Source organism: Apodemus sylvaticus, chromosome 5 (genome assembly GCF_947179515.1).
Source record: "Apodemus sylvaticus chromosome 5, mApoSyl1.1, whole genome shotgun sequence".
Lineage (NCBI taxonomy): Eukaryota > Metazoa > Chordata > Mammalia > Rodentia > Muridae > Apodemus > Apodemus sylvaticus.
This window is the reverse complement of record NC_067476.1, coordinates 73,688,525-74,265,240: the sequence shown is the minus strand read 5'-3', so window position 1 is coordinate 74,265,240 and position 576,716 is coordinate 73,688,525. Positions and strand designations below refer to the sequence as shown.

General features: G+C 46.9%; 8 protein-coding genes and 1 long non-coding RNA gene across 35 annotated transcripts; 4 read left to right on the top strand and 5 right to left on the bottom strand.

Annotated features, from left to right (window-relative positions):
* Positions 1 to 144,016: 144,016 nt before the first annotated feature.
* Chst1 (carbohydrate sulfotransferase 1) lies at positions 144,017 to 159,484 on the bottom strand. The gene is made up of 3 exons (XM_052183038.1): positions 158,974 to 159,484; positions 147,448 to 147,577; positions 144,017 to 146,106 (listed from the first exon to the last, which is right to left on the bottom strand). Exon 3 carries the CDS (start codon positions 146,062 to 146,064, stop codon positions 144,829 to 144,831), a length of 1,236 nt encoding a protein of 411 aa, XP_052038998.1. The 5' UTR covers positions 146,065 to 146,106; positions 147,448 to 147,577; positions 158,974 to 159,484; the 3' UTR covers positions 144,017 to 144,828.
* Positions 159,485 to 296,188: 136,704 nt separating this feature from the next.
* Positions 296,189 to 303,974, top strand: Slc35c1 (solute carrier family 35 member C1). The gene is made up of 3 exons (XM_052183035.1): positions 296,189 to 296,374; positions 297,608 to 298,131; positions 301,968 to 303,974. Exons 1-3 carry the CDS (start codon positions 296,211 to 296,213, stop codon positions 302,525 to 302,527), a joined length of 1,248 nt encoding a protein of 415 aa, XP_052038995.1. The 5' UTR covers positions 296,189 to 296,210; the 3' UTR covers positions 302,528 to 303,974.
* Positions 303,975 to 323,322: 19,348 nt separating this feature from the next.
* Cry2 (cryptochrome circadian regulator 2) lies at positions 323,323 to 353,276 on the top strand. Its single transcript, XM_052183034.1, has 12 exons — positions 323,323 to 323,570; positions 330,218 to 330,326; positions 332,599 to 332,741; positions 334,228 to 334,412; positions 335,035 to 335,123; positions 340,752 to 340,892; positions 343,227 to 343,538; positions 343,756 to 343,907; positions 344,030 to 344,232; positions 344,480 to 344,572; positions 345,400 to 345,541; positions 351,017 to 353,276. The coding sequence occupies exons 1-11, from the start codon at positions 323,359 to 323,361 to the stop codon at positions 345,537 to 345,539; spliced, it is 1,779 nt and encodes a 592-aa protein (XP_052038994.1). The 5' UTR covers positions 323,323 to 323,358; the 3' UTR covers positions 345,540 to 345,541; positions 351,017 to 353,276.
* On the bottom strand, positions 324,254 to 333,578 carry LOC127685640 (uncharacterized). The gene is made up of 3 exons (XR_007977897.1): positions 333,521 to 333,578; positions 326,328 to 326,429; positions 324,254 to 325,374 (listed from the first exon to the last, which is right to left on the bottom strand). It is a non-coding gene; the product is annotated as an uncharacterized LOC127685640 (long non-coding RNA).
* A 2,110-nt stretch (positions 353,277 to 355,386) lies between the features above and the next one.
* Mapk8ip1 (mitogen-activated protein kinase 8 interacting protein 1) lies at positions 355,387 to 372,758 on the top strand. 3 transcript variants are annotated; one of them, XM_052183031.1, is made up of 12 exons: positions 355,387 to 355,671; positions 365,275 to 365,380; positions 367,192 to 367,497; positions 368,811 to 368,892; positions 369,073 to 369,885; positions 370,003 to 370,078; positions 370,491 to 370,663; positions 370,915 to 371,024; positions 371,203 to 371,319; positions 371,484 to 371,554; positions 371,651 to 371,749; positions 372,026 to 372,758. In XM_052183031.1, exons 1-12 carry the CDS (start codon positions 355,574 to 355,576, stop codon positions 372,096 to 372,098), a joined length of 2,124 nt encoding a protein of 707 aa, XP_052038991.1. In that variant the 5' UTR covers positions 355,387 to 355,573; the 3' UTR covers positions 372,099 to 372,758. The 3 variants fall into 3 exon arrangements, with proteins under 3 accessions (XP_052038991.1, XP_052038993.1, XP_052038992.1); XM_052183033.1 differs by lacking the exon at positions 355,387 to 355,671 and adding an exon at positions 363,454 to 363,681; XM_052183032.1 differs by lacking the exon at positions 355,387 to 355,671 and adding an exon at positions 363,696 to 364,295.
* Positions 372,753 to 375,151, bottom strand: Frey1 (Frey regulator of sperm-oocyte fusion 1). The gene is made up of 3 exons (XM_052183037.1): positions 373,379 to 375,151; positions 373,148 to 373,221; positions 372,753 to 372,984 (listed from the first exon to the last, which is right to left on the bottom strand). Exons 1-3 carry the CDS (start codon positions 373,480 to 373,482, stop codon positions 372,863 to 372,865), a joined length of 300 nt encoding a protein of 99 aa, XP_052038997.1. The 5' UTR covers positions 373,483 to 375,151; the 3' UTR covers positions 372,753 to 372,862.
* Positions 375,152 to 375,224: 73 nt separating this feature from the next.
* Positions 375,225 to 380,953, bottom strand: Pex16 (peroxisomal biogenesis factor 16). The gene is made up of 11 exons (XM_052183036.1): positions 380,734 to 380,953; positions 380,513 to 380,548; positions 379,727 to 379,803; positions 379,046 to 379,179; positions 378,818 to 378,918; positions 377,963 to 378,043; positions 377,688 to 377,840; positions 377,530 to 377,602; positions 377,285 to 377,404; positions 376,115 to 376,179; positions 375,225 to 375,410 (listed from the first exon to the last, which is right to left on the bottom strand). The coding sequence occupies exons 1-11, from the start codon at positions 380,843 to 380,845 to the stop codon at positions 375,352 to 375,354; spliced, it is 1,011 nt and encodes a 336-aa protein (XP_052038996.1). The 5' UTR covers positions 380,846 to 380,953; the 3' UTR covers positions 375,225 to 375,351.
* A 4,974-nt stretch (positions 380,954 to 385,927) lies between these two features.
* Large2 (LARGE xylosyl- and glucuronyltransferase 2) lies at positions 385,928 to 392,536 on the top strand. 4 transcript variants are annotated; one of them, XM_052183003.1, is made up of 15 exons: positions 385,928 to 386,021; positions 386,109 to 386,267; positions 386,343 to 386,440; positions 386,753 to 386,835; positions 387,057 to 387,180; positions 387,364 to 387,535; positions 387,640 to 387,744; positions 389,180 to 389,292; positions 389,367 to 389,492; positions 389,589 to 389,744; positions 389,837 to 389,997; positions 390,962 to 391,240; positions 391,517 to 391,666; positions 391,757 to 391,952; positions 392,163 to 392,536. In XM_052183003.1, the coding sequence occupies exons 2-15, from the start codon at positions 386,168 to 386,170 to the stop codon at positions 392,373 to 392,375; spliced, it is 2,076 nt and encodes a 691-aa protein (XP_052038963.1). In that variant the 5' UTR covers positions 385,928 to 386,021; positions 386,109 to 386,167; the 3' UTR covers positions 392,376 to 392,536. The 4 variants fall into 4 exon arrangements, with proteins under 4 accessions (XP_052038963.1, XP_052038964.1, XP_052038965.1 ...); XM_052183004.1 differs by having other exon boundaries at positions 392,077 to 392,385; XM_052183005.1 differs by having other exon boundaries at positions 392,048 to 392,342.
* Positions 392,537 to 392,840: 304 nt separating this feature from the next.
* Phf21a (PHD finger protein 21A) lies at positions 392,841 to 575,824 on the bottom strand. Of its 22 annotated transcripts, XM_052183009.1 has the most exons (21): positions 574,023 to 574,451; positions 573,000 to 573,059; positions 572,193 to 572,584; positions 546,251 to 546,291; positions 544,773 to 544,884; positions 539,030 to 539,173; positions 535,623 to 535,655; positions 533,441 to 533,527; positions 438,266 to 438,535; positions 429,009 to 429,260; positions 427,726 to 427,815; positions 426,037 to 426,330; positions 411,263 to 411,361; positions 410,178 to 410,229; positions 409,443 to 409,522; positions 408,952 to 409,012; positions 406,108 to 406,271; positions 400,829 to 400,984; positions 398,684 to 398,759; positions 398,247 to 398,350; positions 392,841 to 397,282 (listed from the first exon to the last, which is right to left on the bottom strand). In XM_052183009.1, the coding sequence occupies exons 6-21, from the start codon at positions 539,081 to 539,083 to the stop codon at positions 397,028 to 397,030; spliced, it is 2,127 nt and encodes a 708-aa protein (XP_052038969.1). In that variant the 5' UTR covers positions 539,084 to 539,173; positions 544,773 to 544,884; positions 546,251 to 546,291; positions 572,193 to 572,584; positions 573,000 to 573,059; positions 574,023 to 574,451; the 3' UTR covers positions 392,841 to 397,027. The 22 variants fall into 22 exon arrangements, with proteins under 22 accessions (XP_052038969.1, XP_052038970.1, XP_052038975.1 ...); XM_052183010.1 differs by lacking the exon at positions 572,193 to 572,584; XM_052183015.1 differs by lacking the exon at positions 574,023 to 574,451 and having other exon boundaries at positions 544,773 to 544,899; positions 573,000 to 573,103.
* Between the last annotated feature and the right edge of the window lie 892 nt (positions 575,825 to 576,716).

Below are 576,716 nucleotides of genomic sequence, written 5' to 3'. Positions count from 1 at the left end.
CCCGCCTGCACGGGAGGGGCCTTACAGAAGCAGGTGCCAAGGGGTCTTGGGCTTATCCAAGGTCAAGAAATCTTCTCCCATGCTCTGATTACCTATAACAGCTCCTGTTACCGCCGGAGACTCCTTCAATCACCACAGCATTAGAGCTGAGGACGGGCAGTGGAGACCTGAGTCAGGAGCGACGCAAATGGGTCACTTCTATTTGTAAATTGAAGCCAGGGTCTTCCTGCCGTGTTCCACTGCCTTGTGGCTCTCAGCCACTCACCTTTCTTGCATGGACGCGAAAGAATGCGGCTTCTGCATTCCTGGGGATGGGCTTGGCATTGAGCAGAAGGACAGAGCCTGGGAAGGGGTCTGCTAGTGTAGACAGAGCTGATCCCGGACCTTGTGATGAGAACATAAGGTTTCCCTGAGCAGCTTCTGTCCTTCAACTAGCAGCATGGTGTCCTTCGACTGTCCTTCAATGTCCTGTCTGCTGAACCCAAGAGTGTGAGCCGCAGCCTCCAAGATAGGCACACTGGTGAGCATGCGCACGAGCTCAGGGCCTGTGGCACCATGGTCAGTCACCTGCAGCAAGCTGTGGCTGCATGTCTGTGGCTGTGAATGGCCACTGTAGGGGACAGTTTGTCTTGCAGCATCACCAGCAGCAATAGCTGACAGATACACAGGCTCCCGGCTGGAGTCAGGGAAGGAGCCTAGACATTGTTTTAGACAGGCAGCCTGCTGGTGTTCCCGCATGAAGCCTGTTAGGGAAATGCTTCAGATCCTAAAAGCTTGTGCAAACGCGGGAAGGGCCCAGCACATCTGTGGCATTCACTGCGTCTCAGGGATGGAGTTCTTAGCTCTCTCCTCTCCCTAAAGGCCAGAGCCAGACGGAGGCAGAGCTGAGGCTAGACTTTTCTGGCTCCTGTCTGTACTTACTTGGCCAGGCACCCAACCCTCAGCCAGTGAGCATTGAGGCCCCATAAGAATTGGAACTGTGACCAAGCTGGGCTTGTCTGGGTCACCCTGGGTCTTAGAACAAGCCTGAGATCCCCACTCACTGAAGGTCAATGTTAGAGAGTGCCATGGTCAAAGCATTACTGTGCTTTGTAAAACAAAATAGCAATGTGTGTGCGTCTGTGTGTGTGTGTGTGTGTGTGTGTGAGTGAGTGAGTGTGTGTCCCAGCCATCAGGGCAGGGGTCCAGAAACAAGCTCCGGAGAGTCTGGCAGAATCACATTTCCCAGCCCTGCCCCCTCCTTGGCTATGGGTCCTCCTGAAGCCATCCTGGCTGTGTCCATGATAGCTGCTCTGAGCATCTGAATGTGCATAGCACATTCCCACAAAGCTCAAGTGCCGAGACCTTCACTGTGCAGGGCGTGTAATGGGGTGAGGCCAGAAGTGGTGGGGAAGGTAGCAGCAGGACATGAGGGCCAACACCCTGGCTTTAAAAACTACAATGGCGGACCAAGGTTTCTCACGGGAGGAAGACCATGGATGTCCTGGACACCTGATGTCCTCCTCCAGCCTTCAAGTGTAAGCACACAGATGTGCACCTGCACACGCATGTGAACACACCTATACCACACATGCAGCTTACTTATTAACTAAAATAAATGAGGAAAATAGCTTGAGACGCCAGCAAACATATCCCTGGTCCCATAATCCTACTCTGTTAGTCAGAGCTGCACCTGGGGTTCACCCCTGAACCCTCAGTCCCAGCAGTGGCCAGGATGCTCCAACGGGGCTGTTTTCATTTCCTTGAGTTTAGTTGGCTCCCTAGAGATTAGATAATAATTGCTAGTCCTGTGGGGAGTATTTGGGACTTATTGTCAGTTTAGAGGCTCAAGGAAGGCGGCCTCAGCCTTTCTTTCAGTGTTTTCACAGGTGTGTGGAGAATGGGGTTGAGATCACACCATGGGAAGCCAGGCAGCCTACCCTCCAGTCCTGTGTGACCTTACATACATTTCTTAACCTCTCTGTGTGCCCCACCTCCCACATTTGGTTACAATGAATAGGGAGTGATTAGTCTAGACTCTGCTTTGCCCCAGAGACTCTCCAATGAGCTACTACTGTGTCTGAGTTGTAAGGAAAGATGGAGGATTCTTGGTGCCATTAGGAGAGCTGAAATTAGTTCATTTGTACTTGAGGATTCCACTCTAAGTCAGACACCATTCAGAGGCATATGTGATTGTGTGGGTAGGGGTGTGGGGGGGTATGAGAGGGAGGGGGGAGAGAGAAGAGAGACAGGGAGAAGGGGGAAGGGAAAGGGAGGGAGGGGTAGAGGGAGAGGAAGAGTAGGCTTCAGAAGAGAGAAAAGCAACAAATGTTAAAAGTAGAAAAGCGACTCCTTCCGACCCCGCTCCGGAGGCTCAAGGAACATGGCGGACTAGCGAACAGAGAGATGGTAAGAGCAAGAGGGCTGTGGGGGACAGCTGGAATACCTTCCAGACATGACAGAGGTGCTGGACTTACAGTAGCTGTGCTGATTGGCACAAGATCCACACGGGATCAAGCATGGATAGGAAGGGGCTCAGGAGGTCCCGCCCCTAACTGGGAGGGGCTCAGGAGGTCCCGCCCCTAACTGGGAGGGCTCAGGAGGTCCCGCCCCTAACTGGGAGGGCTCAGGAGGTCCTGCCCCTAACAGGGAGCTATTGTAGGTTAAAGGGTTCTGGAGGAAGGAGTGACTTGGTCACTGGCCGGTTGCCCATGCTCGGCAGATGGCCCCACGCCCCGTGCGCCTACAGGAAGCACTTGCTGGTCTCACTGGTTTAGAAAAGGAGGAACAGTGGATGGAAGGAGGAGAGAAGGGGGAAAGGAGAGGAAGAGGCAGAAGGAAGATGAAGTAGGGAAAGCGGAGGAGCCCTGGGGAATTGGAGTGGAGAGTGGGGACCGAATGTGATCTAAAGGCATTGATTCATGTATGAAATTACCAAAGAATTTACAAAGCAGAAAAGGGGACTGAGCACGGATCCTCTGGCAGGACAGCTCTAGGTCCCCTCCCCCTTTCTCTTCCATAGCTTCTGGGACATGCCAGGTAAGGAGAGGAAGGAGCCTGTGCTCCCAGACCTGGGACCAGCAGCTCCAGGTCTCTTCCGATGCCTCCTCTTGACAAGCACCACATCCTTGAGTAATCTCTCCTCCCTCTTCCCCTCTCCCGACTCCTCCCTCTTTCTCTTCCCCCTCCCTGATTCCTCCCTCCCTCCCTCCCTGATTCCTTCCCTTCCTCCCCGCTCCTTTCCCTCTCTCACTTGGTTTCCTTTTGATGAGGAAGATGCAAGGAGGAGGCAGTGAGGCTCACATTCCTCAAGCCCTGGCCTCTGAGAGCCCTCTACCCATCTCATCACCCTGGGGAATACAAGCTGCCTGAACCCATTTTAAAGAAGCAGAGACTGAGGCTCAGCTAGGTCCAAGAAGATGTGGGAGGCCACCAGCCTCCGAGGGTAGAGGTGCAGTGTCAGTTCAGAGCTCACCCCTTTGTCATTGGAAAATTACCTCTCAAGTTCCAAACACAGGAAAATCTGGGTGTGTGCCGGCGCATGCTCAGAACTGAGTTTCCCTGGGAATTCTATGAACTGTTCCTAAAGAGGTCAGAGACAGCCGGAGAGGCTGCAGCCTGTCCTCAGGCACGGTCATCCCAGGACACTGGCTGCAGCAAAGGCAGGCACAGCAGTAGCCAGGCCTTTCTGCTTCCTGCCTCAGCTTCCTTCCCAGCTCAGAGGTGAGGGCTCTTCCCTGAGGCTCAGTCCTCCCTGGCACAGTCCCTGTACTTCCAGTTGTTTTCCTCTGTTTGCTGGGACCACACCCCTGCAGAAGCCCTCTGAAACCCCTAAGTGATTCCCTGTCCACATTCCTGTGACTCTTTTCCGGAAGGGCTGTCTCTGCTGAGGTCATCCACTGGAGCAGGAAGCGCTGCTGAGATCTGTCTGTCTCACCTACTTTCTTCAGTCCAGGAAATGACTGTGTGGACGGGAGCTGGACTGCAGACAGCACACAGGAGCTCAAATCAGGTCACGTCGGCTGCATGCAAAGACCTCCATCAGATACTCAATCTGGCCCTGCAGGGTTCCTCTACATTATAGGTGAGGAAACTATGGCACAGAGAGGTTTAGCTACCTCCCGGAGGACACACAGAGAGCTACAGTCCAGACACTGCTAGGCCAGTTTTCCTTCTCATCGACACATCTGGAGACTAAACTAGATCATTAATTTGTGGGCTCGGGACCTCTTACCAGAACGGCTAGGATCTCCAGCCACAGACATCAACAGAATAAATAGCAGGTTGGATTTTCTGGCATCTGGGTTTCTGCTCCAGGCTCCATCCTTCCCCCTGCCATTTCTTCTGTCTCCTCCCTGCTCTGCTTCCAGAGTCCCTTGTCACCTACTCCAACCTCGTTCCCAGCCTGCTTCCATGTGTGTGAATGACACCCCTTCACAGGTACACATAGTCCCTGCACACTTTCCATGCAGTGAATGACCTCAGACTGGGACCCTTCACTGGGAACTGCTGTAAGGGGCTCTCCTCACAGCCAAACTACATACCTACTTCTGAGCCCGATGGAGCTGTGAACTTGGTATTTCCTCCCAGGATGAGGGGCAGGGAAGGTCACTGACCCTCACCTGAGTATCCAGCCATTACGACGCAATTTTCTCTAGCTACTCATGGCAGGTGTCTTAGTCAGGGTCTTCCTGCTGTGAGCAGACACCATGACCAAGGCATCTCTTATAAAGACTACATTTAATTGGGGTTGACTTAAAAGGTTCAGAGGTTCAGTCCATTATCATCATAGTAGAAAGCGGCAGCATCCAGGCAGGCATGGTCCAGGAGGAGCTGAGAGTTCTATATCTTCATCTGGAGGCTGCTAGGAGAAATCTAACTTCCAGGCAACTAGGATGAAGGTCTTAAAGACCACACCCACAGTGACTCACCTGCTCCAACAGAACCACACTTTCTAATAGTGCCACTCCCTGTGCTGAGCATGTACAAGCCATCACAGCAGGGGACTTCAGCATGAGCCAAAATAATGGCTGAGAAAGAATAAGGGAGGAGGACTCCATTACGGAACTGGGGGAGCCATCATCCACACAGGGAGGACGAAGGCTTGCCAGCATGGCTGATTTAGGGGTCCCCCTGCTCTTGCCAGAAGTCTTCATCCACACTCTCTAAGCCCAATAAACTCGCTGGTTCCCTGGGTGAGCTGCGATTTACCATAGGGACCTTAGGAGGAGGGGTGGGTAGTGATTATATCCACTTTGCAGGGAAGGAATCCCTACTTCTTCCAACAGGAGCCGAGCCCCAGTTTCCTCTTCTACAGGTGGGGTGACAGTGCTGACCTGGGGAAGCAGGAGGGCTGCTGGAGCTCCCGGCAGAGTTCCCAGGGTGTGGGCACTGCTGAGATTGGTGGCTTTGCTGGTGTGAGGGGTTGAGACAAAGGTTACTGATGACTAGGCTGAGGCCAGAGAGGCACCAAGTGGTGGCCACAATCATGTTAAAGACCCTAAACAACAGGACAGACAGACAGCCGACAGCCATTGTAGTAGGTGTGACGAGGTATCCCCTGGGTGCAGAGGTCAGCCTGGATGGCTTTTCATGAGAAATGTCTTACTATATGTTGGTTATTTGAGCCAGGATCTCATTATACAGTCCAGGCTGGCCTTGAACTTACAGCAGTTGGGGCGGGGGAGGGTATATTTATAGGTATCTGTACTTTGCAGAGCAGGAAACGGGCACAGAAAGGGAACACCATCTCCCATAGTCATTTCCCAAGGTCAGGTGGCTCAAGGCACTCATGCACACCTTAGGACACAAGCAATAGGCTTCCCATCCACCCTGTGCACCCAGCTCTCTACACTAGCAAGATTAGCTGAGAGACGACTCCAGCCAGGTGTCTGCTGACACCCAGGATGGAGCCAGGCTAAAGACAACTTCCCAAGGGAAGCAGGAAAGTCAGGCTGAGTCAACAAGACCCCTTAACCCATCCCAGGACATATGTCCCCCTCCCTGGGCCCCTGCCCTGGAGCTACCAGAAAAAAAAAGGCCAGGTTTAAACACATTTTCTAACAATTAAAATTAACTAAGAGGAAAGCACTCCATGAGGGCACAGGAGAGCCTGAGCCCGTGAGCTTGCAGGCTTGAGGCTGACTCCAGCTCTTTCTGAAAATAGATCTCAGGACAGGGTTTCCCAGGTCTGTACAAGAATCAAGTGAGCCCAGTTCCTTGCCATGAGAGGCCAGGCCTATTCAGAACTCTGGATGCAATGGCCTCTGCCTGGGGACACTGTTCAGTAGCCTTCACCCCAAGGGACGCCATACCTGCCCCTGAGCTGGACCCACGTTTTCCAGCCTGGCACCTGGCTGCCTTTCCCAGAAAGGCCTTCCAACAGAGGAGTAGTCTGTACAGTGTAGGGAGCCTGCTGAGGACCCAGGCCAGATCTAGACTCAGTTTCCCTTTACTCCTGTGGGGCCTTGTGATCTCTGGGCAGGGGCTCAGGTCTCAGGCCCTCTGTATAGAAGATCAAAGCTATTATGGGTGTAGGGCCAATGTGGAGGCTCCTCAAAATGTTTGAATCAGAGGCTGGGAGACTCCAGTGGATAAGGACACTTGCTGTGTACGTTTGAGGATCTCAGCTCAGATGCTATACAAGTGCCCATTTGAAAACCTAGGCTCGGCCAAATGACCTTGTCTCTGCCAGCCCTGGGGCGTACGGAGGGGGGAATTATGTGGGGGGATGGACAAGCATACGGATGTATTTGACACCTGTGCTAGCTCATGTCATCCTCACATATCCCTGGAGCAGAAGATGCTTCTTGCCACGTAGGACATGGGGAAGTTGAGGCACAGAGCAAAAACAAAACTGAACCCAGCCCTGGGAGTTTGACACCTGGGCTCTTCTATTTCACCCATTGCCCATGCTGATAAACTCTCAGACTCTCAGACTCCCCTGGGCATCTGCCAGTGTGGAGAGAGTGGGACTAATCTGGCTTCTTCTATCTCCATCCCAGAAGACAATGCCCCCAAACCTAAGAGAAGCCAGAAGCAAGAAAACAGGACCAAGGGAGCCCGCCCTTCCCAGAAGCCTCCTCTTGGAGAGGGGGTGGGGACCATCTGCTCTCCTGCCTGTCCCTCCTGTGCCTCAACATCCCCATTCCCAAAGAAGAACCGTCTGTTCCCCTCCAGCCTCTTGGCAAGGGAGGATTTGTAGCTTTAATAATGCAAGTTTTCTCCAGCAGCGTCCCTTGCTGCTCAGCCCCCTCTGAAGATCCTCAAAATTAAAACACTAATCAGGAATTTATTTTCTCATCAATCCTGCCCTTCAGGTTATGAGGTTCTGGGTATTTTTGCAACCCGCTGACTGGCCTTGGGGAGCTCTTTTTCAGAGTAGGAGCTGGGGAGAGGGGACACAGGGGTGTGGGTCCTGACAGGATGGAAAGGAGGCAGGACAGAGTGACAGAGATGACAAGGGGCAAAGACTGTCTGAGAGGAAGGATAATAAGCCAGACAGGGGCCAGAGAGAGGAGGTCAGAGAGCCAGCCCCCTGGGGGGGGGGGCGGAGGGAGGGAGCCTGGAATCAGACACACAAAAAGCAAGAGAGAGATGGGGGACTGAGGACAGGGAAAGAAAGCGGGCCAGAGAGGATCAGAGGAGAGATGGAAGAAAGAACAGAAAGGTGGGAGGAGCAGTGGTGGGGATCACACAGCCAGGGGAATGCACCCCTACTAGTCTGCCCTTTGGAAGGGGATTGCAAACCATGTCTGTCTTTACCCAGATGTCTGCTGCGTGAAAGCAGAGCTACTGATCTGTGTCCCCCCCCCCCCCCTTACTCTGTTCTCTCTCCTTTCTTCTCTCTTCCTTTCCCTTTGCTTCCCTCCCCTTCTTCTCCCTCCCAATCTCTTCTCCTCCATACCCTTCTTCTTCTTTCTTTGCAAACCATCTGGGGCTTGCTGGACCCCAGGTCCCGCCCCCTCCCACAGGCACACCTCTGAGTAGGCAGCACCCCACTATACCAGCCCTCCGCACCAGCTTGCTCTAGGTGTCTCCAGTATCTTTACCCCTGTGTGGCTTTGTCAGGTTACTCGAGCATTGGACACAGAATCTGCTTGGCCATGCCCCTCCCCCTTTATACACTGTGATAACAGACAAGCTACCCACCCTCTGAAGCCACCAGACCTCCAGTTCTTCCTTCGCTTGGCCTCAGTGGGCTTTCCCCGCCGTGATGGTCAATGGTCCAAACCACTTCAGAAGACCCAATAGAAACGAAACAAAAACAAACAAATAAATGGAAAAGCTAGGATTGCATTCATCTGAAAAGAGCACCAAAGACCTGCTGGTCTGTTAAAGTGGAGGATGCTGAGCCTGGCATTGGAGGGATTACTGTAGAGAGCCCTGGGCCAGATTTGCCTCTGGCTGCTTCTGCTTGTCCATCTGTGCAACAGGAGTGGGTAGCACCCACCCATTTTGGAGCATGAGTGCTCAGGGCTTTGCTACTACAGCCAGGCATTGGAAAGGACCACCCAGCACCAGATGTGGCAAATACCTTCCCAGAAGCAGGTTACTCTTCAGCCCAGCTCTGACAGCCCTGCATGGGCATTTAGCTGGGCTCAAGGTTGGCATTGCCCACAGATCTGAAGTTAAGGGGTAATCTCAATTCCAGAAGGTTTTACACTGGTGGCGTCAGATCCAAGTTGGAGTCCAGCACAGACAAGGTCAGTAACCTTAGGTAAGCCGCTTACCCTGTAGTGTTCCCAACAGCCCTGTCACCTAGGATAAAGCTTGAGACTTAGGTGGGTAGCTCAGGGGAAGGACTGGCCACAGACGGTGTTTCACAAAGCTCAATGCAAGACCTGGTTTAAGCCAGTCGAGTGCCGTGAAGCGAGAGTTTAGGATGTCAATGTTACCTACAAAGGTGGCCTGGAGTCCCAGGGGGCTATTGGAGTTTTCAGGGCAAAAGCCTAGCTCATGGACCTCAGAGACCAGGCTGAGCCACCCATCCCCAGCAAGCTAATTAAAGCTGGTAATGGTGAATTCAGGGGCATTTCTTCAGTATGGCTGCACTGGTAAGAGAAGCAGATAATGGGGGCCAGGGACTCCTCCATCCATCCTCAGGTACTGACACAAGGACACAGGATTAAGGACATGAGCTTCAGGCCTAATTTGGGTCAGAGAGAAGCAGAGGTATTTAGGCTGTGTGGCCAGGGTGTGGGCTGCTGGGTCACTGTCTCAGCCCCTATTTTGCCTCTGGTCCCAAGAAGTTAGCATCGCCATTGCTTGAGGAGGCCGTGAGTGTGACAGCTCCACACAGTAGGGCCAGCCTGGCCAAACTGCATAATCGCCTGAGGGGCTCTGTCCAGCAGGTCCTGTTGTTTCCAGCAGTTAATCAGCCAGTCCTGGTGCCCCTGAGCCCACGGTGATGGTGGGTCTAAGACAGCAACTGGAGGCCCTTTTGGGATGGAGGAGTGGGACACTAAGCACTGACCTCAAGATGCCCACAGCCGGCTGGATCCTCAGTTAGGGCAGGGCCATGTTTCCTTGTGCTGGTTGCTCCCTGTAAAGCAAAAGCAGCTTCAGGCACCCACCAGGGCTGCGGGACAGACACAGAGGCCGTGGCTTCTGTCTGTGGGCTTCAAGGCTTGCCAGGTCTGGCCTTAGCCTCCTCTACCATGAGTCGGCAAAGCCCAGGGCCAAGCCAGGCCTCCCCTTCCTGCCTAGCAGCTTGTTCCTGCCACGGCCCAGCTTGTCTGCCTGATAGGAAATCAATGTGTTTATGATCTGAGGCCTCTTGTACAAAAAGCAGAGGGAATAGCTCTATCCCAGAACTTGGTCTGCTGAGTGAGCTCAGGAATCCTTCTCAGCCTGCCCAGACAGAGGTCGGGGGCCCTTCCTGCCGCACCTCACAAGGCTAGGAGCTGCCGAGGGCTCCATTCTGTTTGATAAGCAGGGTCTGTCACATAATATCTGGCTACCTGGGTCCTCGGAAGCTCTGAAACCTAAAATAATTGTCACCGGCTCTAAGTTAGACCCCTGTAGAAAAATATTTGCCCTCAGGGGGAAGGGTAGCTTTTTGTAAAGAGGAACAAAATAAGTAGGTGGTTATTGTGTCCTTGTACACTGTCACTATACTCAGAGGTGCCCCTGACACTTCTAGACAGGATTCACAGGTGAATTTAATATTCTAGACTCTAATAGAATTTACCAGAGTATGGATGCTTATGACCAACCACACACACACACCGGGAGAAAGAATTAAAGTGCCTCCCGATGACGCCCCTTTAAAGGGGGACTAGCCTGAGGGAGACTTGGATCGGATTAACTGCAGGTGGATTATGGGTTTTACTCATTCAGAAAATGTCTGCCAGGGAGGACAAACAGCTAGAGCTGAGGAGGCCAGGGTTCCACAGTTAGCCCCAGAACATGAGAATTTGGTGCTGGCTGTTACTGGATGACCCTGCTGTCTGTCTTAATCTGGGCCAGCCCCTCTGTGGTGGCTAGCAATATGGGCACCCAAGTGAAGGCTCTGTTACTGTCATGTTCATGGGTGACCCTTTCATGTGTATGTGGCCTTTTCCAGGGGCAGGAATGCCCAGAACGGGGAGGCCCTTTGGTAAAGTTCCTGGATGACTTTGGCTCCTGGTTGGACAGAAAACTCACACACTGGATTACAGTGTGTATCTGCCCCTGGGGTGGGATAGTGGTCGGGGTGTTTCCTGGCAGCTTTGCCCAGTTTATAAACAAAACCCAATGAGACTCCTGAAGGAGACACCTGCTGCTATGAGGCTGGGTATGTGGCAAGATAAGGTGATCCTAGGCAGCATCCTAAATCCCAGGTCTACCACTGGTTCCTCTGTGTGTCCGCCCAAGATACACAGGCCTGCACTCTACAGGCCCCTCTGTTGTGGGCTGCCCTTGATGAGGTACCCAGCTAGACCTCAGGGCTGCCCCAGTGCTGCATGCTTGCCTGAAAAAACTGGCCTCTTGAGCCTTGCCATCTGGGGTCCTGAAAACGGCTCCTGTGAGCAGTAAAAACAGACCTTGTCTATTTTATAGATGAAGCAACCTGAGCGGGAAAGTGCTTCACCCAAGTCACACAGCGGGTAAAATTACAGGCTACACTAGACTAATGCCTGTAGCTTTACCACACTTGTCTTACTGTTTGTTTAGAGAGGGTCTAGCTATATAGCTCAGGTTAGCCTCAAACTCACTATGTAGCCCAACCAGGGGCTGAACATTCCATGTCCCTGCCTCAGCCTCCCAAGTTCTAAGACTGTGGGTCTGTACCACCATGTCTGTGCTTCCCTCTGCTCCTTACTTCCCAAGGAAGCCTACAGGACCAGGAGAAGCTTCGACCACCACTGTAACCAGACTTGTGGCTGCTTTATGGGTTCCTTCTCCACCCTTCTCCACCCTTACCCCTTCCAACCCACCCAATGTTAGGTAGAGAAGGAAGGGCCAGAGGGGAAAGGGAGCATCAATATCGTTAGACTATTTCCTGCCAAGTAAGGGTGTCAAGTTCCTTGGGGTAAATTTGATCTTCATCATCAGAATATCTCCAGTCAACAACCAGAAGTCAACGAGAGGCAACCAGCAACCAGCAGCAGGAGGAGCAACCAACCAGCAGCAGGAGGAGCAACCAGCAGCAGGAGGAGCAACCAGCAGCAGGAGGAGCAACCAGCAGCAGGAGGAACAACCAGCAGCCTCCACCCCTCTCTCGGGGCTTCTGAAGAGTCCCCAGAATTCCAAAAGCTATACACTTGCAAAAACTCTCTACATCTGGCAAAATCATGCCCTTGCCAGAGCATGAGGCAAATCACAATCTGTTGCTGTGGACAATCTGAAGCAACCCCATATCCCATACCTGTGATTCAAACAAACAAACAAACAAACAATAATCCCATAATATTACTATGTTTTAAAAAAAATAACCCAAACCCCAAAATCTCATTACACACTACCTTGGGCAACAAAGTTGTAGAAGGAGGTGGCGAGGTGGCACCCAAAAGCAAGATGTGAGGCCTGAGCCTCAGTGAGAGGAGAGATAGAGAGGCTGAAGGCTGGGTTGCTGAGTGCAACAGTCAGGGTAAGGATAGCCTTGTAACAAATGAGCCCAGATCTCAGGCCCCGAATGCGGGAAGGATCTGTCTGTCCTTCATGTCTGTGTGCACCTGTGTGGCCAGGGGTCAAAGTCAGCTGCCTTCTTTTATTGCTGTCTGTGCTGTTTGTTTGCTAATTTGAATGTATGTAATGTGTATGTGGAGCTGTGCAAGCCCATGCATACATATGTAAAGGTCAGAGGTCAAGGCTGGGGGGTCTTCCTCTAGGCTATTGTCTGAAACAGAGTCTCTCACTGAACCCAAAGCATTGCTATTTCTGCTAGGCTGACTGGTGGGTGAACCTCAGGCTACACCCGTCTCTGCTCACCAGTCTTGAGGTCACAGGGTACACACGGTCTTGGGAGTGTGTGCTGAGGATCCTAATTAAGTTCATGTTTGTGCAGCAAGCATTTACCAGCTGAATCATCTCTCCATCCCCTATTTGGACACCTTTGAAAACCATTTGGCATCGGGGGAAAAAACAGCCTATTTTCTTGGGAGCTTTGCTTGTGATCTGGCTTTGCGAAGGAGATTGATGGAGTTCCGATGTTTGGAGAGAGAGCAGATGCCAGGAAGGGGGTGGCTGTGTAAAAGCGGCTTTGCAAAGATCTTCTCCAACAATGAACTAGTTTGTCACCTCACCTGGGCTTGTAACCTGCGCTTGTTAGTCAAAACAACCTCAATATAATCTGCTTCTCCCAGAGAAACAACACAAGGATGTTCATCTCTAAAGAGCCACGCTCTCTGTTTCTTCAAAATGACCACGGATACCCTCTGTGGGCGAGACAGACAGAGGCCTCCCCACCACACGACCCACTCAAAGAGGGGGCCACTGCGATGTGCAAGTGTGTGGTGGAGAATGGCTTGCGCACTATGAAGAGAGATGGAACTAGGGATGCGAGGGTGGAGAGGAACAGCCTCTCCTGAGGAGCCTGCCACCTGAGGCCATGGTGAAGTCCCAGCCCGTGCTGCAGCTGAGGGCCAGGTCTGGCTCTGTGGCTGTGCAGCAGCTGTATGGGTCTGTGTCCGTGACTCACACACCACCAAAGGCTACGTGGATGTCCCTGGTCTGGGCTTCTGCTTGGGACCGTGTTGATGTCCAAGGGCTGTGCAGGTCTGGCCCCACCCCGCACTGGGTGAGCTAGAAGGGTGGGGTGGGGCAATGGTGGAGAGTTCATCTGGCGGTGTGGGTGCAAAAGAGCTGGCGGGATGACCAACGCAGCTGCCACTCAGACCCAGATCAAGGGCTTTGAGTTGACCTGGTCCAACATCTATTTCATCGATGAACCGCTGGAGCTCGTGAAAGGACCAGTCCTGCAGACCCAAAGCTGCAGGATCTCCATGACACAAGGAAACAACAGGATATCCGAGAGGAGTCCCGGTGAGGATCTAGTATTGATGGTGTAGTAGAAGCCCGAGGCCTCAAACAAGACCAAGGACTCATTGCAATGAACATTTACAAGTAAAGATGTGTGGACAGAGAGGTGTAGTGTGGGACATTGTGACACACTACAGCTTCCATGGCAAGATGTTTTCATTTGTTTTCTATTTTATTATTTTATTTTACTTTATTTTATTTTATTTTATTTCATTTTATTTTGATGCAGAGGTTGTCAGAGCAGTAGGCAGATATGAAGGGACGGGTGATGAGTGGGATTGGGGTGCGTGGTGTGAAATTCACAAAGAACCAACAAAAAGTCTTTAAAAAGAAAAAAAGAAAAGAAAATTAGTCCCCTGAGTCTCCTGAGGTCGGGACGGGGGCTGAATGGCTTAGTCTAGCAATTCTCTCAACTGCTTTTCTAACTTATGTTTTCCCTTTGAAAAACAAATGACCACAGATATCTCTGTCAGTCACCCCAAGTGGCATGCCTAGATTCTGGGCAGTGGCCAGTTCCTGGATTTCTTCTAAATCGATTAGACAGAGTGGCCCAAGAACTCACATAAAATACCAGTTAATATAAAAGCCCAACACAGAAAGGTTGCCCAAGCCCTTAATTTTCACCTTGTTTTCTCTGTGAATAACGCCCCACATTCTGGGTGTGTTGGCCATGTGGCAGGCATCAGTACCAAGTTCTTTAATAACATCTCTCTTTAGGCCCAACTCACTGTCAACATGGAAGCAGGGTGGGGGGAGAGGGGTGTGGTGTGGGGGAGGTCTGGGAGATTGATCATCACTCCCATAATAACTTTGATAGTTAAACTTTATCAGCAACTTGATTTAGAATCACATCAGAGACAGACTACTGGACTGTTTGGATGGGTGTTTCCAGAGAGAGCCAGCTAAGAGCCATCTGGGATAGGGGTGGGACCAGTCCCCTGGGCCAGGATCCCAGGCTGAATAAAAAGGGTCAAGGCAGGAAACCAGCTGAGCACCGACTTTATCCCTGCTGCTTGGCTGTGGCACAGCTGCCTTGGGCTCTGGTCCCCATAGCAACAGCCACTCTCACTACATTTCCCTGCCATGATGAACCCCACCCTCAAACCATGACCAAAGCAAATCCTTCTTCCCCTAAACTGCTCCTCTAGGGTGTTTTATAAGAACATTGGGGCTGTGATACCACTGAGGAGCCATGATGGGCCCTTCAGACCTTTGAGTCATTTGAAGAACCTCAGACTATGGCTTCCAGGTGAGGGCAGTTCTGTTAGTCCACACTGTAACAGCTACAAGCAACAGAAACGTCAATGTCTTACAAGGTTTTGAGTTATATGACTAAACCTGTCAGTGTTCACCACATTCAGGCGCTCAAATGCCATCATCTTAAGTCCAATTGCCACCCCAAGCTCTCTGACTTTGGTTGAACCCTTAGGTGGACTCTATACGTGTTCAAACCAGTTATGTGGCCCAACAAGTGTGTGTGTGTGTCTTGGGGGGAGGAGTAAAATGCCTGATTCTGACAGTTCCAGTCAATGTCCTGGGACAGGGAGAAATCAGCTTTCACACTACCTGTCTGGTTGCTTTCGGGCAGCACTGAAAACAAAGGGTATGGTTTTAGCCTTGGCACAGTTGACTGCTGGCTCTGGGGAACTTCCCTCAGCCTGTGAGGATCACCGTCCCCACTTCTAAGGCTCACTTTCCAACCCACCTCAGCCTACCTGCTCCAAGCGCTACCTGGGTGGCACCATGGTGACTTGGAGCATCAAAGCAGCAAAGGCATGGCTGTCCCCAGTGGTATGGAAATGTCACCGGGGCTTCCTGTCTCTACAGTTTTGAGTCTCAGGCCCAGTTTGAACAGGGCCTGACCGGAGAGCTGCCCAATGGAACAGGTGAAGGCAGCAGGCATCGCTCCGTCTTCTGTCCCTAGCCCCAGGAAAGGGTTTAAAATCTAGAAGCAGAGTGTATCCCCTCTGTTCCCCCATAGCCAGCTGGAGAGCCCGCAGGTGAACCGTCCTACTCCAAGGCAGAATGGCTTCGCCAAGAGTGGAGCTACCTAATCATATGTTGAATTCTCCACACACCTTCCCCTATGAGTAATCATAGGACTTGCTGATCTCTTACCCTGACCGATTTATGATCCAGGACAGAGACACGTTTTATTCTGGTAGCTGGAAGCTCTTCCTGTGTGAACTTGGTAACCAGAAGCTGAATCCTGGTGGTCTGCTCATCCTCCCAAAGGCTGTAGTTCCCTGTTCTCTGGTGTCCCTCTCTTCTTTCTGGTCCTCCATGTGGCCTCTGGTCAGATACCTATCCCATCATCATCCTCTTCTGTGGTACCTGACACCCGTGAGGGTGTCTATCGCTGAACTCGCAGGGCTGGGAACAGGACTCTCAGCTAGATAGCACTGGCTCGTGATGGGTCTGCCCAGATGATACCCAGAGGATAAAGAGATACCCCGTCCAAACATGCATTTCCCCTCCACATACACATCCTGGGCTGGCAAAGATGCCCTGTCTGTTTTGAAGTGCTGCCTGGTAGTGATGAAACCTTCCAGCCCTGGGCAGGCTCTTCCTTCCCACCTTCCTGCACCCTCCCCTCTGTCTCCTTTCCCTTTACTCTTTTCCTCCTTGTGCCTGCATTTACTCAGAGAGTTACTGAGGATCTACTAGATGTCAGGTCTTGTGCCCAGAGCTGGGCCACTGCAAACCAGACAGCAAGGTCTTTATGCTCTACAATCTGGGATGCAGCCATGAAAGCGCAGTGGAGTGTTCGCCGCTCATGTGAGTGATGTGTGATCTGCCATCTGAAAGAGTGAGAAAGGTGAGCTGGTAGAGGGAAGAGCCAGTGCAAGGGCCCTGGGGTAGGGCCAGACGTGGCTGCCTGGTTTTGAGTGAGCCTGGTATGCCAGAGTCAGGGTGGGCCAGGAGCAGGGACCTTAGTTGAGGTCAAAGGCATAGCCAGTGTGATAGAAGAAAGTGCTTAGAGTGGGTACACAGACCACACACAGCCCACACACCTAACACCCTAACACACACACACGCACACACACACACACACCTCCAGCAGCCTGGCAATACCCAGGGATAGCAGTCAGAGGGAATCAGGAGCTCAGAGATCAAGAGCGGCAGATCAAAGCACCGGGCCGGGAAGGACAGAGTAAAGGCCACTTCCCTCACCCTGGAAAGTCTAGAGGGGGCTTGTCATTCAGCCTTGGGGATCAGGGAAACTTCCCCCTAAGAAGTATCTGGGCGTGTGCCTGCGAGCCTGCGTGTGTCTGTGTGTCTGTGTGTTTGTGTGTCTGTGTGTCTGTGTGTCTGTGTGTAGGGGCAGGTTGCCACTTTCTCCGCATGAGAGGATTGAGTTCTGAGTCAGAGGAATGGGGGGCTCTGTGAACCTACAGAGGGGACTCACAGGAGAGAAGGCCTGGAGGCCAGTGGGGTTGAAGACCTGAGTGACCAAGATCTAGAAACCTGGATGGCCTCCGTACGTGACATGGGTGGCCCTGGGAGCTCGTGACCCAGACTGGGTTCTGCCATAACCACTTATAGGCCCAGAGTCTGGTTTGTCTTGGTTTTTCCCCCTGGCTACCTGAAGGTCCGTTGCTGGTGTGAGTTCATCTGCCACAAGGCTAAGGAAGAACAGACATGCTTAACCTTGGTTGGGACCTGGGACAGAAGCCCGAGCTCAAGGAAGGCTGCCTGGAAGAGGCGGGGGTGACCTTGTGAGCTGACTAGAAGAGTACTGAGCAGTGTTTGGGCAAGCACCAGAGGGCGAGCAGGGAGAGATGAAGTGACCCCAGGAGGTGTCGCAGTGACACAAGCAGGCTCAGGCTGCTGGGAACTGGCCCAGAACGTTCTTTCTGCTCAGCACTGGGGACTGAATGACAGAATGAGATCAGATTCGGCCACAATGGCCTCTGACGGGGGCAGGCAGGAGCCAGAGAACCCAGGGAGGAGGCCATAGGTGCCTTGAACAGCTGAAAGGAAGAACACTCAGAACACCAACAGGATTCACTTCAGTCTGTTGGGGCTTTGGGGGAGCAGGAACTGACATGAGAGCAGTCATTCTTGCATCTTTACTGGGGAATTACTTGCTGGGTGACCTTGGGTAGGTTTCTTATCCTCTCTGGGCCACCTTATCTATACAAACATAGTGGACTGAGTAGCAGTTTCTGTGCTTAGATGCCTGGGGACCAGATGCAAACAAGGAAATAGTCACCTGAGAGAGGGAGGGGCACAGGGATGCCTCTTGACCTTTGGACCTGCAGGTGATTTGGCCCAGGTCCTGCTCCTCACTGCACTCACCAGCTCTGCCTTTGTTTCCCTTCTTGATGCAGAGTTGGGGCTGTTGGGGAGTGAGGCAGACAGAAGAAGCTTTGAGCTCTGGGACTTTATGTTTGGGGTACTGGATGAAAGTTAGAGACTAAAACAAAGGGCAGGTGACGTCTGCGATCAGAGGTGGGGGTGATGGGGGAAGGGAAGGACATGAGACAGAGCAAGGGGACATGGGAGCTTATCCAAAAGATTCTGAGACCATGAGCACGAGTCAGCCATGTGTAAGCACTGGCCTGGCCCCAGGCAGGGGACAGCCAGGGAGGAGGCCTCCAAGGAAGAGATCAGAATGCGCTGACACCAGGAGGCCACCAGAATGGTGAGTCTGGGGTCCGGTCCCCTACTTCTCTGCTCCAGAGGAGACCGTGGGCTGCAGCCAAAGGGAGAGAGAGGGCAGCAGCCAGGAGAAGCTTCACACAGAGAGCTGGCCCTTTAATAATCCCAGGTGGGTGCTCTGCACAATCGCATTGTGAAGATCCCAGCTTGCTGAGCACAAGTGGAAAATTACCTTCCGTCTCCTCTGCGGTGCCTCTGGATCCCGGTTTCATCATTCATATGTACGCAGCGCATTTTCAACAGGGACAATTTAATTACGCTCAATTTGTGTAACTGAATTATTAAAGACTCATTTAGAGAGAGCGCCGTGTCCAGGGCTGGCTGTGCTTCGCAGCTGCTCGCATTTAGCATGGCACCCCACTGGATGACCCTGGGTTCCAGAGTGTTCTCCCTCCCCTGCCCCTGAATCCCCAGTCGTTTCATTTCTAGCTCCTCCAAGTGGACATCTTTGGGCCAGCTTTTGACAACATCTCCTGTAATGGCTCCCAGGTTTCTTGTATGTTCCTTCAGCCAATCAGCAAAACTTCATGAGAGTGTTGTGAGACTGATCTCTCTCTCTCTCTCTCTCTCTCTCTCTCTCTCTCTCACACACACACACACACACACACACAAGTGTGCATGCTCACACATGTGTTTGTGTGTATGTGTGCATGTATGCAAGTATCCTGAAAGGGGGAGGAGTTTGGGATTTCATTTCATCCTACGGAACACTGGGGCGGGCCACAGGGTCTGCAGACCCTGAGAGCAATTGCACATGTAGAAGTTAAACCTTGGGGTTAGAGGATTGTCAGCACTTGAACCCAAAACTCCCGTGGCTCTCCTTCACCAAGGTCTTTCTCCCCCAGGGTGTTTGTCAGAATTGGGTGGAGGCAGGAGAGGGGCTATGTGGATTTAGGCCTCTGGGACAGAGAGCTTGAAGACCTGGAGGCCCAGAGCTTCCCGGTCGTGAACTGGGTGTGGGGTGCGCTGAGGTTCTCCAGAGCAATAGAAACAAGAGGACACGGCCTCCTCGGTGGCCATTTCTTCTCAATGGAAGTATTTCCTCCTGCAAGAAAAGAGGGAAGTCAGGAAGCTAAGGAACTTTACAAGGCTCAAGCGTGTACCCAATATCCCCCAAGACCTTTACCGAAACTGGGATGAGCCCTGGGGAGAGGAGACTTTTTGGTGCCTGCAAATTGAGCGAGGAAGCTGCTGTGACTCATTCAGCTGACTTTTGGTGGAAGCCCCTTCAGAATGGAGTCCCCAAATCCATCAGGGCCTCTGGCAAGGCCTCCCGCCAGGGGATGCCACTTCACCACCAAGGAAGGCACCAGAAGTTTTCACAGACACCCCTCAGCCCATATACACATCCCATCTCACCATCGCTAACTGTGGCAAGAAGTCTAGGCTCCCTCTTAGGAGGGGCCGACACACACAGCTGATCCTGTTGGCATGTCCACCCCAGCCTGGGGACTGTGAGTGGCCAAGGAAGCCTGTTTCCTTGTGCTGAGTTTCCTTCCCTTCCCTAGACCTTCAGGCACATTCTTCGGGGACCCACCCAGAGTCAGTGCTTCTGGGTGACATCCAGTAAGTCACCTGTGATCAAGAACAGAATCAAGGAGTTTGAAGCTAGTGAGCCTGATAGTAACCAAAGAACAAGAAAGACCAAGACAGGCCGGGGTGGGGTGGGGTGGGGTGTGGTCCCAGGAGCCAATGCCCTCCTTACCTGTGACCCTGAGCAAATCACACTCTTTAGTTTCTTATCGACAATACAGCGTTGAGGGTATCATGAAGTAATCCCTCCTGCCGTGGAACCTTTACTCAAGTCTTCCCTCTAACCTCGCCTGTCCAGACAGCCAGTTCCTGCTTCCTGCTTCCACTTCTACTTGGAAGCTTTCCCAGTGCACCTGCGCTGGGTTAGGTCTCCAATAATATCATCACCCTGCGGCCCCTGCTCCCCAAATTTCTCCTATCTGCTTCTTGTCTCTATCAAGTTGGACCAACACATGAAGAGGGCTAGTTTCATCTCAACTTTATGTAACCAGTAGAGTCAGGAGTCCCAGCTCGCCTCTGTGTCCTGTCCCCAGGGTTAGCATAAGGCTGAAGGCATAGCAGATGCTCAATAAAAGAATGTTGACCGGCGGCAGGCTGCATTGGATATCAAAAAGAAAAAGTCAAGAAGTGAGAAGCCATGTACATGTCTGAGCACTGCAGGCAGCTGGCCATTCTGCAGGCTACTATGTCCCTACGGAGAAAAAGGGAGCCCGGGACTGGGGACATGGCTCATGTGTAAAGTGATTGCCTTACAAGTTTGAGGACCTGAGTTTGATCCCCACGGTCAAGTAAAAAGTTTGCTATAGTGGCCCTTGATCTGTAATCAAGGCCTGGGAAGGTGAAAACATGTCCTCGGTCTCACCGCTGGTCCTTTCTTGCTAAACTAGTCACCTCTCAAAACTCAAGTTGGCCAGCACTCAGTAGGCGGAGGCAGGTAAATAACTGGAAGTTTTAGGCCAGCCTGATCTATATAGAGACTTCCAAACTAGCTATAGCGAGCTATACAATGAGACTTGTTGAAGAAGAAGGAGGAGGAGGAGGAGGAGGAGGAGGAGGAGGAGGAGGAGGAGGAGGAGGAGGAGGAGGAAGAGAAGGAGAAGGAGAAGGAGAAGGAGAAGGAGAAGGAGAAGGAGAAGGAGAAGGAGAAGGAGAAGGAGGAGAAGGAGAAGGAGAAGGAGAAGGAGAAGGAGGAGAAGGAGAAGGAGAAGGAGAAGGAGAAGGAGAAGGAGAAGGAGAAGCAGAAGGAGAAGGAGAAGGAGAAGGAGAAGGAGAAGGAGAAGGAGAAGGAGAAGGAGGAGGAGGAGGAGGAGGAGGAGGAGGAGGAGGAGGAGGAGGAGGAGGAGGAGGAGAAGGAGAAGGAGAAGGAGAAGGAGAAGGAGAAGGAGAAGCAGAAGGAGAAGGAGAAGGAGAAGGAGAAGGAGAAGGAGAAGGAGAAGGAGAAGGAGAAGGAGAAGGAGAAGGAGAAGGAGAAGGAGAAGGAGAAGGAGAAGGAGAAGGAGAAGGAGAAGGAGAAGGAGAAGGAGAAGGAGAAGGAGAAGGAGAAGGAGAAGGAGAAGGAGAAGGAGAAGGAGAAGGAGAAGGAGAAGGAGAAGGAGAAGGAGAAGGAGAAGGAGAAGGAGAAGGAGAAGGAGAAGAAGAAGAAGAAGAAGAAGAAGAAGAAGAAGAAGAAGAAGAAGAAGAAGAAGAAGAAGAAGAAGAAGAAGAAAAGCCCCTGCCTTCCTTGTTACCTTTTTGCCTGGTTGCTGATGCAGACAAGTAGGGAAAGAGCTCCCACTGCAGAGGGTCCTGCTGAGATCCCCCCTCCCATTCCCTGCTGTCGCCTTGGCAACCACTGCGCATCGTTATTGGAGGGTGAGGATTTCAGGTGTCTTGGAGCTGTAAAACCGTAGCTGCTTCCATGTAAATACTGTTAGTGTTGCGAGCAGAGACAAGACAATTAGCCGAAGCTGTCAGGGAAGCTCACATCAGGGCCTTCACTAGTGAAGATGGCCTCTCTTTCCCGAGATTTCCCCTGGCTCCGGTGAGTGCTGCGGGGAGCTGTCAGCTCCACTGCACCAGCGGAGGAGGAATTAAAAATCAGAATCGACTTTCAGAGAACAAAATCAGACCTGACAACCAGAGTCACTCAAACCAGCCGTGGTTAGCAGATTGCAAATGTGTTTGTCAGAGGGGGCAACCGGTGGGGGAGGGGAAGTCATCTCCCTGGCAACGTGGGGAGCCAGGTCTGCTCTGCTCAGCCAGGTCTTCGCTGGAGTTTGAAGGCATGATGATTGATCCTGACCTTGGCTCCTGGGGTAATGCAGAGCATCCTCTCTGTCCATCTCTTCGGTCTCCTGACTTCTCTGCTGGTCTGAGCCCCTTTGTGCCTGGTAAAGTGCATATGATCCCATCAGTGGTGCCTGTGCCCTGAAACTCATGTCTAACCCCCCAGTCAATCTCAGGGCATCCACATACAGCAGAGCTTGAGTCACTCCAGTAGTCACATCACAGAAGTGTTCTCAACTGAGGCCTAGCACCCTCTGTCTTCAGTTCTCATTCTAGTATCCCAGATGATTACCTTCTGGTCTTGGTGCCACAATCCAGTTATCTTTGTGCATTTCTTTGGTGATTTTTCTGTTGAACAATGATCCCCAAGTGCAGTGATGAAGTGTGTCTGGTGTCTTTAAATATCAGAAGGGTGTGATGTCCTCTGTGGAGAGAATGTGTTATAACTGTTGGCCTTATGTCAGTTTAGAAATTGCAGATGTGTTTGTCAGAAGTGTGTATATCAGCAGTATGCATATAAACATGTATGTAGCCTGTGCACACACAGTACATGTCTTTCAGGGGGATGGAGAGTTGGCTCAGTGGTTAAGAGAGCATTGAGAGCAGTGTGTAATTCTGGGAATTCACAGCCACCAGTAACTTCAGCTCCACGGAGATCTAACATTCTCTTCTGATTTCCACAGGCCTCTACATACGCGTAGCACATAAACACTTAAATTTTGGGACCATGTGTAATTTAAAAATTTTTTTAAAAGCTGCAATCAAAATCACGCGATGACCAATAAACACACAGAACTCAATGGACATTACCCTGAATTCTCACTGGGAGCAATGGCTTGGTATTTCTAACTCACCATTTGCTCTAAGTTTATAGATTCCATTGCCTCAGATGGCAAAAGTCAACCACATGTGACCCATAGGGTCAACTTGGAATTCTTCGTGCATTTCCAGAACTCCTGGTTCTCAGTATATGTTTTCTGAATGGGTTTGTGCTGTAAACAACATGAAGCACTCATTCACTCTGCCAGTATGTGCCTGCTGTGTGACAGGTGCTGTTCTAGACTGAAGTAGAAATTTCTGGTTTCTTTGGAGACTCAGTTCTGTCATGTGATGCTTTCTGGAAACAGTCTTATGAGAGAGGATGTCTTGCTGAGGCAGACATGTGGGAGGATGTTTTGCTAAGAGCAGACATGTGGTGTTTTTCTGGAAAGGGCATGCGATGTTTTGCTAGAGCAGACACTTGAGAGAACACGTGGTGTTTGGAAAGGATATAAATATAACTCAACAGACAGTAGATGGTGCAGCATTGGTAGATCTACAGTAGTAGATGTAGCATTGGTTTGCCTTGCCTTCTTTGCTGATTTTGTAAAGAGAAACAGACCAAAGAACTTTTATGATATTCTGATGGATTTTTGCCACTTCTTCAAAGACATGGGCCAATTGGCAGAACCTTGCTGTTTCTTTTGGATCTAACTGCAGTTGCTGATTCATGAATGGTATTTGTGAGTGGATTGAGCTACTGGAGCTGATTTGTGTGAACTGAGCTGCTGATATCCTGACAACTCAGATTCAATTCACCTCAAAGAACTATTTCTAAATAGGTCCACATCCTCCTTTGTCCTTTCCACTACCTCTGGTGGGTTATGGGCTTGAAGAGAGGTTAAAGTGCTTAAGAACCCTTATTAAAATGGATTTTTAAAAAATCTAAGAGGCTGGAGAGATGGCTCAGTGGTTAAGAGCACTGACTGCTCTTCCAGAGGTCCTGAGTTCAACTATATGGTGGCTCACAACCATCCATAATGAGATCTGATGCCGTTTTCTTGTGTGTCTGAAAACAGCTAAAGTGTACTTACATATAATAAATAAATAAATAAATAAATAAATAAATAAATAAATAAATCTTTCTTTAAAAAAAAATCTAAACCTACACTAAACACTGGAGAGAGGTGTAAAATCAGCCCAAATCCCTGTCTTGTAAAGCTTCTGCTTTGAATACAGATACTTGAAACAGTCCAGATAACAGACCATCTCATGTGTTAGACTGTGTCAAACAGAGGCAGGGGAGGGCACTAGACATGGTCAGGAGTGGTCTGGACAATCTTTGTGCAGGTGGCTTCAGACGAATGGAAGTGAAGGGGCCAGCACGCAGGGGTGTGGGAGAAGGGCTATCTGTTAGAAGAGCAGCAGCAAGTGCTGTGGAACAAAGCCAGGCTCTTGCTAGGCTGTTTGCAGAGTGTCAGACCGTGTGGGCAGAGTAGAGCAACCTAGTGACAGGGACAAGGACCAGATTGGAAATAAGGAATGCATGGGCCACTCAGAATGACCCCTTCTCTGAGTTTGAATTTATTTTAGTAATGCAAGATTGGTTTACTATGTAAGCATTACCATTTATGGCTTTAATAAAAAAGGAGAAAACCATGATCATCTGCTTTCAATGTGTTGTCTTTATATGTTTGTGTGCCATGTGGGTGATGGGGGCGTGCCTGTGGATGCCAGAAGAGCGTGTCAGATCCCCCACAGCTGTAGCTACAAGTACTTGTAAGACACTTGGCATGGGGGCTGGGAACTAAACTCATGTTCTCTGAGAAATGCTTAGATCTCCCTCTCAATCTCTCTCTGTCTCTGTCTCTCTCTGTCTCTCTCTCTCTCTCTCTCTCTCTCTTTCTCCATATGTGTATGTGTGTGTGTGTATGTGTGTGTGATTAATGATACAATATAAGATTAATGATAGAAGCTTCCTTAAATGGGAAGAATTTGTCAGTAAAGCCACCTGAATCTACTACAGCTTCTCTTGTGAAAAGAGTTTAAGTTGTGTGTTCTGGTTTTAATTATAAATATTACTCAGATTATCTGTCTTAAGTCTACTTTGTAAAGTTGTATTGCTCAGGGAATTATCTGTTTCTTAAGTTTTACATTTATTGACATAGGCTTGTCTGGCTTATATGCTCAGCATTCTGTAAGGCTGTAAGACCTGTAGTGATGCCTTTTTTCCAGTTTCCTGGTCTGTGCTTCTCTTGAACACCCAGCCCAGGTTCCTGAAGTTCATCGGTGTTAGCCTTTTCATTGAGTTAACATTGATTGGATAATTCCAGAGTTAAACCAGCCAATGGCATTAAAAAATAATTTCAGCAAGTAGTAATTTCAATCAAAAATATAGTGAGTGCTTTACCAAATTGACTGCTTTCTTGCTTTTCTGGAAGGTGGTAATAGACTTTTAAAACAAGAACCGACTTTGAAGAAATCAGAAAATAAAAAGTAATTTCTAGGCAGAGAGAATTTGTGCTCATGTCCAGAGGTTTGTGGGACTTGTGTTCCGTGGTGTATTTGAGAGTGAAACAGGTGCTGAGATGCTGTGTAAAGAATGCAGAATGGCCCACATGAGATCAAAGTGGACAGGCAGGTAGAGTTCTACAGGCTACAGAGTAGAGCTTGCATCCTAAGCTTCTGTGTAACTGCATGTTTATTAGGCAGTTATTGCTGCAGTAATGCCCTGTGGCGAATCCTTAGGCTCAGTGGCCTCAGGGTTGCTTAGTTACTTTTTCCTCTACTGAAGGTCATCAGCTGGGGATGGTGTGGGTCACCCCAATAACTGATCTTGGATCTTCTGCTTGTATTTCTCATCACAGGGGATGCCTGCCTCACGGAAGATGGTAGATAACATAAAAAGTGAAGGTGACAGTACAAGTTCTTCTAGTGCTGTATCTAAGGTATCATGTCCGTGAACTCCTCCTTTACCGAGGGAAGACACGTGGCCAAGTGCCTCACCAACGGAGCAATGATCTGCATGGGTCCAGTCTATGAAAGGCGCTGATGATTCCTGCTGTAATTACTGTGGGGAAGAAATGATAGATTAGGAATTATGATCCAAGTTTCCATCTCAGAACACTATGGCTGCTGTGTGGAGGACGGATGGGGAAAAAGTATGGAGTGTGTGTGTGTGTGTGTGTGTGTGTGTGTGTGCAAAATCATGGGTTGTGACCCCAGGGTCCTTCCAACTGCTGTTCCCTCTGCCCAGATCACTGTTCTCTTGGACACCGCTTGGTCGATTTCCTCAGTTCATTCAGGGATCTTCATACTGATCCTTGAATGAGGTCACCTGCCCACCTTCAACCACAATCTTGTCCCTCCCACCCTAAGTCTATTTTCCATGGTTCTTTATAAATTTTTTACATTTATTTATTCAGTATGGGTATATGAAATATTAACCATCAAAGGGACTAAACATCTGTAGCAGGTCTGAAATAGTGGGGAGCAAGAGACTCCAGGGACATTTGTTAATGACGATAAGCTAGACCAGGCACTGGCTGCTATTTTCAAAAGAATTAAAAGTTCCAGATTAAAATGGGAACTAATTGATTTTACACAGTAGTTTTTCCAAAGACAATATCCACCATGGTAGATGTTGTGGGAAATGACAGGTTATGTGTGTCCACAGGGACTACACGGCCAGAGCATGGATACAATAAGAAGAACACTCTGTTAGGCCCAAGGAAGGATGGCAGGGTACCTGGAGTTAGGGAGATTGCTATGGCTGTGTATGCAGAGGGATATATGGAAGCTGCATATATGCATATATGCAGGAGCACTTGAGGGGAGCACATCGTGAGAAACACATGCAAGGGAGCACCCCGTGAGTATCACACTCAGGAAAGAACCCTGTGAGGAGTTCATTTAGGATAGCACCCTGTGAGAGTACATGCAGGGAAGCACTCTAAGAGGAGCACATACAGGGGAGCACTCTGTAGAAAAGGCACAGAGGGAGCACACACAGGCAGAGGAGCCAATGGAGTTCATAGGGTGCTGTGCGTTTGTAGAAACATTTGAACCTACCCTGTGCGACCCATCAAAGATGTCTGTGCCCGGAACAGCTACAGTGCCAATGTGAGGGCTCAACCCACCCACCCACCCGGAGACAGACAGAGCTGGGTCTGTACAAAGAACCACTGAGGCAAGGACGCTAACACAGGCAGTCTAGGTGGTGGCACCCAGGGTTCAGGGCAGCCTAGGTGGCAGCACCCTGGGCAGGCATTGCCTCAAAGTGGTGACTTGATGGGGACATTTGGCAGGGGACTATGGTCAGGACACACTTCCTCTCAGGCTGTACATCCTAACACTTTTCCAGAAGAAGCCTCTATTCTAACCTCTCATCCTGGTAGAATAGCCTTCTAGTTTACACAAATGGGCCTCAGCCGGACCAGCAAAGCAGTGTCCAGACCCTTCCTCCCTGACACCTGACACCCATTTATCTCTCAGCACCCCTGAACCCGCATCTCACTCTCCTATGTTCTAGATAGACAGAGCCCACTGCTACCCTCCATCCTTGTTGACCTCTGGGATATCCTTGATGCCCTCTGCCCTGTGACTAAACAAACACTCCTTTAATCCACCATCATAGGGCTCTTGGAAGTAGGGTTTCTTGAGAGGTCGTGAGCAGACACAACATCTCTCCATTACAAAAAAAAAAAACTTAAAAATTACATTTACTCATATGTGTATATGTGTATGTGTGCATGCAGATGTGCATGTAAGTATATACACTTGTGTGTATGCTTTATTTTAATTGTTTGTGGTGCTGGGGATTAAACCCAGGGTCATGAGCACATTAGGCAAGTACCCTACCAATGAGCCACACCCCAGCTCTGTGTGCATGAATGAGTGTGTGTGAATGTGTGTGTGTGTGTGTGTGTGTGTGTGTGTGTGTGTGTGTGTGTGTGTTAGCTTGGCAAGATGCTACCCTGGAGACTCATCTAAATTGCTGTTCATATCTGCAACTCCAACCTGTTTAGTGCTGACTCATCCAAATCCAGAGTCTAGACACAGCAGGAATTGTCTACCCCTTTGACTGCCGAAGGATTCTCAGGTTGTTTCTGGGATAGACCACACTTGACCATGATGTTGTATTAGCTTTACCAAATGTCACTGGCTTCATTTGATAGTGCTGTTTCTACATCTTAAGTTCAGGGCATACATCAGTGTACAGATTTCACTTTTTGTAATGTCTTCATCTAGTTTGAGTATCGAGGTGAAGTTACCTTTATACGATGAATGGGGAGTTCCTCACATTTGTCTCCTAACGATGTGTGCAGTGTTAATATTCGTTCCCCTTTAAGTGTTTGTTAGAACTTGTGAGTCAACTAAGCACAGGTGCCTGTGGGCACCATTCTTAACTGCAGATTTCATTCTTTAGCATACACAAAGCTGTTGCAGTCAAGACCCTCTTGGCTGAGGTTGGTACCTAGTTTATGTCTTTTAAGGCATTTCATCACTGGTGAAATACCATTCAAATACTCAAATATTCTTTTATTATCCTTTAAATGTATGTGTGGCCTGTAATAATGCTCCTATTTTCATTTCTGATATTGGTAAATGTAATTCTTCTCCTGGGCTAGAAAACTGTTTTATTCATCTTCCCATTTTAATCACTTAAATTTTTTCCCAAAGAACAGATATTGGTTGCTAGTCTTTACATATGAATATATATATATATTTGTGGTCCCTTTCTCAAATATATATTTCTCAAATATATATATTTCTCATATATGTATATATATATATACACATATATATATGTATACACACACACACACACACACACACACACACATACACACACACATATTCCCTTTGAGAAAGGAACCACAAAGCCTGGAAACTCTTTATAGTGTTACCATGACCTTGAACTCCAGATCCTGCTGCCTCTACTTCTTAAGTTCTGGGACATGCAGGTTATGTGGTGCTGGGGTCCATCAGGGCTTCATGCCTCCTAGGCAAGTGCTCGACTAAATGACCCATTTCCCAGGTCTAATCTTTATACTGCATTCATGGATTTTGTTTTTCTCTTTGTAACGTTTCCTCAGGTGGACTCTCAGATCTTTCCTACCCTGGGCCCTCCCATACAGTAAAGATACACTCTACTGCTGAACCCTACCTCAGCCCTAGAAGCTCAGATCTTTCGATTTAAGGATTTCTTATTTTGTGATAGAAGCATTTTATTGATATAAATCTTACTCCAAGCACCGCCTTGGTGGAATTCTACAAATGTTAATATAATTTTCATTCACCTTTAACTATGTTTAAGCTGTGGTTTCTTCTTTGATCCATGAAGTATTCAGATGTGTGCCTTTCAATTTTCTAAACATTTGAGGGATTGTATGTGTGTGTGTCTATGTGTGTGTGTGTTTGTGTACATGTATGTGTGGAGGCAAGAGGCCAATGTCACATGTCTTCCTCTACAGCTCTATTCCTTAATTTTTGGACAGAGTACTTCCCTGAACCTGAAGCATACGGACTCTATTGCAGTGGCCAGCCCCAGGTACCCTAACTCCACCTCCCAGCGCCCAGATTACCGACATGCACTGTCATGCCTGACTCTTTATGAGGGTCTGGAGATCTAAACTCAGGTCCTCGTGCTTACCTAGCAAGCACTCTACAGCCTAAGACAGCTTCCCAGTCCTTGAGGGACTTTCTTCTGACTTCCTGCTATTGATCGCTGATTTAAATTTGCTTTAGTTATGGTCAGAAGGACACTTCACATGACCTAAATCCTCTTCATTGTAATGAGTCCTGTTTCGCAGCCAAGTGCATAGCCATCCTGAAAGAAGCCCGTGCTCTGCTGGTGTCACGTAAAGTGTCTCGAGGTCAGCAAGTCAAGTGCTTGCCACTCACTTACTTTAATTGTTTGCTATTGACGTGGCCTTTCAGCTGCTGGGAAATGAGCTCTGCACCCTGCAGCCAGCGGCACACACAGGTCTCATTGTCCCCCTTTTCAGTTCTACTGGTGTCTGCCTCTTGCCTCTCCAGGCCCACTCACTTCACACAGGCACAGGGCTGTTGGATCCGCTTTGTAAACTGACCAGTAATAATCTTTATTCTGAAGTCCACGTAACACACATGGATCCATTCCAGGCTTCTTCTGGGATGTCTCCATTTTATTTGTACAGTTAATGTGAGTCTTTATTATCAAAATGGGTTTCTTATGGATAGCATATCACTGAACCTTATTTCAATTTTAGCTGAAATGACCATCTTTCTGTTTAAATGTAGTATTTAGCTAATTTATATGTGATATAATGTGTTTGGATTGGTCATCTTTCTGTTTCCACATGTTCTCCCCTCCTCTCTCTGTCTGTCTGTCTGTCTGTCTGTCTGTCTCTCTCTCTCTCTCTCTCTCTCTCTCTCTCTCACACACACACACACACACCTTGATGGAATCTGCCCTCTATCTTGGATGCTCATATTGCTTCACCTTCAAGCCCTCTGGTCTTTTTCATAGAGGTCTCCATTTTGCTCTTAATTCTAACCATGCAGTTTCCAGCTCACAGTATGTTTTAACCTTGAAAGTTTCCTTTGTGCCACTTCTGTATTTTTTACTTCTTTCTCTGTTAGTTTGTGCTTTCCTCTGCTTTGGTGAACCATTGCTGTTTTCATATCACCATTGGTGAGTGTTATAGCATCTATCAGTTGATGGTCCAATTCAGTGGGCTGATTTTTCTCCTGGGCCGTGGTCATGCTGGATGTTGAGCACCAATGCTTAGGCCTGCAGTGAAGTCCCTGAGAGCACTTTGATCCTCTGACTTCGGATTTTTAAGCCACATGTAGTGAATTCCAACCATAAATGTAAGTCTGTTTTACTCCAGCAGTAAGGCTCCATCGATGCTCATGCCTTTTAAGATCTATCTGCTCTAGTGGGGGAACATTATCCCAGCCCTCTACGACCTCAGGAAATCACTCAGCCTACTGGGGTTTGATAGTTACAAAGTATTTAGTCTCATGTTGTCACCCCACCCTCCGTGCTCAGACCCAAACCACCAAACCAGGAGAGTTTCTACCACTGAGCTACACTCTCAACCCCACCTCATACATTATTATAGTAACATTCAAATATTTAGATCATGTTTCTACTTAAAGCTGCACCTGTCTATTAACCATCTGTCACCTCCCTGCCTGTTATCTGTCTGTATTAGTAACTTATCTCGGTGATGTGACAAAGTATCTGACAAGAGCAACTTAAAGGAAGAGGGGATGGAGGAAGAGAGAAAGAGGAGGAACAGAGGGAGTGAGGGAGAGAGGGAGGGAGGGAGGGAGGAAGGGAAGGAGGGAGGGAGGAAGGGAGGGAGGGAGGGAGGGAGGGAGGGAGGGAGGGAGGGAGGAAAGGCTCCAGCACTCTGGAGAGCAGCCCCACCTTGCCTGGATAGCTGCTACTGCTGCCCCTGGTTGTGTGGGTGCAGCAAGCCCACCAAGCACAGGAGACCTAGCTCCACCCCTTGCCCAGCAAAGTGGGAGGACTGGACGCAGGGCAGGGTATGGCAGGCCTTCCTCCTTGCCAGCTGCAGCACTTGGGAGAGCTGGTCCTGGTGTCGTGGCCCCAGGAGAACTGGCCCGAGGATATGAGGGTAGGAGAGCTGGCTCTGGTAGTATGGGCCCAGGAGAGCTGGAAGGGTGTCCCAGCCCGGATCTAGGGCTCTGAGTCGGCCCACCCCAACATCTACCCCATCTATGCACTGCTGGAACACATGAAGAGGCCGGTCCTGCAGATCCAAAGCTACAGGCAACAAAAGAATAGCTGAGAGGAGTCGACATGGAGATCCTCCACTGATAGTGTAGCAGAAGCTGTAATGAACATTTTCAAGTTAAGATGTTTGGACAAAAGGGTGTACTGGGGACACACCATGACACACTTCAGCTTTGACAGCAAAATGGTTTTTGGTTTTTGGTTTTTTTTTTTTGTTGTTTTTTGGTTTTTTTTTTTTTTTTTGGTTTGGTTTATTTGTTTTTCTTTTCCTTCCTTTCTTCCTTTCTTTTTTTCTTTTTCTCGTTTGGGAAAGAGGATGCAAGGGCCAAGGGCAGATATGGAGGGATGGGGAGATGAGTGGGATTGGGGTGCATGATGTGAAATTCACAAAGAATCAATACACAGTTAAGAAACTAAAATTAAATTTTAAAAAAGAGGAAGAGAGGGAGGGAGGAGAAGGCAAGAAGGGCTTATCTTGGTTCATGATTTTAGAGCACAGTCTGTCATGATGGGGAAGTAGAGGCAGCACGAGATGAGGCTGCTGGTCACAAATGCCCGCTGTCAGGAAGCAGAGAAAATGGACGCTGGTACTCAGCTCAGTCTCCTCCTTGTACCAGGTCTAAGACCCCAGCTCACAGGATGGGTCTTCCCAGGGGAGTGTCTCCCAGGTGATTGCAAAACCGCCATGAAGGCTGGGCGGCTCACCACCCAGGTTCCTGTGCTCTGTCCTGCGGTCACAGCTGTCTCAGTGCCCACCCGCTTGCTCCACTCTCTGCCCGGGGCAGCACACTGATGGCCTCAGCTGGCTATCCTCCCGTGTTCTCTGCGGGAGCCCCCGAGAGCGTCTGCTCAGATGATCCCATGTCAGTTCACCTCTTCCGTCCCCTGGTTTTCACAGCTGATACTGCTGCTGTCCAGAGTTTGAAAGGATGGCAGAATTCCTGAATCTTCTTGCTTCCTCCTTGAGTAGATGCTTAAGTCCCTAATGACCTTAAAATGTTAAAAAAATCTTTATTGCATTATTCATGTGTGTGTGTGTGTGTGTGTGTGTGTGTGTACACGCCTGCACACCCTCAAATAAGAGTGTGTGTATGTACACACACACATGTATGCACACCATAGAGCCTATGTGGTGGTGAAAGGACAACCTCCTGGAACTAGCTTCTACTATACGAAGTCCCAGGAGTCGGGTCACTAGACCTGTTATCAAACACCTATGTCAGTTGAGCCTTCTTACCAGCACACCCTTATTTTAAAATTTTAAAATAGCAAATGCAATTAGCCTAAGAAGCTGCCATCAACCCAAGATCAAAGTTTCCTAGAAAAAAGAACTCTGTTGCCTGCTTCTCCCTAGCTCCCCCAGGCCTGCCATTGCAAAGCTGATGCAGAGATGGAATTATGGGAACAGTAGGTCTCAGGATCCTGACAGGCGTGTGCTGGGGTGACAGGACATATGTGGAAGATCCAGGCCTGCAGCCTTGACAGCTCAGCCCTCCACCTGCTCCCTGTCATGTCTGTCTCCATGGGGGCAAGAAAAGCCATTAACAGGAAAAGAAAACCGTGAATATGCTCAAACTTCTTTTCCACCTGGGGCTTTGTGGAGGTTTTGTTATTATTTTTCCCCTAAACAAGTGGCAGTGCAGCCTTTATTGCCCCCCACAGTCTCCCACGCTCTTTTTAAAGCCACATAATATGTTTTGAGTTTCTGTCCATTGCTGAGTCTCCCTGCTTTGTCCTGTGCAAAATCACCAGTTTCCATGGTAACCAGTCCAGCAGATCAGGGAGTCGCAAGGCGGGACCCAGGTTCTTAGGAGCACATCTAGGGAGGAGCAGAGGCTGGGGCTACATCAAGTGTGATTTAGGAGGCCTCTCAGATGCCAGGACCAACTTATCCAGTTTCACACACAGGTTGCCGCCAGCTCCTCCTCAGACTCCTCAGAGGGCTTGTCCACAATCCACCCTTGGCCGATGTGTACAGAGTGTCTGAGCTGTTGGCCCATCTCCATGCCAGCACCTGCTCCCCAAGATAGCAGGAGGTCTAACTAGAGAGAGAGAATAGGAAGGGAATACTGTATTTCAAGGATTACATCTGTTTTAGTTAGGGTTTCTATTGTTGTGATGAAACACCATGACCAAAACTCAAATTGGGGAGGAAAGTATTTATTTGGCCTCTATTTCCACATTGTAGTCCATCACTAGAGGAAGCCAGGACAGAAACTCAAACAGGGAAGAATCTGGGGGCTGGAGCTGATGCAGAGGGTGCAGAGGGGTGCCTCTTACAGGCTTGCTTCCCCTTGGTTTGTTCAGCCTGCTTTCTTATACAACCTGGACCAGCAGCCCCGGAATGGCCCCACCCACAACGGGCAGGGCCTCATCAATCACTAATTAAGGTCTTACAGAGGTGTTTTCTTAGTTTAGGGTCCTTCCTTTCAGATGATGCTAGCTTCTGTCAAGTTGACATAAAACTAGCCAGGACAACAGCTCTTAATTTTAAAATATGTATGTATGTATGTATGTATGTATGTATGTATGTATTTATTTATTTATTGAGGTCAGATCTCACATAACTCAGGCTAGCCATGAATGTGCTCTGTAACTGAGGCTAGCCTTGAACTTCTGATCCTCCTGCCTCCTGCTCCTGAAATCTAGCACCATAGGCATGCATCATCACACCTATGTTTTTTTAATACCACAATGGGGATCACACTCAAGATTGAAGCCTGCTAGACAAGCACAGCTCCAAGCCACAGACCTTAATTTTTAATTCTCAATTTAGAAAATCTATGATTTGTTTATTTTTATTCTTTACATCTTGGAGTTAAAGCTGTAGTTTATTTGAGGTCTGACACTCAGTGAAAGGTAAAGCCAAGATTAAAGTCAGACAAGTGGATGCCTCTACTGGGAGCACACCCAATCTTTTTGTCTCTCTTCCTTAAGTCTCTTTTGTTTATCACAGTTTAGGAATGTTCTCAGAAAGCCTCTCTTGCTGTGGCTCCCCTCCCCGCCAGCCCCCTCCCCCTGTCTCTCCCTTACCTTTCTGACCCTGTAGCTCTCTGCCTCAAGCCTCTCCCCTCTTTTCTGCAGATAAATGTGTCATTAAACTCAAGCCCCTGGAAGATGAATTAGATGCAGGGACAGATCTCAGCATGGCCTCTGTGCCCCTGCTGTGTGGTCCTGTCATTAAAGAAGGGTCATGTGACCTCATCTCCACCTCAATCTCTGCCATCCCAACCTGCTCTGCCTAGACAGAGTGAAACAGCAGCCAAAATCAGAAACCTGGGGAGTGGAGAGGGGGCACTCTGAGGGGAGGGACCCCACAAAATAGCTTTCCGTGGCAGGCTGTGGGGAGGGATCTTCCAGGCCTAGCCTTCCCAGAGCTGAAGGAAGCCGCCCTGAGTGGGCTTCCTAGAGTTGGCCCACCCTCTGCCCCACCTTCAGAGATGGTTCCCAAAGGCAACTGAAGAGATCAAGGTTAGAAAGCCAAGCTATGCCCTGACACCCAGAGAGTGTGAGCAACCACAGCTGTACCCAAGCTACTCAGGAAACTGCTTGGGGTAAGCTGTCCCTCCAGACTGCCCCGTCCTAGACACCCCCCCACACACCCATCCTGCCCTGCTTGTCTCCAGAGATCTGTCCTCCTCTTCCTTTCAACTCCTGGGGTTAAAGATGTATGTCACTACACCCTACTAATGTGTGTGTGTGTGTGTGTACAAGCACTTGAGTGTAGGTATTTGCAGAGGCCAGAAGAGGGCATTAGATCTTAGATCTTCCTGGAGGTACGAGTGGTTGTTAGCCATATACTGTGAGTTCTGGGAATTGAGCTCAGGTCCTTTACATGAGGGTACATGCTCTTAACTGCTAAGCCACCTCTTCAGCACTTCCATTATATTTTATACATATAGGCTAAGCTCTATATACATATTAGACTCCTCATTTAACTTCATTGAGACGCAGCCTGCACATGATCTTTGCCAAAAGGCAGAGAAGCAGGTGACATGTGTGCTAATACACAGCAAGATGCACTGCTCTCCCAGCTTTCTTGGGATATAATTGATATACATGATTCCTCATGTGAACTGTACAATTTAATAGGGCCTAGCACACATGTACCCACTAATTAACAACCATCCCCACAGTCAGACACCCTTCTAGAACCTGCCAACCACTCCTCTGTGTTGTGCTTCTATAGGGTTACCTCTTATGAACATGTCATGTTTATGGGACACGTGTGGTGGTTTGAATGACAGGTGCCCCTCATCATCTCAAACATTTGGATGCCTAGTTGATAGCTCTATTTGTGGAGGCTTGGGAGGTGTGGCCTTGCTGGGGGAAGTGTGTCACTGGGTGTGCGCTTTGAGGACATAAAGACTTTTGCCCTCAAAGAGTTCTCTCTCTCTCTCTCTCTCTCTCTCTCTCTCTCCCCTCCCCCCACCCTGCTCCTTCCCTCCCTCTCTCCCTCTCTCCTGTGTGGGGTTCAAGATATGAGAGCCCTGAGCTCTCAGGTCGCCACGCCTGCCTGCTGCTACATTTCCTCTCCATGATAGTGATGGACTCGGGAACCATAAACCCTCAGTAACATAACCCTCCCCAAGTTTGCCTTGGTCATGGGGTTTTATCACAGCAGTGGAAAAGTAACCAAGACAGCATGACCCTGTGTGTCTGCCTTTTCTCACTTAGCACCAAACGTCCGTGAGGTTTGTCTGCATTCTAGCATGCACCAATCCTCCATTCTTTTTTGACTGACAACCAATATTCTGTCATCTGCACACATCGTGCTTCATTTAGCTATTCATTCTTTGAGTCATAGCCATGTTCTCACTATTATGCACAATGCTATGCCTCCATGTTTGTGTGAACATACATCTTCACTTCTCTCTGACAAGAGGTAGAGTTTGCTCACTGTAGGTAGCAGGGAATGGGGGCGGGGCGAGGGAGAAAACTGTCCATTACTCACAGTTGTTTGGATTTAAAGGAAGGTTGGAATTAAAGTGGTCATAATCAGGAACACCAAGGAAGAGGACTAAGAGGGCTTGCAGCTTTGAGGTTGCCAAGCTGCTGAGGTAAGAACAAAGGCAGAGGACTTCCGGCGGCGGCGGCGGCGGCGGCGGCGGCAGTGCAGCAGTGGCTGTTCCAGCTGAAGGGCCATCAGCAGTGGAACCAAGGCGACACAGGGACCAGATAGGCCCTGCGCCCACGACCACTGACCTTCGCTGACCAGCCGGGCGGCAAGCAGCTGCAGTTGTGCGGCGCCTTTCCTGCATGGAAGCCACTTGAGAACTCGGCCTCCCACCAGTCAGGAGAGGTGCATCCATCTTGGTTCCGTACTCCAGGGATCGGACAGACTGAGGTACACAAACATAATCCGAGGCCAACACCGCGGTGGTCTGAGCCCGACGGGCGTTGGCCTGCACCCAGGCCCTGGGCTGGTCGGAGGGCCATCGGGGTGCCAACCCAGCCAGGAGGTTTTTTGCCCAGGCCTGCGTGCGCGCCACCGCCATTTTGCCTGCAGGACGACAGAGAGTTCTGGCGGGCAGACCTGTAACAGGCATAGCCTGAGGCTAACAAAGCGGGGGTCTAGGCCCCAAAAGGCACAGGACTGACCCCAAGAACTGGGCGGCTTGGTGGGCCATCTGTGAGTCAACCCGCCCAGGAGGTTGTTAGCACAGCAGACTCTCCCGGCGCTTTCAGGGAGCACGGGCGCGCACGCCCGCCATCCTAGTCACCTGGCGGACCCAATTAACAGTCATAGCCCTAGGGGAACTTTGCTCGGACCTTGGCCTCCCAGGCTTTTGCCTGGACTCAGGGACTGGGCGGCCAGGCTAACCTTGTGGGCGGCAGCCCGGGTGGCGGATCAGCTGCCCAGCGGAGTGAGCGGAACACAGGGGAGGTCACAGCAGCATACACCATCGGCACTCCCTGGGGGTGCACACGGGATCCATCTGGTCCACAGACACAATCTGGGGCAAGGCCTCAGGCGGAAGCCCTCAGCTCTACTCTCTCCGCTTCTGGATCCAGATCAGCCTGGGCGGCAGCACCACATCTCCAAGTCCTGCAAGTGGCTAGCTGGGCTTCCAGGCGACCAGCTGGGAGAAGTCAGTGTGCTCCAGTGAATCCACCGGGCCCCAGCGGGAGCCTTCAGGTGCCTGCTTTGGGATCTGAACAGCCTGGGCAGCAGCACCCTGTCTACAAGCAGTGCAGGAGGTAAGCTGTGCACAAGGGGCAGCTTGCACGGGTGAGTCCAGCACTGACAAGACTAACACCAGTGAGAACTAGATGGCAAAAGGCAAACGCAGGAACGTCACTAACAGAAATCAAGGCAATATGGCAACATCTGAACCCAATTCTCCTCTACCAACATGTCCTGGATACCCCATCACACCAGTAAAACAAGATTTGGATTTAAAATCACTGGTCATGATGCTGGTACAGGAACACATGAAGGACATACTTAAAGAAATTCAGGAGAAAATGGATCAAAAGTTAGAAGCCCTTGCAAGGGAAACACAAAAATCATTGAAAGAAATCCAGGAGAATACAAAAGCCAACAAGGAGGATATGCAAAAAACACTTAAAGAAATACAGGAGAACTTTGGTCAACAGGCTGAGGTCATGAAAGACGAAACACAAAAATCTCTTAAAGAAATACAGGAGAACTTTGGTCAACAGGCTGAGGTCATGAAAGAGGAAACACAAAAATCTCTTAAAGAATTACAGGAAAACACAAACATGCAAGTGAAGGAGCTAAGCAAAACCATCCAGGATCTAAAATCAGAAGTAGAAACAACTAAGAAAACTTAAAGGGAGACAACTTTGGAGATAGAAAGCCTTGGGAAGAAATCAGGGGACAGAGATGCAAATATCAACAACAGAATACAAGAGATAGAAGAAAGAATCTCAGATGCTGAAGATTCCATAGAAACCATGGACTCAACAGTTAAAGAAAATGCAAAATGCAAAAAGCTTGTAACCCAAAATATCCAGGAAATCCAGGACACAATGAGAAGACCAAACCTAAGGATTATAGGCATAGATGAGAGTGAAGATTTACAACTTAAAGGGCCAGCAAATATCTTCAATAAAATTATGGAAGAAAACTTCCCTAACCTAAAGAGAGAGATGCCCATGAATATACAAGAAGCCTACAGAACTCCAAACAGACTGGACCAGAACAGAAATACTTCCCGTCACATAATAATCAAAACACCAAATGTTCTAAACAAAGAAAGAATACTAAAGGCAGTAAGAGAAAAAGGCCAAGTAACATATAAAGGAAGACCTATCAGAATCACAGCAGACTTTTCACCTGAGACTATGAAGGCTAGAAGGTCGTGGGCAGATCTCATGCAGACTCTAAGAGAACACAAATGCCAACCAAAACTACTATATCCAGCAAAACTCTCAATCACCATAGATGGAGAAACTAAGATATTTCATGACAAAACCAAGTTTACCCAATATCTATCCACAAACCCGGCCCTAAAAAGGATAATAGGAGGACAACACCAATACAAGGAGGGAAACTTCACCCTGGAAAAAGCAAGATAGTAACCTTTCATCAAACCCCAAAGAAATTAAGCATTAAAATTTAAAAAATAACGTCAAAAATGATAGGAAGTAACAATCACTATTCCTTAATATCTCTTAACATCAATGGACTTAATGCCCCAATAAAAAGACACAGACTAACTGAATGGATACGTAAACAGGACCCTACATTTTGCTGCTTACAGGAAACACACCTCAGGGTCAAAGACAAACACTACCTTAGAGTAAAAGGCTGGAAGACAATTTTACAAGCAAATGGTCTCAGGAAACAAGCTGGAGTAGCCATTTTAATATCAGATAAAATTGACTTTCAACCCAAAGTCATCAAAAGAGACCCTGAGGGACACTTCTTGCTGGTCAAAGGAAAAATACAAAAAGAAGAACTGTCAATCCTGAACATCTATGCCCCAAATGCAAGGGTACCCTCTTTCGTAAAAGAAACTTTATTAAAACTAAAAGCACACATTGCACCTAACACAATAATTGTGGGTGACTTCAACACTGCACTTTCCTCAATGGACCGATCAGGAAAACAGAAACTAAACAGGGACACAATGAAACTAATTGAAGCTTTGGACCAATTAGATTTAACAGATATATATAGAACATTCTATCCTAAAACAAAAGAATATACCTTTTTCTCAGCACCTCATGGTACCTTCTCCAAAATCGACCATATAATTGGTCACAAGACAGACCTCAACAAATATAAGAAGATAGAACTAATCCCATGCCTCCTATCTGATCACTATGGAGTAAAAGTGGTCTTCAATAGCAACAGAAACAACAGAAAACCCACATACACGTGGAAACTGAACAATACTCTACTCAATGATACCTTGGTCAAGGAAGAAATAAAGAAAGAAATTAAAGACTTTTTAGAACACAATGAAAATGAAAACACAACATACCCAAATCTATGGGACACAATGAAAGCAGTGCTAAGAGGAAAACTCATAGCCCTGAGTGCCTCCAAAAAGAAAATGGAGAGAGCATACATTACCAGCTTAATGACACACCTGAAAGCCCTAGAACAAAAAGAAGCTATTTTGCCCAGGAGGAGTAGAAGGCAGGAAATCATCAAACTCAGGGCCGAAATCAATCAAGTAGAAACAAAGAGAACCATACAAAAAATCAACAAAACCAGGAGCTGGTTCTTTGAGAAAATCAACAAGATAGATAAACCCTTAGCCAGACTGACCAAAGGGCACAGAGAAAGTATCCAAATTAACAAACTTAGAAATGAAAAGGGAGATATAACAACGGAAACTGAGGAAATCCAAAAAATCATCAGATCCTACTACAAGAGCCTGTACTCAACACAACTGGAGAATCTGGAGGAAATGGACAATTTCCTTGACAGATACCAAATACCAAAATTAAATCAGGACCAACTAGACCATCTAAACAGTCCCATAATGCCTAAAGAAATAGAAGGAGTCATAGAAAGTCTTCCAACCAAAAAAAGCACAGGACCAGTTGGCTTCAGTGCAGAATTCTACCAGACCTTCAAAGAAGAGTTAACACCAATACTCTTCAAACTATTCCACAAAATAGAAACAGAAGGAACACTACCCAATTCCTTCTACGAAGCCACAATTACGCTGATACCAAAGCCACACAAAGATCCAACAAAGAAAGAGAACGTCAGACCAATTTCCCTTATGAACATCGATGCAAAAATACTCAATAAAATTCTTGCCAACCGAATCCAAGAACACATCAAAACGATCATCCACCATGATCAAGTAGGCTTTATCCCGGGAATGCAGGGTTGGTTCAATATATGGAAATCCATCAATACAATCCACTACATAAACAAACTCAAAGAACAAAACCACATGGTCATTTCATTGGATGCTGAAAAAGCATTTGACAAAATTCAGCATCCCTTCATGCTTAAAGTCTTGGAGAGAACAGGAATTCAAGGCCCATACCTAAACATAGTAAAAGCAATATACAGCAAACCGGTAGCCAGCATCAAACTAAATGGAGAGAAACTTGAAGCAATCCCACTGAAATCAGGGACCAGACAAGGCTGCCCCCTTTCTCCTTATCTTTTCAATATTGTACTTGAGGTACTAGCTCGGGCAATTCGACAACATAAGGAGGTCAAAGGGATACAAATTGGAAAGGAAGAAGTCAAACTATCATTATTTGCAGACGACATGATCGTCTACCTAAGTGACCCAAAGAACTCCACTAGAGAGCTCCTACAGCTGATAAACAACTTCAGCAAAGTGGCAGGTTATAAAATCAACTCAAGCAAATCAGTGGCCTTCCTATACTCAAAGGATAAGCAGGCTGAGAAAGAAATTAGGGAAATGACCCCCTTCACAATAGCCACAAACAGTATAAAGTATCTTGGGGTGACTCTTACCAAACATGTGAAAGATCTGTATGACAAGAACTTCAAGACTCTGAAGAAGGAAATGGAAGAAGACCTCAAAAAATGGGAAAACCTCCCATGCTCATGGATTGGTAGAATCAATATAGTTAAAATGGCCATTTTGCCTAAAGCACTATACAGATTCAATGCAATACCCATCAAAATCCCAACTCAATTCTTCACAGAGTTAGAAAGAGCAATTATCAAATTCATCTGGAACAACAAAAAACCCAGGATAGCTAAAACTATTCTCAGCAACAAAAGAAAATCTGGGGGAATCAGTATCCCTGACCTCAAGCAATACTACAGAGCAATAGTGTTAAAAACTGCATGGTATTGGTACAGTGACAGGCAGGAGGATCAATGGAACAGGATTGAAGATCCAGAAATGAACCCACACACCTATGGCCACTTGATCCTTGACAAAGAGGCTGAAAACATCCAATGGAAAAAAGATAGCCTTTTCAACAAATGGTGCTGGTTCAACTGGAGGTCAGCATGCAGAAGAATGCGAATTGATCCATCCTTGTCTCCTTGTACTAAGCTCAAATCCAAATGGATCAAGGACCTCCACATAAAGCCAGACACTCTGAAGCTAATAGAAAAGAAACTGGGGAAGACCCTTGAGGACATCGGTACAGGGAGAAAGTTTCTGAACAGAACACCAATAGCGTATGCTCTAAGAGCAAGAATTGACAAATGGGACCTCATAAAATTACAAAGTTTCTGTAAGGCAAAGGACACCATCAAGAGGACAAATCGGCAACCAACAAATTGGGAAAAGATCTTCACCAATCCTACATCAGATAGAGGGCTAATATCCAATATATATAAAGAACTCAAGAAGTTAGACTCCAGAAAACCAAACAACCCTATTAAAAAATGGGGTACAGAGTTAAACAAAGAATTCACACCTGAAGAACTTCGGATGGCGGAGAAGCATCTTAAAAAATGTTCAACTTCATTAGTCATTAGGGAAATGCAAATCAAAACAACCCTAAGATTTCATCTTACACCAGTCAGAATGGCTAAGATTAAAAATTCAGGAGACAGCAGGTGTTGGAGAGGGTGTGGAGAAAGAGGAACACTCCTCCACTGCTGGTGGGGTTGCAAATTGGTACAACCACTCTGGAAATCAGTCTGGCGGTTCCTCCGAAAACTGGGCACCTCACTTCCAGAAGATCCTGCTATACCACTCCTGGGCATATACCCAGAAGACTCCCCACCATGTAATAAGGATACATGTTCTACTATGTTCATAGCAGCCCTTTTTATAATTGCCAGATGCTGGAAAGAACCCAGGTATCCCTCAACAGAAGAGTGGATGCAAAAAATGTGGTATATATACACAATGGAGTACTATTCAGCCATTAGAAACAATGAATTCATGAAATTCTTAGGCAAATGGATGGAGCTAGAGGATATCATACTAAGTGAGGTAACCCAGACTCAAAAGGTGAATCATGGTATGCACTCACTAATAAGTGGATATTAACCTAGAAAACTGGAATACCCAAAACATAATCCACACATCAAATGAGGTACAAGAAGAAAGGAGGACTGGCCCCTGGTTCTGGAAAGACTCAGTGAAACAGTATTCAGCAAAACCAGAACGGGGAAATGGGAAGGGTTGGGTGGGAGGACAGGGGAAGAGAAGGGGGCTTACGGGACTTTCGGGGAGTGGGGGGGCTAGAAAAGGGGAAATCATTTGAAATGTAAATAAATTATATCGAATAAAAAAAAAGAAAAAAAAGAATATAAAGAAAAAAAAAAAGAACAAAGGCAGAAGCTAGGCGAAGCAGATTCTGTACCACCAGAGTGGCTCCCATGATGCTCTGGGAGCACAAGCCAGAGACTGCTGCTCTTCCATGCCTCTCTGCTTCTAACATAGCGAATGAACTACATTATGGGTAAGGATGCGTCTAACAAGAAGACTCCACCTAATCCACAGAAGAGACCACCCCAGACTGCTGCATAGACAAAAAGGCAATAGAAGTGAGTAACCAAAGCGGTTATCTCTCCAGCTCGGCTTTGGGGACATTTGTAGATCTGGGAGCTTCTCATTGGTTGGGCCTGCAATGTGCCCAGAGAATTAACCAATCTCAAGAGAAATCGCTTCAGTCTTTGTATCAAAACCCCAAGCTACCTGCTGATCTTCTTCTCTTGGGAAGCCTTCCTGCCCATCCCACGCTCAAGAGTGCCTCTCCTTTTCTTAAGGTCTCACCTTTTCTCACAGCATCTCTGAATGAGGCCTGCACTCGCCATCATAATCCCACACAGTTTCAAACCTTTTGTCTCCAACAGCATGAAGCAATGACCTGGAAAACTATCACTCAGGTGGACTTTTGGTGACCACTGAGCTTCCTGGCCCCTGTTCCCTGGGCCACAATTGATGCTTGTCTTTGTTCTTTCACACTTTTAGCTGTGTCCAGTCTCAGCACCAATTACATCATTTCTAAGGGTGACATCTTAATAGATGTTAGAGTTATAAACATATATACACCTCATTCTTTCGTGCCTCCTAAGACGCTAGCGATCATTTAGCTATTGCCAGAGCCTTCCACCCCACCCAGGAGAGGGTAGTGGCCTAGGCACAGAGGAGGACTCTGGTGATGGCTTTAAAGTCTGAGGGTCTCAGGGCTTTCTAGCTCTCTAACTGTACCGAAATGCTGGTAACTTCTAAAAACTTTCTTGCTCTTTCTGAGGGTGAAAGACTGCTGGCTTAGGTGATTAACACCTGTAGCCTAACAGGGGAGGATTAAGCAACGTGACCTTTGTTCTATCTCTGCAGGAACTGCTGGGCTCTAACTTTCAGTCTGCTGGTCAGAAGTCAAGAAAATGGGACACTTAGAGAAATGGTTACAGAATTTTTTACTAAGTTATAAAAAGTTTCCGATAAAAGCTATCTGAGGAAAAAAGCAGAAAGATCCTAAGTGGGGAAAGGGAAAAATTTCTCCTCCAAGTGGGGAAAGGCAAAAAATTCTTCTCTCTCCTTTGTCTTCAGTACTTATACATCTTTCAGCATACATGAGCACGTTACAAAGTTCATCACAAGTTCACACAAAAAATCAAATCATTAATTGAAATAGAAGTTTACAACAGAATATTTGCATGCATATCCATTAGGAGTAATTATCTGGCTAAACATCCATCTCCTGTCTCAGCTCCACAGGTTGACTGAGGTTTTAAACTATAACTAAGTTATTGGTGAAGTTTTGTATAGATAAACCCAGTCAATATTTTATCTTCTGTCCTAGTACCTATAACAAATCCTTAGTTCCTTTTTTATGACCTTTGGGTAATTGTTTTACCAAACAATTCCAATTTACCAAACATTCCAATTGTTAGGTTAATTGGAATGTGCTCTGAGTAGGAGAAAGTCTGGTTGCCATCTAAGAGCAATTAACTGGTGACATGTGGGAGACTGGCAGAGTTCTCATTGCAGTTTTGACTATCAGACGAGGACCTAATAGCAGTCCCACGATAAAAGAGCTTAATAACCGCAAATATAATTTTAGGAATTCTTATAGGATCATCATTAAGACTTAAGAAGTCACCTATTTGTCTTCATAGCATTACCACAAGACAATACATCTTCGTGGATCTGCAGAGAACTGCTCCAAAGGGGTGTGCTACTACTTAGTGATTGTTATATATGTTTAATAATAACAGGAAAAGCATATTAATAGCAGGAATCTTTCTTAAAATGAATCCCATACAGCCCCTGTAGCAGATTATATAATAATCCGAAGCAGGCCATCTCAGGATGATCACCTGCTAGTTATTAGCTTGTCCCATCATGGCTCCAGACATCCTTTGTCCTCCCATCTGCAGCCCTGGACCACAGTTCCACTGCAGTAGAGTAAGTTCATCTTTTCTGGGGCTTCCCATAAATGGAATCACACACCAAGGTCCCCAACATTGGATGCTTCAACTTACTTTTTTTTTTAACTTTAGTATGTGTGAAGTGAAACACAGTCAGCAGAAAACACACCCAGGAGCTTGTGCTAGATCTTTATCTGGTTCAGTGACATCTATAGAGAAGTTTCTCTCTGTGCTGGATAGCAACAAGGTACAGCAGCCCCTGTCAGCCGCAGACACAGGATGGCAATGGCAGGATGAGCGGCTGGGAGTCAGAGAATTTTTGAGCATTGTAAGTGAAGGCTCATGTGCACTCTTTTGTCTCACATAATATTAAGTGAGTAGATATATACTCATTTGATCCTACTTTTAGACTCTTCAGATACACAAACCTGTGCAAAGTGTTTGTACATGTGTGTGTATGTATCTGTGTGTGTCTGTGTGCACACATGTGTTTGTGTCTGTGTGTATGTGTGTCTGTGTGTGTGTGTGTGTGTGTGTGTGCTAAAAGAAAAAAAACAACTTCTGGCTGGGTGTGGGTCAGTGACAGAGATTGTCCTTAGCATGCAGGAAGCCCCAGATGCCACCCCAGCACTGCCTAAGGGAAGCCTGATGGGGCGTGCCTGCCATCCCAGCCCTCACGAGATTCAGGTGGAAGCATCAGAAGTTCAGGAGCATCTTTGGCCACACAGTGAGTTAGAAGCAAGAGCAGCTTTGACTCTTGCAGGAGACACTTGGGAGGAAAAGATACTAAGATTTCCTGGTGGAGGATGCAAAGGCTCATGGTACAGGAGACTTTCCTGAATGTTCCACCACTGCCACCTCCAGCAGCAGCACCACCATCACCACCATCCCTTTCCGACAGCCTCCATATAAGGAGTGGACAGCTGTGGTGTAGCTGTAAGGGGGAGCATATCAGGTATTAACGGGTGCTAGCAGGTGTCTCCTCCTCCATCCCTCCCTGCAGGTGGGGGGTGACACCCCCATGAAAGTCCACACTTGTCACTTTTTACACCTTCAACATATATGGGCCAATGAAACCATTTAGAACTAACTGCACGGTGAGATTTTAATTGCAGGTGAGATGAAGGAGCTTCTGATGAGAGGTGGCAGACCCTTGAAAAGCTCACCACAGGAGGGAGGGATCCTCAAGACACCAAGAACCACACCTCGGCAAAATTATAGCCGCCTGTAGCTGTCAAGATGAGAAAGGATAAGAAGCTGTGGTGGCTCGTGCCTGTGATACCAGCACCTGGAAAATCAGGAGTTCAAGGTCATCCTCAGCAACATATTAATTTTGAGGCTAGCCTGGACTACATGAGAATTTATTTCAGAAAAAGGAAGAAAGGAAGAAGAGAAGAAATAATTTTAAAGCCAAGACTCTCTATCTATCTATCTATCTATCTATCTATCTATCTATCTATCTATCTCATTCACACATACACAAAGACACACAAATATGATATTGTAAAGGTTGCAAAATCAGACATCTGGCAGGTCTGGGTTTGGATCCGACCTCCACTGCTTTGGGGTGTGTCACCTTGTAAATGTTACTGAAGATCCGTCTGGCTGGATTCCTCATGAGTGGGCCGGTGGCAGAGTCCAGACTGTGGCTCTGGGTGAAGACTGTACAAGTCAGTCCCAGAAAGCTCCTGCTGACAGAGCCCGGCCCCGAGAGAGCACTCATTTGCCAGTCATTGGTGGTATTGCCCAGGCAGTGACTTACCCAGTCCCTAGAGGCCTTCTGGAGAGTCTGGGCTGACCCTGTTGTCCATCTTGTCTAGGGGGTTGGAGGAGGACAGACAGTTAGTTGCACACACGTCCAGAGATCTCTCTCTAGAGAGTGTTACTCTGTGAATCTAGCCCCAGACAGCAGGCATGGGCAAATTGGTTCTTGGCAGTAAGTCTCAGTCCAGCAACCGGTGGCTGTGGGTGAGGTAGGGAGTCCCCATCACTGGGGCAGAGGCTAGAGGACCTTGCTGTGTGGGGATTACCTCTGCAGTTCTAAGAAGCCACGTGAGTCATGTGGTGGTAAAACTGGAAAGCCACAGGACCAGCAAGAGTGAAAGTGGAGTATCCAGAGATGAGGCCCATGAAGGGGCCTGGCTTTGGCCATTAAACCTCATCCTGTGGGATTAGGGCTCATCCACAACACATATATGAAGAAAGACAGTGCTATCTGTCATTTTTAGTCTGGTATAAATTAGATGAGTTGATCATTTTCTCAGGTAACCTGTGGTGGAGGAGGCCACAGGCTGCCAAATAAGGACAGAGATGCTTGTGGGAAGCCAGGGAAAGCGCTCCGGGATAAACTATCCATCTCGATTTTGCCAAGTATAGGACTGGCAGTATCTTGAGAGAAGAGAAAAGGCAAACAGTGGCAAACACATCCATCATTCATTCATTTTAGCAACCAATTATTGAGCACCTATTGTGTGCCACATTATGTGTAGGGTACCAGATACCTGGGATGAATCCATCACAACCAGGGCTCCCAAGCACCTGGGAGATTGAAGGAAGAGAACAGGAAACAGCAGTGAGGCTGGAGCGTCCAGTGCCAGTGACAGGCTTTGCCCAGCTATACCCAGGACAGCCCTCTGCCCAGCTACACCCAGGACAGCCCTCTGCCCAGCTACACCCAGGACATCCCTCTGCCCAGCTACACCCAGGACAGCCCTCTGCCCAGCTACACCCAGGACAGCCCTCTGCTCCGATACACCCAGGATAGACCTCTGCCCAGATACACCCAGGACAGCCCTCTGCCCAGCTACACCCAGGACAGCCCTCTGCCCAGCTACAGCCAGGACAGCCCTCTGCTCAGATACACCCAGGACAGCCCTCTGCCCAGATACACCCAGGACAGCCCTCTGCTCAGATACACCCAGGACAGCCCTCTACCCAGATACACCCAGGACAGCCCTCTGCCCACATACACCCAGGACAGCCCTCTGCCCACATACACCCAGGAAAAGAGAAATATAGTCACTGCTGTGCTCAGAGCCTTCTGGCTCTAGGCTGGTGGATAATTAGATTCTGAAAGAAGCCATCTGCTTTGGCCCCTGGGGTCTCCCTGCACGACTCCAGCTCCAGCCCGACTGGCAGCTCTCACCACACTGGACTACCTGCCAAGGTTTCCCTCTGCCTTCTGTAGCTGGCTCTGGGTGAGGGGCTGATGCCACAGGTCTCCACATCGGATAGGTGGCCCTGCCTGCTATCGGCCCCCAAGAGGTGGAACTATATTGGTCGGGAAGGAGAGGAAGTGGGCAGAAACCACCAATGGCAGCCATGGACCTGTAGGGCTGGAGGGAAGCAGGTCAGCACTGCCTGGGCCCTGGTGCTCTCAGGAGGCTGATGGAGCCGCAGAAGAATGGAGCTTCAGGAGGATTTTAAGGCCATGGCATTGCTGGGAGAAAGAGAAGATGACAGGAAGAGCAGCTGCCATCAGCTCAAAAGGAAAAGTCCCCTGCCATGAGAGTGGTTCTGCCCCCCAGGACCTTGTGACTTCCAAGGTCACCTTTACCCCCAGTTTAAAGGCTAAGGAACCTGCTGGAAGCCACACAGCTATGGAATGGTCGGAGGCTTGGCACTCAGATCTGTCTGAGTTCACAGCCTCCTCTTCCCTCCCCACAGGCCAGGCCATGTCAGCTCCTGGCTAGACAGGCAGGTAATCACTTACCTGAGTCTCTGTTCATCCTCCCTGAAACAACAGCGGAGGCCAATTAGCTGTGTGATCCTAAAGACGTATGAGTTAAGTATGAACTTGGGACGGTGCTCAGACACCACAGAAGCCTCCTCTTCACACACAACACCCACTCAAGTCCTAAGCCCAGGACCCCAGGAAATATGACCTGAAGTGAAGGCAAGAAGCAATGGGGAGAGAGGAAGGGATGGTTCCTTAACAATCAGAATCCAAGCATTAGAAAAAAGAACATTTGCCTCATTCATTCCTTCACGCCCTCCCTCATCATTCATTCATTCCTGCATGCATGCATGTATTCACTTCTTATAGTTGAATAGAAGTCCCTATGATGTGTTCACACATCCAGAAGTTAAATGTATGTTTTTGAAGATTTTTAACTTCTGCAAACTTTATGCTTCTCTGATCAGAAACGAGTCTTAGTGTGAATATGTGCATTTTCTGCTCTTAGATGATATCTGTGGCAGGGCTGCTGGACGATGTGAAATATATTCAATGGTTTAAGAAATGGTGGCATATGTCTTTAATCCCAGCACTTATGTCTTAGTCAGGGTTTTCCTGCTGTGAACAGACACTATGGCCAAGGCAACTCCTATAAGGTCAACATTTAATTGGGGCTGACTTATAGGTTCAAAGGTTCAGTCCATTGTCATCAAGGCTGGAGCATGTCAGCATCCAGGCAGGCATGGTGCAGGAGGAGTTGAGAGTTCTACATCTTCATCTGAAGTCTATTAGCAGAATACCAGATTCTAGGCAGCTAGGTTGAGAGGCTTAACGTACACACCCACAGTGATGCACCTATTCCAACAAGGCTATACCTACTCCAACAGGGCCACACCTTCTAAAAGTGCCACTCCCTGGTCCGAGCATATACAAACTATCACATCTTGGAAGGCAGAGGCAGGTAGAACTCTGTGAGTGTGAGGCTAGCCTGATCTACATAGTAAGTTCCAGGACAGCCAGAGACCCTGTCTCAAAAAAATAAAATTACAGATAGTGTTGTAACATTTGTCACATGAAGACATCTGTGTGCACATGGGTTGGGTGGCGGCCCCATGAGGCTGTGGTATGGACAAGCCAGAGAAGCTGACAGTCACACATGTCATTTCAGCTGTATGTGTCATGACACAGCCTACCCATTCCTTCACTGACATTGTTTCTAAAAGTGATCTGTCAGGGCTGAGGATGGGGCTTACAGGGTAGAGGGCCTACCTAACATGCACCAAGCCTTGGGTTCTGTCTCTAGCACGAATCAGGAGTAGTGGGGCATGCTTACAATGCCATCACTCAAGAGGTAGAGGAAAGAGAATCAAAAGTCCAAAGTCTGGCCTGGAGAGATGGCTAAACTCCCCGGCTGCTCTTCCAGAGGACCTGAACTCAGTTCTCAGTGCCTACGTGGTGGCTCAGAGCTGCCTGTAACTCCAATTCCAGAGCTCTGGTGCCTTTGTAGGCTTATGTATCCATATGGCATAAGTAAAACTCATGCACACACCTAAAATAAATCAGTAAATATTTTAAAAAGAATTCTAAGGTCATCCTCGGTTAGAGAAAGAGTATAAGGCCAGCCTCGGTGTCCTGAAGACCTGCCTGCTGGTGTGTATGTGAACTCTCTGCATCAACTCAACGCTTTACTCCCCATGCTACTTTCAGTCCATTGCAGGGCCTTTCCCTGGCTATGTGATGTGATGTGCTAATGCCCAAATAACTTTCAGTAGCTGTTTCCAGCCTCAAGCGTGGGACCTGGGAAAGGCAAGGATAAAAGATAAAGTTGTAACGCTGGGTCCAGAGGCAGCGGCTGAGACTGCCTTAGCTACTTGTTCCACGTTGGCCTGGCAGGCCACCCAGCACAGGGCACAAGCTCCTGGTTCCCTTATTTCCCATGGGAGGAAGGACAAGGGCAACCGACCTGGTCCATGCTCCTAAGGAGCTCCCAGCCCATTGGAACAGGGGTTGGGGTTGTTGACCATCAGGTCTGCCTGCCTCCCTCCAAACTGTCTCCTTCTCAAAGGCTGGCAAGAATCAATCGGACCCAGGAGCCGGGAGGGGGCGGAGCTGGTGGTGATAGAGCCACGTGCGAGGTTTAATTACTTCTCCTCCCGATCTTTTGCATCTATCTAGAAAGGACAGGGGTGGGTGGCTGCGTGTCTAATTAGAAGGGCATCCTCTTCATGCCTCCAGTCACATCTGTCTGGCTCTAATGTGGGCTCTAATTGGATTCTGGGCATCCACAGGGGCCAAGATGGCATTTCAGGATCAGGGCAGCTTCCCACCTGTCACCTGGAATGGCCAGGCTGAGGAGACCTTCGTGGTCAGGACCATCATGACTAAGAAGGACTGGTGGGTGATGTTTGAGGGCGGAGGAGGCAGGCCCCTCCCAGGCCCCGCCCAGGCCCCTCCCAGGCCCCGCCCAGGCCTAAGTGCTCTCCATCACTTCCCAGGTCACTGGGTCCTGGGACTGCTCAAGGTTTCCTGACCTGTGTATGGGCTCAGTTTTCAATTCTGGAAGAAAAGTGCCAGGGACAGCAATTAGAGGCGAGCCAGCTACATCGGAGGACGGAGGACGCTGCGGAGCCTCGGGAAGTGCTAAGTTTTCTGCCAGATAATGAGCTCGCTTCCTTCTCCAGCCATCTTCTTGTCAGTTAACACCACACAGCACAGCCACGGCAGGGGAGCTGAGCTGGGAAGTGACATCTACCTAAGGAGAGAGGGCTCCCTTCGGTGCTGGGTTGGGTAGGGGTGGGTAGGAAGAGGAGGAAATGCAGACAGGTCAGAGGCAAAGATAAGGTAATGAAAAGGAGGGCTTGGAACCCAGAGTGTCCTGTGGGAGCCTTGTGACCTTGGAATGAAATCCAGGCTCTCTGAGCCTCAGTTTACTCACTTGTAGCATGGGTTTGACTCAGGTGGCGTGCCTGGCTGATAGGAAGGGTGGGTGTCTCAGGCAGCTAACAGAGAATCGTGTCTTGGGCAAGGCACTTGGCGCGTGGTAAGCGCTCAGTAGGCCTAGGCTCTCATCCCTTGTCCTCAGATCCAAAACCGTTCTGAGCCCTAACATCATACAGGACATGGAAAGTTCCACAGCCTGCGGTATGGCTAATATTCACTGTGAACATGACGGGATCTAGATTCCCTGAGGAGACAAGCCTCTGGACGTGACTCTGAGGGACAGTCTAGAGCGGTTAGTCAAGGTGGGGTGTGGGCAGCTGAGGTCTGGACTGAAGAGGAAGGGGAAGGCAAACTGAGCACCAGCCTCCTTCTCTGCTTCCTGCCCAGGGGCACAAAGTGACTGGCTGCCTGCGGTGCTCCTGCGGCCACGCCTTCCCTCCTACTGTGCTGGACAGCAGCCTCAAGCTGTGAGCCACTGTGAACCCCTCCTTAAGTTGCCTTTGTCAGGTACTTTGTCACAGAGACAAAAAAAAAAAAAAAAAAAAAAAAAAAAAAAAAAAAAAAAAAACCATGAAACTCCATTTTGTGCCCAAGTCCTTTAAAAATTGTCTATAATTATAGCCAGACTGCTCATGAGGCACATAGGCAGGAACCATGGATTTCAGGTTTAGACTTGAGCCTTAAGATAGGTATTCATTATGTATATGCAAATATTCCAAAATCTAAAAGGAGATACTCGTCTAGTCGCCTGTGTTGCAGATAAAAGAGCTTGGCCTGCAGTAACCACCAGGAGCTAATCATCCCTTTGGGCCTTCGACGATGTCCCAAGCTGAGCAAGGGCTGCTTGCTCTCCTCCTGTACAGACGGACTAATCGGACTAATCGCTTCATAACGCAATGATAGTAACAGCTGAGGCTCAGAGCGGCTCCCAAATCACCAAGCTCCTATCACACTATCTCATCTAATTATCACAGTCCCAAGAGGTACACACAGCGGACAGCATCTGTTGCCATCTTTTGTTTAGTATTTTGTAGCTAAGAGAACTGAGGTCCAGGGAAGGTAAGCCAATCACCAAAACGCAAACAGCGTGGAGCCCTAGCTCAGGCCAGGCACTGCTCCGTAAGTGTAATTGAACTCAATTCCTTCAACAACTCCAAAGGGTCAGCAGGGGCTCCCCTGTGATCCCAGCAGGGGCTCCCCTGTGATCCCAGCACTTGGGAAGCAGAGGCAGAAGGGTCAGGAGTTCGAGGTCTATGTATTTGTTGTCTCAACAACAAATGAAGAAAGGCCTGTATAAACTGACCGGAAATGCAAATTGTCTCTTGAGGGCTGGTGATCTTAAATACTTATTAGTTTGTCCAGGTTGGCCTTGAACTCTGCTATGTAGTGGAGGATGACCTTCAGTGTTATAGGCAGGTGCTACCATGCCCAACTTTTGTAATGTACAGTAAAAGGGAAAATTGGAACTAACAAGGAGCTCAGATGGCCTGTCCTGGGGGCGGAGTGTGCGAGTGTTAGAGGGATTCTTTGAGAAAACTGTGAGCCCAGAGCCATTTATCCTGAGGGGTTGGCTCCCACCAGAGTTCTTGGTCAGTGAGTGCCGCCTTTGGGGGCCAAGTTATGGCCTCTGGTTCATAGATGCCTGGCTTCACAATCCACACCTCTATGGAAGAACCCTTGGAGCTGCTTGCCTTCTGTCTTTTAGTCCCCCAGGAGTTTGGAAACAGGGCTAAGATGGTCAGGAGAGGTTCCCTGGAAAAGGACAGCAATGGAGGAGGAAAGCTGGAAACCCCTACCTGAAGAAAGGCTCACACTCAGGCCTAAGAATAACGACCAGAGGCAGTGAGGAGAGGCCCTGGCCGCTGCAGGAAGACTAGGCCCAGGAGCCTCTCTCGGAGTGCATAGGTATTGGGCTGGAGCCTTGAAACTCAGGTAAAGTTTGAGTTTCTAGTGACACTGCCCAGCAGAGAGGCTTCCCAGCATCCAGAACAGCAGGTCAAGCGCTTGCCTGTGACTTACTGCCGTGTTGACATCTCATGAGCCAGATTTACTTAGAGGCTGAGGGGAGGAAGAGGAAGAGGAGGAAGAGGAGGAAGAGGAGGAAGAGGAGTGAGGAATCGCCTAAGATACTATTGACAGACTGGCTTTTCTCCAAGGATGTTCTGAGGTCCACCAGTCCTTCAAGGCTCTCCATGAAAATGTGGTGCCATGAGCTGGAATTTGGGGAAGACAGCATCAGCTCTTAGAACCATGGTTTTGATCGGTTCTGTGCTAGCTAGCATGCATGAGGCGTTGCATGCATAAGACCCTGGGCTCCATCGCCAGCAATTCAGAAACTTGATGCCACATCACATGAGTGTGTCCCCCAGCACTGAGGAGGTGCCTGCAGAATCAGAAGTTCACTGTCCTCACCGCCTAGATTAGAGTTCAGGGCCTGTCTCAAAGTAGAACTATAAAAAGAAACACCATTTTCTCTAACAAGTAAAGGTGCTGAGAAGTTCCAAGATAGATAAGTCATTTTGTTGTGCTTTAATTTAGAGCTCTTTTGTGTGTGATTTTCGTTTGTTGGTTGGTTGTCTTTAAAATCAGATTCACACTTTTTAACCCTGGCTGGCCTGGAACTCACTACATAGACCAGGCTGGCTATAAACTCACCAAGATCCACCTGCCTCTGCTTCCTCAGTACTAAGATTAAAGGCATGTGCCTTTAATCCCAGCCCTCTTTACACATGGCCCTCTGAATTAGATTTTAATGACAAAACACTTGGTCTGTCTCTATCCAAGAGGATACAGCTGGAGACCATAGCACATAGTGTAGAATGTGTTCAGGACTTCCTGTCCCAGGCTCCCTAACCTGCATACGACTAGTCCAGAATGTTCAAGGCAATCCTCCTGTCTCTGCCTTCCTAGTTTTAGGAGGACATACCTCATATCTGCCTTTCTTTGTCCTAACTCCTCACCTACTCACCCCTCTGCTCAGGTCTCAGTGTGTCCTTTAGTCCCTGCCCACCAGCAGGAGGGCCCTGCAATGAACTCAGCAGGTGGGAGGGTCTCCCCTCAGGAATCTTTACTTTTAAATAATTTTGGGGACTAAGGAGCCCTGTGAATTTGGTAAGCCTGATCTTTTGACTAAAGAATTGATAAAAGTGATGAGACCCTTCCACACCATCCTGGGCCTTGCAAATGTTTCTTTTTCAGTACCCTTAGCCCCTCAAGGTCAACTGAACTTACCTGGAATTGACAAAGATCCCGCACTCTCTGTAATAGGGTCTCCTTACATAATGCGAAAACCTGTGCGTCTTTATTTTATTTTATTTTATTTTATTTTATTTTATTTTATTTTATCATTTCATGTGTATTAGTATTTGTCTTCATGTGTGTCTGGGCACCACATGTGTGCCTGGTGTCCAAGGAAGTGGTGAGACCCCATGTGAGTGCTGAGAATCTTTGCAAGAACAAGTGCTCTTAACCACTGAGCCAACACTTCAGCCTCAGAGTTACAGAAACTCTAAGGAGGAAAAAAGTAAAATCAACAATGAAATTTTTTTTTTCAGAGGACATCCTATGATCTGGAGAAAGACAACTGTCCAAAGCCATAAAATGGTTAAGTTAAATTACAATGCCAACTGTGGGTAACCTCTCCATGAGCTGTTGGTCAGGAAATCCCCCAAAGCCTCCCAAAGGATAAGGGCACTGCTATGTCTGTTGGTTGTGTGCCAGAACTAGATTAGCCCCATATGGCTGAAAAGGATACATGAGCTGGTCACATGACACAGAGAAATCAGGCTGAGACTAAACTGGAAACTCACTCCCTGTTGGCCGGCTTTCATAATGTTGAAAGGTATATATATCATAGGTTGCTGGGGGAGGGTTTCGCCAATAGTCCTGCTTGGTTGAAGATGCTGCATGCACCGCCATCCTAATGTCAATAAAGATGTGTGTACAGGCACAGACTGCTTTAGGTACGACCAACAACTTTCTGATTGGCTTTGAAGCGTATTCCATGGAAGGGAATTCACTCCAGATTCCATGAACCTGGACAAATACCTGTGACCGGGAAGGGAAGCAACAGCTATCTTGTTAAATAGACATAATGTGCTTGTCAAATAGCTCTTTAAGCATTTGCACTTATGACCAGCCATAGAGACTTTTGTCAGCCCCAACTGATCATAAAAGGATGCTTCCTTTACAAATGATGGTAACCTGCAGACATTCATAACCACTAGTGACACTCCGGGAAACAACCGTTTCTGTGGCGGAGTAGCCCCAAGACTTAGACGTCTCCATCACGTCCACCAAGGCTCAGAGACTAGCACAGATAGGAAGCGGAAAGATCGGAAGAGCTAGAGGAAAGGGTGGACTGCTATGTAGCAATTTCCTCTGAATTGAAACATTGTATCCCTGAGATAGGCACGGTAAATCCTTAAGCAACATTCTTTAAGATCCAAGAAGCAAACACCTCAAGCCTCCGGAAGTCTCTGAAGCGTACTAGATTCACAGGCTCCTCCTTCCCCCCAGGTGTAAGGACTGTTGAGGAGAGGAGACTCTCTGGCCTGTGGATCTGCAGGAAAGTTGTACAGAAAGATCCAGGGTTCCAGCTTTCATTAAATCATCACCCATGCTGGGCTGGGCTTTCTGTGAGGCACCTGCCTCTGTAAGTTACCCATGATCTCTGCTTCTACAAGTAACCCCAACAGACTCACTGCTTCACCGCTCTGGACTCTGGGGTTCTCCTTACTTTGGTCTGTCCCTGGGTCTGTGTGGGGTGAACAGACATTTGCTCACATCTCCTCAGGGACAGTGTCACACATCCCAGCTCAATCTTAAGTATAAAAATGGAATCTCTGCCCACTTTTAATTTGCATTCCCTCATTATAGAAAGAGAATGAACAACTTTGAGTATGTTTAAAAGCCATTTGTAGCCTGGGTGAGATGGTACATGTCTATCATCCCGGCACTCAGAGGTGGAGGCAGGAGAATAATGTATTCAAGGTGATCCTGGGCTATGTGAGATCCTCTCCCATAAAACTAAGCAAATACATTAATGAATAGACAAATACCATTCATGGTTACATTCCTATACACTGTTCCCTTCCAACCTTTCCACAACTTTCTTATGTGGGAGTTTTACCTTTATTGACTCAGAGGGGCTCTTTACATATTAAAGGAATTCAACCTTCATGTGTGATGTGAGCTTCAAACCTCTCCCTATGCTTTTCATTTGCCTTCTGAATCTACTTCTGGGTGTTTAGTTCTATGTCCCTTAATCAAATTCACAGACCTGAGTCTTGTGGAGTTGCTAGGTTTGTGCCCTGTTAGGAGGCCCTCAAAGTTTTAACTCTTGATACACACTGACTCCCGCCTTGGGGTCTAGCCTGGACCTTCCTCCCTTGTATGACCCATAGCCAGTGCGGGCAGCTTTCACTATGCTCAGTCTAGACGGACAGACCCACTCTTGGGTGGTGCTCTTGGCTTCCCCCTCCTGCTCCTCTCTGCCGTACACTTGGCCTAAGCCTTCCTGTGCGCACGCACACTCTTCAGGCCTGCCCCAGTCTCTGCCCTCCGGGCATGAAGGCCCCTGCAGGTGTGTGGAGGCTCCTCCCAGGCCCCACCTTCCACCTCCACAGACCACGGCTCCTTAACCACCTCCTCATGCCTTCTAGTTCCCACCCCTGACTTTGAGGCTCTGTCTCCTGGTCCTAGCCAGAGTGACCAGGGACTCAGAGATGACACAGTGGACACAAGAGGACAGAGGAGGAACGGGCCAAAGAGGGAGATTGGAAACAGAATGAGGCTTCCAGGATAATCTGTTCTCAGCTCTGAACATGGCTTCCTCCTTCACAGCAACTTAGCCGAATTTCTATCTTTATTAATCAAATAACAAATTCAATTAATTATCTCAGATTGTTTTAATTGAATGGAGCACAAGAACATGGACAGAATCCTTGGAAGTAACGAAGCCTGGCCTCTCCCGTATCTGAAGCAGAAACTGCCTTCCCCTTCAGCACGGGAATGGAAAAGCTAGCTGAGCCTCACGGCCTGCCCCCCCCCCCCAGCAGCTTCAGTCCCACTGCCAGGGCCTTGAGATCTCCAATCTCCCACTCGTGCCTAGCAGTGGTCTCTGCCTCTCCACAGCACCACTAGCGAGTGCCCCCTGCCCCCAAACACACCTGGCATTTGCAGAAAGACCAGCACCAGCCCCGGGAAAGGGTGCAAGTGCAGCTGGCTGCCAGACTTTTGGCAGAGATCCACACCCTTCTCCAGAAGAGGTCTGAAGGAGCTGAGATATTGTCCCCTGGATGTCATCACCCTGAGCAGGGGTGAGGATAGTATTGTAGCCAGCTGGGTTCTTTGAGATGTTTATTATATATCATTAAAGACGAGGAAACAGAGATCAGAGAGGTACAGTGTTTTTGCCCAGGATTGCACAGCGGGGTGGCAGTCAAGCTGTGCACCAGAGCCTTCCTGGCCTGGTGCTGGTGCCCACAGTGGTTAATCTTCATTGTGAACATGACAGATTTAGAATCACCATGGAAACAAGCCTCTGAGCATGTCTAGGAGGGCTTTTCCAGAAAGGCTTAACTAAAGAGGGAAAATCCACCCTCAATGTAGGCAGCAGCAGCCCATAGTCTGGGTCCTTAAATTGAATAAAAAGGAGAGAGTTGGGCCTGGGGATGCAGCTCAGTTGATAGAGTCCTTGCCTAACATTCAGAATGCCCTGGGTTGAATTCCCAGCACCGCACAAGCCAGGTGTGGTGACATATTCCTATAATTCTAGGAGGACAGTTAAGGCTAGCCTGGGCTAAATGAGACACTGCCCCCTCCCAGCCAATGGGAAAGTGAACTGACCAGATGTGCACCTCTCATTACCCACACCTGAGTAACAGCTTCCAGTTCCTCGCTGTCTTGGGCAAGCAGTCCTGAGGACAGCCGACAGCCTGCTCAGTTCACACAGCCTCCCCCATTTGCCCATACCTCTAAAGTGATGTTACATTGAATTGCTTTTTACTGCTCTGGCCTGGAGTGATGGCTTTGTGGCTACGAGCACACAGTTCTATATATTGCAGAGGACCAGAGTTTAGTTTCTAGCACATATGTAGGGCAGCTCACAACCACCTATAACTCCAAAGCCAGGAAGATTGGTGCCCTCTTCTGGATTCTGTGCTCGTGGCTCCTTACACACACACACACACACACACACACACACACACACACACACGAAAATAAAATAGATCTTAAAAAAAAAAAAAAGCAGGGCCAGGCATGACCAGAACAAATCTTTGATCTCATCGAGCAGAGGTTTGTGAGTTCCAAGCTGTCAAGAGGCACACAGGCACACGCACACATACACACACATGCACACATACACACACAGAGTAATGTTACTGCATTAATACAAGTCTTCCCGCCACGGCCCAGGCATCTGTCGTCATGTCCTTCACTGTGCCATGCTCCTGTTCAGGTGCCGACTGTAGCTCTCTATTTCCCTTTTCCTCAAGTCCAGACACCGCTGCCTAACTCCGAGCTCCTCCCAGCTTGACCTCGTGGTCAGGCAGCTTGTCCAACTCTGATACTGCCCTTGGAACATGAACACAGCTTTAAAATGGACCTAGCGATCCCTACTTATCAAGACTCTGCTGAGGAAGCAGGAAGTGCTAGGAACTGCTCCCCCCCACACTGCTGCACCCCACACATCCCCGCCCCCACCTGGCCTGCCATCATGCAGAACTGGAACTCCCTCCACTGTCCTCCAGCTCAGTCTTCCTTCTCTAAAACATGGTGCTACGTTATGTCCTACCTGTCTTGTCACAATGTCCCCTCTCAGGCCCAGCTTCAAATGTCCCATCCCTCCCTACCTTGGGTCCATTGAGATAATAGCACAGACTCTCTGTCCAGGCACACGCCTACCATGAGAGATTCGGTTCCTTCTCCCTGCCCAGCGATAAGAAAGAAAACCAGGTGACCAGATCAGAACTCCACCAGCTGACCTTCTGGGCCCTTTCCAATGCCACTGCCCGCCACACTGGGGAGGCCTGTGTCCATCCCACCCTCCCTATAGGATTAAGTCTATTTTCAACCAAGCTCTCTCCTGTGTGTCTACATGCCCAGTTCTCCTGAGAGCCCAGGAGGCCATCTTGTTCTTGCCAAGAACATTCCACTCAGTCTAATCCGGAACCACCCTAGCAGGCTAAGGGAGAAGAGGGAAGCCTCCCTCAGACTCAGCTCCTGCTTCTGGGCTTGCTCTCAGTGGGAAACATGGCTCCTAAAGAGATAAACCTGCCTGCCTAAGATCCACCCAAGGTCGCGGGCTAGCCGGTGCCCTGGAAACAGACACAGCTAATTCACCTCCTCAGGGGACTTGAGATACAGAAGCATCTCTGAGGAAATATGTGAGAGCCTGCAGTAGCATTTAGGGATACTGACAGGTGTCTGCCCCATCCTCTCCTGACTATAGCCACACTGGCCCCAGAGCTCCTGAATCTTCCAGCAGGCTGTCTCAGGCTCTGGGGCTTCTAGGCCTCCTCAACCATCCCCAGTACCCTGTGGAGATCTGGGAGGTGGATACCAGCCCCAACTTGTTCTGCCAGTTTCCAGTGTTCTATAAGTATTATTGGGAGAGTGGAGTGGGGTGGTCAGAACCACATTTCTGGAGGCCAGAAATACAAAATCACAACGTGAACAGGCTACACTGTCTCTGAAGCCTCTAGGCCCCAGAGGGGACAACGGTCTTTGCTACCAACTCGGCTGCTGGTGGCTCCAGGCATCTTTGACTTATGACTACAGCGGTGTCAGCCTTTGAGTGATATTTTCCTAAGAGATTGTGTCTTTCAGACTTATATTTCTTGTGTCTTTTAGAGGCATCAGTGGTTGATTTAAGGTCCACCCCTCCTGCAGGACTCTGTTGTGACATCCTGGATAGTGTGTGCAAGACTCCTTTTTCAAATAAGATCACATTTCCATGCTGTAAAGCCAGCTGATGAGTGCCAGGATCACTGGAGACTCTGCTTCAAAAAACAATAAGGTAGAGAGTAATCCAGGGAGATGCCAGATATTGACCTCCGCTCTGCACACACATAACCCGGCAAATACCCTTGCTTGGCCGGGCTGTCCTGGGTCCTCTCCAACAGGTGGCTGCGAGTGTATCCTATGACCTCAGTTGACCTCTCATGGCATCTCCAGAAAAACCTGGCTTCCTTCAGAATGCAGTGCTATTCAGTTCCCATTTTACAGAGAAGAAAACACACACTAAAGAGCAGTGTGCTCCGTGCTGAGAAGGCCACTGAAAGTGGGGGGGGGGGGCAGAATCACACTAATAGGCACAGAGCCGATTCAGTTTGACACCTCTCACACTGAGGGAGGTGTGAATGCCATGGCCCACATGTGGCGCTCAGAGGACAGCCTATAGCAGTCAGTTCTCTCCTTCCACCATGCAGGTCCCAGGGACTGGACTCAGGCTGTTGGGATTCCAGGCGGGTGCCTTTACCCACTGAGCCATCCCCTGGCCTCTACTTCATCTTTCTAGATCTGTTCATGGACCTCTCCTTTTACACAGGAGCATCCAGTCCTGGCTGCTATTTGCATAAAATTCAAAGCACGGGACAATTCCCTCATCGCTGATCCACCCAGACCTCTCAGCAGCCCCTGAGAGAGACCCATGGGTGTCATTGTCACAAGAAAGAGTGACACAGGTGATGAAGTGGAGGCTAACCCAGGACCTCAGTGCCCCAGCTCCTGACACTTTGCAGTCTAATGGAGAGCCCAGGTCTTCACACATATCGTTCTATTTCATCCAGTTCAGCCCAGGCTCAGAGCTCAGTCACTCACATAACAGTGAAATGTTCACCCTGGATGACAGGGAATATTTTCACTGCCTTGAAGAGCAAATTTCCTTCCCAGCCATTTGTTAAGTGAGAACAGACTAGTTCAGAAACCCCCCTCGGGCAGGATGCTAGCCCTGTCTCTGCATCTGTTCCAGAATGCTCCACAGCCAGCTCCGGGCCTGTGTGCTATGCCTCTGGCTACATGAACCCAGGCTGATGGGTCCTAGTCCCTGCTCCCAGGGTAGTGCTGGTCAGAGGAGATGTGGGTGCAAATGACTGGATCGCAGCTCAGAAAGAGAAAGGATGAAGCCAGTATGAGGGTCAGCGAGGCTTCATGTCACCTGCCTGAGGAAACAGCCCTTTCTCTAGAACCTGGGTCTGAAGGAGAAAACAGCATCCTCACCACCCCCCCTCAAGATGGTTCATTTGGGGATTAGATGGGGCAGAGATAAGGCTGATGAGGCTCCTGAAGTTTAAGCCAGGGCCTTTGGGTGAGCACAGGCCACCTCGGCAGAGGGAGCAGATGTCCCAAGCTGGCACACTTCATCTTTTATAAATAGTTGTACTTGCTGGAAGCCATTGCAAGGGCAGGCCCAGCATCTCTGACTGACAGGCCGAGTCTTGTCCATCTGTTCATATAGCGTTGCCTTCCTGCCCAGCAGCCCAAGGCCACACCAGGGCTTCATGCACCCAGAACACAGCAGCCCAGCAATATGCTGGCCCCATGTAGTTGGTGATCTATGAGTTTCTTGAGGTAAATAATAAGAAAGGGCTTGGGGACAGATACTTGATGGCGCTAGTGAGATTCTTGTCCTTTGCAGGTAACGCAGAGAGGTTGGGGCTATGTGACAGGCATGTGGCAGCCAAAGCTGTGATAGCAGAGAGCAAACGTTCTTGGCTGATCTCCATGTCACCTAGTTGATGGACCTAGTGTCCATGTGGGGTGACACAAGCTGGCATCCATGAGGGCCATGGGTGACTTAGAACGATGTGGCCTCTGCTCAGGCTCTTCTACATGTAGAGGCTCCTCTGTGTGGCTCCTGGAGTCCTTGACCTCATGGCTGGGGCCCCAGCTCTCTGGAGCAGGAAGAGCCAAGAGATGCTTCTCCCCCAGAACAAGCACACCTCTCATTTACTGCTCCACCCTGAGCATCCGGGTGCCACCTAAGAGGCCCACCAGGCTTTCTGAAGAGCCCAGGGGACCAGGACGACAACTTCCAGTTCCTTGATCCTTGAGGAACCCTGTGAGCCTCTTCCATTTCCAAACTCCCCATTTTCTACAAGCAAAGGTTTAAAGATTCCTTGATCTTTGAGTCAGAGAGGGATGCTCAGCTCCCTGAGGGCAGGGAGTTGGCTCAGCCATATTTTCATACCTGGTGGCATTTAAATAACCAGTATCAAAGGGGAGAATGGCTAAGTGAACAAGTCATCACCCCCCTCCCCCAGCATATGCTCTATGCTCTCTGAAAAGGTTGGGGACAGTGGACAGCATGCCACCTTGACATCATACTCCCTAGGTCCCAGGCCTGGCTTTGCCTTTTGCCCAGTGGGTGACCTTGGGTAGGTTCCTTGATTGTTTCACTCTAGTAGCCATGAGACTATCCTTCTCCCCTGCAAACACACCATGATGCCCACACTTTTGGTCCAGCATGTAGAAGGATGCCTGCCTAGTCATTAGCTCTGTTCTCCAGATGTGTGTAATCTTACTTCCTCATCCCTACAAAACTGCATGTGGCCTTATGATCTGCTCTAGCCAGTGCAAGCCCAGAGTCATGTGTCACTCCTTGATGGGGTTCTAAGAGCCCATGTGGCAATCAGCATGTCCTCTTTTGCCTTTGCCACAAACACAGTGGTAAAATGGAGCCACACCCAGCCCCTCTCCCTCCAGAATGAGTATGTGGGCTAGACCATCATGCAGAGGGACTGGAATGGAGGAGACATATTGGAAGGATAGAAGATGGCTATGGTGATTGTCAGCCCCATACTATTGTGAAGCTAGAGAGTCCCTTCCCATGCCTTTGACCCTTTACTATGTACCTTGCTTTGGTTAATGTGATAACCGAAAAGGAAGAAGCAGAGGTGTGCATACTAGACTCGGTCTTTCTTCCCTGCTGGGGACACTAATGCTACTGTGAGCAAGCCTCCAATCGCCTCCTAGAAGGAAGAAAAGCCACAAGGGGAAGGGTCCCAGCCATCCCACTAACTGTGCCAGACATGTGAACAGGGCCTACACTAAACCACCAAGACCCCCTCTGAACTGGAGCAGTCCACAGCCACATCTCAGCTAACCCAGAGAATTGTTAGAACCATTATCCAAGCATCACTTGGGCCACACGTGTCACAGTTTAGCAGTAAATGCACATAATACATTTTTTGATGACAATGTGGAAAGGTCAGACACCATTGTAATACATTGTATTAAATGGTTATTGTTTTTGAGCCACTGCCATTTCAAGTGGTTTGTGCTCAGCCAGGGTAACTAGCTGATACAATGTAGCACGAATGAAACTCAGGTGTCAGAATTCTGACCACAGATATCTAGGGATATTTGTTATATCCCTAGTATAATCTAGCCCATGTCCATTGGTACACTGCTTCCTTTCTTTTTCCCTTTCACTCTGAATCTTCAAGATGAAGGGGCCAGCCTCAGTCTACACAGGTGGAAAAGAGATACCAATTTCAGCATCAGACCCTCGTGTATTCAAACCCCAGCTCACCATGGTTGACTTGTCAGTATCTTTGGTCTGTTTATGCAATAGTTTCCCTGTGTTCTATTAATAGAACAAACCATCTCATATCATGGGAGCTTCATTGGCTCCAGGGCTGTGCCAGAAACCTTTAATGCTGCCTCTAGACAAAGCACCTGCATTCTGGCTTTTTTATGAAGTCATTTTTGTCCTGACTGTCTTGTGTTGCTTTCTGATCCATACAACTAGCACCCACTGGCCTTGCTGTAATCAGGGCCCACATTCTTGTCCTAAATCCCCCTATAAGTTACATCCCATGCCATCTGCCCTCTCCACTCAGTCTCATGGCATCCTGAGGCCAGTTCTCACACAGTAGGACCATGCTGTTTCAGAACACTTTCTTGCCTCTTAATTGTGGGACCTTGGGAGAATTCTGTGGCCTCACGGTGCCTTGGTTTCCTCCTCTGTGAACTGAGAATAGCAACAAGGCTGTGAGAATCCTGAGTTTACAAAGTGTCCCTTGTGATGCTTGGCACACAGAAGACTGAATTCTGCACGTACATCTCCTCTATCAACTGGTAGAGCATCTTGAGCAAGCCCCTGGCTTTTTGTTTGTTACTGCAGCGTAACCTAGCCCATGTTGAAAAATATACTATTTCCTTTTCCTTTCTCTCTGAAAAAGGAAGCACACTGGAGTTAAGTTCCAAGGAGATTTCCCCTCTTGTTTAGTCATTTCCTACCATCTCTCCTATCTCTAGGTCCAAGTAAGAGATGCTCTCATCGCTCGTGTCCTTGAGAAGGATATTCACTGACTTTCCAGGCCTCGATTTCCTCCTCTATAAAATGGGAGTACAGCTGTCTTTTTGACAGGATGGGCGGAAAGATATAGAGAGGCAATTTAGCTAAAGATACGTTCCTAGTGGGTTCTGAAGGGGTATCCATTCCTCCTCCTCTTCCTCCTCCTCTTCCTCCTCCTCTTCCTCCTCCTCTTCCTCCTCCTCTTCCTCCTCTTCCTCCTCCTCTTCCTCCTCCTCTTCTTCCTCCTCTTACTCCTCCTTTTCCTCCTCTTCTTCCTCCTCTTCCTCCTCCTCTTCTTCCTCCTCTTCTTCCTCTTCCTCCTCCTCTTCCTCCTCCTCTTCTTCCTCCTCTTACTCCTCCTTTTCCTCCTCTTCTTCCTCCTCTTCCTCCTCCTCTTCTTCCTCCTCTTCCTCCTCCTCTTCCTCCTCCTCTTCCTCCTCCTTTTCCTGCTCTTCTTCCTCCTCCTCCTTTAACTAGAAAGTTCCTCTGAAGGAAAGGCATGTCATGTTTTGGGCTCCTCTCCCACTCCTACTGAGCCTGCTGCTCACACAGAGTCAGCGAGGCTGGGGAAGGGGCTCATCGTGTAGCAGATCCCGGAGACCCCAGATCTGCCAGGCCACCTCAGTGTGGGGAAGCCGAGTACCACTGTGATCCTAAACTGGAAGATGGGGTGGAGCTCAGGCAGCTGGGAGACCTGTGAGCAGCTCTTCCTCCCCTTTCCCTTTCCCTGGCCTGTCTCTCTCCCTCCCAAAAGCAGGCTCAATGGCTGCTCAGAGCAGTTTCCATGGTGATAGCATTTTAAAGTTTCTAGGAGCAAAACAGAAATAATTCTCTCCTCCTCTTCCATGGCAATCCATGGGAACAGAGCTTATTTGAGAGGGAGGGCAGGGTGCAGGGCTAGGAGGCAAGGCAGAGTTTTTGCTTCTCCACCTGCATAGAGAAGCATAGAAATGCCTCTGCCTGCTTCCACCCTACCCCACCCTGGGAGGCTGGATGAAGGGTTGGAATGGGGGGTAGTGAGGATGGAGAGACGCGAGGAAAGGGGAAAGGGAAAAGACAGATGCATGCCCATATGTGTGGTTGTATCCTCATAGCACAACAACACTGCTGGAAATTTCCACTGACCCTTGTCACTCACTAATGAAAAAGAACTAGCTATCTGTGGGACCAGCTGGGACCAGAACCAAACCTCCATCTACATCCAAAAATCACTAAATTACAGCATTTTCTGCTCCAAACAACAATGCCACAGACTGGGAACATTACGAAAAGGCTTATTTTGGCTCAGGGTTCTGGCCCAAGATCAAGGCACCATGTCTAGTGGCCTTCTTGATGGTAGAGTCCTGAGATGATACAGGGGACAGCGTGCTCTTAGGTATATCTTCTGGCCCCTCCCTCTCTTCTTATAAAGCCACCAGCACTCAATCATACAGGGGCTCTACCTTGGTGACCATACCTTATCCTAATTACTGTTCAAAGTCCCCAGCACTAAACAACCCAGGCATATTAAGTTGTGAGTTAATAGCTTGCAATGGGGTACCCCATTCCTGTCCAAGAGTTCTAGGAGGGGATTCACTGACATTCTATCCAAACCACAGTGACTTCTGGAGTGACAGGGACAGGACACAGGTCCAGGCTACAGTCTGATCACAGTGGCTTAAGGAGTTTCTCAAGCCTGAGTCTCAGTTTCCTGATTTAGATAGTTAGCCACCAGGGGTTCACCCAAATGAGCACCACTGCATCCTCCAAGTGGGACTCAGCCAGGTATGGGGTTTGGAGTGAAATTCAAAGCATGAAGGTAGCAGGGAGTAGCTGGTTTTTTCCGTTCTTCCTGTCACCCTCTCCCAATGGGGACAATTCCCCAGCACTCCTTTCCTCCTCTGCAGGAACGCCTTGATGTGATGGAAATTTCCAGGTCCTGAATAAGACAACCTTGATCGTGAGTCCAGCTTGGGTGCCTACTAGTTGTGTGTTTTGAAGCAAGTGCATTTAATTACATGGGCCTCTGCTGGCTCCCTTGTAATTTGGGGATGAGAGAATGCCAGCCTCACACCAGTTGCGTGATATTTAAATGAGAACACTCAGTCCAGCCTTCGACATAGGCCTGCCTCATAGTTCCTGCCCAGTACACCCAGCATGGGAGTCCTCTCCCCCCCTTTTGTACCAGGACTTTGTGCTTTAGCAGGCAGCTCCTGCTGGGACATCTCTAAGTGAGTCACACAGGCATCAGCTACAGGGGGCAGGGAGCAGAGAGGGCCTTTTAGATGTGAATTGTTTTTGAAGAGACATGGTGTGGTTACAGATTACAGCTGACTGATGGGATCAGAGTCTGGCTTTCCATAACTGTGGTCCTAAATAATAGAGGCCTCTAGTCTAAGTCCAGGGCCCTCGGAGAGTGCTCACCGCCCCTCCAGCTCTAGACCTCTGTCCTCTGTGCTTTTCTTTGATGGTCTAAGAGAAGACATTGCCTGCAGTGTTTTCAAAGACCTATTTCAGTTCCAACTTTGCAACTAGTATACTGTGTGTTTTGACAACACCGTTGTCTTTCCTGAGCTGCAGCTTCCATATTCTGAAACTGGAAGGCTTGGAGGCAGTGGACTCTCTGGTGAAGAGTGGCCCATGGGCTTCCCACCCACACTGCACATGTCTACACTCTGGCTGCAATGGCATGAGGAGCCCTTTCCACTTCTCCAGCCTGGCCTCGGGCCCTTGGACCTCACCAAGACTCATCTTAAACTTCTTGTAGCCACACCATCACTAAAAAGGCCACAGGGACACTTCTAGGACTGCTTACAGACTTCTAGAACAAGGTCAGTATCTCCTCATAGTCTCTACAGAGACCTCAGGGGGGCCACCATTGTCACACTACGTGAGTTCCCAGGACACTAGAGAGCAGAGCTGCCAGCTGGTCAAAGATGGAAGGTCTTCATGCCAGGAAAATGTGTCCCTCTGAAGTCCCAGAACCCTACTGAGGAAGGGCACAGAGGGCACCCCACAGCCATCCTGCCAGTAGGTATCAAGATCTTCCCCACTGTTAAACCTCTCTGGAAACTCCTCATGGATTCACCCAGAGGTATGTCTCCTAGGTGATTCTAAATCACCTGAAGTTGACAATGAGGATGGACATATGTCCTAGTTAGAGTTTCTACTGCTGTGATGAAACACCATGTCCCAAAAGCAAGTTGAGGAGGAAAGGGTTTATTTGGTTTACACCTCCGTATTGTGGTCCATCATGGAAGGACGTCAAGAGGAGAACCCAAACAGGGCAGAAACCTGGAGGCAGGAGCTGATGCGGAGAGCGCAGAGGGATGCTGCCCCCTGGCTTGCTCCCTGGGACTTGCTCATCAAGGCTTGTTCTCTCTGCTTTCTTATAGATCTGGAGGCCACCAGCCCAGGGTGACACCACCCACAATAGACTGAACCCTCCCCTATCAATCGCTAATTAAGAAAACACCTTACAGCTGGATCTTGTGGAGACAATGACGTTCCCTCCTTTCCAGGGGCTCCAGTTAAAAAACAACAACCAAGAAAAAAACAACCAACACAACATCTTAGTCTCAGAATAGGGTCTATGAAGGCCATAGCTCTTCCCACACCCACTCCTGATAAAGATGCCTCCAGACCCTGCAAAAGGCAGCAAGACCTTGGGCAGTTTGCTGGTGTCCTGAGTTGGACCAAAGCACCATGCTCCAAGGGCCTTCACCTACAGCCCCGAATGTTGGTTAATTTTCTCTGCATTGTGACAAGACCCCAAGAGAAGCAACTGAAGAGAGGATAAAAGCAAAGAAAGGCTTCCTGTAGCTTAGAGATAAGAGCCCATCATGGTGGGAAGGCCAGGACATTCCTTAGAGGGCAGGACACAAAGAACGGAACTGGAAGTAGGGTCACACTATTGCTCTCAAAGACCTGCCCTTGGTGACCCATTTCCTTCTGTTCCCAAGGTCCTCATTCCCCTCTGAAAGGTCATGGGCACCATCTTTACTGTGTTAGTATCAACACTCTAGCTCCCCAGCCACGTCAGCTCTGCTTACAAACTCTCGGATCTCCTACGGCCCAGCGGCAGCTCTTCCATATCCCTGCAAAGCAGCTCTTAGACCTGTCTTAGCTTTCTTATCTGCTGTGAGAAAAATCCCCTGACAAAAGCAACTTAAGGGAGAAAGAGTTGGCTCTAAATAACAGTTCAAGACACCATCATGGTGGGAGTCCAGGAGAGCAGCGCTTGAACCTGCTTGTCAAACAGCATCCGGAAAGTGTGGTAATACCCAGCCGCCATTAGCTAATACAAGATCCCCTGCTAGAGGAATCGTACCACCCACAATTAGGATGCATCTCCCACATCAATTAACACAATGAAAACAACCTCCTAAAGGGCCCATCTCCCAGGTGAGTCTAGATCCTGTCTACTTAACAGTTAATCCTAACCATCACATGGACCTAAAACCCACACTGCAGGGGTTGTCGGGGCAATGGCTCTACTCCTCAGTACCAATCTTCTACTTTAATTACTTTCTCCCTGCCATGACCAAATGCCCGACAAGTCAGTGAGGAAGGATTTATTCTGGTTCATGGTTTTCGGGGAGCGTGTCCATCACGCTGGGGAATGTGTGGTGGCGTTCATGGTGGCGGGAGTGTATGGTGAGAGTTCATCCCAAAGGTCAAGAGCAACTATCACTGTCAACAAACCCCTTCTGCTCACCAGTCCATGGTTCCGAAGGCTCTACAGCCTCCCAACGCAGCCACTCCACTGTGAACAAATGTCCAAACACAAGAAGGCCGGCCAGCTAGCTCAGCAGGTAACGGTGCTGCTGCAAGCCTGACCATCTGAGATCAATCCTGAGAATCCACACGGTAGAAATAGAGAACTGACTCTTACAAGTTGTCCTCTGAGCCTCACACACAAGCATTATGTAGCATGCATATCCACACGCTCATAAGAGATAATTTTTTTTTTTAAAAATGTCTTTAAAACATGTCTAAACACAAGAGCCTGAGGGGGCCTTCCCATGTGCAAATCATCCAACAGAGGCCTGCCTGTGGGCTCTTGACCTCGGGAAAGCTCAGCTCAATAGGGTGCCCCAGCCTCAGAGCACCCAGGTGCTGCTGGCGATAGCTGCTCAGAGCTCCTTCTCAGCCCGTTGTCTCCCAAAGAGCACTGGACAATAGGACTCTGTGGATCTGGCAAGAATTCGCTTTTTTAATGAAAAACTTATTCTGACAAGTCATTCTGACAAGAAATGGATGTCAGCCTGACTCTGTTGAAAAGCATCAACGAGCAGTGGCTGGCTTTGACACTCGCATTAATTACAGCAGCGTACTTTCACGTGGTCTCTCTCATGGGTACCATCCACTGACTCCCTCAGCCAGAATGGAAGAGGCCTGCGACATCCTGCGGCTGCCTCCCCGGGATCCAGGTCACCCACCAGCCATCGAAAGAGCTCGGTCCTAGCTGATTTCCAGATTCCCATGTTTATGCCTCTGAGCTTCAGTGGATATAAAATGCATGAGAGTCCAGTGGAGGCGGGGCAAGCAAGTTAGACACTGTCCTCTCTCACCCGCTCAGCCAGAGAAGGGAAAACCAGGAGTTCTCTGACTACATTGCATTTGTCAGGCCCCTTATGTGCCAGAATATGACCCTTCAGAGAAGGAGCAAGGGTCATACTCACCTCACCACAGAACATGGTAAGACAGATGCAGACTGGGAAGCAGAGACCTGTGAGTACCTCTGGGCATCCCGGATGTGCAGTCACTAGGCCAGACCTCTTATAGAGTATGTTGTTGGGGTGTTGGCCCATCTTACAGATGTGACAACTGAACCTCATGAGAGTTAGAGCCACCTATTCAGGATCACACAGCTGATATGGATCCATCTTCTGCAGACCACAAGTCTTGACAAGAAGGGTCCCTGAATCTCCCTCCTGAACTAAAAGGTCTCCCATCTACTCATTCTTCTCCTTTCTCTCCTTGAACTGGCTTCAGAATCAAGCTTTTGGTGACTGTCTTAGGGTTTTACTTCTGTGAAGAGACACGGTGACCAAGGCAACTTTTGTAAGGACAACATTTAATTGGGGCTGGCTTACAGGCTCAGAAGGTTCAGACCATTATCATCAAGGTAGGAACATGGCGGCATCCAGGCAGGCATGGTACAGGAGGAGCTGAGACTTGTACATCTTCATCTGAAGGCTGCTAGCAGAATACTGGCTTCCAGGCAACTAGGATGAGGGTCTTAAAGCCCACACCTACATTGACATACCTACTCCAACAAGGCCACACTTACTCCAACAAGGTCACACCCATTCCCACAAGGCCACATCCATTTCCACAAGGCCACACCCACTCCCACAGGGCCACACCCACTCCCACAGGGCCACACCTTCTAATAGTGCCACTCCCTGGGCCAAGCATATGCAAGCCATCACAGTGGCCTTGTATGGTCTTGGAGGTGTGTGTGTGTGTGTATGTGTGTGTGTTTGAGCATGCACACATGCAGGTATGTATATGTGAAGCCAGAGGAAACTCTCAAGTGTTACTTTTTGGCATACCCGACCTTTGGTTTGTTTGAAGCAGGCTCTCTCACTGATCTGGGACTTTGCCAAGCAGGTGAGTCTGACCAGCAGGCCCCAGAGATCCACCAACTTCAGCTTCTCCAGGACTGGAGTTACAAACCTGCGCCACCACATCCTGCTTTATATGTAGGTTCTGAGGTGCTTACACCTAGGTCCCCATGCTTGCAAGGCAAGCACTTTACTGACTGAGCCCCCTCTCCCCAGGCCTCCCGTGCACGCTTATCAACTAACGAGGCCTCCTCCGCATGGCCTGCTATGTGCAGGCTCAGAGGCTCATCCTGCCTACAGGAGGCAAGTGTGTCTCCTGTCATCATGATTTTCTACAGATCCCACTGAGAGCAGGACATGAGGTTAGACTTGGGTTCTCCCTAAAGTGTTCCAGAACACCGGAGACACTCACCAGGGGAGTCATTAGACAAGACCCATGAGAGTATGGGTCTTCAGACTAGGGGTAGTCCCCCCTGCTCGCCCAGCCCTGCCCCTGATCCCAGCTGTGCTGAAGGGCAGCTGAGCAGTGCTGCAGTGGGAAGGGTCTCCTGGTTTACAGAAACCCCCATGGAAACATCCTGCTTCAAGAACCCCTCTGTTTTGTCTTCACCCCAAGATGCTGACAAGGCCTCCAGGACAGTGAGACTGCCTTAGCATTCAGGGGCTGAATCAGACTTTGTCTTCTTGAACCAGAGTGTTTCTATATAGCCCAAGCTAGCCTGAAGCTTGCTTCCAATCCTCTGGCCTACTACATTTATCATTTATTTACTTACTCAGTGTGTGCACACACACCCCACACAGCATAAATGCTACATAGCATATGCATGGCAGTCAGATGACAGCGTGCAGGAGTCAGCTTTCTCCTTGGTTCATGTGAGTCCCGGAAGCTGAACACAGGTCGTCAAAGAAGGCCCGACAGCAAGGACCTTTACCTGGTGTCTTAGTCACTGTTCACTTACTGTGATGAAACATCATGACCACGGCAACTTACAAGAGAAAGCATTTAATTGGAGTCTTGCTTGAAGTTTCAGGGAATTATTAGCATTATGGTGGGGAGTGTGCTGGGCAGGCTAGTATAGCACTGAGAACTTACATCTAATCTGTAAGTTGCAGGCAGAAAGAGAGAAAGTGAGACAGAGCCTGGTGTGGGCTTTTGAACCATCAAAGCTCACTTCTAGTGACACACTTCCTCCAACAAGGCCACACTTCCATCAAGACCACACCTACTCCAACAAGACCACACCTCCATCAACAAGGTCACTTCTATTCCAACAAGGCCACATTTGTTGTCCTAATTCTTCCCAAACAGTCCCATAATCTGGGGGCCAAACATTTAAATATATGAGTCTAGGCATTCAAACCATTATACCTGAACAGCCATCTCACTGTACACACACACACACACACACACACACACACACACACACACACACACAAGCACACACACCTCCACCTCTGCCCTCATGTAGCCCAGACTGGCCTTGAACTCACTGTGTAGCTGAAAATGACCTTGAACTTCTCATCCTTCTGCCTCACCTCCTACAGGTGGTGTTACAAGTGTGTGTCAGCAGACAGACTTGCATTCAGTACTAAGGATAGAACTCAGGGCTCTGTAAGTGCTACCAACTGAGCTATATCCCAGCCCCTAAGTCCAGTCCTTAAATTCCAAGGATGCCATCCATACTGGGGGCCAGTGGGAGGGGCTATGAGAGCACTCACTGGTGATCCTGGAGGGGACCCTGGGGACTCTTCAAGGGCTTTTAAGCTGAGCACTCTTATTCTTCATTACATCTAATTTCATGTGCTCAACCCTTGGTGTCCTTGTACAAGAGCTGTGCTGATCAGTCTTGATTGGGGTCATTGTAGAGATGAGAGAGGGACGGAGGAGGAGGAGGGAGAGGAGGAGGAGGAGGAGGACAGAGAGAGAGAGAGAGAGAGAGAGAGAGAGAGAGAGAGCATGACTGTACCAGAGAAGGCAGGAAGAAGAAGGCTAGGGGGACATGATAGGAAGAGAGTTGGTGGAGGTCTGGTGGCTGAGTCTATGCTGAGTATTGTACTCAGTGGCAGCCAGAGAAGGCCAAACCCCGGCTTGATTCTTGCTTCTACCACTTCAGAGCTGCATGGCTGACTGACCCACCTAACTTCCCCATGCCTCAGTTGCCACCTCTGTAAAATGGGATGGATAGTACAGAATGGATAGGTTGTAGGTCCTCAAGGTTCACAGGAAGTCCTTAGGAAATTCCTGTGTGCTCGCTCACACATGGAAAGGACAGCTGTGGGTCTTGGTAACGGCAACCCCACCCAGGTCCCCAGTTTCTTGTCTACCAAACCCTGAAGAGCAGAGTAGAGAAGAGAAATCGAGGTAGAAGGACCAGGTTGGGTCAAGGGAGATGCCCATCCCACCCCACCCCCAATGGAAAGTGCCATCTCGGGCAGGTACCCTGGTCTTCCTGTGTGGTGGACTAGGCCATCCATCCTCGCTCCTGACACTGGTTGAGGTCTGACTTCTTCTCCAGCTTTGCTGTCACCATGATCACACAATAAGAAGCTTGCGGTGACATGGCCCATCAAAGTGAGCCACCAGAGATCTGTCTCAAAGGGGCACAGGTAGGGGACATTCATCTATGGCCCAAAGGCATGGAGCAGAGAAATGAAGCAAGAAAAATAGGGAGGGAAGACAGACAGAAGGAAGATTTCTCTAGAACATCCTGACACAGAGCTGATGTTTCTCTTTCAATTAATTATCCTTTTACGGCAGCTTGGGCCTGAGAACCCAAAAAAGACTCATTTCTATTAAAATCAGCCCCACCCACTCTTGGAGACAAGATTCTGGCCTGCATGAGCAGAATGGACTAAAGGTCAGGAAGTAGCATGGCGGCACTACTGCCAGGGACACCAGAGAGCAGTGACTCGCCCAACCTGCCCTTCGGGTCTGTAGGCCCTGACCATACACAGGCAGAGAGGCTAAGGGGCTGTGTTAGAGGCCTAGCTCTCTCCCTGTGCTTTACAGCGGAGCAGAGAGTAATGGTAAATGAATGCTGACTTACTTGTGCTCACCTGTATTTCTCACACAATTCAAGACCCCTCTGCCTAGGGAATGGTGCTGCCCACAGTGGGCTCATCTTCCTTCTTCCTACATCAATTAACTTAAGTAGGACAGTCCCCCGCAGATGTGCTCACAGGTCAACCTGATGGAGACAGTCTCTCATTGAGATACCTACCACACTCCAGGTATTCTATATCCCCTCGAATTACCATTAAAGCCAACCATCACAGCAGGCTGTCAGGAGGCAGCAGGAAGCCATATCTTCTTCAGGGCCAGAAGGACTGATAAGGAGGTCCAGCACTTCATCCTCTTTCCAATAAAAGATTTTCCAAAGAAACAGATGCGAGTGTGTGTGTGTGTGTGTGTGTGTATGTGTGTGTGTGTATGTGTGTGTGTGAGTGTGTGTGTGTGTGTGTGTGTGTGTGTGTGTGTGTGTGTGTGTGTGTGTGTGTCTATGCTCGAGCATGCACGCAGGCATGGAGGGGATGAGTTAAGTGTCCTCAGTGCTTTCCTCAATGGCCTTCAATCTTCGGCCATCTCACCATGCCCATGCCTGTCCTTGGGACTAATCTATTAGAAATAGACTATCAAACAATTCACGCAAAGTGATTGATTGGTTGATAGGTGACAATGGTGGATACTGTAATAAAAATGTACCTATACTTGTTATTGTGGTTTGTTTGTTTTGCTGAGTTTTGTCACATCCTAATTTCTTTGAGAAACCATCTTCCTATGTATTCCTGGCCTCAAACTTGAGGTGATTCTCCTGGCCTTGACTCTTGAGTGCTGAGATTACAGGCATGAGCCACCATACCTGAACTTAGATACGCTTCCTGAAACAAGGACTCTGTGTAACTCAGGTTGAGGTCAGAATCTTAATTTCCCTGCCTTAGGTTCAAGAGTTCTGGGGTCACAGTGTGTACTATGATCCCTAGATTTACTTAAATTCTTTGAAAGTGTTTGTTTTTCTTTTTATCTCAAACTATCTTAAATAGATGGCTCTGTTTTTAGAAACTTGAATTTGGGGCCCTTTGAAGTTGAACATAGATGGATGCAGAAGGGGCCCAGAGGAAGGTCTGTCCAGGCCACAGTAAACTCTCAGTCTACCTGGGTGAGCCCAGTTCCACAAACCTCCAAGTTCTCAAGGTATAATGAGCCATGGTGCCCCTGACAACTGTCCCTATCCTGTCTTAGCCCTGGCACCCTGACTCCCTGTCACTTGCCGAGCCTTTGGAGGCTATAGGGATATTTCTGAGCTGATATGTATCCTGGAGCCCCTGGTATGGAGGGGAACCCTGCTGAGGCAGTGTCTGTGTGATCCTGGGAGCTAGCTTTCAAGCTCTCAGCCAGAGCCCTACCTAGTGCATGCCCCACAGATAGCTGGAAATTGAAACTCAGTCCTAGGCAGATCAGTAGGCAGATCTGGACCCCTGATTCAGGCCAAATGCACACTGGGTCTGTGTCAGGTGTGTGCTCAGGCCACTCCTCATAACCCCTCAGCCATAGTCCCTGATGTATGCTTAAGCACCTGCTATTTGCAAGGCTTGCATCTGGCTTAGGCTAAGCAAACCTCATAATTTCTGTTTGAAACAAGACAGCTATTGATTCTGTCTTTACCGATGGGAGCCTCTAGTCCATCTCCCCCTGTCAAGCCCTATCCCATCATCTTTGGGTTTTACAAGGTCCTTTAGTATGGGTGTTATCCTGCATTCCCTTACAGACACCAGGGCCACAAGCACCAAGGAGTCACTGGCCTTTTTGAGAATTCAGGAGAAGCAGCAGCTAGATGGCCTCTTATCTACTCCCTCTTGCTGCTGCCTAACAGCCCCGCCAGGTCCTGTCCAGCCCAGAGAGCTGTGGTCTGGGGAGCTGTACTAAATGGAGATCATCTCAACCCCCCTGAGTTCTTGCCCCATCCAGCCCCGGCTTTCTGCCATTCCTGGATGCCAGCGCCAGCATCACTTCTGCGGCTGGGAGAACAAAAGCACCTCCCAGAGAGCTTTTGGGTGGAGCCCATTCATGGCTGGAGACAGGATGCTCTGAAATCAGCTGCCAGAGATTTAGGACAGGACAACAATGAAGTGTAAGTTACCTAAGTTCTGACCTATACTGGGCCCTCTGTACCCCAAGCCTTGAACCTCACCTGTCCTTGGCTCACTAGCAGAGAGGAGACAAAATGGTTCTGAAAATTGAAGCCCAGGGTGGAGAAGGGATGGGCAGAGAAAGCTGAGAAGGGTGGAACCTTCCTGATGACAGGAGGGCAGGGACCGCTGAGCCCCTCCCACCCTAGGGAGTGAGTCACAGTTGACCAACCCAATCAAAGGAATTCAATGGGCTGCAGCTGGGGTGGGCCAGGCCTGGGATGCCCTGACCAGCAAAACAAGGGCAGAGCCCTGGAGTGTCTGCCGAGGGCAGCATCTGGGAGAGGTCAGAGAGGTTTCTTGCTTGTAAAACCAGCAAAGAATTTCTACTTCTCTGTATAGCTAGATGAGACTGTGACATTTTGGAGCAGTGGGATCACTTTGTGACTATCCATGAATGTCAGATAAAGAAAAGGGAAAGAGTCATAAGCTTGAGGGATCCTTGAGTCACAGAATTAAGTAACTCCTTCGGAATGTCTTATCTCTGACACAGCCCAGTTCTTGTTCATGCCTCTGGATGTCAGTCACTTGCTGTCTAAGGCACCCAGTCCTCCTCTCGTTGGCTTGGGCTGATGATGGCACCCAAATTAGAAATGGAAATGGACCAGCCATGCGGGGAGCTTAGGCAAGAAGGACAACCCCACCACAGTTCTTACCCTTCAAGATCCTAGAACCAGGAATGACTGACAAGGAAGCTTCCCTTGGCCAGAGAGGCCAAAGAACACTGCTCTCATCTGGTTCCCACCCTTGAATCTGCAGGACTTAAGGCTAAAGGACCAATCCACTTTGATATTCCCAGCCATGGAGAAGAGTCCTGCCCTACATACACTGGCTGTAACAGCCCCATTGAGAGCTCCCCATCTTCCCTCTAGAGAGACTTCCTGAAATGTAGGTATAGACTAGTAGTCTCAGAGATCCTGGGAACTTGTGATTTCAGTTGGGGACAAAAGTGGATAGCGTAAGACTCACTCAAAAACAAAAATAAAACAGAATGTAGACTCTGATTCAGTCCACTCTTGAGATGGATTGAGCCCTGACCTTGACTCTAATTGGCAAGTAGCCTTGAGCTTTTGTGGACCCGCCCTCCCCCCCCACCAAAGGGTCTCAAGATCAACGAGGATCAAGGGATCCTGCCTCTGGGTCACCATGATAGGCATAGAAAGATTCTAGATTTCAACGTGGTTTGTGCTTGCAGCCCAGGAGATGAGACAACTCTGTCCTTACCTCATTGGCTGGTCCCAGGATGCTAGGACATCTTCTCCCATCCTGTGGATGGCTCCCAGATGATGTCCCCATGGGCCCCAGCATCTGCTCAGGCTGCTTGGCTCACATTCCCATGTCTTTCCCCATTTAGCAACAGCCTAACTAATTTTCATCTATCAGGAGATTCGCGGTGACCTTCACTTCTCTGAGCCTTGGTCTCCTCATCTGGATCTGCTCATCGCTTGCTTGCTCACAGGTCAGTCAAAGGGACTCCAGCATCCCTGGGCAGACATAAGGAACAGGCAGAGGAAGGCAGTCTCAAGTCACAGGATAGAAGAGTGCCTCTCAACTTCTCATTTCCCCTCCTGAGAGCACCCCCAGCTCAGTGCTTCCCCAGACCTCAGCACATCACCCTGAGCATGGCCAGCGACTGACACTGTTTCTGAAACCACTATTGGTGAGGAAGTTGAGCCAGCCATGCATAGCCACAGGGCTGTAGCCAGCAAGGAGGCCAGCAACCGGGTCTTCTTGGGCCCATCCTTCGCACTCTCTGTAGCAGTCTTCCATCTCCACCTTCTCCTCAAATTCACTGGGCTAGCCAAGTCCTCACATCACCAAACAACCTGTTGACCTGGATGCGCAGGTGTCTGTGCTGGACCAGGCCCTGGGTCCCTTCCCCTCCCTGCTCTGACCTTCCCCATCTCTGCTTCTGCAGGAGGCCCCAGCGGGACTTTTGCCCAGGCCTTCTGACTCAGCTCCCCCACTGCCTTATGCCCTGAAGTTTGCCTTCCATGGGCACTGCCACTAAATCACTTTTATAGCACATGGGATCTTTCTACCCAGTCACTTTTTTGAGGATACAAAGTATCTTTCAGGCCAGGGAGAAGATGTGGACTCATGGGGTTTTTCATTACAAGATTAATGGGGCTGCTGATCCCATTAACCTATTATTGGCCTTTCCCTACATTAGCAGCCAGACAGGAGACCTTAGGCTCTGGCTGTGGTTCCTCTGAGACAGGGGTCCTATTTGTGGGCTTAGCCACAGCCCTAGGGGTTCAATGAGCCCTCTGTGCCAATTAGGAGCAAGAACCTTACCTCTTTACCCCAAAGCCTATAATGTTACAATTCACAAAGGGAGAAATGGGGGAAAGATTGTGGGAGGGGGTGACTGGGAGGGGGCAGTGAGCAGGATTCAAAGTGAACAAGTAAAAAAATAAAGTTCAATTTTAAAAAAATATTAAGAACAAACAATAAAGAAAGGAAACATGCTCTCAGGCTTGGGGCATGGTTCAGCAGGTAAGAGTGCTCTCGTGAGAACCTGAGTTCATATCCCTAGCACCCATTTAAGCAGCTGGGCATGAGCACACACATCTGTAATCCAGCACTGGGAGTTGGAGGGGTAGGAGTAGAGACAGAGGTTTTACTGGTCACCAGTCTAGCTCCAGATGCAGTAAGAGACCCTGTCTCAAGGGACTGAGATAGAAAATAATAGGACAGATCATCCAACATCCAACATCCTCCCTCGGCCTCTGCACAAGTGCACATTTTCACTTGCCTATATAGGTGTGTGCATCCACATGCCCTGCACACACATGTACACACAAAGATGACTTCAAACACCGTAGGACTATGTAGTGTAACACACAGGCAGAGGCTGAGGTGGTCAGTAAATGGCTTTTAGCCTCCCCTATTCATTTGGGTCTCAAGCACCATGTGCAGGCAATGGGGCAGACAAGCACAAGGAGGGGTTCCAGGCAGAAGTAGCAAGAGTACATGGGTCCGTACGGCCAGATGCTCGCTCGGGCGGGATGGGTGAGTGATGCCAGGAACGCACAGGCTGGGACAGTGCACTGCTGACCATGAGGGACTTCTTTCTCTGGGTATCAAGAGCCAATAGAAGGATCTCACTAGGAGTAAGAGGCCAAGACGAGGACTTATGCATGTTTATCCCAAAACTGCCCAGAGTAGGCCAAGATGGGAGGGAGTCTGTCCACAGAGACTCCTGCTGCAGAGACCGGCGGCCTATCCCTGGAGGATGCTGAGTCCCTGTGTAGGGTGGCTGTGGGCGACAGCAGAGGCGGAAAGAGAGGAGAGGTGTCTGGGAGGCAGATGAGACGGGGCTGGGTGACTGATGGGCCGTGGGAGGTGAGTGACGCTTGGGGACTATGAATAACAGCAGCTTCTGGAAGACTGTGGGGGGCAGCCCCCCCACACAGACAACCCGGATGCCTGGCTCAGAGCAGTACCGTTAGCAAGCTGTCTTCTCCCTGTGGTGCACCGTGATCTCCAAAACTTTGCCCACATTGTGTCTTGAACAGAGATGCCCTATGGGTCTGCCTCGGCTTAAATTAACTCTACTAGGAAACCTTTCCTGAAAACCTTCTCCACTCTGCTTTATTACCTGATCCCCAAATATGCTAGTCATGCACCCATAATATGTCCCTGTCCCTTTTAATACTTGTCCCCACAAATAGTTTACCAACTGTCTCAAGAAGGGCAAGAGTCCCCTACAATACCTGGTAGTCAGAATACAACTTAATGCTATGTCACTCCTTCAAACATGAAATCTGGGAGAAGATGGGATGTCACTATGGGCTCCCCTAAGGTGAAGGAGCCTGGAACTCATCCCAGAAATTCATGGGCAGCTTGTTCTAAGGGCCTGAAGCTCAACCTGTGGCTGCAACTCAATTATTGCTAAAGTACTTCTCTGTAACATGCACAAAGCCCCAGCTCCAACCCTCAGCAGTACTCGAGTGTGGTGTTAGAACATGCACTTGATAAAGCATTGCTGAGGTAGTAGCAGAAAGGTCAGGTATGCAAGGTCATCCTCTGGAGCAGAGTTAGTTGAAACCAACAAGAACTATACAAGACCCTATAACTAACTAAATAAATATAAAAAGTAACTTCAGTTCCGTTAAGGACCTGAAAGGCTTGGTCTGAGGGTCATCAGGGCTTCTCTGTCTCTGCCTGCCTCACCCCATCCCAGCCAGGCCTGCCTCCATTGAGGTCTCTAGAGCACTGGCCCATCAGTCACCCTCAGAAATGGGAACAGCTCTGGAGTTTACAGTGGCCACCTCTCCCCTGGGAAAGCTTTTCCAGGGGCCATTAGAGATTCAATTTCCACACACAAATGAGGTTTGAGGTTAACCGCACCTTCATTTCCACATGGAAAGTCCTGGAGTGAAGCCTTCCTTCCTTCCTTTCATCCTTTACCAACAAATCCATCCACTTCCAATCCCCGCAACCCACCCTCCGCCACCCTAAGAGGGAAAAGAAATGACATTTTCCCTTTACATTGGAAATACTTAAAAGTCCCAAGAATAGATTTATAGGAATATTTTAACCTTTTCTTTGATCCTTGAAATGTCATTGTTCTGTGGGCTGAATCGCCAACGGTGACCTTTTCCAGGAACCACGGGGCGGGGAGATCCTGCTGGCTCTTTGAAAGGAGTTTCACAGCTCCCCTTGCCTTCCACCCCCACCCCAGCCTGAGCCAGTGGAAAGACCAGAGAGGTAACAAGGAGGGCTGCCTCCCCAGCCTTATGCCACTGCACAGGTGACCAACCATACCAGCCCCACAGAGCCCAGGCCGTTCCTTCAGCTTAGCATGGGACCAACCACTTGCCCTCCCCACTCTGTGGCCTTGAGATGGACACAAGTGGAGATGTGTGGTACTCTTCACAGAGTGCACTGGGAGGCGGGGAGGGGGTAAACTCAGACAGGGTGTGTGTTTGTATTTAGTAGTTTCTGCTAAAAACAAAAGGCCCTTTGAGCTTTTGTCCAGTGGCTACCAACAATAAGCACTCATTTTCTTAGTGTATGCATGTATGTATGGTATATGTATGACATGCACATGAACACTTGGAGGTCACAGTAAGATGATTGGTGTCTTCCTCTATACCTATCTACCTTATTGCCTTGAGACCGGGTCTTTCACTGAACCGCAAACTCACCTTTCCCACTAGTCTGGCCAACAAGCTCCTTTCTGACTGAGCCAAGTCTCTAACCCCCAAACACTTCTCTTGAACCCAGAGGTCTTACAAGAATCCTGTGATCAGTCCAGCTTCTTCTCGGCATCTCTGCTTCAGGATGCAGACTCTGTACTCTCGTGGGGATCCACAGCCTCTTCACAGGTTTGGGCTTCACACTTGGCCAATGTCACTCCTATCTACTTTCTGTTGACCAAGCCGAATCACTCAATGGATCCTGCAGCGGGGCAGGGGTGAAGGCAGGGGCTCAGGGGAGAGGGAAGCGGCTATCTGCTGGGCAGAAATCCAGTCTATCAGAGCTTGTAGAGCCTTGGCCCCATGCCTGTCTGTGACAGAACTCCGAATATGAATTCCTTTTCATGCAACATTGCAACATTATTATATTTTACGGCTCAGATTAATTCGTTATAATTCACTGTAATAGCATCAGCTGAACACACACGCCTTACTGTCCGGCTCCCGTGGGCCAAGAGGTATCACACATGAATCAGCTCTCCCCTGATTCAGAAGTTTAATGCCTTTAAGCTTTAAAACTTTAATTATCTTGGTGGAATTGTTTGTGGGGGTGTTTCATACCTTCCTACCTTTTTAAATAGAGCCCACTGAGCGGTACTGAGCCCTTAATATTGATAGACTGGGGCCTCCGTGGTGGGACCTGCCCAGGTTCTCCGCTAGTACATAGAGATACAAAGCCTGTTCTGTGCAACACTGAATGGCCCAGCAGAGCACTCTTTACATTCCGTCTACAAGTGTCCTGAGGACATCTGTCCTCTATGGATCTGCTTATTAGGATCAGAGCTGAAGGACACAGACTCTGGGTAAATCTGTGTCCCGTGCCAGGCTATTTCAGCCTCACTAAAATCTGTTCTGATGGTCGCAGGCCTGGGTTTGTTCTAAGAGACTGTTCTAGTGGTTCTAATCAGAGTGTAGCTTCAGGGGCTCATGGTGCTTGAAGCACTTGAGAGGCAGTTAACCTACTCACCCTTCACTCTGAAGAGAGCCCAGCGGAAGTTTCACAACAGCTGAAAAACTTCTCTTATCCTAGCCCCTCCCCTGCTTCCTTTTCTTTAGCCTTCCTCTGCCCCTTCAGGCCCTTTCTCCTGAGTCCTTCTCCTTTCTGCCCGCTTTGCTCCATCCTGCCTCCTTCTGTTCCCTCCCTCTTCTTTCCTTACTGTGGATAGAAGAGGCGTACCAACATTTAAACACATTCTAAAATAACTGGCTTGTTCCTTCTGCTGCTGCTAGGCGCCTCCTTCATCTTAAATTGCTTTGGGAACATGGGGGTGGAGGTGGACTCGGTACAGTGCTTGCCTAGCCTGCAGAGAGCCCTGAGTTCTGTCTCCAGAACCACAGAAACTGGGTGTGGTAGTGCACACCTGTAATCCCAGCACTCCAGAGGTGACAACAGGAGGATCAGAAGTTCAAGGTCATTCTTAGCCTTATAGCAAATTTGGGACCAGCCTGAGCTATATGAGATCCTATCTTAAAAGTAGAAACAAATTTTAAAAAATAAAATCACACCTTGCTTCTGCAAACACTTGGGTTCTTGTCAGTCAACCTGTGGCTATCTACCTCTCAACCCTTAGAGGTTAAGTAAACTCAGATTTCTTTCCTTGCTGCTCTGTAGAGGAGCTCCGGCTTGCCTGGAGCTGTCCTGGGTGCTGAAACATGTCCCCGACTCTGTGTTCTGCCAGTCAGAATAGTTGCGTTTCCTGCCTGGTCTTCTGAGCCGTTGTAAGCAGAGGCAATGCCACGACCTTCTGCTATTAGTTCTGTGACCTCATTGCTAGGCCATTGGCAGATGTCTGTCTGCTTGGCTGGCCAGGATTTTTTGGAAGATGTTGAGGCCAAGAGCAGTTTTCTACGGAAATAACCTCTGGGCTGTGTCAAGCTAGCTTCTGGATTGGTTGCACAGAGACTCATGGGCAGGGAAGAACCAGACTAAACAATACCATGTTCTTATCTATATCCCCCAGTTGCTAGATGCAGGATATTGAGATGGGCAATGTCTCCCCTATTCTGGGATCTAAAACCCACTTGGCAATGTGGTCTGCAAGATTGCAGTCAATTCTCACAGCCTGGGGGGATCTATAATTGTGAGGGGAGGTGATAAAGTGGAGATGAAGCCACAAAGAGTCAGGAACCCTACTTCATATCCTGCCACTGAAAGCTGTGTCATCTGGTGCCATGTCTTAACCTCCATCCCCAGACAGTCTAGAGGCTGGGAAGCCCAGAGTCAGGCAGGCTTGTCTAGCGACATCTGTCCTCTGCTTACAAGGTGGGGTTTGAGGCTCCATCATTGGAGTGGGCTTACCACCTTGTCCTATCATGAGAAATTCAGAAGAGAAGAGAGCCCAGTGCCTCCCGAAGCCTCTTCCAGGAGGATGACTCCTTACTGTGTAGCCCAGATTGGCTTCAAACTTTTGCCAAAACTTCTATCCCAGTTAATTGAGAAAACTGTCTGTTGGTCATTAAGTATCAATACCTGAACTTCGGAGGTGAGACATTTAAATCATAATAGGGAGAATACAGGAGAGAGGGAATTGTTTCCTCTCCTGCCAACTTCCTGCTGCTGCCCAGGGCTTCTGAGACAGGCTCTGTCCCTTTGGAATGAATGGTTCAGATATAACAGACTAGGAAAAAAAAAGGGAAGGGACAATGCCTTTCCCAAGACAAACAAGCAAATAGCCTTTCCCATGCTTTTCTGATGCTAGGAGATTTAAATGCAAAATGTCCCCCACAAACACCTGTGTTTGAACACCTGTGCTGGCTAATGGTGCTGTTTGGGGGGACTTGTGGAACTTTATCACCCCCCTCACAATTATAGATCCCCCAGACTGTGAGAATTGACTGCCATCTTGCAGACCACATTGCTAAGTGGGCTTTAGAGCCCAGAGGTGAGAACTTAACTAAAGGTAGTGGGTGACCAGGAAGAAGGCTTTGTAGTTATGGCCCTGGCATCATTTCCAGCCTGGATTCTGTTTTGATTCTCTCTCATGTATTCAGTGTACTCCGTATTCATTTATTCAGTCATTTATTTTGAGATAGGATCTCTCAAAGCCAAGGTGGCCTGGAATTTATTATGTAACTGAGGGCGATCTTAAGCTGTTTTTCCTACCCCCACCTCCAGAGTGCAGGAGAGACTGCCCTTCACACCCACTTTATGTGGCGGTGAGGATCAAGTCCAGAGCTAAACAAGCACATCACCCACTGAGCCACACCCCTATGCCATCACTGGTCATTCTATAGGCAAATTACCAGTATGCCCTCATAATGGCTGACCTCCCTGAAGCAGCGACTCTGTGACAGATGTCCCACAGAGTACTCCAGACACAATCACATGTTTATCCTCTGTCAAGCCCAAGGAGGGAGGGCCTGATATTAGTCCACGCTAGTGGCTAAAGCTGCTGGCTCTGAAACTGGTTTGCAACTAACCGCCCCAAAGTCAAGGGCTAAAATCTCACAGCCGTTCTCTCACGATGGCCCCTCCTCATGTTGGCTTGGCTATTATGTTGTCCTAACTTTCCCCCGTAATATAATTATATTTTTATTTCGTGTGTGTGTGTGTGTGTGTGTATGCACGTGCGTGCACGCCACCACAGCACTTGTTTGGAGGTCAGAGGGCAACTTGTGAGAGATAATTCTTTCCTTCCACTATATGGGTCCCAGGAGGCCAAATTCAGACCATCGGGTTTGGAGACAAGCGCCTTCACCATCTGAGCCATCTCTCCTTCCCCGGCCCCGTTCCTTCAACAAGGACTAGAAGTCGGCGAGAAGCATCTCCCCCTTCCTCTTGGCACTGGCTTCAGGTCATTCCAGGCAGCCCTAGGGCACCAGGACAGCATCAAGAAGTACTTGGGGCAGGAGAGCAGCTGTGGCCAGGCTGACCACGGAGTCCTGGAGCTCTGCCCAAGTATTAACAGCCACACTGAGTGCAAGCTCCCCTCCAGTGAAGGAGCCTATGAGGGACTTCCAGGACACAGGCTGGAGAGCTCGGGCAGATTTATCCTCCCAGAGGTCAGACAGCAGCTGTAATTCACCACGGGGCTGGCACAGGCCCTTGGAGCCCAGAATTATGTTTCTATCAAATATCCATTTGTCTGCTTTATGGGCTCCTGATGACCTGAAGCCATTGGATCTTTCCAGATGCAAGCTCCCATGTAACCATGTGTTCTTTGACTCCCTGCTGACAGCCCAATGCATATAGGGACAAGATGGGGATTTCCCCTGTGTCCTCATTTAGATCTGTTCCCTCACTAGGTCACTCCAGTATGCCAATATTAGAAGCAATAAAAATAAAAGAAACGTTCAATGACTTCCCCAAAGCTGAGCAGACACCACAGATGTCACTGGGTGACTCACCCAGGGGTACTGGTAGACATGCTGCAGCCTTTCCTGAAGGACTGTCCTTGACGCATTGCCGATGCTGCATCCAGAGGTGGTCACCCCAGACTCAAGGCAGCCAGGGCCCTGTGACTAGCAAGGTTGTTATCACCATTCCTGCCTCCAAGCTCCATGGAGCAGGCCAAGGCCCAGCTGCTGCTGCTAACCCACACCGTTCACTGCCCGCTGTTCCCATCCTGCGCCCCTTCCCCGAGCTCTCTCTCCCAGTCCCAGCATGCACAGAAACAACCATCTCAATTCAGCTTCTTGGGGACCCAATCCACACTGTGCCTAGAACCCCTAGATCTTTTCCATGCCTCCTGGCCAGCTTCCTGAAATGTTTCTGGCATGTGGCAGGACCCTGGGGAGACTTCTTCAGGAACGTCAGGGGAGGCCAGACAGTAGCTTCTACCTTTGCTGTCACCGTCATTACCGGGTGTCTCCCAACAAGACTGCAATGCCTGTGGGTTGGTAAAGGGCATGGGGATAAACCATTCCGGAGACAGCTTCAGGGGACAGTGTCTGCTTTGTCGCACATGAGCAGCTATGTGCACAGTGGGAGCCGATTGTCTGCGATTGGTCAGCACATTACCTTCAGTTGGACTGTGAGTGCCAGGGTCTCTGCAAAAGAACATTAAAGAAGCTGTGGAGAGCAGAGGCCAGCTACCAGCTACTCGTGCTTCTTCAGAATCCAGTGCTCTGACTTCTGGGAATACTCAGGAGAGGTATGCCGTGCCTCCTCCTTAAAAGTGTAGTGTGCCAAGTGGACAGACTGCAGGTTGGGCCTGCATTTCCCCCTCACCCCACACCACCACACACACCTTGTTATCCATATGAGCAGGAAGTGACTCGTCTATAACCAGAGATGATCGGGAAGCTCAGTAATGAGTCACAGGTCTGACTTCTAATCGCAGGTACTGTCAGGCACATTCAGTTTGTCCCCACAGGGGCCTGGGTAACCCAACAGGTGACAAGATGTGAGAGTGCCTTGCTTTGGCAACCTCCTAGGATCTTCTGCCAGATCTCACAGACACTCCTTCAGGTATACAACTGAGACTCCTGCTGTTTCTGGTCTCTCCAGTCCCTTTGGGATTTCTTCTTCCCCACTCTAACTCCCCCGTGTGACCGTAGGCATTCCTGAAGCACAAAGCCACAAATCACTACTGGAGACCACACAGCGGCATGTCCCTTAACAAAGACAACTCCAAGCTTCAAGGACACAGGTGGGAAAGAGTTCTCTCCAAGCTTGGCTGTGCTCTATGTGCGCACCTCGCTCTGATTACTGTCACCTCACTTTCTTAACATCCAAGGACACTCATGGATCAATACACTTTGGCCCAACATGGGAGGGCGGGTGAAGGGACTTTCCATCTGCCCTTCTGCCCCCAGGACACCTGGGAGCTGGGGCTTCTGTGCTTGAGGTCAGCAAGGGTACCTGAGAAATCAGCACAGAGAATGCTGATCTTCAAGTGGTGTGTGTGTGTGTGTGTGTGTGTGTGTGTGTGAGAGAGAGAGAGAGAGAGAGAGAGAGAGAGAGACCAAGTGTATGTATGTATGTGAGAGAGTGTGTGTGAGAGTCTATGTGTAAGAGTGTATGTACGTGTGTGTGAGAGAGGAGTGTGAGTGTGACAGAATTATGTGTGTGAGAGTGTGTGTGTGTGTGTGTGAGAGAGAGAGAGACAAAGAGTGAATGTGAGGGGAGGAGAGTCTGTGTGTGTAAAAGAGAGTGTGTATGAGAGTGTGTCTATGTGTCTGTATATGTATGACAGAATGTACATGTATGTGACAGTGTATGTGTGTGTGACAGTGTATGTGTGTGAGAGACAGAGAGTGGGTGTGTTTGAGAAAGAGTCTATGTAAGAAAGAGTGTATGTATGTGTGAGAGTGTGTGTGACAGAATTGTGTGTGAGAGAGACAGAGTATATGTGTGAGAATCTCTGTGTGTAAGAGTGTGTGTGAGAGTGTGTCTGTGTGTGTGACAGAGTGTGTGTACGTGTGAGAGAGTGTGTGTGAGAGGAACAGAGAGACTGTGTGTGTTTGTGAAAGAGAGAGAGGGAGAGGGAGGGGGTGGGAGAGAGGGAGGAGAAGAGAAAGAGAGAGGGGGGAGGGAGAGGGAAAGGGGGAGGGGGAGGGAGGGAAGGAGGGAGAGAAAGAGAGGTACCCACGCGGGTTTAGGTATATGTTCAGGCCTGAGGTTGACAGCAGGTGTTCTCCTCACTTGCTCCCTTATTTTGTGACAGGGTCCCTCACTGAACCTGGTCCTCACCAGTTCAGCAAGACTGGCTGTCCACTCCCCAGCACTTGGTTCCAAAATCACCACCATGCATACCCAGGGCCTGGGTTCTGGGGATTCCACCTTAGATCCTGCTTGTGTGGCAGGCACTTTACCTACTGAGCCCTGTTCCCCAGGCCCACAGTGGCCTCTGACCATTCTCAGGCCCCACGGCTGAGTCAGCCCATCTATCTGTTTGCCTACTGTGTTTCTTTACAATAACTTTAACACCAAAACCAAACCAAAACATAGGTGTGCTAGCTTTCTGTGGAGATCAGTTTGGTTTCGGAGGGTTTGAAGGCAAATAGCAGACCATGGGGCTACATCTCCAGCTTTGGGGCCAGGGAGGGGGGAGCTTGTTTATTCTGTTTTGTTTGTTTTTAGTTTGTTTGATTGGTTTGGTGTTTGACACAGGGCCTCCTTGTGTTGCCTGCTCTGGCCTTCAAGAACTCCTTCCACCTCAACCTTCACAGTAGCCAGGACTAAGGATGTAAACTCTTCTGATGCCTGTAGGGGTGGGGGTGGGGGCTGGGGATGAAGGCAAATAGAACCAGAGCCTCCTGCATTCAAGCAAGCCCTCTACCACTCAACTATGCCTTCAACCCTAGATCTATATTGATTTAGAAAGGAGATTTTCTGTGTCCCACATTCAAAAACCAGAATGGCAGCCCACAGAAACCACCAAGGAGAGCTGTGCAGACGCTCTGCCTCCTTCATTGAAGCCAGAGCCAGGGTAGAGTGGCATGTCCTTAAAGACACCAGGGCCTCCTGCAGAGCCTCCCACCTGGTCCAGAGTTGTATCCTGTTTCTAAAGGAAGAAGCTTCTGCAGGATTCTGACAGCCATGCGTTGGAAACCCTGACCCAGCACCAAAGCAGCCCCAGGTCTGCATCTGGCTCACCCGGGTCAGCTCACTGTCGCTGATGCTTCTCCCCTGTGAAGGGCAGTCACAGGCCATGTAAGCAGAGGCTGCAGGAGAAGAGAGGGGAGAGAGGCTGTGGGGCCTCTGTGGGTGTCTGACTCGTGTTTTCCTTTTTTAGCAAGTGAAATTGGCTTTCTTCTGCTTGAATGAGAAGATCAGACCCTCAGTTCCCATTGTGGAAAAGTCCAGGCTTTACTGTAAAAACAATGATGCTCAGTTTAAAGCAGGGATTAAAATCAAGGCATATTCAGCCTGTTCCTTAATAAGCAACCTTTCTGTGCCCGTGGGAAAAGAATCTATTCCTGGAATCCCTGGCAGTGAGAGGTGCTCAGCCAGGCCAAGAGGCCTCAGAGCCTCAGGACCTGTAGTTAGTTCCCTGAGGCCAGCAACATGGGCTACACCTTGTTGACAGAAAAAGAGGACACATGTCTGACAGAAGATCCTTATTGGTGTGTGTGTGTGTGTGTGTGTGTGTGTGTGTATCTGTAGAGAAAAAGAGAGAGAGAAGAGAGAGAAAGAGCGATAGATAGAGACAGAGAGAGAGAGAGAGAGAGAGAGCGAGAGAGAGGTGCCTTCTTTAATCACCCCCTACCTTATTTGGGGGTGGGGGGAATGGGATCTCTCTCTGATCCTACAACTTCTCCACTCCTTGATCTGGCTTTATTTTCTGGCCAGCAAACCTGAGGGGTCCTCCTGGCTCCTCTCCCTGCCCTGGGAATACAGATGTGTTCTGAGGAGCTCTGCTTTACTGGGGTTGTTACTGGAATGGAGAGTTACATTTACATATCTGTCTATCAATGATTACAAAGTGAATATTTTAACTTACTCTTTGACAATTTCCTATGTGTTCAGTCCTTCCCTGGCTGGGAGTGAAAATGATTTCTAAGGGAAGCACCTTCTACCATGGAATTCTGGCACTTTCCATGACTTTACAACCTGGGCTTTGGCAAATGCTGACCCTGAGGAAGCAGCCACGAGGCTGGGTTGATGTAAACATGTCATTTAGGGCCACTCACTCAATAGTCACTCGCGCTCAGCTCTTTGGACACGTGTGAGTCTCAGCATTAACTCCTACTCACTGCAGAGAGACATTTCTTTGGTCCAGAGTTGTAATGATAGAATGGATCAAGAAGACAAGTAAAGAAGGTGTTGAAGGCAGCCCACAGAGCAAAGCTGATGCCTGCACTGATGCCTGCGCTGATGCCTGCACTGATGCCTGCGCTGATGCCTGCGCTGATGCATGCACTGGTGCCTGCACTGGTGCCTGCACTGATGCCTGCGCTGATGCCTGCACTGGTGCCTGCACTGGTGCCTGCACTGATGCCTGCGCTGATGCCTGCACTGGTGCCTGCACTGGTGCCTGCACTGATGCCTGCGCTGATGCCTGCACTGATGCCTGCACTGATGCCTGCGCTGATGCCTGCACTGGTGCCTGCACTGATGCCTGCACTGATGCCTGCACTGATGCCTGCACTGATGCCTGCACTAGTGCCTGCACTGATGCCTGCGCTGGTGCCTGCGCTGATGCCTGCACTGGTGCCTGCACTGGACAGATGCACCTCAAGGAAACACACAGTGGCCGGTGGGACGTCTCTACCCTAGAGGTTTAAGTGAAAGATGGAGGAGGAAGCCACCACAGGTCAGAACGCCTCAGAGACTAAAATTAGTGGTGGCCATTTAGCAGGGGCAGGAGAAGGCCGCAGTGTTCCCTTGAGTACTGAGCGATTAGAAAAGGGAAAATCCTAAGTTTATAGTGAGTCTCTGAACAGAGATGAAAAGTAACATGGCTGGCCTCAGGCGCCTCTCTATCCTCATGTCCCTGTGAGATGACCACAGCCGACATTCTGTCTGTCCTAACGTGGCCTAACTTTAGTGGGGTCATGAGAGCACTCACCAAAGCAAAGCAGATTAGTCTGCAAAAAGCCTGCCCGGGGGCATTCAAGAGTGTCAGGGACTGGGGGCTCGAGGATGTTTCGGTGGCTAAAGTGATTGGCAGCAAACGTGAGGACCCGAGTTCAGATCCCCAATGTCCACATGAAGCAGACTGTGGGCACACACATCTGCAGTCCCAGTGCTGCTGGGATGAGATGGGAGGCAAAGACAGGAGATTCTCTGAAGCTGAAGGCCTAGTTCAGCATAGTCAGGGATGCAGCCAGCATCCCAGAGCCCGGCCTGGGAGACCTGATCAAGCAAGGCAGAAGATGGGGACTACATCTGAGGTTATCTTATGACCCACACACCCCGCATATGCCATAGCACACAGAGTGCATGTGCACACACGTGTAGTCATGTTTTACTCTAAGTGTCACATATGATCATAAAAGACACAAAGGACTGAGGCTCTGTACAGAACGGAAGGGACCAGAGAGGACCCATGACTGGTGCAGCATAGTGTCCTGGGATGGGTCGCAAAACAGAAAAAGGACACGAGCCAGAAAACTAAGCAATGCCTCAATGAGTTCTGATGTTCGGTCAATCCCTCCTAACATGCTCAGTTCCTAATGCTGGCACGTGGTTTATGTTGTGGTTGGGTTTGTTTGTTTGTTTGTTTGTTTGTTTGTTTTGTAGGGTTCCCCCCCCCTTACTGAGAGTTGGACTCCAGGGGAAATTAGTGGGGGAGGGGCTCATGTAAGAAACTTGTTGGATTCATTTTACCACATTTGTTAAATACAAAATTAACTTGAAAAAAGTTCAATGCTGGGACAGGCTAAATAATGACCCTAAAGATATCATCAGTCCCTAGTTCTTGGAACTTAAGGATGTTGCCCCCTTCTGAGGCACACAGGAAGAACTTACATCCCTGATTAATTGGGAATCTTGAGATGTGGACGTTATTCTCCGTTATCTAGGTCGTGGTAAATACCAGGTAAATACCGTCACACAGATCTAATAAGCAAAGCTCTGGGAGAAAAGCCCCAGAGGACCAGGAGGCAATGTGACCAAGGCGCAGTGTCAGCCGAGAACCATCTACAGCCTCCAGGCCAGAGAAGGGAAGCAACATCCACCCCCAGTCCCCACGTGAGCCCCTCAGGGCCTGAGTGGCCAGGCCCTGCCCCTGAGGACCTCCAACTACCTTGCCCTCCCTTCGGGGTAAAGAACCCCAGCTCAGAACTTGAAATCCCACCAATCACACACACACACACACACACACACTCGCTCGCTCACTCACTCACACACTCGAAACCATATATAATCCCTCTCTTTTGCTCAGTTCTCTGCTGCTTCTCTCCTGAGCAGAGGCAGCTACCCTCCTGGTTTTTCATTTTGTTTTGCTTTGTTTTGTTTTGTTTTTCTCCTCCTAATAAATCTCCTGAGTGAGGTTTGTTGTGTGGTGTGACTTTGTGGTATTCCCTTTCCCTTCAGGGCTGTAGCAATTGTACTGGGGAAGCCTTTCCCCTCAGAGCTGTAACATTTACATGCGAGACCCTTGGTTTTCTGCTTATCCATACGTAGTGGGGTCTGTGACCTCTGAAACTAAAAATAGAAATCAATGGATTTCTTTACATTTTTTGAAGATTTATTTTTATTTTAATTGTGTGTGTGTGTGTGTGTGTGTGTATGTGTGTGCGCGCATGCTTACATACTCACATGTGAGTGCAGTGGCCACAGAAGCCAGAAGATGGCACCTGGCCTCCTGGAGCTGGACTTGTAAGAGGCTGGATGTGAGTGCTAGGAACTGAACTCAGGTCTTCCACAAAAGCACAATCCCTCTTAACCTCTGAGCCATCTCTCTGGCCCCAGTCTTCTAACCCCCAACTGTGGCTTTAGACACAAGTGTGTGGAAACTTGCAAGCATGGCAACAGACAACTAATCTAAGTAGTTAAAGGAAATTAAGGGGGCGGTCAAGGGTGGTGCCCAGCTCCAGCTGGGTGATTCTGGATGCTTCAGTTCTGCGTTGCTCCCAGGGAGAATCCCCCAAGGTACCTGCCCAGAGCCCTGCCTGTGTGGCCTGAGTCCCTTTTCCTCAGCAGCCAGCCTCAATAACTAACCACTCACACGATCTTCTAATATCCCTTGACTCTGTGCAGCTGAGGTCAAAGGACAGAGCATCCAGCTTCCACCCACTCTCCCAAAGCAGTAAGAGCTCAGCTGCTCGCCAGCTGAGGCCACCGAGAGGCCAGTCCCAAAATAACAACAATCAAAATCACAGCTGTGTGAGTGCCTGTTCCAAGGCCGCCTCATCTCTGAGGCATTGTACGTTCACGCTCTGACTTAGTCCCCATGACCACCTCCTACGTGGCCCAGAAAGGTTATGAGGCTTTCTCAGGGTCACACAGCTACCCAATAGCCGAGACTGTTCCAGCCCAGGCGCTGGTGATTCAAAAGCTTAGGTTGGCAACAACATTGTCCTCCTGACTAACCCCAACCTCAGCATACCCTGTCCTTGGCACCCTCAGCTCAAAGTCACCCTCTTTGGGTCGCCGTTCTGCAGAGCGAGATTTCTGCTCCTTTGGAGAACCAGAGCAGGACGGACCCAACCCAGGCAGGCTAGAGAACAGCCCACCTCTCACGGGCACTTTCTCCGCTCCATCCTTCATCTCTGGGTCTTTGGAGTTGGATGAAAGTGCCCGGCAATGCTGCAACAGCATATGCGCAAGAGGCCGGGGCAGACCCCAGATGCAGGGATGAAGGGAGATGGGAAGGAACAGGAGGACAAGACAGATCACATCACTGCTAAGCACTGGGAAGGAACTTTTTCAAGGTCAATGTGGTCCTGGTGCTGGCTCTTGTCCCGCTGCCCATCCGCACATGTCCTGTGCTCTCTCCAACTGTTCCCACGAGCTGCTCAGCCTGGTGATTTCACTGCCCATCTCTGGGGGGACAAAGCACACTGTCCTTCTCTTTACGGTACCTGTCAGAGGACATGTGTCCACACATACAGTTGCCTTCCACTGCCCCAAAGTTAAGGATGGAGGTGGCATATCATAGACATTCCAGAACCCAGCCCAGGCTGGGCACAAGGGAAGGGAGCGCTTGGCAAATAGTTTGCTGAATAAGCAAAAGGACAAGCGGTTGGAAGAAAGACTGGGTGAATGGACTCTTTTGGGGGCAGAGGCAGCCATGTGCAGGGAGCCTCCCTATCTGCCCATCCCAACCCCTTCAGAGCCCCTTAATGAGATGCCTGGCTCAGGCTGCTGCCCTCCTGCCTGCCTTGCTCTTTGTGTCTCTGAGATGGAGTCTGAGAGCCACACTGGATTCAGACCTGCTCTGGCTGCGACCATAGTGTGAAGCACAGCTATGAAAGGGCCCAGATTCTAAGGGAGACTTGCTTATAAGACCTGAACGGTGAGGTTTGCATCTATTAATGGAGTGTCTGCCTGGCTCAGCTGGAAAATTGCGACACAATGGGAAAGTCATTCATGAGTATTAGCGACATTGGAAACAAAGGCAGGAGAAACTTTGATGGGTTTGGAGGGGGTGGGGCCAGAACACACACTTCCCTTTTCTCCTGCCCTTACCTTACAGTCACTTAAGAGCTGCCTGGAAGGGAGAGGCATGCCAGCCTGTCACAGCCGGATGGAGATTGATAAGCATGGGGACCTAGAAGAGCCACAGGGCTCTGCTCTTGGCCTGGACCCACCCCACACCCAGTGGCAGCCTGGGGAGTCTATGCCTCTTGTTCGTGAAGGGAGTGACCCCTTTTCACTCCCTGGTTGTCTCAGATGAGACAAGTGTATCTCAAAGCTAAGACTTGCCTAGGGTTATGTCTACCTGGAAAGGCCCTGGGCGCTGCAGCTACCTAGAAGGCTGCCTTGGAAAGCCTCCAAATGGCCAAGGCCAGAGGACCCTCAGTGACTGCTCCTAGCTGTGACCAATAGCTAGGACCACATTCTGGGGAGCCCTGAAGGTCCCGAGAGGTTTCCCCATGGCCTCTGTGTAGGATGCTGGGTAGCCAGGTGCAGGTTCCGTGTGGGAATGTGATTTTCCAGAGACCTAGCTCAAAGATGAGACAGCAACCAAGAGTGACTCAACACCATCCCTCTGCCACACGCCATTAGAGGAGGGCGGGGAGTGGCCCATCCTTTTCATTCAGGTCCTGAGGAAAGGACCACTGCTGACTTGGACAGTGTGGTTTGTAACTTAATAACAATGAAGAAATGGTAGAAACTCGTGAGGAAGACGGGTGCTGACCTTTAGCTCACGGTCTACAGAAGAGTAAGTAAGAAGGTGCTACAGTCTCAGGGACCCCATTGTTCGGTCGGTACTAACGACGCAGCCTGTTTCTGCCAGCTGGCAGACAAGTAGCTAATTTCTCAGGTCCCTGTTCCTCCATTAACTGATTAATTAATTGATTGATGGAAACAGGATGTCCCATAATCCAGGCGGGCTCTGAGTTTGCTGTGCAGGCAAGAATGACCTTGAACTTCCGATCCTCCTGTGTCTTCCTCCCGAGTCCCGTGATTCTAGGCTCACGCCACCAGGTCCATCTCTGGTTTCCTCCCTTGAACCAGGGTGGAACGCAGTGCTGGTAAATGAAAGCCATTAAGAGTGCTTGGCATGAGTGCAGCCTGGCACAGGAAAGCACCCCATGGGATCCTCCACGGGATCCTCCACCTCCCTGCTTCCTTCTTCCTCTGTAGGGTAAAGCCTGCCCGCGGCCTGTAAGCCGGAGTGACCCATCGGAGTGATTGGTTCAAGGATGAGCATTTGGGCCAATCGCAGCAAAGAGATTCAATGCCAGACTTCTGGCTGGCTTTTTAGCAGGCTTCCTCCTCCTGCTGAAGTGGCCAGGTATGAGGGACGGCTGATGGTGTGCTGCTCCAGCATTCTGTCCTATTCAGCATCTTTACTCTCCGTTTTTATAGCTTTAGATTTTCACCATTTAAAAATAGAAAGAGTCACACAAGCCCCAAATCCAGCTGCGATTGAACCAAACTCAGCTACACCCTGGATTTTTTCCCATGCCACGAGCCAAAATATTTTCTTTAAGCACAGTGAGTCTTGACTACCCCACCCTGCTTCCTAAAGTCACAAGTTAGGACCACAACCCAACGTGAACCTGAAAACTAAGCAAAGCTCATTTTTCCTCCCCATTCTAATCCCTGGGCTCAGCTCTAGGATCCATTGCCTTAAATAGCCGAGAGCTGGAGGAGCCGCAGCCTTGCTCCTGCCCAGACCTCTAACCACAGCCTCTAACCACAGCCTCTCCTGGCCCCTCGGCCTTCAGCTGGAATGCAAAGGCACCCTCCGCTCCTTCCCTGGCCCTGGAGAGGGCAGGCCCAGTGCCCCTGCCTACACACTTGTCCCCCTGGCATCCCAACCCCAAGAGACTATGAAAAGGACCAAGGCCTCCCAGCAAGTCACGTGGAGGAAAAGGTGCAAAAATGGTGTGGCTTGGATCAGGAACTCAAACTCATGGTTCTTGCTCAAATGCAACCTGCAACATTTTGGATTTGCCTACTCTGTGCCTAAATGTTTGTTTTATTTAAAGGTTTCTAGAGCTGGGGAGAAACCTTTTTATAGCTCTATCATGCTATAAAATGCTTGCCTTGACCAGAGTACAAACCCCAGAACCTATGTAAAAAACTTCCAGGCACTGCCTATGGCCTACTTGGTAAGTTCCAGGCTAGTGTGAGACCCTGACTTGGCGAAAGGAAAAAAAAAAGATGGCTCTTAAGAAACAATACCCAAGGTTGTCCTGTAGCATGTACACACACACACACACACACACACACACACACACGCACACACACACACACACACACACACACACACACGCACACACACACACATACACACACATACACACACACACACATACACACACGCACACACACACACATACACACACATACACACACACACACATACACACACATACACACACACACACATACACACACATACACACACACACACACACACACACATACACACACACATACACACACACACACGCACACGCACACACGCACACACGCACACACACGCACACACACACATACACATACACACACACACACATACACACACACACACGCACACACGCACACACGCACACACGCACACGCACACACACACACACACGCACGCACACGCACACACACACACACACACGCACACGCACACACGCACACACACGCACACACACACACACACAGAGAGAGAGAGAGAGAGAGAGAATGAACAGCAAAGGTTTCTAGGTTCAAAATCATCCCGCAGCTTGGCAAAGCCTTTGCATTCTGTTTTTCCTTCGCCCTTGCTGCTGCTTCTCAGGGGTGTGTGAGTCTGAAACCCTTGCCTGCAGCTGCCTCTCCATGGGGCCTTTCTGAAGCTCTGACAATGAACTCAGCAATGTCCTTGTCTGGGGCAGGTGGTGGGGGGCACTGGGAAACGCTGCGGTGATTAGCATAGTCATGATAGGGGCATGGGTTGCCCTGTGTCCTTCCAGGCCCCAGCATGCCCAAATCCAGGCTGTGCTCCCAGCACCCCCCACGCCCAATCAGGTCTCTCTGTGAACTCCTGGCTCACCTCTGTTAGGACCTCCCTGGGGCTACCAGACCTGCCCTAGACCAGGGAGGCACCAACCAGGCGGAGGCTCCCCAGCAGGGTCTCTGTTGGTTTGCATTGTATTTGTGGGATAATTACTAATGGCGCAGATCATTTTTATTATCTGAGCTGCCTGCATTAAAATGATAGATTTTTTTTATTATTAAAAACATCCAAGGGAGCTGCCGTTGTGGCAAGAGAAGGATAATTTTTCGTTTAGCTGAAGAGCAGATGGTTACCAAAATGTTCAGTGGAAATGCACCATCGCTGATCCTGAGCACAGGGGGATGTGGAGGACACCTTTCAACAGGCTTCAAGGACCTGCCACACCCCAGTCTCCCGGCTTCTCCAGGCTATCAGACACACCACAGCAGAGGGGGTTATTTATTCCCAAGCTACATGGAATCCAGGTCCCAGGGGTAGAGAGGGATGTGACAAGAACCTACCTGAATCCACTCCAGAATTTGGGGTGCTGATTTTAGAAGCCAGAAGGTTGGTTAGCTGTCAAAAAAATGGGGTGAGGAAGGCAAACATTGTTCCTGTGTAAATGAGTGTCCTTCAGTCTTCCGTGAGAGCAGTGAACCTTGGACCAGCTCCCTAAGTGGGTTAAGTGGGATGAGGGATTATGGCTTTTGTTTTTGTTCTGTATTTTAAGCTTTAGCAACCAAAATGACAGGGAAACTGAAAACAGTGTCTTTTTTTTTTTTTTTTCTTGTTGCTGTGAGAAAATACTCTGACAGAGAAAAGGGAAGCAAGGAAGGGTCTGTTTTTGCTCACAGTTCAAGGCGCACCACAGGGGAGCAGAAGCAAAGGAAAGAGGGAAAGAGATGCATAAGAGAGAGAGAGAGAGCCCAGGCTCAGCTTGCTCTCTCCACCCTTGACACTAAATACCTAATCATACTGACACTGAAAGTCAGAGGCAAGACAGCAATCCCAGAAGCCCCTGGGCCAGCGTTCCTGTATCAGGTGGCCTGACCTGAGACCTGAAGAAGATGTCTTCCTTTCCACCCTGAGGTCAACTGGAGATAAGGAAAGCTGGAGGGCCAGGTGAGTCCTCTTATCAGATAAGTGTCCTTGGGCAATGGTATCCCCCTCTCTGGGCCTTCACAGAGAAGCACATCTAGACTAGAGACTGCAGAGAGATCCAGTCTCCGGTCCACACTGGTCAATTGTCAGAGGCAGCCTGGACAGGCTATCAGAGAAGATGCCAGGACTACTTCTAAGCCTCTTAATGGCAGTGCCTCACTGGGCCACGGGTCCACCCTGGAGGTGGGGCTCTGGTGGGGCTCTGGGTTCTTTAGGGATCAACAGTACTAGGCCTGAGGATTCCCACAGATGCCCTGGAGTCCTGGCCTCCTAAGAAACCCCCTCTTCCTTAGACTTTTCTCAAATTCTGCTAGACCAGGCCTGGAGCTCAGGGCTGCTACTTGGAGTCTCAGGTAAACTATCTCCCGTTTGGAGTGGCCTCATGCCCAGAGAGCTCCCCAAAGCTGCCCCAACCGTGGAGGATAAGGTCAGGGATAGCCTGCGAGCGCATGTGTGGCTCATGGCTGACCTTATTCAGCACAAGAAAGACAGTGTGCGCGCCTGAGAAAAATCATGTTCACATTGAATTCTTATAAATAGAATCCCATCTCAGCCGTGATTTACAACACAATTTTCTGGACACTTTATCTCCAGTTTGGAGTGATGTTTCTAATGGTTTTGCCGTAGAGCTCACCTTCCTTTCAGAAGTACAGAGAATGTTCCAGTTGGGTAAAGCTGGAGGAAGTGAAGGTAAGGAGAGCACCAGTAAGGATTGATGTTTGTTGACTGCCTCTAGAACTCAGGTTACGTTGTCAGAGAGAAAGAAATGAGGTGCAAAGCAGATGAAGGAACTTATGTCAACAGACAAGGACTGTCCACCCAGCTGGTAAGAGGCTGCCTCAAAGCCTCCAGGGGCTCCTGTGACCTGGCCCCTCCCCATCTCTCCAACCTCATCATCCACTCTCTTCCTCACGCATTTCTCCTTGTCATAGTAGCTGCCACTGACTCTCCTCAGGGTCTTTGCACCTGCCGCCCCCCCCCCCTGGCTGGAAAGCTGTTCCCTCTTACATGTTCCCGTATGCTATCAGCGTCTGTCACATGACTTTCTTTGCCCCTCAACTCTCAGTATTCTGTGGGATTATTTATTGATTGTCACAGTCTGTTTTCTCTTGCTATAGTAAAGCGCTTGAGGCTAAGTACATTCATAATGACTAAAGGTTTACTTAGCTGAAACTTGTGAAAGCTGGGCAGTTCAACAGCCTGGTGCCAGCATCTGGTGAGGTCAAGCTGCCTCCTAACAAGGCCGAGGTGATGAGTTCAAGAGAAACATGCTGTAGAAGGCCCACTCTTATGACAAAGCTGTTCTTACAATCACCGTTCACCAGGAATCCATGAATATATTTACCTGTGTTTGAGGGCAGAGTCCTCTGATTCCCCCCCTGCCTGTCAAAGACTCTACCTCTCTCAGGGGACCACATTCCTTACACACATGATGCAGGGAACTAACCAGGCCTGATCCTGCAGAGTGGAGTGGTCACTGATGCCCCTTGGCTTCTAAAGGAAGTTTTGTTGTTGGGGTTTGTTGTTGTTGTTTTGTTATTGTTGTTGTTTGCATATGAAGATGTTCCACCACCTTCTAGTTGTCATAGAACATCCCCTGGGCTTCGATGCTGCTGCTCTGCCTGCTATGAAGATGGCATCCTTATCATATCAGGTTTAGGCTATGTGTGTAGTTGCCAGCTGCACTGCTGTGTGTGTGTGTGTGTGTGTGTGTGTGCATGAGCATGTATGCAAGTACATGAGTGTGTATGGACACACACCCACATGCATGTCTATGTGTGTGTGTGCACATGTGTATATGTGCATGTGCATATGTGTGCATGTGTATGTGTGTGCATGTGTATGTGGGGTAGAGAAGTGTCAGTGTGGGATTTGTTATAGTATCTTAATGTGCCAAAGCTTGGAGGACTCTTAAATCATGAGTCTGGCCTCACTGCCACTTTACCCTTCCTGCACATAAGACCTGAATCCCACTGACTAGACAAACGGTTGGGTCCCACTAACACTGTCACAGTGACTGCAGTGTCCTCCACACATCAGTGGCACCTGCCATCCCACCATCCACCTGCATCGGAGGACAGATGACAGGCAAGGAGTCAAACATCAAGGCTTAGGAGATATCCAGACATGGATTTTCCTGGGAGACTTATGGGGCTACTTTTACAAAGCAGCCCTTTCTGTCCTTATAAATACAGCACATAGTTTACATGACGCTTATCATGTACTAGAGACTTGCAGAGCAAAGAAAGCAAGTTAGCATCTTTCGTGTTTATTCATTTTTATCTTTATTTTTATTTCATGTGTGTGTGCTTTGCCTTGTGCGCAGGGAGGCCAGGAGATTGCACTGAATCCCCTGGCACTGAAGTTATAGATGGTTGTGATCCATCATGTGGGTGCTGGGAATTGAACATGGGTCCTCTGGAAGAGCAGCCAGTGCTCTTAGCTCCTGAGCTTCCTCTCCAGACCCCACATGTTTTATTTTCATACCACAAAGCACAGGTGTTACAAACTACTTCCAGTTGATGAGTTGGGGCTCAGAAAGGCCAGTCACCCCCCCTATTGTCACATAGGTGTTACCATGAAGCTCTATTCAAACCAAAACCCTGACTCCACAGCCTGTGGCATTTGTTTCTTGACTCTTGGGAAGAGGACTTGGGAAAGGCTCTGAGCCTGGATCTGCCTTCCACACTGGCATCTTGCCCAACCTAGGAGGGCGATTGTAAGTTGAGCAAGACAGAAACCGTGCAGTGGAAGACCAGGAACTTTCTACAGCTGTTTCTGTGACTCTAGAGGAAATGTGCCTCCTCTACGTGATGGAGAAGAGACAACACAGGCAAGGAAGACATCACCTATGTGCAGGGCCATAGAGGGCAGCACTGTCTGTGTCATCACACGCATTCCAACCTACCACAGATTCAGTTGCCCCAGAGAGATCACCTCACCACCACCACAGAGTCATTACCAGCCTCTCAAACCCACAATACTTTCCTCACTATATGGCAAGAACAGATAACTGGACCCTTTGAGAAAACTGGGAATGCCTAACCTGGGGGTTGGTGCAAGAAGCAAGGCCCTTCCTTGGGACTGAACAAATAGGTGTGCTCGATGCCCTTCCCATGTCCCTCGGTGGGAAGGTTGTCTAGCCATAGTGCCAAGACCCCTGAGCCTCCCTTCCTGCAAGGTCCCATGAGCCAGAGCTGAGGACAGAGGAGAAAGGGGGACAGTTGAAACAAGCCTCAAAACGGGCCTGTGGTCCAGATGCTAAGCACTGCTAGGAATAGACCCTGGGTGGTCACCATGGCAACAGGTCTGAGGCAAAAGAGAGGAGACAGGGCAGGCCAGCTCCAGGAAGGAGGACCTTCCCCAGGGTCCACCCACAGAAGACACAAGAAGGACAGATGCCCCCTCTCAGCAGGACAGAAGCAGAAGTGATGGGTCCCTCTTTCAAGGTCTCCCTTGGGAGAGTAACTAATTATATATGTGTATACATATATGCAAATTATATGTGCCCCAAGACTATAACAAATGGCTGATAATTGGCATGCCGCATTTGACCATGCTCCTGTGAAGTACTGGCTGTCATCCATGGGACCTTTGGTCTCTTTCCTGGGGGACTCTGTAATCAGTACCCAGCTGCCCACGGAACAGACAGACCCAGTGTGCTGAGTCAGTGCCCAGAGCGCTGTTTCTTTTTCTTTTGGTGCTAGAGATCAAACCTGGGGCCTCAGATGTGCTGGACAGGTGCCATTAAGCTGTGATCCAAGCCCTCTTTGTGTGCGTATGTGTAGGCATGTGTGGTATATGTACATATAGCTGTAGAAAGTTCCTGGTCTTCCACTGCACGGTTTCTGTCTTGCTCATGTGTATATGTTGGCATGTGTGTGTAGATGTGTGTGTAGGTGTAGGTGTGTGTGTGCGCGCATGTGTATAGGTGCGTGTATGTGTATAGGTGTGTAAGTGGTATATGTACATATTTGTATATGTGTGTGTTCATATGTGTGTGTGTGTGCACACAAGGCTATGTGTACATGTGACATGCTGGCCAGAGGTCAATGTCAGGTATCTTCCTCAGTCCTCTCCACAATATACATACATATTATATACAATATATATATACATATATAGTATATACAATATATACTATATTTATTTAGTTACAATATATACTATATTTATTTATTTGTGTGGCTGAGGTATAGACACGTACATATTACAATGTATATGTAGAAATTAAAGAACTTGTGAGAGTTGCTTTCTCTTTCTTCTACCATGTGGGTCAGGGGTCAAACTCAGGGCATCGGGTCTGGTGACAAATGCCTTTACCCTCTGAGCCATCTTGCTGGTCACCCACCTAGTTTTTTGAGACAAAGTCTCTCACTGAACCTAAAACCCATCACATCACCCAGGCTAGCCGGCTGGATGAGCACCCAGGATTGACGGGTCTCCCCACCCACCCCTGCCCTGGGGCTACAGAAGTGTGCTACTATACCTGACTTTTAAATGAATGTGAGGGATTCGAACTCAGGTCCTTGTGCTTTTGTGGCAGGCATTTTGTTAACTGCCTAACCTAGCCTCCTCTTTATTTTTATTTTTATCTTTTTTAAATGTTTGAGACATCTTACTGAGTTGCCAGGCTGGCCTGATCTTTTGATCCTCTTGCCTCCTAAGTAGGTGGGATTCAGGACTGCAGCTCCAGCCTGGCCCAGGTTCAGAAGAAGATGGCCTCTGGTGCTCTCTGCTTCAGGGAACCCTGCTGCCACGGAAGTTTCTAGCAATAAGCTCTCAGAGCAGCAACTGTGGTATCTCCTCACTTCCTCCACTGCTGAGGGGCGTCACATCCGATCATGCCCCTGCCTCCCACCTGAGGACCAGCCCATACAGGGAGAGTCCAGCTTTCCTCCCTTTCTTCTCCTTCCCATTCCCTCCCACCGTCTCTCCCTCCCTCCCTTCTTCCCTCCCTTGCATAGCCTTATCAAATAGTGCCACACACTTGGGTGCACCCCCTGGAGGCAGAAGACAGCTGGTGAATGTCAGTTGTGACCTAGAAATTCCTGACTGATCTGATCTTCCTCCACATTAGCTTCCTGAGCCCTGCCCTCCAGGCTGAGAAAGGAGGGGGGGTGAATGGAAAGCCAGACAATGGAGCTGGGGTTGTGGGGGGATGGTGGGGAGGGAGATAACCCAGGGGGCCACCAAGGATGAGCTCTATAGCCATCAACCCCCCTTCTCTCTCTCTGTCTCTCTCTGTCTCTGTCTCTGTCTGTCTCTGTCTCTGTCTGTGTGTGTGTGTGTGTGTGTGTGTGTGTGTGTGTGTATCACAGAGAAGGGCATACTAAGAAGAAATATAAGGGTAGGCAGGAGCCAGCACAGGAGTTTGGTATTATTCTCAGAGCACCTAGGGAGCCATTGAAGGTTTTTAAGCAGCAATGGTTTAATCCAATCTGTAATTTTTAATTCATTTATTTATTCACTTTACAGCCTGATTGTGCCCCCCATCCCTCCCCTCCTCCAAGACCCACCCTTACAAATCCCTCCCTCTGTTACCCCTTCCTCTTTAATGCACCGAAGGGGGAGCCCTCTGTACTGGCTGGTTTTGTGTGTCAACTTGACACAGGCTGGAGTTATCACAGAGAAAGGAGCTTCAGTTGGGGAAGTGCCTCCATGAGATCCAGCTGTGGGGCATTTTCTCAATTAGTGATCAAGGGTAGGAGGGCCCCTTGTGGGTGGTGCCATCCCTGGGCTGGTGCTCTTGGGTTCTATAAGAAAGCAAGCTGAACAAGCCAGGGGAAGCAAGCCAGTAAGAAACATCCCTCCATGGCCTCTGCATCAGCTCCTGCTTCCTGACCTGCTTGAGTTCCAGTCCTGACTTCCTTTGGAGATGAACAACAGCATGGAAGGGTAAGCTCAATAAACCCTTTCCTCCCCAACTTGTTTCTTGGCCATGATGTTTGTGCAAGAATAGAAACCCTGACTAAGACACCCTCCATAGGTGCCACCCTGGGACATTCACTTGCAGCAGGACTAAACGCATCCTCTCTCACTGAGACCCAACCAGGCAGTTGGGGAAAGGGGATCCAATGGCAAGCAACAGAGCAAGAGACAGGGAACCCACATGAAGACCAAGCTGAATATCTGCTACATATGTGGGGGGCCAGGTCCACCCCCGCATGCTCTTTGGTTGGTGGCTTAGTCTCTGTGAGGCCCCATGGGCCCAGGTTAGTTGACTCTGTAGGTCTTCTTGTGGTGTTCTTGACCCCTCTGGATCACTCAGTCCTATCCCCAACTCTTCCACAGGACTCCCCAAGCACCACCTGCTGTTTGGCTGCAGGCCTCTGCTTCGCTGGATAAAGCCTCCCAGGAGACAGTTATGCTAGGTTCCTGTCTGCAAACATAGTTGAGAATCATTAATAGTGTTAGGGGTTGGCTCTCTCACATGGGATTGATCTCAAGTTGGGCCAGTCACTGGTTAGCAGTCCCTCCCATCTTTATCCTTGTGCATCATGTAGGCAGGACAAATTTTAGGTTTAAGGTTTTGTGGGTGGGTTGATATCCCCCTCCGTCCAGTGGAAGTCCTGCCTGGCTATAGGAGGTAGCCGCTTTAGTCTCTATAACCCAATCCAGTAGGAGTCTCAGCTAGCCAGAAGCTGGAAACAACCTAGATGTCCCTCAACTGAAGAATGGATAAAGAAAGTGTGGTACATCTACACAATGGAATTAAACTATTAAAAGCAAAGACATGAAATTTTCAGGCAAATGGATGGAACTAGAAAATATCGTCCTGAGAGAGGGAACCCAAGCCCAGAAAGACACACTGGTGTGTATCACTTATGAGTGGACATTAGCCAAAAAGTGCAGGATAACAATGCTACAATCCACAGACCCACAGAAGCCAAGTAAAAAGAGGGTCCAATGGAGGATGCTTGAATCTCACTCAGAAGGGGAAATAAAATGGACATCAGTGGAGGGAGGGAAGGAACTGGGTGGGAGAGGAGATGAGGAGGGGAACAGGGATGGGGATCAGGAGAGGGGATGGGGGTGTGGGAGAGGGCTGGGAGGGAGAGCATCAATCAATGGGGTGGGGCAGATATAAGAGTAGCTGGAGACCTGGGACAAGGGAGGTTCTGGGAATTCTATGAGGGTGACCCTAGCCAATTTATAATTTCTTAAACTCATTCTAGCTCAAGTTCCTTCCCAGATGTGTCTTGGGACGAGAAGGATCAGTCAGGAAGGACATTGAGTCAGATCTGCTGGGAGACACAAGTAAATGTGGGATTAGGAGAAGTAGACCGTCCCAGGCTTCTAACAAAGGGCTCTGAATCGCAAAGGCCAGGCAGTTGAAGGGCCTAGAGTTGGGAAGACAGAGGTCTTGGTCTCAGCACACCTTGTCCCAAACTGCCCCTCTTGAATAGCAATTGTGTGGTGACTCAAGGGAAGCTTTCCCTGGGGACTAGTTTCTTGGTCCCCAAGTCACACCCACCAGGCTCCTCCTTGTGCAGGTTACCATGGTAATGTGAAATTAGGCTGAGGCTGCATGCAGAAGGTCATGAGTCTCCCTTAAGAAGGTGAGAGGGGAGCAGAATGGTTTCTGAACTTCCCCATAGATGGTTCAGGGCCTCTCCTATCTTTCTGCTTGAAGTCCGTGAGTCACATGATCCCACAAGTGGACTGAGGCTCAAAGCGGAAGTGAGGCCCTAGCTATCCAGTCTGGGAAGAAGAGCAGTATTCACTGTTCCTGCCATGCCTGCCATGCCTGAAAGCCCAAAGTTCCTCATCCCACCGGTTGTAGTCACAGTGCCTACAACATTAGGACATAAAAGTGCACTGCACACACAGTCTTATCAAAGGCTCTCTGGGGGGCCAGGAAGTTCACACTTCCTTATTTCTGTTGCACAGATGGAGAAACTGAGGCTGTAAGAAAGGAAGCCATTAGCCCAGGTCACCGATTAGCAAGGGAGGACTCCCTGTCTGTGGCACAATGTTCTGCAGACCCAACAGCTGCCTGTCAGTTTCTCTGCTGGAGAACTCACTGCTTAACCGAGCAACCCTAGTAGGGGAGGTAGCTCAGTCAGAAAGCAGCCACCTTACAAGCATAAGGTCTGAGTTCTGATGCCCAGCACCCAGGTAAAACCCTGGATGTGCCCGCATGCATGTGTAGCCTAGTGCTCATTGGCTATTGGCCTAGCCAATAGGAGAGCCCCAAGATCAGTGAGAGACATTGCTTCAAAAAAATGTGGGGAGTGATCAAGGAAGACTCTTAATTTCACCTCTGCTTCACACACCTGAACACACCCCCACAGAAACATACATATACCACACACACACACACACACACACACACACACACATTGAGCATATGTCCCGTAGGCCCAAGTGTGCCTACCATCTGAGGAGCCTGCGGGGCCACAGCCCCACTGGGTGACAGTTCACCTCCAGCATCCTAGAACAGCTCTTACAAACGCTAGCAACTGCTCCATGCAGGGCTGTCAGCCGCTAATGAATTGATGGATTAGTGTTCAGAGCCCATTCTGCAGCCAGATTCCAGCTCAGTCAGAGAGCAGGGTCGGGGCTCAGTCAATGGCAGGGCCAGGGGCTGTGTATTAAGCCAAGGTCAAGGCTGCCTGCCATCTGTGCCCGGGTCAGAGATCTATGGACAGACTTTCTGCACAGAAAGCTTCTAGGCACTTCCAGGAGTCACCGCAACCTTGGCCTCATTAGCATACAACTTTTACCACCCAGCTGGGCCCATCTGGCTTCTTATTAAAGCAAATGTGAGTTAGGAAAGCGGGTTCTAGGGAAGACGCCTTCCCAGGTGAAAGAGCTTGCCGGGTACGCTGGGCCTTCCTGGCTCTGCAGCAGGGACGCGTCCTGCGTTTCCTTTCTGCTGTGGCCTTTGTCCCTCCTTGGGATGACTACGTTGTAAGGCTTGGGCTGGCAGCCAAGCACATTTCCTGTAAGGAGGCAGGTGGGAGGACTAGATGGGAGGGAAGGAAGGACTCCATGGGAGAGAGGTGGGGTGGGAGGCAGAGGGAAGTGATGCCAGGCCCAGCTGTGTCCAGCTGTCAGAGCTGCTCTTCCCTGTGGTGGGGGACACTCATGGCTGCCTCTGTGTGCTTCCACAGGTTCCCCAGAGCACAGAATGAGCCCAAATCCCATGCCCAGCACTTCCAGTCTAAGCATTATTGCCTCCTCCAGGAAGCCTTCCTGGAGCCCTCAGTACAGAGTGGCCATGCCCCACTCGCCTTCCTCGTAAGGGCTGTGAGTGGTGAGCTTCAAACATCCCACATCAGACTGGGAGCTGTCTGAGGGAAGGGCCTACATTTAGGTCAGTGACCCCAAACATATAGTACATTGCAGCTAAATGATTCCTTATTGAGTGGGAGGTTGGACCCACAGAGGGATGAAGGTGTAGATCAAAGGATGGACAGGGTCTCCAGTAGAGGCCACAGGAAGATGGTGTGCCAAAGTTTTAACAGGTAGAGTGTTTACACAGGATCCACACTGTGGAAGGAAAGGGAAAAAAAGCAGGGGAGCACGGACTGGACGGAGCTGAACTTTAGGCAGCACACTGTGGCTGCCACCCTGGAGAACTCTAGGGTAAGACCAGCACCAGACATGCCCTGGAGGGTCAGGGTGGCCAGGCCTTTAGATTCCCACACTATCAGTCACTAGACTCAGGCTGCATTGGGAAGGGCTTGCTCTTGGGCAAGCAGTGCTCTGTGGCTGAGATAACAGCTGAAAGAACAGACAGCAAAAGACTCTTTGATGCTAATACTGCTGAGCGTTGAGAGCGGCAGCGCTTCATCACAAGGGGACCCAGGCAGCACCGTCGTGTCCTCCACAGATGGAGATGGGGCATGAGGGATGAGGGATGAGGAATGAGGGATGAGGGAGGAGGGAGGAGGGAGGAGGGAGAAACCCAAGGTAGGCTGGATGAGCTGGATGGAGAGAAAGTGGATTTGTACAGGCGTGAATGCATGTGTGATGGATGAACGGAAGGATGGACAGAAAGATGGTTAGGAGCATGGGTGTCTAGATGATGGATGGATGGGAAAATGGATGGGTGGATGTACGGCTGCATGAGTGGCAGATGAGTGGATCTGTTCATACATGAATTGATGGCTGATGGATGGTTGGGAGTGTGATTGGCATGAATGTGTGGATGCACAGATAGAGGAAGCTTCCCAACATCACTTGCTGAGTAGCTGACTCTGCTGCTCACCCAGGTCTTCCCTTGAGCTCAGATGGCAACCTCAGCAAGCGAAATGGTTTGAGTGCAACAGACTGACTCTCTAACATTGATGCTGGCACATAGGGGCCCTTGGGAACTCTTGCCTGTACCATAGCAAAGGCCTGTGAACAATTAAGGTAGAAGTGACCACAGAAAGTTGATGGGATGGGGACAGCAAAAACACAGGAAGAGCACATGCCCTGGGGTCGGCTACCAATGGCAGGGCTCCCCCTATATCCCGGAGGAAGTGTAACTTGTACCTACTTGGACATATCTTCCTCTTCCCACAGCAGAAACACCCCAACCTTACCCACATGGGGAACACATTACCCTTTCACCTGCACAATGGACAAATTCCCCTTTATGTGCCAGATTCTCGACCAAGTCCCTGGTCTGCTACTCTCTTAGACCAGCAAGGAAGGGACTTTGACAGGCTAGAGAAGAGCTTTCTCGGGCTACAAAAACCAGAGGCATTCACAGAGAGCTTGTAACTGGCCAACAATCATGGTTACCTGTCCCACCATGTTTTGGACCACAGCTTTCACGCGTGTCAGGAAAGAGCCAATGGGAGAGTGTAAACTAAGGAAGAAATCAGCACATCTGGACATCTGGGCATGGCGGGCCCTGAGGAAAGCTCCTAGCTTTTCTCTCTCTGGCTCATGCTCTCCCTAGGTTCACACACACACACACACACCTTCTGTGTTCTCTTTACCTTCATTCAAATCATTGAGAAAACTGCTAAACAGTCCAGGGTCAAGGACTAAACCCAACAGCAGTCTCCCTGTGGGTAGATACTGAACCATTCATCCACAACACGCAAGTTCCATCTGAACACCCCATGCAGGCACTGTCTCATGTTGTATTTTCCATCTTGTCTACATACATATCACACTACATCTCATCAAATGCTCTATGGGGGTCTTGATAGATGGGTGGAGTATGGGGATCATGACCAAGACTGATGATGAGGGGACAGACAATCACCCAAGCATCACATAACCCAGCAGATGCTAGGGTGGCTCCTCATTACTGCTCACTTGACTAGATTTGGCATCCCTTCAGAGACACACCTCTGGGTGCATCTGCCAGGGAGTTCTCAGAAAGGTTTAACCATGGGGAGAAGACCCACCCTGAAAGTGGGCACACCTCCCCAGACTGAATAAAAAGCAGACATAGAGCTGAGCATCCTTCATCTCTGTTTTCTCACGGTAGATACGACGTGGCCAGCTGCCTTCCTCCGGGGGACCATTTCATCCCTTCCAGGATGGCCTGTAGCTGGAACTGAATCAAAGCGAACGAACGGTGGTGCCTTCCTTGAATTGCTTTTGTCACATACTTTGTAACAGCTACAAGAAATGTAGCTAATTCAGTTACATAACACTTTTGTTGGTTCACTGCTCGGAGCACCCTCTCCTCCCCACCAGGCTCTGTTTGGAGGCAGATTTGACCCTGCAAATCACCTGCCTGCCTTAGTCTGTTTCTGCCAATATAACAAAATATCTGATCCTAGGTCATTTATGCCAAACAGAAATGTGTTAGACTCATGGCTTGGAGCCCATAGCCTGTGGCCACCACCTGACAAGGGCCTTTGAGGTGCTGCTTTGATGTGTGGAGAGAGGTAGAAGGACAAGAGACAATGGGAGGAAGAAGGAAGGAGCCTGACCCACTCCTGTGGTAATGGCCATCTCTCTATTCTGAGGAACCTGATGACCTTGTCAGCTCTGAAAGGTTCCACACGCCAACCCACTGAGCTGGGAATGATTTTCTAAAATTTGTAATCTGGGGACCCACCCAAACCCCAGAAATGCCCTTTTCCCTAGCAGGCTGATCCTGCCCCTGGGAGGAGGGAGGTGATATCATAGGTAGAAGATGGGAGAAGGAAGCCTTCTTATAGATTGCTAAACCCTTTTTCGTGTCCTGCCCCTTTCCCCAGGCATCTAGCAGCAGCTGGGTAAAAATTGTAGGTAAGTCTGAGCTCCAGCTCTGAGTCTGGGCTCTGACCTTCTCAGCACTGGCTCCCTGGGTTTCCAGTCTCTTTTTCCAGAGATGGTGACAGCAGTTTGCTCTTTCCTCCTGGTCTGAGGTCCTGGTGTGTTTCTATTTTCCACTGGAGCCCTAAATGGTACTGGGCTTTGCTAAAAATAAAAATAAAAATAAATTAAAAAAACAAAACAAAACCAAAAAACTTTAATTTGATCATATCACTAGAGGTAGCCATCATCACCGGAAACAGAAGTTGGTGTCAATTCATCGTGCAACAGTAGACAGGTGTGAGGATGGTGTGAGTGGGTCTGAGGACAGAGGCAGGGTGAAATCTAGGATTTACTTCAGAATACGTGGGGCAGGGGTGGAGGGAAAGAGGGTAGGAGTGAAGCAGAGCTGGCCATGATTGATCATCGCTGAAGTGGGGACAAGACAGTGGCTTCAATGTGGCTTCCTTCCTTTTTATAATTAAAGAGATTTACTCAAGTCTCATAAGCCTGCAGAAGGACTTCTGTTCTGTGATGAAGCTTGCTCTTGGTGTGTCCACGCCAAGTTCTCATCACATTGTCTTCTTTCCCAGAAAGGATCTCGTGAGCCACTTGCCCTCGTACTGTTTCTCACAGAGAAATGTCTGCCCTTTCTTAGCACCAGAATCCATGTTGTACCAGTTAGTTATTGTCAGCCTGTCGTGAGCTAGAGTCACTTGGGGAATGGGAACCTCAATAAAGGAAATGCCTCCATCAGATTGGCCTGTAAGCAAGTCTTGGGGGTGGGGGTTACTTAATTAATGGAGATATGGGTGGTGCTACCCACAGTGGGTGATGCCTCCCCCAGAAGGTGATCCTTGTTATATAAGAAACCAGGCACAGCAAGCAATCAAGAGCAGCCCCACGTTTCTCCATGACCGCTTCTTCGGTTCCTGCCTCCAGGTTCCTGTCCACCATGAGTTCTTGCTCTGCTTCTCTCAATGATGGACTGGAATCTGGAAGTGTAAGTCAAATACACTCTTTCCTTCTCAGTTTGCTTTGGGTCCTGGTGTTTACCACAGCAACAGAAACCTTGAGTGGCCCACTTAATTCTTCATCTCCTGAGTCGGGAAACAGCACACACCCAGCCTATCCTCAGGAACTCTCGGTTCACTACCAGCTCTCCAGGACAGGTTCAGCATCCACCCTGTTCAGTCTGTAGCCCAGCACAGAGGCACAAAACATGTTTTCATTTAAACACTTTTTCTGCTGTTGCTCACATGGGTCTAAGATGTATACTCAGCTCTTCACTGATGGTTTCTCTGCAGACACTGCTGAGTGCCAACACCTCACTGGTGGATCCCAAACAAACACTCTACTCCAACCATAAGGCACTTCCTCCTCCTCCTCCTCCTCCCCCTCCTCCTCCCACTCCTCATCCTCCCCCCTTTCTCCTCTTCCTCCTCCCCCTCCTCCTCCCCCTCCTCCTCCTCCCTCTCTCCCCCCCTCCTCCTCCTCGTCCCCCTTTCTCCTCTTCCTCCTCCCCCTCCTCCTCCCCCCCTCTTCCTCCTCCCCCTCCTCCTCCCCCCCTCTTCCTCCTCCCCCTCCTCCTCCCCTTCCCCCATCCTCCCCCCTCTTTCTCCCCCTCCTCCTCCCCCCTCTTTCTCTCCCTCCTCCTCCCCCATCCTTCTCCCCTCCTCCTCTCCCCCCTCCTCCCACCCCTTCCCCACCACCTCCTCCTCCTCCATGGTGCCAGGGATCAAACCAAGTCATCGAGCATGTGCAAAGGCCCTCTACTCCTGAGCCACGCCCCCAGCTCTCCTGAGCCACACCCCCAGCTCTCCTGAGCCACACCCCCAACTCATAGTAACTGTTTTTATCCATTTTTTCTTGCTTCCCTTCCATGCATGTACTCTGCTGATCCCAAAAGAAGGCATGGGAGTAAAGAAGAAGATGAATAATACTGTTCTGTCTGCAGCTGTCCACAAGCACTGTTAGACCTGCATATTAGTGGGGAAATGGGAAGTCAAGAATACAGGGACAGCTCCATGAGGGGGCGATGGAAAGATGAGGTAAGATGCACTAAATAGGGCAGAAAGTTGTTCGACGTGGTTAAAAGTTATGGTCAGTAATGAAGCCATTGTCAAGACCATGAAGTTTAATGTGCCAGAGATAAGAACGTGGAATATATTAAGCACAGATTCTCAGCAGTGCGAGCAGCAACTGGCAGAACCCCAAAGACAGTGGGAGACTGAAGCTGTCTCTTCTTCATCCATGTAAGACCAAGACAGCAAACTTCCATATAAAGGGATTCAAGTCTTACCACCAAGAGGTGGTTTAGAAGACACTGAGCTTGTAGCTCCCAAACAACTGTGTCTTTGCTTTATTTAGTTTGTTTTTATCTTTTGATCTAGAGGCTTACTCTGTAGCCCTGGCCATTCTGTAGCTCTTGTGTAGACTGCTGTGGATAGCCTGGGCTTGTATTTTGATGCTAATTCCACTCCTCAGAGGGGCTGCAGATGAGGAGTTGCCTTGTGAACCTTCTCCCCACCTTAACTTTTCAAATAAAGGCTTGAGCCAATGATTGGGCTGGAGGAAGGGGGAGAAGCTGAGAGTTTGGGGGAGGAGAAAAGGATCATGGGGGTCGGGGAGGGGGGAGGAGCTATGGCGGATCAAGGGGAAGGGGGAGGAGCTACAAGGAATCAACAGAGAGGCTGCAGAGAGAAGCTTGTGGCCTGGAGAAACAGCAAGTTTCTTGGGATAATATAGATGGGAATAGAGTAGTGTAGTGGGAGATCTACCCAATCTAGGCTTATAGCTTGTATTGTTACTGGTTGAATTAAGATTTCTTTTACCAGGGAATTGGGTTGGAAACAAAGTAGCAGTAGACAGAGGTTGGCTTCCAAGGCATTGCCTCTGCCTCCCAAGTGCTGGGATTAAAGGCATGTGTTATCAGCCCAGATTAGTTTTCAATATATGTACATTTGTGAAACATTTTTAAAATTTATTATATAGTCCCATCCACACATTTCCAAACAGCAGAAAGATAAGCTTCCTGCCATGGCCAGGAATAGCCGGGAGAACATGAGCAAAGGTTTATTCGCTAAAGACTTTTCAAGTCATTGAAAAGATATCTGGAGACACCTTTTCAAGCTTGTGATGTTAATCCCCAAAGCGCTCCCTTATTCCCATTACCTTTTTGCTATAAAATCTGTTAAGCCTTTTCTGTTTCCCTTGATGGTTTGGTTCATCGCCTGCTGCCTTCCTGGCACCATCTGTTCCTGTCAAGCATGGAAGACATTGGCTTTTTGACCACTTAGGGTACATTTTGTCTTATTTTGATATCAGTACCTGATTTCCTTCTGGGGTGCTGTCTTAGTTATGTTCACTATTGCTGTGATAAAACAGCAATTTGGAGAGGAAAGAATTTACTCAGCTTACACTTCCACATCACAGCTCATCATTGAAATCAGAACAGGAACTCAAGCAAAATAGGAACTGGAGGCAGGAGTTGATGCAGAGGCCATGGAGGGGTGCTTGGCTTGCTCCTCATGGCTTGATCAACCTACTTTCTTATAGAATCCAAGACCACCATCCCTGGTGTGGTACCACCTACAATGGCCTCGGCCCTTTCACAAATCAATCAGAAATTAATTAAGAAAATGTCCTACAGACCTGCCTTATCACAGTCTTATTGAGGGCACTGTCTCAATTGAGGAACCTTCCTCTCCAGTGACTAGTGTGTGTCAAGCTGACATAAAGCTAGCCAGCACAGGCATGGACACTCCTCCACTCTCCTAGAAAAAGCTGGCCCTGAGTTTGTCCAGTCCCCTAAACTCTACTGATAGGCTCACAACAGCCATCAATCAAGGTACCTTGTTCCCTGCCCACAGCCATCAGTTCAAGAACAATTAGAGGCTGAGGAGATGGCTCAGTGGGTTCAGTATTTGCTGCATAATATGAGAACCTGTGATAGATTACGATTACTTACATTAAAAAAAATCGTAATCCCAGCACTGGAGAAACAGAGTCATCCCTGGGGCTGGCTGCCCAGCCAGTCCAGCTGAACTGATGGGCTTCAGGTTCAGTAAGGGACCCTGTGGGAAGTGACTGAAGAAGACAAACCTCTGGCCTTCACACGTACACATACTTGAGTGTTCACGTGCATACACATGAACACATATATATTTATGCACATACATACTAAAATAAATAATCATACAACCCAATTCAGCCAGTAACATGTTTCCTAGGACTCCCAGGTTAGGTATCCTGCTGGACTTGAACTTAGAAACTTGAGTCTAGACTAGTAGCTTCCAGCAGCCTGACTGTGGCAAAATGAATGTCCAGGAACTGGAGAGACGGCTCAGTGGTAAAGAGCACTGGCTGCTCTTCCAGAGGTCGCAGGATCCATTGTCAGCACACCCATGGCAGTTCACAAACATCGGAAATTCTAGTTCTAGGGCATCTGACGCCCTCTTTTGGCCTCTGCAGGCACAAAGCAAACAAGGCTGCACAGAGACACATGCAGACAAAAACAAGTAAAATAGAAAAGGGGCCGGGCCGGGCCGGGCCGGGGAACTGTCCATGTGAGAAAGCTGGCTTTGTGGGCTCTAGCGCTGGGTCTGTGATGTCACCTGAGCCTGCGAATCAAACCACTCCTTCCATTTAAGCCAGCTGGGATGAAGTTTGCTTTTGTTTAGAGGAAATGTCTAGCTCACTCCTCCCTTTTCTTTTGAACCTGTTCCTTAGGGAGCAGGTTGGGGACACTTCTCTTTTTTATTCCTCATTCATTTATTTAGGATTTAATGTCACAAATTTCTGGGATCCGCTCCCCCCCCCCCAGAATTTTCCAACCCTTTTATGAGCAGAGGGCCTTGCCTCCAGAGGGCCATATTATGGATCATGTGAATTATCAATGGAAGCCATTGGTCCCATTTTTCTTTCGTGGTGGTTAAAATCTGTTCTTTGAGGCTTTCTGTCTGTTGGCTCATGTTGGCTCTTTTATGTGCTTTTATGTAGCTTTTTTATGTGCATGTGTGCCCTTGTTCACACTTATGTGTATGATGGCTGTGTGTGCATGGATGTCACACCCTAACCCCGGTCCACACCCAGGGAGTTGGAACCAGAGGCAGAGCATCCCCAGCTGCAGTCTGGAGCTCACCTCCCAGCCGTGGTCCCCAATCCCAGAGCAGCAAGCTCTGCTTGAGCAGGGACTATGGGCAAGAGGCACCTGCTGTAGGGAGGGCATGCTGCGCCCTATTGACAGGGGGTGTTTGGTTGTAGTTTTTGTAATGGCAATTGAGACTGTAGCATCACAAATAAAAAGCTATTCAGTTAGTCCCAAGGATGCTGCTGACAGCAAAAAGTCAGACTTTCCACAATGTGCCAGACAGAGGTAACCCTCCCGTTCCTCTCAACAGTAGAGTACCAAGATCCCTTGAAAGAGCACTCTCTCATCAAACCCATGTTTCTCACAGCCTTCCAGCCTCTCCTTCTACTAGGCATCGGTACATCAAGCCATTTACCCAGCGTGAACAGCAGCCACGAGGTCAGTGCTATTGTCTCATCGCATGGATGAAGGAACAAGGTTCTGCAGAGCTGAGCCTGGATCCCTATCCTTTCCACAGTCCTTTATCATTCCCAATGAGAAGGTTGTATTCTGTGCCCCCACCAGCTGGCCACGAGAGCCACACTGCATTGGTTATTTGTCTGTTGCTGGAATAAACCACCATAACCAAAAGCAACTTAGGAGAAAAGGATTATTTTTGCTTATACTTCAAGAGGGGATACAGTCCACCATGGCTGGGAAGGTATGGGAACAGGAGCATGAAACCAGCCTGGCAGTTGGGAAGCAGAGAGATCATACAAAAAGTGGGGCCAGGTTACAAATATTCAAAGTCCACCACTAATGACATACTTTCTCCAACAAGGCTCTACTCCCTAAAGGTTCCATAACCACTTCAAACACCACTACCAACTGGAAACCAAATGTTCAAATACATGAGACTGTGGGGGACAGTTGTGATTCAAGCCAACACGCGCACAGCACACACACACACACACACACACACACACACACACACACACACACACACACGTGTGGGGATGCCTCATGTTTCTTAAGTCACTATGCTCACCAGCAAGCTCTATAAGAATAGTTGTCTACTGCACTGAATGTGCACACTTTTAAGTGCTGGCACTGACCCCTCAAATCTCTGCATGGCACTTTTAGTAGTGGCCTGGGGACATCTATGTATTGGTAAGAGATTATTTTCACTAGTTGTTGCTCAGGCAGGTGTGGGGCTGTGAAAAGCAGTCTGTGGCCTGGTTGAGCCAGGCTTACTCCGGAGACCCAGTAGAATATTCTACAAGGGACAGAACCTTGAGCCATGCTCACAGACACTTAGGTTCCTGACACAAAGCCCTCAGCTCCATAATCCTGTGGTCATCAGTCATGTAGGGCAACGCCCCAAGCTCCTAGTATTCTGTCTGGACTCCACCCCCACAGTTATCTGGCTACATTCAGGTATGCTCCTCCCCACAGTTACCTGACAACAGCCAGGTAGCCCAGTCCACTATAAAAGGGACTGGTTTGCCCCCTCCCCTCTCTCTTGCTCTTGCTCTCTTCTCTTACTCTCTTGCTTTCTTTTGCCCCCTTGCTCCCCTCTCTCCACGTCTCACCTTCCTTCTCTCCAGTCCCCCCCACTTCCTTCTCTTGCCCTCCCCTCCCCTCCCTCCCCACCCCTCTCCTTTTCTACAATGAAAGCTCTAAAGCCATGGACTGGAAGCAGGAGCTGGTGCAGAGGCCATGGAGAGATGTTCCTTACTGGCTTGCTTCCCCAGGCTTGTTCAGCTTGCTTTCTTACAGAACCCAGGACTACCAGCCCAGGGATGGCACCACCCACCATGGGCCCTCCCTCCCTTGATCACTAATTGAGAAAATGCCTTACAGCTGGATCTCATGGAGGCACTTCCTCACCTGAAGCTCCTTTCTCTGTGCTAACTCCGGCCTGTGTCAAGTTGACACAAAACCAGCCGTACACTGAGGCTTGTGGGTATGGCTACTCAGGTGCAGAGTCAGGCAGTTGCCCAGAACTGTTTGTTTCAATCCTGTGCTGCTCAGTGGGGGTTAGTAGGTTTAGGGAGCTAGGAGCCTCCACTCTAGTCAGAACTAGACTGTCAACGGGCCATGATTGGAACAGAGGAGCCCCAGCTGCTCTGGTTTGAAACAGGAAGACTTAAAAGTATTATCCTGTTCTCTCAAAAATGTTCTCTGGACACCTGTAGCCATTATTTAAGACCACACAATGCCCTGGGCCTTTCCCACTGCTGAATGCTTTCAGGCCCGTAATAGTCTAAACATTATCCGTTCTCATCCTGTTTGCTTGTTTGTTTGGTCCGAGTTTAGAATAGGACTTCACAATGTAACCCAGATTGGCCCTGGGATCATCACACCTTGGCCTCCTGAGTCCTAAAATCACAGGAATGTGGCCTCATCCAGGCAATTTCTCTTCTTGCTTGAGGAGGTGGCATTGTCATGACTGTCCCTATTAGAGACTGGAGGTCGGTGTACTTGCAAAATGCATAGGTTAAAAATGAATCCCCAATGTGATGCTATTTGGAGACAGGTCTTTTGAGATGTGATTAGGTTGTGGAAACGAATCCCTCAGATGGGATTCACACCCTGATAAAGAAAGCCCGAAGATCTCTCTTGGCCTATTTTTGCCACATGAGGATACAATGAGGAAGGGCTCACACCAAAGTCCAGCCATGGCCTCGGACCTCCAGCCTCCTGAGCTTGGGAGCCATCTTATTTGACGGCATTTTGTTATAGTAACAAAAACTAAGATGGTCTGAATCCCCTGGCCTTCTCCCTCCCTTTTCTTGTCTTCTAAAGAGAATGTTGCAGGCTGCAGGAGCACAAGTAGGGAGCACCTCCTGTGAGGTCAACCTCATCTGCTCAGACATACTGATGGTCCTGAAAGACTGTGAGAGGCATAAGAGGTTAAGACCATGGGGAGTTGGCTCCTTCCTCATCGGCACAGGGCTCATTAAGCTTAGCTCAGGGCTCTGGTAAGGGGCTGTGTGAGGAGTGACTGAACTTGTCCAAAGACAGTCTGACTCTGCCCTGCCTGAAGAGACACCAACAAGAAACTCAACGTTAAATCTAATTCTAGCCCAAGCCTCCATCTTGGAGACCAGTGGGCCAAATCCATTCTCTGTGTTTGGCTTGGCGGCCAGTGTCTAAATTGCTTTATTTTGTTTTTGAGATAGACTCTCATTAGTTGAGGCTGGCCTCTAGCTCTCTAGGAAGGTGAGAAAGAACTTGAACTTGTGACCCTCCTGCCTCTACCTCCAGGGGTTAGGATTCAGGTATGAGCCATCAAGGCCAGGATAATCAATGCTGGGTACTGAACCCAGGACCTTGTGCAGTGAGGCAAGAACTCTACTGCCTAAGCTACTCCCAGTTCCTCTTTTTAAATGTAAACTTCCTCACATCCTACCTAGAATTGGGAGAGCTCCCAGAACAGTACAGGAGTAGAAGGTGTGAGAGTACGTAGTCAAAGGAAGCACATGTTCTGTATACCTTTACTGGACATTCCCTTCCAGATACAGCTCTTGGATCTATACAAACATTATGAGGCTGGGTGGGAAGAATAAAGGGAAGATGCTTGGAAGCTTCTGGGCCTGCACTGATAGGGAACAAGGAAGACACAGGGATTACAAGCCACAGACTACAGGCATGCAGACCTGGCTGAAAATTCTGTCTTTAGAAATGCAACCTGATGGGTAGTGGGGACTAGAATCAGACTTCCATCACCCTGCTAGTTAGAGAGATTAAAGGGTGTGCACATAAGGATACATAGGCTCCATGGGAGTGCAAAACTCGGAGCTGAATTTGATGAGGCCCATCCAAAATCCTGGCACTTAGGAGCTGGAGACAGAGGATGAGGAAAGAGTTCAAGGCCAGCCCTGACTGCATAGGGAGTCCGAGAATGACCCAGGCTGCAAGAAATCCCTTTCTGAAAAAGAAGAAGAAGAAGAAGAAGAAAGAAGAAAGAAGAAAGAAGAAAGAAGAAAGAAGAAAGAAGAAAGAAAGAAGAAAGAAGAAAGAAGGAAGAAGGAAGAAGGAAGAAGGAAGAAAAAAGAAGAAAGAAGAAAGAAAGAAGAAAGAAGAAGAAGAAGAAGAGAAGAAGAAAAGAAGAGAAGAAGAAAAGAAAGAAAAGAAGAAGAAGAAGAAGAAGAGGAGGAGGAGGAGGAGGAGGAGGAGGAGGAGGAGGAGGAGGAGGAAGAAGAAGAAGAAGAAGAAGAAGAAGAAGAAGAAGAAGAAGAAGAAGAAGAAGAAGAAGAAGAAGAAGAAGAAGAGGAAGAAGAAGAAATAGTTAAGCAGTTAAAGCAAGTCTCTCCAGAACACTGGGTATGGAAGGAGGCACCTGGCCGTGGAATTAGGCATCAAGGAAGAAAGGCTCATCCCAGCAGGAACCACGATGTGAGGCAGAAACAGAACCCCAAACCCTCTTGCAGGCAATGATGTGAGCCAGGAACAGACCCTGCTTAAGCAATGCTGAGTTTCTCAAGGAGGCCATAATAAGATCTAAAACTGGGAGAGGGACCAAGGACCAGAGAGGGTGTTTCTATGGTGGTCCCAGCCTCCATGGGCCAAGCTATCAGAGACCCCAAGTCGGTCTCACCCCTTCCTTCCTTCATTTGTCCCTAAGCTAAGCACTCCTTACAGTTTTCTTGTGAAGACTGACTAAGTTGATGTTCTCACAACTGTCCCTGTACCAACCGAGTGCCCCTCAAGCACTGGCCATGTCTGGCAAATGTCTGCCGCTGAGCCTGCCGAGCCCATGGGGTCCTACAGAGAACATCTCAAGGCTGCAGTAGAGAAGTCATCCTTCGAGAGACAAAAGTGACAGGGCTTCGAGATGGTCCCAGCAATGGCTATAGGGAGGGCCGCCCGGGGCACTGGAGTATCTAGCACAGCTGTGAAGAGCCAGCATTCCTTTCTGGAGGGTGTCCCATGAACCTGAGGCCTGAGGATGAGACACAGGCCAGCTGAGGGACCTTGGAGTTCAGCATTGCTGACTGGTCACCAAAATAAGGTTGGATTCGTTAACCTGAGGGCCCATGAGTATACTGAGGTGACACTGGGGCAAAGTTCCAGTCCTTGGCCTAGCCTCAGTTTACCTTTTATGATAGATACTTAAATATGCAACTATACCCTAAAAAGAAGGATTTGGTGCTCAACTGCTAGAAGCACTCCTTCAGGACTCACAGCTGCCACCAAGAGCCACCATCCCAGGACGGCCCACATCTAGTGACTGACTGGAGAGGCAGGCAGGAGAAAGGCCTGGCCTTTTGGCCATCCAGATGACTCTGATGGGCCAGTGGGTGCTGCGGACACCCCTCAGGTAGTCTGGGCCAGCATCCCAGCCTGAGCTCCTCTGGACCCTGCTTCCTCATCCCATCACAGACATCTAGTTCATGGGGTTTCCTTGATAAGTATCCCCAACTTTATCTTAGAGCCTGCTTCCTAGAAAAACCAACTCCAAACCTTATTGCACGTAAGAAGCATAGCTAGCTCAGAAAAGAACACAAACTGAATATTGTACAATGGTACTGGTGATCAGTAAGTTGTTCCTCGTCAGTCTGTAATCAAGATACTAAAACTTCCAAGCAGTTGGACTGGGGTGGGGGTGGGGGCCTCCAGTCACAACAGTCATCAATGGTGATCAGATGGCTGATCATCAGATACTGCTGACCACCAGAGCTCAGTTTCAAAGCCCAGAGTCAAGCACCTGCAGTACAGGCTAGTAGCTATGTTTCTATGCCATTTTTAGAATAGGTATAGAATGGGCTCGCAGGGGTACTTTTACTGATTTCATTTATTACTTACTCTCACAAGAATCACATTTACTGATCTATCTGCTCAACATTCCAGGTTTGTTTGTTTTTGTTTTTGTATTTAACTCTGTCTTGTGCTATTATTTTTTTAGGGAGTCAGGTTAGTGGGGGTGGTGGTATGTGTGTGTGTTGTATGTGTTGTGTGTGTTGTGTGTATGGTATGTGTGCATGTGGTGTGTGTGGTGTATATGTGAGGTGTATTGTGTGTGGTGTGTAAGTGTGGTATGTATGTGGGGGGTATAAGTGTGGTGCGTGTGTGTGGTATATAAAGGTGGTGTGTGTGTGTACATGTGCTGTGGGAGGAGTGTGCATCTCTGTGTGCGTATGTGGAAGGCAGAGTCAACTCCAAGCATCTTACTCCTCTGTTCTTAATTTTGGGGGGCAGGATGTCTCCCTATCCTGGAGTTCGTCATCAGCAGCTAGACTGGCTTCCTCTGGAGCCTGTGGGGTCCTTCTGTCTCCACTCTCCTCGCCAGCACTGGCTCACACCTGAGTGTCAGCACCCCTGGCTTTTTACATGGGCTTGGGGACCTGAACACAGAGCTTCACGTTTAACAGTCAGCACGTCACCCTCTGAGCTGTCTTCCAGAGTAAGGTTTTTATAAAGAATGAAAGGGATCCCTAGCTATCCCAATCCCAGATAGGATTTGGTTGTGATTTTTTTTAAGAAATAAAATAAAAAGAGCAGCTGAAGCCAAGGGTCTGGTAATAGGGTCGGGCTCATTACCGGTGGCGGTGGGTGACTCGTGGGGCACTAGGCTGGAACGCTGGAGGTGTGGACGAGCTGCGACAGCCTGTATGTGCAAGTCTGTGTTAAATCACTCTCCGAAGGAGGTAAGGGACACTTCAGTCTCTGTCAGCGCTTCTCAGCCTTCCTGAAGCTGCGACCCTTTCGTTAAAGTTCCTCAGGTGTGGTGACCCCAACCATAAAACCACTTTTGTTCCTACTTCATATCTGTGATTTTGCTACTGTTGTGAATTGTAATGAAAATATTTGATATCCAGGATATTGTTCTATGACCATCAAAGGGGCCGTGACCCACAGATTGAGAACTGCTGGTCTGTACGCTCTGACCCCAGAGACGAGGCTCAAGCCTCGTTCCACCAACCCAGGAAAGCGCGCTGTAAACTCTGGAGGCACAAGCCATATGGGAGCCACTGACAGTGTCAGGAGAGGGCGAGACCCTGAGGCTGCGTGTGAAATCTAGGTGCCAGCTGTCCAGGGGATGCCAGGCCAGGGTGTGTCTCAGGAAGACTGTGCCCTGACACACAAACTCTCCTCATCCGTAACTGACCTAGAAACCAGTAGCTTCCCCAGTATCTTTCCCCCGAGGCCCATCCTTAAGTGAGGGCAACCCTACTCCTCCCAACCTGTGGTTTCCATAGCAACCATTTGAGGTGGTTGAGATTTTCACTGAAGCAGGGGTTCCTCCCAGATAGCAAGGGAGATGAGGGTGGGAGTGACCTGAGTACAGTGAGATCGGTTCCCATTGGTTCAGGGAAGTAGGGCATCCGGAAGGACAGAGAGGGACGCCCAGGGACCCCCTGCTGTCTCACACAGTGCAAATGACAGTACCAGCACAGTGCATGGGAATAAAACATTTTCTTTAATTCTGATTTAAAAAAAAATAGGTAGGAAATAGGGCAAATGCTAAGTATTGAATATGTATAAAACCTCCTAATAAAATCTCTTCAACAAATCTAATGAGGGGCTTAAACTGTCTTCCCTGAACATATTTAACAATATGCATCAGACTTTCTGTGTCAAATGGACAACACCATTCTTTTTGTTTGGTTGGTTGGTTTCGTTTCGAGGCAGGGTTTCTCTGTGTAGCCCTGGCTGTCCTGGAAGTCACTCTGAAGAGTAGACTGAGACTTTAAATTCAGAAATCCACCTGCCTCCACCTCCTGAGTGCCGGGATTAAAGGCGTCCACCACCAGCAGCACCAACACCATTCTTAATCTGGGAGTTATAACCACAATGGTCTCTTCAAACCCTTGAAAGTCAACATTGTCAGGACATGTTCATGCACACAAGTGCGTGATTAAAAAATGTAAAAGCATTTCATAACCATTGGAAGGATGTAGATTACTTGAAATGGTATTAAAAGAGTCTACCGGCTTACCTTCTTCCCTTGACAGGCACACTGTTGGAATGGCTTGTGCTGCTGTGGGTGGACTGTGCACAACACCAACTGTCTTCTATCAGGGTCTTGAAATAAGGATGAATTTAAATTTGTACAGTGTATCGGAGTCCCTCTCCTTGCGGCTAACTTGAAAGTCACCAAAAGGGCACATGGTCCACAGTGGCCTTCAGTCGCCACTGTAAGTAAAGACAAAGAAGCTAGACCTGGGCGTGTCGACCTGTCATCCTGCTGCTGTGAGGCTGAGGCAAGGCGATGCAAATTCAAGGTGTGGCTGGGCAATTTAGCGAGAGCCTGTATCAAAATAATAGCAATAACAATAACAATAATAAAATAATTCCTCTTTATTCTGAAAGGTGTGGTGGGGCTCAGGTGACGGCTCAGCAGGTCGGTGCTTGCATGAACGCATGAGAATCCAGGTTCGGATCCCGAGTACCCATGTGAGAGTCCGGCGCCGTGGCACACATCTGTAATCCCAGTGCCAGAAGAGGGCCGGTGGACGAATCCCTGAGCTCTCTACTGAGCCAGTCTAGGCCAGTCAGCGAGGTCCAGGTTCCAGGACTGACCCTGCCTCAAGATGTAAGGTGTGGCGTACCTGAGAAAGATATCCGATGTCAACGTCTGGTCCCACACGGGAGCAGGTCTAGAGACGAAGCTTAGTGGCAAAGTGCCTGCCTGCCATGAGCAAAATCCTACATCCAACCTCTAGATTTAAAGGGGGGAAGAAGGGGGAGAGAGAGAGGGAGGGAGGGAGGGAGGGAGGGAGAGAGAGAGAGAGAGAGAGAGAGAGAGAGAGAGAGAGAGAGAGAGAGATTCGAACCCTGAACCCAGAGCCACACTGGCAAGGGGTCCCATCTCATTTCTGGTCATGCTCACAGCCCACTCCCCTCAGACTTTGGGCTCGGCAGCAGCATGAGCTGCTCTGATAGCTACAGGACCTGAGAGCCAGCTTCTGGCTAGATGTTGCTCTGGTTTGAACATCCTCATCAAAACTTGATCTCCACGGTTGGGTTAAAGATGGGGCCCAGAGGGGCCTTTAAGAGGCAGTTGAGTTGTGAGAGCTCTCCTGTCCCCGTTGGGTTGTCCCCTCTTGGTCTGTGGGTAATGGGTATTCCGGAGTGGGTTTGCTAGGGTTTGCTTGAGCCCTGTCTCTTGTATGGCACCCCTCTTGTCCTAAGTCCTAACCAACTCTGTGACTTTGCAGAGTCTCTACTAGAGGTGGCATCCCTCCATCTTGACCTCCCCAGCCTTCAGAATCATGAGCTGCACAACCTTTATTCTTTCTACATTACCCAGTCTTAGGTATTTTGTGAAAGTCACAGAAAATAGGCTAAGACGAATACCTCACTGTTAAAAACCCTTCAGGTGTGGCTCCTCCTTGCAAAGCCCCCTGAGACCATGGAAGGCCCTCCATTCCCCAGTAGGAAGCTGGACCCATGTGGAAGGGATCACACATCCCTTCCTTGGGCTGAGAGGTTGCCAGGAATGTGATTCTTTCAGTTCTAAAATGTAAAGTTTCAGGCCAACCAAAATGAGAGGGCCGTCCTACGTGCCCCCTGAGGGCTGTGGAACTCTCTCCCTCAGCTGTCTGTATTATTTTTCCTGCACAGTACCTGTGCATTCACAACACACATGGCTGAGCACAGGGAAGGAAGAGTCCGTAGAACCTTCCTGAGAACGTGAATAATCAGGGACCTCATTAAAATGAAGAGACTCATTAGTGGGCACCGCATTTCCATCAGGTTCCAAGGTACGGTTGCAGGAGAGGATAGGTGCAGAAACAGCGCCTGTCAGCAGGAGAAAAAGACGCTTTGTAAGAACGAAAGCGTCTCTCAAAGTTTGACCATGCAGAAATGCCTTTGCCTGTCTCAGTACACCGTGTGACACCTTATATGCACATACAACTTTGTATTATGTGTCAGTTAAAAATAAATTCATTTTTTTGTTTTGTTTTGTTTTAGAAATAATGGTTCTGAAACCGGCTCATGGAGAGCGGCTGTTTCCATTTTGTTTTGTTTAGGGGACAAGGTCTCATGTATCCGAGGCTAGCCTTAAGCTCAACATGTCGCTGAGGATGACCTTGAATTTTCCATCCTTCTGTGTGCACCACCGTGCCCAGTTTATGCAGTGCCGGGGGTTAAACCCAGGGTTTCAGGAATGTCAGGCAAGCACTTGGCCATCAGAGCCGAGTGCCCCGCCTTGCTTTGCTTTAACAATGCTGGGGTGGAGTTCAGGGCCTCAGATATAGGAGGCAGGTCCTGAACCTCTGAGTGACATCCCGGACCTGAACCAGTAAGCTTTTCAGATGGAAGCAGCTCCACGAGTCACGTGCCTCTTCCGTCAGTGCTGCCCGGCTGCTGAGCTCCCTGCAGCCCTCACTGAGCACAAGCACACTCATTCACTCTCATATTTATTAATTTTGTTGTCAATAGTGACCAATAACCTGTCCAGTAATGGAGAAGGAACTCAGTGTGACCTCTGCCCCTTCAGTTGGTTAATATATTGTGCTCCAAGTCTGGAATAGCCCTTCTATGGAAAACAACTAAAAAGTCTGTGAAGAATAGCCAAAAGAATTCTTGAGTGTAAAATGTGCCTTTAAGAAGGGAATGAATCTGCGAGGGAAAACCTGGGGTGATGGCAGGACCCGGGAAGGTGAAGGGAAGCAGTGCCACCCACATAGAGCTGGTCATGCACTCCTGGGGGCAGAGCTCCAATGTCCCTGGTGTCTTAAGGCAAAGGAAGAGCTCACAACGTCCAGAGTCCTTGCAAAGCAGGCCTGGAATGTCTCCCACCAAAGAGCTAAAATGTCCAAGAGCTTCATGCTAAGGACTACGACTAACAGAAATCCCCCAAGCCTCAAAATGAAGTGCTAAGCTGAAAATGGAAAAAGTAACTGTGGAGAATCTGGAGCGGTCAGGCTCCACTACACTGCACTTGACCGGAATTCACACCTTCTGGGCAGCGCAAATCTCCAAGAGCCAAAGATTAGTTCTGTCAGTGCCAGGTAATGCTCCTGACAGGCCTGGCAGAGGCAAGTGTTTGTGGTGTGTGGTGTGTGGTATGTGTGGTGTGTGGTGTGTGGTGTGTGTAGTGTGTGGTGTGTGGTGTATGGTGTGTGTGGTGTATGGTATGTGTGTGGGGTGTGTGGTATGTGTGGTATGTGTGGTGGGCACGGAGCATACCTGTGGGAGGAATGTGTGTATATGTCTGTCTATCTGTGTGTTATGTTTATACTTGGGAATAACTCTTAGCAGCCTTACCTCTTTTAAATTTAGAAATCTATGGGAAATAATCTACCCTGATACAAGTCAACCAAACACAGAAGAAAGTGAGGAACCACAACAGGAAGTAGGCAGAGACAACTGGCGACAAACAGATCAACAAGGACTCCAAGGGCCTTATTTTATCTACGATGTTGCAAGATGAGTATTTCTGCTTACTTTTAAAGAAGTTTGAAAACACCTCCAAGGAGTAAGAGACATCAGAGAATGACTATGTGAAAATAACAAAGGAAACCTGAAGAAATGAGAAACCCAATACTGAGGAGACATGCTTAATAACAGACGAGACACAGTTAAAGAGGAGACTGATTAAACTGGAAGATAGTTGCAAAGAAATTATTGAAAGAACTGAGCAAAAAAAGCAAAGAGACGAGAAAAGCTAAAGGAAAAATGGGTGGAAGGGTAAGAAAACTTCCATGTCTTACATTTCTCAGAGGAAAACTGTAAAGTAACGAGGCAAAGTCAGCACTTTAGAAATGAATAGCCAAGAGTTTCAGAACCAATAAACAACACCAACCCACAGACTCGAAAGTCCAGCAAGTCCAACAGATTAATTGGATTACACACAGACCCGTCATAGTAAAACTGCATGTTCCAAAGTCAGGGAGATTTTTAAGGTATCCATAAAGGAAGTGTTGATTGTTTAAAGGGAGAAGTGAGGCTGGTACGATGGCGGGGCTGGGTAAAGGTGGTAAAGGTGCTTGCCACCAAGCCTGGGCTTGAAGTTTGATCCCTGGAGCCTACATGATAGAAGAACTGATTCCCACAAGTTGTCTTCTGATTGTGTGTGTGTGTGTGTGTGTGTGTGTGTGTGTGTGTGTGTGTACACATCATAGGGGTGTATCCATGCATGTGTATTTTCAGAGGCCCAATAACGACAGCAAGCCCTTTCCTCTATTGCTGTCCACCATGCTCTCATGAGACAGTGTCTCTCACTAGACCTGGATCTGACCTCATCTCACCCATCCTGGCTGCCCAGCCAGACCCACCAATCCTCCTGTCTGCACCAACTAGTGCTGGGGTAACTGGTCTACACAGCTGAATGACTTCTCGCCAGCCTGGTCCTGACAGACATGGCTCCGGCAGACCTTGCCCTTCTCTCCCATTCCCTCTGCCTCACTCAACACAAAACAAAACACACAAAATCAGTTAGATTACATTCCTTAAGCTAGATCCCGAGGTCTATTTCCTTATTTGGTCAATTCCTCCTCTGGAGGGTGACCACCAAGGTCCGGCTGTCAAAGTGTTAACATCCAGCAATCAAAAGCCGCCTTTGGTACACCTAATTAACACAGTCAATCAAAATATACCACTGCATCATGCTCCATTTTAACACAGATCTCCCTTTTTTTCTCTTCATAAAAATTACACCTGCGAGGATGGTCATTGACCGCTGTTTTCCTGCCCAAACCAGAAAGCAGTCACTTTTACTTTCCTTCCCCACTTAATAAAGGATCTCTCTGTGGAAACGGGTTTAGGTGTGGTTTATGCCTAATTTGGGGTCCTGGAGGGAACTCCAAACTGTGTGAGGATCTCCCTCAGTGGCCATCCTGAGCTTATACCAAGGGTGCCAGGGTCCAAATTCAGATTCTTACCCTTGTACATCAAACGTCTTATGCACTGAGTCATCTCCCCAGATCCCATAACATGTTTTTTAATACAGAATTTTAAAAAAGAATGGCAATATAAAAGTCAGGCTTAATGGCACAGGCCTGTAGACCCAGCTACTCCAAAGGCTAAAGCAGGAGGCTCACAAGTTCAAGTCCTTCCTCGGCTACACAGTGAAATAAAAACATCATGGCCAGGTTAGTGGGATCTCATAGTGTAAAGTAAGAGGCCCGAGGTGGCTATGACTCAGGATGTATCGTGGTTAGCATGAGTTGTCAATTTTACAAAATCTAGAATCATCTGGGTGATAGTTCTCTAGGCACGTGGATAAGAGGTTGTCTTCATTATGTAACTATTGATTTAGAAAGGTCCCTCTTGACTGTGGATGGGATCACTCCATGGGGAGAGGACCCTGGACTACATAAATGGAGAGAGCAAACTGAGCTCTAGCGTGCAACTATGTCTTAGTTACTGCTCTATTGCTGTGAAGAGACACCATGACCAAGACAATTTATCAAAGAAATCATTTCATTATGGGCTTGCTTACAACTTCAGAGGCTGAACCCATGACCATCATGGTGAGGAGCATGGCAGCAGGCAGGTAGGCATGGTACAGGTGCAGCCTCTGAGAGCTTACATGTTGAGACAACAACCAAGAGGCAGGGAAATGTTAACTGGGAATGGCATAGGCTTTGAAACCTCAAACCCACCCCCCAGAGCCACACCTCCTCCAACAAAGCCATACCTCCTAATCCTTCCCAAACAGTTCCACCAACTGGGGACCAAGCCTTTGAGTATATGAACCTATGGGGGCCATCCTCATTCAAACCAGCACAATCTATCGCTTAGGTAGATTGTGGATGTAATATGATCATGATCTTGTCTGTGTCACTCTGATTTTGCTGACTTTTTAGAAAAATTTTAAAAGATTTTATTTTATTTTAGATTTATAAACTCTCTCTCTCTCTCTCCCTCCCTCCCTCCGCCCTCCGCCCTCTCTTTTCCCCTCCTGAGTATGTGTGTACATGTGGTATATGTATGCACATGTTTATGTGCATGAGTGCATGTGTTTATGAGTGTATATGTGCATGTATGCATGTGTGTGTGTGTGTGTGTGTGTGTGTGTGTGTGTGTGTGTGTGTATCTGTATGTGCAGGACCCATGGAAGCCAGAAGGGCCACTGAATTTCTGGAACTGTGTGGTTGTAAGCCACCATGTGGGTGCTGGGAAGCAAACCTGAGTCCTCTGCAAAAGCATTAGTGCTTTTAACCACTGAGTCTTCTTTCCAGCACTGCCTTTGATTGTGGTATTCATTGGTATGATTATCTTCATCCTATTTGGAATCCACTGAATTGTCTGTATTTGTGGGCTTATCATTTTAATACATTTAAAGACCTGGGTCCTCTGCAAAAGCAATAGTACTTTTAACCACTGAGTCATCTCTCCAGCCCTGCTTTTGATTGTGGTGTGTGTTGGTGTACTGGCTGGTTTTGTGTCAACTTGACACAAGCTGGAGTTATCACAGAGAAAGGAACTTCAGTTGAAGAAATGCCTCCATGAGATCCTGCTGTAAGGCATTTTCTCAATTAGAGATCAATGAGGGAGTGCCCCTTGTGGGTGGTACCATCTCTGGGCTGGTAGTCTTGGGTTCTATAAGAAAGCAAGGTGAGCAAGCCAGGGGTAGCAAACCAGTAAGCAACATCCCTCTGTGGCCTCTGCATCAGCTCCTGCTCCCTGACCTGCTTGAGTTCCAGCCCTGACTTCCTTTGGTGATAAACAGCAATGTGGAAGTGTAAGCTGAATAAACCCTTTCCTCCCCAACTTGCTTCTTGGTCATGATGTTTCTGCAGGAATAAAAACCCTGACTAAGACAGTTGGTATGTTTATTTTTATCTCATTTGGAATCCACTGAATTGCCTGTATTTGTGAATTTATTATCTTCATACATTTAAAGATGTTGGACCACCTCTTCTCAAGCTTTTCTCCATCATGATGGACCACACCTTGAACTGGGAGCCAAAAGAAACCTTCACTTAGTAAGTGGCTGTCAGTACACTTTGGCACAGCAGTAAAGAAGAAACTAAGACCACAGAAGTGCTTGCCTGGCATGTGCAAGGACTTAGATTAAAATCACTGTCACTAGAAAACAGAACCAAACAAGCAGAAGACAATGAAGCAAAAAAGCACTGAATAAGGAACTATCCACTTGGAATTTTTTTTTCTTTGAGAAAAAAATTTTTTATTCTATATATTCTTTATTTACATCTCAAATGATTTTCCCTTTCCTGGATCCCCCCTCCCCAAAAGTCCCATAAGCCCTCTTCCCTCCCCCTGTTCCCCCATCCACCCCTTCACACTTCCCTGTTCTAGTATTCCCCTACACTGCTGCACTGAGCCTTTCCAGAACCAAGGGCCACTTCCTTCTTCTTGGACATCATTTGATATGTGGATTGTGTCTTGGGTATTCCAAGCTTCTAGGCTAATATCCACTTATCAGTGAGTGCATACCATGAGTATTCTTTTGAGACCGTGTTACCTCATTTAGGATGATGTTCTCCAGCTCCATCCATTTGTCTAAGAATTTCATGAATTCATTGTTTCTAATGGCTGAATGGTACTCCATTGTGTATATATACCACATTTTTTTGTATCCATTCCTCCATTGAGGGACATCTGGGTTCTTTCCAGCTTCTGACTATTATAAATAGGGATGCTATGAACATAGTGGAGCATGTATCCTTATTACATGCTGGGGAATCCTCTAGGTATATGCCCAGGAGTAATATAGCAGGGTCCTCCATCGTTTCTGAGGAACGCCCAGTTTTCTGAGGAACCACCAGACTGATTTCCAGAGTGGTTGTACCATCTTGCATTCCCACCAGCAATGGAGGAGTGTTCCTCTTTCTCCACATCCTCGCCAACACCTGCTGTCTCCTGAGTTTTTAAATCTTAGCCATTTGACTGGTGTGAGGTGAAATCTCAGAGTTGTTTTGCAAACACTATAAAGTATCTTGGTGTGACTCTAACCAAACAAGTGAAAGATCTGTATGACAAGAATTTCAGGTCCCTGAAGATGGATATTGAAGAAGACCTCAGAAAATGGAAAAATCTTCCATGCTCGTGGATTGGCAGGATTAATATAGTTAAAATGGCCATCTTGCCAAAAGCAATCTACAGATTCAGTGCAATCCCCATCAAAATCCCAACTTAGTTCTTCATAGAGGTAGAAAGAGCAATTCTCAAATTCATCTGGAATAACAAAAAACCCAGGATAGCTAAAACTATTCTCAACAGTAAAAGAACTTCTGGGGGAATCAGTATTCCAGACCTCAAGCAGTACTACAGAGCAATAGTGTTCCACTTGGAATTCTTAATCCAGTGTCTTAGTAAGGGTTTCTGTTGCAGTGAAGAGGCATCAGGACCATGACAACTCATAAAAGAAAGTACTTAATGGGGAGCTTGCTGACCGCTTCAGAGGGTTACTCCATTGTCATTGTGGCAGGAAGTGTGGTGGCAGGCGGGCGTGGCACTAGAGCAGTAGCTGAGAGCTTTACACCCTGACCCACAGGCAGCAGGCAGAGAGAGCAATGCTAGGCCTGTCATGAGTTTTTGAAGCTTCGAAGCCAGTCCCCACTGGCCCACCTACTCCAACAAGGCCACACCTCTAATCCTTCCCAACAGTCCAACTGGGAACCTAGTGTTCAAATATATGAGCCTATGGGGCCGTTTTCACTCAAACCACCACAGTCCACTCCCAGGCTCTCATAGGCGTGTAGGCAAATCATAATGCCAAATGCATTCAGCTCAGCTTCAGAAGTGTCCATAATCTATGACACTCTCCACACTGTTCAAAAGTCCAAAGTCTCTTCTGGGAATCGTGGCAATCTCCTAACTGTAATCTCTATAAAATCAGACTCAAAATGCAGATACACACTTCCCACATACAATGGCACAGGATATATTACCATTCCAAAAGGGAGGAAAGGGAGCCTAGGGAAGATATGCTGGACTAAAGTGAGACCCAAAACAAGCAGGGCAAATGCTATATTCTGCATCTCCCATCCCTGCGCCTGATGTCTGATCCAGTAAAATACCTTTCAGGAAAAGGTAGGCAAAAATGAAGACTGTGGGACAGACAGAACCTGGGAGAAGTTATCGAGAAATATTAAATAAAGTTTCTCAGACAGAGGAAAATGATACCATATTGGCATCTAACTAGACACAAACAGATGAAGAATGCTCTGTAAAAAAAAGCCCACAGATAGTCAACATGATAGGCCCAAGTCTTCAGAGTTCCTTTCATGCAGAAGCCTGAGAGACTTTTTAATGATGACAGAGTAGAGTTGTGGTTGTGGTTAGCTAGCAAAGGTAGAGGGCTGGTCCAGCATGCGTGAAGCTCTGGATTTGACCCCAGCACCACAAAAATCTGGTGTGGTGATTCACCTCTATAACTCTAACACCCAAAGGTGGAAGTGAAAGGATTGTAAGGTCTAAGGCATCCTCGGCTACATAGAGAGTCTGAGGCCTGCCTGAGCTACCGGAGACCTTGTCTCATAAAAGCAAACAGCAAAAAAAAGTGGTCCTGTGGCTGCCATGGGCCTGTAGATGGGTAAGAAGAAGTGTAAGCAAGGGGACACAGGGGAATTGGGGGAATCAGAAGAGATAATTCTACATCTTGATCACGGAAGCAATTATGCAAGTACTCATTTGTCAAACTTATCAGACAATATCCTTGAAATGAGTGGATTTCATTATGTCCAAATAATTCCTCAAACAAGTGGATTATTTTTAAATAAATAAGGTATCTGCAATATATTAGTTTCAAAAGTGCATCACCACACACAGAAGTTTTAAAGGAGAATGGAATTAAAGTGCATTAAGGTATTAAGTGTGTTTCCAAAAGAAGAATGAAGATATTGATTAACTCTGGGCTTGGATACATAGAGAAGGGAGTTTTCAATGTCCACGGCTCCACTGAAATAATAGGAACAAATTTATAATTTTGTGGGAAGTAGCAAGGCCTGGAGGCATAGGCTTGAAATCTCAGCTTCTTGGGAGTCCAAGGCAGGAGAATCTCAAGATCCAGAGCTACCTGGATGACAGAAGAGAGTTCAAGGCCAGTCTAGACAACCGAGTAAGACACTGTACAAAGATTTCTGGAAGTGTAGTGCAGAGGTAAGGTGGTTGCCTAGCACATGCCCAAGGTTTTGACTACTACCATAAGTGCACATGTGCTATGGTACGTGTGCATGGCATATGCACAAATACACAAATCAGTGGAGATAAAAATAGAGATAAGATAGAAAAGATGAGAAGATGCATGCTGAGCCAGGTATGTCGACTGTAATGGTTTAAATAAGAATGGCCCCCCAATAGCCTTATATATTTGATTGCTCCTCAGTAAGAAGTAATGCTATTTTAAAAGATTAGAAGGATTAGAAAGTATGGCCTTGTTGGAGGAAGTCTGTCATTGGGAGTGGGGTTTGAGGTTTCAAAGGCCCACAACAGGCCCAGTGTTTTCTTCTTCTCTTGGCCTGTGGATCAAGGTCTCCCGTCTCAGCTACTGCTCCAGCACCACATGTTGCCACCATGATGATAATCTGAAACTGTAAGCAAGCCCCCAGTTAAATGTTTCTTTCATAAGAGTTACCATAGTCATGGTGTCTCTAAGATAGCACACTTTGGGCAGTCAGTTAGAAAGGGAGACAGTTCCCTGTACTCACGGTGTCAGGGAATCAATCCCACAATCACTTGGCCCTGTCGATTTCAGCCGCACAGGCATCACAGTGAGAGCTTACCTTGGAGCAAACCACTCACCTTGTAGCCATAGAAGAAAAAGGGTAAAGGGAGATCCTGGGGTCCCACTCTCCTCTTCAGTGACATAACCCTCAATGACCTAAGGAATTTCCACCAGGTTCTGCTTCTTAAAGTTTTCATGACCTTCCAATGGCACCCTCCCTGGGACCAAGCCTCCAGCACATGGGCTTTCAAGATACATTTAGGATCCAGACTACTACAGATAGGAACCAGGAACTCTTCAAAATGGTGGCAGTTTTGGTTCACAAGAAATAAGTAACAGTGTTGCACTTGTATGTAACTAGAAACACAGTCTCAAAACTATAATGGAAAAAAAAACTAAAACTACTAAAAGACAGATGATTCTGCTATGAGAGTTTGAGATCTTTAATATATGGTCTCAGGGTCAAACAGAATAAGCAGATTTTTCTTGGGACAGAAGAGGTATTTGGAGAGTGTGGTTAGCATGCCCCATGCTCATCTGCTATCCATTACTCTGCCTTACTGATAGAACTCATTCTTCTTAGAGGGTATGTGTTTTGTGTACACACATCCATGTGTGTGTCAGTACATGTGTCTGAAGTTATTGTGTAGATGCCAAAGGGTAATCTCAGATATCTTCCTCAGTTTCTCTCTACCCTGATTTTTGAGACGGGTCTCAGTTTTACCTGCCTTTGACAGCACTGGGATTATAAACACACCATGGGGCTATTTTATATAGGCTTGGGAGATCAAACTGATGTCCTCGTGCTTGCAAAGCAAGTGCTTTATTGACTGAGTTATTTCCCGAGTCAAGAAAGCATACTTTTTCCCCTCACTGTCCCCACACTACTGTAGGGACATAGATGTCTTGATAAGATCTCTCATTCATCCAGCCAGAAAAATAGGACAAGATTTCAATTTGAGGTTCCTGTCACTTAACTCACAGACTCCCCCAGCCCCTCTGGATAGTACTAAATGTCTTCTGCGTTTCCTAATGGCTAAGACTTTCCTGTCTCTGATGTTACACTCAGCTTCCCAAAGTCACCTCAGAGTGACTGAAGGCTGAGACTTATCTGGGAGAGGAAACCAGGGGGCCATTCAGGCAGAGTCTGCTGGAGTGTAACAGAAGGAAGTTTCAGTAGGAGGAGCTGACTAGCTATTTCCAGAGAGAGGCAGACTTCAAAAACAAAACAAAACAAAACCCTGCCCCTTTCCCCAATGAAATCACTGAACAGAGGTCTTCCCGAGTCCTTGGGAAAGAAAATCTTGGCTCTTCACAAGTGATGATTTGGTTTTTTTGTCAACTTGACACGATCTGGGGTTATCTGGGAAGGGTCCACAACTGAGAAAATGTCACCATCTGATTGGTCTATAGGCAAGTCTGTAGAGGCATTTTCTTGATTAATAACTGATGTGAGGGGGTCTAGACTACTGTGGTCAGTACCACTCCTGGGCAGGGGTTCTTGTATAAAAAGGCAGACTGAACAAGCCATGGGTAGCCACCAACCTGTCAGCAGCATTCCTCTGTGGCGGCTGCTTCAGTTCCTGTCTCTAGGTTCCTGCTTTGAGCTCCCGCCCTGATGTCCTTCCATAATGAACTGCGATGTCGAAGTGTAAGACTAATAAACCCTTTCTTGTGTGAGTCGTTTTTGGTCAGTGTTTTGTGACAGCTACAGGGGTTTAAATAGGACATGACTAGAGGGGACCCTACAGGGATAGAAAGGCAACATCCAGCTTAGGACTCTAAGGTAGCTTTTGATCATAAACCTGAAACCTTAGGAATAAATATGCTGGGTAGTTTTGTTGACCTAGCATCTCTGTGAGGGGCTGGCATGGGTTAGCTGGCATGGCTGTGGGCAAACGCCTTGGTTGACTTGGTTGAGCCAAGAAGATCCAGTCTAAAAGCGGTGGCAACACTTCTGGCTTTGGGCCCTGGCTACTTTGGGCTGTGGGCTCTGAGCACCCGTGCAAACACAAGTCACTGTTTGCAAACACAGGTCCCCTGTTATGGACTATGGATGTGGCACGTTGACACTTACTGTCATCTGCCAGACTGACACTGTAAATAACTGTGAATGATGCTATCATGTGACCAACAGCGTCGAGCTCCTGCCACCGTGTCTTCCTTGTAGTAAGGCATGATCACCTGTACTTGGGAGCTAAAATAAATGCTTTCTTCTCTCAGCTGCTTTCTATCAGTGTTTTATCACAGCAGCAAAAATGAAAGGAAAACACTTGGCCAACATCTATCCTCTGGTGAAGCCTGGATGCGCAAGATTGTCCCTGGACCATTACTCTGTGGGGACCTCAGACTTCTCTTGCTTCCCTCCTCTTAGTCCTTAACCATAGGCCTTTGCCAACCAGACGTCATTTGTCATCTTACTGAAGGGTAACACTGTAGCCACTGACAACAGTTCAAATGAGAAAACCCCCAAATGTACTTGTTCAACAAAAATTCACTGAATGGCTGTTACATACTGAGGAGGCACTATGGCTAAAGTGATAGTGGTGGTAGTGGTGGTGATGGTGGTGGTGGTGATGATGGTTATGGTGGTGGTGATGGTAGTGGTGGTGGTGGTGGTGATGGTGGTGATGGTGGTGATGGTGGTGGTGGTGGTGGTGACAATAGCTAACACCAACTTGGGCAAGCTACAGCCCAAGTTCTATTCTATGCAATTATACCACCCAAACTTAGGACATCTTCACAGTATCCCTCTGAGGGCAGATCTCATGATTACTTCTGTACTGTGGAGGGCACAGAAAGATTAAGTGGTTTCCCTTGAGTCACACAGTAAATAAATGGCAGAGACTAGATAGCAACTTAGAGCCAGACTTATGACCAGAGCAGGTCCAGGCAAGACTAGACTCAAATTCAGCAGAGCCAATGTTCTCATGGAGCCATGGAGTCTTGCCGTGTCTTAGCAATTGTCTGGTGGGGGCCTTGGGAGGCAGATGGCAGGATTCCAGGCCAGACAGCCCCTCAGTGTGAGAGTGAGCTCCCTTTGTACATGCATGCGTGAGCACACGGTTAGGGGCGCAGCTGGACTTGCGAGTCCTGACCATGGCTAACTGTCCATGGGGTTTGGCTCTGACCAACCTGTTCTGCAGTCTTCAGGACACTGCTGCTTGTAAGCTTTCTCTCTGGGTGCAGGACGGCTCTTCTTCCACATGTGCAATTTTCCAACCAGGAAAGGCCTTCTGGCCTAGAGAGATGCTTCCCCAGAGAGACGTTTTCCTGCTGAGGGGATAATCCAGGAAGGTGGGTCTGTTCTTGGACAATATCCTCGCCACTTATAGGAAGTGTGGGTCCCTATTGGGCTCCCCAGGAACTCATGCAATGTGTTTGTGACTAGCAGGTGAGCAGGTAGGAACACACAAACAGAGGAAGTGTGTGCTGCAAGAAAACACAGGATGCAGGCAGTGTTAGCTCCGCAGCGTGAGGCCGGCCCTGAGTCTAGGGACAAGACCAGGAAGTGACTCCTGCATGCCTCAGGATCTAAGCTTTCTGGAACAACACACAGACGTGGGTTCCGGGCCAGTCCTGGGTACGTGGCACCGTGAGCATCATTTCCTGTCTAGAAAGAGGGACTTCCTCGGTCAGCAGGAAGCTGCCACTGGAAGAGGTTGACTCACAGGTGAGGGTGATTTGTACACTGTAAATCCAGACCACGAGGCAGTCACTGTTACTCAGGGTAACAAACAAACATGACGAACATCAAGGCAGGTGGTGAAATCACAAGGACACTGGACCGCTGATGCTGGTGCCGACTGAGGATGTTGGGGACGGATGTGGAACAAAGCCTGCCTCCTAGCTCGCCAGCAACCTCCTGACCGGACAACAAGCTGTCCCGGTCTCTCTGATCTTGAGAGGCTTTGCCTGCTCCATGTGAAGGCCCCGGCCTCAGACGGGGCAGGCTCTTTTATCAGCCTGGGAACACCTGTTCGTTCATTCTTGTACTCGCTCAGCCAGTGTTTATTGGACACCCATTGTGTGCTGGGTCCTTCTGCAAAAGGAGTGATTACCGCTGCAGTAAACATGATAAAAGAGACATGCACAGGGCCATTAGGGCCTGCGATCCGGATATATAAGATAGAGAAGCAGCTATATAAGGGCCCATGAGCGAGACAAATGAGTCGACCTGGTGAAATCAATGAAGTACTGATAATTAAGTTGGGATCAAAAAGAATGAACAGACTTCAACTAGGGAAAGGCACAGGCAGCTCAGGCGTGAGGGACAGACTCCGGCATGGAGCAGAGTCTACGTGTCTGTCAGATCTTGCCGTGTAATAAGTTGTGCTGAAACTCAGTATCTTAAAACAACAAACATGCTTTTAGTCCTCAAGGCTGTCCAGACTCAGCTAGCTGCCTATATCTATCTGGACCAGACTGTGAGTGATATTAACTAGGCTTCCTGAGTCCCCAGCCTGTGGTCTCAAACTCTCCGGCAAGTTGCCCCAGAGCTCACCTCACACAGCAGAGGAGACAGCCTCTCCATTGCCCCTGCAGCTGTCCTCATTCTATTGACCAAAACAAGGCACTTGGATAAACCCAGCTCAGGTGTGAGCAGATACGGCTCGTGCCCACAGTGTAAATGGACAGCTGTGGTTGCCAAACTCTACCCCAGAGTATGCAAGGGCTAGAATAAACACAGAGATAAAGAGAGTACAGCCTGAGAAGAACCAAGGCCGGTATGGGCAGGGCTGGGGAGAACAGCGTGAGGATCCAGTCTTATCCTAAAAGCAGGAGACTTTCATATTTCAGTGCCGAGGGTTTGTTCATCCAAAACAAAAATCTACTGCAGAAGAGCTGGGGCTGAGTTAGTAGTATGCTTGCCTAATGGGTGTGTAGCCCTGGTTTCGATCCCCAACATCCCATAATACCAAGTGTAAGAACACATGCCCATAATCCCACCACTCAGGAAGTTGAGAGTCAGAAATCTAAGTCATCCTTGGCTACCCATTGACTTTGAGGCCAGCCTGGACTACATGAGATTCGGAGGGTGAGGGGGACCCTTAAAGTTTAAACATCCCTGGTGCAAAGTTTGCAAAGCTCGAGAAGATGAGGGTCTGGGCTGCGTCAGCCCACACATCCCTAGTTCAACTCATTCCATCCCTAACACCCCAGGCCTCCCATCCATGCTGTGGCCCATGCTTCTTCCCCAGAGGGGAGCAGCCCTCTCATGTTTAGCCCTCCCTCTCTAAGACCCAATTCAGGCACTACCTGAGAACAGGGGTACAAAGAATGAGATCTTGAAGCTGAAGGGTGAGCCTATGGCCATCATAGCAAACTTCAGATTGAGTCAATATGGTGCCCACTTCTGCCTGTGGCTCAACCTATGGGTTGCCTTTACTACGGCCATGTTTTCACCAGTTGGCCTTCTCTAGGCAGGGTTTCTTGAATGTCCACACCCCTAGAGCCTGCCTGTAAGAGAGTGTAAAATGCACAAATCCATTCAGAAGTGAATACTCCCATCAGCACAGAGCTCTTTCTCTGGAAAGCCCCAGGCAGCCTTGAATAAGCCTTCCATCATGACAGCGCTCCCTTCCAGCCGAGGGAATCCCTGGTGTCTTCAGATGGAAAGTCACTCACTGAAGGAGAGAGGCCACTGGCTCAGGTCTGTCAGGGGGAGCTGGCTGGGGGCTTGGGGAGATACCTCAGACTGGAAAGGGTTTGCTGTGCAAGCACAAGAACCTGAGTTCAAATCTCACAGCACACATTTTAAAAAGCCAGAGAGGAGGAGGGTGTGTGCTTGTAATCCTGGCACTGGAGCTCACTGGCCACCCAGCCTGGCCTTGCCAGTGAGTCCCAGGTCCCAGGGAGAGACCCTGACTTGGAAAACAAGGAAGGCAGCCTCTGAGGAAACTCTGGCCTCCACACACAACTAGACACATATGTGTCCACATGAATACACTACACACTAGTCTAAGCCAGCCTTCTCTGGTATAAGAATGGCCAACCAGGGACCACAAAGGAGGCTGGGCCATGACATCAACTGACTTAACTTCTTTCTCATGGCCTGGATATAATCCTAAAATCCAGAAAAGCCCAGGCCCAGCCTACCCGCCCTGGCAGACTTTTCCAGACCAGCTTCTTGGTACTGACCATATTGTCCCCTCTTCTCCAGGAGATACATGAGTCCCAGAAATATCTGTCCTGGATTTATCAGCCCCCTTTCACAGGACAAGCCACTTAGATGAAAGACCCAGCTCTGCCTTGCATCCGGCTATGTCCACACGATCAGGAATGGAAGGGGAAGTGATGTAACTTTTGGACTGCACTCATGAAAGCAGAGGTGTGTGTGTGCCTTCCTCTCCCTTTTTTTCCTTTCTGCAGCTTGGGCAGCCATTAGACCAAGGACAGCCAAGGACAATGCCTTAGGGAGATGGAACTTGAGGGCTGGAGCCCATGGTATCTGGGCACACGACCTAAGACACCATCCAGACCTTTCTGGTGAGGGAAAATGGAAGCAAATGGGCCCATTTGTCACCTCACACACCTTAGGGTGGTTACTGCTAAAGGCAGGAGGAGGGGAAGAGTTGGAAAGAATGTGAAGTGATTGAAACCTTGTGCAGTATAGCAATCTGAAGTAGCACAGAGGCTGGAGAGGTGGCTCAGTTGGTAAAATGTTTGCAACACAAGGATGAGAACCTGAGTTAAAACTCCCAACACCCACGTAGCCAGGCGTTGTCTGATGTAACCCCAGTGCTGCGAGGGAGGGAAGTGGGAGAATTGATGTGGCTTGTTGGCTGCTGGCCAGGAGCTCCTGGCTCAGGAAGAAACCCTGCCTCAAAGAAGTAGAGTGGCAGGGAACACCTGACACCTTCCCCTGGTTGCCTTGCACGCATGCACACAGGTACGCAACCCACAACAGAAATGTATGCACACACACAAAAATAATATCATGACCACTATGGAGAACAGAGAAGATCTTAAAAGAAGGAAGAATAAAACAAGGATGTGACCCAAGGCCCATTGAAGGATCAACAGCTAAATAAAATGTGGGATCCACTGGCCTTAAAAAGGAAGGACAGCTGATGTATTGTACAAGGTGAGGAGCCTTAAGACATTATGCTCAGGGAAATAAGTCAGTCACCAAGAGAGAAATGTTGCATAACTCCATTTATACGCGGTACTCACAGTAGTCAGAAACATGCAGACAGAGAGAGGAGGTGGCCAGGAGCTGTGGGAGAGATAGGGATGGGTTGTTTTGAAGAAACAGACTTTAGAGTTTTGCAAGATGAAGTTATGGAGGAGGGTGGTGGTAATGCTTGCACACTATAGAAGTATTTAATGGGATGTGCACTTAGAAACAGTGAAGATGGAGGCTGGAGAGATGGATCAGGGGCTAAAAGCACTGGCTGTCCTTCCAGAGGTCTGAAGTTTAGTTCCCAGCATGCATATGGAGGCTCACAACCAGCCCTAACTTCCAGGGGATCCAAGGGCCTCTTCTCTGGGTACCAGATATGCACACAGCACACAGACATTCATGCAGCCAAAACACCATATATATAAAATAATGACAGTGGTAAGGCCTGGAGCCCGAGGTTTATATTTTTATGGCAAACTTGATGTTATGTAGCTGAGGGCTTAGAGATGGTGGTCTGTGGGGGTGGGGGGAGAGCTGGGGAGTGGGAGTCGTGGTCTGCTGGGAGAAGGGGTTCAACACTGGGCCGCCTAATCTAACCAGGCAGATGGGTCAGTTTCTCTTTGGTTCTTAAATCATGGTAAAACATGCCATTTTCACTTTTTAGGGAATTTCATGTTATGCATGTTTCTTAGGGTAAAGACTTGGGAAGCTTTTTAGAAAAGCTCACTTGATCGTCAAGACAAGAGTACAGCAGATACCCCACTGGTGCGCGCACCAGAAAACTGCTCCGATCAACCTGCACGGTGGATGTCCCTTCTCCCAGCTTGCCTAACCCCAAAACCCTAACCAAAGGAGGAACCCCTGGTACGGGAAGGAGTTCTCCAGACCTGATTCTTCCCATGGACTATTCTGAACCCCTAAGCCTCTTCTTAAATACTTTGAGCATCCTGACCAGAAGGTACCACCCACCTCCGCTGACAAGGGAGCAAAGCTGAAAGCCCCAAGCCAGCATGGAGGGTGGTAGGAGATCCAAACAGCAGGGACCCCCAGAGGGAATGAAATGGGGGGACTGGAGGTTCCTGGGTGATATGGGAGGGGGAGCTGGGGATCATAAGATCAAGACAGAGCCTTTATATGTATGCCATCACCAGAGACCTTTAAAAGAATTTTGTTTTAATAAAATAGTTCTGAAAGGCAGGTGTCGCAGGATTTTTCCCTGTCCAATTACATTAAAATATTAGTGCAGCAAGAGTCCTGTGATTGGACAGGGAAAAGGGAGGCGGAGCTAGGAGTTCAAGGGACAGAGAGTGACAGAGGGGAGAAAAAGCAAGATGGAGGACAGACAGGAAGAAGATCCTGAACCAGTGTGGCTTTAAATAGCCCAGGTAGTTATATCATAAAGGATAGAATAATTGGCATAATTTGTCTAGTCTAGGTGGGCAGCTTTTATCATTATCAGTTGGTTCTGAAATTATTGTATTGGCATCTTGTGAATTGAGAATCTATTGATTTATAAATTTGACTTGTTAATTATAAGCTTCTAGAGTTTTGCTTCTACCGGGTTGCCTAGTGTTGTGGCCACTGACCGAGGTTGACCGCAGGCAGGGACTGGTGTGGCGATGAAGGGCTCGGCAGCTCCACCCCGCCCCACTGGAGAGTTGGCGGGCAGAGTAGCTGGGTGGAGCACAGGAACTTTGCACTTTTTTAATATTTCCCGCAACAGGCAGATTTGCCATTTAATTCCCACTTTTCCTTTCTCCTGTTCTCTCCAAAGCCTGGAATACCCAAAGCCCCACATTGTTTACCATCCAGGTTTCTCCCAAATAACACTCAAGCAGTACTGCACATTTTTATTTACAGAAAAACACAAAGCATTTCAATTTTCATTTAGCAAACTGATCCACAATTTTTTGTCTTTTTTTTTTTTTGGCACAAAGAAATATCACAGAAGGACCCCAAGATCAATCAGAAACTTCTAAGATTCACTAGCCATTACTGGTCTAGGGGTAGCCACAAGACTCTCAGACAGACAAGCTCACCACAAACCAAACAAAAAGAAAGTAGTCCCAATTCACCTCACAGCAAAACCCTGCTCACCACCAGGCAAAGATGCGCAGGAACGACGGTGCCCTGCTCCAGGGGAGGAAGCAGGAAGGGGGCTGGGATGGACCCTTTTCTTAAACTGGGGGTGTGTGATCACTTTGTGTCCATCCTCTCACCTTGAGGAAACAATTGCAAAAACTACCAGTTGTGTGCTGGGATGCCTCTCCTCGTGTGCCTGTGTGCACATGTGAATGTGCGACTGGGTGCCTGTAAACATTATCCCCATCCACATAGAGACCCAGCATCCTTGTATCTAAATGGGGTGGGGGGCGTAACCCCGCATCACACGCCCTCTGCCCAGTGCTCCCCTCCAGAGACATAGTGCAAATTTCAGGGGCAAAGAGGCAGGAGAAAAGGGAATGGTAAGGGCTGGAAGGACGGACCCACAGCTGGTGTGGGAGAGGCCAAGGGAGGGGGAGAGGGCGGGGCCTGGAAGGACACACAGACAGGGTGGGAGAGGGAGGAGGGAAATAAGGCAACAGTTAAAAAAACGGCCCATAGTAGGTCCACGTCGGCAAAACCAGAGCCACCTGCCTCCCACCCCCACCACACCCAGGTCACAAGAAAGGGCGGAAGTCACGCTCCTCTACTAGGCTGATAGCCGGGTTCTTCAGCTCCTCCTCCGAGTTGGCCATCTTGTAGCCCAGCTGGGCCAGCACCTGCTGGCAGGCGTTCTGGGCGAAGGCCACGATGTCATAGGAGAGGCGGAAGCGCCATTTCTCAGCCGTGGCTGCAGAATTGCGCACTGTGCCGTATTTGTGCTTGCCCAAAGTGGGGTCGCCCCTCGTATTGTTCTGGATCCAGCGTGCCACGTGACTGTCCAGGGGAATGCCCAGGAATTCGTAGATCTCCTCTGTCTTCTTCATTGGATTTCTGGCCAGGTCCTCATAACGTACCAGCATGTATTTGCCCTTGAGCCAGGAGGGCCGCATGAGGCCAGTAGACACAGAGCTAGAGAAATCCTCACACACCGTGGTCAGCTGTGTCACGTCCAGGTTGTAGGGCTTTCTCCCTGTGCCGTACCAAAGCCGCCAGAGTCGGTAGGTGTCCCGGAAGGTCTCACTCCGAGAAGCCAAGATGCCACGAGGATCTCGTACCAGCTGGATGACCTTGAGGTTCAACCTGGGGTCTTCCACTAGAGCCCGCAAGTCATTCACCTCAGGCACCCGCACGGTCTTGATGGCCACATGGCTGCGCTCACGACAAGCCTCGGCTGCCAAGGTCAGGTTCAGCGAGCCGCACTTGCGTACACAGTCCCCCTCCTCCAGGATCAGGTCAGAGGACCCTGGAGGGTCACACACTGGACGGGAGCAGAGGACCCTGCTGGCCCCTCGGCGGAAGACCCTGTCGGTGGTGTGGTTGACCGGAGGTGGCTTGATATAATTCTCCAGAAAGTAGAGATCACAGTCATAAAGGCTCCTCAGCAGGTCCCGGCTGGCACCCAGCATGACCCTGCGATCTGCGGGGCTCTTGCCCTGGGTGAACCGGGGGATGAGCGTGTTCTGGACGTGGTAGAGCGGCTCAAACAGGTAGAAGACATCCATGTGCTGGTTGAAGAGCTGGCCCACAAAGGACGAACCACTGCGTGTGGTGGCCAGGATGAGGACGTGGGTCTTCCTGGAGAGGTTATAGGAGAAGGTGGGGCCCTCCTCACACAGTCGCTCTGCCAACCCAGTTTCTGTCAGCCCAGGGCAAGTGTGGAAAGACTTGGCAGTGAAGGTGCGGATGGCTGTGTACTGGATGGCAATGGAGGCCAGGGCGAGGAGGAGGACAGCCTTCCAGGAACATTGCATGGCTGGGCACCGTCATGGGGCTGTTGCCCCAAGGCACGGGGTCTGTGGACGGGGGACAGCAAAGGTTAAGTGCTTCACACAGCCAAGAGCCACCATGGGAGCCAGGAAAATACCCAGCCCCCCACCCAGTGGTCACACATCCCGTGGGACTTACACAATCTACACTGAACTGTCATGTCTCCTGGGAGCTTCAGAGGGCTAAACAGACAGACTCCCTGGACCCCAAGAGCTAAGCAGATTGTGGCTGCACAGGCCTCCTGTGTTGAGCTCTGGTTTTCCTAGCTCAGCCTACTCGCTGAGTCAAAGCCCAACTCAACTCCCCCCAGCTTCCACACTTGGTGGGGGCAGGGGATGGCTCATGCCACGCCCCGACACTGCCTCTGATCTGATCTGATCCCTGCTGGCATCTTCTAATTACACAGGCTGATTCTCAGCCTCCCAGACAATGGTCTTTTTCTCTGTCTGCTACTTACCCTTAAAGGAAGGATACACACCAAATTCCCCTCCCCAAACACAAATCTAGGAGAGCGGAGACCCCTGTGCCCCAGGAATTCTGAGTTGACAGCAGAATCCAGCTGGACCAGGAACTGCCCAAGGTGGACCTTGGTGGGCCAAGGTGGGCCTTTCTACCTCACAGATGAGGGAGCCCAGCTACCTCCAAATGCAGACTACCAGGCACCTGCAGTGCTGTAAGTCACTGCAGCAAGGCTTGGAGCAAGGGCAGGTCCCAGAGGCTACTGGGGTGGCTCTCTCTGCACAGGACGACTCAGTGCTTGTTTCTGGCTCCAAACTTCTCCCCAGCCCTTCAATCCATACAAGTGGAGGAGGGGGAGGGAGGGGCCACGGGAAAATGGGAAAGGGAGGCCTATCCCATGAGCTCACATGCCCCAAGCTTCTTGCAAGGTAGCCCAAGGGGTGCTGCCTCGGCCAGCAGTTCCTGAGAGATGCCAGGGCTGCTTCCAGACTCAGTGCCAAGCTCAACACTTATCAAATGAGAGCGGCTATAAAGCGGACCAGTGATTTGCACCTCAGCCCTGTGGCCAACAGGCTGTGGAGGCAGCAGGCAGCTTTGGCTTGGGCTCCCATTCCCCTCTCCTTGTCCTCCTTCTGTGCCCCACAGTCTGTCCCCAGGCCATGAAACAGGACTTGCCTACTCCCCGCACTGACTGCTGTCTTGGGGCTCCAGCTGACCTATCATCACCCCTGAGCCACGAACCCCAACTTTCAAGCTGCAACCTGTACATGCCACCCCTAACTAGCCATGGTCCCTCTGACCACACCAGGGCTCCTCTGGGCAGGAGCTGGCTAGCATGTGTGCCCAAGTGTCTCAGGCGACAAGCCCAGGTGGCTTCTGTATTAGAAATGAATGGAAACAATCCTCACCTTCTGGAATTCAACTGGTCCTGTGATGGAGGTGGATCACCCCAGGCCTTCAGGAGGAGAAGGTCACTCCAAAAGGACAGCTGGGGACAGGGGTCTTCTTCCAACCATATGTAGCACACACAGTCGTTACCTGAAAGCCAAAGGCAAACTTTACCAAGCCCAAGCAAAACGCCAAAGCCAGCACAACTTTAGGTGACACCTACTAAATGATCGCACAGGCCTAAGGCCTTCAGCCAAATAAACAGATTCACTCTGTAAGAAGGTATCAGTCACAGCACAGGCAGCAGTGCTTACCCCCATCTGGAACCTGTATACCTCCCCCCTCTGAGAAATACCTCTGTTCCTCATACTTAAGCACACTTGGCCTTTAAACATGCACCATATTCTGTCCCAGCCCAGTCACAAATCAGCACAGGAGGAACCAGAATAGAGCCAGGTAAGTATATGAGTTCTGAGACCCAGAATGCATGTTATCCTTTGTGCCATGAGGTCCATGTATTGGTTGGCTCGTGGCTGGTGTGTGAGCTTGTGGCTGGTATGTGAGCTCGCATCCTTACACACCACAATCCTTACACATCCCTCCCACAATCTGCTGTGTGTCCTGGCTACTCTAGGAGACAAGTAAGTGGACCCCCCCCTTCTCCTAAGCAAACAAGCAGTGCCGTTTAGGGTACCCTCTCATCCCTTACAAACTGCTCTGGTAGGCCAGGGGCCCACTCCCATTGCTCAGATGGAGAATTTAAAGACCACTCTATGGTTCACATGTGGGAAACATCAAGAGCCCGAGTCCTTCTGCATCAGGGCCAGACCCGTGCTCTAATCCCTTTACCATCGGCTCATCGTCCCCAAGGAAGAACCCAGAGCTGCAGGCTCTGCTGCCTGGGGAAAAGAACAGGGCCTGGGACAAAATGGCCATGCCTATGGTGTTTGGGCTCTGAGGGTTGTATTTAAAATGTGAAAAGCCATACTATGTGCAGAAATCAGCACCAAGTCACCACCAAGAGACAGTTAATAGAGGAAGCGGCACAGTCCAGATTCTTAGGAAGATTCAGTGTATTTAAAGTCCCACAATCTGGACCACACCCATCCTAACTCCTGCTGCAGAGGCCTCTGCCCCAAGGAGGGAAGGCTGAGGGTAGTGGGGAGCCCTCTCTACTTCAATCCCAGGTCTGTAACAAGTGATTCAGGGAACACCAGCCCTTTTTCCTCGGTTGTGATGTCACTAAACTCAGCTGTGTTTCTTCAGAGGCATCTACCAGTGGTGCAGACCAACAGGCACTAATCGAAAACTTTGAATTGATACCAAGAAAAGTCAGCACTCCCGAGGGGCTCTCAATCTCCCTGTGAGAATGCCACACCCTCAGGCTCAGGTGCACGACCCCCAATCTCAAGGCTAGGAGGTCAGCACTTTACAAGCCACTCGTCAGGAGAAACAGTTGAGGCTCCTCCTCAGTTACAACAGCTTTTCCAAATTCATGCCCCAAGAAGCCCGGAGAGACAAGAGCCAGGTCAGGCTAGGTGCTCTCAAAGTCATGTTCAAATCCCTCGGGTGGATCTGCTCCTCACCCGTCTCTTAGTTCATTCCCTTTGGTTTGCATCAAGACAGGCTTCCTTGGCCCTTAGGCCTACAATTCCAACTCTAAAGCTGAGTTTTTCTTCAGAGGAGATACCTCCCTCTTGCCCAGAAGGAGACAGACTGTTCAAGCTCTTTCTCCCAATTTCCCTTCCCACCCCACTTGGAAAAACTCCAAAGCCAGGTAGGTCTAAGGTGAGGAAACCCCGTCAAGGTTCCACATGTACACTGCGGCCACAAGCCTGAGGCCCGGCTGAGGACCGGGTGCCCGCCCTCCAGGAGGGCAAAACCAGAGCATGGGAACAGGAAGGAGGATGTTAGAGCCCCTGAAAGTTCTCTGCTCTCCTGCCAGCCTGGCACAGCCAAGCCCAGAGCTGGCCAAGGGTCCTTGGTATGCTGGAGGCATCTGCCCTGGAAACCAAAGGCCCCAGGACCAGGTCCTGTTGTTCCCAGGCAAACCTTGGCCTCTGGAAGACATGTCTCAATGCCTTGGTCCTCCAAGCCAGGCTTGGCGGCCCATGGCCCTTCCTGGGTTTCCAGTAGCTTCTGTTATGGCCTCCTTCATTGCTGGATCCAACCTTAGGCACAGGAGCCCAGAATCCCACCTTTTGGTTAGAAGACAGAGGACCTGGTGACCAGCCTGGAGAGGGCTCAGACTACAGCTCTGCGGTCAGGTTGGGAGTGGAGAATGCTGTCCAGAGAAGCTCTAATTTGCAGCTAAGGGCTCAAGCCTGCCTGTCAAAGGCTAAGCCCACACTGGCTGAGCACCAGGGGGGCCTGAGCCTCACTTCCTGTCTATAAAGGTGGCCTAACCAGAGCACTGTTTGTAACTGACCTGAAGCATTTATTCATGGCCAACATTAGGATGAGATTCTGCTTTGTTTGACAAGTGACCTCTGACACCAGCTCCATGGTACAATGCAGCTCCACTGTTTACCTGCTGGGAACCTTGCCTAGGTTCTGAATTTTGCTTTATGTCTTAGGAAGGCACTTCAGAACTAGTTACCTGTACCTTTAGAGTCTGCTCTAACAAAGCCCACCACTCCTCCTTCCCAAACCACTTGCCCTGCTAGAATTTTCTGTGCTAGGCTGTTGTGATGGTATTTCTGCTTCCCTCTAGCGGCCAGAACTGGTAGCACAGCCTCCTAGCTCCTGTCTTCTTACTGTGTTAGAAATTCAGGCCTAACTGGGAAGCCCAAGGTGCCATGGTGGGTGGGAGTATGATGCTGCAGATTGCAGTGAAGAGGGATGGTGGCTTCTGAGCCATGGAGATCCTCTTCCCCAGATGCACACAAAGAGGAAAGCAGCAATGGGCAGTCTGGCTTTACCCTCAAGGCCCTCACGCTGCCCAGGCTGAAGAAGCAGTGTTGAACAGAACACCACTAACAGGAGTGGCCTGAAGCTTCTGCCTGTCCCTAGAGGAGTGACACCGGGTCAAGACCTACACCTCTTTGTGCCTGGGGTTTTCCTCCAAAACAGTAACAAGGACCCTTCTGTCCTGTGCGAAGGATCCTCCCCATGGCCAGGGCCAGTCGAGGCTTAAGTGGGAATCCCCGTGGGAAAACTCAGGTCACTCTCCAGAAGAAATCAATGTTCCCGTGCCTCTGCCATGACCCACCAATCACCAGCCCCAGCCTGATTCCCCATCTGACACTATCCTCATAGGCCCAAGGACCCAAGGGCTCTGCCCTTCAGCAAGTCCCTCTTGCCACCCTATGGGAATCTCAGCAAACCACAGTGAGGCAGTTTACCTTCCCTGTTCCACAGGCTCCTTGGAAACACAGCCCATCTTCCCAGAAAAGGCTTCTTGTGCCCAGTTTTGTACACACAATTTGGAATCGTTTTAAGCTCCTGAAGGAAGAGTACAGGCTATGGCTCTGCCCCACAGAAGCTGGGCTCCCTCGTTCCTGACGCTACCATCCTGATGCTATCACGCTGTCTTTCTGATTGAGGCAGAGGGTACTTATGGAAATGAGCCAAAAAACAAACAAACAAAACCACATCAACAACAACAGAAACCCACAAAGCACGCATGTCCAGCTGGGCTGTTGGTTAGGGCGCACGGTGCGTGACTGGACCCTGGGACCTTGCGCACCGAGCCAGGATGACTGCCTGGGAGGAGGGGACCCAGGAGCCCACAAAGGAGTAGGCACAATTTTGAGATGAGCTTTAAGTTTATTATCTGTGGAGATACGGTGACCTTGTCCCCACAGAAGATCTGGAGATGGCTGAGGACCGGGTTGGTAGCTGAAAACCATCCCCGACACCTCCCCAGCCTTGAGGCTTTCTTCTCTGCCCCAAAGACACTGCTTATCAGCCTTGCTCCTCCCAGCTTTCAGCACACCTGGTCAAGACTTCCTTGTCCCAGCACCAAGCATTAGCCCTGCTCAGGTGGACGTGAGGACCTGCGGTTGGCTGGAGGCTGCTGAGATCCACAGAACCTTCAGGAAGCAGGGCCTCAGAGGGAGCTGGGAGGCCTGCAGGGAGTGGCTGAGGCTAAGCTTGCGCAAGTGACTGCTTTCTTCAAAATGCTCTTAAAGCCACACAGGGAGCAGGGGACAGAGAGCCAGGGGAAGATGGTGCTGAGTACCCGCTACCTGAACTAAGCCAGGACACAGGGATTCCAAGGCTCCAGCGTGCTGGCCGTGCAGACATCCAAGCAGGGGGCAGAAGACTTGGGCAGGGAAGAAGTTAGCTGGATGGTAACCTTGGGAAACCATATGTTCTAATCTGTTTAGCCAGCCCCGACCCACCTACCATCGATGTTTGTTTAAAGGCTAAAGAAGCAGAACAGCCAGGGGATTATATCATCTCAAGGAAAACTCGGTCATGAAAAAGAGGCGACAAGAAAACAGGATTGTGAAAGTCTAAAAGAAGGGGCCGGGTCTGCTCTAAATGCCAATTTGTGGGCTTATGGGGTAGAGCTTCCTGGCAGCCAATGAGAAAAGGGAAATAACTCAGTTACATGCTTCACAAGACCCAAGAGATAACGGTAAAGCGTGTGATCAAAAGACTGACCGAGGCTGACAGAGGCTGCGATCACAAGATCTGCCCAGAGAAGTCAAAGCCACGAGGCATCATGAACCCGAGATCCTGCACCTCACCAAACCCAAGGACCAGTTCCCTAGTGTGCTGGAGCAGCCTGCAGAATTATCAATATGAAGAACGCAGTGTGTCCACGCAGGGATGATGGCCAGTCCAGGGAACGCTAGAAGCAAAGAGCTTCCTTTTGCTACCACGCCTATGTTGGTCCGCTTTAACCTCGGTAAGGTCTACAGGTCTGTCCTGCAAGGCCTGCCATGCCACAGCAAGGTGCTCAGGGACCAACCTCTGGAATGCTCAGGCAGAACCAGACCCTCTTTTGAGCATCACCATCAAGAATGGGTCTTAACGGCCCAGGTCCTCAAGGCAGACCCAATCATACAGAGGTCACTAATCCTTTATATTTTCACCGCAAGCAGAGCCACTTGGCACCCTGCTTGAAATCTCCAGGCAGGTCATTCTAGAGTCCATGAGACTGGCACTGACAGTCCTGCTTGTCTCAAGCCTCTGTGTAAAGTGAGTGGGCACTGGAGGAGAAAGATCTGCATAGGAAGGCTGGTGAGAGCCTCCCTCCAGCTGTTTGGTGGCTCGGGGGTTGGAACGAGATGATCGACCTCTGCTGGCCTCTGGTGCTCTGAGGTATGAAATCAAAGAACCAGCCATCACCTCTGGAAGCCGAGGATGGAGCAGCTCAGCATAGCCTGGGCTACAAGCAAGACTCATGAAGGGGTGTCCACTGGTGTGAGTTCAGGGGCTAGCCTAGACCACAACGACCCCCGAAAAGGGTCCCACCTGCGGGACAGGACCTTTAGGGGAAGGAAGCAACTTCTGTCAGGAGAAGAGATGACTCAGAAGGCTGGTCCTGTTTCAGCCAGGCCAGCCTGTGGGAGGCGGAACCACTGCCCCAGCACTGGACAGAAAGGTCCTGGTTTCCTGCCCCCTCCCCCACTCTTCAGCACAGCCACAGCGCATTCAGTCAGAATAGCACTGAGGCCCCACCGATTGGATCCAATCCTCCCAATCCAAGATGATAAAATGTCAGCAGGAGCCTGGGCACCCGCACCCCTTGCCCAGCTGCCAACTGGCGGAGGGACCTCCTGACCCTTCGTCCTTAGATCCTGGTCTCCAGCCACCTGCATGAGACCCAGCTGCCCTGTGTGTGCAAGAGATGGGGGTTGGGACAGTGAGGGAGGACAGGGCACTAGGGCTCACCTGAGTCTTGAGGTCAGGTGAGGTGGAGCCGACCCAGAAGGCCACAATGGACCTGAACGCCACAGAGTTCTCCCTGAGGAGGAGCAGAAAGGCCTACACAAGTGGGAAGCAAATCCAGCCAAAACCAGCTGATCTACACGGAGGCGAGGATGCCCATTCAGCTGCAGCGACCCAAATCCTGGTTGCAACCACAGAGCGTAAGCCCCAGGCCACACCTGAGGACAACCAGGACACCAGAGGGCAGATGCAACAAGCCTCAGACACCAGAACCAATGAGGTCGCCCCAAGTAGGCTAGAGACTCTTGTGACCTTACCATCCACCTGCCCTCAGCCCACCATCTCCTGACAAGATCAGATTCTGGTGGTGTCACCCGCTGAGGACCGGGGCTGCCTGTGGCTTCCCGCCCCAGCAAGTGAATGGATGGACCCGGCTCTCTCAGTGCCTTCCCAGGGTTCACCCTTCCCTGCTGAATGGCGAGAATAAAGATGACCACAAGTGGATGTGTCCCTGTTACCTTCTCCACCCTAACTTGGGGCTCTAGGGGAGTTATGACCTAGAAGTTACGACCCAGGAATATAACTATGGTCTGCAGCCAGAGAGCATCAGAGAACAACTTCATGATGACCAGGTGTGGACTGAAGGGCAGGGCCTGGAAAGGCAAGACTCAAGACTTCTCTCTAGACTCAAGACCTCGCCAGCCATCGGAGCTGGGACCAAAGACGTGCCGGCTTGTCTCAGGTCACAGACCTAGGGAGCATCAAAGGCTACCCATGCTCCTGACAGTTAGGGTGAGCATCTCTGGCCGATATGAGCAAAGCCGTCTAGAGTGAGGCTCAATGGAGCTGTCCCCGCAGCGTTCAGGACTGTGATGTGGCTGCCATGCATCACCCCAGGGGACCTACTGCAAGCTCGGAGTGCAGACACAGCTGTGTCCACTTCACAAGGAAGACTTAGGTTATATAACATAACGAATGGGCCAGAGAGCTATCTCATCAGATAAAACTGACTGCCAATGAGCCTGGTGGTCAGAGCATATCCACATAGTAGAAGAACCACCCACAAGTTAGCCTCTGATCTCCTCGTAGGCGCTGCAGCATACACACATCCACATGCTCCGTGCACCCACAGTAAAATAACACGCAATTCCCTCTTTAAAGAAAGGACACTTGGATGGATGGATCACACAACTCGGAAGTAGCAAAGGAGCAGAGTAGGGGGGGTCCCCCAGTCTCCGAGCGTGCCTGTATGCCTCCCTTCCCTTTCCCTTAGTTTTCCTGAGCCATAGGCGGTGCCTGAGCAATGCAGGAAGGTGGAGGGCAGGACCCGAAGCCTTAGGCAGCCTGACCCTCTCTGAGCCTGGCACACAGGGAAGGACGGTCACACCCAATTCACAGGACTCAATAGAATTCAGTACGGTCAGTTCTCACCTGCCTGTCATTTTCTCTATCCTGCAGAATCCTTGAAAAATAGTTCCAGGGATCCTTCCCCTCCACGATCAAGTCCAGCTTGGGGTGCCTGCTCACTCAGAAGTCCCAAAAGAATCACAGGCACCCCAGAGACTCCAGAGAAAAGCAGGCCCTTGCCTTCCTCCCTGTTCCGTCCCTGTGAAGGAGGCCGTGCTCCCAGCAATCCCCAGCTCCCAGCCTTCCAGAGCTCATCAAGGAACAAACACAAAGAGAGAATCTCTAAACATTTAGAAAACTCGGGAACCCTGTGCCCCCGCACGGCACCATGGGGATTTATAGAGAACAAATCATGCCTGACAAACTTGATAGCTTTCTTGATAGAATTACAAGGCTGGTAGATGAAGGAAATGCAGGCAGGGTAATATATCTTGATTTTTAGCAAAGCATTTGATACAGCGCCTCGAGTAATCTTACAAAATTAATTCAAACAGACTTGGCCCTCAGCTCTTGTTATGGGGCCTAAAGGCAGGAGGGGACATGTCCCAAGAGTCCTGAGTGGAGGCAGCAAGGCAGGGGCTGGAAGGCAGAGCCTGGGAGTGGGGGCAGGGCTGCCCGGCCTGTGCCAGGCCAGATCTTATCTAACGTCTTCATTAATGATCCTGAGAGAGGGAGTAAACAGTCCGTTAATGAAATTTGCAGAGGATATTAAATTGTAAGGTGTTGTGAACACCAATGAGGACAGCAAAGTAGTCCAGCGAGACCCAAGGCAGGAGACCCTGATAGCTGGCAGGGATGGGCTGCGGTGGGGGTGGAAGGCTTCTTGGAGACCGAGGGGGGGGAGCTTCTTGGAGGGCGGGAGGGCTCTCCCCCAGCCCCACTCCCCTACCCCCCCCCCCCCCCCCCCGGCTGCTGTGCACAATAGGTCACAACTAGCTTAGGCTCTGGCCTGGCTGAGCAGGCAAACCCCAGGAATCTTATTCTTGGCATCTGTAAAATAGAAGAGGCAGCAGATAACTCCCTTGCAGCCGAGATAGCTGGTAGGGGTGGGTGAAGGGAGTTTAGGGAATTTGAGAGAGAATTCCACCTTATAAGAGTGGACCCTTGCAAGCCATGGGGGTGCTACAGTGAGAAGGAGCCTGGGGCGGAGACTCTGCTTGTGTGTTGCTGCCGGCCTGAGTCTTCCTAATGTGTCACTGGCAGTCTGAATCTTCCTCCTCAGCCCACTAGGCTCCCCGATGCTGCTGGCGCTGGCATGGTTAGAATTAACGTCCCCCTGACCCACCAGCTGGGCAATGAGGTTCCAACCTAAGGACTGTGCTCTGGAGTCCTGATTCTCAAAACCTGATGGAGAACCAACTCTCAAAACCAAGAATGAGGGGGTGGGGCCAAGCCCTTCTCTCTGCCATAGGCCCCCTCCTGCCGATATCTCTTCTGTCCTAGCCCTAAGGAGCTCAGCAACCAACCCCCACCCCCTTCAGGATGCTGAGGCAAAGCCATGTGGCCTTGGAGGGCTTCTTCTTACAAGATTCCTGGGCAGGTCGTCTCAAGTAAGAGCCGGGGCTGCAGAGGAGCACGCTGAACAATCCTAAATAAATCTCTACGGGATGAACAGAGTGGCTGACTCCCAGCAGAAGTGCCAGGGCTACAGAAGACCACCTTTCTCAAGCAGGCCAGTCCAGACAGATGCCAGACTGCCAGCTGGGATACAGGGGAGGGAGCCGGGTGAACCCCCTCCCCATTAGATAAGTGACCATGACTTCTCCCAGGCACTCTGGGCTTTGTTATTATGTGCTCCACATTAATGAACTTGACCTTCAAGGGTCTATTAGGGGAGGATTCTTGCAACCCTCAGTTTACAAAGAAAGAAACTGAGGCATTGAGAGGCCACCAGGAGGAGCTTGGGAACCTACTACCCAGAAGACCCATGCAGGTGTCAGTTGCCTGCCTGTAAGTGGCCCTGAGGGAGAACCCCTTGTCAGCAGGTGGAGAGAAGCCGCCGCCCCTCCCCTCGAAGGCCAGAACCTTCCTGTCCCTCTGTCTTTCCCACCAAAGGGAGCTGGTCCAGCACCATCACACTTGTGGAGCCCGATTTTACTATATGTTTCCCTCCCCCCCTCCCAGTGCCTCGCTACATCGAGTCCTCTGAACAAGTCTGTTTCCATGGAAACCATACAGTGACTCAGGGCTTCAGGACCTTCTCTGTACCAGATTATGACTATCAAATGCTCCCTCCTCACACCGATTCAGACTCCCAGTGTAAAAGGATGGGGGCACAGCAGATGGGTAAGAGGGACCTGGGGGCGACGGGTGGGGGTGGGGTGGGGGGTGCGTGGTCCAGCACAAACCAGGCCTCACTGAGAACCTGACACTCAGGGCTCCTGCAGACTCAGTGGAACAAAGCTAGGTCCCTCCTCCAGTGCAGCCTGACTTACTCCCTATGCCCCAATGCCACCCTTTGGAGCCAGGGCCCTTGGGAGAGGTCATAGAGATGCTAAGCCCACACCTTGAATCAGAGCCTGCACTGAGCAGACGTGACATGGGGGCCAGGGTAGGAGGACGTGGGCTAACTTAGGATGCTCAGAAGGAAACCTATCAACCCGAAGCTTCACAACCGCTCAGCAAAGAGGGAAATTTGGATTTGGAAGCAGTCGGGGGGGGGGGTCTGCTCTGAGATGAAGAAAGCAAGGTGTTAGGGGAATGAGAAGGGGGGGGCGTGATCTCAAAGCTCCAGCAACATTGGGAGCATAGTCAGCAATGGCTTCCTCTCACTTGTACCCCTCCTCTCCCCACAGATACCGTGACCTGGACTGCTAGTCTCGAGCCAAGTCGCCCACCAAGATCAGGGCCAACCAGCAAGCAATGAAAGTTTGTAGTGCTCCCGCAGGGGTCCAGGACCCAAAGGCATATCCACCCCTCCTTTCCTCAGCAGTTCCCTAAAGACCCAAGGGGGCGGGGAACAGACTTGGGTTGGAAGCCTGATACCTCCCTGGTGAATCCAGAGTGTGAGTCGTGACGATAGAAGCACTTTGAAAAAGAAACAGGGTCATCACGATGCCTAGCCGTGTGGCAGCTCCTGGGGACTGGAGCCTGGGAACTGCCTGCCAGGTAAGAGCTCTTTGTGAGACAGCCTGGCCTCATCTAAGGGGCTAAGGAACCCGGCAAAGTATCCCCTGGCCTAGGAGCGCATCTCAATTTGCCTCTTACATCCACTGGTATCTTTTTGGCTTTCCCAAGCAGCTCCCGGCTCCCTACCTAGCCAGGATGTTTGTCTCCTGCCCCCATCACAGGTCTCTTCTGTCCCTAGGCTCCGGAAGACAGTGGGCTGAAATCCTGTCACTGTGTAGACATGCACCTCCCCTGTCCCAGCCTCAACCTCTCAGTGGTCAGCTGGTACCTGGACCCCCAAAAGCCTTGGTGTCCAGAAGCCTCTTGCTTAAACGGCTGTTAAGCCCATCAAGAAGTGGGTACTAGGAATGTAATCCTGAAAAGGGGGCAGACCTGGAGTAGGGAGAGGTGACATGGTGAGGTACCTGAAATCAAGCCAAGGTGCAGGACTGTGAGGTCTTACCTACCTTCCTTCCTTCCTTCCTTCCTTCCTTCCTTCCTTCCTTCCTTCCTCGGTGTGGCCTTTTAACCCATGGATTCCAGCTAGGGCCACTGTCTATTGTTACTGTAAAGTCAAACACTGTGTCCCTCCCTGGACCCTGAGAGAAAGTAACCACCCCATATCCTACTCAGAGAGGAGCTAGGAATGTTTTGGCCTCGCATGGGGGGCTCTGTCAGGCGGCCCCAGTCTCCTAAGGGCCCAGTCCAACACCAGCATAGTAGAAGCCCATACAAGATCGAGGTTAGAAGCAAGAAGCCCGGACAGCGCTTTGCCTTAGGGTGTAAGCCTGATTTGGAAAGTTAGAGAAGGGATGGGAACCTCAGGGTCTCTGGCAGCCTCCGCGGCTCCCGTCTAGCAGGCTGTTACATGATCAACTAGGAGCAGCAGAAAGGAAGCGCGTACCGCAGCAGAAAGGGAGCTCCCGGGCTGACGTTTATAACAAGTTTGCTGCCCTCACCAGAGGAGGAGGTCAGGGGCGATCGCCGCGCTCCCTGGAGGACTACCAGCCCCAGCCAGCCCCTCCCAGCACCCAGCACTCTGCTGTCCCCAGCCACCGCCTCCGCGCACCGCCCGGAGACACGGGCCCCGAAGCTAGGGGCGTCTCCCGCCGCGCCCGAGCCCCTCCCGGCTGCTGCGGTGCAGTCCGAACCCGCCTGCCCCGGGGCCCGGGGGACCCGGTCGATACCTGGTGGCGGGCGCGCTGGGAGCCGCTGCAGCACCCAGCTCCGGCTCCATCCTCGGTCTGGAGTCAGGCTCGCCGGGGGCCCGCGGGTGGTGGTGGCGGTGGCGGTGGCGGCGGCATCCTCCTCCTCCCGCGCTTGCCCTGCTCCTCCGCTTCCCTCCTCCCAAGCCTCTTCCTCCGCCTCCGCGCGTCCCTCACGGGCCCTTCTCCATGGCCCGCGGGCGCTAGCCCCGGGTGGCTCGCTCAGCACAGTGCCTTTTCTTGAGCCAAGGGGGGGTGGTAGAGGGGAGGGGGAAGAGAGAGAGAGAGAGAGAGAGAGAGAGAGAGAGAGAGAGAGAGAGAGAGAGAGAGAGAGAGAGAGAGATCGTGGGCTAGAGGGGCACAGGGCCAGGCACCGGGACCCCGAGCACTGCAGCCCCAGGCTCCGGAGGACAGCAGCAGCCACGGAGGCCGGAGCCTCACGGAGTACCTTTCTTGCGTCTCTTAGCAGAAAGCGGCTGGGGTTGCTTTAGCGCCGAGCTAGCGGGTGGCAGGAGCTGCGGTCCCGGCTCCACCCCCAGCGCCGTCCGCCCCCTCTCCGCCCGACCCAGTCAGCGCGCGCCCTCCCACCACCACCACCCCCCCCCCCCCCGCGCAGCCCAGGCGGGGAGCGCCGGGACACCCCCACTAGCAGGGCTCCGGAGCCAACCCACCGGCGGGCCGAGGCAGCCACGCCCACCCTCGAGTTGAGGAGCCAAGCGGCAGCAGCACGGGTACCTCTTGGCCTGCCCTCTCCCCTACACTCCCACTAGCAAAGGCATGGCTCTATCTATGCAGCCAAAGCCTCTGGATATCCAAATCTGGCTACAGCCCCAACCTGACCCTGGCTCCTTTTCCCCAAGCCAGGGCAATCAGAGACTCCCGAACCCAGAACTGAGGTCGCTATTCCACTACATACCCCTCCTCCCTGTTTCTCCTCCTTCACCCACAATTAAAGAAACGTTTCACTTGCCCCAGATCCTGTCATTCCTTTTCAGCAGGGGCTGGGTGGAGCTGGCCAGTTAATCGGACACTAGAGTTCCTTTGCTAGAGGAAGCCTTCCATCCTGCCCAGCCCCTTCCGCCTAGGCTGCATCTGTCTTCCCAGGTAAAATCCAGTCCACAAGCTGCACTTGTGGGACCAGGACAGCGGCAAAGACCTGGCACTACAATGGTCCTTCGTTCTCTGCACAAATATTGACTGAACATCTCCTGCATTGAGCACCAAACACTAGCTAAGGAAAGAGAAACATACCCCTGAGCCTTCAGAGTGGCCTGGAGGAAAAACAGTCAGCCAGCAGAGGAGTGCCTGTGGCCCTGAGCTGGCAAGGAGAGAAAACCAACTTCTGCCATCTGCCACCAAGGCTTCCAAAGGCACAAACCCAGACCCCATCCTAACCTGTTTCACATCTGAAGATGTGTAGATTCTTTGCAGGGCTCTGGACAGAAGATTGTCCGAAAGCAGTGGTAGACTTTGTCCAAGTGGTAGCGATTGTCCAAACGAGTGGGTTCCATTCCACCGTCTCTTAAGTCTCCTAGAATCTCTCATTTCCACATGGTCTGTCCATCCGTCACTCCTGATACAGTGCAGAGAACAACGGGGTATTTTAAATGAGGTTATATTCACCTAGAGGTTCCCAGAGCAGAAGAGCCTTTGTAGGTCTGCTGTGTGACCTCATGATGCAGCCCCCTGTGCCTCAGTTTCCCCATGGGGGAAAATAGAGATGCTGTTTCTTATCTCCTAGGGCGACAGCTACCACACTAGCTGTTGGCTGTGGGGTGGATGTTTTCTTGCTCACTGTGAAGGGAATAACATAATATCTAGGATTCTCTGGGAGACCCCAAGGGGCATATCTTCAGACAAGTCTCCACATGGAACCAGATGACATGAAGGCTGCACCAAGGGTCTCAATAGGCCACATGGCCATTTGTCCTGGTTACAGTTGCCAACTCCTAATTATAAACTCCTGCCGCGCCCCGCGCCCCCCGCACCCCCCCCCCACACCCCCATCCCCAGAGAAGACAGCTAACATCACCTTTCCTGACATCCCTGAAGTAGCAGCTCCGGCTGCAGCTCTACCCAGGAGCCGCCCCACCCCCACTCCACCCTGCAGCCAGAGCTATAGCGGGTATATATAGCTGTGTATACTAATCCTCAGCCCCAGCACCAAGGTGGTCACATGGGTTCAGTCACTTGCTCGCCCCCATGGTAAGTGACTGTGTTTTGAAATGGCCAATGAGAGAAAGAACACATGCAAGAACACTCCAGGTTTCAGGCCCCTCCCATTTGACATGGGCAGCCTGGCTCCCATCACCCTGGGTGAACCAGAACCATCTCTTTCACCTAGGTTGATGCCAGCCTGAATCTCAGCTACACCAGAAGAGTCAGGGCTTAGAGGCTCCTCCATCTCCCACTCTCTGACCCCAGAAAGTCATCCTTCAAACTCTGTGATATTTTGGATGGAGAGGATGGTGAGGTTAAAATGTAAAGAGGGAATGGAAGTGGGGAGAAATTTATTTAAATCCTAAAAATAGACAAAGACCTGGTCTCAGAAGTACCGTGATTCTGTTTCCAGTTACCTGGGATTGCCCCATATAACAAAAGCATGTTTCTTGGGTGCCTACTGTGTGCAAAGCACTGTGGCAGGTGCTGTCAGGGAAGGAGAAGCAAAGGCTTTGTGCTCAGGAAGCTTGGCAGTGAAACACAGTGAAACAGCAAACAGTCACAGGGGAGGGGGGGTGGGGGAGGGGCTGGAGTGATGCCTCAGCCATAGGAGCACATCGTGCTTTACAGAGGACACTTCGGTTCTCAGCACCCACAGCAAGCAGCTCACAACAGCCTGTGGCTCCTGCTCCAGGGGATCGGACGCCCTCTTCTGGCCTACACTTGTACACACAGTCACAGACACACATAGGCATACTTTAAAACAAAAGTTTAAAAAAAAAAAAAAAAAAGGAATGGTCACTGAAATTTTGATTTTCTCTAAGTGACCCGAGAAGTCAGGGGAAGATAAAGCCCTCAAGGGTCGTTCAGGAAGGGCTTCCTGGAGGAGGAGCTAACTCCAGGAATGATGGTGATGGGGTGGACAGGGCATACAAGGCAAAGGAAGAAACAGCAACCAGCCTGACTCTGACAGCAGGTAAGAAGACTGTAAGAATGGCTGATGGCGAGGCTCCCCCACCCCCCAGCCAGGCACTAAGCTCTTTACCTCACAGAGATTATTTTGTTGGATTCTCAAGCATAACCTGATGCGGTAGGAATTGCCAGTCCCTCTTTTAAGGACTAAGGAGTCCTGTGATTTGCCCAATTTGCAGAACTGCCTAGCTACACAGTAGCCAGGCTAGGGCATCCCACTGGGGCCACACTGGGCCAGCCTGGCTCAAGGAAGTATCCTAAGGAGGGATGGGATGCCAGGTGAACTTGAGGGTGGAATCTTTAGAGCCCCAAACATAGAAGCTTCCTTGAATAGAGCCCTCTCTGTCTCCCAAGAATTCAAAACTAGGCATTTTCTCCTCTTCCCCAGCATTCTGGTCTCAGAGGCAATCGGAAATGTGTTAAGGGATTTGGGGATTGGCATTGTGGCGCTTTCAAGGGTCCATTCGGTGGTCTGGGCCATCGTCCCCATCGGTCGTGGGAGATGGATGGACCAGACTTTGATTTAGGATGTGTGGCAGAGGTTCTCCACCCCATGTTTCCCTGGGAGAAGGCAACTCCCAGCAATCTCTGGGCTCCATGCTCAACAGTGTCAGTACCTGTAGAGAAAGTCCTAGCCAGACCAACCTGCACAGGGCAGGTAGGCCCAACAGGTCGACCCCACTGGTCAGGGGTAAGGACTCCTGCAAAGGAACATGATTCAATAGAGGGCTGATGGAGAAACTGGGATCGAAAGAGGGCAAATGACTTACCCAAGGCCACATGAGAGATGCATTTAGCCTCAACTCGAGTCTACGGCTTCCTGAGAGAACGGGCTCATGCTCTTCCTGTTTCTGCCTCTGCCCTGCGCCAGATAAGTTCCTTTTCTGGATAAATTGGAATGTCGCCATGGTTGGAAGGAAACAAGTACTTGAAACCTTACCTGTGACAGGACACTTGTTAGACCCTCAACATTATAGAATGTGATTGTTCTCCCATCTTCTCTGTGACAGGAGGTTGCCAGCCCTGGTGAACTCAGAGCTTCAACGGGACACACCAGCGCTGAAGACACTTGACTGAGCCAAGTCCTCCAGGCGAGGCCCCTTGAAAGCTGCCTCCCTGTGGTATGCACAGAACGGTGAATTCCTCGGAGGGACATTGTGCTGTTCCCAGACCGATCCCCAGTCACCACCACGAGCCACTTGTTGCAGTCTTTGCTCCTGCAGAGGAGACTTGAAGGGTTGGTCTCCCTTCTCCCAAGATGCAGGAAAAGTACCATCTCCCCAGTGCCCTGTGGCACAAAACAACACTATTTTAGTCTCCAGTGACCTTCATGCAAATAGCTTGTCCTGATGGCAGCTGTAACCTCTAACCCCTGGTGTCTCAAATCCAGGCTGAGGAACCCAGGACAAAAGTCCCTTCCCCTCTTGACTGTCTTGCTCCTTCAAACCACTCCAAAAGAAAGTCCCCTCCTTCCCAGTTACAGAACCAAGTGCCCCAGGGAGAGGAGAGGAAACCCCCAAATCCTCAAAGGGAGGGAACAGAGAAGTTAAAGGGCTCGCTTGCTCTGGTCAGGAACCAGACCAAGACTTGAACAGCCATCTTGTGACACACTTGTTACTGAACAGCTAGCTCCCAGCTCCACGCCACCCACAGAGGCGCTTGGCTTCCCTGAGTCTGAAAGGGAGGTAGAGCAGTTCACACTGAGGATCAGGACAGAGCAGGCAGGCCCCAGACTCTATCTTCCTTCCTTTGACCTCACACGGTCCAGAAAACTCTTGCCAAGGTACATGGTATCCAAGCCTCTAAGTTCCCAGAGGAAGGAGAGGTCGGAGGAAAACAAATGTCTACTTCCTCCTGAGGAATAAGCGTGCCCTGGCCATGCTTTGAGGAAAAGCCTTTCCCAGCCCACTCTGTTGACCTTTACCACTCTCAGCTCAGGCGGCCCAAATGAAGATTCAGAGGCCTGGCTAGGGACATATACACTCGGGACCCAAGGCTTGCTTCCCAAGGGTTACTCCACAGCCTTCCTGCAGGGGGACTGGAACAATGGCCTCAGTCCTGGGTCCAGCTCATAACAGGCTCACCACCACTACCACCACATCACCACTGCTACCACCAGTCACCTGGCACCAGAGACAGCTCCTAAGAAACTGACCTCAGAGTTCTGAGGGGGCGAGCACTCTGACCCAAGACAGCAAAGTCTGTAGCCCTGAGACCCTGTCCCTTACCTATAACAAGATGATTCTGTGATCAGCTCACGAACCCTGAGGTTAAGAGGGTGATGGAGGTTGGGGACAAACAGCAGAAGAGGAAGATTATGGACTACAATTCAAATTTCCCTTCTGATTAAATCTCAAGCCTCTCTGGGCTGTTTCCATGGTGAAGGGAGGCTGACCCTGGGCGGGAGTGGGGAGGGAAGACAAGTTCGTGCCCCCAAGGCTTCCTCCTCTGCTCTTTCCCACTGTCCTGGATGAGACACTTCAACAGAGAGTATGCAGTTCAGCTCAGAGACCGGCAAGAGCCAGAGAGAGGAGACTGCAGGCAACACCAGGCACAAGTCCTGTGGACAAGGCCTCAAAAAAGTGGCAGAGATAGAAAGGGGGGCACAGTGTCTAAGCCCAGGGAGTAGTTCAAGATCTTATTCTGGGACTATCTGAGGTCACTTACTCTAGGAAGAAGAGCTATCTAGAACAGTCTCAAGCTCCCTCACATTGCCAGCCTTCCGGAAGCCTCATCCTTGTCTGGTAAGCCCAGTCCTGATACCCGTGTCCCTGGCCCCTGGTCTCCGGCCTCTGGCCTGGCCTTCCCAGTCTTCCCTCTTACCTGCTTATCTGTCCACCTACTGCATCTCCCCCCTCCCCGGTGCTCAAGGGGTTTGACACCTTCTGGTCCCCAGTTCCACCTTGCAGCAAGCCCTAGCTGGGGTTGAGAAGGTTGGAGGAACTTCTGGAACATTCTCTGCAGGCAGGGGCAACAGGCAGGGCAGGAACAGGTTGCCTCTAACAGGCAGGAATCCAAGGGGGAAGGCCAGAAGACAGGGATAAAAGGCAATTTCCAAAATTTTGCTCAGGAATCTTTCATCAAAGTAACCTGGCATGTCAGACCAAGAGAGTGTGGCGATCCACACCATTCGCCATTACAAGATGGCGCCGAGGAGTGTGGTAAACACCTTCATTTTGGACCATGTCCCAGCATGAGTCTGCCCAGCAACAGCAATCAACCTATCCCGGCTTGACTAGCTTATCTATAGTAGAAACATCCTGCCCTGCCAATATAAGCCGCTCCCTTGCCTCCTCCCTCGCCCCTTGCCTCCAGCTCTCCCTCAACCAAGCGGCGCTCCAATAAAGTGTGATCAGAGAAGAATCCGTGTCGGTGGTCTTCTTCCCCTGCTGGTCAGGGGCTCGCCACAGCTGGTGCCGAAACCCGGGAAGTCCTGTGCCCAGCAGACACAAGTGAGGGGTGGATTCAGAACTCTACACACGGAGCGGCGACGTCGGTAAGTCTCCCCAGGTATACACGGAGCAGCGACGTCGGTAAGGCTCCCCAGGTATGTGGTTCGGCTATCCTGTTGACCCTTTGGTGTTTGCCGGAATTTTTCCATTACGGGGTACCCTGTAAATCTAAAGACCAGATCGATCTGAAAATGCAAGTTTTTAACCAGACTCGAGTTCCTTTGGCAGGAACACTTTGTTTTTCCAATTCTTCTCAGTCCCCCCAAGCCTGGATCAGTCTCTACAAAGACATATGAGGCTTTGCACTTCTAGGAATGGATGGGGGTGAGAATGCTTGGCTTGACTGTCTGCCGCGGGCTGATATTACTGCTATAGTTGGTCTGTAAGCTCAGAACCCAAAGCAAATGAGACAAAGTGGTCATTGCGCAGGCACTTGCGGCTCTAGAAAATGAAACCTCCGCAGAAGTATGGCTGCCTATCCTGAGGCAATAGAAAGCCGGTCCAAACAGCTCTTACACGCCTGGAGTTTAGCTCATTGCACATGGCAGAGTGTTCAGACTGGCGCCTGGGGAAGGTTGTTGAACGAGGTATCGCATGGAGGTTAAATTACCTCCAGGAGGCATATCGTCCAGCATAGGGGTTGCCTGCCCAAGTCTCCCCTCTCCCAACAAAACGACAAAGGACAGGTCGAGGATACCCCGGATGTGGCAAGGAGTCTAGGGGATATCCCCGTACATGGTCTGACATGGTCTGATTTCTCACCGTACATGACCTAATTTCTCACAGGGAGGGACGATCTCTGTCTCCACCTTCTAACCAGGTTACCTGTTAGCCCTCATAGTACAATATGGCGCCTACTTCCTGTTTCTGCTGAGCCGTTAACGGGCCGAGTGCGCATGCACAAACGGAGCTTCCCACCACTGAGTCTCTGCCTATCCCGTGGCGTCTTATGGGGTGATGAGTCACAGCCAACCAGGGTATGCCACGTTCAAGGCGGGAGAATTTTTTCATTCTGGCCTTCTGGCCTAGTACCTTGTTCATACAAAAGAAAAGGGGGAAGTGTGGCGATCCACACCATTCGCCATTACAAGATGGCGCCGAGGAGTGTGGTAAACACCTTCATTTTGGACCATGTCCCAGCATGAGTCTGCCCAGCAACAGCAATCAACCTATCCCAGCTTGACTAGCTTATCCATAGTAGAAACATCCTGCCCTGCCAATATAAGCCGCTCCCTTGCCTCCTCCCTCGCCCCTTGCCTCCAGCTCTCCCTCAACCAAGCGGTGCTCCAATAAAGTGTGATCAGAGAAGAATCCGTGTCGGTGGTCTTCTTCCCCTGCTGGTCAGGGGCTCGCCACAAGAGAGTCCTGGAGGCTTCCTGAAGAAGGAAAGACCTGGCAATAGAGATCTCTAGACTCCTGCCTCCAGGGCCCTCTGCACTGTCCGCACTCACTCATCCCAGGAGAGAGACGGCAGAAGCAGATATCCAGAACCAATGTCTCTTGCTTGGACTGCAGCCTCTTATCTCAAGGTACCCCCCTTAGGAGCCATTATCTGCCCTGACTCTGAGGGTCTAAGGCCGTGTAGAGGATGGTGGGCACCTCTTTGCTTCCCCTACCAGGCCAGGAAGAGCTCGGACTCTCTCCCTTCCTCAACTGTAACTTCACCCTCCTCATCCAACAGAAAGAAGACCCATATTGTCTAGTTCCCCCTGGGTCCAAACTTCCTCTCCATCAGATCCAAGGCCCAGAGATGCCTGGAAGGCAGGAAAAGACTTATTATTCTCAAATCTATATAAGTAGTGCCACAGAGACTACAAAGATGTCCAGGCATCCAGAGTGTAAAAGCTTAAGCCGCCCGACAAGGACACCTCCCATTCCTGAGTCTTTAGGGTCACCTGGAGGCTCTTCCAACCAATCCCTGAGCTCAGATTACAACATCAATACCATCCAATCTAGTCCTCACTGCAGCTGAAATAACTAGCCGTTAGGAGATAGTAGGCATGTAGTCAAAGGGCCTCCCTTGCCAGACCAGAATCATCCCCTTCCTCTCCAGTTATCCTCCCTGCCAGGGATGACCAGTCAGAAGGCTGAGGTCACTTCTCCCACTGGGCAGCCCAAGCCCAGTCACTGCCACACCTACAGGGCTCTGGGAACTCAGCCCAGGAACAATGGGGCCATTCACTCCACCTGGACTGTGCGTAGTGACCCTCTTGGTCTGCCTTGGTGGTGAGACAGTGTATTAAGTGTGTTCTCATTGGGGGGTAGGGGCGGCGCACGTAGAATCGAAGAGCCCAAGCAGAGACAGCAGAAGGAGCGCCAGGCAGGGATTTCTAAGAGCACCCATCACCTTTATTGAGCTATTACTGTATACATGCATTGTCCTCACAACACCCTGTGATTCAGTCCCAGGATAACACCCCAATAATATTTGTTGTTGCCAGGGCCTTGTGCATGCTAGGCAAGCACTCTACCACTGAACTACATCCCCAGCCCTTACACCACATTTTAAAGAAAAGAAAACAGAGGTGGTAGTAACTTCTACACGGCAGCCTTAACTAGGAAGAAGCGGGGAAGGGGTGTCTTTCTGAGACCGCACTCTTAAAGGTTGCAGTCAAATGGGTGTGAATGTCTGCAGAGGTCCACCGAAGAACCTGGAAAAATAGAAAAAATGTCATCTATGTTGCAGCCATGAGATGGAACTTTTTCCAGCCGCAAAATTAAATTTCCACCAAGGATGTGCTTTGGATCCTCACGTAGGTCTCCCAAAATAGTCCATCAAGTGGGAAAGAGCAGCATGTAAGGTGTTACGTTGCAGGGAAATGTTTGGGCACATCTTCTAAAATGCCGCCTATACCTGTATTGTTGTGTGCATAGATCACCTCCAGATAGACCCACAGAAACCACATCTGCTCTGGGGAGAGGAGCCGCCTGGCTTGGAACAGAGAGGCCAGAGGAGACATTTTCACAGGGCCAGCTTTTGCTTCGCCCACAGGAACAAATCACTTATTCAAAAATGAAAGGAAATTAAAACAAGCAATCAGAGAGAGCCTGGGCTGCAAGTTCCCAGCTATTATTTCCAGTGGTTTTTGTAACCGATGTTGTCACACAAGCCCTTCGGGCTATGGCTGCTCCCCAGCCCCCAGCCCACAGCCCAGGGCTGGCCTCCACTCTAGCCTCTCCAGGATCCACCTATGACCAAGAAATGGATCCAGGTTGAAGCACCAGAGCAGGTACAGACCTCATAAAGGCAAGCAACCTCTAGACGCCTGAGCAAGGTGTGAGCTGGAGGAGGCTGATGCTTCATCCTGGCTTTCCAGCTGATGGCGGACTCCCCAGGATACCTAAAAGCCCAGAGGCTCGAAGCCAGGGTCTCTGCCTCCGCCCTGGTGTCTACAACCCCAGCTAACAGTGGTGTGGGCCTGAGGACATTCCAGAAACCCAGGCTGAGAGGTTTTTAGGAAACTGTCACCTAAGCTAAGAGATAGGACATGAGAATAAAAGCAGAGAGGCTTTCGCCGACCAACAGCTGAGCACACGGCTTCTTGAAAAGATCAAGTATGACTCACTGTCCTGAGTTCAAACCCCACTCCCACCCGTGTTCTGGCCTTCAGACCTTAGACAAGCACGTCCATTTCCTTACACCTGTTTTCTTATTTTTAGTAAGAAAACGATGACCTACTGTCTACTTGAACGGTTGTGAGAAGAACTGAGTCAAAGGTGACCCCTCATCCCTGAGCCTAAAGCAAAGTTGGCACATCCTACAAAGGAGCCCCCTCTGACAATAGGGTCTTACCATCAAGATCTAGAGAGTAACCAAGAGCAGTAGCCTGTAAGGTTAGGGGTGTAGGGGCCTCACTAGCCACTTAAGGCCCTAAGCTTTTTTTGTATCTGCCTGAGGTGTCTAACGGAAGCCTTTGTTACCCCCTTATAAGATAACTCCGTTTAATGTGATCAGCCAGCTTCCCGGCCCGGCCAGAGTGCCCTGCCTTCCCCGCCACGATGCACTTCTAGCCCTCTGGAACCATAAGCCAAAATAAATTCTTTCTTCCTTTAAAAAAAAGAAAGAAAGATAGAAATCCCAGGAGAAAGTGCTGGAGCCAGAGCTTTATTCATTAAGCTGCTACGAGCCTTCATTAAACAAGGACTGGGCCGGGCCAGCCTAGACCCAGAATCAGAGTAGGGCTCTGTGTTTTGTCTTTTAACAGACTACAAAAAGCTGCACCTCCCCCCTGAACCAGTGACTGGGTGTGTCCCCTGGTTTCCCCCTCCCCAACACACACACACACACACACACACACACACACACACACACACACACACACACAGGAGAGTTGTCAGTAAAGTGAAAGTCACAGAGCTGGGTGGCTCTAGGACGTCAAAAGCCTATCTCTAAGCATCTAAGAGAAACTGAAGGGAGGAACATGGGCAGTCCAGAGCGAGAGACGACTCCTGCCCTGCAGCGCCAGTTCCCCTAATCATCTTTATCTCACAGAGCCCTCGAAGCTTTGCACTTCTGCAGGCAACCTGCCACCACCACACTGACCAGGAAGCCGGCAGATGTGGGCGGGGCTGGCCTAGAAGCCAGGTTGTGAACCTCTGAACTTCACACAGAGATGAACTCTTGTCTGAATGTGGATTCTTCAAAGACTCTGAGCAGTGGCGCCAACAGACAGCAACTCTTTTTCCTCATCCGGCCCCACCCACCTTGCCCTAAGACCCAGCCCACTGACTTAAGCCTATACTCAGCCAACACAAAGGATCATCAATTCATCTCAGAGGCCATGAGCAGGCACAGAAGAAGTCAGAATGAACCAGTAGCAGGCCCCGCCTTCAAAGAACTGAATGCCAGTATAGTGGGTACAGCGTGTGCTGGGTTGGGAGTAGACACAGTATGTCAGGGACCAGGCAAGATGATAGCAAGTACTGGATCTAAGGACGAGCTGAAGACCATGGAATTCAGAGGAACAGATTTGTTCTGTCAGGAAGGGGATCTTCTGGAGACTTTATCCTGCTCCCCCACACACCACCACATCAACCATTCCTGACACCATTAGGACAAACAGAAAGGCAGGTGAATAGAAATACCCCCATTTTACAATTGAGCGCACCAAAGTTTCAATGAGCAATCAGATCAGAGCTAGGCAGGGACCCAGGACAGGATGGCATGAGATGCCTCCCCAACACCGTGACAGACCTCACCAGGTCCAGCTCCCTCATGTACCTCAGAAGTTTCCTGCTTGTTAGTCCTTAGCAGACAAGCCCTCATCTGAGGTTTTGTGGTCTCCAGAGACCCTAACACAGTTCCATCTCTCCTTCACCATCTCAGTCTACAGCAGAAACGCTCTCTCCAAGAGGCCCCAGAGGATTTAGCAGTCGACCCAGCATTCTTACCAAGTGCCCATCTCTGCCAGCTTTTAGTGTGTTTAAGTGTCTTTTCCCTCACAGAGTTTGAGGATAAAATGGAGGCCTTAGGGAGTGGGCTCACAGGGTTATTGTGGACAGCTCATGTAAATAGTCCAGGGCGAGCTACCTCTGCCCTTCTCCAAGGTGGCTGAACTCCTGAGACTCAGCTGTTTTCCAAGGAACAGGGCTAGAACACACCCATTTTGGGGGTGTCTCCCCACTGTAGGTGCTGACTCCAAACTTTCTAAAGGAAAGACACACCTTTTAAGAGGACAACCTCTCCCAATAGCAGCCTGCAGGGCAGGCTGTGGGAACAGCAAGACAACACATTCCAAGGCAGCCTGATTACCCAGCATCTCCTAACCTGTTCCTCATGTCTGTCAGAGAGGGAGCTGCTAGTCCCAACTGAGAGTGGAGAGAAGAGAGGAGAGGCCAGTCCTGGAGGCACAGGCAAGCAGTTTAGCTCCAAGGAGCCAAAAGAAGAATTATGGAGGGTCCCTAGAAAAGGCTTTGGCCGTGTAGACATTTGCCTCAACCCACAAAGAGATGCATCCTAAGTCAACAACTTGGAAACAAGAGGGCTGCGGCCCTACAGTTTATTGCACAGCAGTGGTAGGGTGAGCACGGCAGGCGGGACGGCCACACCACCTCTCATCCAGAGGTGTGTTAAGGGTGGACCACAGAGCAACCTTCTGTTTGTGAACTGGAATATGGTACAAGGGCCTGCCAAAGAAGCAGCTCTGACCCAGGCCCCCTTCCAGCCAGACCCAAACCCCTCCTCTCTCAATGGGCGTGGTTTGCTCACCAAGGCCACCTCTACCTCAGTGACCTTGAGGGAGTTCTTCACTTGAAGATGAAGGTCTCCTGATAAGAGTACAGTGAAACAACAGTCTCTTCTTGTTCCCCCTCGGCCTCCATCTTAAATGGGCACAGCAATAGCGCATACTTCATTGGGTTGTTGAGAGGAGTAAAGGCAAGAAGCACATGAGCTAAAGCATTTAGCAGTAGTAACAAGCTCAGTAGATACTCAATAAATGTCAGGGGCTATTATTACTAGTGCTATCATTAGTACTGTGGCTAAGAGACTGCCTAAGAAGCATCCTTTCACTGGCTCCTATCCCTTCCCCACCAGTGGCATATCTGCTCAACCTTGCAAAACAATAAGAAGAAACTGGACTCCCTGGAGAGGGCTTTGCCCACAAATAGAAGAGCTTTTGGAGCCAGGGTGGTGAGCAGGAGGCAGGGGAGGAGAGCAGGGTCAGGCTCCTAGGAAGCCCTGCAGACTGCAGAGGCTACTGCTAAAGGCAGCCCAGTAGGCAAGACCTGGGCAGGGGGTTGTGCAAGGAGAGAGTGTGGGAGCACAAGAAGGTAAGCACACCATCACCAGCTGATGTGGTTGTGGGCAGTGCCTTAAACCTGGGCACCGGTCGGAGCACTGGGGGAGCTCCAACCCAGGAGGCCTCCAGGCACCTTGCCTGTTCTCAGAGCTCGCCCCATCTGCCAGCTCCTTTAGTCCACGCCTTCCTGCAGGACACATGGTGAGTTTTCAGGTCACACTGCTTCAGGCAGGGCAAGTCTGCTTCCAAGCTCTGCTTCCCTCTGTTCCCATACTAGGGGATAGCACAGTGCCTTGAGGGGTCGCTCATGGGCCAACAGTTGTGCAGGAGACCATATCCAGACAAAGTCCCATTTAATATGCTCTGTAGCATAAGGGCGGGAAGGAAGCGGCGGCAAGCTCCACCAGCCCTTTCCTTGGTTAACACCACCTGTGCCCCACGGCTTTGAGACAATGGCACGTTCTGACCCTGAGCTACCTCCCTTGATTGCCCTATCGGTGGCATCCAGGAAACCTCTATCATAGCTGGTGGTTACTAAATTGTCAACAGATGAACCATGAATCACGCAAACCAAGGTCAACACGACCAATAAGTGAGTTGATACACAGGACTTAAAAGCAGGGTATCAGGATCTTGGGCTCTGGATTGGGCCAGGCAGTCCTTCCACACAGCCTCCTCCCTTTATAGCGTCCCTCCCCAGGCATGAGCCTTGGATGTGAAAGAAACTCCTTTATTCCAGGGATAAAGCTGGATCGCTGGTCAGCCAGTTTGGCTACTCAGCACGCACCCTCCACACTCTTTCCCTTCAGGGAGAAAAGAAAAATCTGCACCCAAAGCTCCAGCTAACCTCACAGGAAAAATCCAGTTACCCTTTGCTGCACAGGGGTCAACTGTCCCCACTATACCCTCAGTCCCAGGCTCCAGTTGGTCCGCAGAGCGTCCAACTGCCCGGCTGACTTGGGGTGCACCTCTGCATGGGAAAGGGGATTGGAAATGTCCCCTATATGTGCAAGCATTTGAACGCTTTGGTCCCTGGTCGGTGACACTGGTTGTGAGTTCTGGCCTTGTTGGAGGAAGTCCGTCACTGTGCAGGGGTGGGGGACAAGCACTGAGAGCATGAAGCCTCACCCTGCATCCAGTTCTCTCTCTCTGCTTTATGTTTGGGTTTCAACTTGTGAATTCTCCCCTTCCTGCTGAGGCCGCTGTGTCGGCCGCTTGCTTTCATGCTCCCTCGCCTCAGTGGACTCTAACCCTCTACAACCATAAGCCGAAATAAGCTTCTGGTCATGAAGTTTTATCACAGCAGGAGGAATCCCACAGAAGGGTCCAGAAAGCACAATCTGGTAGTATTGCTGGAGCAAGTCCAAGTGACACTCAGCTGTCCCTTGCAGCCTGCAGATCCATTGGTAGTCTCCCTGAGACACTGGGGAGTCTCCGAATGACAATCTGAGAAAGATCCCATGGCCAGGAAGACAGCAGACTGTTTTCTCCAGACGAATCATTCATTCATTCAACACACAGGAAGTACACCACTTAGGGCACAATTGAATCCTGCCGAGTTTATCATGTAGCCATCCTGGCAGGGATGAGGATGTCCTGTCCTCTGTTTCCAACATGGGTTCCAAGAATTAAACTCAGGTCATCAGGCTTAGGAGGCAAGCGCGCTAAGCTGCCCGTCTCTCCAGCCCTCTGATATTCTGAAGAGACACTTAGTGTGGCTCACTTGGGTTATCAGACTATTGAAACAACAAACCCCAAGGAACTGGAATTTCCCCAGGAATAATCATAAAGTGCTCAGAGAAAGAGGTGGCCAGGAGCCCGGGAAGAGATTTCACGCAGTTCTGACAACTTGTCTGACCACCTTGCAGGAGAGTCTGCAGCCTAGACACTGACGATGAGTAGGACCACATCATTTTTTTTTTTTTTTGGTTTTGGTTTTGGTTTTTGATTTTTGATTTTTGGAGACAGGGTTTCTCTGTGTAGTTCTGGCTGTCCTGGAACTCACTCTGTAGACCAGGCTGGCCTCAAACACAGAAATCTGCCTGCCTCTGCCTCCCAAGTGCTGGGACTAAAGGCTTGTGCCACCACTGCCCGGTTAGTAGGACCACATCCTGACCAGGCTATTTAACCATGCCTACCTCTCTCCCTCTATTTAAACCTAAACTTTAAGCAATAGACCTTGAAAAGGGACTGAGGGGAGGGATATAGAACCCTTTGTTCCTGTTCCCAGTGTGGTCACATTGAATACATATCTCTTTGCTGCTCTTTGGTAGGACTTGTATATGGGCCAGTTGAGGGAGGGAGACAGAGCCTGGTCTGTTAGAGGCTGCCAGGCCCAAGGTCTGACCCTAACAACCCTGGTTACAATGGTTCAAGGGCCAAGAACAATCTACGTTGACATAGCCAGCATAGCTACTCAGCCCTAGAAAAGGGTCCTGCATTAGGGGCTAAAAAAATAAAAAGCCTGGGAATCATGGTTGGCATTCAGAGCCAGGATGCTGGCAGTAGAAACCTTGGAAAGCTCTCTTTGCTAAAATCCTGTGGCTGAGTTGATAACTCTCATCGCATCTTCCATTGAAACCTTGAGGAGGGGTCCTCCATCCTCGAACAGGAGACTGACATGCTGCTCGTAATTTATTCAAGTTGACAGAACACCTTCATATGGATTCCATTGAGCCCTCGGGGGACATCTGTGCAGAAGACACTTAGGTCCCTTATTTGTGGCTTGGCACATTAAGTTTAGCTTTGTAGAGTTCAAGTCATCCTACCTCACATCCAGAACACTTGTACACTGAGTGACAGGTTAAGGACCATTGTGCAAGCACCAGGTAGGCTGCTGGCCCAATGTAAGTCATTGCAAATAAGCGTACCACCATTCGCATGCATGCAAAAAACAAACAAACAAAAAACAAAAAAAGAAAAGAAAAGAAAACAAGCCAATTGTGAACCCAGGGAAGGGACCCAAGTATATCTGGCCTTCAGGAGACCTGCAGAGCCCTCAGGGACCATAAACAGAAGACTCAGTAATGGAGTCTTTTTCGGTATGGCAGATGATGTTGGTGTTGCATGTGGCCCTGAAAGAGGAATTTGGAGAAGCCCCGAAAGCCCCCTTACCTCCTCTCTGACGACAAGAGGGCATTCCAAGCAGCAGTTCATTGTGAGGCCTGGCCTCCTGTACCCAACATCTACAGCTGCCCTGTGAAGGTCTTGCTCAGTGGCAAAGTCTAAGAAGCCCACACTGGACTGAGCCTGGAGGGAGAGAAAGACCATTGCAGATGGCAGATGCCTGGCTTTCCATGGTCCCCCGGGCAGGTGTTCAGGTAAAACAATAAATGTAAATTGCAGTTTAGTGAGGAAGTAAGGCAGGGGGATTCCAGAAAAAATCACCGGTAATATGGATGGACAAGCAGCAGAGGCCTCAATCAGGTAGGGGCAACAGCGATAAGAGAGGCCCCACAGAACAGGCTCTATGGGCAGTAGGCGGCATATTCCTTCACACCCACACTGTGTGTGCTGGTCCTGCCAGCTCCAGGAGCATCTGTGGGTGCATGCCCCCCCCCCCCGACCACCTCCATGGGGCTCTTCCCAGCCACTCTCTTTGCCCTACAATGAGCCCTCCCCTGTTCTAACTCCTTCTACTCAAGAAGTCAGAGAAAACAACCATGGGACAGTGTCCTATGGCCTTGAGGGCTAAAGGTAAAAAGCAAGGGAAGCCCAAGGAAGAGACAACAAACAAACCAAAACAAGAAAGAAGTGTGGTAGTTACCTTCCCCTGAACCAGAGAAGGGAAAAATTTAGATTAACAACACAAAAACTAAACTAGATCGGTGTTTCCCATTGTGTGTCCACTCAACAGTGGTATCTCCAGGAATGAAGGCTTCTATGGTCAAGGAACTTTGGAGAAAAAGGATAATTCAGCAGGGTTTTCCTCTCAAGACCTCCCAAAACCTTTATTGAATGTGTGCATGTGCAAAAAGAAAAAAACAACTGGTAGTAAGTACTCTCCAAGCGTGACTGAGGAGCCCTTGCCCCAGCACTGATTTCTCACTACCAGCTTTCTATAGAACATGTGTTAGACGACATACCACTAACCCTACACAACGGTTTCCAGGTGAAGTATTTTTTCTGACATGGAATTCAGCAACAGGGTAGGCAAATAGGCAGGAACTTTCCACCAAAAGGCTGAAGGTTTACCTTCCCTTTCATAAGTCTCAGCATCCCTATCTGAACAAAAGAGTAAGCCCCTACAGCTCATCCCACCGGCTTCCCAGGACTCCACAGCAACCAAAAGAAATATGCGAGACCCCTTTACAAGTAACAGCACAACCAATAAGAGGACCCCAAAACAACCTCCTATGGGGAAAGGCACATGCTTGACCATGATGAACTAACAGGGCAAAGAACGTAGTAAATGTTGTAGAAAGCAAGATACACTAGAATAAGATTAAAAAGAAAAAAAGAAAAAAAAGTGACAGTGGGAAACAAGCAAAGAGGGAAAAGAGATGGTGACAGGAAAGAGAAATCCAACAGCAGCCAGGAGGCCTAGGCCTGACTGCCACACACCCCTGTCCCACAACAACAGGTCCTGGTCACATCCCTCCTTTTCCTGTTCATATGGGGACTTGGGGTGATCTCCCAGGTGCTTCCTGAAGTCAGAATGAGGACCCAACCTTGGAAGCCTCCAAGGCAAATGGCTATCTTGCACAGCGTTGTCAAATATGGGAGGCTCTCCAGGGCTTGCCGAGAAGCCATCCCCCAGTATAGACTGGAGGCAAGCCCCAAATCAGAAACCAGCCAAGTGTAGAAAGCCAAGAAATCTCCGCCCCCCACCATGGAGAGTCAGGCTGTAGATCTTGTCAAAGTTGCGGAAGGCTAGGAGATCATGTGACTTGCTGAGTGAGGGGCAACCCTGAGAAATGGGCCTTCAGAGTGCAAGATGTCACAAAGTCCTCAGTGATGGATGAGGGGGCAAATGGCAGTCTTGGTCTCTTGAGAACCCTGTGGGCTGTGGAGGGGCATTGCCAGCCCAGGGCTGCTCTTTCAAGCTCTTTTTCTCCTACTTTTTCCAAGAAAAAGACAAACGTCTTCCACTTGCTATGGAGTCTGCAACTAACTGCTCAAGAGGCAGAGTAGCAGCCACGGAGATATCTGTGCTCAGTACAATAAAAGGGCAGTCTGGACTTGAGCCCTGCACTGTCCCTAGCCCAAAACTCAGGTGAGGTCCAGAGACAGAGAGTGTCTGGCATTTAGTGGCACTCTGCATGTCAACATTGGGTACCAACAGTATTCGTTACTCTGAAAGTGTGCAGACCATGGACCACCAAGTGTGTCATGGTATCTTCAGGCAAGAAGGGAGGCACCTGTCTGCAGCAGTGAGTATGAACAAGAGACCAAAGAATCAGGGTTCGATCCAGGGAACACATCTGTCCCCACTAGCCTCAGGAGACATGAGGTGATAGGCGGGAGTAAGCCCATATCAGCAGAGTTTCTAAAGAGCCTGTTGAGTCAACAACTCACAACAAGCCAGGCATGTGTGAGTGGCACACAATCATGTGTGCTGGTGTCAGTAGCTTTTGGTCCTTGCTTGCCCCATCTCTAGACTAAGTCAGTCAAGGGCAGCCATATTGCCTGCCCTCCTGAGGGTCTCAAGCCTCCTCAGTTGTGTATAGGCAGGAAATTGGGCCAAAGTGCTAAAGTTCTGCAGTCTGGTCTATAGCAGTTCTGACAGGTAGATTGCCAGCAGCCATAGGCAAAGACCTTCTCCTCAACCCCTTTCTGAGCCCAACATGGCATCCTTCCCAGTCGGGCCCTGGTCTTTAGGGGTGAGGGCAGGGGAAATGTTCTCTCAGGAGAAGATGGTTCTCAGTCACTGCCCTTGCTGGGCTGTGAAGCTGCATGTGGGGAAACCACATCTACTCAGCCTATTGGAAGAGTTTAAGTCGGAGACCAGAAGCCCTAGGAACAGGTTTGGAATGTCAGAGTGATCCTTGGCTTACTCTCCTGACTCCGACGTCAGTAACTAAACCCTAGCAGTGCTCTGTCCTATATGGGAAGCTGCCCAGCTGGAAAGCATTAATCCAGAGCCAGCCAGGAAAGCCACCCTGGCTTCAAGGTCCTGCAGAGTCCCTGCACAGCAGAAGAGAGGACCTAAGGAGCCTTCAAACTGAAAATAAAGGAAGGATGAGGCTAAGGGTCTCCAGACCCAAAATCAAGTCCGTGGTGAGGAGATGTCACCCCCATTGGGCCTTCTTCTTGAACCTACAGTCACTTTTTTCTTTCTCTTCCCATTTTTTTTGTCAGAAAGAGCTTAATTGTGTCCTTGGGGACATGCAGTTCCATCTAATTCAGCTCTTAATTAACCCACCACACCCCAAAGAGGGCACTCATCAATTAAATATGAAAAACCTTACTTATCTCAGAACAGCCTTCTGAGGGCTCTGACTCTGATGTTTACTGTTACTAATGAAGATGGATTTGGAATGGGAGACATTGGAGAGAGACCCTTCATGGGAAAAGATGGGGCCCTTAGGCCTCAGACATGTCTCCAGAATTTGGGGAAGGGTCAGGTCAGCTCAGTCCAGGGGACTGTGCTCCTTAGTTCAAAGGAGGCAGAGGGGACTTGGGCCAGCCTCTGGGGTCCTGTTGTGATTCAGCCACAACCCTCTCACACCAGCCACCAGGTCCTCCTCCGTGTTCCTAGTGCTGGCTCTGAGCCAGCGCTCAGCCTTGTCCTTCCCCAGGCCCATGGTCATCCATCCTTCCCCTGCAGAGTAGAGTGAAGAAGAAAAACAATGCAAGCAGTTTAAACCCCCTATCCACAGAGCAGGAGAGATTAGACCCCCATCCACAGAGCAGGAGAGATTAGACCCCCTATCCACAGAGCAGCAGAGATTAGACCCCCTATCCACAGAACAGGAGAGATTAGACCCCCATCCACAGAGCAGGAGAGATTAGACCCCCATCCACAGAGCAGGAGAGATTAGACCCCCCTATCCACAGAGCAGGAGAGATTAGACCCCCTATCCACAGAGCAGGAGAGATTAGACCCCTTATCCACAGAGCAGGAGAGATTAGACCCCCATCCACAGAACAGGAGAGATTAGACCCCCTATCCACAGAGCAGGAGAGATTAGACCCCCTATCCACAGAGCAGGAGAGATTAGACCCCTTATCCACAGAGCAGGAGAGATTAGACCCCTTATCCACAGAGCAGGAGAGATTAGACCCCCCATCCACAGAGCAGGAGAGATTAGACCCCCATCCACAGAGCAGGAGAGATTAGACCCCCATCCACAGAGCAGGAGAGATTAGACCCCCCATCCACAGAGCAGGAGAGATTAGACCCCCATCCACAGAGCAGGAGAGATTAGACCCCCTATCCACAGAGCAGGAGAGATTAGACACCCCCCCATCCACAGAGCAGGAGAGATTAGACCCCCCATCCACAGAGCAGGAGAGAGCAGCGTACCCAGCCGTTCTTGGGGTCCACTTCCTTCTTCCTGCTTCCTTCTCACCTTTGTGAAGCGCCTACAGGCCCATGGTCCCAGTTCAGGGCCAAGGGGAAGCAGTAAGGTGACCTCTCAGTCGTAGGGGCCTGGATTCCCTGTGCTCTCAGAGGAGTCTCCATCCCCACCCTCCTTCCACATCTCTCAACCTCTAGACAAAGGCAAGCCTGGCAGTTCTTCCTTCTGAAGATGACAACCTCCCTGCAGAACTTAACACAGCTAACAGTTTAGAGGGCACCTGCTGACTCCTCCCTTCTTTGCCAGGAGCTACCAAGCCTGCCACAAGGCATCACTGAGCCCTGTCCTCTCTTTCCAAGGAAAATTTAAGAAAAAAAAAAAAAAAGCCCCTGCCTCAGAGTTGGTCCCATTATGAAGTGCTGGCTCCATAAATCCAACTGTGTTTACCTCAGGAGTATAAGAAAAATCGGTTCAGGCACACTGCAGGCCTCAGGCCTGGAGTAAGAAAGGGCAGGTATGTGTAGTTAAGGAACCTGAGCCTCGGTCTAAGCCAGGCTCCACACAAGCCTCTGCATGGCCCCCAGAAGCCTGTTGGCTTGGCATTCTCAAACTGTATAGATAATCATGGATTCCCTGGAACCTTGAAAGCCTTTAACAAAGACTGCTAACGACAAACCCACCAGAGAAGACCATAGCGCTGTCCCTCATGGTGGTGGCTCCCTGAGGCAGAGAGTACACTGGCAGGCCATGCATCTCCGGGCAGCTCAAGCTGAGGGGTTTGATATGTTCTTACGGAATCGATAACCACAGAGAAGCCAGCACAGACCCAGGTGGGCGTGCACAGCCCTGACTGGAGAAGAGGGGGCTCCGCTGAGGCCCGTGACCCTTCTGCTCAACTCAAAGACTTCTCAGCACAACCTTCACTTATCTTAATCCTGTGGATTTTAATCCACCTAACACACCCACCAAGGCCTTCTATCCCTAAAGAATAAAATAACTGCCCCATGTTGTGTCAGCTCACAGTTAAATCAGAAGGAATTTGGATGATGACAACTGTTTAAGTCCCTTTAAACCTATCAGAAGCTAGCTTTCCCTCTAAGTGTTTGGACACATAAATTTATCAGCTCTGATGAATTCCAAACATTTCTTTTTAAATTTAGAATTTGGCTTTAGTCCCAGCACTTGGGAAGCAGAGGTAGGTGGATCTCTGTCTCAGTGAGTTCAAGGCCAGCCTGGTCTACAGAGTAAGTTCCAGGATAGCCAAGGCTACACAGAGAAACCGTCTCGAAAAACCAAACCAAATCAAACCAAACCAAACCAAACCAAACCAAACCAAACCAAACCAAACCAAACCAAATCTCGACTTTGATCCCATTTCAGGAAGATATTTCTGTTTATATCATTGTAACCTCACCAGCAAAGCATGGCCTACTACAATTGGAACCTGGTCTCGAGATGGTTCTTGTTGTAACAGTGGGTTCGTTTCAGAGATTCTCCACAGTGTTTCTCTCCTATTCAAAGGAAGCTTCCCACTTGGTGAGGGATAACTTTAATGTTTTAAAAGCCTAGCTCACCCTTGTTGGAATAAGTGATATCAAAGGTCAGAGGGCACAGAGTGTGGCCGATAGATGTCTGGGACACTGGGCTGACCCTTCTGCTTCCCTCGTGGGCACCAGGCTCATGCATACACATTACCTTGTCCTCTCTCTTTAGAGACTTTGAGATGTTTTAAAATCATCAACATTTAGAGAATGGCATTCCCCTGAAAGGAATGCCCAGAAAGTTCCAAAACAAGATGAACATGGGATAACTGAACACCCTCCCAGGCGAGCACTAACTCTGAGTGAATTCCGTGCACACTGGGATAATGGAGACCATCCCCCAAAAGGTTCCAATCCCTCCCTGAAACTATTGGGCTCCTTTAACTCACACAAGCTTCTGACTCTGGAAACCCAAGCAGCCAGTTTACATGTAAGAGTGCAGGCCAGATGCTGCTGCTCTTTATTCTAAGATCTCGCAGCACTTAATGTCCTACTTCGTCTAGAAGGACCAGGTGATCACCTGCTGCACACATATAAACACCTCAGACTCCCATAGAACAGCCCATGTCCTAAATTAAAGAAAATCCAGCTGGATGTCTAGGAAAATGTCACTTGGATTGTAAACGTGATTGCCTGGCCTGGAGTTGGACATCCACACCTTATCTTCTGGGTCTGTTCTTTGGACTATACTGTGTTGCTGCCGGAGACTTCTCTTCAAAGTCTCCCTGCACATAGACACATTTAACCCTTGTCTCGTCAGGTTAAAAGACCAACTCTTCCCAAGAGGCATAAAACAGACTCTATCCAGTTACAGGTGCCATTCCCTGGCTAACCTCTAACTGGGAGAACGTTGACAACAGAAAACAGCCACGCTGTGCCACAGACTCGTGAAGGAGCCAACTCTGCCCCTGGGCAGGTGCCACCTTCCATTTCCTGGTGCTAGCTCCATCCTTCCCCTTCTGAGTGGTGGGAAAGGGAAGAGAAAGCAGCCTAACCCAAGAGGAATCCAGTCAAATCCCCCAAAACACAGTGACTAGATCTGGGTCACTAGATCCAAGTCTCAGAAAAATGAACAGACATCGACCAGGTCTAGCTAAGAGCAGTGAAGGCTGCTTTTTACCAATCATGGTAGAAGGCTCATTCACTCTATAAGATTTCCTTTGGATTTATGGACTGTGAGGAGCTGGGGAGACAGTTCAGTGGTTTTAGTGCTTAGTGATGTACAACCAAAAGGACCTGAATCTGGGTCCCTAGCACCCACATTACAATGAGAAACAAACCCTGGGTGTGACAATACACAACTGTATCACTGGTGCTGCGGGAAGGGTGGAGACAGGAAAAAGCCTGAAGCTCATTGGCCAGTCTAGCCAGTCAATGAGCTCTAGGTTCAGTGAGAGACTCTGTCTCAGAAAACCAGGTGGAGAGCTACAGAGGAGGGCACCTGACTTGCAGACCTCTGGCGCCATGCACTCTTGCATGCACACATGAATCTGCACCTACCCATGTACACATAAGCATGTGTCATACACACCATTACCACACAACAAAAATGTATTAGGATGAGCATTTAGCATGAATGCCTTTACCTCTCAGCATCTAGTCCAAAGAAATCCCAAGTCCTTGAGTCTCCAGATCACCTAAAGCAAGCCCAAATCCTGAGGTCTTTTCTAACATCTTACTCAAATTCCCCAAGATCCCATGAGTAGTATATGTATCTCTTTGGTTGCAATGAGGCAACACAGAACTCTGTCCAAAGGTATGTTTCTGGTGGCCTTTAACTAAAGGGCATGGCCAACCTAAAATGCAACTGGGACATGACACCGTTGGTGAGAGCTGAGACACAGCATCAGTCAAGGGGGAAATGATATAACTGCCTTACAAAATGGCTGGCTAGTTACTGAACAAGAAAAAGATATGTGGTAAGCATTCCTAGTATAACCAATCATGATTTAAGGTAGGCTAGTGTTTACCCCCACCACAACACCCTTCTTTTCCTGCCTTTACTTTTTTTTAGAACTAGGAGACACCAGGCCGAACTAAGCCAGGAATATCTGTCTTCATCAATAAGGTAACCAGGGATCTAGAAATGAAGAAGAAGAAGAAGAGGGAGACTTTGTCAGTATTGACAGTCAGAGACCTACAATGAAAGAAATCAGAGTTGGCCTCAGAGCTGTGAAGGATATGTGCAGAGAGCAGTGACTGGGATCCAGCAGGGAAGGGTTTGAAACCAATGTGGGGGGGGGGGACCCAGAAGTCTGGGAGTCAGGGGATGGTGCCTGTTGCCCCCTTGAGGTTTCTTCTCTCAATAACACCCATCAGCTGACATGTCTTACATAGCAGCATGACAGGATATGAGGCAGTGTCAAGGCTCCACCAAGAGAGCACAGGAGCACAGAGCAGGTCAACACTGGTCTCATGTCAGCAAACAAATGTTTGATACAAGTGAGGCATGACGCCTCTCACAGAATCTAGAGTGCAAGTCAAAATCAGACGAAAAGTGTAACTCATTAAATGTGCAACACTTCAGCCAACTGAGCTGATTTTCCCATAGTCCCTCATCCAGTGTTTCTTCTGAGTCTTCTCCTTTACCTTACCTCACACCCAATAAAAATGCCATAGCCAAGAAGAGTTCTTGCAGAAGAAGCAATTGGCTTGGACATTTGTAAATCATCTTTTTTTTTTAATTGAAACAAGAGTCTCTATATACCTCACTATGTAGCCCAGGCTGACCTCAAACTCCCAATTCTCCTGCTTCAGCCTCCCAAGTGTGTGTGGGTGGCGGTGGGGGGAGGATTACACGTATGTGCTGCCACACCAGGCTACAAATGTCTTATTTTACAAATGAGGAAACTGAGGCCTAGTGATATAGCCCTCTGGTGACTGGAAATGGTCCACCTGAGTTTTGTTTGTACAACAGCAATGCGACCGAAGTTCGCAACTAAAACCTGCATTATCTATCCTACATAGGAAAAAGATTTTCCTTTTCTCATTGACATAGCCTTGCAGAAACACCCAAGTAAGCATTAAAACCAAGGTAAGTAGATTACCGAACATCCAAGCCCTTTGTCATTAAAAAAAAAAAAAAATGAACATCATGTTTGAGGTTGCACAAGCTCCTAGGGTATTATAGCTTAGGGCCTGCTTATCTGTTTCCCTTGTCTATAACATGCATTATGGACACATAATTACAATAATCAGAAAACTAAAGCATTGGGTGGACCCTAGCCCATCCCCAGGGATTCTAAGAGTTAGAATCATTCACATTTTAAAGCCCTCAAAACCATCACAGGCCACATACTAACCTAGATTTCTCTCTCTTTTTACAGAACAAGAACTATTTCAGACACGTTCTATGGCCACTGACCAAGACTTAGTTCTTAAAATCGACCCTCCAGAGCTAAAAGTGATGCAGACGCCAAGACAGGCTTTGGAAATTCTTGCTCCTTAGCGTTTCGTGGTCACTGGAGAACCACACACTAATTAAATTAAGACAATTTTTCAGGAAGTTTCCAATGGCTTAAATTTGCATTTCTAGGTGGGAGTTTTTAAAAGCCATAGCTCGTGTCTTTTATTATACAGGCTTAATGTTAAGCAGGCATGCCTTATCTAGCAAAAAAAACCACCTTCATCCTGGGGTCCTCCTTAGACAGGTGTCCTTAGAAATGGAGCCTTCATAGCAGCTTGAACTGCACTGGCCAGTCCTTGTCACACAGAGCTGGATGCTGCCCTTAGCGACTTCATAGGCTGGGCTACTCACTGTTTTTCAAGGAGGAGCGGTAACCTGATTCACCTGTGCTTGACATGGGCACTACGCACATCCAGCAGCCTTGTCTCCCCTGGTCCCACTGCCAAGCCCCAGCTTTTCCCATCTATCTAATGGAAAGGAGGCTGGACCCTAGGAGCTCTGGTTCTCTTGCTCTTTTATTCTACTGTGACTTGGACAACTGAGATAAAAGCACTGAGCAGCTGGAAGCCCCTTTCATCAGACAGACTTAGCTTTTGCCTTTGGCCTTTTGACGCCTCCTTGCTTCCCCTCCCTCCACATCTGTCAGTCCTGGACAGACTTCTGCAAGGGTCTGCTCAGGCGCTTAAGCCATAGGAAGGAACCCTCTTCAGCCACTCCAGCCCACCGTTCCCCCAAGCCCTCCACCACGAATGAGAGCTGCCACCCAGCCCCTGCAGGCTCCTCCGGAGACCCCTCTCTTTTCAGAACATGGATTCTCAGAAGAGGGCAATGCATCCTCAAAGGCCTGACTTCTCTCCAACCCCTCCTGGCTCCCATAGAAAGGACTCAATTCAGATACTATCTCCTCCTGTCCTCTTCTCCCTCTTCTCTCTCTCCTAACCTTCCTCCCCACCCTCCTCACTTTTATCCACCCCAGGCTTTGAATCCTCCAATCAATAAGGACCCCTGGCTGCTTCTCCAACCCCATAAGTCAAAAGGAGCCTTCTTATAAGACTCACACCTCGTTGCTTCTCAGCCTTTTGGCTAAGATCAAGTGTAAGATTCTTGAACCTCCATATGTGAACAGGCACTGACACAGGCATGCACTGATCCCTCTGCCTCTTCCCATGTGTCTGTCCCCTTCTCTCTAGACGAGACACACTCCTGGAGGCCAAGAAAGTATGTGCTTCTGGCACTCAATCTTGACTCCAATGAACAAAACAAGCTTCTAGGGGAAGATCAGAAACCTTTTCTTCATTACAGGGTAAGAAAATGTGTCAGGCCCACAGACAGCGTTTCAGAGATCCAAGGTCATATGTCATAGACTAAAAGCAGTTGTTCGGCTTTGAACAAAGACTTGGAAATGCTGGGGCTATATAAGGCAGATTAAGTGGGCACAGAAGGGGTTGTAATAATAATAATATTTTTTTAAAAAGATTGCATTTTAAGATGAAGTAGCACCCAGAATGGTGTTGAAGAGAATTGGAAAAAATATGAGAAAAAAAAATCCTTGCCTATGCTCACAAGGCATCCGACTCCTGAATCTTCCCACCTAACCCGCCTTGTGCAGCTGTAATCTCAGTTTGCTCCCACCAAAGTTCTAGAGGCAAGAGGGCAGAACGAACGGGTAGGGCTTCAGCTAATCACCAGCCTTCCACTCAGGTGTCAGAAGGGAAGTCTACAAGCTACCTAGTGAGATTGCTCAATAGTAGGTCCTCCTGACCTCATTTTAGCCCTCAGCCCTTCCCAGTTAAACTCTTGTGCAGGCCCAGTCTCACCGGGATGGTCAAAAGTCTTCAAGCTCCCGCCTCACTGCCACGATACTGAAGAGTTCAAATAGCATTTCCATTTGAAAAACCTGAGCTCCATAAGGTCAAGGTATTTGTCCCAAGCCCACCACCAGCTGGGGCAAAGATCAGACTCCAAGCCCAGGCTTCCAGGCTTTCTCAGATTAGTATTGGATGAAGAGGAAGCTTCTTCCTATTTTCCTGGCTGGGTTTCCACAGTGGTTCCTAGAAGTGTACCTGATTCAGAGGCCTTGATATGACAGCAAGCCTTTGTCACCCCCTCACTACATATGACACATCCATCCGTCTAGGATCACAGAGAGTAAGAAGACTGCGCACAAGGTTTCTTGCCTCTTTACCACCCTGCTCCTGCTAAGCCTGGAGATTTGTCCAAGGGAACTGGAAAACATTTGTTTCTTACAGTCCTCAGTAAATCAGAAAGCATGAATTGGATTCTGAGAGACAGACCTGAAAGCAACTTTCTCTCTGCCCACCCCCGGGCCTCATTTGTCCTAGGGGACCTGACTTCTTTACTGTCAGTAAGACCGGAGAATCTGCCAGACCCCACTAAGAAAGTCATGTAGTTGAGATCTGGTGGGTGCTCGCTCTATAAAAAGTACCAGGACATGGAGATTCTGGGAACTTCAACCCCTCTCAGGTCCTCTACTTACTTTCCCCATGCAGCTCCAAGTACGCCCCAGTAGACGGACTAACAGTAGTGTCCTACAGTGACCTCCGTCCCCCACCATTACAACGACTCTGAGCACTGCTCACACCTGGTCCATCTTACACACAAGGGAGGTCCCTAAAGCATGTTTGATCATATCATACACTTTGACTGGGTTCATTTCAGCAGAACTGGTGTGGTCTTGCTGCTAACTAGCTGTGCGACTTTGGGCAAGTCCTTGACCTCCTGGACTCAAGCCACCTGCCAATCTTTTTCTTACAACACTCTCCCATTCTAAGCCCCATCTGAATGGTTTGGTCTTGGTCTGTCTCACGGTAGCCATCCTCTAGCGCCTTGGAGACAGAGCGCACAAGTGGCTGAGGACATGCCCCATAGGTCATGAATACCAAGTTCAATAAAGGCCCCACTGTTCCTTCCAAGAGCTGCCTGCTTGCTCTCCTTGGAGTAATATGCCCCTACTCCATAGTCCCCAGGATCAGGCTTCTCAGGGTCCGCAGTCTCAGGATCTGAGGGGCCCCAATAGTCAGCAAGCCCTGAGCTCCACATTGGACCTGTAAAATTGGCATCTATGGAAACTGCCAGCTGTAAGGGGATCCCTGGCAACAGTGGATCAGGACCCAGACCCAAAGCAAGGAAGGGATTGTTAATGTTCCCACAAGCGACCCAGGATGGAGAACTGTGGGATGCTGCACCTGCTAAGCAGTGAAAGTCTTAGGTAGCTGTCAATCAAATAGAAGAGTGATGTCCCCACGTCCCTGTCCACCTCACCCTACCTCATGCTGGACTGCCCCTGCCTCCATGCCATCTGTCAGTGGTGTTTCTGTTGTCCTCAGTCAACCCTTCAAAGCTGCCTGTCTCACTTCACTGGCTTGAAACACCTTCTCTGCCTAAGACAAAGCCAGAGCGCCCGAGCCGACCCCGCTCCCCGGCCCAGGCGTGTGCTGGTATGTTTTTCCAAACTATCTGATCCTAAAGAGCTTTTCTCAGCATTGACTTTGAAGGAAGCCTCACAACTGCCCGGGAGGCCTCTCATTCCCATGGCTCAGGCCCAATGGGGCCCCCACCACATCTCTGACCCCAAGAGTCTCTGTTGGGGGGTGGGGGTGGCTGGAGGAAAGGGCTATGGAAAACTGGGCTAGGACTAGCAGTGTTAGGTCTTAGTAGGAGATCATAATCTCCAGCTCAGACTGAAACGCAAATAAGAGTTTGAACTCAGGTAATATTCTGGGCCTCGGGTTTTCTAGGATGAGGGGACCTTAATATTATGACTCAATTAGTCCTAGATTCAAGATGAGAAGACCAGAGAGAAAGGGGAATGCCCACAAGAGCAGGACCCAGAACCCAAAGTCCCATAAGCTTCACATGTTGGGGGGAAATCACAGCACTGGAAACTACCCGGAGGTGTTTTGTCAGAAGAGGTAAGTAGCACGCCGGAGTGAGAGAAACATAGCAAGGGACTTTTTTTATTTTAATGGGACAAGCAACACTCAGAGGCTTGCCACCAGCACCTCCCTCCATCCCTGTCTGCAACACGCGGCAGGCAGGCTTATTATTATCCCCATTTTACAGATGAGGGAACAGACTCAGGGTCGGGCAGCAGTGCCCCCCAGGGTCACAGAACTGGCAAGTACGAAAGACAGTATTTAGACATAGGTGAGGTCCTGAGAGCCCAACCTCTTGGCCACAGCTACCCCAGGGAAGACAGTCTCTCAGACAGCACCCTTCGTATCAAAGAAGTGGCAGTCAAGAGGCTTCATCTCCATGCCACTGAGAGTGAGAAGTATTTGAGGGCTAGAATCAGATGGTGTCTTGAGTGCTTCCAAAATGGAAGCCAAAGGCCCCTGGCTACACAGCCATGGTGAATGCCAGTTCTCCAGCACTCTCTCTTTCTTTCCTATTTCTTCTCAGAGTGCTGTCTGTCCATCTCCTCACTTCCGCTGCCCCCTCCCGTTACCCCACTCCTGCCTTTCCTGGTATGCAGAGGATGCCAACTCTGGTATGGCCCTCAGAGTGACTCTCATTACGTAGAGGCATTACATTCTTTGGGCCTCTCTAAGTCTTGTTTCTTCACACCCAGAGGCGGATGCAGCCTAATTACTTAGGAGCCTGAGCCTGATGCGTCATGAGGAGCCAAAGCCAAGCACATAGCCTGCTCTCAAGCTTAGTCCATCCCTGTGTGAGGAGAGAGGTCCTGTTGGGCTGGCAGGAAAACTTGGGGGAACCACATGAGAAGCCTCCTATGTTGTGTTTCACAGAAGTGTGAATTGTGGCGATCCACACCATTCGCCATTACAAGATGGCGCCGAGGAGTGTGGTAAACACCTTCATTTTGGACCATGTCCCAGCATGAGTCTGCCCAGCAACAGCAATCAACCTATCCCGGCTTGACTAGCTTATCTATAGTAGAAACATCCTGCCCTGCCAATATAAGCCGCTCCCTTGCCTCCTCCCTCGCCCCTTGCCTCCAGCTCTCCCTCAACCAAGCAGCGCTCCAATAAAGTGTGATCAGAGAAGAATCCGTGTCGGTGGTCTTCTTCCCCTGCTGGTCAGGGGCTCGCCACAGTGAATAAAGTACCACCTGCCACCACAGGTCCCAAGATGAAGCCACCTCCTCCTTAAGTGAGATTCGAAGAGCAATCATCAAACCAGGGTTCCAGCAGAGAAAGCTTTTCCCTGGGCAGCCCCAGGTGGCCAGCTGCCCCGGGGAGTCCCTCGGTTACACTGAGACCTGTTTTCCACATCTCCTCGGGTCAGCTTCTTGCCTTACCTTTCTGGTTGCTTATTTCTGGTCTAGTGGGAAGATGTGCCTCCCCACCCCACCCCACACGCCATGGATAAACTGAAAAATCACACTCATGGACTCAGTCCAGAAGACCCCACCCACCCAAGCCATGCCTGCCCTCTTCCTCTGCCCACCATACCTATAAGGCCTATTTGCATATCTCCAACTCAGGCTCTGCTCCTCTCCCAGTACCCTGCTATAATTATACTGCCTTTTCAATCAAAGAGACCCTCTGATCCACAGCGTTAACTAGAGCGCACTCCCCTTGGAGCCACCATCATGAAGTTCGTCCTGATTATCTAGATGTCTGACAGCCTCCCCAGGTTGTTTCTGGGCTTCTTGAAAGCACACCAGACCCTTCCCCAAACCTACCCATAAGCTAGCCCCAGAAGCCATAACACATGCCCTACCCAATTCACACTTGATAAACGGATGGGAAGGGATGATGGAATATAGCTACTGATGTGCTATAGTCACATGTACAAGTTAGCAAACAGCTGGGAAACGGGGACTGGACATTTCCCTACAGCAAGGACTCTTGGACACTGTGGATACCACTTGAGCGTTGCCATGACTGTCTTTCGTTTTAGCTCTGGTCTCCACACCTGTTTCTAAAGATGGACCCACATCAATAGTATACTTAGAGACCAGGGTAGAGCTTGGCTCCTCCCATGCGTGCCACTTAGGAGAACTGGAAGAGATCCCATGTGACGTGGATCAGTGCATGAAGACTAAGGAGCCTTTGGCCTGTGCTCTCTCTTCTCAGCCTTCATGTCCATCTGGCCAGGGCCCGAGTCAGCTAGGTCCTGGGATGTAGACATCTTCCCACAGTTAGTGGGAAGTATTGAGAGAAGCCACCTCACCCACAATCCTTTGATTTGGCTGTGTTGTATGGGGATGGGTAGATGATTGTTGGTGCTTTCCTGACAGTCTCCCCTGGCCACTTATTAATGCTATGGGAAGCATTGCACACCCTAAGTGGGGGGTGGGGGGAGGGAAAAGGGAGAGTCTTGTGCAATTTGATCCAGAGCCAGTCTTTAGATCTTTTAGGATTACAGTCCACCCTTGGGTGGAAAAACTGTCCAGGTATAAACAAGCATAAAAAATAAATTTCAAAGAAGACCTTTTAATTGGAGAAAACAAAATGTCACCAAAACTTTCAATGGCCAAATAAATAACAACTCTTTCAAGGTAGATAAGAGACTGTATTTATAATGCTACCCTGAAGAACTGTAATGACATAAGGAAATGTGCATTATTCCTAGGAAAGTTTCAGCATTTCATATGCAAGCCATCTGTGTGCTTAACTGGCCAAGTCAGGAAGAGAAAGCAAGGAGAGCGCTGTGTGTCGCTGCACAGCGAGGCTTTGAGTCTATTCTCTTCTGGATTCTCTTCTGGATGCACATTTCCGAGTCTTCTGCACTCAGCATATGTCCTTTCTCATCATATCACGTCAAAAGGAGGCAAATGTGAGAAGCAGGGAAGGGAATGACTGGAGAAGAAGAACAAGAGCTTATCCCCTGCCTCAGCTATCCTGGGATGGAAAAATTACCTCCAAGACTGCAGAGCTGGATCGGTGGCAGCAGGAGCAGGGGACAGGGATTCCAAGTCACGTTAGAGCCCGGGAAGTGTGGCCTACCCATCCATCCCCGGGCTTAGAGCGGAGGTAAGGAAACTGGATTAAGGGGGAAGGCTCTGGTCTCCATTACCACATACTTTTCTGTTCTATGTCAGGACAGGAAATCTACCTTGTCGCCTGCAGCCAGTTGCCAGCTGAGCAGAGCATGTCCTGAAATGGCACCTCTGCCAGCTCCTCCGGCATACAGGTACACATGGGTACACAGGTAGGACACAGTGCACCCATCTTGCAGTCTGTCTACTTAGCCCTGGCTCCTCCCCACAAAGGCTGGCCAGGGGAGACTAGCCAAGGAGCTGCTGCTGTCTGGTAAATACTGCCTTTACTCAGGAAAACTTTAACCCCACCTCTCCCCATCTCTTCAACCACTCCCCTCACCACACACACACTGTGTACCCACCTCCTTCTGTTACAGACCTGGCTCCTCTTTTTATTCTACACTCAGATTTCGGGAGGTGGGAGTGAGGCTCCCAGGTGTCCTTCCTCTCTGCCACTCCCCTTCCATCTCTTGCTTGCTTTTCTGTCCCTTCAGAAACACTATCTCTCAGCACCGCCTGCTGCCCTTCCGAAGCCCATCATTGCCCCTTTTAATTTCTCATGTGCCCTGGACCTGACTCTGTGTCACATGATTGTGTGTCTTGTGGAAAGTAAGAAGTCAGAGGCACACATTTTCTCCTCACCACCCATCTCTTTCTCTCTATAAAACCCACAGAAGGCGAAAACCAGAAGAGGACTCCAAAGACACCTAAAGCTAAGAGCACCTGTCCTGTCTCTGCTTTCCAGGACCCCGAGGCAAAGAAAGCAACCAAAGCCTCCACGTTCAACTAAAACAAGACTCACGCCGTCTAGCTTCCTCAAGGTCTGAACCTCCTCTCCATCAGATCCAAGGCCCTGCTCAAATCTATATAAGCAGTGTCTCGGAGACCAAAAAGATGTCCAGGAATCCAGAGCGTAACTAATGCTGAAGACACCCGTCAAGGACATCTCCCACTCCAGAGTCTTTAAGGCCACCTGGAGGCTCTTCCCTCTGCCCATCACCCTCTCCTAAAGGATGAGAGACACTCTAACTCAACAAGCTCCCCAGTTTACTGTGCTCCAAATACTTCACTGCAGTTTCTTAAAAAAAACCCAAACTCAAAACCATCACAAATGATACAACTAAACCATTTGAAGGTGTGGGGGCTCCTGCGTGCCTCTCAGACTCTTTACTCAAGAGATTACTTGTAGCCCCAGCCAGAGTGAGCGTTCCAAAAGACAAGGAAGGGGGTATCATCTTCTCCATCCCCCACCTCACCACACACACACACACACACACACACACACACACACACACCTCTATCCCCAAGGAGGTGTGGTCCCTCTTGATCGTCCTGTGCTTTGTTCCCCATGGCTGCCCCAAGAAAGGATCCATTTGATATTAATTCAGCTGGAAACATGGGGGTAATAAGATAAGTTCCTGTCTCTCTGTCTCTCACGGGCACCCATGGGCACCATACACAAGTGCCCAAAAGGGTCGCTCTGAGCTGGGCTCTGCCACTGGGCCCCGGAAACCTAGGGTTTGAAGCAAGTTGATGTGAAGGGCCGGCCTGGGAGGGCTGCCCCATCAGCCGCAGTTGGAAATGTCTAGCCTCAAAAATCAGGTGCATGAGGGAAGGCTCTGGTCTTGCAGACAAAGAAAATGAAAGAGATGAAGACAAACAAGAAGGAAAAATAAATATTGACCAGTTTGCAGTCGCTATGCCAACACTGGGGGCAGAGTGGGCAGAGTGCCCGCCTCAGGCTCAGGGCATCCCAACCTCCTCCCGCCCCATGCATCCTTCAGCGGGAAGCAGAATGGAAATAAAAAAGCACCTTAGCGTCAGGCAGAGCCGAGTTCCCGTCCCACTTCTGAGCTATGCCTGCGAAAGTGTTGCCTGGAAAAGCACATTCTCTGGACCTTGATTTGGCCTCCTACAAATGAGAATATCAGCCCCTCAAAGTGTTTCATGAAGGCCAGACGAGACAACATGTAAAGACTTCAAGCACTTTCTGGCCTGTGACAAATGTCTCACTAGAAACAAAAAATACAGCTGGGCAGTGGTGGCACATGCCTTTAATCCCAGCACTCAGGAGGCAGAGGCAGGTGAATCTCTGGGTTTGAGGACAGCCTGATCTACAGAGTGAGTTCCAGGACAGACAGGGCTATACAGAGAAACCCTGTCTCGAAAAAACAAATAAAAGAAAATGAAAAGTGCAGAGTTTCCCTCTAGTCCCAAATGCTGCATCTGCGGTCGCCTGAGAGCTCTTCGGTCACTCACTCCCTTAAACAAAACAAAAACACAAACCTAAAAATAAACCCAATGACGAGAAGCCCAGAGGTTATGGAAACAGTCCGCTCATTCATTCATTCAATTGTTCTTTGAGGCCTCCATGTGTCATGATGGGGAACTTATAACTGGGAACAAAATAAGATGTCTACTGATAGTCTAATCACAGACATAATTAATGGGTGACTGCAAGCAGAAGTTAAATGCAGGTTAAAACCTCAGACAACCGGATCTCTTAAACTTGGGAAGTTCCGATGGCAGGGGTAGCTTTGTCTTCCGAGACCTGGTGGCTCTTGCTTTGCTCAGGAGACACAAGAAAGGGGATCTCTGCCGTCCTCACTGTGCTTCACAAATGCCCAACAACTGGAACAGCATGTCCTGGCCAACTACGGTGTACCCCACTAACCATCAGCTTCTGCCTTAAGAATCAATGTACATCATGATTATCAGGGGCCATGCAGAGGCCCTGCTGTGTGGGTATTGCTCTTGGTCATAACACTCTACCATATGCTTTAATGGTTTAGATCACCACATCCTATCTTCCAGATTCCCTTCAGATAGTGACCTTCCAATCTATGAGCTCAGATTGCATATGGGTTAAGACTTTTAATCCATGGATAAGTGAAGTGTAAGTCCCCATCCAGTAAGGAAGAAACTCTAGAAGACACAACTTCTGGTCTTCATCAACCCCTAAGATTAAAAGTCTCAAGATGGGATAGAAGAGGAAATATATAGAAAGACAAGGGAAACAGAGGGGAAGAGACAAGAGCCCCTCGCCCAGGAGTCTAGTTAAGGCCTCCCACCATCTTAGAGTCCTAGCACAACCAACTACATCAACTGTAGCAAAGGGCCAATGTCCCTCTCCTATACAGATGTTATGTTGGAAAAACAATGACCTGAGCTTACAGCCCAGATGTTTATAACCTTTGGCAGGTCCTTTTCCTTTCCCCAGACATTACTTGAGAATCTCAAACAAGACTATTAATTCCAGTAAAGGCATCCACCTTTCGCAAATGCCTGTGGCCTTATCAATTGCAGTACCATCAGGTGCCCCCTCAGGAACCACCCTGAGTTCTCACCTATGTTACTTAGCAACCCTTTAAAGACAATAACTTTAAACCCTACAAAATACTATCTGTATTTTCTGTGGCAAAGGCAGTGAGATGGGCACCATCTGAAGGCCTCTCTTTTTCTTAACTTTCATGATTAAAGTTTCTGTTAAGACCCTTTTATTATTAGCAGGGGTGGGGGTGATAACGGGAACCCTGATGAGAATGTCTTTTCTACAGGATGGAGAGGGAGATTCTTTCAGACACCTGAAGAAGCAAAGCAGCCATCTGTGTGGTTATTTGGTGGGGCCATTCCACAGGGACATGGAAACAAGGGTCCTGGGTGACAGCATGTTCTAAGAAGGGCAGCACACACTGACAGCTGCCGGCCTAGATCAGAAGGAACACCCTCCCCATGAAAGGGTCACAAAGAACAGACACTGAGACATTCAAGATGGTAGTAGATTTGGACAGAGTGGCTAAAGGAAGCAAGAGACTCCTTGAATGTGGCTCTACTCCTAATGGTTTTAGAATTAGCTGATTCTAAAAAACTCTGCCTCTTGCTTAACTGAAAGAGGAAACAGAAGGTCAACGCCACACTACCAGTTAGCAGTGATGTCAGAACCAGAACCTGCCCTGGAAGTTTGAACAGAAGCACTATTTAACTGGACTTGTATTTTGTTTGTTTGTTTGTTTTTCCTTTATAGCTCCCCAGAGAGACTGCCAAAGAATTCTCCCAAAAGCTTTGGTAGCACTATGTACAGAGTAGAAAATGGCTAGTTCTTGCTGAGACTTGAAGTCATGTCCCCAACAGAACCACAGGTCCCCTCCACTCTCCTTTCCCACCAGGCTTTCTCATAGTGTCCCTCAAGCCCCTAAAACAGAGGACCACTTGAGCACCATCTCGACACAGGCATGATTGGCTTGATGGAAGCCACCCACCCTCAAGCATCACTCCTAGGGATTCTGTCTAAGCCTTGTCCGGCTTCTTCCGAGGCTCTGAGCATCCAAGCTTCCAGACCAACAAGCACCCTCACAGCTCTGAAGAGCACCACAGGTGATGGCTAATACCCTATTTGTTAATCCCAGAGATTGGAGGGGATAGACCATTGGCCCAAATCATCATATCAAATGCTAATCATATCCAAAGTTAATTAAAGAAAGACTTTTTATTCATGTACATGGGCTGCCTCCCCTAAGGCAGGGTTCCAGAAGTCAGTATTGTACGTGAGGAAGACAAGGCTTTTCTAGCTCAGAGGTTTCCAAACAGAAGATTTGGTGGGCAAAATAGGATGGGTTACAGGAGCAGAACATAGCAGAACAAGTTAGTCCTTCCTGAGACAAAGTCGTAGTTGCAAGGTGGGTACTTGAGTTAGAGTTCTAACCAGGTAGTCATAGACATAACCAGGTAGTCAGAGTCATCACCAGGCGGTCAGATTCAAATCACGTAGTCAGAGTCATCACCAGGCAGTCAGATTCAAATCACATAGTCAGAGTCATCACCAGGTAGAGTCAAATCAAGTAATCATAGCCATAACCAGGTAGTCATAACCAGGTCGGCAGAGTCTGGTTATAACCAGGTAGTCAGAGTCATCACCAGGCAGTCAGAGTCATAACCAGGTAGTCATAACCAAGTAGGCAAAGTCTGGTTATAACCAGGTAATCAGAGCCATAACCAGGTAATCAGAGTCAAACCATGTAGTCAGAGTCATAACCAGGTAGTCTGAGTCAAACCAAGTAATCATAGTCATAACCAGGTATTCATATTCATACCAGGTAATCAGAGTCATAACAAGGTAGTCATAGTCAAACCAAGTAGTCATAATCATAACAAGGTAGTCAGAGTCATAGCCATAGTCATAGGTGCTCACATAACCTTTCGAAACAAAGGTAGGGTTGTTGAGATGGTTATAAATAACTTAAAATAAAGACATAATTTGCCATTCCTGGGACAAGCATTACAGAACCATTTGTAGTTAAGATTATAGGTAGTGCATAGCCCAATCTGTGAGAAACTAAGGTTTTAATCAAACTGGGAATGTGCCTCGTTTGTCTTGACTATAAGATAGCTTCTAAGCTTCAACAGAGGCAGGCTCTTCATAGGCTCCTAGCAAGTCATTATAAGTAATGCCAAATAGCAGATCAGGAAAATCAGCCATTATTAGGAAGAATTAGCTAATTATTGTCATTTTATTCTCTGTTTCTCCTTCCATATCCTTTTCCCTCCACCAGCACCGTACCCTAGCCCCTTCCAACTTTCCAAGCTCAGGCCAGAGCTGAAGAGAGGAGGCAGTTAACCTAAACTTGCTTCTGCTTTGTGCACTCAAATGTCATAAACACCTAGACAAAGCCGAAAGGAGCCCGGCACGGGTCTCTTCTCCTTCACTCCTTGCTCCTAGAGGCTTGGGGAAGCCACCAAGCTTCCTGCTCTACAAGCAATAATTAAAGATATTAGGTACAAAAGAGACAAAGAGCACGCCCTTTCTGCCTCAGAGGGTTTGCTAGTCATCAGAAAGCAGAGAACTAAAGAGGTGGCAAGGGTTGCTGAGAGGAGCCTTCCTTGTTCTGCCTAGGAAGACTTCCGCAGGACCTGGAGGGAGGCACTGTGGCTTTCCAGGTCGGCAAGATGAGGAAAGGCTTCCTAGGCAGAGGTCCAAAGATACAAGATAAAATAACCAAACTGCAAACCGAGCAGATTGAAGAGTGAGGGGCGAGAAGGCTGGCCAGGAAGGTGGCGACCCCCTGAGGACCCGGCTGCTGATGAGAACACAAGAAAAAGGAAGTTCAAGAAAGCCCTGAACAGAAAAGATCCCAGGTATGGTCTGTACACAGGGAAAGTCCTGTAACCAAGTGTCTGGGACGTAAGACATGAAAACGAGACCAAGGGTCCATGGTCAAGATATTAGCGTGAGAACATGTAGTGGAAATGTAGTGAAATAAAGAAGAGCGGCGAGCCAGTTAGAGCCCCAGAGCAGCAGCACCAGGCACCGCCTGAGCATGGCTGGACGTAGGCATGTGGTCATCAGGTGACCACAGGTGTGGGCAGTAAGGGAGTAAGGCACCTTTGGCAGGCAACAAGCCTGGGGGTGGGCAGAGGAGGCCAGATCCCAGAGGTTCAAGAAGAGATCCCTGGAGCCCTGGTTGGTGGAAGCTTTGATCACCCCAAATGGAGGATTTCAAAAAGCGTCAAAAGAGCCAGCAGAGAAATCCCACAAAACTAATCCAAAAGACTCCCAAAGTGGCCAGTGTCCCCCATGCCCACCCTTGCTGCTTCATCTCAGGAAAGTACAAACAGGAGAGAGTGGCTCCCCAGGCCAGGGCAGCAGAGACACAATCCCAGCCCAGGCACAGCACAGCATGAACAACACAGAGCTTATAGAAGCCAGCAGGAGGCTTCAGGCGGCCAGACTCAGATGCAGAAATAGTGCTTTGAGAATGAGGAAGTGTGTAACTGGTGACCTTAGAACAACTAAGCCTTGAGGAGCAAGTCTCTGGATCACATGGGGAAGCGTCAGCTATGTAGATGCTTTGAAAGCCAAAGAAGGTTGCGCCCAAGTGACCTTTCTTAGCTCAAAGGGCTGAAATAGCATCCCCAAGGGATGCTGGACCTAAGGACTCTAAGGTTGTCCTCATTGCCAGGATCATTCCTTTAAGGTGCAAGGCCTGATTACAAGACTTTCAATCACCAATACCGCGTAAAATTTCCCACCCAACTTAGATGGGGATAAGGACCCCTTCAACACAGGTACCAGGTAAGTTGAGGCCTCTCCTCAGCCACCTTTCTCCAGGTTTTGACCACAAGTTAAGGCCAAGAATCCAAGCACTGCCTGACTCTCACAGCTCCAGTTACCGAGCATCTAAAACCTCAGATGGCAAGGATCTTCCTCTTCTGCGTAACAGGAGTGTCTCTATCTTTCCTATGAAGAAGCATGCTCAGAGACGTGAAATGACCGTCCAGTGATACATCACAGCCCTCGGCATCCCACCTCAGACCCGACCAGCTCTCCAGTCAATAGATACCTTCAGGGTTCTGCTTAGCTCAGTGACCCCAAACTGTATTCTGGGTGAAATACAGTCTGTTTCAAATTGACTAGAATTTTGCCCAACCAAAAAAAGAAGAAAAAAAGAGCTGCTCTTGGGTAGCTACCAGATGCCAAAAGATTGTCCACGCTTTCCAGTGTGTTTTACTCTATTCTAGATCCTCCCACTGCCTCTGCCTCACTGTGGAAGATATCCCATTGTGAAACCAAGTCTTTGCTCCCATGTCGCACCCAGCACAGTCGACCACTGCTGGCTGCATCTCTGGCGATAAAGGAAGGAAGGTTGCTTGGCCCTTCCCAGTTTCTCCCTGCCCAAGGAGAGAGCTGCACAGCCCCTGCTGGCAGACTGCTGGTCTCCTTTTATCCTGGGATACCCAGTTTGTTCTCCTGACAATATTTTTCTCTCAAGAGTTAACTCTATCACCCTGGCAGTGGAGAAAAGACAATGATCCAAGTAGCGAGAATTAGACTGAACTTAGAAAAGTGAATCATCACCTTTAACCCAAAAAGAAATCTGAAGGGAGACTGTCCTACAAGCCTCCTCAAGCCTCTATGCTCAGGACCCCAGTTTGCCAAAACTAGTTGAGTCCTCTCATTGAGACAACTGAACTGAATGCTCCGAGTAGCCAGGCTTCCCTTGAAGAATGAACTACAGCTAAGTAACCAAACAGAACTCCTATTTCACCCCCAAATGCTTTGCATCTATTGACTGAAGGCCTCTCCCTCAGGCCCACAGAGCCTTGAATTCCTTGTCTATCCACTGACAATAACCATCTCAGCCCTGCTTTTTAGATTTTCTCAAGGTCCACTGAGAGCTCAGATATAAAAGTGCTTTGATATCAGGAGAAAACTGGAGGAGGAAAAGAAACTGTAGTGTATAAAAAACTGTGAGCTTGCGCCAGGCCATGAGGCTCTCTCCAGTCCCACCAGGTAGTAATTCAACCTAGACCATTAAACATTAGTTTAATGCCTTCAGGAAGACATGCAAGGGGGTCGGGGCACTAAAGTTCCAGACTTCAAATGGTGACGAACAAACAGAATTAACCCATTCCTCTGTGCTACTACATTAGTGAGTAGCAGGGCTCAAAAAAAAAAAAAAATGGGCACTGAGGGTAGAGACTAATAGTCCTAGCTGGGGTTCTTAGTTATACTACTTCTTTGAGCCTCTATTTCCTCATGTGTAAAATGGGGACAGGCTCTCTAATTCACAGTAGGGTCACAGATTTGTAAGGGCTATGTTTCATACCTTTTGGAAAGCTCCTGGTTACTGTTCTCATTAATAATAATAATTCCCCCTTTGCCACCTTTATCCCTGAAGCTAAGGAGGCAGCATACAATGCCTCTTAATGAGAAACGCGCCGTCCACCTTACAACAGGCAGCAGTGGGCCCTCCGCGAGCTCACTGAGCATGAAATTGAGGGAGAACAGCTATGTGTCTACTTGCACGCTAATGAGGCTCTCAGTAGGGGGGAAAAGGATGTCAGTGGCGTCCTGTGCTGGTGATGGGGATGCCAGGTAAGAGGAGGAGGCAGGCAAGCTGATACCCCACCTAAAAAGCCAACATCTTCTGCTTAGTGGTGACTTTAGCGAGCAAAATAAGGCCTTTGAACCTACAGGACTCACCTTTCCATCCCAGGACCAAAAGCACAGTAACTCAGATGTAGTCCTTTCTCAAAAGAGCAATATCACAGCCACAAATTCCAGGTTTGGGATATTGGGGCTTGACTGCATTAAAGCCCTAAAGAGAGCCCCCCATGACCTGTGGTGCTTTCACCTCCCCTCCCCACATCCTTCAATAGGAAGGCTAGGAAGCAATAGATAAATAGCGTTAGAGCCACCAGAAGCGGCTCTGGGGGAAACATCACAGTGGAACAAAGTAGAAGGGAGAGATGAAATGTATTTCTGCTGACCAGAAGAAAGTGGGGCAAATAGAGCAGGTGTCAGAGTGGATAGATCCCGGCTTGGAAATGCATGGGAGACAGAATCCAAACATCTCAGGAGTCTGGGTGCTTCAGTCATGATACCCAGTAGGATCTTTGATAGTTGTGAGCCTGTGGAACAACCCCTACACACATACACACACACACACACACACACACACCTTTAACATCTCAGAAGGCACTGGCATCTCATTGTCTCCTAGGTGAACATGACAAGGCTTCAAACCACGGCCTACCTTCTCTGCCAACTCTTCCGTAAACATTTATCCTTGTATTCCGATACCTTGGCCCCTGAAGTGTTAATTTATGGTACAGGCTCTCCCTGTACCAGCCTTTCCATTTTATCCATGAATTTTCCACTTCTTGCTTGAATAAGACAAAGCCTTGAGAGTTGCATGACCTTTGTTTGTACTTAAAGCATAAAGGCCCATGGAGGACAGTTCAGGGGTGTTATCAAGAACCTGAGACTTTTCATCAGCTTACCCTGAATTTCAGTTTCAGTCAGCAGTCAGAGGCAACCACCACCAACTCTTCTATGAATCTTTCTCTTCTCTCTCCTCTCTCCTCTCTCCTCTCTCCTCTCTCCTCTCTCCTCTCTCCTCTCTCCTCTCTCCTCTCTCCTCTCTCCCCACTGACACTGCTGTGTTTGTAACCAGAGTGACATGAGTCCAAAGAACCAGCCCAGCAAACACAGAGAGTCATCATGCAAGGAGCAGCTGTCTGAGAGTCAAGACGCTGCAACGGTTGCCTGAGGTCAGCAGAAGACAGAGACAGCAGCATGAAGAGGTAATCAGGGTTTCATCGGAAGAGGCAGGTCTGGGCCTTGAACCAGCAGAGTTCGAGCAAGCAACAACCGAGCCGTAATCGACTCTTTCTCCCAAGCAGCCACGCCAGCAGCTGTGTGAACTGTGGAAACTATACTCTCAGAAGTCGTCTTTCACGAGGTTAGAGCCAAAACCATCGACAGAGAGAAGGTTCCCTGCTGAACAGATAAAGATGCTGAGTGGAAAACTCAGTGCTAGCTGCATCGTGTAGAAGAGAACTTAGCCAAAGCCTCCTGAGCCTGTGCAGTCCACTCCATCTGCAGAACCTAGGAGCCACGCTGATTTCTGTAGCCAGTTTGGAGTTAAAAGACAGCCAGTCGCTAAGGTTTTGACCCATGTCAACCAAATCATACAACTCATCTCAAAACTCTCTCTCTCTCTCTCTCTCTCTCTCTCTCTCTCTCTCTCTCTCTCTCTCTCTCTCTCTCTCTCTCCTCCCCTTCCCCCTCCCTCCCTCTCTCTCTCCTCCTTCCCTTCTTCCAGCTGTTGAGTGCCCCCTGTTGAGATACTCAAGTCCAGAGACAAAGCCTTAATCTGTCCTTAACCCCCATGTTTTCAGAGCTGCTCCGTTCCTCCCCCACCCATCCCCAGACCAGAAAGGGCAGTAAGATTATGACTAAAGAGAGCAGCTAAAGTTCCTCTAGATTAGACGTAGGCCCTGCTACCAAGGAGCTAGCTCCCAGTCTACAAGAAAGCAAAGACAAGGAATAACTCAGTGGGCAGTCTGTCTTCCACACCAGCCCAGTTCTCTGTCTTGCTGCCTAGACACCATCCCTCTCCCGTCGACACAGACTGGCCAGGCAGGGCCTCTCAACCCCAGCCCACCTCCCCACCCACCCGGGCTTCACAAAATGCTTCCTTGCCCAAATAGCTTCCAGTTTCTTGCCACCGCCACCCCAAAGCTGAAGAAACTCCTATCTCCCAGGGCATTTTTGTCATTTGCCGAACTTTCTAGCAACTTATGCCTTGAAGGTGACACAGTTGTTTATTGTCTTTGCTTTCTTGCAAACTGCGAGTGAGCTTCCCTGACTGCAGGACTTATGTCTAATCTACAAGAGTTTCATTTGTGCTCTTCAGACTCAAGTCTTTTTGTGTTTTCTTTGTCACGTGGTGCTGGGTTGGGGTGAGGGTTGTCCCCAGAGCCTCACATATGCTAGGCAAGAACTCTGACTCTGAGACATATAACACTAGCCCTTCAGGATCAGGCTTTATGCCACTTCCTATAGTTAAGCACCCCCTAAAGAGGGGCCTTTCCCTAGATATCCACAGCAGCTGAGAGAGGGCCTGCCTTAGCAAACATTCGGGTGCTTTCAGCGTCTACTTTTTTTGCTGGCCCATTGGTACAGGTGATGTTGCCAAATACAAGAATACAAGGCAGATTTGTACTTAAGCCTGCGTCCTTTGCTGGAGGAAAACAGATGTGAAGCCACAGCCTAACACCTACAGGATGCTTTCTAAAGAAACAAAGCTTCAACTCTTCAGTGGAGATGGAAGTTCTTCTTTTCCTTTCTTTTCTTGAAAATGCCTTGCCATGTCAGGGACACACAAAGACAGATGAACATAGGTTGGTGTACGTTGAGTCCCCAAAAGCGAGGGCATACGTATGTTCTCAAAGGAACCAAAGTAAGACAGAAATCACCTCTGATGGAAGAATCAAGCTCTGGAGCCACCCTCAAGAGCAAAGAAGAGAACCCTTCGCCTAGTGCGCACACTTGGTCAGTAGCACTCACTGCCCACACCAGGTCCCATCAAGGCCTGTGCTCCTTAAGTCAATGTCAATGACACGGATTCAAAGGCTTGTTTTGTGTGTTATTCACCTCCTATCAAGCCAGACTCAGATGCATCTCTGAAGGCTGCTTAATCTCTTGCTTTTCGGCAGCCCCATTTAGGCCGTCATGTGGTGAATATGAGTATCATTAGAAACATCGTAACTGGAGGCAAAAGTCTAAACGTGAGTGTGGGTTTGACACGGCTGGTCTCTTTGTTAATAGAGTGTGATCTAATACCGATCGAGAAGTAGACATGATGGTCCCCCTTTAACACCTCACTGGGAAGAACCAGGACATTCTGTTACCATAAGATCTGAAAGGAGACAGTAAGATCTCTTCCAAGGCATTCTTTCTACCTCTGTTTCCAATACATTTAGCATTCACTTGGCAAATGTAGTGCATCCGCCAAACAATTGGTTGAGCACTTACCGTGTACAGCACACATACATACTAGTTTCCCAGGATACCGTGAGTATATGAAAGTCAGTGTATGTGCTTTCTTGAAGCCTACACTCTGTCAGAGAAGAGGGACAGTTGTCAAGAAATATTAAGATTGCCCAGATCTGGGCAGCCTTGGAACCCTGGAACTGTGGAAGAGTTTGTTTGTTTGCTTGCCTTTCTGAAACAGCAACATTTGAACCAAGGTCTCAATGTGGAAAAGGATTCTGTCCAAATGTCAGAGGAAAGAACATTCCAGAAAGAAGAAAATAGCTAGGCAAAGTTATTCCCTAGGGAACAATGACTGGGGTGCATTGGGAGACTGGGGGCAAGAAAGTAGGCAGATAGTGAAGGCGAAGAGATAGACTGGGGAGCACTAACCATCTTTTAGGTGTGGCAAGGAACTTGGATTTTATTCCAAGCCCAGGGGGGTCACCAGGAAATGCTTTGAAGGCAAGAACCCAAACAAATTGGGTTTACATTTTTAAAAGATGGCTCTGCTAGTTGCGTAGGGCAAACACAAAGCTGTTGAGGGATATATCTAAGTTGCCTGTGATGGTGAGACCTTGTCTGAGGATGTTGACAGCAGAGCTAATGAAAAGGAGATGGGTGGAGAATGTATTCAGAGGCAACACTAGTAAGGCTGGAAGGTGAATTCAACCTGGAGGTGTAACGAAAGGCAAGCCAGAAGGGACACAAATCAAGGGTCCCTTTGACCCTTGTTCAGGTTCAGACACTGAACAAATGGTCCAGTTATGAAGTGGGGAGGAGTGGAGCGGAAACAACTTAAAAAGGAGGCAGGAAGAACACCCCAAGGACTGTGTTTTACAGCAGAGAGCCTGTTAAATGCCTGTCATAGACAGGAAAGCCAGTGCTCAGCCAGCATAGACCTCACAGAGACCTGAGGTTAGAGACACCAAACCGAACTGAATAGGAGAGGATCCTCAACACATGCTCTAAACTCATGTGTCTAAGAGTAGGAGAGGGTAGAGATGAGAAGTAAAAAGCCCCAGGACATAGCCTATCCTACAGAGGTCACCGAGACATGACACATGGAATATACTACACAGCACCCAACCCTGCCATCTCCCCAGCTTCATGAACATCCTGTTCTACACAACAACAACAACTGAAGGCTCAGGGCTGTCTCAGGGTCATTGTGTCACCCGCAGCACAGCCCTGACCCTCTAAGCATGTACAGCTAAGACGAGACTCCCAGAAAAATGGAACACTTGAAATTCAGCTCCACCCCTCAGCCGTGCGGACATCCATCCACTCACAGCAACACCGCAGAAAGTGGAACAAACCGCTTCAATGATAAAAGCTAAAGATACCAGGGGGGGAAAAAACGTGTAAAACTAGGGGTCTATGTGAATATCTGCAGATTCTTATTGTACATGGGCTGCATGAGATCCAGCCTGCCTACCAGCTTATTGAATGTGTATCCTAACCAACCTCTGAGAGTCTCCAAGTCTTACAAGAAAATAATGCTATCATTTAGCAGCCTCGTGTAAACCACCCTGAATATTGAGAGGAAAGAGAGAAGGAGAAGGAGGTAATGGATCACATATGATATTACACGCTGGTGTCCTCAACACAAGGGTCCAGCCAAATGCTATTAAGAACAAGTAGATGACCATCTTGTGGTAACAGAGTCATGTGAAAGGAGAAAGACTCTGAGGCTCGCCGGGCTCAGATGAAGATAAGCACGACACAGGAGTATTTCTAACACTAAAGAGCCTTTACTCATCCTTTTTTTTCCTGCCTTTCTCCCAGTCCCCTGATCCTAAGCCTTGCAGAAGCCACACCATCCTCACACCAGGAGACCAAAAGACCTATAGAAAACACTCAGTCTCACGCACCAACTCTACCACTGGCAAGGGGGCATCCATTAGAAACAGGATGTGCACATCTAGAGATGTTCTGAACTCCAATTCTAAAAGTAGCGTCTCACCAAGATAGAAGTGAGAAAATCATTCTCGGACCATAAACAAGGGAAGTGAGAAGAAGCAGGTGTGTGTGGCAGCCTCCTTCCTATTGAATATATATGCCAGAGAGAAGCGATAGTTAGTGGAGAGCTAGGGAAGAGTTGGGGGTGGGCTCTGGGGATTTACTGCATCAAGGAATAGAAGAACAGCAAAGAACCAGCAGGAAGGAAGACAATTATATTTAGAAACATGCTTGTACCCAGAAAGTATTTTTCTTTTATTTTCTTTTTTTTAAGAGATTGCTTTTGTGTTGAGGCTTTCTAAATTTCTGCCCTTCTCTCTGATTTCTACCTGGTAGCCTTAGGCTTTCAAATCTTTGGCCTCGCTGCTGTTGTCTTGGGAGGAAGGGGCAGTCACCTAAAAGGAATTCCTGCTTTAGCGGAGCAGGGGTGGGAAAACAAATCTATTAAGACCATCTTCCTGCTTCAAAGTAGAGGGAGCAGCGAGGGTGTAACACTCTAGGAAGGGGCATTGTCTACCACCCTCAAAACAAAGAGGGCCAAGTCCTGCTCTCTAGGAAGGCACTAGGACAGTATCAAAAGTGGAATGGAAAGATCTCTTTTCTCCTCCCCCACATCCCCCCTCTCTTTTCCCTTCCTCCCTACTTTATTTCCCACCCCCACCCCAAAGTCAGTTCCTGATCCCATGCCATGTGTCCAATGCCACAAATGCTCCTTAGGGCCTAGACCTGACCACCACCCCGCCCCCTGGGGCCTGGGCAGAAGCAGGCCCTACAAGAATGACTGAAGTTGGAGTTCAAAAGTAAACTCCCCAGTGTTACCTCTGCTCAGATGACCCAGTAAGGACCATCATGATGAGAGAGGACTCCCACTGGTCTTTACAAACCAACTTCAGCCTCCATTACAATGCTTCATTGCTTTCATAGAGCATCTAAAAAGGGTGAGTAAGCTAGTAGATTGGGCCTTTCTTATCTTTTTCTAGGAACCTTGGAGGGGAAATGAATAAGTATTAAAAGATTCCAGCAGACAATAAACTTCTCTTTTCTCCCCCACTCCAGTATTATTGCCTCTCCATCTTTACCGTAAGCTCTATCAGTGATTCCTGTCCCACATTAACCCTAAGCCATGACATCCCAAGAGTGCACCAGCAACGCTGGTTTGTCCATTTTCCTCATGCTCCAAGGATGAGGTTCCAGTATACCTAGTTCCTGGGGAGCTGATCTTACAGCTCATCGGCAACCTAATTCCTTTTCAGTTGGCTATTGGTTCAGCCTCAGCCACCTCCACAGGGCGCACTCCCCTTGGTCAAACAATTTGATGAAGACAGCAGAATACAATATTGCTCGGTAAACACAGAATCAGAAAAGAGAAAGTAGTGGCTTTCCCAGGAGGTTTTACCAACAAAAAGACAACAGGTATTGGGACATCTGCCCAGGTGGTTATCCCATCACAGGGACATCCCACACTCAAGTCCCATGTTTGGCTCGGATGGCTAAGAACCAGAAGCCACGGGCAAATCTTGTTTGTGCCTCATAACACTCATGTCCAATGGGCGTGTGTGCAGGGTGGTGGGACAACAGATGAACGGTGGCTGTGTGATTCGGCCTGGCCATATTCCATCAGGCTCCATGTCATTCAGCCTTGTTTAAATGGTGGGAAACAGGACATAAAGGTAGTGCCCTTCGCTGTACGCTAATAGCAGAAAATAGAGAACTACAGTTCATATTGCCTGGTCAGGATCATGACTCAGAACGCATCTGAAAGACTGATGCAGCAGGCAGGGCTGAGATTTACTAAGGAAGCTCCCATCCATCCTGCCCTTAGATCACTTTCCCTGAGTATGAAATGGACAGCCTTGCTCCATAACAGGGCATATTTCTAGAAACAGAAAAATACCAGATGACTGAGTCTTTTCTCTGTCTACAGCTTCCTAGGACTGTGTTAATAATTATATTACAATATCCAGGAAATGAGTGATTTAACTCTACATACTCTCAGGGACATTGATGACTTCTTGTAAGCCCGAAGAAGGGCAAGCAGGGGTAGGAGGATTCCAACACACACAGTGGGAAAAGGTCGGGTGGTGGCTGGAGGCACAACAATCACAGGAGCTATTTGTTGGCTTGCTCTGTGAGGGGGAGTTTGATTTTGGATTTTAATGGGGTATTGAAGTCTGAACTAGAACCCCAAAAGACTAGTTATAAGGAAGCTAGGCTTCAGTTCAGTAAAAGACACCAAGAACATCAAGAACTTTCAATGACAAGTCCCCTGCCTTTGATGATCTGCTCCCTACCCAGAGGCAGAATGAAAATCTCCCTAGACAGATAGCCCAGAGATCAGCCAGCCAGTTTCTTACCAATTCTAAGAACTGTCCAACACAACTGGACCACGTCAGCTTTGCTGGGGGGTGGAGGTGGGGTCGGCTGTGGCACCGGAAACATGAGCTCCAGCCTGAGCCCTGGGCACTGTTCCCAACAGTCATTTCCAAAATGACAGATTTCAAAGGGTGAAGTCGTGCTCAAGTGTGAGCTGATTATCTCTTCATTCTGTCCTCTATTTCTAGAACTAAAGCCTCACTCTGCACCCCAGTATATGCAAGCAGGTCTTTAGGGTCAACCTCCCATGGGTAAGGCTACCCAGCTCAGACATCAAACAGATGCCACCCTGGTTCACTGTCTTTTGCACGTTGCCAGCAGACCTGAGGCCAGGCTTGCCCACTAACTTTAAAGCAATTTAACAAAACACCTTGCCACCAGCTTCAGTTGTGTTGGACTTTCCAGCATTTCAGGCACTACGTGTGTGGGTGTGGGGGGGTGCACACGTAAACCCTGACACTCACCCCCAAAGAGCTCCCAGTTTAGCAGAGAAGTCACCACATCAGTACACCACTCAGAGTGTGTGAGCGAATTAGAATACAATGAGCTGCTGTGGTACAGAGGAGGCAGGTCTTATCTGAACTTCCTTCCCGACAGGAAGATATGAGAGTCTCAAAGTGGACATGAGGCTGAGGCACGTGAGCTGGGTTTTGAAGGATGAGTAGAATTTAGTCACTTGTTAAGTGAGAGGAAGACATGTAGAAGGTGTGTATGGTTTGTTTTTTTAACCAGCAATAGGCATTTGACTCTAGAGCATGGGCAGGAACCTGGGACTTGTTAGTCTGTCATAACCAGAATGCTGGTGACCACCCCTAGCAGCTCTCCTACCCACCAGGTGACAAGGTAGGAACCACTGAAGCTGTCAAAGCAGAGGCAAGGCATTAGGACGGAAGGAGGCTCTTGGGCCCCAAAACAAAATCTGAAAGCATTGTATGTTTTGAGATCTAGGACTGCGTCTCCAATTTTGACAGTCTGACTCACAAGAATCACTTTTTGAGGGTCTATCCTTTTCTATTTTGACGGAGTTAAAACATTTCATTTGTGAAATGGAAGTGACTGGACATTACAATTAGATGTGTACTGGTCAAGCCTAAAAAACAACAACAAAAAAAAGTTGGTCTCCCAAAATTTGAAAAGCAGATTTCAACCGTTTTCAAGGAGAGCAGAACATTGAAGTACCTCCAACACTTAAGCTTCAAAGAATGGGAAACCTCGTTGTACACTGCTCTCCAGAGGTTAGATCAAGAGCTTACTGGTCAGCTTGCCTTTCTCCAGTAGTCATGGAGGCTCTGTCACAACCATGAGCTACTCATCCCTCTGGTGGATGCACAGTAACTACAAAGGTTGGGTTGTGGGTGGAGGAGTCACACGTGTGTGAGCACACGTGCACACGCACACACACACAAACACACAGTGTGTAACACATCTGCTCTCTGAGAAATGATCAATAAAGAAGAGATTCTTTAAATGTTGAATGTCACTGGAACTCACAAGCACCTCTGGCTTGTGTTTGGGTCAGAGCTCATCCACAGTTGCACGGAAATTCTGATCTCCTCCTAGACAAAGGCCATCCTCCTCGAGACCTACAGCTCCCACATCACATGGAAAGTCATCCTCTCCGTCCTCCTCCTCCTCCTCCCCCCAAGTTCTGGCAATGGTGATCTCTGACCATGCTGTATGCTGGTGGGGAGAGGTGTGGACTCTTCCTTGCCAGATCCACGACTCACAGGAAAGACTTAAGACTTAAGAACTTTCTGAGGAAGAAGTATGCATGAGTTCTGAGGCGTCACAGCCATTGTCCTAGGCTGCCTTGGTCTTTCAGTGCTTGTCACCTGTCCCTCTTTCCACCTTGTTTTACCTGGTCCTTTTCTCACATCCATGTTGTCCCCGCTCTCTAGAGTGCTCATTCTGCTCCTCTCTGTAGACCACCTCCTGCTCAACACTCTACATTTACAGTTCTTCTTTCCCTATCTAAGCCAGCTCTGTGTATTTACCCACATGGAAATTCAACAAATAATTTCGTTCTATACAACGAATCCCTATTTATTGAGCACTTACTTTGTGCTAGCTGCCAGAGTCCGCTCCATGCAGTCAGAGAAGAAACTGCCTCCCACCTAGCTTAGCCCTGACTCCCAAAGTTCTCTCCACTTTCCGGTCCCCTTTGTGCACACAAGTCTGGGCCCCAGAGTTAAGGAACAGGTGAACTTGGAAAGGTTCCAACTCTGCATCAGAAGACGCTCTCTGGAGAGGTGGCTGGATAGAATAGACTCATCCACAGGGTCAGCCTTTGTTTGTCTCCTTGGACTCTTCCAAGTTTGTTCCCCATCAGGGAGAAAATGATCACTGGAAAAATATGAATAAAGAAAAGAGGCAATGGAGGAAGGACACCCTCAAGCACCAGCCCTAAAGTGGGCTTTAGAGGAAGGAAACATGTGCTCCACCTTGCCACCAGACCTTTCACAGACAGACCCTGCTTCTATTTCCAAAGAGGCCAGCCCCAGTGCCTAGGCAAAACTGCATAGGCAAACTACAGAGGAACGGCTCTGCCCCACCAGCCACCCAGTCTTCCAAAACCTCCTCGCTCATGACCTCCCATAACTAACCCCACACACCCTAAGAAATAACCTTGCATTTTGCCCGCCAGAGAGTAAGACTGACCACTCTTCTTCCAGCCACCCTCCGGCAGAATTCTTGTCTTCTATTGAGTCAAACTTAGGTAAAATCAGAAGATTCAAACCCTAAAGCTCTTTGCCCCCAGCCTTTTGCTATCATCTTGCCTTTATTTTGCCAGACTCCCTGGTTCTTTTGACATTAGCCATCTGGAGAGCTAGCTACAAAGAGAAAAGCAGAGCTGGGTGGTGTCGACAGAGCTTGAAAAGGAGGACTGGTCATGCTGAGCTCCTCCAAGAATGGAGAGTCAGAACACTGTATTCTTCCCACTGGCTGCCTCAACCCCCCCTGTGGTTAGGGTACCTGTTTCACCGGCTATGGCATGATTCCCAACAGGTCCTGCCTAGATCTGTATCCAGGGCCCAGTGAAGATACCACATATAAAGAATGAGTTTTAAGTGGTACAGAGGGACAGAGTGTCTCTCGGGCTCCCACTTCCTGTCGCTTGACTTCCTGTCCTAGACCCACACTTGTGCCTCTTCTTGGTCTTTAAGTGGATCTGACTGTTTCCCGTCTTCTTAGTCTTCGTTGGTCCCTGACCTCAGCCGTCCTCTCACCCCAGTCCTCTGCCTTTTGTGACCCTTTCTCTCCTGGATAACCCCGGGAGGAAACAATGTTCCTCTGTTTTATGGCACACCAAGAAGAGGAAAAGAAGGCATCTGGCAGGAAATCTCCCTCTCCATACCCACTGAGCTCTCCCCATTCCCTCAGTGCTTCAGAAATTGGGACAAAGGCACCCCACGAGCTCAGGCCTGCTTTGCAGGTAAGGACTCTGCAGAGTTATCTGACATGTGCAAACATCAATAGTATTTTTCTCTTTGTGGAATGCTCTAAGTACTGGGACTTACCTGTACTGTGTCTAATGGCACACAAGAGCATTGTAAAGAGGAAAGGATGTCACCTTTTCTTACATTCCCTATTCCTCTCCCTACGAACCTCTCTCACACACACCTGTCTCTTCCTTTGGACGTGTCTCCACACCTCCCCCACCTGCCTGCCCCAGGAGTTCTTGGAGAACCCGGGAAATGGAAATGACACTAGGAATTATGAAGAGCCCAATGGTGGCCATGCCAGGCCCTACAGATTGTCAAGAAGACAATCCCTGGTACTTCCTACCATTGCATTGACCGACCCACCAGGTGCCCCTGCCCACTGGCCACAGACCACATAGACCACTCAGCCATGCCAGAAAGTGTCCTGGCTGGCCTTTGTAGAAGGATCCTTCAACCACTCTCCTGACCAGCTCAAAGGCCTACTGGATCCTGATCCAGCAGCAAAATACCTATTTTTACACTCCAGCCCACTCTACGCCAGCAAAGCTTCTGCCTGCAATTCCAGACTCAACATTGTTTTTATTTTCTATTCCTCCTCTACAAAGCATCCTTTTCTTCATCATTATAGTCATCCCTTCACCCAATTGTCAGAGGGGCAGCGGGGAAGGAGGGAAACACTGAGAACTCTAGGGAACTAGGGAAAGCCAGGGCTGAAGAGCGGCAAGAGTCTCCTTGCTCTGGCCTTCCAGGGAATCCAGCAGACAGCAGGTTTTCTCACTCATTCACCCTAAGAAGGTAAGGGTGTGAGGAACTTGGTACATAGTTTTAGAAAATGACTCCAAACCACCTCCTCCACTCTCACCCCATCAATTCTCACTGGCTCCAGGAGAAACCTCTGTGTCCTGCCCTGCAGCAATACCCCTGTTACTGCAGCAGTGGGCCCTGCTGTGAGCCCGGAGCCCCAGCCAACACCACAAACAAAATACGTTAGGAGACAGGGCCTTCTCCAGCCTCCCTCTTCTTCACTCTCTTTGAAACACATCACCCAACTGACTTTTAGGGCCCTCTGTGTCTCTCTGAAGTCTCCCTCAGGCTGACTGACCCCACCCCACCCCACCCCACCCCAATCCCTAAGCAGCTCATCCTAGAGTCACACAGAACCTGAGCTCTACCACACACAGTCTTCACCTACTTCAGTAATAAATGCTGAGAAGCCAAGGCCCACTTGCTGCAAGGCTGCCAAGGGTTCCCAGAGACACCCCTCCCACTACAGACGCTAAGCCCTGAGCTTGCTGGCAGAGCCTCAGTCCTGCCTCTCTCCCTTCCTGGCCCACCTGCCTATCACTTCAGCACAGGCCTAAGCTCATTCTCTGCCTAGACAACAGTTGTTTTTAGGTTGACAGGTGGAGAGCGCACAGGCTTAGCGCTTCGGGCTCTATAAAGAAATGAACCTTTTCCACACCAGGTTTCTCTCACAATCCTCAACATTAATTTTGGAAAACTGTGAAGACTGGATTCTGTAACCATGAAGACAGGGATCGGGGAGGGGAAGGCTCTTAGAACCTTTCAAAAAAGATGCCCAATAAGCCTTGGGCGGGACTCTCCTTTGCTGACAGTGACCTCACTCTTCTGCACCTTAAAGCCTCCGCATAGTCCTAAATGAATGGCACACCCAGGGTTCAGGGACCCTCAGTCAACCCAATGAGGAGGCCCACAGTAAAGTATGTACAGCCAAGACAGAAATCAGGAGGTGAGATGGAGAGAGAGGAGGAACTTGGGGAACACTGCCTCTCCTCTTTCCTGACCAAGAGGAAAGGAGATGCCCCAGGGTACAGGAGGAATCCACTCAGCACAAGACCAGAGTGGCCCCAGCACGTGGCTGACGGGGCAAAAACTGCCAGTGAAATACCGCGTACGCTCCACGTATTTGCCCACGTTCTTTTAAAAATAAACAAATAAAAATTTTGTGTTTTATCAAGGTACCGTTTGAATGACTGTCACCTTGTCCTGAGCTTCTGTGGTTAAATGTGCCCTCATTTCACGGCAGCTGTGAATGCTAGCTAGCACACAACCTCGCAGCGTCCCCCCCCCCACCATAGGCCTTCTCCAGTTCTCACGAGAAGAGGGTTTGCAAGGGGGACGCTGAGCCAGGAAAGAGCCAAGCGGCTGAGAATGGGGAGTCTGAGTCTTACTTAAGACAATGTCATTTATTCCTTGAAAATAAGAAAACAATTTGTCCAAAACATCACTCCTGAATCTTAAATAGAACCAAAGTGTCAATTATTCCCAGAGGGGGGGAAAACGATCCGGGGTGGACTTGGATGGACAGACGGATGGATGGACAGACGGATAGGGGACTGCAAGTCTCAACTCTTGCATACAGCTCCTGGAGGAGCCGGGCCACACAGGCAGCTCCCCAGCTTTGCCTTGTGTCATTGCCACCTCACACTCCTCCACTCCCCTCAACCAGACCATTTCAAACTGAAGCAGTTAACGCCTTCCTGCCTCCACAGAGGCAAGGTCATGGTTGCACGAGTGTGTCCTTCCACCTTTGAGTCTGACTCAGCCTTCATTGCTCCATAGTTGACCATGTGGAAAAAAAGTGGACACTTCTCAGGGCCTGTGTCCCGAGGGCCCCCGCCTCGGCTAGGAGCTAGGGCTCTGTCTGAGTTGCTTTGGCTCTTCCACAGCTGAGGGACCTGACTTTAACAAGTAAGGTCATCAGTCTTAGGCTGAGCAAAGTCAGGAAGTCAGGTGACTGGAGCAGAGAGCTCTGAATCCTTTATAGAATAGGTGAGTGGCCTTCTATTGAGTGGAAACAGAGATTATGACAAGATGCAGAAGACAGAGTTAGGTAGGCTCGCCTCTGCAAAGGACTATAGTGTCTGTCCATCTCTGCATTTAACTTTGCCTTGACTCAAGCAATCGTCCCACCCTTAGCGCTCTTGCCCTTACCTGCCCCACCCCACCCCACCCCCACCCCCATCCCCACACTCACACACACACACACACACACACACACACACTCACACACACACTCACACATCTACTCCCGCTCTAAGAGATGACAGATGCCAACCATGGCATACCAAGGAGGGTGAGATGGATTCTCACAGGACAGATGGATTCTCACAGGATGTGGCCTAGGAGAGACAGGAGACAAGGGACTCAAGTGCCATTTGATCTTCTCCCACAGGCAGGGCTTCTCCCTTCAGAATAGCGTCCCCTCTGTGCCCCTCCCTCATTCCTTCTTGGCTCCTCAAGACCTCATGGCTATAGGATGCTTATCATTGCCTTCCAGCTGTGGGATGGAAGGAATTGGCTTAGCAGGATATCAAAAAAGCAGAGGAGGAGGGAGGGAGAGAGGGAGGGAGGGAGGGAGAGAGGGAGGGAGGGAGGGAGGGAGGGAGGGAGGGAGGGAGGGAGGGAGATCTGGGCTGGCTTCAAGAATCAGCTTGCCAACCATCTTGCTCTCATCCCCCACAGTCTGTCTTGTCTCCTCCAGCTCTGACTCTGCCTGAGCATTTCTCTGGCCTGTTCTTGTTCCCTCTTGGTGGAGTGAGATGCAAAGCCACTCATTCTAGCAACATCTGGCCACCTCCAGGCCCTGTTCAATAGCTTTGACCTTCTCACCCGACCCTACTTCCCTGGCCTTTTGTTTGATGGGGAGAACATTCTAGTCTCTAGCTGTAAGTAAAAATCAGCAACTCAGGGTTATCTTAGACCAGGCTTCATGGAGGGCCAGTCTGCAGCTCGCCTCACCCACCTTCGTGGCCGCCACACTTTCCACAGTGAGGCCCACACCCTCAAAGACAGCACTTCCCATTTCTGTTTTACTGCCTCAGTTGGGATGCCACCGCCCTGCCCACACTCCCAGTCTCCTCCCAATGTCATCCCAAGTACTTCAGCCATGGAGGTGAGGAAGGAGAGCAGCCTCCAGAGCCGACTTCTTAGCTCCGGCCTTTCATCAGCCCCGCCCCCCTTCTCTTGCTGGTGTGCAGCTTTCACAGCTGAAACTTTGCTCTGGGGCATCGGTGAAATTTTGGAAAAGGTTCATGGGAAATGGAAAATGGAAATAATAAATGCAACACTTCCTAAGACAGAACTTTATACACCTCTGCAAAAATGGGTTAGAACCACAGTCAGCGGAAATGAAAATAAAGAAGACTTGGAAAGCTTAGCAAATATATGTGCTGCCTCCTCATACAGAGCCTTTTCTAGTCTCTGTCCCTCCTCAGGCCCGCTGCATGGGTCCCATCTTGCCTCTGTCCCTTCCCACCTCTCTCTTCCTGTCTCTTCTTGCCTGTCTGGTGTCTCTCTCTCTCTCTCCTCTCTCTCTCTCTCTCTCTCTCTCTCTCTCTCTCTCTCTCTCTCTCTCTCTCTCTCTCTCTCCCTCCCTCCCTCCCTCCCTCCCCCCCCCATGCTTTCTCCCTATATCATAGACCAGAGTTCCTTAGCTTGGGCTAACCCAAGTGGCTTTTCACTTCAGTTGTTGCAAAAATGCCTACTTTTGAAGTTCAACATCTTTTTCTTTCAAAATCAACATATGATTTGTCTTAGCTGCCTCAGAGAGTGGCTCACGCTGCATCCCCTCACCTAACAGACACCTCAAGATCCAGTGACTTGATCATGGGGACACAAAGCACTGGGTGTAGGAAAGGCCAAGAGAAACGGACATGACATGGAAACCTCATTTAAAACCTTAGTGGGTAGTTGGACCATTCCCTCTGTATTCTGGAGCATTCTTGTCAAACAGATGTGAAAATCCATTTGTCTCTGGGTCTCTTTGGAGGGTGCGGTAGGTGGGGTTGGGTGGGGGCACTTTTCCTGTCAGACTAAAACAATCAGTGGCCCCTGAGTAAGTTGTCACTTTAGAGAGTGATATGTGAGGGTGTCTCCCAGGAAACATTCTCAACACTAGTTCTTTCGACTAGAAGAAATGAGAGGGTGGGTTCCTAACCACCCCCGGCCAGCACAAGCACTATTATAGGATGGCAGCTCCCGCCTGCACCTGCCCGTACTCCATCCCGATCTCCAGCTCTGCCAGGAAGCTTCCTCTTCCTTGGCCTCGTGGCTAGGCGGCCCTATTTGGAAGGGTGGGTGTCACTGCACCCCACCCCTCATGGCTCTGCTCAGCCTCTGAGCTGCCAGCGGCAGCTCACACCGACATCCCCACACTTTAACTCCGGCTTTCCTTCTCATTCCCTAGTAGGACTTAGCTGCTGCAACTCTACCTAGCCCAGGGAGAGACAAAAAAGGCAACTGTAACAGCCTGTTTTCCTGGCTCTCTCTTTTAACATCTCCACTCAGTTCCTATTTTTTTATCCAAACCACAGGACACAAGTAGACCCTGCACTGCCCCTCCCAGAGGACTGATACTAATAGCTAGCACTTACTGAGTGACAGCTAAGTGCCAAGCACGGGGGTTCCCCAGGGCTTCTGGGAAACCCAGCTCTCAAGGCCTATTGTAGCCAATCCTTCCTTTCTAATACTTTACACCACTCCCCTCTTTGTATCTTCTCTCCCTTCATCTCTAGTTCCATCTCCTAAAGATAAAGGGTGTGGTACTCCACAGCTGCTTTTTCAAAGGCTTCATCTTCTTAGCTAGACCTTTTGGGGACCAGAGACAATCCATCTCTGTCCAATCATGTCCCGTCTTTTCTCATATAAAGAGGCCATGTGTGGTCAGGTACACCCCAACACTATCCTGCTTAGTATCAGTCTGGTATCAGTATCACCAGAGTGCTCAAACTCCCAGGAGTGAGGCCACCATATCTCCCTCCAGCCCCAGACCTATCAGACCCCAAGAATTATTGTCTACAAAGCTGTAACAAACACCTTCAACTCCAGCATGGTGAGGGCTGTTAATTCCTCTGTCACCTGTCACAGGTCACCAACCATCTACATCTTCATTTGGCCTACCAATATATTAGCACTGCAACACCCTCTCTCTGTGAGGTATCATTCAATACGACATCCTGTAATCTTCATTTGCACTTTTAAGCTACCATGCTTCCTTTTGGGGGAGACTAAAGTATCCTCCACCCTTTACTAAAGATACTGGGTTTTGACTTTTGGAAAGGGAAAAAAATAAAAAACAAAAAAACAAAACCAAAAAAAACAAAAAAACAAAAAAAAAAACAAAAAACGGCTGGAGTGATACTTCCCCCAAAGACCTCGTTGCTCTATAAAGTCTCGCGATGAGAGTATCAGTCTATAACTGCCACGGGGAGCGCTTCTAAGACTCATCATTCATTGGGCTATTCACACGTCAATCACTTCAGCTGGACCAATGAGGACACAGCACCCTCACCAGAAATAGAAGGTGGGACAACCAGGCCAATGTTTTAGAGCAGTTGTTTCCACAGTTGGGGCTTATTTGGCTTGCGTAGGAGGATGGGACTAGTATAGTCAGCTTAGGGTCTTGATGCGGGGTAGAGGTGGGGGAAATCATCATATACTATAATATTAGGAGGCATAGTCCCACTAGATTCTACCCATACCTTTCACAATGGTCCCCACGCTGCGTGACCTTCGTCTTTAAGCCTTTTCTTCAACCTAGAGTCCATATGCTTTTTCCAACAATGAGGGTCGCTTTCCAAAACTTCTCAACCCCCTTATTCTGTTAATTTGGAAGACATGACTCAAACATAGCACCCCACTTAACCACATACAAGTTAATCACCAGCATAACGTAAGACCTCCTGGAGAAGCCATACTGGGATGCAGGGTCAAGAGGATGTGCGCGGGGAGCAGAGGAGGGAGGTCTTCCCTAGAGCTGTGCCAGGGAATGGGGGTCACTCGCCAGAAGGGACTCTTAAATACAAACCCCAAAAAAGGCAGAGGGAACATTTGGCCCAAGCACCCTCCCAGACTTAGATTAAGGAACTGAAACGGAATGCATAGAGACTGAAAACGCTTGATCTTTGCTTTCTATCAAACTCAGGCTGGAGGAGAAGGTGTTTTGGTTTGGGGTTTTGATTCTGGTTTTTTTTTTCAGACCCGATCTTTCTTCACAGCACTGTAGAATGTTATGTCCCACCCTTCAAACACCTCTTGACTATTTCCATGGCTACTGAGAAGCTTGCTGGCCTTCATTGTCAGCCCTCAGTGCCCTGTCCCCTGTCTCTATTTCATGCACGGTCTCCTGTGTCTTTCTCTGTGACTAGACTTTTCTTTTCTCTTGGGGAAGGGAGGTCGTGAATGTAGATGTGTGCTCACGCACTTAGAGGCTAAAGATTAATCTAGATGTATTCATTTTTTCCAACAATGAGGGTCGCTTCCCAAAATTTCTCAATCCCCTTGTTCTGTTATTGCTGCTGCCTTTTTCTAGGTTTCTGTTCTGAGACAGGGTCTCTCAGTGAACCCGGAGCTCACAGATTAGGTGAGAATGGCTGACCATCAAACCTCAGGGATCTTTACTCTTTCCCAGTGATGGGGTAACTCATATTTATCTTTTCTTTTAACAACGTTATTCTTTGCAGAGTTTACACTTGTATATTGGATAATACCTACCTCTACTCACTCCTGTCAACAACCCCCCCAGGACCTCCAACATATTTTATTTCAGAATTCTTGGTTTCTATTTAAAATTAATAAGCCACTGATTCCAATTACTCCTGTATTTGAGCTATACACTGAGGTCTTGGCTACCGACCAGCAGCCAGATCCCTAAAGAAAAGTGACGTGTTTAGCTATTGTCCCCCTAATACCTACTTAGAAATTAAACAATAAAAAGAATAAGCTTCAAATTTTACAGAATGTTGACCAAAGATACACCTAAAGAAATAAGCAAAAAAAATATTCTAAAATAAGAAATGAATAAAATTTTCAAGCTAAGAGGTAAAAACAAAACCCCTTTAGTCCCTGCAGATCAAGCAAGATCAATAAACAATGTAGCAGGTAGTACTACCTTATCAGGGTACAAAGCTTACAGACATAAGAGAAGGCAGGTAGGAGGGGGGGTGGGGAGTGGAGGAGAAAGAGGAAGAGGCTGGAGGTGGGTTTAATCAAGACACATCGTGTGTGTGAAACTGTCAAAGTATAAAAGAAACAATTTCAATTATATTCAAGGGTTTTTTTATACAATATATTCTGGTCATTGTTCCCCTCCATCTCTGAGAACATCCTCACCTCCCCACTCATTCAACCACATGCCTTCTTTCTCTCTCTTTAGAAAACGAACAGGCTGATAATTTTGTTTTTAAAAAAACAAATCAGAATAAAGCAAAGCAAGTAGTGAAACAAAACGGCACACCCAGTACAGACACACACATACATATATATACACACACACAAAACCCATAAAAAGTCAAATTAAAAACCATAATAAGACGAGTAAGGGTTAAAAGAAATGCTCAGTGTGGTGATACACAACATCGCCAAAAAATACCAGAGTTCATTATGTATTGGCCATCTACTGCCAGGAATAGTTTGTGTCCCCAGTGAAACTCAAATCAGAGGAAGCTACTTTTTCCTCTTAGTGGTTTTAAAGTGGAGGTGATTTCTGGGTTAGGGATGGGGCTCCTGTCCAGTTCCCCCGTCAGTGCTTGCATCTCGTCTGATGTGGACCCAGGTAAGCCGTGGCCATGCTGCCACGGTGTTAGTCCTGCTGGCTCTGTAAGACCTTGTCTCTTTGTCTTCCATCCCCTCTGGCTCTCAGATGATTTCCTCCATCTCTTTCTCATACCTCAGCCTTGGGGAAGGATTTGACGAAGACATCCCACTTAGTTCTGAGGGTCTCACCCTCTGTACTTTGTTCAGTTGTATAAGTTCCCATCCCCTGCAGGGGGAAACGTCTCTAATGCTGGCTAAGCAAGAGACCGATCTATGCTACAACAGAATGTCAGTAAGAGTCGTTTTCTTGCTGTGTACCTTTAGCAAAACAACAGTGCTGGTTTTCTCCTAGGTCCATGGCCTGTCTAGTCTGCAGTTTTTGGCCACCCAAGCAGTGTCGGGTAGATTCCAACTCATGGAGTAACCTTAGATCTAAGCAGAGAGTGGTTGCTTGTTCCCACAACCTCTGCGCTGCAATTGTGCCAGTATTATACTAACAGGTCACCACTGTCGATTAAAGCATGTGAACCTGGGTGATGTTTAGCTCTCTCCTCTGGTAGCATGCAGAGTACTTTCTAGTACCACAAACCCTAGTCAGTAGGGGTGAAGGCTCAAGTTAGGCATTTGACTTCTCTGTGTTCATTGAAAAAGGCAGGTGTTGGCATCAGCAGTAGGACCTACCATTTTTGTTAGCTATCCCCCCCTGTAGTCCTTCACCTACCCCTCTTCCTGCCTTTGTTTAATCCTCCATTCCTGTCTTTCCATCCCCCAGCTCTCCATAACTATATATTCCATTTCCCCTATCTTAAAAGTTCCTTCCCTCCCACCTAGAACCTTAATTTACTTAATCTACTTAATCTATCTGTGGTTACACAGATAGTAGCTTGCCTGTCCAGGGCTTCCAAGCAAACATCCACACATAAGAGAGTCAATACCATCTTTTCCTTTTTGATTCTGAGTTACCTCACTTGAGATGATTTTTTTTCTAAATACCTGAGCATTTCATGGTGGTTTGGGGGGGGGGGTTGTTTTTAACTTCTAAGTAATATTCCATTGTGTAAATGTATCAATTTTTAAATATTCATTCATCATGTTGATAGACGTGTAGACAGTTTCCAACTTGTCCAACTTGAACAGAACACCAGTAAACATGGATGAGCAAGTGTTTGTGTGCTAGCACGTAGAGTCCTTTGGGTTATGACCAAGAGTGGTGTCTTAGTTACTGTGAACAGACATTTACTTGGAGCTGGCTTACAGGTTCGGAGGTTCAGTTCATTGTCATCAAGACAGAAGCATGGCAGCATCCAGGCAGGTGTGGTGCAGGAGGAGCTGAAGGTTCTTCTACATCTTTATCCAAAGGAAGCCAGGAACAGACTGGGCATGCTCAGTATCTAAGAGGAAGATCTCGAAGCCCATCCTCACAGTGACACACTTCCTCCAACAAGGCCACACCTTCTAATAGCGCCACTTCCTGGGATGAGCCTATACAAACCATCACAAGTGTAGAGCTGAATCTTGAAGTAGATGAAGTCCCATCTTCCTGAGGAAATGCCATGCTGATTTCCACAGTAGCCATACAAGTTTGCAATCCTGTACACCCGCCAGCGATGGAGGCATATTCCCTTACCCCACATCCAGCCTGAGTTGTCATTTGTTTTATTGATCTTAGCCGTCCTATAACTGGTATGGGATGAAATCTCAATGCAGTTTTGATTTGCATTTCCTTAGTAACAATGCTGGGCACTTAGTGCTTTCCCGGTGGTTTGTGTTTCATCTTTTGAGAACTCTATTTAATTCCACACCCCACTCTTTAATTGTGTTATGTTTTCTTGATGCCCAGTTTTTTAGTTCTTTATATATCTCAAATATTAGCCCTCTATCAGACACATAATTGATAAAGATCTTTTCCCATTCTGTAGGCTGTCAGTTTGTCCAAATAACAGTTTTCCTTTGCCATTCTGAAGCTTTGCAGTTTCATGAATATTTATTAACTGATCTTAGTGCCTGTCCTACCAGCATTCTGTCCAGAAAGTCTCTTCCTGTGTCAGTTCAAGGCTATTCCCTACTTTCTGACAGATCCGGGATATCCAGCCTCCTGTTGAGGTCCTTGAACTGTTTGGAATTGAGTTTGTGCAGGGTGATAAGTATGGCTCTATCTGGATTCTTCTACATGCAGACATCCAGGTTGACCAGCACCATTTGTTGAAGATTCTTTTTCTTTTCCATATGCATTTCCGACTTTGTCAAAAATCATGTGTCCATAGGTGTGTGAACTTATGTGTGGATCTTCAGTTCCCTTGTAATGTGTCTGTTTTTATGCTAAAAAAACAACAACATGCTGTTTTTATTACTACAGCTCTGGAGCACAATTTGAGTTCAGAGATGCTGATATCTCCAGCAGTTTTTGTTATTCATGGTTGTTTTGGCTCTCATGATTTGTGTGTGTTGTGTGGGGTTGTGTATGTGTGTGTTGTGCATGTGTGTGTTGTGCATGTGTGTGTTGTGCATGTATATGTTGTATATGTGTATTTTGTGTTTTGTGTTTTTCCATATGAAGCTGAAAATTGTTTTTTCAAGATTTGTGAATTGGGTTGGTATTTTTTAAGGGATTTCACTGAATCTGTAGATGACTTTTGATAGGATGGCCATTGTCACTATATTCTACTGATCCATGAGCAAAGGAGATCCATCTTCTGATATGATTTTCAATTTCTTCAGTGTCTTAAAGTTATTATACGAGTCTTTCACCTGCTTTGTTAGAGCCGTCACAGAAATGGTTTTGAGGCTATTGCAAATGGTATTGTTTTCCTATTTTACATTCCTCATTTGTATATAGGAGTGCTATTGATTTTCATGTGTTAGTTTTGTATCCCGCTGCTTTGCTGAAGGTGTTTATCAGCTGTGGGACTTCCCTGGTGGGATTTTTAGGGTTGTTTTTGTAAAAATATGTGCAGATAAAGATACTTTGACTTCTTTTCCTTTGCATCCTTTTGACCTCCTTGAGTTGTCTTATTGCTCTAAGACTTCAAGTACTGTGTTGCACAATAGATACAGAGAGAATGCACATCCTTGTCTTGTTCATGACTTTAGTGGAAATATTTTCAGTTTGTCTGTTTATGTTGATGTTGGCTATGGACTCGCTGTAAATCCTCTTTATTAGGAAGAAATGTGTTTGTGTATCCCTAGTCTCTCCAGGACTTTAATCATGAAGCAGTATTGGATTTTGTCACAGGCCTTTTCTGCATATCTAATAAGATGATCATGTGGGTTTTGTCTCTCAGTTTATATGGTGGATTATATTTGTTGATTTACATATGTTGAGTCATTTGACTTTAGGATGAAGCCTACTTGATCATGGTTAATAATTTTTGTGTGTTCTTGAATTCAGTTTGCAAGTGTTTTTAAGAGAATTTTTGCATCTATGTTAATAAGGAAACTTGATCTGTTTTTATTTTTGTTGGATCTTTATATGGTTAGTATATCAGGATAATTGTGGCCTCATGAAAAAAATAGGCAATGTTCCTTCTGTTTCTATTTTGTGCCACAATTTGAGGAGTATTGGCATTCTTCTTTAAAGATTTGTTAGAACTCTGTGTTGAATCTGTCTGACCTAGGTCTTTATTTTGGCTAGAAAATTTCCGGTTACTACTACTATTTTACTAGGTGTTGTGAGTCCCTTTAAATTGCGTATCTGATCTTGATTTAACTTTTGTAAGTCATGTATATCAAATTCATCCATTTCTCTTGTGTTTTCAAGTTTAGTGAGGGACAGCGCTTCGAAGCACTGCCACATGATTCTTCAGGTCCGGCATCTGCTGGGATGCCCTCCATTTCATTGCTAATTGTATTAATTTGGATCTTATCTCTGTTTCTTTTAAGTTGGCTAAGGGCTTATCAATCTTTTCTCAAAGAACCAACTCCATTTCATTGATTCTTCACGTTTTTGTTTGTTTCTCTTTTGTTTGTTGCAATCTGCTCCTTTTGGACGTTATTTTGTTATTGTTTTGCTGTTGTTTGCTAATCTGAGATCTCTCCAATTGTTAATGAGGCATTTAGTGCTATGAACTTGCCTCTTATAACCTCCTTTACTATACGTCTTATAGGTTTGGGAATGCTATGTTTTCGTTTGCATTCAGTTCTCAAAAGTATTTTAGGATCCTTAATTTCAGTCTTGACCCATTTTCATGGAGTGAATTTCAAGTAGTGAATATATTAGTTTGAAAGTTTTCTGTTGTTGATATCTAGTTTTAATCAGATAGGATGCAGGGTATTATTTTGATTTTCTTGCATCTGTTGAGTCTTGCTTTATGTCCAAGTATGTGGTCAGGTTGAGAGAGCATGTCATGGGCTTCTTGGCTTCTTTCACTTTTTTTTTTCTTTCTGGTTTTGGTTTTGGTTTTTCAAGACAGGGTTTCTCTGTGTAGCCCTGGCTATCCTGGAACTCACTCTGTAAGGCCAGGCTGGCCTCGAACTCAGAACTCCACCTGCCTCTCCCTCCTAAGTCCTGGGATTAAAGGCATGAACCACCACTGCCCGGCACCATGGACTTCTTAAAAGCTATATTCTTTTGTGTTTGGGTGAAATGTTTTGTAAATATATGCTACGTCCATTCGATGTGAGACATTTGACTCCAACATTTCTATATGTAGGGATAATCTCTTGTGCACTGTGTAGTCAGTAAAGAGCTGAATGTACTATAGCAGAGCAGGAGAGAATCTGTGGGATATCTGGCAGAGAGGGGAACTCTGGGAAAGAGGTGTGGGAGATTCACAACCCAGACTCAGAGGAAGTCAAACTTTTGAAACTGAGGAGAGGTATCCAGCCATGTGGCAGAACTTAGATTACTATAAACTTGATAGACTTACAAGCTAGTTAGAGAATAAGCCCCAGACATTAATTCATACATAAGCCTCCATGATTATCCAGGAACTGAGGCAGACATAGAAAAGCCCAAATGGTTACAAATAAGCCTCCATGTTATTATCCAGGAACTGGGGCAGACATAAAAAAGCCCAAATGGTTACATCTATGTTTAGTTTTTGTTTGGATGACCTGTATATTGGCAAGACTGGGGAAGTCACCCATTATCACCGTTTGAGATGATTTAACTTGGGTGGTATTTCTTTTATGAACTTGGATGCCCTGATGTTTAGTATGTAAATACTTAGAATTGCAATATCCTAGTGGATTTTCCATTTGATGAATATATAATGTCCTTCCCTCTCTTCTGATTAGTTTTGGTTTGAGATCTATTTTGTCAGATAAAATGGTTACACTAGTTTGCTTCCTGGGTCCATTTGCTTGGAATATTGTTTTCCATCCTTTTACCCAGAGGTAATGTCTATCCTGGACCTTAAAGTGTATTTCTTGGATGCAGCAAAGGATGGATCTTTTTTACACTCTGTTAGTATCTTTTCATTGTTAGTATCTTTTCATTGTGGAGCTGGGACCATTGATATCAGAGAGTGGTGTCTATCGGGCCCCATTACTTGTTCTTGTTGGAGTGGGTTACCCACCCTGCTCCATCAATTAGATGGTTATTTATTCCTTCCGTTTTCTTGCATGTAGTTAATCTCTTCAGATTCAAGTTTTTATTCTAGCACCTCTATAGAGTTGGATTTGTGGGTAAATGCTGCTTAAATTTAGTTTTATCATGAAATGTTTTTCTTTCTCCATCTATTGTGATTGACAGTTTTTCTGGTTATAAATTTCAGGCTGGCACACATAGTCTAAAGTCTGTTGAAAATCCATTCAGACCTTTCTGGATTTTAGAGTCTCCATTGAGAAGTCTGGTGTTATTCTAATAGGTCTGCCTTTACATATTTCTTTGTCTTTTTCCCTTGCAGCTTTTTAAATATTCTTTTTCTGTATATTTACTGTCTTGGTTATCATGTCATGAGGAATTTCTTTTCTGATCCTGTTTGGTGTTCTTTATGCTACTTGAACCTTGATAGGCACCTCCTCTAGGTTGAGGGATTTTCTTCTATGATTTTTTTTTAAGATTATTATATGTAAGTACACTGTAGCTGTCTTCAGACACACCAGAAGAGGGCATCAGATCTCATTATAGATGGTTGTGAGCCACCTTATGGTTGCTGGGATTTGAACTCAAGACCTCTGGAAGAACAGTCAGTGCTCTTAACCACTGAGCCATCTCTCCAGTCCTCCTCCTATGATTTTGTTGAAAATATTTTCTGCACTTTTGATGTGAGTTTGTTCTCCTTTATTTCTATTATCCATAGACTTGGCCTTCTTGTAGTATCCTAGATTTCCTGGATGCCTACAGTATTTTTTTTAACATTTCCTCTACCATTTCATCTAGTTTTCAACACCTGAGATTCTCTCCTTCATGTCTAGTTGGTGAAGGGTACTGCTAAGGTTTTTATTTTACTCTCTAAACGTTCTATTGCCAGTTTTACCTCGGTCTTAGTTTTTCTTAGTGATCCTATTTCTTAGTTAAATTATATTTTCATGTCATTGTTTTTATTTCACTATTTCATTTAACTGTCTTGTTTTCACAAACTTAAGGGGTTCATTTGTATTTTTTCTAAGGTCCTTGAATGTATACATAATAGCTATCGTGAAGCCCTTGTCTTGTGTTCCAGCTATATTGTTTTCTACAGGGGGGTGGGGAAGAGTTAGTAGGGTTGCTGGGTTCTGGTGGAGGCACACTGTCCTGCTGATGTTTGCATTATTGCACCAGTGTCTAGGCATATGGGCTTGGAATGACTGGGGTGATTATAGGTGTTAACACCTGGTCTGATTTGTTCAGTGGGTATTCTATTCTTTGGTTACCATTGGTGCCTCGTTTGGTCTTAGGAGAGTGTGTTGACTGAGTTGCCTGGTAGGGGGCGCTTATGCAGTTTGGAGAATGGCAGAGAGGAATAGAGGTAGCCTAGGAGACAAGTCTGAGAGGGCTTCCGGAAGGGGATCCTGTCGACATCTGGAGCTAAGGTGCTCTGAGCTGGAGCTGTGATGGGAAGAGAGAATCCTACAAATAGGTTACAGTAAAGCAGAGTTATCTGGAGAGGCAGGCGTGCCGGGGCTGAGGAATCCCCGTGTCTAAGCAACCTGTCACTAGGCTGCAGCTGCAGGTGGCAATGAAGAGCTTGTTCTGGAGGGCAGGAAGGGGAGTGTGAGTCTCCTACTCGAGTCACTGCCGGGTCCCAGGGCCCCAGGTAGAAAGTGTTTCCAGGTACTGGGGGCTGACATGAAGGAATGGGGGCTGACATGAGGGGATGTCCAGAGGCTTCGCTGGAAGGAGGAAAGCTGGTTCTACTTCAAAGTTTGGCTGAGTCCTCTGTGAGTGGAGGTAGGATGGGAAGACTGGCTCCTGCAAAAGGATGCTGCAGGACTGAGGATGAGACTAAAGCGGTTGTAATGGGGGTAAGAATGAGAGAATCATCTTGAGTCCCAGCTCAGTGTGGCCACTAGAGGTCCTAAATAGTGTTTGTAGGTATAGGCAGCTACTCCAGCTAGTACACACACCTACACACACACACACACACACGCGCGCGCGCGCACACACACACACACACACACACACACATACACACACATACACACATAAATGTTGCAGAATTTTCCATGTCCAATCATATTAGGGCAGTGGAAGGCCTGTGATTGGACAGGAAAAGGGAGGCGGAGCTAGGAGTTTGGGGGGTGGGGTGGACAGAGGTCTCAGGAGGAGAAGAAAAAAGGAACCAATATGGCTTTGGACGTGGACCTGTGTGACATCTACTAGCCAAAATAGCTAAGTTTTTATAAGGTTAGAAATATTGAAATAAAGCTTTTATCATCAATTGGCTCTTAAATTATTATATTGGCATCTTGTAAATTGTGATATTACTGATATATAAATCTGATTGGTTAACTAAGCTTGAAGAGTTCTGCTTTACTTTGTCATTAGAGTGCGGGGTCACTGATGGCAGAGGGAACACAGCTGAGATGCTGTGGGAGCTAGCTGGGAGAGAATAGCTCGGTGACAGCGAGAACAGGGCTGATAGGGTGGGACCCCGCCAGGACGTCTTTTTTAATAATTCCCAAAACACACAGACACACACACACACACACACAGAGAGAGAGAGAGAGAGAGTATTATGGGTCAGCCAAATGGCTCAGTGGGTAAAGGTGTCTGTCACTAAGCCTCATATCCTGAGTGTAAGTTTGATCTCCTGAACACACATGGTGGATGCAGATAACTGTCTCCCACAAGGTGTCCTGACCTCCACCCATGCACCATGACAGGAGCACACACATAAACAAAAATGCAATATAAAAGTGTATGTTTTTTCTTTTTAATGTTCTGAATATTTGCATACATACATATAAAGAGAAAATTCATGTGTCTAATGTGCTACCTTGCTTTAAAATGTACCATCAAATTTCCTCCTGACTCCTCCACTTCTCCACTGAATCTTTTCTTGCACTACAATGAGCACGGACCCAAGAGGTTTGTATGCCTCCATTGCTAGTTACTATGGTTACCACAGTGGAATGCCTAAAGAAAGCAGCTTTGTAGGAAAAGGTCTGTTTAGCTCACAGCTTTGGAGGCTCAAAGATCACACTTGAGTGGGTGGCACTGTGGGGCCACCCTCTGGAGACAGCATGGTGGCAGGGGACATGGGGGCAGCAACTCTTCTAAAAGCAATGGAAAGCAGAGAAGCAGGGTAGGGCCTGGCTTGGCTTGCCCTTTCCATAGCAGCCCTCTGCTGAGAACCAGCCTGGAGTCCTCACCAAACCTCTCCTCCCTGTAAGCTCGTGGAAAGGAGGCTGCGCCTCATATTGCAACCTAGACACTAGTTGTCTTGCGCACTGTTGCCTATAACACCATCCATTGATAATTAAATGAGTCAGGCACATTTCACAGTACTTTGACTGTCCAAAGAAGTCCGTGCACTTTGCATAGGAGGTAAAAGTTGAACTCAGATGAGTTGGGGCAGTCAGAATGAAAAACTAATTCCAAACCGGTTTTCACTTAGATATCCTGCTGGTGCAAACGGCAAAAGGCCTGTTTCAGAGAGGGATGACTAACTAGTTCAAAGGGGAGGGGGAGGGGGAGGGAGGTTTGACATCAAGGACCAATCTGTAGGCCAGAAGACTCAGAATAAAAAGGCAAAATTAGGTGTGGAAAGGAAAGGGAGGGGGAAGTAGAAGAGTGTTTGCAATTCTGGATCTTACAGCCATTTAAATTTTAAAGTTATTGGGGCGGGAGACAGCGTGCATGTCATGATTGCATGGGCAGAAGTCAGAATAAACCTGGAAGGACTTTATCCATTTCTCCTACCATCTGGGTTCCGGACATCCAGCTCAGGATGTGACATTTAGCAGCAAGCAACCCGCTGAGTCATATCTCTGGCCCTTGGAGCCATTTTCTAAGCAACACACAGGAACACATACTTTTTATTCATTCCACAAATAGAAGTTCAACACTCCCTTTTCGGGGTGTAGGTAATTCAGGACAAGCCTGGCTTGGGCAGTCTTGTCCCTGGTTGGCACCTAGTGTATGTTCTAGGTGGGTCAGGACTCATCTGGGCTGACAGTCTCTCACCGCCCTTGTCCTCTCCCTTGTCTGGATAGCAGGGTTACCTGCTCAGAGCAGAGACAGATGGGAAATTTCTGTCATCATTAAGGTTTTATTGACCAGCGCGGCTGGAATTTCCCAGAGAGAGGAATTAATCTCGCTACCGACTGAGAGCAGACATCCTGCTGGGAGTAGTTACATAAATTCTGTTGCTCAAATTAATTAGGATTGTGATTCATTTGTTTAATGAAGAATCTGATGGCGAGCGGCAACGCCGCCTAGCCTTGCGGAGCTCAGCCAATCCCGGGTGACAGTTGCGGCAGATGGGGTGGGAACCGGGTCTGCAGCTGGCCGCCGATGGGCAGACAACCAACCAGAATGCAGTGCTGAAGGAGAAGCCAGTGGGAGCCGCTGCGGTCCTCACCAAAGCTGGTGGCCGGAGGGACTCTGACTCTCGGTTTAAAGCTTTCCCAGCTTGGCCCAGAGGCTTCCGGCCTCCTGCTCCCTCTGTGTGGGACAACTGCGAACAGCTGGGACACACACCTCATTAGCCAGCCCTCCCGACCCACCGGCGGTCCACCCACTGCCTCCTGCCACCCCCAAACGCCAGACTTAAGAGCTTCTTGGAACAACGTAGGAACAGATGGGGGACCGGCCTATCCCACCTGATTAGGAAAGACCCCCCCCTACCCAGAATTCCCTGCCTGCCAGTGGATGGGCCGCCCATTCCACAGTCGCCTCTTCTCCTGGTTCTGTGAGCCTGGCTCTCAACCGCAGTTACAGAGGTAAGAGACAGGTAGAAGAAAGGTAGCCCCGGTGAGGTTGGAGAGAAAGAGGAACTGCGCAGCCCCAGGAGACAGTGAATGACTGATAGTCTATGTAGGTAACACTTTTTGGGATAAGATTTAAAGGGTGCTTCCTGGCATCCCTAGAGAAAAGGTCAGGTCAGATGTTTTGAGTGAGTTTGAGGGATTTGATGACCTGAATGCTGGGGAAGAAAATCAGGTGACCCTGGGACTTTATTTTCTTCTCATCCGCAGAAGTCTTTCTGGGAGCCATGTTTTCTTTCTAGATGTTCCCACTTCTTATTGGGACTGACCGGGAAAGCCACAAGTCAGACCCAACAGGACTTCTTGTGAATCAGAACAAACTGTTACGACGTGTGTACTGCCATCCACCCAACACTACCTAGAAGCCTCTTCAGGAACTCAGTTACAGCTCACTTAAAAAGAAAAAAAAAAAAAAGCACTGACCTGGGAACCAGTCCAAAATGGAATGAACTGTGATACAAACGCTCGGCCTGCTGGGCCTCAGATTCCCTGTCCTCAAAAGGTGCCGTTGTCATCCGACTCCACTCAGTGGCCGGGGAAATCTTAAGGGTGAATGTATCTGGTCACTGTGGTTTAACTCTCTGAAAGACTTCCCAACACAGAAGTTAAAACATCAGTGAAGCCATCCAGCCTAAGGTGGGGTGATCTGACACATCCCCCTCCAGTTACACGGCCCCCTCTACACCCCGCCCCTGCTGGTTTCCCTGTCTAACGGGTTCAGGGTTCCTCCCGAGGCTCTCCATAACTCCACAGTGGTCCCACCCCTTGGGAAGCCCTGGCTGCCCGTCTCCTGGGCTGTGTTTGGGATATGGCTATACTACAGGCCTGAGTGTGGAGACGGGGTTGAACTGGTGGGGCTTTTAAGAAATGATTCTTCCTGGAAAGTCATCTGGTTCTCCAGGGATAAGGTTGTTCTTGTGTAGCCCTGAAGTGGGTCTCATGGGAGGGTTGTTAGAAAAAAGCCTGGCTGCTGTGTCATCCTGCCTTGTCCCGGGGTCTCCTCATACACATTCTTACCAAAGAGATGTTATCTACCATGAAGCCCTCACCAGAGCCCACCTGATGCTGGCAGCAGGCCCTCGAGCCTTCAGAACTGTGGGCTGCTCAAAAAGTTATCTAAAGCCAAGCATTCTGCTACAGTGCCACGTCCAGTACTGGTGGCTGGGGATGCAGGGATGAAAGACAGACTCCAACATTAAGCTCGGCTGGAGACCACTAAGCAGGGAGGGCTTCTGAGCAGGAGCGGCAGGGGCTGATCTGAGATGGAGGCTGGAGATAGTTACGAAGCTGTTAGAATAGTCCTACAGTAAATAGTATTTTAGAAATAAAATACCTCAGAATTACAAGTTAAGGGCTCTATTTCTAAAATGTCACCTTGTGTCCTTCAGAAGGGACAAGCATTATCCTCATATGACTAAACATCTTTCTGCAGTGTGTGTGTGTTTATGTGTTTATGCCTTGTTACAAAACTAATGTTACCATTCTGACGTCTAGAATCACCTGGGAAGGGAAACAGGCCTCGGGGTACGCCGTGTGGGCCGAAGCACCTTAATTGAGTTCTTTAAGATGGGAAGACCTGCCCATTGTGAGTGGCGATATTCCCTGGATCCTAGACTATATAAAAAGGATGTGAGCTAAATAGAATCATTCTGTCTCTTGCCTGTGGGTGGAGAGAGAGAGAGAGAGAGAGAGAGAGAGAGAGAGAGAGAGAGAGAGAGAGACTTCACCGTGAGAGAGACTGAGCGACTGAGCCAAAATGAACCTTTTAATGCTCTGATCAGGAAACCTGAGCAACAGGAAAGCCATTGAGACAGCTAGGGGTCTTAATTAAAGGCACAAAACTTAAGAGGATGGAAAAACTGCCAAAGAGCAGGGATCCTTGCACCTGGATCCTCTGTCTAGGCTAGCCAAGCCTCAGACCCTGAAGAAGTGGCCAGTTCTGTGCAACTGTGCCCCCTCCCCCGCATCCCCCTGCAGAATGTGTAAACTGTCAACACTAGAAGGCATCTTTAGTCGTCCATTCCCCTATATCTTAGCAGGAAACAGGACTCTGTTCTAATAGATCAACTGAAGGTGCTCTAGTGAACTATTTACAAGGAGCTGTGCAGGACTGCTGATGCCAAGGAGGATGCTGGGAAAGCTAGAGCCTACTGAAACCGCCAAGGCTGACAGGAGTTGTTGCTGGACCTGGAGAAGGCTGGGGATGAGCCTGAAACTTGTGTGCAGGAGCATAGGCCAAAAGCATCCCGAAGAGCATTCAGGCCTCACTCTCCTCCTCCCTCCTGCCCCCTGCCAGTGCCTCTCATTGGCTGAAGCCCACCAGTAGGGAGCCTCTTGATTATAAGGTCAGCTTTCGGAGGCAGACACGGGCAGGAAAGGGGGGAGATCTCATCCTGCCACAGGCAGAAAGCAAGCTCTAGCAGAGGCAGCTTGCCTTTGTGGGGCAAGTCAGGAAAAGGCCCGCGGTCCCTCTTCCTTGGGTGAAGTTTCGTACAGTGGAGTCTGGCCTGGCAGCAGCTTAGGCAGAGGGAAGCGACAGAGCAAGGACAGGAGTGGAGAGCCGCCCCGGGGAAGATGGCATCCCCAGGCTGCATGAGGAACGGGATGGATGCTTCTTTCCCATCTCTTCATGGTCTGCTTGATCACTGCTTCTGCCCCATGTCCCCAGGCATGGGGACAAAGGCACAGACCTAAGGCTGACAGGGACAGTTCCCTGGGGCTGCTTACTGATCCGGCACAAGATGGTTTAACTGAAGTCCTTACAATAAATGGTGCAGAAAAAGCAACACCTTTAGTATGCTGGGAGCCTCAAGGAAACAGGAAAGGGAACTGGGAACCCCAAGTCGACAAAAAGTTATGTGATAGCTCTTGGAAAGGGGCTGAGACCAAGAAGTGGTGGAGTCCTGGTTCAGTCAAGTCCCTGCCTTTCTGAGCTGCTCCATCTGTCCTTGGTAAAGTGTAGGAAGTGCCTGGACCAGGCCCACATCTCCTGCCCCACTCCAATGCATCCCACTCCGTTCCCACTGCAGTCTCCCAGGCCACTGGGCAGCTCAGACTTCCTCCATGCCGCTCTCTCCCATAATGCCCTCCGCAGCCCCGCAAGACCCTCCTTCCATTGTTCTTAAGCTCCTTTGAGCCACCTCCATCCCATGACTGAAGTCTTGATGGCCCCCTGGTCCCCTTCTCTCACTCGTCCCCTGCCATAGCTTCTCTTGTAGATACAAGGCAGGACCTACATTTCCTCCTTCTCACCTAACAGGCCCCACTGTGATCAGGTGATGAGAGGAAGCAGCGGGGTGGAGAGAGGGGAAGCTCGGGTGGGCGGGCGCAGCAGGCACAGCAGGCACAGCAGGCCCTGAGCTCCCTCCCAGCTAATTAGGATGGAGCATCCATCATGCACCTGCATCTTTAGCGTGGGACACGGCCTCCCCAGGGCCGGGCCCAGCTGGCTCTCTGCTCAGACTCATAAACTTGTAACTGACTCAGGAGCAGAGGACATAGGAGCCGTGCTGTGAAATCATAAACCGAGCATCAGAAAGAATCTTATCACTCTAAGACATGGCACTGTGCAGCTTCCTCCTGGTATCTTGGCACATTTGTCTCAGAACCCAAGTTTCACATGACGAGAAACCCAGGCCACGGGAGAAGATCTGTCTAGGTTCCTGGGGAGGGAGGGTGACACCATCAGCCAGCAAAACTTTCAGATGACTCCAGACCCAATCTCTGCCTGGCACAACCACACTACAGACACAGAACCGCCCAGCTAAGTTCAGCTAACCCATGGAACTGTACAGGATAATATTTCACACTGCCAGAAACTCCTTGCATATAGATGCCACTTTAGAGATGAGCAGCTGCCACCACAACTATGATGTGACTCGCTGAAAGCCTTGGGATGTTGAGCGGTAGAGCCTGGTGCGTTTAACTGCAGACACCCTACCCCACCACCAGAAAAGGTAAGAGAACTGAGCTGCCCAGAGCAGAAGGGGAGAGGGAAAGATGAATTAAACATAATAAAAAACATCCCAAATTAATTCCATTTATAAAGGAAACTTTATATTTATAAAAGAAACCATGTGTATGGCTTTTGTTTTCAGTCTTCCAAATAGTATCTTGGAATTTGCAGTTAATTGTTCTCATTTCAGTCTTAGGTTGGTTACATCCTGGACACATATACACCACACACACACACACACACACACACACACAAAATAATTACCAAGAGCTTACCAGACCACATTTTTCAGGAAGACAATGACCTCAAGGGAAGAGAAAGGCGATCCCTATGGAAGGGAACTCAAAGAAGGCCAAGTAGCAAGCTAATCCTCCAGAGAAATGCTCATTCTGAATGATCCAACAAAATAGCATGCACCCACGATGGGGAGGGCCATCCACTGTACCCAGCAGTGCTGGGAAAACCTTGATCAGAAGTGAGTTCATGCCCAGAACAAAAGCAGGTGCCCGTTTCCAGTTCAGTGCCAGCATGCAGCTGAACCACACACTCAGAGGGGAAGTCTTGAATTTGCCTGTTTTGTTTTTTTCCAGGACCTTAAATGGAAGCAACATGAATTTTTCAAGGCCTGGCCTGCTGAGGAGGCTGCAGTGGGGAATTCAGGAGAACCGCATGTTACGGTGTGACGCGCTAGAGACCAGGCTAGCCTTGGGTTTCACCTTGAGCTGATGTGAAAAGGTAACAGCTAACGTGGATTGTCCTTGGTTTTTATCTGGGCCCCAGGTCCCCTCTGTGTCTGTCATGGAGCACTGGAGAAGCCACCATCTTCTCAACATATCCCAGGAGCGCTCTCTCTCCCTTTCCCTCTCCCTCTCCCTCTCCCTCCTCTCTCTCTCCCCCCTTGTCTTTGGCCCTCCCAGTGATCCTCAGAGGGAATTACTATTAGCCAATTCCAAGATAAAATTCAGAACTCTGTTTCCCTCGAACCAGCCATGGCCTGTACATCTGGGATGGTCAAGCAGGGTGGTTCTACTGATCACAGCTGAGCTCATTGGCCAAATTCCTGTACAGTCTGGCCTTGTCTGCCCCACATGGTTGTCCTCCTCCACCAACCCAGCCCAAGTGGAACACAAGACAGTAGCTAGGGTGGGCAAGAGAACGCAGACACCAGCTGTACAAGTGCTTCTGTTGTGGGTCAAGCACTTGCTTCCACGTAAGTCTTTGTCATTATTCCCTTGACCAGAGGAAGCCATATTGCCAAGGCTGAAGCCAAAGCCAGAGGACGTTGGAATCCAAGGGTGAGGTGTGGTGCCGGCCAGGTGGGGCTCCTGCTAGGCACTGGATGTATACATTCTGTCGTCTCCTCCTCAACCTAGGCAATTCCAGTCCTCTCTCAGGAGCTGTGTTCCCGATTCTTTTGTACACGACCCTATCTACTTCTTAAGGTGGCTGAGGTGAAAAGCAAAGTCGAGTGTTCTTTCTGCGTGTGTATTTCACAAGCCCAGGGGTGTCTGCACACACTAGCTGAAGAAACACAGGAAAATCTCAGATCCTATTTCCAGAGTCCTGAGCATCTCACACAAGCCCTCAGAGGTGAGCCAGCCCCATGTCGCTGACATGGTAAACAAGAATCACAGGAAGAGAACAAATCAAGGCAGAAAACAATGAGCCCATGATGTAATTAAAGTCACTGTGAAAGAACCTAGGAGGGAGGGAATGAGTCAGCGATCAGGGAGTGTCGCAGTACACAATTCTTGGCTATTTCCAGAAAGCCTGCTGCCCCAGTTAAAAGAGCACCTTGAGCCTGAAGCACAACATCTGGAAGGGACCACTTGTGTCATCCTAATGCCTCTTCTGTTGCCACCCCAGGCAGTGGGAGCAGCGCTGGGAACAGGGAGAAGAAAGTCAACACTCGAACCTTAGGAAAAAAAGGGACAGATACAGCGCTGCTCGAAAGTGCCCAAAGGCGATTTCAGTTTCATTGATTGGATTTGATCTATAATATTTAGGATACAAGGTAACTGAAAATATAACCATCATAAACATACATAGGCCAAAAGTCAAGCATTCAAACCATATGTTCTGTGTAAATTCAGATAAGAAGGGTATTGTGCATGTGTGTGCATGCAAGCATGCGTGGTGTGGGTGTGTGTTTGCAAGTGCACACACACACACTCGAGTATGTATACATGCATGTGGAAGAGAGTAACCTTCAGTGCCATTCCTTGGGTACTATCCACCTTTTCTGTAAAGTTGTAGTTTTATATATACTCCTGAGTGCCTGAATGTCTGTCTGTGCACCTCACATGCCCACTGCCCATGAGAGCCAGAAGAGGCTGCCACATGCTCCGGAACTGGAGCACAGACAATCGTGAGCCTCCATGTGTGTGCTAGAAGCCAAACCTGGCTCCTTTGCTAGAGCAGCAAGGGCTCTTAACTACTGAACCATCCCTCCATCCTCATCTACTTTTAATTTAAAAAGAAAAGACAGACTCTCCCACTGGCCTGGAGCTCACCAACTAGGGTAGGCTGGCTGGTCACAGAGCCCCCAAGAAACCCATCTCCATGCTCCAGGCACTGGGACCACACGTCTCAGACTCTGTGCTTGCCTTTTTTTCTGGTAGATTCTATGAATTGAACTTCAAGTCGTCTAGCTGGCAGTGCAAGGGAGAGGTAGGCCCTCAAGACACACCCAGACACCAAACTCTCAGCACATAGGAGACTTATTACCCCAGAGGGGCAAGTTGTTGGGGGTGGGGGCTGCCTCCGGTTCAAGGCAGACAGCAAGCAGAGGTCATCCTTTTTTGCAGGAGTGAGTTTTTAAGAAGAAAAAGAGGGAGTCTGTGCTGTGGTGAGTTGGTAAGTCCTGATTGGACATTTTCACCAAATAATGAATTTTGATTGTTGGACTTTGTGCATATGTGTGTGTGCCATGTGTTGTCTGAAGCTGGAATTACTGGCAGTTGTGAGCCATTAGATGTCGGGGCTGGGCGCCCTTGGTGGCCCTTTTCAAAGGAGCACCTGACATAGAACCATATTCCTATTCCTGGTAAATGCATTGAAAATTTTAAGTCTGTAAGAAATAATACTGGGTATTAGAGAGACTGTATGTTTTGAGTGTCTCTTGGAACAGCCTTGGCCAACAACTCAAAAGAAGGCTTCAAATAGCTGCTATGGAGGATTTTGTTGGGTAGCTCTTAGAAAGAGCACTGTTGGCCAAAACGAGATTTCATTAAAACTGTGTGTGTGTGTGTGTGTGTGTGTGTGTGTGTGTGTGTGTGTGTGGAGAGAGAGAGAGAGAGATTTGTCTATATATATACATGGAATTGTGTGTGCTGTAGGTTTTTTCTTTTTAGGTGAATGGTTAATAGTACTCCCTGTGGCTTTTTCAGATTTGCTTGGTGTTGTTTTGCCCACCTCTCTGCTTCGGGATTCACCTCCTTCCCTTCCCTAGAGTCTCGCCCTCTTCTTTCATTTTCCTGATCACATCACTTGTACCATGCTCTTCCCCTCCCTGTTGCTCCCCAATTTAAAAAAAGAACCAGGTTAAGGATGTGGCTCAGTTGGTGCCGCACCTACCCAGCATGTGTGAGGCCTTGGGTTTGTTTGATTTCCGGAATCTCATAAGCCAGGTGCTAGACCCTCGTACCAAGAGGTTACAACCTCATAACTTAAGAAGTAGGCATAGAAAGATTGGGGTTTCAAGGTTATCAGCTTCACAATGTTCAAGGCCAGTCTGGGATGCATGAGTTCCTGTCCACAGGTGCAGGAGAAGCGGGCTGGGGAGATGGCCAGTGGCTAGGGGCTTATTTTCTCCTCCACAGAACTGGGATTTGGGTTTTAACATTCATGTCAGGCAGCTCCAGGGGATCTGATGCCCTCTTTCTTCTGAACTCCACCTACATCCAAACATGCCCAAATTCACGCAAATACACATAATTTAAAAAATTAATTTTCAAGGGTAGGAGAAAGGGAGGAGAAAGGGAAGAAAAGTTGTAAGCATGACAGTACCATGTGTGTAATCCTCACACGAGCTGATAAGACTGAATCCTTCCATTGTATAGGTAGAGGACATTCCCTGGAGGCTGGGGCTCTAAACTGCCTGCCTACTTACTGAGAACCACGTGGACTGTGCATGGTGAGGCAGGATTCACACTCAGGACCACATCCTGTGCCAAATGCCACTCAAGATTGGAGGTCAACATGGCCCCATCAGCCGTGGTTGGCAGCTCCCGCTCTGACCGTGTCCTGTACTCCATGCTGCCGCCCCGCCACCTCTACCTGACATGAGCAAGGCTGGGGGAGTGCATGTTTGTTGTTTCAGGGAAGCTGAGCTCTGACCCTGAGCAGCTGAGCTGCTGCCAGAATGTCTGATGCAAGTAGCAACTCACAGTCAAGTGCCAGGGAAAGTATGTTTTAGGCTGTTGCCTCTGTCCTCGGGGGAAGGAAAAACATCTCTGTGAAAAATGGTGCAGGATGCTGGACTGATGGTGCTTCAAACGGGAAGGGACAACCCAACCAGCTTTGTGGTCCAGCTAAAGAAAAAGTAATGGGAGAGTAACCAGCCAGCCTCTACAGATAGCATTTTTCAAACACTTTAGCTATAGCCACAAGAGGCTCTACCACTAGACGAATTTATAAATGGCCACCTTACACTCAAGCGTTATTTATGTGTGTATCTATTGATTTAAGTCTGACTTACTTCACCAAGAATTTGAAGCTAACCCTTTAATTGTGAAGATGACAGATTGATTACATTAGTGGCCACGTTTTTTATGCTTCCCTACGCCCTTGCCCTTGGGTAATGTCCTCCAACACTGGCTTTGGGCCGGACACAGTGACTTACTTTGGCTGGTAAGACAGCAATCAAATTGAGTCAAACACAGTTTGAAAACCATACAGTGGAGAGACACGCTGTCCTAGCCAAGGCTGACCTAGATCACTAGACCCTGGCCAATCTGCCAGGGACCACAAGAACCCATTTGGACAACAGCATCTGGCCCCACTCAGCAGGACCACCCATAGACCCATAAGGAATAGTAGTGTTCTTCAAAGTTACTGGTTTGTGGGTTTGTTTGTTACCTATTAATAATTAATATAGGAACATGCATTGTATGTGTGCATGAGTATATGTGTATATGTGTAATCATGTGCATGCATGTTCATGTGTCTGTGCCTGGGTGAGCATATGTGGGAGTACACGTGTGTAGAAAAGGGTGTGTTTGTGTGTATGTGTATGCATGTATACGTGTGCATGTTTCTGTGTCTGTGTGTCTATGTGTGTGTTGGAGGTAAACTGTCAGATGTCTTTCTCTATAGACTTTAACTTACTCCTTTGAGACAGGGTTTCTCACTAAAACTGGAGCTCACCACTAAGCTAGAAAGCTCAAGGGTCCTCCTGTCCCCACCTCAGCAGCACTAAAATGATGGGCATATGCTGCCACAGCAGCTTTTACATAGTACTGGGGGTTCAAACTAGAGTCCAGTTGCTTACGTAGGAAGTAAGCACCCACTGAGCTACACCCCCAACCCCAAGGGAGTCACATCCTAGAAACACAGTCAACAGATGTCTACGGAGAGTGAGTTCTGGGAAGAAACCCTTTAACATATTGACATGAGCTTCCTGAAGGAATTCTAGCAGCCCAAGCATGGCAAATATGGCTCTGACTGGCCTTGCTCTCCCCCCCCCATCCCCTCTCCCTTGCTAAAAACAATTAGATTACATTCCTAAAGCTAGCCACCCAGGTCTGTTCTCTGTGATGCTACCAAGGTCTAGCTATCAAAGTATTGAAGTCCAGCAATCAAAAACTCTTTTCTGGCTACTCTAATTAACATGCCCAATTAAAATTAAACACCTCATTCTAATACTGGGTTCCCTCTTTACATTTATAAAATGCTATTTTGCTATGAGCAAAGTCTGTCTCTATCCAGAGGCAGCCCTTTGTCCCTTGGGACAAGCATCCCTTCCCCATCAGTGCCCTTCCCCTGCTCCCTTGTCCTATCTCCCTGTCTTTGTCTCTTATCCCTGCCCTCTGTCCCTCTAGAACAAATAAATCTCCTTTTTGCTAAGAACTTTATCTTGGGGTATCTTATACCAATAAGGGTTCTTTCAGACCCTACCTCCTATTTCCTAGATAACCCTGGGAAGGTAAACACCAGCTACCCACCTCCTTAGGACTTATATTACAGTGTTAAAGGTGGCGGTTAACTGCAGCAATGGCTCAGTGGGTAAAGGCACCCACTGCCAAGCCTGAGGATCTGAGTTCAATCCCTGGGTCCCACATGTGGAAGGGGAGAAACAGCTCCTGAAAGCTGTCCTGTAACTCATTTGTTCCATGGCACATGTGTGCATACACAAACACACCGCTGCACACAACCTTTAAAAGTTGTTTTAAAGGTAGAGGTGTTTGGGTTTTGTTGGGGACTGTTAAGGAAAAGCTACTTTCCCCTGTCCAAAAGAATAGATTATAAGTTCTATCCCTGGGTAGAGGCCTGATGCGGTCTCCTTCTTTAAGAAGTTAATGCAGCTGTGCCTGTCAATCACGTGACCAGGCGTCCTTGCCCCCCACCTCCACACCAACCCCAATCCCAGGAGAGTTGGTTCACTTGAAGCCATGCTGCGACTTACTCTCCAAAATTCCCATCTGGGCAGAGGCTCACATCGCTTCTGTCCCATGGCACTACAGAGCCCACCAGCTTTTCCAAGTTACCCAGAACAATGTGGCTTTTCCTTTTCTCCTTTTCTGTTGGATGCTGACCAACGCCTGAGTATGCTTTCCTGACACCCTGAGCTTTCTCCGAAGCTCTCCAAATCCCTTTTCTGTTACCTGGCTGCAGGCTGATCCCAAACCCCTCCTGTGGCCTCACCACAGCAGTGTGGGGTCTCCCTCTGTTCCACCTCCCTTCTATCAGTGGCTCCAAGTACAAAAGTATTCCCTGCCCTGCTGTTTCTCTCTAAGTTGCCTTATTTCTCTAATAAAATTTCTCTAATAAAATTTAGAACAGCCCTTCTTCCTTCCAGGGCTGTTCCAGATTCTTTTGTTAATAAGACTTAAGATTTCAAAAAGGAACGTCAGTTTCCCTGGGAACATGGCCATGCCCCCCCAGTGACCCACTTCCTCCAACTAAAGTTTCCAGAACCTCCCAAGATAGCATCACCAGCTGAGTGAGACCTTGAACCTGGATAATCCAGTTTCAGACCATAACACCATCCCTGATAAGTGCCAAACTACAGAATAAAAATATACATCCTTCTATCACAGGTAGCATCGCAGATGTCTCAAAATACCATCTAGGGTCATCAGTGCTTTGAACTTAAGGTGGTTTTTTACTGTGATGATATAGATAAATATACAATACTATAATTGCAGTTTTCTAATATTTTAATAAATGCTTCCAACTGCCTTCCTTCACAATCCTAAATGTTTTGTTAATTGATTTAAAATCTTTTCTGTTTTTTGTTTGTTTGTCTGTTTAACGAAATTGCCTATGAGCTTCATCAAACCACTAATATACTGCCCATGGCTCAAAAATAGCTAAAACACCTCCCTACCTCAGAGAACAGACAGACTGTGAGGACAGGTGGGAGAGGAGAGGAGTGCTGGTGGTGCTGTGTACACCCTCCCTGCCCCTTGGGAGTGTTCATGGTGAGATTGAGCAAGTGTGGCTGAGTTAGCAGGAGACATTGGGGACGCACGCACACAGGAGACGCCTCTGCCTTAGGCCTGCTGTAACCCAGAGAATTTCTCCTGGCTCTCACCACACCTCTCCCTGAAGGGTGGATCCAGAACTCTGAGGGGAGAGCTGGAAACTCATGGAGACAGATGGACATGTCCTCCAGAGGTCAGTGATGAGGCCATCCACGCTGCTTCAGAGGATGACATTCTGCGCAACCTTGGGTTCTCAGGAGAATCTAACTAGTTAATCTGAAGCCTCTTCATTATCATTTTGGGGCTTGTCTCGTTTTTGTAAGACAGGTTCTGGTATAGCCCAAGCTGACCTCAAACTTCCTATGTAGCTAAATCTAACCTTGAACTTGTGATCCTCCTGCCTCCACCTCCTGTTGCAGGAATCTCTCTGGAGTAAGCTTTTGGTGATCAGGTCGTTAAGGACAACCTATTGTTGCAGCTGTTTCTCCAGGTTATTCTGTTTCAGGTAGCAAGTGACATCATGCTTGGAAATGAGTGGTACAAGCCGTGTCCTAAGTAAGTCAATAAATCAAATAAAGGCCAAGAACAATCGCTCTTTCCTACCTTATTCTACTTTGCTCACAAGAGCTGGGATCGCAAGCAGGTGCTGCTGCCCAGGCTCTAGTTAATACCAAGACTCTCTTTTAGAAAAAGAAACCGTGACAGTGAGAAAGTGCCCTCCCAGACATTCCAAGAACAACAAGGGAGTGAGCGCAAGCCTGGGACAGCGGAGGCCCCTGCTGAGATCAGAGGGTGTGGCCGGTTCCAGTGGAGCTGATCTTAGAGGGGGAGATGCTAACTGAGGAGGGAGGGGCCTGGAACCGCCCAAGCTTCAGTTGCCGCAGATAAGAGTCAGAAGACAGTGAGGAGACAAATGCTTTGGCTATCTTAGAAGTGAGGAGCGGTCAAGACCTCTCTGGAAATGCAGCCGGCTTCATCCCCTGGAGCCTTAAGAGAACTCCAAGGGATATGGAGTTCCCCTCGGAGGGGAATTAAGGGAAGATGGGACTTAGAGATGGGAATTCAGCAAGGGAATAATCCACACGGGTGATCATACAGGGCCACAGAGAGTCCTCTGAGATCACAAAGAAGGACCAGCAGGATTGATTCAGACATGGCTCAGCAGTTAAAGGCACTTGCTGCCAAGTCCAATAGCCTGAATTTGATTCCCAGGACTCTTCATAGATTGTGAGAACTGAAGCCAGGCTTCCGTGGTGGTGGCGCATGCCTTTAATCCCAGCACTCGGGAGGCAGAGGCAGGTGGATCTCTGAGTTCGAGGTCAGCCTGGTCTACAGAGTGAGTTCCAGGACAGTGAAAGCTACACAGCCTGTCTCACAAAACCAAGAGAGAGAAAGAGAACTGACTCTTGCAAGTTGTCCTCTGGCCTCAAGCACTCCATATCCTTTGTGTGCCCATACCTGTGCTACAGACATGTGGAAGCAGCAGTCCCTGCGTGGGGCCCGGAGCTCAGTGAGGAAGTCTTCCACACCACCCTGTAGTGTGAATGTCCACGTCTGCTGGCACGTCGAGCTGTAGCATGACACAAGGTAGAGGATACTAGCAAATTAGTGAGCCTCAGATTGGGCCTAGAACCGGGCAGTGGCTGCCTCTCTCATCTGCACTGAAGTCCACTTGAGGACTGGCAGCCTGGCCCCTCCCCATAGTGACAATGGGATGGTTGGCCACCCCAGAACTCATGTCAATTCCCTATTGGTCCAAAGGCTGTATAAAAATGCTGTTGCTATATAGTACATTAGATCTGTACTCAGTGTGGGCCTCCAGACTCAGTTTTATAGGTTGGTGACTTTGCCTCCCTCACTCCCTCCTGGATCCTGGTTCCCACCCATAGCTGGTTCTCACACATACACAGTCAATCAATCAATGTAAATATTTTTTTTTCAAAACAAAGACAATAAAGTAAAAAGAATAAACAGTGAAGATAGGGAAGGAGTTTGCTTTGTTGTTTTGTGTACGTGTGCACACATGCGTGTCTCTGTGTGTGCATGTGTGTATCTGTGTGTGTGCCCTCGAGAATGTGTGTGCACATTCATTTGTTCTGCAGGAACCGTCTACCTTATTCTTTGAGACAGTCTCACTGAGTCCTGGGCCTGGCTGATTAGTCTAGGCTGGCTGCTTGATGACCCCAGGATCTTCCTGTCTCTGCCTCTGCAGTACTAGGGTCACAAGTGCATTACCAGCAGGCCAGGGGTTTTTCTATGTGATCTAGGGACCAAACTCAGGTCTTCATGACTGCATTGTCATGACATATCATGTGTCATGAGGGGGTACCTGGTGGGCCCCATGCCAAAATATGCCCCTGAGTACTTAGGCCATGCAACTGTTCTGATGTAAGGAGGTTTATGGGGGGAGGGGGAAGACCTAGAGAAAGGATAGAAACGCAAGTAGACATGTAGACAGACAGGGAACAGAACCATGAGGGCAGAGACAAGGCTGGGCACAGAGAAGGAAAAGAGGAGAGAAGGATGGGAGGGAGAAAGAGAGAGGGGGAGGGAGAGCTGCAGTGGTGGACAATCCTTCCATAGGCGGGGTGATGGCAGCAGCTGACGCTATAGAAGCCCTTGCTAGGTCCCCGGGGAGCCCTAGTGGAATTGCCGCTAAGCTAGCATGCATGGCAAGCACTTCACCCACTCAGTCATCTCCACAGCCAGCAGTTTGGTTTGTTTCCATTTTATAGTATCAATAAAGTAGGGCTCCTTTGTGACGCAAAGCCAAGGTAGGGGGACATTCAAGGAGATTTAAATTTGGCTTGAAGGAAACAGCACCAGACCCCTAGCCGAGGCCTCTGGGGGGCTGGTGAATTCTAAGCAAGCGGTTCCCACAGCGGAGTGTGGATGGAGGCCAGATGAAGCTTGCCTGCTGGGTAGCGAGTGGGCCGGCTGGAGAGGGCGGGAGGGAAGAGGCCGATTTGCAGGACAACAGCATCCAATTCAATGTTTTCTTTCCAAGACCATACAGTTTTGAATTAAAGAAGGAAATTGCAAATCTGGAGTATTTAAAGGTCGTGTGAAAATCCTGAAACTCTCAAGTTCAATCTGTTCCCACCTAAATAATGTGTGTGGAAACCAGTCAAGGCTACCAAACCCTTCTCATTACTGATCCCCTTGAAAATGTGCAACATTCCCTGGGAACCAGGCAGCTGGGGAAGCAGGTAGGCTAAATGGAGATCTCCACCTCTCCCTCTTCCCTGCCCCAAATCTGTCCCCCCAGCTCTGCGGCAGAGCAGGAACTGGAGCCTGCTCTCTGCCACCCCACCAGCCTCCATCTCCAGTGCAGCACACTACCCCAACTCCTGCTCACTTCAAAATCCAATACCTCAGACTCAGCCCAGCCCAGCCCCCACTCCCAGGGGACTGAGCAGATCCTGGTAGAACACCCTGCTTGCCTCCCTCCTGTAGGCCCCCTCGGCACCACCCCTCCTAACCCATCTCCATCCTTTTATTGTTTAGACTTATTTATTTTATGTATATGAGTACAATTATAGCTGTCTTCAGATACACCAGAAGAGGGCATCAGATCCCATTACAGATGGTTGTGAGCCACCAAGTAGTTGCTGGGAATTGAACTCAGGACCTCTGGAAGTGCAGTCAGTGCTCTTTAACCGCTGAGCCATCTTTCCATTCCCCACCTCCATTCTTAAGTGTCAGTTCCCAGTACCTAGAAACTCATTTTACCCCCAATGGCCACACAGAGCAGGATTGTACAAGAATTCCCCACCAGGTAGCACATAGACACCAGATCCTCCTCAGAACCAGAAAGGGCACCAGAAACCAAGAAACAAGGCACCCACCTAACAAAAATAAAAGATAAGACCAGATACCAAAACTGAGAATTACAGTCTTCTCAACCCAGATGCCTAGATGCCAGCAAAAAAGACAATCAAAATCAGCCAAGACAATGTGTCTCCTTTTGAGCCCAGCAACCCTACCACAGTAGGCCCTGGGTATTCCAGTACAGCTGAAGCGCAGACAGGGGCCTGAAAATATCCTTTTTGGATATGATAGAGGTCCTTAAAGGGGAAATGAATAAATCCATAAAGAAATCTATGAAAGTACAAACAAACCCTGGAAGAAAATGAATAAAACTGTCTAAGACCTAAAAGTAGAAATAGAATCAATAAAGAAAACCCAAACCAAGGGAAATCTGGAAATAAAAAATTCAGGAACTTCAGAGGCAAGCCTCACCAATAGAATACAAAGATGGAAGAAAGAATCTCAGGCATTGAAGATACGATAGAAGAAATGGATACCTTGGTCAAAGAAAATGTTAAATCTAAAAAAAACCTAGCACAAAGCATCCAGGAAATATGGGGCACTATAAAAAGACCAAATCTAAAAATAACAGGAATAGAGGAAACAGAAGAAACCCAGGTCAAAAGCACAGAATGTTTTCAACAAAAGCATAGAAGAAAACTTTTCTAACCTAAAGAAGGAGGTGCCTATTAAGGTACATGAATCACACAGAACACCAAATTGACTTGACCAGAAAAGAAAGTCCCCTTGGCACATTATGATCAAAATACTGAATGTACAGAACAAAAAAGAAAAAAAAAAGCTACAAGGGAAAAATACCAAGTAACATACAAAAGCAAACCTATATATAAAAGATCTGACTTCTCAATGGAAACTCTAAAAGCCAAAAGGGCCTGGACAGATGTGCTGCAGATGCTAAGAGACCACAGATGCCAGCCAAGACTACTATACCCAGCAAAATTTCCAGTCACAATAGGTGGATAAAATAATATATTCCATGATAATACCAAATTTAAGTAACATCTATCTACAATACACACACACCCCACATAACAAAATAACAGAAATCCACAAATACTGTTTGTTCACTGATATCTCTCAATATCAGTGGTCTCAATTCCCCAATAAAAAGACACACACTAACGATGAATGTGAAAACAGGATCCATCTTTCTGCTGCATCCAAAAAACACACCTCAACAACAAGGATAGACACCACCTCAGAGTAAAAACATATTCTAAGCAAATAGGCCTAAGAAGCAAGCTGGTGGCCATTTTAATATTTGACAAAATAGACTTCAAACCAAAACTAATGAGAAGAGTTAGGGAAGGACATTACATAGTCATCAAAGGAAAAAACCCACCAATAGGATATTGTAATTCATAACATGTATGCACTAAACACAAGGACACCCAAGTGTATAAAAGAAACACTACTACTGCTTAAGTCACATACTGACCCCCACACAGTGATAGAGGGAGACTTCAATATCCCATTCTCACCCATAGTCAGGCTATCCAGGCAAAACCTAAACAGAAAAATGCTAAAGCTAAATGGTATTATAAACCAAATGGACCTAACATATTTACAGAACATTTCATTCAAACACAAATGAATATACCTTTCTCTCAGCCTTTTGTGGAACTTTCTCTGAAACGGACCACCTACTTGGATACAAAGCAAGTCTCAACAGATTCAAGAAAATTGAAATAATACCCTACATTCTATTTGACCACCATGGATTAATGCTGAATATCAACAACAGAAACAACATTAAGCTTACAAACTCACGGAAGATGACCTACTCTCTACTGAACAAAAATAATCAAGAAAGAAAGACTTTTTAGAATTGAATGAAAATGAATGTACAACATACCCAAACTTATGGGACACAGTGATGGCGGTTCTAAGAAGCAAAATCATAGTGCTAATTGCCTACTTTAAGAAAAACTGGAGCTGTTTCATACTAGTGCCTTTCAGCACACCTGAAATCTCTAAAACAAAAAGAAGAAATCACACCTAAAAGGAGTAGGTGGCAAGAAAGGATTGAACATGGATTGAAATCAATAAAATAAAAAACGAGAACAGTACAAAGAGATAACGAAATAAAGACATGGTTCTTTGAGAAAATAAGATTGTCAAATCTTGTCCAGATGAACTAAAAGACAGAGAATATTCAAATTAACAAAGTTAGGAAATCCAGAGAATCATAAGGAGATACTTTAAAAACCCACATTCCTCTAAATTGGAAAAATCTAAAAGAAATGGGTTATTTTCTCAATTCATACAACTTCCCAAAGTTAAATCAAGAGCAAATAAGCAATTTAAAGAGACCTATAACCCCTAGTGAAATAGAAGCAGTTATTGAAAGTCTATCAATCAAAACAAGCCCACAGCCAGATGGCTTTAGCACAGAATTCTACCAGACTTTCAAAGAATTAATGCCAATACTCCTTAAATTATTCCACAGAATAAAAACAGAAAGAGCATTGCCTAACTTGTTTTGCAAAGCCACAGTTACCCTGAGAACCAAACCACATAAGGACCCAACAAAGAAATAATTGCAGACCAATTCCCCTTATGAACATAGATGCAAAAATTCTCAATAAGATACTTGTAAACTGAATTCAAGAACACATCAAAAAGATTATCCACCAGGATCAAGTAGGTTTCATTCCAGAGATACAGGGATAGTTCCACATACATAAGTATATTCCACCATATAAACAAACTGAAAGACAAAAACCACAAGATCAACTCATTAGATGCCGAAAAGGCCTTTGACAAAATTCAACACCCTTCATGGTAAAAGTCCTGGAGAGACTAGGGATCCAAGGTGCATGCCTGTACACAATAAAGGCAGTTCACAGCAAGGTACATGCCTGTACACAACAAAGGCAGTTCACAGCAAGCCTGAAGCCCACATCAACTTAGGTGTGCCAAACTCAAAGCAGGCAAAACTCAAAGCAATTCCACTAAAACCAGGAATAAGACAAGGTTGTCTGCTCTGTCCATGCCCATTCCATATAGCATTTTAGAGCAGTAAGGCAACTGAAGATCATCAAAGGGATGCAAAGGAAAAGAAGTCAAATTATCTTTATTTGCAGATGACATAATAGTGTACATGAGAGGTCCTAAAAATCCTACCAGAAAACTCCTACAGCAGATAAACACCATCAGCAAAGTAGCAGGATACAAAAACTGCTTGCCCTCCCATATACAAATGGCAGATGGACTGAGAAAGAAATCAGAGAAACAACCCCTTTCACAACAACCTCAAATATCTTTGGGGTAACTCTAGCCAAACAAGTGAAAGATTTATCTGTATGATAAAATATTTAAGGCATTAATGAAAGAAACTGAAGAAGATATCAGAGGATGGAAAGATCTCCCATGCTCACAGATTGATAGGATTAACATAATAAAAATAGCCATTCTACTAAAAGCCAGCCACAGATTCAGTGAAATCCCTAACAAAATTACACCACAATTCTTCACAGATCTTGAAAGGACAATTTTCAGTTTCATATAGAAACACAAAAAACCCAGGACAACTAAAACTATCCTGATTAATAAAAGAACTGCTGGAGGTCACCATCCTCAAATTGTACTGCAGAACTATAATAATAAAAACGGCATGATATTGGTACAAAATCAGACATATCGATCAATAAAATCAAGTTTAGAAAGCAGGTATAAATTTATACACCTAAGGAAACCTGAATTTTATTTATTTATTTGTTTGTTTGTTTGTTTTGGTAAAGAAGCCAGAAATACACACTGGAAGAAAAGATAGCAATTTCCTCAAGTAGTACTGGCCAAACTGGGTGGCTACATGTAGAAGAATCGAAATTGAGACATACTTACCACCCAGCACAAACATCAACTCCAAATGGATCAAAGACCTCAACCTAAACCAGCAATTGAACCTGATAGAAGAGGCGACATTTGTCATTAGTTTGTCATTAGGACAAAACAACAGCCTAAAGAATAGGGAAAGACTTTTAGCAACTACAAAGCCATTAGAGGGCAAAAATCCTACCCAGGGCAGCAGGAAGCCAGATCTAAGGCCAGGGACTCTGTCCCCAGGAACATAGATGGGCAAATTATAGATGGGCTTGGCAAATTATGGGACAAGTTTGGTCATGTGGAAAATTACAGTGAGAGCTTGGAGAATTGTGTCAATTGTCCAAATAAAATAAAATAAAATAAACAAACCCAAGCTGATGAACAATAGTAATAACTGACAAGGAAACCAAAGAGAGACGAAGCAGTGATCTACTAGCTGGCCTGGGAATAACCGTACTTAGGTTGTGATGAGAGTGAAAGATACAGTGAGCATTTAGAAAACCTGAGGGGGCGGGGGAGGGAGGAATGGGCTGGGGAAGGGGGGAGGGGCTGGAGAGATGGCTCAGAGGTTCAGAGTTCCTGAGTTCAATTCCCAGCAACCACATGGTGGCTCACAACCATCTGTGATGAGATCTGGTGCCCTCTTCTGGCCTGTAGGCATACATGCAGGCAGAACTCTGTATACATTATAAAATCTTTTAAAAAAGAGGCAGTCATTTGGGGAGCCTGCAGGGAGAGCAGGAATGCTTGGGGAAGAGGCCCACCTCAAGGCTAAGAGGAAGACATGGGAGGGCCTTCAGAGCACAGGTGTCTCTTAGAGACTGGGACGAGCCCGCTAAAGTTCAAGGTGAAGGAAGCAGGACAGCTGGGGCCTGCCTGCTATTTCCAGCCATGAGCCCGCTGCTTCCCTGGAGTCAGTCAACTGCAACTAGGGGATGTTTGAGAGAGGAAAAGAATGTGAGCATTGAACACGGGCAGGCTTAAAAAAAACCTTATTATCCTTTAAAAAATACACTATAGGCATTATTTGCATAGCATTTACATTGTATTACATATAATAAGTGATTCTGAGATGATTTAAAGCATGGGAGGTTGAAGGTTATATGCAAATAGGACACTGTGCCATTGAAGGATGTGGGCTCCCCAGATTTGGAACTTGTGGGGACCTTGGAGCTCATGGGAGGGAACCCAGGATGACTGTCACGGCTATCCAAATAGATTTCGGGTAATACTTGGGTGAAAAGAAAACTCATTTATGAAAAGTAGATTGGGGGACCAGCGAAATGGCTTAGTGAGCGAAGGCACTTGCCACTAAGCCTGACTATGGAAGTTCAGTCCCCAGGACTCACATGGAGAGAGGAGATTCCCACAGTGGTACACATGCCCACACAAGCAAATAGAGAGATGGGATGGGGTGTAGTTAGGGCTCATGTTCTGTCCTCTGTGAATAGAACTCTCCCCAGTGACTGCCAAGAACCCAAACCCTCTGTGAGCTACCAAAGAAGCCATGTCCCCAACAGGAACACAGAGACAATGCTTCTCATGTCACTGTGCAATGAGCAAATAGAGTTAGTTAAATTTAGAAGTATTTAAAAAAGCAGAACCTTAGCTGGGTATGGTGGTGAGTGCCTGTGATTCCAACATGTGGGAAGCGGACTGGGGAAGATTGCGAGTTCAAGGTTAGCCTTGGAGAGTGAGTTTGAAGCTAGCCTATGCTACATGAGATCCTGTCTAGAGAAATCAAGACAGAACACTCTTAAATTGTCCAAACTTAATTGTAAAAGCAGGACATCACAAAGAGATTTTTGTCCTTCATAGGCCGTGGCAGGCAGTAGTGACATTTTTGAGTTGAAGGTCAGGAGCTTGTTTGACCTCAGGATTGTGAGTGGGCAGCCACGGGCAGGCATGGCATTCTGTGGGTGCTGTGAATTACGGAGCATTTCAGCAGGCTGCAAGATCCTCAGAAACAGCTGCTCTCCTCCAGCAACACCTTCTGACTTCCTGTCCTTATGCTTCCTGTCAAGGGACCTTCTGGGAAGCCAAGCCTCTGCCTGAGCTGTCTATCTCTGGACACTCGGCTGCGTGGGGGCATGAAATCTGTTGCATCTGCCCATTTTTTTCCTCTTTTATTGAAACTAGCGTTCTCCCCACCCCATCATATACATCACATTACATCACTGTAATCAACCCTGATTATAGGTTTCCCTCTCTCTACTCCTCCCAGTCCCTCCCCACCTCCTTTCTTACCCAGGCCCACTCCCTTTCTGTCTCTCATTAGAAAACAAATGGGCTTGTATGGGATAAGAATTAAACAAACCAAAATATAATAAAACAGAAACTAGTACATCGAAAGACAAACAGAAGAAAACAAGCCCAAGAAAAGGTTCAAGAAACAGCTAAAGATGCAGAGACCCAATTGTTCACACACTGAGGAATCCCATAAAATAACTAAGCTGGAAATGATTATATACATACATACATACATACACACACACACACACACACACACACACACACACACGCAAAGGATGCTCTTCCTGCCTCCTGTTCTGCGGGGTTCACGGAGCTGAGGGGAGGGATTTGACAGACATCCCATTTAGGGCTGAATATTTCAGGGTCTCTCACTCATTTGTATCGTATTTGTACGTGGGTCTCTATTTGTCCCTATCTGCTGCCAGAGTAAGCTTCTTTGATGGTGGCTGAATGAGGATCTAATGCTGGAGTAAAGCTAACACCATTAGGAGTAGTTCTAGTGCTGCTTTTCTTTTGTTTTGAGAGTTTTTCTCTGTAACAGCCCCAACTGTTGTGGAGATCCCCAACTCAGAGATCCACCTGCTTCTGCATCCCAAGTGCTGGGATTAAAGGTTAGCACCACCACCACCCAGAGGTTACCTCTTTTTTTTAAGCAGTAGTGTTTAGTTCTACCCTAGTACCCTGGGCTATCTGGTCTCAGGTTCTTAGACACCCAAGTCTGGGCTCCATCTTGTGGACTGGGCCTTAAGTCAGATCAGATATTGGGTGGTTACTCCAATAAACTTTGTGCCACATTGCCCTAGTTTATCTTGAAAGCATCATTTTAGAGCAAAGGTTTTGTGGCTCACTTGGTGTTTACATTTTGGTAGCATGTAGAGTAATTTCCTGTACCAAAGATGCTAGCACGTAGGGGTGAAGGCTCGTTGTCGGCAGCAGCTTGACTTCTCCATGTTGCAACGAGTAGTGAGAGTGCTGTCTACAAAGATGGGACCATTTGTGGAGAGCAGCCTGTAGTCTTGACAACAGCCTGCGCTGTTTGGACATTCCCATGGAAGCCCTTGGCCAACACTTAGAAGTAACCCCATCCCAGTGCTGGAAGCTTCATTTGGTGACAAAAGATGGCTAGAGAGGCATGTTTCCCTTGTTATTTAGTGATTTCATTTAGATCTCCTAAATAGATGTGAATATTTTACAAAACTTCTGCTGCATTAGGTTTTGATACCACCCCTCAAATGGTCCCTAATTTTAGCTGTCTCCCAATATTGCCTCCTGTATCCCCACTTCTACTTGATCTTCCCATTCCAGTCCCTCTTACCATCCACCCATAACTCTCTAGTCCATTTCCCTGTCCTAGGGAGACCTATCTACTCCCCTACCCCACCTTGTACTATACCCCACCTCTGTGATTTTCTGTTTAGACCTGTGCCTCATTTTTAAGTTAGGCTATTTGTTTTCTTGATACCTAGCTTTTTGGACAAAGTTTGACAATCTTATTTTCTCAAAGAATCAAGTCTTTATTTCATTGTCTCTGTATTGTTGTCCTTGTTTTTATTTTATTGATTTCAATGCTGGGTTCAGTTCTTTTTTTTGTCACTTACTCCTTTTGGTGTGATTTCTTCTTGTTTTAGAGATTTCAGGTGTGCTGAAAGGCATAAGAATGAAATATGTCCAGTTTTTTTAACGTAGGCTCTTAGCACTATGAATTTGCCTCTTAGAACCACCATCACTGTGTCCCTTAAGTTTGGATATGCTGTTTATCCAAAATGTCATAAATGAGTTTTGTTTTCACCCAAGTATTACCCGAAATCTATTTGGATAGCCATGACAGTCATCCTGGGTTCCCTCCCATGAGCTCCAAGGTCCCCACAAGTTCCAAATCTGGGGAGCCCACATCCTTCAATGGCACAGTGTCCTATTTGCATATAACCTTCAACCTCCCATGCTTTAAATCATCTCAGAATCACTTATTATATGTAATACAATGTAAATGCTATGCAAATAATGCCTATAGTGTATTTTTTAAAGGATAATAAGGTTTTTTTTAAGCCTGCCCGTGTTCAATGCTCACATTCTTTTCCTCTCTCAAACATCCCCGAGTTGCAGTTGACTGACTCCAGGGAAGCAGCGGGCTCATGGCTGGAAATAGCAGGCAGGCCCCAGCTGTCCCGCTTCCTTCTCCTTGAACTTTAGCCGGCTCGTCCCAGTCTCTAAGAGACACCTGTGCTCTGAAGGCCCTCCCATGTCTTCCTCTTAGCCTTGAGGTGGGCCTCTTCCCCAAGCATTCCTGCTCTCCCTGCAGGCTCCCCAGATGACTGCCTCTTTTTAAAAAGATTTTATAAAGTATACAGAGTTCTGCCTGCATGTATGCCTACAGGCCAGAAGAGGGCACCAGATCTCATCACAGATGGTTGTGAGCCACCATGTGGTTGCTGGGAATTGAACTCAGGAACTCTGAACCTCTGAGCCATCTCTCCAGCCCCTCCCCCCTTCCCCAGCCCACTCCTCCCTCCCCCGCCCCCTCAGGTTTTCTAAATGCTCACTGTATCTTTCACTCTCATCACAACCTAAGTACGGTTATTCCCAGGCCAGCTAGTAGATCACTGCTTCGTCTCTCTTTGGTTTCCTTGTCAGTTATTACTATTGTTCATCAGCTTGGGTTTATTTTATTTGGACAATTGACAAAATTCTCCAAGCTCTCACTGTAATTTTCCACATGACCAAACTTGTCCCATAATTTGCCAAGCCCATCTATAATTTGCCCATCTATGTTCCTGGGGACAGAGTCCCTGGCCTTAGATCTTCTGGCTTCCTGCTGCCCTGGTAAACGCCCTATCGTCTGCTTGGTCTCCCTGAACCATTATTTAAGGAATTCTTTGCCTTTTCCTATTCTCTGTTGAAACCCCTATTTCTGTCCCAACTTCTTTTTATCTCCCTGTTTGTATGTGTTAATATATGTGCATATGTATGCATGTGGATATATAGTATATATATTATATGTTATATGTTTATTGTATATTTTATATTTACTATATATTATATACTATTATAATTATATACTATATAGTTATTATATATATTTGTTTATGTGAGAATATATGTGTGTGTAAGTGTGGTATATATGTGTGTGTGTTATATGTACATGTATAGGGCTCCAGTACATATAAGGAGTCCACAGGAAGACATGAGGCCTATTGCTCTGCACTCTTGCTTTGAGGCAGAGTCTCTCACAGAACCTAGATCTAGCCAAGCAGCCATCACATCCCTATGCTTCCTGTGTCCGCCAGTCACAGTCCTGGAATTGCCCTCATACCTACTCAGCAAATGCTCTGACTTGCTGATCCATCTCTCAAGCCTTTTATAAGTGTGTGTGCTTGCACATGCATGCTTGGGTGTGAGCAGGTGTGTGTGTGTGTGTGTGTGTGTGTGTGTGTGTGTATGTAGGACAACTTCAGATGTCATTCTCAAGGCTTCAGTGGAGAATGCTCGCCACCGCTATTGAGGCCTGGAGCTCATCACCTACTCTAGGGGGCCTGGCAGTCAAGACTCAAAGACTCCCACCTCCCGGGTGCTGGGATTACAAGCATCGGTCACTACACCCAGTTTTTTAGGAAGTGCTCAGATCTAGTCCACTCCTTGTACTTGAGTTACTGAGCTCCCTCCGGAGCCCCAAACCTTCAACTTTAAATAAAGAAGGGGTCTAACCCAAAGCTGTACCACTCTGTTCGCCTGCAGCCCAGCCCTGATGGATCTTACCTTTAGGTAAATTTCTCTACTTTATTCATTGTTGGTAATTTTGCTTTATTACCTTTAGGTCTTTTTATTGTTATTTTAGAGGTTTTCAGGCTCCATTAAAATTTGCACATGGGTCAATGACTCTGCTACCGCATCCTGTCCCGTTAAATTCACCCCACAGACTACAGAAGCAGCACTCCTGACCTGCTGCTCCTGTGTCACAGCAATGAGCTCCCTTCCTGGGGCACGCCTGTTCTTCTCCTTGGGTTGGACGCTCAGTGAACTCACCATTGGGACCCCTGCTCTTTGATTCTGGGAAGTTCTCTTGCATTGTTTCTCTCACAACTTCATGCTCTCTTCTCTGTTGCCAGAACTTCTGCTAGCCGAGTGTTGGACCTCTTGGATGGACGCCTTGATTTCCTATGCTTTTGTCTCATTTCCCCTCTTACCCTGATTCCATTTCCCCTCTTACCCTGATTACTGCTCCCCACATGCCACCCCACACACACACACCACACACACACACTGCCACACATACACCCCACACACATTATCCTACACACTACCCTACACATACCCCATACACACACACTGACACACACACACACACTGCCACATACACACTCTACACACACATCTCCTTCACACACATGCCACCCCACTCACACCTCCCTATTCATTCCCTGACCACCACCGCCTGCACATTCCCTGACCATGTTCCACGGAGTCGATCAGGACTGGGTACTGACAGTCACATTGTGGATTTGCAGCCTTAATCTACTAGCTGTAACAGGGCTCACCAGCCTTTCCCTTCTCTCTGCCAGTCATCCAGAGACCAGAGCCTCTGGTCACTCCTGAGAATAACAAGGATAGTCTCTTGCCTGCACGGAGAGGAGAGGGGGAAAGGACTTGCTCTTTGCCCAGACTCTCAAATAAATGGCCCCCTCCCTTGGGCCCTGTCTGGGTCCTCTGCCTGTGCCTTCCAGGCCCTCTGACCCCTAACTTGCATAAGCGTCTGCGGTGCTCAGCTGTCCCTGAGCCTCCCCATCACACAGCAAAGGTCTGAGTTCTGTCCTCTCTGCTGGGCCCTGGATGACCCCGCAGCTTCCCTCACCACTTGAGATTTAAGGTAGAGAGAGCTTGGAGTTCCATCAAAGATGATATTCAAATGGTCTCTGCCCCTCTTGGTGTCCCTAACATAGTTTGGAGGGGAACCAAGTGGAAACCCCTGTCTTCCACCAGCGTGGAAGGTCAAGAAAGCTCAAAGGGACAAGAAGGCACCAGGTTGTCAAGGCTGGGGAACCACGCCTGGGCAGAAGGGACAGGGTGAACACAGGCAAAGCATTGAGCAAATTGCTCAGTTTTCCCCGGGTGGAAGCCCAGATCCTGAAGCCAGGTGGGAGCTTCAGTCTTTAAGTCACCAGAGTCACCTGTCTGCAGCCTTGGCAGATGTGCCAGCCACAAGGAAGGAGCACCAGCCCCTGAGGGAAGTGACAGTGGTCTCCAAGTGAGAGATGGCTGGGTAAACCCAAAGGAACATACACGTGAAAGGCTAGAGGCAGGATGAGCAGGACTTGTGACTGGCAGGTGTATGGAGCCTGAGGATAGAAGGAGGAGCCTGCTCTGGTGCAGACAACAAGCAAGAAGAAAGGAAGTTCACCAAGGCGGGACAAGCAGGTATGGGAAACCCTACTTGCATTTATGTAGTGTACTGGTTACCTTTCTTTTCTTTGGTAGTTGTTGTTAGTGTTGTTGTTGATGATGATGATGCTGTTTTTTCTGCCCTGTCCTGTGCCTGCCTTGCTTTGTAGACCAGGCTGGCCTTGTCACAGATATACCTGCCTCTGCCTCCTGAGTGCTGGCACTAATGGTGCCTGGCCTAGATGACTTTCCTATTGCTGAGATAAAACACCATAACAAAGCGATGCTTACAGAAGAATGAGTTTATTTAGGCTTGCAGTTCCAGAGGCACAGAGTCCCTCCTCTCAGGAAAGTAAGGCAGCACGTGGCAGGCAAGACCACAGAAGCAGGAAGCCAAGGGCTCACATCTTGAACCACAAGCAACATAGAGAAAAAATAGAAATGTTTCAAGTCTTAAAACTCTCAAAGCTCACCCCTAGTGACATGCCTTCTCCAGCAAGGCCATACCTCCTAAACTTCTCCCCCAAACTGTGCTACCAGATGGGGACCAAGTACTCAAGCACCTGAGGCTAGGGGGACATTTATCTTAGAGCCACAGTGCCCTTGGCACAAAGCTCTGACTCATTCAAGCTGTGCGTCCCTATAGCCAGGTCAGATCCTGCTCTGCTACCTAAAGTAAGCATGCTGAGGAATCATAGCTCTGTCACCCCTACATCGTGTACGCCCCAACTCCCCCTGAACTTTCTTCACCTGCTGGTTACCAGGTAGCAGAGACTCTTTGGGGTTTGGAAGGAGCATGACCCTGCCTCCTTTGATGGGTCTCCTCGTCTCCTCACAGTGGGGGAAAGAAGAGTGGACTCGATGGTTGTTATGGCAACAAGGGCTCCCAAGATGGAAGGAAAGGAAGGCCTTGCTCCAGGGTTGCCATAGCAACCTGGATCCTCAAGGCCAGCTTTGAAGACAAAAACCACACACACACCAACTTAACAGAGAAAGTGACCAGGCTTTCAGGGTTCTTCGTGGTCCAGAGAGGAACAAAAGACGTGAGAATCATCTTCTGTCAAGGTGTCCAGTCTTACAGCTGACTTCAGACTTTTCCGGGCATCCAAAAGCTACTCTGCTTTTCTTGGAAAATAGCTAGAATGTGCAAGTCATATGCATACTAAGCAAACATTTTGCTGAGCCTACTCTGTGCCCAGAGCACTGTGATAGGTAAGACCTCTGCCATGTTCTCACATTGGACAAGACTGCTGTGAGGTGGGGTGGAAACGGCCCAGTGCTTTCTGAAGATCTTCTGGTTGTGAACTCTGCCTGCAGCAGTGTTCCAAGGGGCTGGGCTCACGGCCTTACTATTTACAGAAGTAAAGAATGAGGAAGAACTTACGTGCCAGGCCTGCTAGCCGGCTCTGTGGCAAGCATGAGGGTCTGGATTCGAATTCCCAGCACCCAAGTGAAAAGGCTGGGTGTGGCTGGGTGAGGAAGCAGAGACAGGAGGATTGCCAGCTTGCCATCTGCCAGTTTAGCTCCAGATTCAATGAGACACTCAAAGGCATAAGGCAGAAGATTGCAGTGTAGGATGTCCAACCTCCTCCGCAGGCCTCCAAATAGTGCACTCAGGAGCCTCGGCCCATACACAGGTGCATATATGTCCCCCAAAACACACACACACACACACACACACACACACACACGCACACGCACACGCACACACACACACACACGTGCGCGAACATTCACATGCACGCACACATGCACACACACACACACACGCATACACACATGCACACACACACACAGTGGGGGAGAAAAAGAAACAGAGGGGCAGGGAGACCAGGTAAATAAACATTAGAGTAACTGAGTGTATTAATTGAACAGCTATCTGTGGGTAGAGAAAGGCCAGATAGTGGCAGTCTTCCAGGAACCATGCCATTGGCCAACAGAGTCAAGGATGGACATGTGCATGATTACTGCTGAGCTGTCCGGACAAATCAAAGAGTGTGTTTGCATTTAGAATTTCTAATTGAGAGCTAGGTGAGCTAATGAACATAGAGGAGATACGGGGGCGAGACGCCGGCCTTAGCTAGTTTTACTATGATGCAGAAGAATTTAGCAGAGATGTGTGGGCCAGGGTCTCTAAGGAGCAGCGGGAGGAGGTGAGGCCCTACAGCTCGCATTGTTTATCCCAAGGAGGGGGCAGAAAGGCCAGAAACACAGCAAGAGCGGAGGCTGGGAGGCCTGGGGCCCTGGGTGGGAGAGATGGCCCTGGCTTGGAGCAGAGGGGAAGGGCGTGCAGAGGTGCAGACCTAAGAGGTCCTGCTGAGTGCCCTTCAGTGGGAGAGCAGGCCAGAGCTAGGCCTTGGTAAGCAGCTGGGATCATCCAGGAAAGACAAGATGGAGACGCCAGGCTAAGGTGGTGTAAGGAGAAGAAAGGGCAGCGGGTGCTGTTGAAGAATGCAGAGGCTTACCTTCTGTTAGAACTGGAAGGACTTCCTTGGCCTTCAGAGGGGAAATCCAGACCCTCACAGGGTGGGGCCAGGGAATGTCTCAGGCTTTTAAGTTTTCTCTGAGCCTCTTGTGCGGCTTGGCCCAGTTCTTCCAAGACCTGGACCTTTCTGGCTCCCCATCCCAACTGAGCTGGAGGCAAAGACCTGGACCTTTCCGGCTCCCCATGGCAAGTGAGCTGGAGGCAAAGCCGGAGCTGCTGCCCGGAGCCCCGGGAAGAAGAGGGGAGAAGAAGAGGCGCCCTTTGCTGGCCGGAAAACCAGGACCACGCTCAGAACTCGCAGTCTATTTAGGGCAATCTCTTCTTCACAGAAGCTGGGGACAGGACAGGACACCGAGAGGGATGGCTGAAGGCGGTTTGGGGCCCTCAAGAGCTGATCCAAGATGCCTCTGGCACCTGCCTTCCTGCTGCCTTACACGATGTCAGCTACCCAGGCAGTACTGGGACAGGCAGAGGTCCTGGGCACAAGTGCTGGAGCCCGGGGAGCTGGTGTCTTCCTGTCCTACAGTTCCATGAGCTGATCTGGAACATGTCACCTAGCTGTCACCTGAGTGCCGTGGGTACGCACCCGCGGGTGACAGGCCTGGAACACAGGTGGAGAAGTGCTAAGTGGCGCATTGCATTTTCCCAAAAGAACGAATCCGGGTGAGGAGAGAAGGTCGTGCGGCCTGTCTTCTGTCTCCATCCGTCAGGTGAGTTCAAAGACGAATCAGCTCTATGGACACTGATCTGAAAGAGACACCCAGTGGGGACAAGGTCACCTGTCACACCAGCTTTGGGAACCCCTGGATGCTCTTCTTCCTCTTAGAGGGTCGACCCTGTCTATTTACTTGTGAAAGAAGCCATCCCTGCAGTGGACCTGTTTAATGCTCTTCCCAAATATATACACAGCATCTCCCCCTTTCCAGAAAGCTTATTAGCAGTGTGCAGGAAGTGGGTTCCACGCAACAGACCTTGGCAAGAACTGACCTGACTCGTTGGTACAAGGAGCTAACGGTAGGGGTTTAGCTGGGTGATGAAATGCTTACCTGGCCTGCACAAAACCCAGGATTCATCTCTAGCTTGGCAGAGGGGAAAGGAAAGAGAGGGAAGGGGGAGGGGCTAGGCCAAAGGGAAGTGAAAGAACGCAAAAAAGAGAAAGGGGACAGCCCTTTAAGTGAGCTCGGTGAAGGACAGACACATCTGCCCTCTCTCGGATCACTGCAGGAGGCCTGCTCGCTCCCCTCCTGGGCCTGGCACACAGTTAGCAGGGGAGGTTTTAGCAGGACTCAGAGTGGCGGGGGTTGCCAAGCCAAAGCTTGGCTGTGGCAGAGCCTGCTGTGGCTCAGGGACCAGCGGCTACCAGGTGGGCGGCGGGGTCAGGCATCTGGAGCAGCCGCCACACAGATGTCCCGGCCGGCGGCTCTTGGATCCCTGCCTGCCTCGCGCTTTCCCTAATTCCAATATTTGGCTGCGGCTCTTGCCTAATTCATATTCCAATGTCAACACAGCATAATCTCCCCCAAACACTGCCGCCCTGAGGCTGGGAAAGGGGAAGGGACAGGAAAGCGGGGACACAGAGACCTGAGGGGGAAAGGAAAAGAAAGGGGGAGGCACAGGCCCGAGACAGGAAGCCCTACACCCTTAGCAGGCAGTACTTCCTGTAAGACCCCCAATTATCCCTAGAGGGACAGATCTGTGGGGCCAAGGACACCAGTCAGTGCCATAGGACACACTGCTCCACAGGGATGATGGTCCCACATGCCCAGAAAAGGGGACCCAGAGAGACACCCCCTCACCCTCCAGTGATCAAAGGGGGGTGGTGAAGCTCAACTTGTATGACCTGTAGTAAAGGTTGTGGGACTACAGCCTCCCAAACCCGGATGCTTGGGTCTCTGCTTCCAGCTTAGCCTCGAGATGGCTCCGTGGCCTTAGGTAAGTCTCCCAACCTCTCCGGCCTCCATGTCCTTGACTAAATGAAGAAGAAACACCACCAGCACCATCTCTAGCCACTGGGGAAGAGAGCCGAGCCTCCTGGGAAGCAGCCAGGTCCCAGTGGCACCGGTCCCAGTGTTTTAATGGCAGCTGGGCACAGGGAGGGCCGCTGCTACTCAAGAAGCAGAAGGAGCAGGGGCTCTCCAGGGTCTGCGCTGGGCAGGGAAGGGGCAGGGCCAGCAGAGAGGATGGAACTCCCAGTGCAGGCCCGTGACATACCTCATCAAACACAGTCCTTCCAGGAGGGACTATACTGAAACCCATTTTACAGGGGGAAATGCCTGGGACATTTTACAGTGTCAGGTCCCTGGTGGCAGGCCACTCCTACAGGCTCCTTGAGGTCCTTTCCTGCACCCACTCCCCTCTCTAACACCCCCCCTGCCCCCCCCCATGCCTCCCTCTCCACCAGTCAGCATTCCAGGTATTTGTGTTCACACACACACACACACACACACACACACCCTGACTGCAAACTCCCTGGGATCCAGGGACCTCCTCCTAGAGCATCCCCACAGGGTTGCATCCAGTCAGACTTCCTGAAGAGGATTACTAATAAAGCTTAGATTTGCATGAAATTTGCATATTTGTCTAAAGACCTGGGAGGTGGTTTTTAAGTTAAAGCCTTGGTTAGCTAAGGCTGCTTATCTCTTGGTCTTTTGTGTGCCTCTGAACCTTCCTGGCCCTGACCTTGTTGGCTCATTACCGGGAGGCTAAAGACTTTAAAAATTAAGCAATGCCATTTGTCGGATACCTACTGTATGCCAGGCCTTATCCAGTAACTACCAAAGAGGTGACTGTTTGTAAAGAGTGAGAAAAAGTCACCTCTCTTTCTAGCCTCGCGGAGAGATTGAATGGGGTTCACACTGCAAATACATCACTGGTAAGACTGCCGGGGTATGTAGTTCCTGATCCTACACCCTAGACACCCATCATCTCCCGGCTGCTGGATAACTGTCCCAGTCCAACCTTGCCTACTAGAATGCTAATATTGAACTCAGAGATCCATGAGGGGTGGGTGTGAATGCAGCTCAGAGAGTGTTCACCTTCTGGTCAAAAGGTCCTGGGTCCCTACCCATGAGCTTGCTCTCTCTCTCTCTCTCTCTCTCTCTCTCTCTCTCTCTCTCTCTCTCTCTGTCTAGGTGTGGTACATATGGAAAAGCCACTTAGCCTCAAGATTGCCAGTCACTTGTCACCCTGGACCCTGGGCAATGGTAGGCCAAGAATATGCCTGTAATAGATGCTTCCCCTACGTCAGAGGACATCCCAAGGACAGGTGATGATGTGTTGCCTCTCATTCACAGGGGTCGCCTGACTACCTCAAGCCCATAACCAGGAAATGCCAGAAGCTGACACAGGAGCCCAGGGGTGTCTCTCCAGAGTCCACGCTGGCTTCCCATCCCCACGGTTGCCCTCAGTGAGAAGCACCCAGCTAAGGGAAAGAGGATGTGGACAAGAGGATAGGGAACAGATCACATGCAGGGATGGGAAATCCGGTGTCTGACAGCCACTGCAGGGATGGCCTCAGACCCAGTGCGGGGAGGACCACTCTGTCACAGGGCTCACACAGAAGAGTCTAAGGTACCGGTCTGCATACCGGCACTATCTGAGGGGATCTATGGGACTCTGGCCCAGCTGGAGCGGCCAAAGAGTTACAGCTCCCTGAGGTGGGGCGAGGCTGGCTGAGGCTAGCTGTTGGGCCTCTTCCTCAGCCGCCACTGACAGGTGACAGGATGCAGTAGGCAGCTAAGAGCTAAAGTTGAGGACCATCGAGAAGGAAGTGGCTGCAGTAGACTCAGCTTCTAGCAATGAAAGTTTCGGGAGAGAATACTCTTCCCTTAGGGTGAGTTTATCAAGCTCAAGTACAGCTTGATAAACAGGTTCTCTCAGTCTTCGGTGAAATGAGCTGTGTGGGGAGGATCTAGCCAACATTTTGAGTAGGTTGGGGTCTGACAGCAGATGCTTTCTATTGTCTTGGTCTGAGATGTTAAGGATGCGTCATCTGCATGTGGAAGGACTTCAGGTCTCTGGGAGGCTGATCAGCACAGTCCTCTCCAAGAGGTGTCAAGGTCACATGTTCCAGGACAGGAAGCTGGTCGGGCAGCAGATTTAAACACCTGTCTTCTCAACTCTGAGACTTGCTGGGGCTCCTGAATCTGCTCGACCTTACGAGGTTCTGTCTGGCGGCACCGTCCACTGCCCCACTCTAAGGGACGGAGTGAACTGGGGCAAACTGAACAAGCTCAGCTCCAGCTCAATGGAAGCCTTTCTGGGAGTCTAATAACATATGCCCAGGGCCTCCAGATCTGCTGCCCTTCCAAGGATTCTAGAAATCAAATTACTGCACAGAATCTCCCTATTTGTACATGTTGGCTGAGCATTTGAGACAAAGGACAAACACTCAGACAAACAGAATGTCGCTGCTCCCTGGCCGACCCACTGGCCACAGTCTCAGCCTCCAACAATCCAATCCCATCAGCTCACAGAGGCTCGCTGGAGTGTGAATGCCCAGGCTGCAGGACTGACGGTGACTCTGTGTCTGGTGGTGCCAGGGCTGGCACCGACACACATTGTCAGACTTTGGGAACATGGGAATGGAAGCCGGTTCCCAGACTGTAAAACTCGATCCTGGCTCCTGCTTCTCTGTCCCAGCCCTGCTCATAGCCTCTCTCACTGTTGCCTGGTGCTGCTGAGAAACAGTTTCCAGGCTGCAGAGATGGGTCAGTCACTTATTGTGCAAGCATGAGGATCTGAGTTCAGATCTCCAACAACCAGGGGTGCCGACTCGTCAGTAAGGCCAAGGTGAGTGGTCAGATGGGCCCTGGAGTCCATTGGCCAGCTAGCCTAGGTGGACAGAGGAGCTCCAGTTTCCACGAGAGAACCTGCCTCAAAAGAGAAGAGGTACCGTGACTGAGGAAAACACCAGATCTCAACTTCCACACGAGCATATGCAGACACCCACATGAACACACACAATGCAGTTTCCCACCAGGCTCGCCCATGCTTGCCCATAATCCCATACCTATAACACAAGGAGGCAGAAACAGGAGGGTGGAGAGGTCATAGCCAGCCATCCTGGGCTAACAAGTTGGAGACCAGCCTAGACTATAAAGTCTTAGATAGATAGATAGGCAGATAGATATATATGTACACACATATATACATATACACACATACATATATACATATACATATACACACACACATAGAGAGACAGAGACAGAGAGAGAGAGAAAGAGGGAGAGACAGAGAGAGCATGTCTCCTCATTGCCCCATGAGCCAGAATTCTTAGCAGAATTTTTTTTTTTTTTTTTTTTTTTTTTTTGAGACAGGATTTCTCTGTGTAGCCCTGGCTGTCCTGGAACTCACTCTGTAGACCAGGCTGGCCTCGAACTCAGAAATCTGCCTGCCTCTACCTCCCAAGTGCTGAGATTAAAAGGCATGTGCCACCACTGCCCGGCTTACAGATTAAATTTTTATAAAAATATTATTATATATTATTTTTATGTGGGAAGATGTTTTGCCTGGCTGTACATCTGTGTACTACTGGGTGCATGCAGTGCCCACGGAGGCCAGAAGAGAACATCAGAGCCACAGGGCTGGAGTTATAGATGCTTGTGAGCCGCCACGTGAGTGCCGGGATCTGAACCCAGGTCCTTTAAAGGAGCACCACTGCTCTTAATCACTGAGCCATTTCTCCAGCCTCAGAAATCTATACTTTCAGTAATTTTGAAACTCATGTGGCAGTCTCTTCAGAAGTTAAACTTAGAGACCAGAGCCTCTAGGAGCCAGAACTATGCAAACTCTGTGAGGGAATTAAGAAGTGTCTACAAGAAGACACTTCTTGTAGACACTGAAAGGTGAATAGCCCATTGTGAGTAGCCCAAATGTCCGTCAGACGGGCGGTGCATAGAGACCCAGTGTGGGAACGCCCTCCCACCCGCCCACTGGACTATTATGTGGCTTCAAATGAAGAGTGAGGTGAAGTGATTTATATCAACATATAGATGAACCTTGACTTAAAAAAAATAGGTGCATGCAAGAAAGAAGCCGCTCACCCAGGCACGCGACTCCACTTGGTAGCGTTGCGGGAATGAGTGCCCGGAGCGCTTACCACCTCTGAAGGGGACAAGCAGGAAGGGCTGCCGAAGGAAGCGGCTCTTCTTGGGAGCATAAGAAAAACATTCCGGAACCAAACACGGCAATGGTTGCACAAGCCTGAAATGCTCTAAATGCCATGCTGTCAACTGTGCGTGGATTATATTAAAAATAGCCTGCTCTCCAGTGTCGGACCCAGTGGAGTGTGTCCATGCTAGAGAAATGAAGCAAGGGGAAAAAATGAAGAGGGCAGAGGGGGAGAGCTAAGAGCCGAGCAGCAGATAGTGGCGGACGAGTGTCTGCTGCCCAGTGGTCGGGGGTCTGTGCTCCGGTCGGTCGGTCGGGGCTGCAGCAGGCGAGCGAGCATCAGTCGCCTGGGTAGGAGCAAGGCTACACTCATTCTCCTCGCTTCAGACTTCCCATCTTCACGGTCTCAAGGGCCCTCCCATGACGCGGGGCTTGTCTGCTCGAGCAGAGCTCACCCACCTTGCAGAGTCATGGGTCCGTCCCTGCCTTCGTAACACATGCAAGCAGGTACAGTGATGAACACCCATAAACCCAGCAGGTTGTGAGTAAAGGTAGGAGAAGGAGAAGCAGGCGTTAAGGGTCATCCTTCGCTATGGAGAGTCTAGGTCAGCTGGCCATGTGTGAGACCTGGTCTAAAAAGAAACTAAACAGAAAACCAAACCAAACAAACAAAAGCTTCCAAGAAGGCAGTAACAGTAAAATTCCTGCAATGTTGTTTCTCACTGGAGGAAGGTAGGCAGCAGGGAGTTGGGGTGGGGGTGGGGGCGGGGGGGGGGGAGGATGGCTCAGCAGGAAAGTTTGAGGACCTGAGTTCAGCAGCTATGCAGAGACTACGGGCACCACCGTGGTACACGCCTTTGATCTCAGCAGAAGTGGGCAGGTTTTTGTGGGTTTGAGGTCTGTAGAGGGAATTCCAGACCAGTCAGAGCTACATAATGAGACCCTCCCCATCTAAAAAAAAAAAATAGCTGGACATAGCTGTGCACCTGTTACATCAGGGCTATGAAGGGGCTGAGACAGGAGGATTGCGGGTTGGAGGGGCTGGCAGTAGTCTAGCTCCAGGCTGGGTCTCACAGGAACAAAAAGGTCACATGGCATGGCCTGCATGCATGCACAGACACACCCCACACATGGAACACCACATACACATGCAGACATAGAATAAGAACAGATAATAACAAAGAAAATGGCGAGCACCTATCTGCTGAGAACTGTTCTGTCGTACACGTGACCGGTCACACTGAGGGACACAGGGCAGAAGGGGGAACCTGGCACTTAGCAGAGAGTGGGGGAGCTGCAAAGGCCACATGGAGTGGGGACACTTAGCTCCGTGAGGACAAAACTTCCAACTGACAAACTGGATTGTCCCCGAGTCTCCTCTCTGGCGTCTGTATTCAGAGCAAAGGGAAAAATAAGTCAAATGCTGGGAAGGCCCCAGCAGATGCTTCCCCAGTCCGACTGTCAGCATCTCCGAGACAAGATGGATCCTCTGTGTCTCACAGAAGGCGTGTTACCTCAGAGATGAGCGTCCACACCTGATACACATGACCTCAACCTGACGTTGAAGAAAACGTTAGCAGACCCACGCAGGAATCTTTCACAGCAGAAATGACCAGTGCCCTCTCAAAGGGTCCAGGTCATGACAGAGAAGAGCCGAGGCCGTGGCAGAGCAGACAGGCGTTCTGAGCAGGCCTGCTGCCGGAATCCTAGCCTGGGTCCCAGAAGGGGAAAGGGCTACGAGTATCAAAGCTGGTAAGAGTAAAGTCTGCACGGTCACGAATAGCATGGCGCCCAGGCGGTTTCCTTGGTTTGAGTCACTGTGTTCTGCTTACACGAGGTGTTAGAACTAGAAAAGGCTGGAGAAAGCACTACTACTGAGGGCTCGCTGTGAGACCTCAGAGACTTTCCTCCAGGTCTAAAACTATTTTGAAATTAAAATAAATAAATCAACTTATCCTGTGATAAGTTGTTTTGTGTTTAAAGAAGGGATTTTTACAACCAGTTGAGCAATGGTTGTTACCTTCCGTACAAGATTGAGTGGTGTTCCCCCAGGTTCAGGTCCCTCTGCAGCCTCAGCAGGTACCTGTGGCTGGAAGATGGGTGAGGATCTTTTCAGGTGTGACGAAGGTGTGGTCAGACTGCAGTTGAGTGGAACCTGGTGACATCTGTCTTTGCAAGAAGACCTCTGGACACACACACACAAACTAGAGACCCTTGTGACAATGGCCACAGAAATCTACAAGCTGAGAAACACTGAGCGTCCCCAGCAACCTGCAGATGCTGTGGCAAGGCGCTGGCTAGCCTCCTAGCCAGAAACTGCGATGGAAGAAACCCCTCACCTGGATATCACACTTCTGGCTTCCAGACTGTAAAGGAATATTCTTCAGTTGTTTGCAGCACTTGGGATTGTGTTACAGTAGCCCATCCTACCCGTGGTTTTGCTTTGCAAGGTTCAGTTGTCTGTAGCTAAATGCAATTCAAAATATCAAGTGGAATATCCCAGAAATATACAATTGATAGGTTTCAAACATCTTGAGATTCCTAAGTAGGAACCTGGAATCTTACCCTGCCCCACTCTCTCCTAGGTAAGGTGTGAATCGACCTTTGCTCAGAGTATCCACACTGTATACACTACCCCCCGCCCCCGTTAGTTACATTGCTGTTTCTGTCATGAGATTGGTTCTCACAGCATCAGTGGCCTTACGCTATATCCAGGATGACCATGCTCTATACTGCCTGCCCATTGGGTACTCGGCCATGTCTTTTATTAAATTTACTATCATAATCAGTGCTTGTGGGTTTTTAACGATTTATTTATTTATCTTATGTGTATGAGCACACTGTCACTCTCTTCAGGCACACCAGAAAAGGGCATTGGATCCCATTACAGATGGGTGTGAGACATGTGATTGCTGGGAATTGAACTCAGGACCTCTGGAAGAGCAGTCAGTGCTCTTAACCACTGAGCCATCTCTCCAGTCCCCAGGGTTATGTTTTATGTGCTATATCCACACTGTATACACTACCTTTTGGGCACTTAGCTACCTCTGTCATCTGATTGACTATCCTAGTATAATATGTATGTGTATGTATATGTATACACACACATACACACACATAGTATTATAGGGCTTGTGTTTTGTTCAATGTAGCCACTCTGTATCCACTACTCTCCTGTGAGGCACTGGTTGTCTCTATTATCTAACAAACATTGTAGTGTCACAGAGCTTATGTCTAAATACTCTTTGTCTTATGTGGTATAGCCATCTTAGTTTATCGTTCGTTATTGTTGTCTCTTTCTGTGTCTGATTTATAAGTTAGACTTTACCATAGCTATGTATACAGGGAGGAGTGTAGTGTGTATAGAGTTCATTATTGTCTGCAGTTTCAGACATTCGTGGGAGTCGGGAATCCACCCCTTGAGGACACAAGAGAATTTCTTCCTTTGTTACATCAGTCTCAGCAAAGTAGCAGGGTCCTGGTAGCCCCCACCCGAGGCCCGGTACTCCTACTTGGCCTAGGATGCCCCATAGGCCAAGGAGAGGCCCTTCTCACAGCCTGGCTGGCTGAGGAAACCCTACATGTTCCTTATTGCAACCTCTGAGGTAGGTGCCAGGACAGAGGTGGATCCTCCCCACTGGCTTTGCCAGACAAAAAAGAAGCTAGATAGTTACTGCTAACTGTTGTCTTCCAGAAGAAACTGTGTCCTTAGAGCTGAATGGGGGAGCTATCGCCCCAGCAGGGGAGCCAGCCTCCACACAGGAGGGAGGCGGATGAATAGACAAAGGCACAGGTCCAGCACAGAGCGCCTGGATCAAGCTGCACCCGAAACTCTCATCGCTTCTGGACTCTTTTGACTTTCCTAGTTTGAGTCAGAGAAGTCTCCGCTCTCTGCCCCCGAGACTGGAAGAGCCCTGTCTCAGGCAGAGCTAGATGAGCAGAGAACAAGGCCGTCGGGAGGCCTGGGACCGCCACCAGACCTCAGCTCTGTCTCTGTGCTGCCTTCACCCTCAGGCAGGCTCTGCTTTCCTAGCCAAAGACAACATCTGAAAGTCCAAATCCCGCTTGGCCACTTGCGAGGGAGGATCAGTTCTTTCCTGGTCAGCGTTTATCACACCGACGCTGCTAACACACGGTTCTGAAAGCTCTGTCACTTTTTCAGTCTCATAAATACGTGGGCCGCAGGGCTATGCTGAGCTCCAGGGTTCACTGAGCCTCGTGAACTCTCCATCCTGAACCTCCCAGAGGAAGCTGCCATGGTCAACTGGGCGAACGAACGCTCCTCAACGTGGCAGCCAGGGGCAAACACACGTGATGCTCGCTTTGGGCCTGACCAGCTTGTCACTGCCGGACAGATTCCATAAACAGACGCAGAACAGACGGCAGCGCCTTGGAAGCTCAGAGGGGAAGATTATCTCCCACAGCAAGAATGGCAGGGAGGACTGAAGGGACCTTTGTCCACAGACAACATTATCTTCCTCAAGAAAACTTCCTTGTGGGGCTGGAGAGATGGCTCAACGGTTAAGAGCACTAGCTGCTCTTCCAAAGGTCCTGAGTTCAATTCCCAGCAACCACATGGTGGCTCACAACCATCCATAACAAGGTGTCTGAAGACAGCTACAGTGTGCATACATATATAATAAATTAATTAATTAAAAAAAGAAAAAACTTCCTTGAGCTAGGTCCCTGAGCTGATGCAGGGTGCCTACCCTCCGTGTTGCGCCTTGGCAGGAGAGAGGTAGGGAGGCTCACAGGGCACCATAGACATCATCAAGGCAGTCAGTCAACAAATTCGTCAACTGCCTAGACCGGCACTCAGTGGCTCTCAAGGCACACTACCATCTGCTAAGACATACAGGAAGAGCACAGGTTCCATTTTGGTGGGTCCAGGCAGAGCCTGTGAGTCATTTCTACAAAGACCCACTGGGTGCAGAAAGAGCAGCTGCAGCATCTGAGCCCCTCAGCCTTCAAACACTACTTTTGCATCTGTGAAATAGCAGTCCACCTGCGTGCAGACTTGGCAGGGTTGCGGTGTGGATGCGGTGCATGGCACCCGGGCTACTGTCCTTCATTCACCGTGCTCCCCATCTCCGTGCCTTAGGAAAGAGCTCACAGCCTGGCCAGCTCGAAGCCAGGAAGCAAGTGTCTCTGCACCTCCCATTAACTGCCCTAAATGCTCCCTGTAATACCGCTGATGTGATCCCCAAGACTCAATTACGGTTATCAGGCAATTAGGCGCACTACAGCGAGGTGATTGCAAAATTAATGCCGGGCCCCATCCAGTGGCTTTGGATCTTCTTGTGACTCCACCATCCCACATCTGGGAGATGGCAGCTGATCTCCCCAGGAGAGAAGAGTGTTCTTAGGAGAGGACCCTACCACCACAAGAGGAGGGGACAGCGGAGAGCCCTCGCTCGCTGCGGGGCTGCAGAGCAGGTTACGTAAGGTAAAGACACGCAGCCTGAGCTGGGCAGTGGGCCGTGCTGCTGAAGGCTGATATCATCCCCTTCTAAAGAGAGAAACAAATCCTCCCTGCCTTCAGTTGTTAGGAAAATAGAGTTTGTGTGTTGCCTCACTGTGTCTCCAGGGGCTGAGCCTCTGTGTCCTCAGCTGGGAGGGACAGGGATAGCAAACCATGGCCGGCCTGTGAATTGGACCAGAGGGCAGTATGAAAGGTGATTCAGAGCCTGCTGTGGACAGCACCATGTCCTGGTGACCATGTGCACCCTCAGGGGACACTTGGGTGTGTCTCCTGTCCTTGGGTGATCACGGCACAGCTGCGTTTGCCACCTTGGGAGACAGAAGCTTGCAGGTTTCTGGATGTAGAGAAAGAAGAATCCATTTCTGAATGTGAATTTAAGGGAACTTTGACCCATTCTGTTAATGAAGTGGTGCAGTGAGGACCCCAGGGAAGAGAGATAGGAAGTCAGCTTGGGGGGGGGGGTGGAAACTGGTGGCTGGGAATCGCACACGTTGGCCTGTCATCCCAGTGGCTGGAGCACACGCCTGCCTGGACATGTGCACACAACTTTATGCACACACAGACATGCCTTAGAACACACAGTCACAGGCACAGTCCCACAGCAACACATACAAACGTGTCCATAAGCTAGGGAAAGCAGCGGGCAGGGGGCCACACCAACAACCATATATATGCACTTCCAAGCAAGCAAAAGTATTCATAGAGACACACAGAGATGGCCACTCACAGAGACCAACATACATGATCAGCTGCATGCATGTTTTCATGCACAAATAAACAAAGCACATACTCATACACATACATGCTCACTAGTGACAGACACCTTAGAATCAATCTCCTAGCCTCCAGCCTCAGCCCCACCAGAACCTTTGTAGTTGAAACTGTGATTCCACAACTGTCCACAAGACGGCGCTCTCACTCTAGTAGTCCCTGGACCCTAGTGCTTTGCCATTCAGAACGGGAGCCAGGACTTGGTGGTCAGGACTCTCTGCCCTTTCAAAAGTGAGAAAATGCGGCTGCGGAGGGGAGGAGGAGGGGGCGTGTGATCTAGCTCCCATCTGGTGATCCCTGCCCTGTTTCTTAGAGCGAATTATGATCTGAAACGGGAAGTCGGGAGATCCTGTAGTCATCATCCTGTTGGGAGCTTAAAGACAAGGGAAGCCAAAGTCAGGTTTTTCCAGGCAAGATCCCTAAGTCACTGACTCTGAGGCCATGAGTAGGTTACTTAGCTTCTTCATTCCTTGTTTCCTCGTGCCAGGCCTCCCCAGGTCCTATGCAAACCCACTTAGCATCTATCTACAAGTGTCGACATACTCAGATCACTGTCTGCTCTCCCAATTCAGGTCCCATCTCAGCAGGACTTCACACACACACACACACACACTCACACACACACACACACACACAAGAATCTCTCCGGGCTCTGCGGCGGCTTTAGCTTCGTGCCAGTGCTGCCCTCCAGTGGCGCTGGACCCATGACACCTGCTTTTTTTTTTTTTTTTAAGTGCCCAAGTGTAAACCTTTTCATCCCCTCTAGAGAGGTCCACCACTAGCCCCGAGGGGCAGCTCTGTGGAAGGTGGTGGAGAAGGTGGGGCCTTGTCTCCCAATGATCATCTCACTTAAATTTGAATTGCAAACCCCTGAGAAAAATAAGCTTAATGTCAGAAGACCCTTTGGGGCGGATGTAATATGGTGTCTGTCTCTACAAAGATCCCTGCAGGGGCCAAGCAAGTCTGACTATTTTACTGATGAAACCCTAAGACCCAACACCATAAAAAGATAAAACTGTCTGGCCTGGGACTGAAGAAATAGCCCAGCAGTTAAGAACGCTTGCTATTCTTGCAAAAGATCCAAACCTCAACATTTACATCAAGTACGGTCTGTAACTCCAGCTCCAAAGGATCCAACACCCTCTTACGGCCTCTACAAGCACACGCACACATACACACACACACACACACACACACACACACAGCATAGGAAGAAATGAAAATTTTAATTGCCTGTCCTAAGGGGCCTGAGAACCCGCTCTTCCATCCTCCTCCGTCTAAGCACAGGGCAGCCGCACCTTGCGCAAAATCGCGGTCGCACAAACCGCTCCCTGGCGTGGTATCTTTCTGCTCTAGGGCTACCTGTTCCTTTCCCGACACTGTCACTAAATATTTCACTGAGCCTCTGCAGGAAATTAGGGCGGGCCGTCTTCATAGGGTTGGGTCGCATCTCGCTTTCTTCCCAGAGTTACTGGTTTTTCAGGCCACCGTTTCAGCGCCCCCACTTAGAGAGCGCTCGGATGACATTGTTAAAAGACACACATAAGAGAATCCGAGTGTCGGTGACTGTGAATGTGGGCAGTGGTAAGCTGGTGGCGGGATTCGCCCACAGAATTTACAAACTGCGTAAGCGAGGGCGCATGCGCGGAAGAAGGCTGTTCCCTGGGTGTACTGACCCCAGCCACTTTGTGGATGGGAGGTTTGTAGTTGAATAACCCACTGAGTGCCTCCAACTCTCGGAACTTCGGCGAGGCCTGGGAGGCTGTTTTGTTGGTTTTGTTTGTTTGTTTTTACAGAGAGGGTTGCTTTGTGATCAACTTCACTCAAGCAAATTACACAAGACCACAGTTTCAGTTTCAGAAAGGTCTCACCCGACGGGGTCTCCCCGGATGTGCACTGACCACCACCACCACCAGAGAGGGGGGGAAGGGGGGAGGGGGGCCGAGGGGGGAATAAAGAAGAGTAGCTTAACAAATTCCAGCCAAAGCCAGGCCATGTGAGAGTTGACTGTGACTGTGTCTCCTGCAGATAATTTGGCTGGCCCACCTCTGCCAGGACAACTATTGATGCTAGAAGCTGAAGAAGGGGGTCTACCGACCCGCGTGAGGGGCTGGAAGGAGCTTTAGGTTCATGTTGGGTGGGGGAGGATAGAAAGAGGCCGCAGGAAGAAGGACCACCTGAGTTTGAAGCATGCGTAGTGTAAGGTTATCTCCATTCCTACATTGCCAAGAGGACTCCTCAGCCCAGCCCCCGGGCTTGTTCCTCTGACCTTCCCTTCCCTAGCTAATGTTGCCTTCAGAAAGCTCCCTCACCTAGCCCCTAAACAGGTAGAGCGTCTGCCCCATTCTAGGGAAGAAAGGGAACAGGCAGTCAAGCCAAACTCCGAACCAACTGGTTTTGTTTGAGTATAACTTTGAGCAAGCCCCTCTGCAGACTCTGGCTGCCTGAACCTCGGTTTCTGCCTCTTTAGAATGGGGAGAATAGTATCATTTGCGCCCAGAATGAAGCCAACTGAATCACAAGAATGGCCCTCCTGTGGCTCTGACTTCTCACCCTCGGGCTCTGAGCTGTGTCTTGCCAAAAGGGGAGATGGATGGGCTCCTGGGGCCTCTTCACTCTGCTGCCCCACCCACAACTGCTCCTCCCAGCTGCCCCCTTCCCAACACAGGAGCACTTAGTGAGTATGGGAGGCCAGGGACTCTTGTCAGAGTTTCAAAACACCAGGGCCTGGAGGAAAGGGGTTTCACTTCCCTTCTAAATCCCAGCTCCCCTCAGAGCTCTAAATCCCCAGATTACCAGGCCTCAGCTTTCCCATCTGAAAAATGGGATGCCTTAGATTCTCCTGCTGTTCCAACTTAGGCTGCCTCAGACGGCAGAACTTGGGGCTCTCATCCCCCCCAGTCCACCAATACCCTCCTTTGGCTCCCCTTTTTTGTGCCTGTTCGGTCCTGAACCCCTCTATTTCCCCTCTGCTGCTCAGAGCGAGCGCTCAGGCCCTGCCTAGCTACATCTGTGACTCCACAGTCTTGCTCCCTTTTCTCAGCAGCCGGAGGTCTGCTGTGGTCTGGTGGCCCCTCCTCTTTTCTGTGCTCCTTCTCTACCCCTGGGCTTCAGCGCCGATCTGAAAGGTTTCAGGCTTGAGATTCAAGAGGCACACCGAGGCAGATTGTCCTTTGGGTAAGAGGTTTATTAAAAGAGTTATTGATGCTGTAGACAGAGAGCTCCGAGATTAGGCCCGCTGCACACAATGAGGTCCCTTTCTTCTACCCTGAAGACGGATGGGGATTATATAGTGCATGACTGATAGCTAGTTTGTGGTATGTGTGTGCAGTCAGGCTGCCTCTCAGGGCGAGAGGCCTGGTGCCTGTGCTACAAAATCAACTCTGAGAACAGAGAGCAGGCATCTAGGGGGGGAAAAGTTAGTGGAAGAGAGTTAGAAGATGACCTCAGGTACAGTCCTCTGCACTCGGGATGCACAGATGTTTTCTCCTGGCCTCCAGACACCAAGGAGGACCCCAGGGAACAGGAGAAAGAATTAGGCAGGCTAGCTCAGACACAAGGAAGCCCAGGCTAGCTGACCTGGGGCCCACCTCAACCATTCCTACCCTCTAACCTCTGACAATTTTTGAGAGCCTCTTTCTGTTCCTATCTCCTGCAGAGGAGGGTCCCAAGGATTCTCTCTCTCTCTCTCTCTCTCTCTCTCTCTCTCTCTCTCTCTCTCATTCCCAGCGGTCCTTTGGGAAGGACTGCCCTAAAGGCCCTCCCTTCCCAGCCCCCTCCTCATGGCCCTGGGACCCTTGAGTTGGTGTCCATCCTTGACCTAAAGAATCAACCATTTTTCATTCAGCCCAGGGCCAGCAATGAGAAGCAGGGGCTTTGGGTGGGAAAACAGAGAAAAGGAAATATTCCCCGCTGTGGTGGTCTGCTGCTGGGAAGTGTTGAAAACCCTATTGAGGACTGGAGAGATGGTCCAGCAGTTAAGAGCACTGACTGCTTTCGCAGAGGACCCAGGTTCAATTCCCCGCAGCCACATGGTGGCTCATAACAGTGTGTAACACCAGACCCAGGGGATTCTACACTCTCTTCTGGCCTCCAAGGGCACCAACTGTGTATACAGTGTACAGACACACATGCAGGCAAAACATCCACACATACAAAATAAAATTGTAAAGATTTAAAACAGAATAAGTTAAAAATCTCATGGGAGTTTTTCCTCGGGGAAAGCTTGCACATCTGTATGATTTCACATGACTGTCCAACAAGGGTCTGTGTTCTTCCCATGCTGAGTGGCACTTCTGGAAAACTTCACTAGACTTGGAGGACATATTCAGTTGAGAAAAGTGTTCGTGAGGAAGGGACAAGTGTGGATGTGAGAGACAAGCACTATCTGGGACAGGGGAAAGCTCAGATGCTGGGCTCCCATAGCCAACTCCAGCCCCAAGCCCTTTGAGGAAGGCAAGCGTTGGGAACAGCCTGGCAATTTGGGACTGCACTTAGTTTCGACTGTGCACCATTGCTCTCTGGACAAGGTTCCCAGCAACCTGTCAGCAACCTCAGACCCCACCTGCATCAAGCAGTGGGTGTACTGCTTCAATCAAATACGACGCTCCCCCTAGCAACACCCTGCTAACACCCCGCTTCAGTTCAGTATACTCTGGCCGCTAAGGACAATGGGCCAGTCCTGACTGCTCTGGATCTGAGTACGTGCTGCTGTCTTAGTTAGGGTTTTACTGCTGTGAACAGACACCATGATCAAGGCAAGTCTTATAAATGACAACAAAATAAATTTAATTGGGACTGGTTTACAGGTTCAGAGGTTCAGTCCATTGTCATCAAGGCAGAAGCATGGCAGCATCCAGGCAGGCATGGTGCAGGAGGAGCTGAGGGTTCTACATCTTTATCCAAAGGAAGCCAGGAACAGACTGGGCAGGCTTAGGTATCTAAGAGGAAGATCTCCAAGCCCATCCCCACAGTGACACACTCTCTCCAACAAGGCCACACCTTCTAATAGAGCCACTCCCTGGAATGAGCTTATACAAACATCCTAACCCTAACCCTAACCCTAACCCTAACCCTAACCCTAACCCCTAACCCCTAACCCCTAACCCTAACCCTAACCCTAACACTAACACTAACACTAACACTAACCCTAACCCTAACCCTAACCCTAACCCTAACCCTAACCCTAACCCTAACCCCTAACCCTAACCCTAACCCTAACCTCAAGGGCTCACATATTTGAATTCTGGTCCCCAGTTGGTGGAGCTGTTTGAGAAGAGTAAGAGGATATGACCTTGGAGGAAGAGGTGTGTAACTGGGGGTGGGCTTTGTGGTTTCAAAAGCCCACACCAAACCAGCCTGCCCTCCCTCTGCCTGCTGCTTGGGGATCAGATGTGAGCTCTTATTAGTACAGCTCCAGCACCATGCCTGCTTACTTTGATGTGAAGTTCATGGACTAACCTCTAAAACTGCAAACAAGCCCCCAATTTAGTGCTTTATTTTATGTTGCCTTGTTCACGGTGTCTTCTCACAGCAATAGAACAGTAACTAAGACAGGATGCATGTCCAATAAGGAAGACTATGTCCCCGTGTGAACTTTTGGGAACTCCCTACTTACCGATTACTCCTGTGCACCTCCTTCTCTTGCACCCCAAAAAGGGAAACCCCATGCAATCGCTGTGGTCCCTGGGTACCCTCACCCACGGAGCCTGCAGAGAGTCTTAATGCTTCGTTTCTTTCTAATCTGTCGCGTGACTTTGCTTTGAATCATCTCCCTGCTGCTTCGCAGTCCCTGAATATGGAGACTTATTCCAAGAGCTTGCAGTTACTCATGCCAGATTCTAACACAGGCAAAACCTTCCTCCAGGAAGTCCTTCTAGGCTAGGAGGGAAATCTAGAGAGCCTTAGAGACGTCCCAGCCTCCTGCACGGCTTAGGCTTGAGGCGATACTAATGGACTAGTGCAAGCCAAATACGTGATCTCTGGGGAAACTGACCACCTCTGAAGGGCCCCAAGTACCCCCGTCCTGGGGCTATGGTCACAGGTGCTGGGGACAATTGCCCACTCGGGGGGTTGGAGGGTGAAGTGCCGGTGCTCACTGTGCCCAGTTGTCTTCTGGGTCACATGCCACCTCTTTAACCAAGTGTACACAAGAGCCCTGAGGCTTCATAGACTAGCCCCTGCCTTTGCTCTCACCCCCTGCCACGGGCCAGTGAGCACAACCCTGGATTTATTCATGAGACACTGAACAACTGCTATATGTACTCAGTGGCCAGATGGATGAAATCAGAGCCCAGACACCAAACATGAGCCAGGCACAGTGGTATATGCTTACGATCCTAGCAGTCAGGGGGCTGAGTTAGGAAGATTATGAGTTGAGGCCTCCCAAGCAAGAGTCTTTACCCCCAAAACAGATCTAAACTCTCCTCAAAGTTAAGTTCTGAGCATCCTCTGTACAACAACAGTCATGCTATTTCATACACAGAATCACCGCCCTGAGCCACCAGTCAGCCATCATTCTTCAGCACAGATAGGGAAAATGATAAAAATCTAACAAAAAACAAAGCAAAAAGAACCCAAAGTCTGTAAAGATGGCCCCCCTGCTAAGAGTCCTTGTTGCTCTGCTTGATGACCAGAGTTCAAATCCCAGTGCCCACACGGGTAGCTCACAAGGACCTGCAACTTTTTGTAGAGAGAAGTTCTTGCACTGTGTGCAAGCATCACCTGTCAATAAGAAGCTGATGGCCTATTAGCTGAGGAAGGAAACAGAAGGCGGGACATCCAGCAGAGAGAGCTAGAGATTCCAGGAAAGATGCGGGCGCCAGAAATTCACCCGGAACTCAGAGGAAGTCAGACCCATGACACTGAAGAGAGGTAGCCAACCATGTGGCAGACACAGACTACAGTAAGTGGGTTACATAAGTATGAGCGAGTGGGGGAACAGGCCAGAGCTTAGGCCATTTATTTATAAATAAGTAAGCCTCAGAGTTGTTATTCTGGGAACAAAAAAAAATTAATAGAAAAGACCTCAGTTATAATTTCAGCTCCAAGAAATCAATCTGAAGGCCTCTTCTGGCATCTGAGTGTGTGTGTGTGTGTGTGTGTGTGTGTGTGTACATGCATGCATACTCACATGCACACATACATACATAAATATTTTTTAAAGTCACTGGTTTTGTGTTCCATGTAACACAGTGTGGAGGTGAAAACAATAGAGTAGCAAAATTAATGATAAAATTTTAGAATTTAGCACTGACAAACAATAGTATCTAACGTGTTTCTTAAGCACTCAATGCATGCCTGTGCATACAACCTCACTGTGATAAGCCTGTGATGACCAGTGAGGCGGGTGTTAGCTCTTAGCTCCCACTCTTCAGGCCTGGCAATGTGCCTTAAAGCAGTTGAATTTACCCAGAAGGGTGGGACACACCTGTAATCTCAGAGTTTAGGAGATGGAGGCAAAAATTCAAGGCTTTCCTAGGCAGTGAGTTGGGAGCTAGCCTGGACTACCTAAAAACTCTCAAAAACAACAACAGAGAGAGATTGAACCTGAACTTCCAGGGCCACATGACTTGCTGACAGAATCTAAGACTTTTATAAGTTCTCTCTGCATGCATTCGTGTGCTGATGGTTGTTTATTATTATTATTGTTATTATTATTATTAATTATTACTTGTATGGCATTCTCTCTAGGTTTCTGCTGTCGCAATCGAATGGCCTAACCACTTTTCTGTCTCTCCTGCCCACTCAGTTTGTTTGTCAAGGCTGTGAACTGTCAGTTTGTCCTTCTTTCTAAGAGGGGACAAATAAATATTGATGGAGTCTGTGAAAACGTAGATAAATAGGTAGAGTGGGAACGGATGACTGAAAATGAAATTTTAAAATGAAACAACTGAGAAAGCAGGCAAAATTGCTTTCAAAATGCAAGGGAAGTGGAGAACTGTCCCCAGGGCACACCGACCTCATGGAGCCGTGGACTGATGGCCATCAACTTGCCTTTCCAGTCATTCTTTTTGATGACACATGGAGAAGGTAGAAAAGCTTGGGGCAGCTTTGCCAGATAAAAATGCACAATCGCCGGGAGACAATCTCTAAATTAAAAGGCTAAACGGTAGGCGGGAAATAGAGAAAGAAGTAAAACCTAAAATGTACACAGTGATATGTTAAGAAAATTGTGTTTGAACTAGTCTGCCTCTGGGTGTGTGTGTGTGTGTGTGTGTGTGTGAGAGAGAGAGAGAGAGAGAGAGAGAGAGAGAGAGAGAGAGAGAGAGAGAGAGAGAGAGAATGTGTGTATACTCTAACACATATATATGTGCATGCATCTGGGCCAAAGGTCAGTGTCACGGCTTCCTCAGGACCCATCTACCTTGGGTTTTAGAAACAAGGTCCTTCACTGGCCTGGAACTCAACAATCAGGCTAGGGTGGCCAACCAGTGAGAACCAGGGATCCTTCTGTCTGATGTTGCCAGGGCTAGGACTGCGAGCAGGCACAGCCTTGCTCAGCTCTTCTACGTTGGTTCTGGGGTCAAACCTCAGTCCTTGTCCTTACAGGGTAACTGCTTTGCCAACTGAGTCATCTCCCTGGCTCTCAACCAACTTTAAAAAAAAGATGTACTTAATTATGTGTCTGCGTGTGTCTGCGTGGGAGTATGCACACGAGAGTGCAGGTGCTCAAGGAAGACATAAGAGGAGTTGAATTCCCCTGAGCTGGTGTTCCAGTTAAGCTGCCCAACTTAGATGCTGGAAACTAAGCTCTGGTCCTCTGAAAGAACGGGAATCCATCTTCACCGCTGAGCTGTGTCTCCATCCCCTTTCTTAAATGTCAGCCTTACTGAAACATAACTGCGTACAGGTTCATAACTGCAGAATTGAAGCTCTGAAATTTTTAAGTATCCGTGCAATAACAGCTCAACCAAGACAGCCACTGACGTGGAAAGTGATGAAACTAGAAGCATTTCCTCACTCCAGAAAGTTCCCTGATTCATTTGGTAATCGGCCTCAACAGCCCCAATCAACCCAGGGTTGTACATTTATCTATTCTAGAATTTTGGCTAAACGCGCACTCTTTGGTGTCTTGTTTACCTTCACTCAATAAAATACGTGGCTGTATGTTACATGTATGAATGTTTTGTCTGTGTGTGGGTCTCTGAAGCACAAGCGTACAGTGCCCTCTGTCCCCAGGAAGAACAGCCAGTGCTCCTAACCACTGAGCCATCTCTCCAGCCCTACTGAGATATTTTTGAGTCCCACCCACCTCTCTGTTTGAAGGAACAGCATTCTTGCTTTCTTCACCCGTGTGCTCATTAGGGTATCAATAGTGTTCAGCGGCAGGACTGTCCTGATCACAGCAGCCAGTGACATTCCATCACAGGAGCACACAAAGCCTTGGCCCGCCTCCTTCTGAAAGGCCCCAGGACTGTCTCCATATTTTCTATTTAGAACAAAGCTGCTCTAGTTTTTGTTCAAAGGCTTTAGGGTAAATGTAATTTTCCATCCCCTTCTAAAAACACTGAAAAAGTGTGCTGGGTCGTCCCCACAGTGGGTGACCATAGAGAACCACAGACAGATTGCTTGTCAACTTCATCACCAGGGCTGCGTGGGGAGTCCAGCTGCCCCACCCACCCCCACTCCAAGAAGTGTTCTGTAACCTCAGACTTTTGTTTTTCTTTCTCTAAAGGCAAGACACTGTATCTCGCTGTCCATCCAGATTGTTTCTGCATTAGCAGTCAGCTGGACATCATGTGACTCCAATGTATATTTACACAAGCCCCAAGGCGTGCCTGTGTGAGCATTCACAGGCTCCTCCTGCACCTAAGTTGATGGGTTAGGGTCAGCTCTTGCACAGGAACTTAACAACCCCTTACAGGTCAACTCAAACCTATTCTCCAACTATCAGAGATGGACTATAAGCCCTGCCCATGAAAACCAAATCATCAGCTTTTAATGATCCGTTAAAAAAAAAAATTGGGAGCCAGGTGTGGTAGCTTTTAATCTCAGCCCCAGAGAGGCCAAAGCAGACTGACCTCTGTGAACTGAGGCCAGCCTGGTCTACAGAGTCAGTTCCAGGTCAGAACTACATAGTGAGACCCTATCTATAAAACAAAATAAAACAAAAACAATCAAAAGAGAAAAAGAAAAAAGAAAAAGAAAAAAAGAAAGAAAGAGAAAGAAAGAAATCAAGTTGGATAATTTGGATTTTACTAAAAATTTGGATTTCAATAAAAATTTTTAATTGCATTCCCTAGAAATGGAACTGACAATCAGAAAAGAAAGTGAACCAGGTAGAGTGGTTCACACCGGTGATCCCAGAACCCAGGAGACTAAGCCAGAATGATTGCTGTGAGTTCAAAGCCGGCCTGAGCTACAGAGTGAGCCCTTGTCAAAAAAAAGAAAAAAAGAAAAAAAAAAGCAGGGAAAATATTTGTAAAACATCCCTGGCAAAAGACTATCATCCAAATTATATAAAGAACTATTAGTACCCCACAATAAATATAAACCATCCAATTTCAAAATGGGTGCAAGATCTGAACAGGCACACCCCCAAATGGGTACACGAGTGAAAAATAAGTACAGTGAGATAGATCCTCATTGTCATGAGCGTACCAGGGCAGAAGCACAGACGGACACACCTGTGTCTTTCCAAAATGGATCAAATAACAATAGAATCACAGACCATGTCAGTTTTGCTGGCTGGGGTTTGACTAGTAACCCCCACTTCCCTTGACAGCCAGCTGAATCAAACACAAATTCATTTATTTCAATCTAAATACCAATATTACTGTACACACACACACACACACACACACACACACACGTTACAGAATGTCTCAAAGGGTTGAAGCAGCCTCAGCAGCAGAGTCCAAGGAGAGAGGCCCAACCGTGTGGGAAGTGCCCCAGAGATAACCAAGCCTGCTGGCGATAGCAGCGGCTACAGTGGGGACAACTGAAAGTAGCTGAAAGGAGGCCCCCCGGGGACAGTCTGGAGTCCTCTGCCTGTCGGTCCCTAAGGGATACTCTAGGGTCAGATGACAGGCCCGAGGGGCTGTGTAGTGGTTTGAATATGCTTGGCCCAGAGAGTTCTGCATCTTGATCCAAAGGCAACAAGGAGAAGCGGGCATCCTTGGGTAACTAGAAGGAAGTTCTCGGCAACAGGTAGAGCCTGAACATAGGAGGAGACCTACACTGCCCAACCCCACACTGCCTCACTTCCTTCAACTCCTAACAGCACCACTCCCAAGTACATTCAAGCCACCACAGGGTGTCACCACTGCAGGATTAGGTGTTTATGGGATGCAGGTAAAGGAGTCACACCCTTGCCTTAGTCAGTGTGTCTGATAAGTTCTCAGGTTTCATTTTCCTGATATGATTGTAATATGCCCGTTAGCTCTGATTTACTTGATAGATAGATATCATCCCCTTCTATTTTTAGGGATAAGCTATTTATCAGTCTGTGCCACAAGGTGGTGCCAGACCAATGCTTCTGTTCATATGCTCACCCGGTGCACAGCCATCCTCTGTCCTGAAAATGGATTTGAATGGACTTTTGTTCATCCAGAAACAACCTGATTTTAACACTTGGCATCATTAAAGAGGTGCAGGGTTGAATAGCAACCAGAGCATACAGGTGTGGTGTCTTAAAAGAGAATGGCTCCCATGTACTCATCGATGTGAATGCTTGGTCCCCAGTTGGTGAACTGTCTGGGAAGGGTTGGGGAGGTATGGCCTCTCTCTCTCTCCCTCCCCCTCTCTCTCTCCCTCCCTCTCTCTCTCTCTCTCTCTCTCTCTCTCTCTCTCTCTCTCTCTCTCTCTCTCCCCCACCCCCACCCCATCCCCATCCCCATCCCCACCCCCATCCCCACCCCCAACCTTATGTCTGTTGATTAGATTTAAGCTCTCAGTTAGTATCCAGTACCATGACTACCTGCCACCATGTTCCCTCCACTGTCATGAACTCTAACCCTCAGAAACTGTGGGCTCCCACATTAAATGCTCTCTTTAATAAGTTACCTTGGTCATGGTGTTTTGTCATGGCAATCAAAAAGTAACTAAGACAAGCCGGGCGTGGTGGCGCACGCCTGTAATCCCAGGACTTGGTAGGCAGAGGCAGGTGGATTTCTGAGTTTGGGGCCAGCCTGGTCTACAGAGTGAGTTCCAGGACAGTCAGGGCTACACAGAGAAACCCTGTCTCCAGGAGGGGGGGGGGAGGGGGAAACAGCAAAAGAACAGAAAAAAAGAAAAATAAAGTAAAGTAACTAAGACACCAGGATATGTTAGAATAGGTCAATCCAAAAAACCCAACAACAACAAAAGCTGGTGAGAACATGAAGCAGCAGGAACTGTCTCATGGGAAATGGAGAGTCATTTGGAAAAGAGCTAAATGCACTATCACCATACAAACCAGCAGTAACACCGCCCCTAAGCATTTCCCTGAAGTACCTGAAAACGCAGTCACAGTAGGACAAATAACCTCTCTAGAAATGTTTGCAATAGCTTTGTTCTCAGTTGTTCCAAACTAGAAGCAATTGGGATTCAAAGGACGAGTGGATAGATGAGGTGTGGAATGTCCTATCTCGGATATCACTGGATGGTGTCTGCCCACACTAAATGCATATGCTAAAATCCGAACCCCTTTCCCATGTGACAGTGTAAAGATGAAGATCAACAGCTATAAGCACATATGTACCCAACAACAAAGCCTTAAAAGACACAAAACTGCCAGAATTAAGAGAGATCAGTTATATTCATTTATGCATTAAATTGGGGAGATTGAAAACTTCACTATTTACAACCATTTTAACTATGATATCTTATACTTGCTTAGGTCTTTGCCTCAGTCAGAAGGGAAAAGTTCAGCAGTAGATCTTACACATGTTTTGTTAGGGTTATCCATAAAATTTCAGGGTGGGGTTTTCTTCCTGGTGTTTTGCTGCTTTTTGTTGTTGTTTGCTATTTTAAGTGTTGCCTTTTAAAAACCTCAATTTCCACTTGTTTATTTCTACTTATAAAAATGCAATTGATTTTTGTATTGATCTTCTATTCTGCAGCCTTGCTTAACTCATGTATAAATTGCCGTAGCTTTTAAAAACAGCATTATTAAGACATAAATCACATGCTGTAGAGCTTACCCACTTAAAGTCCACTGTTCAGTGATTTTTAGTGTACTTAGGGCTCTAAGCCCAGCACCCAATTGTTTTCGGGTGTTTTTGTCATCCCAGTAAAAAGTCTTCATATACAATCCGCCCATTTAGAATATTCGAGTCCATGGCTTTTGGTGTATTTTCAGACATCTGCAAACATCAGCCACTTTAAAATAATTCACCAGCCAGTAAAAGAATGTTATCTATGTCCCTGAGGTGGTCTCTCGTTTCTCTCAGCCTAGTTCCTAGGCAAACGCTTGTGTACCTCCTGTCCCTTTAGATTGTTCTATTCTAGATGCCATGGTAGAATGTTGTTTCAGTTTGTCTTCCCAGAGTGTCAGTGACAATGTGGTAGAACAAGCTGGGCCAGGTGGAAGTGATTAGGCCCCTAGGGAGGAGACACTGTCCTTAGAATAAATTAGTGATGTTGCCATGGGACCCTGCTTAATTTCCTGGAGGAAGGGTTGTTATAAGAAAAACAACCCTGGGACTGGAGAGATGGTTTGGGTATTTTCTAGAGGTACTGAGTTCAATTTCCAGTCTTCACATGGCCACTTGCAACTGCCAGTCGTGGGATCTGATGCCTTCTTCTGGTGTGCAGATATCCATGCATATTAAACAAACAAACAAACAAATCTTTGAAAAAAAGAGTTGATCTGGTATGCAGATATCTGTGCAGATTAAATTAATTAATTGATTAATCAATCGATAAATAAATATTTCTTTAAAAAGAGTTGATCTTTACAGAAATAATAATAATAAATAAATAACAACAATCCTGCCTCCTTCCCCATCTCCATCTGATGCCCGTCTCTATGTCTGTCTTCCCTTGTTCCTTCATGTTCTCACACACCCTCCGCCATTATGATGCCAGCAGTCACAGCACCAGCACCAGAGCCGGGCGGTTGCTACAAGTTCCTGGGATGGTTTTCAAAACAGGGTTAGTGGTTTCCCAGCCACGTGTGCCTGTGAGCCCCTCTAAACTCAGCTTTTCTTTTGTCCTGTGAGTTTTGACTCATCATTTCCCTTAATTTACTTCAGATAGTCTACATTCACATATCCTTTCTTCCTTGGCCCTTTGCTTAACACCCGTGTGCTTGTTCCAGTTTTCTTCTTGTTGTTAATTTGTAGTTTTATCTATTTTGGTTGGGAAATATACTCCTGTGTTGGGAATGGTTTTGTGCACTGTATACTCAGATGCTGATTTCTTTGCCCAGACATCTGGTTGCAGTCCAGAAGATGGCATGATCAACCATCTCTGGTCTCTATGTTTTGTAAAAAATTGTCTTCTTTCACCTCTGATTGGCTAATAAAAGAGCTGATGAGCCAATTAGCTGGGCAGAAGAGAATAGGGCGGGACTTCTGTTCCCAGTCAGAGAGTCTCAGAAACAGAAGAGTAGAGAAGGACCGGGCGGGCGAGAAGAGAGGAGAGGGGAAGACCATGGAGATGAGCCGGGAGGATTTGAGCTGAGGTCTGAATGAAAGAGCAGCCACGAGGACACGCGTGGACAGAGCAAGCCAGGGCAAGGCTCAGATGGCAAGGAGAGACACGTGGTGGGTGTTCGCAGCCTAGTCAGGCTGGAATAGTTCAGAGCCTGCTAAGCTTTGGCTTGCAGCTTGTTAGTAAAAATACCAGGTTTTTGTGTTTTTGTCCAGGAGGTAAAATGGGCTAGAGCAGACACAGAAACATCCTGCAGTTATTTGACAGCAAAAGAAATGTTAGAAAAGCGCGCCCCCCCCAAAGTGGGGCTGGAAACACGTCTCAGCAGTTAAGAGCACTGGCTGCTCTTCCAGAGGTCCTGAGTTCAATTCCCAGCAACCACATGGTGGCTCACAACCATCTGTAATGGGATCCAATGCCCTTTTTTTGGTGTGTGAAGACAGCTACAGTGCTCATATATATAAAATAAATAAATCTTTTTTAAAAAAGATCCCCCCAAAGAAATATTATTATACTCCTGTGTCCTAACACATGTTCCTTCCGAAGGTTCACCATGTGAGAGAGAAAAATGTCTATTTTGAGTTGCTGGGCGAAATTTTCTATACAAATCAGACATGCTTAGGTGAATGTCTATTATATAGAATATAATAGTTACTATATCCTACCATAGCCTCGACGTCTTCTCTGTTCTTGGTGATTTCTTGTTCTATTAATTAATGTTCTTTCATTACTGAAAAGTGAGATATTGAGGTAACTGAAGTCTCCGGCCATCACTGTAGGACTTAATGTCAGGACTGAGTCCCTGTGCTGAAGTCAATCTTAGCTTCTTTTCCTATTGTTGTGACCAAAGTAACCTGAATGGCAGCACCGGTCCCTGCGAGTCCCGGAACTGGCCGCTGCACTGAGCATGCGCACAATCCTCCCTCTCCCCTCCCCCCCCTTCCCCCAACCACGATGGCTGTGACCAGCTAACTCAAGTTCCTGCCCCAGCTTCCCCACAATGATGGAAGAACCTGGAATCATCAGCTAAAATAAACTCCCTCTCCTCGAAGCTGCTTTTTATCAGGATATTTTCTCACAGAAACAAAACTAAGACTTTTTTCTTACATCTTTTATTATGGCTGCCTGGGATTTAATTTCCCATGGATCCTATTCTATTTTAATAATCAGAATTTTTCTTCCTTATAAAACTTTTAGGTGGCAAAACAGACATTTTTCTTTCAGCTCATATCATAAAATATGAACAATTCTCAAATAACACTGTTTTGAGTGATTAGAAGCCTAGTGGAATTAAATTCTTTTGTTTAACGTTAAAATACTATTCTGCCAAACAAAGACAGGAAATATAAAAAGTAATTGAATCTCAATTATCCCACCTAGTCATCTTATTTAAATTTATACAAACATTTGTTGCTTCTGAACGAGTGAAATGTTCCTTGTAAAGTTATCTGGCTAACATGTGCCTTTAATAGTCACGTGAACTCTCTATCCATTCTCAGGTTTATTTAAGCAACTGAAAGGTAACAATTATTTTCACACAGAGAATGACAGCTTTCGGCTATCACTAATTATTGAACTGTTTTATCCCAGCATGATAAACATGAGCATCTCCACCAGTGGACACAATGAGGGATACTTGCCTCATGTGAAGCACAAAGAAAGATGTCTACACTTTCTTATGTTTCTAAACAAATGGTCAGCTCCTAAGAATACCCCAAAATGGCCAGTGTATATTCCTGGTGTGGTTAGATTGTTCAAATGTCTCCTGGTTGGGCATGGTGGTACACTTCTATCAATCATCCCAGCACTAGGAAGGCTGAGGCAGGAGAATCCCTGTGAGTTTGAGGCCACCTGGGCTTTCATAGTGAGACAATCTAAACAAACCAACCAACCTGGGTTGGCAAGATGGCTTGGTAAGGAAAGACAAATGCTACCAATCCTGGCTGTCTAAATTTTATCCCCAAGATCCATATAGCAGAAGGCTAGCCCCCACTCCTGAGCACTGTCCTCAACTCTCCATAGCTGCACCTGCCCATGTATGTGCACACAAAATAGGTAAGTTATATATGGTAAATCTATTTTTCAAAAATAAAAGGAGGCCAAGGCCTAGTGTGATAATGTCTACCTGTAACCCTAGCCCTCAAGTGGCTCAGACAGGGTGATTATCCAAGGTTAAAGACAGTCTATACTACACTGAGCTCTGGGCAAGCCTGGGCTATAGAGAGCTCTTGTATCAAAAAGTGTGTGTGTGTATGTGTGTGTGTGTGTGTGAGAGAGAGAGAGAGAGAGAGAGAGAGAGAGAGAGAGAGAGAGATTTCCCACTTACAGATTTCACAAATGACACCACCCTGACATTTGACCATCTGATCTTCCAAAGGCTGAAGCTCTGGATCTGTGATCTGAATCTGACTCATGTCCCCAGAGTCCATTGGAGTTAACCCCGGATCCTTCCTGAGGGGGGTACTGATAGGAGGTGGTGGACTTTGTAGCTGGACACTGTTCTGTGAAGCACCTTGAGTTCTTATAAGAGAATTCTTACAAAAGAGGTGTTATTCTGGCACATCGGTACACATCTCTAATCCCAGCCCTAAAGAGGCAGAGGACAGTGGGCCACTGTGAAGTCCAGGTCAGCCTAGTCTACACTGAGACCAGTGTTGCACAATGAGACTCTGTCAAGCAAGTGAGCCTGAGCCTGCTCATTCCGCCTCTTTGGCTCCAGTTCCGTAGCTGCTGCCCACCCTGCCGCTTGTCCACTCAGCCACCAGGCCTCGACGGAGCACTGATGGCAGCTCTGTGGTGAATGCCAGGGACCCTGCGGTGAGCAGGACAGCTTCATTCCACTGTAGAACAGGAGACACATTTGACTGCGTGGTTAACCAGCCTGCGCCACACCCTCCACCTTCATAGCTCTGCTCTGTTCTCCCATTCAGCGTCGGGAAATGCCCTGGCCGTCAGAAGAAGAGTACGAAGGCCCAAAGCGCCAGGGAGTTCAAAAGCATATCTAGGCTCTGGAGAGCATCTGAGAGGAATGAGGGGTAGATGAAAGGTTCAAAAGGAGAAAAAAGAAGGGAGGAGTGGTATAATTATGGTATAATCTCAAAATGAATAAATAAATAATTTATTTAAAGATAGAATAGAAGAAAAAGGAGCAGCTATGCCTCTATGGGTAGACCCAGTGGAACATCATGGTGCCACTTCTGACAGGAAGTGCACTTGGGGGCAAGGTTTCTGGAAAAAAAAATCGCATGATCTTCAAGTGAACCAGCCTTCCTAGGGGTGTTCCTGTGAACCCCTAAGGAAAGAGACAAGAGGCAGATTCCATTCTGTAGCCACAGATACTACAGGAAATAAACTATTGTCAACACTGTAAAAACCTCCAGTGGAGGTCTAGAAACTGAGGACGACTGAAGGACCCACTGAGATGAGTCAGCAGGTGGGCCAGTCCCAGGGACCCCAACTATAGGAGCAGATTGCCTAGGTGGGTGGTGCTGTTGTAGACATTATTAAGGTGTGAATATGAGTCTAAAGACAACTGTTGCAGTTTCTAAAGATTGGAGCCAGAAATAGAGACAGGTTATTATTAAGGGGGATTTGTTTAAGGTTTTTATTTTTAAGAGGTGGCAGGGAGGGCATGCATGTGAGTACAGGTGCCCACATAAACCAGAAGCTCTCTGGGAGCTGGAATTATAGACCACTGTAAACCATCCATCAGATATGGGTGCTGGGAATGCAACTCAGGTCCTCTGTAAGAGCAGTGTATGCTCTTACCTGCTAAGGCCCTGGAGTTTAACTTGTAGGCAGATCACTTTCTTTTCTGTCATGCTGACACACTTTCGGGTGTCCTCTGGCATGAATATCACCTCTGCAGAAATGGCTCCCATAGACTCAAGTGTTGGAATGCTTGCCCACAGGGAGTGGCACTATTAGGAGATGTGGCCTTGTTGGAGGAGTAGGTGTGGCCTTTGGAGAAAGTGTGTCACTGAGGGGATGGGCCTTGAGGTCTCTTATGTTCAAGCCACAGCCAGTGTGGCTCTCAGTCTCTTTCTGCTGCCTCTGGATCCAGATGTAGAACTGTCAGCCGCTCTAGCACCATGCCTGCCTGCCTGATGCCGTGTTTCCCACCATGAGGATAACAGACCAAACCTCTGAACTGTAAGCCAGCCCCAGTTAAATGTTGTCCTCTATAAGAGCTGCCTTGGTCAGCTGGGCCTTGTGGCTCATGACTTTTAATCTCAGCACTCAGGATGCAGAGGGAAACAGATCTGAGTTTCAGGTCAACCTGCTCTACAAAGTGAGTCCAGGACAACCAGGGCTCTGTTACACAGAGAAACCCTGTCTTGGAAAAAACATTTAAATAAAGAGTTGTCGTGGTCATAGTCTCTCTTTAACACAAAAGAAACCCTAACTAAGACAACCTCCAAACCTGCTTCACCTTATCAAGACACCAGTGTTGTAGTTAGAGTTATACTGCTATGAAGAGACACCATGACCAAGGCAACTCTTACAAGGGACACTGTTTAATTAGGACTGGCTTACAGTTTCAGAGGTTTAGTCCATTATCGTCCCTGCAGGAAACATGGCAGCATTCAGGCAGACATGGTGCAGGAGGAGCCAAGAGTTCTATATCTGGACCCAGAGGCAACCAGGAGGAGGCTCAAATTCCACACTGGGCAGAGCTTGAACATAGGAAACCTCTAAGCCCACTCCCACAGTGACACACTTCCTCCAACAAAGCTACCTCTCCTCATAGTGCCACTCCCTGTGGGCCAAGCACTCAAACATGAGTCTATGGGACCCAAACCTAGTCAAGCCACCAAACCAGGACTTTCCCTAGACCTGGCATGGCCAAAGTCTGATGCAACCAATTGCCTGCTGCAGCTACTAATAAACCTAACAAGTGTCTTCAGCTGCCAGCTTAGGGTGTGGCCCTGTCCCTGGTGAAAGTAGCCAGAGCAAGAGCTCACACAGGAGCATAAAGACTCTGTCCCCAGGGTAGAACAGGAAGAAGAGAGCTGGGTGGGGCCGGGTGGGGCCGGGCTCAAGCTTTTCTCCCAAAGCCTCTGCAGAGCTGCCTGAGGTGAAGTCTACCTTAATCCCTTCTAAGGGCCCAATGTCCCAGCAGGCTCCTCTTCTCCAAGGCCCCACTTTCTTTATTGTTATACTAGGGAACAACTCTCAAGTGCATAGACTTTGGGGGACAAAGGACATTCAAACCACAGCATCCAGGGACCGAAGAGATCAAGCAACAAACTAAGGGTGTTGACCACCTCAGGAGGGAAACTGGCCAGGATTAAAATCCAGACCGATCACCCTCCTCCTCCAGGACCCCTTGAGCTGGATTTGCATGTCTGGGCTTCAATATTTTTGTCTGTAGACCAGAGACTATGTTGGTTTCACCTCACAAGGTACTGTGAGGACTGGCCTGCTGTGTATTAAACGCCTGGCAAGATTCCAGCCTTCCATAAACCCTGACAGTTAGGGTGCACCCTTGCCAAGAGCAATGACGTCTGTTGGTCCTCAGAGTTGAGCTGCTAATCTGAAACGGCTTCCTTGCTTGGAGATTGAATACATACATGGAGAGTCTCAGCATATACTGCTCTTGACACAAGGCAGAACACCCAAGAAGGCCTATGCTGTTCAAAGCCAAGTGCTTAACAGAAGTCAGCCCAGGAAATAAAGACAATGTCTTATAAATCTGACTAAAAGAGAAGTTGGCTCCCTGAAAGATGTGCTCCTCCGACTGACTGCTACGTCTAATCCCAGCTCTCCTGCCCTGACCTTGAACACCAGCCCTGCCTCTGGAATCCCTCTCCAAGCTCTGTGGATTTGGTTCACTCTTTGATAACTGAACAGTCCAGGCCTAGTGACCATCCAATCTGAAGCCTTCCTGGGGCCTCCAATACGCGGGGTTAACAGCAATGAGTCACCCAGAACTGTTTCCACAAGGTTTCTGTTTGGCTAAAGAAAAGACTATCGTCTCCACAATGGCTTTAACTGATAGAGGTATTTATGTCCTACAATAAACTGAAGGCAGTTCAGAGAAAAGAAAAGAGTTTAGGCAAACTCTGAGGGTCTAAGATTTCTCTATGCTCTGATCTGTCATCCTTGGCTTTCTTCAAGCTGCCCTGCAATTTGTGGTCACAGGAAGATACTGCCTTTCCAGACCTCGATTCTGCATTGTAGGCAGAAAGAGGGAGAGGAAGCAATAAAGACAATAGTTCGACTCATTGTCCAAAAGCATAGCACATAGCTGCAAGAGAGTCTAGCAGTAAGTAGTTCAGATGAGTACAATGGCTTTCAAAATATGGGTAATATTAGCAAATATAAAGAAGACAAAAAGTAATATGGTAAGAAAACTGTAGCCTGTAAGCTAAAGCTGGCTTACTACTTGTTTTTATAAATAAAGTTTTATTGAAATACAGCTGTGCCCATTTGTTTACAACACTAAAATAGCAATGTAGAGTCATATTAAGAAACTATCTAGTGTCCAGAGTTTAAAATGTTTGCTCTCTAGTTCTTTACAGAAGAACTTGCAAATCCTCCTGGAGAAGATAAGTTATAGTATCTGACAAAGTGCCAGCAAAAGGCAGATTTCTCCCCCGCTCCAAAAAACTTATAAAGAACACCCATATCTTATGCACAACTTTAAAGCTGGTTTATGTGAGATGATGCACAGTCTGCGCCCAGACTTGCTGCAATTTGAGTTGGGCGCTGAATCAAGCGGTGGGGACCATGCCGAGATGGAGCTCTGAAGAATCCTGAGACATTCCAAGACATGTGAACTAGTGCAGGACATCAGCTGGCCCATTGGTATGTGTCCTTCCCCCAAAGCTGTGATGAAAGACAGATGCTGTGCCCAGTTTTTTAATGCACAAGCTGAGAATTCACACTAACACCCTCATACGTGCAGAGAAAGCACCCTTACCCACTAAGCCACCTTTCTAACCCTGTTGCTTTGTTTTTGAGATGGGTTCTCACTACACAGCCCAGGCTGGCCTGAGACTCACTATGTAGCCCAGGCTGGCTTAAAACTACACCTCCCTATGCTGGCATGATAGTCATGGCCCACCTGCCCTCTCTCTATCTTCACATGATTTCTTCACTTTACTTTCCAGGCTGGGCTCACTGACTTTGCGTTCACCAAGAATAAAAAAACCACAGTGTCAATTGGGCTGAACACCACACAATCAAACAGCTATTTGAAGGAATAATCTCAAAACAGACCAGGTTCTCTTGAAGACCAATGCAGTTGCTTGAGTTAGGATATTAGACATACACACACACACACACAGGCAAATGGTAGTTAGCCAATTTCTTCCTATCGTTCAATCCCCTGCTGTGGTGCTGGTGCTTGGATGTGAAAAAGGTCAGTGAGAGGACACGGATGAGCAGGAGGACAGAGCCCCTTGGTCTCTTGGTTTGGTCTCTCTCTGGCTGACACCCAGGAATTTCAACATAATCATCTAGACCACTTGTAACAAACTCCTTTCTGGAAAATGGCCCAAATGAGATTGGTAAGATGGCTGATGAATCAGGCCTGGAGTTTAACTTTTGTGTGACTTGAGTGCAGAAGTCCTTTGAGCAAATGTTATCTGCCTCTTCCAGCGGACGAGCCTGACAGAATCATTTTTTTTTGTTGTTGTTTTTTTGAGTCAGGGTTTCTCTGTGTAGTCCTGGCTGTCCTGGAACTCACTCTGTAGACCAGGCTGGCCTCGAACTCAGAAATCTGCCTGTCTCTGCCTCCCAAGTGCTGGGATTACAGGCGTGTGCCACCACTGCCCACCCCATGACAGAATAATTTAAAACCTCTCCTGAAGGCCAGAATGCTGTGGATAGGACAGTGTTCTCAAAAACATGTTAATACCTCTGCTTAGCTAGCTCCATCACAGGCATCCCCTGGTCAGGTAGACATGGAGTGCTCTCCGCCCACCCCACGCACTCTGAGAGGAACATAAACCAGTGCCTCTCCTATCCTAGTGGAGAGTGGAGCTGTCTGTTAAAACCAGCAGCTCTGTAGCTTAATGTGTTTCAATTTTATATTTTGACAAAAAGTACTGAAGTCCCATACCCTTTTCCCTTGCAGAACTGGGAATTGAACCCAGGACCTTGTGCATGCCAGGTGTCTTAATCAGGGCTTCTATTCCTGCACAAACATCATGACCAAGAAGCAAGTTGGGGAGGAAAGGGTTTATTGAGCTTACACTTCCACGTTGCAGTTCATCACTAAAGGAAGTCAGGACTGGAGCTCAAGCAGGTCAGGAAGCAGGAGCTGATGCAGAGGCCATGGAGGGATGTTTCTTACTGGCTTGCTTCCCCTGGCTTGCTTAGCCTGCTCTCTTATAGAACCCAAGAGCACCAGCCCAAAGGTAGTACCACCCACAAGGGGCCCTCCCCACTTGATCACTAGTTGAGAAAATGCCCCACAGCTGGATCTCATGGAGGCACTTCCCCAACTAAAGCTCCTTTCTCTGTGATAACTCCAGCCTGTGCCAAGTTGACACACAAAACTAGCCTGTACACCAGGCAAGCACTCTAACACTGAGCTATATCCCCAGCCCTGTCTCAGTATGCATGCCCAAGCCCACTTTTTGAGACAAGTCTCACTAAGTTGCCCAGACTGGCCTTGAATTTACCCTGTGACCCAGACAGGCTTTGAACTTTTGATCTTCCTACCTCAATTGGGATTACAAGCCCTTTACCATCATGCCCTACTAATAAAATAGTAATTGAAATACTTTAAACCCGACATCTTTATAGCCAACCACACAAGCAGTAAGTGTGGAACCAACTGCATTAGCCATTTCCACAATAAAACCGCTCAGCCCAGGGCAAACTTGCCCGCTCAACCATGGTGCTAGGGAGAAACCAAAGAAAAGTCAACCTTTCCAGATGCCCAGGTGTAAAAGACCTGGGAGCTAGTGGCCCATTCTAGCCTGGTCCCCTGGTCTAGGAAGGGTACACTCATGTGGGAGTGGTGGCTTTCGGTGGCTCCCAACCACGCCCTTCTGGAAGCACCCGCTGGGACCCGTAGGGCTAAGGATGCACCTTGGTCAAGGGATGTGCCATCGACAGTAACAGAATGGAGGAGTCCCAAGCTAGCTGGGGCGGAGGGCGGGATACAGCGTTGACCTTAGATAACGGGAAGGGGCCTTCTGGATGGGCTCGCGGAGTAATCGCCGCATCTTGCCCAGAGCCCCATGCTGGGGACAGCGAGCAGGAAGTCGTACCGAGGGCGCGGCTTGGGCAGCGTTGCAAGTGCAGCCGAGGGCGGTACTGCAGGTGCACCAGAGGGCACCGCCGGGCGTGAGCACCAGGTTCCTTCGTCAGCCAGGACACCAGAGCCCAGTCGGGTGGACGGACGGTACGTTCTGAAAGGGTCTCGGGAATGGAATACAACATTGAAAAGCTCAGAGGCTTTGGTCTGGGCATCCAGAATGAACTTTATCTGGAGGAGGTGACGTGGCTTTTGGCCTTTGGAAGTGCTGCTTGGACCTCCGGGACTTCAAGTCCTCCTGACTAGGTCTGGAAGAGGTGAAAATGGGGGTAGGAAGAAAGGAGAGGACTGCAACAAGGTCTTCCCGAGCGGTCTGAGTTCGCGGGACGGGGGAGGTGCAACGGTGGGGAGCTGGGCGCAAAGGGCTGGAGTGAGTGGGGGTGGGGGTGCTCCAGAAGCGGAAAGGTGGTATTCCATTTTCTGGGAAGATGGTGAAGATGCACCAGTCTAGTCGATCTGAAGATGCCAGGGGAACAAATGGTGCGGGTGGAGGGGAGAATGACAGAACCTTCCAGAAAACGGGAGAGGCTATAGCACTTGAAAACCCTTCCCTGGTCTCCGGGTATTCCCGGAAGAAGAGGGCAGGTCTGTGGGCACAGGTGCAGACTTGCTGGCGCGCTCCTGATGGTCGCGGGAAGTGGGAACGTTCCGCGAGCTGGCCCTTTAAGGCGGCTCGTAGGCGTGTCAGGAAATGCGCGCTGGGCCCGCCCCGCTCGGTAAGTGGCCCTGGACCCGCGACGCTGAGGCGGAACTTGGGTTCGGCTTGTGGCAGCCGCGGGGCCTTGCTCCAGCCAAGCCCCTGTCCGTGACCCTCGAGACGCCTCCCTGAGCCTCGGTGATCCCCCTGCAGCACGCCCTCCCTTCGGCTCCGCGGGGGCTTCCGGGGGCTCCCGCAGCCCACGCTTCCCTCTCCGGCTCACCGCTTCCCACGCGGTCCGCGTCCAGTTATTTCCTCCTCCGCTCTGCCCTTCTATCGCTCTTTCGCTTCCTTTCTCCCTGCGACTCACGTGTCCCCTGTCGTCAAGCTGGCCATGGCTGTCAAGGCCCACTTTCTTAGTTAGGCCCCTTCTCCCTTCCCTGGGTCTTGTTTCGTGACACCCGCATCCCCCCTCCCGCCTCCGCCCGGAGAACAGGCAAGATGAGGAGCGGTGCACCTCTGCAAATCCGGAAGCAGAACTTCACCCAAGAAGGAGGGGACCGATAGATCATCCCATGTGACAGTTGAAGGCTGCAGCCACAGGCCCTAGCAGCTTGAAGCCCTGTAGTCCAGGGAATGTTTCAGGCAGTGAGGTGACCCAGCTTTTCTGCCGCCATGAACAGGGTCCCTCTGAAGCGGTCCAGGATCCTGCGCATGGCGCTGACTGGAGCCTCTTCTGTCTCCGAGGAGGCAGACAGCGGGAACAAGCCATTTCTGCTCCGGGCTCTGCAGATCGCGCTGGTGGTCTCTCTCTACTGGGTCACCTCCATCTCCATGGTATTCCTCAACAAGTACCTGCTAGACAGCCCCTCCCTGCAGCTGGATACCCCCATCTTCGTCACCTTCTACCAATGCCTGGTGACCTCACTGCTGTGCAAGGGCCTCAGCACCCTGGCCACCTGCTGCCCTGGCGCAGTAGACTTTCCCACTCTAAACCTGGACCTCAAGGTGGCCCGAAGTGTGCTGCCGCTGTCTGTGGTCTTTATTGGCATGATAACCTTCAATAACCTCTGCCTCAAGTACGTGGGGGTGGCCTTCTACAACGTGGGACGCTCGCTCACCACCGTGTTCAATGTGCTTCTCTCCTACCTGCTGCTCAAACAGACTACTTCCTTCTACGCCCTGCTCACCTGCGGCGTCATCATTGGTGAGTGGGGCTGGGGTGGGGGGTGCTGTGGGGAGCAGGGAATTGTAAAGAGCAACACATTACACGTTATCTGTCCCAGGTCTTTTGCATCACCAGTCATAGGAGGAGGCTTATAGAGAACAAATAACTTCCTGTGACTCGGTAGGTTAGGGATCCAGCCAAGGCGAAAATAATAATGTTAGCAGACACTACAGCAAAGCCAGCCAGGCACTCAGATCTAAGCGTTTGATCCATATCCACCACCACCACCACCACCACCATTACAAGGTAAACTATAGCTGCATTTTACAGAGAGAAACCCAAGGTACAGAGAAGCTAAGTAATTGGGATCCCACAGCTAATCACTGGCAGAGCTGGGATCTGAACATAAGCAAGTGCCTCCATAGATCACACTCTTGACCACCACACTGCTGTTCTCAAGAGGTTGAGGATGAACTCAGGTCATCACGATTGGCATAAGTACCTCCACCCACTGAGCCATCCAATGGTTCAATGTGTGTGTGCTTTAAGAGGCTTTAACTGCCTTTTCAGATGTGACCATAAATACTGCTCGTTGCACATGTAGCATCCTCGTTATGTACCCATGAGCCTTCTGACTGGCGGCATCGCTGCGAAACTGCAGCTCGAAGAAGCTGTGCGCCTTGCCACGGCCCCACGACTAAGAAGCAGGCAGCCTGGGGTGCAGTTCCAGGCTGGCCACGTGCCCTGGCCTGTGTTTCAAGCCAGTCTGCTTTGCTCCTGCCCATTGCGAGTTGGTGCAATGCAAACCAACACTATAGCTACAGGCCAAATGTGCTTTTAAATGAAAGCCTGGGAACTTTGAAGCATCCAGTCCCTCAGCGGCAGCCGCTAGATCCTGATTCCACCACCATCTTTTCAGTACCCAACAGTCACATGAAGCTAGGGGCTCTTGGCTTGGACAGCATGTGTTAGGGGACATGTTTGCCACTTTGAATGAATTCAATGGCTGCTGGGTTACAGAGTCCAGGGCATCTTTCTCCTCAGTCCTGGATGAATGGAAAACGATCTTCATTTGTACCTGCTCTGGATTTTAGTTTGTCTTGTTTGGCCTACTTAGATGTCCCTGGTGTCTCTGGGGCCCAGGCTGGGTGCTCTAGATGTAGGGACCAGGCCAACCTGTACCGTCATCCCTAGAAACATCCCCTGGTTGGGCAGCCCCTGGCTCCAGGGTAAGGGGTCTGTGTCAGAGAGAGGTCAGGTAGAAAGCCGCCAGCGCTGCCAGCACCCCTCCCACTGCCCCCACATCATACCCTAAGAGAGGTGGTACTCCTCCCTTCCTCTCCATCCCACAAGCTACCCTGGGGTCCCACTTCAGTCCACCAGCCCTGCCAACGTTAGAGGGCATGGGCCTCCCAGTGGGAGAACTTACATGCAGGGAGGTACAGTCGCTGGAGAACCTGAGCCCAGGGCCCCAAAGTGACAAGTAGCTGATAGTGAGGTAGCTGAGAGCCATGGCGGCCTGCCCAAGTGGCACGGGAAAGTGGAGCTCTCTGCTGCCCCCAATACCGGCCCCATCTGTTGGCTCTGCCCTGCCTTCCTCCTGTGAAGGAAGCCATCTCTGGCAAGGCCTTTGCACTTTGCAAAGCCTCTCTGGCTCACAGCCCCTCCGAGGGCTAGGACATGGAGAATGGCGTCACCTCTGAACTCAAGAGGTAACCAACGGGAGGCATGGGGTCCTCTGGCTATGCAGGGAAACCCACCGTGGGCTCTGCTGAACCACATGCCTATGATGCTGCGGGGGCTTGTGCCCTTGTTCTGAGACAGCATCTTGCTATGTTGCCCAGGCTAGCCCTGCCCCCAAGTCCCAGGCAGCGGGGGCTGAGGGAACACCACCTTGCCTCTCTCCAGCTTCTCAAAGACTTGTGCCTTTCTCCTAGCAGTGTCTATCCGCTCGTCCACCATCCACTGAGCAGCTACTAACTTGTGGTCAAGTATTTTCCAGGCTTTGTACAGAGTTTTAGGGTACAAGTTTGAGAAAGGTAGGGTGGGGTCCTCGCTCCTGGTGTGTGAAGGATGTTGATGGCAGAAACGAGAGTTCCACTGATGCTAAGGGCTGTGGGAATCTCGATAGAGCAGGGAGCATGAGGGACAATCGGAACAGGCCCTGCTGAGAAGTCCCTGCCGGCACGAGACTTCCCGAGTAGTACAGACCAGGAACACACAATTGAATGAGTGCAGTGTTTCCTGAAGACAGGTGGGAGCCACAGAGAAATATCCACTGTAGAAAGATCATTCTTGTCATAAGACAGAGTGTAGATTGGTTAACATGGGAGCAAGAGCATGGTCCCAACTTTTACAGATGAAGGAAATTGGAACTCAGAGAGGTTAAGTAACTTCTCCCAAGCAGCTCAGCTTCCAAATCACAGAGCAGTCAGAGGCCTGACCTCTCTGATGCCTGCGCTGGTCCTACTATTCCATGTTGCTGATTCCTGCAGCAGCAGTAAGCCTCTGCCTTATGGGGTTGTGGAGCCTAAATAAATAAAGAGACCATAGCACTGCCACAGGCAGGCACCTACCAGCCAGGGACAGGCACCTACCAGCCAGGGACAGGAACCTACCAGCCAGGGGCAGGCAGGGAGTGTTGTGTTAACATCAGGAAGCTGTTACTAGGTACTTGGTGGGCGAGTAAGGGATCCCCAGGAGAGGCTGGCTTTGGCCTCAAAGAGTGGTGGGTGGAGTCCCTGGACAGATGCAGATGCACAGAACTCTGGGATATGCCGAGAAGGGGGAGCTAAGCAGGTGGCTTGAGGAATGCTGGCCAGATGCGGGGAGCGCAGTGCTGTGGCCTAGGGGTCCATGTAGGTTCTTTGAGCAGAGGGTGTCCCAAGAGTGACCCTGGGGTGACTGTAAGCAGCACAGACCATAAGCAGCTCTGACCTAATGTTCACACCAAGGGAGCCAGGCGGAAGGCTTACAGCCAGCCTTGTCCCTTTGTAGAGCCTAAGGTCACTTACTGGCCCTCTTCCTTTAGAGCTGTTCGCCCCGCAGGCCGTCAGGCACCTATGCGCTTGTATAGCCTTCATTCCGGTGACTGCAGTTGTAATTAGAGAGTTGACAGGGTCACATCTGCCCTTATACCTTCCCCTCTGCTAGGTTCTGCCTGGGAGAATATGGAGGGTATGGGTATAATTTGGGGGAGTTATGCCCCCCCCCTTTGCTCCCTTTATCTGCAGGGCATTTCTATGCCCACTTTAGCCCATATCGCTCCAAAATAAAAGACCCAGAGACCTGGTGTTTTTATTAACAAGCCGCTGGCGCTATGCTGGGCAGGTCCTGAGCTAGTCTAACCCTCTAAGCTGCTAATGCCTGATAGATGCCCCGAGGCTTGCTCTGGCTTGCTCTGGCTTGCTCTGGTGTCTCACATGGTCTCTCCATGCCTTTCTCCTCTTTCTGCTCCTCTGTCTCTCCCTGAGCCCCTCTCACTGGGATCCGATGTCCCAGCTGTACTGTCCTCCCCTGCCCAGTCAGAGCCGATCTGCTCTCTATTAAACAATCAGGGATGATGCAAAACAATTTTTACATAACATTGAGACTGGAAATGCTTGGCCCTCAAGATGCTGGCCCATCGGCTGTACTGTAGCCAGATGTCTGGGCACAAAAATCAGCAAGGGAAGATATAGTACACAAGGCTGACCCCAACCAAGGGGACACAGGCTCTCATTCTGGCCCCACTCCCTGGCCCCTGTTTGGAGCAGAGGTTAAACTTTGGATGTGTGGATGATGAGGTAAGGGTCACAGAACTGTGGCATCAGAATCCGTCCCTCCCACTCCTGCCCTCATCCCTCCTTACCTTGTCACTCTTCTGTCTGTTGCAGGTGGTTTCTGGCTGGGTATAGACCAAGAGGGAGCTGAGGGCACCCTGTCCCTGACGGGCACCATCTTCGGGGTGCTGGCCAGCCTCTGTGTCTCACTCAATGCCATCTATACCAAGAAGGTGCTCCCTGCCGTAGACCACAGCATCTGGCGCCTGACCTTCTATAACAATGTCAACGCCTGTGTGCTCTTCTTGCCCCTGATGGTGGTGCTGGGCGAACTCCATTCCCTCCTGGCCTTCGCTCATCTGAACAGTGCTCACTTCTGGGCCATGATGACGCTGGGTGGCCTGTTCGGCTTCGCCATCGGCTATGTGACAGGACTGCAGATCAAATTCACCAGTCCTCTGACCCATAATGTGTCGGGCACGGCCAAGGCCTGTGCGCAGACAGTGCTGGCTGTGCTCTACTACGAAGAGATCAAGAGCTTCCTGTGGTGGACAAGCAACTTGATGGTGCTCGGGGGCTCCTCCGCCTACACCTGGGTCAGGGGCTGGGAGATGCAGAAGACCCAGGAGGACCCCAGCTCCAAAGACGGCGAGAAGAGTGCTATTGGGGTGTGAGCTCCTTCCGGAACCCAGGGCTGAGCTCAGGTGGGCCTGCCCAGCACTGAAGGCTTCCCATAGGGCCAACTGGGTGTGGCCCTGAGCAATATTGTTTACATCCTCCTCAGAATATGATCTAAGAGGAGCCGGGTTCTTTCCTGGTCATGTCAGAAAGCTGCCAAATCTCCTGCTGCCCCATCTTCTTGTCTTGGGAAAGCCCTACTGGGTGTAGCACCCTTCCTGCTTCCTCCTGGGGCCCATCTACCTCCATGTCGCCTCTGGGGTTGGGGCCAGCTGCACTCTTTGGGGACTGGACTGATGAAGTGATGTCTTACTTTCTACATAAGGGAGAGGGGTTGGGTTATAGCTAGTTGAAGGGAGCTGGGTGACCCCACATCTCTGGGGCCCTGGGCAGATGGCATAGTAGCTCAGGTGCTATTAACATCAGTAACACTCCAGTTGGGAGCTGAGCCAAGAGAAAGAAATGGCTGATCTGCCCTCTTCTGTGTGGATGGGTCTGACAGACCCACTGTCCATGGGAGCTGTATCCAGGATGGCTGGCGGGGGAAAAAACTCACCTCTGCACTCCATACTTTAGAAGTGGGGGGCACACGTTTTTACAGATTAAGTGGGGTGATGAATACCCCTACAGCCCCTAACCCTGTTTTTCCTGTCTGGCTTCTCTTGGCCCAGAGGGGCCACCATCCTGTTCTCCAACACCTGGCCCAGCTACCTGGCTCTACCCTCTTTCCATACTCCCTTTTCCACATCAGCCCTGCCCCCAACACCTCCATCTGCAGGCAAGAAGTGGGGTCCACTCATAGCCTCTGTTCCCATGGGCTTGGACCCTAAGCCCCTTATGATGGTAAGAGACACTTACGTTCTCTGAGCCTGGGGCCGAAGGAGCCCACTGATTCTCAGAGTTAGCCCATCAGGCTCCTGTCACAAAATAGCCTAGACTGTGTGGCTAAGAACAGTGGAGGTTGACTTGTAACTGTTCTGGGGACAGCAACACCCACATCAAGGTACCCATAGGCCCAGTGTTTCAGAGGAAACCCCTCTGCCTACATTCTCACATGGTAGAGAAACTCCCTCAGGCCTCTTGTATAGGAGTACTCGCCCCACGAGGGCTCCACCCGTGACCTAATCACCCCCAAAGCCTTCAACAGAAGGACTCCAACATGAATTTGGGGACAGAAGCACTCAGACCATGATGCCCCAGCACCACACCCTCCTAACCTCAGGGTAGCTGTCACTCTCCTAGTCCCTTCTGTTTGGCCTTTTGTACCCCCATTTCCTTGGGGTAATGTTCAATGTCTTTTTTCCCTTTCATGGGAAGATGGGGAAACCATGTCCAGCCTTTGATTCCTATTCCCCACAGGTTCTAATGAAGTTGGTGGGGCCTGATGCCCTGAATTGTATGTGATTTAATAAAAAATTAAAAAACAAAAACAAAAAAACAAGGCATAGCATGTGTGTATGGACTGAGAGACACAGGACCCAGTGGGGATCTAAAACCCAAGTCTGTGGGGACTCAGCTACAACAAACAACCTTCCTGGTCCTGCAATCTCTTAAGATAAGGATTTTCCAAGTACCTACTCTGGGAAGTGGGTGTCCAGAATTCAAGTTTCCATCAGTACCTGCTGCCACTGGCTGCGTGTTTACTTAGGGCAGACATGGCACTGGGGCTGTCCATCTGTCTGTCCCTCATCTTTATAGCCATTCCTACTGTGTGGGATGGGAGCCATCACTAACCCTCCCCGCCCCCCACTTCTTACAGATGAGGACACTGAGGTTCAGAGAGGCTGGTAAGGAAGAAGTAGCAGCAAAATTCAGAGGGAGAGCCTCCTGCAGCTCCTGGACTACCCCCTGCTACGGCACCTGTCACACAGCAGATGCTCAGAAGGGTGCCTGCCCCATCCACCTGCAGCGCATGCCTTTGCTTTCAGACAAGGAAGAAGGTCCTAACCAAACTGCCTGAAGGAGGAGGGACAGTTGTGGCCCCCCAGATTCAGAGGTGTCAGTTCACAACGGTAGGTCATATGAATGGGACACCCAAGTGTGCTGGGTTCTTGAATCAGTGCTGACCCTGTGATTCAGTCACTCCTACCAGAAGAATAGTGTGGTTGGGGGATGGGGGTAACGCCAAAGGCAAAAGGAGGCATTCTGAGGTGTGTTAGAAGTTTCTGCTTCCTGCATACACCTGTGAGCACTGAATAGGAAGGCCCCATGGAGGAGGATACCTCCCCAAGTTCTTCCCCAGTGTCCCAGCAGGGAGGAGTGCTGTGACCTTGCACCCCTCTGCAAGGCCAGCAGAACCACCCAACCCACATCTAGAGAAATCACTGGTCATCCTAAGCCTCTAAATCGTGGGGAAACAGCATACATCAATAGATTCCTAACTCACTAGTCTAGAATATGAGCTGGGTTATTTGAAGGAAACTGGGGTTCCTTGTAGAATTGTAGGCTCCAAAAAGCCAGCAACAGAATCTGGTAGCCGGCAGCAGCGGGTGGTCCTATCAGCCAAAGCACCTCATTCTGAGATACTGCCCGAGGTGGGCTCTGAGGGTTAAGAAAATGAGACCCCAAAATGGCTAATTTTTTCCAGTCTTGATCTTTGTTTGTTTAAAGATGCCTTTTGCCCTTGAACTTGCCCAAACCCATTGCTCTGCCGTTGAGGAAAGTAAGACATAGAAAGCCTCAGAGCACAGAGCAAACCGCTGTCTGCCCAAAACAGACTGGGGTGCCTGATCCTGAACCAAGTGCCTTCCACTGCATTGCTTTTGTGTCGGTTCTGAGGATTGAATTTGTGTCCTTATGCTTGCATAAGGACTCTGCCTACTGAATTATCTCCCCATCTTTTATTTATTTAATCAATCACTTTTCTATTAGATACCACTTTAAAAAATAAAAATAAGAAAGGCTTAGAGGTACACATGTGTAATCCCAGCACAGGGGAGGCAGAGGTCTGCAGATCCCCAGCTGGCCAGCATAGCCTTATTGGCACACCATAGTAAAGAAACTTCTCTCTCAAAAGCAAAAACAAAAAACTATCGGATGGTCGCTAAGGCTGGCTCCTAACCTACACACACACATACATGCATACCCACACATACAAATGGTAGTGATTAGAAAAGTCTGTTGCTATTCAGCCATTAGAAACAATGAATTCATGAAATTCTTAGGCAAATGGATGGAGCTAGAGAACATCATACTAAGTGAGGTAACCCAGACTCAAAAGGTGAATCATGGTATGCACTCACTAATAAGTGGATATTAACCTAGAAAACTGGAATACCCAAAACATAATCCACACATCAAATGAGGTACAAGAAGAAAGGAGGAGTGGCCCCTTGTTCTGGAAAGACTCAGTGAAGCAGTATTCGGCAAAACCAGAACAGGGAAGTGGGAAGGGGTAGGTGGGAGGACAGGGGAAGAGAAAGGGGCTTATGGGACTTTTGGGGAGTGGGGGGTTAGAAAAGGGGAAATCATTTGAAATGTAAATAAAAAATTATATCGAATAAAAAAAAGGAAAAAAAAAAAGAAAAGGAAGGCGAAAAGGTGGCCACAGACTCAGGCAGTCTTGTGGGTGAATTTTAGTGCGCCCTAAAGATAGCTTATAAAAGTTGTTATAGGGGCTGGAGGGACAGCTCAGTGGTTAAGAGCATTGGCTGCTCTTCCGAACGTCCTGAGTTCAATTCCCAGAAACCACATGGAGTCTCACGACTATCTATAATGTGATGTGATGTTCTCTTCTGGGATGCAGGTGTACACGCAGATAGAACACTTGTATAAATCAATACACCTTTAAAATAAAATAAAGTTGTAGTTTGGATGTGCTGGAAAAAAAAAAAAAGAAAAGAAAAGTCTGTTGCGCCGGGCAGTGGTGGCGCATGCCTTTAATCCCAGCACTTGGGAGGCAGAGGCAGGCAGATTTCTGAGTTCGAGGCCAGCCTGGTCTACAAAGTGAGTTCCAGGACAGCTGGAGCTACACAGAGAAACCCTGTCTCGAAAACAACAACAACAACAACAACAACAACAACAACAACAAAAAACCAGCAAAGTCTGTTGCGTGCTTAGCACATGCCAGGCACTAGTCTAAACACAAAAGTCTATTCATGTCTCCGATTCTGGTTACATCTCCATGTCACAGAAGGCTCCTCAGTACAGAGAGGTTAGCATAGCTCACAGCACAGAACAGACTCCCTCTCTGCACACCGAGGCCCCTCATGAACACAAAGACAATGTCCAAATCATCAGTGGCTGTAGAACTCCATCCCACACCCTTGACAGCCATCAGGGCCCCAAGCCAACCACCTCTGCAGTGTTGACCCAGGACAGTTTCCTCCCTAGCTCCCTCCACCATCAACACTCCCAAGCTGGAAGCTGCAACCTCCTAGACTGCACATCTCTAGTTAGCTTTCTGCCAATGCCTCCCATTCTACTTATCCAAGGATGGTCCTGGAAGTCTTCCCTTTGTCTTCTCAGCGGGCCTCTCCTCTGCCTGCCTTCTAGTCTTTACCAGCTACTGTAGCAACTGTACAACTGTGGCCAAGCCCGTTGTCATGGTGAACTGTAACCAAATCGTCCTTGTGCTCTCTCACCTGGTGATAAACCCAGGACCAGGGAACCCTGTCAATGGCCCCAAATTTCAAATCTTAAGAAAACGACCATTCATCTAAACAGCTGCCACCCTAGCTAGCCCTCTGTGCTAAGTTTTGAAGATAGCTGAGATCAAGTTGCAATCTGTCTGAGCAGCTTTCTGTCACAATCTCATGTAATACCTGAGATCGTCAACTTACACAGAGAAAGGATACCTTTCTAGGCAGGATACCTCTGCCTATGATCCTAGAATTCTGGAGGAGGAGGAGGCAAGAGGAAAGGAAATTTGAGGAGATTGGTCTACATAGCAAGACTCAAGGCAATTTGTGCGTTTTTCAGTCTATGACCAATGGCCCAGCCTTAGGCCTGCGGTGGGGCAGCACATCTTGCCTGGGTCATGGAGCAAAATCCAAATCCCTCACCTCATAGCTGGAAAGCCAGTGAAAAGGAGAACCCTGGTCACCTAAAGACTCCTCACTACCCCTTACATGTTCTATCTCCATGGTAACCAAACCTCCAAGTTACAGGTGACCTCTGGAGGACATCGAAGATCCATACCACAGCAGAACCACAGTTCTGCTGTTTGTCTGACAGGCAGATGCCATGCGGGAAGAACTGTGGTGGGTAGGCAAGCTTCCTGGAGATGGTCCACTGTTTTGCACAGCTGCAGTGGATGTACCTTGGAGAGACCCAGGCCCAGGCGCTTTGTCTCTGGCTCGCCTGTTGCTGCTGGTGTTCCTTCTTATGTTTGTCACTGCTAATATTCCTCCTGTATCTAGCATGGTGTGCATGGGCATGGGGAGACCCTCGTTGTCTGTAGTCTAGTGTGATTGCTTCTTGGGGGACAGACCACTCTATTGGACAGTTTTCCTGCAGTATGATCAATATGAAGATGGACTTTCATAGAATAATGCTGTTTGCATGAATTAATGATTTTATAGAATTTCTGATTTGATTTAAGTGGGTTTAGGAAATTAGGGTAGTTGATAGGGAAGATTTGGGAGATGGTTTTGGGCTGTTTTGCTGAAAAGATGTAAATGTGCCCCTCTTTGTAGAGTACTGAGGGCTGCCTAGATTAGAAAATGAGCTTTCACGAATTACGGGCACATAGTTGTACTTGTGGAAGATAAAAAGGGCTTGAGACAAGCCACTGATCAAGGAAACCACAACAAGAACAACCGTGGGTTCTGCTGCTGAGGTCTGGGAGGGGAGGCGGGGGGGGGGGGGATTCACCTCCAGGACGCAGATTAATGACGTCAAAGGCAGTAATGGCGTCTCCTTGCCCACGGTTAAGATTGAGCTTCTCAGTTTAGTATGAAATCTAGTTTTCCTGGGTTTGGAACTATAAATTTGCTGATGGGTTTTGGTGTGCACCTAGAAGACTTAGTGCTGTGCAGTGTGCAGACTGAATAGAGTTTTGTTTTTCTGTTGTCTTAAGAAGGTAAACGATCTCTGACCTACATCTCTCTACATCTTCTTTACTATGAACGCAACATAAGAATTGGTAGAAGGTTGACTGTGTTCGATGACTAAGAATTGTTGTTAGAACAACCAGGCATCTATCTCCTCTCTTGGAATCGCAAAATGGAAGGTAACCACACTGTAATTTTTATACTGCTTGAAAGATTTTGCTGGGGGATATAAGCTGTAGGAGAAAAATTAAGTTGTTGGAGCCTTGCTTCATCCACTGTGTGTGTGTGTGTGTGTGTGTGTGTGTGTGTGTGTGTGCATGCGTGTGTGTGTGTGTGTGTGTGTGTGTGTGTGTGTGTGTGTGTTCACCCTCTTTGCAGGTCCCAGAGAATTATGTTTTGCTCCATCGGAGAAAAGTCTGCTGATTAATTGTGGACCCCACATGACTCCTCAGTACCCACACTGTCGGGGCTAGCCTCTGACACCTGGCCACCACACAGTCACAGCCTCAGTTTCCTGGTCATGTCTCAGCTGTGCCTGTAAGCTTGTCTTGATGTCTCCTAACCTTCCTGCCTAATCTGTAGAGTAGAATGACTCTTCTAAAGGGCAGTGAAGTGACAGGATCACAGGTCACAGTAGCAGACAAACCACTAAAGGAAAAACATTTTCTTTAGATCAAGAAAGTAGAATCTCTAGCCTGGAGACCTAGCATTCCAACTGGGCAGGTCAGTCTCTAAGGATCGCTCTCAGGAAAGCAGACCCACCTTATACCATGTGTACTGGCTGGCTTTGTGTGTCAACTTGACACAAGCTGGAGTTATCACAGAGAAAGGAACTTCAGTTGAGGTAGTGCCTCCATGAGATCCAACTGTGGATTTTCTGAATTAGTGATCAAGAGCAGAGGGCTCCTTGTGGGTGGTACCATCCCTGGGCTGGTATTCTTAGATTCTATAAAAGAGCAGACTGAGCAAGCCAGTAAGAAACATCCCTCTATGGCCTCTGCATCAGCTCCTGCTTCCTGACCTGCTTGAGTTCCAGTCCTGACTTCTGGTGATCAACAGCAATGTGGCAGTATAAGCTGAATAAACCCTTTCCTCCCCAACTTGCTTCTTGGTCATGATGTTTGTGCAGGAATAGAAACCCTGACTAAGACACCATGCTAGAGATCTAGGAGGAATAATTATCCCTTCAATGAGATAGTATCTTTTTCTTTCCCAGAATTCCCACCCCCTGGTGCAGTCTGTGATAGGGCTGTAGCCAAGTAGCTTCATGAGTCTGCCAGCTTTTCTTTACAAAGAAACAAGATTTGTGTGTTTATTTTCCTTTTTATGTATGGGTGTTTGCTTGCATGTATGTCTGTGCATGCCCGGTGTCAATGGAGGCCAGAAGAGGGTGCTTCACTCTCTGGGACTGGAGTTATACACTTCCAGGCTAGTGGTGGGAATTGTGCCTGGGGAGCAACAGCCAGTGCTTAACCATTGAGCCATCTGTGGTAGTTTGAACAGATATGGCCCCCATAAACTCGTTTGTTTGAATGTTTGGTCATAAGAAGCGGCACTATTAGGTGTGGCCTTGTTGGAGGAAGTATGTCACTGTGGGGGTGGGCTTTGAAGACTCCTATACTGAAGCTCGGCCCAATGTGGAAGACAGTTTCTTCCTGGCTGTCTTCGGATCAAGTTGTAGAACTCTTGGCTCCTCCAGCACCATGTCTGCCTGCATGCTGCCATGCTCCCACCATGACAGTGGACTGAACCTCTGAAACTGTAAGACAGCCCCAATTAAATGTTTGCCTTTATAAGAGTTGCCTTGGTCATGGTATCTTTTTACAACAATAAAACCCAATCTAAGACACCAACTCTTCAGCCTTTAAAACATTTTATTAACTGGACTGAGAACCCCAAGCAGAGACCCTGGCTTCTCAGGGAATGACAGAATGGGGTGACACATGTAGCAGCTTGGCATGCTTTGGATATGCAGCAGCCGTGAGTTAACTCACAGAGGAAGAGTGCTAACTCTGCAGAGTTATGCCCTCTGCCACCCGGACCTAGGAGTTCAGCCGGGAAGCCTGACAGTGCAGTATCTAGCCTGCCAGGAGAGAGCTGGCCCTCTGCCCTACCTCCCCAGTACACCACTACTCTGTCCCTCCTGCTGTCACCTTGGGGACATAGTTGGCATAGTCGTGAAATCCTAGAGAAAACACCATCAGGGTCAGCCAGTTAGGTACATCCATGCTTAGTGGGGACAGCAGGGAACAGGAAAGCTTCAGACTGGAGGGCTTGCCACCCAGATCGTGTCCTTTTTTATCATTTGTGATTGTAGCCTTGTCTCAGTCCATTTGTGTTGCTGTATCAAAATACCTAATCTTGGGCAATATGTGAAGACAACAGGATCATGGGCTCCTTGTTCCAGTGATAGGAAGATTTAAATGTGATATCTGGCAAGAGTGTTCCAGGTGTGTCACGTGCTACATGGTCTCATGGGTGTGCACTAAGGAGTGGCTGTGTGTGAAGGAAGAAGCAAGACTCTGGCAACAGCCAGATGTTGAACTAATCCACACCTGAGCCAAGAATTAGTCCTGAGACCAGCATTAGTCCTACAGTTGATCGTGACCAGTCACCTCCCATTAGGTCCCACCTCTTACAGATGTCATCCCTTTGTCCAAATCCCCCCACCTGTGGATTAACAAACCTTCCCCAAGCAATAGTTAGAACTTCTAAACTGCTAGAAAGTCTCATTTTGCAATCTGTAACTTTATATTCAGTCTCTCGATCTTTAAAGGAAACTCAAGTTGTAAGATACTATATGGGCTGTGTAGAAAACTTACCAGCTGGTGCAGCTCAGGGCACTGTGTGAGGCTTTCTTGGCATTTAAATTCTTTGAAAGCTTTCCACATCTGTGAGAGGTTGAGCACACACAGGACCCTTGGGCAAAGGTGACAGTAGGTCTATGAGTCAGAGGCCACCATGGGGCCTCTTCTTATTTCTTTACCTCCACAAGTGACAAGTCTTTTTGCTACTTGACAGGGAGTCTGAGAGAGTGGTTCTGTTGTTGGCGCTGCTTCTCTGATAACTGTGTGCATTGGGAACTACCACAGTGCTGGCTGTTACCCTGGAGAATGCTTGGGATGGGGCCTGGAGATTTTCAGAGAGGGCGAGACGGCAAATTCTAGCCTACCAATTTGCTCCCCAAACTCCTTGTACCTCATAATCATGTTAATAGGATAGAAAAGGGCAATCAGTTGGTAGCAGCACTGCAGTCTACCCACAATTCTCTCTTCCTTCTGAGAGAGCACCTATCAGGTCTCCTGACAGCCGGCCCAGCCCCTGGGGTGAATTGTTGTTAATCTGTCTCTTATCAGGAATTCCTGCATTTTGGACTGGGTAACAGCAAACACACTGCTCTGGTCAGTGTGAGCTGAGGGGAGAGATCATGGCGGAGAAGCATCCTCTGATGATCCTGTTTTGTAGAGGGAAGGCTTGGATTGGTCATTTTGCTGCTGTGAAGGAGGCAGCTCCACCTGAACATGGATGTGTTTGGTTTCAAACCCCAGGACAAGTGACTGAGATGCATATCTTACATACTAAAGCAGACCAGACCTGACCTCCAGGTTCTCCCTGACCTCCAGGTTCTCCCTGACCTCCAGGTTCTCCCTGACCTCCAGGTTCTCCCTGACCTCCAGGTTCTCCCAGCATCCCTCAGTCCTTTCCTGGCATTCCCTGCCCCCACTGTGAACTGTGAACTTTGTGATTCAGAGGCTGGTTGTCTTTCCCCAAAGTCTCTCTCTCTCTCTCTCTCTCTCTCTCTCTCTCTCTCTCTCTCTCTTTCTCTCTCTCTCCTCCTTCTCTTTCTGCAAATCCCTCCCCCACCCCATGGTGACTTCCCTGGCCTGGGTCCTTAGGGCCAATGAACCAATAACCCTGCGTTCAATATCCTGTAATCTGGCTTGAACTGGCTCCTTTCACTGGCAGAGAAATAACCTTTGAGGTGAGCAGGGCTGGAGGCACCGGAATGCTCGCCCGGTGCTCGGTGCTTATCTCTGTTTGCGCTCTGGTCTTCTGCATCCATCCTCAGTGCCCCACCCACCACAGAGCCTTCGCCATGCTGCTCCCTCCATGTGGAGTGTTTCTCCTTTCTTCATCTAGTTAGTACCTACTGTCCTTTCTAATCTCAGCTCAAACTGTCAAATATAGATAAACAGACTCAGGGAAGGAATTTGGCTAGAAAGAAAGACTCTGAAATAATTAAATGATTATAATTAAATAATATGACTTTATATACTTGTAATTTGCTAAGAGTAAATCTTACATGTCCTTCCCACTAATAAAAATAAAAAGGTTATATCTATCTCTATAGATAGATAGATAGATAGATAGATAGATAGATAGATAGATAGACAGACAGATATCTGATAATATATGTCTGAGGTGATATATGGGTTAATTAGTTGGATTACAACAATCACGTCCTAACATATTCAGACTTTAGAATATTACATTATATGCCTTCAACCTATAAAATTTTTATTTACCAATTATGAGTCAATAAAGCCACAAAAGGAGATGGGGGGGGGCGGAATAGGAAGGCTGTGTGCTGGCCTTAAACAGGGAAGAGTTTTCTTTGGCAGTCAGAAGAAAGGTCCACAGAAATGGGTGTAGTCTGCGCCAGGTGCCGGACGTGCAGAAGCAAATGCCCACAGGTCTGACTGAAGGGTCTGACTGAAGGGTCTGACTGACTGAAGGGTCTGACTGACTGAAGGGTCTGACTGACTGAGGAGTCTGACTGAAGGGTCCCCTGCCATGGCTGGTAAAGGAGGCGGCCTCTACTCCCCTGCACTTGCTCAGGGTTGGGCAAGTGAATCCAGGGAAGACAGAAGCCAGAGCCGGGGCTATTCAAACAAAGCAAAGACTAAAAGGAGGCACTGGGCACACTGGTCGACAGCATGCCCTGAGAGAAAACCTTCCTCTGTGCTTCTTGACCTCTAGAGTCAGACTGCCTGGTGCCACACTGAAGTCCTGCCGCCCGCCACCTCCCGGGCTTGCACAGCTGCTGGCACCTCTGACGTTCTGTTTTTTTGGAACAGGGTCTCAGAGGTCTGAGTCTGACCTCCAATTCCTATGCAGCTGAGATGACTGTGACCCTCCTGACTCCACCTGCTGACCACTGAGACTCAAGTCTAAGTGACCATGCCCAGTCTGGCTTGTCACTTAGTGCTGGGCAAGTGGCTGCTGTGTGGAGGCTCCTAATAAGCTTTTATGAGGAATGCAACCACACAAGCCATCAACGTTCTCTGGCCTGCAGGAGTTTGCCAAGAGCCTTGGGAGCCAGTTGGTCACGACAAGAACACGTAACAATAGACCAGCCTTCAGATATTAGGCTAAATAGAGATGGGGGCTGGGCATGTGCCATCAGTTGGTAAAATGCTTGCCTAACACGTATGAAGCCCTGGGTTTGGTCCCCAGTGTTGCACAAAATGGCGTCCACGTCTATAACTGTCACCCTCAGAAAGCAGAGGCAGGGGGACCAGAAGTTCAAGGTCATCCTGACCTACATAGCAAGCTTCACACCAGTTCAGGCTGCCTGAGACCTGTTTCAAAACAAAGAACAAAAAAAGCAAAAACAGCTATGAAAGAGCACGGATGCAGTGTGACTGTTTATTTGGAAATGCCTAGATCTGGCAAACCCCTAGAGACAGGAAATCAGGAAATAGCCAGGTGGCTGCCTCAGACTGTCACTCCCTCCCTCTGAAGTGCTCTAAGATTAGATGCTGGGGGCGGCTGCACAGTCCTGGCTATAACAAAAGCATTGACTTGTACATTTAAATGGGAGAGTTTTTTGACATTGTGTCTCCATAGACCTGCGTGGGAAGAAGGGTGCTCATATTTACAGCAACGCTACACACAACATCCCACACTGGACACTGCACTGTGCCTGCCAGCACATGACTGGAGAAATAGAACAAGCTGCACACACTGACCACAGTCACGAGTCATGCTGTACTTCATGACAGGAGTCTGTTCCAGAAAAGAACTGGGGCCCATTAGTTGATCCCACCACCTACAGGAAGCTCCCATTACTCCCTCCTCAAGGCCTCCTGATGTACCCGGTGTGTGAGGCCAAGCACTCTTCTGTATGGAGGGAGAGTATGCCCCCAAACCATTGCACAAAGCACAGTATGTAAGACACAGAGACCACCACGGTCCTTCATCACTATCCCATGTCACACCCTCTACTTTTGTGACTGTGGCATGGTGGTTTGCTTACACCCGAAGTGCCATGGAAGCCCATGTTTCCATGTGACGCCGGTCATAGCATCACTGCTAGCAGGAGCTATTCAACTCTATTAATGGGTCCCGTTATTTTCTAGAACTCCATTATCTTCTGAGATGATCACTGTACTCTGTGAGGTCTGCCTCTGTCCCATCCCTTTTTGTGTGACACGTGGCTACATCTATCTATCAACAGAAGAAAACACGTGGCTGAGTGTTGGGGTAACCTACCCCCACACATGCTGTAAGGTATGTCACTGTATTCTCAAATGTTATTTGCTGGTCCAGGGGCACCAAGATGGCAGGACGTGTAAATGTTTGTCGGCGCCCCACTTGTCCAAAAGGGAAGGCAAGCTGCCCTGGTGAAGGAGTCAGTGGTTAAGAGCTCTGACTGCTCTTCCAGAAGATACAGTTCAAGTCCCAGGACTTGGCCATCATTACAATTTTCTCATGGTCCCCAAAGATGTAATCACCTCCAGACAGGAAGCACTCTAAAGAACACAACACCCTCATTCCGGAGGAGTGACGTGGGTGGCTGTCTGGTGGGTTATGGACAGTTGTTGTTATTTAAGAAGGTTGGTTGTGGTTGGTCATGGTCAAGGAAGAAACAAAGAAAAGGTTGAATTCAGGGATCTCTTTCTCTCTCTCCTCTCCTTCCTTCTCTCCTAACTAATGTCAGTGGATGAAACAGGTTGGGGGAGGAGGGTGAAAGGGAGGGAAAAGAAGGGTACATTACTGTATCTCCTTTAGATTAAGAAAGCAATGAGTTTCAAATATTTTAGACTGGTATGGATTTGTGTATTTTGATAGAAATTTAAGATCATATTAACAACAACATACTGTATACATGATCCAACTCATGTAAGGTATATGTGCATATAACCTGAATGCAACTCACTTAAAAATGTAATGTAAAGTCCTAGCCTTAGGAAAGCTACTATCGTAAACTGCTAAGGGTAATTAAAAAGTAAAGTTAGGACTGGAGAGATGGCTCAGTGTTTAAAAGCACTAACTGTTCTAGAGGACCTAAGTTCAATTCCCAGCAACCACATGGTGGTTCACAATTATCTGTAATGGGATCCAATGCCCTCTTCTGTATATCTGAAGATAGTGACATTGTACTCACATATATAAAATAATAAATCTTAAAAAAAGAAAGGAAGCAAGCAAGCAAGCAAGCAAGAAAGAAAGAAAGAAAGAAAGAAAGAAACACAAGCTAGTAGTCATTCACCTATAAATAATCAGATCTTTTTTTTTTTTTTTTTTTTTTTTTTTTTTTTGGTTTTTTCAAGACAGGGTTTCTCTGTGTAGCCCTGGCTGTCCTGGAACTCACTCTGTAGACCAGGCTGGCCTCGAACTCAGAAATCCGCCTGCCTCTGCCTCCCAAGTGCTGGGATTACAGGCATGCACCACCACGCCCGGCTAATAATAATCAGATCCTTTAATGCATTCAGAATTATACCTGTAGTCATGCTAGGCACAAATGTAGTTGACTCCAGAGATAGTCCTTATTAGTCTCCTGCATATGTTTTCAAAATTAAGCAAAAACCAAGTAACCAGAAACAGACAAATGTGTCTATTTAGGTATACTTTAGATAGATAGGCGGGCCTCAAACACTTCAGAGATCTGCACTATATGGCATTTAAGATGTTTCAATTAAAAAAAAAAAGGAGTCTTATCATGATGGAGAGACATCCAGCTCCTGGCAGCACCCTAATCTCCTCAAAGATGTTGAACTTCCACCTGGAGCTTGCTTCAAATGTGGCAGAGCTGGACACTGGGCTGTAAACTGCCCTTTGCCTCGACTGCTGACAGCACACTGTCCAAACTGTGGACAAGCAGGACACGGGGAAGTCGACAAAATAGGACAGTCCCCCTTAAGCTCCTGCACCCCAGGAAAGTCCAAGTCTTCTGGTCCTGGCAGGCAAAGGTAGATGCCCCGCAGACACTGTCCAGGTAGCCAGTAAGTCTCTGTCACTTTTATTAGATTTGGAAGCTCCTTGCCCTGCATGTCCTATTTACACAGGTGAAATTTATCCTTCTCGGGTTTCTGATGGGTTTGAAGATTAGACTAGTGATAGACTTCAAAAGTTCGAAGCTTTAACATTGATCAGTGGAGTTCTGATAATATTATTGTAGTCACAAGCTCAAGGTCTTAAAATTTCCTTTGGTTGTCTTCTAAATACAAACTTAAAAGGACTTTTCATTGTGCTCATTTGTTGCAAACCCTCTACAGAACTTTGGACTCACCAAGAAAGAACAAATGAACTGAATGTTGACTTACACTGATAGTTCTCATATTTGTTCTTATTGTATAGAGTTCACTGATGTTAGAGGTAAAGCCATTTCTTGGACTAAAAGGGGAGATGTTGGGATAACCCACCCCCACACGTGTAAGGTGTGTCCCTGTGTTCTCAAATGTTAATTGCTGCGCCAGGGGTGCCAGGCTGGCAGGATGTGTAAATGTTTGTCGGGGCCTCACCTGCCCAAAAAAGAAAGGCAAGCCACCATCAGGGAGGAATCTCTCCGCTATGTTACTAGCTCTCCCGTGTGAGAAAGAGTATGGTGTTTGAGCAATAAAGTGCTGGCAGCTGAAGCTGGAAGACGAAAAGGGGGCTGAGCTGGAAGAGGCAGGGTGGGACAGGGCAGGAAAGAGGAGCAGAGAGAGCCCAGCAGCCGGTTGTGGTGGCTGAGAAGCCGGGCTAAGTTAGAGGCTCGCTGAGAGATTGCCTGCCTAGGAAAAAGGCCAACAGCCTTATACGGGACAGATGTCTCCATGTCTTCATTATTAAAGCCCAAGCCAGACCCCAAAGCCCTGCAATAGCTGAAACTTGGAAACTTGCAAAGTAGAAAACTCAGACACAGAAGGACAGATGTCTCATGCCTCCACATATGTGAGGGGAACTGGTTTTCAGGAGCTAGCATCAGAGCAGAGGTAACTAAGATGTTGGGCAGGAAGGAATGACAGTATGCTGTTTGATGGGTACAGGGTTTCTACGGGGGACGATGTAATGTGGTTAAGATGTTAAATTGTGTTGTACATATTTTAAAATAGCAGAATAACTCATACACAAAAAAATGGGAAGGGCCTGGGTCATAGCTCAGTTGGTAGAGTTCTTGCCTGTCATCACAAAGCTCTAGGTTTTACTCCCACCATTACATAAAAACCTGGGTGCCACAGTGCACAGCTGTAATTCCGGCATTTGGGAAGTGGGGGCAGGAGGATCAGAAGCCGGAGAAATTGCCTAGGTCTTGCAGAGGACCCAGGCTCAGTTCTCAACACCCACTTGGCAGCCCACAACTGCCTGTAACTCCAGTTCCAGGGGATCTGACAGCTTCTTCAGGCTTCTGTGGGCTCCTGCATGCATGCGGTATATACAAACTTACACAGGCGCACACATATACACATAAAATTAATAAGAGGTTTTTTAAAAAAACAAGATTAGTCTAGGCAATATGTGACTGTCTCAAGACCTCACAAATCAACAATCAGAAAAAGAGAAGAAAAGGAAATGAGTTACAGTGGCAGACATACAAGGTGACCAGTGTGCAGAAAGCAAGGTCAGAAGGCTGGGAGCCTCAGGGAAGGAGACCAGCAGAGGAGGGGGAAAGCAGCCCCAGTGGCCCTGGGGCGGGGCCTGCTGTGTCCACAGCGCCCCGTGCTCTGTGCCTGCCTGTGTGGAGAGGGCTCACTTAAGCCTGGATGGGGAGTGCAGCGGCCTTCCCTGTGCGCCTCTTTCCATATGTAAGAATTCTTTCAATATTCTGGATCTTTGTTTCATTTTGAGTTTTCTGAGACAGATTCTTGCAGTGTAGCCTAGGTCAGCCTTCCGGCTTTAGACTTAAACTTCTCTGGGTTCTTAGGGTCACCATATCGTCCTCTGTTCTGCTGTTTGTTCTCCAACTTCCTTATTGTTTTTGATAAGCAGATGTTCTTGAATTTAATGTAATTTAAAACTTCAGCTAATTAATTTTTCCCTGATTGGATGCTTTTCATGTCTTGTTCAAGAAATTATTATCTGCATCCCCCCAAAAAGTGAAGAACTTCTTCTCTACTGTTTTGGTCTGCTCATGAGGCCTAGAGGTAGCTTGTGTAAGTGTTGAGAGATGCAGCCAAGCGTCTCCTTTTGGTTTTTATGCTGGGGTACCTGGTTACCCATTAGCATTATAACAGAAGTCATTTCTCCACACTGCACAAACATATCATGTTATGAATACAATGTTCACATTTTTTACTTTATGTGACTGAGTGTGTGTTTGTGTGTGTGTGTTTATGTTGTGTGTGTGTGTGTGTGTGTGTGTGTGTGTGCAGCGTGTGTGTTCCTGGTGCCCACAAAGGCCAGAAGAGGGCATAGATGCCCTGGAACTAGAGCTACAAATGGCTGTGAGCCACCAGGTGGATGTTGGGACTAAACCCAAGCTCTCGGCAAGAGCAGGCTGAGCCACTTCTCAGCAGTTGTCCACGCATTCTTATCTGCTTCAGGATACTCAGTTATAAGCCATTTGTAGTTGCCTCCCTCTCATCCTACACAGTACCTGTCCTCCTCCTCCTCGTCTCTGTTTCCCTTTCCTTTTGTCGTTGTTTTTGTTTGTTTGTTTGTTTGTTTTTGAGACAGGGTTTCTCTGTGTAGCTCTGACTGTTCTGGAAGTCGTTCTAGACTAGGCTGGTCCCAAATGCTTGCCTCTGCCTCAGAGTAAAGGCATGTGACACTACATCTAGCTAGGCTATCCTCTGTTTTTCGAATGAAGGGAGTGCGGAGAAATTAGGACGCTTGTCCGAGTAAATATGCCATTTATTAGTTAATGGTGAAGCTGAAAACCGAACTAAGAGAAAACTTAGGCAGCTCCTCAAACTGAATAATTGAAAGGACGAATATACTTTTGGGGTGTTGGACTAATATATTCTTGGAGGTTGCACTAAGACTGGAACCAGATGGATCGTGCTTTCCAAGTACCACCACTAGAGGGCGTAAGCACCTTAAATTAGCCACGCTTGTCCCGCCCTCTGCGTCATCGCCTTTCCACCAATCATCAGATATTTACAGGAAGGGCGGGTCCAAAGCAGAAAGTTTTCACTTACTGTTTCTACAGAGGACTTTGACCAAAGGAAACAAACAAAACAGGATTGATTTGTTTTAAAGATCGTCAGGAAGACTGCATTTACTTTCTGGATGACCCACATCCTTGAAGTACCAGGTCGCCCCCTGGGTCCTCCTCTCCTTCTGCCTTCAGTGGGAGCTGGAGCAGCCCTTTGTGGCCCTAATTTTAAAGAGGGAGGCGGGGAGCTCCGAGGTGACCAAAATAGAATTCAAATTTCTGCTTCTTTAGTCGTGTGCAGGTTTGTGTGCCCCCCACTCCGGTATCTCCGCCATACTCATTTTAAAGCACAAAATTACTAAAGTGGACTTTGTCCTCCGGTGTCCTTTCAGGTGCCGGAACCAACGGTCTGACCCTTGAATGTTGCCCAGGTAATTTACCCAAGCACTGGGCATCCATTCTGTGGAATGAATCATCCTTATCAACTTGAATACGCAAGCCACACAAAACAAAGACAATGACACAGCAAGATGGAACCAGTTCACAAGCAGTTGAGGCCACACTGCCCCTCCCTCTGGCTCAGATGTGAGAAACGGCTGAGTTGTTAGGCTTATCTTTGTTTTTCATTATTGCTGTAATATTGGGTTTTTTTAATGATTAAAAGTCTCCTTCACTGGGTCAGTTATGGAATATATAGGTCATATGTAAGAAAAGGCCTGGAAATTACATTCTTTGTAAAATTGGATGCAGAGCCTGCTTTCTGGAATAGCAGCTGCTCGCTGTGCCCAAGGGACTGTTGATTACTTTGCTGTATCTACTAAGAAGGGGAGGGGGCCTGGAGCGATGGCTCCATGGTTAAAAGAACTACTTGTTTGTGGTGTTTTGAATGAGAAACACACACACACACACACACACCTCATAGGCTCAAATACTTAAATGCTTGGTCCATAGTTGATGGAACTGTCTGGGAAGGATTAGGAGGCGTGGCCCGTGGGAGGAGGTGAGTCACTGGGGTTGGGCTTTGATGTTTCAAAAACTAAAGCCATTGTTAGTTAGCCTTCTCTGCCTCCTACTTATGGATCTTAGCGACTCCAGAGCTCTGCCTGCCTGCCTGCTGCCATTCTCCTCATCGTGACAGTCAGAGACTCTAACTCACTGGAACCCTGAATTAAATACTTTATAAGTTGCTTTGGTCACGGTGGTTTGTCACAGCAATAGAAAAGTAACTAGGACTCTGCTCTTCCAGAGGCCGATCCCAGCACCCACATCCGGTCGCTCAGAACCTCGTGTAGCTCCAGCACCAGGGGATCCAGTGCCCTCTTCTGAGCTCACTGACAAACATACACAGAAATAAAATAATAAAAATAAACAATAACAACAGGTCAACTAGCATGTCCAGGATCACACAGAAGCAACCAGAATTTGAGTTCAACCTCTTCATAAATAAGATAGGGCAGCCCCTGACTGCAGAGAGCTCACAATTTATAGACAGAGCATTAGGGGGTGGGAGTTAGAGAAGAATTTATTCCCTGAACGGCCATTTGTGAATGGACTACCTCCTTACTCTCCCTGTTCTCTTCCTGGTTGTGGGGACCCAAGGAGATAGAAGAGAAAAGCATACAATGCCTCGGAAGAAAAGAAAGGGGCACAAGAGAGATGGTTCAGAGGTTAACAGTGTGTACTTTCCTTGCAGAGAACCTGACTTGGGGTACTTCTCAGCACCCACACCAGGAGGCTGGCAACAGCCTTGTAACTTCAGCCCCTGGAAACGCTCTATTCTGGAGTTCACCAGATACCTGCCCTCATGGGCATACACTCATATTCAAACACACAGCTAAACATGAGATTAAAGATAATGAAAAAAAAATGTTTAAAGAAAAGTACTGGGGAACATCATCAGTTCACTGATCAAGGACTCGCAGAAGAGATTCAAAGGAGAGAGTCAGGCAGAGACCTCGAGGACTTTAAGGCTCTGGCCAGTTTGAGCCTCTTATGTCAGATTCATATGATTCTTCAGTGCCAAGTACCAAGCTAGACCTGGGAAATGTAACTGACTGTTGCCAAGACCAGTGCATGCCAGGGCTTATAGTCTGACGGAGCTGACATACAATAGCTTAAAAAATTCCAGTACTATGTGCTAAGACCGGGTGGAGGGGGTGGGGGGAGTGGGAGAAGGTGGGGGGGTGAAGCACCAAATGAATTGAGCCCCTGTGCAGGTTGGGCCCAGGAAACTAGAAAATGACAGCTGTCGCAGAGAAAACAGGAGGTACAAGGGTGTAGGCTGGGGCGTGTGATTTACGTGCGGGAACAGAATGTCCAAAGCCCTGGAAATGAGAAGATCATAATGACGCTGTAGTCAGAGAATGGTGCCAATTAATGCCATTAACTTGCTGACTAAATTCTAGATTTTTCATTGCTCATTCCCCAAACGAGGAAAGGTCTTACGCATAGGATCAACACAAGGACAACATAAAACAGTTCTCTGCTCCATAGCTCCATAGCTCCATAGCTCCATGCTCCATGCTAACTAGCCCATCTTAGCCCATGTGCAACGTTGGCTGTACTTGTTCAATCAGCCAACCCTGTGCTAGAATCTCCAAAGAACCAAAGGGTTCCAAAAGGAGAGATAGGGGAATATTGCCCATCTCTGATTCCCACATAGAATCCAGTTCAGAGTTTTGTGCAAAATAACGCTTCTACTTTGCTTCTACTAAACAGAACGTAAAAGAAATGGAGTTTTGAGGGCATAATTACTGCTTCAACACACATCCTCTGGAACCTTTGTCCTTTCTCACCCACTTCTACCGCATACAAGGGCGTCTCCTTCATCCGTATGCCTTTCTGCATGCAAATGCCAAGATTCTCTGCGAGGAAGTGGGTTAAAAGTAGAAACTTTGAAATTGGAAAATTCGGAGAGGAATCTTACTGGATTCATGGTATTGCGCAAGCCATTTAAACTGGGGCGCCCTAAGCTTACTTCATCCTCAGAATAAGACTGAGAAGCATCTGTTTTATTCGTGTTTATGGAATGAACGTAACCAGGATGAGATGAGAATAGAAAATAGGACAGTTTGTGTAAGGCAATCACCGCTCAGCCTGGCAGATGAACTGCAAGAATGGGCCCGCCCGGTAACAGGCCTTTAACAAGGGTCTGTCAGCCAGAACCCGGAGTCAGTCACTGGAACCCCTGTCTTTCCCGGAGACGCAAATAGCGTAGGAGATCCGGGGTACCTCCAGACTCAGCCCACGCTGGGCGGCCACTTAGAGTCCTCCTGCGTCACCCGCGGGTGACTACCAAGCAGGACCACACATGGTGGGAACGTGAGGGGGCGGGGCCTGCGCCGACGCTGCTGACCAATGGAACAGAGGGAGGGTCCCACCGGGCCTCACCCAATCGCAGAGACAATCCAGACTCCTTGGGGAGGAGCCATGCCAGGGAGAGGCTGCATCATAGGTCGCTGGGCGGGCGCTGGGCGGGACAAACGGTGTGGTCAGGGGCGGAGCGGCAGACCGAGACCCAGTCCGGGAGGCGATGGCGGCGGCTGCAGTGGTGGCAGCGACGATCCCCACGCAGTCGATGGGTGCGGACGGCGCGTCCTCGGTGCACTGGTTCCGCAAAGGACTACGGCTCCACGACAACCCCGCGCTGCTAGCTGCCGTGCGCGGGGCGCGCTGCGTGCGCTGCGTCTACATCCTCGACCCGTGGTTCGCGGCCTCCTCGTCCGTGGGCATCAACCGATGGAGGTGAGGGGACCCTGTGCTGCGGGGTGGTAACACTAAGCGGACTCCCCCGGGCTCAGGGACTCCAGCCTGCGGCCACTCTGACACAGCGTTTTTTGCCCTGTGTGGCCCGCTCTGAACTCCTGGGCGGCCTGGGGGACAGAGGTCACGACCCCTCTATGCTGACGAGACTCTCGTCAGAAACGCGAAGTCCACATGCCGGAAGACCTGCAGCCAGTCCCTGGAAGAATGGGGACTGGGCTTTTAGGGGTGTGCTGTGGGAGGGGAGAAATTCGTTCTTCAAGAGAAGGAGCCCCTCGCTGGACAGCCTCCCCACCGCCCCAGGGCTTCCCTACGGGGCTGGATTTGTTGGAATCTCTCCACCCGCCTTTTCCCATCCCGGGTAACCTCTCTTCACAGACAGCCACAGCGGTGATTAGGGAACCTAGCTTAGCTTTAGCAGGTATTAAAAAGACCCCAAGGGCACCATCGGGTAGTGGCACTTTGTGTTCTTAACTCATTATTTTTTTTAAAAAACAAAACAAAACATTTACTGGGAAAGGACATGCGTGGCAGTGGATAGAGTTAAAAGGACGGCTTACAGGTTATTCACCATACGGTTCCGGTTCCAGGGTGGGAAGCAAGGAGCCCGTTACCCACTGAGCAATCTCTCAGCAGGTTCCCTGACCCATCTGAGAGGATCCCTTCTGTGGTTATAATGTTGCTAGAAAGACATTTGAAGAGGGTGGCATCACCCATCAGCCCTTCCGCCTGTTGTCATGAAATGATTTTTAGGACAGTTGGGCCAATTACAGATGGGACTTTGAGGAGCTGATGTAAGGGTAAGGGAAAACAAAACCACGGTATCAAGATACCGTGATAACTCCCAGGGGGTTGAGCCCTTTCCCAGCATGCTGTGACACGATAACTAGGTAGCTGATGTATTTTCTCTGTCACTGGTATTCAGAAACAAGAAGGCTTGATACATCGTGTACCCATCACTGTTTAAAGGCCTGCTACAGTAGCCTGGTTTGTTTGCATTGTTACAGAGGTGTTTGCTTCTGTTGCACAGATGAGCAGGGTAGTTCCCGGGAGACCGTGGCTCTCAGCATCCAAGAGGGGTTTGCCCTGCGAGGAGAGCAGGTGTTCCTAGTAGCACATCTATGAAATGCCCCTTCCTGCCCCATTTACACGGCGGGGGGTGGGGGGGAGTTGGGGAGGGACAACTAAAGATAGGCCTGTGGAGAGCGAGCCCACGCTGTTTTCAGGCTGTGCTATTACTCTGTCTTGCTCCAATTTCCATAGATAGGAGGTTGGATTTGACAAACACCCACAAATGACCGTCTCTACCGTGGACATTAAACCCGGCCTCAGACTTTGCCCTCCCCTTCCTTTTGGCAGTGTGCCAGTGTGGACAGAGTCAATAGAACCCGACTCTTATTTGTTATGTTGTCATGAAGAGGTTTCTCTTTAACTGGGATTTGAGGGAGCCTGTCTATGACTGCCTACTCCTTTGTGGAGATAAAAGAGCCTTTTTTCCCCTTCACAAAATTGATTGAACTCCAATATACTAGGAACTTGGTTTTATGGGTTTGTTGTTTGTTTGTTTGTTTGTTTTTGGTTTTGGTTTTTTGTGGGTCACCCATTTGTAGTGGCATTTTCGAGAGAAGCAGAAAAACAAGGAGGCATCTCAGATGCTTGGGCGACATCTCAAGTGTGGGGATGCAGATACTGAGAGGTGATCTGGGGAGTTGTAGCTGGTAGGCGGCTGCTGAGTGGCAGTGAACCTTGGGGCTCAGGTGTGCCCCCCTGGCTCCGAGACCTGCATCTGCGTAGAGACAGACAAGTAAACAAGCATAAATGGAGGAGGCCTCAATGCCATGAGCAAAATAAGATGGGGTCCCCCCAACCCCCGCTGTTTCTGATTCAGTTGCCCTGGCCTGGGTTGCCTCTTTTTTTTTTTTTTTGGCCAATGCAGCCAAGCTTCAGAAGTGCTGCACTAAGGAACCACAGAGAGCCAGGCAACCCAGGGAGTGTTTTGCTTCAGTGCATTGACCTGAAGTCTAATTAGCTTTGGCATTTAGGAGGACAAGGAGAAATGACACAAAACAGATCGAATCTGGTAACTGCCCTGAGCCTGCGGTGCAGGCACACTCCAGCAGACTCCGTTGTCCTTGCTTCCGATGGTTTGAGAGCAGGGCTGAATGCCTTTTGGTGCACAGGGTTGGAGGCGAGGAGTCCCCCCTCCACCCCCAGCTGCACTTCTGCATAGCTACTGTATGTGTAATCTTCCGGCACTGCTTGGGAGTAGTCTAAGAGAATGGGGCTGCTGCATAACGGCCCTGCCCCCCTACTGCTTCAGCAACCTACTCTGAATGTCTCTCTAGAAGGGTGGGGCCCATCTGGCAGAAGTGGGAGATCTGAATCTGTCACCTCTGTTACACTGACTCCCTCCCTGCAGATGGAATCAGATTAAAATAGCCAGTGTTAGTTTAAGAGAGAGGCAACCAGGAAAAAAGTGTGTGTGTGTGTGTGTGTGTGTGTGTGTGTGTGTGTGTGTGTGTCCGCGCGCGCATGTACGCATAGAAGCAGGCTGTCATGCTCATTGCCTTAGTGATTATTATAGCATCTAGCATCTTTCGCTATTTTCCTCTGTCCTTACTTTCCCAAATTTGTTGTATCTAGAAAGGAGGTGCTACAGGCAAGAACCAAAACAAAAGGCAGCTGTGAATGGCTTCTAGATTTTTAAAAACGGGTCAGACTCTATCCAGTTTTAATTACCTTCTTCTCTCTGTCACAGCTTAGATGTCAGCCAGAATTCTCCTCCTACTCTGTTGAAATCGTTTTGTCTTTGGCTCTGTGCTACATCTTTTTCAGGAGCTTCTGAAACAGAGGGTTAGAAGTGTCTTCTCTCTTAGTCATTTCTCTCAGAAATTAGCCAGTGATATAAAATGGGGACTCTTGTCATCTAGTAGTTGAATGCAGCTGGACAGCTGGGCCATCAGAGAGGGCAGCCTGGGGACTTGGTCAACAAGGAGGAGGTGGGATCTGTAGTTGCTAGTAGAGAAATTAGTGTTCCTTGAGCTATTAAGCTATTTACACTGTAACTCTAGCAAGAGGCTTCACCCCAAGAGGGGTAAAAACTTGGATAGAGCTGTTTAAAATAAAATACCCTGCAAAAGAAAAAAATAAATAAAATCTATATTTCTATTTGAATGAGATTTAGGAGCCAGTCTCTGCTACAGACTGTGGGATTAGATTATTCATTTTGGTGGGGTTTAAACCCTTAATTTCTTGGAAGTGAATTTCTATCTAATAACATCCTGTCACCAGTCTGCCAGTTTATAATATTGTTATGGTTAGATAAGCTTGCTTGAAGCAGAAGAATTTGGTCAAGGACGTCTGGACAGGAAGAATTCACTACCCCATGCACCACTCCCACCCTCCACTCCATTAACAGATAAACCAAATGTTTCTCAACACAGCCATTGTCTCCAGAGAAGATCTCTTTGAGTGGAAGTATGGAGCTCACTTGTTCTGAAGGGATCGACTCCTAGAGTTGTTGCATGGCAGTTTTCCCTGTATTTTTGGAAATCCCAATTTGGTTTTCTCCAGTCCTGTCTGCCCTGGCTGCAGGGGACTTATGTAATTCTGGTGCAGGGACTATTCAAAAGGGGGAGCTCTGGCTGCACCCACAGGGGCTGTGCCTGCTCCCTCACAGTGCGCTCTGCATTTTGGCCCTGTGAGCTCCACTTGGAGCAAGGCTGAAGGTCAGCCCCAGTGCCACCCCTTCTAGTGCTCACCTGTAAAGAGAGGTGAGCAGGTGCAGAGGAGGGCTCAAAGGGAGCACCGAGGGAAAGGGTAGTTCTCCCTGGGTAAGACAGCCTAGGCCTGTCTGGTGGGCACTCTCCAGGAGCAGCCAGCTCCAGTTCCTTTGGTGCTTTGCAGAGCTATCGCCCAGCAGGTACAAAAAGCAATGTTCTAGCAGCAGCCTCCCTGTCTGTGGCTGCCCGGGGCTGGAAACTACCCAGCATCTCCCTGGGTCTGCTCCCTAGTGCCTCCTGAGAAGCTGTTCTGAGCCCATCCTGGTGGCCCTGGGTGGTGGAAGTAGTTCAGCTGGGATTAAAGGCAAGGGCTACCACCACCCCAATAGGTAGACATTTCTTAAATGCCAAATAGCCTGAATCTGACGGGGTTGGTGTAGAACCTAGCAGAAGCAAAGCTGAAACAAAAATGCAGTGTACCAATATTGAGGTCAAGGTAAAGTGCATGGCACAGGGGAGCTTCCTCAGTCTTCATGGACAAGTGAATTCCCAGATCGTGGCAGTCTGGGATGGAGCCCAGGAGTGTATGTGTGTGCCAGCAAGTTCCTGGTCATGCACAGCTAGGGTGCTGAGCCTCACACCACACTTTGGGGAGCAAAGATCTGTATGAAAGATGTTAGCCTTTAGTTGAGCTTGGGTACTCTGTGAGCTGACCCCTAGGCAGCACACCCACCTCAAGTGTGTATTGCTCAGAGCCGTGAGTGTGCTCACTGCTGAGGCCCAGGGGCCAGGTAGCTGAGAGCAAACACTGAACTGTAGGATCTCAGGGCTCCTATCTGGCCAGTTACTAGGTCTATCATGTTGGAGAAGTTACTCTTCATATAGTTAATATAAGTAACTATTCAGATAGTTAATATTTGAATGTCAGTTTCTTCATCCATAAAATGGGGACATCTAGGGAGAGGGTTGTCTGATCATTAATTACTACATGCAAAGCAAGTGGGGTAGAGCTATGCTCAGGGACCGCTTAGTAAATATAGCTGTTGCCATTGTGAACCACACCATTGTTTCATTGCTAGCTATAGACTTTGCCTTCTGCTTCCTGTCAGAGAAGACAAGGGTATTCATTATGCTGTAGAGATGCTGCTGGAAGCTCTCCATTTAGTAAATGAGTTCTAAAACTAAAGTTGTATAGAAAACAGATTGCAACATACTCTAGAATCTATATTTCCTGTGCATTTCAGCTTTAATAGGTGCAGATTGAAGTTCTCTGAAATGTGGTGAGTTTTGAAGATAAAGACCCTTAAAGTGTAAGGCTGGGACATCTTGGGATCTTCTGATGGGTAGAAGCTCTGCCCTGAGGTGTGGGATGTGCCTAGCAGAGCCTCCTGTTTCAGGTGGCTGGGGCTGTCTGCTCCCCGGAGATTTCTTTATTTTTATTTTGTGTGTATGTTCAGCGATGAGCAGCAAGGTTCCCCCAACCCCCAGACCAGTTTAAGCAGGCTTGCAAATTCAAATTTAAGCAGGTTTAGCATTCAAAGGGTGTCAGGTTTTCTATATCAGAAATTGTACTGCAGGGGAACTTGAGGAGCCCTCAGAGCAGCCTTTAGGCTGTCAGCCTCCTGTCTCAACCCCTTGAGTAAGTCTACGTGCTCTTTAGCTCAGTGATGCTCTGGGCTGGGCTTCTGCTGGAATGTGGATCTACAGCATTGGATGTGGGATTATGTCATTTTGTGTACGTCAGAGGCAGCAGGCGGGGCCTAGTTCTGATTGGCACCCTCAAGGCTCTGTAAACCTCCAGTAGTCAGGGAATGAAGCTGAGGGATCTACAGTAGGTTCTGTGGAGGGACCATGACATAAGCAGCTTGGCCTGTTCAGCTTGGTCCTGAGGAGGAAGATGGGCATGTGGGTGGGCTGTCTGGGTGAGGCTTGTGTTCCAGGCTCCGGAGACTCTCAGCCCTTGACTGGAGTGTTTAGAATGGACCACTGAAAACAAATATGGTTTTCAGAGTCTGGTCTGCCTGGGCCATTATGCCAGCTCAGTCACCTAATAGCTAACTGCTTTGGTAAATTCCCTAACTTCTCTTGTCAGTTTCTTTGTCTGCCAAATGGGGATAGTTCAGCTTTCTTCACAGTGTGTTGAGGGAGTCAAATTATGAGAGTACTTACGAATTAGAATAGATCCATAGTCAAACTGATAACCATGGTTGCCTTGGGAAGGCATGGGATGGTATTTCACTGTGTGCCTGTTTGTCACTGGGATTTTGAACTACATCAGTAGATATTCAAGTACACCGTGCTTGAGGCTCAAGGGACTGTGGGACACAGAGAGGCCTGGAAAGTGAGCCACCTACCAAACCTTCAGAGACAACCTAGCCTGTGGTTGTGGCTTGAGTATTTAACAGACATATAAAACAGCACCAAGAGCAGCTCACAGTGATCATGTGAGTTCTGTGCCTAGGCTCTGTGCCTGAGGTTTTCCTTGCATTATCTGATTTTATTTCTTAGCAATTTCATGAAGTAACATCTTAGTAAGTCTATAGGCTCTACTGTTAATTCCATGGCATTGATGAGAAAGCAAGGAAAGAGGTTAAGCCACTGCCTCATATCACTTAGCTAGCTAATGTGGTTAACCCTGTTACTCCTGGGCTGAGTTCAGCCTAGGCCTCCAGCCTGCGTACACCATACCAGCTTGTTTAGCATGAACAGTGGCTTTGTTATGAAAGAGTGTCTTTCTCTCCCTCCCTCTCCCTCTCCCTCTCCCTCTCCCTCTCCCTCTCCCTCTCTCTCTCTCTCTCTCACTCACACACACACACACACACACACACAGAGAGAGAGAGAGAGATCGTTTATCACCTCCACCCTAGCCCCTACCATGTTAATAACGAGGCCTTTGTGAATCTGCAGGTTCCTACTGCAATCTCTAGAAGATCTGGATACAAGCTTAAGAAAGCTGAATTCCCGTCTGTTTGTTGTCCGGGGACAGCCAGCTGATGTGTTCCCAAGGCTGTTCAAGGTGAGCATGGAACGCTGAGCAGAGCTTCTGCTACTTGGCATCTTCCCACAGAGTGAAATGCTACTCTGGCTTGCGAAATGGAAATACTGGTGCCTGTCTGGCCACTAAAATGGCTGCTAGGGAGGTCAGAAGCAGAGACATCTGGTAAATTTGTGAAGGGAAAAAATTCTGTAAAATCAGTGTTGTGTTGGCAAGATCCCAAGTCAGCCCAGACACGCAGAGTGGTAAGTTCTTCCACGCTGGGGCTGCTGGCTTCCTTCGGTTCCCTTGGCTCAAGCCAGCGTGTTTTATTAGAGCTTGTTCCTGCCAAGACTTTGAGGGTGAGGTTTCCTGTCTAACAAGGGGTGCTGCCTACTTGAACTTGCGCTTATTAGGAAAAAAGTCAGGCATTTGAGGGAGCCATCCCTGTTTCCCTGTGGTAAGCAATTAATAAAATCTTCATTCTGGGGCCATACTGGAGACAAGCCCATTTCCTCCTGCCTCTTTAAAATGCATGCTTTAAGGCCCAAGCAAAGACAACGTTCTCATGGATAGAACATTCTAGACCATTCCCTTCATTCTCAGTAGCACTCCAAGTTTTATATGGAAAATCTATTGTCAAAGACGATAGCTTCATAGTGTGTCGTCATCCCGTCCCTCCCCCCGCCCCATTATTCTGTACACACGACGAACACCAGTCATTAGCATTCTCCAAGGGTTCACTGAGCCATTTTCCACGGCTACCATGTGCTAACACTCCCCCCAACAGCTCCCAGGGTGGACTCTGCTGTCCCAAGTTTACAGGTAAAGAAGCTAGCATGCACCCCCGGCCCGGAAGTTGTCTTGGACTCTCTGACGTAGAGCTGTGTGTTTGCCTGGCATACCCTGGACGTGCATTTGTTAGGCTATGGCTATGGCTCAGTGGTAGAGCACTTGCTTAATATGCGCGAGGCCCTGGTCCCATCCACAGCACAGTGAAACCGAGACAATGGTAATAGAAAATAGTTTGTCTTTTCTATCCCTCCACATTGCTCCTCTCTCCTAGGAGCTCAGAGGCCAAATGGTCTGTAGCTCAGAAATATAGATCCATCCATTGTTCACTGAATCAATCGCTCATTGTGTACTTACTGAGCTTCTACTAGCTTATCAGGCCCCATGCTGGCAGATAAGGCATGGTGATGCTTGCACCACCCAGCATGGCTCCTACTCTGAGTTCACACAATGATGGGCAAAACAGGTCAGTAATGGGCAGCTTCATTGCCTACGACAAGTGCTGCTGTAGAAATAGGGCAAGGCACAGGAGAGTCATCCTGAAGGAGTGGGGGCTGTCATTAATGAGAGTCTTCTTATTCACAGAGTTATATGAGTATGTAATGACATCATCTCTGTAAGCCACTTAGCATAGAAAGGGCTAAATAAATATATAGTGCATTTGGACTTAGATGAGCAGTATATCTACCCTGCTAAGGACTCACTCCCCCGGGCAGGGCTGAATTAGGATATTGACCAGTGGTTCAAAGCTTTAAGGGACTGTGACCACAGACTGGTTAGATTGTTTTCTTCTTGCTAGTTACATGCTATTGGGCTTTCTATGGCTTGTCTAAATAGCTTTCACCATGTCCACTTTCTCCTGGTGTTGCTAGGAGACTCGGCTATTCCTACCCAAAGTGACTGAAAGCTCAGAAAAAAATTCCCTTTTTCACAACCTGTAGCCCCATCCAGTTTGTTTTCTCTTGACTCAGGATAGCTCCTCCTTCTCCAGTGCTGAGAGCCATTAGCTCTGTTTGCTTCTGGCCTAGGGAGTGTTGCTGTGGAAACCATTAAGACACTTTACATAGCACAAGTCTGCCAGGAAAACTAGGCCACAAGTTTGTAGAGTCTGAGGAGGCCTGGGAAAGGCTGCAGAGCCGGCGGGAGTGTGTGTGTTAGTCCCCCCTTCCGTCACCCCCCCAGTTCCACTATGAGTCAGTGCCTCTCTGTGAGCTGGGGGCTCCCCTGGGAATGCTGTATTTATAGCCTCATCCCCCACCTCAAGGCCACAGTGAACACAGGGCCTTTCTGTTGACCCCACCAAAGCAGTGCTGTTGTCCTCCCCTCCTGGCTGACAGTCCACACTTGCTGAGCCTTAGGCAGGCGGGTGGGCATTTTGCTTCCTGTTTAAGCTGTTGTCTGAGCCCTTTCTTTGTTCTGTAGCTTTTCTAACATGACCCAAAATCAGCCCCCCACTCCCAGAGAGGAGCTGAGTGCCCAGGTCCTCTTCTTGATCCAAGCATAACAGATTCTCTCTACACAGGAGTGGGGGGTGACCCGCCTGACCTTTGAATATGACTCTGAACCCTTTGGGAAAGAACGGGATGCAGCTATCATGAAGATGGCCAAGGAGGCTGGTGTGGAGGTGGTGACGGAGAACTCTCACACCCTCTATGACCTAGACAGGTGAGACATGGGGGCTCTTGGTAAGGCTGCCCTGGTGAGGATTGGTGATTTGGGCTCCTCCTAAGTGGAACTTGGATCAGTTCAGCAAGAGGGCTAACTGGCTCATGAGGTTTGGTATTTTCTAAAAAACTGGACAATAATGGGCCAGAGTTGGAGGCTTAAGAAGTCACCAAGAGGTTACCCAGTTTGGCTAACAAAGAGGCTTGATTAGGCCCAAGCTGTGGAAGCAGGGAGGATCTATCTCTACACAGGTCTTGATAGATCTGTCATTGACTCGTTGAGCTTTATGCCCCCCCTCTGTTGTGCTCCCAAACTAAATCCTAACGGTGCCAGACCCCATCCTCCCAGCAGGCCTCTGTTCTCTCAGACCTAGTTTTACTCCTAGGATCATTCCTGGGTCTGCGCTACCTATCTGGGTTTCCGGGCCATGTGTTTTGATACTGTTTGAGGGCTCTAGAGACCCCTGCAGGGTGCTGGCAGCCACAGCAGAGCCTCCTTCCCCGTGGCCAGCCTCTGCACTTTTGTCTCCCCTTCCCATTGGAGATGCCATCCTCTGTAGCTGCGGCTTTTCCCTGCCCTCCTCCCCAACCCAGGGCTGGCTGCCAGGAGGCTGGGTCACACAGCTGTGCACGTGAGCCAAGCCCTCAGGAGGAGAGGCTTGGTGTGCAGCCCTTCCCCTGCCACGTGCCAGAGGAGGGAGGGACTGCAGAGGCAGCAGCCAGCTCCTATCTGGGCTAACGGGGGCAGCACAGGGAGAACAAACTGGGAAATGAACTCACCCGGACAGGCAGGCCTTGCATAAGCTCCTTCTCGGCCAGCAAGAGCCTAGGAATCCGCCTGCAAACCATTGAAATGCATCCTTACCACCAGTGAGCCCTCGTCTTCAGTGCCCATGCCTTTCCTTCTTGCTTGTGAAAAGTACTTGGCACACTGCAATACTCTTTATGCTGCTGCTGTTTACCATAGCCCCAGACTCTGACTCTGGGAGCATTAGCCGGCCTCCACGCCTCTGCTCTAGTGAACAGGGCTAACAGGACAGTGATCTTCCAGGAAAGGAGCATGGTACCCCCCTCACTGTACATTCCTCAGAGGCTCGAAATGGGGTAGAGAGAAGCCCTTGGTGTGGTCAGATAGGTGCCCAGAGGCCCATGGGGGATTTTCTTTCTGATTAGAGAGATATGGTCAGTCTCTGTCTCTAGGCGGCTCCACGTGGACACCAGGGAACCTGGAATTGAGTCCCAGCTCTGGCCCTGCCTTGCTCCATTACCTGAGGCTCCTGTTCCAGCTCTCTGGGCTTCATTTTCCCTCTCGGTAAAATGGAGATACAGCCTCCCCCGCGCCCCCCTTTCTACTCAGGGGTGGGACTGTGAGGTGATGAGGAGAGCAACCCTCAGGCTTCTTGAGTCTTGTGCTCTTTTTTGGGTGGTCAGGGACCCCAAAATAAAGGGCCTCAGAAGTAACTTCACATGTGCTTTGGGCTCCCCAGAATCATCGAACTGAATGGGCAGAAACCACCTCTTACCTACAAGCGCTTTCAGGCCCTCATCAGCCGTATGGAGCTGCCCAAGAAGCCAGTGGTGGCTGTGAGCAGCCAGCAGATGGAGAGCTGCAGGGCTGACATCCAGGAGAACCACGACGACACCTATGGCGTGCCTTCCCTAGAGGAACTGGGTGAGTGGGTCCTGCAGCATGCCACATACCACGGGCCGGGCCACGGCTTCCTGTGCGGGATGTGGCCTTCCTGTGTCCTTGTCACAAGTTAGAAAATACTGGCCTAGTGACACATGCCTGTAATTTCTGAACTGGGAGACAGAGACAGGAGAAACAGGCCAGCATGGACTACATGAGACCTTGTCTTAAAAGGGAAAAGAAAAAAAACAGAAAAGCTTGCTGTTACCCACGTGAACTGCCTGTGCCCCCCAGACCGCTGTTTCTAGCTGGAGCCTCTTTCTGTGGTTCCCGCTCTCCAACAGTAGGGGCGCTGCCTGGTGCTGGTCAGTGGGCTTTGTCACTAGGATAACTAGTCCTGGCTTTAGGAATCCAGTCCACCTTCCTGCCTCCCTCCTCTTGCCCACACCATCTTCTGATCTGAATAAAGCTAGCCTTCTTCACTTTAAGGGTTTTCTCAGTCCTCACGGCACCAAGTCCAAGGTCTGTGGTTCCATTTAAAGACCAATCTGTCTGTTAGTGGAAATGATCATTTTTATAATTGTGAATCACCTTGAAGGTGTTTACTGAGCTGTTTCTGAGGTGACCTAATCTGCAATGCTATGGCCTACTGCTCCTTTTGTAGGATTCCCCACGGAAGGACTTGGCCCAGCTGTTTGGCAAGGAGGAGAGACAGAAGCTCTGGCCCGCCTGGACAAGCACTTGGAACGGAAGGTATGGCCCCATTTCTGAGCCCAGGGACTACCAGTGCACAGCAGGAGATGTGGGTCAGGTTCATGTCCCTTAGAGCCTCTCATCTTTGAGGGGTTGAAAACTTAAAACTCTTCCTGATGGCAAGATTAACAGCAGCTCCCAGCTGGAGCGTCCATCCCTGTGCTGGCCCTGTGCTGGCCGCCGGCTTACGTGCCTGACTGCATTCTTTCCCTTCATCTGTCCAGCAGGCAGGGGTTAGGCTCCCATCTGACAGATTACAAACCTGGGCTTAGAGAGGTCGAGTAACCTGCCTGAGGTCACACCACTGGTTAGCAGTGTAGGGAGGCGCAGTTCCACACGATTACACAGTTGGCGCCAAATTAACTTTCTTCTGTGGACAGTGTCTGCTTACAGAAAGGGCAGCCAACCAGGCTTGATGCATGCCTGTAATCCCAGCATTGAAGATGGCTGAGGCAGAAGGATTGCCTTAAGTTCCAGGCCACAGTGGGCTACAGAGTGAGACTGTCTCAAAGGAAGCAATAACACTGTTGAGTTGGTAAAGCCCAGTTACTGGGTGTCAGATGGCCCTCTCCATCTTCTTTGGTTTTCTCCACAGCTTTATTTCTCATTCGCTTAGACCCAGATAGCAAATGGCCCCCTTCTGTGAATGGGGAATCAGCAAGAGGCTGGAAGAGGTGAGGCCAGAGGCACTGGCCCACAGTGTCCGTGGTCCTTACCCACCTATGACCAGAGAAGCAGAGCAGCTTCCACGGACTCCTGCTTCCAAACTCTTGAGTCTGCAGTCTCTCAGTAGTCTGTCCCTTAAAAGCACAGCTTTTTCTGTCCCCATCAAGTGACAAGGTATCTTGCCAGCAACTAGGTAATAGCAATGGATCAAGGGCCCAAAGCAGCTTGCTAAGGAAGAATGCTTTCCCAACCTCAGGAGCGGTCAGCCAGCACTGGAGGATATGGTGACAACCTCAGCCTCCCTCAGCTCAGCAGACTTAATATTCCCATCCAGATGTTTCTCTCAGCTGCAGCTAAAGCAAGTTCCTCCAATGAAAGATGAGGCAGAGAGTCAACAGCTATGAGGGATCAGTTTTGTGTGTCCACATCAAAGAGCTATATGAGGGACTGCTTCACGTGTCTGTCAAGGGCTCTGCATAGGGCTGGGTTATAGCTTGATGGTAGGCTTGTCCAGCCATGCTCAAAACCATCCTTCCATCTAGCACCAGATGAAAGGAAAAAACAGGGCTGGAGAGATGGCTCAGCGGTTAAGAGCACTGACTATTCTTCCAGAGGTCCTGAGTTCAAATCCCAGCAGCCACATGGTGGTTTACAGCCCTCCGTAGTGTACTTAGATATAATAATAAATAAATCTTTAAAAAAAAAAAAAGAAAGGAAAAAACCAAAGCACCACACCCGGTGACTCGGAGGCTGCCTGGAGAGAGATGTTTGGACAGAGGAACGATGGAGCTGACAGAAGCAGTGATAGGAGGAGCAGGACTCATGAGAGACAGATCTACACAAATTCTCAATTTGTTACCTTAACAGTATTTGTGGAGGACTGCTCCCTGAATCACCAAACCAGAAGCCCATTTCCACACACTCCTGGATGCCACTCACTGAGGAAAACCAGAGGTTTTGGTTTGAAGAAATTAAACTTTGGTTCTTCAAGCCTGAAGAGAGCAGCAGTTTGTATCATCAAGATGTTGTAGGAGCTAAAAAATCCGATGGTTAGGACAGACATAGAGAAGTGCATTCTGTTCCGTTACAGAGAGCCTAAGGGTTAGGGCAGCAGCAGGTCAGGGTTGCAGGAGCAGAGAACATCAGGATTAATTATCAATCAAGTGTTGCACTTCAGCTGCCCTTTGAAAGGGAAAGTTTTTAAAACCAATGTAACCAGGAGTCTAAGGTGTTGCCTTTGGGCATAGCGGCATCCATGTGTCCCCAGAGTACCAGAGAGCAGATACCCTTCATCCTCTTCCTCTCTGTGAGTCCATCTCAAGTGGGCTTCTCTTAGTAGTGGTGAAGGTGGTCAGCATAGCCTGTCTGTCTTCTGTCTGTATAGCTAACCAGAGCAAGGGGCATGCCTCTTTTTTGAAAGCATCAGTAAAAGTTCAAAGAAATATTTTCATTGGCTTGGCTTGGGTGCTGTGCCTTTCCATGGCCTGGTCACTGTGGCCAGGGATGGACTGTTTTCATGATCACATTCACATCCTGAGCCACACCTAGAGTCAGAAAGTAGACATGGATCTGCCTTGCCCACTGGAACTGAAGAGAGAAAGTTCTCTGTCAGATCACTCGGTGCTCTTATCGAAAAGGGAGGCCAAGCGTGCCCTGTACCTCTCTGCGGTTCGGGATTGACATTCCTTTTCTTTTTTTCTCAAGACAAGATTTCTCTGTTTATCCCTACCTGTCCTGGAACTCTCTCTGTAGATCTAGATGTCTGTTCTGCCAACATGTATGTATAAGCATCACATGTGTGCCTAGAGCCCACAGAATCCAGAAGAGGGTGTTAGATCCCCCAGAACTGGAACCACAGACAGCTTTAAGCTACCATGTAAGTTCTGTCTGATGGAAGAGTAGCAAGCGAGTGTTTTTAATGATGAACCATCGCTCCAGCTCCAGTATTCTGATTATTAAATGAAAAAAAAAAAGGATAGTAGATCTGGAGTGGCCCTGTTTTTCAGACTCAGGGATGACATGGGTGTAATGACCATGGCCACCATCAGAGACAGGCAAGTTTCATATGTCCCCTATTATAGACTTGGTAAAGAATCACACCCAAGTTCAGTCCAGTCTCTGGTACCAGTCATCTTACAGGTAATGCACAAGACAGGGATGTGTCAAACTTTTCATGAGTGTGCAGGCACCAGAAAAGTACAGTCTCTGTGTCCTTCCACAGAAACATCAAAAGGAAAAGGAAGAGGTGCCAGAGCACACTTAGAAGAAACCTTGATATGAATACTTTTTAAATGGCTAAGACTAAGCTCTAGGGCTGAGGCTGTGCATTTGGACAATAGAGGGGACAAGCAGCATTTGAGCAGTAGAGGGGACAAGCAGGAACGCAGAAATCCAAGCGTAGCTGTGGAAGAATAAAGTTGCTCCAAACACACTTTGCAAAAGTAGAAAAATGTAGGAAGTAATAACTATAAAAGCTGAGGCTGGTTGTCACCAGGGGTGAGAGAAGATTGGTCACTAGCCCGGTCCTGTTTCCACATTTACCTGCATGTGGCCTTTAGAAGAATGTATGAAGCTACACATTTGTGTGGCCCTCTGTGTCTATTTCATTTAAGATTAAAAAAAAGGGGGGGGGGCCTGGAGAGATGGCTCACGGGTAGGAGTGTTTGTTTCACAAGCAGGAAGACTGAGTTCAGATCCCGGCACCCACTAGCTAGTCATGTAGTTTAATATAGATGGAGAATTAGCTTTTGCCAAAAAAGGAAAAAGAAGGCCAGTGTCATCTCACGCACTGTAAGTCATTACAGGAAAGGTTGCTCGGGCGGTCTAACCACCAACCTGTTCCTCCCCCAAAACCACACAAATGACTTCCAAGTTCTGAGAGTGTTTGGCTCAAGGAAAAGAGTAAGAAAACAATAAGGAAGACACCCAACGTCTCTCCTGGTCTCCACACCTGCACACACGTACACACAGAGACAAGCACAGAAGATAAAATGTTTTATAAAGGTTGAAACCGTAGAATTAGGGGTCGGGGGAGCGAGATGTGCTGGCAGAAGTACCCAGTGTCTGCCGAGAGACACTGAAGGCGCAGGGGGGAGAGGCAGCACACAGAACAGCTTCTGCAAGGCTTTGAGGAACTGTGGCCAGAGAGGTGAGAGCTGTTGTGTGCCCTTCTGAGTCCTCTGAGCAGCCCAGCACTCCAGGCCCAGGGTGGGCAGTGTACTGGAGGATTGTCTCCGCGGTCCAGCCTAGATTTTATCTTAGCAGCAGTGGATGGAAAGAACATCAGAGAATCTTAGGTGGAACTTTGAGGACATGGAGAAGGGGACAGGTGACAGCAGTGAGGTGATAAAGTTGCCTTCTCTGTGAAGAGTCCAGTGCAGGAGTGAGCTTAAGGAACAGCGAGAGTTCCTCATCCGGGTGGGCCCGCTGGGCTGGGCTGTGGTTGTGCATAGGAATGCCTGACAAAAGAGGGGCCTGGGGGCAGGGATAGAGCCTGGGGCTGGACCACCGGAGGGACAGAGGAGAGATGGAACCTACAGAGAACCTCGGGCAGTGCTTCTCAACCTTCCTAGGCTGTGACCCCGTGGCACAGGTTCTCCTGTTGCTGAGCCCAACCATAGCATTATTTCATTGCTGCTCTCCACCTGCACCTTCGCTATGGTCATGGAGCGTGACGTAAGTATCTGCTGTGCAGGATGGCTGCTACGTGAGCCCTGCGAAAGGGTTGTTCCACAGTTGGGAGCCGCTGCCTAGAGTGACTGTGGCTAGCCAGACGGGGCACATGAGAGGTCCAGAGAGACCTGTGGGTTGGAGACAGACATGGGGGCGAGCAGCCAGCTGTGATGCTGGGGAGAGCCCAGAATCCAGGGACAGCAGTGTCTGGGTCAGTGCAGTGCCAGCAACGTAGGCAGCAAGGCTTAGGGAGATGGCTGGAAAGTGGAGGTAAGAGGATGGTAGAGACAGTTGGCTGTGGAGGAGGGGGCCCGGGCCGAAAGCCCCACTGGCTAGCACAAGCCCTTTGTCTTGTTGGTCATTTGTTTGGTTTGTAGAATAGAAGAAATGAGATCATTATTTCATAGTCTTAGCATGGAACTTGTTAGGGGAGAGTATCAGGTCCCAAAGAAACCTGGGACAACTCGCTCAGTTCCTGTGGCTCCTCCTGGCTCTTTTCACCCCACCCCTCACTCCCCATCCCCACCCTAACCCTCTCCAGCCCCAGGGCTGGGTTTCCCTGCCCCCAGCCTCTGATTCCGATGTAATACAGGCATTGCTGCTGCGCTCACTCTTGGCCTCTTGGTCCCCATCTCCTCTCATGGCCCACTTGTCCTCTCCTCTCCTCTCCTCTCCTCTCCTCTCCTCTCCTCTTCTCTCCTCTCCTCTCCTCTCTCCTCTCGCTCTCCCCTGCAAGTCTAGTGAGAGCAGTGTGCCCAGGGCGTGGAAGAGGAAAACAACCAATAATGAAAGACGAGAGGCCCCAGAAGGGAACAGCTCTGTTGGTCTTTGGAACACTGAGAGTTTCCTGTGTTCCTGGCTGTTTAACAATGATGCGAGGACCCTGCCTCGGTGGCAGCCTCAGGCTTCTGGTGCCGGAGCTAGGAATCCTGTTTTCTATAAAGCACATGCCTTCTCTGTTATTATAGAGTTGGTTCCATGTTCTCCGAGTTCTTTCCTACTTCAGTTACTCCCCAGAGATGGGGAATGTTCTTATTTAATAGCTGAGAAGCCGAGGCACTAAAGAAGTCATTCACAGTCATCCCGCAGACTGAACATGGAAGTCAGGACAAGAATATGGCCATTTCTCATTCCTGAGTCCCCAGGCAGGAGAGGGGAATGCACTCCATGTCCCAGGCCTGCTTCTAAGGCCTTTCCTTGGTTTTGTTTTCTTTTGTTTGTTTTTTGACCTTAGATAAAGAATCCTCACTTTGTAACAGCCAAGCCTGACCTGTTACCTCTCTTCTGCAGGCCTGGGTTGCCAACTATGAGAGACCTCGGATGAATGCCAATTCCTTGCTGGCCAGCCCCACAGGCCTCAGCCCCTACCTGCGCTTTGGATGCCTCTCCTGCCGCCTCTTCTACTACCGCCTGTGGGACTTGTACAAGAAGGTGAGGTGCGGGGAACATGCACGGTTGCCCCCAGACACAGCACTTGTTGCCAGTCATCCCCCCCAAAAAGGCCCCTTCCCTTTGGCTTTGGGGCTGGGCTGTCACAGTTCTGGAGACACTCAGTTCAGGGGAGCTGGAGATGGTTGGTTTCCTAGAGGTGACGGCTGGGTACAACTGAGTCACTGATGTGAATGAACCCAGTTTCTTCTGTGGTTCTGGAGACAGAATAGCTGGCCTTGGGGGCATTAGAGCTGGTGTCTTCACTAGCAGCTGATAAGTGAAGGCTTGGGACCTGGGGTGGGAAGTGAACCTTGAGGCTAGGGGCAGCACAAGCATAGGCACAGCTGCCCTCGCGGGAGCCGGGCGGAGTGTAAAGGGAAGTGAGTCCAGGAAGGAGTGTAAAGGGAAGTGAGTCCGGGAAGTGAGTCCAGGAAGACTCACCATGCGGTGCAGCCTGCAGGCTCCGCTAGAGCGTCCCTCGGAGGCACCCCTTAGGTCATACTGTGCCTTGGATTTTAGTGTTGCTTTTCCCACCCCATTATCAGCTCCACGGAATGGGGTAGTTTTGGACGTTTGCTCCGTAGGTCATCGGGAGGGGGAGGTCATTGTGTAAAGTCCAACCTAATCCCTTTATGTCTCGGACTGTTGTTTATACATTGTTTACCCAAAATCTAGACTTAGTACTTTGTAATTTTTTAAATACAGTATATTCTGATCACAGATCCCCATGCCCCAACTCCTAGTAGATTCTCCTACCTTCCACCCTCTCAGGTCCACAGCCTTTCTCTCTTTTTCTTACTAGAATACAAACAGACAAGTACAGAAAAAAAAGAAAGAAAGAAAGAAAAAAACCTGAATTGAACAAAATTAATGAATAGGAGGAAAAAAAGTGAAAGAAAAAGCCCAAGAAACACATATAAGCACAGACATACATTTACACACATGGAGGTCTCATAAAAGCACAAACCCAAGACCATAACGTATAAGTAAAGACCTGCACGCTGCAAGGTTTAGATGAAAGAAAAAAGGAAGGAAGGGAGGGACCGAGGGAGGGAGGAAGGGAGGGAGGGAGGAAGGGACTAAGGGAGGGAGGATGGGACTAAGGGAGGGAGGAAGGGAGGAAGGGCCCAGCCTAAGCATTCTGAGCCCCACCCCCAGAAAATCCTCCTCCAAAAGCACCATTGTGCTTACTTGTGCTCACACCTACTGCTGCCCTTGAGTGCAGTTTGTATACCAGGTAAGGCTCAACTGCAGAAAAGCAATTTCCCTTTGTGAGCAGTTATCAATTGGAAGTAGCATCTGGGTTAGGGATGAGGGCTGTGTCCACTTCCTCTAATCTGGGACCTCGTCTGACTAGGACCTGTGCAGGCCCTGTGCAGTCACCCACAGTCCTGCTGCCTCACCGTGCCTCAGTCCTGCTGTGTCTAGAAGGCCTTGTCTCTGTGCTGACTTCCATCTCCACTGGCTCCTAACAGTCTTTTCTTCTCCGCTTCCAAAGAGTTCCCTGAGCAGAGGGGAGAGATTTGATGGAGAGGTTCCTGTTTAGAACGGAGTATTCTAAAGTGTCTCACTCTCTGCACTTTGTCCAGCTGTGGTCCCTGTATTTGTTCCCATCTACCACAGGAGGAAGCTTCTCTGGTGATGGCTGAGCGAGACACTGCATAGCACCATGTGATTAGGAGTCATTTTATTGCTGTAGCCCTTTAGCAGAACAGTGGTGTTTGGTTTCATGGCCACCGTCAGGGACGGCCCCCATCTCATGGAGTGGGTCTTTATTCAGTCACATAGTGTTGGTTGCTCCCACAGTGTGTGTGCCACTGTTGTACCCATGTGTCACAGGCAGACACCACTGTAGATCAGAGAGGGTTTGCACCTCGGTTGCCTTTCTCCTCTAGGAGCGTGCAGAGGAGTACTATGTTCCAGTACTGTGAGCACTAGTTAGTAGAGGAAGGCTCTAGGTAGACGCCAGCTCCACTTCTCTGGATTCAGTAAGTTATTTAGCTGTTCAGATTTCATATTTTAAATCGCGATGATATGTAAAATCTCTTCAGCTTTCTAGAAGCCACAGACTTGAGAGTAGGCTTGAAGAGTGTGGTTCCCATGGCAGAGTTTCATAGCATCATTCTGCCACCTCACCTCTGAAGCCATTCTTGGTACCAGGTCAGGGCTGCATGTCGTACACTTTATAAATCTAGTCCCTCTGCACATCTTGGGGATTTGGAGTCATGCTGCTTGGGAGACACTCCAGGCTGTTCTGTGCAGAGACCTCAGCATCACAGTGCTAACTAAGAACCAGGCAGGGACTCATCTCTGTGTACTGTGCCCACCCCTTAGGTAAAGAGGAACAGCACACCTCCCCTCTCCTTATTTGGACAACTCCTGTGGCGGGAATTCTTCTACACAGCGGCCACCAACAACCCCAGGTTTGACCGAATGGAGGGGAACCCCATCTGCATCCAGATCCCCTGGGACCGCAACCCCGAAGCCCTAGCCAAGTGGGCCGAGGGCAAGACAGGCTTCCCTTGGATTGACGCCATCATGACCCAACTGAGGCAGGAGGGCTGGATCCACCACCTGGCCCGGCACGCCGTGGCCTGCTTCCTCACCCGCGGGGACCTCTGGGTCAGCTGGGAGAGCGGGGTCCGGGTGAGTGCAAGCTGGCCTGTACCCTGTGACCAGGCCTAGCCAAGGGCAGCTCCTTGTAGGCTGGGGCTGGGGTGGGATTCCTGGGTCCAGGAGACCCCTACTGCATCCTCGGGGGGCCTCAACAGAAGGGCTTTGGCTCCCTGAGGGTATTACAGTATTTCAGATTTGGAAAGAGCCAGAGCGTCAGGTCTCCAAGAAGGCTGGTTTTCCCATCTAGGTATTTGACGAGCTGCTCCTGGATGCAGATTTCAGCGTGAACGCAGGCAGCTGGATGTGGCTGTCCTGCAGTGCTTTCTTCCAACAGTTCTTCCACTGCTATTGCCCTGTGGGCTTCGGCCGGCGCACAGACCCCAGTGGGGACTACATCCGGTAAGGATGCATACCAGGCTCTTTGGCTCTGGACCACTGTGGCCTCCTCCCGGACTGGGGTACCCTAGACCCTTTAAAGAAGAGTCATAGTGTGCTGATACATTACCTGGTGTGTGTTTCAGGCGATACCTGCCCAAGTTGAAAGGGTTCCCCTCTCGATACATCTATGAGCCCTGGAATGCCCCAGAGTCGGTTCAGAAGGCCGCCAAGTGCATCATTGGTGTGGACTACCCACGGCCCATCGTCAATCATGCAGAGACTAGTCGGCTCAACATTGAGCGAATGAAGCAGATCTACCAACAGCTGTCGCGATACCGGGGACTCTGTAAGGATTCCTGCCCCCACTGACATCCCGCTCACCAGGGGGACTTAACCTGAAAGCATGTTCAGGTGTTGGATGCCCCAGGCTGTGGAAGATTCTGCAGGATGGGCCAGCTTGGGCTGCCACGGTGGCTGTGGGGTTGGAAAAGGTGGAGGCTTTGTGGTCCTGCCCTCCTGGCTCCTTGGTTTCTCATGAGCTGCAGCCCTCTTAAGCTTGTGTGCTTTCTGAGTACCCTTTTCTTAATCCCCAGGTCTGCTGGCATCTGTCCCTTCCTGTGTGGAAGACCTCAGTCACCCTGTGGCAGAGCCTGGATCTAGCCAGGCTGGGAGCATCAGCAATACAGGTAACCAGTCAGTTACGCTGGCCTCTGGCCACCAGCACTTTAGTCATTGAGGGCCGGGGTCACAGTGAGCATGTGGCTGATGAAGCCACATCCCACCCAGGGCACACGGTAGGACAATCAACAAGAGCATTCATTTAAGAAGTTTGGAGGGAAGCAGCACTGAGGGCTGACGTAGGACTAGGCATCGGGCTTCTTTAGGCCACTTTCCCTGGGACGGCCCAGGGACGCTGCTTCAAGTGCTGTTTAGCTTCATCTTGATAAGAACAAGGAAAGGAAATAGCGAGAAAGGCCCCAAAGCAGGCACAGGCAGAGCCCACTCCAGGAGCAGAAGGGTCCAGAGCCAGGGATGAGGGCGCAGAGCAGCTTTGGCACAAGGTGCCCTGCCTTCCTGCACTTAAGGAAGCCAGGGGAGCAGGGCGAGGGACTGAGGTTTTAAACCCCGCTGCCTGCTGCACGAGCAGTAAACAGCAGCTTGGGTCTAGGCAGGAGAAGCATTAGGAAGGAGCAAGGGCGCGCTGCTCAGGTTGGGGATGCTCTACAACATGACAGTCGCCAGGACCCTGGGATTTCCCAGGCCTGCAGGGGGAAACCTCACTTGAGGGCAAGGATTGCAGCTAGGCCAGATCAGTCTCTGGCCTGGAGCCAGATCTGAGCACAGTAAGTTGGCCCTGCTGTCAGCGGGCCAGGCCACGCCCCCTCATACAGTTCCAAGTGCAGTCACCACCAAAAGGAGGCCAGGGCAGGGCTCCCTGTCCCCAAAGAGCAGTCATTGCACAGCGTGAGACCATTTGGCTGTGCATCCATGACCTGTTCCTGTGCCTCCACAGGCCCCAGACCACTGTCCAGTGGCCCAGCTTCTCCTAAACGCAAGCTGGAGGCAGCTGAGGAACCGCCCGGTGAAGAACTGAGCAAGCGGGCTAGAGTGACAGAGATGCCTGCCCAAGAGCCTCCCAGCAAGGACTCCTGAGAGTGAGTTGTGGTTTAAAAGGCTGTTGCTTGCCAGCTGGAGGTTCAGGCAGCACCCCAGGTTAAACTGTGATGGGGTGGGGTTTCAGCTCAGAACCCGCCGTTCTGGCTTTCAGACCTAACCCAGTCGTTCTCAACTTTGTAATACTGCAACCCTTAAATGAAGTTCCTCACACTGCAGTGACCCCTAACCATACAGTTAATGCCATTACTACTTAAGAACCATAGTTTTGCTACTGTCATGAATCATCATGTAACTATCCGATAGTCAGGATGTCTGGTATGTGACCCCCAGGGGTCACGGCCCACAGGTTGAGAAGCACTGCTCCAAGCCTTTACAGACTGGTGGAGGAAGGGGCAGGGCTAGTTAGTTTGTTTGAGACAGAGCCTCACTGGGTAGTTGAGGATAGTTTTGGACTTGTAATAATCCTCCTGCCTCATCCTCCTGAGTGCTGGAATTTCAGATGTGGGCTACCATGTCTAGTTTACCTTCTAAAACTTAGAAGGGTTTATTTTGAAGAAAGAAATTTAGAAGGTGAAAGTTTTTGATTTCTGTCGAGGGCTTTAGTTTTGTTCTGTTTGTTTACTTGACCTTTCTGACTCCTAACATAAGCAAAATCTGATGTGAAGCTGTGAAGTGGTGGGTGGGAGGCTGTGTTCTGTAGGCAGGCCAGATGGGGGCGATGCTGAGCTTCAGATAGCAGGAAAGGGCTCAGCCCAGGGCTGCCCAGGCCCAAAGGACCAGAGGGCCCAGCCTCCTCTGCCCAGGGTCCCTTCTCTTCTTACCAGGGCTCTGGCTTTGCACATGCCAGTCCGTCCTCATTTTTTCTACAAGGTTCCTGAATCATTAAAAAAGGAAAGAAACAGAGCGGGAGAGTCAGTCTCCTCTTCCCTGTTCCTCTTTCCCTAAGGCAGGAAAGCCGTTTAGGCCAGTACTGGAGCCGTGCGGATTGCTGTCCTCAGCTCAGCCCTGCCGTCCTCCCCGTCCTCCCGGTCCTCCCCGTCAGGCTGTTCCGAGCGTCTGCGTCAGTAGAGGGGAGGGTGCCTTTCACCATGGAGGCTTGGCTCTTTCTGGTCCCGATCGCTCAGGGCCTCCCTGGGCTTCTGCAGTCTCGGTTTATGTGCTCATTGAGGTGGCAGGCACTTGGTGCTTTGTCCTCTAGACATTGACAGTGGGAGGACAAAGTTGTGCTGTCTCGTCCCTGGAAGAGCCACCACCACAGATGCACTAATCTGTGTGCTAGCTAATGTGATGGCTAATGACCTTGATTGGTTAACTCCCTGATTTTGAGGCAAGATTAACAAACAGAATGCTTAGTTGTATGAGTCAAGGTTGCTCAGTAAGCTGATGGCGTATAGTACAACGTGGACTTGTCACCAGCAGATGTATAGGCAGAGTGACATATAATGCATGCCACATTAATGTGGGTCCATCCACAGTGACTTGGGAAAAGACTAACAGCCCTAGAACAGTTCCTAAGAAACTGGACTCGGCTTATCGAGAGAGCTGTCGATGGGCTGGGTGATGAAAGAGTGTGAAACAACTTAGACCAGGGAACTGGGGTCCCAGGACAGCAACACCAATTCAATTTACACGATCTGTACAAGTTACATAATCTCTAGGAGGATAGTTTTCCTTCCTAAAATCAGGTGGTTGTTCCCAGGATTAAGTGAAGATGCCAGTCAGGAGACGTGCGCATGCTGCCTTAGGATGAGCATCCCGAAGTCAAAGATCCCAAATGCTAGGAAATCCAAATCCGTTTGAGTGTCAACAGTGAAATCTATGCAGATATCCTTAAATTCAGAAAACCTTGGACTTTAAAATACCTCTGGACTTACTGGACACTTAGCGTGTTTCAGGCCCCATTGTTGGCTAAGACAGATAGGGACATTCTTTTTTACCTCCGGGGCCTCAAGGATGAGGCTTGTGGGCTTGGATTTGGTAGGCCCGAGATGATGGCTGCAACTGAGCATGCGTGCCTCTCTCCTGTGGGTCAGGACAACGAGGATGCCATGCTCCCGTACTCACTTCATGTACTCCATGGCCCAGCTCCCTTGGCAGGTCCTAGGCTGGCAATAAGTGGTGAACTAGACTGGCAGTCCCTGCCCCACCCCCCTTTGGGTGATACTAGTCAGAGGAGACAGTGTAAGCAGAGGTATTTAATTTCAAGAGGCCATAAGTGTTATTTTAAAAAAATGCAACTGCATAGAAGAGAAAGGCTGGACAGAGAGAATTGCCGACTTGGGAACTGTGCTTTAAGAAGCACTGGTGTGGCCAGGTAGTAGTGGCACACGTCTTTAATCCCAACACTTGAGAGGCAGTAGCAGACGGACCCAGTAAGTTTGAAGACAGCCTGGCCTACAGAACAAGTTTCAGAACAGCTAAGCCTACACAGAGAAACTCTGTCTCAAAAAACCAAACCAAATAAACAAAAACAGTCACTGGCTTAGACTGTTGCGTGGGATTAGCTAAGAAGACTAGATCACAGTAGACTCCAGCAGTGTCACACCGTGTGTCGGCCTCACCACCTGGGCCTAGCCCTGAGTCCTGGAGCACGGTGCCCCTGCTGGCATGGTTATTAGTGGGGTGATTGCCTGTTAGTCTGGTGCTCTGGAAGACTGTTGGACCAGGCAGTGAGGGCCCTGAGGGCTCCGGGACAGAAGCTGCTGTGGAACAGGGTGGCCGAGCCAGCGTCGGGAGGAGACTAAGCCCTGGATGGGCCCTGTAGAGAGCCAAGTGGGCAAAGGCCACTGAGAGGACTGATGCTGATGTCAGGGGACGTCAGCCAGGTGGAGGAGTGCCTCTCCTGCACTGTGTCTGGATGCTCATGTGTCACCTGCTGAGGTCCCAGGGGCTGTTTCTCACAGCTTATGCCCTACATCTTCATTAGGTAGTTAAGCCAGGGAATGCTCTTGAAGATAGAGAGGGGGACCAGGAGGCCAGATGATATGACAGGAGCAGAGCTCTTTCCAAGACAGAGCACCATGTTTCTGGAAACCCCGAGAGAAGAGCGCAGTGCCTCCAGTGTGCAGGCCAGGGCACCTGGGCCTTGGGAACCTCATCTGTGGCATCAGGCTTGCTAGAGGCACAGACCCTACAGAACGTTCATGTTTACAAAAGAATATATTCGATTGTCTTACTCAGCGGGAGAGTGAGTCCAGAAGTGGCCATCTGCACAGCAGAGAGGCTAAGTACCTAGGAACTGCACATCCTACAGGGCTGGTGCTGAAGGCCAGGGGCTTCCCAGAGAGCCTCTGGTCAGAGAAGCTGGGCTCTGATGTCAGTGGAGACTGGCAGGAGCAGCAGCAGCAGCAGTGGAGATGCACTCAGCAGCAAGGAGCGCAGACTGTCAGGCAGAAGCAGTCCCGCTCTTCGATCGGAGCTCCATCTCTGGGCTACTACTAGAAGGCACTGCCCTTGGGAGATCTTCCTCAGTTAGTCCTTCTAGGACACGTTCTCACACACCCACTCGGAGACAAGGTCCTTGGTTGCTCCCAAATCCAATCAAGATGACAGCCAAAATTAACCCTCACATCTGTGAAACGCTCTGTCCTGCAGCCGGGACACACACACCAGGGTGTCAAGGAGAAAATCAAGATTCTTGTGTGAAATGTCTGACTGAGAGAAGCACACAGGCAGAGGGAGGCTCACTGAGGCCTTACATGTGCTTCAGAGTGACTTTGATCACATGACTGGTGGGCCACAGAGAGGAGGCTTTGGGTCCAGTCAGAGTGGTATGGATGGGAAGACCTTCTGCCCATCCTCTGTCCATTTTAGTCATGTGACTGGGGCTGAGAACCATTCCCCACATTCAGTCTCTCAGCTCTGCTCTTGGCACTGTGACCCTGCTGTCTCATGAGCGAGCGTTCATTATCCTTTAAATCAGTACTCCAGAAAAACATCTCTAGTTTCTGTGCTTGCCTCAAACCCACACCAACCGAATGTTCTACATTTAGTTTTTACAATGTTCACTAAACTGAACAGAGAAAACAGTGAGCTTCCAAATAGCATTCCTGTCAGCTGGTGCCCGTAGCCCCAGAGCTGCTGACACAGGTTTCCATCAGCATCTGCTTCTGCACTGACTCCGCTGCCGCTGCCGCTGCCCGTCGCACCCGACTTTTAAGAGCGTGTTCCCATTTCTAACCCTTCCACTTTATTTTGTTTAAGTTTCTGTCTATGCCACTATGTTGACTTTCTTCCTTTTTACATCTTGGTGAAGAGTAATATAAAGATTCCTTATTGGTTAAAAACAGAATATCAGGGCCTGGAGAGACACTCAGACAGACAGCACTGGGGAGACAGACAGCACTGGCTGCTCTTGCAAAGGTCCCAAGGTTTGATTCCCAGCACCCAGTGGCAGCCCCAAACCATCTGTGACTCCAGTTCCAGGGAATCTTGGCTGGTTTCTGGGAGCGCCAGTTACTCATGTGGTGTACAGACTTGCATGCAGGTAAAATGTACACATAAAATTAATTTTTTAAAGCCCATATGGTTTGAATCCTAAAGGCCTGGGAATTCCTCTCTCTCCACTTTACATGGGTACTTGTGTTACTTCAGTTTCTCATTTATGAAAATGGAGAACTAGCAGGTCGTCTGGGCCTTTGTGAGGGCCGCCATGGCAAAGTACCAGAGAGGCAAACCCCTGTTATAGGGTCTGGAGTTCAAGGTCATGGTCTCTGTGCTTGCAGAGGGTTTTCCCTCTGTTCTGTCCAGGTCAAAGTCCTTTATCCATTTGGATTTGAGGTCAGCCCAGTCATCTCATTGTTATCTAAGGAGAGTCACACACACCCTGAGGTACTGGGAGTCAAGACCTGAGCCACAGAAACAAAGACATTATTAGTTGTCGACACAAGTGCATGCCTGCCCTGCAGCCCCTCCACCAGCCTGTTGTTACAGGATTCCCCTTTCTTCTGGTATCTGATGAAGCCATTTCTCTCTGTCCCAGATCTAAGATGTTCTAAATCTCTAAGATGAGTCACCTTGTGTCCCCAGTCCCCTTTCTGTCCCGCCCTGTAGCCCTGTGTGAGGGTTCTGTGGTTGGAGTGGAAGTTTGCCTGCCTGCTGGTTCTAAACGCAGTCATTGCCTTACTCTGGAATCACTAGAACCAGGCGACTTCCCTCTCACACAGCTACTTTCCAGAGACTCCATCTCTGGAAGCAGTGTCTGTGCTCTTGTCATTTCTGAACAAATGTTCCTCAAGACATCAAGTGATGGCACGTAGCCCTGTCTTCTGCTGTCCTTATCCCTCGGGAGAAGGTATTTAGGGAGCACTAACCCTGGCTTCAGAGATGCAGTATTCAGCCATCTTCATGGTTGCCCAGCAACAGTCTGCGCTGGGGCCTGGGGCCTAAGTAGCACTGCATTGGGCTGTCCCACTCTCGGTCTGGGAATCCCCAGGGAAGCAGCCAGAGGAGCTGGTGCCTGGGCGACAAGCAGCCTCCTGAGTGCCCCCTTTGCACATGTTTTTCTCTTTCAGCTGGAGAGCCATCGCTCCGTGAGCAAAGCCCGGGTGCCAGAGCTGCCACAGGACAGCACAACCTACAGAGAAGCCAGTCAGCAACAGATGGAGCGAGCGTGCGTGTGCGTGTGTGTGTGTGTGTGTGTGTGTGTGTGTGTGTGTGTGTGTGTGTGTGTGTGTAGAGGAAGGTGTACCATTTGCGTGTGCATGCATCTGTTTACACTCATGACCCTGAACGTCGCTGGGCTGGAGGAGTCCCTAGATCATGCCTTCTTTCCAGGGCTGCTTCCTGACCTCCAGACATAAGACTAGAAGCCACAGCAGTGGCCGTCAGCCCAGATCTGTCCCTGGGAGCCCCCTTCCTTGTCCCAGTAGGGTGGTTGGACCCTAGCTGGAATTCTGGTCTGCCTCCGCAGACTTCTTCCCTCCACCTTCCAGAGCTTTTCTCTGTGTAGCCCTGGCTGTCCTGGAACTCACTCTGTAGACCAGGCTGGCCTCCAACTCAGAAATCCACCTGCCTCTGCCTCCCAAGTGCTGGGATTACAGGCGAGGACCACATTTTTTGACTCTTATCTAAAGCATGGAGTTTCTGAGGCAGCCAGAGTCCTGCTGACTTAGTTCCCACCTTCTGACACTAGAACCTGAGCAGGCTGGAGTAGATGTGTCCCGTCCAGTCTTAAACAGCCTGGCCAGGCTTGTAAATCCCATGCCACTAGCAGGCTTCCCCAATGTCTAAGACTACAGACTGGTGGTGTGTGCCCGGTACTGCTTATGTCTGCCTCAGGCAGCATATCCGTCTTTGTAGAACCTTCTAGAAGCCAAGTGGGGAATAGACTCCCAGTCTTCTGTCCCTTCCCCGGCAGCTAAGGCCCAGGCTCAGCCTTCTACAATCTGTGGAGGGGCTAGGGTCTGAGCTGGTGGAAGAAACCCATACCCTTTGGCTGAAGGGCCCCTGGTTCCTCTGGCCATACTCCTGACACCACATGCTCCAGCGAGTACTACTGATACCGAGCCAGGCACGCTGGGCAGTCTGCTCTGCAGGCTTCGACAGCTTACCCCAGACTAGTCCGCGTCTACACTGCAGTGTCTGCTGTCCAGGACTGACCTTCAGGGGACTCAGACAGAGAGACTGGGGGCTGGGCACTGCCTGGGGTCGTTGGCAAAAGGTCAGAGATCACAGCTGGCACACCCACCCCTTTGCAGAGCAGCAGTGGAAGGTTTGGCCTAGAGAAGTCAGGCCTTGGTTTCCAGGGAGCCAACTCCTGCCCACTGCTGGGTCATATGGAGAAGTTAGGAAAAGAAGGATCTGGGGACACCCAAGCAAGTCTTCCTTCCACCCCGTGGCCTGCACTTGAGCCACAGTGTGTGTGTGTGTCTATGTGTGTGTCTGTGTGTGTGTCTGTGTGTGTGTCTCTGTGTGTTCGTTCCTATTTGGATTTTTGTTCTCACATGTAACATTAAGCTGGCCTCTGGGCCTTTTCCTCTCTACCTCCCCTGTGACCTTTCCTAGCCTCAGAGTTGTTAATGCCCTTGGCCCTGGCTTTTATCTCGTCAGACCAGAACCCTGGGGTCAGGTTCCCCTCCCCAGCTGTCTAGCACATCTGACAGGCTTCTTTCTGAGATGGCCTCAGGTTTTCTCAGCAGAGAGCTGCCTTTAGTCCGACTGTCCATGTCCATCATTCTCACCCGAGCATCCTACAATCATGTGAAGAAACAGGGCACCTGTGATGTCTGTGTCCAGAGCCCTGGGGTGTGGCCTCCCTGCTCCCCAGCCCCAGGCCGAGAGGAAAGAGCCAACGCATCTTGCTGGAGGGAGGCAGAGTGAGCCTGGAGACCCGGTCTTGGGAGCAGAGGCTACTTCTGGGTCCAGGATTTCGTTTGCAACATCATCAACTATGGGGACAATGGCCTTCTCTGCTCTTTTGATGATGGCTCTCTCCCCAAGGTACAAGTTGGCAAGATCATCTGTCCTTCCACCTCCTTGACATGTTGACCCAGTCCCAGGACAGCCTTCCAGTGGATGGAGCAGTCTACCCCCACAACTGTGGGGTAGCCTGGAGCCCTGGGGTGACGTCATGCCTCTTTTTGCCTAGCCTGAGTGGCCCTGAGGACTATCACAGAATAGTGCCCCATGTCCTGCTCCTGGGACCTAGCATGGGGAAGAGTTGGTTGCAGGCAAAAAGCACTTTACAGAGTTCCCTATTGCTGGGAAGGTTGTGTTTCTCCCACAGTTTGTTTATGAATATTACCTGTTTTATAAATGTCTGATCCTGTCTGAGTAAAACTGTGTTATGTAATCTATCTTGTGGGAGGTCTGGGGCCTGCGTTCCTGAGGCTGAACCTAGGTAAAGCTTTAAGCCAGGCCGTGTTGGGTCTGTTGGAACGAAGAGTCTTACTCTCCTTTGGACAGAGGAGGTTGTGAACTACTGTAGTGTGCTGGCAGTAGCCCCGGGGTTTAGTGAAAATCAAGCAAAAGTCAGCCCAAACCACACAGGGTACCAAGACCAGTTCCTGGGTGCCACCTCAGAGGAGCACTGGGTAGCCTACTGAGATCCAGGCTACTGTATCCATTCTTTATGATGTGCTAAGGATGTATGTGTGCCCTCTAGACACCATTAAAAAAGCTACAGCCAAGCCTGAGGCCTGGACGCTGGCTCTGGCTTGTACCATCTGGCCAGAGTACAGTGCACATGGGTGTTCCTGGTGCGAGAGGGGCTCAGGCAAAGCCAAAGAAAATCAGTCTGCTCCTCAAGTAGGAGAGCTTTACTCTAGGGTTCGGCTCATTCCTGGTGCTGCCGCCAAGCTCCCGCTGGCCTACTCTCTCCTAGACTGGCCTCCCTCTGGGCTTCTCATGGAGCTTTGGTGTGGCTGGAAAAGCTGAGATCCCTTTGTTCTTGAGCAGAGGTTCTATGAGAGGGAACTGCCCTGCATACTCACACACTCCTGACCTCCTGGGGCTGCTGCCCAGCTGAGACACGCACATAGCCGCCATGCTACTTAGGCAAGGCTGCTTTCCTGGCAGGCAGGGAGGGGCCACAGTAGCAGATGGTTTGGGCAGGGCCTAGTGTGAGAGGCCTGAGCCAGAACAGAAAGCTCAAGTGACCAAACCTTTACCTCTTGGAGCATCAGTGGCAGGGAGGGGAGAGGCAGCCAAGGCCTCTGGCGTTAGGTTCTAGAATGTTCTCAGGGCTGAAGCAGGGAGATTGAGTACTGCAAGGTAGGTGTCTACAGCTTCTCGCTAGGAAGGGAAAGGAGGAGATCAAGATATGCAGATGGAACTCCACAGACTGTAGAGCATATGTCTGTCCTGCTCCACTTACATGAAGGACAGGGTCTGTGACTAGAGGTGACTGAACCACCAAAGCTGGAGCCCCAGCCATGGTAATCGATGTTGTGTGAGAAAACCTAACACAGAACCAGGAAGAAAGCACAGCTGGACCCAATGTGTGTGCAACGAACAGGCAGCCAAAAAGCTCTCAAGAATCCAGCTCTGGGGATGAGGAAGGTCCTAGGCCTGAGGGTAAGAGAAGCCAGTTCAGGACTGTGCGGTGCAGAAGGGGTGCTATATAGAGAAGACAGGTGCTGAGAGCTGGGCATAGGAGTTCACACTGACCCCCAGGTTAGCAGGAGACTCAAGATTGTCATCGGTTCTTAGCCTAGACTACATAGTAACTTCCAGGACAACCTGGAAATTAAAGAAAAATAAGTGTTGGGGTAGCCCTGACATACAGAGGTAACACAGGACCTGAGCGAAAAGCATGGCTCAAGTTATCAGGGGTAGCCAGGGCTCATGGGGGTCTTGAGAGAGGTGCCCCTTCAGAGACTTCTGCGGGAGGTGTGGACAAGATCCCCATGCTCAGGTGGGTGTCCCCAGCTCCCAGGAACACGCATTTCTATTGTGTTTCTTCCTCCCCATGGTCATGGAAGGACCATATTCCATTTCACACATGGGAAAGACAAGCCTTAGAGCTATGTGGCCACCAATTCAAGTCCTCCACTGCCTGTTTACTTGTGGAACCAAGCTGTGGTCTTAGGCCACCGGGCTCCATAGCTGATTGCTCTTGGACCCCACTCCACCACCATGTCTCATTTATCAGCCGTCTTCTGCAACCCTCCTTCCCACCCCCGGTGGGAAAGACGAAGGGCCAAAGACGGACTTGGGGAGCAGGACCCTGCCATCCGCTACCTGATGCCCTCGATCTCGGTCCAGCTCTCAGGAGATCAAAGCTTTGCCAGTGCCTGGAGAGTCCGTGGGATGTGGAGGGAGGCCGAGGGGACCCAGGGCCACCGAGTGGACCCAGGGCCACCAGACCAAAGCGTCAGCACTTCGGAGAGCGCCAGGGGCGGGGCTGGGGCGGGGCCACAAGACCCCAGCCGGCCCGGGGGCGCGCGCGGGGCGCTCTCGCGGGGGCCGCGGGCAAAGCGGCGTGCAGTCCGGAGCCGCGCCCGCTCCAGCTCAGTCCGAACCCCGCGGCGGCGGCGGCCTCCTCCACGCGCCTCCACCTCCGCCGCCGCCGCCGCCGCCGCCGCCTCCCGCGCCGCTCTCCGCCCGGATGGCCAGGGCTGCGCCCGGGAATGGCGGAGCGAGAGAGCGGCCTGGGCGGGGGCGCCGCGTCCCCACCGGCCGCTTCCCCATTCCTGGGACTGCACATCGCGTCGCCTCCCAATTTCAGGTGAGAATCGCGGCCTAGAACCTCGGGATCCCCGGGGACCCTGAGGGCGGCGACCTTTCCTGGCCGAGCCCCCAGCCCCCACAACCTCCAGTCCAGGTTGGTGGCCACCGCGTGGCCCCCCGCAGCTCCTTCCGCCATCCCGTGTCATGGGGTGGGGTGCTCAAGGTGGATCTGGGGCAGAAACCTGGGAGGTCGCCTTTCTCCTCCACCTTGATGCCGCGAGTGGGTCTGGGGTTTGGATGGAATTTCCGGTGCAGCAACCCGCCCAGACTATCCTGCCGCGTCCCAAGGTGTCTAACCCAAGGTGGAAGCAGGCTAGGGCTTGGGGGCCCAGAGGCCCCAGTTCCAAAAAACCTTGGTGCTTTAACGAGGGAGTCGTGAGCCCCTCCCCCAGCTAGCTTGGCCAGATGGGTCAGACTGCTAGCTATCTTGGACTGGGTCTTCTGAACCTGGTCAGTTGTATCTCAGGACAGGTGCAAAAGCATTGGCCTCAACCAGTGAAACCCAGCCTGCTTGAGGGAAGGGAATCTGCCTGTGGATATCCAGGGATACTGTTGGGGGTCCCTACTGTGGTAAAAATTCAGGATCTTGAACTGAGCAACCCTTCGATCCCCCCCCCCCAATCTGATGTTAGACCAGGTGAATGAATTTCAGAGATGTAAGGCGTGATGTGTTGAACTAGTGACTGTCCTCTCTTCACACACACACACACACACACACACACACACACACACACACACACACAGAGAGAGAGAGAGAGAGAGAGAGAGAGAGAGAGAGAGAGAGAGAGAGAGAGTTGGTGAGGAAGAAGACAAGGGTATCACTGCTCCAGAATCTAGGAACTGAGACATCTCATTGTTTCCCCATCAGGAGCAGGCGCCTTTCTCTCTCCTGGGGCCCTTACTCCAGCCAAGCCCCAGCTGGGCTCTGGTGCCAACTTGCCATCTATGGAAGGGGTCTCTAGCTCCCAGGTCCTCATGTGGGCAGAGACACCCCAGCCCACCGGGATCTCAAATGGTGTGATTAGGCCCTGAATCCTCCAAGGAGGTCCCAAGCCCAGCTGAGAGAACCAAAAGGAGGGGCCAGAGGAAGGTTCCAAACAAGAAGGAAGGGCTTCAGGGCCAGGCTAATGCCTCAGCTCCTCCCTGCAGGCCAGGCCTTTGCAGGGGAAGAGAATTAGCTGTGAGGAACATAGGTTCCGATCCCTATTTCCACTGCTTCCTCGGTGCCTGATCCATGGTTTTGCCTTTGGTCTCGTCTGTGGAGTGGACTAATTAATATTGATTCCCGCCTGGGAAGGAGACAGGATGCATCAAGTCACTGTTCAACAAGTAGCCGGCCACACTGACAGAAATCCGAACAGCTTGTTTCTGTCAAAGTGTTTCTCCAGTGTAGCTCACTGAACCTTCACAACCATCCCGAGGGCGCACCTTGGTCTGCCCTTTGCTGAGCTGAGGCAGTGGAAGATAAGGAAGACAGAGGGGCTAGCCTTCACAGAAAAGTCTGAGACTGGGTCAGGACTGGAACCTGAAGCCAGGTGTGAGCCTGCTCCTTCCCTCTCCCTAGAGGCCCTCCCTCTGGCTCAGGGTAGGCTTATACTCTAGTCTGACAGGAAACCATTTATCACACAGGCCGCAGAAGCTGAGGTGAAGGGTACCAGGCAGGGAATGTGTGAGCTACTCTGGGCTATGTAGAGCAGCCACAACAGTATAGCAAATGGCTGAGTGAGAAGCTGGCCTGCAGGACGCCATGCCCAGGCTGTAGACAAAGCGGCCCTGTGAATGATACTGGGCAGTGTCTTGGGCCCTGCATGACCTCCTGCCTACTTCAGCTCCCCCACTGCCCTTTCTCTTGTCCTGCCTCAGCAGCCACTGGTCTGGCTCCATTTAACCCTGAGCAACTGTGCCCATCTTGTGACTCTTTGGTAGGGCTGTGAGTTAAACTGTTATTATAGCTGTGTACTCCAAGACTGGGTACTTAAGCCCTTTGGGTCTTTGTTTTTTCTTCAAAATGTCTTCTTTAGCCCCTGATCAGGATGGTTCTAGAACTCAGATGTGTGTGTGTGTGTGTGTGTGTGTGTGTGTGTGTGTGTGTGTGATTTCTACTCTGAGCTTCTAGAATGTGTAAGCAGTCTAGATCAGTGTTTTGCTCTCCGCACGACTCAGTCCAGAACAGGTGCTTGCAGCGCTCGTTTATGGCTGAATGAAGGCTGGATGTACCGGGCACATTTCTCCTGGAGCACAGAGTAGTGGTGACCGCCTTCCCGAGGGCAGCCCCATGCTGAGAACTGGAGGTATGCGAGACTGTGTCCTGCAGCCTTGTAAGCAGGTTAGTATTACCACCGCTTTCAGATGAGGAAAGCCAAGACGTTGAGCAGTCAGTCGTAGAGCTGGTGCGAACCAAGAAGGTCTGATTTTAGCTCTGCTTCCAAAAGAGCGAGCCCCGGGATGCTGGGCACACCTTTGGAGCGGTGTGGAGCATGTGTGGCCTGGAAAGATGGGAGCAGCGTCTGTCGGAAGTTGATTTAAACGAATACGTGCTGGGTGGTTTTTCCGATTATGGAAATCTCCCATCTGGTCCCTGGTGGAATGTCTGGATGTGGGGTGCAGTGAGGACTTTTCCTTTTCCACTTTACCTGTTTGGGTACCATTTGGCTTCTTATTTTTGGATTAGCCTGTGTCTAAGTTACTGAGTTACTTACAGTGTAGCAAAAGGATATTTTTAACTGATCCAAGTTCTTCATAAAGAAAGCTCTAGGGAAGGGAATTTGGAGCATTACACAATGGATCTGTTGACCCTGGGTGTGTGGGATGAAGGACTGGAACAAAGGAGAGTCATTCCAAATGGAGGGGTCAGCAGGACAAAGGAGTATTCATGGGAAGCAATCTGAACGGCCTGCTTTAAGCACATGCCTGAGAGCCCTGGAAAAGGGAGACCTCGGATGTCAACTTGTCAGGGTTGGGGTATGGGTGCTGAGTGCTTGTCTGGTGTGCTGGAGGGGCTAGCTTCCAGTGTGGAAGAAAAGAAAACGGAAAAAAAAAACAGTGGTCCAGTAGGTATCTCTTATGCAGAACCATGAAAGGGCAATGACACACAGCAAATCAATAACAAAGTTGGGATGGAAACCTGGATGGTGTCAGATGACCCCACTGTGCTGCCTCCATGGGAGAGGCGCTCGCCACAGAGCAGAGGTCCTCATTGCCAACCTTATAGAGTCATACACATTGCTAATCAAACCTTTTGCCGGGCTCACCAGGAGGAGCAGTGCGCAGAGGTCCTGATGTGTCACCTCATGCAGGTGACAATCTAGAGGCAGACAGTGTCTTCCCAGATCGACCAAGTGTGGTGGTCGTGCAGGTACGCGTCCCACAGAGCGAAGTCAAGCAATCCTCATAGAGGGGGGAGATTCAAAGGGAAGAGCAGGCTAGGGAACAGGCAAACAGGCAGGGTGGCAGTGTGGAGGGCAAAGTTGTGCAGTGGGTGCTGTCCTGGGGTCAGATAGGGACTGCCAGCAGCCGGTGGGTGGTGTGAGCTCACTCTGGCTGCTGGGCAGAGTGGATGGGGGAGGCAGGGAGACTTGTGGGTGGACCACCCATCCTACCCGTCCTGCAGTCAGGTGAGACGGCATGGGTTGTTCAGGACAGGAGATGGTTAGGGGATGGGGCAGATCAGACCCTCCCACTGGTCTGAGGGTAAAGAAGATGCAGTAGTGACAAACCAGGGTGGGGCCTGGGCTCCTCGGGAGATGAGAGGCTAGTCAGGCATTAGGCTGATCACCTTGGTGCTTGCCAGATTTTAGGTTGGTGATCTTTGCTGATGCAGTTGCTGTAGTCAAGTGAACAATTGGTTTAGTTAGGGAGCTTTTGGGAGGCAGGTAGGAAGTGTTAAAACCATGGTCCTGGGAGTGTCGCTGTTCAGAGGAGACTACTGTCACTTTGGGAGGTGGTGAGGATAAGACCATGAGACCGGGACCAGCATCCAGGCTGGGGGCCACCAGCCTTGCTGTGGTGAGGATAGGAAGCAGAATGGCTATTGTTGCCTCTGGCCTGGCTGGTGAACCTGTGGCGTAGAGTAGAGGTTAGCCTTCCAGCCTCACGCAGCCCAGCCGTAGCCTGGGAAGGAGCTCTGCCCCAGTCACCTAGCATCAGCCCTCATCTGGGTATCTGGAGCCCTAATTCTGCCTTGGGGACTAAGGTTCCTATAAACCTGTCACAGCTCCCACACCCCCAATCCCCCGCTCAGGGGTCTTATCCATTCTAGGATGTCATCTTTGCCCCCTGGCCTCACTCACATTCATATACAACTCTGGGAAACTCTACAGGGAGCTGGCTGTGCTGTGTGAACACAGAGGTAAGGGCCACACTGCACTCACCCACGCCAGCAGCCAAGGCTTCCGGCATCTAACAGGAGCTCATTAGTGGCTGCAGGGTTATAGCTTTCACAGCTTGGAGTGAGTTTAGGAGACTGAGGCCAGGCGGACAGCGGAGAGACTGGAGAGGAGAGTCTGCAGCTAGGTTTTGGGAGCCAGAACCAGATGTTTGCCCAGGAAAGCAAGGTTTCACCCGTCGCACAATTGCCTGTCTATGTGGGGCTTGTGTATGTCCTCTCAGGGAAGCCGGTCATTCAGTCAGCCTGACCTCCCTCACTCCCACCCCTGCCTTTTATAAAACAAGGTTTCACGTCATCCAGACTGGCCTGGAACTTACTTTGTAATTGAATGGGGCCTTGAATTCCTGGTCCCCTTGTTGCCACCTCCCAAATGGTGGGATTACAGGTGTGCGCAGTGGGATCACTGGTGTACGCAGTGCCGGGCGTCACAGACCCTCGTTGCATGCACCCTGTGGGTGGCACAGTCTCCAGGCCTGTCCTGTCCTTTTGCTTACTTCTTTGGTTGTCATTCTCCACATTCAGTCACAGATGCACTAATGTTCATTCCAGAAGACACATCAACTGTCTATTCAATGGAAGGCCGTGCCCACACTTCCCAGCCAGCCTGGGCTAGACCCTCCCACCTGGCTCTAGCAACGCAGTTCTAGCTTGGTGCCTAAAGGGTCCCACAGATGGGGTGAGCAGCACCTCCCCATACAACACCGTACACACACGTTTGTGCGGAAGAGATTTCTACAGGTGGAATTGTCTGAGGCTGAGTCACCCTCTATTCAAGTTGGGTCCTTACCAACTTGAAGTTCAAGTTGGTTTTCAAAAGGGAACTTACCTAAACATTTGCAAGTCAAAAATACAGAAGGATACAGGAACGCTGTAGTTTGTTCAACACTTACTGAGACCTTTTACTGGTGGGACCTTACCTGGTGAAGGGCATTATTGGCCATCTGCCCTTGTGTGTGTGTGTGTGTTGGGGGACACACCATGGGCCTTACAACCCAAAAGGAGAAGACCTACAGTTATTCCGTAACTACAACTAGGAGGGGCTAAGAGACACCAGAAAGGTGGAGTGTCCTGAGTCAGAGGAACCCTGGGGCTGTTGGAGCAGGAGGCGAGACAATGGGGTTCCCTCAGGACCTCTTGGAAGCCAGCCCCATAAGATTTAGGGCTGTGAGATCAGGCCGGACCCCTGGATCTCAAGTGGGCTCCATCACAGGAAACCCACAGTGCACCATGGCTGGTCCTTTTAACTCAGGCAGGAAGCTAGAAATCGAGGGCTCACGTGTGGCTTCTGACAGCCCAGACCTGGCTTCCACTCGCCTTACTCGGTGAAGGCTCAGTGCTGTGCGCGGCCCTCACTTCCTGTTCCTGTGCGTGGCTGCCTGCCTCTGCCCGCCCCTCTGCTGAAGGAGTAAAAAAGGAGGTGGGGAAAACTGGCACTGCTGTGGGGAGGGACTCAATGACAAGGGAACCGAGGCAGCAGGGCAGCGTGAAGGCACATGAGAAAGCCTGGAGCAGGTTCGCTTGAACCATTCAGCAGAACCCAGCCCCGGCCAGGGCAGGGTGGGGAGTGTGGGGTGTGATCACGGCCAGAGCTGGGCAGGGTGTTGCTGGAGACCAGCACTTCAAGAGGGTGTCAGAGTCAGGCTGGCCTCCCGGGCCACCAAACATGACTATGCTGTGTGTCTACCCAGCATGGGCAAGCAGATGCAATCCTGCTGCCCTGGGAGGCTGCCCAAGGCACACCCCCTAGGAAGAAGCTACCACACCGTCAGGCTATGTGTTCTCCTGCGCCACCTCCCAGGCCAGGGCTCAGATTTCCAAGAAAATGTCTTGGGTGAGGTGAGGAGGACCACCTCCCTCCTGCCCACCCTCCTCCAGCGTCCTACCCCACTGAACTCGGTGTTGCTAGCCCTGAACATGGAGACGCAAGTCCCTTTTCCTCCGGCAAGTGTCTCTTGGTTCTGCTCAGGAGATCTAGCCCATGGTGGCTAGGGGACAGTGGGTGGCAGCAGAGGCCAGTCCTTGGCCAGTCCTGCCCCCTCCTTGGCAGTGACCTCCACCCTCCTGTGTAATCCCAATGCTCCATCTTATCCGGGGGTGTACAGGAAGAAGGGAACTGAGGCTTACAACACCCATGCCTGCTCTTTAGGGCACCCCGTCTGTGAGATGGCCCGGACCCCTCTTCCAGGGTGATAAAGACATGTAGCAGGGTCAGAAGTGGGGCTGGTGACAGCTCAGAAGAAGCATGAGGGTTTGCTCTTAGCCCCAGGTCTGACACGGGGTCGTCCTGCCACCTTGCCCTGCTTAGGAGAAGCACCCCAAGTAAGACAAGGGTAAGGACACCGAGGGTTTTACATGGATGAAATGTGTCATCCTGATACTTCTTTCATGGTTAGTTCAGGATGGAGAGAAGGTAAGAACACCCTCCCTCCCCTCGAGGGAGCTAAGGGTTAATGGGGGCTCCTTCCTTTAGAAGGAGTGTCCCTCTCATCTTTGCTCAATTAACCGAGTGCCCTCATGTGGTCTGGCCCCACCCGGACCTGTTGTTCAGAGGACTGGCATATCGGGTCATGCTGAGAGGACATAGACACCCAGACACATCCTGGGCCCCACTGCAAACCCTTGAGTCTGAGGAAGAGTAGAGACTGAGGCTCTCCTGTGGCACACACCTGGCATATCTACTGGCACGTAGTGTGCACCTGGCACCCGCATCAGCTCTGCCCCCCAGGAGCACCCAGTCTAGATGGGGGCCAGGAAGGGAGGAACACAGGTGATGAGAGAGGTGCACCCCACCCAGCCTTGTAACCAGGATGGGTCGGACATCTCTGATGAATCCAACCAGAGCACAACACCTGCCTCACAAGAGGGCTAGGAGGGCTTCCTGGAGGAAGGTTTCTCTGAGCACTGTTGGGGCCCAGTGCCCAAAGGGTCAGTTAACAGTCAACACATAAGGCTGGAGTCTTCCCCCTTGCAGAGAGCCCTGGAGGGCTTTTGAGTGAGGACAGACAGGATGGTGATGTCCTTAAGACTTTGTCTCAGGACCACAGGACGGGTCAGAGAGGTATAGGGAGACTGAGGCTGGCAGGCAGGGTGGTGTGGTGAGTGCAGGAACTGGACCAGGGTTTGGCAATCAGGAGACAAGGAGACGGGTGTGTGCAGACACCAGCAGAGCTGGGGGCGTCCGAGGACACTCCCAGAGAAGAGGCCTAGCCGGACCCAGGACCTGCCAAGCTGTCTGGGTCCCAGACCTTACAGGCAGGCTGCATTTAAGGTTAGCCACAGGGCCAGGAGGCCAGACTGAGGCTGGTGCCCTGGCCCCAGGGCCAGCCCCCTTGCCACTTCCGGACCAGCCCCCTTGCCACTTCCGGACCAGCTGCTAGCCACACCCCCATGCCTGGGAACCTGCTACCTTTGGGGTCAGAATTTTCCAGGGCACTTGTCACTAGGGACATCCATATTCAGCCAAAGTCATTCCGAAAGGACTCCCAACCCTGCTCCAAGGATGTCCAAACCCTGGTGGTACTCATGGCTGTCTTCCAGTGAGCGCCAGCCGCCCCGGCCCTGGGCTTGCAGAAGCCTCGCAGTTGCGCTGTAGAGGCGGAGCCTGTGTCTGTGTGGAATCAGGTGTCCGTTCTTGGGGCCCTTCGGGAGGCCCCTCCATTTTCCCATTTGGCTCCCTGAGTGTGGCGCTGGCCCTTTAAACCAGATCAGGGTCTGGCGTTGAGGGAAAAAAAAATTACCAGATTTCTGCTGTCTGCTTACATGCCTGGCCTTGGGAGAGAAGGGGGGGTCACTCCAGCCCCCAACAGGGGCATTGGAAGGGCAGGTGGAGCCAGTAGCATTGATTGCAGTAACCTGATCCCGCGGGGGAGGCGACGACATCGTTGCGCGGCACCGGGCTGCCAAGGGAGGAAGCTGCCCGCATCTGAGGGTTGGGCCAGGAAGAGTTGGGGCTGGGGCCTGGGTCGGCAGCTGCGGCCTCCTCTCTGGCCCATCTATTTTTAATGAGCTCCCCAGGCTTCTGCAGCCGGCAGGATGCAGAAAGGCAGGCCCAGTTGGTGGAGGCCAGAAGTCCCAGCCCTGCCTTGAGCTCTGGTCCCCCTACCCTTCTGGGCATGAGAGGGCAGCCCTGGAGCCCCGCAGCCCCCTGGCCGGGCAGGGCTCTCCATGCAGCTGGTACTGAAGATGGATTCGAGCCCAGACAATGACAGCTGGTTGGAGGATCAGTGGGAGCACTGGTAGGGTCCTGGGGCCTGGCCTCAGGTGGGGGAAGGGCGAGTCGGGAGGTGCTCCATTGAGCTCAGGGGCCCTGTTAAGACTGAGTGAGGTAAAAGACAGAGGTGTGAGCCTTCTGGGCATCCCTGTCCTTCCTCTCCTGGGTGACCTTGGATGAGCTTGTATACCTCTGCTGTGTAGCTAACCTCCTGGTCTCTGGGGAAAGGCTCAGGCATTCTCTCCGACTCCCCAGATGTCCCAGGTATACTAAGCCAGACAGAGTACCAGGGTTAAGGTGGGCCGGTCCAGGGACAGGCCGCACCACAGTGGCAGTCTCAGCAGGGAAGCCTGTTAGTGTTCTAGCACCAAGTGCTCCATGGTCTTTCACAAGCGCTGGCCTTGGTCTTCCCTGACCGCCTTTGTTCAGGGTCCTACACTAGGTAAGATTGTATAGATGAAGAGATGACACCAAGAATATTAGCAAGGAGCTATGGTTTTTCTTAGAACGGGCTGACCCCAGGTCCCCCTCACTGTGACCATGGCTCAGTGGTGTGTATCTTTGTGGGTGAGAGAAAGGGGCACATTGCTGCGCCCTTCTGGTGGCTCTTTGGGTCTTGTTACAGTGGAGTGTGACGGTTTCCCTACTCTGGTACCTCTTGGGGTTGAAATGGCCTTGGCACTACCTTGGGCATAAAGGCATTTCTCCAATAGAGCTCTGGACCTTGGGCCTTCGAGGACTGCCTTCTGGTTGGCAGCAGGATAGAGAACTCCCAGCTGGTGACGCTGGCGGAACCTGGAGCTGCCTCCTCCGCCGCCCTAGGTGGAATGCCTTTTGGCTCCAACCCCAAATCCTTCCCCTGCCGCTGTGCTGACAAACTGAGCCCTTCATCCGGGAGCTGCTCCCTGGCTCCCAGGGTCTTCCCCTGAGAAGAGGGAGATAGCAGCAGGCTTAGTCGGGGCTTGGGGCCCCTGGGTTGTGACTTTGGTCTCTGTCCCCACCAGGCTCACCCATGACATCAGCCTGGAGGAGTTTGAGGATGAAGACCTTTCGGAGATCACTGATGAGTGTGGCATCAGCCTGCAGTGCAAAGACACCTTGTCTCTCCGGGTAAGGGCTGGGAATGGAGAGTCTGAGTGGCTGGGAGGATGGGGGCAAAGATGAGGGCACCCCAATATTCACAAAGGAGCGTCTGAGTGTGTGTGGCACTCCTAGGAAGTGAAATAACAATGCAGGAAGCATGTGGTATCATGTCTGACACATCTTGGGTGCTCAATCCGAAATCTTCATTTAATAGTTTGTATTGTTTTGTCGGTGCCAAAGCCGGAAGCAGCTCCTTCAATTGCTCACAGGAAGAAAGAGCAGATGGGGCTTGACATGTAGGACAGTGGCCATGGGGGTCAGAGTGAAGGGAAGGGCCTCTCAGGAGCTTCTTGGCAGAGGGCCTGCAGGGTGGAGCCTGGTGGAATCTGCAGTGCTTTGGGGCAGGAAAGAGGAGCCCGGGTGCTGCTGGACAGGCTCCCGTGCTGCTGCCTCTGCACCACCCTGACCACAGCACCAGCCTTTTAGGCTTTCAGTGGCCCTGCTGAGGGCCTGTCCCAGTATTGGTATTGCTCGGACCCTGGGCTTTACCATAGTGACAGGCTCTCCTGTCTTCATAGCTGAGTGCCAGGGTACCCAGGAGAGATGGGGATCCCCATTCTGTCGTCAGAACACAAAGCAAGGAATACTTGCAGGATATGGAAGGCAGCTGCACAGGGCCAAGTATCAGAAGCCAGCAAGTATCTGTAGCAGGTAGTTGAGCAGCTAGATGGGGCCTTTTGATGGGTCTGGTGTGAGCCAGGAAAGGGCATCTGTCTTGGTGTTGCCCTTCCAGCACCCCTAGCACTTTTAGAAACTTCCAGGCAAAAGAAAACAAGCTGTGAAGACGACTTTATGGTTCCCACATCAAATCCTTCACGCTCTTACCAGGCCAACCAGGATAGAGGCAGAAGCTACTTCTTCTGGGCTTGGGGAGTGGTGCCAGAGCCAGGCCATGCCTTCTCTAAGGTCCTGTATCTGCTCTGAACTCTGAAACCACTGTCTCCCATATGCAACGCTTTCAAGAGGGGCTTCTGCAGTTAGCCAGAGCTCTCTCCCCTCCCCACAACCTGGCAGTACTAGCCTAACTAGGGTGATCTCCTGGTGGGAGCCTAGGCAGCAATCTCAGTGGCTTTAAGGCATGCTTCCCTGTGTCCTCCCCTCTCTGGTAACCTGGAGGACAGCAGTATAGACACAGTCCACTCTGGAGGGTTGAAGCGTCTGAGGATCTGTCCAAGGTGCCAGGAGTTAGAGGCACCTTTGGAAGTAGCACACAATTCGGCACTAGGGATCTAGTGTTCAAGTCAGAGCTGGCTGGGAAGGGCTCCCCTTAAAGTTCCCCTTCGGGTCCGCACTGCAGTCTACCCTCCTGGCTGACATGCACTTTTCCCAGTTTGCTTCAATGTCTCCTTCAAATGCCAGTTGTCTCACTCATCCCTATTGGGGCAGGAATTCCTGGGCGACCCCTGGGTCTCCATGGCAACAGTGGTGATTTCACTCTGGGCTCGGCTTACAACCCGGGTGAGGTCACTGGCCGTTACCAAGGGAACGGGAGGGTGCAAGGAATCTAGAGGGGGAACCGTGGGAGAGGAGAGGCGTGGGCGGTTCTCCGCGCTGCCTGGCATAGGGATGCGGCCTCCGGCCGGAGGAGGGGTGGCGGACAGGAGAGGCCCAGTGCTTCAGTCTCTGCTTGGCTCCCAGTGTTCCTCCCCTTGCGGCTGCAGAATGGACTCGTCCTATTGGGGGGCGGGGCACAGATGCATCAGACCCACCCCTCCTGCGAGACCCCTCCCCCGTTCACAAGGCCCCTCCCCTGACTCCCCTCCGTTCGCGCCGTGCAGCCCCCGCGCGCCGGGCTGCTGTCTGCGGGTAGCAGCGGCAGCGCGGGGAGCCGGCTGCAGGCTGAGATGCTGCAGATGGACCTGATCGACGCGGCAGGTGACACTCCGGGCGCTGAGGACGACGAGGAGGAGGACGACGACGAGCTCGCTGCTCAACGGCCTGGAGTGGGGCCTCCCAAAGCGGAGTCCGGCCAGGATCCGGCGCCTCGCAGTCAGAGCCAGGGCCCCGGCACTGGCAGCGGAGACACCTACCGGCCCAAGAGGCCTACCACGCTCAACCTTTTCCCGCAGGTGCCGCGGTCTCAGGTGAGCAACCCTGGGCCGAGAGAGGGGGCGGCGCCCTGGGTGGACAGCGAAGATGGAAGGGCGCGGGCCTGTTGTGATGCCTGGGAGAGACAGGTTTTCCGCAGGGAGGGATAGAGAAAGGGCTAGACAGTAAAGTCTGTCCTGAGAGGGACTGAATCCAGCTGTCTGGGTATGGAGCATGCACTACTAGGGATTTGTGTGGGGAGAGTTGAAGAGGATTAACAAAGGAGTTGAAGTCCTACAGTTAGGTCCTCTTTGGGTTAGTGCTTCTGTGAAGGTTGAGGCAGCAGCAGGGCCTGGAGAAAAGAGCCTCTGAGATGGGATGAAGGTGGGGAAGGGAATTCAGGGTCTGTCTCCAGTTGGACAGCTCGGCAGCTGGACATTCCAGAAGGCAGCAATAGAGATGGGGTGGGGGTGGAGTTGTTTGGCTGAGTTTGGGGGCCTTGGGCCCCTTGCCGGTGGCCAGATGCCAGGGAGGGCTGCCTCGACCCATTGTCTTACAGGCCCAGGCAGGAGAGATACTGGGAGGGAAGGAGCTGGGAGGTGGGGCCGCTGACGGATGGCACAGGGGCTGCAAGGAAGGGGTCTGTCCCTTTCCCAGCACCCTCTGGCGTGGCTTCTGGCAGGCCAGCTCATCCATGGTGTGTGCTGCTTGTGGCACTCCCTGGGGAGGGAGCCCAAGTTGTGTGTGGAGAGCCTTGTGCACAGGCTCTGTTCGGGGTCTCAGGAGGCTGGGAATGTGGGATGCATGAGCATTCTGGGAGATCCAGGAAGGAGGGTCATACTACATCTGTCATTCCCCAGTCACATGGTTGAAAGTGGGGGTGAGTGTTATGGAGTCATGGTTTGAGTGATTCATCCAGGCAACTCCTGGGGAGACCCTTCCTTGTGCCAGAGTGTCCTTGCCACTTTGCGAGACCCCAGCTTTCTGAGCTCCAGGACAGGGTGTCAGTCACCCTGAGCATGGGAACATGTCTCCTCTCAGTATCTGGGCTGCTGTCTGGTTCTCCTGGGAGCTGTGCTTCTCCCTCCAACATCTGCTACTCAGCACCCACACTGGCCAGCACCCCTGCATCTCTCAAGAGCTGTCTCCCAGCCAGCGGGCCCGTGGGGAGGGTGCTAACTTCCCACCCTGCCTGCCTGCCTGCCTGCCTGCCTGCCTGCGAGAGGGTGGTTGGCTGAAAGGCCTTTGGCAAGGCAAGATGGGGTGGGGACAGCCCAGGGATGGCCTGACGGGGGCAGGCCCAGGGCCTCCCTGTGCCGGGCACTGCTGACTGCCGCTTCTTCATAAGAGCCTTTTGTTCTCTGCACAGGACACGCTGAATAATAACTCTTTAGGCAAAAAGCACAGTTGGCAGGACCGTGTGTCTCGATCGTCCTCCCCTCTGAAGACAGGTGAGTCAGGCCTCTCTCCCCAGGCTGGAGACCCAGTCTTCACCTGGCTCCGCTAGGCTGCGGTCATCTGGGAGCCGATGGCTGGCTGCGGAGCCTGCTGATGCAGGACAGTTGGGAGGAGGAGGGGACAGCTATCTGGACGGGGGTTCTGCCCTCAGCACCAACCTGCCTGTCCTCCAGGGGAGCAGACACCTCCACATGAACATATCTGCCTGAGTGACGAGCTGCCGCCCCAGGGCAGTCCTGTCCCCACCCAGGATCGCGGCACTTCCACCGACAGCCCTTGCCGCCGAAGCGCAGCCACCCAGATGGCACCTCCAAGCGCCCCCCCTGCCACTGCGCCTGGTGGCCGGGGCCACTCCCATCGAGACCGAATCCACTATCAGGCAGATGTGCGGCTCGAGGCGACTGAGGAGATCTACCTGACACCAGTGCAGAGGCCCCCAGACCCTGCAGAATCCACCTCTTCCTTCCTGCCGCCCACTGAGAGCCGGATGTCCGTCAGCTCGGATCCAGACCCTGCCGCTTACTCTGTAACTGCAGGGCGGCCACACCCCTCCATCAGTGAAGAGGATGAGGGCTTCGACTGCCTGTCATCCCCAGAGCGTGCTGAACCACCAGGTGGAGGGTGGCGGGGAAGCCTCGGGGAGCCGCCACCGCCTCCGCGGGCCTCACTGAGCTCGGACACCAGCGCACTGTCCTACGATTCGGTCAAGTACACACTGGTGGTGGATGAGCACGCCCAGCTTGAGTTGGTGAGCCTGCGGCCGTGCTTTGGAGATTACAGCGATGAAAGCGACTCTGCCACTGTCTATGACAACTGTGCCTCTGCCTCCTCGCCCTACGAGTCGGCCATTGGCGAGGAATACGAGGAGGCCCCACAACCCCGGCCTCCCACCTGCCTCTCAGAGGACTCCACACCGGATGAGCCTGACGTCCACTTCTCTAAGAAGTTTCTGAATGTCTTCATGAGTGGCCGCTCTCGCTCCTCCAGTGAGTCAGTGCAGGGGCGCGGGGCAGTGTGGGAACCCGAACGGGCGTAGTCTGACAGCAGGACAGAACTTTCTCCCTGCTCCAACCCACCTCCTCCAAACTATCCCCTTCTTACAGGTGCCGAGTCCTTTGGGCTGTTCTCCTGTGTCATCAATGGGGAGGAGCATGAGCAAACCCATCGGGCTATATTCAGGTGAGGGCTGCCCCCTTCCTTGCCTCTGCCAGGTCACCACTGGCATCTCCTCAGCTGCCGGGGGCGGGGGGAGGACCATATCCCCTTGTAGGAACTCAGCTTGGTGACAAGTGCCGAGGTGTCATGAAGAAGCTCCGACTGTACACCTAACCTGGCTAGGGGCCAGAGAGATGCCCGCCCTGCCTAGAACCTATACCCTAGGCAAAGTGCTCACTTTGATTTAAATTTCTTAAGGCTTAGGCTGCCTTTCTCCCTGGCCCCTGAATTTTTGGATAGCAGACACATGCCTATGAGTGTCATGTGTTCCTTAGGAGGTAGCATTGTGACAGGTACATGGCTAATTTGCCGATGCCAATGGCGCAGGACCCCAGATTGGACCTCTAAGCAGTACCTCACATGCCCTTGGGGACAGGTTTGTGCCTCGACATGAGGATGAACTTGAGCTGGATGTGGACGACCCCCTGCTGGTGGAGCTGCAGGCGGAAGACTATTGGTACGAGGCCTATAACATGCGCACCGGAGCCCGTGGGGTCTTCCCTGCCTACTATGCCATAGAGGTCACCAAGGAGCCTGAGCACACGGCAGGTAGTACCCTTCCCCCAGTCTGCTCGTCCCCACCCCTGCCATCTGCCCACCCACTCACTGCCAGTGCTTAGCTAGCCAGGGGGAAGAGCAGAGGTAACTTCAGTTCCAGTACCGTTGTGAGGGAGGCCCAGCCAGTCGGGGCCTGTGGGGCCTGTGGGGCCTGTGGGGCCTGTGGGGCCTGTGGTATCCCCTGCTGCCTGAGGCACTCTCATGCTGAGCCCCTCTCACTCCATTGTATGCTTGCATTCCAGCCCTTGCCAAAAACAGCGACTGGATGGACCAGTTCCGGGTGAAGTTCCTGGGCTCTGTCCAGGTTCCTTATCACAAGGGCAATGATGTCCTCTGTGCTGCTATGCAAAAGGTACACACGTTTGGGTCCATGCCTCCCCCAGGGTGCCTGTCCTCAGCCGGGTCCATGCCTCCTCCCGGGGTGCCTGTCCTCAGCCAGCCCACACTATTGGGGAGAAGGCTACAGGGCTCTGGAGGCTGTGCTGTGGCCTAGTGAAGCAGCCTCCACCATGGCTCCATCCCTCACGCAGATCGCCACCACCCGAAGGCTCACCGTGCACTTTAACCCGCCTTCCAGCTGCGTCCTTGAGATCAGCGTTAGGGGTGTCAAGATAGGTGTCAAAGCCGATGACGCTCTGGAGGCCAAGGTGACCGCCTTCTTGCCCCATGTGTGTCTGCTTCCCCTTTATTTCTTGCCTGACTCGCGAGCCTCTCCTCTCCTCATGCGCCTGCCCCCACAGATAGTGCATTTGTCCCTCCTACCTGCTCCCCCTGCAAGCTGAGCATCTTGCTTCTCCCTTCACTCCTGTAGGGAAATAAATGTAGCCACTTCTTCCAGCTAAAAAACATCTCTTTCTGTGGATACCATCCAAAGAACAACAAGTGAGTACAGGGGGCAGACATGAGTGTCCCACTGGTAATCTTCAGACACGGTGGGGGGGCTCAGAATCTTGTCTCACAGACGCCTGCCTTCCACAGGTACTTTGGGTTTATCACTAAGCACCCTGCTGATCACCGGTTTGCCTGCCATGTCTTTGTGTCTGAAGATTCCACCAAAGCCCTGGCAGAGTCTGTGGGGTATGTGTGTGTGCACGTGAGTGTGTGTGTGCGCGCGCATGTGCGCGCATGCTCGTGCTGTCTTCATGCTCAGTGTCAGCATCATCCCTGCTCTCTAATTCTGGAAACCCCAATCCTGGAGAGGTTGGGAGGTCCCAAGCAGCTCAGGGTCTGGACCGCTTCCTTGCTGATTAGCCACCGGGCCCTTTCTCTTTGGGAAATAACTGCCCAGAGGCCCAAATCCCCTCTTGAGCCTAGGTGAGGCTCCTGCTCACTCCCGTGTCCCCCATTTTCCAGGCGTGCATTTCAGCAGTTCTACAAGCAGTTTGTGGAGTATACCTGTCCTACAGAAGATATCTACCTGGAGTAGCAGCACCCCCACTGTCTGCAACCCCTCAGCCCCGGGCCAGTACAAGGACAGATGGATGCTGACAGGATGCGGTACTGCCACCAGAGAATGGGGAGTGAGGGCTGCTGTTGGGTCGGGGGGCAGGGGTTTGGGGAGAGGCAGATGCAGTTTATTGTAATATATGGGGTTAGATTAATCTATGGAGGACAGAACAGGCTCTCTGGGAACCGGGGAAGGGTGGGGCCAGGGGTAGGGGTCGGGCCTCTGGCCACAGAAGGATCCCCTAGGAACAGAGGCACTGTCCCATTCTGGGGCCCTGGCTTTCTGGCTCTTGGCTTCTGCCTTGACAAAGCCCATGCCACCTGGAAGTGTCCACCTTCCCTTGTCCCCACCTCAACCAGAGCCCTGAGCTCAGGCTAAGCCCAAGCACCTCCGAAGGACTTTCCAGTAAGGAAATGGCACCGTGTGACAGAGAAGACCCTGTTCTCGTCTGTGGGACCTCCGGGCAGCTCCAACCTCCAGCCTGGCCAGCACGCTGGTCCTGGCAAGCTTGTGTGCAAGGAAGGAGGGTGCCGCAGCAAGCCCTGCCTGAGAGAAAGGCGGCCTCTCAGCTGGCCCCAGCCAGCCGGTCACTGTCTTGTCACCTGGCTACTACTATTAAAGTGCCATTTCTTGTCTGGACCTCAGTGGGTGTATTTACTTGGACCCCTGCCGGGCCTTCTTGCGCCACACAGGCTATCGAGCCAAGCACTTGCTGCCCAGAATAGCTTTATGCGGGGTTTCCATCACAGGTTCACATCATAGTAATAGTCAGCCATGTTGGGCCCATCCCGCTTGCGCTGCTGGGCCTGGGAGAGAAGGGGCCGGGGCCCACCTGGCCATGGGTGCTTGGGTCTGAGCCCGTAGTCTAAAGAGAGAAGAGAGAAGGGGGGAAAGAAATACTGCTGACTTGGAGTGGGCTGTAGCCAGCTCTCAAGAGGCAGTCTGGGAGCAGGAGACCTAGGGCTTGGCCCTAGGGGACCTCTAGGGGCGCCTGCTACGGAGGGTGGGGGAAGGGGAAACTACCCTACCATCCACCAGGCCTGAGAGAGGCTGCAACAGTTCCAGCGGGGCTGAAAATTCCTCAGGAACAGATCGCTGAGACCTATGGAAAATATTGCTGTGCTGAGCCCTAGCCCCAAAGGCCATCGCCACTTCTTTGTGAGGGACAGTCCAAGGTAAAGACTTCATGAACTAACCCTTCCCATGATTAATGGTTAGCCTCACCCAGAGTCTTCTAAGCCCTGAGGCTCTGGCCTTACCTCTGGGGCTGAGGTCGAAGGAGTGCGCCTGCCAAGATGAGGTAAAAAAGGAAGAGACTGAGCCCAGCCCTGGGATACAGAGCCCCAAGCGTGGCGAGAACCATCTTCTACACAGTCCCTGCTGTGCTATCTGCCGGCCCCTCCCCCAGCTGGACAGAACCTGGTGTCAGTTCTCAAGGCCACCTCACAAAGGACATTAATTCCAGGGTCCAACATAACACTACTTCCCTTGTGTGTCCTGGAAAAGATAGTCCCACACACGTCCCTGCCAGGACATACCTCCCTTCAGTTCTAGGGACCTGGAATTCCATACTATCCAACTTCAAAGCCCTGTCCATGACTCTATTGGATACCACCATAGTCCTCCATACCCACATGGAGTCCCCATAGCCTGCTGGGGTTATCTGTCTCCTGTCCCAGTGACTTGGTTGAGCCTCTCCCACATCCTGCCCGATGCCAGGGCACCCACTCCCCTTCATCTCTGTCCACCGACCCAGTCACCATGAAGTGCTTTAGATACATTCAACAGCTCCTTTCCCCACTGCCCACCACACCAAGCCTATGACACCAGACCTTCTCTGGAGCCTCAGGCCACCCACTCCCTATGCCCTTACACCACAGCACTTCAATGAGATCCACCAAAATTCCAGTCGCCTCCTATTCCCAGCCTTCTCTGCCCAGGCTGCTGACAGAACACTGATGGCTATGGACTAGAGTATAACTTGGCGGCGGAGTCTCCATCCAGCTCCAAAGTGACAAGACTGCGGTGTTGTTGGCTCGCAGCCTGATGGGAAGCTGGGCTCTCTGCCCTCAATGTAGGTGGCACTTGCCACTGTGCTGCCCGACACTGCATCCACCTCCGAGATCCCAGCAGAGTCTGGTAGTCAGGACCTGCAGGGCTGGAACTATGCATGGCATGGCGCCAAAGCCCGCTACCGTGCAGCACCTAGAGGACGCCTGTCAAGCTAAGCAGAGGCTCACAGGTTTCAGAGACAACCAACAAGCTGTCCTTCCCACTGCGCTGGCTCACAGCAGGGGTCTGTGGGTCTCGGAATCCTGTGACAAGCATGTCAGGTCAAGGCTGGGACTGTGAGGGCATCATGAAGGAGGGAGACTAGAGGGACAAGAGCAGACAGTGCTCTCAAAGGCAAGTGGCAGCACTGCTGGGGACAGTCGACACAACACAAGGACAGGAGTGAGATAGGTGTGACAGCTTAGCCCTATGGTCCCACAGTGAGACTGCCATTGAGTTTGGGGCCATGAGTTTCCTGTCTAAAAGAAAGGGGAGGGCAGAGGAAGAAAGGAAAGGACAAGTCATGAGGACAGCAGAGCTGAGGCTCACACAGTCCTCCAGGCCCTCCTTTCTTCTCCAATTGGCCTGCATGGCTCCAGCAATCTGTCTTCCTGAGCCAGTCGGCCCTCAGGGAAGGTGTCTGGGAACTCCAGCACACCCCCAGAAGCAGCCCGTTTTCTTACAGACTCAGGCTCACACTCTAGCTCCTGCTGGGGAGAGGAGCTTGTCCTGGGGCTTGTGGGCAGCCCTGCAGGGAAAGGACAACCCGAGGCCCTAGCTACAAGGAATGCTACACTGTGGTAATCCATGGCCTAGTCCAGCTTGTCTTCAGCAGGGACTGTGAGAAAGAAGCTTCTAGGCAGGCGGCTGAGGCAAACGGTGACCCATGCTGGAAGCTGAAGTCGCAGTAGCCCCCTGGACTGATGAACACCTGCCCAGTGACGAGGAGCAACGGCTTCATCCCAGGAGGGTGTGCAGAGGAGCAGCTGTGGTGACTAGGACTGAAGACCAGGAGAGGTGCTTGCTGGCTGACGGACACAGAGCCACATGCCGGACACTACCAGAGTCAGTTTTATTAGAGAAGAAGGGCCTGAGGGGACTGGAGGGCTGAGAGAGGCCCTGCCCCGAGCAACAAACACACCACATGGCCCACTCTGCACCAGCTCCTCCTGCATGTCTGTCAGCCCCAACTGTAGAAGTATATTTTCTGCCAGGAGGGCAGGTAGTCCATGAGCGGCCCTGCAATGGAGGGAAGGAGGGGTTAGGTGAGCCAGGCCTCTGGTCCCGCCCTGGGCCCTTTTCTGACACTGCTAGCAGCAGATCAGCTCAGGACAGCACCTCCTGCTGCATCTCCTGCCTCTGATGCTATGCTGGAGATTAGATCACAGACAAGGATCCCACACTTCCAGGGAGCCACGGAGCATGACCAACATGACCATGCCCTTTATGGTGGGGTACCCAGACAGGCCCCAAAGCCCCTCCTTGCCTTACCAGATAAGTCTGCCTCCAAATATGCAGGTCCCAGAGGCAGGAGGAGGCTTGCCAACCTGATGTGGCCTAATAATCCTACACACAGATGCTGTTCTGGCCACATCCCTACCCCATGGGCCATTTTAGGCCCTGGAGCTGTCACCTCCCAGCATTGATTTAGGGTTCACTCCTGACTGTCCATTAACCAAACCAAAAAAGAACAGAGCAAACATTAAAATGGGGCCCTCTGAGCCAGGCAGTAGTGGCGCCCGCCTGTAATTGCAGCACTCTGGAGGCAGAGGCAGGCAGATTTCTGAGTTCGAGGCCAGCCTAGTCTACAGAGTGAGTTCCAGGACAGCCAGGGCTACACAGAGAAACCCTACACAGAGAAAAAAACACATCCAAATAAAAAAGGGGGGGGGCGCTCTGTGCCTCAGGGACACCCCACAACTGCGCTGTCCTACCACACTTACTTGCCACCAGGCCAACTCCAGGGATGTGGTCTGCGAGCAGCTGGAGCAGGAAGAGGATCTTGGCTCTGAGGGAAGAAGAGCATGCTGAGGGGCGAGGCAGGGTGGCTCCCTGCTCACCAGGAGCTAAAGCCCTTTACTGAGCACCAGGCATTTCCGAAAACAAGGGACTAGGATGGACCTCAACATAAGGCTACACCACCGGCACTCCACCTGTCCACAGCTGCTCCCAATGTTCCCAGCTCTGTCAGCTGGTAGGCGTCACTCATGCCCCTCCCTTCCCCTTCCTTTCCCTCCCCTCCCCTTCCTTTCCCTCCCCTCCCCTTTTTTCCACCTTCCCACCATTGGTATTCAACATCAGTGCTTCCTAAGGGTCACTTCACAGAAGGTCTGTGCCCTGGAAGTTTCTGGAGGGAAGGAATCTGGTAGAAGAGCTACATAGAAACCTCACAAGCCAACACTCAGAGTAGGCAGGGCTCTGGGAAGGGGACAATGCTAAGAGAGGTCCCCTCTGCCTCAAAGAGAGGCTTAAGATACGGGACTTCCTGCAGGAGAACCTGGGGCGGCACACTGAAAGAACATGTATGGGCTGGAGATGTGGTTTAGGGGGAGCACACTTGCTCAGTATGAAGCCTTAGGTTTGATCCCCAACGGTCCTGGGGGAAAAGGACCTAACATTCATCACGTCTTATGTTTTGAGCATGGGCAAACATTCAGTTACTGCACCCTACACAACCTATCAGACGGGAACCATCACTGTCCCTGTTTACAGGTGAGGACATGAGCCCAGCTCCTGCTCAGACACTCTACTTACGCCATAGTGCCCTGGCAGGCCTTTCTGAGAGATTCCTCTGGCTAATGCAGGGGCTCTGATCCTCACAGGTGATCAGTATGGGGTAGGCCCAGCAGTACCAGCCTAGTTGGGGCCTGTTTAAGACGCCCAGCCCCTATGAAGCAGCCTGCTCTGAGAAGCAGATATCCCATGGTGAGAAGAACTGGAGAGGGGCGGCCTACATCAACTGTGCCGCCCGCAGATCTTGCACCCTCGTCAGGAGTCTCTCAACCCAAGTGTGCAGGCTCACGCTGGCCTGTCTCCTCTTCAGGTAGTCAGCAGACCCCAGCCCTCTCCATGCAGCATGAATGCCCTGGTGATGTGAGGAAGGCGATCCTTACTCAGAGAAGCGGTCATAGAACGGCGAGCGTAACAGGTAGTACAGCAGCAGGATTGTGCGGCGCCTCAGTTCCAGCCGCTCCCTCCGGGTCAAGTTTTTCCTGTCACTCAGGAGACTCAGGCTGTAGGGGAAGGGACAAAGGGACAAGGATGATCTATGACCCTGAGAAGGAAAAAGCCACAGCCTGGGATAGACACACAGCAAGCAGAAAGCCCCAGGGAACTCCTTATCTTCCCCCATGCTCACCTAGTCATATCTACCACACCAGATAGTAGCCAGGGTGTCCACGATCGCTGACCCCATAAGCCCAGGCTGAGCACTGACGGTCAAGATGTCAAGGATGTCTCCAGTGCAGGGTCCGGCTCAGCTCCTCCCCAGCCCGCCTCCAGCACAGCTAAGGATACAGTGCAGCAGGGGCCGGGCGATATACAAAGACTCTGCAATGGTCTCCTGCAGCCCCAGAGGTGTTGGGGGTGTGCTCAGTTCCTCCTGCTGCTGTTTCTGCCGACTTTCCCGCTGCTGAGGGGCTCCCCAGTGCCGTGAGTGCAGGGAGGGGCCTGGAACAGAAAGCCAAGGTGAGTGAACCAGGAGCCAAAGCAGGTGCTGATAGATGCTGGTCCCTCGGGCTCACACTGACCTCAGCACCATAGGTGCCCGGTCCAGCTACATCTTCACTTACTGTTCTGGAGGGTTCGCACCACTCTGTTTGACCGTTTCCCCACATATGACGGCTCCTGGCAGCCCAGACTGTGGTCACCATCTAGCAGGTATAGACAGGACATAACATAAGAGGGACACATTCCTAGCACAACCTGCAGAGAACAATGTGCAGTGAATGCCTGAGGAGCTACTAGGAGAACACAAGAGCCTGTCCTTAGGCAACAGCTGAACTAAGAAAATCACACCCAGAGACAGTGGTTCGGCAAAACCTTTGCCCAGAGGGAAGTCCTCTGGAATCTACCCTAGCCCAGGAAGAGGCCACCATCACTCACAATCATCCAAGAGCCTGGGGTGGACATCCAAGAGGGACAGGACGACTCATCCCGTCAGCATCTATTGGCGCTCTAGGAGCATGAGGCCAAATTCTCTCGATCTTTTGTGTTCAAGTTCACGTGAAGGCACATCAGTCCTCTTTCATGAGGCTAACGGAGGGGCCCTAAGCAGCGAGGTGCCCTGCCTCGTGAGGCTGTGGTTTACGCTACAGAACCAGGCCCAAGATGATGTTGGCAGGACCCCACCTTGTGCTGATACTCTAGTTCCTGCAGCCCACAACAGAAAAGGAGGACTCCTGCACAAGTCCCATGTTCAGGGATGGGAGTGTAGCTCAGTGGTAGAGAGCTCACCTTGCATGTACAAGACACTGAGTTTGATCACCAGGATCTCAAACACAAATAAACTCCCAAGCTTAAGTTCTAATTTTCTCAAACGCTTTCTCTTTCTCATAGAATAAATGAGTGCGGAGCGGGCAGAAGTGTGCTCCAGAACCTCGGAGTAGCCCAGGCCCCACTCCACTCCTGGTAGAGAAGCAGCTTACCCAAGGGCTGTGCCTGGGTCTCCCTGTCCAGAGGAACAATGGGGGGTGACGTCTGAATGCCAGCCTTGAACCAGATCAGCAGGAACATGCGCAGGACAGCCCTGAGTTGGGATTATGGCAGTCAGGGGAAAGTGTCCAGGAAGCAGGTGGCAGGGCTGCTCTACTGAGCCCCCTCATTGCTGGACTGGGTCACCCCACCTGAGTCCTGCCCTCCACAACCCAACCTACTTGGCCAGCTGGATGAGCGCGATGACGAGCCAGCGGCCCACTTCGCCCCACACCTTGGCGGCCCCCATCTCCATGAACACCTCCACACACTCCAGGACACTCAGCCATGTCAGCAACTTCTGCTGGGACAGTGACTGCAAGAAGCCCAGAGGTCAGGGACCTTCTCTACCCCCAAGTGCTGTCCTAGAGAAAGTGGGCTCCTCCAGCAGGTGGGGACTCCCCGCTTTCTAAGCCTAACACCTGAGTTCAATACCAATGCCACTGCTACCAGGCTGGCTGGCCTGGGACAGGCCTTTCTAGCTCTCTAAAACTTCATGCATGAGGAGGGTTAGAGAGATGCTCTTCCAGGGGTCCCGAGTGCAATTCCCAACAACCATACGGTGGCTCACAACCATCTGTAATGGGATCAGATGCCCCCTTCTAGTGTGTCTGCAAACAGCTACAGTGTACTCATATACATTAAATAAATAAAGCTTTAAAAAAAAAAAAAGACGTGTCCCATTTAGTTCTAGGTTTTTTTTTTTTTTAAACAACTTCATGCATGAGACAACAATTGGTCTGAGGCTCATGTGGATGTGTCTCAGGGATCTGAGACTACGACAAGTGCTACATGTGCTGGTCATTACTGTCTTCTTCTGAGTCCCTGAGCTCCCCACCCTCGGCTTCTGGCAAAATTCTCACCACAGGCAGCTTTTTCCGAAGCTCCTTCCGAAGTATCCCGTCGTTGAGCAGCACAAGCAGGTTAGAGGCAGAGTACACTGAGAAGCAGAGGCGGTCTTGAGAGGCTGGCTCTGATGTGGCCTTCACACCCCCCCCCTCACCTTTACCCTAGAACTCTATGGATCACAGCTACCCACGGACTGTGTGGAAACCAACAGGCCCCTCCTCCCACTTCCTGCGAGCCCCATTGGATGACACCAATAAGAAATGAGCTGATTAGAGTCACAAGCCCTTGCTCTGCTGGACAACACTGGTTACAGAGCTGCTCAGAACTGCCTGTCATGTTCCAACCAGTCAAGTGTGTGGCTCCACCACCTCACCTTTTTCTCTCTTCAGATGGTACCCTTGAAGGGCCACATCACACCTTCAAAATCTACCTCATCCTTTCAAGATCTTCACTACCCCCACTAAACAAACACTGCCGAAGAGTCATTTACAGCATGGAGGTTGTGGCATCTGATATTGGTTCTGACATCAAGAACTTTTCTGAACTTTTATTTTCTCAGCTAGACGGAACAACAGTGCCCTTCTCTTACTCATAGGACTAATAACTAGCAAGGTCAGGAAAGTTGCTTAATCCGAAGCAAAACCAGGAGTAAATAGCCAGTCAAAGCCCTCACAGGTCTCCCAACTCTAGGAACACCAAGTGTCTTGGGCAATGGGCAGCTGATGTAAAGGGAAGCTCAGGAGCTACAGCTGGGGTTCCTCTGGATGTCTTCTCCCTCCCCAGCCCAGAGCCCAACTCACCCAACTCAGACAGCTCGTGTGAATCGGAGAAGCGACCTAGGAAAGAAGGTATAGAAGGCGTTTGTTTTACCCTGTACCTTTGGGCTCCCTAGCTCCCTATATGCCACAGGAACCCAGACAGAACTGAAGCACCGCGACCACTACTCTGGGTCAGCAGGGAAAGGGCTATAAGGTTCATGGGTCAGAGTCCCGAAGAAGTGGGTCAAAGGTCAGTGTGGCACCTGCCAGCAGGTAACTGAGGCCCCGTACAGCCGTCTCCAGCTGGGCCGTGGCGGCTGGATGACGAGTCACGTACTCCTGGTAGCGAAGGCTCAGGAGCCGCAGCTTCTCCATCCCGCTCGGGCCACCGACAGTCCCACCGGCCGACAGCAAGGCTGGCAGCGGCGCCCTGCGTCCTGAGCCCTCCTTCCTGCTTCCGGCCCTAAACCCGCCTCTCAATTGCTCAACTTCCGCAGTCCCGGGCGACTTAGACGCGCGGAGCCCCTGAACGCCCCTTCACCCCATCTCTAGCGCCTCCTCCCCGCGACCGTGAACTCCCACCCTCCCTCCTTCCAGCCATTGGCTCCTTCACTCTCCGCCCTGAAGTTCCCTAGAGCCTCCGGCGCCCGATCTTCAGCCTTCTTGGTTGGCTGTCTTAGCGCTTGCGTAGTTAGAGCTTGCCGGCAGGCTGAACAGTTCATACTAGAGAAGGGACTGCGAAGCTTCAGGCTTTCTCAGCAGATCGCCGAGAGCTCGAACGGGAGGATCGGGAAGCAAAGAGTTTGGGATTTAAGGCACCCGGAACCTTGAAATGGTCGTAAATGGGTCTCAGCAGCCTCCAGTCTCCAGTTTTTCACAAAAACAGGGCCGAGGAAACCGAGGCAAAGTTAGCCAGCAGATTAGGACAGTAGCTTCGGCTCCATCTCCTTCAGAACATGTGGATCCCCAAAACCCGTACCCGATGCCTAACTACTTGGAGAATACCCTGGCCTATCCTTCTGCTCTCCGTTTAGGGATGACCCTGCGCGTTAGCTTCCCTGATCTGCACCTCGGGTTTCCTCATCTACAAAATTGTTTGGGCCAGACTTGGACCTTGACCAGCGTTTTCTGGCCTTTGGATGCACCTCCAGGCTCTCAGCTGGCCTCCAAGGGTTGGCTGGAACTCCTAAGGATCCATTCCTGAACTGAGCTGCAATGCTGCTAGAGTCAAGGTGCTGCAGAAGTGGAGGAAGGGAACCCGCTCCTGGGAGGCAGTTGATTGGCTGTGGGAAGAAGGGGCTTGGCAAATCTGTGCCACTGGGGACTCCACCCGCGAATTTACGGTATACAAAGAATTGTAATACATTTATTTAATATCCTACCAGATATTATCTTCAGACAAGGACAGAATATGCCCAATTACGCCCATCCAGTATATTACGTGCTTGTACGAAAATGTCATAATGAAACCCATTATTTTGGTTTGCTTCTTTTGAGACAGGATCTCACTGTGTACCCCAGGCCCACTTCAAATGCACATCTGCCTATGTCTGCCTCCCAAGCGCCGGAATTAAAAGCATGTGCCAGCACAAAAGGCGAAGCACATTGTTTTGTACAATTAATACTACACTAATAAAAATTCCCATTAGGGAGCTGGAGAGATGGATGGGGGTGGGTTAAGAAATGCTCATTTAGTAATCTTTTTAAGAGCTGGGCATGATGCTGGAGAGATGGCTTGGAGTAAAAGACCACTTGTTCTTGGGGAGAACCCACATGATGGCTCACAACCATACTAATTCCAGTTTTAGGGCAGTCAATGCCTTCTTACGATCTCTGCATGCACACATGTGAATATACATAGAGACATGCAAGCCAAACTCATATGCGTACAATGGAATAAATTTTAAAATCAAAGCTGGACATAGTGCCACATCTCTGTAAGTAATTCCAGCACTCGGGAGGCAGAGTCAGGAAACAGGTTGGCTGCAGGTTTGAAAGCAGCCTCGCTCTTGTGGTGAGTTCCAGGTTAGGCCGCATTAGTGTCAGACTTTTTTTTCCCTCCGAGACAGGGTTTCTCTGTGTAGCCCTGGCTGTCCTGGAACTCACTCTGTAGACCAGGCTAGCCTCGAACTCAGAAATCCGCCTGCCTCTGCCTCCCAGAGTGCTGGGATTACAGCAGACTGTTTTTAAAAATCAAATCTAAGTTAATTTTTAAAGTGCCTGCTGTGTCTGGTCAGGATTGGAATCCTGCTCTAGTCTGAGCCAGAGCCCCGCCATTTTAAGCTGCACACTCACCAGGAAGTCACAACATGTCACCACTTCCTTCCTTCTCTTTCTTTGATTGGTGTGGAGCCAGTGTCAGCAAAGGTTCGAAGAAAGGTGTCGTGATCCTCAGAAAAGTCCGCGGTATGGGAACCGTGAATGAGCTTTTTCACCCTGTCCTGAGGCTTTCCCCACACTGCTCCTCGCCCTATTGGCAAATGTGATGGTTCGATCTTCATTGTCAGCTTGGTGTGTTTAGAATCACTATAGAAACATAGCTCCGAGTGTGTGGAAACACATCCATGCCTGTGTTTCCAGAAACATTGCCTCCAGAGGCCTCAGCCTGGATGTTTGTGTCCTCGTCCCTTGGGTTGGAGTCCTGAGCTGGATGAAGGGGAGAGCATGCGGAACACCTGCGCTGTCTTTCTGTTTCCTGACTGCAGATGCAATGTGGTCAGCTGCCTCTGGCTTCTGAAGCCATGACACCCCCGCTACGATGCATTTGTACCCTTAAACTGTGAACCAAAATAAATACCCAGCTTACTCTGCCAGGTGCTTCTTTTGTCAAATCCAGGAGAAAAGTAAGTCATACATCAACTCTGCCTGATTGGTGGGAACTCTTCCACAGATGAAGGCAGAGGACGCCCAACTACTTATCCTAGGTAGCACAGCAAGGCCCTGACCAAAAGGCTTATCACAGTGTCCTCTAGGAGCCGTGACACGATGAGGCAAGCTTGGCTAGGCACTGGCCTCAGAGTCAGTGAGTTTACAGCCTTTCGGCCACTCCTCCCACCCTCTGCTGCAGCTGTGGTGAAGGCGTGTGTTTGTACCTGTGTGTGCATGTCAGCAAGTACTTAGGTGCAAGATTGCATCAGATGGTCTTTTGTTCTGGGAGGGAAAGACAGGCCCCGGAGGAAGGAGTGGTCCACCCCCTCCCTGCCATATCCCAACAGTGAAGGGTCCTTCTCTCCAGGAGAGGGGACGGCCCAGGCAGCCTGGCAGCAGCAGAATTTTTTTCCCTAGATCTGGAGGCTGATTAGGCTCCAGAGACAAAGAACAGAGGTGTGCACACGCACACAGGCTTGGCAGGCTGGAAGGAGGCCCCTCCCGTTTGGATTCCCGCCTGGACCTGGTGGCAAGGCTGGGCTGCAAAGGCCTCTGGGTAAGTTGTGCTGGATCCTCACACCTTCTGTGTGTCCCAAACCTCGGGGAGTAGAAAGACCAGTTGGACAGGCACAGATGAGGACAGCAGAATCCTAGAGAAGGTGCTGGACAGGTCTAAGGTCACAAAGTAACGTCCTGGGTAGAGCTGGCTCGAATGGGGTGGGGGAGGGGGTCTCAGCTCCTAAGGACTAGGCTCACTTGGGTTTTCCTTTCCTCTGAAGATTCCCAAAGGGCTTCTGGAGGGTCCAGCAGATATGTCTGCCCTTCCTTGCACTACCCTACCCACAGGGCTGAAGTTTCAACCAGATCCAGGTGACCGAGTGACTCCAGTGGGATCTACAGGGGCAGTATCTCCACTAGCTCACATCTCTTTAAGGAAGACTTATCTTGGTCTGGGCTCTGCCTGTGACCCTACCTGTTCCTTCACATTTTGACTCCCACAACCATAGCTCTGGGTTGAGGGCCACTCCCACCCACCCCGGACCCAGCTCCCGACTGCACAGCAGGCTGAAGATGACTATGAAGCCCTGGGACTCAAAGCCCTGCACACCAGGGTTTTCTCTTAATTCCTAAAAGTACAAGAGGCAGCTTTCTGTTTCTATAGCAACCGCTAAAGACCTACAAGCTGCTCCCCCATCTCCTAGAGAAAGGCATTCAGCATTCAGATCAAGGGAGGAGCCAGCCCCAGGCTACTGTTCAGAGGTCTGCCCCCCCCCCTTTTTTTTTCTTTTTTTTCTTCGAGTCGGGGTTTCTCTGTGTAGCGCTGGCTGTCCTGGAACTCACTCTGTAGACCAGTCTGACCTCGAACTCAGAAATTAGCCTGCCTCTGCCTCCCAAGTGCGGGGATTAAAGGCGTGTGCCACCCACTCTTACTTCTTATATCTGGACCTTCAGGCTAAAAGGCCCAACCTGAGCTGCTGGTGAGGCCCCTACCTTAAAGGGCAGGTCCAAGTTCCCACCCAGATTCCACACACACACTGAACAGCTGGAATGTGTGTGGAGGTGGGGGAGGGGGGCTACCTCCCAGAACAAAAAGGCAACTTAAGCTTCCCTTGAGGACCTGGGAAAATAAGTAAGAGATGTAGAGAAAACTCCTTTACAGGAGGAAGGCAGGGCAGGGGCAGGTCCTGAGGTAGAAGACCCTTAGGGAAGGCTGAGAAAGCCGCCACAGTGACAAGGGTAGAGCAGCAGGCTGCCTGCCGAGCAAGTAGCCAAAGGCTATCAGTAGGTTCTTTTCACTCTTCAGGGACAAACTCCGCCTGTGTCCTGTGGGTGATTTGAGGATTACCTGAGTGAAGATTTGGCCAAGCCTTTGCTCAGGGCCCAGCACTTAACTGTGCTTAACTGACCGTGGCTGGTCTCCTTCACAGCCCAGAGCTCCCCGCATCCCTACAGGGCAAAAGGCAGGCTGTAGGCCCGCTGAGGGGTGGAGAGAAGAGGGAGGAAGAAATCCAGGCCTTGGAGCCCTGAACAATCACAGCTTTCTAGACAAGGGTGGGGGATGCATGGCCCTGCCCAGGCTGCAGGGGGCTCTTTGCCAACTCTGTTGCTGGAGAGGAGGTGGCCTTCAAAAGGGCGCAGTGTCCCCATCTTCCAGTCCGCTTCTGGGTAGGACTAAGGGCCAGGGAGGGCGTGCACAGGCTACAGGTATCCCCAGCAGGCCCAACCTCCTGTCGATGAATTGAGCAGGTGCCCCTAACCGCTGGGCCGGACACTGCTATCACATCCCCACTACCCTCAGCCTCCCAGACTTCCGCGGTGTGTTCGCCAATTCTTTGATACTGTGCTCCGGGTCATCAGTCCCTCCCCTTAGGGGGAGGAATGGGGTCCCAGAATCAGGAAGGTGCAGGTAGTGGGCACAGGGCCACCCTGGGTAGTTGTCCCCAAGGCCTTCAGCCCTCCCCGTGCCTTGGCGCAAAACCACCCTAAAAGGGGTCCAAGATTCCCAGACAGTGCGGTGCTGGGGCGGGGCCCTGTCTGGGGTCTCCCCGCCCCTTCTAGCTCAGCCAAGCGAAGGTGAAACCTGAGCCCAGGTTGGGGGCGGGGCTAGCTCGCGCTTCTGTCCTGGACCTGGCTGCTGGGCAGTCACAGGAGGAACAGGGCCTTCCCGAAGTCACTGGAGCAGGTGAGGCCCGCAGCTGTGCACGGCAGGGCGAGCAGCCGTCGAGCCCCGCGGTCCAGTACTGATCTTCCTCTGGTCCTTGCTCCGCAGGGTCGGTGATGGAGCCTGCAGCCTGGGGTCGCGCCCCTCCCTGAGTCCCACAGCCAGCCATGCTGCCCCGAGGGCGCCCCCGGGCAATAGGGGCTGCCGTGCTGCTGCTGCTGCTGCTGCTAGTGGTTGGCTTCTTCCTGTTCAGTCGGGACCCGGAATGTGAGCGCCGGAGTTGGGCAGGGGAAGAGGGAACCCTGTGTGACCGCTGCCTGCTCACGCCACGTGTCTTTTCAGATGGACTAGGCACAACTGCCACCCTGGATGAAGACCTGTTCGGAAGTCGCAACCGCTCCGCCTCCAGCCCGCAGCTTCTATTACCACCCAAGTGCGAGGTAGTTGCGCCAAAGTGCTGCCACCCCTGAGGTTCCTGCCCCCTCCCCCCAGTCCAGCCATCTGGGCATTTGTGGGAATCACAGCACCTGACATCTGGCTACCCAGCTGGGATACCTGAGGACGCTTACAACGCACGCCCCTTCACTCCGGTTCTTAGATTCCCCACTTGTGAAATTTAGGCGTTGCACCTAGGCACCCCTCCCTCCTCCCCCACCCCTGATGCCGGGTGGGGCCACGCTGATCTAGACCAGGATAGCTAAGCTGGCTAGTAGAAGTTGAAGGCTGTTGCTGACCTAGTGTCCCCTCCCCAGGTGTTGCATGTGGCTGTTGTGTGTGCAGGATACAACTCCAGCAGAGAGATCATTACCCTAATGAAGTCCGTGCTGTTCTACAGGTACAGACAGGCCAGGACAAGGGTCCAGAGCCTACCCATAACAAAGCACCACTGTTCTGAATTTCCTCTTCTATCCTGAGGAAACGGAAGTGTCTTTCTTATGAAGGGGGCCATCAGCAAAGTCCCAAGAGCTCCTTGTAGGAGACAGGGCTTCCTCCTGTGGGGGAAATCCTGTATTGTCCCTGCACAGCCATGTCATGCTAACTTTCTCCACCCAAAAGGAAAAATCCACTGCATCTCCACCTGATAACTGACGCCATAGCCAGAAACATCCTGGAAACACTCTTCCGAACGTGGATGGTGCCGGCTGTGCTGGTCAGCTTCTATGATGCTGAAGAACTCAAGGCAGGAGTCTTCCCCTCTGCGCTCCTGCCCAGCTAGACCCAGCCTCTCTCCCTTCCAGCAGTGGGTGGTAGGAGGAGAGGCTCTGTCCCACCACAGCTCCCGGAGCTGAAATCTTCCATCCTTTTGGGGGCGATGGCCAAGTTCTGTTGTGCCACTTGTTGTGTTGCCCCTGCCTCCCGACAGCCCCTGGTCTCCTGGATCCCCAACAAGCACTACTCTGGCCTGTATGGACTAATGAAGCTCGTACTTCCCAGCATTCTGCCTCCCAGCCTGGCCCGAGTCATTGTCCTGGACACTGACGTCACTTTCTCCTCTGACATCGTGGAGCTCTGGGCACTCTTTGGTCATTTTTCGGGTGAGACACCTGCAACCCCACCCTAGGCTACCCCTTCCCCCGCCTCCCCAGGACACTGCCCTGGACTGGTCCTGAGCCCGCATCCCCCTCCTCCTCCCTCCCAGACAAGCAGGTGGTCGGCCTCGTGGAGAACCAGAGCGACTGGTACCTGGGCAACCTCTGGAAGAACCATCGGCCCTGGCCTGCCCTGGGGAGGGGATTTAACACAGGTGGGACAGTAGGAAGGGAGGGAGGAATGGGTGGGCTGCGGGCCTCAGTGGTGGGGCGGGCACAGAATGCTAGGAAGCCCTCCCGAAAGAACGCTGCCAGTGCTGTGGACCGGACTGTGGGTGAAGAGAATTCACCTGCCTTTTGTGTTTGAACCAAATGGCTGTGGCCAGCTCATTGTTCCCTTTGGGACTCTGTTTTCCCATCCATATCATGGGAAGAGTTGAGATAACCCTGATGTGACAAGGTCTCTGTGAACTGTAGAGTATACCGCTCCTCTCTACCCAAGGGAATTATGAGCTTGGGGTCTGAACCATCAGAAAATATGGTAACAATTTGTCCTATGGTATGAGTCCTCTGGAATGAGTCCTGTGGTAACAATTTGGACCTATTCTGAGGGATTTGCCATTAGGCAATTTTGTTGCTGTGCAAACACCAGAGGATGTATTTACACACACCCAGATGGGATAGCCTACTCTTCTCCAGGCTGTGGTATGGCCTGGGAACACGAGGCACATTACTGGATTGAGTGCCTACTGACAGACAGGCACTATAATTCAATGGCAAGTGTTTGTATAGCTGAAACTGGAAAAATACTAGGGAGTAGTAGGTTGGGTGGGTGGTTGGGGTGACAAGGACTCACATCCAGTCTGTCTTTGATCTTAACTGTGTGCCTGAGGATGACCTTGAACTTCTGATCCTCCTGCCTCTGTCTCCCCAGTGCTGGGACTACAGGCGTATGCTCCCTGGTTTATGTCAAGAGGGGGCCATACGCCAGGGCTTTATGCACGACAGACAAGCACTACAACTGAGCCCCATACCCCAGCCCTAGCTGGAGACTTTGTTTTATTTAATCCTGGACCATCCATAGTGTATGCTTTGTAGTGTTGGCCAAAGCACCATTAGGTGACACATGACCACCTGTACAATTCAGACCTTGCATCCTGGTGTGGTATTGCCTCTTGGGAGGCTGAGGCAGGAAGATTGCAAGTGTGAGGCTAGTCTGAGAGACTTAGTGAGATCCTGCTTCAAAATAATATAGATATATTTTTATAGATTTGTTTTGTGCGTTATCAAAGTTTAGTCTGCATGAATGTATGTGCATTGCATGCATGCCTGCAACCAGTGGAGGTCGGAGAGGGCACCGAATCCTCTGGAATGAGTTATGAGGGCTATGAGACACCACATGGGTTCTGAGGCTTGAACCTGGGTCCTCTGCAAGGGCAACAAGTGTTCTTAATAATGTATTTATCTCTTCAGTTCCTCAAAATAAGATTTAAAAAGGGACAGGGTGGTGTAGCTCAGTGGTAGGCTGCCTCGAATGTAGGGGGTTTGGGCTCCCCCGCCCCATACTACAAAATGAACATTTCAAAAGACTTGCGATCGATCTGGGTGTCTCTGGTGTACCAGTATGACAACCTCTCTCCCTGCTGGCAGGTGTGATCCTGCTGTGGCTGGACAGGCTACAGCAAACTGGCTGGGAGCAGATGTGGAAGCTGACGGCCAAACGAGAGCTGCTTACTCTGACGGCCACTTCCTTGGCTGACCAGGTCTGGAGGAATCTTGTGGGAGCAGAATTGAGGGGCAGGCTGGGAACTGAGATGTGCTGTCTGTCACTGCCTAGGACATCTTCAATGCCGTCATCAAGGAGCATCCCCATCTGGTGCATCCTCTGCCTTGTGTCTGGAACGTGCAGCTGTCAGACCACACTCTGGCTGAGCGCTGCTACTTGGAAGCAGCTGACCTCAAAGTGAGTGGAGACTGCAGAACCGGAGAGCGGGGTGTGGGGGTGGGAGCTGTGACAGGGCCCACTGCCCGGACTGCGGCTGACACCTCCTGGGTGCAGGTGATCCACTGGAACTCACCAAAGAAGCTTCGAGTGAAGAACAAGCACGCAGAGTTCTTCCGTAACCTGCACTTGACCTTCCTGGGATATGATGGGAAGCTGCTGCGGAGAGAGCTCTTGGGATGCCGCAACCAGTTCCCTCCTGGCGCTGAGCAGGTGCGGTGGGGCCATGCTGGCTTGCCTTTGGAAGGTCTTGCCCCTCTGTACTGGAGGGCACGTCATTCTTTCCTTCCTGGGACCCTGCTCAGTTGCAACAGGCCCTCGCACAGCTGGATGAGGAAGACCCCTGCTTCGAGTTCCGCCAACAGCAGCTCACTGTACACCGGGTACACATCACCTTCCTCTCCTTCCAGCCGCCACCTCCCAGGCCCCACGATGTCACCCTGGTGGCCCAGCTCTCTATGGACCGGTGAGGTTGTGGAGGTGTCTTAGGGTTTCTATTCCTGCACAACATCATGACCAAGAAGCACGTTGGGGAGGAAAGGGTTTATTGAGCTTACACTTCATTGCTGTTCATCACTAAAGGAAGTCAGGACTGGAACTCAAGCAGGTCAGGAAGCAGGAGCTGATGCAGAGGCCATGGAGGGATGTTACTTACTGGCTTGCTTCCGCTGGCTTGCTCAGCCTGCTTTCTTATAGAACCCAAGAATACCAGCCCAGAGATGGTACCACCCACAAGGGGCCCTCTCCCTTGATCACTAATTGAGAAAATGCCCCACAGCTGGATCTCACGGAGGCACTTCCCCAACTGAAGCTCCTTTCCCTGAGATAACTCCAGCCTGTGTCAAGTTGACACACAAAGCCAGCCAGTACAGGAGGGTAATGTCAGGAAGCTTAGGCTGAGACTGAGGATTTGAGAGCATGATTTGATCTGGTAGCCTACGGTGTGGCAGTGAGCTGCCGGCCCCTGGTAGAGTCCCATAGACATGGCATATGATGGGCAAAGCTGGGCTTTGGAGGTCTAGACCTGCCCTTGGTCTGTGCTGGAGAACCATGCGCGAGCCTCAGTATCTCAGGCTTCTAGTTCGATCTGCTGTCAAATGCAGCTGTACCCACCTAGGGGTAGTTGTGAAGTTTAAAAAAAGACCTGCTCAAGCCAGGCAGTGGTGGCACACACCTTTAATCCCAGCACTTGGGAGGCAGAGACAGGCAGATTTCTGAGTTCGAAGCCAGCCTGGTCTATAGAGTGAGTTTCAGGACAGCCAAACCCTCTCTCAAAAAAACAAAACAAAAGAAGACCAGCTCTGTGTGCTTGTAAATAGGTGCTTAATTCCACAAGGGAGAGGGCTCTTCAGCAGCTAACTTTGGGGAAGAGGTCTAGCCATCCCTGGGCTTCTGTGCACAAGTAAAGCTGACTACCTACCTCACTCCAGGCTGCAGATGCTGGAAGCCCTGTGCAGGCACTGGCCAGGCCCCATGAGCCTGGCCTTGTACCTGACAGACGCAGAGGCTCAACAATTCCTTCATTTTGTGGATACGTCGCCAGTGCTCTCTGCAAGGAAGGATGTGGCCTATCACGTAGTGTACCGGGACAGTCCTCTCTATCCAGTCAACCAGCTCCGCAATGTGGCCTTGGCCCAGGCCCTCACCCCCTATGTCTTCCTCAGTGATATCGACTTCTTACCGGCCTACTCCCTCTATGACTACCTCAGGTGGGCCTGGAGGGTGGGAGAGGGACAGCATTGGGGGTATACACTGTGATGGTCAGGATATTTTGGGAACCTTAGGTTGCTGTGTCTGGGGTTTAGCGACTTCCACAAAATGGGGCTTGTAGTAGGCCTTTTCTTTGGGCTGCTACTGAGCCATAGTGGTAATGCCAGATTTCTAACAGCAGTTTGTGTGGAAGGGCTATCTGAGACAGCAGAGTTAGCCCCCGGAGGCAGGGGTAAGGCCCTGGGCTGAGTGCCTGCCCACATGCCTCTCCCCAGGGCCTCTATTGAGCAGCTGGAGCTGGGCAGTCGGCGGAAGACTGCTTTGGTGGTGCCTGCATTTGAGACCCTGCACTACCGTTTCAACTTCCCGAACTCTAAAGCAGAGCTGTTGACATTACTGGATGCCGGCTCCCTCCACACCTTTAGGTAAGAGAGGCCATGTTCTGCCCTGCTGTTCCCATTCTGGGGCCCGCCTGAGTTTACAAACTCCTGCTCCCACCTGATTCTGTTACACAGGTCCCACGAGTGGCCACAGGGTCACTCGTCCACAGATTACTCCCGCTGGCGGGAAGCCCAGGTACCGTACCGTGTGCAGTGGTCAGCTGACTATGAGCCCTACGTGGTGGTACCCCGTGACTGTCCCCGCTACGATCCTCGCTTTGTGGGATTTGGCTGGAACAAGGTGGCCCACATCATAGAGCTGGATGCTCAGGTAAGGAGGGCACCTTAATGCCCTGGCTGTGATCTGCCCCTTCCTGATGGGCCATAGTACAAGCTTCCATTTCGGCCCTACTTGTGCCTCCCCAGTTCAGCCCGGCTTCTGTCCGCGTTCCTAGGAGTATGAATTCCTGGTACTTCCTGAGGCCTTCTCTATCCACTTGCCCCACACCCCAAGTCTGGACATCTCCCGCTTCCGCTCCAGCCCCACCTACCGCGACTGTCTCCAGGCCCTCAAGGAGGAGTTCCACCAGGACTTGTCAAGACGCTATGGATCTACAGCCCTGAAATACCTCACTGCCCTTCAGCAGTCCCGAAACCGGGCCTGAGCTTGCCAGGCTGCCCGGCTGTGGCTCATATACACATTCCCTGGAGAAACCGGAGGACCTGGTGGGTGCCGGCCCTTATTGCTATTTAAATTATTTAAAGTTTTTGTCAAAAGGGCTAGAGTGGAGCTTCGGTGGGGTTCGGGGTCCTGTGGTTGTTCCACGCTGGGCTCCAGCCCTCCTCTGCCTCAGCTGGTTTGGGGCTAGTTCTCATTCTCTTACATAATAAACATTTTTTAATTTTTTTATCCTATGTGTGAGTGTTGTGCCTGTACGTATGTGGCGAGAAGGCTTTAGATCCCCTGGAAGTGGAATGGCAGGTGTTCATGAGCCACCACGTGTGCTCTGGGGAGCAGCCCAGGTTCCCACTTCTCCCGAGTCATTTCTCTAGCCCCACGATAAGGTTTTTGCTTTGTTCAGCTTTTGTGCTCTGGCTCGGACATCACCGGGCAGTGAGAGTGAGGCCAGGGTCCCGGGACAGCCTGACCCCTGCAGGGCCACAGGCTAGAGGTGGATTCCCCACCCCACCCAACCCAAACTCAACACCAAGAGGCCGAGAGGCTTTATTTGGCTTTATTTAGTAAAATGTTAAAATAAATAAATACAAATTGATCGGCTGCTCTGTACCCCCCACCCCCTCAAAACAAAAACCAAACAAACAAAACAGAAACTTTGAAGCACAAAACTCCAAATACAAATTCTACCAAGACTGAAATCACAGAGGGCACGGACACAGACGGCACTGGGTCTGGCTGGCTCTATGCGCGGAGCTCCCTCACTTCCGGTCTGCTCAGCCCACCCACCTGACTGCAACTCACTCTGGGCTAAGCACAAGAACACTGGAGAGGGATGCAGGGGCCACAGCTGCCAGGTGAAATTCTTCATTCCCTGGAGAGGACCAGAGGAATCTTCCCCGGGGGGTTACCCAATTCCTTCTTGGGAGGAGCTGATCAGGAGCACCAGCTGAAGGCAGGATGAGAAAGATACTCCTGTTTTCTGCCAGGGGTACTGGGATGAGGGGCGGGGCAAGGTCCACAGTCATTTACACAGAGCAAAGTGGCCTGCATTCAACACAAGCCATGGGGTCTGGAGAACTCAGTGTCCAGAAAAGGGCCACTGCTCCATCCTAGTCCTGCCCCTGGAGCAGTGTCCTCAAGCATTCAGCCCTTTAGTTAAGATCCATACCAAAGAAGGGCCTAAAGGGAAGAGGCCTTTTAAAGGTTGTGAGCAGCAAGGAGGGGGGCTGGTGTGAGAGTCAAGGCTCCAATAGCCCCAAGAGGGAGCATCAGAAGCATCAGAGAGGTGGCAGAGAGGCAGCTGTAGGTGTAGACAGACAGCTGGAAACAGTCACTCAGGCAGTGCTGGGCACACATGTACCCTTACCACTGCCTGCTGGGCATGAGACCAGCAGCAGCAGCAGCAGCAGCAGCAGCAGCAGCAGCAGCAGCAGCAGCAGCAGCAGAGGGGGCCCTAAGACGATGCCAATCGCAGGAGGCTGCCTGTGGTTGTTATTGGCCAGAGGCAAAGGCCCCACTGAGGCAGAGCCATTCAGGGACTGCTTTCCAGTCTTTCCTGAAGGGTGCCATCAGCAGCAGGCTTACCTCCCAAAGCCAGATAAGCAAGGAAAAATGAGAACTGGTCGAGCTCAGTGGAGGCAGACAAGACAGTGGCTCAGAAAGAAAGAAAGACGAGCCTTCAGGGAGAAAGGCAATGGTGCTGACCTGCCAGCCTGACCAGGGGGACAAGGGGACTCCCAGTCCAAGGCCCTCCAAAGTGACTGCCACACTAGCGAGCCTTACACATGTGTCTGTAAGAGCAACAACACACTGCAGGTAGGGAGGGAAGGTGCGGGCTTAGAGACAGCTGGGGGGGGGGGGGAGCAGCATGTGTGTATGTCCCAGGTACTCACAGGTCTAAGGGGACAGAAAGAAGCTCTGCTGACAGAGGTAAGGGCAGGTAGACGGGAGGGGAGGGGCCCGCAGTAGAGGCTTGGAGCCTGGCTATACTCTTCATGTCACTCCAGTGGACTCAAGGCAGCTGGTTTCCAAGCATCAGAAGATGGGAGTCTGCTGCCCAGCTCCTGCGCTCTTCTGGAGCAAAGGCCTGTAGTGATTGTTGATGGCTTGTCAACCTCTTCCCGTCACAGGTAGGCAGTGTGTACCAAGCCCCAGCCTACGGGCCCAGACAAGTCCAACAGGGGTTGGCAGGCTGGGGGAGCAGAGACAGGATATCAGCCTGAAGCTGGTCTCTGATCCTGCCAAAGATCCAACTAGTCCAGGCATCTCCAACGCCTGCTAACTAGACAGCACCTTAGTTCCTAAATAAGAAAAGAGGGTTTTCTCTGCTCCCGTCAGTCAACCCAAAGCCAGAGGCCTGAAGCTGAGGCCCATGTGGCCAAACTATCTGCCCTCTTCTCAAACCCTGGGAAATGAATGGGTGGCTGGTGTGGATGGGCCTTGATCTCACAAGCACCTCTTGTCTGTTGTAGTTTCGGCCAGGATCCAGCTTTTTTTCCCTGGACCTAACTGGGCAAGGAAGAAGCAAAGGGGTCTTTCCTGCTCCTCCTAGACTTGGGAGCCTAGTGGGCTCCAGAGAGATGCTTCCAGACTTGGGGGCAGAGCCCAGGCCTCTGTCCCTCCACTCAAGGACGTGTGACAGATAAAGATTTCTAGTGGGAGGAGCGCGCAGTTCATAGCCTTACTTTCTCTATGGTATTGCTGGGGAGATAAGGAGAGAGCCTTTCAGAACCCCGTTTTTCCAAGAAGAAAAGTCTACAATAGGCCATACGCGCAAGCATTGTGAGTGTAGCGCAGGGACCTCCAGGAAGCATGGGAGGGAGGGACCGGGTGTGAACTCTGACCTTGGGCTGGCAGGCAGAGGCCTGCTAGAGCTTCAGACCTCTCTCTTCAACACAAGATGGACTTGAAGACCACCTGAGCTCTCAGAAACATATGGACCCTCAAGGCATCTCCCCTGCTGCAGCCAGCCTGCACCCTATACCCTCCCGGAGGCCAAGTATACAGGCAGTGAGGCGACTCACCGGCCAGTTGCCTGGAGCCCCCGAGGCATTGGTAATGCTGGTGGCTGTGAGACAGGCCAGCACCGAGGGAAAGTGGAGGTGGGCACCAGCTTGCCTTCTAGCAAGGTCTGGGACCGTGGGAACCCCGATATGTATGCACATTGCATTTTGGCTTCAAACACAGGAGATGAGATCCCAGTACCAAGGAGACGGCAAGTCTGAGGAGGGAGGAGGTGGGAGGACCCGGCCCTTCAGGAGACTGGCGCACCAGTCTAGAGACACAACACAGCAAAATGTCATCAGGATCAGTAGGCTCTGTGCTCAAAAACTGTAACTACACAGCATTTTCTCCAGTTCTGACACCTTTTTAATAAAAATCACTGTTTTTAGGAAACAAATAGCACTTTTGTAATTTTTACAATGTTTCTTACCTTGATCTTAATTTAAGTAACACTAGGAAGACCTCAATATCTTTTATTTTCCTTTTTAATTAAAAAAAAAGTTGTTGTTTCCCCAGGTACAAAGATTTTTTTTTGCCCTTGCATGAAAAAAAACAAAAAACAAAACCAGAAAACAAAACCAGAAAATAAACAAAACAAAACAAAACAACCAGAACAGTGCCTGACTGATGACACAGGACGCACACAGACTCACCGACCTCACTTGACACTAGGACGCCTACTCTATCATGCAAGGTCTCGCTACCCTCAACAGGACCGTCAGCCTGAAAAACAGCCTTTCTATTCCTTATTTTAGTTCTTGTTACAAAAAAAGGTAAAATAAACAACAAAACAAAATTTTGCTTAAACAAAACAAGAACAGAAACAAAAATAAACTTGAAGAAGAGAAAAGGGTCGTCTCCATTCACACACCTGGGCCGTGCTGCTCTGCTCAGAACCTTCTCTTCTTATAAATATAGAAAAGGGATGGAGCTTGTTTTCAAGTAAAACCTCTGATCCGCCTTCCTCCCTCTGGACCCCTTGCACCCTCCCTTCCTGGCTTAGCCAGTCAGGGAAACCACCTGGGGCTGTGCACTACACCAAGCAGAGGGGAGGGGCTGCAGGAGGCTGTGGGCGGGGTGAGCTGGGGCGGGGCCAGGGCTCTGGGGCACTAGGCCCCTCCAGGAACATTAAATACTGCTTATGTCATATACTTTCCCACCCTTGCCCCCTCCCAGCCCTTCCCGTCCCTCTTCTGGGCACTGGGTTAGTTAAATCTCTATTTCCTTATTTTTCTTTTTTTTTTTTTTTCCATTTTTTGGTTTTATGGTAGTGAAAAGTTTAGGAATAGGAAAGCCCACACACTCTTTGGACTTGTCTTTTCTACCTAAACAAACGGCTCCAAGTAAGGATCTGAAACCTGCTCTCCTCCCTCCGCCCATCCCTGCTCCCCACCCAACAAAACAAAAACGAACCCACCGTGGCTGTGGAGGCTGCTGCAGGCACACACTGGTGTATAATAGAGAGAGTAATATATTATGTCACTTGGCATGGTGCTGGCAAAGAACCTCCAGCTGGCACTATTTCATGTAACATGGTCCAGTCTTTGCATGTACACACAGAATAACAAGAATCAATTGGCAAACTCGGGTGCCACCTGGCACAAGCATCTTCTCTCTCTCTGGAACCAAAGAACCAAAAGAACTCTGTACTTTCCAGAAGAAATCCGGCTTTGCTCTTCTAGAGTCTCCTTGCCACCAGGACTGTGGCATCTCCTCGAGGGCTGTTATTTAGTCTCTTCCCCTTGGTTACAGTTCACTGTACAGCTCTGCGAGGAGGGGGAAGGGGCAGGTGTGGCGGCGGTGTTGGCAGGGGGTGTGCAGTCTGGGCCATTGGAGAGGGCCCCCACAGTGGCCTCAGAGTCTACAGGCTTGGAGAGGTCGATGCCGTGGATGAGGCGGATGAGCTGTTTCACCTTGTCCAGGGAGCTGCGCATCTCCTTCTGCCGTGCCAGGATGGTGTTCTTCATCTCCATACATTTCTGCAGCAAACGATAAGGTGGGCACTCAGACTCTGGGGCCCAGCAGCCCCAGAGAAGAATGCCCCCACAAGCCCGTCCCTGGGCACTGGCATACAGCCTCTACAACTTGTGCTGCTCCACCTTGTGTAGGCAGACACTACCAAAGGAGGAAGATACAAGAGGCAAGAGATGGGGCCAATGGTAGGGTGAAAGCCTACCCTACTGGATGCTAGCACTTACAATGCTGTAACGTGAAAATCGCCATGAAAGCTGCCCTAAAGCTTGCGGCTGCCATGCTCACAGGTGATTAAAAGCTAGTGACAGTAGGAGTGGTGGCACACGCCTTTAAGTCCAGCACTTGGGAGTCAGAGGCAGCTGGATCTCTGTTAGTTCAAGGCCATCCTGGTCTACAGAGTGAGTGAGTTCCAGGATAGTCAGGGCTGTTAAACAGAGAAATCTTGTCTTGAAAAACCAAACCAAACGAAACCAAAGCCAGTGAGGGATACAGGAACTGGCTTGAGGTCTATGAAGGATCATTTAGTCACTCGTAACTTAGAAGTAGTGCATGAGTGGGCCAGTAATGTTTAGGAGACCTGAGATAGCCCAATGCCAAAGACTCCAGCAGTCAGTGAACCAGGCCTTCTAGGTTGGTTGCCAGCAGGAACTCTTTCCCTTAGCCTAGTAAATCAGGTGTCTAAAAAAGTCACTCAAGGAGGCCTGCAGCTGCTCAGGTTCCTCTCAAAATGCGCATGCACTGGGTGGTGCTACACTGGTGCAGCTGCCACTCCATCTCTTCCACTACAGACTGAGAACTCACAGATAGCAGCCACAGGGCACTCAGCTTGACAGGTAGCACAAGGCCATGGGACATGAGTACTACCTCAGAAGGCGGCTGTTCAGCCGTCAAGCTGATCAGTTACACAGGGAGGACTGGAGGTGCTGCCAAGGACCCGCACCCGAGTATCTAGGAAGAGAAGAGGCTTACACTTATAGAACTGCTGAGCTCTTTCACCTTCTGCTCCAGTTGTTCCCGCTCCTGTTTTAAATCTGAACTCCACTTAAGTAGCTTCTGTTTCTCTTCTTCTTTTGCTGGGGAAAAAAGTAACATTAAAACCATCACTTCTTTAGAAAAGCTAGAAAAGCCTGCCTGGCTTTGTTCACCAAAGATACCAGCCCTGAAAGAGCCTGCTGCCATACAGCCAGGACAGAGTGGGATGAGATGGGCGTTTCCTCTGGATATTTTTAAGCTGGCCTTGGTGGCTTGGGCAGGGCTTTACAGGGGGTACCACACGTCACAGTCTCCTCAAAAGGTGGTCACAAACTTTCTCCTTTATTTTTTTATTTTTTATTTTTATTTTTTGGAAGCAAACCCAGCACTGCCCTCCAGTGACTTCTCCCACTCCCCCAGAAGGCAGATCTTACCTGCTTTGTAGGCGATATAGGAATGAACAATGGCTAAGGTTCCAGGCCATGGAATTGCTTCTTCCTTCTTCAGCATCTGAAAAGAAGTGTTAGTTTTCCTTTGAAACTCAAGATAACATCAACCACTAGTGTCTGAGGCTGTAGACAAGATCCAAGGAAGTTTGTAGAAGCATCACTCAAAATTCTGGACTACAGACAGAGGCAGAGACTTGGGAGCATTCCTGTATCAAAGCCACAGGAGCGGCTGGAGAGATGGCTCAGGGGTTAAGAGCACTAGCAATTCTTCCAGATGCACCAGCTTCAAATCATACCACTCGTGTGGCAGCTCTCAACTGTCTGTACCTCCAGCCCCAGATATCCAACAACCTCTGAAGGCCCAGGACACCAGGCATGCACACAGATATCAGCTCGCACTGATAACACATAGATACACATAAAATGAATACATAAAAATAAAAATTGAAGAAGACCACATGAGCTAGGCATGGTGGACAGCAAATGCAGGTGGAGCTCTAGGAGTCTGAGGGCAGCCTGATCTACATAGAGAGATCCAGGTCAGCCAGGGCTACACAGTGAGACTTTGTCTCAAATCAAAGACAATAAAAAAACATCCATTCAACTGGAGAACATCATCCTAAGTGAGGTAACCCAGTCTCAAAAGAACACTTGTGGTATGCACTCACTGATAAACAGATATTAGCCTAGAAGCTTGAAATACCCAAGACGCAATTCACATATCAAATGATGCCCAAGAAGAAGGAAGAGTGGCCCCTGGTCCTGGAAAGGCTCAGGGCAGCAGTGTAGGGGAATACCAGGACAGGGAAGTGGGAAGGGGTGAATGGGGGAACGGGGAGGGGAGAGGGCTTATGGGACTTTCGGGGAGGGGAGATCCAGAAAGGGAAAATCACTTGAGATGTAAATAAATAATATATTGAATAAAAAAAAAGTAGAAGTAATTTGAACCAAAACAAACAAACAAACATATAATCCATTCAACCAAGCAAACGAAATATGCACAAGCCCAGTCAGTTTGTACAGCTAGAGCCAGAAGAAGCACAAGGCTGGACACCAGCATGATGGTAGGCACCTCAGGCAATTCTGCCTCTGACTTGACAAGTTACCTGTTTCAAATTTAGTTTGTTATGTCCTCCCCAAACACCAAAGGATGTTAAGCATAGCTCTAAATATGGAAGTATAATCTAGCTCTGCCACCCCACCCCCCCCTTGTGTAGATGACCATCAGGACTGTGTGAGAGGAGCAGAAGGCACTCTGACTATACTGGAGTCCACCGATGAGGACTAAGTCGGGTGTGGTCGTACCTGTAGGCTAGGAAGCCAAAGCAGGAGATCCCATGTTCAATGCCAGCCTGGGCTACAGAGAGAGATCTTGTTTCAACACACCACAGACTTAAGATGCAGCTCAATGCAGAGCATGTAAGTAGCATTCACAAGGCCCTAGATGCGTAGGCAGCATGCACAATGCTCTGGCTTGGGTTCCAGTATGGAAAAAAACAAAACAAAACAAAACACCAGAAAGGGGAAATTTTAAAAAATGATCTCTGATCTCAAATCAGGTTTTCATTATTTAGTTTTTTTTTTTTTTTTAAATACAGCATTTTTTTTTAAATACACTTTGTAGCCCTGCTTGACTGGAACTCATCATGTAGACCAGGCTGACCTTAAACCCAGATCCAGCAGTCTCAGCTTTCCGATTTCTGGGACTAACAGCATGCACAACCAGACCCAGCCTAAAATAAGCTTTTAAGGATCTTAACTTATCTTCTGTTTTGTGTCCTCACAGTGAAGGTGTGCCTATCACTACGTGGCTCACACTGGTCTTGAACTTGTTAGGCTCTTGGCTTAGCCCTTAAGTGCTGGGATTATAGGCTTGTGCCACACACGGGGCTGAGGGTCTGTACTTGGAAAGGGAAGACAAGTCATTTCCCAAAGAAGAAAGCAATTCATGCACCAGGAAGCCTGTGATGGAACAAAGGCTATGCTGTGTGTCCGCATGCTCTTTTGCAAACCAGGAGGACAACCATGAGAGAGGAAAACCTATTCCCCAGGATGAGAAGGCCAGGAGTTCCCATGTCCTTTTCTTTTTCCTGGGTCCCTCATCCATCCTTGGTGACCCACCCCCAGTACCTGGTCCTGACACCTGGGACAGATCCACATGCCCTTAGGAATTGTTTTCAGGGGTGGCTCTAAGCAGTCCAGATGATACACACGGGAACAGGTGTCACACATCAGCAACTGGCCACTCTTTCTGCAAACGCTGCAAAAATCCTCATGGATATCACCCTGTGAGACAGAGAGGAAAGGTAAGGAAAATGATAAAGGTGGTGAAAACTCAATGTTACCTTTTGCACTGTGGATGTACCTAAGTGTCTTTGAAAGTGAGCTGATGACACAGAGATGGCCCTCCAATTTTACTGTTACAAAAAGCAGGAGTTTCCAATGGCACAAAGCCCCACCTGCTCCACAAAGCTCAATTTCTGGGGTGGCAATTTATCATTAAAGACTTCCTTTACATCTTCAGACTTAAGAGTAAAAATTTAACCATATAAATTAGAGTTTACAGCAAAGATCTCCTGTTATCTGGGACAAATTTAACTGCTTAGGTAACAGTTTGGCATTTCCAACACCAAGACTCCAATTCACAAATCAGACACTATCAGGCACTGATCCACTGACAAAAGTATCTCACATTAACAGGAACAAAGTTTATTATCTATCATGTTAGAGGGAGTTTAAAAAGAATTTGGAAATACAGAAAAGAAATAATGATTTATTGAACCTCCTGCTCACTTAGGGAAATGTTCCCCAAGTGAATGTTAAACTGGGAAAGCCCAAGTCAAGAGCAAAGAGCTCAATGCACACTTCTGACACGGGACCGGAGCAGCCACAGCCACAGCTGACAAGGCTCTGCAGAACCAGCACTCAGCACCCGCTGCTCACATCCAGTGGATGGCTTTATTCTTCCCATAAAATATTTCACTAGACAGAGAAAGCAGCCCAGTCCACTCCACTGTGCCCTTTGTGGTGGTTCACTAGGTGCTCAAGGAAGCCCGCTGGGCCTCAGAACAGGAGGGACCAGCAAACAATAAGAAAGCCCAACTATTTACAATTTGGAGGATATAGGGAAAATAAAATCAAGAGCTCTTATAAAGGTGTGTTCCTCCATCAAGCTGACGTGCGACCTGTTCTTTGGATAGGATTGACACATATGGACTAAGATGGCAGGGAAGGGAGCTGAAGGACGAGCTGGTGGACTCCCAGTAAGCCAGCGCTGGCACACTGCTTTAGGATGTCTGAAGCTTCCACTAGAATCTTACCACAGGACTACAGAGGAAGCAGCCAGACAGTGATGCCTAGCCCTTCCTCTACTACCACACCATTGAGGGAACACTTCTTTCCAATCATATAGGAAATCATGTGGGAAACTCCCTTTGTATGTTTGTGCATGTGAACATGTGCACGTATCTCTCCAGCTCCATCCTTCAAATTTCGTATTTACATATACTATGGCAGTAGTGTCTAGCATTTGTGTTGGGATTTCTGTGTACTCAAAATCACTGAGAACCTCTGAGATAGTTATAGACTCACAGAAAGTTATAGCAACAGTACACTGAAAATAATATACAACTCAAAGAATACATGTCAGCATTAAATAACCATGCTATCACATTGGAAATTGTATCTCCAGGTCTCCAGTCTTGTGAAAGAGTGTAGAAATGATGCTGAATGTGTCAGTACTACTATGGACACAATTTTGATTTGTACACCCTGGAAAGTGCCAGTGCCTCTAGACCACACTTTTTTTGGGGGGGTGGGGGGGTTGGATTTGGTTTTTTCAAGACAGGGTTTCTCTGTGTAGCCCTGGCTGTCCTGGAACTCACTCGGTAGACCAGGCTGGCCTCGAACTCAGAAATCCGCCTGCCTCTGCCTTCCAGAGTGCTGGGATTACAGGAGTGCGCCACCACCGCCTGGCTTCTAGACCACTCTTTGAGAACTGCTCTACCCTAACACTTTAAATACAAAATTCCCAGAATGTCAGAATGAGTATAAAATACAGGGACAGTTCATCCATCAAGGTCAGGCTTTACTTCAAGAGTGGAGATCAAAAGGCCTAACCCTGGTGACAGGTCATAAGCAAACAAAAAGCAAACTGTGCCTGACCATGACCCTGCTGGGAACATGCTGCCCCCACAAAGTCTGCTTTCCTGTGCTGAGGATTTATCCTTAGTCAGCAAATCTTCCATTCTCATAAAAATGATGGCAACTACAAAGTGCGTCCTGAGGATCAGTGTCTGGCTGGGTCTGTATCTCAAGCCCTGGATGGTTATTGATCCCCAGGAAATGCTCGGCTCTCAACTGTTATTGTTTAATTAATGTCGAAGCTTATGCTACCCGGCAGCAAACACAGAGAACCCTGTGTGCTGATTTTAATCACAGCTGCTGTTGGGATACTGTAAAAGTAGGAAGTCAATTATCTTTTTAAAAAAATGTATCCCACTGGGTTTAACTTGGGAAGTGTTGAACATTTTTAGTGGTTTCAGAAAAGCATACTTTGACTTTAGATTTATGAAAAGAACAATGTTCACGCTTTAAGATGAAACCTGGTAAAAGCTTTTAGTTTGTGATTTGACTGGAGCAGACCTTTTAGGTCTAGTCTTTAAAACAAAATTAAAAAAGAAAATAAACTCAACCAAAGAATGTAGACAAGGGTAACGTGTCATAAGTAGTAACTCATGAGACAAGCCCTTCCCCAGCACTGTGCAGCACAGCAGGGGTCAGGGGCCTGCTGCCTTTGACCACATTGGACTGGGGAGAGCTGGAAGTCTTCAGTACTGGCAAACATGGTCTCTGACAGGGGCTGCTGGTGCTTGTTAGCTTGCCAGTTTGAATCCTGCATCAGTTACTAAGGCAAACGTTAGGAAGAATGGTTCCAAGTCTTTAGAATCAGGGTGAGTTCGTAGCAGCAGATATGTCCAAGGAAGGAAATGCTGGGAGTAGAACTCTCCTGTGACCCCACTTCTCCAAAGATAATATTTTGTTTGTTGCCCCCAGAATTCTAACTTAGGTGCTTAAATGGCATTCTCAGGGGCAGGATTGTGACATTAATAAGTCATGAGCACTTTCAACTTACAGGGTCATTGTGTCTACGACATCAACAGTAAGCTCTGCAGTTCCTAAGAGATGAGGACAGGGACAAAGAAGCTCTTGCTTTGTTGCTTCAAGCCTGTGGCCCTTGTCATCTTCCATAAATGTTAGTGTCAGCCTTCTGGTTGTTCAGGCTATGAACTTTATATTTATCCTTGAGAATTTTTTTTTCATGACTCAATTTAATCTACGTGACTCGTCAGATTACAAACAGAACTGGCCAGAGCAGATGCCATCCCTGCATCTACTGCTCCATCAGGACCAGTCACCAGTCACTGTCTTTTGTCTGGACCTCCCTATTGGCCTCCCTGTTTCATTCCATCCTTCCCAAGGTTTCTTTCTATACAGTGCTCCTTTCAAAACCCAGACAGTTCTATAAGCATCAGGAACCATCAAAAGAGGCCAAAGTCTCTGGGTAACAGTCTGGCAGTCTCAAAGCTACCTCCAAGCAGAGTGAAAACAGACTTTCACAAGTGAAAAAAATTCAATGGGAATTATCTCAGGAGATAAAAGTCAACAAGAGGCTGACAGCACACGCCCTGCTGTGACACACTGAGAAGGGCCTGCCACCCCTGAATCCAGGCTCCTTCAACAAGCTATGCTTCAGTCTACTTTGGAGGGAACTAGCACAGTTCAGTGGGACAAACTCAACAGAGTAACTGTGCCACTGAAAAGGACACTACCATTAGGAAAAACACAATGGCCTAAGAGGTCCTAGTGAGACATCTCAGTGGGTGCACACACTTGTCACTAAGCCTGACATCTAAGTGAGACCCACACAGTGGAAGGAGAAAACTGACTCCCAAAGGCTGCTTTTGACCTCCACACATGTGCCATGGCAAGGACACAGACACAGACACATATACACATGTTCTAAATGAACAAATTGTAATTTAAAAAAGGATGGCCTGAGAAACCATTTCAGAATAAAGGAGAGTTAGGTGATACAACCAGGCTGATAAATGCCAGAGTGACATCAGACAAATGCAATTACTGGGTTAGGTGAAAACATTGGACTATGAACTTAGTATTACATGCTGAGATGTAACCATTGTTAAATTCCTGTAACATTGTAACAACATGGAAGCTACACAGCAGAATACTGTTATTCTTAGAAGTAAAGATTCTAGTTTTTTGTTTTTGTATTTTTATTTTTTGAGGTAGGATTTATCTGTGAAGCCCTGTCCTAGGATTCACTCTGTAGACCAGGCTGGACTCGAGATCTGCCTATCACTGCCTCCTGAATCTGGGATTAAAGGTATGTGCCTCCACACCCCACTGAGGTGAAGATTCTTAATTGACTCAGAAAACAAAAACAAAAAATGTGCATGCATGTGTTTGCATGTGTAGGTAGGTGCAAGCACACAAAGAAACAAAAACAATCTGTCAATCAGAGCAAATGGTGATACTGTGTGCTGCATTGCCCTGCAGCCTGTCTACAGGTGATACCGTGTACTGCATCACGCTGCAACCTGTCTACAGGTGCCAGAGTCTTCACAGTCAAACAAACTGTGTAACTGGAGAATTATTTCATCCCTTTACTAAAGTCCTCTGGCAGTCTCCCATTGTACTGAGAAGAAGAGCCGTGTATGAGCAGGCCTATCCCCTCTCTGGGCACACTTTCCCACACATAGCTGAGAGGTCGCCTCTCCCTTCAGGGATGATGCCTTCGCCTTCTGGGCACTTCTGTTCCATTCCTCCTCCTTGTGGTCATCTGTGCCTGACAGGTTACATATCAGTTCCCTTGTTGTCTCCCTCTTCCTACAGAACACAAGCCCCCCTGAGTGCTGCATTGCTTGGCTGTTCCTTGATTGGATCCCAGCCTCATGAGCTTGTTCATCAGAACATCTTAGTCCTGGAATCTGTTTCTGAACAGTTCCACCAACACAGGACCTCATGCACTTCTGGAGCTGTGCCTACTGTGCAGCAGGGCTCTGGAAGTATCCACCTTGCTCATGTTCAACCTCCAGCACAGCAGTGACATAAAGCGCTCAACTACAGCCCCTGTCCCCACCCTCCTCTGAGAGCTCATTCACAGTTGAGCAAATGCAGACTCTGAAACCCTGGGCTCCCCGGATTTATGTTGCTATGACTCTCAAGGACATGGAACACTGTGACCCCGTGAGAAAGCTGCCTGGAGAAGTCTGCGGGCATGCCGCAGCATTCCCTGCTAGTCCAGGGCGAGCACGGAAGGGTCAGTCTGTGAGGACATAGCATAGGACAATGCTTTCCCATGTTAGCTCTCTCCCCAAGTTACTTACGTCTGTGGAGGTGGGGCTGGGCAAAGACACAGGCTGAACAGGTGCAGGGAAAGTGAATGTGGTCTCTGTCTTTTCATTTTCAGGGGAGTCGGGATGACTGGATGGGGGGGATGTTGGGGTAAGGGCTCCAAACCCCAGCACTGCATTGTATTTTGGAGGACGACCTATATACCAAGAGAAGGGAACAAAAGGGGAGAAGGGGAGGGAAAGACAGGGGAAATGATCTTACATACCTTTGGCCAGTGTTCCTCATTGGCTAGCATGGAAAGGGAAGTGAGGTAGCAGACAGAAGGTTAATACACAGGCCAGAGGAAGGAAAAGAAGCAAAGATGTCAATGTCATTAGAAACGGCTACATGAACCCTAAAAGAATGGAGGAGAAGAGAGCCCCGGAGCATGGCTAAAGGTACTGGCATCTGTAAGGAGACCCTTCTTGGGCAGATCATGGTCATGCCTGGATTATCACACCTGAGGATTCTTTTTTTTTCTTTTTTTTTTTTTTTTGGATTTGGTTTTTTCGAGACAGGGTTTCTCCGTGTAGTCCTGGCTGTCCTGGAACTCACTCTGTAGACCAGGCTGGCCTCGAACTCAGATCCACCTGCCTCTGCCTCCCAGAGTGCTGGGATTACAGGCTTGCACCACCACCACCCGGCACACCTGAGGATTCTAACAGGAGGAGGCTAAAGCCGGACCAGAGTTTATCATCTGTGTGTTTTCTGCATTAGTCATCAAGGGGTTTCTGCAGCTATCAGTGCTAATGACCCTCTGTTCCCGTGAATGGGCTTACTCAGCATTTCTGCTTTCCTGTGTCTCTTGCTAACACTTCAGACCTTCCTGCTGGTTGGGTGGAAGAAGGCAATGTGAGAAGGCAGAATTCCAGTCAATTATTCTGGCCCTCTGCTGTCAGAGCCACTGTGAGGGAGTTTCTAGGAACAGCTGGAGTGTAATAGTGTTAGGAAGTCAAGGGAATTCACAGGCTTCTAAGCCTTGGGGATCCCATACAGTGGTCTGAGCGCTTCCTCTGCCTCACAGCACCAACAGTCATGGACTACATGTTTAAGGAGAGGGCAGGGTGGTTTTTTTCCTCAAAAGGCCCAATCTGAAGCAATTTACAAACCGTCTAAAAAAGTAGAGCCCAGCTCACAGGACATCTAGGGCAGTCACTCTTTTTTTTTTTTTTTTTTTTTTTTCGAGACAGGGTTTCTCTGTGTAGCCCTGACCGTCCTGGAACTCACTCTGTAGACCAGGCTGGCCTCGAACTCAGAAATCCGCACCTGCCTCTGCCTCTCAGAGTGCTGGGATCAAAGGCGTGTGCCACCACCGCCTGGCCTTTGGGCAGTGACTCTTACCACATATCTAAATCAAGGTCAATGTCTCCAGAGAGTTGGGTGATAGCTTCTAACTTGTAAGTTAGAACCTGTCATTATATACAAGCCCAACATACCAAAGTCAGGAAATGCCAGTGAAGTCAGATTTCCCTACAAGCACTGGTGAAGGCTTCCCCACCAATCACAGTCTGTCAGGGTCATACATAGCTACCATGATGGTCAGACAACATACTAGTACTGCCTGTGTCGGTCAGACAGAGCGCGAGTTACAAAGAGACTTGCCTGGTTTTTCTCCAAAGAATCAAGTGCTTTAAGGAAAAAAAGTCAACAGCGAGTCCGCTGTTCACCCAAGCAAGGCACAGCCTAGGCACTTGAAAGCAGGCTTTAGTCTCTGATCTTTCTGGCTTATTTTACTATTGTTCTCTACACATATACTATCTCCCAGCAGACCAATTAATTGAGGCCTCTGGCTGGGGCCCTCTTATAAGAGAACTGTGTGGTCACTATAAAGAGCTGAACACAAAACCAAAGAAGTAACTTATGACTATGGCCCAGAGCAGTACAAAGCAGTAACGGAAGGTTTCCCATCTGTATGGGCTTGTTACTTGCAGGACAAGCCTGATAAAGGGTCACTCATGTCACTAAGGCTGGCTGTGCCTCAAGAAGATACATTAGTAGCTCTGCCCAAGGCAAAGGTTAGGGTAACCTGAGAAGTCTCCAATGGCTCTGAGTCTAAGTGCAAGTACAAAGATCAGCATGCTAGGCACCTTCTCTGCAACCTTTCCGGCCTGCAACTGTAATTCAGGGACACATTACCACATGGAGAAAGGGACCTTGGGATGTATTACTGACATCAGAGAGTGATTTCAGTACCTTGTTTATGAGTCTAAGCCTTTGCTATGAAGACCTATTTAGACCTGTGTGGTAAGAGCGGTTGCTCTTTGTCCTGCCTAGAGTAGGTGTGGAGGAGGAGACCCAACAGTGTTGTCAGGACCTCTGCACGGGGGAGCCTGCTTTAACAGCTTGCTTTTCTTCCTTAGCTCGAGATGCTCACTGATAAAAGATTCTAAGTTCTCTTCCTGGAAAGTCTGCAGAGCACAGCAACGCAGCCCCATTCTACTCTCACTGGAACAGGAAAACTGAAACAGTATGAGAAACACCTTGGCAACAGCCGTGCTAGGCAGCTTAAAGATGCCAAATACTTCCTTTCACACGCTGTTCTGTTCACTGAGCTATTCATGGATGGCCTGCCATGCTTGGGCAGAAATGCTGCATTACGCCATTTTCCCGAGCCAGCTGAGCCAGGACCCAGAAAGTCAGCTTCAGCCCTGTGTTCTTAACCCTGTGGGCTAAGAAATCTCTCTTTTCCTCCATGTTCTCAGAAAACAACAAACACTATTTTAAACGGATAGAGCAGCTAGGTTCTAGGACAATGGTAAAGAGGGAGGGAGAAGGAAAAGAAACAAGAGAGAAAGCAAAGGCAAAAGCAAGCCAGGGTGTTTTAAAATGACACTCACCTCTCTTCCGCGTCCCGGGATGCATTGTGCTGTTAAGGTAAGTGACTGCACTCTTCTTCCGCTTTGGAGAGTTAAGAAGGAAAGGTTGAATAGCACGGTTATCACAGACACTGCAAACACTCCTAGCCCACGCTAACTAGTCGGCCAACCATCCCAAGGCCTCAGCACTAATGAGTTTGACTGCATGTATTTGGCTCTGAGAGAATATTCCAAAAGGGCCTGCCTCTGCTTCATGACAGCATAGTCAAATGCAGATGGATTAAAACTGTAAGGTAGGAGTGTATCTACTCAAACTCCAAAACCGTATGAGGTGAGCAGTGACTGACAAAAGCCAATGAGCTGTGAGCAGAGAAGCCCATCACTTCACAGAGCTGAAGAGGCTGAGTTCAGATGGATGTGCTCTTAGCTGGCTTTCAGGGGGAGGGGCTAACAAGCCATAGGTAAAGTCAGGGCTTGAGGAAGGAAGGATGGGCCAGTGCTGGCGGGAGTACCTCTGGCTCAAAGACGGCCCCACTGTACACCGGGTTTGCTGTTGTTCTTCTCTTTCGCTCCTGCCTCTTGCTTTGGATTTCTTGAGAAAAGAAAAGGCTTTGGTTAGAAGGCAAGAATGAAGACGCTACGGACCAGAAGTGCACTGTGTAATGTGCTGGCTTTCCTGCGGCCAATAAAGAACAGGGGAAAGGCTCTGTTTCACTAAGTCCTCAGCAGAAGCAAGCACACTTCTCATGCTGTCCTCCAGAGTGCTGCTCTGGGAACAAGGGTGATGCTGTGGTCCACACCTATAAACAACCATTCTTGTTTATTTTTAGACTGCTCTGTGTACAGGTCTGCATGAGCTGTATCTATAGACTACCAGCCAGAACTCAGCACTCCCGAATTAAATACTTAGGGCACTGAGCTTTCTAACTGTCCTTGGAACCCTGATGTCCAGACCCTGGAGGATACAGACAAGGACTCGTCAAAAGAGCACTTGCTACTGTTGTGAGACAAAGACCAGGAGCTACCTTCATTCAGGATCTGGGACGGTTCCTGGGACAGGAGTGTGAATGATACCAGGAAGGGAAGGGCCTACACATTACATGGACAGGGACAATTCCTTCTCTATAGGAAATCCTGGTCACACTGGCTGAATCATATTTTATTATGTTCCAGTTTTCTATTCTAGAAACATCACTTTTAGGAACAAAGCTAGAAAGAAGACCATACTGAGAAAAATCTTCTCTTACCTTCTAGATGGTCATGTGTTACCAACCCTAGAGACACCATGAAGGCAAGTTTCTGTGCCAGAGAAGAAAAGAATATATTTTAGTCTTGGATCTTACAAAGTCAATCTTAGGTTTCCTAGTCAGAAAGCCGGAAAGCCGCTCTGACAGGCCAGAGTCATACGAAGAGCCATCACAGAGGCTTTCTGTTCTAGAGTGACTCTAGCTTGGATATTTTACTCAGAAGACTCTTCTGAGTGGGAAGCATGCAGAGGAGCTAGAGCCCCCCAAGAACGCAGGCTTCAGTTCTAAGCATGCCACCATTCACCACAAGGCTGCCATTACTTTTTTGCCATTACTTTTGTGAATGATTTTTATATGTTTTTCAGCACCTTTTGGTTAAAGTTCTGGCCCTTTAAAAAATAAAATTGATTTCACATCAGAAAGAAATACATTTGGTGCTGGCTTCACAAAACCCAGGCTGGTTCAATAGTGCTTTCCCTTTTCACTTAAACAGAAGAAAAGGCATGAGGCTTTGATGGCCGTCTGGCATGGTTTCACTATGGAGAATGTACCGGGGACAGAGGTTTGTAACTGGTCTTGGAGAGCTCCATCACCAGCTATTTACCAACACAACCAGACTACCACTTAGAGTGTCAAGATGAAATGTTCTCTTGTCCATGGACATATCACCTGTGCTGGAGCTGGGCTCATTTACTGCTTATGTCACAGTGAGGATGTCACCATCTTCAGCCCACTCTCTGCTCAGTGGGCCACTGTGAGCCACTGATTCCTTTGAGATTTAGAGCTGTGATAAAGTGGTCCTGACAAAGCTGAGCACACAGTGACAGGCTACAATGTAAACTGACATCCACTGAGGGCACTGCTGCTGCCTGATATATGTCGTCTGAGACAAGCACAGCACGGCTTTCCTAAGAGCACAACAGGATGTACATAAAACATCATTTCAGAGCTCTTGCTTTCTGCACCCGTGTGCAGGCCCTCAGGACTAAGAAAACTGCCCAGGTCCATCCGACTTGATAATCACTACTGTGTGAAAGAACACCCCATGCCTCAGACCTGACAAAGCCTGGCAGAGATGGTACTACCTGAGGGTTCTCTTCTCGTTTTGGTTTTGGTGCAGCAGGTGGGGTGACAGTACGGCTCTCTGCTTGTTTCTCCTCTGTTTCTGTGTGGGATTTAACTGTCTAGGAGAGAACAATTAGGTGAAAATTCAGAATTTCATATTAAAAGAATTAAAAACAGTTTGACTATGACCAAGAAGAAAATAATATACTCAAATTTGAAACATTAACTTTCAAGTTCATATGATATATTTTGTTGAGGAGGAAGTAAAATGTAATGTAAAAGTCCAGCTGAAGACCCTGGACTGAATGACTGGGTTGAATATGAATCTATAAATACAATCAGATAAAAGCGTTCCTGTATATCAAATGATATGATAGCAGGTAACACCTGCTGCCCAGCCTGATAACCCCAAGTTTGATCAGCCCGAGACCCACATGGAGGACAGCGACAGTTAACGTCCCTCTCGTGTTCTGGTCTCTACCATGGCACAGGGTACAATACATGACAATATTTTAATAGAAGGCAAACCAGGGCTCAGAGGTTAAAAGCACTTTTTTAAGGGCAAAGAAAACCAAATCTGAGGTGGTTTTCCTTGGCTGCAGGCTGCGGTGGTTTCTAGAAACACCCACATCATTATATAAGGGTCAGGCTCTGTTCACATGTGCTTACAATCACACAGCACAATAGGCTCCTTCTAGCCCAAGCTCTTTCTCAGAATCACCACAGTGACTGCCTCATAGGAGGCTCGAGCTCCCCAGGCCCTTCTAGAAGCACCCGGTGCACACAGCAGCACTGGCCACACTAACAGCTGATGACACAACGGTAGCTTGAGCAAGGGTGGCTTTGCATCGCTGTTCTTTTTTGAGTAATGGCTAGTTGTTTTATGAATTCTGTAGAAATAAGTTTTTTTTTTCATTTTTTTTTATTCGATATAATTTATTTACATTTCAAATGATTTCCCCTTTTTCTAGCCCCCCCAAAAGTCCCTTAAGTCCCCTTCTCTTTCCCTGTCCTCCCACCCACCCCTTCCCACTTCCCTGTTCTGGTTTTGCCGAATACTGTTTCACTGAGTCTCTCCAGAACCAGGGGCCAGTCCTCCTTTTAGAACAGTAGACACAGAACTATAAATACAAACTTAATTTACTTTTAAAAACCAGTAAAAATGATAGATGCAATGGTCTTTTTGTAAGGTAACTACAAGTCATTAAGTAAATCAGAATAAACGTATCTGATTGTTGCAGGCTGGAGCTGAGAACAAGGTTTTATCCATATAAAAAAGACACCAAAGGTTCTCAGAATCTTTATGCTGTGAAACAATGTACTAGATCCGAAAGAGCTTTCACCTTTTTCCTTGGCTTTTTTTCACACTGTGCCTCTGGCTTTGCACACTGTTACATGAGCAAATGTTAGACCTGCTTATCAACCACTGCTCTCCAACAGAGTCCTACTATAAGAATCCACGTGTACTATAAGCATCCTGAAGAGGGGCTGTTTATATATTCCTTATCACCACTGCAAGCCCAGTGTCCCCTAGTGCTGGCATTCAATAAAGCACTGACCTCCAGGAAAATCAATCCAATTTCTTTCTTTCTTTTTTTTTTTTTTCAGTTTGAATCTGAGTGTATCTTGCACTTTCAATCAAGGGTTTTTATACATTAAAAAAGAAAGAATTATTACAACTCTGAGAAGATGTGTTCAATGAAGCAGTCACAGATAGGACAGATATCACGGTAGTCACTTGGCCCAGTAAAGCACACAAGTCATTCAAGACTAGTGGCAGGATTTCAAGAGCAGGCTAATAAACTTTTATGGTCAGTTATTATTTAACATCTAGTACCCGATTGTTTTGTGAATGTTCAAAATGTAAATTTAAACTATTTTAATTCTTTTTATTTTTTAATATATATTTTTATTTTCTATATTCTTTGTTTACAATCCAAAAGCTTTCCCCTTTCCCAGTTCCCCCTCCCCATATGTCCCATACGTCCTCTTCTCTCCATCCATTCTCCTATCTTTCCCCCTCCCTTTTCTCTGTCCTGGTACTCCCCTACAATGCTGGATCAAGCCTTTCCAGGATTAGAGAGAGCCCTCTTCTTCCTTCTTCATGGGAATCATTTGAAAAGAATACACATGGAATGCAATCATTGATAAGTGGATATTAATTAGCCCTGAAGCTCTGAATACTGAAGATACAATTAGCATATCAATCCATTTTCAATCTCTCAACCCCTTCTCCTCCTTCCTTAACCACACAGTTTTTAGTTTAGCTCAAAAGGGCCTATTTCCTCCATAAAGCAAACTGTCAAAGGGAAAGTCATAGCAACATAACTAAGGTCCAAGGTATGCAGAATTAGCTTATTTTTGTGACTTTGAGTGTGGAAGGACAAGACAGAAAGAAAGGTCAGTCACAGGGTTTGTATTCCATTCCTATGTGAAACAGTTCCTGGAACTTCTCTTGTATTTCCATGGATAAGCAAAGACTTGATGGAATACCCCTGGGCAAGACAACCTCCCTAAAAGACAGAACATACTGAGGACACCAAAATCAAAAAGCCCCATCCAAACAAAAACAAGACAATCAAGACACTCAGAGAGCAGGGTGCTTTCCTTTCTCTCAAGGACCTCTTTGTTTAGTTGTTTGTTTGGTTGTTTGGTTGATTTGGTTTTTCGAGACAGGGTTTCTCTGTGTAGCCCTGGCCGTCTTGGAATTCACTCTATAGACCAGGCTGGTCTTGAACTCAGAAATCCACCTGCCTCTACCTCCCAAGTGCTGGGATTAAAGGCGTGCGCCGCCGCCACCACCACCCGGCTTCTTAAGGACCTCTTGCTCTGGGGAAGATCATCTGTCATGCCAGTCTGCAGTTAAGCCTTATGATAACTGTAGCTCCAGCCAAGTACTTTAATTACAAACATTTGAGAGACCTGGAGCCCAAACTATCCAACTAACCTGCAGACAGAAGGCAGAGAGGCAACATTCTTAAAAGAATGAGTAAAACAAACAAAAACACAGAACAAAAAAGGCCATCAACTAACAATCCCATATTGTATTAAAACTGTCCTTAATGAAGGATAAGCTAAGATCAGATAAACAAATGTTAAGGGTATCCACTGCTAGTGCATCTGCCTTAAAGAAAAGACAGCATCCTTAGCCTTTCAGCTTCATGAGGTCCTACTTAGTATCTTAGTGTCCGAGCATCAGTGTTCTCTCCAGGATGCTGTCTCTTGGGCCAATGTGTTCAAGGCTCTTTCCCACTTACTGTACCATCAGGTTCAGTGTGTCTGGCTTAATGTTTATTTTGTTGGACTTGAGTTTTATGTAGGGTGATAGACATGGATCTATTTGCATTCTTCTACATGCAGACATGTAGTTAGACCAGCAACATTTGTTAAAAATGCTTTTTTTCCCATTGTATATTTCTGGCTTCTTTATCAAAAATCAAGTATCCAGAGGTATTTGGACTTATTTCTGGGTCTTTGATTCTATTCCATTGATAAATCTGTCTGTTGTTGTTTTTCTATAGAAGTCGAGTATTATTCTCTTAATGTCTGTAAGAACTGAGTTGGAATCCTGATGGGAACTGCACCGAGGCTATAGATTGCTTTTGGTGAGATGGTCGTTTTACTATATTAATCCAACTAATCCACAAGTATGGGAGAACTTTCCATCTTCTCATATTGTCTTCAATTTCTTTCCTCTAAGACTTGAAGTCATTGTTATACAAGTCTTTCACTTGCTTAGCTGTCCCAATATATTTTATATTATTTGTGGCTATTGTGAAGGGTGTTGTTTCCCCGATTTCTTTCTCAGCCCACTCGTTCGTATATAGAAGAGATGTTGATGTTTTTGAGTTATTCTTGTATGTAGCCAACTCACCAAAGGTGTTTATCAGTTGGTAGAATTTTTGAGGTCATGTATGCATATTATAATCATCTAAGAATAGAAATGCTTTGACTTCTTCCTTTTCAATTTGTAATTCCTTGATTTTCAGTTGTCTTATTGCTCTAGCTAAAACTTCAAGTATTGTATTAAATAGATATGAGAGCAGACAACCTTGTCTTGTTCCTGATTTTAATGGAATTGCTTTGAGTTTCTCTCCATTTAATTTGATGTTGGCTATAAGCTTGCTGTAAACTGCCTTTATTATGTTTAGGTATGCCCCTTGTATCTATAATCTCTGTAAGACTTTTATCATGAAGGGGTGTATTTGAGGAGTATTGGTATTAGCTCTTCTTTGAAAGTCTGGTAGAATTATGTGCTAAAACCATCTGGCTCTAGCCTTTCTTTGTTTGGCACACGTCTCAGGGTTTTACTCTGTGAATAGACACCATGACCAAGGCAACTCTTTTTTTTCTTTTTCCTTTTCCCTGTTCTCTTCTACCTCTTGCTCCAGCCCGACTTACTCCGGCCTACAGATTTTTAATTTGTTTCCATTATGGATGGTAGTGAGCCACCATGTAGTTGCTGGGATTTGAACTCATGACCTCCATAAGAGCAGTCAGTGCCATCTCACCAGCCCCCAAGGCAACTCTTAAACATTTAATTGGGTCTGGCTGACAGGCTCAGAGGTCCAGTCCATTATCATCAAGGCAAGAACATGACAGCATCCAGGCAGGCATGGTGCAGGAGGAGCTGAGAGTTCAACATCTTCATCTCAAGGCTGCTAGCAGAATACTGGTATCCAAAGAGCTAGGATGAGGCTCTTAAAGCTCACGTCCACAGTGACACACCTACTCCAACAGGGTCACGCATTCTAACTCTACCCTAACCCTAACCCTAACCCTAACATTCTAATTCTGGGCCAAACATACACAAATCATCACAGGAGACTTTTAATGACCTCTCCTATTTCCTTAGGGGTTATAAGTCTATTTAAATTGTTTATCTGATCTCGATTTAACTTTGGTAAGTAATATCTATCAAGAAAATCGTTCATTTCTTTTAGTGTTTTCAATTTTGTGGAGTACAGGTTTTTGAAGTATGATCTAATGGTTGCTTGGGTTTCCTTGATGTCTGTTGTTATATTCTCACTTTTGTTTCTGATTTCATTAATTTGGATATTCTCTCTCTGTATTTTAGTGGAAAAAGATTTTCATTAACTCCACATCTGACAAAGGGCTAATATCCAAAATATACAAAGAACTCAAGAAACTAGATATGAGGGCTCGAGAGATGGCTCAGCAGTTGAGCACACAGGCTATTCTTTCAGAGGACCCAGGTTCAATTCCCAGCTTCCACAGGGCAGCTCACAACTGTTTATACCTCCAGTTCCAGAGGATCCAACACCCCCACACAGATATACATTCAGGCAAAACACCAATGCACATAAAATAAAAATTTAAAAAAAGAAACTAAACACCAGTAAATTAAATAATCCCACTTAAAAATGAGGTACAGATCTAAACAGAGAATTCTCAACAGAAGAATCTCAAATGGCCAAGAAATGCTTAAAGAAATGCTCAACATCCTTAACCGACGAGGAAATGCAAATCAAAATGATTCTGAAATTCCATCTTAACTCCTGTCAGAATGGCTAAGATCAAAAACTCAAGGGACAGCACATGCTGGAAAGGATGTGGAGCAAAGGGAAAACTCCTCCATAATAAAAACCTGTATAGCTACTTTGGAAATCAATATGGCAGTTCCTCAAAAATTGGGAATGAATCTGCCTCAAGACCTAGCTATACTAATCCTGGGCATATCCCAAGGGACAATCCATCAAACGGACAGTTGCTCAGCTAAGTTCATAGAAGCTTTATTTGTAATAGCCAGAAACTGGGAACAAACTAGATGTTCCTCAATGGAAGAATGGTAAAGAAAATGTGATACATTTACACAATGGAGTAGTACCCAGCTATTAAAGAAACTAACATCATAAAATTTGAAGGGAAATGGATGGAACTAAAAAACAATCATCCTGAGTGAGGTAAACCAGATCCAGAAAGACAGATATGGTATGTACTCACTTACAAGTGGATATGAACTATAAAGTAAAAGATAATCATGCGCCAACTCACAGTACCAGAGAGGCTGAGTAACAAGGAGGATTCAAAGGGGGACACATGGATTCCCCTGGGAAGGGAAAATAAAACAGATTTTGAAGATGGGCTGGGGGCAATTGGGAATGGAAACAGGTGGAATCCAGTGGGGTATGCTTAGGGAGAGAGCACTGGGAGAGACATCTGTAATTGGGGGCATTTCGGGGGTGAGGCAGAAACCTAGTGCAGTGGAAACTCCCAGAAGTCCACAAGGGTGACCTAGTGAAGATGCATAGTAATGGGAATATGGAGCATGGCCATTATAAAAGAACTGCCCATCTTCTGTAACCAGGCACGGTTCCAGTAGACAGATTGGGACACCAACCCAGCCACAAAACCTCTGACCTAACAATTTGTCCTGCTGAGGGAGTGGCCAATGAATAATGGATACAATTTGAGGCATACACCAGGAGAGGAAACCCATGCCTAGGATAGAATCAAACATGACTGGCAAACAAACAAACAAAACCACTAAAAACCCAACAACAACAACAACAACAAATAAACCAAAACAATCAATCATTCCTAATGTTATGTTCTGCTATACTTGTAAACTGGAGCCTAGCATAACCATCATCAGAGAGATTTCATTTAAGGACTATTGGAAACACATGCAGAGACCCACAGCCAAACATTAATTGGAGTTTGGGGAATCCTGTAGAAGAGGGAAAAGGATTGTAGGAGGTAGAGATATCAAGGACACAGGAAATGGCCACAGAATGAGCTAATCAGGGCTCATAGGGACATAATATAACCATCCCTCCATGCCTTCAAACCTAGCAAGGGTGGAGGCAGGGCGGGGAATGTCTGAATTCAGGGCAAGCCTGGGCTATAGAGCGAGACCCTGCCTCAAAATTAACCAATGAACAAAACCCCCAAATTGGTACTTTGGGCAAAACACTCAATAAAAGTTATAAATTGCTAGAGCCAAGGAATAAGATGAAATAATGAAAAGGCAGAAGAGGGAACATTATTCCTAATCTCACGGTCAGGGGAGAGCATTTTTAAGAAAATATATCAGATAATTCCATGATGATTATGTAACACAAAAGAAATAGACAGGTCTCTACAAGTAAACTACCCAAACTGATCCAACATGACAAGCAAAATCTAAACAGAGAGGAATCAAAGTCTCCCCAAACAAAAGGGCTACACAGATGGCTCATCTGAGCTTCGCCCAATATTGAAAGCTTAGCACTAATCCTTGTCACAGTCTTTGAAAACCAGAAGCCCGGGAGCTGCTGTAAGAGCCCATGGGCAGGAGCGGCTGTTCTCCCAGAGGCCCTGGGTTCAGTTCCCAGCACCCACATTAGGGAGCTCATAAGCACGTTAACTCCAGGGCCAGGGGATCCCAAACCCTCTTCCGGCCTCGGTAGGTCCGTGTACACATGTGCACATGCACATATAAACATAACTTAAAAATTAAAAACCTTACACACACACACACACACACACACACACCCCTACTGAAAGCTAATAAACTCAGCAATGTAACAGGATACAACAGTTCAAAGAAGGACAGCAACAGCAAGGTGAAAGACAATTCATAGAACAAGAAAAAAGTATGTAAGAATAATGTCTGCTAAGGCCCAGTACCCAGGCTAAGTAAGAATGCCTACATTTATCAAGAGAAAGAGTAACAATTCTACTTAAAAGTGGACACAGAGGGGTTGAAGAGACGGCTTGATGGTTAAGAGCACTTGCTGCTCTTATAGACAAAGGACCCAGGCTCAGTTCCCAACACATGCATGACAGCTCACCATTGCCCATAATTCCAGTCCCAACAAATCTAAAGCCATCTTCTCACCTCCTTGGATACACAATGTACAGACGCACATGTGAACAAAACAGTCACACACAAAATAAATAAACCTAAATTGTTTTTTGAAACAAAACAAAACCAAAAAAAAAAAAAATAGAGAAAGTGGGGGCTGGAGAGATGGAGCACTGGCTACTCTTCCAGAGTTCTTGTTCTTGAGTTCAAATCCCAGCAACCACATGGTGGCTCACAACCATCCATAATGGGATCGGATACCCTCTCCTGGTGTGTTTGAAGACAGCTACAATGTATTCATATACATTAAATATAATATTTTTAAAAAAATAAAGGGTTTAAATAGGTATTTCTTTAAGAATATATCAAATAAACATAAAAAGAAAACAAATGTCGTTAATAATTATGGAAATGCAAAAAAATCACCATATTTGCATTATACCCACTATGACAGCTATAAACAAAATATTCTTTTTTGTTTGTTTGTTTGTTTTTAGGAATTTTTTCCCCCCAGAGACAGGGTTTCTCTGTGTAGCCCTGGCTGTCCTGGAACTCACTCTGTAGACCAGGCTGGCCTTGAATTCAGAAATTTGCCTGCCTCTGCCTCCCAAGTGTTAAGATTACAGGCATGTGCCACCACTGCCCGGCTTAAACAAAATATTCTTAGACTAGCCTAAATGCTAAGTAAATTGAATGTGCATGTATTATTGGTAGAAATAAAAATTGCTGAGTATGGCTTTCAGGAAGTGTGGTGCCACATGACAAAGCAAGCACTTTCAGCTGCACATCCAAAGGAACTGTGAACAGGCTCACACAGGCACTGTGCACAAGCGTTTCCAGCGGCACTGACTGGTCTCCATGGCTGCACAGTGAACACAGCTCAAACATCCATCAACAAACACTTGTGATAGACACAAACATGAACATGTGTGTGAATATAAACTGTAATTAAAAAGAAGAACCAGCAATATTTCAAAGTAAGTGAATCTTGAAAACTCATAGCTCAAAGAAGTCATACATAAAAGGCCACTCATTAAATTGTTCCATTTATATGAAACAGTAGAATCATCAATGCCACAGACATAGCAGACTGGTGACTGTCAGGGACAGACAATGGTATGGATGAAAAGTAGCTGCTTAATAGGCACTGGATTTTATTTTAGGAAAATGAAAATATTTTGCAACTAGACAGACGGCAGTTGCACAACACTGTAAATGTACTAAATGCCACTGTTTACTTTTGAATGGCTAAATATTTGTGAAGTGAATTTCACTTCAATTAAAAAATATTAGGAAACGAAGAGCAATAATTCTAAGTTTGGCTTCTCTCTTTAAGAAAATAAAGCACTATTCAGAACCGAAGCTTCCCTAAAGATATTACCTGTTTACCTATGCTGTGCTTAAAGAGTTAACAGTATTTAACAACTACACAATTCTTCAGAGCATCTGGAATCTGGACTTTTAAGCTGCCAAGCAGCAGTGGCTTCCTCAAGCACTGTCCCACTCTACTGTCTGCCACAGCCACACTTGTTGGATTACTTTAAGAGGAATTAGCGATGATGTCAGCATACACTTAGAGTCGTGCTCCATAGAAAGTGGAGTGATAAGATCATTTGTCTACCCCAGTGCATTGCTCACTTAGGGCTCCTGCCTCACACACCCTTCTTCATGTGCCTGCTGAACTCCTGCTCTTGTTTGGTTATGAAAGACAGAATCCTTGAACTTTGGCATGTCCAGACCTAAGGTAATAATTTATATCCTGAATTTCAAACTGACAGATGCAATAGATGAGTGGCCAGGCAACGTCATTATGTGGATTTTATAAATTTGGACTGAAAGCAAGACAAAGTCCACTTTATGGTGGTCACTTCTCATCTCAGGCTCAGTTGGAGGACAGGACTGATACATGTAGACATGATTCTCCTAAGCATGCCTGGTTTAGGGAGGCTCAAGGAGGAGAGGGGACAAAAGTCAGTTAGATCACACACATCACTTATCAACTTTCATATTCTCCCAATTCTGAAGGACTCCAGAATATTAAAATTAGGTTAATTAATAATCCCACAGTAACATCTAAATGTTCATGTGACAGAAAAAGACACACATCTGTAATTTTAACTTAAGAAAGCTAGAACGTGATTAAGCTTAGTGAAGTGGGCATGTTAAAAAAACAACACAGGATAAAGAAGATTCTCTTTCCAAACAACCAAGCCATATGCCCAAAGGACAAGTCCCTGAAGGAAGTTAATTGTGCTTCTCCTGAGCCACAGGAAAGTGACAGCCTACTACTGCTATGAAGGACCCAGTCAGTCACAACATCCCATAAGACAAAGATTAGCTCAGAATAACATTCACCTTTCTTCAACTCTGATGGCTCAGAGAAGCTACAAATGCCTGATGCTAGTAGAGGGTAGTTGGTGGATTTGAGGAAAGAAACCACCTCTGTATCACAAAAGGACCACTGACAAAAGTTGAACCAAAACAGCAGATTCTCAGATAGAGAAAACAGCTTTCTGTTGGAAAAAGATGCCATTGAGGGCTTTCATAGATCAAGAGAAGTCAGTGCACAGGCTGAAAGATTCAGAGGACAGACTGCCTCTTCTGTAAGGATTGATGAACTGAGACTTTAGTTGAAGTCAGTGCTCATTCTGAAAATCCTAGGGGTCCTGAGAAGCACACTAACTCTTCTCTGCCCATACTCTGCACATGAGGCCCCCTGCCTGTGCTCTGCACATGAGGCCCCCTGCCTGTGCTCTGCACATGAGGCACACCTGCCTGTGCTCTGCACATGAGGCACACCTGCCTGTGCTCTGCACATGAGGTCCCCTGCCTGTGCTCTGCACATGAGGCCCCCTGCCTGTGCTCTGCACATGAGGCACACCTGCCTGTGCTCTGCACATGAGGCCCACCTGCCTGTGCTCTACACATGAGGCACACCTGCCTGTGCTCTGCACATGAGGCCCACCTGCCTGTGCTCTACACATGAGGCACACCTGCCTGTGCTCTACACATGAGGCACACCTGCCTGTGCTCTGCACATGAAGCACACAGCATGGACAGATGCACATCTGTTTACAATGGTTTATGAATACTGTAAACCCACTCTGTGTCTTACAGCTCAGATCACTTTCAAAACATTAGTGTCATTGTCAATGTACCTGGTCACCCAAGAGCTCTGATGGAGCTGTACAAAGATGTTGATATTTTCACACCTGTTAACACGATGCCACTCCACAGCCCATGGGTCAAGGACTAATTACAGCTTTCAAATCTTGTTAGTTGAGAAATACATTTTAAATAAGGCAATAGTAGCCAAAGATTGAAACTGTCTTGAAAGAATTCAATATTCTAGATGCTCAAATTCAAGACATATATAAAGTCTCAAACATTAACATAAAGTTGACTTTGTCTTCACAGGCAATTTTGAGGGGTTCAAAACTACAGCAGAAGCAACAGAGATGGAGGAAGCAGTAGAGTCAGAAGTGGGGCATGGAGCTGTGCTAATCACTCATGATCTGACTAGGCTCCAACAAAGGATGGGCTGTTCTCGGTGATGGGAAAAGTAAATGTTTTCTTGAGATGGAATCTTCTCTAGAGAATACTAGAGATTCACTCTGGTTTTTGGAAGAAACTTTGTCATGGGACAGAGAAATCTCTCATGAAAGGAGTCTGACTCAAGCACATCTCTGTCATCTTAACAAACTACCACCGTCACCTCACTTAACAGCTGCCAGTCAGATGAGTCAACAGCCATGAATATTAGAGCAAGACCCTCAACTTACTGCAATATTACCATTTGCTGAAGGTTTTAAAACTGAGATGTGTACATTTATGGACATAGTGTTGTTGTTGTAGCAGGACTGCAGTACAGTGCATGCATGACTCTAAATGCACTGGGGAGAGAAGTTCATAGACCTGGACTTATTGCACCAGGGTGTCTTTATGGTGTTCCTGGGTCTTCAGCCTTCAAGCTCTGAAAGCTCCTCTTTTCTCTTAGATCCACAGTGTAATGAGGCTTCAATAAAGGAGACATCTGAAGATCTTTTAGTGAGGCTGGATAAGAAGACTTTGGGGCAGATGTGAGACCATTATAGGTTTTTAACTTTACTGCCTTCTTTTCTATGTCTAAGGAAGAAAGGCCATGAATCATCATAGTCTGCCATGCTTCCTTCACTGAAGCAAAGTCTCAATGCCTGACCCACACACAGAGAGTGAGCTCTGTATGGTACAGGCTTTGATTTTTTTTTCCTTCTCATCTTTATATACAGATGCCATGAGTTGCAAAGTAGCCGGCACCTGACTTTGTGTGTGTGTGTGTGTGTGTGTGTGTGTGTGTGTGTGTGTGTGTAAGAGATGAAGTCCAGGTCCTTGTACATGCCAGGCCAGAGCTCCACCACTGAGCTACATCCTTAGAGTTCCTTACCATATCTTCAGTAAGTAAATAAGGCCATAACCTTTGAGGAAATCTATCGAGTCTTGAGAATGCCATATACAGAGGCTTAGTAATCCTGTGATCCTACTTGTTTCCTTATGTTAGCCTACCTATGAGAAGGTCAGCAGGAGCTCTGAAGTCAGGAATTCTGAGAATAGAACCCAGACTAGAGAGAGTTCCTGCTAATAATCTGTATGACTGCTATGCCAGATGGCCTCCCAACTAAACCTGCAATGACTAGATTCCTTCTAGAAAAAAGACATACTACTAGCAAGAAGGCCTTCAACTTAGAACTTTGGTGCGAATAAAATCAAACCATAAGATGCCATTAACATGGAGGTCCGAGACATGAAACAATGCCCAAGACCTAGAAAAGACTATGCTAAACACATAGCTTGCTTCCACTGTTTTAAGATTCAGTTAGCATGTAAACAGAAAATATCTGGATGTATGTAATAGAAAATGTTAATACTAATTAACTACTGGTGATCAAATTAATATAACAGAAAATGAATAGGTTATAGGGAGAGCATCTATGATTTATACTTCTGTGATGTTAGAATTTTTAAAAACATGCATGTTGTCTGTATAATCAGAAAAAGAAATGGAAAAAATAAGATGCTGTAGTTATCCTCACACACACATCAGAAGAGGGCATCGGATCCCACTGTAGATGGTTGTGAGCCACCATGTGGTTGCTGGAAATTGAATTCAGGACCTCTGGAAGAGCAGTCAGTGCTCTTAACCACTGCGTCATCTCTCCAGCCCCTTTTGTTTTTTTAAAAATAACTTTGTGTGGTCTTAGCTATCCTAGAACTAGCTTTGTAGACCAGGCTGGCCTTGAACTCAGAGATCTACCTGCCTCTGACTCATGAGTACTGGGATTAAAGGTGTGTGCCACAACAGCCTGGCAAAAGCTTTTCCTTTAGTTAACAAAAGGTGAAAGAGAAGTGAGACCCTGTGATGGAAACTACCACTGTGCAGCCACCTTCTGAAGTGCACAGAGGTCCCACAGCACGACTGAGAGGCAGTACAGCTTCAAGGACTTAGCCCTTATGCCCCCACACTTGAGCACGCGATCTTCCATATTTAAGCCCAACTGCCACACAGTCTGAAAACTTCTGATTTAGTTGGTGTTAGTAATTTGTTTAAGAATAGTCCTCAAAGTACTTCCTGGTCTTTGGGCAGGCTCTATGGAAATGGTGATGAGCCGTCTTGTGTGTTTCCTGAGCACGAAGTTTTATAACTCAACTCTGCTGCCTACAATTGTGTATGCAAGATTCTTTGGTTCAAGAAGGCCAAGGCGGCCTGTGGCACACCCCCCCCCCCCAGGGGCTAGCCTCTCAGAATCATGGCTGGCCACCCACTCAGGCAAAAGACTGAGACTCACCAGAGACTATTTTCTCACGGATGAGACCAAGTCTGAGTGATTAGAAACAGCTCAGGACACTGATGTTTGAGACAAGCACATGATTAAAAATGTTCATAATAACTAACTAACTACTATAGGTAAAATTTTGTAAAATATTTCAAAAAATGCATAAGTTGGGGGAGAGAATCTTCTACAAGTTATATTTCTGTGGTTGTATTCTTAAATCACATGTATAATCTATATAATCAGAAAAGGAAATGGAAAAATAAAATGGAAATTAAGAAAGTCTTTTCTTTATAAAGTCAAATAAGGTTTCGCGATGGGAAGTAGGACTGTGAACCCTGCCAAGGAGCTCAGTGCTCCTCAGCTACGAGGGCGGTCCTGTGCTGCAGCCCAGGCTGGCTCCAGGTGGCAGCCATCTTCCAGCCTGAGGCTCTTGCATTCTGAATTATAGACTCCCCAGCAGGCCAATGGCAAGTTAAAGACTTCATGAAAACTGCTTTTCTCTGAAGCCTTCTGTCTCATCACTGCTCTTTCTCTAGACAGGAAACAGTGACAGCTAGAAATCCCTTCCCCACCCCCACCCCCAAGGTTGCTCTTGTGCCTTCAACGTTTCTTTGGAGGTTGCCAGTTTTATTCTAGTCTTACTAATGTTACTAACTTATGATAAAAATCTGACTTTAGAAAATATAAATGTAGGGCTTTAATGTTTGAACTAAAATCAAACTAGAAAGTTACAATTTGGTTCTACGTCATCTGTGATGATGGAGGAAGTCTGAAATGAAATCCCTTCTTTGCTTGTTTACTGCTCCGGACTGACTCTCCCAATCAGGTCCTCACTTGGTCTCAGTGGGTGAAGCTAACAAGGTGTTTCCTGTTTCCAGTATGGGGTGCTTCCTCCCTGAGGCAGACATGCCTGTCTGTGAATTTCTGCATCAAAACCAGCAGGGGGAGCACATTTAATAAGACTCTGAAGGCAGCTACCTTGGGAAAATAATTCAACTTTCTTCAGAAGAAAAGTTCTTTTGAATGTGAGTGAATTATCACACAATAAAGTGATAGGATGTAGATTTGGTGCTGAGATGAAGAACACTTAACAAAGAGTATTTAGAAAGCGCCCAGCAGCTGCTTTCAAGGGCGCAGCTATTGTTACAGCAGGTACAGACACACTGTGCCCTACCTGTTTCTCCAGGCTTGGTTTGCTAAGCTGTACAGTCTGAGGTCCAGCGAGTCTGGTCCCTGGAGTAGCTATGACAATGCTGGTGAGCTGGGCCATGGGGAACGTTTTGGCTATGGTTGCGGTCTGTCCATTGACAACACGGACAGGATGGATGGAATTCTGGGACGTGGGGAGGGTTGTGGGTGTAAACTTGGTCAGCATGACAGGCCTCTGGATAAGCTGAGGAGCTGCAAGCATGGGAGGAGGCGCTGGAGCGATAGGAATGTTATTCTGGGCCACAGGCTTGGGTCGAACCTATGAGAGAGAGAAAAAAAATCTGTATTATCAGAAGTAGCAAGTGTTCCAGCATTTCTAAACAGACTGGTGGTGCCAAGTATGGCCCATGACAGTCTTCTAAGTCTGAATGTTTAGGTTAACTTAAAATGATCCCGTGATGGCTGCTACTGACACAGGAGCAAGAACTACATTAAACACTGCTATCAACACCTATAGATATAGATTTCTAAAACACAAAGGCTTCATGAAATCTACCAACATACCACACTGATTTCACTGTTTGAAAACATGAACTAATCTTTGATTCTTTACTGAAAACCTTTCATGTAGCTGTTATGAGAAAGAAAATAGGCAGTCCATATAAAGTGCCTAGGGCTACAGCCAGGTTCGCCTAACGATCAGTTCACACCATTTTTAATGTCCTGACTGTGCTTCTTGTCCACAGCCTTAAGTACTTCCAACCTGCTGCCTACCAGCAGAAAGAGGGAATCTCTAGAACATTTAGTATGATCATGTTAAGTATTTACCTGCAGCCACTTTCACACACCCCACCCTGCTGCTAGGATTCAACCCGGTCTCTGCACAATGGAGAGGATCCACAGGCTCTTTCTTCTTCGGGGCACCTTTCCAGGCTCTTCTTTAAGTCTAACCTGGGTGGCCTCATGGTCTCTGCACAGCCACAGCAAATCTCCTTGGCTTTGGCATGTACATGTATGTGTGTCTCCACTCTAGACATGAAAGCCTACACTGTACTCTCAGCCTGGGACATGTAAAAAATTCCTTCTTTAAAATGTATCAGACAGACTTTACTGGGGTTTTAGGGCTCACATTGAATGTAGACTCTTTAAGGAAATCATGACTGTACTTTCTCAGTCTAGAATGGTCTGTGTTCCTTCCACATGTTCAGTTGATCATACTTCCCGTATAGACACTAATTCCCTATAGGCAACTGTGATGCTGCTGCGGCTGTGTCTTGAAAATCAGCACATCCAGGACACAACAGCTTAGTACAAAGTTTGCTACCAATTGTACTTTTATGTCCCTGCCCAATCACATTAGGGCAGCAGGAGGCCTGTGATTGGACAGAGAAAAGGGAGGTGGAACTAAGAGTTGCACTGACAGAGCAGGAAGGAGAGGAATAAGGAGAATGGAGGCCAACGTAATGATTTCATAGGGTTAGAATAATTGGGATAATGCTTTATCATTATCAATTGGCTCTGAAATTATTGTAAAATTTCCCTTCCTTATGGCTGTATTCCCCCAGCCAAGGTAATGGCGCCATGAGGCTTCCACTGCTATTATCTTGGCTGCCGTCAGTCAGGCAATTTCACTCCACCTTCCCTGCATGGGCAGTGAGGTTCCTGAGGATCTCACGACACTTCCCATGACTGGAATTCCTACTGCTTTACTCACCTGTGGAAGAAAGTTTGGACGTGGAGTAAGTCTAGGAGGAGGGATAAACTGTGGTACTTTGATGGGCTGAGGAGGTGTTGCTTGAACCTGCTAAGAAACAGGGAAACATAAATAAACCTGAGGGCCGTCACTATTCAGTGTCAGAGGCAGACACACAAAGGACACGGGCATTTGCCTTCCACGTGACACAGCAGTCCCACCAGCTCTTCCCGTGTAGTTCATTATCTGGACTAACACTGCTTTAGAAACTATTTCCTTTCCCATCTACACATTCTGTCCCATAAAGTGATCAGCCGCGCTGTCTCCGCACATACAGAAGCAAGCACACTCAGCAATCTTAGACTGTTATTTGATACCCACGAACTCTTACATTTATATTTTAAGAGTCAAAACGACATCTAAAGTAAAATCAAATTTACTGTCTGCCCAAATAGACCTTCCCTTCCCCAAAGATACAAGCTTTACTCAACAGAGAGCAGCTTTCTTCCTACAGATAACTTTTTTTTTCTTTTTTCTTTTCTGGCTTTTTGAGACATGGTTTCTCTGTGTAGCCTTGGCTGTCCTGGAACTCACTGGACCATGCTGGCCTCAAATTCACAGCGATCCACCTGCCTCTGCCTCATAAGTGCTGGATTAAAGGTGTATGCCACCATGCCCAGTCTACAGAGAACTTGTGACTCCTCGTGCCTGGTTGAGAGTTAGGGCTGTGTCTCTAAGGACTCCTGGGTGAGCAACAACCTTTCACTTTGTTGATACTTTTACTCATTATTGATCTTTATTCAAAAAGCCACCAAGAGCTCTGTCATTTGAAGAAGATAACTGAGTATCACAATTTGGACCTGGTTATCATAAACTTCTAAGAACAACAGTGTCTAAATGGCTTGATCCTAGAAATACCATGGACAATCTTGTTCAAATATTTCCTTGAGGTGATCCTCCCTCTGGAAGGACTTGGCCTTCTGCACATTAACCTCCAAGTTTCCTGAGTATTTTTAATACTGCCCCAATCAACTCTAAGTACTTCCTGGATTCATTCAATTTAGAGGGATAATGAACTGAAAGAATGTAGCAGAGGGCTTTCCTCAAAGCAGAATGTAGCACAGGGAGTTTCAGCACTCAGATTTCAGTGTGTGCACATGTGCATGTGACAAGCCTACAGGGGAGTTTGCTTTGCTAGGAATGATAGGAGCTTAGAACCCAGCAGGATCCCAAAATGGATACCCTCTACAATGCACAACCTGAACCCTCTCATGTGAACACATGAGTAGCAGCTGCTGGCTTACCAGAGTGACTGTGTTTTTTGCCACAATTTGGACAGCCTCTGCCCCAGGCCCAGTGACCTTACTAGACGTCTGGAGGTTGACTGGTGTGTTCTGCACATCAGTGCTGAGCACAGCCTTCTGGCTGTTGATGGCGGTCACCATAGCAATGGTAGGTCTCTGGCCCACAACAGAGGCAGGCATGGTCGCAGTTGCTGCTTTCAAGACGAGAGGTAGTGTCTTTGTGGTAATCATAGAAGCTGTAGTTACAGTCTTCTAGGAGACACGGAGAACAGATATTAGGAGACCAAAATGTGATTCCACTGAACCATATGTTGCTGAACTCCCAAAGGAAACAATGCAACCAAGTTTGTCTATGAGCCTTTGCGTATGTAGAGAGCATGCTCCTTATTATAGACAAGCTCTATTTCCTCAAGTTAGGGTCACTTGTAAACAGGAAAGTCCACCAGTGAGTGTACACTCATGTAGACATATGGCTTTAGGAATGGATAATACACATCTACATGTACATAACAGGAGCCTACTTAATGCTTCTGAGTTTTCTAACTGCATAAAGTCAGTTAATTCTTGTGTAAGTTGCACGTTGTCTCTATCCCTGATTGCTATAACCTCACTGATCTGGCAATTTGCCTTTCAGGACTTAAAGGAACGGTGTCATCTTCCTGAGGGCCCCCTGGGGGAGCAGTAGAGAAACTCACAGGAGGATCAGCACAACTGCTGCCTCAGAGGCAGTAAACCCTAAGCTGCAGATAATGATGCTGTTAACCAGTACAGGAAACTCCAGTTTTGATGCCAAATGGAGGGCTGTGCCTCTGCCTACAATCTTTCCTCTTGAGAAATGATGTGGAAACCATCAAAGAGTCAGGGAAACTGACAAGGTGGGAACAAGCATCTGCCTTGGAACTTAGAGGAGGAGCTTTGATGAGGACCCAGCTGATGCTCAGAGGGTGTTACTGGAGCTTTGAAGCTGCATTTGTCAAGTTCTACTAGACAAATCTACTAGAATAATGACAAATGTCTGGTACAGAAACCACCTCATTACACCGGATACACATCTACCTGGCACTACTGCTCACTCAAGATGTAGACCTTTCAGGAACGCAGACATTCATCGCCACTTACTGACTCTGATATTTATTCTACTCTCACTTCTTCTAAAATGTAGTCAATACTTTGGCAGCCACTGGCTACCCCTGGCTTGTCAAAAATTTTAATTAGAAACTGAAATGGTCAGTCTGGTGCTTGTGCTCATCACTCCTTCTAAGCCACACGTGGCAAGAACCGCAAGCTGGACAGTGTCAGGAGAGCACGTGCAGCTCTGCAGGACTTCCCCAGCCCTCTCTCCTCTGCACACCTGCAAAATCCCTCAAGTTTCTCCTCCACATCATGTAAGCACCATGTATCCAGAGACTGAGTGTACAGAATTTTTTACCTTTTCTTCCTGATGTGTTTGCATGCACATACACTCATCTTTTAAAACCTCCTTTTAACAACAACAAGAACAAGAACAACAACAAGAACAACAACAAAATGTAAAGCTGTGGACTCATCCATCCCACCAGCAATCCCTAGTAGTGTCTACAATTAAAACCACCCAAATCCCAGTTCAGGCAGCTCATGCGTCCAACCATTGTCTCCTCAAATGTGAGAGGGTGCCTAGGCAGCAGGTCAGGGTTGACAGCCAGGTGACAGCTAAATGCCATTTGATCACCAGAAGTGCTAGAGCGTGCAGAGGAAAGGCTATCTCACAAAGCCAGCTGTTGTATAAAGAGTTTAAACACAGTGTGCTATCAGTTTCATCTTGCAATTTAAAATGCTTGAATACAAAGAGCTTTTGAAGAGGTAAGTGAGCAAGCCACAGAAGACGGCCTTAATCCCAGTGTAACACAGGCTACAGAATGACGGTCTGTCTGCTCAGTAGAATCCAATGGCACAGATTTTAAAACAGTATGTGTGTTGATATTGCTTTAAATGAGGTCAATGGACTTTTGTTTGGAATACCTCTAGTTGAGGTAATCATTTTCAATATTTTGATTAACTATAAACTGATTATTTTAGCAAATACTGAATAAAAACACAAATCTGAATGTGTTTTTACTATATATTTACCTAAATTATATATTACCGTTAACTTAATGCTTTCATAACATTAAATCTGATAAGTTACTTCACATTAAAACTCAGATTTTTATTCTCCTCTATGTGCTTTTAATTGTGGCTGATTTTATTGCATATACTCTAGAATTTATATAATTATACATAACACATAGGCCAAATATTTAGTATGAATGTCTCAGTGAAAACTTCTTTTTTTGGGGGGGGGGCTTTTTGAGACAGGGTTTCAGGGATTGTACCCCTGGCTGTCCTGGAACTCAGTCTGTAGACCAGGCTGTCCTGGAACTCAGAAATCTACCTGACTCTGTCTCCCAAGTGCTGGGATTAAAGTGAAAACTTCTTAATGAATGTATTCATGGATCAGTTAAGATTCTCATTTCTTACCCAATCTTATCACACCATTCCAAATATTAGGAAACATGAAGTGTTAGGGTTTAGACAAGAAGGGAACAGACATCTGAGTATACTGAAAATGTCTCAGCTGTCTGGAATGAAAAACAATGATTTTCATGAAAATTGTGTTTGGGCCTGTGTAGATAATGCTACTCAAGTCTGATGATCTTCAAGTGAAGATAGCAGGTACTACGGCTCCGTAAACTTGACTTCTATGAGGTAGAAATTCATGCAGACATATATGCAGTAGCACTAATGCAAAGTCCTTTGGTTTTACTTTAATAAATTAAAATATTTAAGGTTTATTTTATGTGCACATGTGTGTATGTGCACCACATGTATGCCTGAGTGCTTGTGGAGAGCAGAGAGGAAATGGTGTTCCAGATGGCTGTGAACTACCATATTAGTGTTGGGAACCGAACCCAGGTCCTTGGCAAGATCAGTGGTGCCCTTAACTGTTGAGCCATCTTTCCTGATCCTAAAAATATTTTTTGTTTGTTTGTTTGTTTGTGTGTAACAAAGTTTCACTTGGTAGCCCGAGCTGGCTTCAAACTTACGGTGATCAACCTGTCTCAGACACTGGGATTACAGGTGTAAACCACAAAGCCTGGCTAAATACCTTAGTTTTTTTTTTTTTTTTCTAGGTTAATACTGTTATCTCATAAGATAAGAGGCATTTTAATTCACAAAGAGCTGATCTAATGCACAAACCAGAACTCCAAGGGATATTTCTATGGGATCTAATTAACCTCTATATTTGTTTTAGTGTCTGCTAAATTTTGAATAGGAAGTCACAGTTGTATACTCAAACACAAATAGAACTCGCTCTCCTCCTTGCTTATAAAGTTATTTTTGTATTTAGTTTTTAGTAACTACACATCTTCCACTGACTGCCTGTAGTTCTCCATCTAGGGGTGTGGCCTTGACAGCCTGATGCTGTTATTACTTAGCTCTTGCTCAGGCAACCATGTCGTTGAAATTTCATGGGTACAACTTTCCTGTGGTGTGTCTAGAAGACACTGCTTTGAAGCAAGGGTCCCTCAGTTTAGAATACAAAACTGCCTCACCTAGTATCTCCTTCCTGCCCACTCTAATCACAGACAGAGGCCATTCCTTTCAGAAGTTACATATCTAATATATGCTATACTTAAACTCTCATCTATCTGTTCTTACGAGCCTTTAATTACCTTTGTATGATTATCAGGCATTAGAGACAGCTCCCCCTTGCCTTTCCTGGCCTTTTAACTCTCCCATCATTTCACATTCAATACTCTTAATGACATGAGCCTCCTGGCTACTTCAAAGGTGTGATAGCTTAAACTGGAATGTCTTGTTTCCAGTTGGTGAAGTGTTTAAGAAGGGTTAGGGGTGTGGCCTTGGTGGGGGAGGTGTGTCACTGGGAGGGGGATAGGTTTCAAAAGTCCATGAACAGGCCCAATCTCACTCTATTTCTGCTTCCTGCTTGGGAGTCAGGATATAAGTTTTCAAATACTGCTTCAGTACCATGCCTGCTGGCCAACAGCCACACCTCCATCATAATGATCGGGAACTAACTCCTGAAACTGTAAGCAAGTCTCCAATGAAATGCTTTTTCTATATGTTGTCTCAGTCAAGGTACAGATCAGTAACTAAGGCGAAAGGCATGCTTTTGTTATTTGTTTTCTGTTGTTTTGTTGTTGTCTTCTGTTGTTTTGAGACAGACCTACTATGGAGCCCAGGCTGGCCTTGAATTCTTAATTCTCCTTCCTCATCCTCCTGAGTGCTCAGATTACGACACTATACCTGCCTTTGTGTTTACTTTTCTTTTTTTTCTTTTTTTTTTTTTTTAAGATTTATTTATTATATGTAAGTACACTGTAGCTGTCCTCAGATACACCAGAAGAGGGCGTCAGATCTCATTACGGATGATTGTGAGCCACCATGTGGTTGCTGGGATTTGAACTCAGGACCTTTGGAAGAGCAGTCGGTGCTCTTACCCACTGAGCCACCTCTCCAGCCCTGTGTTTACTTTTCTAAAAGAAAGATTTTATTCTACTATTATTTTTAAATTTTAATTGTTAAATTAAATGTCTGAATCAGGGTTTGTACATGTAATTGCAGTGCCTGAGGAGTCCAGAAGAGGGTATCAGATCCCCTGGAACTGGAATTATAGATAGTTGTGAGCCACTAATACAGGTGCTGAGAAACTGATTTTGGGTCCTCTGCAAGGAAAGTACAGGCTCTTAATCTCTTAGCAGCAAAGCTATTTCTCCAGTCCCCTCCACTAAAACATTTTAAAATACTTTTATTTTTATTTTTTTCTTTTAGTGCATGCGATGTGTGTGTTACACATGTGCTTGAATGTGTATGTGTGTGTGTGTGAGAGAGAGAGAGAGAGAGAGAGAGAGAGAGAGACAGAGAGACAGAGAAAGAGAGAGAGAAAGAGAAAGAGAGACAGAGAGACATAGACAGAGGCTGAGAGACAGAGACACAGTGTTCATTTGATGCAGCTGTCAGTGGTGGCTGTGGGCTATTAGGCATGGGTACTAGGAACTGGACTCAGGTCCTTGGCAAGAACCATGCGAACTTTTAAACACTGAGCATCTTCTGTAGGTCCCGAGTTTGTGTGAACTCCGATTTTTTTAAATTGTTTTCCCTTCATTTATGATGCTGTCTGCTCATCACAGAAATCCCATTCATTGGTTAGGATCCTACCATATGCCACCTCCTTAAAAAAAGTACTTTTGATTCCTCTAATGAAAATTATTCTGATCTCTCATAGCTCTTCACTGGTAATTTGATTTTACTCTTGATAACAGTTGGCTTTTTTCTTTCAAATTTCTGAAATTCTTGAAACAAGAAACGATCTTTTTGGGAGTCAGTCTAGCCTCCACATTGGGTAGCTCAGTGCTTACACAGTGTAGGCTCAAACATATTCACAGATGAATGAAAATGAATTACTACAATCCACCAGTTCTTGGCAGGGCTGCTGCTCTTTGTATACCTTTTAGCACTGTGCTTGCTGCAAAACAAACAACAGAAACCTACAGGGTTTTTGCATTAAATAAAACAAAAGAATATAAAGTCAAGGTTACTTAAATCAATTAAATATGTCAGGTGTGGCCGGGCGGTGGTGGTGTACACCTGTAGTCCCAGCACTCCGGGAGGCAGAGGTAGGTGGATTTCTGAGTTTGAGGCCAGCCTGGTCTACAGAGTGAGTTCCAGGACAGGCAGGGCTACACAGAGAAACCCTGTCTCGAAAAAACCAAATCCAAAACAAAACAAACAAGCAAAAACAAACAAACAAAAAAGTCAGGTGCGCTACCAGATGCAGTGAAGCAACGCAACACTGCGAAGCAGCACTGGGCCTGCTCTTCACCACCCAATGCAGAGCTCAGGGGAGCAAAGGCTACCAACCAAGTATTTGTTTATAAGTCTTTCTTGATTTGTGTGACATGGAATATTACTTGAATAGAAAATTTCATGTATCACCAGACAACATTTCTACCCTGTTCTTTCCATGTAAACTCTCTCTAATCTAACTGTATTTTGGAGGAAGAACCTAATCCAACTCTGCCTAGAACCTGAGGAAAAGCAAACTCAGAAGCAATCTGTGAGAAGTTACAGACATCTCAGGGCTTTAAAGAACAGCCTGGATAGCTCACAGGTGGCTCCAGCTCCAGACTCAGGAGAGCCAATGCCCTCTTCTGGCCTCTGTAGGCACTGCATATATGTTGAGTGCAAACACACATTCAGGCAAATAATCCCACATGTAAAGGCAGCACATCTTTGAGCTTGAGACTAGCCTGGTCTACACAGTTCTGGTCAACCAGAACTATAAAATGAGACCCTGTTGGGGAAAAACAAGTCTAATTTACATATAGTATTGGGGTGATTAGTGGAAAAGTTTGTTTGGTGCTCTTATTCTCTGATTTAAGACAGGGACACAAACAATTTTTTGGGGGGGGGGTTGGTTTTTTGAGATAGGGTTTCTCTGTGTAGCCCTGGTTGTCCTGGAACTCACTCTGTAGGCCAGGCTGGCCTCGAACTCAGAAATCCGCCTGCCTCTGCCTCCCCAGTGCTGGGATTAAAGGTGTGCGCCACCACCGCCTGGCTCTAAAGAACGATTTACTTTACTATTTTGTGTGTATGAGAGTTTGTCTGAACATATGTATATACATCAGAACATATGTGTGCCTGGTGCCTTGGAGGTCAGAAGAGGGTGTTGGGTGCCCTGGGACTGGAGTGAGGGTGGATGCTGGCAATCAAACCCAAGAACAACAAATGCTCACAACTGCTCAATCAACTCACCAGCCCCAGGGACTTCTTTTACATCCTACGCTTCATACTGTACTGGCATTGCCTTTCTTGGTAATGTTTGGGACTACAGAAAAGTAGCTAAATGGACAGATATTTCATTTAGAATTTCTGGGTTTAATTTTGGCTATACTGCACCCAACCTGTTATGTATGTCTTTAGTATTTTCATAATTGGTTCAATTCTTGGCTTTAAAATTTTTGTACATGAACTGGTCCTAGGTCTACAAATAATAAGTAGATAAGTAAACTGCATTTTCCTCTATATACATAATGAAAACTCAGTATGGGTATGTTTTAGAACACCCAAATTACTAATCTCATTCATTCATTTGCTCACGTGTGTGTGTGTGTGTGTGTTACTAGGGATAGAGCATAGGATCTCACACATGCTGGACAAGTACTTTATTACTGAGCTAAGGACTCAACACATTAGACTCTTTTGTTGTTGTTTTGTTTCATCTTGTGAGACAAGGTTTCTCACAAGTAACAGCCCTGGCTGTCCTAGAACTCGATTTGTAGACCAAGCTGGCCTTGAACTCACTCTGCCTGCCTCTGCCTCTTGAATGGTAAGACTATGTGCTACCATGTTTGCTAGATGCTTTTTAAAAAAAAAATACTTATTTTATGTATATAAGTGTTTTATAGGCATATATGTGTACCATATGTATGTCTGTCTGGTGCCTCCGGATGCCAGAAGAAGGCATAGATACTGGAGTTGTGGATGGCTGTGAATCACCACTTGGATACTGAGAATTGAACTGGTGTCTTCTGTAAGGGCAGTAGGAACTCTTTAACTGCCAGATCATCTTTTTTATTTTGATTTATTTTCTTATTTGGGAATGTGTGTGTGTAGGTGTGCAGATGTGTCGGGGCCAGAGGTCAACCTCAGGTGTGATTCTTCAGTTATCCACTTTGTTTTGTATTTTAAATAGTTTTTGTTTGTTTGAAACATGGTTTCTCTGTGTAACAGCCCTGAATGGCCTGGAACTTCCTCTGTATACCAGGCTGGCTTACAATTCTCAGAGATTAACCTTCCTCTGTCTCCCAACTAGTGGGATTAAAGGCGTGTGCTACCACACTTGTATGAATGGATTTGTTTTTATTTATTCATTTAATGTGTATACATATGTGCCTGAGTGCATATATGTACACATTATGCATAAAGGTGCCTGGAGAGCCAGGAGGAGGACTTACAAACTGTTGCATGCCTCTTAATGGGGGTGCTAGAGACTAAACACAGGTCTTCTGCAAGAGCATCAAATGCTATAAACCCCTGAACCATCTCTCCAGCCCTCATTTTGTCTTTTGAGACAGGATCTCTCACTAGGAAACTAAACTTACTGATTCAGCTAAACTGGCTGGCCAGCAAGTCCCAGGGATTCCCCAGGGATTCACCTGTCTCTACTCTCTTAACACTGAGATTAAAACACACACACATGTGACAATGCATGGGTTTTTTTTTATGTAGATGCTGGGTACAGAACTCAGATCCTCATGCTTACACAGCAAACTCTTTTCCAACTGAGCCATCTCCCCAGGTCCATCGGTTACTTTTAAAATGGTATATTCATAATACACATACGTGTAGAGGTCAAGTTTGAATAATTTTCTTAATCAAATGTCAATTCCAAATATGCCCTTTCAGTATACCTTGACTCTCTCCTTACATTCTTCGATAGATTAAATGCCCTTTTCAGTAAAACACTCCATAGCTACATCAAGCTAGGACATGTCACTCCCACTTAGCTCTCAGGCTCGCCTGCAACCTCATTTCAGATCGCCTCCAGTTTATTAGACAATGCATACTCTCACAAAGTGGACTTGAGCATTTTGTTTATGAATAATCAAAGCATAGCGCCCTTCTCAAGGCTTCTTTTTACAGGGTTTCCAAAGCACGGTTCCTGGAACGGCTCCATGCCAAATTGCTAAGAATTGTAGAAAAGCAATTACACAAGGGATCATGTCATTTTAGAACATATATAAATATATACTCCAAAAATCTCCAAATGGAAATCATTCCCACCCTTCTCTGAGACAGAATCTCATGAGGCCCAGGGAGGCCTCAAACTTGAACTTGCTGTGTTGTCAAGGGTCACTAATTGACTTTTTGACCCCACTGCTTCCACCTTAGAGTGCTGGGACCACAGACATGCACCACCACACCTGGCTGCATGCAGTACTGAGGAACAAACCCATGGCTTCATGAATGTTAGTTGAGCCCCCTAGCTTCATTCCCAACCCAATAATTTATCTTAATTTAACTTCTCCTTAGAAGGTTCTTTCCTTCTGCAGGTCAATTAACTGATCCTTATTTCAATGATAGTAAAATCCCTAAACAAAAATCAAGAAAACTTGTTCAGTGTTAGTTGAGCTTAGGATAGTGAACACATAATCCGGCTCTATGTGACTAACCAATACCAGCACCCAGCTTGGCTGCTCCACCCACACGGTTACCTGTGATGCAGTCAGACTAGGCGGTGCCGCTGACTGCTGGGCGTGCTGTGGCTGCTGCTGCTGCTGCTGCTGCTGCTGCTGCGACGGTGGTGGCGGCGGCTGCTGCTGCTGCTGCTGTTGCTGTTGTTGCTGCTGCTGCAGTGGCTGGAGTGGCTGCTGCTGTGCTGTTTGTAGCTTGTTCTCAGACTGTGACAATGGCTGTATCTGGAACTTGTCTGGCTGCTCCTGCTTGACTATCAGGTTCTTCCGCAGCTGTTCAACTACTCTTTTCTACCAAGTGAAGACAAAAGAAAACCTATCAGAATGTTGTTGTTCTCTGATGTCTTTCCACAACTAGCTTCATCAACACCATATCTAAAATTTACAGATTTTAACACAAGGAACCCAAAGAACCTTATAGATTTCCATTAATATGAAACCAGTGTTATAAAGGAAACTGAGGCACAGATTTAAAGAGTGAAGCGGAGACCATGCTTTCGCCTCCCCACTCCTCCTTCGTCACTTTTCTTTCCTTCCACGCCCACAGCTTTTCCTTAAGGTGGCTTCACTGTGCAGTTCAGTGGGCCTTGAACTCAGTGCCCTGCTTCAGCCTCCCAAATGCTAGGACTCCAGGGCTGAGCCACTATAGCTAGTTCAGATTTCTTGGCTGTTATCAGTTTAGCCTGTGAGGTAGAGAGCAGAACAGCACAGCAGAACCACTGGAGCTATGATGTCTTAACTCGAGCCCAGTTTATATGCTCTTAGGAGGGTTTTTTTTTGGGGGGGGGTTTGGTTTTTCAAGACAGGGTTTCTCTGTGTAGCCCTGGCTGTCCTGGAACTCACTCTGTAGACCAGGCTGGCCTTAAACTTAGAAATCTGCCTGCCTCTGCCTCCCAGATTACAGGCATGCACCAGCACCGCCCGGCTTGGGAGGGTATTTTTAATCCACCTGTTCCTTAGTGTCCTGGTCTGTAAAAATGAGACAAAAATACGTCTATGAGCAATAAGTGAGCTAATCTATATAGAATGCACTGAATTATAACTGGCACATTACTGGTCATTATTAAGTTATTTCATCTGACATTTTAACTATTCTAGCAAGCATCACGAGTTTCTCCCAGTCTGAAACATTAAGTAGGATTTAGGACATAGCTCTTGGGCTCCAGGTTCAATCCATAGGAACACTCTTTCTTTCTTTCTTTCTTTCTTTCTTTCTTTCTTTCTTTCTTTCTTTCTTTCTTTCTTTCCTTCCTTCCTTCCTTCCTTCCTTCCTTCCTTCCTTCCTTCCTTCCTTCCTTCCTTCCTTCCTTCCTTCCTTCCTTCCTTCCTTCCTTCCTTCCTTCCTTCCTTCCTTCCTTCTTTCTTTCTTTCTTTTTTTTTTTTTCCCCCGAGACAGGGTTGTGCACCACCACCGCCCGGCCAGGAACACTCTTTCTATCTCAACCTTATTTTTAAATAAAGAAACTGTTGTATGCTATATAAACAGAAAGTATTCGAATTACTGAAATGCACAACTACTGAGTAGGACTTCTTCACTGGGATAGATTTTAGAAATGCATACAACATATGCATAACAGCAATGCTATCTGTTTAGGCAGAGTAGAGGTTTAACTACATGGGATGGAAAGTTAAAGTCAAACTGGACTTGGTGGCAAATGCCTATTAATCCTAACACTCAGGAGGCTGAGGCAGGAAGATCTCTTTGAGTTTCAGACCAGCCTGAATTATGTAATGTGTTCTAGAACAGCTAGAGCTATATAGTGAGGCCTTGGCAAAAACAAACAAACAAACAAACAAATAAAAAACAAGAAAGAAAATTTAAAATCAAGGTCTTATAAACATCCTAAGTTATACTTAAATTAAAAAAAATGTGTTCTTGGATATTTTCATTATTATAATAATCCATCCCTCCTGCCTGCTTTTCCTTTCTTTTTAGTGTATGGCAGAGGTGCTCACCTTGTGGGCTGCAAAGCCTTAGGGGTCCAATGAACCTTTCATAGGGGCTTAAGACCATCAGAAAACATAGATGTTTACATTATGATTCATAACAGTAGTAAGATTATAGTTATGAAATAGCAGTGAAATAATTTTATGGTTGGGGGTCACCACAACCTGAGGAGCTAGCTCATTGAAGGGATGCATTGTTAGGAAGGCTGAGAAGCACTAGTATAGGGGATGACCTCATGTGTGCTAGGCAGGTACACACACTGCCATTCAGATACCACACCAGTCTCTACAAAGAATACGTTAATGCTATGAATGCAGGGTTTGTTAACATCTCCACTCTATAGAGAGTACTGTGCTGTAAACCAATGTCCTCATTCCATGCACAGAGTGTGCAAAGGACTGAAGACCAGTCACTGGCTCAGAGGGGCTGCACAGTGAACGTATTGGCTGTAGTTGCTAGTTCTGATAACAAAAGGTTGATACTTCTGAGACAGATTATGACTGGAGATAATGAAGCTTAGTGCTAGTTGAAATTAGTATACTTCTGATTAATTAACGTTTTGAGATAAGTTCTTAAGTAGCCCAAGCCAGTCTCAAACTCACTGTGTAGTAGTCAAGGATAACGCTGAACTGACTGGTCATCTTTGGAGTTGTTGGAAGATGTCATCATCACAACTAGCTTATATAATCCTGGGGGTTCAAATGTGGGGCATCATGTATGCTGGACAAGCACTCTACCAATGCAAGCACACCCCTTGCTCTCAAAATAAAGATTTCAGTGAAGGGTTAAGTGAATCTCAAACAGCCAGGTTAATTTGAAAATTACTCATGTAGCTCTAATCAACTTTGTTACCCATATTCCCTAAGGAACCCAAACCCACAGGAGACCTCGCTTAGCATGGTAGAACAGTAAAATATTCACAAAATGGGTTTTTTAAGCATTTAAGTTAATACTAATATATTCTTAAAAAGTTTGAAAATATTGTTACTGATTCTTTTCAGACAATGAAAATACCACATAAAGGACATTTTTGGGGAGGAAACCAACCTGTACCCCACACTAGCAATGCCTTTTAGGGGAATTTTTTAAAAAATGTAGTCCAAGTCTTTTGCAGAAGACATATACAGAATAAAAAAATTAATAAACTCAAATGGTTATAAAAATTAACATTTAGTCTTCAAAATTATATTTCTCAGGTATAGAAGGCATTGAAATAGAAGTGTTGGAGTTCATGGGAGGGGTGCTGAGGTAACCGTGAGCACTGCACAGAGATGTTAGTTAACACTGGTACCTTCCGAACACCTAGATGTTTTAAGAATTGACTATTTTCTTTTTTGTTTGTTTGTTTGTTTGTTTGTTTTTGAGACAGAGTTTCTCTGTATAGCCCTGGCTGTCCTGGAACTCACTCTGTAGACCAGGCTGTCCTCGAACTCAGAAATCCGCCTGCCTCTGCCTCCCAAGTGCTGGGATTACAGGCATGTGCCACCACTGCCCGGCTAAGATTTAAATATTTTCTTAAAATTGCTTTCAGTCTTCCTCACCACCAGATATCCACTGCTCAAATAAAACCAGGTATTAAGTTTTATGTGAATAGAGAAACTAAACTGGAAAAATGTATTTGTTGGTATCAGAATTTCTCAAATGGGTTAAGGGAGTGTTTAGCAATGGAGGGGATGTTCTATTGTTCAACTGAACTTTAACCATTGCATTTTTGGTTAACACTGAGGATATGGCAAGTAGACATGAATGTATACAGTCTTCAGAATGTATCATACAGTCATTGTCTATGTGGCCATGCATGGTGGCACAGCATGTCATCCTAGACAGCACTCTCCTAGTAAAAACAGACTCCAAGAGCGTATACCAAAACTAAAAACCAAACCAAACCAACCAAAACCAGAAGGGAGAAACAGTAGGAAAACTTGCCAAAGAAAAAGAGAAAGGGCCGTGGGGGGCGGGGAGATACACTCTGAAAGAAACAGTGAAGGAAAACTAGATAATTACTATACCAGGTTCAAAAAAACAGGGTGTCTTTATCCTCTACAGCCATCTTTAGAAACTCCAGTGTGTTCTCGTGATTTCTGCCTACTGAAGTAAACTACAAAGAAGAGACAAAGCCCAGGACCTGCTCCCAGTGCTGTGTGCAACAGCACAGGTAATAGTGGAGGCAAGAACTAGAAAGATACAGGCTAAAGAACTCTTTAGCCACATGACTAGAGCAGTGTGACAACCAGTCAGAACCAGAAGCAGAGTGCCAGACAAGTGAGTGGCGGTGCATTCTGTTCTTCCCCAGAGCCTAAAACAAAGATGGAGACCTGCTGGTGTGTGTGTGTGGGGGGGCGGGGGGAACCTACAGAAAATACTTGCAAGGTTGCATCAGTCCTTAGAAGGAAGGAAAAAAGCCCGTGGGTTTGATGGATCAGATCATGTGAGCTGGGTAAAGCTTTCTGTAGAAGACAGCTCCAGTATTTCAAAGCATGGCCCAGACCAGAACAGCCTGGCCCCCTGTCCTCACTGTATTTGCCAACTACATACAATACCATGGTCACATGATTGTTTGTCTGTGTATGTCTGAAAGTTTGAAAGGTCAAGGTTTGGGCAGTATTGTTTCCTGTCACTAAATGTACAAGTGCGGTCAAAACCAAGGATGGGAGCAGAAAGCTCTGCTGCAGGGCACCCTAGTGCAGAAGCACTCCTCGGGGAGAGGCGTCCACACACCATCAGCAAGGCAGGGCTGCTGAGGGGGTAGTCCGTGCATGAAGACAGCTTTTCAGTCCCACAGTCTCAGAGGGATGCGGACACAGGTGAGCACCAGATCTAGGTGACAGTGAGAGAAGACAACGACAGTGTCTCAGAAGCCAAGTACGGTCAAGGAGTTCTCGGTGCCCATACAAAGGTCCTCGCGATGCCCCAGGAGATGAACCTACAATTTCACCACTGTGGTTTGAGCAAAGAAATCATGTTTTGTTTTGTTGTTGCTGTTTGTTTGCTTGGCAGCCATTGTTGGAGGTTACACTGGTATAAACAGGAGATTTTCAATAGTGTTCACATATGAGAGAGATCTTTGAATGTGGCTAATTATCTCAGCTCATTATCCTGAAGTTCTCAAAAAAGACTAAATATAACAAACTGGTTTTTGACATTACTAAACAGTTTCAAAGTTTTTTTTAAAAAAACTTTTTTTAAAAGTTTAGTATTAAAAGATTAGTATTAATAACTATTAAATAATTTTGGAGACAGGATCCCTCTACTGGCTATCCTGGAACCTACTATGTAGTTTAGGCTGGTGTCTGACTCACAGAAATCTGCCTGCCTGTGCTTCACAAGTGCTGGCATTAAAGGTGTGTTTGGTTTAAAAGATTTGTTGTTGGAGCTGGAAAGATGGCTTTGGTTAAGAGCACTGGCTGCTCTTACAGAAGTCTTGAGTTCAATACCCAGCAACCACACGGTGGCTCATCAGATCTGTAGTGGGATCTGATGCCCTCTTCTGGGGTGTCTGCAAATAGTGACAGTGTGCTCACAAACATAAAATAAATCTTCAATAAAAAGGTTTTTTTTTTAAAGATTTATTTATTATTATATGTGAGTACACTATAGCTGTCTTCAGACACACCAGAAAAGGGCATTAGATCTCATTACGGATGGTTGTGAGTCATCATGTGGTTGCTGGGATTTGAACTCAAGACCTTCAGAAGAGCAGTCAGTACTTTTAACTGCTGAGCCATCTCTTCAACCCTGCTGTTTTGTTTTTAAAAAAGAAGTGGGAATTGAAGGAAAGGAAAACGAAAATTTCGAAAGAATGATGGTAGATGGGAGGGAGAAAGTAAATAACTTGCAGACAATGTTTCTCTTCCATACTTCTATAAATAACAGGCCAGTGTGGCCTGCATCCACAGGGCTGCCCTGTTGCTTTCAATCCCTCTGTCAAGCACTTCATAGACCTAGCCTGTGACCAGTCCCTGACCTCCCTGACTCTTGCATCCCGATTTCACCAGGGCTTATTCAGGCAGACGAGTTCACAGGGTCTTCATGATCAATACTGTGACCTTCAGTGATACTATCTACATGCTCATGTAACAGAAGATGGGTCTGAAAGGAAAATACACAATCGTATAGATCCAATAAACAGAATACAGGCTTATCTTCCTGCTATCTCAAGCCATTCTTCCAAGTTCCCTGGAGCACAGGAGATGGACAAGCGGAGGACAAGCCCATCACTCCCCAGTCAAACCACTCCCTGTTCCTTCCAACACATCAGTGCACAAATTCTCGAGAGCATCTCTCAGAAGAATCTCAAGCACTAGGCCTTTCCCTCCGGAGCTGGGTGCTGGTGCTTCTGATCTCTGCTCCTGCTCCAGCTCACTCAACTAGCTGGTGCTCTATGCAACTATATTATGAACCAATTATGAGGAAGCCACACTCACCCAAAACAGCTTTCAAAGTAATGCTCTCAACAGTTACCCTTTCTCCCCAAGAACTAATGTATAATCTGAGACTGTGACCTTTATATCTATCTTTAAATAAAGGGCTGACAGAGAAATTCTGAAACTAAAATGTGAAGAATCAGTCACATTTGTCTCCACACCTAAAATACAATGAATGCATGTCCAGATCCGCAGACTCACTGTTCAAACAAAACCAGGGTATTAAATTTTATGTGAATAGAGAAACCTGGAATATATGAATAAAAAAATCCTATTTGTTGGTATTGGAATTTCTCAAATGGGTTAAAGGAGTATCTTAGTGATGGAGGGGGACTTTCTGTTGTTCAACCGAACTTCAAGTATTGCATTTATGGTTAACACTATAGTCATTAACAGTGAGGAAGTGGCAAGTTAGACATGACAGTCATCAGAATGTGTCATATAATTATTGTCTACGTGGCCATGCATGGTGGCACAGCATGTCATCCTAGACAACACTCTGCCAGGAGGTGGAGACAGAAGGATTCTAGGCCAGCCTAGAATGAGCAGAGATCCTGTGTCCATATGAAGCAAACATAAAACAAAACTACCCATGTTACTGACAATATTAGAGATCAAACTACAGTTCTGAACAAAAGGTATGTACTCTTTAAAGAAACAGAGAATTAAGTGAAGATTCCACCGTTTTGTGAAGAGAAATACACAATATCATTTTATGAGCAAAAATACAGAAAGAAAACAGTAGGCTCACAGTAAATTCCTCCCTTAATGCAATAAGCAAAATTCAATCAATGAAGAACATGCAGTGATGCTGTTGGCAAGAATGTTCCCAGGGGAGAATGAGATTGAATTCTAACAGAGAGGGGGAGGGGGACAGGGAGGAGGAAGAAGAGGAGAGAGAGGAGGAGCAGAAAGAAGAAGAGGAGAACCAGGAGGAGGAGGAGCACTGCTGGTAGCATTGCATTTATTTGGCAGACACTAGAAGGCTTTCCTCGAGCTGTCTGAGATGAGTTTTAGTTAAAATCAGATGAATAGCTTCTGCAAGGTATCAAGAAATTTGAACAATCTGTTTTAGAAATGAATCAAGGAGCAGGAGAGTTCCAATTACCAAACACTTTTCCAATAATTATCTATGTGGATGTTTAACAGACGAGAGCACACCTGTCATGATATTGACCAGATTGTGGCCTACCTTTGTAATTAAAAGAGCCTTTGGGGTTTATTCTTTCAGAACACACACTTCAGCCCAGCGCAGTTGTCATACCTTTATTCTAGCGCTGAAGCAGGAAGACTGCCTGAGTTCAATGTCCACCTGGGCACTAGAGGCAGATCTGTTTAACACACTCCATCATGCGTGCACACATGGATATTTGCACTAATGGATTTTACATGTCATCTCCACAGATCAGAGCTTCATCCACATCACAGAGATCTATACTGCATCTCTAACACGGTAAGCCTATTGTAAAAGCAGCTTATAATTCTCTTAATTAGTTCATTTACACTCTTAACAGGTAAGCATCACCGAGCTTTGTCCCAAATTTGGTATGTATGGCAATGAAACACTAACAATACTGCTACAATGGAACTCCACCTATAGCCAAGGGCCCTAAGAGCCCTGTTTTCCTCAGTGTGTGGTTTGTACATTGCTGGCTATGCTACAGAACATGTAGATAGAGTACCACGAAGCTGAGCCTTTGGTCCTAGGCTTTTTACCTTCTTGGTTTAAGGGATTTTTGATAACATATTGGCAGATATCTTTTTTTTTTAAGAGACTGAAAAGCTTTTGAATTCTACTAGCCATGAGGAACCCAACCAATGGAGCACAGTAGTAACTGTCAGTCCAGGAATATCTCCCTCTCCCTTTTTCACAATAACCAAGTTGAGAACATGAACAGACTTGTGCTTCCTCTTTCCAGTTCTCCTGGGTTTATAACAAGAATGTCCCTTATCAACAGCAGGCTCACTCTGCCATGTGGGTCTGGGCGCCATGCTCCATGGAGTCATACCATACAATGCGTCCAGTCTTCACACAAACCTCAGCAGCTACCTCAGTGACCATGAGCTTCTCATAGAACACATGAAACTTGAATTTGCTGTCCAGCTCAATGAGTTTCTGACAGCCAGTTGCTTCTCGACACAGTCAACTGCCTAGGGGATGCTACAAAAAAGAGCTGTTTGTATTTTTGGGTGTTTGTTGTTTTGTTTTGTTTTTTGTTTTTGTGGAGACAGGGTCTCACTATGGCTGACCTGGAATTCACTATATAGTCAAGGTTGTTTTCAAACTCACAGAGATCTGCCTGCCTCTGTGGGCGTTGAAGGTGTATGCCACCACACCTGGCTCAAGCCAAATGTTTTAATGTTAATTTTTAGGGCTGGTGAGATGGCTTAGCGGTTAAGAGCACTGACTGCTCTTCCAAAAGTCCTGAGTTCAAATCCCAGCAACCACATGGTGGCTCACAACCATCCGTAATGAGATCTGAAGTGTCTGATCTGGAGTGTCTGAAGACAGCTACAGTGTATTTACATATAACAATAAATAAATCTTTAAAAAAAATTTAAGTGATTAGAATTTTAAAATAAAATTTATTATGTTCATTTATTTAACATGTGTATGGTGGGGTGTATAGAGCATAATGCATGTCACAGTTACTGTTCTACTACTGTGAAGAGATTCCATGACCAAAGAAGCAATTTATAATGGGAAAATATTTAATTGGGAGTTTGCTTACAGTTTCTGAGGGTCACTCCACAACCATCAAGGCTGGGAGCGTGGTGGCAAGCAGGAAGGTCTGGTTCTGGAGCAGTAGCTGAGAGTTTAGTTTACATCTAATTGGCTAGATGGAGGCAGGGGGTGGGGAGGGAGAGAAGGAGACAGACAGACAGTCTCCTTGAAGTGACACACCTTCTCCAAGAAGACCACACCTATACCAACACATCCACACCTCCTAGTTCTTCCCAAACAGTCCATCAACTGGGAACTAAGCACTCAAATCTATGAGTCTTTGTAGGCCATGCATTTTACACCAGCACAGGGCATGTAGAGGTCAGAGAACAATCTGCGGGAATACAATTTCTTGTTCCACCATGTGGATTCAGGTGTAGAACTTAGATCTTCAGAGCTGTTGGCTAACATCTTCACCGACTGGCCAGATTTGATGTCATTGCCATTTTAAATTATATGCAAAACAATATAATATCAAGAGAGTGACTGCTACTTACTATCTTTTTATCTTGGAAACTGAACACATTATAAAACATGTATTTGTTTTGAATTGTGACCCAAAATAATTTGTATCTCTATAGTGGTTCATAAATTAAACACATAAAATAATGTTGAATTTAAACATGAACTCACCCAAAAGAGACGTCAGACACAGAAATGAGGATGGCAGAAAAACATTATCAGTAAAACCCATTCACAATCTGCAGAGTTTAGCTTGTGCTTGTTGCATGGTGAGCTATGACATAGAAGTTATTAGTTTGCTCCAGTTCAGCAAAGAAGCTTGTCTCTCTCTCTCTAACCAGCTGTTTATAGAGAACTACTGCACACACTACCAGCTTGTCACTCTGAATCCCATAGCTATATCCCACAACTTAAAAGGCACCACTGCATTGTTATGTCAAAGTTGTGGCATACACTACACAAAGTGTCTCATTCCTCTACCCTAAAGCTGCTACCCATTTACACACAAAAGAACGAAGATTTGAGATGGTTACACTGTAGTTGTTCTGGCAAGTTGGATATAAAAATAAAATTTAAATACAGTGATGACTTGTTGAGTGTGGTAATATAAGCTTTAATCTCAGTAGTTGGGAGGCAGAAGAAAGTAGGACAACCAGAGCTACACGGAGAGAATGGGAAAACAAAACAAAGCAAAGCCCAGTAATGATATTAAAATTGGAAGACAAAAGCAAGCCCCTATCACACTCAGGATTAGGAGTCAGATGTAGCACTGCCTATTCCTGGGACATCACTTGAGAAAATGTAACAAGTTCCCCCTTTACAGAAACACTGGACAAAATGAGATGAAGAAAGAGGTGATCAAATTTATGCAGAATATATCTACAAACTTATAGATGGAGCATTTACCAAGCTGACACCACCTTTTAACAAAGTTCAATTTTAAAGTTTCTCTTGAGAAAAAAAAAATAGCAATATTAGATGTGTACCATGTCCAGGAATAAACATCTTACAGAAAATAGACCTGGGTGAAATGAACTACTTTATGGATGTTTAAACAAAAGTAACTCTTAACATCTCTAAAAGTGGGGGCTGGAGAGATGGCTCAGCAGTTAAGAGCACTCTTCCAGAGTTAAGACTGTTCTTCCAGAGGTCTTGAGTTCAATTCCCAGCAACTACATGGTGGTTCTCAACCATCTGTAATGGGATCTGATGCCCTCTTCTCTGTGTCTGAAAACAGCTACTGTGTACTCACATAAATAAAATAATTAATTCTTTAAAAACAAAAGCAAACAAACAAAGAAACAAACCATCTCAAAACACTGAAACATTTAACTGGAAAGCATTTTAACAAAAATGATCCTGAACAAGTTAGTCTGATAGTAAAAAAGGACTAAACTAGGGAATCCCTACCTTGAAAAACTAGATTGTATTAAACTCCACCAACCTAACCCAGATTCTCGGGGGCTGATAGGAGTTGGGAAGCGTCTGAGAAGAAAGACAGAATATATCATGGTGTGGAGCTCTAGGCCACGGGAAACACCATCTTTTATTGCTCATCTAGCTCTAGATGCAGGGAAGTATTGGGAAGTAGAGTAAGGCTCTGGGAGTCTATGAGAAAAGACTCCTCCACAGTAAGGTGAAGGAGCAGAGCAGGCGAGGAGTCAGAGGGTGCAGTAATGGGAAAAGGTCTGCCAGAGACAAGAAGCAGATGTTTTAGAGAAGGTTCTGGAATATACTATACCAGTGATGCCCCATGACAAAGTAAATGTACTACTATGTAAATGGTTTCATAAGAAAATGGTCTCAATTTGAAATCTTCCAAAAGGTCAAAGTCTTTGCTTTTGTTTGAGAAGGGCCTCACTATGTGCCCCTAACTGGCCTGCAATTCCCTCTTTAGATCAGGCTGGCATGGAGCTCAGAGACCAGCTGCCTCTGCCTCTGCCTCACATGTGCTTGGATTAAAGGTGTGCATCACTCTGCCAGGCTTAATTAGGTTCAGGTTTTGAATGCTCACTTTCTAGCTTCTGGTACTATTCTGAAGGCTGTGGGGTCTTTAGGTGGGCATCTTTCTCAACTGCTTTTCACATATTTATTTATTTCATATGTGTGTGCTGTGGAGAGGTGCAGAGCACACAAAGGGAAGTTAAGGAGACCTTGTAGAAGCTGGTTCTCTCTTTTCTTCATGTGGTTGTGGGGATTAAACTCCAGTCGCCTTTACCTTTACCTACTGAGCCATGTTTGGACCCTTCACTAAATCAGGGTCTCTCACTAAACCAGGAGCTCACAGACTGTCAGCCAGCCAACCCCAGGGATCCTGTTGTCCCTGCCACTGAGATTACAGACATGTGCTGTCATGTTGGATTTGTGTGGGTGCTGAGGATATAAACTCATGCTTGCATGAAAAGCATTTAACCAGCTAAGCTAGCTCCCAGCCCCCAGCAGAGGCAGGTGACTAAAAGTTACAGTCACTCTAGCTCTAACATTGGTCCTCTGCCCACTAGTCTGTCACCATATGAGGAGTTTCTACCTCATACTCCTGTAGCTAGGAACTCCATCCTGTCTTCACAGCTATTTTGGGCTGTTCACCCTAAAACTTTTGAGCCAAATAAACCGTTCCTCCCCTAAGTTGTTTTCACCAAATATTTTGATCACAATATGGTAGAAGTGTAGTGGTGTGTGTGTGTGTGTGTGTAAAATATACTTCTTATAAACAGTTCTGAGAATTTGGAAGGGCTGGCGATATTCTCAAAGAAACTGGACAGAGCTGGCCTGTCCATACCCTGAAATACCAGAACGAATCACTTGAGGCACTTCCCTGGCTGCCGAGCAAGGACACACCCTGCAGCTAACCCAGTAAGAATGACTTGCTTCCCCATCTATGGGATATAACAACAGTCCTGAGAGTCTGCTGTTAACTTTCCAGCCTCAAATAAAAAAGGTTTCAATACTGGAACAATGACTTCAGGTTAATAAATAGAATTGACACTGGCAATATTAGGACTGGGAAACACTGGGCCCCAGTGGATTTTTAAAGAAATAAATCACTGGAAGCTTTACTTACTGGCCACTAGCATGAAGCTGGACATAATTTTGTTGTTGTTGACTTTTGAGACAGGGTCTCTCTACAGAGCCCTGGTTGTCCTGGAACTCACTATGTAGACCAGGTTGGCCTTGAACTCACAGAAAACTACCTACATCTGCTTCCTTAGTGCTGGACCTAAAATGTGTGCCACCACACTAGGCCTTGGATTTAAAACCTTTATCATTAACAGATTTATCTTACTGCAGTTTTATATTTATCTTATAACAGTTTTATATTGTTATAAAAAATATATAGATGTGTGCTTCCCTCCTTTCATCCTTCCTACCTTCAAAATGGAATGTGGATAATCAAAACCATATGCATGTACAGAGTGGGTAGGGTATAATACTACAAACCACACAAACAGGTTTTAAACCTCCCTGCTTTCAGAACTGTTCCTAAGGTCCCTGCTGCCCCTCCCTCCCCTAGCATTCAGGAGGTCCAGGGCTGGGTCAGTAGGACTGCTGCGAGAGCAACACAGCCATCATTTGTGTGCACCCTCCAAAGGCCTGTATGTATGTATGTATGTATGTATGCATGCATATATGCATGTGATGCCTGGTTTATTCATCTCAGGAGGGAGCATAGCCTAGCCAAGAGTGCTATGTTTCAGGCCTTTTAGGAAGATGTCAGGGGGCTTGTTGAATTTAAGTCCTTCCCCAATGCCGTCTTTCAATTCTATGCTGAGCTGGCAAAAGCATTCTATCAACTCAGCAGTCCATCACTGCTTAGCTCACCCTTTAGATGTTCTAGTGGCAGGGCAATTTCACAATGGCCTGGTAGTGTGACCCTAGTAACACAGATCTGTCTAAGTCATCTAACCCTTGGATATCGTCTGCTCTTTCTCTAGTCTTGCCCCACCTCATTGCATTTTTCCTATTAAAAATATTTCCCATAATATTTCCAACTAAAGGACATGAGGATCTAACTCATCTTGAACTCACAGAAATGCACATCATCTCAGGATTACATAGGGATGGTAGAGGGGCCTTGCTCGGACACTACCTGAGCTGGCTACAACTGCTCCCAGTGCTGAAAGTGACAAGAGATGATTATTTGCATACCCTTCCAAGAACCTAAGGCTGGGGGTACCAGTGTAGCTCAGTGGTAGAACACCTGCCTAGCATGATCAAAGCTCTGTATACTCCAGTTGGTTTAAGGATGGTCTGGGAGCAGGTGAGACAGATTACTTGGAGGGCAGAGCAGGGCTATCTGTTGTCTCATAGTTCAGGGAGACAGCCCCACTTGTGTGCAGGTTTTCAGCTCTTCCACTAGTCAGAGAGGGAAGAAAGCTCCTTTAGGAAAAGAAAATGGAACAAATTGACTGGAAATGAAGAATCGACACAGAAGTACAATGTTTAACAAGCAGCTCTTCTTGTGGCTGAAGGTGCTCCTATCCTAGGCAGGGGTCCTCTAACAGGGAAGGCATCATTCCTGCACAGGGTGCATACCAATACTTCACAGGATGCTTATTTGTGTGACTGTTATCCTGTCATAATTTTAGATGGTTAAACCTCTGCTCCAGGGTTTTCAGAAGATCAGAGCACTTGTCACTTGGGGTGCAGGTAGAGAGAGATAGAGTAGGTGAGTAGTTCGTTTTTCTTTATAATTACACCCCATTAACCTTCCGCATGAGAGCTCTCCTGTGCTTTCAGACCAGCAGCACCAACTGGCTGTATTTGATAAGGCTCTACCAAGTCTGCAAGAACAGCTCAGCAACAAAAGGAAGACTTGAATGCTGCAGATTTAAGCAGAAGCTGTGTGCAACGTTGCTACTGCTTCACAGATTCAGTTGGAGGCAAAGACAAACCAAAACCAGAAAGCTGGAATGATGGGAGCTGATTTAAACAGATGTGATCTAAAGATCTGATAATCTTCACAGTATTAAAACAATCATTTCAGCAGGGTTTTTTTTTTTTTTTTGAGGCTTTAATAATGATAAGAGACACAGAACATAGTATCAGATACACTAAAGCTTATAGGACGACACAATTCCAAGGTGACCTACATTGAATTAGATCACATTGGGTCTAAAACATGTGAAGGGTAGGTATTTGGGGTAGTTGGTTGTTAAGGTATTTCTCTTTATGCACTGCTCAGTGATTCACTTAAAAAACTACAACGAACATCTATTTGCATTCTTCTAGAATCTCTTTGAGAGTGAGAAAAAAAAAATCCATTACCAATGCATCCCTCAGAGTTCGATGCATTGCCAGTGTTCCTTTCCGATTGCACAAAAGCAGATTAGTGCCTCCCTGCCCTAAGCAAAGGTAGGTGTGCATGCTTGAGCAGATGAAATGAAAGCCAGTTAAGAAAGTAGGTGCCGGCACAATTCATCTTCAATAGGATCCCAATTATTTGGGAAACAAAAGGTAGCTATATTTGTACCTCCTTCACCAATGGCTCTGTAACCCTCACAGCAGTTCAGAATAAGTTTTTCACCACCATATCTTACATCTTTGCAATCCTAACTACAGAGACCTGAGGAATATCAGCAGTCATCCCAACAATACCACTCATTGTTAGCAATGTCTTATGGGTCATATATGCACAAAGGGGGCATGAGCATAAAGTTTAACACAACCTACAATGAGGAGTTCAGAGTTCAAGCAGCACTCCGTTCACTCACCAGACATCTTTAAGTATGTTCTGTTTTGTTTTAGAGCCAAGATTTTACTATATGGTCCAGAGAGGTATGGAACTCTATGTAGTCCAGGTTGGCCTCAAATTCTTCAGCAACCCATTTTAGCCTCTGAAGAGTTGGGATTACAGATATATTTACATCTTCCGCAAAATCTTGATTTTGAAAATTAGTGAGATGCTTAAGTTCTTCTGAAAGTGTTTGGCAGAGAGATATTCTCTAGAACCTCTCATGTGCTGAAGATGGATGACTGGATGAGAGAATTCTACTACATTCTTCTGGCTTTTTCCATGAACATGTTCCTTGTTTAAACCATTACAAACTTAGGTTGTGGTATATTTCTATATAAAGGTATTTCTTATTACACAGGTATTTTTTAAAAAAAGTTCTCCTTACCCTCAATATGATTTATGTTTTTACAACAAAAGGCTTGTGTCTTTAAAAGCCAGTATCAGAGACATCAATTCACTCCTTTCTTACTGTGCCACATATTGGCGTGTTCACAGCAGAATGATGTTGAATGTGCACATGCCAAACGATAAAGCCAGCTTACGCCTATTCCTGCAACTGCTGGCTTCTCAGTGTCCAGACCGAGTGATAGTTGGGCTTCTTCTCTGGCTAACAACATATACTTTTCATTTCTTAATGACATTTCTTTCACTAAATGCTTGGTTTTAGCCTTCACGTGGCAGGATAAAATTCCACTCTTTAGACTCATGTTAAGAATCAGGCAAAAGACAGTGTATCTGTTCAGGATCTGTCGCTTTGACTCACTGTTGGGCCATCTGTTTATGTGTGCTCCATGTCTCATGGAGCAAATCAACCCGCAGCTGGGCAGACCTGCCTCATGCTGAAACTCATTCTGCAATTTCAACCTCCCTCACCGGCAATAGGTCCTCTTATTGGAATCTAAAACTACCACTTCAATCAACTAGAGTCAGACCTTATTCTATTGTTCCTATACAAGGAAAAATGATACACCACAGGCTCATGTGCAAACAGGTCATCACGGTGCTGGGCTCAGGGGGAAGAAGGCAGTACAGTTCCTACTATCCAAACATTTTAGTGCCATTGGCAGCAATCAGCCTGCTACCCAGGAATATATATGCACATGAGGAGAGAGGCTGGAAAGGTTGCTAAATCCCAGAGGACAAGAGGATAAACCACAGATACAAACTATCAGTCTTCTGTGAGTTTCTATCTGATGTTAACCTACATGTTTAATACAATTTAGGAAAGGTTCTTAGAACATCCTGTGAATCATCCACCACTGTTAATTTGCTTGCTGTTTTGCATGTACTTCACTAATAACCCTCTCACCTTAATTTTGAAAGATGCTAGAGCTATGAATAGAATTAATGGGCAGAACAGGATATGGGGTGGGAATATTCAGTAAATATCCCTATTGATATCAATGTTAAAAAGAAGTGCATATGCCTGTTCTTTAAGAAGACTATTTCAGGGGACATAAGATACTCACATAGTAAAACTACTATATTCCTTATAATGTTAACAGGAAAACTGTTGGGATACTATATGTATGCAGAGAAGGCAACAGAGAAAGTAGGGGTCTCAAATAAAAAACAAGGTCAAACGTGGGAGTATACATTTTATGCAATACTAAACCCAAGGAAATTTGTGTTTTTTGTTTGTTTGTTTGTTTTTTGTTTTTGGAGACAGGGTCTCTCTGTAGCCCCCGCTGACCTGGAACTCACTCTGTAGACCAGACTGGCCTCAAACTCAGAAATCCGCCTGCCTCTACCTCCCAAGTGCTGAGGATTAAAGGTGTATGCTACCACTGCCCGACTAGGAAATTTTTTTTTTCCGACTAGGAAATTTGTTCTTGACAAAAACATTAAATACAGGCTGTCGACAATAACTGAAAATTGCTCCTTTGGGAAAGATAAGGTCTCCTCCTAGTGGGTGAGCACAGTATCCCAGTGCGTCACTTATATACCTACCCACAAGGAACAGAAGCTGTTCCTGGGCTCTGCTCCTTGTGAAAATAAAGCTTATATGACAATCCAAACATCTATCCATAGAAGGTGAAGATCCAGCTTAGACAGAATTGCTGGCTAGTCAGAGGGAACTGTATCAATGGTGTACAGAGAAACTCCTAAAACATGCATTGGAAAGGACCACATTTCCCTTATTTGGCAATGACAAAGCACACGTTCATGAAGATTGACGCCTTCCAGAAATTTCTGCACGTCAGAATGAGAAGTTCATCCTATCATCTTCTCAAGCCCCTCAGGTCTCAGTGTTCCTGCAAGCTTTGCATTTCTCCCCAGGAATGAGCGATACAGGGTGAACAGGAAAGGCTGCCCTACAGTGTGCTCAGAGGAAAGGCTGCCCTACAGTGTGCTCAGAGGAAAGGCTGCCCTACAGTGTGCTCAGAGGAAAGGCTGCCCTACAGTGTGCTCCAAGGAAAGGCTGCCCTACAGTGTGCTCAGAGGAAAGCTCGACCTACCATGTGCTTGGGGAACTGCAGGCCTCTACAAAGCTGCTGGCAACGTGACATTTGCTGAACAACTAACATTTCTGGTCTGATTAAACAGACATCGATAAATGGGAATAATGATCTAAGAGTAATTTTTAAACTGGATATAAAGTTGAGGTTTCTTAACCCTCTCTCAGCTGCCTCATACTTGCAAACAAAGCAGAACTAAAAGCACCAGTAAAATAAGCGAACATAACAAACCACAAACACGGCAGCACTGTGTTTTGTATGAAGAATTCACCTCTATAGTATAGGCCAAGGAATACAGAGCTGTTCGGAAACTGTGTTCTCTCAGCTATACTGATGACAGCAACTAAATCATACTTCTTTCTTATACCTACAGAGACTCTCAGGGTTTCTCACTAAGATGGGTAGTCCTACCACTTTCTCAGGTACTGCTGAAAATGACCATTGGCCATCAGTTGAGATGTGGGATTGCAGATGTCATTTGAAGGCCTTGTAACATCCTTTTCAAAAACAGAAGAGATTTGGAATTGACGCCAAGCTTCCCATGCTCCACCAACTAATGACATCTCAAATTCACCCTTGTGAGCATTTCTTTTGGGGTATACACTTAGTCCTCAGTTCTTCATCACTGACTTCACATTGCAGATCACTATTTGTGCTGCTTTCTATAATTCAAACTATGTTAAGATGAAAATTTAAGGCCTGCAATGGTGGCATTGGCCTTTAGTCCCAGCACTTAGGAGGCAGAAGAGGCAAATCTCTGGTCTACAGAGTGGACTGCATAGAGAAAGCCTGGCTTGAAAAATAACAAAGTTTTGAAAAAAGAAAATGAGAATTCAACATTTTTTTTCCCAAGACAGGGTTTTCTCTGTATAGCCCTGGCTGTCCTGGAACTCACTCTAGACCAGGCTAGCCTCGAACTGAGAAATCTGCCTCCAAGTGCTGGGATTAAAGGCATGTGCCACCACTGCCCAGCTTGAGAATTTGACATTTTAAATCAAATAACGCCACACCAATAACTCAACAAATAGTAACAATAAACACATATTTTGCAACACCACTGCAACAATTCACTGGAATCACTTAACACAGTTGCTTTACAAGCATATCAGCCACTTAAGGAGAACAGTTAGAGCTACCCATGGTTCTGGGAGAGAAGCTACAGGGAGTGAGACTGAGAAGCATCATGAGTGCAGTCATGGGTTCTGACTAGCGGAACAGGGCCAAAAGATGTTCTCTCAGGATCCAGGCAATGTGGGACACACCTGTAACCTCAGGAAGAAGCAGGGAGTTGCAGGCCAGTCTAGGCTACAGAACAAAATCTTGTCTCAAGTGGAGATATAAATGTTTTCTCACTAGGTCCAATGACAGGACACAATATATTGGCACATTAATAAATTTTTATGTTAATAAATTATTGGTGTGTACTTAGCCCACAAGTCTGTAGGCTCTAATGAGATAAAACCACATTGATAGATCCTCGGAAATAAATAATGGGACAATAATGGAAGCTGAAAACTGTAGCAAATGCTCGTGCTTCTGTGACATGCACCACTGACTGTGGTGTCAACAGGCCAGACAGTAACCCAGGGAGAACAAACCACTGCTAATTTTGTACTTCTTTAGCAGAGTAGGAAAGGAATTAACTACATTCTTTCCTCTTTCTGATGCTTATATTTAAAATTCTATTAGTATCTCACAGATTTCTCAGGAGGAAAGCTGCATGTATGAGAATTAACAGGAAAGAGAGGCCATGGGAGAAAAAAACCAATAAGCAACCTTGCTGTTCTGCACTTCACAGGGCTGTCACTTGTACTAGAAGAACGTCACTTTGAAGCCCTGTTTGCATTCCATTTTTAACTAGAGGGAAGAGGATGGAGGTCTTTGGTTTCTATGACAACCCAGATGGGCCATAATATAAGATACTTACAAATGTTCAATTGCAGGGATGCCAAATCAAATTAAGGCAGAGTTAGCACTACTTCATAAAAACTAGATGGGGAGAAAACAAAATACTTATGGCAAATGATGCCATTTCTAGAAGTGCTTCTGAAGCATCTCACAAGAAAATATAAAGAGTAACTATTTTTAGTATAAACAAATAAGACAGCAAAACTAATATATAAAAATAAAACTACAGTTCACATGAGTAAATGCTTTCATTAACATTGACTACTGGAAAATTACTACCTCACTTAATGTTTTCCTTTTTGTTGTTAGTTTTTTTTTTTTTTTTTTTATGGTCTGTTTTTTTTTTTTTTTTTAATCCCTCCCAAATAGCAGGGATTTCATTAGTGATTTGAATCCCTGCAACCTGGCACACTGTGCTGGTTAAACATCGAGTCCAACTCCTCTCAGTGACTGGGTCCTTTGCTTCATACTCATGATTGGATTTGGCCTTTATAGCTCAAAATAATTACAAGATGCCAGTGCTTCAAAAACAAATTAATTTGTAGCTTATATTTACATTTTGTGAAATTTATGTATTACTATTTCCTATCAGTAATTTATCAGTATCACTTTGTATTTATTAATTGTGATTTGAGAGTTACCCCCAGTGAACACTTTTGGCTTTTTAAAAGTACCATTTTGAAAAACAAATAAATAAAAAACATGTAGCCTCATCATTTGAGGTGAAAAATGTTTTGTAGTCAAAGTTATTAAGAATGTATTTACAGGACAGAGTTTACCACTGGGGCAAGGTAGGAAGGTTGCATAACCTTACAGAATCACAAGAGAATTTATCAAATACTCTAAGTGTACAAACATGCCAACAGATTCTGCTCAGGGTATACATGTACCTACACACTTACACACAAACCCCAGAACTCCTGTTTATATATTTACTCGAGCCTCTTTGCAAAAGCCAAATTTGCAACTGAAAATATAGTGCCCCAAACCAAGTACACCATGTTTTAAATATTGAGTAGATTGACAGTGTTTTTAACTTAATATACAGGTTAAGTAGTCACACAGACGTGTCTGCTGCTGAAACACTTAACTGAGTCTGTGACTCGGACTCAAACACTCCTGAATGTGGGACTCAATTTGTTTCTACAACTTCTTTCCAAATGGCATGAGTCTGTTTAGAAACGCGGTGAGATTATAAAACAGAACTAGAATAATTTCCTCAACATAACATTCTGTAAAGCAAGGTATTTCTTATTTTGATAGAAAAAGTTGTATCTGAAGGGTTTTTTTTTAAAAAACAGAGAACCACGGAAGTTCTCTGTAGTACTCACAGGAATGAGCTTGGACTACAGGGGGAAATTTTTTTTTTTTTTGAACCAAACAGGATCCCTTCTTTCATACCACCTTTTGTGAATGCAGGTGCCACCAGGCCTCACTTCAGTGTAAGTTTCTTCAATAAAAGTGGGATGACAGCCCACACTCCCATCACTTCTAAAAGAAAACCTTTTATAAAATTAAAAAGTTGAGGTATTCAATATCCATAGAATAGTGACAATAAAAGGACAAATGGACAGTTCAAAAATACCAATGACTTTGACTTGTGAAAACACTGCATGTCTGGCAGGCCTGTGACCCATTACGACAATACCGCTCTCACGAGGGGCAGAGTGAAGGATAACAAGCAGGACTTAGAGGAGATTAGCTATAAGGACGAGAGGTTATGTACACCAGCAGTAAAATGGAGGGCTGAGCAGCCGGGCAGCACCAGAGCAGAGGGCATTTCACCTGAGAGGCACCAGCAAGATTCTACACGCAGGCCCACGAGATGACATCAAAGGCTTCATCAGATGCTACAGACACTTGCTCTTTATCAACTGTTTCCTACACCAGGATTTCCTTTTTGCATGTTGCAACCTAATATTCTTCACCCAGGCAACTACAGCCTGTTTTGGAAAGGTTCCCTATTTCAGAGCCATTTAGAAATACATCTTTATGAAAACATGTATCATTGCCAGAACAAAAATGTTTCGATATATTAAATTTCAGCTTTAAGTTGTATTTTTAGAAAAGTGGTAATTTCAGAATCTTTGCTTCAAATTACAGTTGTTTTTTTTTTTTTAGTGGAGTCATAAAGTAAAAAATTAAAAATATACCAATGAACAATTATTTTCTATCCTCTTGCTCAGGTTTATATAAAAAAAAAATTAAGAGGCTGAGAGGGCATCTGGGTATGGTCAACTTTGAACAATGTATACTAAGTTATCATTGGAGAAGCAAGTTTTGGCATCAGATGCCAAAGGTAGATAATGTTAAGAAACTAACTATACAATGTCACAAAAGGTAGAAAAGGACTTTATTCTCAACATAAAGAAATGAAAAACGGTTCTGGTAGAATCTAGTGTGACACTGTTGCAAAACAGCTATGTTGCTCTGATCTGAATATCATACAAAGTATAGGTGTACTAAACAATATGTGTGGTCCGTATGTAATTTTTATGTTTTAATAAATTTTGTTTTTTGTGGCTTTTTTTTGGTTTTTGGTTTTGTTTTGTTTGCTTGTTTGAGACAGGGTACTTCTGTGTAGCTTTGCCTGTTCCAGAACTTACTCTGTAGACTAGGATCACATGGAGCTTGGAGATTCACCTGCCTCTGACCCCTGAATGCTGGATTAAAGGTATGCACCATCACTCACTGGCAGTCGACTATTTTTAATTCAATTACATATACAGGTAAGAGGATTATTAATGTTTACTCTTTCATAAAAACTAAACCACACTGAATGACTTTATAGTCAAAATTCTCTCTATGCATTTATTTGGAACAGCAGGTCCTTGCTAAGTAGACTAGGCTGGCCCAAAACTCACATCTTCTTGCCTTAGCTCCCAAGTACTGAGATACAGGTTTACACGGCCACATTGACTACAACAATGGTCTTGACATAATAGATGGTGTTTTAGCGTAACAAGGTGAATCACACTGCTGTGTCTTGGCCCAGTAACAGATCTGTGTTTATTACCAAAGGAAAACATCTTACTTTTAATGAGTAAGAAGTAAGACTTGGGAGAAGGGGTGAAGACAGAAGGAAGCCATTGTTCTAAGATTATGCTCCTTAAAGCACGTTATTCTTTAAAATTATTATGAGCATGTGCATGTGCACACGAGCGCGTGTGCATGAGCGTGTGTGAGTGCGAGCACACACATGCGAATGGAACAAAGTCTGTGACTAGAGGGCAGAGGACAACGTGGAGGACTTGATTCTCTCCTTACCGTGAATCCTGGGGTCAAACTCAGTCATCAGGTTTGGTGTCAAGAACATTTACTGGTTGAGCCAGCTGGCCATCTGAGTGTTGATATTTCTTAAACAATGTGATTAGAAATTATAAGAGAATAAAGTATTTGATTTTCCTCAGTGGCTTTTGAGAACTATGTCCATCTGACCTCCTATCCAACAGAAACTCATTTTCCTTTATGTTAGATTGCACAGCACAGACGTACTTGCTTTGGGGTCTGTGGATGTAGCTCACTTAGCAACATGCTTGCTTAGCATACATGAAAACCTGGGTTCACTCTGCAGAACCCCACCAACTGGGCACACACCAAGATCGCAGCACTCAGAAGTAGAGGCAGGAGGATCAAACTTCAAAGGTAATCTTAGCTACATATCCTATGAAGGCAGGCCTGAGCTGCATAAAGCTTTTTTAAAGGAACAAATACTTGGTTATAATCTTACATTTTGCAACAGTGTCATACTAGATTCTACCAAGACTGGGTAGCTTTCTCTGCTTAACTGTTTCTTCAGACTGAGGCACACATCCTCTAAGATCTGCATGGAAAACAGTTAATACCTTCTGAGAAGACAATCTCCCCTCCCTCCCCCTCTCATTCACTATATACATATGCCCATAGTCACTCAATTTATTCACTCTCTTTCTTTCACTTACTGCCTATAAAACCAAAACCAAAGCAAACCACGCAAGCGAACACACAGGGGTGAGCTACAGTGCTGTGTACCAATGACCCTGTCCCTCACAACCCCAGGTCTCCAGCCCAGGCTTCCAAAATGAGATTATTCAGCTCAATTTTCAGTATACTATTTTATTAATTCTTTGAGAACATCATACAATGTAACATATTTTTATCATATTCACCATCACCCTGTACCTCCCCCACCCCATAGTCAGTTAAATCTTAGAACATGCCACAGTGACCCATAAGCATTTCATGTATTGGTATGATCAGACCAAAGTTCATAAGTCACAATATTCCTTTTAAGTATTAAACTTCTGGTTGAAAACAGGAAACTTTTGGCTTTCTCATCCAAGGCTTTGATAAAAGCAACCCCCTTACTGAAGACACTAATCTGATTAACAGGAACACAGACCTTACTAGATAGACTTGTAAAGTTTGTTATTTTGATTCTTCTGGCAAAAACTGATTCTTCTCAGCTTTTTATTATATAGAAAAAGGCCATGAATTTGACGGAGAGCAAGGAAATTTGAGGGAGGGCTTGAGGGAGGTAAGGGAAGAGAAATGACTGTAATTATAATTTCAAAATTAAAAAATGATTATTTAAAAAGTTCAACTTTAGAACTCATAAGAACAGCAAGAAAACACAAAAATGGCTTAGTTATTTATAACCTACAGACAACTACAGGAAAGGAAAACTTCAATGTGAAAACATGTTTACCTCATATAAAACATCTCTGAAGACAACTGACCACCTTACTCTACCCACTGTGAGCTGTCTTTGAAGAGGACCACATTTAGTTCAGGAAAGAGAACTGGAATGTTTGTTTTTCTTTCTTGTTGATCTAGTGGTTATGAATAAGAACTAAATTACTTAAAATTAATTCTGATATAATCTACTTGCTTTAAGCTTGCTTCCCAGTTTCATTTGTTTCCCAACACCACCAAAAAAACCAAGTAATAATTATTGTTGATACTTCAATAATCTAGGGGGAAAATCCAGCAAGTTTATATAGAATACACAACTAGGGAAAAGCCTAAGGGAAAGCCAGCCTTAATATGCACCTGACAAAATGCCATAGGTTATTCAAGTATTTTAGGTTGAATAACACTTCTGTGAAAGGCACAACCACTCAACAGAACTCTCAGAAACTCAAAATCAGCTGTATTCAGTCCGCCTGAGCCGCAGGATGAAGTTTCGCTTAATGAATGAACACCATCTAGTGGCTGCAGTGAGATTTCAGCTAAACCTACTCCAGCTCTTCCTGTAGCCAAACATCTAATTTCAACCTACTTTCTGGTATTATTCAGAGAACTACACTAATGTGACAAACGTTCCTACATTAAAAATGGTGAATTTTTAAAAAAAGCAAATTAGCAGTTCCCAAGCAGAATGGAACAGAATTATATCCTGCTCTTCAAGTACACAAAACAGAAATCAATGCATACCAACAATATGTACATTTGAAGAGTATAAAATATTTCAAAATCAAAATGAGCATCAATTAAAGTGTTACGATGCCAATAAAAAAGCAATTATTTATTATCTTGTCTATGCCAGATATTTTCAGTTTTAATCCTAATGTACTTAAAACAATTTTAAAACAGTAACCAAAATGATGGCATTTTTCTTTCTTTCTCTTTTTTTTTTTTAAGAAAAAAAATTTTTAATGAAGTGTATGTATCTGTGTTTGGGTATATACACATGAATGCAGGTGCCTATTAAGCCAGATGTATCAAATCCTCTGGAATTATACACAAGTGTGAGCCACCCAGCATGGGTGCTAGCAACTTAATTTCGGTCTTCTGCAAGAACAGAGAGCTGAGCTACGTTCCAGCCCATGCTAACTTTGCTTACTTCCAACATGATTTGAGTGTTTCATCTACCAGACTAGCTCAGTGCGTATATACTATGTGCCCAACAACACACAGAGTAGTGGTGGGGTTTAAGATAGGAAGGGCCACCTGGAATTTAAGGAGCCCAAGCATACAGGCCTGGCACCAGCAACTGGTGACTCTTTAGAGAAGATACCTCTTTTATCAGAATTTTACTTTAAATTTTATTCATATAAGAATAAGCTGCTAACATGAATATCAGATCCACTATATTTTTTATTTTATTAATCAGTTATATTGATTTAAGGCAAAACTGGATGAGAAAGACGTGTATCCCTTATATATCATGTGCACATTCTTTAACATTTCAATGAATAGGAGTTATTTTTTATCATTTTCAGGTCTGGGGATAATAGGCTCTGCCATTTTGCTAAAGATGTACAGGGATCTATCACAATGATCTCTCTTATATTACTTATATGTTTCTAATAGCATATTGGCTTCTACTTTTTCTCCCTGTATTTTTTGGGCTTACCATGCCTGAGGTAAGAAGAGGAGCTTTGAGTCAGACCTGTTTATTGTTTTCCTAGTCACTGACTGGCAGGTAGAAATGAACACAGAATGACGTGGAGAAGGTGACCAGAGCCCATTCCATTTTCTGTCTCTTCTGTTTTCATATGCAGTTGAAGAACTGAGTACTCTGCCAGCGAACTGCAGTCCCAGGTATCTTTCTGAGAAGGTAACCTTGAATGTTTTAGTATTTTCCCATTCTCATTCATATTATCTCCCTCTCCCTCTTTCTCTCTCCCCCCTCTGTGTGTTTGTTAATAACATATAATGTTCAGATGGCAATCTAATAAAACTTGTATTTATGGGATCTTCACCTGAAATTTTCCTATGTATGGGTGTTGTTATTAAAGAGAACAAAGTTTTCCATTGTGGACCTATACAGGCCACTAAGGGCCATGTAGTAGACTGTGTTCTGAGATTAGCTAAACTTTATAAAAATTCTCTTCTTGTATTCCCGGAGGAGTCAGAAAATGCATGACATATATCACACATCTTGATCTAGAACTATTTCACTAGAGAATGCCAATCCTAACAGCTATTCCACTAGTCAATGGTAAAAGACTGGCAAAGTGTATGTTTTGGTGGCTGAGTTGATGGTCCAGTCTACCTGAGCAGTAGGAAAGAAAGAAACAGGAAGACACAGTAGGGATAGGACTGAGAGTTCAAAAGAACAGTGTATGCAGACAAAAGGACAAGAAGGTAAATGGATACGTGCCATGCGAGCCTCACAACCTGAGTTTAGTCCCCAGGTCCCATAGTGGAAGGAAAAAACTACTTCCTAAATGCATAATGCTACTAAAGAAATCTAATGCTAGTACTCCTAGACAAGGCACACCTCTTTGAGTTCATGTCTTAGCTGGGCTTTCTATTGCTGTAATAAAATACCAGGCCTGGAGGAACTTGGGAATCAAAGAGTATATTCTGTTCATCATCAAATCTTCACGGACAGAGGGGCACTCAAACAGAGCAGGAACTTAGAGACAGGAGCTGATGCAGAGGCCATGGAGGAAAGCCGCAAACTGGCTTGTTCCCTATGGCTTGCTCATCCTGCTTCCTTATAGAACCTAGGACAAGTCCAGGGGTTGGACCACCCACCATCTGCCATCGATCACTAATTAATAAAATGCCCTCTGATGATTCCACCTTGTGTCAAGTTGACATAAAACTAGCCAACATAGTTCATTTATTTGAAAAAGTGGAAAAATTTACGTTTCTATACCCACATACACAAATCCATTGATTAAAGTAATTTTTATTAGATATATGCAAATTCTGTGAGAATAAAATGCTATTGTTAGCTTAATAAACTTGTCATAGTTATCTACTTTCATTCCATGACTGATCTGCCCAACAATCACCCTATCATCATAATCAGAACCTACAATCAGACCAGTGGGGTGGTATTTATTTTGAGACATGGTTTCATGTATTCCAGGCAAGCCTCAACTTTGTCAGGTAGCAAAGATGACCTTGAACTTTTGATCCTCCTGCCTTCACCTCCTCAGTGCTGGGATTATACAAGTGCACCACCTCACATAGTTGATGTGTACCTAGGGATTAAACCCAGAATTCAAGCATGCGAGGTAAGTACTGTGCCAACTGAGATCCCTCCAACTTCTTCCCTACTCTTTAAACAACACACTGATTCCCACACTTAAGCTTCTGGTTTTGCTGCTCATCTTAGAGTACAGGTCTTTCTCGCAACACTATTTGTCTACCTACCCTGGAAGGTTCCAATAAGTTCCAATTCTCTTCAAAGTTTTTTTTTTGACTAAGAGCCAATGCTGTGTGAGACTTTATTACATCAAGTGTCTGAACCATACAATAACATCTAAATATGTGACAATAACATCAGCTCTAGTTATTATGGTATCAGCAGACCCATTCTAAGTTCACTGTGTATTGCATAATTGAATATTCTAAGCAATCCAAAGAAACGGATACTATTAGTTTGCAAAAGAAGCTAAAGCTCAGAAGGAGAGCTTTCTAGGGCAGCAAAGAGACACCGTTTTGACCAGGAGATCTGGCTCCAGGGGCCATGTTCCTGTGCCCTAACTCAAACCTGCAGCCCTGCAACATAGATTCTGTTAGTTAAATGTTTATGTGTACTATTTATCCTTTCACCTAGAATGCACACACTCTAAGACTGGGGGTCATTTGATACTATCTTGCCCTTCTTTTCTGGCCTGGATAATATTTCCTTAAACAAAATCGAGAAAGGGAACCAAGAACAATGACAGCAGCCTTTGCTGTCTGCCCACCTCTACCATCTCCTTGGCCAGTAGTAACCTGTGAGAAGCACACACCTGCTCGGCATGCAGAGTCGAAGTTCATTTAAGTTCATGTCTTCTGAAGTAGTACTGTAACCTCTGCAACTTACCCTGTCCAAACCTCCTTCATTTAGAAATTTATATTTTGAGCCTGGCAGTTAGTTGGTGGTGCATGTCTTTAATTTCAGCACTCGGGAGATAAAGGCAGGCAGATCTCTGAGATCAAGGCCAGCCTGGTCTACAGAGTGAGTTCCAGGACAGCCAGGGCTACATAGAGAAACCCTGTCTCAAAAAATAAAGCACAACCAAAATTTATATTTTGAAATTCCTAACAAACTAGTGAGTTTCTGTGTTCTTTTTTTTAAGGTTTTTTTTTTTAAGATTTATTTATTTATTATATGTAAGTACTCTAATGCTGTCATCAGACACCCCAGAAGAGGGCATCAGATCTCATTATGGATGGTTGTGAGCCACCATGTGGTTGCTGGGATTTGAACTCAGGACCTTTGCAAGAACACTTGGTGCTCTTAACCGCTGAGCCATCTCTCTAGTCCGTTTCCACATATTCTTGGTTTTGGCTATCTTCCATTCTCTTTCCACTGCTCGCCCTCCCTCGCTCCTTCCCTCCCTCCCTCGCCACACTCACTTAAACATTATTCTCTTCTTTTGCTGCATATGCATCTGACCACCCCCTCCCATCAATTACTGTTAACTGGGTTGTAAGATGGTAGATTTCCATGTGGACTTTTCACACACTCTGCATTTTAGTTAATTCTTGTCCTTCTGTGTTCCCCCCCCCCCCAGCCTCTCCTGCCCCCTCCCCTCTGTACCTACCATAATGAGATGATAAGACCCTATTGCTGAAAACATCATACATTCTGGCTGCGTGACAGAAAAATCCATCCCAAAGGAAACTTAACTTCCTGCTGGCTAGCTTTCACAGTGCCAGAAGGTGCTAGGTAGGCGACTAGTGGCGAAAAGGGCACCAGGTGTGGTCTTACCCATTACTGGACCCTGCATGAGACAATACTAACCTGTCAGACAAGATGTGCTATTAAGTGCAACAGTGTCATGCCTGTTGGGGTAACCAATTACTTTTTGAGGCCTGCTCCACAGTAGGGATTTCATGCTTGATCCCATAATCCTCGTCAAAAGCCCATGCAGGGAAGGTCACAGGTCTGAGGTAAAAACCTACTATTGTTATTTTGCTAAATGATTATATTGTCAAACTGTTTTCTAAATATTTGTCTATTTTCATAGGTCTGCCCTGCATTTAACTTTTGTCAGAAAAATGTATTGCAGTAAGCAGTGGTTAACACAGAGATTCAACTGCTCTAAGTGCTAAGAATAAGTACCTGTGCATCCTAGGCTCAGGGAACATTGTAGAAGAGGGAGTGAATGTAACTGGATGATGGAAGGAGTGCTGAGAAATGCTACCCGTGGTCTATCATGTCTGTTGCACTCCTGAATTCAAAGCAACTGTGGTTACCTATCCAGGTCAAGCTAGTCAACAGTCTAGCACCAATGGGGAAGGGGCTCATGAGGCCCCAACCAGAGCTGAAAGCTACTGTTAACTGTTGGCTGTTGTGAGGAGAGACTGTTGTCTTCAGGGATGCAGGCCCTCCTAGGATGCCGAAGTACTATCAATTACCCCTCTGCACACATGCACACGGATAACTCGAAGTGGGATGCAAAAATATGAAAGAGGACATGAAGTCAGGAGACCAGTCAACATTTAGAGGAAATTAGTGGGGGAGAAGAGAGGGTTCATATCATAATATACTTTATGTTTGTATGAAGTTCTCAAAGAATAAATTAAAAACTAATTTTTAAGAAGTAGAGATGTTATCAGCTGCTTTATACTATTTTTAAAAATTATTAAATATTCTAATTTTTTATATTTAATATATTCTTTATTTATATTTCAAATGATTTCCCCTTCCCTGGATCCCCCCTCCCCGAAAGTCCCATAAGCCCTCTTCCCTCCTGCTGTTCCCCAATCCACCCCTTCCCATTTCCCTGTCCTGATATTCCCCTATACTGCTGCACTGAGCCTTTCCAGGACCAGGGGCCACTCCTTCCTTCTTCTTGGGCATCATTTGATATGTGGATTGTGAATCGTGTCCAAGCTTCTAGGCTAATATCTGCTTATCAGCGAGTGCATACCATGAGTATTCTTTTGAGACTGGGTTACCTCACTTAGGATGATATTCTCCAGTTCCATCCATTTGTCTAAGAATTTCATGAATTCATTGTTTTTAATGGCTGAATAGTACTCCATTGTGTATATATACAACATTTTCTGTATTCGTTCTTCTGCTGAGGGACATCTGGGTTCTTTCTAGCTTCCGGCTATTATAAATAGGGCTGCTATGAACATAGTGGAGCATGTATCCTTATTACATGCTGGGGAATCCTCTGGGTATATGCCCAGGAATGATATAGTGGGGTCCACCAGAAGTATCATTCCCAGTTTTCTGAGTAACTGCCAGACTGATTTCCAGAGTGGTTGTACCAGTTTGCAACCCCACCAGCAGTAGAGGAGTGTTCCTCTTTCTCCACATCCTAGCCACCACCTGTTTTCTCCTGAATTTTGATCTTACCCATTCTGACTGGTGTGAGGTGAAATCTCAGGATCATTTTGATTTGCATTTCCCTGATGACTAAGGATTTCATTAAGTGCTTCTCTGCCATTCGATATTCCTCAGGTAAAAATTCTTTGTTTAGCTGTGTACCCCATTTTTTGTACCCCATTTTTAATGGGGTTATTTAGCTCTCTGAAGTCTACCTTCTTGAGTTCTTTGTATATCTTGGATATAAGCCCTCTGTTGGATATAGTGTTAGTAAAGATCTTTTCCCAATTTATTGGTTGTCATTTTGTCCTTTTGACAATGTCCTTTGCCTTGCAGAAACTTAGTCATTTTATGAGGTCCCATTTGTCAATTCTTAATCTTAGAGCATAAGCTGTTGGTGTTCTGTTCAAGAAAATTTCCCCTGTGCCCATGTCCTCAAGGGTCTTCCCCAGTTTCCTTTCTATTAGTTTCAGTGTGTCTGGTTTTATGTGGAGGTTCTTGATCCACTTGGACTTGAGCTTAGTATAAGAAAATAAGAATGGATCAATTTGCATTCTTGTGCTTGCTGACCTCCAGTTGAACCAGCACCATTTGTTGAAAAGGCTATCTTTTTTCCACTGAATGGTTGTAACTCCTTTGTCAAAGATCAAGTCACCATAGGTGTGTGGGTTCATTTCCAGGCCTTCAATTCTATTCAATTGATCTTTCTGCCTGTCACTGTACCAATACCATGCAGTTTGTTTTTTTTTTTTTTAACACAATTGCTCTGTAGTACTACTTGAGGTCGGGGATACTGATTCCCCCAGAAATTCTTTTACTGTTGAGGATAGCTTTAGCTATCCTGAGAGTTTTGTTATTCCAGATGAATTTGAGAATTGCTCTTTGTAACTCAATGAAGAATTGGGTTGGGATTTTGATGGGGATTGCATTGAATCTGTATATTGCTGTTGGCAAGATGGTCATTTTTACTATATTAATCCTGGCAATCCAAGAACATTGAAGATTTTTCCATCTTCTGAGGTCTTCTTCAATTTCTTTCTTCAAAGACTTGAATTCCCTGTCATACAGATCTTTAACTTGTTTGGTTAGAGTCACACCAAGATACTTTATATTGTTTGTGGCTATTGTGAAGGGTGTCATTTCCCTAATTTCTTTCTCAGCCTCTTTATCCTTTGAGTATAGGAAGGCTATTGATTTGCTTGAGTTAATTTTATATTCAGCCACTTTGCTGAAGTTGTTTATCAGCTGTAGGAGTTCTCTGGTGGAGTTTTTTTTTTTTTTTTTTTTTGGTCGCTTAAATATACTATCATATCATCTGTAAATAGTGATAATTTGACTTCTTCCTTTCCAATTTGTATCTCTGACTTCCTTTTGTTGTCTAATTGGTCTAGCTAGAACTTCAAGTACTATACTGAATAAATATGGAGAAAGAGGGCAGCCTTGTCTAGTCCCTGATTTTAGTGGGATTGCTTCAAGTTTTTCTCCATTTAGTTTGATGTTGGCTACTGGTTTGCTGTATATTGCTCTTATTATGTTTAGGTATGGGCCTTGAATTCCTGTTCTTTCCAAGATCTTAAACATGAAAGGATGCTGAATTTTGTCAAATGCTTTTTCAGCATCTAATAAAATGACCATGTGTTTTTTTTCTTTGAGTTTATGTAGTGGATTACATAGATGGATTTCTGTATACTGAACCATCCCTGCATCCCTGGGATAAAGCCTACTTGATTATGGTGAATGATTGTTTTGATGTGTTCTTGGATTCGGTTGGCAAGAATTTTATTGAGTATTTTTGCATCAATATTCATAAGGGAAATTGGTCTAAAGTTCTCTTTTTTTGTTGGATCTTTGTGTGGTTTTGGTATCAGTGAAATTGTGACTTCATAGAACAAGTTGGGCAATGTTCCTTCTGTTTCTATTTTGTGCAATAGTATGAAGAGTGTTGGTATTAGGTCTCCTTTGAAGGTGTGATAGAATTCTACACTAAAACCATCTGGTCCTGTGCTTTTTTTTTTTTTTTTTTTTTTTTTGGTTGGGAGACTGTCAATGACCACTTCTATTTCTTTAGGGGTTATGGGAACATTTAGATGGTATATCTGATCCTGATTAAACTTTGGTAGTTGATAGCTGTCTAGGAAATTGTCCATTTCCTCCAGATTTTCCTGTTGTGTTGAGTATAGGCTCTTGTAGTAGGATCCGATAATTTTTTTAATTTCCTCAGTTTCTGTTGTTATTCCTCCCTTTTCATTTCTGATTTTGTTAATTTGGTTACTGTCTCTGTGCCCTCTGGTTAGTCTGGCTAAAGATTTATCTATCTTGTTGATTTTCTCAAAGAACCAGCTACTGGTTTTGTTGATTCTTTGTATAGTTCTTTTTGTTTCAACTTCGTTGATTTCAGCCCTGAGTTTGATGATTTCCTGCCTTCTACTCCTCCTGGGAGAATTAGTTTCTTTTTATTCTAAAGCTTTCAGTGCTGTTAAGCTGCTAGTGTATGCTCTCTCCAGCTTCTTTTTGGAGGCACTCAGAGCTATGAGTTTTCCTCTTAACACTGCTTTCATTGTGTCCCATAAATTTGGGTATGTTGTGCCTTCATTTTTATTAAATTCTAAAAAGGTTTTAATTTCTTTCCTTATTTCTTCCCTGACCAAGGTATCACTGAGTTGAGTATTGTTCAGCTTCCATGCGTATGTAGGCTTTATGTTGGTTTTCTTGCTAATGAAGAGCACCCTTATTCCATAATGATCTGATCGGGGCATGGAATTAATTCGATCTTCTTATATCTGTTGAGGTCTGTTTTGTGACCAATTATATGGTCAATTTTGGAGAAGGTATCATAAGGTGCTGAGAAGAAGGTATATTCTTTTGATTTAGGATGAAATGTTCTATAGATATCTATTAAATTCATTTGGTCCAAAACTTATGTTAGTTTCACTGTGTCTCTGTTTAGTTTGTGTTTCCCTGATCTGTCCATTGAAGAGAGTGGGGTGTTTAAGTCACCCACAATTATTGTGTGGGGTGCGATGTTAGCATTAAGCTTTAGTAAGATTTCCTTTATGATTGCGGGTGCCCTTGTATTTGGGGCATAAATGTTCAAAATTGGGAGTTCTTCCTGGTAGATTTTTTCCTTTGATGAGTATAAAGTGTCCTTCCATGTCTTTTTTGATGAATTTGGTTGAAAGTCTATTTTATTGGATCTTAGAATGGCTACTCCAGCTGGTTTCCTGGGACCATTTGCTTGGAAAACTGTTTTCTAGCCTTTTACTATGAAGTAGTGTTTGTCTTTGACCCTGAAATGCATTTCCTGTATGCAGCAAAATGTTGGGTCTTGTTACGAATCCAGTCTGTTAGTCTATGTCTTTTTATTGGGGGATTGAGTCCATTGATGTTAAGAGATATTAAGGAATAGTAAGTAATTGTTGCTTCCTGCTATTTTTAATGTAATTTTTATGTTTGTGTGGTTATCTTCTTTTGGGTTTGTTGAAAGATGATTACTTTCTTGCTTTTTCTTGTGTGTAGTCTCCCTCCTTTTGGTGTTTTCCATTCATTATCCTTTGGAGAGCTGGATTTGTGGAAAAATACTGGGTAAATTTGTTTTTGTCATGAAATGCCTTGGTTTCTCCATCTATGGTAATTGAGAGATTTGCTGGGTATTGCAGTCTGGGTTGGCATTTGTGTTCCCTTAGGGTCTGCAAGACATCTGCCCAGGCTCTTCTGGCTTTCATAGTCTCTGGTGAGAAATCCAGCGTAATTCTGATAGGTCTACCTTTACATGTTACTTGACCTTTTTCCCTTACTGCTTTTAATATTCTTTCTTTGTTTAGTACATTTGGTGTTTTAATTATTATGCGACGGGAGGAATTTCTTTTCTGGTCAAATCTATTTGGAGGTCTGTAGGCTTCTTCTATGCTCATGGGCATCCCTTTCTTTAGGTTAGGGAAGTTTTCTTCTATAATTTTGTTGAAGACATTTACTGGCCCCTTTAAGTTGGAAATCTTCACTCTCTTCTATACCTTAAGTTTGGTCTTCTCATTTTGTTCTGGATTTCCTGGATGTTTTTGGTTAGGAGCTTTTTGCATTTTTCATTTTCTTTGACTGTTGTATTGCTTCCTATGGTATCTTCTGCATCTGAGATTCTCTCTTCTGTCTCTTATATTCTTTTGTTGATGTTTGGATCCATGACTCCTGACTTCTTTCCTAGGTTTTCTATGTCCTGAGTTGTCTCCCTTTGTGACTTCATTATTGTTTCTACCTCCTTCTTTAGATCCTGGATGGCTTTGTTTAATTCTTACATCTGTTTTGTTGTGTTTTCCCATAGTTCTTCAAGGGAAGAACTCCCTGTTTACTTGTGTTATCCTGTATTTCTTTAAGGGAGTTATTTATGTCCTTCTTGAAGCATCCATGAAGCCCTCCATCAGTGTCATGAACTGTGATTTTAAATCCAAATCTTGGTTTCCTGGTGTGTTGGGGTATCTAGGGCTTGCTGTTGTGGGAGAATTGGGTTCGGATGGTGCCATGTTGCCTTGATTTCTATTAGCAACGTTCTTATGTTTGCCTTTTACCATCTGGTTATCTCTGGTGTTAGTTGGTCTTGCTGTCACTGGCTTCTGCTTGCCCCTCTTGTGTATCTGCAGACCTATCTCAGCAACCCTGGCACAAATTGCTATGGTGCTGCTGAGGTCCTGAGTGCAGGTGGAGTCCTGGTGGGGGGTGTTCCAAGTGATCCTCTATTCTGGTGATCCCTGCCAACCTATCTGTTACCCAGTCACAGGAGCAAAGATGGCAGCCAAGACCCACTCTCTTGTAGTTGTAATTGGGTATGTAGCTCTGTGGCCCCCGGTCAACTCTGAATGCAGACTGTGCTGGCTGTCTCCTCTGTGCCACTGGGTGTATAGCTGGCTTCCTGAGCCACACTGTAGCCAGGGATGCTCTGGATCCAGAGGTGGAAACTGGAAGGCTCCTCCGGACAGGATCCTCCGATCTGCAAGGCCAGTCTCATCTGTGCAGGCTGTCTCTTCCATGCTGGCTGCTGGATGTATAGCTGTCTTCCTACACCACTTGGAGATGGTGCGCTGTGGCCGGGAATCTTCCTGATCTGGAGGCAGAAACCCTAAATATTCTAATTTATCAAGCTTCTAATCAAAGATTATTCCTGTTTCTAGCCCAGAATAAAAAACTTTGGAAAAGTCTAAGAAACTCTGGAGTCACTGAGCAATATAATCCTAAAAGAAAAGGGCTGGCCAAGTGTAATGGCACACGCTTTTAATCTCAGCACAGTGAGTTTGAGGTCAGCCTGCTGGTCTATGTAGTGAGTTCTAGGATAGCCAGGGCTACAGTGAGACCACGTCTTAAAAGAAAAAAAAAAAAAAAACAAAGAAAATAAAGAGAGAGAAAGGAAGGAAAGAAGGGAGGGAAGGAGAGAGGGAGAAAGGAAAGAATGAATGAAGGAATATCCTAGTTTGAGAGTTAACTGAAGAAATGATCTTTCAAAAACAAAAACTAAAGCTCTGTCTTATCTCATACTCACAAAGCCTCTTGAGTATTTCTAAGAATTAATAATGGAAGTTTAATAATTCAATGATTAAGTCACCTGGGAACAGGTGTAGCATTAGTCTAAGACATACAACTATTTTTCAAATGTCAGCATTCTATAAATACAACTGACATTACAGTGTAGAGAGCATTTCTTTGATACATTACATTACTTCTGCCTTGTAAGAATCCTGTGGAGAGGTTTACTTTGCAAAAGAGTAAAGTGAAGTTCACATAGATTAGTGACTTTGGTAAATGGCAGAACCAGGACACAAATCTTTGTTTCCTACTTTAATGCCCACAGGCTCCTGCTTTACACTGTTGGGAATATTGGCATGAGTACATTTGGAGGACATTTGGGGAACCTCATCTTCTGATAACTCACAGCCTTACAACTCAACAATAATCACAACACAAAATTCAACACTCTTCTTGGCTTTGAAAATGTATAGTTTTCATGATTCAGCATGCAAAGCCGTAGCCCAGGAGTCAGACAGCGGGAAGATAAAAAGACCACACATAGGCCCATGGCTTTCTTTCCAGTCTTCTGTCTTCTTTGGCATCCCTACTGTAATGGGTTAGGGTTAGATATGCTGAGGCAGAACTGCTGGGCCGCAGAGCAATGAAAACGGTGTGAGTGAGCGCTGTGACTCTCTAACCTGGACCACCCAGCTCACAGTTCCTCTGGATAAAAATGTTCTCATTCTCTCTACTCTCCAAGGAAGCTGTGAGCTATACTTCATTATTACTAGGCATCCTCAGACCTGGAGCTTACTCCTTCCCTCTGGAGTGTGGGCTCCTGGAGGACAGGAATGAACTCTTCTAATTACTTTCAGTTCTCAGCCTGCTGAGTGGTAGGGCATTTCTAAGATTTCCAGAGCTCAATTGTGGAAATAAAAATGGCAATTTCTAAGATATCTTCTGGCTCCAGAAATTCAGGATTTCAAGACAGTTCTCACTTGATACCAATCAAAGCCTTTCGTTTCTGAATTCATGAGGTCTCTTGTCAGATCAGAATAGAGGTGGGGACAGCTTTAGAATGGTTTTAGTTCTGGTGCTAGAGACAGAGTCCTGGCCGGGCCGTCAGCACTCTAAGCAAGTGCTCCATGAGCAAGCTGTGCCACTAGCTCGAGAGCAGTTCTTATTTACCAACTACAAAGGATCTCAAGCCTTGTCTTTCTTTACTTTAACTTTAAAATTGTATATGTAAAATACCAAAACAAAAGGGAAGAAGAGCATCTTGTAAATTAGTTATAATAATTTCAGAACATTATATACAAAAAACAGAAACAAAATGCCTACTCAAGGTCTCTCATTCCATCAGCTCTCAGCCGCCCTGCTCCTACTCAGATGGGACCTGGGATAAACTACCATGCTTGTCCTCACATTCCTTCTCTTTGACTAGTCAGCCCCACTCCTGAGCCACTCATCGCTGTTGGAATCTGTGATCCCCAACCACAGGCTCCTCCCTCTTCCCTTCATTTCCACTCTTACATGTTCATTGGTCCATTTCTCTTGAAACTATTCAAACCAGATGCTTTTTAAGTTCCAGCCCTTGCCTTCTCCCCCACCCCACTCTATCTATTTACTCCCAGGTAACTACATTAAACTTCAACTTTACACTTACTCTCAGCATGGACTATGGAAGATGATATAACTTGGATAAGAAGATTCTGACTCCTGTCACAGGATATATGGGTGCAGACATTTATTTAACTTTATTCAATTTATTCACTTCTTTGCATTTAATTTTCATTTTATATGCATGAGATTTTGTCTAAATGTGTATGTGTGTGTGTGTGTGTGTGTGTATAAAATTCCATCTACAGAATCCAGAAGAGAGCATCAGAAGTGGAGTTTCAGACAGTTGTGTGCTGCCATGTGGGTGCTGGAAATCTAACCTGGGTCCCCTGTAAGAGTAGTAAGTGCCCTTAACTGCTGAGCAATCTCTCCAGGCCCTACCCACTTCTTAAATGGAGATACAAGTTGAGTATCCTTATCTAAAATGTTTGGTACCAGAGGTATTTCATATGTCAGAGTTTTGGCATTTTGGAATATGTACATAGACTTTACTTGATGAATAGCTCTAATATAAAAAACCTGAAATCTAAAATCCTCTATGTGACACACTGCACCTCAAGTTTCAGGTTTTGGGCTGTTCCAGATTTCATGTTTTCAAATTAAGGTGCTCAGCTTTAGAAGTACCTGTCTCACGGAAGAGGAATACAGAAAGGGCCAAGAGCTCTGCAGAGCCCAACAAGTCCGCACCTCTAGCCCTGGTCACTCCTGCACACTAGCCTCATATTTCTACCATAATATAACAATGATACCTCCAATCCAGCCTGCTCAGAACTTCATACGTTCCCCATCTTAACAACACTCCAGTGTGAGGCATGCTTATCTCCTTGTCCCTCACACAAATACTCCGACAGTCCTGGCAGTGCCTTGCACTTCTGACCAATTCCCACAATTCAGGTTTTACACAGAGACAGTTTCCACATTTTTCCTAACAGACAGATCTCCATGAAGGACAGAAAGATGTTTTGCTGGCAGAAAATCCTTCTTAAAGAGATCATTCCAATGTCATTTCTCTGCTTAAGATTTCCTGGCATCTCCTTACTAACAGAAATAATGCCTACGCTCATGGGTAAGATGTTTAAAGCCCTCAGCAACTCTACTTCAATCTACCAAAATGGCCACTTCTTCAAGCACTTTGAATTATTATTACAACTAGATTATGAAATACATGTCCCTGCCCTGTACCCTTGCTTCAAGTATTCCTTATCTACTACCAAATACCTCTCCAATCTAAACCTTGCCTACCTATTCTTCTTTCTTTTTCAGATTTATTTATTTTTATCTTGTATATCTGAATCTATGCCTGGTACCCACAAAGGACAGAAGACAGTATTTCATTCCCTGAAACTAGAGTTACAGACAACTGTGAGTCATGTAGACACTGGCGACCCTGCCTGGGTAGCAAGGGTTTTTCACTTCTAAGCCATTTCTTCAAGTGGCCCCGCTTTTTTTTTCACAATTAATTAATTTGTTTTTTTTTTTTTTTTTTTTGAGATAGGGTCTTTCTACACAACCTTTCTACATAACCATATGGCTCACCCACAGAACAGAGATCCACCTGTCTCTGCTTCTCAAGGCTGATAGTAAAGGCATGTGTCACCACATCCAGATTTTAAAATTTAGTTTCAAAAACATTTATTGTGTGTGTTCATGTGTCTGAGAAAATTTAACAGCATGTGTATAAGAGTCAAAAACAACATACAGGAGTTGGCTCTCTCCTTCCTCCATGTGTGTTCTGGGGACCAGGCATAGGCTAGTAGCATATAATTATCTACTGAGCCATCTTGCTGGCTGGCCCATACAATTTGTTTTAGATTTTTCATCTTAGTGTATATTGAACATAGACATCCATCAGTCCCTTTGTTCCCCTAGAAAGTTTCACGTCTATTTTAATGCCGTATATATGACTTTGTATACAATTCTAGAAAACAAAAGATAGATATCATATGATAGTTGTCCTTCTGAGACACTTAATATGATTATCCCTAATTGCACAATTTTCCTGCAAACACCATAACCTGGTTCTTTATGGATGGAAAAATTCCATTGTGTATACACACCACATGCTGTTACCCAGTTTTCTGCTGTTGGACACCTAGGGTGATGCCACATCTTTGCTCTTGTGAAGAGCATTGACACCAACATGGATGTGCAAGTATCTCTGTAAGACATGAACTTGCGGGTTTGGGGTAAATGCCCAAAAGTTAAACCCTAGCTCTTCTTGAAGACCTAGATACCATTTCTCACACACTGTTTCCCTAACATATTAATTTCTCTCGCTTCTAGATTCATAAAGTACCTAGATTTGCTCTTAACACAAAACTGGGCAAGTGGCCCTTATACGTGCTCACTATACTGTTTCTGAGAATCTAATCTGTTTCTCTAGACAGGGTCTCTGTGTAGCCCTGGCTGTCCTGGAACTCTCTCTGTAGATCAGCTAGCCTTAGACTCAAAGATCCACCTGGCTCAGCCTCCCAAGTGCTGAGATTAAAGATGTGTGCCACCATTGTGTCTATTTAAAAAAAAAAAAATCTAAGCCTCTGAAATTCAGACTATTTTTTAAACTTCTGTGGACTAAACCAAGTCCACATAGCACATGGATATGATCAGTCTAGACAAGGTCTATTCCAAGTAGGCCCCAAAATTGGCTAAAATTGGCTAAAAATACTCTGGTATGTCCCAGCACTGGTCCTGGTGTTGGCCTGAGGGGTACCCTATTCTTATTGGTGCTATGGACTATACCGTGTCCACTTGTAATAAGTCTGTGGAGACCTAAAGGCTTTACTTTTGTATTAACTTAGCAACTGGAACTATGTTCCAGTCTTAACAGAGAGATTTTGTCTCTTTTTTCTCTAGTGAGATTTGGCTGGCTCCTCCTTTGTTTTCTGTTGTTGTTGCTGTTTTCTTCACTCTGCCCCAGTTAAGTAGAAGCTTTGCACCAAGTCAACACTACACAGAAGAAAGCATCTCCCTAGCCGAGGCAGAAAGAACCGCACAACACAAGAAACAGAGATGCCAGTTCCTGGATGCTCAGGTTAGTAGTCACTGAAGTCATTGGTGGCGCCACCCCAAACCACACTTGTTCAAGGGCAGTTCACTATTCTATACTTTTCACCTCCCTTGCTGGCTGCCATTTTGAAAAGAGCCATTCACCATGAATGACAAGAACCTAGAGTAACGGAGAGGTAGAGTCACCCTTGTGAAGTCAGGGGTTTTCTTCTCCATGACTAAGCATGAGAGAACGGGCAGTTTAGTAACATTCTAACTGGATTTGGACCCTACTTTGTGGCACTTGCTGTGCCATTTCCTAGTGTCTTCTGTTCCTGTCTGACATGCCCAACATGGCATTCCAATTACGCATGCTGGGTCTGTAGAGCAAATATCCTGTGACATGTTTGGGGATCTCCCTGGAATTTCCTGAAGTAACGGCTAGTATCCTGCAGCAAACCAATTTTTCACTGAAACTGCCACCAAGGAAGAGGCAAGCCTGCGCTGACAGTCTGCTTGGCCTTGGTCCAGCAGGAAGAGGGAAGCCCCTGATACTCGGGCAGGGGTGGCAGCACTGCCCTGCATGTGTGCACTACTGTTCATCTGTTGTCTACAACTGTCTTGTCTTCTGAGGCAGACCCTGGATACAGCTAGCTCCCACTTTCATGTTCTCTCTTGTCTGTCTCTAATACCATCCGAAGACCTCAAATAAGAAATGCTAACCTCCTCAGCCCTATAAGTTATGAACTTTCTCAAATATGAACACAATATATACATAATGATGACATGGTAAAACTGTAACAGGCATAGCTGAAAAACTCTTTAGACATGACCAATATATGAAGGAAATCATTAGGCAGTTTTTTAAAATACCCTGAATTCTAAGCAGTTAACTATACACTCACCACTACCACAATACTATGAGTGAACAGCAGTGCTCACACTGGGCCAGTGACATTACAGAAGTTAAAAGTCAAAGCCAATTTGTTTATTTATTTGTTTATTTACTTGTTTATTTTAAATCCCCATTTTGGGAATTCCTGAGGAGAAGCAGAATTTGGAAGGGAAGCACTTTGGAAGGACAGGAAGGACAATAGAAAAGGCAAGCATTAACACAGTCAACAGAGAGTCTGCCTGCAGAAGGGATATGCAACAGTTCATGTCATTTGATCTATTTTGTGTGTCTGCACATGTGTATATATGTGTGTGTGAAGGCTCACATGTATAGTACTATACATGATAAAGTCAGAGGCAGCCTCAAAGAGTCAGTTCTTTCCTTTCATCATGTGGATCCCAGGGATTTAACACAGGTCATCAAGCTCAGAAGCGGGCAGCTCTACTGGCTAAGCCATCTTGCTGGTCCCCAAATGTCTTCTTCAATGATACATATGAGAGAAACAAATAATAGTATGATACTGGACCCAGGAGGCTAATTCAGGAAGAGTGTCTAAGTTACACAGTGAGACCCTGTTTCTAAAACCAAGCAAATGAAAAGGACTAACGTTAACCACATACACATATGACTATCCCATTTTTCTATCATGGAATAAAACACTGTGTTGACTTCTATTACAGTATAGCTTTATGCCTTGCAGAATGGATGGGTAATTTAGAGAAAGAAAAATAACTGAAAATGAAGAATAAAAACATTTTTATTCTTTAGGATGTGCCAAGACTCTGCAAGTTTGGTATAAGCAGTAGTCTGAGCCCTTACAAGGAGAGGAGGTCCACATGGGGACAGCTGATGGATATCTACTTAGGCCCCTTCTACTTTGATTGGTCCTTGAATCTGCATTGCAGTGAGCTATTCAGTATAGAACAAGAGAGATTATTAATTAGCAAGATGTCAGAAGCAATATTAACATTTGGGAAGTGTCAAGCCCATTTCCAAATCCATGTATCAAACTAGGAAGGAATACCACTCTTTCTAGACAGAGTGCCACCAGGAATTCTGATGTCTCTTGGGATACGAGGTGTGCTCCAAATAGGTGACTACAGAGTTAAGCAAGCACCAGGTTAAATGGCTTACACAGAAGAAAACATGAAACAGCACATCTGAAAAGTTTTCTAATCACAAGATGCTTTCCTCATAGAATGCCTGCAATATGCTGGAACTGTCAGATTCAAAGGGACACAGGGAGGGAAAGGCTGCAGCTGCAGCTCCTGTTAGATTCAAAGGGACACGGCGAGGGAAAGGCTGCAGCTGCAGCTCCTGTCGGATTCATAGGGACACGGCGAGGGAAAGGCTGCAGCTGCAGCTCCTGTCGGATTCATAGGGACACGGCGAGGGAAAGGCTGCAGCTGCAGCTCCTGTCGGATTCATAGGGACACGGCGAGGGAAAGGCTGCAGCTGCAGCTCCTGTCGGATTCATAGGGACACGGCGAGGGAAAGGCTGCAGCTGCAGCTCCTGTCGGATTCATAGGGACACGGCGAGGGAAAGGCTGCAGCTGCAGCTCCTGTCGGATTCATAGGGACACGGCGAGGGAAAGGCTGCAGCTGCAGCTCCTGTCGGATTCATAGGGACACGGCGAGGGAAAGGCTGCAGCTGCAGCTCCTGTCGGATTCATAGGGACACAGTGAGGGAAAGGCTGCAGCTCCTGCATTTTATTTGCCCTCCCTCTTGTGACACCAGGGGCAGGTGATAGATGGAGATGTTCCTCAGCTTTGTGGCCAACCGGGTTACTGGTTTTTCTCTTTTTCTCCTTCTCATCATCAGGTCTGATCTAGGCATAAAGTTCCTTTTATTAAATTAGTATTTTCTATGATTTCCCTAGTTCTCCTACTTAAACCTCAAGTGTAAGAAGTTAACCTTCTCTCCTCAAAACTAATCATATTTCTTCAATTTTCCTTTTCCTTCCTCTACCACAGTGACTACCCTCTTTCCAGACTAGTCTAGAAAGCTATTATCCCTTGTTGCTGGACACTCTTTCAAATCAAACACTTCCACAAGGGCTGTACTCAAGAGCAACATTTTGTTACACTGTTTTACTTACTTCTTAATCCTACCAGTGATTCATTTCTTATGTTTGAACGTTGTCCCCTAAATAGTATGTGTTGTAAATGTTAATTCCCAATACAAGAGTTGAGAGGTGGGACCTTTAAGAGGTGACTAGGTCATGAGGAGAGGCTCTGCGCTCATGCACGCGGTTGTTCTTCTGGCTGAACTGACTGTGGCTTTGCTGAAGCACAGCAGCTGTGATAACCTGAATGAGACATTCAGGATATCTGGCATATTAGCACTCTGTCACAGAGAAAGGAAGAATACTCCAAGATGCCCATCTTCCTGAGATCCCATGACATCGGAGGGAGTAACTGACTGGAGGGAATTCCCTGTGATGTAGCTCCCCCGACAACCTTGGTGGTTGCCAAGATGGAAAGAATCCTTCCTTTGACTGTTGGAGATCACTCTTCTTGGGGTGAACATATCATTACATCTCCCAGGAAAAGTCACATAACCCTCTTCTTTCTCTTGCGCCCTCTCACCCCCAACTCTTGTCCTCTTTCTCCCTGCTTTCTCTCCCCCCCCCCTTGCAATATTCCCTGCTGTATTAGGAGTAGCAAGACAGCCCTTACAAGCCCTTACAGGGGTCCCTTGGTCTTGTACTGCCCAGCTTTTGGAACCACAAGCTCATTATCTTACCCAGTCTATGGTATTCTGTTTTAGCAACACAAAATTGACCACAGCACTACTCACAGGCCACACCAAGAAAGAAAACATATACTGCTTAGCCTCAAAGAATTTTCTCTAAAAGATGTAACTGGTAGATCACGGGGAAAAAGTAGTAATTTCTCTTAGGCATGTAAGTTATAATTTTTATCTTTTTTAAAGTTTATGCATACAAGTTGTGCTGGATAGTTTTATATCAACCTGATATAAGCTAAAATCTGAGAGAAGAGAACTTTAAGAAAATGTCTCCATAAGATCCAGAGGAGTTTTCTTAATTACTGATTGATGAGCCAGGGCCCAACCTACTGTGGTGGTGCCATCCCTGAGCTGGGGGGGGGGGGTGTCCTGGATTCAATAAGACAGCAGGGTAAGCAAGCTAGAGGGGGCGAGCCAGTAAGTGGTATTTCTCCATGGCCTCTGTGTTAGCGCCTGCCTCTAGGTTCTGGGCCTATCTGAGTTAGTATACTGATTTCTTTTAATGATAGACTCTGATATGAAAGTATAAGCCAAATAAGCCTTCCCCTCCCTAACTTGCTTTTGGTCATGATACTTCATCACAACAACAGTAACCTTAAGTAAGATACACACACACACACACACACACACACACACACACACACACACACACGCACGCACACACTACATGCATGTGTGTGTTTGGTTTGTTTGTTTTTTGAGACAGGGTTTTGTTGTGCATGCCTGGCTGACATGGAGCTAGCTCTGTAGAACAAACTGGCCTCAAACTCACAGAGATCTACCTATCTCTGCCTCCTAGTGTTGGGATTAAAGTTGTATACCAGTACTACAGGTATATTTTTTAAGACAGACAGACAGACAGACAGACAGACAGACAGACACACACACACACACACGAATGTATACACACATACACATGTGGGTATGCACATTTGGTCAAGTGTGTAGAGGTCAGAAAAAGACAGCAGATGTCTTCCTCCTTTCATGCTCTGCCTATTCCTTTAAGACAGGGTCTCTCTCTGACCCTTGTGGATAAGGGACTTGTATTTTGTTGGCAAGGCTGGAAGTGTGACGCTTCAGCAATTGTTCTGCTTCTGCTTCTCTCAATATTGAAGTTACAGGCTTGCATAAGATGCCTAGCTTGTCTTGGGGTTGCTAGGATCCAAACCCCAGTCCTCCTGATTGTACACTAGGCACTCTGGACCACTAAGCCTTCTCCAGATCTGTGAATTTTATTTTTAAAACTTTCTATCTTTTCATAAGGCCCGGTAACTCAACAGAGAAGGAGATGGAGGTCTTCCCCTGCCTCACCACCACAAAATTTCTGCCCTTGTCAAGTACACTGTGTCTTTTTATACAGACCAGTCTAGTAGGCAAGTGAAGTTCTTTCTACTTCTACTTAAATGTGGAACAACTTCTGAGGACCCATGCATCCCCTTCTGCATCAAGCCTGGCTCTCCCACCACAGTGGGTTATGTCAGCAGAGGGGCCCTGCCAGTAAGAGTAATAAACCCTGATCAGCTGCTGCTCTGGCTAGAAAAGATCCCTTCAATCTGAGGGGTGGTTCTCTAGAATCTTCACAATATTCTAATATAATTAATTTCTCATTATATAGTTTTTAAAAATCCATCTTGAGATGTGCATGACAGCACATAGCAGTAACTGCAGCAACCCGAAAGCTCAAGGCCACTCTCAGAAGGGCCAGTGTGGCTCCAAGAAACCCTGCTCAAGTCAACAAGAATCCACTCGGACAAAATTTTGGAAAACTTACAATGACAGAGAGGCCCCATGTCTCCCAGCCCAGCTCTCTAGGTGCTAGTTGTGTTGTGCTTTCATGTCTCCCTCTCTCTATCCCCTGTGTACTTTTTTTCTGGGCTCACTTGCAAGTTGCTCCTATTTTGCTACAAAATAAATCAGGTTGCTTTGTGAACAGTGTTGCACACACTGGTAATGGACCCACAATTTCTGGAGTGTTCCTTCAAAACTCTTCCAACATCTGCTATACAACTTAATTTCCCAACTCAACACTAATAGACGAATATGACCTATTGACCTTCTTCAGAATTTGCCAACAACCCAATTACATCTTTTAAGCAAGAGAAAATCCCTTCTTAGTGAATACATCCTGGCTTCTACATGTCTCTGATGGGGCATCAGAGGAAACTAATCATATATGTGATAAATCATATATGTAAGAGATTCGAGCTAAGGATAAACCAAAATACCTCTCACTCTGTTATATGTAGCTTTAAATTTTGGGGGATTTTAAAATTAAAATTCCTCAAGAGTGCTCTGAAGCACCTCAGCACAGCAGCACAGGATATGTTTTGTAGTAAAATGTGCCTTAGGGGAAACTGCCTGGGAGGAAAATTCAGTTGCAGACAATCTATGACGTAGACACCAGGAGATATGCAGGGAACAGAGAGTAGACAGTAGCAGGGACTGAGAACCACTCCACTGCTTCAGGGTTCTCATGAAAACAAGTGTCAAGGCTATGTCTATTAACATACTTTAAAATAAACCTTGGGGGAGCACCGAGGAAGGCTGTTTCCCTTCTGAGATCAAAAATGTTTAGAAAGGCTTCAGCTACCATTTCCTACCCTGCCTCCAAAACAAGTTTATGTGATAAACTGTCTCCACATTGAATGGCTGACTGGCTTTTATAATCCGAATTACAAAATACGACAACAACAAAAAAATCCTTTAAAATCAAACAGTGGAATTAACATATGAGCAGAGCTCCAGTGGGTATTTAAATCCGTAATTAAAAAACCTGAGACCCGGTGGCTTGGCAATGGTTACTGTTACTGTCTAACGTGCGCAGATAGCCAAAAGGTACTGAAATGCGACATCCTGTCCCACATGATTCACTCAGCAGAGGCAGCCTGGTGAAGAATACAGAGAAGGTCAGGCATTTTTAAATGCCTGGCCCACCAGAACTCTTCCCCCAGCACCACAAGAATGCCCAGGTCTTGAAGAGACACTGACTAGCACTTGCAACGCCAAAATCTGCTTTGACTGGCATGCTCCATTGCTATGCAGGAAAAGGAATCCCTTGCTTAAAAATTAGAAATCTGAGAGTAGGAACAGCCGCACGCATGCACACACACAGGCAAGTCATCATTCCTATCTGATGCGGCACACCGTGCACAGCACACAGCGTGGCAATTTAGCGACAAGCCTCCCGGATTATAAATAGGCTGCCAATCCAGGCAGCAGCTGTTTTGGGCCAGTCTGCTTCTCCACTCTGATTTTGTATTTCAAAGATAATGCCCTGACTCTTACAAGTTTTCTCTGCGCTAACAGGTATGACAAGCAGAGGCCAAGGAAATTTGTTTTTAAGATTATTCACATAAAACAATATTCCATGCTAATCTACCATTGTTTACCTTATTTATACATGTAGAAAGGGTTTAACAGGCTTGCACTCCTGCATTTTCTGTTATAAATTAAGCCCTTGGTATTACAATTCTGCACTCAATCGCAGTCAAGCAAGAAATTGCCTTTATAAAGGCAACTGAGCACCCTGCCCTTTCTGGGCTTGGAAAACAGTGCTACCTACACCTGAATGCAGACACTTACACAGGAAACACAAAAAATGCAATGCAATTTGATTAAGTCTTTAATACATACAACTCCTCAAGAAAGTAGCAAACCAATCAACTAAATGTAATCCTTAAGATCTTTAAAACACCCAAGTGCACAAGACATTCACTGTTTACCTCCCAGTCTGAGGGCTAGCTGCCAAAGTGAGGAGGAGGAGACGCCTTTGGTCCTGAGAGAAATGTGTTCTTCCCAGAAATCAGTGTTGAGAACATGCCACACCTCTTAGAGAATCATTCCCATCTTCTCCATCCTGCTTTTGGCATGTGATTCACATGGGGAGGATAACAGGCAAAGTCAACAATATTTTGCTTGCCTATTTGTATTAAGAACATTAAGAAATATATTTTTGGCCACCAAAGAAATATCACTCCCTAGCCAACATACAGCCTTAATCGTAACAAGATAAAGTGGTTATCAGTCAACAACAGTCTAATAATACAAACAGGTTAACATCCACTACAGTTGGGGTGATGTAGCAGATGGTAAGCTAACAAAAAGGTCTGAGCTAGAAGGAGCTTGGACATATTTTTTTAACGATGGGTTTGAAGGCTATAACACAAAAACAATTGTCCCAAAACCTTCATTTGTATTCTAAGAAAAAAAAAAAAAGATGGTCTGGGTATGGACTTGTACATCTGATTACAGTACCCATGGAGGCCAAAAGAAGGTGTTGGACTCCCTAAAGCTGGGATTACAGGCAGTTATGAGCCACCCCACAAGGCTGCTGGAATCTGAACAGGGTCCCTTGCAGGAGCTCTATGCTAGGCTGTTTCTCCAGCCCCTGCATTCTGAATCATTCACCCAAACTTCAACTTCCCAGGGTTTATCTGGCAGCAGATGCAACATCATTTCAATTTTTAAGAATATACACAGTGATCCCTCTTGGTTCTTCTGGAATAATCTCACATTAATTCCTATGAAGATAAAGCACATTGTGCATCAAAATGTGAACAGTGGTGAGTTTGCAGGCAATTTTTGCCTTGGTGACTTGGCAGAGGATTTTACGATAAATATACATTGCTTTATAATTAAAATAACATATCGACTTCGTTTTGGAAAAAAAAACCAACTTCTTCCTCTAAGGCTTCCCAATTCAGCTGTAATTCTCATCTTGCTGTCTATGTGGAAGGGCTTCTTTCCAATTTAAAAGCTTGTTCTCCAACGTATTTACCTTTTCTTTTGCTTTAACATACATGTCTTCTCACACCCCGGAAGAACTACATGAGCCCAAAGAGAACAGACATCAGATATACTTCAACCCTGGAGGATCTGCTAATTGAAGCCAAATCTCAGGCCCATATACTTATGATTTATTGATTTATTTGTATGTTTTAAGATACAGAGTAAGCCGGGTGGTGGTGGCGCACGCCTTTAATCCCAGCACTTGGGAGGCAGAGGCAGGCTGATTTCTGAGTTCGAGGCCAGCCTGGTCTACAAAGTGAGTTCAGGACAGCCAGGGCTACACAGAGAAACCCTGTCTCAAAAAAACTGAAAAAAACAAAACAAAAAACAAAACAAAACAAAAAACAGTGCCGCGTGCAACTGTCCTAGCTATCATGAAAGTGAGGTGTTAAGGGCTTGACTGAGAAGTCAATGATGATGTCATAGTTTTACACTTGGCAGCTGAGGATGATCTTTAGGTACTTGACATTACTCAGCATGGATTTTCAAGTCTAACAATTACTCAACTGGAGATTTTCCTTACATAAAAGCTCCTTCCAAACAACATCCTGCTCTTCCCTAGAGCCCCAACTAAGTGACCCTTCTGAGAACAGCTTAGTGACTACCCTACGCTTCCTTCTGACTTTAAGATTAATTTTTTCTTTGCTGTACTCAGTCTTACATTTTTCATAAATATAATCTAAAAACCTAGCACTACAATCCACATCACCTCCAACAGCATACAATAACAAATGGCCACTAAGGTCTTTTTAGTTAAGAACTATTCTAAGTTTCCTCCCCCTCAGCTGTTTTGTAGTTAATAAAAAATAACTACAAAAGACAAGAAAGTTAAGAATGGCAGAAAGATGAAGGTAAAAATACTTTTTATTTCTGAAGGTGTTTCAAAGACTTATTCTTTGTATGGTGTTTATAATTTGATTTTATAATTATATTCTCATGGAAATGCATTCTAAAGACAAAAAGATAACATGCTACCTTTGTAAAAAGCAAGCCCTGACACACCCAGCTAACAGAGCAAAGTGTTGTGTATTACAGCTTTAGACCAAGAATAAACACTAAACAACAGAGCAACTTGCTGACTATATCTGAACCGCATCTCCTTAAGACTTTGAAAGCTACTACAGCCTTAAAACCCCACCCTCTGTAGACAGTTCAGTGGAGAATATGACCAAGGTACATTTTTGGCTTTTATTCTCCAGTTTCCTTAAGTGAGGTCAAAACAAAGACATTTTCTCTATAAGCTGCTACTTCAATCAAAAATGCTTCCTTTATTATATGAGGACATGTCATTGTCTTTTTTTCTAGCCACATGATTTTCATCTAGGGCTTCTTCTCTGAGCATGTGGAGATTAACACCTGATTTCATACTAGCATCTGTAGAAAGAATCTAAAATACACAATAAGAAAAGTGTTCTTTCTTAGCCTGGGATATAGAAATACTTTTCCTTATTCTACTTTTTTAAAACTTTATGATGATGACGACCATGATGGGTGCATTTATGCCACACTGTGCATGTGGGGATCAGAGAACAGCTCTACGGATTCAGTTCTCTCCTTCCACCTTTCCGTGCACAGGTTTCAAGGACTGAATTCAGATCATAAGGCTCAAAAAGCAAGTGTCTTTATCTGCTGAGCCATCTCACCAACTGACTTTTTTTTTTTCAAAACACAAATTTTACTGTGTACATTTAAGGTACAAGATATAAAACACATGTAATCTACTGATTTATCAAGCAGTCATGGATACAGCACACTCCTACTAACTATAATGCTCACTATTTATTACCACTGTTAACCTCATTCCACATATTTGCTCCTTTGTAATTTCTATGTATATTTTTCCAGCCACTTTTTCTTGTTTTTTATTGTTATATGTTTTTCATTAGTCTACTCTCTGAATGTACCTAAAAATAATTTTTTAAACAATCTTGAATGCAAAACCAGAAACATAAATTCAACATTTTCAAACAATTGTAACATAAATAACAAAATCGATTTTCACTAAATCTCAAATTCTATATTCAAGCTACATGGTGGCACATGCCTTTAAAACCAACATTTAGGAGGTAGAGGCAAGTGGATTTCTGTAAATTCCAGGCAAGCCTGGTCTACATAGCAAGTTGTAGGACAACCAGAACTACATAGACCTCTCTCCCTTTCTCTCTCTCAAAAAATTGATGAAGTATTTTATGTTCTCATTCCACTATTTTAAGTCTTTTTAAATTCATATTTTAAAGGACTTGAATATTTTTCTTCCAAATAATAGAGGGCAAAAAAGGGGAGGGGAAGATAGGAGGAGAAAGGGAGGGAAGGGAAAGAGGAGAAAAGAGAGGGGATAGGGTAAGGAAGAGAGAGAAGGGAAGAGGGAGAAGAGAGGGAAAGGGTCAGTAACTGACACAGCAAACAAGATAGAACCATGAAGAGCTCCGGTGTGCAAGTTCTCTGAGGACTCACATGTCAGGCAGTACTGAGCACTTTGTGCATGGTGCATCAGCAGTACTGAGCACTTAGTGCATGGTGTATCAGGGAGCACTTGAGCAGCACATGAGCTCAAACTTTCAGAATAATTTCCTGTCATGTGGACATTTCAATCAATGCCTAATCTTGAATTTTGTTCTGTAATACATTCATTCCAACCTCTCCTCACTAAGCCCTTTGCTTCCTGCCTGTGTCGGAAATGGTTTTCTTAGTTCCCAACTGCAGTTATAACTGTAACTACCCATCTTTCACACAGACCTGCCAAGTTCACAATCAAAAAAAAAAAAAAAAAAACACAGTTTGGACTGATATGTCACTTCCTTGGCTAAAACAGACAGACAGACTCACAGACTGCCGGACCTGGACGCACATGTGCTGCACACAGAAGAGAAGGCTAGTGGGAACTATACTCTTTAGGAAGAGAGAAGCAGCACAACGTACTCTGACTAAAGCAGCCACATGTGGAAGATGGAAGGCTCTGTGCTTCTTCCACTGCTCGGTTCTCAGGCTCTCTTCAGATTAATAAGTACAGAGGCAGGTCAAATCCAGAGCACCTGCCTGGGACTCTTTTCCTCTGGTTTTAACTCTGAGGCCAAACAGTGTTCAGAAAAGTACTCAATAATTTTTTCTCTTCCAGAGACTTTATTATTAGCACTCTATTCAAAGTGAAAAGTATCTCTGAACACTCAGAAGTGACTCTTACCCAGAATGAGACATGAATGGCTGATTTAAAGCTGGCAGCAAGGTCTAGAGTGTAATGGGGTTACACAGCTACCGAGTTCCCCAAATGAACAGCTTTTTGTTCTTTTCTATACCAGAATGAAGACCATAGTTTTATTTGCTGACTGCCAAATCGGTCAAAACCTGATCGTAAATGCTGGCTTAAAGAAATATGTTTGGGCATAGAGGAACAGCTCAATGTCTGAACACTCCATTCTGGGCGTGGGAGCCTGGGTTCAATCCCAACACTTTGATGAAAAAGGGTGGGAACTGGGCCAGTCTCTAGCAGTTTCTCACACATGGACTGGCCAGCACTAGGGTCTAACTTAGTAAGTCTAGAGCAGTGGTTCTCAACCTTTGTCATGATGCAACCTTTCACTGCAATGCATGTCATGGTGACCCACAACCATAACACTATTTCCTTGCTACTTCCTAACTCTAACTTTGCTACTGTTATGAATCAAAATGTAAATCTCAGATATGCGGATATCTGATATGTGACCTCAAAGGTCTCGACCCTCAGGTAAGATCTACTTGTCTAGAACACCATCCTGTATCCTTAGCATAACCGTAACTGCATAAAAGGAGGCCCATCTCACAGAAAAACAGAAATGTATTTTCATTTAAATCTTTTCTTTCGGTGCAGAGGATTGAAGTCAGGGCCTTGCACACACCTAACATTCATGTTAGAGTGAACCACACTTCCAACCCTAAACTAAAGACAAAAACACTGAAATCAACTTAAAATGTCGATTTCTACTATCCAAAGAGCTGCACAGTCTCATCCATCTATGGGCATTGCTGCCCTCAAAGTACAGGAACTGTTCACAGAGACAGGATCGTGCAACAGATCACTTGCTGGCCTCAAATTCTTAAGCTTCTGGAATAAGCCACCTATTTGTAACTAGTTTCAAAGGCAAAAAGAAATCCACTTCCTTATTATTATTCTTTGATTAGTGAAACTGAGCATTAGTGACATGTGTATAAGTACTTATACAGATCTCTCTAAGGGTCAGGCTAGCAACAGTATCTTTGATATCTATCTATCTGCAAGCCACTTCTCTCCAGCTGTATCATTCTCTGGCTTGTGAGGAAACTACTTCTGAATTTTTCACTCATATTTTTCTTTATGACTTTACTACATATGTATCTGCAAACTGTAACTGTGTGTGTTACTAGGGATTGAACCTAGGGCCTCACAACCTCATACATTAGCCAAGTTCTCGTTTCAACTACACAGGCACCAGTTATATTTTAATAGCTTTTAATTAATTCATCTGTAATTTTAATTTTCCTTCAATATTGCCTAATTCTCCAAGATGGTTAACAAATCTGTAGTTCATTCATTTTTCTTTGTAACTATAGTATAGCATTTCACTATAAAAATATACCAATCAAAAGATGCTTGGATTGACGCTGTTTCAGCTATTATGAAAAACGCCGCTATAAACGAGTCACCCTGTGCATCAGTAAAGGCATTTCTAGACCTACCCTATCCAGTACAGTTATTTGTTAGCCACATGTGACTATTGAACATGGAAATGTGGCTATGACAAATGAGATGTGCTACCAGTAGAAAATACAAATGCCAGGTTCAAAGACTTCGTAAAGAAAAAAGTGTAAAACAGCCCTCAGGAAATTTACAATGTTGATCATATGCTGAAGTATTTTAGATTCTAGCATTTAAATTAGATTTTAGTATTTAAGATTTACAGTGAAACAGTACATTTTATAAAATACATAGTTAAAACTGATGATCATAACTTAAAATTAATCCTATCTTTTTGTTTCTTGTAATGCAGCAACTAGAAAATGCTACATTTGCAGTCAATACAAATGCACTGAAAGGTGATGCTCTAGAATATGCGTCTGCTGAGACACATAGGTGCACATTGCAGATCTGCTACAAAATACAAATGCTACTCCCCATGTGGTAAACCAGCCACCAGTACCGAGCATTCTCAACTCCATATCAGTAATTATTGCTGACATTATGTATGTTTATTTTGCTCATGTGACAAAACAATATCTTACGGTTTTACATGTATGTGCAAGTATATGTATATAAATGTGTGTGTGTTTGTGTGTGTGTGTGTATCACTGTGACATGAAGAGCTGAACCTGGAACACTGCACATACTAGGTGAGTAGCTTATCACTAAGCTACATCCCAGACTATTTTAAAGCAGGGGCTCATTATGTAGTACTGGCTGACCTAGAACTCAGTGTATAGTCCAGGTTAGCTCAAAACTCACAGAGATCCACCTGCCTCTGCCCTCCTGGGTACTGGGATTAAGGACATGTGCCACTACACCAGCCACTGGGCCCTGTTACATTTTTTGAGACAAGTCTTCAACAATCTGACCAAGTTGGCTTTGATTTCAATCTGTGCGCTGCCAAGACTTTGAACTTGCGATCCTCCTGTCAGTCTCCCATGTAGCTAGGATTATAGACCTGCACCAACAAGCTGGCCTAGGGGTTTCCTGCTTTGTTTCAATTTTCTTATAGGTAGGGGGTACATATCATTTGAATGGAGGAAGAGAAGACAACTGACAACTTACAGGGGTCAGTTCTCTCCTTCCACCATGTGGGCCCCAGGCTTGGCTCAGATAGCAGGTTTTAAATCTTATATCCCTGGTTGTATAAGACTGCTTATTGTTCATGGATGTATTGTCCACTGCCGTTTTCTTCTCTGTAATGCACACGGCTGCTTTTTATTTTTTTGTATGTTAGATTGCCTATTACTGTTCCCATTACCCTTGGAGACCCTTTGTCAGATGTATAACAAAGAGTTTGAGACATTTTGTCATTCTTTTAATTTCTATTTTACTGTCTTTACTTACAAAAAGAAGAGTTCCTTCCTTTTAAAAATTTGTGTATATTTACTTTTCCATTAAAATATATTCATTGTACCTAATTACTTGTCTGTTTAAAATCATGGACTCTAATATGTATGTTGTCTATTATTACTATTACTATTATTATTTTTATTATTATTATGCATATGAGTGTTTTGCCTGCATGTAAGTCTGTATACCACGTGTGCATGGTGCCAGTGGAGATCAGAAAAGGGCATCAGATCTTCTGGACCTGGAATTACAAACGGCTGTGAGCCTTGATAGGTGTTGAGAATTGAGGTCCTCTAGAAGAGTAGCCGGTGTTTTAACCACCAAGTCAACTTTCCCATCCCTGCTATACCTATTTTAATGAACTTACCTCTAAACACTATGAAACAACTTTTTGGGTTACATAAGGACATTTTCATATATGTATTCTCCTTTATCCTCTTAGTTAGGTTATTATCTCTCTTCTGGCAGTTTCCATATGCTAACGAAAAACTTCCATCTCTACATTAAAATAACAAAAATTCCATTTTCTTTCAGGTGTGTGTGTGTGTCTGTGTGTCTGTGTGTATGTATATGGAGACCATGCTGGCCTTGAACTCAGAGATCTGCCTGCCTCTGCCTCCTAAGCTTTAGATTAAAGGCATGCACCACTACCACCTAGCTCTTTCAGTTTTTAATAATTTTTATGTTAGATAACATTCTAACCACTTTATTTTTTGCATATGACACAAAACAGGGATTAAGAGCAGACTGAACAAACCAACAAGGCAGAGCAACCAATGAGCTCATCACAAGACCCCTGGAGAGCCCAGCTACACGCTTGCCTTGTTTGAGAAACGCTTTCTTCACACCATTACCCTGAGACACATGCACACACGTACCCACAGAGCCCAAACTGCAGCCTGCATTCAAGTCTTTATATTGCCCTGTCTCCTTAGATGTAGGGATTGCTCCTAGCTTTAGACTAGGATAATGGGCTTATGACCCAAGTCACAAAAATCAAACTACCTGCCCAGGGATTTTAAACACAAAGAGAGCTGGACAGTTTGCTTTCCTTCCAAAGTAACAAAGTCTGAGGGCTGCAGTCTCTGCCACATGGAGTTGCTGTACCACACTAGAAAAGGACTGAGAACACAACACAAGAGAGAGCATTTCCATAGTTTGCTAATCTGTGAAGACAGAGAGCCCTGCCGCTTCATGAACTCTAGGTGGAGAGACTTTCTATGATACTTTCCTTCCCATGATACTTTCTGTATCATTCCAATAGCCTTCTCTGGCTAAAGCTAGTTTGAGCTGAGTTCCTAATTTGTAATTGAAAGTTGAGACCCTGACTACCCAGTTCACTTGGTAGTCATTATAAAATAAATTAAATGTTCTTAGATGGTTTAGTTGAACAATCCTTTTTCTGCTGACCTGAACAATTACTATTATGCACAAAATTCCAATTGATAAAATATAGTTTGACTCCAGTATGTTTTGTCAAAATTTTTTTGGACTCGAGGATGTTTTATTTAGCTCATCTGTTTGTTCCTTACCAACAATGTACTGTTACATCAATCACTTCCTAGTATGTTTTGATTCTAGCAATTGATTCACTGACTGATTGTACTTAATGAGTACATTACATTATGTCAGACACAGAGACTATCCCTTGAGTAAGTACATGAAGTCCTGGCTCTCTTGGAGTATAAAACTAGAAGCAGGAAAAAATAATTATTTTAAAAATGACAGGTACAAAGGAAAAAAGTATATTAGATGAACATTCAGACCTAAGCTGATCAATAGGAAGCAGTTCCCACTCTAAGGCCGAAGGATGTACAAGCATCTACCAAGGAGGAAGACACGGTACTTCAGAAAGGAGAGTAAGTATGAAGGCAGAGAGAGAGAGAGAGAAGCTGAAGAAGGTGAGTGTATAAGAGAAGGAAAACAGACAGGCACCGCATATTCCTTGCTATGTTTACCTAGAGCTTTCACAACATTTCTTTTGTAACTTTTTTTTTTACCAGTGCAGAGTACTGAACCCAGGACCCCAGCAGGTGCTTTACCATGGGGGCTGTTGACTTGGCTGTTTCTATTATTCTTTCCCCAGTGAACCAAAGCTTTCGGCCTGATTTTACCTTATGTGGGCACCTCACTACCACTAGTTCTAATACACATCTTGACTCCTGTTCTCTAAGTAGGTAAGCATGTCTCCTGCAGACCATGACTAAAGCAGCTTTCCTTCCCTCACCTGATGCTATTGCAATAGGGAGACTACCCAGAACAACATCTGTTAAATCCGTTGATCTTTTCAGAGACTTGACTTGGTTTTGCTTGTTTTCCCTGACCTTCTGACCACACTGACTGGAACAGGTGCTTCTACAGTGTCAGGAGGGCTGTCCTCACAGCAGATGCTGGACTCTGTTATCCTCACACCACCATGATTTTTTCTCCAAGTCCAAAGCTCTTGGGTCACTCTCTCCTTCCCTCATCTTCTACTCTCAGAGGGAGTGCAGGAAAAAGATGGCCTGTGGGTCTGATTCGTGTTCTTTCATGTGTCCCTCTTCTCAGCTGTTGTCCTGGACTGAGGAGAAATCTAAGGTGTATCTATTTACTTGAGAATTTAATGTTTTAAGCAAGAGGATGAGTCTCCATGCTCTTCTCCCTCCCCCAATTAATCTTGATTGACAAAAACTTTCTCAAAATGACTTTCCTGAGTCAGTGGCCTTTCTTCTGTCATTTGATGTCCACTTATCTTCTGAAACTCTTATTCTATAAATACTAAATCTTACATCCGGTTTCCATGTTCATTACCTCTCACTTTCCCATTTCTGACCATGATGCCGCACCAGATTTCATCTAGTTTACTAACTCACCATCACACCAAGTCTATTCTGTTGTCCACCCGCATGTTTATTTGCATACTCGCTTTCTTACATTTGCTTAGTTTGGTTTCTTGGGAAGGTGCCGAGGATCAAATCAAGGGCCTTGTGCAAACTAGGCAAACAAGCACTCTACCGTAGAAATACACCCTCAATCCTACAAAGCCGTTTATTGATCTACATGTGCTAGATATGTTTTTAGGCTCTTTAAGGAGGTAAAGGAGTTAGCTATGCAACCAACCACCCAAGAGATGGGTCTGTATATTAAAGAGAACTTACCACCAAGCATGATGCCCTGAGCTCAATTCCCAGAGCTCACATGGTGGAGGGCGAGAACTGACTCCCCAGGCTGTCCTCTGCGCAGCATACACAGGCGTGGCATACATGCAGTCCTCCTCTGACAGTCTAGTCTTTCCATGAATTGGTAAGATCTTAACACTCAGGATAGGCATACATAGGTTCAATTCTAGCTCTAACATGACTGAATTAAGTTTCTGAATAGTAAAAAGAACAAACATTGACATTATAGGAGCAACATGTAACTTTATATCCCTGTCAGACTCCTTGCCCAAACTAGAGCCTCCAGCTTCCTTCCTCAGTCCATGACTAATATCAGAAATAACTTGAAATTTTTCCTATGATTAAAACTATGAAAAAGCCCTCAAATGAGTTTATGTAATGCAAACAGCACTGGAGGTAGGGGAATTAGACTTTTTATAACCCACTTTAAAGACACATGTGATTGTCACCGTACCAGAATTTAACCTGTCATGTCTCTTTGTGCTAGTTTCTGAGTATCTGAGAAAAACATGTCAAATAACAGGTTAACCAAATGTGGTTTCTTCTGAACAACTTTGGCAGTAATCATTTCACTGCTGGATTTATGGAGACAGAAATAATATAACACAAATCACAAAGAAATGGAATTTCATTAAGCATAGTGGCCCTAACTCCATAAAGGATGGAGGAAAACCAGAGGCCAAGTAGAGTGGAAGTGGACCAAAATCCCTCCACTGCCATGACGACACTGCTCACAATAATAAGCAGAGGGAATAGTCCACCCATTGACAATAACTGTTCAAAGCACTCTCTAATTCTAAAGTAAGGGCAAGACAACTAGAAAAAGAAGAGTCAATGTTTGCATAGCCACTGTAGGACAGTGGGACTGCAGGTGAGGGATTGGAGCTCTGCAGCTCTTACTGAAACCAAAGTGAGTCTGAAAAGAGAACAGTGGGTGACTCATTCTTGTATGTTAGGAACTCGGGGCTCAGCAGCCACCACAGACCAACACACTGAAAATAACATGTGACTGTATTAAGAATCTTGCTTCTAACAAATGTGTGCTCAATCCTGAAGTATCTTACACAAAACTGTGTACTGTGCTAGAGTAAAAGAGTCAAGTTTAAACATCACTGCAATTTTTCATTATAGCCCAGATTCTCTCATGAATTGAAGATTTAAACAGCAACAGCCCAGGAATAGCTCCTCCTTCCCTTTAGTTAAATATAAATCTATTCACTCGAAGAACTACGCTCTTGGAGCTCAAAATAGAAGAGTGCATAAGCACACATACATGCGTGTGTGCGTGCTCACACGAGGATCTGTGAAGACTGAACACACATGAAGATTGTGGATGGAGTCAGTGAAGAGTCCCAGGTTGGTTCCACCTGCATCAAGGCACCAGTGGTGACCACACAACATACTAAGCAGGATTCTCTCACCAGCTTCCCATGGTGAAAATAATGTGGCAAGCATGGAACACAAACACTTCTTTTCCCCAAAGGACCTGTATAAAAGTTTAACTTCCTACCTCATCCTCTTTCTCAAAAGCCTACAACACATTTTAAGCACAGAAGCAAAAATGGTTATCTTCTTAAAAACCGAACTCTCGAAATCAATAAAAACACTACTTAGAATACATAGTCATGTGACCAGAAAAGAAAGTCAAAGGAGAGACCCATTATGATGTTCAGAGAAACAGTTGTGTCAATAGCGATCTGAGTGAGCTAATTTCTTCTGAGCAGTAACAATTTCTACTGCATACTATTCAATACATTAAAAATAGATTAATTTTTTCACCACCTAGGTTAAATTTTTGTTGTATCAATCAAAAACTCAGAAATTGCTTCAACTATCAAGGTTCACTGCGTCTTTTAGGGTGGCTTGATCTCCCTGGAGGAGGATGTACGCACCGACCTGACACCCAAGCCACTGGTGCTGCCTGCTTTGTTACTTTACAGTGTTCCCAGCACACAAAGATCCTGACTTAAAACAAATGAGAAAGCATTTTGAGTTTCTTTATAAAACTTCAAACCTATGGAAAAATTCAAAGAACAGTGCCGTGCTCCTTGGGATGAACCTACAATCTCCATGTATAGTTCCACCTTCAGAAGCAACACAGCTTTCTCCCATGAGCCATCTGAACTTAAACAATAAGACATCATGATATTTAGTTCTTACACATTCATTGGAGACATTCCTATTTCAGAAGGATTCTGTGCCTTATAGTAAAGCTATGACCCAGAATTCCTTAAAACCCTACACTCTGTGATACTAGAGAACAAGATTTGTCTAATATATTTCTGAAATTCTTTTTTTTTTTTTCCTTTTTCGAGACAGGGTTTCTCTGTGTAGCCCTGGCTGGCTTTGTAGATCAGCTGACCTTGAACTCAAAGATCCTCCTGTCTCTTTCTCCCAAGTACTGGGATAAAAGGCTTGAGCCACCACTGCCCGGCTATTATTTCTAAAATTCTTGATGCCTGTTTATTTATACTGGTGATTTCTGTGTTGGGGTGTGACTTAGTACAAAGCTGTGTTTTCAACCTCTAGGCACGTGTGTTCAGACTGGGGTATATGTGTGGATGCATGTAGGCTGGTGTATATGTGTGGATCTTTGTATGTGAAGGCAACAGATCAACATTTCATATCTTCTTTATCATGCCCACATTAGTTTTTGAGATAGGATCTCCCACCGTACTTAGGGTTTACCTGCTGCTTAGACTGCCAGGCCAGCAAGCCCTAAGAATCCTCTTATCTCTACCCTCCCAACACTGGGTACAGTTACATGCGATCATGCCTAGATTTTATGAAAGTGCTAAAGATCCAGATTTGGGTCCTTGTGTTTATACTGCAAGCATTTAAACCATCTACCCAGAGCCCCTAGAATGTAACTTTCTAGCTATATTTAACATTATTTTACAAAATCATCTTCACAACTAATGTCTAAGTGAATGCAAAAAATATTAAAGGTATGACTTTTACAACATTATGGTTATTTTTCAAGGTGTCAGGCAACTCAATCCAGTTCATATGTTCAAATGAAAAAAAAAAAAACAAACTTGTAGGTTCTTAACCTACAGTTAAGGTTTCATAACCAAACATTTCTCAATAGGGATTCTGGAATCAGATTAAAATAACTGGATGGGACAGGCGTGGTTGTCCACACCTTTAATTTCATCCCAGCACTCTAGAGGTAGAGGCAGGCAGATCTCTATGAGTTCGAGGCCAGTTTGGTCTACAAAGCAAGTACCGGGCACACAGGGCTCTAGTTACATAAAGAAACCCTGTCTCAAAACAAAAAACAAAAAACAAGAAAAAAGAAAAGATAACTGGATGAGTCTTTGGCCATTTTAAACTGGGAGATAGCACATGACAATCATGAAGAATATACTAGAAGGCACCACATCAGTCTGCTCAATTAGTGAAACTCTGGAAGAGTTCCTTGGCACCTGAGTTGATCCAATAGGATAGGCCAAGGACACACTCTAAGGTTGTCCCAAACCCACTAGATCTGCAAACACTGATCAACTGAAGAAATATGTAACATTTCATCTGGACAAGTCTGAACTCTTAGTGTCATCTGTTCTATGACTAAGATATAAAGCTATGTTTAGGTCATTAACCTTCTAAGATTCGTTGTTGAAACCCAAACTCCCGTGTAAAATCCATTAAAAAAGGCAGAGCCAGCGAGGACCCGTCCTCATGAACAGGTGAGTACCTTTTTAAGAGGCTTGGTGCAGCTTGCTCCTATGTGAGGACGTGCAATCTGCTGGCACCTTGATTGTGGGTTCGCAGCCTGTGCAGCTGTGATGGGTAAGCTCTGAGGGCCAGGGTGCTTGGCTGTAGCAGTCCCATGCACCAAGACCCGTGGCAGTCGGGATCTCCAGATCCTTCCCACTCAGTGCCTCATACAGCTTTCTTCTTCCTTTATTATGCTTATATCTTATCTATCTTACCTTTTCCTATTACATATTTCTCTTTCCTCACATAGACTATCTTGTTCTTCATAAAAGACATGAAAAATTTTAATTCTGTGATGATTAAAATATGACATAAAAATGTTTACATTCCATATGGTCCCTTAGATGTAAGAAGTCAAATCAACATAAAGCACACTTTAGGGGGCTGAAGAGACAGATCAAGAGTTAAAGTGCCTGCTGCTCTTCCAAAGGACCTGGGTTCAGTTCTTAGCACTCACACCATGTGGTTCATTTGTGTGTCCAGTTCCAAGGGATCTGATACACTGTTGGCCTCCATGCATACAGTGTAACTCAACACAGGCACACCCACAAAATAAAATAAAATAAAATAAATTCTATAAACTTTTTAAAAGTGCACTCTAGTTCCTACGCTAAAATGAGTGATGCAGGAGTGAGATTCATGACCAAGCAATGAGCACAAAGATGGCTTTCAAAAGTTCTCACATTTAAACTAAAACAAATGTGTACAAGAGTGCAGTCTGTTCTGGAACGTCATGCATCCTAGCACACAGCTGACCATCTCTATCATCATGGTTACCACACATACATGCTAAATGTTTTCAGGCTCACATACAATAGCCCACACACAGAAAGCAAGCAGATAAGCAAAGAAAGCTCTACTGCAGCCCATTAGTTATTAATATCTGCAATGCTCTCTCCTTCCATGGGCCCCTGAAGTGATAAGAGTGCATTCTGCCAAACGACCCCTTCTCTAAGGCAGTATTAATATAGTACAAAGTGCCAAAGGGGCCATTAAAGAAAAAAAAAAGGACTGGCCCACTTTTAGAAGTGTACAGCTTTTCCTTCTGGTGAAGCATGAATATTTAAATCAGGCAAATGAGTCAAGGATTGAAGACTACACCCTGAATGTAGTAGGTGTGCACTGCTGGTTCTGGGCTCAAAGGACCCGATGTCACACACAGACATGGAGAAGAGTGCTCACTTAGGATTCCAGAAGGGTGGTTTTCTAATCATTCTACTCCCTTTCAGTCTTCAAGTTCCACATTTGGATGTAAGAGCAGAAACTAGCAAAAGGATCACAGCAACTGCTTTAAATTATGTGCTTAATGAATTCTATCAGGCATAACATAATTTAATTTGCATTAAATCAAGCAAATGGAAGAAAGGTTAGGATTTTGGTTAACAGTTGTAAATTTGTTTTTACCTTCATCATATAGTAACAATATATTACTGGTGCATTACACTTGAGAAGATGAAAACCTAGCAGAATAAAGCTGGCTAAAATCAAGTTTCAGCCAGGTACTGATCTTTACATGGGACAAGTAACAGCATATAAAACAAGACATATAAAACAAGACACGGGGTAACCAATGGACATTAGCTGCCATTCAGCATCGCTACAGATAACTTGAGGTTTTGTTAAAAATAAAATTATTGAAGCAAAATGTGGAGCTAGTAAAATGGCTCAGCAAGTAATGGTGCCTGCCACCAAGCTGGATACCCGGGCTCAATCCCCGGGGCCCACATGGTGAAAAATGGCAACAGGATTATCTGCTGACCTACACAAACATCATGGAATGCACTCATGTGCATACACATGCTTGTACACACACACACACACACACACACACACACACACACACACACACACACACAAATCCTAATGTACCCTTAATTAATTTTTTTTTAAAAAAGCTATCAAAAAATCCATACTAAGGTAAAAGATGCAAGTAGGAATTTTAGGGACATCTCATCTTGTCCAAATCTGCAGTTGTAACTTTCAACAGAAGCTCATAGCTATAGCCAGGGATGCCCTAGAACATGCTAACCTCAAAGTCCTCCTGCCTCTGCCTCTCCTATGCTGAGATTGAAAGTGTCTGTCATCACACATAGCTCGGTGCTCATGTTCTTAAACATTTTATTTGAAGGCAAATAGCCTAAGAACTCACAATTAAAAAACACAATTCCCATTATAAGGAAAAATTTCCTGTTCTCTTATAACTATAGCTCTGACATCTGTCTACAAGATAAAGAACTGATTTAATCCTCTGAATTTATCCAGGCCAATAAAGACTTATTTCCTCAAAATACAAGCTTACCCTCCAGATGTTAGAGTCCCACTGAAGCAACAGGCACTGACCAAAGCCTTCAAACAAGTCGATTGATAGGGCAGAGGTCCTGTCCAAGCCGGGGAGGCCCTGCCATAACTGTCCAAGCCTATTTTCTTAATTAACACTTTTTAATGTGCATTCACAATTATGTTTGTGCCTACCTGTCTTGGTTCACAGGACCACTGACTTAAGAGTGCTGGCAGTTCAGTGGGGCATGGAGACGTGCTTGCAATCCGAGCACGTGGAAGAAAGAGGCACAAAGATCAGGAGCAGAGGTCAATGTGTGCTATACAGACCTCTATTCTCTCTGCCTCTCCCTCTTGGGTTCTCAAGCCTTCTCTACTGTCCACATGCTCTTTATCATGTCTGTTCTCTGTGCAATGCTACTCTTTAACATGCAGTGCTCTCTTCTTCTCTGTGCACATGCTAACTTTTATCATGCAGAGAGTAGTCTGTTTAACCTCTGACACTAGTATGAGTCCCTAATATGATTTATCCAAGCATGCAAGCCAGAAAGTATAAAAAAATTTATTCAGCATTGTTTAAATAAGCAGTTTATTCTCAGGTAAAATAAACAAAACCACAAGAAGGACACAAAGTAACCACAAGGTATTTTTTAAAAAGGGTTGCTAGACATAAGGATTATTTCTGCAAACACTGAGCTCAATGAAGGTAGGAATCTTAGCTTCAAACCACTATCAGTTCTGTAAACCATGGGAATATAGATGCCATCATCATCATTATTACTATTAGGGAGACAAGCAAGTGTGCATGCCATGGATGGAGGCAGAGAGAACTTTGTAGAATCCAGTCTCTCCCTACACTTTTTTTCAATTTAGACAAGGCTTCTCTAGGTGGCACTGACTATCCTGGAATTCACTTTGTAGACCAAACTGGCCTCAGCTTCATAGAAACCCAGCTGCCTCTGCCTCTCAAGTGCTGGGATTAAAGACATATGCTACCATACCTCTCTCCCTACACCTCTATGTGGGTTAAGGGGATCAAACGCAGGTCTACAGATTTCCACAAGAGGCACCTTTACCTACAGAGCCATTTGGGACTCCCTAACCAGACTTCTAAAAGTTCTTCTTACTCTTTTGGAGCCCCTAAGCAATTGCATGCTGCAGTGTGGAAATGACAGCCAAGGGTTTAAGGAGAAGGAATCTGTACATGGTCTACCTTCTTAGGATGTGGTCATCAGAGAAAGAAAGAGAAATTACTGAGTTGGACTTAGCAGCTCATGAGTTCACCATTGGCTCTGTTTCCTTGCTTACAGAGATAAAGCACCATATTAAAACTCAACACATTTTAGGAGAAAAAGATAAACACACAAAAGGGGCCTATCTTATCTTCAGAAATGCAATTCTCAGCTTTGTGAGCTCTGGCATTCAGCTAGCCAGATTACCAAGCTTATTTAAAAGCTGAAGGAAGGCTTTACTTCAACTCCCATCTTTTACAGTTTTCAAAGTTTGTTTCCACATGGGCTGCTGAGCTTACATACATGCGCTTCACTCAGTTCACATACACACACACACACACACACACACACACACACAGCAGTGAGCAGTAACAGCAACAGCAGCAATCCAGTTCTGCAGAAGGCGGTTTAACTAACTATACACAAGACAGCGCCAATGGCAGTGGGGCCCTCTCTCCTATGGAGCAACACACCAACAAGGCTAACATACAAGGAGAACTCTTAGGAAGTCAAACAAGATGTAGCCATAGAAAAAGAGAAAACCAAAAAAAAAAAAAAAAAAAAAAAAAAAAAAAAAAAAAAAAACCTCCAGCAACAACAAAACCCTACAAAGCCACCTCATTAAGAACCGTGCTTCTTAGTGCCAGGCTGTAGAAAGTCAGAGTCCCATGTTTCCCAGTGTTTTCCCTGCTTTCTTGTGGGCTATGAGAAACTTCTTCTAGGCTGTGTCACAGAGGTCCTTCTCAACCTGAGTCTCTCATATACATCCTCTGTCAAAAGGTGTGGTAAAGGCAGGAAGCCAATCCTGATGGTGAACAAACTTTCTATATGTAAACACTTCGTAATGCTCCAGGACTTGGAAGTAGCTCTTCGCTGTGTAACAAGTGTCTGTACAGCTGAGAACCATTTCCACTCATTAGGCTCCTTTCCTGTCTATACAGCAGGACACACAGTTGGCATTGCTTCTCAGAATCAATGCTTGAGTTAAAGTTACATTCAGTGGTGCTGAACTGCTATGCAGCCTGGATCAAGGATGGCACAGTTAAGTCAAAACAAAGAGCTTTAATTTCAATAGTTAAGTCCTCCTAGTGACACTAATCTAGCCTTTTTTCATGTTTAACAAGTAACAAACCCACGGAACTAAATGTAATTGGCCAAACAAATACCACTAGGGACAGACAAATGAACAGTAGAGAGGCAGCCTAAGATAGAACTTCAGGCAAGTTACTCCACTCCAGCTCCTTGGACATCAGTTCCCATATAGCTTGCAGAGATGAGGGGCTGATCTGATGATGTCAGTATACTGGTTCTGCTCCTCGGGGACAGGGACATAAGTGGTTATTATTAATCCTGCTGAGGTTGTACAGTTGAAAAGCATAAACAGGAGAAACGACATTCCTTGATGGTTTTCTGTGAAACACTTGTCCAGTCAGTAAGAGTTTTAACTGTCTTTTAGCAATCTTTATATATGATCCCAAGACAGGGAACACTCCCAACACCCATTTTACATAAAGATACCAGGAGAAGGAGAAAATGACTTTTAAAATGAAAATACCATTATGTCCATTTCCACATAAGGAAAGCAATCCAGAGACCAAAAGTGACTTTTTATTTCTATTAAAGAAGCAAAACAGTTAAGGGTCAATCAATCTGAGAGGCATCCAGGTCTCTAACACAGGAGGACACTGGCTAGTGTGCATGAGCCTGAGTGGGGATATTTGGTCCACCATTTGGTGGTAAAGTTCTGTAAAGCCCTTTGTTTTTATGTGGATCAGTTTCGTCTGCAGAGTAGACCTTAACCAGGATCAAGCCAGAGAAAGCAATGAAAACCGTAAACAGTGGTACACCAAACAAATAAGTGATGTCTGTCCTAACCTTGACATTTTTTGAGATGTGGCTTCTAACACTGCGACTTTAAGAAAATGGTCAGTGTCTTCATCAAGATGTAAATGAAATATTTAACAGCTTTATGAAATAGCTCACATGTAATAAATCCACTCATTTAAAGTACACAACTCAACAGCTTCAGAGACCTTCACAGAGTGCTGTGATCATAAGAACAGCAGATATTGGAATATTTCATCATCCCAAAAAGAAACTGAATGCATCAACAGAAACTCCTCAAACTCCGAGATTTGCACACTTTCCCCAGCCCATGGGCAACAGTGGTCAATTTCCCATCACTATGAATTTGCATATTTAACACATCCAATATAAACAAGATCATTTAATGGGCAGCCTCTGTTCCTGATTTCTTACACTTAACCTAACATTTTCAAGATTCAAGAACACTGTAGCATGCATTAGCACTTCATTTGTTTGTGTTGCTAAATACTATTACATCCCTCGGATAGACCACGTTTTCTTTAGCCATTCGTCTTTTGATGGAGGTCTTAGTACTTCTGAGCTATCCTGAACAATGAAGATATGAACATTCATGTTGGAGCTTTTGCCTGAGCATCTGTTTTCATTTCTCTTGGGTACACACCCAGGAGTGAGACGGCTGAGTCACATGGCAACTCCATGCTTAACATTTTCAGAAACTTGCCAGACTGTTGTCTTTCAAGTAACTGTACCATTTTACATTCCCACCAGCAATGCCTGAGGAGAAGATAATTAAAGGGAGGCCATAGCAAGGAAATCCCTAGCTGGATGCCTGTGCAGGGAATAGCTCAACTATCCAGCCAGATGACAAGCCGAGCCACTGCAGACAGGCTTTACTCACAGCAGGATGCAGAGCTCCAGATCAGAGAGGAGAAGCGGACTGGTGGGGCATATGCTTCCTTTTTTCCCTGCTCACTTAGACCCAAGCCTAGACCAAGGTAAGGAAGCAGCTTTCTTTATACACAGAATGATGTTACTTCTGTCTCTGATACAAAGTACTACAGAATTTGCAGAGCCATAATTTAAAAGTCCTCTATCATTCCTCAGATCCAGATAGTAAGCTGTCAAACCCTGCCATATGAAATTTCCTACAGCAGGCCCTCACCTTTCCAGTGGCACATCAGGCTGAGCCCAGCCAATCCCTATGCTCAGGACAAGTCAAGGACAGGCTAGTTTCCAGTGTATTCTTGTATAGTGGCTCCTGCAAGCTAAAAAGAACTGGGGGGTTGGGGAGTGGGGGAACATGTGGCTCCTAAAAGGGAAAGAGAAGAAAAAGAGGGAGTCAGGTTGAAGAGGGTGGAAAAGGAGGAACAGATGAGGCACCTCTTCATTTGCTCTTCCCGACTGCCTTTCACACCACTGTCCTTGCTGGCTGCCATAATGCTCCCTTGCAAACACAGCTGCAAGTGACAATGAAGAGGCATTGTCTTCCTCAGGGGGTCTCTTCCACGTTCCATATTATAAACTGTACTACAATGCCAACAGCTTATGAGGAAGAGAAGTATAGACTGGAAAAGGCCACAAATAGCATATACTACTGCCTCTATATAATGAATTAGCATTGAGGTCTGCAGGTTCCTTACAAAACAAAAACAAAACACAAAAACAAAACAAAACACTACCCAGCAAATTACAAAAGGGAACATAATGACAAGATTAAGCATTAAAAAAAAGTGACTGTTGAAATTTTATAATTTACCAGACCTGTGACTAACTCAAAGTAAAACCATATTCTATCATATATTTTATGTAGTCACCACATGCTCAATTTGCTGAGGGGCTCTGCTCTTATATAATTAAAACAAATATTAAGTTTTTTCCCCAAGAAATGTAAGGGCTGCCACTAGGGACTGCCACCAAAAAGAAACGCATCGCTCACAGCTTCAGAAAGGAAAGGTTCTGGATGTTGTTTGCTTCTCACCACCTTGTCTTGGCCTGGCCACAGGCAAGGCAGAGGGGACAGACATGCTCTCTGCACACAGTCTCACACTGCCAGGAGCTTCCCAGCGGCCTTGCTCCGCAAGAGAAGAGGAGTCATAGTGACTGATCCTGCTGGATCTTGATGAGGAAAAGTGGTTGACTTCCTTTGATCAACAGAGTGGTGTGCTGATCAGTGAGACTGCCTGTTCTGCTGACTGCGAGCCTGTTGAGCAGAGCAGGAGAGCGGGCTTCTGAGCAGCTCATGCAGGGAAGCAAATTCCACAGCTGGAGAGTCATGAGAGCAACAAGAATTAGAAGAGGGTTGGAACTGGAAGCAGACCTACATTCTTCCAGCTTGGTACTTGCTGATGTCAGAATCTCTGGAACAAATGGGAGGCCCGTGCTTCTACAACTCTACCTTGTCAGCGGCAGTTCTATAGGTGACTATTAGGCACAATATTCAAGACCACAGTCCAAGTTCTGAAACTAATTTGGAAGTTTTAATTGTCCTGTTTCATTCTGATGAAGGGAAAATGGTATTCTTGAAATTAAAACTAAAGGAGAAAGAAGCCACCCACAGATGGTCTTGCGGCATACTCTGAAACGAGGGCATTCTGTCCAGAGCCTGAGTGCACAGGACTGCAACAGCACACACCCTCTGTTCCATTCACCAGATAAGCAGCCTTTGGATTAACACGAGTTCATCCCTAGCAAGGTATACATTTTGTTTTCCCCTAATAAAAAGCAAAATTTGCCTAAAGATAAACATAGTGCCTAGTTCCCTACTGCACTTAGTTTCTGCTGCCTTGGGTCTGTCTCATCAGCAGTCTGTCCTTCTTAGAAAGTGTTGAAAGGCGGTTTTCTAAAAGTACAGCTAGTCTCTGAGGGATTCACACCATACTAAAATGATCTCTTTTCCAAAAGGATTAACTTTATCTTTAAAAGTTTTAATTTGTAATAAAATGTATGATTTCTAACATTAGATCTAATCATTGTTGTTTTCAATAGTAAATAGTCAATTGCAACTGAGCAAATTGCTTTGGAAATCCTAGTACCAGAATGAAATGGGTTAGGTCAGCAGGTGGCATGTCATTTGACTGTGGCTTAGGGGCCTAAAATACAGTCAGGCCTTTTTTTTTTTTTTTTTAAATTCTGGTGACAGAATGAAACTTAGCTGCTGCCTCTATTCCCACAGCCACCACAGTAGTGTTTATAGAAAGTCTCTAAACCCACATTCCAATGTCCAGGCTTTTCATGCTCCAGAGATACTCAGCTGAACCTGAGACACTGTCCTCCCACTCTGCTCTTTAGAGACAAGGCTTCTTATCTACACCAGGAAATTGGAAGTTCTTGTTAATCTGATATATTAAGCTCTGCAGCAGGACAGTCCTTGAAAGAAGAGAATGGTAGTTATGCCTCAATGGCGGAATGTGCTCTCCAACGCACTTCAGAGCAGAATATATGCAAAAAAGGCAGAGATTAGATGAAACAATACATTTTCACCAAGAAACTGAAAGGAATGTGATCAGAGGGGAGAAACATGCTGGAAAGAGTAAATGAAAAAAATCTTCTTGCTCAGAAGTCAGGAGTCTAATGTGATATTGGGAACACAGAAAAGAATCTACAAATGGCAATATCAAGCCTATTTCTCCACAATGTTGTTTCCAGCTACTAGAAAACTCCAAAGCTAAGGCAGCCTCCCTAGTTGCTCCCAGGATAACAATAAATATAACAGTAAACACCCAAGCCCTGCTTCAGGGGTGGCACATGGCTGAGCATAGCTGATAAAGAGACTGTGGTCCCCAGACCACAGTGAACAAAGTTTGGCTCAAGAATGGACCTGAAAGTCATACCCATGTCTCAGGCTGGCACTTCTAGGGACAGGAAGTGCTGGCAGAAAAAAAAAAAAAGCAAGTTCAAGCCTACAACTGCTAGAGCCAACCTGCTAGTACAGGCTTAGTCTGTGCACTGCCCATGATGCCAAGGAGAAAAGACTGCACATTTCACTCATGCCTGAGACCCGCCACATCCTCAAACTTGCTAGCTACATAAGCCAAAGAATTCCTTTTGCTTCAATAATGTTGACTTGAGCTTCTATTACTAGAAACCAGAAAATTCTTCAGCCAAATAATTCAACCGTACTACTGGTTCCTGAACTCTGGGTAGAGGGCATGTTTTTTTTACTTTGCAAACTTCTCAAACTGCTAAGCACTACACAGGAGTCATTTCTAGTTTACCTAAACAGAAGGAAGGGGTAGAAAGAATAAGATACTAACTAAGGGGCTAAATTGCTCCTTCCTGCTAGTACTCATGAGGTAACGCTGTTTACCACTCTCTCAATATTTACCCTGGTAGGGCTCTGGAATCTTTATCAAAGCAGTTCAATGCCTCACAAACTAGCAAGTGCTTCCCTTTCCCTTTCTCCAGTGTTAATTTCCCAGACAGTATCACCATGCTGCTCACCATAAGGGATAAACAACCCAATCTTAGAAAGGGAAGTGAGCAATCCCACCTTCAAGAAGCAGAAAGTGCTCATGAGCACACAAATGCACTGGGGGTGCAGAAGGCAAATTCTCACACCGGGGCAAATCAAGAATAAAAGAAGGTTGTGCTACACATGGTAAAACCCTCACTGTGTCTTGACTCTGGGGCCTGTTTCAAAGTGATGTTATTCTATGAGCAGAACTAAACTATTTAGATTGCCTCTTTGATCCAAAATTCATAATTAGATAAAATGTGTATTATAGAATTTGGTTTCATGATCTGATACATACTTGGCTTCACAACACTAGATTCTCTCTCAGAGACACCGGAGTTATAATCTCTTCTGGTATACGCATAGATCTGGAAAGTATCAGTACAAGGAAAATACATACCTAAAGAAAGAGAATACTCTGCCATCTTTTGAGTGGTACATGTAGCAAAGCATAAATGTGCAACTGTGTTTCAAAAGAACACAGAAGAAAACCTATACATGAGTCACACCTGCAATGCCAACAGAAGCATATGGACACAACCTTAAAAGTTCTTACTTCACAGGGTGTGGTAGTGCACACCTGTTATCCCAAAACTCAGGAAACAGAGGCAGGAGACTGCTGCAAGTTCCAGGCAGACTGGGTTGCATAATGAGACATCTCAAAAAATTCAAATTAAGAGGAGGAGAGATGAAGAAGGCTCTATTGCAAGCTGTTGTATTGCCTTTTATCATCAGTTAGTCTTTGCTCACCACACAGAATGACTACAAGTTACTTTTGATTTAAGGATAAAGAACCCCAGTGTTTCATATAAGCCTTGGGTTTAAAGAAAATAACATATATAATATATATGCATATATCTACATATCTCTATCTCTATCTATATGTATATAGATAGATATAAAATGTCAGTAATAAAGCTTCTGAACCATAAACATTTCTGAAAGCTAAAACACTTTGGTTAAAGTTGCAAATTTCTACCTATATGTCAACTTACCCTTTGAATTTTTTTTTCTCAAAGGAAAAGCTGGAAACCAAAGTATTAATATCATACTAATCCCTTAATGTTATAGTATGTAAACTTTGTTCTCTAGGAAGATTTCAATAACTCATTAATGTTGACAAACTCAGCACAGTAGACAGAATTCAGGAAGAATGCCATGTCAAATCACCTTGAAATCGTCAGATCTAGTTTGGGCATTGTCAACGACCTTAACTACAGTTATCCTGCCTATTCTTAAGTATTTCTGCATTTCTGACCCCCTCCCAGAAAATCACATTCAACAGGATCCTAGATGCAATGTTTTTCAAAATTTTTTCAGTTTATTCAGGGTATAAGCTGGGGTTAAGGCCCAACACTCTACAGGTAACTGTGGCTTTGGCCTTCATCACAAAGACTAAAATATTTTGAGACTAGTTATTTTGATAACTATTCTACAACTGTTAATCATTTTGATTCAGGAACAAGTCATTGAATGGTGAGCTCTTCACAAAGAGACGCTCTATCACCTGTGTTCTGGAGCTGTGCAGAGTGCCTCTACAGAATAAACATTCCATAAATACCCAAATGAATAAACAGTGAAAGATCACATTTTACTATTAGTAGTAACTTGTAATAATACAGTAGAGGCTCTCTTAACTAGTAAGTAATGATCAGGACTAGGTGATTAGAGGGGGGAAAGCCACATATATCAAGGATTCATAAAAAAAAAAATCGATAAACATACCCAAGTACTTCATTTGAATTTAAATGAACCTTTATTTGGTTCTTGGAGTACAGTACTAGACCTGTGGTTTATAAGCAAAGCTATGACAGTAGCATTCTTTTTTTTTTGTTTTTGTTTTTGTTTTTGTTTTTGTTTTTGTTTTTCGAGACAGGGTTTCTCTGTATAGTCCCTGGCTGTCCTGGAACTCACTCTGTAGGCCAGGCTGGCCTCGAACTCAGAAATCTGCCTGCCTCTGCCTCCCCAGTGCTGGGATTAAAGGCATGCACCACCACTGCCTGGCTGACAGTAGCATTCTTGACCATTTCCATTGGTAATTTTTAAAGTATGGTAAGAACTTAAAAAAGCTATTGGTATGTGGGTTGGAGAGATGGTTCAGTTGTTAAGAACACTTAACAACTTAAGCTAGTCTCCCAGAGGACCTGGATCAGATTCTCGGCCCCACAGAGCACCTTATAACTGACTATAACTCCAGTTCGAGGGGATCCTGTCCCCCTTTTGGCCTTTTATAGGCACCAAACATACAACCGGAATATGGATATACCATGCAGATAAAACACCCATAGATATAAAATAATTTTAAGGCAAAAATATTAGTGTATATTATATAAAACAATATCATTATGGTACTTTTATATATGAAATTAATATACTTTGAAACACTCATCCCAAAGCATTTGATATGGTCTTCATGGAAACACTTAAGTTTTCCTAAGTCTACATGATTAGTAATAGCTAATTATAACATATGGTTACAAGAACAGGAACAAATGATATATGCAGGTTTCAAAAAAAATACAACTCACACTTAATACCCATTCTGGTGGGGAAAAACAGTCTGTTAAGTTACAACACTAAGCTCAGAAAATCAGCTCTTTTGAAAGCACTTTCACAATTATCTCTCGGCGAAGAGAAGACTCTCCTTTCTGGGCACCACATAGAGAGAATCTGATTTCATACTTATTCTAATTGTTTATGTACCTATATTCCTAAAGAGCTCAATACCCACACAACGAGGCTGAAATAACTCAAGAAATAGGCTTCATTCCACAGGTGCTGAGTTCCAGTCCATCGATAAATAAAATGAGAAAAATCCCAGACCTCATTAGGCTTACATTTTAAAGGTATCAGTTTAAGGGTAACTACCAAATGCTGTGGCCTAGATTATATTCTCCACCAAGAAAAGAAACTGACTAAAATATATATGCCTTTTTTAACCTATAAGCTCCCAAAGGTAGCGGCCATGAAGCTTCTCCTCAGAACAACACTTAAGATGCCCTAACAGCCTGTGACAGAGAAGTGGGAGACTGCAAACTAGTCAACTTGCTTGGGTTAGTATGTACTTAGGAGATAAGTATACTTGAGTACAGCTTTGGATATGTTTGTGATGGCATCTCCAGAGACAACTAGATTACAATCACTCTAATTTAATCCATGGCTAATTCCTTGATGGATCCAGAACACGACTGTATATTAGGACACTTGAGAATAAGCAAGTTACTAGGAATGTGCTCATATCTTGACTGAGCCTGTTCACAGTTCCCTTTCTTTACATGTCTATCACAAGGCAAATAAGCTTCTGTACCCCAGCTACAGTGGTCATGATGTTCTGTCTAATCTAAGTACATGGGCTCTGAACAACATATCTAAAATGAATCTGACCTCTCTTAAGTATTTTGCTTTCAGTAATGAAAAAGTAACTGAAGTAATAGTTCAGGGTAGTTGCCAGTCTAAGCAACCTAACTAAGGATGGTTAGACTTTGTTTCAAAAGAATACAGAGTTTAGGTTAGACATTGTTTCAAAATAATACACAACCTAGTGGTTAAAAGCACTGGTTACTCTTGCAGAGACACTCCCCCCTTCATTCCCTGCACCTACATGGCAGCTCAAATATGTCTATAATTCCATATCCAGGGTATTTGGTGCCTTTTTCTGGCCTTTGATGGCATTGGACATGTATGTGGTACATATACATGTCCATATACAGATAGGCAAAGGACCCATATATCTAACATAAAAGTTTTTAATATAAAAAAAATACAAATGCCTTGAGCACCAACTCTCTTCATTTATCTTTATTCTTTCACAAAATAACTTCCAACTCTTCTGGGAACTTCGTCCAGACATTTACTTCAGATATGTTCATAGATACTGCATTCATATATATTATATGCACACATTTGTGACTTTATTTGGATTACTGCACTGAATTCTTACCACTATTAATTGAACTTTAGTTCCACTACTCTTCCTCCTACCCTAAGCCCATCAGACTAACTGTAACTTCTAGCTAAATTAGTAGTGAATATTTATAATACTAGAATTATTTATGTAACAGCGCTTGGTAGGATAATTAAAGCCCTACAATTACACATATATTCTGGCACATTTTGTTACTCCTGCCTCATTTTATCATTTACCTGGTTTTCTCTATTCCCATAATCATTCTTCCCTATGCACTCTAAAGAAGCTACAAAAAGTCAAATAATAGATTACAACATCCCTATGGCCTTCCTGTTTAGCCTCCTCTTCCTCCTGCCTGTTTAGCATCCTCCTTCTCCTTCTTCCTGGCTACATCTTTCCTAAGTTCCTCCATCCTCCTGGCCAACCTGATGCTGTTTACTAAGAGTTTTGTTTTGTTTTCTTATTCCAGACAGCATTTCTCTGTGTAGCCCTGGCTATCTTGGAACTCTGCCTGTAGACCAGGCTGGCCTTGAATTCACAGAGATCTGACTGCCTCTGCCTCCTGAGTGCTGGGACTAAAGATGAGTGCCACCGCCACCTGGCTTGTTTTCTATGACATTTGTATAATAGTCATCCAGATTTATCTTCCATCAAACATATTCTGTCATTCTTTTTTGTACTGAATTTTCTGGATACTTATCTTCATCTTCTTGGTTTAATTTCTTACTCTGACAAAAAAATTCTTAAAGCCGATATATGAGAGTTACATTTTATGACCTTCTGTTTCTAAATATCTCTCCTCTATCCTCAGACACGATAAAGAGATGGTTTTGATACAGATTTCTACTTGGTTTTCAGAACCATCCTCATTCTCTCAATGAGTCCTAGATTCCTGGGCTATGAAGTGATTTGATGACCAATCTCCCATTTGTAACTGGTTTTGTATTCCGCTTCCTCTAAGGAAGCTTAGGTATTTTGTTCCTGATTTCACTGTTTTACAATCATCTACCTTGGTATAGCGAGGTGCTTGTTTCTATTCATAGCATTAGGCGCTAAGGTAGAATATATAATAATCGTATTATATGAAATTCCTTGTGTTAGTCACAGAATTGTTTTCTCGTCTCCATTTTCTTCCATTCTCTCATTTCAAAACTTCTATTAGTTCAAGCATGGGGCCTTGTGAGCTGATCCACATCAACATTCCTCTATTTTGTTGATTAAAGTTTCTTCCATCTCTTTATAGGATGATGACTTTAATCTCCTTTCCCTATCTTTCTGTGAACTAAACTTTTTTGCTTCATTGTTATACTAGTCCTAGCATACTGTGCACCTTCTCTTGCTGATGCAAGAATCTAAGTTTATAGTTCCTTTGCAATATCCCTTCCAAATCTCCATGTACCTTATTTTTGGGTTAATGGTAATGCCTGGCTGTTAAGATTTAAGAATGAAGTGTTAAAGATGCATTGTGAATAGCTTTCTCCGATTCTTCCTGGTAGGAATACAAAATGGCAAGCCACCTTGGAAAGCATTTGGGCATCTATTAAAAAGTTAAAAATGGCCTAAAGAGATGGCTCAGTGGTTAGGAGCACTAGCTACTCTTCCAGAGGACCCAGATTTAGTTCCCAGCACCCAGTTGGCAGATCACAACCATCTGTAACTCCACCCAGTTCCAAGGACCCCCTACACTGGGTCCTAGCTCTAATGCCTTCTTCTGGCTCCTAGGGTACTAGGCACAAGCATGATTATTGTATAATAGTTTTCTTCCATATTGAAACATTCCATCCTACAGGGGACCTCCTTAAGCAGGAAAGTTAACAAGTCAAAAGAACTTTAGGAAGTCCCTGAAACTAACCAGATTGACTAGGCCTTCCCACCCAGAGTAAAGCAATAAAAGCTCAGCATTCCCTCAAACAACAAGAAGCAGAGTTGCAAGAAAGATTCTCAGAGGAGACCAACTGCCTGGAAGAGTCACTAGGAATGGACGCTCTCTAAACTCTTGAGCTTTCTGTAAGCTGTGCCTTGTGCTCCACGTTCCCAGACTTGTGAGCTGTCACCCAGGATGGTGTGGACTTGGTTGATGCACCATCTTTGAGTCATTTCTGCTCCTGTAAGTAATTCCTTATCCATATTCCTGTAAGTAATGTCAATGAAACTCATTCAAGTTGGTCTGTGGTGGATGACAGAATCTAGGTTGAGTATACATCTGTGTGTGTCTCCTCGGGAAAAATTTTGTCACACAACAATAGTACAAAGACATAATTCTGGGAAAACATTCATACACATAAGATAAAAATAAATTATTTTTTTTCTAAAATGAAACTATACCTACCATACAACCTTGAACAGCCTTGGATACTGACCCAAGAAATGAATGCCCAGCTTCATATGACACTTATGAATGACCACAGAAGTTTATATATAATATCTAAAAATAAAATCAGAATCAATACAAATTATACACTTTACAAGTCCATCTGTTAAATCCTACAATCTCTAAGGAAATGTACAGCACAAGAAGTAGACAGTGCTTGTCTGCGGGACCAGGTGAGTGGAAAAAGAACCAGGTATATAAGAAAACATCCAGAGGTGGTAGATAGGGTCCTCAACTTGACGTTTGTAATGATGTCAACCATCAACACTGAAACTTAAGGGGTGCATCTTATTAATGAATAATTATGTCTTAATACAGCTATAAAAGTAGTCAAAAGAATTATGAAGTTTTAAAAATAATCTGAAAAGAATGAGGGATTTGCCTGGATGTGAGGATGCTTCTAGGTCTTCAGTATATGCCTATTTCAATATGGCACTCACTCTTCTCATAGACTGCTCCTTTATTTTTTATTTGCATTGCTTTTGATTTTATTGAAACAGAGCTTCATATAGTCCATGATAGTCCTCTGCCCTAGACTGTTAACACATGCTAATATTTCAGAGTTTAGTATTTTTCTGATTGTTTCTCTAGATTCCTAAGTAAGGTGTCAAGCAAACCTTTTATAACTGGCCAGACAGTCACTAGTATTAAGCTTTCTAGGTCTTTGTTGAGATTACTCTACTGATGTAAAACAAGAAAGTAGCCTTGGATAATACATAAATGAAAGAGAATAGCTGAGTTCCAATAATTTCATCTAGAAAATTATACGGTAAGCCAGAATTGCCCAGCAGCAGATTTCTGGACACTCTAGAGAATTACCAGTCTTTGGAGAGCTAATTAATTTCTCTTTGGAAGGATACTCTTAAAATAACAAAAGGGGTTTATATCTTTAAAAAAAAAAGCAACTAGTCAAGTAAAAATTAGAAAAAGAAAGTTACTAAGCCATTTGACAAGTCCTATCTAATCGCATCAGGTAGTGGTGCAGAGCTATGGCAAAAGCATTCCTGACAAATAGTAGATACTATTTCATCCCGCTCACATCACATGACAAGCAAATCAGAGTGAGAAAAGTGTGTGTTCTCCCAGGGTTGTAGATAAATGTGTATTAACAGCTTTCAACTGTACCTCTCCCTACCATGACTTTTGTCAGGACTTGATTTGGGAGCCTCCACTCAACCTTGATTGCTTTTGAGACAGGACTTACTATATATAGTAGGGCAGTTCACAGATGCTCCATCCTCTTACTTCAACATCCCAAGTGCTGGGATTACACCCAGGGAGCTACCAATACATAACTCACTACAGATATTTTTTAATTATGATTTATTTTTGTTTTATGTGTCAACCACTTTGCCTATGTATTATGTCTGTACACCATGTGTGTTTGGTATCCCTGGAAGCCAGAAGAGGGTACCAGATCCCTAGAACTGGCGTTCTGAATGGTTGTAAGCTGCCACATGGGTGCTAGAAACTGAACCTGGGTCCTCTGGAAAAGAATCCAGCCAGTGCCTTTAACCACAAAACTATCGTTCTAACCCAGTACTAGAGATTTTTTTTTAAGTCAAGTAAATTTTCCATGGGAAAGATTAATTGTTAACTGGTATAATGAAATAAACAAATAAAACTACTACCATTCTATTCTTAATTAAAGGTAATAATTGGGGATTAGCTCAAAATCCTATGTAAAACTGTTTCAATTCATAACAAACTTCTTTACTAAAATAAGATCACATGTTCAGAAGAGAATATTTCAAATTCTTTCAGTTAAACATACTAGCCAGCTTCACTAAATTCTCAGGCAACAAAATTCTGAAAGAGAGCTCCTCTGTGCTTAAGGGAAGGTGCTTTTTTCACTTGGCCAGCACCAGAAGACCTGAGACCTGGATAATCCAAAGACAGCAATAGACCTCTGCCTTTAACATCTTTGGTCAAAATGACATAATTTGTTACAGCAGAAAGGGCTGGAAAGGGTCTATTAGAAAGTAACAAAGATGGAACAGGAAGAAAGGTGACAAACAACTGAAAATTTCTGGACCTTCATTTTTCAGAGCAAAGGTATGTTGAGAAACCGATCATCACTGTCACCTGCAGATAGAGTTGCTGTGAAGAAGGCAGCCTAACCCTGTGACTCAACCAATGTCTATGTCCTGAAGCAGAAGCAAATCACCTTTGGAAATGCCTTTGGAGTCAGAAGTTTTGCAAAGTAGCCCCTCTACCAACCAAACACCATGAGGGCACTAATTACAGAGGACACTGATTCCTGCCTGCTTATTTCACTCTTAATGTGCCAGGAAAAGAAAGGAAGCTACATAGCTTGGCCTGTTATTTAGTGCTCAACATTTTTTTAAATGGAAATATAAGCATACTATGTGGGTTTTGCTAAGCCTGGCATTCTGAAATGCCAGTATGGTGGCATTAGTAAGCAAAGGACACCAGAGTCCTTCGTTTTAATAGCATGGGATGATGATGGTGATGGTTTACAAATTACTTAAAAATATATGTAACTCACATTTGAAATAAGTTACTTTCTAATAATGTACTGTTTCAGCAATAGCAAAATGGCTTTGCTTTAAAAGCATATTGCTTTATAGTCTGCATGCAAGCATCTTCATCTATATACTGCATCTAATTTACATGAGTAGAAAGATAGATGGTGTTAACTGCCTTTTCAGCTTTTATTATTCCTTATCCCTTCCAATTCGATTCCCTGTGAACAAAACAAACAAACAAACAAACAAACAAATTCCTGTTTGCCTATCCAGACTCCAAACACTTGAGACGTGGATCTCTAGCTTTAGGGTTTGATTCTATCTTGGACTCTTCCTATGAAGAGCTAACTATTGGCATGAGGCAGAGGTGTGCCAACATGATATAAAGTCTAATGTCAGATTTCTAATTAAAGTTTTCCTTGCTCTTAGGAAAAGACCTTTTCTTGCCCTGGATGTTAGTATGTAAAATTGCAGGATGGAGCTTCAACAGCCATCCATGGACAAGAAGTAGTATCTGTCAGCAGGCTGTGAGTAGCAGAAAAAGACGATGAGGGCATTCCTTGGTCCTGGAGGTGTTGTGGAGCTGATGAGCTAACCCTCACACATTCTCATGACAGGGAGCCGTGAGCCCACTTGTATCAGTCACTTTCAGAGGGACTTCCTTTTACCTGACGGTGACAGATAAGAAAACCAAGTCAGAGAACTCAGAAGGCTTTGGTCCAAACTAGAACTGTTCAGCACCACTGTGTGAAAACCACATGCACTAAGTGTTTTGTTTGTTTGTTTGTTTGTTGTGGGGGTTTCTGTATATGTGTTTTTGTTTTGTTTTGTTTCGGTAAACAGAAGCTCACAATATAGAGGAAGGAGACTGACAAGCAAGTGGTTAAGATGTGTGATATGAGTTAGGCAAAAGACAAAGACCAAGAGACTGTTAGTTTACAAAAAAGAAAGTAATTCACTACATCAACAGATCCTAAAGTAGAAAAATCCTGGAAACAACAAAGCATTCTTTAATGATTTAAAATTTCAAAAAGAAACTACCTGTGAATCTATAATTATTTCAACAATTTTAAACATCAAAAGAAACAGATGCAATCTCATAAACAATGTTAAGCAGAATACATCAGACAGAAAAATGTAGATCTAGTTCCCCAAATTAATCTCTCCTGTTAGAGTCTTTGTAGAGAGACTTGGTGAATGCAAAAGGAATAACCATGTTGCCGTGGAGATATTAACGTTCTGTCCACTGACATGGGCACTAGTCACCCAGGTGTTTCAATGTATAAAAATGAACCGGAGCCATCTGCCAACACATATAAATATGTACTCACACTTAAATGTGTAATTTTCTCCATCAGTACTGTCAATGGTTTTAAGGTAGCACTCCTTTAATCCCAGTATGCGGAAGGCAGAGGCAGTTAGATCTCCATGAACTGGAGTTCAACCTGGTCTGCATATCAAGTTCCAGGCCAGCTAGGGCTATTTATTGAGACCTGTCTCAAAAAAGAAAACAAACAACCTAGCATATACTCCTTACAGAAGGAAGGAAGGAAGGAAAGAAGGAAAGAAGAAAGGAAGGAAGGAAGGAACAAGGAAACAAGGAAGGAAAGAGGGAAAGAAGGAAGGAAGGAAGAAACAAACGAAACTAAGCAGCATACAAGGTTAAGAGCAGCAAGTTTCTATGGTCATCCTCTTGAATCTCACTTCTTAGAGGAAAGCACAGAGAATACCTGTGCCAAATAATTCTAGATAATCTTGGATTTGTTTCTATACTTATCAAGTATAAATGACTATATGCCTAAAAACAAATGATTTGTTTAATAATACTGTTCATGTTTTAAAGATTTTTTTAACTTGTCATTCCATTTAGTTAAAGCATATTTCCATAACATGCCCACATAGCTAACACGTACACATCACATTCTACTAAAGTCTGTTGTGTCCCCCTTGGCTATTCCTAGGTCACACTATCCTCTAAGTGCTGATACAAAGGCAGAGACCCTAGGTTTGCACTAAGGAAGGCAGTTAGAAAAATACCCTAGGTTGAAAAAATAACACAGTATAATTAAGAAATTAGATAATTCTAGATGACCAAGTCTGAATGGTTGCAGACACTGGCAGGCAAGCATGGGGTAGAGAATGAAGGATTTCAGAGGGAAGACATGTAGCAAAACTGGAGGAAGATCCTAGAACAGTTAACTTCATACTCATTTATTACTTTATACAACTATGCTTCATAAAAGTTTGCTTTTATGAAACTGATATTAACCTACTCTGAACATCCTTTAAACATCAACATAAGAAATTATATCAAAGGTGGTGGCAAATGCCTGTAATCCCTGCAGGGGCAGGCAGATTTCTGAGTTTGAGGCCAGCCAGGTCTATAGAGTGAGTTCCAGGACAGCCAGGGCTATACAGAGAAACCCTGTCTCAAAAAAACCAAATCCAAAAAAAACAAAAAAAAAAAAAAAGAGGAAGGAAAGGGAAAGGGAAAGGGAAAGGGAAAGGGAAAGGAAAAGGGAAAGGAAAAGGGAAAGGAAAGGGAAAGGAAAAGGAAAAGAAAAGAAAAGAAGAAAGAAAAGAAAAGAAAAGAAAAAAGAAAGGAAAAGAAAAAAGAAAAGAAAAGAAAAAAGAAAAGAAAAGAAAAGAGAAAGGAAAAGAAAAAAGAAAGGAAAAGAAAAAAGAAAAAAAAGAAAAGAAAAGAGAAAGGAAAAGAAAAAAGAAAGGAAAAGAAAAAAGAAAAGAAAACAAAGAAAAGAAAAGAAAACAAAGAAAAGAAAAGAAAAGAAAAGAAAAGAAAGAAAAGAAAAGAAAAGAAAAGAAAAGAAAAGAAAAGAAAAGAAAAGAAATTATATCAAGAATCTCTCCAGGGGCTATAAAGACAGTTTGATGGTTAAGAGCACTGGCTGCTCTTCTAGAGTACTAGGGTTCAACTCTCAGCACTCACAAGGTGGCTTAAAACTCCCTGTAACGCCACTCAGTCCTAAGGGATCTAACCCTCTTCTGACCTTTGAAGGCACCAAACATGTATATGTTTCAAAGATATGCATGCGGGCAAAACATATAAAATTAAATAAATCTTGAAACAAGTTTTTAAAATCTCTACACAAAAAGGAAGGAATGGGGATATCTGAATGGGAATCTTGTAATGGTCAACCTCCATGATATGGATAAGCTTGGATACTTCATTACCCTCCTGAATGCTTAATGAATTAACATATTCAAACATACCTTCATCTTGCACACCAAGCTAGAGTTCATGAGTACAGAAGTTATTAAGACAACAGCTCTTGCCCTACAGGGCCTTACTGATGATCACAATGATTCAATGTTTATAAGAAAGTACTGTAGTGTGAACCAAACCAGGAAATGTGTGCCATGCCTAAAGGAGGGTGGAGAGAAGCCAAGGAATGCTCTATAGAGGACTATCAAAAGGGTCCTCAAAAAGTAAATAAGAGGGCTGGAGAGATGGCTCAGTGGTTGGGAGCACCGACTGCTCTTCCGAAGGTCCTGAGTTCAAATACCAGCAACCACATGGTGGCTCACAACCATCTGTAATGGGATCCGATGCCCTCGTCTGGAGTGTCTAAAGACAGCAGCAGTGTACTTACATATAATAAATAAATAAATTTTAAAAAAAAAGTAAATAAGAATGTCTTAGGCAAAGAAGGAAAAAAATCTAGCTGCAGAAAACATGGAATTTAGGAGAGAAGACTGACACTGGGGGTTTACAGGGAGTGAGTGGAAGAGAGGGATACAAGATGAACAGAGAGAAAGAACTGCTCAAGTGTCCTTACTAACGAACTTCCATGCCTTAAAGGGATCAATCTTATGGGAGTGATACCAAGATTTTCATTCTCTGCACATTCCTGGGATACCATGCCTTTCTCCGTGGTAATCTCTCAATAAATGCACGTGGGATAAACAGATGCATCAGATCCTTGGGAAGTTTCAAACAGTAGATTAGCCTGGTGTGATGGCGCATGCCTGTCATTGCAGAGCTTGGAGAGTTGAGGAGTGGAGAATGAAAAGTTTAAGGTCACACTTGGCTCCAAGAGAGTTTGAGGCCATGAATGTGGGGGTAAGTTGTAGGGGAGGAGGGTGCTGCATCAGAAAAAGGATAGCTCCTAGTGAAAACAATAAATGTAGAGAATCAAACACACAAATTAAGTTCCTAATATAGTTGAAAGGTGACATCAGAGTTACACTGGCTCCTGTAAAGCATCTGTGATATACACTACCATTCAACCACAATTTAGAATAATGTTGTTCATAACATTTTTCATAAACCATATCCATAACAAAATCCATAAACATTTTGAACTATAGAGAGTCCATGAAAGATCTAGACAGATCCAGGTTCTTGAAAACAGTTCCACCAGAATAGGCACTAGCTTGGTTTTCACCAGCTTGAAGCAACTGTGCTAAGCTAAGGAGGAGCCCAGCAAAGAGGCGAAGAACATACTGTATACTGCCTATGTCAACATATAACACACCTAATGTGCGGGATAAGAACTTTTCCAGTCGAACTTTCATTTCCATTGCCAGCACTGAAACTAAATGACTCGAATAAGCTCATGAGAGGACATAGAGTGGTCCACCTTGTGTCCTTCCACAACACTGTTGTTACAGAGGGCAGCATCAGTCACTGACTGCCTTCATTTCTTCTGCCGTGCTCTGGTGCAACGATAGCATCATTATTCTACCAAGCTTCTCTTTTAAAGCTATCATCAAATATTTAACCAGACAAGTACAAAATACTGGCAACCATACTATAAGAATTAAGGTGAAAAGCATGGGCTAGCTAATGCAGCACTGGGAGCTAAATCATGTCACACACATGAAACCTTGCTCTTAAAACCTTCACATCCACTGCTAGTATTTAAGTCCTTCCTATCTCTGTCCAAATAAAGAAATAAGATTTCCCCAGAAGAAATGTGAAATATTGTGTTTCCTGTATTAGATGCAAAGGAACAGGAGCTGATGTCCCAAGTACACAAGTGACAGTAACCTCAGAAAACCAATGGTCAAGTAGTTTCACATAAATATTACACAGGCAACATAAACTAGACTGACCTTTAGGGAATGCGTTAAGATTTGGGTAAATAAGAAGATAGGTCTCTAGCCATAATAATAGGATCTCTAAGGAAGTAACACTTATAAGTTGTACTAAAAATATTAGCCAATCATACTAGCCAAATTGTGAAGAGAGAACATTCTATGGGTACTAATTCAAACCAGAGATAGTCAAGTATCAGGCAACCAATATTAGAGCACAGTAACCAATTCACCTAACCACAAGCCAATGAGAACTAAAGAAATGATAACTATTCTGTTTAATGTCCTATTTCCAAAAACATTTAATAGATAAAATCCTACAAAGTAATTCACTATCTAGAACTGAATGAAAAGTACATTGACATCAGTTAAGGCTACACCGCAAAGGCAATGACCCAGTGTACTACAAAGATGTACTCATGCCTGAGTTAAATGTGGATACTCTAGCTCCTTAGAAGTCAAAGCTTTGCATAAGGATGAAGGAGTAACACAGATAAAGTGAGTGGTGCAACTAAACAGAATTCACATTCCCCAAATTGGATGCACTCAATAAATACATGTTCATTAACTGCTAAAGGCACTGCTGTACAAACCTCCAAATATAAGGAAGCAGATGCACTAAATATTTTAAATAGAAAACCTTAACCACTATCCCACTACCCCCTCCTCCTAGGCCTATTCCTATCTACTCACCATTGTCAAGTCACCTATTATCATCCATGGCATGAAAACTAAAGTGTACCTAAAAGGCCCATGCAAAGGTCTGGTCCTCAGGGTCATAGCCATATTGGAAGGTGGCATGAGTCTTCAGAAGGTAAGGCCTTATTGGACATCACTAAGACCCAGTCTCATTCTCTCTCTGCTTCTTGCTTTGTGATAAAAGCATTTTGTAATGCCTTGTGCTCCTGCTAGGATGTTCTGCCTTTACTACAGTGTCAAAGCACAGGGCCAGTTGCTCTTAGACTCTGAGCCTATAAAATTCTTTATTCATTATCTCAGGTATTTCAGTATAGTAACATGAAGCCAATTAATGTAGTGACTTGGCTCAAATTATGTTATTATAAAAATAGGATTGATTTTTTTTTTTTTTTTTTTTTTTTTTTTTGAGACAGGGTCTCACTATAGCAGCCTGGCTGGCCTGGAACTCACTGTTAACCATGCCGGCCTTGAACTCAGAGATCCACCACCAACTGCTGAGATTAAAGGGATGCATCACCACAACTGACTTGTTTAGTGCAAAGGAAACAGTTACAGCAGACAGAGATCTTTCCAAGGACTTCAGAATCTACTTTACTAAAATGATCAATTGAAAATGGTTCCATACATGGAAACTATTTGCTAAACCCAGAAAAGTATCTACTCTACTGTGTTAAAACGGTCTTATAAAGTTACAGACTAACTTTAACAGAGTCAGAGAAATAAACATAGAGAATCAGAGACAACAAAGGATTTTATCTTTCTAAAAAGAGGAAAATAGAAGGGTGAAAGGAAAGGAAAACTAAAACTTAAAGGGTAGATCTCTGGGATTGCCTGGATAGCAAATAGCATATTCCATGAAACATCCAAACTCAAGTAAGCCCAGACGAATGCCAGCGATCTGCATGGTACATAGAGCAAGCACTATGTTCCCCCAGAGAGCCTTCTGTAGGAAAGCATTCTGGAGGTTATTTGGAAATATATAGTAAAAAGAAGTTTGGGTTTTTTTAAAAATTACTATGTCTTGTTTATTAATACTTCTAGTTAGTGCTGGATGAATTTCAAGCCTACCATTCTCACACAAGATCCACCATCGCACCTTAGTCATACCCAGCTTGCTCACAGCCTTCCTCTCACACTGTTGGTCACCCCTACTCGACCAGTCCTTTTCTATGTGCGAGTAGGCTCTGCATAGGAAAGAAAACATGAGCTACTTCCTCTCTCTTCCCACCTATTTTCAGCACAGGCTAGCCTAGAACTTTCTATGTAGTCTAGGCCTGCCTAGAACTTGAGATAATCTTCAGTCTCCTGGTCTGCATTACAGACATGAAGCAAATGACTGCTTGTTACTTATTTTTAATATGATAAAAGTTTTCTTATAGCCTTTGACCAAATTAGTTGTGGATCATTTTCAATTGCTTTAAATTTTTCATTCATATCTTTTATCATAACTTTGCAAGGCCTGGTCACATGGCTTGATTTGACTCATAGGATGGTAACAATCTAATACCAACAGAGTCTCAGTATGAATTTAGTAGTTTGGCCTTGTGCTCTGGTGATAAACCATGAAGGAAGCTGTAGTCACTTCATGCTAAGCTTCAGAATAAACATATTAAGGTAATCATAAGCATACCTAAAATCATGGAGGCAGGCCCAGCCAACCCAAAAATGAAAGCAGATCTATCTGGCCAAAGCCATGATGGATCAAGAAAACTCTAAGTGACCTGTAGATCTACTGTGAAAATTAGTATATTATTATAAGCCACTCAGTAAAACTAGTTTGTAATATAGAAGTGCTATGATAAGAGCTGGTCAATGCTTCCAAGTTCATAATTAGGAATGTATCTAAGGTAATCAGAGTAACAACTGATTTACATAAGAAAAATATTAATCATAAAAATTCTCAAAATAGAAAAGAAAAAGGAAAAATAACTATCATCACCGGGGAAACAGTCTTAAATTGTGAATAGTCAAATACTTGAGGGTATGGAAAACCATGTTTAAAGGAACACTTATAAAGACGGGAGTGCTGACACACACCTTAGACTACAGCCCTCAGGACACAAAGGCAGGTGAATCTGACCTTAAGGCCTATCTGGTCTACAGTCAATTGCCTACTGGGCAATGTAGTAAGACCCTATTTCAAAAACAAATATTATAAAAGGGCCAATGAGATACCTCAGAGGGCCTGCAGCCAAGTCAAGTCCAAAGTGGTAACTTAAGGGTTCTTTGGTGAGTCAGTTGGATGGAGTTTTATTGGAACAAACGTGAAGGAGTGTTTTCCTGAAGCAGACACAGGTGAAAGACTAAGGCAGACTAGTGAAGGAATGTTTCACTGAAGCAGACACGGGAGGAAGGATGTCAAGCAAGCACGTGAAAGCCACGTAATGAAAGATTCTTTGCTAACAACACCTACTTATTGGTTCATCTTACACTGCATAGTTGAGCTCCATTTGTCAGGACTCAGAGAGAAACACACCAAAATACTCTGGTGATGTGCTGCAGTTTCTTGCCACTTCCACGGACTCTGCTGATTTGCAGAGTGATGTAAGCGAGGAAAGACCCACGGAGGACATCTGATGTTTGGAGAGAGTATGAAAAGGACAGTGATGGAAGCTGAGCTTGACCAGCTCGTAGAGCAGGCTGGGTAACACTTGTTGGCCTGGAGTCTTTGCTGATCTTCACTTCGCTGAGAGGCACAGCTGAGAACTTCTGCCGCTCCTTCTGGTCTCTCCTGCTGACTCGAGCTGAGGCTGAGGCTGAGGCCTGGCTCTCTCTGCTAGGTTGTGCCACCTCTGCTGATTCATGTTTGCTATCCCAATTCTACGGAACTGGATTGATGGTGCATCAGTGAAGTGTTTGCAAGTGGGTCAAGCTGCTGCCACTAACCTGTGAACTGAACTGCCGATTTCCAGACTGCTCCAAAGAACCTTTCTGAACAGGCCCACTTCCCACCCCCCTGTTCATTTCTTTCCCACTACCTCTGGTGGGGGGTGGGCTGCAAGAGAGGTTAAAGTGTTTAGGAATTATCATTAAAAATAGGTTTTGAAAAAATTAAAGTTATACAAGTCTGATAAGACTCACAAACTAGTAAAAACCGCTCCTGTAAGGTGTCTTAATCCCCACATACACACGGTGGCATGGGTTATACTAGGGATAAAGAAGGAAATGAAACAAATTCCCTGTCTTCATTTTTTTAATTTTGTCATCTCTCACATAATACATCCCAAGCACTGCTTCCCTCCTCCCTGGAACCTTCCTCTCCCCTCCCCCAGACCCACACCACCCCATCCCCCCCAAGAATAGAGGAGGCCTCCCAGGGACATCAATAAAACATGGCACAACAAACTACAATAAGACAGGCACATCCCTCCTATCAGGGTTGGGCGAGGTAACCCAGTAGGAGAAAAGGGTCCCAAGAGCAGCCAGTAGTTAGAAACACCCCCACCCCCACTGTCAGCACCCTGTGTTCTTGAAACCATTTAGTAGGACATTTTAAAACTAGTAATTATAAGTAGATATGTAATCACTAACTGTGGTTAAAACTGTATTTAGCTTCAGTATGCAGTGCCTAAATTTATCTGGCCACTGCCTCCAGAAATAAACTACACTTCCCAGTCTTCCCTGCAACTAGTGAGGCCATGTGACTATGTTAAACTCAAAGAGATTTAACTGGAAGTGGTACATAAAGCTTCCAGTAAACATCCTTAAAAATAAAGGGCTCCCTTTCTGTTGATTTCCCCCTTCTCACCAGATGGAGCTGCTATTTTGGACTCTGATGTGAAGCTTCACGCTGAGAATGGCAGAGCCACAGGACAGAAGGTGCCTGGGTCAGACACTGTGCAAATACTCTTTCCAGCCTAGTCTACTGCAGAGCTCTTGGATGACAGAGAAGTACAAGTATGCCTGTTTAAGCCACTTTTATGTGGGGGTTTCAACCATTCACAGACAAACCTTACTGTAAATAACATTAACTATAAATAAAATAAAAGGCTTCAATAAGATTATGAAGGAAAAAGGGGCTTTAGGGTTCCCAGCTCAGTGGATGGATGTAACAACTCTTAGCAGTGAGATGAAACCAGAGAGACAGGCTGGCAAACTGAGGCCCAGGGAATACCAACTTGAATGAATACCAACTAGGGCCTAAATCCTCCTAGGGACAAAGAACACTTTGGAATGTTAAGACTGTCTGTTGGGCTAGGGGTGCAGTTATAATAGTCACTTACTTATCATTTACAAAGGCCAGGGTTCCATCCCCAGAAATGCCAAAAGAGAAAAAGAATGGAGGGGAGGGGAGGGGAGAGGAGGGGACAGGGAGAGGAGAGGGGAGAGGAGGGGGAGGGAAGGGGAGAAGGGGAGGGGAGGGGAGAGGAGAGGAAAGGAGAAGAGAGGAGAGAGGGGAGGGGAAGGGGAAGGGGGAAGGAAGAGGGGAGAGGAAAGTGGAGAAGAGGAGAGGAGGGAAGAGGAGGGAAGAGGAGAGGAGGGGAGGGGAGGGGAAGGGAAGGGAGGGGAAGGGGAGAGGAAAAGAGAGGAGAGGAGAGGAGAGGAGAGGAGAGGAGAGGAGAGGAGAGGAGAGGGAGGGGGGAGGAGATAGAAGGAAGAGTGTTGTGAGAGAAATTAGAACTAAAACAGAACACTAATGCAACTGAGTATTTGGCTCTAGAATCTGAGTCTCTGTATCCTGCCACGGACCACACATTTCTGTCAGATATAAATGGAGGGGAGTGCAGAATGAGAATGAATCCTGTTGAGGAAATGAATAGCTGCTTCTACACACTGCCCCACTATGGTTCAAGACAGTTGAAATCTCTGATTAGAGGGATCATCTATCATGATGAAATCAATCGTCACAAGGTTTTCAAATGCTAACTATTCCATGTACAGACCAGAGATTGGTTTCAACTATTTTGAAATAACATTTCTTGTTTCACTATTTTAGAAATGATGCATGTGTGCTATGGAGATTTCAGAAAATACATATAGGAGAATAAGGAGGGAACTACCTATATGTAAGATACCACCTCCCAACATTTTCTACTGATTGTGTTTCCACACACATTTGCATGACCACATAGGCATACACAGAGAGCAAACACACAGAGGGTGTAGTGCAGACAAAACCATAAATGCCTCTTAGTAGAGGCTACTCTATGTCACTAAACCGTGATTTAATTGACTATGTAGCATATAGTTTATTAAGCCAACTGAGTCTAGGAATGTTCTGAGTTAAAACTATCAGACACAAATTGAATTACTGCAGGGGCAGCTGCCTTCTAAATCCACCCTAGAATCTCAAGTTGCAGTTTGAAAGCAATAAAAACTTCCAAACACACACTCAAGGAAATTGTTTGAGTTTTACCATAGAGGACACACCAAATTCCATCTTTTCCCAAAGCACTAACTGAGACTGAAGTTGTATTGTATTAATATTAATAAGAATGAATATGTCTACTATAAGAATTAGTGATTACCTGCAATGGTGTATTTCTTTAATAAAGCAAAATAAGAAAATGTTAATATTTTACTTGTGCAATCACCTTTACAAACACACACACACACACACAAATGTATACAGAAAAAAATGGGAGCAAATATGACAAAGGGTTAACAATGTCTATAACATTATTCTTCAGAGTTTTTTTTTTATTATTACTTTAAAAAGCTGCACATTTATTTTGTTTCTGACTCTTTGCGTGTGCCTTCAACACTTTCACAATGATTTTCTGCTCCTCTATAAGGAAAGCCCACTTGGTCCTGTCACGGACACTTGGCATACATGGAGCCACCACAGGCCCTGCTGACGGCGCTTCTTAGGTCTCACAGCACGAGCCCTCACAGTCTGCCTGAGCACACACCATAAGCAGATTTAGAAACTTTCCCAACCTTCTTGGTATAAAGGTAAACGATCCTGTTGCCAAGGGTTCAAGACATCCTAGTTGTGTCAGATGCTGTACTGTAGGAAAGTCTAATGTATGTCAAACACTAGACCGTTCTGAGTGCCTCTAAGCATTGTCACCCCAGGGAGGAAAAGGAAAGAGCTATTCAGAGGTTTTTGTACTTAACCTTTTCTCACAATAACAATGTAATATTAAGGACTAGAGAAATGGCTCAGTGGTTAAGAACACTACCTGCTCTTCTGAAGTTCCTGAGTTCAAATCCCAGCAACCACATGGTGGCTCACAACCATCTGTAATGAGATCTGACACCCTCTTCTGGTGTGTCTAAAGACAGCTACAGTGTACTTACATATAATAATAAATAAATCTTTAAAAAAACAATGTAATATTAAGTTAAACTATTAGTCATGTAAATAAGATAATTCAGATTTAGTTACTAAAGTGAAAGGAAAAGTTTTGCCAACGTCCAAGAAGTCTTCTGACAAGGAAAAACAAACAGGTGGCATTAGAAATTCTTTAAAAAATCAAGCTTTGAGATTGCAGTCTGGTTTCCAGGTAGACTGCTGTCAGTGAGAGCCGGCACTCATAGTTGACAGCTGTTCTTCTTTAAACACTGCCCTGCCCTATTCTATCAAGGCAGCACTTTAATAGTTAAGCAAACACAAAAAGAGCAAGACTGCATGTCAACTTAAGGTCTTCCTGAAGCTACATAGAGAGCTCAGTGTCAAGATTCTGTCAGCTGATGAAGGCAGTTGCAATTCTCTAGTGAGGTCAGTTGAGGACTAACAAGTTACAGAATAAGCCAAACTATGGTGGTTTGAATAAGATTGGCCCCCACAGGCTCATATATTAAATGCAGGTAATGGAACTCTTTGAAAGCTTTGGAAGGATAAGGAGGCATGGTCTTACTGGACGAAGTGTATAATGGGGAGGGAACAGGCTTTGAAATTTCAAAAGCCCATGCCGGGCTTAGGCTCTCTTCCTCTTTCCCCTCCCTCCTTTCTTTTCTTCCTCCCTTTCTTTATCTTTGTGTATATATGTATGTGTGTGTGTGTGTGTCTGTCTGTCTCTCGGGCTCTATTTCTCTCCTTCCTTCCAGCCCTCTCTGTCTGTAAATCAGATGTAGTTCTTTGTTACTACCCCAGCACCATGTTCCCTGACATGATGATAATGGACTAAGCCTCTGAGATTGTAAGCAAGTCCACATTTAAATGTTTTCCTTGGTCATGGTGTCTCTTCACAGCAAGAGAAAGGTGACTAAGATAAACCTATCACAAAGTTAGTTATCACAAACAGATTTTTTAAATAAAGTAAATATTTTTGTGATTCCCCATTTCTCTGAAATGTAGCCCTGAGTTCTTTTAACTTAAGGTATTACCCACCCCCATGCTACTAATCATTTTCAACATCTCTGCCAGCTACATCAAACTCAGCAAAAGTGACTCACTCTTGGCATCTTGTCAGAGAAACCGTGCAACTGCAAGGAGGCTCAGAACTTAGAGAGCTCTAGAGCCTGTCACCAACATGCTTCCATCCTGAGAACCCACCACATACTAACTAGTCCTCTTTACATCTTCCCTTACAAATTTCTCTCTGCCTCTGCAGCCTATCACCTCCCAGTTTTACTCTGGCTCTTCCTAATCTAAAATACCTCCTGTCTGTAGAGACAAGATTGGAAAGCATTAAAGAGAGAAGAATCAAAAAACAGTGGTTCACTCAACTTAGAAGATTATCTCATCTGTGGTTCTCAAAATTTATTTCTCTCTTCAGTGAAATGAAAAACAATCAGAAATGTGCAGGAAAAATGTTTGTTGCTATTATTTAGACATAAACAATAACTCAACAACATAAAACTCAAAGTTACTGAAAACTGTTTTATCAACTCTTCAGTAAGTTTTCAGTAGCACAGAACTGTCAACTAATTCCTTACTCCAAGACAGAAACTGCTCTTTACATTGGAGGGGAAGGAGTGAGGGAAGAAGACAGAGGACGCTCCTCAGATTACCACAGACATGAACTCACAGCAGTCAACTGTCACACTCCACCTGGTGGCAGGAACTGCCTCAGTTGGGAAAGTGGATACCACTCTACAAAAAGTACCAGTGGCACTTTCCTTATACAAAATACAAGATGTTCCTCTCTTGCCCTACATAGAGTAAGTCTAGAAATTCCTATCAAAGAGTTTTCAAATAGTAGGTCAGCATGTGATAAAGATCAGCATGAAAGTCTGACAACACTCAGAACAGGAGACCTACATAGAGAGCTACCTGTAAGTTAACTATCAGCTCAAACCGTCACAATAGGTAAGAAGACACAGCCGCTGCAGGGCTCTATCTTACATGCTCACTAACTTTCTCTATTCCTTCCCCTATGGGTAAACTACAGTTTAATTAACACAGTTAACAGCAGCCTGCCACATTGCTTTTAGGTATCTGCCAGTAGCATATACTCATGGGATACTCTAGAGACTGATTTCAACTAAAAATAAAAATAGATAAACAGCTCAAGCAAAATTAAACCGAGTCTGGCTGCCCACACTTATTTTCACACATAAAAGAAAAAACCAAAAAAAAAAAAAAAAAAAACCAGCAGCCCTCTTAGAAGCCTCGAGCACACATATCTTTAGAACACAATGTTAAAAATATGTCCCCGCCTTCCCCTACCTGTTTCTCACTCAAAGCTGTGATTTTGGCTTGGAGTTCATGAAGCTGTTTCTTTAAGTCAGCATTCTGATTGGAAAGAAAAAATATCTGTGAGAAAGATATTCGTTTGTTAACATAATAGTATCGGGAAGACTGTTTACTGCATTACAAGTGACGAAGCAACCTTTACCTATCAAATTTTCCATGCATTAAATTATAAGCATAACATCAACCCCAAAGGCATACTGTTTTGAATTACAGCAAGTTTTATACTTTCCCAGCTTACACTCTAATAGTACCTTTCTCCTAAAATATTATTCTTTATAGAAAGTATCAGTTGGCAGAAAATGTAAAGCTCCACTAATCAGACAAAAACAGGAAAATGGAGGTTAAAGTATGCATACCATGCTGCTTAGCGGCATTATCAACAAAGATAAGAGGCTTTTCTCTACTTGTCCTCTCTCTTATTTAGCAAAGTACATTTGTTATTTTAGCCTAGATTTGGGAATCTGTCAGCACTGTAAGTGCCTTAACAGCACATCATTCAAATCAACATGCTGAAATTCTAGGAACTGAAACAAGTACAATTGTAGATGAAATGCTCTGAGCATGTTCGCCTTTTCTAGGGGTGGGGGTGGGGATGGGGGAGGGGATGGGGGATTAAAGTTTTCAAATGTTTAACAAAGCAGAATGCCTGAATGTCACCCTAGTTAAAGACTTATTTCCTTGTTTCATATCAAACCGCTTCTCTCTGTGAGGTCGGTTAGGGCAGGGGCGGATCCTCTCCAGTACTTGGATGAACTCATTTGGGATTTTTCAGGAGTACCTGACATTAGGCTTCTCTGGAGGTCACTTAAACTAGTCTCCAATAAGTTACTGACCCTCAGACTTTACAGGTTAAGAGTTTGCTACTGCTAGCCCTGAGAACACTTCAGTTCCTGACAATATAGATCACCGCATTAAATATAAAGGACCTAGCAATCTTCTGCCAGTTGGTACCCTAAATTCAATTTAAATTGTGAATACATTAAAAAGAAAATAAAAATTAAAACAGGGAGTTTTCTCATGGAAGGCAGATTGTCAAATGGAATAAATGTGAGCACAAATATCAGTTCTCAGAGTCAATGAACTGTATTAAAATACAACAATCAGACCACTGAGACATAATTTCTCAAGATGAATATTATTTCCCACTTCAAAAAAAATAAACCTGCCTCAGTACTATTCTTGAGGAATTTATTTTACTTTACAGAGACGTGTATATCATATCCCACTGTTTAATGGGTGCCAAGAAGACGCTATTGAAAAATAAATATGAATCACTGGAGGGCAAGGTAACTTTGGGGAAGATTTCTCTATAAAAGAATAAACGTCCAAGTCAAAAGTTCTATAAAAGTAAATGTAACAGTTTACAGATTATTATGTAAGATATGTCTGAAACCCTCTTTAAGGGTTCTTTTAAAGATTAAAACTTTCAAAGCCAGGTTTGATGGCACATTCCCATGACCTCAGCTCTGAGAATCCAGGGAGGAGGTTATAAGACCAACACCATTCCTGGATACTGAGGACATCCGGAGCTACTCTGAGACATGAAACCTTGTCCAAGAAAAAAAAAAAAAACTAAACATTTTACTGTGAATGTTGTAAATCCAGTACTCAGGTGTCTTATATATAAACTGCACACAATTAAAAATGATTTGGGGGTACTTCAGTAAGTCTGAGACTTTAAAACCCTGGAAAACTCTAATTCTAATGATATGAATTAAATCTATACTAGGTATGGAGGCAAATGGTTATAATCTCAGAGTTTGGGAGGTCAAGCGGGGAGGAGAATTTAAAGTCAGCATAGAGTCTCAAAAATAGTTTTCTAAAGAAATATATTCAAGCTATATGAAGTTAGTTAAACCTAATTTTTTTTTGTTTTTAGTTTTTTGTTTGTTTGGCTGGTTTTTACAGATAAAGAAATTAACAAAAAAAGCAAAACAACAGTAACAAAGCTAAACCAGCAGTGATCTCACTCTACAACTGGACTTTCTTTAAACCTATAAAACATGAATATCAACGTAATGCTGTTTGGGATGGAAGTGTATTTTTAATTTAACTAACACCTGCATTTTATTGTTAATTGTCAATCATAGTTCACTGTCATTTTTAATTGTTTTTACATTTAAAAATTAAGTTTATAACAATAGGACTTTTTTACCTGCGGATCCTGCTTCATTTGAGCAACCAATTTCTGGTAATAAAGAGAGAAAAAGAACTGTCAGTCTCATGTAATAACCCCTATGGCTACTTAGGTTTATGCGCGCACACACACACACACACTCAATATCACCAAAAAAAACCCCAAAAAACTAAAACTGTTGGTGATGGCTAATGAAGCACTCTTCGTAAAAGAGAAAAAGTCATTTATCTCTTTATACTTGAAATGAAAAAGTATCTGCTTTGTCAATGTGGAGGAGGACAGTGACTTCTGCAATTTAAATAAGCAGGATGTAGGCTGGACATAGAGGCGCATACCTTTAATCTTAGCACACAGGAGGCAGGCAGATCTTCGTGTGTTTGAGACCAGCAGGATCTATATAATGAGTTGTAGGACAGAACTACATACATAGTGAGACCCTGTCTCAAGATCCCAGACAGGGTCTGGAAAGAAGCAGTACCCATATAAAGCAGGGCTGTTCTTACATAGCCAGGTGCAGGTCTGGCAGGCCTATTGGACTGGATCTGACAGTACGAACCTGTGTTCAGTAACTTTGTTTGATCAGCTCATCTTATGGATACATGCAGACAAAACACTCATACACATCCAATAAATAAATAAATAAATAAATAAATAAATAAATGTCATCTGACCTAACCCAACTATAACAACAAAATCAAAAACAAAAATAATCCCAAGAGTAACAAGAGGAATTAGAAAGATAAAAGAATATGGGAAGGCTGAGAGTACCTAGGATTAGCTTTTCTCCAGGTGAATTTTTCATATAACAACAGAAATAGTTGTCACATTCCTTGGGTGACAAGGTACTTTTAAAATAGTGTTATAAAACAAAATCTAAAATACACAACAAACTCATCTACTTTATTAAGTAGAAGCCAAGCTTTTAAAATTTGGAGTGCGATAATATGGATTAATACACAAACAATTGACTACAAACAATATGACTTGCTAAAGGACCCAAACCGCTGTTGTAAAGAGCCCCCATTTTTAGTTTGTTTATTTGGGACATGTATCTTATGAGGAATTAAAAAGAATATAAACTAGGGCTGGGCAGTAGTGGCACACGCCTGTAATCCCAGCACTTGGGAGGCAGAGGCAGGTGGATTTCTGAGTTCAAGGCCAGCCTGGTCTACAGAGTGAGTTCCAGGACAGCCAGGGCTACACAGAGAAACTCTGTCTTGGGGGGGAAAAAAAAAAACTATAAACTGCATTCCAAATTTTAAGAGGAGAAAAAAACCTATAGAAATCATATATACCACCATAAATTTAACTTTGACTCACACAGATTTCAAATTGATATTGTATTCCTAAAACCGACTGGAGATATCGCCAGCTTTAAACAATTATTAATTTAAGTTGTTGTTACCGTCCTGAGCTGGACCATCCTGAGCTGGATTTAACATTCCTATATTTAAAAATATTTTCATCCAGGGACTGGTGAGATGGCTCAGTGGTTAAAAAACTTGGCTGCTCTCCCAGAGGACCCAGGTTTAATTCCCATCACCCGTGTATATAATCCTCTGTACTCCAGGTCCAGGGAATCTGATACCCCCTCTCTGGCTTCCACAAACACCGGGCACACATGGTGCGCATGCAAGTCATACACATCAACTGTATTGAACACAGGACCCACATGGTCCAAATCAGAAGCTGGGACTTCCAAACAAAGAGTTCATGTGGAAAACAACAAGAGCAACAACACACACACACACACACACACACACACACACACACATACACAGACACACACACATGGCACAAGTGGGGCAATAGGCAAACCCAGCAATTATCAGAAGCCCAAATATGTGTGTGTGTGTACGTGTGCATGTAGGAGTTCAGAAATCGATGCTGCATTATCTCATACAAGAAAAAACAAGAGACACTACTATACCTAAAAACACTTTTAACAAGTAATGTATATGTGGTAGCTCAAATGTATACAACCCAGAACTTAGAAAGATGAAACAGGAAGACTAAAGATTGATTGAGGTGAGACCCTAAAACTAAAGCATATTCTAACTGGAACTGTAGCTCACTGGTAGAGCATTCACTGACATGCATAAAGTTCTGGGTTCAAGGACTGGAGAGATGGCTCAGTGGTTAAGAACACTGACTGCTCTTCTGAAGGTCCTGAGTTCAAATCCCAGCAACCACATGGTGGCTCACAACCATCCATAATGAGATCTGACACCCTCTTCTGGAATGTCTGAAGACAGCTACAGTGTACTTACATATAATAAATAAATAAATCTTAAAAAAAAAAAAAAGAGGTAGACTTGAGACATTGAACTCCTTTAAAAAAAAAAAGTTCTGGGTTCAAACCAAAATATCACATAGAGATTAGTCCCTTCATACATCCATTCCATCCCATATCACATGACAATGTTACATGGCCAAAAGTAGCCAACTCATCATTTGTTACTTTGAATACCAAGGATTATATACATGTATGTTTATTTATGTGCTTTAAATCTAATGCCCAGCTGATGTCAAGAAAATGAAAGAGTGATAGTCTGTTTATGTGATAAATGTTAATGATTTAGTTATTTATGGGTAGTTTTCTACCTTGATTATAATTATATGTTTGTTTTTACATATATCCATATTAACATATACAAATAAAAATATATTAAGTGTTTTTACATGTAATATTATACTTCAGAAACAATTGTATAAAATGATTATAAAATGTATATATACATTTTATAATTATATACTTAAAAGGTTTGTTTATTTTTATCTGAGGTAAAATGTAAGGTTAAGTTTTGATGACATCTTAAGTTTTGATGACAGCAGCCAGATTTTCCTTACCAAAGAGTGGAATTATTAAAAATAAAAAATAAAAACGAGAGCGAGGCGGCACCGAAATGAGTCAGGGATGAGCGCAGGTGCTGGCGTGTGTAGTGGGACAGCTCATTCTTACCACAGTCAAGGGAAGAAAGGCAGCAGTAGGGAGGCAGAGGCACGAGGACCACAGCAAGTTCAAAGTCAATGTAGTTACGTCAGGAGTTCGAGGCCAACATGAGGCCCCATCAAAAGAGCAAAAGTAAATTTAAAAAAAAAAAGAAGAGCATGCAAAGAGGGCATCTTGTGTATAGAAGGTTTTCAAACTGGCCAGAAATATAGCAAAAAAGGATTCATTTTTCAAATACCTTTAGGATATGAAAACAGTATTTTCAGTCCTTTTTTTCTGGAAAAGATGTCAGGACCATCTTACTAAAGTCCCTAAAGGCAGTATATGAGTACAGCTGTGGAGCAGTGACTCTGGTCAAATGCCAGGGTTATTGGGTAAGTCGTAGAATGAGCACATAACTTGACCAAAATGCAGAATGGGGCCTGTTCTGTTAGTAACACAGTGTACATCAGTAGTCAGCCACACAACATACCTGGTGAACCTGAATTTCCACTTTAAGAGCCTCCTGTAGAGTCTGCAACTCCATCCTCTGCCTTCTCCACGCTCTGGTATGTCTGCTAATTCTACAGTGTCTTCAGCCTCCGTTTAAAATTACAAGCTCCTCTCGTTGCTGCAGCTGTGGAGATCATAAAATGATTGGTATTATTGTGTTGGGAATGAAGAAACTTTTGTCAAAATAATTAAATTAGAAATATTATATTTTGTAACACACAAAAAAAAGTATCCCCAAAGGACTTTTTAAAAACAATTCAGTACCAAAACTTTCTGGGTTTTATTCTTTAGGGCATTCCTCTACAGAACACTTCAAATAACTAAGAAAAGGAATACAATAGCAAAAGAGGCAGTCAAGGAAACACATGAACACCCACTGTGTGCTCAGCACCGAGGACAGGGAGCTGAAGGACCACTTCCATCCAGATGAGAACTAGCAGGGGAGACTGAAGACTACACCAATCGGTACACAGACTTTACAAAACATGCCAAGCATTTTAAAATCAGAATAGACTGGGGAGTTCCCAGTCTCCCACCGTGGGGTGCATTTGAACTTAATGGCACTCTTACTTACACACGTATGTGTAACTGTATGTGGAGATGTCAAAGTCTGAATTTATGACTGTAAATGGGACACCATCTCACCTTCCTACACCAGCACTACTGCAGCTTAACAAAATGGCTAATTTTTCTTTAATTTTTTTTCTTAAATGTGACCATGATTTGGGGTTATTTATTAAAGCAAAGACATTTTTATAACTTACTTTTTTTAAAAAGACTTATTTATTATATGTAAGTACACTGTAGCTGTCCTCAGATACACCAGAAGAGGACATCAAATCTCTTTACAGTTGTGAACCACCATGTGGGTGCTGGGATTTGAACTCATGACCTTTGGAAGAACAGTCGGTGCTCTTACCCACTGAGCCATCTCTCCAGCCCAAGCAAAGACATTTTTGTCTAAATAAATTTAAACTTTATTAAACATCTATTTTCTTTCTTATACCTATAAAAGCTGTAGCTAGCACTGCCTTTTAATACTGAGAAAGGAAAACTAGTATCTGACTGCAAGACTCACAACCACCAGTGTTCATCAGCCTGAGGGTCTCACAGTCTTTTTAAGACTAAGTTCACAGAGCTTAATGGAATCGTTAGCTACAAAGTATATTCTTAGGATTTTTAGTTTTCATTATATTTACTTAATCTCTCTGGGCTTAAAACATCAATGACAATCTCTCCTCTAGGGTTTATACACTATGTTATGTAAAATCAGAATATTCTAACCTAAAAAAGACTGAATTCTCAAAGTGCAAAATTCTTTCAAAGTTACATCTCTAGAAGCTGGCAAAGATTTACTGGTAATCATAAAAATTCATACAGGCAGGATATTTAGGGGAAATAATTTTTAAAAGGAGACATATAATGAATTTCAGCCACTTACTATCCTAAAAACTATTTGGAATTATAACGAATACCAGAATCATTAGTGACTCAGGTAAAGCAAGGCTTCTATGGCTCTGTACATTTGCAACTGCTAATCTGAAAACTATAACAGCTACTTCAATTTTAAGTTCAAAAGTAATCTCCCTTCTCAAACTCTTAATTTATACATGACAGCTCCGTTCTACAGGGTCTCACTGTGTGGTCCAAACTTGCCTTGAACCTCCTACAGAGCCCAGCCTGTTCTTGAACTCATAATCCTCCTACCTTGGCCTCCTGAGTGCTAGGATTATAAATGTAATCAACCATACCCCGTTTATATTATAGTTTTAAAAACCACATGGTCATAATTTTTGCAAGTTCTATCAGAAAATGTATCTAAAAAGATTTCCTACAATTCTTTATATGTGAAGGATAATCCTGCCGCAAGAGCATGTTCAAAACCAGAAAGGCCTATTTTATTGCATGGTTGGTGACACATCTCAGTAGAGCTCAGCTGAACTCTAACTCTGGAAACAAGCAGGTCACAGCCACAGCAGGTTAGCACTGTTCATACAGTCAGGACTTTCACACATTAACAAAAATGTACAGAAAACCAATTCTCATAAGACATAAGAATGATCAACAAAAATTATGAATCAAGTCAAAGAACTTGACACAGATGAATGAGAATTCCTTTATGAAAAGATATTAACATGAATATACTAGTAAAAATCTTATTGAAGACTGACCAATCAGTGACGTTCAATGGTTGACCAAGGCGCCCATCTGAACTCACAACAGAAACACACATTTAAGGAGGTAGGTTTTGCCTGTAATGCTCAAGATGCATAATAATCAACTCTCGGATGCCTAGGGCGGGTCTGATGCCGCTCCACAGTCAGCTGGAGCTGTGTAGGTGAAAGGTCTAAGAGCTACTAAACTTCCTTCTTTAGGGAAGTATCAGTATTTTCAAACTTTTCCATAGACAATGCACATCTCATTTTAACTGAGAAAACATAAATGAGAATTAATAAAAAATCAGGAACTTTTATAACATGAAGGAAAAAACCCACAAAACAAACAAACAAACAAACAAACAAATACCCTCAATAAAAAAATAGTAACTGGGTGTGGTGGCACGCTCCTGTGATCCCAGCACTCAAGAGGTGGCCCGAAGGCCAAGGCCAGCCTCGGCTATATGGTGACTTTGAGTCCAGCCTAGGCTACAAGATATCCTGTCTCTCGCAAAAAAAGAAAAGAGGGAGGGGAAGGGAGGGCAGAAGGATACTGGGAAGGGGGAGGGGGAGGGGAGTGAGGAAGAGTTAAAGAGCAAAAACAAGGTTTTAACCTGGAGTCTCTAAATGTCAAAGCATGCCTTGTACAACAAGCCTGCCAAGCAAGCTAATGAGGAGCTGACAGCCTTACTTCCTCCATCCGGCTGTTGTCCTCTTACCAGAGATATACAAAGGCATTTAAATGCCAATTACATATTTTGTTTCATATAGACTGAAGGGTTAAAAAGGATCATGACTAGTCACAGAAGTACTTATGAGGAATAGAAGATGATTCTGAAATCCTTCATCAGAAAGGTCTCTTTCTGGACAATTGTCTTAAGAGATTAGTCTATACACATAGTTAAGATATATAGGATATAATTTTGAAAAACAAGCCACACATATTGGAGCCTTTAGAACACATGGGGATCTTAGTGTAGGCACCATCTTGTAAACACTATTTACAGACAGTCTGCAGCTGCACAAGACAGCATTACCTTTTTAAAATGTTTAAGATAACATTTGGTTACTGGGAGGGGGCATGCATATGACATGGAATGTATGTGGAGTTGTCCAGGGACAATGTGAAGACATTATTTCTGTTCACCATGTGGGTTCTGAGGATCAAACAGGTCCTCAGGAATGGTTGCAAGTGCCTTTACCTGCTGAGTCATCTCATCAGCCCCAAGAAGGTATGAGATAATTTATTATATTTTTCCAATTCTAATAAGGTGTGTGTGTGTGTGTGTGTGTGTGTGTGTGTGTAAAACAAAGAAGTTACTGAAAGATGACTATAAACAAATTCACAAGATAGTAACAGATACTTTCTATCCAACATCTCTACATACCTCCATCAATGAGGGCATCCTGCCTAGCATAACATGCTAACTTTCTGCCTTCAATAATGTACACACTAAAAAACCAGGTAACCTAGTAGCCTCTCAAGCTATAAATCAAAACAAAGCAGAAAACAGCCAGATAGCAGGGTACATGCTATCATAACATTTGGGAGGTGAACACACAAGGATCAGGAGTTCAAGGTTATCTTTAGCTACTCAGTAAGTTCAAGGCCAAAGTGGACTGTAAGAGGCACTGTCTCAAAACACACACACACACACACACACACACACACGCATGCACGCACGCACCCCAACAAAACGATTAATAATCATAATATCTCACCCAAAAAAGTATAGCTAGATGGTAAAAAAGGAGCATTTGCTGCCTCCCCAGAGCAAACAAAACAAAGCCATTCATTCATTATCCTCTGGGAAATGGGGCTCATGTCACCTGCTGCAGGACTGTTATGAGGGTTGAATCAAGCTAAGGTCTCAGGAAAGGTTTTTTTTGTGAGCCACCAACTTTTGAGATATTGACATACTTCTTCAAGCTTTAACTTTGAATCAAACTTGTTAAATTCTCAGGCTGGAGACTTAGCTCAGTGGTTGAGTCAGCACCCAAGTTTGATTCCCAGCACCCACATGGAGGCTCGTCCCTTCCTCACGTAACAGGCAAGCATTTGGTGCACAGATGTACATGCACACAAAACACTCATGCACCCGAACTAATAAAAATAATTTAAAAATAAAAAACAAAATGAAAAAAACTCAAATTCTCTAATGGGGCTGTTATCACTCTGAACAGTCTTGTATGAAGCCGCACAATCTCTGGGCCTTCTGCTAAGACTTGTAGAGAAGCTCTAAACCCCTTCTACTGCTAAGAAATACTTCTGATCCTAGACAAATCTGACAGGCCAATCAAGAGTTACTTTAATAAGTTCATGGCATTGTGTGCTTCCGAACTGTCCCTAAAAAAATTTCTGTGTTCTCTACACTAACTATTTGCTACATATACAAACATTCCTGTGTCTGATTGATATTCACAGATTATTTTTAAAAGTTTACTATTTTAAATAGGAAAAAGCAGATAAAATCTATATATCCCTTTTATCTTGTCCTGCTCTCAAAATTGGAATACCAGGCTTCAATTTTTTACTATACATTTAATATTTTATACAGTGAGATAAAATATCTTTGATGATTAACCAATAATGCTAAAAAATTACTATGAATGCTAAAAATAAAAGGGTCTTTTAGTAGCATTTGTTGAAAGTATTAAGTATTTATTAACACGAATCAAAAAATGATATTAAGAAATCTAAGTTCTCCTTATTCTGCAAATTTTCAATATATTCTGACTTATTTCAGATCACTATTTCTTTGCTGATACTCCTCAAGTCAACAGAAAATGTCCCTCATAGACCTCGACATCCCTGACTTTAGAGGCTGCCTATTCTAGGAATCTGACCCGGCTGTTTGCTAAGCCACCATAGCTAGCTGGGTGTTTCCAAACTATTAGATTAGATAGCTACTGTTATTAACTATTAGTAAATGATGTTTCTTATCTGTTAAATTATCTCTTTGTCTGGGTTTACTGGGAAGAGAATAGGTCATTTGTTTTTCTAAAGACTATGTATAGAGATCATAGCATTAGGTCAAGGCAAGAATTCCCACAACATTCTCCTCAGAGGCTCCACCTCTTCCCCACCATCATCCCAAAGCAGAAGTCAAACTCAGCTTCTGGGACACAGGCTGCCTGCACACTCCGACTCTTCCAGTCCCTACTGTTCTTCAGGGAAAGGAAGCATGCCTATTAAAAGCTCAGCCTCACCCACAACGGGAACACTGAAGTAAAATGGAGAGTTTATAGAAATTTGAAATGAAGGTTGGAGGGTGGTGCGTGAAAGTATAGTGATGCAGTGTCTGAGACTTTAGAACTGGTTGCTACATGTACTAAAAGGTCACTGGATGATTTGAGGGTGGAGGCTGTTTAGGTGAGCCTGGCCAGAAGCTTATAATAAATATGGATCACAGAAAGAGTGACATAGGAACATATCCCAGCATAACCAACCAATATCATATTTAGTAGAAGCAAAGTCATGGGAGAATAGAATTCAGATCAATATAAATAATATAAGGATTATATATAACTAAGGATTAGAGCTGTACAAAAAAAGGAATGGGTTACCTTATGAGGTAGTGGGCTCCCTGTCATTAGAAGTATTCAAGAATGCTGCATATCATATCCCCATCTTGGAGATTCACAATGCACATTAGCATATTAAAGGTTCTGAGAAGTCCTGCAGTAAAGAGACCTGTTTAACTTTGTTTAATGCAGCATTTCCCAAGTTATTTGACCACAGAACCCGTTTCCCACCCCAATCCCAATGTCAGTTTCTGTGGAATCAGAATTTCTCAAAACATATTCATTACAGAAAACAACAGCCTACATTTTTAAAAACATAGTATTAAATGTGCACCCGAATAAGTAACAACCAGTCAGGGATGTAGGCAAAGAAATCGCCATGCAGGACAGATTTCATGATTCTCTAAGACCATGAGGTAAAGAAGTGTGATTATTACTTTACAAGGTTCAGTGTGAGAAACGCAATAGAATTAAATGGTAGCAAAATCTAAGGTTCTTTGGTTCAAGAACCTCCCTTTTATGTTCTCTAAACTAAGAGATACTAGAAGGACCACAAAAGCAAAACTCTGCTGGGCATGGTAGTAGTGCATGCCTTTAATCTCAGCACTCAGTAGGCTGATATCTGTGTATTCTGGGCTAGCCTAGAGTCTATGCAGCCAGCTCTAGGCCAACTAAGGCTACACAGAGTGAGATTCTGTCTCTAAAAAAAACTCAAAGCCAAAAATGTGTCCCATCTATTCTACCTACTAAGTTTATTACTATTTAAAAGATAGGATTTTTTAAAGCAACCTCACACTGGAAAATCACACAATTGTAGCTTGAACTTTTTCATAGCACATGCAATCGAAATAGAGTTATTCTCTGCCAGGTACTAAGTGTGCCAGATCACCCAATGCAATCTAGGATCTTGAATTAAGACATCTGAAATTGAGTAAGTACAGTAAGTTGTAAGCTGCTTAAAAAGTTTATGAAAGTAGCTATCAAAAAACATGTTTGCTTCTCTCTTCCTTTAAAAAATATACAAAACAACACACACTAAAAACATAATCTCAGACTTAAAGGCAATCTAATGCCAAGCATAAGAATACAAACATCAAGAGGCTCCTACTCCAAGGTGAGGTTATACAGCTGCAGTAACTGGCCAGCTAAGCCACAGGGAGGCCTCAAACAGAGCAGATGGTAATGCAGGAGACAATGGAAACCTAACCTACACTTGTCTTCCCTGACTTTGAATTCTCAGGCCTAACTACTCATTATTGGCAACAGGGACTTCGAGTTTTAATAGGTTATCAAATTCTGGAGCATGTAAGTCTAGTGTGGTTATCAGAAATATAAATGCATTTCAGATACAGCTCTGTGAAGTTAAAAATTCACTTTTGGTGCAAACTACAAAGCCTTGTAGTTTTGAAGTTTTAGAAGGAAGTTTTTTTAGGAGGTAAAAAAAAAATTAAAATCACTTAATATTTGATTGAGTCCAGTAAAAATCATGCACACTATACTAGCTTTGTAAAAATACTTACCAATTCTGGAGAATCTGGCTCTCCTTCAGCTCTCTAGTCCCCTGCAACAGAAGGAAAAACACAGTTAAACTACAAACAGATTCATGATGTCATCAAAAGCTAAAGACTCAAAGACTTCTGACTATAAAAAAGGGGGGAAAAAACAATACATTTCAACCTCCAAATTTTAGAACCCAACAACAAACAAGAAAGAAATGAGTAGTGTTTACAGCAAAGCAGGAACTCAAGAGCAATTAAACCTCTGCTTTAACACAGCTTTTAAGACCAGGAAAAATAAGTAGAGAAGACCCTTGAACAACGAGGAGGGCACTGCCAGGGGCACAGGCACTCTGAGTCAATAATCAAAGCCTAGATTTTGGTTCCTCAAACCCTAACTACTATCACTGACTTGGTCAACAGGAAGTCTCACCGAGAAAACTAACAGTTATCAACTGATAGTGTTTCAGATAACATACAAAACCGGTGAAGAATTAGTGATAACCACAGGTGACCCACCCACGTGGAGCCTAGCACACTGCCTCTCTTTCTACAGATATTTACACACCCGAACTCAGGACCACACTTAGAAAGCAGCAAGCGGGACTACTAGTTATTGCAATCATGCTGTTACCAGCCAGTCAGCTTTATGTAGTTGTGAGCTGACACCTGGGCTTGCCTGCACTGCTCTCGGCTGTAAATGCAGCATGTGCACTTGTGTGGATCAGTTGTAGACTGATAGACCCATATGTAGATTTCATTCATTCAAATGGCTCCACTGCTATCTCTTTACAACAGAGCATAAGAAGCAAGTCCTTAGTTTGTTCCACTTAAAAGGTCTTTTTGTAATAAATCTTGAAACAGATTTTCCTCATGCCAGGCTTTAATCACAATATTATATAATGTATAAAATAATATCTATGTATTAAAATAAGTATAAATAAATAATATGATCAGAATTTTAGTCAAATTTTCATCTATATTCTTAAATTTATATCATTGCTTGGGACTATGAGCTACAAACACAATGATTCTTCTATACTACATTCATAATCAGTGATAAAGCTAGAAAGAAAAATCGAAGTTTTAGGATCCTCACCCAGTATTAGGGAACTAAACTGAAAACAGAGCCCTTAATACTTTGAGCACTAACCTGTTTCCACACAACCAACATTTAGATTACGCCTGAAACAAATGTTTGCTGACCTATGCTACTCCAATAATGTTTTGTTTCCTTGAGGCTATTTCAAAGACCCTGTCAGATGAGAAAGGTTTGTTAAGCATGAAGTCACGTTAAGCATAAAGGAAAGTTATTTAAACGGTCTCTGATTAATGCAATCTACATTTGTTTCTAAAAGAAATTAACTTGACTGTCGTCTTCCTCTCTCCTCTCTCCTCTTCCTTCTTCCTCCTTTTCCTTCCTATTTTGTTTTTGTTTAAGACAAGGCTTCTCTACAGATCCCTAGCTGTCCTGAAACCCACTCTGTACACCAGGCTGGCTTTGGACTCACAAAGATCTGCCTGCCTCTGCCTCTGGAGTGCTGGAATTAAAGGTGTGTACCCAGTTCCTTCTTCTACTCTGAACTCCAGTTCTTTTCAAAGTTCTCAGGAGTCCATCTAAATAGCTATTTTAATCATCAGAGTTAGAATGGATTCCCAACCACAAGGAAAACCATGCAGTAAGCCTGTAAGATAATCCAGTTACTGAAGACTAGACTCTCTGTGCCCTCCTGCTTCAGATGGCTCCCTGTGCTGAGGAGCAGCTTTGGACTGCAGCTGATCCCACTAACTGGATTTAGAGCCAACGGGTGCAATTTAACAGAAACAAGGTTCCCACCTGCAGATGTCCTCAGTCTCTTCAGGATGTTCTTCACGCATACCCCACATGCAGGATAAAGTCCTAACGGCCAATTAATTCTAAAGGAGCACTGAAGCTCTCCTCAGACACAGCTCTGCTGTGTCTTAGTGAAGTCTCAGAAATTACACCCATGTGTGGCAGGATTTAAGCTCATTTTTGTTTCTCTTTCTTGTTTGTTGTGTTCTTTAACAAGCTTTTAAATACTTTTATCCTGTAAATCTTACACTGTCTTTGCATCTTCAACAACTAAAAGCTATTTTGGTAACTACTCTTCTTATATTCATAAAATTTCTTCAACTTTGTGACTTTTAATGATAAAGTTAGCTTTTATGATTATTTCCTCTCAACATCTAAAATCCTTTCAAACAAAATATAATTAGGGCCACAAAAAAGATAATTATTTTAGTTACTATAGTGAAAAATCCACAGTTCCACTCAAAGGATGCCTGAAACAGTACCACCAGGCACATGGTGAGCACTTAAGAAATGGTCAGGTTCACGGATTGACTCAATACCAGCAAGCTGCTGAGGCTCCTCTTCCCAGATCCCTAGCCCTCTCATTATGTAACCCCTTATACATCAACCTCCCACTGTTAACTAGTTAGATGAATGATGGTCTAAATCAACGCTCTTCACCAGAAATACAGTTATACCATTTTAAAATATAATGAAAAAAGACTAATAAATAGGACTAAGCTAAAATTAAGAACTTGTTTTCAATTGAAAAACAAAATGAACTACTACATGGGGCATGAATGCCAAAAAGATAGCTCAGTGGGTCACAGTGCTTATAGTCACATCTGAAAACCTGGGTTTGATCCCCAGGACTCATTTATATTGTGGACATTTCTGAAAGCCACGCTCTGACATGTATGTCCACAGACATAAATAAATATAATTTTAAAAAAGTAAGCTCCAGAATTGAAGATAATTATGATCAACAATGGAGATAAATATAATCAACAAATACACCCAGGATATATAAAATGCATTGACTTTAGAACACGGTCAGGACAGAATGGGATTTAACTTCTATTTAATCCAGCATTGAGGAAAATCTAACACATGAACTCTTCTGAGAAGCCAACAGAAAGACTGTACAATGTGTGCATGTATGTCTGTTGCCCTGGCATTTTCTCCAAAATTCAGGAGCAGAGTCAATCCTAAGCTAATAAAGAGAAAATCATGACGTGATAATATCATGACACTGATTATAACATTGCTTACAAGGACTACAGAAACCACACAGGAAAGCAAAGCAAAGGGTACAGACGGAGAGAAGAATCGGCAGGCCAGATGCCCCAGTGACTGAGCATACTTCTCCCCCAGCAACATTGCTCTGAAGCAATGAGCTTCTAAGAAATGAGCAATATCAAACATGGAGAAATATTTTGAACAGTTTTAAAGAAAAATCATATGTAAGCTACTTAGGGCAAGTTTGAGAATTCAATATCCTTTATGCTTAAAGATACCCACGAGTGGGCTTTACAAGGCTACCAGCTCCAACAGACAGTGGATTCTGCATGCATGAGCAGAGGTGCAGCTTCAGGGAAGCAGGTCCGAACATCCATCAACCCTCAAGGAGACTCAGACACCCAGAAAAGCAAATTACTCTCAAACTAACAGTCTTAAAATCTGTACACCAACACTTCAAAGACTGACTTGTTAACTGCTGCCAAATGGAAAGTGGGCAAAAAAAAAAAAAAAAAGGCAAATATTTTGTTTGTACAGACTCGTAACACTGAGAGGCAGATGCACGGCTGGCATGTAAGGCAGCACTTCTTGCACTACCATGTGCAGATCATCTAAGTTCGGGGTCTTATCTCCTCACCTAAGGCTGTACTGCTAGAGCTGTCTGCATTAACTAAGTAACTTCCTTACTTCATTTCCTAATTGTTACTGAAGTCTTTCAAACCCCTGGCAAGTAGAAGGCAGCTGAGACAGGGGGATTCAGAGCTCAAGATCAGCCTGGAAAACACAAGTTCCAAACTGGTCTAAGCCACACAGTGAAGCCTGGGCTACTCAGTATTTCAAACACATTAACAAAACAACATTCAAAATACCCAAGTTAGAGTAAATAAAATTATTCTGCTTTTAGAGATGAATATTATTTTGCTAACATAACCTTACAAAAAAATTTTTAAAACAAACTAAAGACTTCCCCGCTACAGAACTTCACAGGTAGCAGTTTTAATTAGAGCAGACAAATAAACAAGTTATTCAGATTTCTGGCATGGTTATGAAATTTAAAACATTATAAATAAATCAAAGATGATTAATAGCCACCTCTTAAGTACCTTCTGTAAAGCATCTAAGAGCTTTGCATCTAATCTACATTAAACAATAAACAAATTTCGTGGATAAAATTTTAACACTTGGTCATGTTTTAAATTAGGCTAAAATTTAATATGCCCCACTACAAATTTTCAACAATTAAGTTTATAGCCTGTGCTCAATCATAAATTTTGATTGGGGACTAGAATAGCATAGATAATTGTTATTCAAAGATACTTTAAAATGTCACCTCACCTAGAAGATTCAGTCTTTCTTCTTCCTTCACTATCCCTGCCATTCAATAACTAAATTTTATACACAAGTTTCAAGTTTTATAGCTTCTTGTCTGCCCTTCGTAACTTCCAACCAAAAGTACATTAAGTCTGAAATGAATGTAAACACAGATAAGTGGTTAGAAGAAAAAAAGCAGAATTCCATGTGCCAGAAAGTCCTACAGGCCCCTCCCTCTGTGTCCGCCCCTCAACACCTGACAAACAGGTATCTTAAGCTCCATGGATACAAGATTAAACTCCTGACTCTTCTTTCCAGCCTCCTCCTCAGCCATTAGCATCTCCATAAAGGCAACCCCAGTCTTTCAGCAGAAACACTTGGAAGTCACCCACAGTTCTGTGACACGCAACCTCCAACCCAACATCAACCCAACATCGAGCTATGTGGCCTCCACCTCCAGGAGGCTACCTACTTTGACCTCTCACCTCAGCTCCACGATTCCCTGGGCCAGCCCACTAGCACCTTTGACCTCAGCTCCTGTCCTGCCCTGCTCACTGGTCACCCCACCCTACCCGAAGTCTCACTACAAGTTATTCTTGTAACAACAGAGAAGCTTTACAAAACCCAAGACACATCATTACCCTACAACTCAAAATCTTCAGTGGCTTGGCATCGAGTTCAGAGGACTGCACCTGTCCATCCGTCTGTCCGTCCTTTAGCAGAGTCCACAGCACTAACTGGCTGCACCTCAGCCCTGCCCAGGCGCTTCCACTTGTTTTCCCACTAATCAGCACCGTCCCCCTCCACGCTTTGCCATGGCTCACTCCCACAGCGTTCATGAAATCTACCAAAGCTTCATCAAATATAAAACAAAGATTAAAACAGCAATCATGATTGTCACTCTCCCAAAACTTTTACTCACATTCTTTCTTATACCAAGAATATGCTTTTACCTTTTTTTAATCTATGCAAACCCCATTCAGATACTAGAACCCAGGTAAAGACTCACCATTGACAGAGACCTTCCCTGCTACCATATTCTCTACTCATTCTCTTTAAACTTCCAGGATATCTATCATCTTTCTCAATATTTTTTTCTTTCTTTCATGGTGCTGAAAATAGAATATAGGGCCTTGTATGTTCTAGGCAAGTGCTGTACCTTTGAACTCTTCTGAGCCCTGCCAGTATTTAGAATTTAACCACATACTACTTAATGATGTAATATGACTTTATGCCCTTAATAGAAATATACATGCATACAGGTACATAGGCGCACGCGCGCACACATGCACACATACACACACACACACACGCACAAATGAATGCCCAAACACAGATGCACACACATGTAGAAATGATTCCTTGTACATTACTTTTCGATCTTAAATCAAAAGCACAAATAAACTAATACACATAGATTCACTGGCCCTACCCGTAAAGGTTCTGGGTTCAGAACACATAATTTAAAACCCAGATATTTAGGCTTTTTATTTTACAGTTCCCCAGAAACACCTGAATGTTAGTTGGGTTAGATAACACTGTCTAACTTACAGTGCTCCACTGTCTTTTGTGCCTTTGTACCCTCAAAGAACCTAAAACTAGAATGAACACTTCTGAGGGGCCAAGCCACACCTTCATCCACAGCACAGAGGTCTAAGAAATCCAGATGACTAACTAAAAATTCACAAAGATAAAGGCAGACAAAATATAGCCTACACTATAAACTCACTACTTTCAATGTAAGAACTAAATCTTCCATTAAAAAAAAATATATATATATATATATGATTCAAAGTCATAAGAATCCCTAATTCACAGAAAGGTGTAGTAGACAGGGGTTAATTCTTGACCAGTGGCTGCAGTATGTAAGCATTACATCAGTGCACAGCAAAGTCAATATGCTTGCAAAGTATCAAGCACACTAGCTGGCTGAGAGGCCAGAGCGCAAGTGTAGAAATTCTTCTCGGTAAAAATACTAGTGATGATGATGACGACGACGACGACGACGACAACGACGAAAATGACAATGACTTACAGAGTTCTCCTACAATACACACAAAAACTGTTAAAATAGCTTGTTTTGTGGTAGAAGAAATGAACAGAAAAAGGTCTTGCTTCATCATAGTATAAAGTACAAAAATCACCAAAAGTTTCTACGGCTCACAAGCTATAAGTGTTTTGAGTCTAATCATGATGAAAACTTAATTACAGATCAGACTCAGTAATTTATTCCATATCCCAAGACAACTCCAACTCAGTCTTAACAGTCAGTTAACCTCAAGACCAAAGCTCCTGCCATCATCAACAAAAACAACAAAGGTATCTACAAGGTATTATAAAAGAGCCTGGGCTTATCTTGGTGTACAGGGACTTAAGCAAGTGGCTCCTATTAACACTAATGGGAGTTTTGCGCACAGGCCATCAGCACTGAGGAGGAGGATGAATGCCCAGCTCTACATCACAGAGGCCCCGCTAGCACACTAACTGCAACTCCTGGGAGTTCTTCTCTCAGAATGGGGGCAAGAGACCCAAATTCCTATGTCTCTAAAGCACAACAACAATTCAAATAAAAGTCACTAAGGAAGGTCACTGGTAAATACCAGATTTAAAAAGAAAGGGAAGGAAGGAAGGAAGGAAGGAAGGAAGGAAGGAAGGAAGGAAGGAAGGAAGGAAGGAAGGAAGGAAGGAAGGAAGGAAAGGAGGGAGGGAGGGAGGGAGGGAGGGAGGGAGGGAGGGAGGGAGGGAAGAAGGGAGGGAAGAAGGGAGGAAAGAAGGAAAGAAGGTAGACAGGCAGGCGAGTAAGAGGGGGGTACATTTAAAGAAAACTAATTGTTTTTAATTAAAGCACAATAAACTCAAATACAGTGAGAAGCTTATCCAAAGAAACACACACACAACACAAGAACTCCGTTCTGGAGGAGCCACAGGTACACTATAACCCTGCTGTAAACATGGAGAAACCCTGCAGTCCTGACAGCCAAGAAAATCAGAACTTCCCAGACAAAGGGATAATGATCCCAAGCTGCAACTGACCAAATAAAAGACCAGCACCTTATCCTCCCCATCAGCACCTTAACTTCCCGGTGCACCACCATGCCTCCCTTAGATGCAGGACTGCTGACCTAACCAGGCCATGAGCAGGTGCCCTTCAGGCTATGGATAGACCCTTGTCTGATTTCTGTGCAGTTTACATCTAAAAACCCTGTGTGGTCAACATATCCACTCTTTACCATCACTACTGTACTAATGAACATCTATCTTCTCTGTACTCTTGAGATGCACTGAAGAGAAACTAAAACTATTACAATATGTTAGGACTCCTAACTTTTCAAACAAAACTACCAAGAAACAGAAGTGTCAGACATACAGTCTCCATCCCGCTAAGTAGTCCTAAAACTTGAAAGTGAAAGCAATACAGACCTCAAAAGAAGTTGTTTGCTTGATGGTAATGCTAGCCTTTAAAACCAAAAATATGTTCTGTTACAGAAGACTCAAATAAGGGCTTCCATTAACCTTGTTTAAAAAAAAAAAAAAATCCCATGAGCATAGATTTTTTCCTAAGTCTCTGTCAGAGCAGCATGGGGTCCCATTAGGCACCCTATTTTACTTCCACCTTATAAATAACGGTAGCTGTTCACTATTTCCATGGAAACCAAGTACAGAGAAACCCACTTAAATGAATACCGGTTAAAGGAATAGTTTTACTTGAGAAGGTTTTTGCTGCTCTAGATGAACTCTACTGGGGAATACTACAAAGTCTCCTTAAGTATAATTTTTAAAAGTATATCTTTGGTGTAGAGGGAGCTTATTAAAGGTCCTGTTAAGCAAGTACACTCCTTGCACTAAACTAAATATGCCAAACAACATCATAACATTAAAGATGCATTTCCCATGCACTGCTCGGGGGTTTCAATGCACAACTTGCACTGACTAGACTTCTTCATGCACTGGGGTGGAATAATTACCCCTCTGGGTCTAATTTAAACTAATAAAACAAGAGAAATTCAGTAAGGCTAGCATCACCTTTACTGACTAGTAATAAATGGGTCCCACCCTGCAGGTACATGTGGAACTGACTGCTCTAGAGAAGAACAGACAGGGGCAGGTAACAAAGCTCTCCTCTTCATGGCACCTGGTCTAAGGTCAACAAACAGTTCAAACTCCTGCCTCAGCAAACTACACTTCAAGTTATAACAGGAATGTTTAACACAATATCAGTCTGAATGCAAAGAGAATATTCACAAGGAAGTACATGAGACAGGGTGATTTACAACTCTGTCATACAGTTTCCTACACTAAATTCTAAAAATGATGATTATAGGTGTCAAATACAAAAAGCCACAGCCAAATGTACATAAATTAGGTGTAACCTGTAAGAGTAAATTCAAAAGTAATTATCAGAATCTTTAAAGGACTGGGGATGTAGCTCGGTTGGTAAACTGCTTGCTCAGCATACAGGAGGCCCTGGTCCAATGGCCAGCACAACATGAGCTAGTATGATGGTGCATGCTTACAATCCCAACTCTCAGAATGTGGAGGCAAGATCAGAAGTCATCGGGTCTGGTGGTGCACACTTTTAATCCCATCACTCTGGATGCAGAAGCAGGCAGACCTCTGTGAGTTCGAGGCAGCCTAGCATACATTGTGAGTTTCAGTTCAAGGTTATCCTCCCATACATAATAATTGACATATTAATTGACTCCCATAAATTAAATGACATCTTGTCTCAACATAAAAAAATTTTAAAGGATTTTGAACAACTGCCAGGCAGGGTAGCACACACCTTTAATCCCAGCACTTGGAAAGCAGAAGCAGGTGGATCTTTTTAGTTCAAGGCCTGCCTGGTCTATATTTATAGTGAATTCCAGGACAGCCAATACTACACATAGAAATGTCTCTCAAAAAATAAATAAACAAAATACATGTGTGCATGTATAAAAATCTCTAAGAACAGCTGGGTGGCGGTAGTGCACACCTGTAATGCCAGCACTCTGGGAGGCAGAGGCAGGCGGATTTCTGAGTTTGAGGCCAGCCATGTCTACAAGTGAGTTCCAGGACAGCCAGGGTTATACAGAGAAACCCTGCCTGGGGGGTGGGGGGGATAAAAAAAACATCTCTAAGAATAAACTACATATTTTTAAAATCCTGGTATAGACAGACCTTAAAAGCTACTGAATTTATATCCAACATAATCATTAAGCAACCACAATTAATTTTCAAATTTTAGAAGTTAGAGAGATGATGGTTCAGAGGCTAAGAACACTGGCTGCTCTTCCAGAGAGCTGAGGTTCAATTCCCAGATTCACGAGGTAGCTCACAGCCATCTGTAACTCCAATTCCAGAGAATCCAATCCTCTTTTCTGGCCTCCCCAGGCAGACACACAAATGGAACACAGACATACATAGAGAGAAACACTCATAAATATAAAATAATTAAATTTCCAAATTTTACTCTTCCAAGAGAACAATATAGTTAACAACTCAATATGGGTTGTGGTAGCACATGCCTTCAATCTCAGCACTTGGGAGGCAGAGGCAGGCAGATCTCTGTTAGTTTGAGGCCAGCCTGGTCTCCAGAGAGAATTCTAGGACAGCCATGGATACACAGATAAACTCTGTCTCAAAAAAAAACAAAAACAAAAAACTACCAGCTGCTATTTGGCAATTATCAACTAATGAACCATACGTTACCAATATATACTAACAAGGCAACATAAGCCTATTTTGCATTTTACAAACCAAAACAATCCCAATTTCTATATTAATAAGTTAAAAAAAAAAACTTGTAAAAGCAGTAATATAAAATGTCTCCTTTCTTTTTCTGTTAGGGCCCTACCACTACAGAGAGCAATCTAATTCATTAAAGTCTTAATTTTTAAGTGGCAAACCTGTCCTGACATATCCTACTTCACCCCCTACCAAAAATACAGCAATTTCTGAGGTAAAGGGTCTTTTGTTTTTGCTTTGGGTTGGGGTTGGTTTGCGTGTTGACACAGGGTCTCTGCATTAGACAGCCTGGTTGTCCTGGAATGCTCTATGTAAGCCAGGCTGGCCTCTAACTCAGAGCTCCCCTGCCTCTGTCTCTCAAAAGCATGCACCCATGCCCTGCTTTCGGGTCTGTTTGAGTCTTCCCCTTTGTTGAGATTTAGAATGGTTCACCAATATTCTGTTACTCTACCAGTAATTTCAAGTTACTTATCCAAAGCCCAGTTGAGGTCCTGAAATTGGGGAATGGAGTTTCACAAACTGCTAAAACTTTAAGGTTGTGATAATGGTTCTTAACTTAAAAACTACCAATTACAACAGTATTTTGTTTTCAGAAGAAACAGAAATAAAAATGATGGTTGTGGAGGGGTGGTGTGTAATATGGGGTGAGGGGCAAAGACAATGGAAGCCAAGAGGAAGCAGGTGGAGAAGAGGGGCATAGAAACACTATGTAAGGGGTTTATGTAGGCAGCCAAGCACCACCTTGCTATTCATAGCTACTGGACAGGCTCTGGGATGGCCACAGCAGGTGCTCACCCAACATAGATTGACACCAATCTCTACAAATTAAGCAAGGAAAAACTTCTGAAAACATCAACCATAATCACATATAGAGTCTATATCTAATCTATATATTTATTAAAATGAAATTCACTTCTAAAATATCCCAACTCTCACGCAACCATGTGAACCAATTTCCATACATCTTGCATGTGGCTGCAGTAAAGAAAACATACTGAGGCTGGGGTTGTAGCACAATGGGAGAGCATTAGCTAAGCACGTATGAGGCCCTGAGTTTTGTCTTAAGAGAAGCAAAACACCACCTCTTCAGTGGGAGAGCACCTAGGAGGCACCACACCTAGGTGCTATTCCACCACCTCTCCCAAAACCAAACAGCTCAGGAGATGGCTCAGAGAGAAAGGGCCTTTGCTATCAGGCCTGGAAATCTGAGTTCAATCCCCAGAACCCACATGATAGAAAAAAAAAAAGTTACTCCCCGAAACTCTTTTCTGACTGGCACAAGGCATGAAAGCATACACACATATATGCACACACACACAGGAACACACACACACACATACACAGGAACACACACATACTAAGTATAAATTTAAAGAATTACTTTATGTTAATTTTAAAGCTATAAAACTTTACCTATTTATTTACTCTATAGCAATGCTGTTTTTTTTTAAAGATTTATTTATTTATATGTGTACACTGTAGCTGTCTTCAGACACCCCAGAAGACGGCATCAGATCTCATTACAGATGGTTATGAGCCAGCATGTGGTTGCTAGGATTTGAACTCAGGTCTTTCGGAAGAGCAGTCAGTGCTCTTAACCGCTGAGCCATCTCTCCAGCCCCCACTGTAATTTTTTTTTTTAATGAAAGAAACTATATGCCCTCTATAATACTGCTGAATTTTTAAAATACCTGTTGGGCAAAAGTATAGCACTTTGTTAGAACAAACTTGGAATTTTTATTAAGAAAGCAAAAACAATGTTCTAGAATAGAGACAAAATAAAATATAGTAAACACTCTGACTCACCTACCAGGCCTTCTTCAGATATCACAGTCAGGTAACAAGAACAGAGCAATGATGGATGCGGTTAGGTGACTTTAACTCAAATGCTTGCAAGGAGAACACACATGTACTCAGGGGTCTGTTCAGGGAGTAACTAAGTTACACTAAGTGTGTAAGCTAGTACAGATACTACACATTTGCTGAATGCCTGAGGGTTAGACATCACAAATGTTTCAGATACAAATCAGAAGTCAATTAAATAAAAATGTTACATACTTAATCTTTTCCCCTTCTTCAATTACTAGAAGAGGAGAGAAGAAAGCATACAGACATGTTAATAATATAGTAAAATCTCAATTCTTTATCAAAAAATACAAGCCCTTATTTCTGAGATCACTGTAGCTTTTTTGATGATCACCCTGTCCGCAGCCTGTTGGTAGGTTTGGCACAGGCAGCTTATGACAGTTGTATAAAGAAAGGGAATATAACAAGTAGTGTAAGACCAGATACCAGATGAAAGGGACCTCACAAAGGCAAACGCCCAAATGGGAAAGCAAACAGACCATGCCTGTCACTCCTGGAAAGCACTTGTGTAGCTTTCACACCGCTGGGACTCCACAGCTGTACTAGTCAGGTCTCCCCCCTGATCCTACATTAAGGGCTGAATACCTAACTGGTCAACTCCAACAGACTGACTGGCTGATTAGCATCCTGGAATAGATTACTCTTGACCTGACGCTAAGTGATGCTGAGGAGCCACTATGAGCTCCATCTTGATCTTGCTGCTGGTCTCTGGTCGCTAGGGGCAAAGGAGAAACTTATAACACTACCAGTTTTAACAAAATACTCCGAAATACTTTTAAAAGAGTATGTTAAAATTAGCATATTCTCATGTATTTTCAATTTCTCCCAAGAATGTTCCTTAATAAGAACTCATTAGATAAACTTTTTATGATATATCCTTTTTTGGGGGGGAGGGCTCCTGTTTCTCAGTTAAACTGTTTCATATTTACACTGTTCCCATGAATTTTTAGCTAGACTGTACCAACAACAATAATTCATCTCGTTTACTGAGTATCTTGAGATACCCTCATTGTATCTTCACATAAGTCCTCGGGGAGGCAGCTATTACTACCTCTGTACAAAACACAAAGAAACATGTCCACCTGGCCAGTACAGCAGTCTGTATGTGGCATGTACCAGATACATCTTTATGAAAGACAGTTTAAACTGTTAATCCAAAACTGGACATTCAACTTTTAAGTAGTGCTGAAATTCCAACAGGGCAAGCCACAAAGTCCAGGTTCTTTCCCAATGTGTAGCTACCATCTGTCTCCACTGTGAGATGGGAGGGGTGGAGAAAAACAACAGTGGAGCACGATGGTGCATATTAACCCTGCCTAGTTCACAGTCCACTCACTTATTCTTCAAAATAATCTCAGAATATGAGTGTTATCTCTACACACTTTGCAGTTGAAGAAACAGAGGCAGGTACAGGAGAAGTGAACTAATCACTGTCAAAAGCTAACATAGCCAAGATTCATGCCTGCTGCATACTGGAACTTATCAACTGCATTCTACTGTTGTGCTGAAGAGTTGCCTTGGATTACACAAAAACAAACCTTTTAACCTTTCACCAAATGAGCAAACGGTATGCTTGAATTAACTGAAAGGAAGCAGTAGTGCTTTCTAAGCATGTGCACCAGACTTCTCTACGGCACAAGGGTACATCTCTGGCAAACAGATCACACTGCTCTGCTCAGGAAGCCACACACTGTAAATCTGGTTAAAAGCCCCAGTGCACCCCTCTCTACACTCAGACCCATCCTAGTCATTCACTGCAAGAAACAGGCAATTTGGAGAGGTCCCAGTACAATCCTCTATAAAAACGAATGTCTCTCTGGAATCATCTAAGTGTGTACAGTGTCCTTCTATCACCCTTTTCCTCCCAAACACCATAAAAATAAAAATAAAAAAACCACCTCAAAGGGAATGAGTTTAAGCTACTTAAAAATCCTAACAAATGTCCAATGATAACTATAAATTTAAATGAGAAAAAAAATGAAAAACTCTCATAATTTTGTAACCTGTCCAAATTCAACATCTGAAAAGCACTAGGCTTCTTTGAAAGACTCAATTCTTAAGCAAGTTCATGATGAAAGTGACTGGAAGAGGCAGAGAAAAGTCAACTTTTTGCCTCAGATTCTAAATATTTTGATACATATATTTAAATTTTAAAAAATTACTGTTTTGTAAGTTATTGGGTTCCTTAACCTAAATATACAATAATGCATTTAATCACACAAATAAAATACATATTAACACTTAATACCTAGAGAAAACAGCTGAGCAGCACAGGACAGGCCCAGCGGTACCAAGAACTCCACACAGTGCATCAAGAGCCTCTGCCACTCCCTCCACTGACATCGTAAAGTTGCCACATTTTCTGGGCTCTCTTTTGAATTAATGTGGCATCTGCTCCAAGTACAGCATGCTAACATTTTACTAAAAGACATTTTCATTGTACATTTCTATCTAGTTTGCTTTTCATCCGAACTGTTTTATTTCAGTGGTCATCATTTCTTTACACCAAGTTGTGAAATTGGCATTCCTAATCTGTCTCCTGAGCACAGCAAGGGTGGGAAGGCACCATCAGCTTAAAACCTTCTACCAAAAATAATTACAAAATGCTTTGCATATAGATTAAATAAAGAAAATAAACAGCACGGAGATTTTGTAGGCTTTTTAGTATCAGGTCCTGATAAGTTAACAGCATCTGTTCCTTTTCAAAAAAGAATTCTGCTCTGAAGTGTTGGGGGTGGGGGAAGAGGTAAACAAATACTAAATAGAATCATTCAAGTTACAAAGTTTGGTCCCGGCGAAATGCTGATTTCAATGATTTGCATGTTATCCACCCTAGCTTGTAATAATTGCTTCCTAAGACATCCTCAAAAATGCAGCAGCACCGAGCCAAATACAACCACTTATACTTAACATGCATGCCGCATACTCTACAGTGTTACGTCACATCAAGCACAGAGAAGACGCTTACCAAGCTATCCTGCGTTCTATAAACTGCCTAACAGCAACAGGAAAAAGGCGCTGCCATTTCTATGGGATTGGGAAGGAGCAGGGGAGAGAGCCTTCCCCTCCCTCTGGTCAGCTGGCATGAAAACAAATAAGGTTTATAGTTCTGTCTTTTAGGCTCACCCCTCAAGGCCTTCACGCTCAATCTTTCAGCTTCTCACAAGAAAGAAAGACTGATTTTTTAAAACTAAAGAGCTGCAAAAGATCACTCCAATTTAAAAGCCCCACACCTTTTATCAACTGTCCTCCAGCTGTCCCCATGGCTATACCTCTGTTGCAGGAAAAATGGTGTGGGCAGAGTGATAGTATCCAAGTGGGTGTGTGCCCCCAGAAAGCCCACCACACCCCTCACCCCCAACAAACTTGCACTTTAAATCTCAGCCTTTCAAAATTTCAACTTGCCTGTATGTTTAATAGAATATATAAAATATCAGTTCAGATTATTTTATATTTGTTGGAAGCCATGATTTTAAAAGGGGCAGAGACCATGGGTCAAGAAGACAAAGAACAGAATTTAAAAAAACTATTAATTAGGAAATTAGGGGCTGCCATTAACTAACTTGGATTCTTGTGTTTGCCTCAGTCTCACAACCAGTTGAGATTTCCTGACTATTAGGAGGGAGAAGAAAGTATTCTCAAGAGTGGTCTGATCTCCTCAAAATGAAAGCCTATTTATGAATACTGCCAGAAAGAAACACTCTGAACTTTGCCCATCTAACACCCAGCAAGGTGGTGGTGGTGCACACCTTTAATCTCAGCACTTGGGAGACAGAGGCAGGTGGATATCTCAGGTCAAGGTCAGCCTGATCTACAGAGTGAGTTCCAGGACAGCCAGAGCTACACAGAGAAACCCTGTCTTGAAAACAAAACAAATAAACAAACAAAAAATAAAAGGCAAAAAAAACAAAATTCTGACACCTTGTTATATCCCATATGACTCAAGGTAAGGCTTCAGCACTTCACCAGCTATGGGTCTGAAGAAGCATAAAGCAGCTGAGATCAAAGAGTATTTTTAGGGTTAGAAGGCTTAAAAAAAAAAAAAAACTACTATAATGAAAACCTTTTTATTATCTATGTAATAAAATGTTCAATTTAGAAATTACTAAGATGAATTATGATAACCTTAGCAACAAGCTAAAATACTCAAACCGGAATCCAAACAAAACCACTGAAATCATTCACCTTTTAAAAAAAAATCCTTAAAAGATTACTGGCATTTTCAGCATGGCATTTGGTGGCAAAAGAGAGCGGGCACTAGTGACAGGGTGGGGACATGCAGAACACTACTCAAATGCAGACATAAGCACAAGACAAATTCCCAGGCAGCATCTCTTTCTGCCCACTGAGCTAAAGAGGTTCATTATTTCAAGACTGATAATCATATTGGTTTTAAAATTCTTACTTTGTAAATATAAAGTGAATGCTTGAAAAGACACTACTAGTTTGAAAAGAACAAAACTGAAAGGTTCATCTAAAAATACAACTGCTATCTCTATAAGGGGCTTCCAGAATAAACTATAAATTTTAATTTTCATACACTATCTCCTAAAGATAGTCCAGAAAACAATACTGTCACTTTAAGTTGAGTGATTTTTAGAAATGTTTTAAAAGTAATGGTGGCTGCAAATAAACCACTTAGGATACTTTTTTGTCCCACAGGGAACAGTCAGACCTGGGACATTAGGTTTATAATCTGACATGAACATTTAAGTCTTACCCATTTCTCTTCTTCCAACTCCACTCCTACTCTCTAGATGGACCTTATTTTCAAAAACAAGCAGGATTTTATATGGCCACCTTTCTGTAAAAATGAAACTTCAAAAGTTCTGTAATTGCACTGATTCTTAGATGTGTTGTACACATACATATGCAAATGCATAAGAAACAAAAACTAGGAAAACTTTTAACTTCTACCCTATCTACATGCATCTTGATCTAATGATTCTTGTGAGATTGCTTTTATAGTAGTTCTTCAAAGAAAGGATGGTTTTAACTTTTAACTACTACTCTAAAATATCCACAAGTCACATAAAGACTGAAATGTAAATGTCAACAATGTATATGTACCAAAACACCCAGTAAAGCCCATACTAAGTGCCTACTGCCACCCCTCATAGATGTTAGGCAGCACCCATGCCACGGAGGCACCCTGCTCAACCATGACACAGGCGCTGCTTCAAACAGTGCTTTCCTCCACCCAGTGTGTCCTAGGCAGTCTCCATCACTCAGTCACCACCACAAAACAGTCTCAAAATGACCCAGTATTGCAGAGGCCATGTCAGTACATTACAAACTCTTTTCCTAAGTTTCTATGGAAAATACAGAGTTTAGACACCATTCTGCACACTAGAACAGAGGCTCAGGGTTGAAATAGAGATAAGCTGCAGCATTTGCCATCCACCTGACTCCGGGGAAACTGCTGCCTCCACACTTCTAAAATGGAGGGAGGATAATTACAGCAAGCCCTCAACAATTAAACTAAAGTTAAGCAAGATACCTATGTGTAAAAGCTTACTAGTACTATACATATACTCAATGATAAACTAATATTAAGACATAACCCAGCAACATACATTGATGTATAGATAATAACATATAAAAACATTTTTCAGCATAATGTCTGAAATTAAAATATTATAACCTTCTGGTACATTTCTCATATCTATACTACAATATATACATGTCAGTATATTCATTATCAAGAACAAGCTATAAATTATGTCTACACACTCAAAAAACTTGTCAGGTAAGGTGGTATACAACCATACAACCACACATTTATTTATATATTTTTCCGGTATTCAAGAAGCTGAGACAGAAGTTCCAGGTCAGCATGGGCTACATAGGAAGTGTGTCTCTCACAAAAAAAAAAAAAAAAAGTCTAGTTGGACATTAGAGGTGGCTCAGTGGTTAAGAACACTGGCTGTTCTTACAGAAATCTCAGGTTCAGTTTCCAGCACGCACATCAGACAGCTTACCAGTGCCTATAACTCCAACTCCAAGAGATCCAATGCCTCTCTGAGCTCCAGGAACACAGCAAACATGTGCTACACACAGAAATATGCTGGCCCTCACCCATCTAACATAAAATAAAATAAATTAATTAAAAAACCTTAAACAAGTCTAGTGTGAGCAGAGTAGATCACTAATTTCTGGTTCAAGTCCACTCTAACTTAAAACTTCATAATAATATTATTAACACGAGAAATACTTCTAAATACAAATCCAATTCACATGTACTATTTTAGTCTATAAAGTACATTTATGACTATTATCTCATCTACTCCTTTTAACAGCAAACTATTACTTATTTTCCACTGGGAAAACTAAACTCAAAACAAGACTGAATTTCCCAAGATATGACTTATATGTGACATATAATGACATGAGAAATTTCATGAAAAGAAGAAAAACTGTTTAATAATTTAAGTGTATCTAAATATTCTAGAGTGAAGACAAGTAAGCACACAGTTTTGTTCTCCTGATTTAGAGTAGTGTTTCAGAAATTATGTGAATAGACGTGGCAATAAAATTTACAGAAGAATTAATACAAGCATGATTATTTTTCTATAGTAGCCCACAATCTCCAAAGAACATTTTCCTCCTTATTGCTAGCCATTTGTATTCAAATCTTCATAACTGCTGGATTTATCCATTTTAATATTAACTTAAAAGCAAAATTAATAAGAAAGAAATAAACAATTTACAATATAGAAGCATATCCAGCCAGAGTTCATATATTTTTGATACTTCAAAAAGGTGTTGCCCTCCTGTGGGAGGGCAAAGTAGAGTCAAATGGTACTTGACTGCTAAGAAATAGTTCCAGTAAATAGTTTAGCAATAACCTACGACAATGTTCCACGATATCCACGCTAACGAATGGCTACCAGCTTAGCAGATAAAAAGACAACCATCTGACTTTTTCATATTCCAACCAAGGCACAAAACATACATTGGAATTTATGTTTATATTTTTCAATATTCTTAGGTACCCCCTCCTTTCCCACCTCAAACAGCTGAAGTAAAAATATCCTAAACGTTTAAGAGCCTACTAAAAGTAGTACCTTAAAACAGAGGAAAAAATGTAAATACTTAAAATGTAAATTCTTTTGAACCTACATTCTAAATACAACCCAGAGATGAATGACATTTTATGGGGGGTGGGGGGCTAGTTGCCCCCTCTCCATCAATCCCTCAACAGTGATGTGGTCATAGAGTTTTCCTAAGGTTGCACTGCACTCACCAAGAGCATTTTTGCAGAATCTTACTAATCAACTATTTGGATATTCTAACAGTGCAAACATTACTAACAAGAAATTGGCATCATCTTTTAAACTTTCTGAAGTCAATGAAACACTATAATACAGTACAACAATACTGAACAGGTACAACCAAATCCTGTCAACATCCTGCTACTAGTGTATTTGTCCAATTTGGGGCATGTGTCATTTAGGTAGAAACTGAGGTACACAGACACTTTTGTACAGCAAAACATTCTAAGCCACATCATTACCGTGCACCAAAATCTCAAGGCAAAGACTTACGAAATCACCTGGGCTTCTAACTAAACTACAACATAAAAAGAAGTTAAAGGTGGAGAAACTGTTGTAAATAAAAATGGTTACTGGTAATTCTAAGTACTTACTGAGCCTTAATTACATGCCAACCACTAAGCAAAATAAGCTCTCTCAGGGCTTCCATACCCAATCCTACAACAACCCTACAGTATTAATAAAGAACATTCAAAACAAGTTTTGAAATTTTATAAGTGAAAATCTAAACTACTTAAGAATCTTCCCTTTCTTCTCTTTCTTTCAGGCTGCATCTCTTAGTATTCAATCTACATGGAGCAGGAGAGGAGAGCAAGCCTACAAAACCAGCACATCCAGAGTGGAGACAGAAGGATCACAAGAGCCGGGCTGTGGTGGCGCACAACTTTAATCCCAATACCTGGAAGGCAGACGCATGCGGATTGCTGAGTTCGAGGCCAGCCCGGTCTACAGAGTGAGTTCCAGAACAGCCAAGGGCTAGACAGAAAAACCCTGTCTTGAAAAGAGAGAGAGAGAGAGAGAGAGAGAGAGAGAGAGAGAGAGAGAGAGAGAGAGAGAGAGAGAGAGAAGGATCACAAGATACAGAAACTAGTTTGAGCTAGAATGAGAGCCTAAAAAAAAAAAGAGGGATGGGGGTGAGGGTGAGGGTGAAGGTGAGGGTTGGGAGACCTGAAGCAGTTAAGTCTGTGAGTTCAAGTACAGAATAAACTATACAACGGACCTTGTCTCAGAAGTAAATGACATGAAATAATTCAATGATATTGAATCATTTATTTTCAGAAATTTTTCTCCCAGTTAGACAATACTGACCAATTATTCAAGAAGTATCACAGAACTCTGAATTTAAAGACTGGAATAAAAAGCCCCTGCCCAAGCTAGATGGTGGTGGTACACGCCTTTGATGCCGGCACTTGGAAAGCAGTCAGGTATACCTCTGAGTTCAGTGTCAGCCTGGTCTACAGAGCAAGATCCAGGATTGCCAAGATCCAGAAAAGACTTGTCTTGAAACAAAATAAAAAAAATAATAAAAGCTGAATAACTTTCCCCACTGGGGGCAAAAGGAATAGCTTGTGTCAGGCTTGACAAAAAGGCTTCTACTGCCCTCACAAGAAAACAATGATACCAGACTTCTGCAATAATCTATTCTACCACATGCACAGAAACTACTTACAATTTCCAAGTCAAGTTGTTGGGTTTTTTTTTTATTTTTTTTATTTTTCAAGACAGGGCTTCTCTGTGCAGCCCTGGCTGACCAGGAACTGACTCTGTAAACCAGGCTGGCCTCGAACGCAGAAATCCGCCTGCCTCTGCCTCTGCCTTCCAAGTGCTGGGATTAAAGGCATGTGCCACCACTGCCCTGGCCAAATCAAGTTTTGAATATGTTATTTTACATTTAAATCTTATAAAAGCTAGTAAAAGTACTGTGATAAAACAGAACACCAATCTGTTTATAAAGTCTCACTTTAGAATTTCAGAAACAGAGTAAATATGATTTTATTAATGTAACTTTAAAAGAATAAAGTTCTTAGAGTCTTAGGGATTTATTTATAAAATGGAGTAGACAAGAAAAAAAAAGAGTTCTCCATACTATTTAAACCAACTACATGTCCCAGCATGCAATGCTCTTATCTGAAGTTAAGAAAAAGCTGCAGTGCATCCTGGGACTTGTAGTAAGTAAACCAGCTTTTCACAGCAAGTTTCAGAAAGTCTGAACTGTGGAGCACATCTGATTAGGTCTTATTTCAGAGTCTAATCAAATTCAGATCAAATGTGTTTGTTCTCTACTCTGGTATTGCTTCTTTAGCACATATTAGAAAAATATCAATTAGCATTAATATTTCCCGCTAGAAAAACCTTATATAAGAACAAAATGCTTTAAAAATAATTGATGATAAAATGTAATTTTATACTTTTTAAAATAAGTTTATCGTATCTCCACAAAGATGCTTTTACTGTACTGTGTCTCCTTTAACAATTATTCTAAATATATTTAAAAATAATTTTATTTGAAAAATTTTACAACCAAGCATTTGCTATACTCTAGGAAATATATTCTTACAGTACACACACTCACAGTGAAACACCTAAACTCCTCTCTTGTCAAATCCTTCCTTTATAGTTATGCCTACCCCTCATCACCCCTAATTCTATATGCACACACTTCTGAAAAGAATTCTTAGAATAAAAGATTCCAACTGTAGGCCTAATTCTCTCATTCACAGACTTCTTTCAAAATTACAAAAGTTTTTGTAAGCTACTAACAACACTTCCAAGCTGGAACTATAGTTGATATACATACAGTTCCTTCTGACAGCCCTCTTTTCTCTAAGACTCTGGAAGGAGGCTGCAGTCTGCATCAGGAGGCCTACCGCAGGTGGTAGGTTATTTTCAGGCAACAGCACCTTCACAAACATGCTGTGGAATATGGTCCAAGAAACTCCTAACAAGGAGAGATAAGCTGGCAGATAGATTAACACAATCCAGCTAAAAGTCACCCGCAGCATGTGCTAACACATTTCACCATAAAAGTGACAGGCTACTCAAGTATCTGAAGCTTCATCAATACAACAGGACTGTCCATAAGGCCAGAGACAGCAGTTGCCATGGTTACTATCGCCCACTTTTATCATGAAATTATTGTCATTACCCTGAAGTTTAGGGTACTTACTTAAATGTTAAATAGAAGAGTTCAGTGTTCTGCCGAGGGAGAAAAAAATCAAGTGCTGTCTGATCTGTAAGCATGCCACTTTAGAAATGCACATGGTTAACAACACTTGGATCTGCAGCAGGAAAAAAAAAATCAATTCCTTTCTGCTGTTCCTGTTCCTCAAGCACTGACAGTTTGTATTTTCAATGCAGCCAAAACAATAAAACAAAACCCATCTTTTTGGCCTCTGTGACTGAGTTATGTTTTTCCCTTAGGCCCAAAAAGTCAAAATAAAACTATTAGGCCCTACCACTTCCAATCTCCATGTAACTGGTTTGATCTTTTCTTCATTAAAATGCAGAAAAGATTGCCTTAGTACATCCTATAATAAAGGGAAAAAAAGAATTTCCTGAGACAGTACATGAACTCTTTTTTTTTTAAATTAATTGAGTTAAAGAAAGGGGAATAGAGGAGAGGGACGTGAGGGGTAGGAGAATGGAGGGGTAGATTCAAAATGCTGCCACAGAGTCTGTGGCTATTACTCTGGTTCACCACCATTCTACAGTCAGGAGCTCCATGACACACAAAGTTGTTCATCAAAGTCTATCACAAGATAAGCGTGGTAATCTATGTCTGCAAACCCAGCACTTGAAAATCTGAAGCAGGAGGATTACCACAAAATCTAGGCCAGCCTGGGTTCTATAGCAAGACCTCACCTCAAAAAATGAAAAAATAGCTGGGCAGTGGTGGCGCATGCCTGTAATCCTAGCACTTGGGAGGCAGAGGCAGGCGGATTTCTGAGTTCCAGGCCAGCCTGGTCTACAGAGTGAGTTCCAGGACAGCCAGGGCTATACAGAGAAACCCTGTCTCAAAAAACCAAACCAAAACAAAACAAAACAAAACAAAAACAAAAACAAACAAACAACAAAAAAACAAAAATAAAAACAAAAAATAAAAATAAAGAATAAAAAAGACTATTCCAACATTGTTTCAAATAATAACTATGCAAAGACAATACACAGATAAGAATGATATAAGAGTCTATAAAAAGTATAGCTGTATATGCATGGGAACAAGCAAAGAAAAAATATGCTCTTTAGGAATAATTATCTGGGGGGAGGATGTCCCAGTGGTAAGAGCACTGCTGTAGTTACTGAGTATCTAGGTTCTGATCTCAGTACCCACATGGTAGCTCACACACATGCCGATAGCTCTAGCAGCAGGGGACCTGACACCTGTTAGGGCCTCCTCAGCACCAGGCATGCACATGATATACAGATATACATGCAACCGCTCTACATACACATAAAATAATAATACATCTTTTTAAAAAGAAATAATTGGGTTTGGGGATTTAGCTCAGTAGTAGAATACTTGCCTAGTAAAAGCAAAACCCTGAATTCAGCCCTCAACTCACAGGGACAGGGGTGGACAAAAAAAAAAAAAAAAAAAAAAAAAAAAGACAGAAAGTAAGAACTGTCTTGGTAAGTTTGATGTCATATTAACATACTACCACTTAAAAATAAATCTCAAAGCACCAAAAATACGCACCTGGTAAGGTTAATGTGATCAAAACACATTGTATGCTTCTAAAGACAGCCTAGGCCTGCATGGAAATCCACAGGCAATAGCTCCAGAGAAGTCAGCATAAACCCAGCACAAAACAACTCAAAACTTCAAACGCTTCCACTATCTAAACAGACACATAAGGAATTCTAGCGAAGGTCAGAGGACCTAAACTTTAATCTCTTCCATTTTCCTTCTGAATGGTAACTAAAGATTAAAGCCTTCAGCAATAAAATTCTAAGTGCAAAAAAATTAAAACATATTGATGCAACCTTAATTTCAGTATCTCCTCCCCAAATAAATAAATAAGCTCAGTGTTCACTGTGGCATAAAAAGTTACCATCACCACGAGTGGGTTCCTTCTTATCGAAACAGTTTAATGCTTTCTTGTCCTTCCTAAGAGCAAGTTTCTATATTTACTTTCTAACTTTGGGCTATTTCGTGAAGAACAGTCATTTATAAAATTCACAATACTATACTCCTAAACACAAGGATTGCCAATTAACTCTATGTAACTTATTAAGTTTACCATTCTAAATTTGTAAGCAGAGTTTATCAAGAAAACTGCATGAGCACGTGCTCTGACACACACACACACACACACACACAGTATTTAAGCCTCTAGAATTGAGCAGTCATTTCTTCATGTAACCTTCTAAAGGAGAAAATGAAAATAATGTACATATTTGTCTAACATAATGTATAACAATATTCATTTCACTCTGAAACTAGTAAGCTTTTGTCAGTGGGCCTTTTTCAGAAAGTTAGCAGAGTCGATCAAAATGTTAGCAGGGACATCTGTTACTCTGTGTATTAATACAAATGTTCAGAAGAGTCCAGGAACTTAAGCATTCACTAATGTCAACTGCTACTAAACAAGAGAGAAAGGAAGACAACTTTTTTTTGTTGGCTTTTGAGACAGGGTTTCTCTGTATAGCCCTGGCTGTCCTGGAACTCACTCTGTAGACCAGGCCAGCCTCAAACTCAGAAATCTGCCTGCCTCGGCCTCCCAAGTTCTGGGATTAAAGGCGTGCGCCATCACTGCCCAGCTCAGGAAGACAACTTTTAATAGGGGACATATATTTCACACTATCTTCAAAAGCAATCTTTTTTTTTAATTTTGGAAAACTGCTTAGCAGCATTTTTTTTTTCTTAACAAAAGCTTCAATACTGAAACAAAGAGATTTAGGGTAAGCAGGGCAGAATTTAAACTGCTTAGTGTTCAGCATGCACTTTTAATGTATTGTTTCTTAACTGATATGGAAGAACTTAGCATTTTAAAGCAAAACCTTGTTCATGTTTTAATCTGTTAATATATATCTCATCAACCACGTCTACATGGTTTCTGGCAATTTACAAAGAAATTTCACAAGTACCACCTAATATAATCTTACTGAAAAAAAAAAAAACAAACCCAAAATCCATCAAATTTTCTATGTGTTTCTTAGTTTTCAAAACTTTAACACAAAACTTTACAAATAATAACAGTGGTTTATTTGACTCACAATCAATTAATCTAACACTGAGAATTTCAAAGAACTCTACTATAGATATCATGAAAATGTTACAGTAGTTACTTTCCTCTTTATGCAGTCATCATTAAAAGTTGCTACCAAAGTAACCAACAAAGATTTATACCAACAGGATAACTTTCCTTCAAGTTTGTTATTTTTCTTGAGACAAGGTCTTACAGTATAGACCAGGCTGCCACTGAGTCTAGGAGTACCTTCTTCCTAAACTTACTAGAATTATGAGCCAAGCACTGGAATTACAGAGCACTCTACTTAATTTCATATATAGTTCAAAAATCCCAGTCTACAAGGGTCAACTAAAATATAGCAAGTTTATCTATAAAGTTGAAAGCCTAAGAAGGCATCTAGATTAAAACCACTGTCCATAGATTCAAAAAGAGGGAGAAAGATCCAAGAAACTGCACCAAACAATATCCCCCTTTCCAAAAATGTCTGTCCACCTTATTTTTATTAATACGTTTACAAAGGCTGAAGCCCCACATCATGCCACTTATTTTTGTTTATTGCAATTTCAAAGAATTTTTTCAAATTATCCACTCCACTTATCAATACCAAACTAGCTCTCCTTTGAAGGAAAATAATCCTGACAGTACCGTATTCCTAACCCAGTATCCACAATGACAATCTTATTCTGCATAGTAGCATAGGCAGGTACAAAGCAGATTTCAAATAGCAAAGGTGACTTATTAATAGTATTTTAGAACAGACTTACTCAAAATCTTCCTGGAACGTTACTCCTGTTGCTTAGCTGAGCTAAGAGAACTTCAATAAGAAGAGAACTTCAATAAAACCCTTAAAATTAAGAGCTCCCCTTTAACTTGTTGTAGCACCTCCTGCTGGATAGTGCTAGAGATCTTCTTGTAAACAGAAGAGTGTTTCAGAAGCTGCTCCTTCCAGGTAATTGAACAGGAAAAAGGGTGGGCCATTGAAAGCCAAGGGAAGCAGAGTCCCATCCATCACTTTTATCCCTTTAAAACAAAGTATGGCCAGGGTAGGTGTCTTCACAATGTATTAGTCTTCCAGCTCCATAAGGATTTGCCTGAGTCCAAAGTGTGACCACCTTAAACGTTTGTGAAGCTTTCCAAAAACTTAAGTTAAAAATGGCTCCAATAGTACATAAGGAAAAAAAAAAAGAAGAAGAAGAAGAAGACTTTCTATAATAGGCAACCCAGCAAAATGGACATATTGAGTTACCAAAATCAAAAGTCCCAAGTAAGAGAAAATCCCTGAAATAAGTTTTCCATGTCAGTCAGATGTCTGTGCTTTGAGGATTTTCTGCGCTATTACTATAGTCTTCACTGAAGGATAGCTGTATACATTCTGAAATGCTGAGTATTGAGATTCCTAATAAACATGAACATTACAACATTCAAAAAAATTCCTCTTTGCCATCAAAACATGTCCTGAGATTTTAAAATGTATTCTTAAGACATTTAAAATGGCCCTCGGTAAGCTAATGTTAAGCTCACAACAGATTCCATATATAAGTGAAGACAGAATAAAATAGCAAGGAACTTACCGAAATTAAAATAAGTAACAGTACTCCCAGGGAAAAATCAGTAATGGCTTTCCTACAAGGCTGTAAACCAAGTAGATGGTAAAACTTTGAGCTGGGGGGGGGGGGGGGGTGCTAACCTTCAAAAACCAATAGGAATGCTGACCTATTTAATTCTACTGCCCGAATGTGAAGAAACATGAAATGTAAACAAGTAACATAAATACGTTCCTGAAAAGTAGCCTTACACTTCTTAGCCTCAATATCAGCTGCCTGAACAGGCCTTCAATAAAGCTACAGAGGATGCTGAATGAAGATCTCTCTAAAAGGTGATACTCAACCCCTCTGTGCCCCAAAGAGCCACCATAAAGAATGCCTGCCAAAAGGCTTCCTAGAGTGCAGGACAGCTTTAAAGAAAACAGGGAGGAAAAACAAAACAAAACAAACAACCAAAAACCTTCAACCAGCCCAAATGAATCTGATTTTAACATTCAGTTATTAATTATTAATAAATGCCCCTCCCTCTCTAACTTCCTCAGCTCAAGACTTTACATTCCTGATATCTACCATTAAGAAAAAGCATCCAGATATGGGATAAAATCTTACAAGTCCAAAAACACAGCCCTAAAGTTCACTGTCAAGGCCAGTGCTGAGGCCCACACATGCTGAGACCTTAAAACCATATTTGTGATTCTAGAAATCCATACTCCCGGAGACATCATTTAAAAACAACACAATGTGGATGTGCAGAGGGAGATCCTCTACTTCAAGACCTAAACAAAGAATATTTCAACATATGACCGAAATATGATGACACCAGATTCACCCACGAAAACAAAACCTGCCTACCACTAGCCGTAGTGCCCTCAGCTCAACAACTCAACTACTTAGAAATCACTCCCGGCACATCTACACCCCACAATCGGCATGTGGCCTCCTCCCGGGGTGCAAGCCACAAGACAAAGTTGAAAGGAGACCTCTCTCGCCCGGTGCCCCAGTGTCCACCTCAAACCCCTCCCCTGCCAGGGCCACCTTGCAGCTACCCACCATCGCGAGCGTGGTCAAGGGAGGAAGAGGAGGTAGGAAAAAAGAGAGAGAGCGAGAGAGAGAAAGAAATCCTAACAGCACCGCTCAGCAGAATAAAGAGAGCAGAGAGAGGATGACGAGAAGTGTTGGGAACTGCGTGCACCGCGGGGCTGGACCAAACGGAAAGAGTCCCACTCCGCGCGCCCCTCCCCCCGCGGCCCGGGGGGGAGGGGCGGCCGCGGCCCCTCTCCGAGGGGCCTGTGAGTCCCGGGCCCGCGCGGGGTCCCGGGGCGGGCGGCCGGCCGGCGGCGACGGCGGGAGGGCCGCCCCGGGGTGAGGGGTGCAGGCGGACTCCTCGGAATAACAAGTTGCAGAAGAATAAGCGGAATTTCCCCAACGCTGCTCCGGCCACCCAAGACAAATGCACCAACACACACTCACTCACACACACTCGGGCCCGGCAGCGTCAGCAGCCGCAGCTTTAAAAAAAAAAAAAAAAAAAAAACCAGAGCTCTCAGTCACCAAACAAGATGGTTTTCCCCCAAAAAAAAAAAAAATTTTTTTAAAATTAAATAACCATAATAAAAACTTCCCCCCGACAGCATCCCAGGGGGTGGGGGTGGGGAAGGGGCCCAGGCGGCCATCCCCCGGCCGCTGGCACTCGTGGGGGGGGCGGCCTCGGCCCGCGGCCCCCCCCCGCCCCTGCGCCCCCCCAGCCCGACCCCCCACGGGGACTCTGTGTCGCCCCCTTGCCGCCACCCCCGACGCGCCGCCCCTGTCACCCGCTCTGGCCCAGTACTCAGCGCCCAGGCTCCCGAGGCTGCTCATAAACTTACTTCCAATCTATCCTAGGGAGGGGTGGAGGGCAGAGGGGAGGAAGGGGGGAGACGAGGTATTCCCATTGTCTTTTTTTTCCTGGGGGGGGGAGAGGGATAGGAAAAGGGCACGCAGGGGGGCGCCCCGAAGGGGAAGTTATTGCTGAAATCTCAAGTTGACTGAGGGGTCCTGACAAGAACACCCCCTTTCCCTCCTCCCTCCCACACACCCCTCCCCTCCCCCTACCTCCCCCCCCACAACAAACTCCAAGCAAGCAACCCCTGCTCCTTCCCAGAGACAAACACCAGAGACAAGACAGAGGGAGAGAGGGAGGGGGAAGGGGGAGGGAGGGGAAATAGAGCTACTCAAGAAAAAAAAGAGAGAGAGCGAGAGAGCGAGCGAGAGAGGAGTGAGGAAAAGAGAGAATGGAAAAGCTGGGATACTGCACCCTCCTGCTGCTGGCTGGCTGTCCCCCCTGGCAGCTGGAGGCAGGAACTCTGAGCAGGAGAAGCAGGAGGAGGAGGAGGAGGGAACTCTTCTTCATGGGGAGGGAGGGAAGAGGCTGGAGCTGCTGCTGCTGCTTCTGCTGCTGCTCTGGGCCTCTCGCACTTTTTAGATCTTAGTGTGTTAAGATGGTAGGTTGTTCCCTTCTCCCTCCTCCTCCTCCTCTCCTCTCTCTCACTCACTCACACTCTCTCTCTTTCTCTCTCTCTCTCTCTCTGGGCTGTTTCTTTCCTCCTCTTCCCCAGGCAAGGGGGGGTGGGGAGGAGGGGGTGGGGGGAGGAACTGGAGCCTCCTCCTCCTCCAGGAGAGACACACACAGGCCCCGGGCCAGAATGGGGAGGGAGGAATCAGAGCAGCAGGAGAGAAACTGTGGGAGACAAACAAGCCCAACTCTTCATCCTCCTCCTCCTCCTCTCAGCAGCAGCAGCGAGCACCACCAGCCCATTCACCACCCGGCCCCGGGCCGCAGCACCTCCGCCGCCTCAGCCCGGGGATCCCTCCGCCCAGGCCCAGACACACTCGCCCGCGCGGGAGCCCGCCGCGCGGCCCCGCCGGCCCGCCGCCGCCGCCGTGCGCGCCCCCGCCGCTCCCGAGAGCCGGGCGAGAGGGACTGGAGCTGGGGAAGCAGGGACGAGGGAGAGCGGGCGGGCGGGCGGGGGCCGGGCGGAGCTGGGCCGCGGCGGTCCCGGGCCGCCCCGCGCCCCTGCGTGTGAGCCCGTCGCTCGCGGGAGGCGCGGGGGACCCCACGGGGGCACGGGGCGGCGGCGGGGGCCCGCGGCGGCGCTCGGGCGGGCGGACTACTTGACGTGTCGGTGCGGCGAATTTATTTCACTTTGCCTAAGGAACGGGGTGTGCTGCGGCACCCATTGCCTAGGGAAAAAACCCGGATGTAAAGTGAGTGAAACTAAACTAGAGTGAAGTAGGGCAGCAGCAGCCAAACTCCGGTGCAGCGGCGGCGGCGGCGCTGGGGCCGAGCGGCCGCCAAACTCCCGGCCCGCCTCCGCGCCGCAGCCCCGGCCAGGCCCGAGCCCGGTCCCCTCCCGCCGTCGGGAGCTCCTGGGGGGCTCCGGAGCAACCCCAACTCCCTCCAGTGCAACAGCAGTTTGCAGGGGTGGGGGTGGAAAGAAGGCAGGAGCGAGGAGGAAGCACTGCAATGGGGGAGCGAGTGGTCCAGGCAACAGGAGAAGATGCAAGCTCAAGTCGAATGCAACATGCAATCCCCGGCCACCCCGCCCCCTTTGCAAATAACTACCCTTGAACCACTTTATTAGCCGTACCGAGTCCTACTCTAGCTCCGGGGAGGGGCGGGGGACGGGGTCCTTTGCTCACCTTTATTTATTGCTGCTTTCTGCCCCCCTCTCCATGTTTTTTATTCCTAAGTTCTTTTGTTCTAAG

Excerpts from the sequence above, each read along its gene's own strand:
- Chst1 (XM_052183038.1), bottom strand. The coding sequence starts at position 146,064 with ATGCAATGTTCCTGGAAGGCTGTCCTCCTCCTCGCCCTGGCCTCCATT.
- Slc35c1 (XM_052183035.1), top strand. The coding sequence starts at position 296,211 with ATGCTGGGGACAGCGAGCAGGAAGTCGTACCGAGGGCGCGGCTTGGGC. Across the intron at positions 296,375-297,607 it reads CCCAGTCGGGTGGACGGACG|GGTCCCTCTGAAGCGGTCCA; the intron begins GTACGTTCTGAA and ends CGCCATGAACAG. Across the intron at positions 298,132-301,967 it reads CACCTGCGGCGTCATCATTG|GTGGTTTCTGGCTGGGTATA; the intron begins GTGAGTGGGGCT and ends TGTCTGTTGCAG.
- Cry2 (XM_052183034.1), top strand. The coding sequence starts at position 323,359 with ATGGCGGCGGCTGCAGTGGTGGCAGCGACGATCCCCACGCAGTCGATG. Across the intron at positions 332,742-334,227 it reads ACCCTCTATGACCTAGACAG|AATCATCGAACTGAATGGGC; the intron begins GTGAGACATGGG and ends TGGGCTCCCCAG. Across the intron at positions 343,539-343,755 it reads GCTGGGAGAGCGGGGTCCGG|GTATTTGACGAGCTGCTCCT; the intron begins GTGAGTGCAAGC and ends TTTCCCATCTAG.
- Mapk8ip1 (XM_052183031.1), top strand. The coding sequence starts at position 355,574 with ATGGCGGAGCGAGAGAGCGGCCTGGGCGGGGGCGCCGCGTCCCCACCG. Across the intron at positions 369,886-370,002 it reads TGGCCGCTCTCGCTCCTCCA|GTGCCGAGTCCTTTGGGCTG; the intron begins GTGAGTCAGTGC and ends CCCTTCTTACAG. Across the intron at positions 371,025-371,202 it reads TCTGTGCTGCTATGCAAAAG|ATCGCCACCACCCGAAGGCT; the intron begins GTACACACGTTT and ends TCCCTCACGCAG.
- Frey1 (XM_052183037.1), bottom strand. The coding sequence starts at position 373,482 with ATGGTTCTCGCCACGCTTGGGGCTCTGTATCCCAGGGCTGGGCTCAGT. Across the intron at positions 373,222-373,378 it reads CTTCGACCTCAGCCCCAGAG|GTCTCAGCGATCTGTTCCTG; the intron begins GTAAGGCCAGAG and ends TATTTTCCATAG. Across the intron at positions 372,985-373,147 it reads TCTCTCAGGCCTGGTGGATG|ACTACGGGCTCAGACCCAAG; the intron begins GTAGGGTAGTTT and ends TTCTCTCTTTAG.
- Pex16 (XM_052183036.1), bottom strand. The coding sequence starts at position 380,845 with ATGGAGAAGCTGCGGCTCCTGAGCCTTCGCTACCAGGAGTACGTGACT. Across the intron at positions 379,180-379,726 it reads TTCGGAAAAAGCTGCCTGTG|TCACTGTCCCAGCAGAAGTT; the intron begins GTGAGAATTTTG and ends GGCTTCTTGCAG. Across the intron at positions 376,180-377,284 it reads TTCTATGACCGCTTCTCTGA|AGCCAAGATCCTCTTCCTGC; the intron begins GTAAGGATCGCC and ends TTCTTCCCTCAG.
- Large2 (XM_052183002.1), top strand. The coding sequence starts at position 386,168 with ATGCTGCCCCGAGGGCGCCCCCGGGCAATAGGGGCTGCCGTGCTGCTG. Across the intron at positions 389,493-389,588 it reads TGGAAGCAGCTGACCTCAAA|GTGATCCACTGGAACTCACC; the intron begins GTGAGTGGAGAC and ends TCCTGGGTGCAG. Across the intron at positions 389,745-389,836 it reads TCCCTCCTGGCGCTGAGCAG|TTGCAACAGGCCCTCGCACA; the intron begins GTGCGGTGGGGC and ends GACCCTGCTCAG.
- Phf21a (XM_052183011.1), bottom strand. The coding sequence starts at position 539,083 with ATGGAGTTGCAGACTCTACAGGAGGCTCTTAAAGTGGAAATTCAGGTT. Across the intron at positions 533,528-535,622 it reads AAATGAAGCAGGATCCGCAG|ATATTTTTTCTTTCCAATCA; the intron begins GTAAAAAAGTCC and ends TCTTTCTCACAG. Across the intron at positions 409,013-409,442 it reads GGGCCGTCTTTGAGCCAGAG|CGGAAGAAGAGTGCAGTCAC; the intron begins GTACTCCCGCCA and ends AACTCTCCAAAG.